The 576,716-nt window shown below is 37.8% G+C and overlaps 1 protein-coding gene and 1 long non-coding RNA gene across 11 annotated transcripts; one reads left to right on the forward strand and one right to left on the reverse strand.

Moving 5' to 3' along the window:
- The first annotated feature begins 35,634 nt into the window (after positions 1 to 35,634).
- Positions 35,635 to 482,391, forward strand: TAFA5 (TAFA chemokine like family member 5). Of its 8 annotated transcripts, XR_012586950.1 has the most exons (7): positions 35,654 to 36,102; positions 152,309 to 152,395; positions 284,013 to 284,162; positions 404,835 to 404,962; positions 409,284 to 409,403; positions 479,676 to 479,768; positions 481,108 to 481,241. XR_012586950.1 is itself a non-coding variant. In XM_074586792.1 (5 exons), the coding sequence occupies exons 1-5, from the start codon at positions 35,991 to 35,993 to the stop codon at positions 481,114 to 481,116; spliced, it is 486 nt and encodes a 161-aa protein (XP_074442893.1). In that variant the 5' UTR covers positions 35,654 to 35,990; the 3' UTR covers positions 481,117 to 482,383. The 8 variants fall into 8 exon arrangements, 3 of the variants coding, with proteins under 3 accessions (XP_074442984.1, XP_074442893.1, XP_074443123.1); XR_012586952.1 differs by lacking the exon at positions 409,284 to 409,403 and having other exon boundaries at positions 481,108 to 482,385; XR_012586957.1 differs by lacking the exon at positions 152,309 to 152,395 and having other exon boundaries at positions 35,857 to 36,102.
- On the reverse strand, positions 352,875 to 396,707 carry LOC141743297 (uncharacterized). Of its 3 annotated transcripts, none has more exons than XR_012587010.1 (5): positions 396,590 to 396,707; positions 367,886 to 368,131; positions 366,191 to 367,022; positions 365,511 to 365,729; positions 352,883 to 354,912 (listed from the first exon to the last, which is right to left on the reverse strand). It is a non-coding gene; the product is annotated as an uncharacterized LOC141743297 (long non-coding RNA). The 3 variants fall into 3 exon arrangements; XR_012587017.1 differs by lacking the exon at positions 396,590 to 396,707 and adding an exon at positions 396,106 to 396,315; XR_012587006.1 differs by lacking the exon at positions 367,886 to 368,131 and having other exon boundaries at positions 352,875 to 354,912; positions 396,590 to 396,687.
- Positions 482,392 to 576,716: the final 94,325 nt, after the last annotated feature.

Here is a 576,716-nt window from a genome sequence, read left to right on the forward strand (position 1 = left end):
ATTTATGTTTTAATACATGTATTTTCTTCATCTTGTTTTTTATCTGTATCTAGTTTTATTAATTTTAAAGCATAATAACAGAAAAATGGCATATTTTTATCACCTCTGTCTTCTTACAAATATTTGTATAGATTTTTATTTGGTTTGTACAAATTCTTAGTTATCTGAACAATAGCCAAGTTACCCAGATATTTCGGGAAATACGGAATGCCAGCATACAGGCAAACTGTGCATATAAGAATATTTCAGGTATAAAACCTGGTAATTTATATTACATATTTTCCTTCTGAATATGGAAACCTTAAAAAATAAATTACAGTAAAGAACTTCATTTATTTCTTAATTACATGTCCAAATCAATAATTCACCACTCAAACTGATTCTTCCACTAATGATCCTATATACATATTAATTTGACATCGTCTTTGGGAGCACTGATTTTTTTTTTTAATCTGTTAATGTGATAAAATCAAGAGATTATGGATTTTAATATCAAATTATTAACCTATGAATACATATTATCAGAAAATAGCCTGTATACATCAGCTTGAAAATGATAGTACAAGCAAGAAACCTTCCCTTCCCTTCCCTTCCCTTCCCTTCCCTTCCCTTCCCTTCCCTTCCCTTCCCTTCCCTTCCCTTCCCTTCCCTTCCCTTCCCTTCCCTTCCCTTCCCTTCCCTTCCCTTCCCTTCCCTTCCCTTCCCTTCCCTTCCCTTCCCTTCCCTTCCCTTCCCTTCCCTTCCCTTCCCTTCCCTTCCCTTCCCTTCCCTTCCCTTCCCTTCCCTCCCCTCCCCTCCCCTCCCCTCCCCTCCCCTCCCCTCCCCTCCCCTCCCTTCTTGAAAAACCAAGCACTGAAAGAAATTTGACTAGAATAAAGGTATCCACTGTAATCTTAATTAAGTTCTGTTGTATGTATGCCTTGTGATGTATTATCTAATTACCTCTATTATCCTTAGGATCCCTGTCTTCACAAGATCACTCTGTATTTCACGCATCTTTTCAATATTTTGCATTCTCCTCATTGTCCACTGCCTGGCCTCCTCCCTCTGGCCCTCTCCCTTACTTTCTCTGTAAATGGAAGGCCTAGTCTGGGGAAGGAATCCTTAATTTCCTCATAAGCGTTTCTAAAACACTTATCACTACAGTGTGTTACTGCTTCATAAACATTAATAAATTCAATTTCACATATAGGTACTGTCATCATTGTAGAGATGAGAGAACTGAGACATCAAGGGACTGAGATTAAAAAATCTCTGGTTGGAATACCTATGACCTCATTTTTCATAGTATTAGCACTAATGGCTCTTCATATATTCACAGCACAGCAAATCAACTTTAATTACATCTGTGAACAGTCAATATTGCTGTAACTGAGGTGCAACATATTCAGACTATTATGAACATGCGCCTTTAGAAAGTATAGTTGAAGTGATTCATCAAATACAGTGAAACACAATGGCAGAGGTAAAGACAGCCTGTAGTTTCCAAACAAACATTCAGCTCCTGTAAATGTATCATTAACCTTCATGTATTTCATTTTTTGGAACAAATGAAGCATGAGCCTGTATAGGCAACAGTCTCCCCTCTCCTGTTGCTGCTCTAGTCTGCTGTTGTGTGTCTCCTTTCCGGTCTTGCCTCCCTTCACCCTTTATCTCCACATTCACCCATTCATTGTGGACTATTTGTTATGTAATATCAGTGTCCCAAAATTCCTTGCTTTTAATCATATCTCTTGTCATCTTCTGCTTTTTCATTCTCTACTTCCTTTCTTGCCCTGAACAATCCTTTTAGGAATATTTATTAATATTCTAATTTGCTGTCCAAATCTCAGGACAAATTTATTATGGGTTTGAGTCAGTAAAGGAGATATGTACAAAAAATAGGATTTAGATGGCATTGAGGTGCCCAATTCAAATTCTGAAAGCTGCAGTCTGCAGCCGGAGAAAGCTAAAATGCAAAGGGCTTTTACAGTTTTACTTTCCTGTTTTTTCTGGGCCATATCTTGTGCTGTAGACATGGGCCCAGCTGATCATAAAAATGATATATGACAACAAGCAGGGAAGTTGCTGGGACTTTTTCTGTGTTGAGGAGCACTGAATAATGTTGGGCCACGCTAAGACTGACAGGTTAGTGAACACAAAAGACCTGCAGCTTGAAGGAATGATCTGTACTTGATGAAAACCATATATACATACTTACATACACAAATGCATACACACAATTGCAGTTCAAAATATTCTTTCAAGTCAGGATGTTACCAAACATTGCAGATATGCCCATGACAAAAGCATAGCAAGACTATTGATTAATGTGTATATGAATGTCAGACAAATTATGTAGTCAATTAGCAAATTGAGCAATGTGTAACAATGTAATTATATAAGAAGGAAGTTAGTCAAATTCAGATTTTAGAACCTGGACAGTTATTACAGCTCTTGGCTGCAGTTTGGCTGGTAATATGCAATTTTACTCCATTTTGCTAATTGCCATACTGTCTAAAGTCAGGAAACGTGAGTGACAATTCTTATAGAATATCTGGTTGAGGCTGAAGAAATGAAGGATTTATATTGATGGGAGGCGTAGACCTTGGTAGAAAAATAACCCAAAAACCAGTCACTCAAAAACCAATAAAAATATAACTGTCAATGTCTTGACATTATAGCATAGCTTGAACTTAAGACTGATTGGAAGACAGAAGATAAAATGTCCTCTACCAATGTCCCCAAGGACTTTATGTAGCATCTATGGCCAAGTGTGGACTCTAGCTCTTGAGATACTATAAGAATCAGCTTCAGGCTGTCTCAGAGACCTGTTTCCTTTACAGTCCTTCTGCTATCAAGTTATATTGTCAGGATATTAAGTAATATAAAACCAACGTACAAACCAACGTACAAACCAACGTACAGGCAATTCCATTACCTATATTGTCCATCAGTGATGAAAAAAGGCCTTTTTCCTTTTCGCTTTAGTCTGGTTTATTTTTCCAGAATCAGTTTTGGAAATTGAATGAAGAGGGCTTTTTTACCTAGTCTAATCTTCAGTCTATTTGACCCTTCCCTCAAGGGTTTAAGCTCATGATTACTTAAGGATTAGTGTTGAAATATACTCCATGATCTGGATGTTTATCATTTAGAAAATGTGTCTGGTTTTAAAATAGGAATCGATAACACACGAAACTGCCCTTAGCATTCGTGTCTTCTCCACTTCTTAGTTAATAGTTAATTACCCAAGAACAGGAGGACTTCAGTGCTCATGGAGCCAGGTGCCAGCCCTGGATGTTCATCTTTCAGGTTGAGGCTTCTACTGAAGAAGTTAACACATATTTCTTGTTCACTTGGTTCTTCTAGAGACTTCGAGATCTTATTCTTAGGCCTTCATAAAATTATGAGTCAGAAATGATTTGCCAGGAAACATTTTATAAGAACAACCCCTTTCAAAGAAGCTCTAACAAGGACACAAAGCTTTCTGTAATAAGAGGTAAATAATACAAATAATAAAAAGCTAAAAGAGAAAAAAACATAAAAGAAATACAATCAATCAAGCTTTGCAAAGACTTTGGGGTGGGCTTGAAGCCTGATGTTTACACATGACCACAGCAGAATTCATCGTAACAAATTACCTAGACAATTCTTGCTAGGAGAACAGTGGATCGTTATTGAATTGTCAGTACAGAATGATAGTACTCACTGAGATGGAAATAAAAAAATGCACCTCATCCTTCTGTTTGTGTCAGGTTTCAGGGAGTTTCTTTCTTGAAATCTGGAGTTAACAATGCAGTTAAGATTAGTCAAACCTGTAACAAAGAAAAAGTATATCTACAAATGCAATGGCAGGACACCCATGTTGATAATGGCATGTGTAAGCTCCTTTTTGCAAGCAGTGTCAAATATTCAGCTGAAATTAGACTCATAACAGGCATTTAAAGGAAAAGAGATAGGGGGGGAAACCCTGAAGTACTGTGGTTAGTTTCCATTTAGAAATCATAGTGCTATAGGGAAAGTAAAGTAGGTAAGCCAATACATTTTGATTAGAAATAAAATGGATAGGGTCATATAACGAAAGCTAAGGATTGTGTTTATTTAGACTAGTGCCAGTTGGTTAAATGCAGGGTGTCTTTTTAATAGATTACATACTGCCTTTAGCTAATTTGAATTATATTAAGGCAATCAGCTCTTTACTGGGACATACAAGCAATAAAGTCAATAAGAGCTCCACAGTGGCAGTTATTTCCACTGACTTGAGAAGTTTGCTGCAGAAATGTGCAGCTCAGGCTTTGGTGATTTTCTATATCCACAGTCTAGTTTCTAGGGAAATTATTGTTTTTCTGACATACTACATCTGAAATATTGCTCGTATCAACTCTAAATTTACATATTCAAATGCACGTTGTCAGTGTAAATTTTAGCATTGTATACAACTGCTTACACTAAACTTTAAAAAATTCCTTTCAGATAAAACATTTGGTTCATGGAGGCTATATATTTTGAAGTATCTCTCAGTGCTCTTGGGTAATCTGGAGCCTGGCTTTATCTTTTTTCTTTTAAGAAAAGAACTCCACTACAAAAACTGGTTTATCACCGCGTTGCTGCATTGCTTCAGTAATGAGTTAAAAACAGAAGTGCCTTTCCTGGAAACAGTAATGCCATACAGTACAGCAGCCCAGGCTTTGATGGGAAGTGTTGTGGTTCAACCTGACAGGCAGCAAAATACCATACAGCCGTTTGATCGCTCCCCCACAGTGGCATGGTGGAGAAAAAGGTAAAACTCGTGGCTTGAGATAAAGACAATTTATTAGGACAGAAAAGGAAGAGATACTAGTAGTAGTAGTAGTAGTAGTAATAGTAGTAATAATAATAATAATAATAATATGCAATTGCTCACCACCTGCTGACCAGTGCTCAGCCAGTGCCCGAGCAGTGGCTGCTCTGTGGCCAATTTCCCCCAGTTTACGCGCTGAGCATGACATCGTATGGTATGGAATATCTCTTTGGACAGTTTGGATCAGCTGTCCTGGCTGTGTCCCCTCCCAGCTTCTCTTGCACCCACAGCCTCCTCCCTGGCAGGGCACGAGAAGCTGAAAAGTCCTTGACTTCGTATAAGCACTGCTTAGCAACAACTAAAACATTGGTGTGTTATCAACATTATTCTCATACTAAATCCAAAAAACAGCACTATACCAGCTACTAGGAAATTAACTCTATCCCAGCTGAAACCAGAACATAAGACTACTGTACCTAATCCTGTTTTACTTGCAAATTCAGACAAGAATAAAGATCAAGATGAGACAAAAGAAACTAGCAAAAAGAGATTTTCATTTCAGCATGAGCAATCTCTAAACAGCGTGCAAAGACAGATCGTATCACTATCACTGTACTCTAGACTGGCATGACTTTCAGTACAAAAATCGTCATCATTTAGAGGCAAAATTCTTGAAACAGATGTTTCTCTATCCTCATAATGTGATAGCAGATTTTTCACCTTGCTTTGGTCTTTGAAAACTTCCGTGAATACTGTTTGGTAGTTCAGAAGATTATTTTGGCAAAAACAGTAATGGCAACAAAAGGAGGTTAGTCAAGGTCTTTTCAGCACTATTGAATTGCATCTATAAACCAAAATAACTACGGATTATATTTTGAATTAGAAAGCTGAGGAATTTATTGTAATTTTTTTTAACAATGTGGTCAGGAGCTAAATGAAAACAATAGAAAAAAAGAAACAATTCATAACAGTAGTAAGAAATAGAAAGCTTGTTTAGTTATGCATGAAGAATGTGGACTTGGCCTTGGGCACTGTGGACTGTGGCCAAGGGCACTGCTTCAGTAGACATGAAAGGAAGAAGGATGGGAAGCTGGAAAATGGTGGAATGGACAAATGTCATTAACAGAGACAGTAGCTTGCGATCCATAGATGTCTAAGCAGGAGTAAAAGTAAATTGTTATTCATTTAATGAAGACTTCCGTGAAATGCAAAATTACTTGCATTGCAACTTAAGTAATACAATACTAAAAATAATCTAAACTAAACCTGTAATTAAAAAATTAAGCACTGGAATCTTTAAATAAAATTTTATTTTACCCACCCACACAGGTTTCATCTCAGTTTAGAGCGGCTCCTTCAACCATAGCAGTGGTCACTGTTACTGTGTAACTTACAGAAGAAATAAAAGCAATTTTTCATGAGCAGAGCAGAGTCAAGTTTTGAGTGTCCCAAGTCTCTTTGAGAGAGACAGCTAAAATCATAGGCTTCATTCAGAAATTATGAAGTCATTTCTTTTTGTCTTAAAAAAGTAGCAGCTCAGATACCCTCAAAACTGGCACATTATGGCATCACATTAGTTGGCACAATACAATGCTCCAAAGACAGGCCTCTCTAGTGTCTCTGCATGACACTGTGGTACACTGTGTGTACATGTGTATTTGCCCCAGTAGAACTTCTAAACTTCACTCAGAATCATAGTAGCATGGGATAATTCAGGCTAGAAGGGACTTCAGGAGGTTTGTAGTTCAATCTCCTGCTCAAAGCCCAGTCAGATGTGAGATCAGACCAGGTTGCTCAGGGCTTTATCCGGTTAGGTCTTGAAAAAACAACTATGGAGACAGACTGCATGATCTCTCTGTGCAACTTGTTCCACTGCTTGGAGCTACAGAAGCAGGACAGATGTGAAAGCCAGACCATATGCTGATCTCCAATATGAGCTGTACTGAACCACTGTACGTACACAACTGTGAAAGACTGTTTGGTATATTATTAGCCTACTTCCCAGTGTATTTCCATAAAAGAAAAAAAGAAAAAGAAGGAGCTGAGTGGAGAAAAAAAAGGTTGAAGGTACAGTCTATCTAACATAGATCTTATTTTATAGACCGAAAAAACATAATTCATCAAAACTATTCTCCATATTTTGTGTTCGGATGGTTTAATGGTTTTGACTTGGGGCAAGACTGGGAAAAGTATGATATTTGGGCAGCTTGAATTCGGAGGACATTTTGTTTCAATTATATCACAAGGAAAGTAATGAAATACTGAAAATTTGCTATTTATGGGGTATATGCTTCTTTCAGGGTATTTTAAAACAATGTTGTTTAAATACATGCTTTTAATTTTGTATAAGATTATAAATTACAGTTCATACAATATAGATGCTCAAACTGAGGATTCAATTTTTGAATTACTTTTATCTGACCCTCAAAAACTAAGTGATATTAAAATAATGATTATCGTATGGTTTGCATTTTGTTTAATAGAATCTCAAAATAATATAACTGATATTAGTCATAGCATGTCAGATGATTTAGAGTGAAAGACACAGTTTTTAATATATTGAATGAGAGGAGCTATATACCTTCTCATAAAAGGACTGCAAAACAAGAACTTCGTTTTTACTATATTGCTTTTCTGTCTAGAGGGAGTTCTATATCTGCGATATATATTTTCAGAAACTCTGCTGTTTACTAAATTTATGAGCTAAAGAGAGTAGTACTACCTGTATATCCAGATTTATTGTCATCAGAGCTAAACACCACCCCAGGCAAATAAAATATATGGTTTCTATGCATTAGCAAAGCAATGTATGTAGTAAAAATATTTCAATATAAATTAGTAAATGAAGCTTTCTGATTTATGGACAATACGCTGATGCACTTTTTTTTTTCTTTTTCTTTCAAGACATTGTGATTAACACTATCTTCGTAACAGGTTTTGGTCACCTATCATGCACTAGTATTAGTTGTTATTGTTAATTGTGTAGAAAGAATAGGGATACTGAGTTTTTGTTGTTGGATTTTTTCGCCCTCAAAATAATAACATGTAAAATGAGCGTGGAAGGCCATTTTCAGAAAGGCAACAATATGCACAAAAAAATATAGTGTTCAAATATCATCTAAACTTGAACATACCTCAGCCTTATTGAAGACAGAGCTATGTTAGACCTCACAGGAATACCACCTGTTTTACACAGGTGACCTGTGACCATGCAGGTTACAACTGTGGTGTCCTCAGTAGTAGCTTCTAGGTGCTGTCTAGACTTTGACGTCTGAGTTCACAGGCTAGCTGATTCCTCTCCGTAGGCATCAGGGCTTCTCTGATGCACACCAGTTGCATCTACTCTATGCATGGGTACGTACACGCTTGGCCGTACTGTCTCAAAAAACCATTCACGTTTACTAAAACTTATCTCCACTATATCCACAGAAACATATAATGCAGCTACATCAGCCAAAAGAGTTGGAGGGTGTCTTGTGCCAAAGATCTCTGCTAGGCTTTTGAACTGACAACTATTTGTCTTGCAGGGAACAAAGTTGAGAGGGATATTGTGACGAGCATCCAAATTTCTTTATTGTACTTTAGGTCCAGAGATATTTATTTTGTCATTTAATGGTAAATAACAGTTTGAACTGAATATTAATCACAGAAGAGCACTATATCTTTCAAAAAAAATGGATATACAGTATTCTATTTAATAACGAACATTGTAATTTGCCCATTTACAGGCCAATTCTCTCCTCAAACACTGTTCCTGCAGAGGACTTTGTGGTTTATGTGTTTCAAGTGATCTCTGTGAGAACATAAACTATTCTCATGGCCTTTAATTAGTTTATTATTTACGGTTCATTTTACAATAGAAAAGATTCAGTTTCAAGATAATGTGCAAGAGGCAGAGAAGGATGCATATTTCTAAATAAAACAGTAAAATAATACATTTGCACTAAATTAGGTATACTACAAGAGCTGACTAGAAGCTATGGTCTAGGAGAGAAAAACAGTCATTGGTTCACATTTTCCTTGAGTGGATTTAATTTGTGCGAGCTCTGTACCAAGAGCATCTTCTGGCTCTTTGCATTGCCTTAGCTGCTCCTATCCACTGGAAGTAGGTGGTTTCACTACTCTCTTTGCTACTGATGCTGTTTACCTACCCTCTATGTAATAGTGTGGGAAAGAGTATGCCAGCCCCATGGTGATGCTGGTCTCTTCAGCTCCCTCGGCATGATGGGAGTAACTCATGTAGACCTCATGATCTGCAAGAACATACAGGGACATAGTAGGGTCGCTTTTAGTTTTTATTCATTAGACCTCTGATTCCATTTTTTACTATTGGTGATGTAATGCTACCAAAACCCTAAAGCAAATAAAAAGCTGGGAATCTGATCCTGAAATAATTGCTGTCTTCAGCCACTGAAGATTCCCTACCTAACACAGAGGGCGGCTGTGAATGAGCAATTCGGCTCAGCATATTAAAAATCCAAAGGGATGTGGCATCACTAAAATTAAAATGTACACATATTCTTACATAGTTTGTGAAGTAAAAAATTATATGAATGACTTATCTTACCCCAGAAAATAAATATGCCATATTCTGAGTCTCCTAGAAAAAAATCTCAAGCTATCAGCAATGTAAATCTTAACTGTTCCCTGGAAAAATGTTCAAATGGATGTTATAGAACAATTCCAATAACGTTTGAAAACTGTGTGTGTCGAGATTCAGCTCATATGAAAGAAACTTAAGAAATACAAGGGATTCTACAGAATAATAGTTCAGGTAAACTTTATATGGCCAAAACCAAATCCAACCCAGACACCAAATAAACTAAATATAAAAGAATCTAAATGTTAATAAAATATTTTTCATGTGTATTTGAGGAAAATAAGAAAAAAAAGTAACAAATATGCCTACAGGAGTCAAAAATTAAAAAAAAAAAAAAAGAGGAAAAGATAGAACATCATACTATTACCAACAATAATTCTATGCAAGTAACAAAACTTAAGGGAGAATATCAGCCCTCTGAAGAGCAGCGGGTACAAATTAGATTTTTGGAAACACCAGACAACATTCCACATTGCAGATTAATGTCTAAAGCAAACAGTCAGAGGAGACAGAAAATGTCAGGCAATTGATTGAAAAAAAAAAACCCTAAACAATTGTCTGGAGGGCTGGTAAGACAAGGTATCAATAAACAGAAGCAACAAAGTGCACATGTCCCTATAAACAAGGAACACAGAAACTGCTGCCACATCTTTGGCTTTCTATTATTGAACCCAGGGTTCCATAGGTCCTATATGCATTCTTTCTGGGAAGTAGAGTATTTGATTTGAAAGACTTTAATGAAGAAACTCTTTCCTAAGCTTCTGTTATGTCTACACTTAAAACTGCTTATAGCTGGCAAACCCAGCTCTCCCTTTGTCTCTCCCCACAATGGGACCATATCATTCCGGACAGCCCCCTGCGGAAAGTATTTTCCTTATTTAATATATCCTGAGCTAACCAAAGACTAACTTCTTGGACATCTCTTCCAAGTTCATTTTCTCAGTTTAATTTAAACTCTTAAGAACGTACAGGGATTTGTAACACATCACATCATATAGCAGAAAATATAGCAACTGCGTGTGCATGCTGAGAACATCACAGTTCTTGTCACAGTACCAGCTTTCTACAGAAGGTATCTGACATATTTGAGAGTACATTTGACACTGTCAGAGAGATTGTTATTACTGATATTTTTGTTAGCAATGGTAACTATTATTTAATCCTGATTATAATTGTTAATAAGAAGGTTTTTGAAATTGCCTTTCAGAACCTGTTGTACCTCATCACAATCACGAGAAGATACAAATTGGAAATATTTTCAGCAAACCCAAACTACAGCAATTTACAGAGAAATCCCATTTATCTTGCCACATAATAGATCAGTTTCAAAAGCAACAATCCCAAATTCAACTATGCACCAATTCATATTACAAAATTTCTATCTGGATTCTTATATTGCTGGATCCTGGTGGAAATGCTTATGGATATATAAATAACATTGATTTTTTATATAATTATTAGTCTGTTAGCTGGATCTTTGACCCAAGTTCTCTGTGCTATCCTGGCAGTGTTCATTGAGTGTATAACATCTTCAGAGCTAAGTATCCTCTGGGATTTGGCATTTGGCTTGTTATCACCCAAGGTTTAGGTGTTCTTTCTTTTTCTTATGTAAAAGGAAACATATTATATTTTACATAATGCCTGTTGAGAGATACAGTTTACTCTTGAAGATTACATTAACAAATAAGAAGTGTCTGTTTGTGTTTTCCTGGTATGCAGTTGCATGTAAAAAGGTTTATGCATTATTTTCAACAAGAGTGTGAAACGTCTATTCCCAAGTAACGAGAATTTGAAAGATGATTCTGTTTAAAATGCCTGTATAAGTGATTCACATTCAGAAGAGCTCAGAATAAGCACCAGCTCTTAGACAAACTAATTTATTAACAAAGTGGGCTGAAAAACTAGCCCTATTGTTCTCTTGCAGATTACACCAAATTATATTAATTTAATTAAAACCTAAAATCATGTTTATTAATTAATTTATTCTGTCAGCAATCAGGAAGATTGAGTAGCTTCTTTAGTTTGTAGGCTGAAAGCAATGTCAGATTATGTACTGAATTAAGAGAGGTAACACGGTAAATTGCTAATGCGTTACCTATGCTTGCTTCTGGATAGAGCTAGAGCCAAGTATAAACCAAATTCTGCTCTCTCCCTAGAGATTTTCTCTTGGAGAGAGAAATCAATAAAGACATAAAACATATTTCTACATATTTATCACAATCTTTACACTATTATTCTTTGAGTTATCCTCATGAGCTGAAGAACCTAATTCCCTTTGAAAATATCTAACCTTTGATGTGATTTCTAAAAGAAGAAATGTGGCGTATTTTGCCACATATTTTACAAGGTTTTGAATATATATTTACATTAATATAGATAACAGAGACCTTCAAAGTATCAAATGAGGTCAGGGCAATAATGACCAAAAGCTGACATAAAGTCCACACAAAGCAAACAGAAATATGTAATTTTTAGATATCGCAATAATAAGGAAAGAAAAACAAAACAAACCAAAACAAACACAACAACCCCGAAAGACCAGGATTAGTAAGAAGAGTGGAAGAGGATGAATTCTGATGATATCAAATGTAGAAAACTGAAACTTAAGTTATATTAAAAGGAAATGTGGTTACAAATAAGAGTCCCTTAAACCCTTTTATTAGGGCCTTGTTAAATTGTATTTTAACATTTCATAAAGAATTTGGAAACAAATCTAAAGTAAACCAGTCTACATCTAATGGAAGGTCTTCCACTAGTGGGGCTAGTGGATGAAGCATTTCACTTCCATTTCCCCTATATGTGTACTTTTATGGTTAAAGAGTTTATGGTACAGCATGTGAAAACTATAATTCCTAAATCAAATAAAGGCTAGGATAAATTTGAGAATCTCCTCACTCAAATGCAAAGACTCCAGAAAAGAGGTTGCAAATGAAGATTAAAGGTCCTTCTCAGGTTCTGAGATAAGAGGAGAGGTGACAACAGGGCTTTGAGATTTTCTTTCTTTAAGTGTCTGTTCCCTGAGGGAAAATGTTATGGCCTTTGTATAGCGAGGTATATGGACAAACTACAGTGACTCCCAAGGCCACACTACCCTGTGCATTAGAAAATAACATCACAGTCAGCAATTCAGAGTTTATCCCTAACATACAGTCAAATGTCCGCCCTGCACACAAGTGCTGCTATACGATTTCTAACAGAGAAAGTAATATATGTGTTCTAGAGAAGTTTTTCTCATTTCCAGAAAGGAGAGAGAGAGATGCAAATGTACAAATTATTTCTGATTCACTGTTCTGCAAATGGTACTAGATCCTGTGTTGCATGGTTAAAAAAAAAAAAAAAAAAAAAAAAAATTTATAAAATTTGTAAATATAAGCCCTGTGATGCATTTTAAGGTCCTGACATCTTATAAAATGTTCTCTCATTTTAGTACAGTTTGGTTTTCCATTTTTTTCCCCACTTTCGCCTCATTTGCTTGACCTTATCTCTCTAAGAATAATGGTACTATCTAAATTCAATTGCAATCGTTTGAAGTGAAAAACTGCTCATCATTAATCATACAGTGACAGGCCTTATTGTAATTAAACTCCAAAGATATGTAATTCCTTATTAAGAGAGATTCTTTTACTGCTCAGCTCACAATTCAAATTTATCTGTTCTCATACACTTTGCCATTTTGTGGTAGTAAGTTGTCCCTTATTTTACCTGAGTGTTTTAAATATGTTGATTTTTGATCTTATGTTTATGCAGCTGCGAAATTAAATCATAAATGAAAAAGCCTTGTAGATAAGTAAATGAAAAATGCTGATTTATTATATTTGTGAGCAACTAATGCCATGAATAAGTTGAGATGGGTTTTATTACTGAGATTTTGAAGATAGGCTTTAATAACGGTCATGCCAAGTATGTATAGATCACCTTTGACACTTTGATATACTATTGCTGATAAGTAAAAGATGGTTTTGCATAGCCGTGAACTTCTGAAAGAAAAGGTAAGAAACAGATAATGCAGCGGGCAACATATCTCATTGTTTTAAGCAATCTGCAATACAATCCATGAGAGCAACAGATCTCCATGTTAAATAAAACAGGGTGTTATTTGATTCCTGAACACCAAGAGATAAGAAGTGCAACATTCTGACTTCTGAAGTTACCAGAATCTGTAGTGCTTTATTTTGAAATGAACTTGTTTATTTTTAAAAATTGATGACAGAGTATATTTTCATCCCCTTTTTTTCCCTAGTGTAGGCAGGAAACATCAAAAAATGGCTCCTCGGATTAATGTTTCTTTATTTTTTCCTTGCCAGTTTCTTTTATCTTTGTGGAAACAATGTGGAAAGAAAGGTCATCAGCCTAGAAGACCAAGAAGCTTGTAACCATTCTTTCTGATAAAGACAAACTGACCTTTTATGTTTTACATACCAGTCATTATATGTCAGGGCGCTGAGGGCAATAATGGCCCTCAATGGCCCTACCCAGCCTCCCCTGGGGCCTTCCCCCACCCCTGCCCCATGGCCCAGGACCCCATTTCAGCTCAGCCCAGAGCTGCCAGTCCCTGTCCCAGTGATGCTGTAGGAGTATCGCTCTCCAGCTCCACCACAGCTGGAACCTGGCTCTGCTGAGCCGGGCCCAGCCACCAGGCTGACACCCCTGTTCCCACAGAGGTGTCTGATGGTGTCTTGGGGCTGCCCCTGGTTGCCCTCCTGGCCTGCCCTGCTCCCTGGCTGGTGAGGCCCATGGGAATTCCCTGTGTCTTCCCGGCACCTGGCTTCAGGGAGCTGCCAGTCCTCGCGGCTCCCTGACATAATGCACACATGCAATCACTAATCTCATGAGGGTTTGTGCTCCTCCTTTCTCCACCGAGGCAAAGTTTTCAAAGCAAAGATTTTAAGCAACTCATCTATAACTGTGTTCTCAACCCCAATTATTTTCATTTCATGCAATAACAGAACAAAAACGGTGAAGGAGGACGAACTGTGCATATTGGTTTGCCACCTCACAACAGACCCCAATAAAGCTATGTGGTTGTCTAATCTTCAGGAGAAGTGAATAGCACACAAAAGCTAACATCATTTACATTTCAAGGTGCTTTACAAGACAGGTCAGATCCAACACCCCATTTTTTTTCAAACTGGAGCGTGAGTGTGCTATCTAGACTCCACTGTACTTAACTCAAGCCTCATGTCTTGTTGGCCTGTATGTTACATCCACTCAGACTCTTAAATGTACCAGCAGAGTAGGCAGAAGCATGATAAATGTGTGTGTAAACGTAAACCTTCTTAAGTGGCACTTAAATCAACATTGACTTTGTAGGGAAACTGGAACAGCCTTGTGAAACTCACACTAGACAGGAAGATGCCTATAATGACTTGATTGGACTTCTAGCAAATCAGTTATTCCTTTTTCAGACTTAGTCTAGTTCATATGTGCCTTTCTCAATTAGATAGTTTCTCTTATATTCCAAACTGCTGTACCTCAATTCTGAACATCACTTCCAACATTTTAATTTCTCCTAATAATGAAGTTCAGGACTTAAAGTACACTACAGTCAACAATGGCTTTTCATTGGCAAATGATTCGTGTGGCCTGTCATCATGCTCTAAACATACCACAAGCCTATAAATAGGATTAGCATTAATGGAAGTAAAAACTTTTACAGTATTTCACACTGCTGTGATCTCAATTGGCAAAGCCTCCTAATTGAAAAGACAGTTAAAATGGCTCTATATATAAACACAGCTTATTTAAGGCTGGGATGAGATGGTATTACCCCCTGCAAGTATGAGGAGGAGGTAAACAATGAGGTAAAACAACTTCTTTTAAACTGCTTAGGTATAAGCACTTAAATATAGACTTCCCATTAATATACTGAGTTTGCAAATTCAATTCAGATGAGATTCTGGAACAGTTTTCCGATGGGAACAATGCCGTCAAAATGCTCATGGAACTTTTTTTTAAATCACCTCAGGAAAACAGGACAACAAGATAAATGCTTTTAAATTTTCTTTCCATGGTTAGTAGTTCCAAGTAGGACCAGCAGCTAATGTTGGTGCTTCACCAGAAACTACATACCGGTTTCGGACTTTATATGTCCCCTAGAAGAGACAACAGATGAACTAACCTTTTGAGGGCAATCATTTCTTATGAATTCTACTGACACATGAATATTAACTCCAATTTTAACTCCCAAGAAAGCTTTTGAATTCATTAAAAGATTTTAATTAAGTCCAAAGTCCAAGTGATTGTTCCATTATTCATACGGACCAAACCTGAATTCTGAAAACCGCACCAGGAAAAGTGTAAGTCTCTGAGAATTTAGAGATGTGACAGACTGAAATTCTCAAACAGATCTGCAGAACAGAGTTATCGTATCCCCACAAATACCACTTCCCCAGTGCAATTATTATTTCTGCTCTTCCTGGACCTGGGTTTTCTAACTCTCAATGTGGTTCTATGCTAAATGACTACCAGAATGGATGCGTGTTGAGGGACCTGATAGCAATCAAAGTTTTCGCTAAAGGAGAAATTAAAACTCCTTAGCAGAGGAACAGCTGCAGACAGATCAAAGCTGTCACCTACACTGATCCATGTAGTCAGGCCTGGGTATATTAAGGTGGTCTCCCCTGGCTGCAAATTCAGAAGCTAATGTATTGACTATGGCTTTTCTGAGCTGAGGAAGGAGATAGGTTTAGAAGTCCATCTCATCTAACTTTAAATGTCTGTAATGTCTGATCTAGTCACAGGTAGGCTACCTTTGCAATAAATAGAAAGAATAGTTAGTTCCCAGCTGAACTCACCAGTGTTAAAGAAGGCATGATAAAACCTGTGCCCTAGTCTCCATTGATTATAGTGACTAGTTGAATACCAATTTAATTAATTTTAAACATTCTGAACTGGCCCTGAGCAGTGTCTAGTGCTCTCCGTTTACTATATAATGAACTTCTTCTTCTAATGTAGCTGCTTTTATTTGTGCCAAAGTAACTGAAGCAGCCACACAGTGACCAGGAAAAAAAAAAGTGTAACAATATGATAGTTTCTTGGGCATGAATCTCAATGGAATAGCAGACTTCAGAGTGTCAAGAATGGAAATTGCCTTCTGTTAGAGGGGTTGCACAAAACTAACTTTACCTTTGCTAGTCTTCAGAATCAATAAAATGCATTACATTCTTCTGAAGAACATTTGGGAGAAGAAAGCAAGCGTGTTCTCAGTCACCTCTCTTGATTGGTTAGTTTCATGCTCAAGAAGTTACCTGCAGTTAGGTTTGAGAATATAAACCAATATTCAGTAAATAAAAACAAAGAAAAAATACTCCTTCTACTGAACTGTTCAGTCTACACGGTCTGAGAGTATACGAGCATCCTGGTGAATTTTTTTGCTGTCGAGCTACAACTGCTCAATTATTATAAGTGATAACATAGATATGTTATATTAATATGATTTAAATTGTAATCTGATCTTTTTTCTTCAAAGAGTTCTTGCCGTTGATGGAAGCAACATTCTACCCAGGGTTCCCCTTTCAGGGAAACAAAACATAATGGAGCTTAAACGAAATATATTAATTATCTTAAGAGCTATACTTTTGCATTACGTTTCTTCCTTCTCTTTATCATATCTTTCAACCTTCCCAGGTTAACCCAGTCTATTCAATTACATGATATTTTTCTTTCCATTTTCCTTCTTTCTTGCCTATTACCTTGCAATATGACTGTTAACTAGAAGATAAAGGTTCTTGAACCTTTTCATAGCAACTACAGTACTGCGTTTAAGCAAACAAAATATAATCAGAAAAGTCATATGTAAAATTGTACCATGGCTGGTTGCTGTTTCGTGTCTCATTTCTCATATGTGCCAGCAGTTATAGTCAGCCAGGCTCCCTTTCTGCAAGAAAGAGTCTGGACACCTGTAAAACTTGTTTGGCATGACAAGGGAGGAGCCAGAAGCCAGTGGCAGATCATCACTTTGCATATCCCCCTTGGTGTGCTGTTTGACAGCTAGTGCATTAGATATTCTTTCACCTGGGCTCTGGCAGAAAGCCAGCCAGCTGTTATGCCTGCATGCTCATTAACAAGCGCAGATACATGTGAATAACATGCAGAATATACTTGCTGGACTTTTGGCCTAAAAAGAGTTGGCACCTCAAATGGAACAGTTCAGAACAAGAATATCAGGGCAGGTTTTCACGGTGCCTCAGATTATGTTGTACAAGAAAACAAGTGTCTTACAGTACAGCCTGTGCTGTAAGATCCTATTTACAAATTAAATTTTATATGCCCTTCTGGGTCATTTCTTTCTCTCTCATTTGTACATTTTCCAAGACAGCCACTGTATGTGTTGTTTCTTTGTCAGCACTGCCTCAAGCTGTGGTATGCCAACACCCTGCAGCTACCCATTCAATTGATCGTATAATAGCAGTGGGCCATTTCCTGCCACCCTTGGTATCACAGAAAAAGTCAAAGTCAGACACTCACTTTCTAACATTTGAGTCAGAAGCGTGAAGTGAGCATCATATTAGAACAGCAAAAACTACTGAAAAGTGAAATCCCTGCAGAGATGGATTTATGTGACTCTGCAGAAAATCAAAGGAAACTTTTTAAAAGCAAACATCACTCTTTCAGAAGGTGTTCTAGTTACACTTACTGAATAAACACCTGTTTTGACTGAAGCCAACCATGTATTTCCACTTGTTTTAACGCCCTCTTGATCTGAATAATAACTTCCCGTTGTTCTCAGTTTTGAGTCTATTAAACGGCCACAGGTGTGTGGACCTTGTTTATGTCCATATGCTGCCCACTCATACCAGTCCTTCCCAGTTCCTTAGACAGGTTCCTAGTTTCTGCCCACCGCACAACACTGGGCTATAGGAAGCTCTACCTCCTTGCTTACAAATACAGGTTTACTGACCATTTTTCTTATCAATGAACTCTTTACACTTACACATTACAAGCAAGTTACAAAATAAACTAAAGGAATCCTAAATGCAAACATCCCAGTCTGCTCTCACCCTGTGAGTCTTCAATTAGGTCTCAGTCTTTAGGCCAGGCAACCCCTCTGAATTTGGCTTGACCAACACGTTTCTAGAAGAATGTTCTCCTTTTCTTAGAGAAACATCCCTTCCAAGTTTGTTTTTTTTAATCACATGCTACAAGAAATGGAGAGGACCCGACAGCTTTGGCATGGAAACATTCAAAGTGAAGAAATGACTGACTAGAAAACACACTGAAGATTTGTTCAGTACTGACAACTGTTGTGGTTTCTCAGGCAGAGTAGATACAGGTATCCAAAAGCCATCTTCATTACCTGCCCTGCCTGCAATGTGAACTGTGAATCTAAAAGTAGAATCACAAGTGCAAATAAATACTCTCTCTAGAACATGCAGATTTTCCTGAGCCCAAGTGCGTACAAAACTAGTTAGCACCAAGCTGAAATAAGCCAATTGTTCAGTCACTAACTAGTCAATTTTACAAACTCACCTGCAGGTGGAAGGCAAGAAAGAAATATAATATAGCCACTACGGCATTATGTTCTTCCACAGAACCACAGGCACAACCAACATGACCAAGGGCCATTGAACCCTTAAATTCAAATGGATGCTGCAATCTGTTGGAAAAGTTGTAATCCCACTAAGTGTTGAAAAAAATAAAGTTGAATTAACAGCTTCATATAAATTCCCCTCAGAGTTTCATCAGAATCTAACACACTGCTGACAGTGTCTTAGAAGAAAATGCTTTTCACTTGATTCATTTTTCTTTCCTCATTATCTCCTTCCTTCTTGCCTTCCTCCTTCCCATGTCATCATGAATGAAGTGAGTAGACTGACAGGGAGGGTCTAGTCCAGTGTCATGGTTTAACCCCAGCTGGCAACTAAGCGCCATATAGCCACTTGTTCACTCCCTCGCAGTGGGATGGGGGAGAATTGGAAGGGTAAAAGTGAGAAAATATGTGGCTTCAGATAATGACAGTTTAGTAATTTCAAGGAAAAAAAAAGTAAGGGAGGGGAGGGCGCAAAGAGAGAGAGAGAGAGGGAAATAAAACCTAAGAAAAACAAGTGACGGAAAAGAAAAGAATCTCACCACCAACTGACAGATACTCAGCCAGTCCTGGAGAAACAGCAGCCCCTGCCCACCTCCACCTCTCCAGTTTTGTTGCTGAGCACTATGTCATATGGTCTGGAATATCTCTTTGGTCAGTTGGGCTCAGCTGTCCCGTCTGTGCCCCTTCCCAGCTCCTTGTGCACCCACAGCCTGCTCGCCGGCGGGGCAGTCTGAGGAGCAGAAAAGGCCTTGACTCTGTGTAAGCACTGCCCTGCAAAACTAAAACATCGATATGTTATCAACATTATTTTCAGTACAAATCCAAAACATAGCCCCATACAAGCTACTATGAAGAAATTTAACTCCATCCAGGCCAAAATCAGTACATCCAGCAAGAATCAAACACTCAACTGCGTCACCTTTTGCCTACCTATTAGAGAGAAGTGAAAAAATTAATTCTCTGTATGGCAATATGGTCAACACTGCCAGTAAAAATGTTCGTAATCAATTTATTTTGGAATCAAGAACAGTGATGCCTGTGTTTTAGATGTATGCATTTTTAAACTGTGCCTTTCATCAACATTTATCAAAGTGTTTGGTTAGGGGTGTAATTATTTTATCGATTTGATAATTGAGAAATTAAGAGATGGAGTCACTAAAGGACTTAAGTGTCACAGTACTTGCATTTCGGGCTGCACATAAAATTTCCCTTAAACAACCATTAATGAAAAAAAAGGAGAAAAAAAAAAGAAGAAATAAACAAACAAAGAAAAAAAATGTGACAGTGAAGGGAAGTGACCTAGACCTACTCTTTGTTGCAGAATACCTTGTTTGGTCACAGAGTTGCTCTTCAGTTTGAAATGTTTTCTGTGCAGTAAAACTCACTCATTTTCTAGGGAAGCAAGAAAGGTGAATTTGAAGATGCCCTCCTGGGGAAAGGTTTAGAATGTAAGTTAGCTCAAGCTTCATGAATGAATGGCTGTAATCCTTTGTTTATTATCCAAAGGTGAGAACTAGCAACTTACCCTTCTACATCATGATAACGCATTTTAGAAAGAATGTGGACGTGATTACACTTTGTAGTAGCTCTTCTGATAACGTGTATTTGATACGCTGTGAGAGTACTTAGCAGATCTGAACCCTGGCATGACTGACAGAGCGTAGATTCGAGCAGGGCACAGGCAGAAGATAGGTGCTTGTCCAAAGTAAGGCAATTCTGGTCATGTGCGGGTGCAGAACTTTAAAGTCTTAGTGAAAATTAGGAGCAGGCTAAACAAGGATTTGGCTATTGCTATTCAGTGATCCTGGCATGAGTGGCTGCTAAGTAGTAATTAATAAGGTTACAGTTTTAGACTAAAACACCTTTTTCCTTATTTCAGTAATCAGGCTTCAGAATGTACAGTACTCAATTACTGCTAGTCAGTTCCCATTCATCCATAATGCATTAAAAAAGCTGATTGTCAAGTAGCTCTATTACTTTGGTATACGAAAAAGAACATTTTGCTCATGGTCTAACTAATGTCTAGCCTGAGTCTAAAGGCAACTCATACTTTACATTTCTTTTTAATTTTCTAAATAAGTACTCCCTATATTTCAATATACCAGAAAAAGTATGTTCAGTAGCACTATCTATTGTTCTCAAATCAATCACTTTAGCTTATTTTAATTGTAAAAAATATCAATAATTTGGCTTTCACAGAATGCATTCTAAAGATAATTTCATTCTAAACAGATAATTTTTAGTACATTATTCTCAACAGCCAAGGTGCTTGTCGTGGTTCACCCTCAGATGGCAACAAAGAACCATGAGCCGCTCACTCGGGCCTTCCCAATACGGGAAGAATCAGAAGAAAAAGGCAAAACTCTTGGATTGAGACAAAAGCAGTTTAACAGAACTGCAAAGGGATCAGGCAAACAACAACAATAACACGGATAGAGGAATATACAAACACGATCACGGAACCGCCGCTCCCCGCCGCTCACCGACTGGACCCTGGATGCCCCCGCCAGCTCCAAGTGGCGACTTCCTGCCCCCTCCCCCGGCAGCTCAGGGTGGGCATGGCTCACATGGCATGGAATACCTGTGTCCCTGCCGGAGCCTGGGGGGAATTAAGCCTATCCCTGCCGGAACCAGGAGAGTGCTTCACAAACTTTATCTTCAAGTCATGTATCTTGTGATATTTTTATATGTACAATTGCCCAGTTGACAGCTCTAGTCATCTCACACAATTTTGAGTGCCTCAGATTAATTTAGAATCATAGAATGATTTTGGTTGGAATGGCTCTTTAAAATCATCGAGGCCAACTGTTAACCTAACACTGCCAAGTCCACCACTAAACCACGTCTCCAGGCACCACATCTACATGTTTTTTAAATAAGTCCAGGGATGGTGATTCAACCGCTTCCCTGGGCAGCCTTTTCCAACGCTTTACAATCCTTTTGATGAAGAAATTTTTCCTTATATCCAATCTAAACCTACCCTGTCACAACTTGAGACCTTTTCATCTTGTCCTATTGCTTGTTACTTGGGGGAAGAAACTGACTCCCACCTGGCTACAGCCTCCTTTCACGTAGTTGTAGAGGGTGATAAGGTCTGCCCTGAGCCTCCTTTTCTCCAGGCTAAACACCCCCAGCTCCCTCAGCTGCTCCTCATAGGACTTGTGCTCTAGGCCCTTCACCAGCTTCGTTGCCCTTCTTTGGACCTGCTCCAGAACCTCAATGTCTTTCTTGTAATGAAGGGCCCAAAACTGAACACTGTATTTGAGGTGCGGCCTCACCAGTGCTGAGTACAAGGGAGAAAGTGATATTATTTAACTTGTGTTCTAGTCCACTGTAGTAACAGAAGCTATAAGCAATGTTAACATTCTTCCTTATGTCCTTTAAGGAAGGACTTTAAGTCCTCACTATGTGGTTAATTCCTTGATTAAGATAAATTCTTTTATATTATTGTGACACGGAATGTTAGAAACTAAAATCTACCCAAGAAGGAACTAGCATAGTATTGTAAGCAGAGAATTTGTACTGTTATATAAAATGTGAATTAAATTTTCTACTCAAATGACATGCACAAATAATTTTTTAGCATTAAGACTAAAGGTTTTTTTCTTTGTGAAAGCTTAAGAACATAAATGCTCAAACTTTCTACAAATGCTCAAACATAGAGATAATTCCACTTAAATCAAGAGAGTTGTGTTATGAATGAACACAGAGCTGTGACCTGAAACTGTAAGTAGAGCTTCAAAGATAAGATATGAGTCTTCCTATATGAAAACATCCAAACAGCACTTTCTTTTGCACTCTGACAAGTAGACTGATCTGAAAACAAAATAATTTTATTTTAGTAAACATAGTTGTCATTTTTTTACTTGTTTTACCTCCGTGTAGGGGAAATCCTAAGATATTTAGAAAGTTCTCAAGAGATATTAAGGGAGACTGAGAGAGATTTACCCCAAAAACCAGCATTCAAGCACTGAAGGCAATCACTTTTAAAGTGCTAGGCCCAGGTTCAGCTACCTGCTGCAGCTCAAAGTAAGAGATCTAAACCTAGGTCTCCTAACTTAACCTGACCACAGAGGTACGTGTATCTTGATTTGTCAGGATTCGATTAGAAATTCTATCCTGGACCTGAAAAAAAAATAAGCCTCATTATGAAACTTTTATTGAAAAGATATACATTTCTGTGAAAAGCTTTAGTTTCACCAAGTCAGTATTTTCTGATGAAAAATGTTTTGTCAAAATTATTCTCACCAGATCTTCCTGAAAGATATAAGATGACAACTTATTATGACGTTATTTAAAAGATGCCTACTCTTTTGCTTCCCATTTGGCATCAGAATCACCTTAGAAAAACGTGTATGATACTGCAACATTTGGAAAGTATCACAGTTTCCGAGAATGACATTTTAGTTTATGGGAAATCTCATAAAGAATGTTATCTAAGTTTAAAAGTAGCTTAGAAAGAACCTAAGGTGGACGGACTGCAATTAAACTAAAAGAAATGTATGCACTGACAGGCTCAGCTCTTGCCATATTAAGCCTGTAATGGCTTTGCAATTAGGTGGAAAGTCTAATGATTCAAAAGCTATCTCTTAAAATTATATTGGAACTAAAACTGACAAGACAGAAAGGAAAGAATGCTGCATAGAAAAGCTTCTTCCAGCACCACAGTTAATCATAAGGCAGGAGAAATCACCTATGAAGACATCATTGAAATTTTCTGTCCAAAAAAAATCCTTTATCTCCAATTTTTATCACTTCTGAAGTTTGAAGAACATCCAGATCAGTCAAAACCTGTACAGTTCTCATACCTCAAAACTTCTCAGAATAGCATTTTAAAACGTGTAGGGTTTTACACAGTCTGTTCTCAAAGCCAATGCTCCTTATGACTTGCTTAAAATATTGTGCAGATCTGACATAAAGCACAAATATTTTTGTGTGTGAGAGGGCATTCTGGTTATAGCAGGTATTTTGGGTGGGGGATGAGGAAACCATTCTGTACAATTTTAAGCAACGCAGACAAATGATAGTGTGTGTCATACCAGATGCCAACACTTAGCTTGTTTGAAAGAGAGTCTATGGTCAAACATTCACAACAGACTTGAAGTGTCACGTTAGTGTCATGCGATGTCCAGATAATAAATAAAGACATTGTTAAGTTCCTTCCTGTCTGACAAAGATGGCTCACACAGCTGATGAGATTTAAAAATCCATTGTGGAATAAGCATCAGAGAAGCCTGTAATTATGAGGGCTGGCAATTTGTCAAGGAATTCTACTGATTGCCTTAATTCATGATGACACAGAAATGTGTTTGGGTTCCATTTTTATTGTCCTGCTAACCTCAACACAAGAATAAAAATGAATAAAAATATTCATTAGTGTTCTTGTAAACAAGTATATTGTTACTTCATTTTAAATCAAGGCCAGTTCAATTATTTTTAAAATTTTGCACTCCATTTTTTCAGTCCAGTACCTAAAATTGGATGAACAGACTGTGTGGCTCACCCAATTCCAAACACAAAGCAGTTCTATTCAACTGGAGATAATATTGCAGGATATTGGCTTGGCATGATGGAGACAACGAAGCTCCATAGGGGAGTAACAAAGCGATGTCTCAAAGAGACCTGAAAAATCAATATTCCCAGCCTTTTGTTACTGTGCCCAACAGGAGACAGAACCAAGCTGCCCCAGGCATAGAGGCCTTTCTAGGGTACTGATGAACCAGTTCTAATAGGCTGAACATTTGGGGAATTATCACTTATTAAAGCCTTGTGAATCAAATGTACCCATGACAAGCTAACACGCACAGCTGAGACATTCTGTCTTCCTACTTACACTGCTGTATATTTAACAGGTTTCAATATGATACAGCATACATTTCTATAATGAAGAAAGATAACACTGTCTATTCACAGAATCACAGAATCACAGGATCACAGGTTTAGGCTGGAAGGGACCTCTCCAGCGTATCTAGCCCAAGCCCTCTGCTCAAGCAGGGTAAGCTACAGCAGCTTGCCCAGGACCATGTCCAATTGAGTTTTGAGTATCTCCACAGGTGGAGAACTCCACAACCCCTCTGGGCAAGATTCGCAAAGGATTGTCTTCCACGGTTTACTACATCCAGCCACCCACAACACCCACAGGATTCACAGGCAGTTGACTCTGCCATCCCTTTCTGTCACCACGATGGGTCCTCACCCCTCATCCCCACCAAGTCTTGCTCTGAAAACACAGGACCCCACCAAGGTGAGGCAGAGGTGGAGGGGTCTCTATTAGGGCTGGCGCCAGTGATGTGGGGCCACAGGTGTGGCAGAGCACAGTGTGCCCCTGCCCCTGCTCCCCACGGAGGCTCCTGAGCCGGGTATGGGTGCTGTGTAAAAAGAAAGTGTAATGTATACAAAAGTATAGTTTACATGCAGAAGTGCCAGGCGTAAACACTGCATAATACTGCTTAATTTGGATTGTAATAAACCCAAATGCAGTGAAGAAGCACCTGACTTCTCATTTTGAAACTTGTAGATTTTGAAGGGTAAAAAATGAAGGTTGTAGGGGAGAAGACAAACAAGTTTTGGACAGCTGAAAACTATCCTTTGTAAGAAAATTCTTATTTCCAGTCTGGTCTGGGTAGGATGAAGAAGTCTAAAGAAAGAGAGAGTTCAGAGGAGTGAGTAACAGTGTATTAATTGTAACATTTCTTTGATCTTGTCAGAAGACATTGTTGTAAATACTAATGTAACAATTTTATTTTTGGTTCATTTAATGAAACCTGTCCTAGATGTATATATTCAGAAAAAATAACTATGAGTTGGTTGAAAACTGATTCAATGTCAGAAAGTCAATGCCATGAGTAATCTCATTATATGCAATGGGATACCAAATTTGCCATGAAAGTTACATACTTACACGAGGTATTATCCAATCCACAGACAAAGCATGGAAGCTAAAGCCAAGTAAATCAAAGTTTTCTGATATCAATCTTCTTCAATGGCCTGTCTTTTTCATAATTAAGCACATTATACAGTCATTGTTAAAATTACAGAAACTGTCCTGGGATCAGGCAAGAAAAGATTGGTCTCCTCTCAAGGTGAGTACCCACATAAATAGTTAGCTACAAAATCAGTTTCACTTTTATACTTTCTCCTTCTGCTCTGTAAGTCTTGATTTATTACCTGTACAGTGACACTGTTTCAACAAGGGGATTGTAAGTGCCCCATTATAGAACTACTGATTGATGCAGATTTGCCCATGGCAGAGAAGAGAACTGAACTGAGCTCCCATACATCCTGAACAAATGTTGTAATGACTAGGATGCCTTGAGGACATGCTGTGGCATCTGTCCCATCACCACCACTTCATTCTCCTCTAAACACAATACTTGATTAGAAGGAAGGATTACAGGTGACAACCTTCAGGAGTAGGGTCTGGGATAAAGACCCAGGTGGTTAGAAAACCGCTTAAGAGTCCTAATGAGAGAACAGGAGTTACCCTTGTCCTCACCGTTTTCAGGTGGCTATCTGTTAGCTATTTCTTAAGCTGTACCCATTTGTTGACTTTATGTTCAGATCCTGTGCTGAGGTGCCCAGCCCTCATCATGCTGTCTGAAAGCACAAATGTTACTCAAAGTCTTAGATAATAGTCAATTACCTTAAAGGGAAGCAAAACAGCATCTAACTTTTATTGCTTAATTATTATTTTTTTTTTTAGCATTATTCAATTACTTTTTAGAGAATAGTTGAAGTTGGTAAAGACCTCTGGAAATTGTCTAGTCCAACTTCCCTGCTTAAAGCAGGCTCAATTACAGGCTGCTCAGGACCGTGTCCAGATGGGTTTTGAGTATCCCTAAGGATGGAGACTGCACAATGTCACTGCACAACCTGTTTCAGTGTATGATAGCCTTCACAGTAAAATATTTTTTCTTGCATTCAAATGGAATTTCCTGTATTTCAAATTGTGCCTATTGTGTCTTGTCCTTTCAATGTATATTACTGAGGAGAGTCTGTCTCTGCCCATCAGGACCCATTGATGGGCACACAATGACCCCCACACATCCCCCTGCCCAGTCCTTCTCTTTTTGAGGACAAACAATCCCAGCTCTCTCAGCCTGCCCTTGTACAACAGATGCTCCAATTCCTTAATCACCCTCATGGCCCTTTGCTGCACTATGTCCAGTATGTCTATCTCTTTCTTGTACTGGACAGAGATGGACAAGTCTCTCTTGTACTACCTCTTGTGGCAGTCCAGCATGGGGGATAGCACTCCAGATGTGTCTCATCAGCGCTGAGTAGAGGGGAAGGATCACCTGCCTCAACCTGCTGGCAACACTCTCCCTAATGCAGCCCAGGAGGCTCCTGGCTTTCTGTGCTGCAAGAGCACATTGCTGGCTCATGGTCACCTTGACATCCTTGACTCCCAGGTCCTTTTCTACAAGGCTGCCTTCCAGATGGCTGGCCCCCAGTCCACATTGATGCATGGAGTCCTACAGATGCAGGACTTTGCACTTCCCATTTTTTAACTTCATGAGTTTAGTGTTCTGTGAGAGACAAACATTGTACCCAAAGCCGTTCTTCAGCATGGACATAATTTTGCAGGATGCACATGGAGGTGACACCTTCAGAATCAAATAGGTCCACTGGCTAGTGAAAAAATAGCCCATCCCTAATTCAGAATTCCCTGCCACCCCACCACCTCTTGTCCTCCCTCCCACTGCCCCCCAAAAAACTGCACCCACAGCCGAAAATCGCAAAGGGAAAACTATTTTGCCAACAGGATCTCTAGTAAATGACTGATCCTCCTTTGGAGCCATCTAAAGAAAATGTAATTGCTCCTTTTTGTCCGTTCTACCTTCTAGTACCCTTTCTTCTTGTACCCTTACATATAAAATCCTATTTCCGAAGATAGAAACAGAATTTGTTTGATATTAAACCATGCATTTCATCTGACCAGAAAAGCCACTGAAAATTTGAATCCTTGTCTGGTATTCAGCATATCACTTAAAAGACAGCTTGTCTGCTTCTCAACAAAAGTCCACCACGTTCATAGGCTGCAGTTCATACACTGTGATTTACAGTAAACCAATAGTTTCTCATTTCCATTCAGGAAGGCAATGATCTGTTTGAGGGATTTCCTGGTTACACAAAGTTAGCTCCTTTCTGAAATACAGTACAATGACACCAGAAACACCATTTAATTCTATTGTAAAAAGGCAAAAGTTGAACTGTCAAATAGGAGAATGACAACAAACCACATTGTTGGTAAGTCTAGATGAAAATTTTAGCTTTTAAATCTGCAGCTTTGCTTAGTTTATCAAGATTCTTTTTCCTGGGGAAATTTCTTACTATTCACTGACCAACCATATTGCTGCATGGTGAATTTAACAATTTCAGCACCAGCTTAGGCAGAGCACGACTGCACTCACTGCCCTCTCGTTGAGATAAGTTCTTAACAATACATTTGTAAAACGTTTGTGCTTTGCCTCACCTTCAAACAGAACATTTCATCAAAAAGCTCTAGATCCTTACAGAAAAAACATTAACCATTCCTGGTTCCAGCAAAAACTAAGGCATTGAAGCAATTGTCAAAGAGCTGCTCAGAAAATCTATTGGCTTCATCGACATGAAGAAGTCAGCTCTCAGGACGTAAGCCTGTACTCTGCCTCCAAACAATACCGCCTCTTTCTTGTCCTACGGCAAGGTTTGTGAAGACACGGTGAGATTTCCAGAAAATGCCATAAGGATGCATAGTTAACCACACATGCCCTTACCTCTCTGACGTGTGTTAAAATGTCAAAGGAAATAATGATTTACATAGTAACTCCATAGGTGGCTTCAGAGCACACTCCCCAAAAGACAGGATCATGCGTTTGTCAGACCTGCGATGATGTTTTTTCTCTCAAATGGGTAGTTGCTGAATGTATATCCAGACATGTACAGGATACCTTGATTTCTCTCTCCTAGAGAACTCAGTGCAGGGAAACTACCTGATACAGGACTGAAAAAGACCAGAGAGTGACAAAGAAAACCCATGAGGTCTCTGTGATTGTACACTTCTTAACACCTGTATGATGTGCAAGTTATCAAATCGTGGAATGTAATTGAAGGAAAACTAATAAAAGGGAATTAGAGAAAAAAAAACACAAAATGGAATAAATTCCTAAGCAAGTTGTTTATTCTTTCCTTGCTTTAAATCTATTGTAAAAGAATGGCGTGTTTTATTGGCTATGTATCAAAAGCAGATTTTTCTCAACACTTTGGAAAAGGTACCGAATTCAGTGCCATTTTCACTTGAATGCACAAAATAAAACTAGACCTAACTCACAACAGATCTGATTAATATTTTCTGCCATCTCCAAGACAGAAATCTGCTCATCGTTATGATTTCATATCCCTTATTTTTTATCTATTTACTGTAATGAAAATAATTTGCCATATTTGGATTTATTTCATGTTTGTTTGCTGTTTCATGTTCTGGTTTCTTTCCTGATTTTTTAAAATAACTCACCTTCCTAAATTATCCATGTATGCAAGTTAGTTATTTCTGTTCTTGCTGTCAAATCCAGTATATTGCATCACTGTAGTTCAGGTAATGACTCACTTCTGAATGATTTGGTAATTTGCTAAACTCCAGACACTTTCAATAATAGCATTACAGATACCCCAAAAATTTTTTTTCTGAAGCAGTGAAGGTTGCTAAGTGACAGAAACGTACTTATCTACCACATCAGTTGTAGGCATTTCAGTGCAAAGAAACAATCTTACACACCCACATCATAAAAATAAACATTTTATTAGTACGTGCTATAAAGAGCTGTAGTTTATTATAAACCAACATTAGTTCTGATATTTGAGCTTCCTGAATATCAGCAGTGAAGTGCTCTTTTAAATCTCAGTATTTTAAGGATCTAAGTAAGAATGCAGTAATTTTACAAAAGTTCATTTAATCTCTTTGTCATCTATAGCTAGGATTTCTTGAAAAAAGGGCAGAAACGTTTTGATGGCACTTATATTGGTGCCAATTTTTTATATGAAATGCAGACTTGCCTTTGACACAAAGTGGAATTAAAATGCATCTTTAAGTGTCTCTCCTTTATGCTTTTTCTGCATTTTAGCGTAAGATCTGTAAATAATATTTGGTCAGAATGATAATGTGGATGTTGTGACAACGCATCAGTTATACAGACAGGTTTTGTACAAAAATGTTTTGTATTGGCAGCGTATTTCCACTGTCACTCTCATGCTTTTTTTATGTTTGGCTTTGCAATTAATTGGATAGGTTAACATAGCTGTCAGTGAAAAACTTCACGTATTTTGTTTTACAGGGTGAGGATTTCCCACAACTTATGAAATCTTTCATGTTAAATCAAAAACACATACAGCTTTTCAAACTATATCTGTATCAAACTACATCTATAATGTCCTTAGCAGGAAATTAAAGTTAGAAAAAAAAAAACAGCTAAATTTATAATGGCTAGAAAAAACCAACTACTATCTGGTAGCTTGAATCTGTTACAGAAAGATCAGTGGAAAGGCACAGTCTATGAGTGACACATCACAGCTATAGGTTTGTAATAACCAACAAAAGCACTCATCGCTGAGAACACCTGGCATAGACAATATAATGCAATACAGCAACGTGCCTTAGCTTTGGTCACTGAATGGTCAACAGCTTCCCTCTAAATATATCTTGACTATGCATTAAGAGAATTGTGGATGGTTCTTAAGGACCTCACCTTTACTGACCTTGAAAAAAAAACCTGTTGCATAAACATGTATCGAAATATATGCATTTTTTCAGTAATCTGTAAATAAATATTTTTACTGAAATCCCAGGTGAGGACTAAGTTCCTGACCAGATATATGCACATCTTTGCCATTTAGACTCAAATATGATTTCTGTTATTGAAGGACTGAACTCACTCTCTAAATTATAATTTGACGATGAAATCAGCATGCATGTCTCCCTTCCTTCCTTCCTTTTTCTTTGACATAAATACAGTAATTTTCTGCTTAATGCAAACCAATAGCAAAACCTTTCCTATTAAATAGATGGGCAATATTATGGGCATTAAACAAGGTATTAAAAAGATCATTGAAATATGTGTCTACTTTGAACCTTTTTTTCAAACGTCCTAAGAGTATTAAACGCAAAGAAAGACAGCAAATTTTCTCACAAAATCTAACTAAAAACATTATTTTTCTTTAGCTATGAATCTGTATCACCTGACCAGTCTCCACTGATCCCTTCTTCTTGAGGAAGACAGAAGATGCAATTCCCTTGCATTTTTGCTGATAATTGCTGTGGTTGTTAAAGAGATGCTATGGATTGTTATAAAGAGGCACACAGAGTCTTTTAACTACTTTGTTGAAAATGTAAATGGTTAAATAAAGTTGAAGGGTTTACTTTCTTAGTATGAAGCTCCGTTGCTCTTCCTCTGAAAATTCTGTTGAGATAAAATGAGCTGATGTTACAAAGCTCCTGTTTGTAATGCATGTTTTTAACATTGGGGAAAAAAAATAGTTTCTATTGATGCCATTCTTTTACATCTATTTCACTCATATTTATCTCAAAATCAACAGATCTAAACAGTTTTTTTGACAAGAAAGGTTGGACAAGATGATCTTTGAGGTCCCTTCCACCATGCTATTCTGTGTTTCTATGATTCTATGATTTATGTCCATTCAGAGATTATTCTGTTCTTTCTTTCAAACCAACATTTAGAATCAACTGAAGCATTTTACTTTATCTAAAGCCAAAACTCAGCTGTTGGCTTGCATATTACTAGTTGGTAATTCTTTATTAAGTTCACTGAATCAGTGTATTGCCATAGAATTGACCCACCATTTACTTAAAACTCCTCTTTTCAAAGTAAATAAGCAAACTCAAAAAGAATGGAAGGTCTCTCTGCAAAGATGTAAAGAATGTTACCTTCCTTCTGCCATGTACGTGGTTGATGCTAAATGAATGTCAGGATTTATCCTCTGTAGGCTGCACTTGTAATAGAGGTCAAAATCACTGCGCAGGCTTTACAGGTCTGACATGCTGGCAGAAAGCAGCGGTGCGTATACACATCATGGACAAACTCTCCGACACATAGCTACAGCATACAACAGGCTTTAAACTAAACCTGCTTCTAGTCAATAGAAACATTTTGCTTGCAATTTCAGTTGGAGCAACAGCACAACCTATCTTAATAAATAGCTTAAATATTATTTTAATTTCCTTGTAGATATTAACTCTGCCAGCAGCAATGGCAGAACAAGAGATCTGTGTCTTTGATTGTATGGGAATAAATCTGATTTCTGGCAAGCTTATTTCACTTTGATATACAGCCTTTAACTTGGGTTTCTATTTCCTCATCTGCTTTCAGACATCTGCCCATGAGTTTAATCATTGTTTCTACATCTCTGCACACACAAAGGTCTGAATACCGGGAATTTCTTGGGAGATGAGGGAGGCATTAAAGACAGAGACTTCACACATTTTCCTTGAAAATCAAGGTGAAGGGGACATGTCAAGAAAGAAGCAAGCAAATTAATTTCAGATCACATTCTGCCACTTTTTCATTGAGTAGGATTTTACTTTGTGAGTAGTGTCACTCTGGGGTGAGGTACTTTTCAATACAAGACAGTGCAGAACAGCCAGACCATTACTGGGGATCAACCTACAGAACAAATCAGTAGTGACCTAAAATTACATTTTTAAAGAGTGTTTTTAAGACTTATCTTGTCTTTGACAATGGAATCAGAATGTAACATTTGAAAATCTTTCTTCGTATAAAATGCCTTATGTAAAACTATTACAGGTAGATGTAGATGGAAACACGAAGGCCCCAGCTCGGTGGTCCTTGTTCTCAGTGAGTGGTACCTTACTTTCCAAGTAACTGAGTAGTTCTACAACAAGAGAATTAACCTGGTCTCATATGAACAAGGTCAGTTTTCAGAACTAGCAGAGCAATATTTTTGTTTCTGCGCCAAGCTTCAGGCTTTATTTAGGTGAACAGTAATCATGACTCCCACTCCCCGAACTGAAAGCTGGATGCATTTCCAAGGGAAATCCTCTTGTATAACCACAGCTTAATGGCTAAACTATAACATTTACTATATAAAATTCTATGGACTATACTAAAGGTACAGCAGCCTCTATCCTGTTGCAGCTATCCTTTGTGGATTTAAAGTCTCTTAATCTATAGATCATACTGTATATCTCTTGTCAAGATATTTGTGCTTTTTCTTTTTAGTAGTAGTTAAAATACATTACTCAACTATATATTCAATACTCGCAGCTGTAATGGAAATCAAATTTCTTTTCATACACACAGAAAACTGCTTAATTTACATGTTAGTCCTGGAATTGCAACGAAGAGCAGCACATCATGCTGAGGCATTTTTGTTGCTTAATACTTACTTACATTTGTTCTGAGAATAGGAAATTTGAAAGTCCTATTTTTTTAAAGAAACCTCATTATGCAGTAGCACTTTATAACATCAAACAGAACTAATACTTCAGGATACCAAAGGAGCTATGGATTTTATATTGACTTACAGAAAAAATCTAGAGTATAAGTCAGGGATAGAAGGTGTTACAAAGATTTGGTCTCTAAATACAAAATAATAAAAAAATGCTCTTCTAAATGATGTGGGGGAGAAGAATAAAGCTTAGCATGTTGCCTTAATGCTCGAGTTGTGCTCTAGTCTAGTTTTTAAATGAAATAGAAAAGAAATTCCCACTGAAAATAAGGGAGAGTCACATCTTGGAAGGGGATGTTGTGCACGTACCCAAATGATAGTTGAAGCTTCATCTCTGTGAGGCATACTTGAACACACCAGCCTACTGCCCTACCAGTGCAGGATGCAAACGAACCTGGTAGAAAATTAGATCTGAAATCAAAGAGATTACAATGATGATGTCCTCATGAAGCAAAACTGAACCTAATTCCAAGTATCTAGTCAAGTGCAGCTGTACTAAAAAAGTCCCTACAGTCCTGTCTTGTAAATAATGCATCATTCATACACAATTTTAAGTCCAGATATTTAAGTGGCAAACAATCAGACAAACCTGGGGCTGATGAAGGGATATGGATCTACTTTTTCACAGTACTTTTATTACACAGGCAAAACACAGGAGGAGACAACTGGGACATTTTGTGATCAAGCTCCTCTTCTAGTCTGCCAGTCCTGCCAGTACTTGGAAAGTGACTACCTTCTGCAAAACTTAAAATATTAATTTGAGGACATTGCTATGGAGACTCTGGATGGAAAAGCTCAAGTACCTGGTCCCTCTTACAAAATTTCAGTTTTTTATTATTACCATAAAGGCTACTGGCAGATATGTGGACTGGAGCCCTCTAAATTGGGTTCAACATCCATGTGTGTCCGCCACTTCAGCATCAGAAATGGCGCGCCAACGGTCCCTGTAAGGACTGCATGAATACAGGAGGAGGAATGTTTCCATTAACACTTCAGGCCGTGTCGAGGCAGAAGACACCGCGGAGACTTCGAGCCGCACCGTGCAGGTGAGGGGATGGGACCAGGTTCCCTGGGGCCCTTCTCCTTCTGCCGAGACTCCGACCAAGCCAAGAGCAAAGGCTCCCCGAGGGGGCTCCGGGCGGGGAGCTCCCTTCCCCTTCCCCTTCCCCTTCCCCATCCCCATCCCCATCCCCATCCCCATCCCCATCCCCATCCCCTTCTCCGCCCGGCGGCTCCTCCGCGCTGCCTCTCCGCTGAGGGCCGTGGGGAGTCGCTGGGCGCTGGAGCTGCCTCTCCCCCTGCAGAGCCAGAGGGCTCGTCCCTCCCCACCCCGCGCCCCTCAGCCCCTGCCCGCGGCACGACCGCCGCCCCCGGCAAGGCTGGCAGCCGCCGCAGTGAGAGACCCCCGCGGCTCCTCCCTCCCCACCGCCGAGGGTTAAACCCGCCGGTCGCTGTGTCGCACCGCGACGGGGGGGGGCGCGGGAGCGGAGCGGGACGAGGCGAGGCGAGGCAGAGGCGCGGCCGGCAGCGGGCGGGCGCGGGGGCGATGTGCGGCCGGCGGGCGGGAGCGCTCCAACGGCGGGGACGCGCAGGTGGCGCGGCGCCGGGGGAAGGACCGCTCCGTGGGCTCTTCACCTGTGGGCGTGACCGCCGTCCCCCTCCTCCTCCTCCTCCTCCTCCTCCTCCTTTTTACTTGAAGGGCCGGCGCTGCTCTAGCGGTAGAGCCTGAGAGCGGAGCCGGCGGCGAACGGAGAAGAGACCTGCTGCGGCCGCCGCCGACCCTCCTCATAAAGTGTCCCGCCCGCCGCGGACCCGGCCGCCCTTCGCGCCTCCGCCCCGTCGACCCCTCAGGAGCGAGCCGGGAGGGGAGATCAGGCTGGACTCGCCGCGGGGGACGGGTCGCCTCTCCACCCGCGGGGCCGGGCTGTCCGTCTCCGCCGCCGTCCTCAGCCCTCCGCGGGCACCGCCGTCCCCCGCGCCTCCGCGGCTGCCGGTCGCCTTTGCCCCGTCGAGCTGTCAGGCGGAGCCCACCCCCGCGGGCGGGCGGCGGTGGCCGCCGAGGTGCCCTCGCCCCGCCGTGCCCGCGGCCATGCTGCCCTGGGCTGGGAGACGGCGGCGGCCTGAGCGGGGGTCGCCCTAGAGCGGCGGGCGGGCGGGGGAGGCCGCCCCGCGGTACCACCGCCTGGGCCCGGGCCCCTGCCGGGGGGCGTCTGCCCGCCGGGGAAGGGGGAGGAGGCAGGGGGACGGCCAACAAGCGAAACAACTTCTGCCAATTAAAAAAGGAAAGGAAAAGGAAAAAAAAAATAATAAAAAGAGGCTCGTTCGTGGGACATCTCCAGAGCTCAGCGCCACGCCAGGCAGCGGAGTCCCAGTAAAGCCCACCACGCTGGTGAACCTCGCCACAGTAACGGGAGGAAAGCTGGCTGCGGCCACCGCGCCAAAGTCCTGCACGCTTTAGAGTCATCTTGGCTTTCTGGCTGGAAGATGGTTCCTGCGACAGGGCCGTGTTGCTGCTGATGGACCGCGGGGTGGTTGGAAGATGCCTTCCTTGGGGATTACACGTGGAGAAAGGCCATCGGTCAAGGGGAGAGCTGGCTGGTGAAACTATCTGACTTTCCCCCCTCACTGGGGAAGTGGCTTCAATGGCTCCATCTCCCAGAAGAAGCAGTAGGAAAGATGCCAACGCCTTGCCAAGCATGTCCTCAACTTTCTGGGCTATCATGATCCTGGCTAGTCTCCTAATCGCTTACTGCAGTAAGTACATATTTGTCCTGGTGCTTTTGCTGGATGTAAATCCACACCCTTCACATCTGAGGTAACGCTTCTGGCAAAGGTAGAGCTCTGAAGCTGGCAGGCATGGGTACTCCATGCTTCTCCCCCGTTCCCCTGTGGTAGAGCAGGTGGACTGACACTTTGTGGGATGTCCATAGGCTGTAGATGTGGCATTTCCAGTCCAAACAGAAACATCTCCTGGATCTTAGGAACAAACTTTTTAGTGGTAGTAACCGTGATTCACTATTCACTGTTGATTATCAGATGTTACCAGCTCTCTCCCAGCGTGCTCCCCCCACATACACACTCTCTTACTCCCATCCACCTTCCATGAACAGGAGTTGTTTTGCTTATGTTCATTCCTTTAGAAAGCATGTACTTAGTCAAGTGACAGATGTCTTAACATCACTGGGATCATATGTGATCCTCTGACTGTGAAATTGCATTGGAACACCCCGGCACTTCCTTAGCGTATCCTCAGCAGTTTAGTAAGCCCATGCCATCAGTTTTAGAGCCGCATCACAGGTTATCGGTAGAGTCTGGTATATTCTTTTTCAGGCTTGAGAGATTGGCCACTAATCACACTGAGATGCAGATAAGGTATCTGTAGAGTCAAGTACCCAGACTATTAATACTTTTAAAGGTCTTTATTTTTTCGTCTTAGTTTTTCTTTTTGCTCTTGGCAAGAGTAATTTTCAATCAGTTATGTAATCTAAATACAGTTAAAGCCCATACTTCTGGGGAGTGCAAGTTAGTCCATGGTTCCAGAGTGGCAGTCTTTCAAAGAGAATAGAAAAAGGAGTTTCTATGCAATAATAAAAAAATATGTAATTTATCAGAAGGGACCTGTACAACTTTGCCAAAATGAATCTACACAGTATTTTCCCAACCTGAGCTGAATGTGGTCTGTAATTTACACATAGTGCGTATTCCTTTCATTAAGCTGTGGCATAAAAGACTTTGCACTAGGCTTGTCTTGTTGAGCTGTAATAGGTGTAGGTTATGATGAATAGGAAATGGATTCTGGTTTTCAGGAGTATGCCTGCTGCATTTCTTAACCCTCTATTCCATTCCCTCCAACCGTATTATATGCTCTATTTTTCTGTGGTGTTTTTTTTTTCTGAAACAAGATTGTAATTGGCTAAGAGAACCTTTAATTCACTTTTTTTGCATGTTACAGGGACTCTCTGTACTGACAGCTATGAAAGAGGCTTATTCCAAAAAGAATAACATATTTTGTAATTAAGCTCATTTTGCATTACACTTCTCATAAAAATTCATATCAAAGAGGCCATGCTTTTAAATAATTTTGTTTTGTACATAATGCCATGTTCGATGTGCTAATATAGAGGGTATAATAAACAACAAACTTAGATGTAAAAGAATTTATGTGCATACTGGGAGATAGGTGACTCAGTAAATGCGTATTTCAGGATGAATAGTTCAAGTGTAAAGGGAATTCAGCTGGATATTAGTAATAGAAAATATTTTATTAAGTTTGTGCTAGAAATGTCTGGAGGGTCCCAGGCTTTTTATGAGAAGATATGAGTTCTGTGCAGGTATTTTCTGTCAGCAGAGCCTCAGAAAGAGTTAACTGTAAACTCTGACACCTTAAAAATTATTTATATTCAACAGTGAGAGGTTTGACAACGTTCTGTTCTAAGGAATGAAGTTGTCCATTTGAATTGTTATGTATTGTTCAATATCTATTTTTTGCATTGTTTACTGATGCTGAACAATGCAAATGTTAGCTGATAACATGAAAGCAATTTCTGGTGTGCTTAAATGATGAGTTTCTAATTAGTTCTCTCAGGCAGTGTAGATGGTGTTCCTCAAACACATAGTATGCTCTTCATTCCATATAGTGCTGAAAAGCACCATGCAGCTTAAAATATGCAGTGTCAAAACACTTCACCATTTATGTAATCTTTCACTGATTTGATAACTGCAATTCCAAATGTTAATGAAGCGCCACGAACATTTTCTCTAGCGGTAGTATTTGAAAAATTGCAAAAAATGTTTTTGCTCTGTGGAAAGGGTGAAGATGTTTAAAAATCAAGGAAAAAAATATGAAGCTATTTCTAGGTAAAGTAGTACAGCAAATCTTATGAATTCTTTTAAAAATCATCTAGGTTTTATTCAGTCTTTTTTTTCATGTGATGCCTTATTTTTTGAAGAAAAGCATAACTGGGGGGGGGAGGAGGCAAGGGGAGGTTGTCAGTTATGTTTTAAGAATAACAGCTTTGCCATATTTCTTAGGAAGTAAAAGAAAAGAACTTGACAATGTAAGATGTTCTGTATTTTTCCACACACCTTATATTCAGGTATATGGAAGTATACCAACTTAAATCTCTGATATCAAGCAGACTTCTGTAAAAAAAACAATACAGGTGAATACATTATTAAAGTAATTACAGGAACCTTGTATCTGATCATCTCTCACTGTATCATTTTATTACCTTTACATCAAACCCTGCCACTCAAAAAAAAATAATATCAGAACTTTTACATATTTCCATTTTTTTAGGACTATCCATAAAACTTTTGATCTGCCTTGCATATTTTCATTTTCAGTCTATTGGTCTGACGAAGCTTATTCCTGAATCAGTTAGGTGAATTTTGCTTTCCCTTCCCCTAATTGCTTTGTGAATCTTTGTTTCTGGGAATGTATTTGTTGTACAATAGTCATCCCTGTTACTGAGAGCAACCAGTAAACAACATACTCTGAGTTTCACTTGACAGATACGCATATTTATAAAGCGTGTTCTGGATGTATATGTGCATTCCATTAGACTTTCATTTATACTTTAATTTCTAAAGCCCAGTTATGTTCTCTTTGACATGGTAAAATTATAAACTGATGATTTTTTCTCTCGTAAATGTTTAGATTATACTTAGGGATAGTGGCTCCATCCTATGGTGGAAGAGAAACCTGCATCAAGTCAATTAGGTTAGTTGCTATAGTGATAAATATAATGTAATATTCTCCAACCAAAGAAAAACGGTCTGATTTGGTAGGTTCTCAACAGGAGAAGGCAAAAATTAAGTAGTAGAAATAGGCTGTTTATGGTCCTTGGTGTGACCACCAAGCAGTTAGTTTACTTAACAGAACCATAAGTAAATGTAAAAACAGTCTCAGAAAGCTGTCCTGGTAGATAGAGGGTCACCACCTTCAATGTCAGTTTGAAATTAGAGGACTTGTGACATTTTTGGATCCCAGACATGCATTCAGCATACTTGTTTAATGAACAGTGGTAGACCAGAGAGAAGTACCTACAGTGAATTCTTGAAGTAACTGTTTTTATGTCGTGAAGGTACATTGAATTGTTTGGGTTTTTTTTCTCCTTCTGTAACTGGGTTTACATTTTTCCATGTTAAAAAGTTTGGTCAAATTGAAGAAATTTTCTGTGGTATCAAAGCTACATGCTACATCAGAAATCTAAAAATAACATAGTTCTGATTCAGAATTATTTCTTAGTGTATTTATTCAGTTGGCTTTGCTGTAAATATTGAGGTACTTATATGTAAATGATGACTTTTTAAACAACATATGATTCAGCTTTAGCAAAGTTATGGCTGTTCTGAGCTTTTGGCTTTCCTTATTTTATACTGTTTTGTAAGCATAAGGAATAGAACATTAGACCCCCATGGTGTTATAGGTTTTGCTGTTCTGTTAAGGTAATACTTATAAGGGCAAGCAAATGGGTTTTTTGAAGGGAACTACCAAAACTGAATGGTACTTGGAAAGTTCACCGTCTTGTTTTAAATAGTGGGTATGGAAGAGAGCAATATGAAGCCCAGCATTTATGCTGACTAAATGGTGATAGTACTAGGAAAAAAGAATCCAAAAGTCCAAAATACAAAATATTTCCCATAACTCTACAGTTCTGCATTGTAAGTGCAAGTTCTTTCACAGTAATAAAGAAATGGGAAGTGTTCTCCTAAATCAGTATTTCTTTGCTTGCAGAATACAAAATGAGAGCACTGTAATGATGAAATACTGATAGGTTCTATTAAATGACTGATTCTGCAGTGTAGCATTTAAATCTGTGGAATTTCTCGAGCAGAAAAATCAAGTCCTTAGCACAAATAACAAAAGTGTCTCAAAGATTTTGCATGGTACCATACCAAATGCAGATAATTCCCATGAAAAACATTACATTGACCTCACCTTAAATTGAGATGCTGTTGTTTCACATTGGGTGGACACTGCTCATTTGAGAAACACCTTTTCATCATCCTGTTCTGGAATTGCTTTCTGTCTAGAAGACACAGGCTACTATGGTCTCTAGGTCTTATTGTTCCCTTACGCTATTTGAGACGGTGAGCAGGGATGACAATTAGCTGTGACTGTCACCTGGACACCTCTCCACTGGGAGCTACCATATCATCGTGTGTTGGCAACTAAGCAGCAGTTAGATGATAAATGGTCATTGCTGATTTAAGTTGGATGCAAACAAGTCACCTCTGAATGAAGGCCTACAGCCCCTGTTACTGACCCTGTATCATTCAGATCACTTTCTCTGCTTTTTACAAATGAAAAAAGACAGTTTGGTTTTTTTTTTAATCTGTCCAAACTGATCTGTAATGTTACTATGTTTTCTGCAAGAATTATTGTGTTTGTATTTTTCCAAAACCCTGCAGACAGAATGAATGTGACATATAGAACAACTGTTATTATTCAAACTTTTCTCAGTCTGGTTTGTGTATAGAAATAAAAAGTAATGCTTTTATGACATTAATTAGGAAAAGCTAGGTATTAAAATTCTATCTCTTTATATAACATCCCAGCGGCTCCTTTTTAACAAGGTTCTCTTTTTTGAATTAAAACCAGTGCTTTGAACTTAATGGCCTCTACAACATACTGCCTGTCAATGTGAGTACCAAACTGACATTGAGATTGTCTCAGCAGTTATGTTGTAGTCTGTCCAGATCATGTATTACATAGAAGTCGTTGGCATCAATGTAAGAAATGTCTTCTTATTGCTTTTAATGTTGAATTCAACACTTTAAGGCTAAGTAAGCACCATTTATAATTTCTCAAATGTATTTGAATTCTGGTAACTCTTACTTCCATTGCAAGTATAACCGCTGACATAGGTGGATGTAATGGGACAAGAGTAAGGAGGAGGAACTAGAAAGAAAGGGATATTTTCAATGAAACGTGGCAGTGGAGTATTCCATATCTTTCAGTAGGGTTGATAGGGGAGAGTTGACTTGCCTTTTTTTTTCTGTTTATGCAATGCACTGTATTGTTCTTACTATATACTATGAAAACAGCATTGGGAGTGTGTAAATATGGGCTAGATTTTATCTTCTTTTGTTGGGGTCCCATTAATCTTTCATTCTTTGCTTAGTGACTCCGTTGAAGAAGTGGTAGTAAATCCTTCACTGGGTTTAGCCTTGTACGTGGGTATTTCCCCACTCATTCTTCTCTGCTAGAAGCTGTGGGTATGAAATATCTCAGTTTTTAGATGTAATTTAGTGCTTTCTTAGTGAATGCTTTAACCATAAGGCTATTATGTGAAAAAAACGCATTGACAGCTAGTCCAGCATCTGGCATGCTAAATAATTTTTATTAGAAGTATACCTTGAATGTTGTCAATAACTCAAAAATGCACTTCAATGCTGAACTATGTACAGAAGTGTCACATACATAGGCAAATTTAGATAGCACTGGTTAACCACAATCTTCCCGGCCTGCATATTCTTTGTTGCTAAATTCAAACCAGAATGTTTTCACGCTCACGCTCATGTTTGACCAGGTGTGTTGTTCTGCTGTTTGGCTGGGGATTTGTTTAGGTGTTTTTTTTTTTTTTTTCCTCTGTTTAAAGGGAAATTACACTGCTTTTTGCACAGATGGCTGGCAAAATTGCTATTGTAGATGTTTTGGGAAGTCATCTCTCTCTTCATGGGTATGCTTTTATGTTAGCCCTGCAAATAGGAAAATGTTATGTGGTGACTATTTGAAAACATATGAACCGTATTTAGAGTATGTTTTCCAGTATTCTTGGTGTAGAGCTTTATTTCAAAGATTTTGTGCATGTTTTTCAATAAATGGACTTTGGTTATAGTATAGGAATCACAAATATAATGGTAGAGGGTTTTGCATTCATGTGATGATCTATTGATCTGAAGATTTTGTGACCTGTGTCTTATTTCGATCTCTGGATGGGCTGCTTCTTTTGACACCTTTCTTCAAACACTTTATTGCTCTCAGATAACAGGAAAGTATCTCATCTAACTCTCATGCGAGGAGCATAACTGACTATTTTTCAAAGCAGTCTCTGTGCAACAGCTAGTTACTTGGTATCATCCCCAGTTTTGTGTCTCCTAGCACTTTTAAGTGCCTGTGGCCCAGTACAGCGATAGGGAAGTTACTTCTCTAGAACAAAACGTTATTTATTTTGCCAAATGATATGCTGCAGTTAGAGAAAACATTAACTATATCTAGAGAGACCTCTAGCTACTATTTTTCCTTTGGTTACAGTTCCCCTCAAGGCTGTAGGTTGGTATGACTTTATTTTTAGTTTTTACGTTCTCTGCCGCATTCTCTTGTAGACCGAGTTAAGATATGCTTTCAGCTGATCCTTGTCTTTAAGAGCTCTCCACCACAGGCATCTCCTGTTCTTCCAACAGGAGGGTGTTTTAACAGGGCAGGATCTTACAATATTTTTAGGATCGCATACCTGGCAAAATACAGCCTCCTTCTGTCTTTACCTGTGAGTGAAAGTAGCAATCTGAGCTGTGACCCCATTCTTTGGTTTGGTCTTTTGAAGGTCCAGAACTGGGACTGTTTCTGGTTTTGTCTTGTGTAGAGGTTAATTCCAAAACATTGTTAACAGATGTGCTCTGTTTGTATTTTGTGTACCAAAAACTGAATAAAAGCCCAGAGCAGAATGCCTAGGAGACTGGTGACGTTTCAAATTACAAGTTATGTTGGTTGGACTGATTCCTGATTTTTCATCCGTTGTAGAGAAGAACTGTAGTGACCGACTGTACTCAAGCACAGCGGTAGAACCTGCTGGTTCCACTAGCTGACGAAACTCCATCATCTGAGAGAAAAGTCCTTAATTCTTACAGAAACGTGAAATTACTATATATCAAAAAGAAATTTTTGTTTCTGAATTCTATCAAAAATTAGAAGGGAATTCTTATTGTGTTCTTGTTAATCATAGTTTAATTTATAGTGGCATTTACTTTTGCTCTTAGAACTCCTTTTTTTTCCTGATTATTTTAGAACTCTGATGTTGACAAATGTATTCTAAGAGATTATGTGCTGACAATATGCGATACTGTTAACCCCAAATGCCTGTATCACTTTTGATACTCTCAGATGACCGTATCCCTTTTAGCAGAATATTTAATTTTTCCATTGAACTACACCAGTGCAAAGTTTGGCAGAACAGCTTAGCCAGATGACAGAATTGGGTTTAAGCTATGCTCTTCCACTTCATTAAATGATTCAATTGCAAGCAGAAATGTTGAAATGCTGTGTGAACAGTGACTTCTAGCACTTCTGGCAGATCCAGAGGAGGCCCACAAAACTGATCAGGGGGCTGGAACACCTCTCCTATGAAGAAAGGCTGAGAGAGTTGGGGTTGTTCAGCCTGGAGAAGAGAAGGCTACAGGAGGACCTTGTTGTGGTGTTTCAACATAGGAAAGGGGCTTATAGGAAAGATGGAAAGAGATGTTTTACCAAGACCTGTAGTAATAGGACAAGGGACAATGGTTTTAAACTGAAAGAGGGTAGAATCAGATTGGATGTAAGGAATAAATTTTTTTATGATAATAGCAGCAAGACACTGGAACAGGTTGCCCAGAGAAGTTGTGGATGCCCCATCATGGGAAGTTTTCAAGGGCAGGTTGGATGGGGCTTTGAGCAACCTGGTCTAGTGGAAGATGTCCCTGCCCACGGCAGGGGATTTGGACTAGATGGTCTTTAAAGGTCCCTTCCAACCCAAACCATTTCATGACTTTTGATCTCTTGCTTTAAATTAAAGTAAATATGAGTTATTGTGAGATATTGTGAGAGGTTACCTGCTACTGATCGCATTCTCTGGGGTTACTGAAAGGGTTCACCAGTTGCTCATTTTTTTTGAACCAAAATGGACTTTATATTTAGTTATACCTTGGATAGACACTTCTTTTCTGTGCAAACTAAAAGAAATGTGACTTTTTCAGTTATTTTTTATATAGTGAATGAATTCCAGAGTACTTCTGTATATAGGCTTGAATCACAAAAATATAAAATTCTTTTCTGAATTGAACTAATCTGATTTAATCTTAAAGATCATTTTATTGAAAAGTATCAGAAGGGTGTTCTAGAGCTTTTTCCGTATACGCTGTCAGCAGTGCTTTATTGAAAATTCCTTTTAAGATGAGAGTATGTATGTGTTTGTATTTATATGTGCTCAGTAAAAAACACATAAATATTTAAAATAAAACCAGGAGACTTTAAAGATTGTTCTCATTTAATGTTGCTTAAAGGTGGGAGTTTCCCTGAAATTACCTTCTGTAATGCATTTAACCTAACATGTCTTTGTAAATCCTAATACCGGGAATTATGATTCTTCTAAGATATTGTTTTAAAGAATTTTCACAGATGTTTTCCTTTTAAGTTATCAGCTCCAGATAGAAAAAAAAAAAAAAAACAAACCAAAAACAAACATACATGGTCTGTAACTCAGATCCCGAGTTGGATTTGGCTGACAAATAGTTTCAATTCCATCTGAATAGGACTGGCTTTCCTTACTTAGATTTATGCAGTATAGTCATCTCTATTTGCCTTAATGTCATTTTAAAATCAGTGGAAACATAGACATTTGTGCAGTTCATGTGATCGGTTTTAGATACATGATGTCGTTTGAGGTAAACTGTGCTGCAGAAGTGCCTGTCTTTGTTGACTAAAAAGCAGGTTAGACAACTTGCTAAGATTTTAACATATATGTTATCACACTAATCCAGTCCTTCATTACAGCATCTTTAGAATATTGCTTATTTTATTTTCAAGGCCCATGCTTAATATTTAAATGTTTAATGCCACGTAACTGGTTCAGTATTTATGTAGGGAAGAAAAAATGTAGAAAAATAGGCATGTGATAGAGGTTCATTAAGACTGTAGGTCAAGATACTGAACTACTACAGTAAAGGATTTGTACAAATTGAGGGAAGTAGTTGGCATAAATTACTGGGATCTTCTGAAGACATCTTTGCAAACAGCTTGTATTCTGAACATTTTTTGCAATGTGTTTTGCCTCACTGTAAATTCTCCAGTTTCGTTGCCAGTATTTTCACTCTCTGGGCACTCTAAAAATACTGTCTTTTCTCCAAAAGTTGGAAACTAGGTGAATTTTACATGAGTGTACCAAAGGTTATCAGCTTTGTCATTCTTCGTCTCTTTTTTCAAGCCTCTTCCATACGAAAACAATACTAAACACATTTGCACCATGCAACCTTTTATAGTGTGATTAGTACATTTGAATCATCTTAATCTACTAGTGATTTAGGTAAGAAAAGGTTTATAGGTGAACAATGTGTACATATATATAAAAAGCTGCAGGGGCGAAGAGGAGTAGAAATGCTTGCCTTGAATATAAGAGCGGATATGAATTGCATTGAGCATTGAAGTGCCACCCCTCTCAACTCCTTCTGCCCTTCCTTCTCCCCTCACCTGGAAAATAAAAGCTATGTATGAAAAAAGTTTGTGTTATGTGGTTATTCTTGGTAGAGTATTGGGCTTTATGACCCGAGTGGTTCCTCCAATTCTACTTTCTTCAGTGTAAGTGCCATTTTTACAGTCCTTTTCATCTGGAGAGATTTGTTGCCTTCTATACCTCATTCTTTCATCAGTATGTTTTTGTTCAAGAAATATATTGCCACTTTTCACCTTTTTCCTTGGTATATATCTTCATTGGCATTTTTTGTCTAACAGCTGCCAAATCTGGTTGTGCTGCCTGTATAACTAGAGATCTCTACCTTAATCCTGTCTATAAATGTGATTATTTTCTAATATAATCTTCTTTACAATGCCTTAGCCAAGAGACTCTTTAACAGTTTATGGTTTTGTATGGCCTCCCTTTCCTATGCTTTTCCAGAGTTCTGTGAAGTGCTGCTGTGAACTCTTAGGGTGATAACGAGTTCCATGAACTGCCACTTGTAATTATGATAAATGGATTTGAGGTATTTCAGATACAATTCCAAGGAATTAGTTTAAAAACAACTTATAACACTTGAGTTGGTGGCATTTCAGAGTAATTCCTACGAAATAGCTTAATGCTTATCTTTTTCCATTTTGACATTTGACAGGAGTAGGGGTAAACCAGTATATTCTTTGGCAGAAATATTACATTGACTACACAAGACTGACATTGTATTGAGCATATGTAATACCAAGAACTGTTGCTCAGATAATTTATCTCTATATAGAGGAAAGGGATGTCCTTCAGAATCCTCAATTTCACAGAGTAAAAGTAATCTTTTCCTCTTGATACTTTAATAGAAGCACAGATGCAAAATAAAACGAAGCAACTACCTATCTTATTTTTTTAGTTAATTCCTTGAAATTCTTAGGGGATTTTTTGTATCCATCAAAGACCAAATTTGTAGAACTCAAGAAAATATTTCCGACATTACCTTACTAGAGCACATTCCAAATATATTTCACTGCCTTTCCTTTCACTGCTTACAGTAACTGATGTCCATTTCCTTCCTGAGAGCTTCTTTTAGAATTTAGTGCTCCATGTTGGCATAGAGTCCTAATATTACTTTTCTATATTTCTCAGGTTTGCTTTCTTATTTTTCTTATATAAGGTCAGGTGAATTGGCCCTACTGTTTGTCTTGCCACTTTGTGAAGTGCTTTTCTGTTACTCAGTCTGACAAGTACAGCTATGTGAATCACGGGTTGCCAGTGACTTCTCAGACAAATTAACTTGATACATGTGTTGAGACTTTTTCTCCCAACTGCTAGATCTGCAGAGATTTGAGAATTGGGCTTGGTTGTTTTTCTTCCACATGCATCAGGTTCTCTGAGACCAATTATAAAGTCTGTGATATGGCATACTGTAGGCTTACGCGTATGCACCTTATTAGAACTTAGTAAACTGTCAGTGCAGAGAGAATATAATACATCCAAAATTAGAATTTAATTTTTCTTCTGTCATTCTAAATTATTTGAAAAGTGTATTAAAGCAACAGGTATGACTATGCACAGAGGGTTCAAACGGAACTGTTGAGAAAAAATATGCTTTTAGTTTCAGCGCATGTAATTTGAACAAACATTTTAAGTTGCCAAAATGTTGGAGAGCCCTGGTAGATAACATTTGTATATATCATTTGCCATGACAGGGGTATCTAAATTTCAGGTGCATGTTAACATTACTCAGATCATGTATGTTTTGTGTGACAAAAAATACCTATGATTTGGCTGGATAATATACATTTTTCCAGTTGTGGAACAGCTCTCTTAAAAGTGGGTGGCAGGAAGCCAGAACTTAAACCAGAACTGGTTGGTTTCATTCTTTCTTTGAAAGGGGTGGTCACATGAAGCATAATGGATTGAAAATTTCAGAGCTCTTCTGTAAAGTCAAGGAGCAGCATTTCTAAAGTATGCTTTTGACCAATCCTGTTTTCTTATTTTGGTTTCCGGTTTACTCTTCTCAGTATGTATTTCTATAATGCAAATATTTATTCTCAGGATGTAGCACTGTAGCTGAACTTACCTGATGAAAATGTAACATTTTTTTCTCGTTTCTCTAAATTTGCTGATGTGTGGTTTTTTTTTTTCCCCCTAAAGAGCAGAGATGGTGCCATGAGTTTGGTTTGGGGTTTTTTTTGTGGTTTTTTTTTTTTGTTTATTTGTTTGGGCTTTTTTGTTTTGTTTTGTTTTTTTTTTAATTGGAAGGTAAAAGGGAACCTTAGTTAGAAGGAAAAAAAAGTATAAATTTAAAGAAATAATAGAGGAAGTATAATTTTGAATTTTGCTTGCTGACATGTTGAAAAGAATTGGAAGTTGGATATTAACTTTGATTTGCAGACTTTGACAGCATTTCTTTAAAAGTCAACAGAGCACCTTTCAAATCAGGTAAAACCCAATCTGACAACTGTCAGAGAAAATTCTGTCCTTAAAAAAGGAATGCTTGTAAATACACACTGAAGCTTGTTTGTATGCTGATTGTTTTTCCTCTTACCTACATCCCAGAACTGATTGATGTATAAACACAGGGATACACATATGAGAAAACCACATGATGCTCTGGATCATCTGTTTTAGTTTTGCTTCATTGGAAACAAATGTATCATATTGATTAATTCATATCTTGTCTGGACGTTTTGAGAGGAGTAATTTTGTTTGTTAGTTTGATCAGTAAATAAATGTAGTATTTTTTCTTCTGTGGGTCTTTCCTCCAAGACTATATAAAAACACTTAAATATAAATATTTAAATACTGATAACAGCAGTTCTTTCTAGGACTGTAAGATAAACAGCCTTATTGGTTTATAGGGTATGATAAAAGTCTGTGGCTGCAAGTTATTTAAAGAAAGCGAAGAGCTGGGTTGAGTGCTTGCTTTCAGGCAGTGGATTTTGTGTTGAGACTTGTCTGTCTTTGTCTTTTCCGCAGGCACCTGAGTCTGAAATGTCACTGCTAGTCAGGAAGCCGTACTTGGTGAAAGGGAGAGCATCCGCTTCTGTCTCTTTGCTTAATGTGAGAACTGCCATAGTGGAGGAATTAAAGCTGTTAACAAACTGTCAAAATATTAGCTCCCAACATCGGTAGTATTCTAGCTGAGAGGCAGGAAAATCAAGATCTTATAGAATGTTTATTGGCTATACTCATTCAGTTGCTGTGCCTACTAACACAAACCTTGGCCAGGAGGTTCATCCACTGTTGCAGCGCTTGCGCTTAGCTCTATAAAATACAATAGTGAGAACCGTAAAAATGCATTTGCTTTCACATTGAAAGTAGCTGTTACTGGAGCTGTACTCAGGCAGAAAGAATGTTGCTTGATACATTTGAAACCTACATATATTAACAATTGATATTATTCCTGGAAAATGACCATAATGTTTATTTCCTGAGAACAAGGATTTAAACACACAAAATAAGGAATGATTTATTGTCTAAATGAGGAATGATTTATTGTCTGTAAACAGTTGAAAACAGTCCTTTTAAATCAATTGCAGATAATGAAAGAGAATTAATGGTGAGAAGACAAGACATTATTTGGGTTTTTTTCCTGCACTTGATTTAAGATGAATGTGGTGAGCTTCCACATGTGAAATTCATGCAAATGCCATCAAAATATCTGCCAAACTCTACCTTTACCTTTTTTCAAGCCTGCCTGATTATTTTATTTGATGTTTCTTACTTCTGTTTAAATTAAATATACAGCTCTTTTGGAAACCAGACAGATTTCTAAAGGTACTTTTGAGCTATCACTGTTAAAACGTGCTTTGGTTTTCTGTTCAATTCAGTCTATTATAACATTTGAAAACTTTTTCATGTATACGTAGAACTTCTACAAATACTGAAAATTAATATCCTTTGTTCCTAGAATGTCTTTTTTAGAGAGTGATTCTGTCTGCACTGATTAGGGTACACATATACACAGCATAAACCTCATTTTATAGTGGTTTTTTTCTCCCTTGCCTGACTAGTTTCTATAGTAATAACAAGCAAATTTATGTAAGATGAAGAATGTCCATGAAGAGTATTGATCTTACACTAACAACATGTTTCTAAACATAAATGCATTTTCTGTGTACATTTTCAATACCATTGAAAAATAGTGGTTGTAGCATGTTTTTTTTCAGGACATGCATCTGTTATTTTTGCCTTTGATAAAAGATTTATTACCTCAAGGAACTTAAACTCTAATATTTTTTTGAAAGGAGTAAAAATCTATGAAACAAATTATTGTGAGCAGGAAAGTTGGTTGGTAGATGAATCAGGCAAAAGAAACAGTCTTTTTAACTCTTCAAGTATGAGGTACAGACTCTAATTTTGTGAAGCTCAGAAACAAGTGCCAAGGAGTTTTATGGGCCCCGTTACCTTTCAGGTTCATAAAACACTGCCAACAAGCATGTCCCTCTCTCTCTTTTGTAGGATAAATAGCTCAATCAGTTTATAGAAGTCTATTTTATGTGTAAAAGAAGAAAATTAGGGTAAATTTACCTGAATAATTTGGTTTGTGTTTTATTCCATTAATCCTGTGGGAATTAGTATCACAATGATGCTAACACCATCATAAAATTTGTTTCTTACACTTCATTGTCAAGAATGACAAACTTAATTGTTTTCTTGGAGTAGCGATGCCGTCAGAAGTTACTTTCACAGAACAGTGTAGGCCTTTGAAAGTTTGAACTGGACTTTGTACACATTTTTATTGGTTAGTGGATGTTTGCTGCTGCTGAGCATGGCCTTTTGAATTTTTTTCTTGTTTGGAGCTTAATTTCCACATAAAATCACAGTTCTGTCTTCCTTCCATACATGCAGTGCAAATCTGCAGATACGAGTGACCGCTTCAGCAGGACCAACCCACTCCTGAAAAGCAGGTAGGTTGCAGTAAGTCTTAGATGAAAGCCAGAGGGATATTTTTCCTGCCATGTCTGTCTGAGCCAAAGATGAGGAAGAAAATACATCTTTGAAGCTGTGACCTGATTTAGTAGCACAAAGACAAACATCTTTGTAAACAGTAGCGGTTCTGGAGAAAGTTTGTTTTTCAAAGCACTTTTGTCAAGCTTCTGGCATTATTTTGGCCTACCTGGATTCGATTCTTACCGCCTCCTCTTTAAACGGGAGCTTTTACAGAATTTGTTATGTTCACACTGGGCACAGGGTAGAGTTGAACGCTGTGTGTGCATTCTGCTGCTCACATTCTAGATTTAGATCCTGATGAGGAGTAAGGAGGAGGAGTATGATCCTTTTGAGAGTCTGAAGATGGTAAAGAAATGTCCATACTGTCCTGAGTTTGTGGTTGCAGAAAAATGACCCAAGTAATTTCCATCTATTACTGTTTGCCCTCTGCAGCTGTCTTTGGGATGAGAGTAGGAATTTTTGGAGATCAGCTATACCAAAGCTGCCAAGTCTGTTAGAATTGATATGGCTGTCTTCCTTTTGCCTGTAATGCGGAGGTCATCCAGCAGAGCCACAGGTGCTGTCTCAGACCAGTGGCCTGGTCTGAAGCCCAGCTGACAGGTGGTATTAGACAGGAGGGGTTTTTACTACTTTATTGAACACCTTGCTTAGAAGAAGGTGATCAGATTCTGGCCAGCAGCTGGGAACACATTCAGCACTGGTGTGTCAGACTGTTGCATGGTTTAGTACTTTTAACACCTGGTCAGCAGTCAGAATCAAAAGAACAGTCTTTCTGGGCTAAATCAGTGTGATGTACATTTCTGTACTTGCACATTAATACTCAAGATCAGGGTCTTGTAACTGCATTTACAGAAAAAAACAATTACTTCACTAGTTAGAAAATATTGTGTTAGATTCTCTACAGGAAAATCATTGGTTTGACCCCTTTTCAAAAAAAAAAAAAACAGAAAAGCTATCAATATTTTCTTGCACTTAATTGACAAGGGAGCAGAAAGAATAGGGTAAGGCTTAGTCTTCACTGAATCCCAGTGCATCTTTTGTTCCTCACGTATGTAAGTCTCCACTGAGAAAAATTATGGCAATAAGCATAATAATTTGGGATCTCTTGTTTCATTGATCAAGTTGTTAGAACTTGCAATAAAAGAGGGAGAATGACAGAAAGGGAGTAAGTGGTTACTTTCTGCTTAGGCTCCCCTTTTCAACAGCTTCCTGATCCATTTAGGTAGCTACTGTAGTGTGTGAGTGACTGGAGAATTTATTTTAAGCTGGAATTGCAGATTCTTGATTGCTGATATGTGTGAACAGGCCAACAATTGATATTTGTAATTAATTTTTGTATTGATAATTATTTAAAAATCTTCTGAATCTTAATACATTTTATTTCAGTGCATTGCTGGTAATTTTCTAGGAACCTACTGGCAACAGCAATTATTCCCAAAGTTGAAGCCATTTTTCACTAAAAATGATATGATTTTTTTGAACAGCTACTTCTCCTCCTGCTTTCCAGATAGTAAAGTTAGGAGTGCAGCTGTTCCCTACTAAATGGAAAGCATTAATCATTTTCTTTTACATATAAAATCAAATAGCTGTTGCAGTAATCTCTGTATGTAGAATTTGTTGTTTGGCTGGTTTCACTGTTTCAGAACAAATGATTCAACCATGAGATCATTTGATACAACATGAGTCTGGGATATTTTGTACTGAAGTCAAGGGTCTAAATAATATCAAAGAATGCCTTGTATCTAATGATTCAAGAAGCAAATGTATTTAGGGTGCACGTATCATATTTACCTTCCATTTTAAAATTCTACTGATATGTCACAGTATAAGAAAAAGTGTAACATCAGTGGACGATACTGGAGACTTAAGTAATAGAAAGGGGGCAAACTACAGTTGGATGACATAATAAACATTATGTGTTTACTAATTATCAACATGAATTTCTGCAGTAAAATCATAAAAGCATAGAATCTTCATGGTTGGAAAGGACTTTTGAGATCATCGAGTCCAACCATACACACACACACACACACACACACACAAAAAAACAAACAACCCAAAAAAACCCCAAAAAACCCAACCCCTACAATCTCTGCCTCTAGAGCATGCCCTGAAGTGCCAAATCTACCAAATCTAGATGTTTCTTAAATACCTCTAGGGGTGGTGACTCAACCACCTCCCTGGGCAGGCTGTTCCAATGCCTGACCATTCCTTCAGTAAGGTAATTCCTCCTAATATCTAATCTAAACCTCCCCTGCTGCAGCTTCAGACCATTTCCTCTGGTCCTGTCATTATTCACCTGGGAGAAGAGGCCAACACCCACCTCTCTCCAGCCTCCTTTCAGGTAGGTGTAGAGGGCAATGAGGTCTCCCCTCAGCCTCCTCTTCTCCAAGCTAAACATGCCCAGCTCCCTCAGCCTCTCCTCATGTGACCTGGTCTCCAGACCCCTCACCAGCCTGGTAGCTCTCCTCTGGACACGCTCCAGCACCTCAATGTCCCTCTTGTACAGAGGGGCCCAGAACTGAACACAGCACTCGAGGTGAGGCCTCACCAGTGCCGAGTACAGAGACTCATCTGTCATCATCCAGGAATAGAGATCCTTGGCATATTAGTTAGTTGCAGGATAGCTGATGAATCATTACTGGGGTTGTGAAAAAGATGTGTGACCCCAAGGTGAATTAGAAAAACAAGAAGTATTAATGTCACTGTAGACAGCGTTGTTGAGACTTCTTCAGCAAGGCTATGTATAATTCCCTTTATTCAGAAACTCATGCTGAACGAGGTAGAAAAGTGGTTGGATAAGAGGAATGAAATGTCCACTCCAGAAATAAAGTTTAAAAGTGCTTGGCTTGTTTAGTCAAACAGCAGCTGAGAGGGACAATAAGGTACATCAGGAGAATAAACAACAGAAAAGAAAAAAAAAAAAGGACAAAATCAGCTCAGGTTTAAGTGGGTGTTCACTGACATCAATAAAGATCTCTGATTATCAGAGTAAGCAGGTTTTTGAATGTTCTTCCAGGGATGTGGCAAAAAAAAAAAAAAAAAGGTTTGGAAGTGGGATTTAATTGATTTAGAAAAAGGGTTTTAATACACAGGGGTCCCTGATAGCAAGGCAGCAGATTTGATGACTTGAAGAGATCTGTTCCAGTCTTGCATCTGTCTAATGATATTGCTATTAATGTTAGGCATTGGTGAGATGGTTATATCTATCTGTTAACTTATTTCTGTGTTGCCTTTTTTTTTTTTTTTCCCCAACAACCATTCCATTGTATCACTCGACTGCTCACTTTTAATTCAAATTTTTATGTGCCGAAGTTGGGCAGCATCTCGTCAGAACTATAGCCTTGAAAATTCCCCTAACAATGTGTTTCCCAGACTGTGGGTTGTGTCCCAGTGAGGGAGATGGGTTATGAATAAGTTACTTTTACGGCACGTGTTATTTGTATTTGAGAAGGGTGTAACGTGAACTGGCTGCCATTCCTTTGAAGCAGAAGACAGATACTGTAACAGATTCAAAACCACTGCTGGTACTCATTGCCAGTGATTCATGGTGTAGGTGGTCATGTACAGTAGAACAGCCAGCCAGCCAGCAGCATTTATTAAATGTTCCTATACCTGGGTATTTTTGTTTACTTGGTACATATTAGAACAAACTGCTGTATCCAAAGAGAATAAGAATATTTTACAGCCCTTGAGCCAGTGGTTCTCAGTCACTTCAAGTCACCATGACTTTGAGCTGCTACCACATTGAAAGCCAGATCATGAAAGTGATCCCCATCTGACAATTCTATTTTTTTTCCTTCCTCTTCCTCTTTTGGTCAAATTGGTTTTCAGAGTGCTGTAGCTGGCATAAGGGTGTGTGTAGGAACATGTGTCTGGGGTAGGGAGAGGTTATGCTTTCTGATAACAGTGCAGTTAAATCGTGGAATTGCCTGTGAATTACTGTCTTCATCTACTGAAATGTGTTACATATTGCTTAGCTCCTTTGAACTGGTTGATAAGGCTTTTTAAATTCAAATATCAACTTACAGCTGGAGTCTCTTCTACTCATCAATATTGTATGCCCAGTGGTAATATGTGGTAATATGCCCATCCTTATGACTTCCAAAAAATGAGTTCTGGGAAAGATCCCCGTCTTTTGGGTAACTTCTTTTCTGTTGATAAAACACATTCAAGTACCCCAAGTCGTCTGAAATCATTTGTTTACCACTTACAGGTTACAGGTGTATTTAGTTCAAAGAACAAATTTACTTGGTTATATCAACAAGTCATTCAGCCCATGGTCACAGCAGTAGCTATAAATGGATACCTAGGGAAGTTTAAGGACAGTACAAGGTTTTAGGGCACTTGTCCCTAAAGCCCTCCTGTTCCCCAGCTGTCTTCTGCTCAGGGAGTCCTGGGTTGGATGAGATTTGTAGGCAGTTAGTAAACCACAAATGATTTCCATTAACTCAATTTAGTATGGGTGTTGAGAGCTGAAGTTATTTTTTTGCCTCTTGTATTTCATGGGGACACCAGACACTGCTGTAACTGGTGTAATTTAGAATAGCAGTATTATGCCAGAAATTGTATCCAGCTTCAATGGGCAATGAAGCCTAAGAATCAGGAAAACACCTGTTTGCTTCAAGTGATTTAATTATTTTTTTTTCAGTATGACAGGTAAGCCTTTAGTCCACTTTCTGCTCTCTTAATTCATGGTCATTGTGTAACATTCTTTATCACGTACACAGCTGAAATCTGGAATAGGGAATGAGAACACATGATACTACACTTGAGAATAAAAGTATGTATGTTATGATGATGAGAATATCAAGCACTCCCCTACCAATTGCGTGTTCTGAATCTTCTCCCTCTCTTTTGCTAAATTCAGAGCAGTATGTTGTGTGTTTCATAAAATATTTCTTATGCATCCGTTAAAATGAAATTCTGTTTTAGAGATTTGTTGGTTTTTTTTTTTCCCCCTCCCTCAGTTCCGGAACACCTTCAGGGGAAACAAAATTTTTTGGGGCCATAATAAAATGTTCAGTTCTGTAAGAATTTGTTACAGCGTTCATTTTTTTTTTTTAATAATAGTTTCAAAGATGAACAACACAAAGTAGTTTCTAGCTAGGATTTTAAACAATAATTAGGTCCTGTTGAAAGTCAACAGGAGTGGAGTGGTGAACTTCACTAGGACTCTCTAAATTGGGATTGTGCAAAACTCCTTGAAATCACTTTTCAACTCAAAGATGTTGAAGTGAATCCCTAAATCCCTACTTTCCCTACCTTCCCTCTGGTATCATAATGAATTAATAATAATGAACATTCCATATTTCACTTGCCTAGTTGATCAAAGCAGTGGATTTCAGACGTCTCACTGGGCATATCTTTCCTTGCTGAAATAAGGACTGAGATTGACTTTAGTATTTTGACTCTTTAATCAAAATGACTTTTATAAACTGCAATTTATTTCCTTTTAACAAGCAATCCTATAAGATCTTGTAGTTTTAAATGCCATCATATATTCTTAACTATTTTAAAACTATTTAAATAATTTTAAAATTCAAATTCTGCCCAGAAGTCTGAATTAAATGAGCACTTTAGATTATGACAAAATTCTTTCACTGAGTAAGCAGATTTGAGTCAATCTAGAGGTGACAATTCTGAGTAAACATCTGCCAAGCACTGGCAGTAACGTAATACTTATGTGAAAGCTTATTACATTGACCTCATAGTCAATGGGTTTAAGAGAAACATCCTTGGTGAAAAATCACATCGGAAACGTTTTTTCTGATTGGCTTAACAATACTGTTACTATTAACTTTATAGTGTGCTACCTAAGGAATAATTAAACCAGATGGCGTGTTAAACCCAACCGAAAGAATAAAGACATTTTTACTTTTAAGTTGATCAAAATTAGGTAAAACAACATATGTTCATGTGCATTACGATTCCTTTAACTACATATTAACTGCTTTCCTTAATATTCTTCCTGGTGATCTGAGAGCTATGCCTCTTGAAAAAAACAAAAAAAAACAATCCCGCTTTGAATTCTTCCTTTCTGACTCTCCGGTCACTCATACCCCTGTGTTGCTTTGTTTTTGATGTAATTTAAATAAACAGGTTGCTCACTGCAGCATTCTCAAATTATGTGAAATTGAAACGCAGGCTATTTTGGGCCACATTCAAATTGTACAAATTGGGCAGGTACATCCGAAAAAGGATTTGGAGATTGCCTCTAAAGAAGCACAGCTTGCACAAATGAGCAAATTACGTTTTATGCAACAGATGTTGAGGAGGGAATTACAAATACTCTAGTTCCTGTTATATTAGTCCTGACTTGCCACCATTTCTCTTTAGCAATGCCATGCAGGGCTAATAATACAGAATAACACACCACACCACATACATTATAACTTAAGTCTCTCTGCTGCCCGTGAACCAGAGCTGTGTTACTTTACTCCCCAGTGCATAAAGCACTGTTATAATTACCATTGTCGTACCAATAACTCTTTTCAAACACTGACAGTATTTGCCTCCTGAAGATTGTCTGGTGAATGGAAGGCAGCCCATGGAAATATGTAGTCCCGTTGCCTGAACTGATATAAAATTAAATGAGAGTGGAAACACCCAAATGAGATTTATGATCATAAAGCATTATGGAATAATGTTTTATCTTCACATCTGCTCCTTATCTAGGTGCTGTTAAAAGCACTGCAAAAGATTCATAAAATGAAGCTAACTGTATCTTGATTTTGTGGGGGATTCTGAATAATGGGCTATCATTACCTTGATCATTTTATATGCTTCTGTCTTCCTAGTGTAAATGACTCCTTAGTCACAACTACCTGTTCAATCAACCAGCAGAACATAGAGATAACAGTAAGTATCTCTTGTTGTGACTGGATGAGCCTTACTTAGGATTTTTTGCTGGGAGAGCTTCAGATGGTTGAAGTGAGAGAGAAAAAATATCTTTATTACCTATAATTGTCTAGTATTTTCCTCAGACCTACATTTCTTCTAGTTATAATGAAGTCCATAGCAATAGTATGAGTTGTCAACCAGTCTAATAATGTTAATGTTATGAAGTACAGACACTAATTTAAACAGAAAAGACCCTTGATCCCTTGTTTGTGTCTAAAAGGAGAAACAATGTGATAAGAGATAAATCAATATATTTCACAGGTTTAGCAATTTTCTATGAATATGCCAAGCAGGACATTTATATAAGTGTTTATATCAAGACATTTGTATGAGCAAAGTTGGCACATAAATAATGTATTACTCAACAAGTAAGTGCGTTGGTATTGGTACATGGCAAAGAACTTTACTTTATTGGATTTAATGTCCATTTAAGTGGAGGATTAATATTATCAGCTAAAGCTAAGCCTGATGCAATTAGTGTTTCAATTTCATTCTATATAGGATGCTGCCACCTTACATTTTATTTTGCTTTGAACACTTTTGTTGAGTTCTGTACCTTCATTGGGCTTCAATCATATATGACGGAAGTCTCTGTTACAGAATCATAGAATCACAGAATGGTTGATGTTGGAAAGGACTTCTGGGTTTATCTGGTCCAACACCCCTGCTCAGCGTCACACAGAGCTGGCTGCCCATGATTATGTCCAGATGTTTTTTGAGTATCTCCAAGGAGAGAGACTCTACAACCTTTCTGGGCAACCTGTGCCAGTACTCAGTCACCCTCACAGTAAAAAATGTTCAGAGGGAACTTCCTGTCTTTGTTTGTGCCCACTGCCTCTGGTCTTGTCACTGGCACCACTGAAAGGAGCATAGCTCTGTCTTCTTTAGAACCTCCCTTCAGGTATTTCTATACGTTGATGAAATCCCCCTTGAGCCGTCTTTTGTCTGGGCTGAACCATCCCAGCTCTCTCAGCTTTTCCTCATAGGAGAGGTGCTCCAATCCCTTCATCATCTTTGTGGCCCTTTTTTGGACTCTCTCCAGTATGTCCATGCCTTATACTGAGAAGCCCAGAACTGGACACAGTACTCCAGGTGTGGTCTTACCAGCGCTGAGTAGAGGAAGGATCACCTCCCTCAAGCTGCTGGCAATGCAATGGCAATTAGCCCTCTTTGCTGCAAGGGCACATTGCTGGTTTATGGTCAGGTTGTTGCCTACCAGGACCATTTCTGTTAAGCTGTTTTCTAGCCGATCAGTGTGCAGCATGTACTGGTGCACTTCTTGTTGAACTTCATGAGGTTCCTGTCAGGCCGTTTCTCCAGGCTACTGAGGTCCCTCTGAATGGCAGCAGGACCCTCTGGCATATCAGCTACTCCTCTCAGTTTTATGTCATCTGCAAACTTGCTGAGGGAGCACTCAGCCCCATCATCCAGATCATTAATGAAGATGTTAAACAGGTCTGCATGCACTATTGACCCCTGGGATACACTGCTAGATACTGGCTTCTGACTAGGCTTTGTGCCACTGATCATGACCCTCTGTGCCTGGCCATTCAGCTATTTTTCAGTCATACTTCAACAGCTTGTCTGTGACGATCTTAAGGGAGACAGTCTTAAAAGCCTTACTGAAGTTAAAGTAGACAATATCCATTGCTCTCCCCTTGTCTACCAAGCCAGTAATTTTTGGTTGAAGAGATCTGCTCTTTTCCTCAAGGATGGATTAATGTAACTGAGAACAGAGCTGAATAAGACTTGGAGGTGAAACTTTACTAGAGAAGGATGCAGAGTAAGCTATAAAAGGAAAGCAGACAATGCCAAGTTCTGCCTGCCTAGAAATCACTACAAAATAAGGTCAGGAAGAAATGGTCTGTTAATGTAAATTGAAGAAATTTATGGTTTTAGCTGACACAGAGTTTCATAGGACTTGTAAAGGACTATATGGAAAATCTATGCTCAAGCCCCAGTAAATTTGGCATTGATGACTGCTTTGAAAAAGCTGAAGATAACATGTGTTGTAGAGACCTATGAAAGGAAGCAGTTCTTAGGGAGTCTTCTACTCCAATGCTTTCCTTTGCAGCTGGTGTCCTAAAGCACAAGTCTTTTCTTTTTCTACTACAGATATCTCTAACTGTGTCACAGAATCATTTGTCTTTAGTGAGTTTTCAAACCAATGTGGTAAAGAAATGCAAAATTTGTAAAAGAGCTACACATTAAAAAAAAAAAATGCACAAAAAATGAGATTACACCGAAGTACAAAGTTTGTATTTCTATTTGCCTGAAATCAATCACGACATTTTGTAGAAGTGCCCTATAGAATAGAGATAAAACCAATTAAAGCCTTCAGAAATTATGCTAAAACAGTATCCAAATTCTTTCCTAATTCCATATAACCCTCCCAGAATTCTACATGAATATGATTGTATATTAAATTCAGCAAGACGTTTTTTTGAAAAGTTGGACCTTGTTGTACTAGTCGTCAAGAAATCCCCTTTCTATCTTTAGTTACTAGCAAAAAACAGTGGGTCATATTGCTAAAATGTGTTGCTGCCGTGATTAAGGAAAGCGTTCCCTGAAAGGAACAGGGTATGTTCCAATTTTTTTTCACATTTGCACACTGAAATAGATACCTTTTTTCCAAAGATAGTTTCTTTTATCAGTTCTGCTCACTTGGTCTTGCTTAGTCTTTCTACTTTATTTTCCCTGTAAAGGATTTGGGATAAAATGCTCATATGAAAGATACAACACAATGTTTTGTATAGCATTAAACACTGCATAATTCTGCCCTTTACACTGCCTCCAGGTAATTCAAATGTAAACCAATAAAGGCAGTGCAAGCTAGTTCTTTACAAACAAATCAATGCTGATTTCAAGTAGACCCAGGCTGATTTATGAAAAACAAGGTTGTTTTTGAAAGACAATATGACAGACGGGTAAGCAAGAGGGAAAAGAGTAGTGCACAGTATCCGACTGAATCTCATAGCATATCAGTGAATTGCATAGACAGACGAATTAAGAAGTAATATTTATGCCAAGCCTGCTCTCTCACTGAAGGGGTCTTTACATTGCTAGTTGTGTTTTATGAAATAGTGTGGTAAAACACTGCTGAAATTACAAAAGCCAAACAAGAAAATCAGCCAGTCTTAAGAGAACAACTGCAACTGTTAGTATAAATATGTCTTCACTTTGGAATTTTGGGTCTGGAACAAAGTAACATTTTTCTGTTTGGTTGTCTATTTTTCTTCTCAAACTCCAGTTTTGAAAACTGAAATAGTGAGTGGATAATTGTTTGCTGCAGTGTGTTTCCCAGCAACCAGAACTGTTGACAGTAGACAGAAGTTTCCCACCTCGCAGAATAATAAGAATAAATGCAGTGAAACTCCAGGACTAGCATCAGAAGAAGAAGAGGAATTAGTACAAGTTACTATAGAGATGTTTCGTTCTTCAGTTCTAGGTATTCTGTCTTACGTATAAGATAAAATAGAGTTGTCAAACTGAATGCTAAATGTGGTTGTTGATGGTCTGAATTAGAAGGGTTGGGGACAGCAAATCCTTGAATGACAAGCATGCTTCCTGACTTCCTGACATAGCAGTAGTTCAATGAAAACTCCACACAGAAGTCTTCCAGAAAACAACTCAAAACAAAAATTTAAAAAATGAAAGAAAAATCCTACTATAGTTATCTCTAAATTCCCCAGATTTGTCTGAAACACCATCAATTAATTCATTCTATTCCTTCAAAGGTGCTGGAAATACTTAAGTGGTATAGAATGCCATAGCGTATTCAAACCTAGAAGATAATGTTCTTGGAAATTGAACTCAGAGGTAACAATATAAATAAGTCTCCTGATGGGGACCAAGGGTCCAACTAGTCTAGTATTCTGTCTCTGGCAGTGGCAGGAGAACTGCAAGCCTGGTCATTTTCTGCAGCCTGGAGTCTGTTAGCATGATTTATTTATCCTGAGCATCTGTGTCCACAGTAGATAACCCAAGGCCATAACTTTTCATATGTATTTGGGTTTTCTGGCTTCCATGCTATCTGAAGAGCACACTGTGATATTTCCCCATTTTTACGAGGACAAGCACACAGCTTAAATATAACAAAGAGCTAATTTTGAGTTAATATGTAGTTTGAACATGTATCTCTGAGTCATTTGGATAATTGTGCAACTGTGAGAAGACGACCTGTTCTTCTGTCCCATGAATATTCACCAGTTTGTTTTTTTCAATTTCTTAAGGTCTGATCTTTTACCATTGGCACAAAGGTAGCTCTTTCTTTAGCTCTTTCTTGACTAGAGATGGGGATAGATGTATTCCTGACACATATAGCTACCAGCAAATTGTTTTCTCTTAAAATAGCTTAAACAGGATGTCTGAGCTTCTTGTGTTCCAGTCTTGTGTTGTAAGCTGAATATTTTATGGTTTCTCAACATTTAACTTAATTTTTAATATTGGTCAACTTTAGAAAGTGGTAGAAACTTAGGTCAATGGTGTTTAAGAAAATTTACTGTTTGTTTTTTATTTGGCACAATATTCTAAAGCTAAGCAGGGCAGCTATAAAGTCCCTTTGATTTAAAGAGACTATAAATAACTAGATTTTAATAACTTTTTGAAAGCAACCCACATTTCCACCCCCAACCTTGTTTCTGCTGTTTCTGGTAGTATCTGCAAAATCTGTTCCTATGAAAAATTGAACTACTTCAAAGACAATTTAGAAGTGCTTAGTCTTCAGGCTTTGTACTTCAGTATGGAAATACTGATACATACTTCCAGAAACACAGCCATAGCCAGCTTTATATTATAATAAAGAAGCCTTCTGCTCAGGAAGGATCACAGACTTTGACTTTCAATGCAAGATTTTGCTTTATAATAGCAATTGGTGTAATAACAGTAAGAGAGTTCTGTGTCAAGGTCCAGCATAGGACCTATACTCCTATTAGTTAAACTCTGATAGAGAGGGGTAGTGGATGATCCTTTTTCCTGTGAATTTTAACTTTGCAGGTAAAAGAAAATGTTACATATAGCCTATTTGCATTATTGTCAAATTACCATAAGCCATTGAGAACAACAGAAAAAAAGATGAAATGCAGTCAGATTTCCAGGAGCAAGTTAAAATCTTGGATGTTCCTGTCTCTGCTTTGGTGTTACAAACAGTACTTTAACAAGGTGCCCTAAATAAATTACTACAAGTTACTTTAAATTTGAAAATTCACACTGGATCAAAAGGGGCAGGGTAATTTTTCATTCATCCTGGAGTGTTATTTGCTTTCTGAACTGGTACTTAAAATACTGATGTATGATGCCGAAAGGTAAATTATTTTGAGCTAGATTTAATTTAAATTTCATTGCTTTTTTGTTTGAAATAGAGGATTTGGCATTCATTTATTTCCCTTCACTTTGAGGATCTTTCACTTTTAATAATTCTGTTGCCTAATGCCCTAATCTGTTTATTACACTATAACTTAACTTGAACAATGCTGCTTCTATTCAAAATAAACAGATTTAGAATGTCTGTGAAATAGACTTATGTTTAGTAGGATGCTTTACCATCTAGAAAAGCTTGGAGGTTTCTGAATGCTTAAGAAATGATAATGCCAGTGGATTTAGCATTTGTATATCTGCAGGCTCATGCTTATTCGGTTGTACCAAGGCAGCTTAAGCTAATATCTAATCTTCTTATGGAATAGTTCTCCCTATAACAACAGGATTGTGCATAACAAGCTTGAACAACCATTTGGCTCCAACTGTTGTGTGAAAGGGAGGGAAGGAGGAGTTGCCTAACTTTTTATTCTTTACAGAATGTCTAATTACCATTATCCTTGCATATATAGGACAACCCAAGAGTCATGCTGTGATGCCATACACTCAATTCATTGGAATCAAGAAGTCATGAATAAATTACTCGAACTTGTCCACCTTGATGAACTCCTTTATGCCACTATTCCATCAAAAGGAGAAACAAAGACATAGAAATATTATTTTGGTACTGTATCGAGCTTAGGTATATATGACAATGGGAAAAAAATGGATGAAATTCAGCTCTGCGTATTAGAAGGGAAAACAAGTTGAAAATTTTTAGGAATGTTTTCCTGAAAAATAGCATTCATTATGTACTTACTTTCTGTTTCTGACAAAAAATATGCTATTTTCAGCTGCTTACAAAGCATGGAGTAGAAATATAAATGGCATTATCTTAATTCAAACTCACACATTTTAGAAAAAAAATGAGGTGACTTAGACATATGCAAAGATTGCTCTAGGTTCATTGCTCATTTTGCTCATCACTTTAAGTTGTACTCCATTGGCAAAATTCCCCTAGGCTGCAAGGAAAAGTGTAGATCCTCTGTAGTGGAAGTGATAAGCCAAAGGACCGAATAACTAAAGGAGTAGCATGCATTGCAAAAAACTAGGAAGAGATTCAAGGGGTGGTGTAGGGAGGAAATAATGTGGGGAGTTGGGTAGCTTTTGCTTTTTTGTAGTATAAAAGACTAAATAAATCTCTCTTGTACATTTCATTGATCTCATCAATGAGCTGAAATAACACAACAGCCAAGATGAATCTACCTCCTGATCTACCTCCAGATATTGTCTTCTCTTTAACAAGCAGTGCAGCTAAAAGTGTCCAAGGAGAAAACCATTAAGATAAGCTTTACCACACAGCTCCTGAACAGTTTCATATCATCTATCAAAGTAAAATGACTTAATCTTGTCCCCGTTGTTGCTTCATATCCAAAACCCATGGTTTTTTCTGTCACTATTTTATAAACACATACTCATTTTTGAGTGTGCTGAAAGAATACCAAGTAACTTTACTGTAGGATGTTAAGTTATAAAACCATTAATTATCATATTTAAATCGAGAAACAAAGAGGGCCTAGAATGAAGTTTCAGGATTTTTTTAAGCTGCACTACTGTGATAGGAAAAACATCATAAAAATATGATGTGTTTTCTACTGTTAGATAAGAAAGGGGAAGACAGACCATGGTATTTATTAAATAGCTTATATGCTTTTTCCTTATCCAAGAACGTGAAAAATAAAATTGAAGATTTTGTTTTTCTATTTGTGTTAGAGATCCAAGAAATTTGATTTTCCATTTGCATTAAAATCCAAGTGGAGTTTAAAACTAAATGTTTAAATGTTTTTTCTTTTTTTTTTTTAGGACAAGAGGAAAAGTATTTTGATATAATGCCTTGAAATGTACAATGTAGAAACTGCTGAGTTTAGGATAGCTTCTAAGAAAAATACTGACTCTACAAATAATTTATTTTGTTGCTTATAAAGCACACGTTACATATGTGTCCTTATCTTATTCATCACTTTTCTTCAAATCAAGAATTTGTCCTCTACCCAATAGAATCATAGAATGTGTTGTGTTGGAAGGGACTTTAAAGGCCATCTGGTCCAACCCCCCACAGTAAGCAGGGACATCTTTAACTAGGTCAGATTGCTCAGAGCCTCATCAAGCCTGGCCTTGAATGTCTCCAGGGATGGGGCCTCCACCACCTCTCTGGGCAACCTGTTCCAGTGTCTCACCACCCTCATTGCGAAGAACTTCTTCCTAATGTCTAATCTAAACCTACCCTGCTGTAGTTGAAAGCCATTACCCCTCGTCCTATCACTACATGCCCTTGCAAACAGCCCCTCCCCAGCTTTCTTGTAGGCCCCCTTTAGGTACTGGAAGGTCGCTATAAGGACTTCCCGGAGCCTTCTCTTCTACAGGCTGAACAACCCCAGCTCTCTCAGCCTGTCTTTGTGGGAGAGGTGCTCCTACCTCTCAGTGGTCCTCATGGCCCTCCTCTGGATCCACTCCAACAGGTCCATGTCGTTCTTGTGCTGAGGGCTCCAGAGCTGCACACAGTACTCAGGTCGGGTCTCATGAGACCAGAGTAGAGGGGGAGAATCACCTCTCTTGATCTGCTGGCCACGCTTCTTTTGATACAGCCCAGGATGCAATTGGCCTTCTGGGCTGTGAGTGCACATTGTTGGCTCATGTCTGGCTTTTTATCCACCAGTACCCCCAAGTCTTTTTTCCACAGGGCTGCTCTCTATCACATCATAGAATCTCCATGGTTGGAAAGGACCTTTGAGATCATCAAGTCCAACCATACACACACAGAAAAAAAACCAAAACCACAAACAAACAACCTACAATCTCTGCCCTTCAGAGCATGCCCTGAAGTGCCAAATCTAGATGTTTCTTAAATACCTCCAGGGATGGTGACTCAACCACCTCCCTGGGCAGGCTGTTCCAATGCCTGACCACTCTTTCAGTAAAGTAATTCTTCCTAATATCTAATCTAAACCTCCCCTGCCCCAGCTTCAGACCATTTCCTCTGGTCCTGTCATTGTTCACCTGGGAGAAGAGGCCAACCCCCACCTCTCTCCAGCCCCCTTTCAGGTAGGTGTAGAGGGCAATGAGGTCTCCCCTCAGCCTCCTCTTCTCCAAGCTAAACATGCCCAGCTCCCTCAGCCTCTCCTTATGTGACCTGGTCTCCAGACCCCTCACCAGCCTGGTCGCTCTCCTCTGGACACGCTCCAGCACCTCAATGTCCCTCTTGTACAGAGGGGCCCAGAACTGAACACAGCACTCGAGGTGAGGCCTCACGAGTGCCGAGTACAGAGGCACCATCACTTCCCTGCTCCTGCTGGCCACGCTATTCCTGATACAAGCCAGAATGCTGTTGGCCTTCTTGGCCACCTGGGCACACTGCTGGCTCATGTTAAGGTGGCCGTCCACCAGCACCCCCAGGGCCTTTTCTGCTGGGCAGCTTTCCAGCCACTCTTCCCCAAGCCTGTAGCGTTGCTTGGGGTTGTTGTGACCGAAGTGCAGGACCCGGCACTTGGCCTTATTAAACCTCATACAGTAGATATTTGATAGTAGATATTAAACCTCATAGTAGTTATTAAACCCCATACAGTACATATCTTGAAAGTAGATATTTAACATAAATTTAGTGTTCTCTTCATCTTACTGGAAACTAATCAGACTTTATTTTGCCTGTAGAATCACCTTAATTTTGGTAAAACACAATCACAATATGCAAAATGTGCACATCATATCCTTTTCAATTATTGCTTCATACAGACAACTTGCTTTTAGTAAAATAGTGGCTTGATGTTCTTTTTAAAATGAATTTTGATGCCCGAAGTTCACTCAGACTTGTTTTGTTTTGTTCATAACACGATGGGGCATAAGGCGTTTCTAGAATAAGTTTTGAAGGCTGCAGGTTTATGAATAAGCTTTGGAATCATATAATGAGTATTTTTTTAGAGTGGTTTCCTATAGAAAAGCTTTTTGCAGCTTATTTGACCTCTGATTGATGTAGTATTGCTGTATCTATCTCTTTTTCTCCCTTGTCTTCAGCTTTTGTTCCTTTATTTCAAACACCCTTAATTATATTTTTATTCTCATCACCACATTAAAGGGAAAGGATAATAACAGATCCATTAGACTTCATTAAACTGATGATTAAAGCCAGAAATTCTAAAAGTCTATTTACAAGATGAAGAAGTTTTATTTAAAAGTATGGCTTCTTGGGTCTGTTGCATCCTAATACATCTTTAGAGCTGTAACTAAAAACCAGCAGCAAATGGTTCTAATCTATTAAATATGAAAGATATGACAGAGGGATTAAAATTATAGTTAGACTCACACTATTTGTCATTAAAAAAATCATTGATTGCTTCAGGCTGTTCATTGTTATTAGCAGTTGTTTTTATTTCTTTGAATTTACAGTTTGTAACTCAGATACCTGCTTCAAATTGCCTTCAATAGGATGAATTACAAATATAATAATTATTATTTTTTCTTGAGCTTCTAAAATACAAAGAATCAAATCCTTAAATGTTTTGGTTCCATTTCCTATTAGATAAATGAGAATTTAGCATCCAAGTAGGATAATAGTTGCATGTATATTTTTGTGGATCTGGACTTGTCATGTATTGCAGATAAATAGAGAGAAAAGGTGGGCAGTATGTTGACCAGAGATGGACAGACTTATACTGTGGAGAGTTTAGATGGTGGAAAGCACAACAGGGGTATAAAGATAACAATTTTTGGATTGAAGGTGTATTTTAGCTTCCTCTTTCCTTGCTAATAATTAAAAAATGAACAAATGTTTAACAAAAATGAAAAATACAAACTCAAAATGGATAAAATGATCATTTTCTTAGATAGCATGTGGTGAATCCATTCAGCTTACTACAAAAAGGAATCAAAGAAGTTGAAAGCTGGATAAAATTGAAAGTATGATTATTTCTTTATAGGGAAAATGTAAACAGTTAATTCTAGGCAAAATAAATACAAAATTAGTCTTACAAAACCTCATGATTTTCAAGGTAAGCCTATCCATAGCTTCTGATGGCTATGGAGAGGCTTCCACATAGACATTATATTCTGTACGTGTTAGAAGCAGAATTTCTTCTTAGAGGAAGGTGAACCTACCATTGTCAGTAGCATGCTGCTAGATTAGATGAATCGCCAGCCTTATCTTGTGTAGTAACTTGCTTCTTGTATTGCAAATAAGTGAGTGATGTTCCCAGTTTTCATGAGACACTTTATAGGATTATTGGGAGATAATAGGATGACTTACTGAGAAATCTTTAGAGGTGACAGAGGTCAGTTGGCTTAAATTTTCTCTCATCTCTTGGTGTTAACTGAATATATGGGATGTACATCTGACGGTGTAACAGTAAGTGTCAGAAGAAAGAAGCAGATGTCAGATTGTTGAATTTCTACGCTGAAGTTCTATAAAGTTTAGTTCTTGGGACCTTTTGAAGCTTTTCAGTGTTTGATTCAAATTAGCGCAGTTGCAAATTCTAACTGTACTTTTATGTTGCTCTCTTATTTTGCCAAAGATCTGGTTTCCTTTTTTTTGTTTCTTTCTTTCTTTCTTTCTTTTTTTTTTTTTTAATGTAAGGCACGAGTCCAAAAATCATTTAAGGGATGATATATATATATATTTTAGTGTTTTGTGGACTTCCACATTTCCTAGCTTTTTTTTCCCCACAAGTTCCATCATGCTGACCTATTGTTCCTATTCACTTTAACTATATGTATGCTGTGCTTCTTAACAGTGCACCAGAGATACAATAGTTAGGTTTTTCTTCTCATCTTTGCAAGGCACAGCTGAAAAATTGGACCCAACAGTATGCCACCTCAAAAGCTTATATAAGCTCACCTCATTGTTAGTGTAATATAAAGAGTCTTCTAGTATAATTTTGCATTTCAGCGAGGTTAATTCTAGTCTTTCATTAAACTGCTTTTGTGATCTAAGCTTCTAATGGAGATTCAGAAATATTTCATCACCTGCATATTTTCAGGGCCAGAAGTGTTAGTTTGGTACATAGGCATGAAGAACACTTTGAGCAATTATGATAACTGAAATAGGGTTTTGAATTTTTACACTCGAACTACATAATGTTTGCATTATATGTTTAGAAATGAGAGGTTTTTCCCCTGTCTTTTGCTCTCTAGAAAAGGAGACAGGTTGCTTAAAGAAACTCTTAATATGAAAGTATGCCTGACTAGTCTTAATGCTACCAAGAGTTAGGAAATACCCTCAGGACCTCCAAAAGGAAAAGGAACAAAAAGTTTGGAGGTATTTAGAATAGCAAAGAGAAGGCATGAGAGGATATAGCACATGTGACTAGAATAGAGAAGTGATGATACCATTTGGAATCAGAACGTTGAGGCCAATATGTAAAGTGAACTTGTGTAGCTGCTTTACTTTGCTGAAGAGGCATCATAATACAGAGGGGGAACATGTGCTCAAAAAGGAATCTGTAGTCATGACGGCCTTCTGCTGTACTTTTATGAGGCTTAGCTTTTTTCTTCCCCCTTTCTTGGGCAGATGGACCCTGTTGTTCCTGTTTGGTATCAGGTTCTCTTGGGAACGTGGAGCGCCAAGTTGCAGATCTGTGCAGGTGGGAAGATAAGCTTAAGAGAGCAGTACACATTCACACCTTTCCTATACTGCAGTTAGTAATATAAGCTGGTGCTGCTACTCATTAATGTCTCAGGTCCTGGGTTCTGTACTGTGAAAGCTCTGTAACAAATCCTCAGCAAAGAGGATTCCTCCTGAGGAAAGGATGTGACAAACCCAAACACTGGTCTGTTTATGCTGTGGCCCAGATTGGCTCTAGCCTCATAGTCTTGTTAAAAATGATGTCTTTTCTGGGCAGACATGCCAATAGATGTAATTTCTTTCCAAATGAGCACTAAAAACCTACAGAAAATGGATGCAGAAAATAGAAAAAAAGACAAAGAATTTGTGCAGAGATGGATTTGTTCTTTTCTGCATTACATCAAATTCACACTTTATCTGTGTTGTACTTAATGGCTCAAAGGGATGCTCTAGTCTTGGTGACTGACAGAAATCCAGTGACTGTGACTATTAAAAATGAGCTCTTAAGTTCAGTCCGATTTCACTTAAGAAAAACAATCTCTTATTCTCTGATGAAGTGCTGAGGCTTTTAATGAGCTGAGACATTGGGATGAGTTAACGGACATGCCTTTCAAATATCATCCGATGATTGTAATATAAATATTTTCAGTAGAGTAGAGTAGAGTAGAATAGAATAGAATAGAATAGAATAGAATAGAATAGAATATTATGGATCTATGGCCTCTGGAAGGAAGGGCAGGCCACTCAAGACGACTACAAAGAGGTAGTTAAGCTATGTAGGGAAAAAATCAGGAGGGCTAAAGCCCAGCTGGAGCTAAACCTGGCTTCTGTTGTCAAGGACAACAAAAAAAGCTTCTATAAATATATTAGCAATAGGAAGAGGACTAAGGATTATCTCTGTCCTCTAGTAGATGGGGCTGGCAACATAGTGACCAAGGATGAGGAAAAGGCTGAGGTACTTAATGAAGTCTTTGCCTCAGTCTTCAGCAGTAGGACCAGTTGTTCCCTGAGCACCCAGACCCCTGAACTAGAAGACAGGGATGGGGAGCAGAATGAAGCCCCTCTAATCCAAAGGGAAATGGTGAGGGACCTGCTTCAGCACCTGGAGGTGCACAAATCTATGGGGCCGGATGGGATCCACCCAAGGGTATTGAAAGAGCTGGCGGAGGTGCTCGCCAGGCCACTTGGTATCATTTATGAGCAGTCCTGGACAACCGGGGAGGTCCCAGCTGACTGGAGGTTAGCAAATGTGACACCCATCCACAAGAAGGGCCGGAAGGAGGATCCGGGGAACTACAGGCCAGTCAGTCTGACCTCGGTGCCTGGGAAGGTCATGGAACAGATCCTCCTCAGTGCCATTACACGGCACATGCAGGAGAACACGGTGATCAGGCCCAGTCAGCATGGGTTTGTGAAGGGCAGGTCATGCCTATCTAACCTAATATCCTTCTATGATAAGGTGACCCACTTAGTGGATGAGGGAAAAGCTGTGGATGTTATCTACTTGGATTTTTGCAAAGCTTTTGACCCTGTTTCCCACAGCATTCTCCTGGAGAAACTGGCTGCCCATGGCCTGGACAGGTGTACTCTTCGCTGGGTAAAAAACTGGCTGGATGGCCGTGCCCAGAGAGTGGTGGTAAATGGAGTTAAATCCAGTTGGTGTCCAGTCACAAGTGGTGTCCCCCAGGGTTCGGTGCTGGGGCCGGTTCTCTTTAATATCTTTATCAATGATCTGGATGAAGGGATTGAATGCACCCTCAGTAAGTTCGCAGATGACACTAAACTGGGCGGGCGTGTTGATCTGCTTGAGGGTAGGTTGGCTCTGCAGAGGGATCTGGACAGGCTGGACCGATGGGCTGAGACCAATGGTATGAGGTTCAACAAGGCCAAATGCCGGGTCCTGCACTTGGGTCACAACAACCCCATGCAGCGCTACAGGATTGGGGCAGAGTGGCTTGAAAGCAGCCCGGCAGAAAAGGACCTGGGGGTGTTGGTTGACAGCCGGCTGAATATGAGCCAGCAGTGTGCCCAGGTGGCCAAGAAGGCCAACAGCATCCTAGCCTGTATCAGGAATAGTGTGGTGAGCCGGACTAGGGAAGTGATCATCCCCCTGTACTCGGCACTGGTGAGGCCCCACCTCGAGTACTGCGTTCAGTTTTGGGCCCCTCGCTACAAGAGGGACATTGAGGTGTTGGAGCGTGTCCAGAGAAGGGCTACAAAGCTGGTGAGGGGCCTGGAGGACAAACCTTATGAGGAACGACTGAGGGAGCTGGGGTTGTTTAGCCTGGAGAAGAGGAGGCTGAGGGGAGACCTTATCACCCTCTACAACTACCTGAAAGGAGGTTGTAGAGAGATGGGGGCTGACCTCTTCTCCCTGGTGACAAGTGATAGGACGAGGGGAAACGGGTTCAAGTTACGTCAGGGGAGGTTTAGATTAGATATTAGGAGACATTTTTTCACTGAAAGGGTTATTAAACATTGGAATAGGTTGCCCAGGGAGGTGGTGGATTCACCATCTCTGGAGGTGTTTAAAAAAAGAGTAGATGGGGCACTGAGGGACATGGTTTAGAAGTGGCTCTTGTCAGGGTAGGCTAAAGGTTGGACTCGATGATCTTAAAGGTCCCTTCCAACCTCAACAATTCTATGATTCTATGATTCTATGATTATATTTCAGTTTGAAGGGACCTGAAATGATCATCTAGTCCAACTGCCTGACCAATTCAGGGCTGACCAAAAGTTAATGCATGTTATTAAGGGCATTGTCCAAATGCCTCTCAAACACTGACAGGCTTGGGGCATCGACCACTGCTCTAGGGAGCCTGTTCCAGTGTTTGACCACTCTCTCGGTAAAGAAATGCTTCCTATGCATTTTGTTGCTCAACGCATGAGTTTAAATACAAGTCTATTTAATGAATGGTCTCTGCTCCCTGCATGGTCAATGGACAGATTCCAGATAACTTCAAAGACATTTAACTTACTCTAGACACTGTCGTATGTTTCCAAGAGGAGTGATCAGGATATTTTGTGCTAAAATATTCAAAATGAAGAATAGTTTAATAATTCTAGAAAACCTTAAATTGAAGGATTTCTTTCCAAATGTTTTAAAATGGTGGAAGAGTAACAGTTCATACTCCTGTTACTAGACTGCCCTCATCAGATAGTGCTCCATTTCATTATTTATGGAAAGAGTTACAGATCTGCATCCCTTGGAGCCTTGAAGTATCTGGTTGTGTTCTGTCAATTAGAGCATCTCACGTTGTCATTGTTATAAGAAGAGATAAAATCATATTTCTTGATGCTTTCTTCTAACATTAGCTTTAGCTTTGTAAAGATGATGTGAGTCTATTATATGTACAATTTCAGTAGGGTTTTGCTGAATTACACACGCTGCTTATACAGCAAAATAGCACATTAATAGTCAGCATACATTATGTTCACAAGCTAATCTATTCATAGGATTTGAGCTAAAGATCGCTTAGCTCCTCAGTCAGGCTTTAATTACTTCAGAGGCTTACAAGGGATCTATGAATCTAATAATTCAGGGGTTTTGAAACTGGATTATTCAAGGATTATTGGTTTTCTGTGGTTACTTGTAATTAGGCACCTGATTTTGGCTTTCTCTGTCTCTAGGGGAGGGAATGTAGCCATATTAATATAGTACAGGACTGAGACTCAAGAGTCCTGTTAGCTTAGCTCTGTGATTTGTGTGCTGAATATACTTTAAAAGGCACTTGACCTCTCTGCCTAAGTTTCTCTGTTGATAGCAATGGAGATCAAAATACTAAACCTTCTTTGTAAAACATTTTGTGACTATTGATAAAAGCACTGCATAGGACTAAGTACTTACCATATCCAGTTAGCAGAAACAGGTCAAGTGGGAGAAACAGTGACACAGAGAAAACAAATGTCATGATAAACTTGTTACATATAAATTACTCTTGCCATATGACTTGATAAGAAAGCCATATAGATGTTAATGAGTTAATCTCGACTAAGTGGAGAGTTAGTGTTAAAAATCTTTGTAGCTGCTGATCTGAGTTTATTTATGCATCCACCACTGTACTATATGAGAATCGCAAATATTGTGTATTAAATCAGTATTAGTCACAATTTCAGAAGGACCCAGGATGTAGAAACCAGCACCGATGCTCTTGCATAGCATATATTTATAACTTCACCAAACTATCTGCTTATAGTACATGGACTTCATAGAAGAAGCTACCATAGTTCAGTATTTCTTTCAAAGAACATTTTAGGTATAAGTAGCTCAGCTCATGGGAGACAGTAATTGGACAAGGAAATGGGGAGGCGGTTCCCACCTGAACGGTTTGAGGTACAGCAGAATTTTCCTTAACCATGAGCCTGTCTATTCACTGATGGAGAGTACTTACTATTTGATGCAGAGCTGTCTTTTACCAAACACATTGCCACTTTTTGTCTGCTTAAGCTATAAAAACACACAAACCTACCTGGGATCTTATAAGGAATATATAAGCTTGGCTGTCTGCTAGAAAGTAATTCTGTGTTTAGAATTTTTGCAAGGACAAAGGACAAAGGATGGTCAATTAAACAGATGTAGCACTCAGCCAGGGAGCCCATTACTTCTTTTTCTCTGATTCAGACTACCAGCTTGCCAAACTATGGAGTCATAGCCTTTTCTTAAACAATTTCATTTTTATCCAAGCCTTTTTAGATTAATCCTTTTTTTCTTTCTTATGGTGTTAATCCTCTTTGGCGAGTTTAGCCTCTTCTTTCTCAATGTCTAAGCAGAATTTAATAAAACCAATAGATTACACAATGATAATATACAGCTTGTTATTTATGAGGTTTTCAGTATGATTTTTATGCATATACTACATGTATTTATTCTCCAAGTAGCTCTCCTGGTTAATAATATAATTCATTACAGATATTGGCTTTTTGTTTTCTGGAGAAGTTGGTAATAGTTTTCTGGCATGAAGTTGGTATTAGCAGTGTGACGGAAAAAAATAAAAAAGTTGTAGAAATTGAATCATAGAATCATAGAATATCTCAAGTTGGAAGGGAACCATAAGGATCGAGTCCAACTCCCTGCTCCTCACAGGACTACCTAACACTAAACCATATGACTAAGAGATGCTCCTTGAACTCTGACAGGCTTGGTGAGCACTTGCCTGGGCAGCCTGTTCCAGTGACCAACCACCCTCTCAGTGAAGAACCTTTTCCTATTGTCCAATCTGAACTTCCCCTGGCACAGCTTCATTCCATTTCTTTGTGTCCTATCTCTGGTCACCAGAGAGAGGAGATCAGCACCTCCCCCTCCGCTGCCCCCCCATGAGGAGGTTGTAGACTGTCATGAGGTCACCCCTCAGCCTTCTCTTCTCCAAGCTGAACAAGCCAAGTGACCTCAGCTGCTCCTCATAAGTCTTGCCCTCAAGGCCTTTCATCATCTTGGTTGCCCTCCTCTGGACCCACTCTAATAGTTTGATGTCCTTCTTACACTGAGGTGCCCAAAACCACACACAGTACTTGAGGGGGGGCCACACCAGTGCAGTATTGAGTGGGAGACTCACCTTCCTTGACCGGCTAGCTATGCTGTGCTTGATGCACCCCAGGACACTTTTGGTCCTTTTGGCTGCCAGGGCACATTGTTGACTCTTATTCAACTTGCCATCAACCCAAACCCTCAGATCTCTTTCTGCAGGGCTGCTCTTCAGCCTCTTGTCCCCCCAGTTTGTACATACAACCAGGATTACCCCATCCCAGCTGGAGACCTCAAAAAGATTAGACTTCCAGAGGTTAACTGAGTATTGCTATTGCCTACAACAAGGCTTCATTCTGGATAGTCTACAAATATTCTGTATGTGATGTGGTAACCATCTCTCTTGCAACCCTAATCACCATGTGTTTTCAACAGGCAAAACTAGTACTACATGAGAGAAACACTTTCTGTTCTAAACACTCTGGAATAAGCTAGTCCATTGCCTTTGTGTTATGCCACCACATACAGCGTAAGATTTGGTTCTCTTTATAATGAAAGAAAAATAATGTTTGTCTATTTTGTGTTGCTAAAGTGACAAATATATCACTTTAAGGTAAAGATTTAAAAGTGTGCCTTGTCCAAATCTGTTGTGGGCTTGGAACAGTCATGGGATAGGAATTTGATTTCATTTTAGGTACTGAACAAGTTGTTAGTAAAGACATTTCCTTCCAGAGAATTCAGAATTCAGCTGTAAGACTACAGATAAGAAAATAAATTCTGAGAGGACCAGAGGGAAATAATGGTAGTTAGCATGAAGAATGACAGTCACAGCATACTGTGCATGTTGCTAAAGCGGAATATTTTCTTTATACAGACTTCTAATGTAGGGAAGAGGAACGACAGTATAAAGGCTTTTCCCATTTATGTCAGAGTATAATATAAGGAGTTCATACTGATTTATGAGTCCTACAAAGCTTCAAACTTGACTTCCTAGAAACTGCTCCTCCGAGGCAATGCAGTTAGCAGCTCTCTAAATGGAACTAGTAGCTCTGTGTATTTCACTGAGGGATGATAAAGATCCTGAATGCTAGATTAGCATCCTTTTCTCTGGTGCAAGCAGATAGACTGTCTGGGTTTTCACGGCTTTGATGCAAAGTGTTATCCTTCTCTTACAGGATTTTTGTTTGTGTGGTTAGAGGAGAGTTTAGTTACATGGATCTTGATGGATGAATTATATCAGCAGTTTGGATATATCCATTTTTTATATTAAAATATGAGGCTACAAAATCGGTAACTTTATTGTTCTGAAAAAATGCATTTTCAAAAAAAATAAATGCAGTTCATATTCAAAATGAAAAGTAGGTGTGTTCTAGGTTCTCTTATGTGATGAGATAGAAATAAACATAGCAGGATTTGGATGAAACATTAATTTGAATAATCATCTTCCATATCAATCCTGCTAAGAGTCTTCACCTTACAGTGAATGATATGAAAGATGAGGAGACTCGGCATCAGTCTGGATGAGGCTGTAAATGCTGTTTATCTCCATTAGCTCTCTATTCATTAACTTCATTTCAAACTTTGAGATCGTCACTTTTAGAAAGCTCGTCCATACAGGATAGTGAAGAGGGTTTCTATGCTGCTTATTGTTACATCTTTCCTGGTCTTTACAAGATTAGACAATGTCTTGTGAATTCATTTAAATGTTGATTACACTGTCATTATGTGTGCTCTGGGTTTTTTGCAGTAGAAGAATGAGATGATCAAGTTGGTATACTGTGAATAGACTTAACAAGATTGCAACATGGCACTTTTATTGGAGGAGGAGATTTCATTTAAAAATATACTATCAAATGTGTTTTTCTTAAATGCTGAACTGATGATTCCTTTTAATTTGCTTTTGTTTCTTGAATGTGCCATTTAGGAAAGTTAACAGAGATCTACTCTTTGCTGGAACTGTGGTTTGTCTGACAGTGAGCGCTCAAGGCACTTTAGTGATTTGTATATTCTGTGAGTTTGTCTTCCTTTATTTGATACTTTTGTATTTTAACTGTCCAACTTTTATAAAACATCATTTTTATGAAAACAAACTAGAAATTCAGTGAGTATCACAATCTGGAAAAGCATTTTGCACTGGGCGGAAAAGTACTCACAAAAAGACCTTAGCATTAAATTTCCAGCCAAGTACGGATAGCTAAATAAAGGTCTTTTCTCTTACAGTTGTTCCCTAATCATGATTGTGACACGTTGCCTTGTAGCCATGTTGTTGTAGGGCGAGGGTAGCACCTTCAGTAGTGCTTAGTTACCCTGTAGATGAGGGAAGAGCATTTTCATAGACCATATGTTTCGCTTGAGATAGGGGCATATATCTTTAGGAAGCTAAGATAATTGTTGTACCTATTTATAGAGCAGGTAAAAATAATAAAAAAAAAAGAATAAGAAAATGGATCAGTAGGAGTCACAGCTCCAGAAAAAAAAAAAAAAGCCCAAGTCGTCTCCCAGTCCCTAAGTCATTGCATATTTTAGAGAAATCACTGGAACTATTAGGAGAGAGTTTTATGTGTTAGTGCGTGATCTGTGTTTATTAGACATCTGGAGTAGTTCCCTGGAGTCTGTGGCTTAGTCGGAATTTACACAGATGTTAATAACCAAGTTTGACTTCAGAATTTTTACATTCAAACCTTCTTAACTCTCTTACACTTTGTTGCTCTTCCCAAATACGTATGTATGCGAACTCCTTGAGAAAAGGAGGTTAGTGTGTAAGAATGTAATACATATATATTTTTTATTATCCAGTGAAGTGACTATGTTTGAAATGGCTGAAAGGAGCATAGATTGCACTGTGGTCTCTGGGATTTTCACCCTGACCTGGACGTCATTTTAAATGAGCTCTTGTAACAAACTTGGAATGGTTTAGATGAAGGTCTGTAATCCTTGTAGGCAGGTACTTCTGTTAACTATATGTAAAATCAGTTGAAGATTGTAATTTCTGTTCATGTGAGTGAGTAAGAAATAGTGACATTGTTAAAGAGTTTGGTATGTTAGGTGTGAAGTTCTTAAAAATAGTGCCAGAAACAAAGAAATATTAAGGATTGTGTACTTGCAAAAAGTAACTGGAACTGCTGGTTCATTATGATCGTAGTAAGAAGGGTGCTCACACTGTAAAACACCACTTAAAATGCTATTTATTGGAGCTTAGTCTGTAAAGAAGAAGGTCTTTTGAGCTCTTACAGGATTTTCTTAAAAGAAAACAGTTCTATTAATAATTTCTACTGTCAAAAAAAAAAAAAGGTGCGTTCACAAGATAACTTCTTGCCACGTTTTTAGATAAATGTAAGGACACACAGGTGGTGTAATCACTGGTACTGAGTGGAAGCTGCCTACGGTCTCCTCTGTTACCGTGGGTGGGCTAAACTTATCCTGCATCCAAGGGACACGCAGAGCACAGCGCAGGCCTGGTGGCACAGCTATAGGTGTAGGACAACACAGACATGCGCCTACTCAGGTTAACTGTTGCGTGGATCGCTAACTCCTCAATGTGCAATGGTCTTCCAGTTAGGATCGCTACAGTTACAGTTCTGGAATTTTGGAAGGCTCACTTGGTGCTGTCATAACATAAAGAAATATTATGTTGTATTGTATAAGTAGTTAATACTATTTTTTATGCTCAGTTTGAGATTCAGTTTCAGTCTTTCTCATAAGATCTGGACTCTGATACCTGCTTAACTCCTGTTCTGTCTGAGGCTGACTTTTTCATCGGTTCATTCTTAGTGATGGAAATAAGTGTCAGCATGATATATAACAATCTCTCATAGACTTCTTTTAGTTTGCTGGATTTTTTTTTTCACTGTTTCTTTGGTGACTCAAGGACCAAAAGCTGTACCTTAGAATTTATCTGATGGTTTTCAAAGGACCAGGGCCCATGCTTTCTGTGCAGTTCTAATCTGGGAGCAGTGAGATTGCACATCTCAAACTAAGTGTAATTTAAACAGGGGAGTTGTATTTGCTTTTGTTTCTCTTTTGAAAAGGTGATAAAAGTTGCTTGTATCAGTGAGCCACAATATTATGCAGTACCTAAAACTACAGGCTGTTAGGGGGAAGCTGTAGTGGTGTCCCACCTCTTAAGGTTACTTGGAGACGCAAGCATTCAGTTTCTTCCTATGCCTTGAAGCAGGAGCTGGACCTGAAGTTCCTCCCCTTTAAGTGGCTTACCTGACTATTTATGCAGCCATTTAGACTTTCTGCCTTTCCAGAATCTTACCCGATGAATTCCTGCCTGCTGTAGGGCAGAGGAAGGGTGTAGCCCTAGCCAATGCAGCCTTCTGGTTGGAGTGTTCACCTATGAGAAGCTGGCTTATTTCCTGCTGCCAGGTGCTAAGCCGTGGCGTGAACAATGATCACTGCTGTGGATACCCCCTTCGGCTTTTCTTGAAAGATAGCCCCATCCTTTTTTCTTTGGGGGAAAGATCATGTCCTCAGGAGATTCCAGCTGTGAATGAGGCATCTGTTTTTCATCATTTTCATCATTGTCCTGGTGTTTAGCTTCATCTAGGTATCTCAGGTGCCTTTACTTTATTTGCTCTTTTGGTTTCTGTTCTGGAAGGCCACACAGTTTTTTGATTCTGAAAACAACTGAAATATTAAACCGTCACTAATTTTATTGGTTTTGGACAATTTTTAGCCATCTAAAAATAAAAGTGTCCAATTAAGCCATTTCCCTAGACTTTCTGCAGAGTTAATGGAAAAGAAAAGGCACAACCAGCTATGATTCATCCTGTTATTTTGGGCATATATCTTAGGACAGAATGAATAGATTTTTTGAGATGTCGCTGTGGTGGCCCCTGATGGAATGAAGAAGACTAATGTCAGCTAAATGTCTTTTAGACTGATAAAGTAGCTGCAGTTAAGTCTAAGCTAAATGTTTTGCTAAAGGAAATTAAAATCCCCTATGGCAAAGAAGGGATTGACATTTTGCACTCTTGACCATTTTACTGCTAGTTTGGAAAACAATTTTTAATTGGGTGTTTACCCAACCATCCTACTCCTTTTTGGATAATTGGATTTCAGTATATGATATGGATTATGTCATCTGTATGTTCATTTCACATTCTGTCAGTTTCTTTTATATAATGAGAACTTCTCAGCCATGACCTTTCATCAGAAGACGACTAATCGCTTAAAGAATATTTTTTGAATGCTGGAAAAAACCTACCGTGAATGTGCATGCCAAAGAATAATTAAATACATTTTGCAAAAGGAAGCAGAGAGCAGGACATATGCAAGGCATTTGTGACTAATCATTGGATTTATTCTGTAAATGTATAGAAAATAAAATGTTTGTACTGTGCTGAAGTACTTAAGCACTAGAATATTCCTCTGACCAATAGATCTTTCATGGAGACAGCAAAATATCTTTGTGTCTAAACAAAACAGTTGAATCATTCTTTAAAAAGGAGTAAAAATAAGTAACTATTGATGTTAGTACTGCCTCACTTTTCTTTGCAGAGGATTCACTTTATTGCTTTAAGTTGGTCAGTCCTCTGATGATGCCTAGAACGTACAGTTTAATTTGCATATAACTGTTCTGTAGACTTTTCAATTAAGCTTATTAGTTTTTTTCACTCTGCACTGTGCAGTTTCCACAGATCTTTCTATGCATGCCCAGCTTCTAAATCTTGGAAGGGAAAACATTCATATTAGAAACAAACTTAAGAAAAACCTAAACCAGTGGTGAGACTGAGAAACTTTAGTTTGTGTCACTGCTTTTATGTCATCAGTGTATATAATGGCACTCATAATACAAAAATATTCCAATTCCAAATATTTTTTTAGAATGTATCTTATTTCATGGGCATATGGGTATGGTCTGTATGACATGCAGTTAGAGGAATGAATAAATTTATATTATTGGAAACTTCCTAAGAATGGAAGTGTTCTCCAAGATAAAATATAAAGCTCTCCATGAATCTTCAGTACCTACTCTAAAGATCTGGAAGGTGAAGGTTCATCCGAGAGGCTCCCAACTCGGTTAAGTGAGACAGAAGTGCAGCCATGCAAATCTCACTTATAACCTCCACCAAAAAGAACCTGTCTCTCTCCACTGATGTTTTTGAAAAATCTAAGTATCTAATTTAAATTTCAATTAAATATCCAAAATCAGGGGAGATGTACTCAGGCATACTTTTATAAATACTATTTTTTCTCCTGAATGAAGTTTTGGACTAACTTTTTGATTTCTTAACTTTTCCATTTCTTAACTTTTCCATCTCTCACAGGATTATTTATCATTGAATAGTTATATATTCCTCCTACCATATCCATATCCTGTTGCTGATCAGAACCTGTTCGCTAGTTTCAGCCATTAAGTTATCTGTGGTAGATCTCAGTGGTCGCTACTTTCAGAACTTTATCATAGCAGAGACTCTTTCAGGCCTGCTACAATACACTGCTAGTGTTTTACGAGAGGAGTACATTACTACTAATGCAATGCTTCTCATCTTGAATATTTAGGACTAGGTGGTATATTTGGAACAGCAAGTAAATCAGAGTCCGGCTTAATCATTTCAGACTAGTACTGCTGCAACTCGAGAAGAAGTGGCAAGAGAAGAAAAGGAAAAGGTTGACCCAAATGTAGTCTGTAGACAACATTTATCAAGTATGAAATTTTGTATTTTTCCTCTTTTTTCTTTAGAAAACACACTCCTGATCCATAGATGGAAGACCAGAAGGGTTTATTACAGTATCTAATCACTTCTCATGTTAAGTAGGCCATAGAATGTCACCACATTGTCTGTGTACTGAATATAGAGTTTGTTTGCTGGGTTTTCCCTAAAGCATTTTGCTGAAATCTGATACCAGTAATCTGTCTAGCACATCTCTAAGTGAGAAATTTTATTAACCTTGATAGCTAACTTATTTGCTTGTTTAAAGAAATAGGATAAACAAGTATAACAACAGATGCTTTTTAAAACATGGTATTTTAGTTTCAGTCGGTTATTAGGCAACAATACAAATACATCAGCAGTTGAGGATGAATGGCCTTCTGGTCAAGAATTTGGGAAAATATTTCTGATTTGGTTTAAAACAGAAAATTATTTTAAATATTAGAATAATATATATTACCCTAGAGATGTACTCTAAATGATCCAAAACTTGTAAACTTCCCCATATAAAATTCTATTTGAATATAATTGTAATTTTTAAAAGACCTCTTTTTCCCTTAAACAAAAATAAGAACACTTTATATATAACAAGCTTTCTGTAATAAGCTCTCTGAATTGCGATCATGACATCAAGAATCTATGATGATAAGGAAAGAATATGTGATGATAAAAAATCCAAACAAAAAACGGAACCAAAGGATTAGTGAAGAGACAAGTAATCTGCAGAGAATAAGTTATTTAAAAACTACCTTTGAATGTTGTAATACAATTAATGTTATTAAATAAATTAATCAGTCAGATTTGTATTGTTTCCCAAAATTTTCCAGCAAATGAGGTCAGTCTTTTGATCAAGTTGGTTTTTGTGGGAGTTTTACTAATATTACCTTTTGGATGCAGATAATACTGGTAGGCAAGCAGGAGGAGAAGTTGCTGAGGTACAGTAAATCTAATTAAATATTCAGATACAATAGCTGAAGAAAAGTACTTCTCCATTTAAGATGACTTTGGGGGAACAGGGTGCAGAATAAGGTAATGAAGACATTTAAAACTACCTGCTGTCTGCTTCTGACTATAATGGAGCCTGTTTCTCCTAAATAATTTGTGGCCTTCTGCATTGCAGAAGCCTTTGCAGCTGGGAAGAGCAAAGAACAACATTCAGTCACCCTTTCTGGACAGTATTTCAAGGTCCTATTGGTGTAGTATGAAATACGTAGGTTAGAAAAAACTTAAAAGCTTTCCAACACAATCAAAACTTTTTAATCTGAAAGCTACCCACAGTTGAACATATTATTTGCGCCATGCAGAGTGGTGATAAGAAAACCACAACTCAACTTTGCTAGCATTTTGCAGCCATCTTGCACAAGCAGAAATGAGACTGAAAGCAAAGAGCAATCAGACCAAAGTGCTCCATTTATGTTTTGACATCTTCTTGAAGCCCAGTAGTTTTATCAGCTGTTTTGAGGGAAAATGTATTAGTTTGGATACATGGCAAATCTAGTGCTCCTCTGTGTTCAATTGGCAGGCACCACTGGACAAGCCATAAATAGAAATTAAGAAGACAAAACATTCAGGCCATCGTCAAAAATTATTTTTTCTTTTATTTAGAATTTTTATTTCCCATTCTGGTTCTCTTCAAATGTTCTGATGTCCAATTTTGAATGGCTCCAGGGCCCTGCCAGAAACCCGTTGTTCAATGTTTTGATACAACAGACACTTTTCTGTACATCCAGAATGCAGGTTTCCAGTTGCAATTAGCTACTTACAGAGTAGCATCACCAAAAAGCTCTTCTATTCCTCCCATCTCTCTGGGTAATTCTATGAGTAAGCATCTCTTCAACAGCTATCTGACCATGCTGTCATGTAAAAGAATAAAATGGCTACCATTTAATTTTTATAGGACAAAACAACCTATCCTATGTGTAATATATACAATATCTTTATGAAATTGAAGCATCATAATAATACTTGTAAAAATAGGATATTTTTTATGTAGGTGGAAAAGATGAATTTACTGGTTTTTAGGAAATGGTTTTCTGATTGAAAGAAAAAGAAAGACACACCAGTCAACAAGTTTTTTTCAAATCATGTTTGACAAACTTTGCATAGAAGGTAAGTGTTTATATCAATATCTAATATCAATGCCTTTTGGTTGAAAAGATATTTCTATCAAAAAAATAATGTCGTGGTTTTGGCCAAATTGGCCAATGGCCGGTGACAGATGCTCCCCCCCAGCCTCTCGTACACAGAGAGGAGGATAAGAGTTAAAGAGGCTTACAAGTTTAGAAGAAACTAAACTACTTTAATGAAATATTAATAATAAAATAAAAAGGACAATAATGAAATAGATACAGTATATACAAAACCATATTAAGCTCCCAGGATGACATCACCAGCAGGCGCTGGGCAAGTCCCAAACTGGACTCAGTGACAGGTGGGAACTGGTTTCCACAGATGGAGTCAGGAACACAGGGATCGGGATCAAAGGCAGATGAGCAGGCAGGGTCCTCCCCGGACCCTTTGATCCCTCAGCTTTTATACTGAGCGTGGGGCAGGTGGGATGGAATACCCCTGTTGGTCAATTTTGGGTCACCTGTCCTGTCTGCTCCTCGCCGCAGGTGGGACCCCTCTACGCTTTTCCGTTTCCAACCCTCCAATGGGGCAAATAACAAAATTAGCTGACCTTGGTTGTTATAGCAATAATTATAAGCAAGAGCCTCTCTGCATAGCATTCCTTGGCACAAACTGTAAACATTGGTCTTATCACTCTGAGAATGAACCATTTTTGACACAACACGCTGTTAATTTCAGAGAGTTAGAAGAGGCCTAGCTAAGAAGTAAAATTACTGAACAGAAAGTTGATTGTTTTACCTCAAACCAGGACAAATAAAAAAGCCCAAATTAAGCATATATAAATACTTCCAAAATGTAATAACAAGAGACTTCTTAAGGGAGCACTGATCTTAAGGACCTTTTCTAATCAATCGGAAGAATCAAACGTATCTTTAGAGCAGCGTGATCCTTAAATATTGGTTTTATTGCGTATGTATGTGTGCAAGACAAGTAGGTATTTATGAGAATTTTTTATTTCTTTTTTTCACAGGTATGATTTTAAAACTTTAGGAAAATGTTTACATAGTCCAGAATATTTCATATTATTGTATTCCTCATCATATATTTCAGCTTCTAAGTCACAGAAAAGCAGTAGCTACCTGGCTACTTCTTGAGCCCTTAACAGGATCTTCCAAGATAAATGTTTGATGCACAAATGTGTATGAATCATATGGAAAGGTACTTTGACACATCATATATTTTCTCCACTCTGACTAGCCATCTCAGTACATAATAATGGCTACTCTCTACCATCCTTATCAGATGGACTAGTCAGGTTCAGAAGAAAATTTAAAAAATTGTAGTTTGTTCCAGGTAGGGCTGAATTAATTGCTACACATCTCTAATAGTGCTTTCCTAAACTGCAATTTATATAAGCGCTACTTCCATGATTCTTTCATGGAAACTAGAACAAGGAGTTTCTTTGTTTCCTGTCATATTTTTTTTTCATAATTTCATAATTTTTTCATAATTTCCTCACAAATAATTGACTTACTTCCACTCCACCTGTGAGTACTTAAAAATGGAACACTACTTGTCTTTTAAGAGGCTTGGGAAAGAGGGAATCCCTAAACTGCCATCACTACTATGAAGATACAAAAATATAGATGATATAAATAGTGTAGATAAAAGGTGTTTATCTACATTAATGTAGATCAGGAGGTTTCCCAGTCCTCACTTACTGTTTACATTGTGGAGTGGTCTTGGAGTTTGGGAATTGGATTCCTTTCAAATGGAATCAAAAGATGTGGGACCAGGATTGATCCGGTCAGGAATATAAATTTTTCAGGGAGATGAACCACCCACTGCAGGAGGAGATCAGGTTCGAGACCAGCTGAGGCACCTGAATGTGCACAGATCCACGGGGTCTGAAAGAACTGGCGGATGAAGTTGCTAAGCCACTATCCATTATATTTGAGAAGTCATGGCAGTCTGGTGAAGTTCCCACTGACTGGAAAAGGGGAAACATAACCACCGTTTTTAAAAAGAGAAAAAAGGAAGACCTGGAGAACTACAGGCTGGCCAGTCTCACCTCTGTGCCCAGCAATATCATGGAGCAGATCCTCCTGGAAACTCTGCTAAGGCACATGGAAAATAGGGGGGTGATCAGTGACAGCCAATATGGCTTCATTGAAGGCAGATAGCGTCTGGCAAATTTGGTGGCCTTCAGTGACAGGGTTGCAGCATTCATGGATAAGGGAAGAGCAGCTGATGTAATCTACCTGGACTTGTGCGAAGCATTTGACACTGTCCTGCACATCATCCTTGTCTCTAAATTGGAGAGACGTGGATTTGACGGATGGACCACTTGGTGGATAAGGAAATGGCTGGATGGTCTCACTCAAAGAGTTGCGGTGAACGGCTTGATATCCAAGTGGAGACCAGTGATGAGTGGAGTTCCCCAGGGGTTGGTATTGGGACTGGTGCTGCTTAACATCTTTGCCGGCTACATGGACCCTCAGCAAGTTTGCCAATGACACGAAGCTGTGTGGAGTGATCAACATGCTGGAGGGAAGGGGTGCCATCCAGAGAGACCTGGACAGGCTTGAGAGGTGGGCCCATGCAAACCTTATGAAGTTCAACAAGGACAAGTTCAAAGTCCTGCACATGAATCAGGGCAGTCCCAAACACAAATGCAGGCTGGGCAGAGAATGGATTGAGAGCAGCCCTGCTGAGAAGGACCTGGGGATGTTGGTTGATGAGAAGCTGGAAATGAGCTGGCAATGTGCACTTGCAGCCCAGAAGGCCAACTGTATCCTGGGCTGCATCAAAAGAAGTGTGGCCAGCAGGTCTTGTGAGACCCCACCTGCAGTGCTGCATCTGGCTCTGGACCCCACAACATAAGAAGGAGCTGTTGGAGCGGTTACAGAGGACGACCACGAAGATGATCAGAGGGCTGGAGCACGTCTCTTGTGAAGACAGGCTGAGAGCTGGCGTTTTTCAGCCTGGAGAAGAGAAGGCTCTGGGGAGACCTTATAGAGGCCTTCCAGTACTTAAAAGGGGGTCTACAGGAAAGATGGGGAGGGACTCTATCAGGGAGTGTAGAGATGAGGTGAGAGGTGACGGTTTTAAACTGAAAGAGAGTAGATTTAGATTAGATGTTAGGAGGAAATTCTTTACTCTGAGGGTGGTGAGACAATTCCCAGGAAAGTTGTGGATGCCCCATCCCTGGAGGTGTTCAAGGCCAGGTTGGATGGAATTACAGCTTGTATGTGCCACAGACATGAATGCAATTTACAAACATAATTTATAAAGTTATTTAGGCTGTGGGTGCCAGTCAGGTTAGTAGTTCAGCCAAAGGATTGTGTAGTTCAGAATATGCTGACTATCTGAGAATGTGTCCAGAGTCTTGGAATAGTTTTACCACTTGCACTGAATTGCATGCAGCTGTCAGTGCTTTGAGCCAGCTAGTTTAATGCTGGTTACATCTGCATAAGATATGGTCATGCTTCTGGTCTGGAGAGGAAATAGTATTTTGATACTGTCAGGATTTGCTGGAGGCAAGGTCATATTAAAACAAGAAAAGAGTCTCAGAGACTCTTAGAGTTCAAAGGCCATATTGGCTTTTGCTAAAAATCTTTTTCCAGTTCTCCAAGACTTAGAGATATGACTATGTCTCTAAACAGTCCAGAGAACATTTTCTGAACCTGAGGCAAAAAGAAACAGACTGACCAAACCCACACTATGTAACTCTTGGCCCTGGGTCTCTACTGGCCTCATGTGATGTCTCTGTGGTCCTGTGATATTAAGCATAATATTTTAAGCTTGTTAATATTAATTCAATGTATTTGAAGTAACCCAAGGCCTGTAGTGAAGCTCATCAGAAAGGTGTGCTTGTAGCATTAAACTAAATAAAGGTGTTGCATACGTAGTCCCATCCATAGTGGTCTGTCAATCTGCTCTGGCACTTTTTAATTCCTAAATCATTGTCTGGGAATGTTAGCTGGCATGAAGTGGAACCATGCCAGGGAGCAGGCTAACAATTTACCACCAGGGATTACTACGGAGCGGTGCTGGAGCCTGTGTCATGAACCTGTTCAGTTTACTGGCAGAGATGTACCTTAGGATGCTTGGAGTTGTCTGCGATTTCAGTTGTCTTGTCTTTCAGCATAGTTTAAAGCTGTGCAGAGGTCTTTGTCATGCATCATGGCAAAGCCTGTAGTAACACATTATTGGCATTTCATTCTTATTACAGTTTTGTGAATATTGACTCTACTAATGGCAATCTTACCTGCTTCGGTACAATAAGATGTGGGGACAGATTTAAGAAATACAGCTCTTAGTGACTCACTACTGTGTACTTCGGAATACCAAAATTTATTTACATATTTTCTATTTCACCATGCATTTGACTAAAGTTATTTAATAAAGAACAGTATTTAAAATTTTGGAGTATTTAAAAGGAACCAACAATCCATTCCTCTTCCTTCCAGCCAGCCCTAATTATTGCTGATTTTGTTGTAATCACCTAACTATACAACTGAAACTTTAGGTAGTGAAAGTCACAATCTTAAATGCTTTCATTGACTTATAATTTCTACAGAGGACATAAATTTATAGCATTAAGAAAGGGAGTGCTAGTCTGAGATTTTTAATTTCTTGAACAGAATATTTTCCATATTTTTGTATGTTCGTATGTATTCATAGATATCTAAAAATATAATATCTTAGCTATTATGTATGTATGTAAATAGATAAAAATATCTCTCCAGAATGCATTCTCTGTTTGATGTCTTTTCAGAAAACATTTTGTACATACCACAATCTCAGGATAAGCAGAAGGAAAATGAATAAATATAATACTTGGACAAGAACAATTGCTATTCTCATTAGGTAATGTTCTTTCCATTTTCTTCATCAGGTCTCAGTTTATCCTGCAGAAACATCAGGCCTCAGGTCACATTTTAAAATACCACTATTTCACTGATTTTCTGACTAGATACTGGCTTTAAGTAATAAAAAGTCTAGAACAATTCTAGATCTTAAAATGTTCACTTATACTCAAAAATATTTGTCAGCTTCGGAGGGTACATTATATCATATAAGAACTGTGTTATCCTGGTTGTCCAGCATCAGTACTTTTAGTTCTATTTGTTTATGTCTGTGTACCTAATTTGTAGTTTATTGTTCTACAGTGACCGTACTGCATAGTGGATTTATGTTCTATGGCACAAAAATTATCCTGACTAGACATGTTTGATAAATTCTCAGTTTGCTTAGGAGCACTGCAGCTTCAGATTTAAGTAAATTTATCAAGTTCCTCCACCTTAATTAGAAGGGCCTAGTCTTGTATCATAATTGAAATTATTGCCTCCTGACCTGGTAAGGAGGAGTTTTGACACAAAACTGCTTAAATCCACTTGTTGGTGTTCTAATTTTCATGTAAGCACTTTACGTTATTTATTTCATTTGCATTCTCAACAGAAAGCTTGACTTGGTCATCATGCACAGAACAAACTTCCCTAGAAAATCATGCTGCAGCAATTATTTCTAACTCAAATGTGTGTGAGCTAAGAAGTTTTGTAAAAACACCCTTCTTGACCTGCTGGCAAGTGCTCCTAATGCAGCCCCGGAGGCTGTTGGTCTTCTTTGTCTCAAGGGCACATTGCTGGCTCATGGTCAGATTGCTGTCCACCAGGACCCCTAGATCCTTTTCTGCTAAGCTGCTTTCCAGCTGGTTTGCTCCCAGTGTGTACTGGTGCATGGGCTTGTTCCTTCCCAGAGGCAAAGACTTTGCACTTCCCTTCATTGAGCTGCATGAGGTTCGTGTCAGCCCCTTTCTCTATCAAGGTCTCTTGGGATGGGCCACATTTTCCTAGTCTTTCATTTGTCGCCTATGTACTTACAGAAGCCTCTTTTGTTGCCTTTGACATCCTTTGCCCGATTCAACTCCAGGTTGAATTTCCTAACTGCATCTCTGCATGCTCAGACAGCATCTCCATCTTACCCGTGTCTACTTCCACCTTGTGTTTTCTACCTTTCTGTGCTCAAGTTTTGCCAGGAGCTCCTTGTTCATCCATGCAGGCCTCCTGTCATTTTTGCCCAATTCCCAGCTTGATGGGCTGCTCTTGGGGGATATTCTTGACTATCAAGCAGCTTCCTTGGGCTCACCTCTTCCCACCAGGGCCTTATTCCATGGGACTCTTTCAAGTAGATCTTTAAAGTGGCTAAAGTCTATTCTCCTCAAGTCCAAGGTTGTGATCTTGCTTTTTGACCTGCTTCCTCCTCTCAAGATCCTGGACTCCATCTCATGGTCAGGACAGAAAAGACTGCCTTTGACTTCACATCACCAACAAGCCCTTCCTTGTTTGTGAGTATGAGATGAAGCCAAATGTCTGTCCTCATTGGCTCTTCTATCATTTGTGTAAGGAAGTTATCATTAACACTCTCCAGAAACCTGGGTTGCTTATGCCCTCCGGCAGATGTCAGGGTGATTGAAGATCCCCATGAGGACCAGGGCCTGAAAACATGAAACTGCTTCAGCTGTCTGTAGAAGGCCTCATTAGTTTGTTCTTCCTACAGGCAGCCTTCAACAGGCAGCCATTAAATTATCACCAATATTGCTTTGCTCTTAGCCTTACCCATAAGCTCTCAGTTGCCCAGTCATCCGTCATGAGGAAGAGCTCTATGCTCTTTGTGGGATAGCAGCTGGAATGCAATTCCAACTTATCTTTCCAACCTGGCCTTCCTAAGGAGGTCGTGTCCCTCCATTACAGCACTTCAGTCATATGAGTCCTCATCCCACCACATCTCCAGGATGCCAGCAAGATTGCCGCCCTGCAGCTGCCCATGGACCTCTGATTCCTCATGTTTATTCCCCATGGTGCATGCATTAGTGTAAAGGCACTTCAGAGAGACACCCCAGTGTGCTGATTTCCCAGAATAGGTTTGAGGAGTTTCCCCATAATGGTGCCTTGTAGGTGCTTCCTTGCTTAAAGTGCATGAGGTAACACCACGAAAGTCTTGCTCTGCTCATATTGTGTTTCCTTGCGTTCCTAGTTGAAAAAACAAGATAATGACATTTAAATTATAACATGCATTCCACCTGTATGTACAGTTTGGAGTTAGTGTTTTTATCCATTAGCAAGTTTTTTGTATTAGATCATTGAACCAAAATGATTCAATAACTCATCTTCATGATATCTCTGTTTCTACTGCTGCCTGTGTAGCTTTAGCAACCCTCTGTCCTCATGTTTCGACATTAGACATATCCTAATGTCTTTTTCCTTCCTAATGACTTTTTCCTTCCCTTTGGATAGGGTACTTCTCATTTTCTCATCATGCTTCTAACTTCAGTGATGCCAGATAAATGTGATTTTCCCTGACATCCAAGTGATCCTTCGTGGGAGGGAAGAGAAGAAGAAGCAGGAGAGGGCAATAGTAGTGTTTTATTCAGTTGCCAGTGTGTAGTAAAATACAGAACATATTTCATCAAGGAATTGATTGTGGCTTTCCCTTTCCATGATGAGGTAGTTGAAGTATAAAATGTAAAACCGAGAAGATAAATAATATATATTTCACTTCTCTGAAGCATCTTTTGATCATGTAAAAAATATTGCCCCTATTATTCAAAGGTGAAAACTGAAGTTGTAAGAAATTAAGTGACTTTTTCTGAAATCACACATTATTCAATGTAACATAAAATTAGGTCATCTTGTTCTGATTCTGGTGCACAGTTCAACATGCCCCAGTGAGAACTCTGCCTCAAAAAGACTCGAGGAAAAACAGAGTCAGTAATTCAGGACTTCTCCAGTTTCTCTTCTATTTTAAGATATGTACTTTATATAGATTTCTTATGCATTTTGTTATACCTTCTAAACACTTTTGTGCAACCATGTGCAAATTTTCATGTCTTTCATCTTTTGCTAGTAAATTAATTATGGTTAAAAATAAAAATCTTAAGGAAATACTAATAATAGCAACTATAATCTCACCAGATGAGAAGAGCTTCCTTAATTTTTTTTTTTTTTTTGGTCTGAGAAAAATGGAGGCAGGAGGCAGATAGAGGAAGTTTTTGTCAGGAAGATGATGTATTTAGTATTAAAGGTTTTTATGTGGAGATTTTCTGAAATGTCCCAGAAGTGATCACTTACTGGTAAAAGCTTTATATGAGATCCCATGAAAATAGAGCTTTAATCTGTCAAGCTAATCTAAATAATTTAGGCTGGTTTATTTACAGGAAGATTTTCACTGAATACAATAAAGATTCTGGAAACAGATTGCTTGTTGTCTCTTTTGGATTAGGCTAGATCTTGAATACCATTTAAAAGAACAGTCCTTTTATAATTTCTTTTTTTAGCGGAATGTCTTCGCCTACTCCCTTGCTCAGTTTTTTTCTGAAAAAAAGTTAGTTGTTTCCTTTCAGACATCTAACTGGCTGAGCCAAATTCATTACTGCTACATAAAGATGGATGCAACATCACATATTGCAGGAAGGTTCTGCATTCTTCTGCCAATAGTAAACCTGGGCCTCTCTCTTGTTACTTATTTTTTAGCTTTGACAACAAACATGTTTTTGGTGAGTTGCCGTATATTATGTACCAAGACAGTCCTTTTTGGCATCACAATTTTTAGAGGACATAATTATATTTGATTTGTCTTAAATTTTATCTATTTTGATTTTTTTTTTTGCTAGGCATGCACGTGTTTAGTGGAGTGATCGCTATGGCTTAACCATTTATCCCTAGAAAACTGTGAAGTGGTGGCTAATGCAAGTATCAGCTGAACATCCCGTATGTCAACTTACATTTTATTCATGCATCGGGACTAGGTAATAGCCATCTTTTGCAGTGTTCTTTAATTATATTACAGGTCAAAACTTCAGCTTATGGTTCACCCAACTAAGCATCTAATCAAATGAGCTTTCTTCTGAGAGAAACAAAAATGCTCCAATCTGTCAGCCTTTCCAAATAGGGATGGTAAATTCCAACATTCTAGATTCTTATTGTTCAGTTTCTAAAGAGTTAAGCTGGAAGGCTATGTAGAATAAACATTTAAAAAGATATTTTGACAGTCATTTTAATCTTATTCTCATATTGTTTAGTACAATTTTATGTTGCTCTACTGGTGTTTTATTTCTTCGTAAAGACAAGATACATTTCAGGAACATTACATTTAAATGGTAAGCAGCCAAGCTAGCAAAAATGATCCTTCCTTCCTGGAGTAAAACATCTGCTGAAACTACTGAAGAGTCTATTTTCTCTTAATAACATGATGCATATATTACTTCTATTGATTGAGTTACATGTGCATTTGAAGAAGAGAATAAAATTCTAAGGAAGCCTGAAGATATTTTTTCTGATCTATCTTTCTGATGTGATTACAGATTAGGATATAAGAATTACTAACCAGTTTGTCCATAGATTTCTATTACCATTACTTGTAAGTCTGACAATGTATGGACCTTGGGTTGGAAAGAAAAGTGTTGTTCTAGTGTCATTGGCAGTTAAGTGCAGCAGTTGTTTTCCATCTCTTCCACAGACAATGATTGGTTGCAGCTCCTCTCTTAGGGTTTCGGGTAGTATCATTTATTTTTCTACTGTTCTATTACAGTATCATGGTACTGTTCATAACGCTAGCCTTGACAAAAGATAGTGATGAGAAATGTTGCCTTCTACACTTAGACCCTTCACAGAGAGATCTACTACAGAGCAAAAGGATCCCCCAGTTTTGGAGTATGCTTGAAATCTGTTTTCCCAATTTTAAATACAGCATCCAGGCTCGGTGCTAGACACAATCTTTTCTTCATATGAAAATTAATTGTCATAAAATAAAGTTCTCCCGTGTGACATACAGTTGGCTTTGCAAAAGGAAAAAAGAAAAAGAAAAAAAATAGATGTCCTTGACTCTGAAGGCATAAGGCATTTTAAGAATCCCTATTCAGCAATAGACATGAAGGGGTTTTAGTATATTTGTTTTTACCTTGTTGTGACTTAGCATAAAATGTTGAGGTCCTGGAGATATTTCTACCTCTGCAAACCCAGCGGTACCCAACCAGAAATTACTTACTAGTGAAATTTCTGATTCTTTCTTCCCATCTCTAAAAAAGAAAATAATGTATAATTCCTTAGCAGTTCTGCCAAATCTATAGTGGCGGAACCTTCTCCTCTTCTCCATCATTGCTGGTGTCATGTAAGAGGGAGAGGGGACAATTAAATGGTTATCTCCTATTTTAAAGTTAACTGATCTCCAGTTCAAGCTGCTTCATCCTACAGCTAATTATGGAGATGATTAGAATTATGCTGGAGAAAACGTGCCTGTATATTATACCTGTATATTATAGGTATGCTCATTAACAGACCTCATATGAATTATTGTACTATTTTCCATTTTGCTATGGCAGCCATTCAGAAAAGATTTGATTGGCCAATATTGTGCTTCTTGCAAGCATGCTTCTCTGGCTGATTTCATAGAGGACTCTCCATTCATTTGAGACAACGCTAGAGAGCACTGAGAGCAGATGAAATAGCTGAGCTAAGCAGAAGTCAATTTGTAACAGTGCTGGCAGGCTATTTGGAACGTCTTCCTATTTCTTTTTCCTCTTGAAATAACCAAGTACTGGTACATCCAGATGTGCAGGTGTTGGAATACTTTGTTTTTTTCCCAATTAGTCAGGGCCACAATTCATACAACAACTGCCTTTTAGGAAAAAGTGTGACTAGCAGAAATTTGCACTGCTGGGAACATTAGAGTGAAAAGCATTTAAATGGTGGTTATTCCGTATGCAAAAGAGGAGCTGAATTTAACTTATGTTTGAGCACTTGTAAGGCTAGATAAGCTTCTGCAAAACCCAAGTGATTCCTTTGTCAAAAATGACAGGATGTCCAAAATCTGAGTTTTATATGACAATGTTGATGTTTTCCCCACTTCGCTGTCCAAGGAATTTGAGAAACTTCTGTTCTTGTACAACACTGCAGTGTAGACATATGGCTTTGCTCAACCACTGAAGATGATGTGTTGTCAAAGATTCATGCCAGCACATGTTTCAGCAAATAGTTTACTATGAGGAGCAGGGAATCCAACCTAGTTATCAAAATTTGATGTTTTGAGAAAGCATGAGAAATTTTTAACTGTTATGTTTCCATGCCAACAGCTTTTCTTATTTCTAGTTGTCTTCATGATTTATCTTTGCCATTCATGAAACTACGAAGCCATAACCATTACAAGAATTATTTGCTTGATCTTCCCTGTAGAAAATTCACACTACTGTAATTACTGCTCTGTGTAAATTGTATAGTACCTAAACTATCTTATATTGCTGAGTCCAGCATAATTTTTTTTAATCAGCCTGATTAAATGGTAATCAGGCTTCGATGATACTTTATGTCAACAACTAGATAAGTAAAGATAAGTAGGTGATATAAGAACAAGATTAGGAGCACAGAGGTCAATTTTCTTTCTTCAGTGTGTGGTTATGACTGATTATAAGCAAAAGTGTTGGGTTCTTTTGAGTGCTTCTGATTTTGGATGTTTAGTTTCAGGTACTGAATAATTTTCATGGTGCTGAGCAGCTTCAGGTCTCATTTGAAAGAGCTTGAAAGTACAAATGCACACTCTCTGTCTTTCCTAATAAATAAATACACCAAATTCTTAACACTCTAATAACCAGAGAAAATTGAATGAAGTAATCAATCTTCTTCCAACTCAGAACAAAAAGAAAATGGGAGAGAGAAGGTGTCGTTTGTTCTCACTCTGTAGTCACTGTTGTTGCCTTAGGGCTGCACCAAGCTTGCTATGCGCTCCTCTCTGCAACACAAGAGAAGAAATCAGATGTGTCTGTAGGACTGAATACATTACCACCAGACTCTGAGTGCCTTGAGCAGGTGATGCAGACACATGCGCAGGCACTCTGTATTGCCCCCGCGTGAAGACAAAGCACCATTTCCCAGATGTGCAGAACTACTTTGGTGGTATTAGAGTGAGAAATATACTTCCTCCATGGATTGTGTGCACTTTGTATATAAATATAAAAGACTGAAAATACCTGTTTACTCTTTCACCAGTGCTTTAGGATTTGGTTTCTCTGGTGACACTTAATAAAAGTACATGGACAATAGTTTGTTTGATGACAAGCGGAACTAACAACAGTTGGTTTCTTAGGGATTTGTATTCTTTATCCCTAATCTTTCCTTCTTTCCTGATGCAAGAAGCATAGCTCTCTCCTTATGGGAAAACCTCTAGGCAAGAGACAGCACATACTGTGGCTCATTTAGAACTGTTCGTATATTGATCAGCTGGCCAATGCACGTATCTGAGTGGCCAGCTGGTTGCTGTCAAGCAGTGTGTTACGAGCTCTGTTCTCCCTGGATCTCACTTTCAGTAAAACTCTCTAGCTAACGACCCATTTTTATGAAACTTGTAGGAAATCAATGGACTATGTTTTTCAGATAGACAGAAATTGTCCAAAAGATTAAAAAGTTAGGGAGTGCCAGATGGAAAGACAGACATTCAAAGCAATGATCTATGTTTTGTTCCTGTAAGAAATAAGCTAAAAATGTACTACAACAATGTCATTCGTGTCTCAATGTCAAGTACTCAGAAATTAGAAGACGTAAGAATTAAGATTATCTCTGTAATGTGATTTTAACCACTTTTTGAATGTGCTGTATTTTTTAAAGCATTAACTGTTTGGTAACATACTGTATTTTCCATCATCATCAGGAATTCATGTAATTATGAGGACTGCAACTTGCTGAAGTGTGTTTTACTTATTTCTCTGAGATTTCACACAGAAAGGTCAAAGTCACGAATTCAGGTTCTTGCAGTTAAATGTGCACGCGCGCACACACACACATATGCACAAACCAAATCTTGGCAGTGTTTTGTTTTAAAGTACCAGCACTTCTTGCAGAGATATTTAAGATTAGTAGCTATTGATTGGGCTTGTTCCTGCTCTCATTTAATTGACGCAAACAGAGGTTCCTCTAACTGAAATCAATAGGGAGCACTGACTTATGTTAAGTTTGATTTACATAGAATTTAAACACAGAATGCTGATTTTTTTCGTAATTTTCATGTGAATGGCAATATGTTTCACAATAATATGTAGATACAGGGAGTTGGAAAAAAAGTTTTGCATATCTTAAGTTTAGTTCTGCTGTTGGTAAGGTCATTCTGAGACAAAAATGGTAGAAGTGGCAGCTAACTGTATATGCCATATAGGCCATTTTTACACGCCACTTCAGTTATTTTGTCATTGTTTATATTTTATGTAAATAACCATTAATTATAAATATTTACTATGCCTTCTGTATATCAAATGGAGTTTGGGAGTAAAGATTTTCACGGACACTGTTTAATTAAACTGTATAATTTCAGATTTGATACAATTTGTACCGTGACATCTAAGCCATTGCTTCCAATTTAGCTGATCTACTTGCCTGAGAGGGAAATACATTTCTTATATGCCTCACCTTCTGAGCCCTCCATCATGTAATCTGGTTGATTTTGGCACCTGATAGGTGTAATGTCAGGCATTTCAAGGAGGACTTCAAGATGGATGCAGACAATGATTGACAATCTGTGTCCTACTAACGTATGTATGCCTACTTACGTGGCAGAAGAATAACAAAGAGGTGATTGGGTACAATCAACACGGCTTCACCAAGGGCAAATCGTGCCTGACAAACCTGGTGGCCTTCTATGAAAAGGTCACAACATCAATAGACAAGGGGAGAGCATCTGACGTCATTTACCTGGACCTGAGCAAAGCCTTTGACACTGTCCCGCATGACATCCTGGTCTCCAAGCTGATAAAATACAGGTTTGATGGACCGACAGTTCAGTGGATAAAGAACTGGCTTGACAGCTGCACCCAAAGAGTGGCTGTCAATGGGTCCATGCCCAAGTGGAGGCCAGTGACAAGTGGAGTCCCTCAAGGATCAGTACTGGGACCGGTCTTGTTTAACATCTTTGTCAGCGACATGGACAGTGGCATAGAGTGCACCCTCAGCAAGTTTGCCAACGACACCAAGCTGTGTGGGGCGGCTGACATGCTGGAGGGAAGGGATGCCATCCAGAGGGACCTTGACAGGTTGGAGACGTGGGCCCATGCCAACCTCATGAAGTTCAACAAGACCAAGTGCAAGGTCCTCCCTCTGGGTTGGGGCAGTCCCAGGCACTGATATAGGCTGGGCAGTGACTGGCTTGAGAGCAGCCCTGAAGAAAAGGACTTGGGGGTGCTGGTAGACGAGAGGCTCAACATGAGCCGTCAGTGTGCACTAGCAGCCCAGAAATCCAATCGTATCCTGGGCTGCATCAGGAGAATCGTGGCCAGCAGGTCAAGGGAGGTGATTCTCCCCCTCTACTCCACTCTTGTGAGACCCCACCTGGAGTACTGCATCCAGTTCTGGAGCCCCTACTACAAGAGAGATATGGACGTGCTAGAACGTGTCCAGAGAAGGGCCACAAGGATGATCAGAGGGCTGGAGCAGCTCTCCTATGAGGACAGACTGAGAGAGTTGGGGTTGTTCAGTCTGGAGAAAAGAAGGCTCCGAGGAGACCTTATAGCGGCCTACCAGTATCTTAAGGGGGCCTACAAGAAAGCTGGTGAGGGACTTTTTAGGATGTCAGGTAGTGGTAGGACTAGAGGGAATGGATTAAAACTAGAGCTGGGACAATTCAGACTGGATGTTGGGAAGAAGTTCTTCACCATGAGGGTGGTGAGACACTGGAACAGGTTGCTCAGAGAGGTGGTGGAAGCCCCACCCCTGGAAGTTTTTAAGGCCAGGCTGGACGGGGCTCTGAGCAACCTGATCTAGTGGGAGGTGTCCCTGCCCATGGCAGGGGGGTTGGATCTAGATGATCGTTAAGGTCCCTTCCAACCCTAACAATTCTATGATTCTATGTGAAAAAATAGCTCCTCGAAGCAAATATGGTTCCTTTTACTTCCTTAAAAAATGTACATCTTTCTGAAATGCCATTCATCCATTCCTTATCCTATTTTTCCCTTAGATAAGAGGGATGATCACACTTATGTTCCAAACTGACACTGAAGAATGTAGTGCATATATATTCTGTGCAGAGATGATTTCGTATTTAGGAAAAAACTGAAGGGTATAAACGGATAAAGTCGTGTCTTGTTCTTAGACCCAGAGATGTTTTGAAAATTTCTCTACTGGATGATTATAGTTTGATGAATGGAACCTCTAAGTCTGTAGATGATACAGATTAGTAACTGAAGACCATTTTGTAGGTGTAACATATGAAGGTGATCAGAATACAATAAGCTTGAGTCTCATCTTTCACTTGGGGAAAATTGAGAGTAATTGTTCTGAAATCAGTAGAATTACATTAGACCAAAGTTTTGTCTGTATAAAGGAAATGGGCCAGAATAAGTTATTCCGCTGTAGTTATTTCCAAATAATTCCCATATGGACCTTCTGTTCTGGAAAAAAAAATATTGCATTAAGAATAAGTCTAGTCATTTTTTTCAGATAAACCAGGCCTGATGCCCTAATATCAGAATTTTTTATTATGAGGAGATCAAGTGGTTTAAATGTTATCAGTATGACACAGAGGTTTGGATATCGAGTTACTGATTTAATTCTAAAATTATATTCTGGTTATGGGGCTTAATGGCTCAGTTGATAGTCTCAAACCAGCACAGTATCCTTTATCTCAGATGCTTTTCATATTTAATATCCTACTTGACTGTTGTGGTAGAATAATAAAAGACTGGCTTGTTCTTCATCACTGAAAAAGATATATATTTGCTGGAGTATAATTCGTCACAGATATTATATAATAGTAAAATTTTGATAGACACAATGCCATATAATTTTTTCTGCTATATTATAAATATGGTGTCAAACACATAGTTACAAAAAAAAAGTTATTTTAATAGAGACATGTCCTACAAGAGACAAAATTTACTGCCCAGAAAGAAAAAAAAAGCTGTAAGGAAGCTGTTTTCATCCCTTTCTTCTTATGACCTGTTAAAACATCGGGCTGTCAGTATTGTTTGTCAAGTGATGCGATTCTCCTCACACTGCTTTAGGTACTGGCTGGTTTTGAGAATCTTGTCAGCTTGTCTTTATATGGCACTCTGTATGCCAAGCTTTAATGTGACTCCTTAGCAGGCATTATTAAAACTGTCTGTTGTAGTACCTGCACTGGCAAAACAATCCTCGATATGGCAGTGGGGCTCTTTGGCCTCTTTAGACAATTCTAGGCACATGATATACACTGTAATGACAAAATGTAGGAACAGATGAGCTTCATCTCACCTAACATATCAATTACTGTGCAGATGTTTACATCTAAGCTAATTCTTTAGGTTTCCTCTATAATTAATGAAAGGAAACAGAAACTTCTGAGGGCAATTCACACCGCCGTTCCCAGACATGCCTTGTGAGAAGCGGTAAGTCCATTACCTCCATTCCTCGCCACTGGCTATCAGTCAAATCTAGACAGGTAAGATATTTAAATATCTTATATTTATATAAGATATATATATTATATATCTTATGTATTTAAATATCTTATATTGCAAAAGTCTCAATTTAGGTGAGGAAACTTAATTTGCATGTCAAAATTTCACTGTTAAGATCAACCTCACTCACCTGGTAGGTGGGCTAATGACTTAAGGGACAGCCAGAAGCGAAGGTGTAAGACAGAACACGCAGAAGAACAGTAGGGATGCATGGTGGCCTCACAGCCAAGCTGGTGGCTGTTCATGCGCAGCAGCCCTGGTGAAGCCAGCAGGTTGTGTGTAGGCAGGAAGGATGCCTCTGTCCTGTCAGGCACTGTCCTTGTGCATTTGATACCAAATTCTGCTGCTGTGCTCATCTTTTCCAATGATTAGCCTGCTTGTGAGCATGCATCAATTTATTTAATAATAATCCACTAATCAGGGAGTAAGGAGTCTTTTCAGTTGTTCCATGTGTTTTGCCTAGACCTGGCTACAAAGAATGAAATTGTCCCTCATGACCAGCTAGCTGCCAGTGTTTTTCTTCTGCCTTTCTTTATCTACGTAATTTGAGACCTGGACCTCGCCGGGTTTTACACCTGGCCAGTTTGCTACTGACTTAATATTGTTGAAATAAATTATACTTGCAAAATTATGCCTACAACCTGCATACAAGAGTATTTCAGTATTGAGCCATGTTATCTACTGCATTTTAGATGTTTGATGGGACAAGAATGCAAGTCTTGTACACTATATTCTGTCTAGTACCCTGATCTTAAAATGTATTTTGTAATACAAAATGCATTCATTTGTAATGAAGAAGGATCAGTCTGAGCTGAGTTGAAACACTACCTTTCATGAATACAGTCAAACAACTTTTCTGGGGGAAAGCGATATTGACGGCCCATGGGATGATACATAGACAATAAAAAACAGTACTATAGTTATTAAGAAATCATTTGTTTGATGTGTTCTAGGATTTTTTCGGATATTAGCAAATTAGCTTGAAATAGAGTGGAAAAGCCTCTAGGAGAAACTAGTGAATCTAAAGCTGTGAAGTGAGGAAGTTTAAACATTAGACCCTCACTTGCTGGGGTGCTGAGATTTGTCACTGCCAATCTGTTCACTTTAGGAAGCAAATGTGACTTGCTCAGGATGTTTTATGTCTTGTGAAATATAGCTTTATATTTAGCGGTAAGAGTATTTCTCTGTATGTAAGATGGAAGTGTATTTCACTTTGAAACCTTTTTTCTAAACAATACATAATGAAATACCTCATATGAAAAACTGGTGGAAGTAGGCCAATGGGTAATGAACTCATTTAGAGCTTGACTGTATTGAGGCTTAGGAAATATACTTTTGTAGATACATGCCAACTAGACTTGGCATGGAAGAAAAATAAATATATAAACAAGTATAGATTAAGTACTAAAAATAACCAAATGAAATTTTAGTTGCTTTTTTCAGTATTTTCAACTTTTTAATTGCAAATATTCACTACCTAGTCATGTTACACTTAGAATACTACCGTAGCAGAATACAATCAAAAACTGCTTTAATTATCTATCTAAACTCAATCCAAATCTGTGTAAATCTGGGCCATACTTCCTTGGATGTTAATGTTATCTGTGGAAAAGGGCTACCTCTTGAGTCTAGAATGAAGCAATAAAAGGTAAGAGCATGAATTTATTTTTTAATTTTTTTTTTTTACATTTAGCAATAATTTATGTAATTCAGAAATTCCTTTGACTGATACCACGTAATTGGCAAGTGATTCTCAGCAAGAGGGTGGAATCAGTGCTTGCTTGTCAAGCTCTGTTCTCCACTGAAGTCTGCCCTGACAACACATGTTCATCTTGGCAGGGCTTCGGAGGCAATGTGATATTAATGCTTTCTGTCCCAAAGTTGCAAATGGTGCTGCAATTGATGCATTGTTAATTTAGGTGGCAGTCGTGGACTACTACTGTGGTTTTACTTTTCAAACTGTATTTTCCAGGATGAAGAAGCTTGATGTTACATCCATCTATATGTGTGTCTCTGTATGTATACTTCTTAGCTGTTGGCACGCAATTGTGTTTAAAGCACACAGATGGGCAGCTCAGTTCCATTTACCTCTGGTGTGCATTCTGTCATTGGCAGCTGATGTGAGGAAGCCACAGGGACACATCTCCATACAAATGTGATTTTAAAAAGGCAATTTTCATTTTTTATGGTGGCTTTACGGAGTTTTCACAAAATTTAATGTGCAGATGACTTGCTACAGCATATTGAAAGTCAAAAGGCTTTATTCAACTTTTGCATTTAACAGATTACATGATGTCTCAAAATTAAAATAACTGCAATTATAAAATGTTATTTGTGGTTAGAGACAGCGGACGTCTTTGCAGAGTTTGGTATTTAATCATGCAAGAAACTCAGCTGCTCTGAAGAAAAAAAAAGGCAGATATTAAAAACAATGTGCAATAGTTTAATCAGTATTATTACTATTTAAATGCAGGTTTAAAGTTTTAATGCTTTTGAATTATAGTCCATTATCCTTGCAGTGACTGAAACCTATACACTGCAAGAAAGATTGTGAATCTTTGTTAATATAGTCATTACTATTCTTTAGTACTGTTGCTGTGCTAAGCGCTGATCGAGCACAACGTTCAGGTAACACCAGCCCTGGAGACAGGAGACTCCTCTATGGGCCAGGGTGACGTACCTGCCCCTTTGGCTGCCCTGTGCTGGGCTGTGCATAAGTAACGATAGTCTTCATGTCTTTAATGCCATTAATGACAGGAGTAGCAAAACTCCTGTCTAGCTCTGACAGGGCTCTGGGCTAGTGGAAAAGATGTTCTCTTGTTAAGCTTTCTCCATCTCTGTAACATCCGTTCCCTGTATCTTTCGGTGGCATCTGAAACATCTATTTGTCCCACAGATCCAGACTGTACTGATGTATTATTATTAAAAACTGACTGAAAAAGTAAAAGAAAAAAAAAAAATCAGGGACATGAAAGATTTCATACATGTTAAAATATTTATGAGTTCATTTCAAACTCTTCCTTCAGTTAACTGAGCTGTATGTAGCTACAAAGTCTAAACAGTCTGTGAATTCATACAATTAGTTGACATGAAAGATAATATATTTACTCTTTAAATATTTCATGTGCTGTCACTATTCTTAACCATGCAACATATCCAGAAGAGTAAATCCCTGGTGTTCCTCATACTAGGGAATTCTTGCTTTTTCAAACACTTTCTGTTTGACCTAGTGCTTGATAATTGTTTTGTTGGCTTAAATGTTAGGCATAATAGAAGAAATAATGCATTCAGTAATAGATATTTATGGAATTACTCCTTAAAAGAAAGATGCTAAGAAGATGGACCACATGGCATCACAAACAATAATTGAGATAATATAATAAAATAATTCTCAGTTCTTCTGGACATAATGGAAAGTGTATGTCTTTGGGATTTTTGAATGATGAGTGAGTGAGGTTTGTTAAGTGAATAAATTTGTAAATAGTTTTCCAATTAAAATAGCTTTTAGTAGAACCATAAATATGCTGTTCATAAATTGTACAGTTCATGTCAATTATTTTTAAAGACCACATTGCCTTATTTTTTATATTGAACAATGTATAGGATCCATTATAAACATTGTGTTATTAACTTTTCATTTACTAATTTTCTTTCAAAATAGTCAAATGGCTACAGACCCTTACTGGGGATGCATTTTTGCTGACATCAACTTGGCTCTTCCCCCTGCCTTGTGTGGACTTTTGTGTCATTCCAATCCATTTTTGAAGATTCCAGAGAGATTAAATGTCTTTGCTGTACTGGGAATAGTTACATGTGGTACTTTTATATTTAGAAAAAATAATAAAAAATATTTATCATAAATGATTATCACCTGCACAGTAACCTCTAATTAAATGGGGAGGCATCAAAGACAGCTTTTTCTAAATTCATTTTTCTATCATATTTTGAGATGAAATGTATTACAAAATCATCCCAAGTAGTCTTAAATTTATCTTGTACTTGCAGACATGTTTGTCTTGCAGTCATTGTGTTTGATATTAAATTCTTTTCCACATGTGTTTGAAATAGCGTCTTACTTCATGGGGTGTTGCATTCATTTGCCTCATTATGAAAACCCTGCTTTCCCCACCAAATTGTTTCCTCTTCTTCCCATTTTAAATATTTTTAGGCCTGTCACTTGTTCATGTAAATATTGGCTCTGGGCAAATTTAGATCTTATTTAGCTGCATCAGCTACAGAGAAAATTGTGTAGTAAAAAGTTTCCCCAGGAAACTGGAAATCTAAAAGAGTTTTCAGACTTTTTGCATTTGTCTGGCCAAATCAGTGAATATGGAAATAAATGAAAATAAATAAGTGGAAACTGTCCCTTTATAATGACATTTCAAAATTTACCTGAAAAGAATATTACTGAATATTCTTGGGAAATTCTAGTTCCCACTCTGCTGGTGACCTGCTGAAAGATAGTCAAGGCACTTCTCTTCCTCAGGTTTTCCATCTGAAAGTGCAGATGTTGATATTTCCTTCCATATTAGAGAGTGAGATCTAGAGATATATAATCATAGAGTCATAGAATAGCCCAGGTTCGATGGGACCTCAAAAGATCATCTGCTCCAACTTTTCATGGAAAAAGGAGTTTAGATGAATTTGTCTAGCACCCAGTCCAATCACACCTTGAAAACCTCCAGCAATGGGGACTCTACCATGTCCTTGGGGAAATTGTTCCAGTGAATGATTGTTCTCACTGTGCAAAATTTATTTCTTTATATTGAGATGAAACTTCTCCTGGTGCAATGTGCACCTGTTGCACTTTGTCCTTTCCATATGTCTCCTTGTAAAGAGAGAGCCTCTGTCCTCCTTGTAGCCACCCTTTAAGTGCTGGAATACTGTGACGAGGTCCTCCCTGAGCTTTCTCTTCTCTGGGCAGAAAAGACCTAATTACTTCAGTCTTTCCTCATAGGGCAGGTTCTCCAGCCCTTTGATCATCTTCATGGCCCTTCTTGAACCCTCTCCAGCCTGTCCATATCTTTTTTGAACTGTAGGGACCAGAACTGGACACAGTACTCCAGATGAGTAGAGTGGGAAGATCACATCTCTATCTCTGCTACTAATGCCTTTGCAGATGCAGCCCAGGATCTGATTTGCCTTTTTTGGGGCAGCATTGCACTGCTGACTCACGTTCAGCTTGTTGTCCACCAGGACCCCCAGGTCCCTTTCAGCAAGGCTGTTCCCAGCCACACAGATCCACCATCCATCCAGGCTGTATCACGCCAGTTCTAATAGGAGGAGGCTGTGGGAAACTGTCAAATGCTTTGCTGAAATCCGGGTAAACAACATCCACTGCTCTCCCCATGTTGACAGAAGATGTGACTGTTGTAGAAGGTGATGAGGCTGGTCTGGCATGATTTGCCCTGGTAAATCCATGCTGGCTTTTCCCAATCATCAGCTTCATTTATTTTCCGATAGTTTTTAAGGGGACTCGTTCCATTACTGATAGATAAACAAGATATAGTAGAAAGATAAGCTATGTAAGGGCTAGATTGTGATATTACCATTTTATTTTATATGTATATTCTAGCAAAATTTACATATATATGTTATTTATATGTATATTTTACACTAAATAAAGTTTACACTAAATAAAGTTTGCCCTTTGTCTTTGTAACGTGGTCTTGATATTGGTGTTTGTGGTTACCTTTCCTGAACCGAAACCCCCAATTATCTTGATAGTCTGGAGATATATATATCTAAATGTATTTGATTATTCCATTTTTTATTTTACTGCGTGATTGAAGATTTTTTTGTTTACAGTAAACAGAGAAAGCAATGCAAATGAATTGAAATTGTTACTGTAGAGTCGCTGTAATTGTTAATAATTCACTAGTTTTGCAAATTCACTGTATTGTGAATTATCTCGTGTAGAGGAAGCTTGCTGACAAGGGTGCCTTAACCAACAAAAATCAAATGGAAATGTAACTAATCTTTCAAATTCCAGAAAAGTAAAATTTCATTATCTCCAAGTTACTGAAGTACTTGCTATAAAGTTGCAACAAAAAATTGATGGAATATTGAATAATTTTTGAGCCTGGCCTCTTATATTTTACAGTATCATTGCTGTGAAGAGAGAATATAGTTGTGGCATACATAACACATAAATTTAGTTTCAACAAGCTATTTGGATTTTTGTTTTACTAACCTCTCCATGGATTATCATTACCAAAATGTAGCCTAATTTCTCCATATTGGTAAAAAATACCAAGAAAAAGCTGTGTATATCCTATCACAACTCCTTTTATCTTCTATCTTTTTTTCTTTTAGGATTTCTGCAATTCAATTTTAATTTCTGCTATGCAAATTCATGTGGCAATCTGTAATTCCCATTTGTCAGAAAGAAAATATCTGGAGCCACACTAGGATCATGTTGTCTCATTGGCTCATAAATTATATGGTCTTTAAAATATCCTATAACTATCTATATTGTCATGTAACTGCATTTTAAATGGATATTATTATAAGGCCATGCCTTATTCATTTTAGTCATTAGTTTTAAATTGTTTCCAGGAAAAGAATTCAGTTTCTTGGCATGGTTTTACTTTTTACTTTTAGCTTATTTCTTTTTTTATCTTTTTTTTTTTTTTTGGACCTCTTGGCTAGTACCAAATTGTAATATTTTTAGTTTCACTCACGATCAATAATAGCAATGCAGTTTGTTCCAAGTGGCCAACATTACAGATTCTTTTTCAGTCTCTTTGTAAGGCTTCTGTAGGCTTGACAGCTTTTCTTCCGAATCTTCATTGCATGTAGGTTCATTCACATTTATTTCAGTACAAACTGATGTTGAGCCAAGGGAATGTTATGTCATATTTTGGAAACAAGAATGAAATGAAACATTGAAGTTACTGTAAAAATTCAGATTGTTTTATTGTAAGAATACAGAAATTAAAGGAGTAGAACCAAGCCAGTTTGCAGGTCCACTGCCCTATAATTTTAGCCAGTAATGCCATAAAAATTTAACTCAGGAGGGTCAGTGAAACCACATCCAGAGTTTAGAACATTTCCGAACACCTAGTAATGAGCTTTATACCCAGTAAATGATGAAGCAGCACAACAACAATGTGCTTTGTTGTAAAATTGTAAAATACAGTAAGAGGAATTTGGGTACTGCAAAGGCTCTTAGTGTCTTAAAAAGGAAAGTTTTATCCTGGATTGCAAAAGAGAGTTTTATTAGGTGAACTTCCCAAATAAGAAGCAAAAGTGGACTATGTCCTGGACAACAGAGGAGCCCGTGCTTTCTGCCCATCTGACAAGAGGAAAACTTTTTCCTGGTGAAGAATCCTGTGTCTGATTAGGACCTGAACATGTAAGACACAAAAAACAAGTACTTCATAGAGTCTGATACCTGCAAAAGTACCAGCATAGCCTACTTTACCTTCTCTCTCATGGTAGACAATGCCTACTGGTTCAAGGGAAAGCAGTCTCTAGCAGCCATATAATGAGACAAGAGAAATTATCATTTCCAACCCTTGCAAGTAGCAGAAACACTGAGACATGTGGTGCCTACATTATAAACAGTGCAAAAAAGCACTAGAAAATAGCAATCAGTGTTAATTCTTTCATATGCCTGAACTTTTTTTTGTTGTTTCTACCACGGAATCTAACATGAGAGAGTTCAGATTTTACTGTGATGTTCAGGTATATTAAGGGGCAAGTGAGATCTCAGAGGTGAAAAGACTGTGGTGCATCTGGAAACAGAAAATCTTATATTAAGCTATACTATGTGCATGTTACCTGTTATGAAGTGAGACGAAGTCAAAAGCAGAAAGGACCAAAGGTGAAACTGGTTCCAAAAGCACCTATGATTTTGTACAGTAAATATTAATGGCCGCAGAATTATACCAGTATTAAGTGCTGTTGAGAATACTGTCCCAGGTGTGCTGTATAACTGCTATTAATCTTTTTTATGGGCTCCTCCATCCTGAATTGAGGAACCAAATCAAACCCACATTTCTGTTAATGTAGTGACAAGCAGTATATAGATTAGGTGCCCTGTTTCTTTTTTTTTAATTGCTTTTTAACAAAGACTTGCATTGACATGCTCCTTTAGAAGACTTCAATTCTTCATTTCTTTGAACCTGTTGGAGCAGGTCCAGAGGAGAGCCACGAAGATGATCAGAGGGCCGGAGCACCTCTCGTATGAGGACAGGCTGAGTGAGTTAGGGTTGTTCAGACTGGAGAAGAGAAGGCTCCGAGGAGAGGGCCTACAGGAAAGATGGGGAGGGACTCTTTATCAGGGAGTGTAATGATAGGACGAGGGGTAACAGTTATAAACTGAAAGAAAGTAGATTTAGATTAGATGTTAGGAAGAAAATCTTTACTGTGAGGGTGGTGAGATACTCGAACAGGTTGCCCAGGAAGGTTGTGGCTGCCCCGTCCCTGGAAGTGTTCAAGGCCAGGCTGGATGGGGCTTTGAGCAACCTGGTCTAGTGGGAGGTGCCCCTGCCCATGGCAGGAGGGTGGGAACTAGATGATCCTTAAGGTCCCTTCCAACCCAAACCATTCTATGATTCTATGATTCTATGAAGTGGTACTTCTCTGAGTATAAATGTTTTATTACTTACAAAGAGAAACTATTTGAACCCGAATTCATGTTTGAGTACGAGGTAAAGAGACGGAGTTACTTTCCTTTAAAGTTCAACTTACATTGGAATGCAGAAAAAGCAAACCTCACTAATTTTCATGAACAGCAATAGGGGTCAGATTCTGTTCTGTTTTGCTGTCTGGATAATGTAATCCTCTTTTTACTTATCAGCATCCAGCAGTACTGTGAAGTACTACCTTGCCACATAATGAATTTATATCTTGGCAGTGATGCTCTGTTGCATTATACTTTAAGTCATTTTTTTCTTGTGCTGAGGGCTCCAGAGCTGGACACAGTACTCCAGGTGGGGTCTCAAGAGAGCAGAGTAGAAGGGAAGAATCACCTTTCTCAATCTGCTGGCCACCCTTGTTTTGATGCAATCCAGGATGCGATTGCCCTTCTGGGCTGTGAGTGCACGTTGTTGGCTCATGCCCAGCTTTTCATCCACAAGTACCCCCAAGGCTGCTCTCTATCACATCATCTCCCAGCCTGTATTGATAACGAGGGTTGTCCCAACCCAAGTGCAGGACCTTGCACTTGTCCTTGTTGAACTTCATGATGTTTGCTCGGGCCCACCTCTAGCTTGTCCAGGTCCCTCTGGATGACATCCTGTCCCTCTGGCACATCGACCACACCACTCAGCTTAGTGTCATCGGCAAACTTGCTTAGACATTAGTTCTTTACAATGAGGATGGTGAAACACTGGAACAGGTTGCCCAGAGAAGTGGTGGAGGCCCCATCCCTGGAGACGTTCAAGGCCAGGCTTGATGAGGCTCTCAGCAACCTGATCTAGTTGAAGATGTCCCTGCTTACTGCAGGGGGCTTGGACTAGATGACCTTTAAAGGTCCCTTCCAACCCAACACATTCTATCATTCTATGATTTTCTATGTACTATGCAAATAGAAAAACTGTTACCTAATTTTGCTGATTGGGACAGTACCATTTTTTAGGGGTAAAAATTACAAAGTGATAGAAAATAGGTTTAATGATGTTCATCATTTGGGATCTGACTTTAGACACTATGATCATCATCTTCATGTTACCTCTGTTCCTGGATGAGAAGAACAGAGAGGCAAAATCTCAGTTGATCTCTCTTTTGGTTTAGTATCACACTTCTGCTAAAGCCACGGTCTCTGAGATTACCCCAGACAAAATTATGCCATCCCACCCGCCCCACCCCCCACCCCCCCAGATCCTGCTCCTCAAAGGGAACAGTGTCACCTCTGGATATGGTTACACCTATCCCATCTTTATTCCCCAGTCATGCTATAAATGCTACCCAGAAATTTCCAACTGTTCTAGCACCTGTCTCTGATAGCCGTCAACATTTTAAGAGTTGAATTTGTGGGAGCTGTCTTCAATTGCTTAAGGAAGGATGTGAAGAACACAGGCTAAAACATATAGTTAATATGTGAATTGTGAACAATCTTAATATCTATCAGCATAATTCCACAAAGAACTGTGAAAAACTCACAGTCATGACTGCTTGCATGTCATGGCAACTGCAAGTGGACTCTGATTCCTCAGTCAGTGTGCAATCAGAACCTTTCAGCAATCAAAAATCAGTTGAGTTAGACATCAGGCAGATGGAGCATGAGCCTAAAAGACGTCATTTTTCTGCCTAAGATCACTTACTAAGGGCAAAAATTGTCTTACTAGGATATGAAATTCATAATGGTGACTTAATTAATTCAGACAAATGATTCTTTTCTTTTATTCATAACTTTCCTAATACAGTACTTCTAGAAACCTGAAAATTCACTGTTTATTTTTAAAATTTTTTGAGTTGGAATTTTTTCACTAATGGGTTTTGTAAATTTGACCTCAATTTTTCATTAGTGTTCTAGCATATTCTTAAATATGCATTTTTAGCAAGAACTAGGAGATTAAAGTGTGAAAGTCTTAATTTTGATTATCTTTAAAAAAGTAGAATTACTGTATCTTTGCTATCATTAAGAAACAGGAAGAACAGCCAAACGCAGTACACAGTTCTAAAAGACTCTTTCTTTTCTATACCAAGACGTCCTGTATGTTTGGAATACATTATTCATAAGTTTTAACACATAGACTATCAATTAATGCCTCTAAGAGTGAGGGTAAGATAGTATTTAGCTAAAAGAATATTCATACTGGTTTTCATCTAAAACTGGTGTTAAGAGGCTTACCATTTGGAGGGGCTTTTTGCCATTTTCAAACATCTGTCATAAAGACTGGAATTAGTGTTGAGTTTTTATAGCTTTTTACGTATATGTATATATTTATGTGTACATACGTGTTCTTTTAACATAGTACACGAGTTTTTTTAATAACTTCTAATGATTTTGCCTAGTTATTTAAAATTGGAACTAGTTTTAAGTCTCCCATGTTATGTTTCCAGTATCAGTGACAGTAGTGCTGCAGGTTGTGCTTTTAAATTGGCAAGTTTTAATACACTTTCATCCTCAAACAAATGTTCTCTGTAATAATGTTGAAAAATACGACCTTTTTAATTCCCCTGAAGTGACTTGTTTTGTTTAACCATTTTATTGGACAGCACTTAGTACTGGGTGTATGTAAATCTATTTCCTAAGAGGCAAAGACAACTCATTTTCTTGTACTTGGGTGGTTGTAGGCATTTACTGACATTTGCAAAACTGCCAAACTTTTCAGTGTCCCTATTGGAGAATGATTATTTTCAGATTTTTGTGTGGGTTCAGTGATGCATTCAACCTAATTCTCTCCATTTTTAGTTTTGTTAGGAACGATCAACGGGATTACAGGGAGAAAGTCTGCTAATTGCAACCTCCAACTACCTTGCAGGGCCAGTGGTGTGAGAAAATATATAATTAACATCTGCATGAGTTTACTTATTAGCTGGGCTAGTAAGCAAATGGAATTCTGAATTCAATAGATAAGTCAACTATGCCACTATCTTTTCTATTAATCTTACCTTCTGTTGTTGAGTATGCATATTTTTAAATCACTCTTTGGCTTGGTCAGTATTTTTCACACGCTCTCAAGTATTATGCCTTCTAGTTTCGGCAGGATATTAAGTTTAAAATCTATTTCAAAAGCAGCTATGGTTGCAGATCATAATAGAAAGTTTCTTTGGTGTTCAGACCAATAAATAAATTAGAAGAAGGGCTTTAAGCTCTGCATGATAAAATGAACTGAAAGTAGGGCAGAGAAAGAACAACCTTTGTAACGAGCCTAGCCTGGGGCTAAGGAAAATCAGAAGTTCATTGTCTACTTCAGAACACGGTGCAACAACAGTATGAAGAGTTGGTGACTGAGGTTTTTCACTGCCTCAGGATACCAGTGATTCAGCTGTATATAATGATAGGGAAGGCTAAGAATGCTCTAAATAAATCCTGTGTCTGTAACTTGTGATTTCATGCTGGGGCTATGGGCGGGATGGAAGGCCTGACAAGGGTTTGTAGCCAAGAGGATGCAGTATAGACCTGTTCCCTATATTTACTTGATCACTTAGGAACACAGGATTTTTATTAGTGTATTATATAAAAAGATGAAATAAAATCACAATATAAATAAGGCACGAATTGATAACATATAAAATATTTACGTGTGGACTAAGAAAAGCATCAAATTTGCAAATGGTAGCATAAGTTCTCCTGAAAATCAGAGATGTCTAAACCACCTGCCAGTTGAGAACCCTCGAACTTCAGGGTTCTGCTTATTTCTGAAGCATATTTACAAGATGTCCTGTCTGAGCCTCCTTTCTGCTGTGTACGTTTTGCTTGTGAAAGCATGGTAAGCAGCGCAGATATATGTTTTCATAAATCAATTCAAAAAATATGAATTTGTTGAGATGATTTTTATTTATATGCTTGCAATTTGCAGCAAAATCAATATGTTTGTAGTACTGGATTAGGACTAGATTTTTAGTTTGAACTATTGAATTAGGACTTTATTCGGACATGCTTTTTCATCTTTTTCTGTTAGATTTCTCAGGTCTTGGTTTTCTACTTTTTTCTTAAACCTCTCCAACTTTTAAACATTGTATTAAAAGGGTTGCTGCTAGGTGAAAATACAGGAATGCTTGACATGTAAATATTGCTTTGAACAGTTGATATCTGAACTACAAAATTTTTAATTGTGAGTATATGAAATTTTCTCTTTTGATAATTTGGTCTCTGTAGAAAAATCCCGGCCAGTTGAAGACAGAGAAGTTCCAAGTGTGTAATTCAGAGTAGTGACTGTGCTAATGCTGTTCACGGTGGTTTTTGCTTAGAGGCTGAGTGAAAGCAGCCTTCAAGAGTGCATGGGTGTAACTTAGTGACAGGTCTGAAAAACATAAACTGCTCTCCCTGCCCACTGCCCTAGCAGCAAAATTTCCCAATGATTAAGATGGTCATTTAAAATGAAAAGGATCCTTCTGGTTCCATTATTGTAAAGAACAGATTTATTTAAATGGAGTTGTTTATTTCTCTTCATATTCCAGTAATTCACACCTCAGCTTCCTTAACATGAAATCCATAGCACTGTGTCACGTAGAAATGTAAAAAAAAAACAGTCATGTGAAGTGCTCTTTCTAACCTGCTGCTACACTTTTGCACAAAAGTCAGTCAACTCTTTAAAACAGAAATAGCCGAATTCCTTGGGGCAGTCGGCGTTGGGCAGGCAGGCTATTCAGGCGAGCCCGGCAAACAAAAGAATTTAGCTGGCATGAAGCAAAGCAATTAATCTGGGAGAAGATCTTTGTTAGATCTTTAAACTTCGAAATACAGTGGCTCACGATAAGAAATGCTACAGTTTGAATATCAGGTTACTCCACAAGGAGGTGGAGGAAAAGTTCTTATGTCCTATGGTGTGACTATACTGACACAGCTACTGATATCAGGACCACAAATGCTCCTGGTAAATGGGTGAGAATGAGACTTTTAACCGCCAACAGGCAGCGCACAGAGATGAAAAATGCTGGGGCAGAGGTGAGCATTGCACAGTGGTGCCACTCTGCACTCACCTGCCCCGCTCTAAACCTTCACCCGAGCCTTCACCTGACCCTCCAGCCTGTCTTTTCAGCTGTGCTGGGCTCACAGCTGTATTCTTTATTTACTGGATAGTAATAATTCCTTTAAATGTAAGTTTGGTAATTAATACATGAATTTGTGTACTTGCATGACAGTCCTTGATCCAAATAATACATTCTTTATTTCTGAAATATTTCATGTGAAATACCTGCTCTCCAATTGCATTCATTGTCCTCCTCTGCCTTGAAAAGAGCTTGTAAGCCCACCTAAAACCACTCCAGTGGCCCTATAAAGTAGGCTGCATGGAAGAGAAGAGAGAAGAACTATTCCACCTCTTCTAGGGTAACATTGCCCCTGTGCAAAACAGTTGAATAGTCTGTGGGGCAGAGAAGAAGCAGGTGAAAGCCAGACTCCGTCCTTGCTCCAAGTAATGTCTGTCCAGGTACTGTGTCATGTAGGATATGTAAGGAGGTCACTGAATCACCTAACAGATGACGTCCTGCATATTTTCCTATGGTTACGTCTAGGTACAAACTAGCTCTAACCTGGCTAAGAGAAGAGCTTTTACTGATTCTGCTGTGGCCGTATGTGGCCTGGAGCAGGCTACAGAGTCTGAAAAGCTCGATAAATACTGGTCTGCTACGTAGTCTGTGCTGAAGTCTGGCTTCTGAGACTGTGTTAATTGTAATACGTTTGAAGTTATCTAGGTTATGTCTATGTGACCTGTGTGAGTTCAGTAATTAAAATGCCGGAAGATTCCTAGATCAATTCTGAAAATGAGATTTATCCTGTGTCACTTTGGTACTTCCAAATAGAGTTTCTCTCAAGTTCTTCATCAAACATCTTCTTATTTCTAGCTGACTTAATATTCAGCTTTTCTTCTTAAACTTTGGACTGATCCTGATTTAATACACATTTAGTTTTGAGTTAAATTTGCCATAGTTATACTGTATCCTGGATGGCAATTCTTAAAAAACTTTATCAATAGAAATTATGCTTAGAAGTGCTAATTTCCCTTATTAATGTCCATAAACAGCAAAAATATTAATCACAGAAAACAAAGTGCAAAAAGCAGCAATTCAACAATAATTTAACGTGTTGAGTTGAGAAGCCCCTTATAGATGTTTCTAAACTAATGATGAAAAGACAAGAAGCTGTAAGGGGAAATATTTTCATTAAGATCAGCATGAGACAAGGGATTGTATGTGTTTATGTTTATGAGATATAGTATTTATTAAATATTGAGTTTGATGCTAAACAGTTTACCAACCTTCTTCATTATCTTAATTTCTCAGCAAGATATTAATGTTTTGATTCATGTTTGTGGTTTTTAGCACTGAGTCAACACAGCAGGGAGCTCTTTAAAGGGAATGACTTGCCTCCTCCTAAGCTGCTCTCTCCCTGTGTTAAGTGGGAAGGTAGTGGTTGCCTTTCTGCTTGTGCTGCTTCTTGAAAGAATCCTTCCTCAAGTTTTAGAAATTCCGAGTCATTGCTGCTTGGACCAACAGTCAAAAAGGGTCCATTTTCTAAGCTAGGATGGGGCAATGACATTACTGTCATGAATTTGTCCTCTTTCAGGGAGCTCATTTTAAGCAGCTTTGCAACATTTCCATGCTAAGGCCAGAAAGGCACAGTAGTTATTTTGTGCCTCATTTACCTCAAATATCCCTTAATTGTTGCTTGAGGGTTCTAAAATAGAGGCATGGCAATAAAGTAATGCACATAACTTTTCACGGTTCTGGTAATAATAATATATTTAGTATTTATTGCATTAATGGCTGGCAATGGATAACTCAATTAGTTCAGATCCATTTGTTAGGACGCCATTCGCATGGGGTACCTCAAACAGTTAATAACTTAACAGATTAGAAGATGACAAATAACAGATAAACTAAAAGAAAGGAGAGTGGATAACAAAGATAATTAGAGGTTTTAGCACAAACAAATAGTGTGAAATACTTGGTTGTTAAGCGTTTTATTACTCATTTTCTGCCAGCGTGTATGACAGGAGGAGAAACTTAACAGTGGAGGAGATGCTGGCTTCATAGATTCTGACTGGGAATTCTTTACATGTAGAACAATCTGAATTTTCACTTTAGTGTGACGGGCAGCCAAAACATAGAGGCTGGCTTTGCAGGAAGATAATATGTTAGGGAAGGTACAATTAATTTTGTGAGAGCACTGCAATTTAGTGCAAGAAGTTTTGGGTTCTAAAGGTAGACGTGAGATCCAGTGAAGGTAAATGAAATTAAAAATATTATGTAGTAGTAAGTGATAATCGAGAAAATTGTTTTGCTATTTAAGATTATTAAAAGAAGAGTGATCAGCGAGTATGTTAAGGACTTGAGGCGTCAAGGTCAGTAAGAAATTGATGACTAACTATTAGATGATAGTTCTTACAGAAATAATAAAAAGAAAGAAGTTATGAGATTTGAACAGTTAGGATTCTTTCCTGCAGAAAGCAGTGGTTCACTTACTAGTATTGTACTCCGTAGCTAATTAATAGCCTACATGAAATTATTGTAGTTAATTATGCGGTCATTAATATCCCACAAAGAAGGACGCTTGGTTTCAGTACACAAACTGCTGCAAAGAAAGATTCCAGTTTAATTACAATGAACACTAAAGCAAGAAAGAGAAATCATTGTTAATTATATTTAACACCACGTTAATTTCTTCCTGTCTCTCTGTAAAAGGACTTGTCGTGGGATTTATTGCCATGGGTTGCAGCCATATTCTTTTTTTACTGCTACAGACAGTTTTCCTTTCTGCTTTTGGAACAACCTTCTAAAAATGGTATTTCAGGTATTATTTGGGTTCTGTTCCTTTAAAGAAGACCTTAGTATTTGTTAAGTATCCTGCTCTTTATAATTTAAAAAATAGTACACATACCTAAAATACACTAATTAAAGTAAAATTTTCATTTAAACTGCAAAGGCAAAATGGTCTTCCATAATATTCTTGTACAATTAAGTCTTGCACAAAAATTAGATTAGGATATTCACTTTGAGATTAGATGTCCAAAATTTGTATTCATGCTCATCACTAGTCGAATTTTCTGGGTTGTTTTTGTGAGAATTCTGTCAACTTGGCTTGAAAATAAGCATGTACAGAACTGGCATGGAATCAAAACTGAAGGGATGAATTTGTTTGAGGAATTTCCTGGTCTAAATAATTTCTCCTTTCCCCTATTTGTTTTAAGATTCCAGTGACTATCTTGTCCTGTGAGGTTTGTATATCATGTACACGCATTATTTTAATGTCCATTCAGTTTTGTATCTTACCTCTTGGTTTGTAATTAAATAAATAAGAAGGGCATCTTCCAAATGATAAACTAGTACATTCATGCCTAGAGTATATGAAGTTTAGAAGAAGAAATCATAACTGATATTTTTAAATGGTATTTCCTGTGTTTTGTGGTTTTGTTAAGTTTCTGTAATACGTGAAGTGTGCACAAACGTTCTATAAGCAAAGAATAAGCCTGTGCTATTTTGTGTCTTTCATTACTAAGCTGTCTTCTAAACCATTAAAAACTTGGCACCAATGTAAAAATACATAAAATCAAGAAAATATTGCAGCATGTTGAGTATTCATTAAATCCAGTTGGATGAATCTATTTACTGGCAATACAGATGTATTCTGTAAAAATAGTACTTTATAAGGTTTTAGATTTTTTTTTTCCCAACATGAGGGATAGTTTCTTCATATAGTCGTCACTTTTATTATTTAAAGGGATTTATCACTGTATTTATTACTCAGAGATTATTACTAATTTTATCCCTAGTAATCTTTGCCTCTAAAAAAATGCTGACATCAGATCAAATTTCCTGATTTCCTCAGTGCACTACTACTCCTACTTTTGTTGGCTTTGACTTCAGTAAAACTCAGTATAAAAGAGAGGTAATTGGGCCCAAGCTTAAAAACTTGGTGTGTCTCAGTCCCTGATCTGGCAAGGCCAGATGCCTCAGAGTGCAAACTACACTGAACTCTCATTAAAATGTTTGAACCATAGAGTATATTCAACTGCAAAGCTTTTAGCAATGTAAGGTTTCAAACTCATTTGACTCACCAAGATTTCCTGGATATCAGTAAATGCTCAATCTATCTCACGCTTTTAACTTTAAGATGTGAAAGGAAATGAGTTCTTGAAGATGAACCGGCAGACTAAAAATGTTCTACGATAAATATACCCCGTTCACTTTTCTAATGATGCATAGATATCCTGTGCAAGTATTGTGACCAGATTCCAGCTTCATATTTGAGTGAAATTATTTTTTTAGCTTTTACTGAAGAATAATTACCTGCAAGCCTTTATTTAGCAAGTAGTCCTTGCTTTAGCCCTCATTCAGTACTGTTGTTCAAAAAAGTACCCTTCATGTAACATTTTTGCCATTAGCAGTTTTTAATCATGTAAATATCATCCATAGCTATAAAACTTAACAAAAATACGGAGTGCAGAAATCTCAACAAAATGTAATTTAGTGCTGCACGGTTACGCATAACTTTTCTGTGTATGCATACACTTTACTGTTAAAGTATCATATTCATATCTGAGAAAGAAGTCTTATATTGAACTATTCTGCGTACTCTATGATAATGTATTACTACTGAATATCAGTATCTTGTAATTTGCATAATCAATTCTTAAATGAACACTTTCTACAAAACAAATATTAGTGTATGCAAAAATTAGGAATGATATGTTCGTTATAATGTGAAAACTCCCGTAGGTGCGTCTCTTAACAGAATAAATTTAATTATAATAGGAAAATAATTCAGAATGGAAGTGACACAAGGTATTTAGGAATACTGCAGCCTAAACTAAATGGCCTCATATCCCATACATCTTTACAACAGTTATAGAATAGTGATATAATATCAGTCTTTAAGTGTTCATTTGTTTCTGCTGTTAGTACTAATACCTATTAGCACTATTAACCTCAGGCAATGTAAATTCTTTATGACCTAAATAAGAATGCAGTTCTGCTCAGTGTGATACCTGGGTAAATACTAAGTAGATGCTCACATAGACCCAGTTTCCTACCCCGGAAAAACATGAGGGTCAGGGGGTTGAAGTGTTGTTTAACCTTCATTAAAACTGTTATGTTCTAAAGAACTGCAAGTTAGAAGACTTGTATTTCTTCTTCCTGATTTTAATGGCAGAAGGGTGATTTATTCTTAAGTTAAAGGCAAAATGGGAAAATAGTCAGACCTACAGCGTTCTTTTGTTTGGGATACTACATAATGAAGGGTTGTAAGTAGCTTTTGAATTAAGAAAAAATACCCAGAAATTTTTGACAGAAGCTACATTTTTAACCAATGCTGTAAGGTACCTGAAATATATACACACCAAGAATGTATAGCCAATCTTGTGCAAAACCACAAGGTGATTTAGCAAGAAGGAGTTAATTGAATTTCACTTAGCTTGAGTATATTCAAGCACAGCAAGTTCAGAAGACTTTTTATCCAAGGTTAGCTGAATGCAAAGCAGAAAACACAGAAATGCAGGAACACAATCTTTAAACACGTATCACAGTCTAAAATTTCATAGTCAATTAATCAATGTATGGACACATTACATGCTCTCCCAACATATAGGAAGATTTACACAGTCAGAAAGACATCTATTCCTGTGGATTTTTATCCAAACCTTCTTATTAGGGAGGCGAATCTATCCTTTAACCTTTAAGAACTTTGGTAATATTGATAGTAATCCAGGTGATCAGGCCTGTGACAGAGGGGAGTCTAATGTTCTACAGAATAATAAGGAAGAGATTTTATCATGGCTTTATCCTGTTAGACAAAAGAGCCATTTCTTGGTTAGTTGTACTAATGAACAAAAAAGATGCAACACGAACCCTAAAGGCTGGTACACCATGGGTCAAATTTATATGAAAAGTAATATCATAGGTCTGTTGAAACCAGGTAAATAGTTTTCTTCTATTCTGCTCAGAAATCATTCTTATCAGACAGGAGACTGGTTTATAGCCTGGACACGCCACAACATTTAATGAAAACACATTTACTATTTTTGAGACTTCTTTTAGAGGACAGAACTACATTAGGAAATCAGGTTTTTTGTTTGTTTGATGGTTATTTGTTGTTTTTTTGTTTTTATTTGTTTTGGGGTTTTTTTGTTGGGTTTTTTTTTTTAATAGCTTGTGTGAATCAGTGTAAAAGAAAGGCCTATGCATATTTGGTCCAATATTTGTGAAACAGATTATCCTGTAAATAGTTGATGTTTTATTAGCTAAAGCATTAGTATCCCACTGTGATGAAGGTGACCAAACATAGGCTAGATTTGTAGGAAGGTTAATGAAATCAACGAAAATTCCTTACTGGTCTGTATGTTCTTCCATTTAGTACTGTATTCTGTTTGGAATCTGCCTCCAGTTAGATTACCAGCTCACTTTTCTGAAACTCTTCTTGAAGGTGATCACTATGTATTTATACTTACAGGAAAGTTTATCAGAGTATGGGGTGAAGAACTAGACAAGACAGTTTCTGAGTGCTCTCTCAGACTAGCATGTTCTCTCTTTTTTAAGTAGATCAAAGTGAGGAAATGACCTTCATATCATCTCAAGTGTGAACCTGCACTAGCAAAATAATTGCTCAATAACTTGCTTATAGGCTGTACAAGTATTCTAGGAAGCTCCTGAACAGGCCTGGAGTGACTTTTATAAATAAAGAAGTAATATTCTTACATCTCCCATAGTTGGTATTTTCTTAAGGCCATACTTATTTCTTTAATTACGGTAGTAGGTATTTATAAAAGCTAAACCATTTAAAACTATAATGGTCTTTATCTCAAAACGTGATCAGTGTGTTCAAGATGTAAGCAAGATATTAACTGCTATAATTCATTAGGTCATGCTCACCCATCAATGGCAGTATCATGGGGAATCCTTAAAGCACCATGTCAATAAATGTCTGGAAGTAAGTCTCTGTTTTCATGTATTAAACTTTGATGACAATAAAATAATATCTGATTTACCCTAAGATGTGAGGTAAAAACGTTTCCATCTTTTTTGTTCTGTTGGTATTTAGAACTGCTGAGAATTCTTACTAGTCAATATCTTCTCTATTTACCTGTCTGTATGGGCAAAACAAATTGAGTTAAAGAAGATGGAGTGTGATAAAAACAATCTGGTGATACCACAGATATTAAGATATTTGCCATATATATGCCTGTTTCCCAATAGAATAATGAAATGTTAGAATTTTTTTTAAGAAATAAACTTCATTTAATTATTGGACACATACAAGGAGAAGACATAAAAGACCTCCAAGAGGTGACCATCCAAAACTCTCAGTGCTAAACAGTGGACCACTGCGGGAGAAAGTATGTGTAAGCTTTTACGAGAAGTTTTCATGTTATTTTTAAAAATATTTTTTCCAGAAAGGATTTTCAAAATAGGATCTACTCAACTTGTCATGTCTGCTGGGGTCTTTAATGATGTCTGAGAAATTCTTCCTCTGCTCAAAGCAAGGAAACAAGTTCAGTAAGGTAAAGAATGAAAGGTTATTCCTGAAATGTTTGAAACAGGAAATATATAGATGCATTCTGTGTTCACTGTAAAAGCATATTCTTGAGTGCCTACCGGGAAAAAGTTGGATATCATGAAAATTTTTACAGTATCTACTAATGATGTTACCATAGCACACTTCTTTCTGCTGCCCAGAATTAAGACAGATGTGAAAGGAAAGAGAACACTGGTCACTGGAAGGGCTCTGGTAGAGGGTTAGGATGCACGGTATGGACAGCTGTGTTGTAGGGAGAGAATTGAGGCCTAAAGGTAGGTAGTATAACTCGTGCACCTCCATCCAGTTGAGTCCAGTGCTCAATATCAACCTCAAACCATCAGTGTTGGACAGACAAAATGATTAAAATTTAATACGTCCTAGGCATAGAAACATAGCTAACTCCATGATAGTTTTCCCTAATTAAGTAAATTACATTATATTTACACAGACGTTGAACATGGATTTCTATTGCTTCATTAATTCTTCTGAAAGTACATATGAATTACAGTTACAATGTGAAGTCTTAATATCTAGTCATTTCGGTTTGCATTTGGGTTTTTGTGTAAGTTTGCAGGGTTGGAACATAATACTTTCCAGTGTATTCCAGTTTAGGCATCGTTGACATTCACCATTTCTGTTGTCTTACTCATCTAGCTCTTTACTTTCCTCTCTGCTCAGTCATGGATATTGAATTAGTTAGAATTTGTTGAGTACATGTGCTTAATTAGGTCAATCATTTCAAATACTCTATCAGCATTTTTGCTAAGCACATGATGCTTGAAATAGTTTCAAGATGTTCTAATATGTATTATCTGAACCTATTTAGGGGGTGTGCTGGTTTTTTTTTTAATTATTATTTTTGTCAAGGTTCAGTTTTCTTTTAGGAACTGGCATAAAAGAGTCTTAAGAAAATTTCAGTCACTTGCCTAGTTTTATAATCCTTAAAGAGAGAATATTTTTTTTAAATAAGGTGTTTATATTTGACTTCTGTAGGTCCTTCAAACTAATAGAGATACTAGAAATACTTCTATATTATTAAAAGTGAATTTAAGTTATTTTAAAGATGAACGTCAAAGTAGGCCTGGCAAACAACTGTTACATTTGTTGCTGTTTAAATACTGATTGTTCATATAAGTTGATTACTCTGCAGATTTTCTGTCTCTGAAAGTAACATAAAATCAGAATTAAGAATACTGACATTCTTTACTACACCAAAGACTTTCTGAATCTGTTTTATCCTGTAGTTCATTCAGCGTGCCACTAGAAATATGATATAGATTTTTTGAGTATATGTAAAAGGTTAAGATTCCGAAGACAAAATTACCTGTTCCTTTTTGAAAACACTTTTTTTCTGAGGATGAATTTAGCACATTGCAGGTATATGGAGCCATAATCCTGTTTAGATTCCAAAGTTATTCAGATGGATATATGACATCATGTCCTTTGTAAAGAATTATTGCATGCTCATATCAAAGACCCTTTAAAAATAATTCTTTTGATGTTTGTGTTCAAGAAGGACATGCACAGTACTTGCACCAGCCTCACCACTGCTCCGTCTTATTGAAACACAGAAAACTATTGAGTCCAGGCCTTTATCACTAAACTTGTGTCTTCTTTTACCTGTTTTTGAGAAGAGATCCATTCCTTTATGGAGAAAGGCTTAGTAAATTAATTTTGTCAAACCGCTCAGCTTAACTGTCCAACGCAAAATCATATCAAGTACTTAAAAAGATATATTTAAATGTATATAAAAAATGGGAGTACTGAATTTACAGAAGAATACCAAAATAGTTTACATTATCCCAAATAAAGACTACCCTATGGCCATTTTGGCCATTTTCAATGCTATTCCAGTATTTTCCTCTTAATTTCTCTTGATATAGAAAAAAAAAAAAATCCATAAGCTGCAATGTAAGGATATGTAACTATATATTTTAACTTGGTATCTGTATCCATTTGAACATTTTCTTTTTATTAATACATATATAAATTAAACATTTTTTATCAGACCAGTTAATTGCTCTTGAGGAAGACTTTATAAAGACTTGAGTAGGATGCTATTACAGATTTGAAAAAAATGAGACTGAAACCCAGCTTTAATGAGAATGTAAATGAGAATTACTAAGGTTCAGTGAAGGTCGTAGCAGCTTAATCATCAATTTATGTCAGCAACTTCTCACAAGTAACAAATGAGTATTAATAAAAACTGTTGTCTTAACAGATTAAACCATAAAATTATGATTGCTCTAGAATTTGACCAGCTGTCCTCCTACACATGCAGTTCAGTTTAAGTCGGCACTTCTGTCTACAGATTCAAGAATAATCTATTTAGGGAGTGTTTATTTTATTTTATTTTTTTTAATGAACATTTTAAATGACTTTTTGTATGGTCTTCTAAAAGGAGTTCTAAAAATGTGTTTTGGTTGCCTAAGGAATCATTTTTTTCCCCAAACAACAAATTTTGATCATTCTCGGCTGAAACTGTAAACTATTTGTTTCAATTAAAAATAGATAGGTTGCATGGGTATGCTCCTACTAAATTGGATAAAAATCCTGAATTCCCTAGGGCAAAATCACTTCACTGAAATTTAATTTGAATCTCTACCTTGTAACTTACATCCCTATGACTTTATAGTTTTCAAGAACAGAATGCAATGTTGAGAGGGAAAATAGAAAAAATGATCTTCCGTGTATCTAAAACATTCATGAAACCCAAACAGAAGAACCCAAAAAAGCAGACTTGGTTTTAGCTCTTGTACTTTGCTTAAGTGTCTGTTTTTACAGTTTGAATATATTTACTGCTCAACTACCGATATTCCTTTGATGGAAATAAAATATGATCTTAAAATAATATAATTCTGAAAGATTACTTTTATTCTATACAGTTGTAGATAAATGTGTAAATATTTAGCCACTATGAATATGGCTGATTATTGCTGTAAGCAGATGTTTCAATTTTAAGGAAAGCTTTCTGATCTTAAAATAAGCCAGTCATGTCACAGTTCCCATAGTTTATACTCTTTTGGGTATCTAGAGAATCAGGTAAGAGAAAAGATTCATTAACACAGGCACAGTTCTCTGCAAACACGACTTAATAGCTGCTGGATCATGGAGAAGTCCCACTCTGGCAGCGCGCAGTGTTTTCTGTGCTTATGAGCTACTTTCTACACCAAACTGTTTAGACAAGACCACAAAAACGTGCAAAAAAAACAAATTAAGAAAACTTTTTTTTTTTTTCCGAGAAAGTTTCCAGGATCACACAATCCTACTCAAGTATCTCTTACTATCTTAGAAAGAGAAAATTAGTGAAATCAAAACTGTGTATCTGTTATGAGGCAAACACCCTCCCCAGACTTTTCCTTCTTGTATCAAGATCTGGAATCTAAAGTTAGAATATTCATAATGCATGAAGCCTCCCTATGGGTGAGGTTAAATAATCCTAAAAATTGAATTTTAGCATTTAGCTATTTCAAACTATGAAATTGATGAAAAATCCAGAAAATATGGAACACATTACTGCTGGGCATTTACAAAGGAGATTGAATTAGGTCTTAAAACAATTTCATCTGTATTACTGATTTTAGTTCAGTGTTGAAAGAACAAAATAACTCTAGGGCAAATCTTCATTGTGCAAAAAGATGAACTTCTCAAGAGCATGGATACCACATATTGTAGCAGAGAACACGTAGTGAGACCTTACAGTCACTACCTTATATAGTGCAGAGGTACTTCAATTTTTGTGCATGCACAGAGGTGTAAGACAGCAAGAAAGCAGATCAGACTTGATCTCTGTCTCCTGTGGTACAAATTGTACAGCTACATGACCGTGAGCAAACCTTGCTTCAGTATTCAGTTCAGGTTGGATTGGTGGGTTGGGTAGGTGAATCCTCTCTCCACCTCATTACTACTGTATGGACCTGTATTTCTTGTAATGGGATAGAGATTTTATTGCTGGGCAGTCTTTTCTCACTGTCCAAGTACTGCAGTTGGTGCTTCATTTATAAATTTATTTTAAATTTATGATTTATAAATTTATAAATTTATGATTTATAAATTTATGATTTATTCATTCATAAATCTTCATTTATGTGTACCTTAAACACTGGCCTGGTTTTTTGTTTTGGTTGCTCTTCCAGCGGAGGTTGTATTATATATCTCTAAGTACAGAATCACAGAATCATAGAATCTTCATGGTTAGAAAGGACCTTTGAGATCATCGAGTCCAACCAAACAACCTACAAACCTATTCTTCCTAATATCTAATCTAAACCTCCCCTGCCGCAGCTTCAGACCATTTCCTCTGGTCCTGTCATTGTTCACCTGGGAGAAGAGGCCAACACCCACCTCTCTCCAACCTCTTTTCAGGTAGGTGTAGAGGGCAATGAGGTCTCCCCTCAGCCTCCTCTTCTCCAAGCTGAACATGCCCAGCTCCCTCAGCCTCTCCTCATATGACTTGGTCTCCAGACCCCTCACCAGCCTGGTAGCTCTCCTCTGGACACGCTCCAGCACTTCTATGTTCCTCTTGTACAGAGGGGCCCAGAACTGAACACAGCACTCGAGGTGAGGCCTCACGAGTGCCGAGTACAGAGGCACCATCACTTCCCTGCTCCTGCTGGCCACGCTATTCCTGATACAAGCCAGAATGCTGTTGGCCTTCTTGGCCACCTGGGCACACTGCTGGCTCATGTTAAGGTGGCCGTCCACCAGCACCCCCAGGTCCTTTTCTGCTGGGCAGCTTTCCAGCCACTCTTCCCCAAGCCTGTAGCGTTGCTTGGGATTGTTGTGACCAAAATGCAGGACCCGGCACTTGGCCTTATTAAACCTCATACGGTTGGCCTTGGCCCATCAATCCAGCCTGTCCAGGTCCCTCTGTAGAGCCTTCCTACCCTCAAGCAGATCAACACTCCCACCTAGTTTGGTGTCGTCTGCAAACTTACTGAGGGTGCACTCAATCCCCTCATCCAGATCATTGATAAAGATATTAAACAAAACCGGCCCCAAAACTGAGCCCTGAGGGACACCACTGGTGACCGGCCGCCAAGAGGATTTCACCCCATTAATCACAACTCTCTGGGCACGGCCATCCAGCCAGTTTTTAACCCAGCAAAGAGTACACTTGTCTATGCCATGATTCGCCAGCTTTTCCAGGAGAATGCTATGGGCAATGGTCTCAAAGGCCTTACCAAAGTCCAGATAGACAACGTCCACAGCCTTCCCTGCATCCAGAAGGCGGGTCACATGGTCATAGAAAGAGATCAGGTTGGTTAAGCAGGACGTCCCGTTCCTAAACCCATGCTGGCTGGCCCTGATCCCTTGGCTGCCCTGCACTTGCCGTGAGAGCTCACTCAAGATGATCCTCTCCATGATCTTTCCTGGTACCAAGGTCAAGCTGACAGGCCTGTAGTTTCCCGGATCCTCTTTCCGACCCTTCTTGTAGATGGGTGTCACATTAGCCACCCTCCAGTCATCTGGTACCTCCGCTGTTGACCAAGACTGTTGATAAATGATGGAGAGAGGCTTGGTGAGCTCTCCCATCAGCTCCCTGAGTACTCTTGGGTGAATCCCATCCAGCCTCATAGACTTATGTGTGTCTAGGTGCAGAAGCAGATCATTGACTACTTTCTCCTGGATTATGGGTGGGTTGTTCTGCTCTCCATCCTTACCTTCCAGCTCAGGAGGCTGAACACCCTGGGGATAGCTGGTCTGACTATTGAAAACGGAGGCAAAGAAGGCATCAAGTATCTCAGCCTTCTCCTCGTCCTTGGTTGCAACTTTCCCCCCCGCATCCAGTAAGGGATGGAGATTCTCGCTGGCTCTCTTTTTGTTGAGGTATTAGAAGTTAGTCTTTGTAAGTATGTGCACTGGTGCTTTGAAGTTCCATACCAGTGTGTGCGCTCAGTGTGACTAACCTCATCTTTAGCTGCTTCCAACAGGGGTTTAGCTTCAGCTGAAGAATGTATGAAGGCAGAGGCATGATAACACCAACCAACACTAACTAACATTCTAGGCAAATTACCAATGCATTAGAATATTAGTCCTCTAAAGACAAAGATATTATATCTCTACCCAAAGCTTTGTGTCATCTGTGTTCTCAGAGCACTGCAGGTGCAGCAGCACAGCTAAACATCTAGGCTGCACTTAAAGTTTGAGGAGAGAGGTAGGCATCTTCAGGTAGGAGTCAAACATAGAGTGAAACCACCTAGGGTGCCCGTCTTCCCTCTAAGGTTAGAGGGAGTCTAGATGAGCAGCGGAGAAGAGGCATCTAAGCTTTTCAAAGCTGAAAGTTTGGTGAGATTAATCCTGTTTGTACCAGTTTACTTTTGTCTGAGTTGAATAGTAAAAACATTGTGCTACGCATTGTGTCTCTTTTGTACATTAGCTCTTCTGAAGTTTATGAAATTTATTATAGGAATGCTCTAACTGTAAAAATTTAATTTCATGACAGTGTCCATAATTGCATCTAACTCTCTATTTCTAACTTTTTTCAGTTTATCATCTCATTATAATTTCATATTTTACATCATATGTGGTTGAGTTATGATTTACTTACACCATTTGATTCTCTCTTACTAACTCCACATCAGAACAATAACAGCTGAAACACTCCACTTTGCTTCTAGAACCGTTGTATTGTATGTATAAAGCTAGTTCCTTCAATTTGTCATTCTAACAGTCGTTAGCCAGGGTTATGTATGTCAACCATGCATAAATACAGGGTGGAGTGTTTAGATAACCACGAACTTCTCTTAAACTCTGTTTTATATATAATAATATATATAATATATAATAATAGAAATATTCCACATTTAAGACAATGCTAAGGGGAGTTGTAAGCTTTACACCTTATGTAGTAACAATACTTTTAATTACATTATCCTATGTAACTTAGGAGTTTGTGTTTTCATTTTTTTTCTTTAAAAGAACTTTAGCATGGTTTTACTCATCCATTTACTTAATTATCCATTTACTGTGGATAGTATGGATACTATCCATACTTTACTTCCAGTGAATTTTTATTTGGTGGGTTTAAACGTGGCTGCTGGATTGTCAGTTAGTCTACTTTGGCTGAATAGCAGTCTGCTTCTGGTGCCACTAACAATTGAATTAACACCCTTTTATCGAGCTATGTTCTCTGTTGAAAATGCTCAATTGAGTGAAATACTCTATTTTTTTCCCAAAAAAATGTCTTGAATTCTAGAATTTAACATGTAATTTGAGTATTATTTCTAAACTATCCCTTCACTGTATCGTTCATTTGATTCTAATGTAATGTAACTTAATTACTTTTTCTGTTAGTTATTAATCTATTCATTATTTCTAACAATCTTAATAAGTGATTGCATTACTTTAAAAACCAAATCACCTTGTTAGTTTTTATGGTGTCTTCTAATATGTAGGAAAATAAATTGACTTTGTAGAAAAAGAAAATGACTGAATATGGGACCATTCCCTGATTTACTTAAAAAAAACAGTGATTATCAATAACATTGTGGGTGGGGGGCAAGAATGGACTGCTCCATGAGGAATGGCAAGTTGGGAGCTGAGCGTGACAGCAAGGTGGGCAGCAATGACCTTGCCAGCAAGGGCCCGGTCCTACAATACCCAAACAAGGTGAGCAGAGCAGGTCCAGTTGCATTAACCAGAGACAGGAGAGTCTGAAGTGGTGAGGGATGTCCCAGGACAAGCTGGGAAGTCAAGTCAGCAAGTGAAGATCAGGTCCAGTGACGGTAACCAGGATCAGCAGGGTAACCAGCCCTACTGCAGTGATGCCCAGGCAAGTCTGTGGTGAGAAGGCAGGTCAAGCCTTGCAAACACAAGACAAGAAGTTAAGTCACCAGGTTTAGGGTCACCATCGCAATCAGCAGGGTACATGGCCGGGCACAGGCATGGTAGTACTGTAACTCAGGCAGCAACCGAGGGCAAGAACCTGAGCTCAAATGTAGCTTCTCAGCAAAGGAGCAGGGAGGCCACTGCTCCTCATAGCAGTCTGAACTGAGATTGCGCAGCTGTGCCATGTCAGCACTCACCTTCAGCACAGGTGGTGGAACCCCCAGGAGGAGAAAGTGTACTCAGGACCCTGAGAAGTTCACAGATAACTGGAAATACATTTGTTTTGTTTTGTTTTTTAATTTGAGCTGGTCATATGGAAAATAGATATTGATTTTATCTAATAGATAGGTGGGAGAAGTAATTAATTTTGACAGTTTAATTTCTTTCTTGTGTCATTTTTAACCTGTTAAATGTTTGAAACATAGCACTTAGAAAGACAACCTATTATCCTCACATAACACCAGTGTATTTGCAATTCTTGACTTGTAGGTTATATTTAAAATCAAATACAGGTTTATTTCTCTTTCTCTTTCATGGTGCTTTCCTTCTTTAAATTGAACTTAACAAATCCCTTTCCACTTTCCATGTCCATATCTACAGTCGTCCTTATTGAACAACCTGAATCCATTGCAATCAACAGTTCTAGAAGATGACATAATAAAAGATACATACATTAACTATACTTTTCAAGATTTGTAGTCAGAGTTTGTGTTTTTCTCCATTAGACAGCTCCCTTTGGAGTGTGTATCCAGAAGCCAATTCGGTTCATTCTTCACCAAGTCCATAGGAAAATATCAGAAATACCTTCCCATACATCGAAGATCCTATCTACCTACGCTTCTTTAGGAGTGGTAGTACTTACAACACTATTTTTTTGCATATAATCATAATAGCTAATGATTAAAATACTCTGGTAGGTGAAAGGAGATTAAATTTCATTTCTGCATTTCTGACAAGTGATACCAGGCTACAGGTCCCACAGATAAGAATACTTAAACTCATTCTTCTTGAAGTTGAACCCATATGACAACAAAGGATGCAATAGTCATGGTGCCAGGACAGAAAGCAGAAAAGATCTCCTTTTAGTCTAATGCTATGAGCAATGAGTTTGCAAGAGCTATAGATATGGTCCCAAGTAAAGTTCCCTGAATGCATATCCATTTAACATTAGACATTAACCAAATGAGGCCATTTCTGCTTTCAGCTATGACTATTTTAGAACCCGTATTGCTTGCTCTCCTGGTTACATAGTAGCCTCGTTTGAAGAAAATAGGGAGTATTTCACACAAGGTGATTACTACGGATGTCTTGTGAGACAGAGATTCGATATTTCTGAGTTGAGTAGAGATGGGAACTTATCTCACAATTCCAGTATGAATCTTGTAAACAGAAAGATGGGTTATATGACAACAAATACAATCTCTACTAAATCTAATATTTTCATCTTCAGGGACACATGGGCAGTGTGGACCTAAGCCAGGATAGCAATAGATGTCAAGGAATCTGTTGTCTTAGAAATATGGACATGGGCAAATACCCTAATGAGGTTAGATTACAGTATACCTTACTAAAACATAAATTGATTTAATTAAATTTTAGATGTTTAAATCTTATTTTAGGGAGAATTCTTCTGGATTCTTCTTCTGAGTCACTCTGTGTAAATGAATCAAAGAAAACCAAAACAAATAAGCATATTTAAATGATTTATTGCTTATTCATTATGATCCATAGAGGAAGGATATATATGATCTGTTTAAAGAATAAAATGGTTTTAATATGTACCATCTGACACATGGTACTCCTAAATAAACTTCTTGCAGAGAGCTTCCTCATAATAAAATTTCCCTCTATTGTACCATGAAAGTCTAATGTTCCTAATTTAATTAATTTTACCAAAGAAGAAAGATTCCCAAATGTCTTCAACAAACTTTCAATCATAGCAATTTTTGAAGTACTTAACATTCACGATTAGCACTGTTAGGCATATGGAACAATGTATATTCAGATTGCCACCTTTCTGCTCTATCTGGGGGTTGTGTCTCTGGGGAAAATGGAAAATATGGGTCAGTTTATTTATTTGCATTTATTTATATTCTTGTTAACTTTTAGAAAACATCTATTTGAATTTATTCAGTCCATCCAAAGTATAGAATCCATCCACAGAAACATTTTAAATAACAAATGACCTTTTCTTTTTAATAGCAAAAGCTGACATTTTGCAAAAGAAAATTCTTTATGCATTTATCTTCATAATGCGTATTTACTGTAAATGTATGACATAAAGCATAACTTTGTTCTAATTTCCATAAATGCTGTTTACATTACTTTACAGCATTTTTAAAGCATTTACATTATGTTTGAAAGAAATGTTAACAGCATAATATATTAAATAAATAATAAATGCAGAAACTATTATATTAAAACATCACTTTTGCTGAAATCAGAAATGTATTTTCTCTTTAAGAACAATCTATAGGTGTGGTTAATGCTTTGAAATTGAAGTATAAATTTTACAAATTCTCTTTGAAGTACTGTAAACAATTCAGTCATGGAAATGATCTGTTGAATTTCAGGACACAGGAGTGAACTGAAACTGCTTAACAGACCTTCAACTAATCATAAACCCATTCTGTATTTCTCAGGATTATTTAAACGTAAAATTTCTTGAAATCTAGGATGTGAATTTAATAGTAATAACAAAAGCTGCATCTTATACAGTGGTGAAGAAATAAATGTCTGTCTTGGCAACCTAAATACAGCAGTAGCTGAAAGTAGATAATCTGACAGTCTAAATGCAAAATCAGAATGTTTTAAAAGCTGCCTTCCACAGAAGGAACTTCTGCATTCAAATCAAACCAATGAAGAGTTAAATCAGAGAACAGATACCAGCAATGTTAGCTCTTTCCAATAATACAAAATTGCATGCCTCAAATTACAGAAAATGATTTATCTTTTTAGTAGAGAACTGATTTACACCCTTTGTGCACCATCCTGGAACTTTCATTGCATTCCTAACGGCAAGAGTCATCTAAACATAATTTATGATGTATACCATAAGCCAATGTCTGATCTTGGACTACAACTACTTTAAGGTCTCTATTTTTTTTAATTTATCAAAGGTGAGTGAAAGCGGCAGTAAAAAATTGGCTTGGATTTTAAATGCCAAGAATTCTTTTTAGTGTGATGCTTACTGCAAAAGGCCACAAAAGGATATGAGTGTAGTACTCCAGTATGAAATCACCATTGGCCTCCATGCTGCTGTACCTTGATGGCAATCAGCCTTTCCCTATAGGGACATCAGAGACCTATGGAAAATATATAGCGAGAAGAAATGTGTGGAAGTACATCAGTGACTTGCGACCTGAACCGTATTCACTGATCATAAAATGCACTTACAGATTTTCACTTACAAGTGAAAATGCACTTACAAAATGTTGTGGCCATCCTAAACCAACACTAATAAGCAGGATTACTTTACATGTAGTCTGTTGAATGGACACCATTGAAATGGTAACATGCAAGTGTAAAGTGTTAAGGAAAATCTTGTGGGGTTTTTATTTCATTTCCTTATTTATTGCAAAGAAAATAGATGCTTTTAAGCAAGAATGTGAGAACCTAAGAATGACCGTATGGGTTCAACGCAATGGTCCATCTCCTCCTCTATTCTGTTTCCAACAGCACTCATAGGTCAGTGCTTAGGAGCGAAAACAGGACAGGCATATATAGTATTTCCCAGGACAACTCTTCCAGCTTTTCCCAGATTAGGAGTGTTCCTGAGCCTGATATGATTTGTCACATTAGTAACTGTCAGTGAAACTTTCTTCTTCATACTTGCCCTGTCTTCTCTTGAATCCATCCACAACATCAAAAGCTGTTCCACAGGTCTGCTTGTGTTGAGAACCACGTACTTTTGTTTCCCTAGACCATGACTGCTGCTAGCTTCATTTGATAGTCAGAAGTTCTTGTACTGGAAGAGACAAGGAATATCTGGTCCCTATCTACTTCCCCCAAGTCACCATGATATTGTCAACCACCATCATACCTCCAAATTTTCCCTCTTCTAGGCTGAAAACCCTTGCCACTCAGAAATGTTGTCTTTCGTGACTTAACAATTATCCCTGTTTGGATGGTTATAGTAATATATTTTTTTGTCTACAATATGCCTACAAACATCTGCCATTTTTTGCCTTCCAGGTTCTCTAGAAATTGATTGGGTAGGAGAATTGATGGTGTAAGCAGAAATTGCTTTTAAAAACTACTGATATTTGCCTAGTTACTGTTTGCATGATAAATGGTAGTATATGTCTCATTATTGCTAGGGACTACTGACTACTGTGCCCTGCAAATAAACCAGCAGCCAGTGTTTGAGCCTGTAAGCTAATGGCAAGAAATGTATAACAGAAAGGTCTCAATTAACTGAGTACTCTATTTGTAGTGTTGTAACCTATGCTAGAGATATTCTGGTACTGACCTAGGAGCTGGGTACACTTCTCACATCACCCTGTTTGTACAACTTTCCTGAGAAGACCTTGGATACTGAACTCTGTAGTTCAGGGCTCAGTAAGCTTTCTATCTTTAGAACTCTTTCAGTTAGCCTGCCACTTCCCATTTTAAGATGTGAAACCTCAATTGTCTTCCTGTAATTCAGCTGAATGGTTAAGAGCTGTGTATCATATTGGGAGGAATTTGAGTTTCCTCTAGTTTCTTATCTGAAAATACGAATTAGGATTGTCTGTCTAAAGTTTGGGGGTTTTTTACATTAATATGCTATTCTAAATAATAAGAATACATAAAAGGCATAGAAAGGCAGGGAGGTTATGTTCCATTATTTCCCAAGTTGTCTTCTGTTGTTATTTAGTTCACTGATGTACGAAATTCCACATTTCCCTCTGTATTACACTTTAATGCTGTGCTTTTGCAGTGGGTATTTTAGATAGTGGCTATTAGACATCAACAGAGTATCACTGCTATTAAAGCAGTCTGGAAAATTGATTTTTTTTTAAACAATTGAAACGTGAATAAAGCATTGTTTATGACCCTTTCATAAATATAAGCCCAACAATCAGAAGATTTTCTTATGAGTACGTATATTTTATGAGTATGTGCTGTTTTCTACTAGCATGATTTCCCTTGCATTCTGCATTTCCAAAGAGAATTGTAACATTTTCTTGTGCAGAATTCTGTTTTGGCACATTGCTAACAGCAGTAGATGTTAGATACTGTCTATTACCCTGCCTCTGCCAACAACCACGAATGGAATGTTTGCATCTGCTTTGAGCCGTGCACCAAATTGGAAACAGTTGTCGTGCTTATATTGTGCCTGCACAATTGACTGATGACAACTACCCTTCAGAGTATACGGCGTTTTTTTATGCCTAATTATTTTTACTGCAGAGCTGGGGACTTAAGAAAATCCTGTGAGCAAATGTTGGATAACTTGAAGTTAGGAATAATAGGGTAGTGAGAAGAATTGAGAAGCTATGAATTTTTCTGAAGCCAGAAAACAACTGTTCACAAGATTCATCCTTTCATCTTGAATATTTTAAATGTTTGAGAATGTCTGTACTTGCTGATTTTTATTTTCATTTCCTTTGTAATTACTATACATGCAGCAATCAGTACTACACTGTCCCATGACATTTTCAAATGATTTTCTGGTACCTCCTCCTCCTTTCCTGGAAGTAATAAGGTTTTCTATGCATTACATGTGGCTTTGTCGTACTAAATTCAGTAATTTTCTACCAAAAAAAAAGCATTCTACTTAGTACTGGCACATTTTTCTCACATAAATTCTATTGGCAATTAATTTTTCTTGGAAATTGAAATTCAGTTGACTCATATTTACTTCTCTTAAAAATATATATTATACTTCATGTATTTGTAACACGTATCTGAAACCAGAGATAATAGGATTAAACCATATTTTAAGTCAAATGAATGCTAATGCTTTTTGGTCATAAATTATGATGTTTGCAATCAAAATATGGTCTTCAAGACAAATTATTATTTTTTTCAACATTAAACTACTAAATTCACAAGTGAAATATCTGATTATCCTATTTGGATTCAGTTGGCACTTAATTTGCCTTGGTTTTAAACATATTTGAAATTTCTGTAAAGAAAAATCTTTCTTTGTACATTCATGTATAGTGTGTGTATATATATGTGTGTGTACATATATAAAATTCTGAAATACTTAAAAAAATACAGTCACAGTTAACCTGTGTGTTAGTTTCTGTGATTGCTCTTTCAGATCTAAATAAAGCCATTCTACAGTATCAGTCATTTTTAAGTTGTCATCCATAAGCAGGAATACTTACTGCTTCTTGGAAATGAGATCAGACCCAAGTGAGTAGCTGGTCTGGAGGAGATACCGTCTTTTAAAGGGAAAAACGTCTAAGTTTCCAGGTTTTGAATGAAGCTGCTTTAGGAACAGTAGTCTAATGTGGTTTTTATTGCCTGTATTTTTTCACAGAAAGGAAAGGAACGTATAACTGTAACCACGTATATATCAGAAATATTTGATAAATAGGAAATATTTGGTCTTTGGAAAACAAACATAATATATGAAGTGCCACATATGTTCTAACAAATTTTGCATGTATATACTTACAAATATTAAATTGCAAGTGTCAGACTTAGAATCTCATCAGTGTGAACAATTATCCTGACGACCTTAGAACAGTGAATAATCATGTGCAAATAACCTATGTGTTAACACAGATAATTGTCCTAATTAATGGGCTTGCTTTGTGGTTCACTGTAGTTCACAACAGAATATACAGATTCTAACAAGGGTACGACTGAAGAACTTTAGTAGGCAATGCAAGTTGGGATCATTGAGAAAGCCATATAGTTTCTCTAAAACTGTAAAAGTAAAAGCAGTATGTATTTCACCAGAAACACTGTCTGGAATTTATTACACAAGCCTCATTAAGATACTTTCCTTACATGTCTGCTTTTTAGAATTTCTTAATTTCTCTTGTTCAAGAAACAAGATTTGTGCTTGCAGGACCTTTTATTGTTTAGTTTTGTAGGGGTTTCTTTTCAATTTTCAGTGGAATTTCTACAGTAAAGTATATTTTCTTTAACTACTTCTATATTTTTTCCCAGTACAAGGGATTTTCAGTAACATTGGCTAGTGGTGCTGCGTACAGCGTAAAGGGTGGCTTTGCGAAAGAGAGTGAGCAAGGGTAGCACCTCGCAGTTGGCGAGGGACAGTACCAGAGCAGGTACAATACTTGAGGCTGGTGCAGTAGAAGGTGCCTAGAGACGGCTCAGCTGAGCTCTGTGGTCCTTAGCAGATGAGTGGAATCCCTGAGAAACTGAAAAAAAATCTTGCTGGGTCAAAGAAAATCTATAATTACAGACAGCCCGTACCCAATTACACCAATGAAAGCAACCATTTATATGAACTCTGATTATTGTATCCTGTAGGAATCTGGCAGTGAAAACGGCATGTAGGCTAAGTTTGTTGAGAAAAGGATTTCTCACTTAGAAATTGGCCCTAAATTATTGCCGGCGAATTCCCTCTTTAGAACTCATTGTATCATAAAAATTATAATAAAAAGTAAGTACTGACACAGACACAGCACATACATAAACCATCCTTAAGAGTGGGCATTTGAAATACTGAAACAAAAATAAAACATTTACAAGCTATGTAAAAGCCATCACAGCCAAGAATGTAATAACCCAGTATAGGGCTTTACTTGCTATTCTCTGCCACCGGAGAGAATGCTGCATAAAAAGTAGAAAAGATACATGGGTATCTATCTGGTGAATTTTGAACTTGTAATTTCAGAAAATAAGATACAGAAATGTGGAATTCCCAAAGGAAACTTCTGTCTGCTTTGCTGTTGTGAGGAGAGCTCTGTGGACAGAGTGGGCAGTAAGAATCAGGGTAGCAGAGAGACGGAGGCTTCTTGCTGGGGAAAAGGCGTGACTGAAAGGAGAGGGGACCTAGGAAACCTTTTATGACCCTGGTAACTGATGTACATAAAAGTGCAAATTTGCATGTTTGGGCTTTGGAGAAGTGTTGGTATGATGTGCTTTTGTCCCTGCCCATTTTGCGTAATGTCTATTATGTTTCAATAATTTATACACTGAGCTCAATTTTAAATAAGCTGCTTCAAGGTCGGGTGCATTGGTCATTACAGGAACCAAAAGAAGATAAGAAAAGTATTTAATTCCTTCCACTAAAACCTTTATTGTCTTGCAGAATTCTGCTGCAATTGCACGCATTCGTTTGGCAGGCTTTCATTCTTGTTGCTTTGTTTGTGTAGCACAGAATAATGAGAGCAACATTTCATTAAGAGGCAGCCATGCTAAAAACTAATAAAAGCTAACTATTCTTTATAGCTGCTTTATAGATTTGACTCTCCTTTGTCGGGTATAATTTTTTTCTGTCATGCAATTGTATGCAACTCTTGTAAGTAAACTATTTATTGCTTTTGCTACTAGTTTCTTGTCGGTGTAGATATGTATCAGTGTAAATGTGGGTTAAATGTTTAGTTTGTGTACATTTATTTACAGTAATGGATTCATTTTAAAGAGTCTGTTCACATGGTGTTCCATGAGAGTATATTTCAGGGACAGGTGTGAGCTAAATTATTTGTGGAAAAGGTTTGGTCCTTGTTTTTTTAAGCTATACATAATGGTCTTCTGAAATAATATCTACTCTAGGGGTGCACAGCACTTGCATACAGACATTTATTTTTAGTGTGAGCTGTTAGGGGACAATGAATTGATGTACAGAAAACACAGGAAGACTTTTTTTAAGACTCGATTTCTAATGTCTTCTGTAAGAAGATTAGCAGAGTGTCTTTACTTTGCTACCTGTATCCTCCTTCTGCAGGAGACTCCTGATGGTGTATACATACACACAAAGGAATAGTTAATGATGTCTTCTCCTTCAGTTTGCATGTGATGATATGTAAAGCTATTCATATCTCTTGCAACACTCTGGTACTTCCAGTAATGAAGGCATGTCTGACCAGGAATGGGGGTTTGCTACTTACACTGAAAAGCTGAGGATCCCTGGCAGGCTAGATTCATTTTTTTTTTTTTACCTCAAGCATTTCTGTGACTGAAGAGATTCAAATAGTGGCCTTTTCTTCAGGAAAAGACTTTCTGTGACATGACAGTGATTTTTCCATGTAAATTAATTAAACCAATACTGTAAGCAAACAATCAAACCAAACAATATTAGGAGACAATTTTTTTAGTTTTTCTTTTTTTTTTTTAATAGCTGAACTAATTCAATTTGTGTTTTATACAGAGATGCATCAGCAGTAGAGCATATGATGCTCAATTACAACTCAGCAGTATAGTGAAAGGAAACAGGGATCCCCAAAATCCGTTGTGCTTACCCCAAAATAAACAATCAGGTAAATCATAGCATCTATAGAATTGTAGGAATGTTGCATATTAACTTGCTTGGCCAACTTGTCACCCTTAAGCTTCCTATTCTATAGTGTAATGAAAAATTAAACCACCACATTATAAATGAGAACATAAATTTTTTGCCTTTTTTTTTTTTCATAACCATGGGAAGAAAATGGCAGTGCCTGAGGCTTTTTTTATGTGCATATGCATTTTTCAGCTTCTGTGCATCAGCCTGATTCTATGATCATTTTATTTTAAGTTGGAGAAAATTTCCAGAGGCTTAGATCATCTGTTCCCTTCGTATTGTGTTAGTAATAAAAGAAGAAGGATATTTTACCAGTAGAGTATTTGCTTTGATGGAATGTGTGTTGTTGATTATCTGCTATTTATTGTATTCTGTGGTGGGAGATGGTCAGTCTGGATTTCCTTAAACAATTCAAGTCCAGCAGAATTTGTTGGTAGAAGAAAGCTAAAGGAACCCAGAGTGGTCACTGTTAATATAGGTATGTGCTAACTTTCAGTCATTTATCTTGACAGAAAAAGTAGAGCAGTGATGGAAGCCTATCTGTCTTCGCAGTGAATATTATGCATTACATTGTTCAACAAGTTTGTTCCCAAAATAAGGAAAAGATTCTATGGTTTTGCTTTGCCTCACATGTCTTAAGTGAATTTGCAAGCTTTTCCAAATGAACCTCCACAGAATTTACTCACCATAGATCAGACATGAATTTCTCCTCCTTTCCCTGACTGCATCTCAGTGTTCCTTTACTTCTCTCCAGTTGTTTTCAACAGACAGTTAAAATTATCACCACAAGGTGGAGTTCTGGACTTTCCAGCATGAACAATCTCTTCACTGTATCAATAGGGAGTAAACATAATTTCTTTCTAACTATTATACTTCAATTGCATCTGAAATGTGCAGGAGTGTTTATAGGTATAAACGTTCAACAGAGGAAGGCAATAACTTTGGAACTATTTCTATGGTCAAGATAGAGTCTTAACACGGAGTTAGTGCTGGTTTTAAACCTAGACTTTTTAATCTATTCTTGTCATGTATGTACAGAGTTGACCCAAAGGAAAAAAAAAAAAAAAGAACAAAGAAGAAAAAAAAAAGTTAGTGGTTTTACAGTCTAAGAATATTTTTTCCAGTTTCTCTTATTCACTAAGAACCACGGTCCTGCAGGACATCAAAGATGTTGCTGCAGATGATCTTATTAGTGTTTACAGAGAAGGAATTTTCTGTCACATAGACACTTAAAGTTTTTGGAAGGAAAATCTACACTTATCACCTATGTAAGCAATGAATTTTTATAATGTGGGATTTGGTATAATTAGTTGGTTTTGTAAAGGAATTCTATTATGCATGCTCAGTTGTTGAGCTGAAATGATTTCTTGCTTTGCAACTCTGACAGGATTTTCAAACACATATAGATTTAACAAATACATAGTTTTAAAGGGATTTCTTAGTTGTCTCCTATAAAAACAGTGGTTTGTGAAATTATCAGTGTTTCTAGTTCACTGTAAATGCCTACTTTTACATATGTGTAACTCAGATCTCAGTTTGATTAGTTTAACTTGTGTCTTTTAAGCCTCTAGCTTTAGGGTCTGAAAAAGATGGCAGCACTTTTCTTGCTTCATAAGGTAATTAACTGCTGGAGTTAATTGGAGGAGTTTAAGTAGCACGACAATTGCTAGTGGGGTGGTAGGTTGTGGTGCTGAAAGGACAGCTCTTGGCAGCACTTAAGCGTTGCTTCAATGGTAACGTATGGGCGAGGAGTGTAGCCGTGATTAGAATGTAATCATTATATAGAAAGGATTAGTTGAAAGGTTTTTTTAAAGTACATTTATAACAAATCTTATTGATTATAAACAATTATTTGTAGTGTTCTTCTTCCTTACGGAACACACTACATCCTCTGAGGTCATGCAAACCTGTCCTTTAGGAGAACTGTGATAAAGTCCTTGCTTTAAATGTTTCTTCTTTAATGCTTAGGAAAGGAAGCCTTCTCCTAGGCAGGCAGCCCTCCATGGTGGCACCTGCTCCCCCGAGGCTGCCCTCCTCTGCCTCAGCCTTTTCCCTTTGGCAGCAGCTGCCCCTTGCCTCAGCTTCCCCCTCTGCAAAATGGAGCTGAGGATGCCACTGGATTGAGAAATGCCAAGGAGATGGAGAGAGTTACCTTTAACTTTCACTTCTGCCTTTGCTGCTTGGATCCTCATTGACTTTCTTTCCCAGTATTTCTGTGTCTCCCCTGGCCTTTTCCTTCCCACTCAGTCTTTTTTGGATTTTCTTTCCCTTTCACTTGTTGTTCTCCTCTAAGACTTCTGGTGCTTGCATAACATTCCCAGACCCTTGGTGGCATTTAAACATGCCGGATCCCATGCTATGCTCAAGTGAGTGTCACCAGTGCCAGCAGCAGGTGGCGGTGACTGCTGGACAGCCACATGACAGAGGAATGGGCCTGCTTTCAGCAGTTGTGGTGTGTTGTTTTGTTTCTCTCTCTGGCTTTTTTTTTCCCTCTTTAATTTGCTTTATTACTTTATAGGATAATGTGATATTGTCCTCAGCTTCCCTGCAAATCCCTTGTTTTGGGATGTCATGCAATATGATTTTAATCTGTTATGTTACTCAGCAGTGATGAAAAGTTCAAACTGTTAAGCTTTAATTGAACAAAACAAAACCAATAGAATTATACATGCAGTTAACACTTTGCTCTAATTTTTCTTACCCGTTTACTCATTCATTAGGAATTTAATCTCTGATATTTTGAGCAAGCTTTGAAAAACCTATTGATCTTTTCATTTTTCATATGCTAGATGTATGTTTCTCAGTTTAGAAGACAAGCAAACAAACTCTTCAAACAAGCAAACTTCTCTCTGGAGGTAAACATGAGAAATACTCTCACAAATATATACTAAATTCAGTACTTGAACACATATAAATGTGAGGATATGCTTAATAGGGACAAAGAAGGCTTTTTTATTATAATTCTGAAATGATCTAATTAATGACCAGGAATGATGTCTTGATGTGCAGGGACAGAAAGAATTTTAATCTAGCTCTGGTACTAGCTCTCTCTGTGGCCTTAAATGGCTCAGTGTGTTCAGTGTTGGAGCTCAAATTGTCCTGAAAATGTTTAAAATAAGTATCTATCACACCTTCTGTGAGCAGGTTTTCTGCTTAGTACCTGCGTCCATGGGCTTCTCTTAAGCTTCAGCAGGAGATTTTAGAACAAAATTTGGCCTTGTATATTTGAGATTCTTGAGCGAAAGTTGCAGCTCTGTTGATATCACTATTTATTAAAGGATTAGTTGTTGAAATATTTCTAATAGTGTGTTGTTTTCCATATGCCATAATTATAACCTTCTAAATGAAAGTTTCATGTCTTTGTCTTTTCAAATTTTAGATAATACTGCAATTCCTGACCATTACATAAAGGAATATATTACCTAAATTCAGACTTAGTCAGTTCTCTGATATAATAATAAACAAAACCATTCACTCATTGCAGAGATAAACTTGAATTTATGCAAAATGCCACATGTATGTTTAAGAAATCTTAATGATGTAACATACTTACAGAACTCTAAGATCTAGATTAGATTTTACAGAATTCTATTTTATTCATCTTCTAGACTTTTAAATCCCTGGGCTAAGCAGAGAGAGACCTAAGAAATTATCTTTAAAAGCAACATAAAATGGATGTACATTTAGAAGAACGGTAACATTCTCGGCTATCTGTTGTGGTGGACTGCTCCTGCATAGCTGTCTACATTGGCTTTCAAAGCTGAAACTACTTATGTTTTGCTAGAGATTGCAGTTCAAAGTCAGAAGCACTTTATAAGAAAGAAAGTGTTTATTAAATAAGAGCAATGAGAAGAAGGAGAAAAAAATTAATCCTACAAGAACACAATATTTTTCAACTGTCTGACAAATGAACCCTGCTGATCCTTGCATAGCTTGGTTACTGTTTCCATAAGTTGAGCACCTAGCCATTTCTTCAAAAATTCTTCATAATTACTGTGGTGAAATGGAGATCTGTTGGTATGGATGTAATCTAGACTTAGCCTTAAATATATCAGTCTTTTAGGATATGAACAAGATATCAAATTGTCATGCTTGAGACAACCATGATGACACTGTTGCCTTAAACCTCCAATTTTAGTAATAATCACTGTTAGCTGCCTTAGTTCAGGCTTTTGTCAGTGTATTGAAAGTCTCTGTTTCTTAGACAGTCAGGTAGGTGTAATTTTCATACTGAGCATATCACATAAATACTATGTAAAGTTTTGGAGTGAGAGCACTGTATCCACTCAGCTTATTGCAAGGGTTCACATGAAGGTGACTGCAGTATCATTTCTGTGGACATGGAAGCCCATGGAAGAAACATCTTTGACATGGAAGCCCATGGAAGAAACATCTTTGCCATGGTAGCCTGTAGATACATGTGTTAGCTAATATTGCATGCTACTGTTAAGTTGAACAGCGTTGCTTCTGTCACCATCTTCTGTTAGAAACAGTTTCCTATGTCAGAAATAAGGACAAGACTCCACTTAAAAGTATTATTTGTTGGAACCAAGTCCTTCTGGCTGTCATTCAATGCTTGACATTATATAGTCATGATTATTTGCTGAAGTCTTTTCTCCAGAAATTTGTGAGTGCATCACTAACTCCAAGGAAACAACCCCTTCCTAATTTGTGGGTAACTATAGCCATCACTTTCTCTTTTTATTAAGATGTAGATCAAGGACAATACAGATCCCAGTCACAAATGAACTGGAATGGTGTTTTATGGTTCTTCTCTAGTTTAAAGTTGACCCAGTGTCAACTGCAAATATTTAATAATATAGATCAAAGGTCCTGTTTTGGTTAATTCCATTATCTGACTGCAAAGAATTAACTGTTGTCTGTCATGTGATTTCAGACTTCAGATGTTATGAATCTGAATCGTTCATTCTCACCATATTGAATACAATATATTTATTAAATTCCTAAACACCAATCCCTAAACACCTAAAAGCTATTAACTTTTGGCAAAGGACAAAAAAATCTTACTCTAATAGTGGCAGGATCAGAAACAGATAAACTAAGATGGTCCTGCAACTTGCGTTTTAAAAGCAGAAGCATACTATAACTATACATACTCACCATAAATAAATATACTGCATTCTGTAACAATGTAGCTCTTGCATATTCCAGCCTTAAAAATATTTCTTTTCCTAATATAAGTAGGACAGAAATGTCTCACAATCTTGACCTCATTTCTCCAGTGGTCTCACAGCAGGTTTGGGAGCAGATAGGCACCAGGCTGAGGTGTCTTTATCCTTCAGTTTAGCTATTCCCCGGAGCTCCCTACAATTGCATGTCACTTGCATTTCTAAGAAAGTTCTTACCTGCACATACTGAACCTTTTCATGCAACGACAAAAGGCAAGATCATAAAACTATAGACCTATACACCAGAGAGAACTCAAATGCCAGGAATGCAAAATGTAACTGAGAAAGCAAATGACTAGCCCAACAACATAATTTTGCAATATCCTGGTTATTTCTAAATTTTCCTGGTTCTCAGACTGAACTATGGGCTCATTTTCTTCTTTTGGATATATTTTAATTTCTTCAGTATTTGTTTTCATTTACCAAAGTCCATCAGCTTATAATTAAAAATGGGTGGGCTACAATAAAACTTCATCTAAATATATGCTATGTGCAGGTTTAAGAGCATTTCTTTGGTTTCACTTACTGTTACGGTGTAGCTTTTGTTGCAACTGGAGTAACATGAAGAAGATCATGTTATTGCATTATTTCTTTATCCTACTTCTTCGGTTCAATTTGAATTATTTTCCGGTCCACATCCACTGTGGTGCAGATGGAAAACTGGATCATAACAGTTTAGTCTGTGTGCTTAGCTCTTGAATACGAGATGCATAGTTCTATGTCTGTTGGGTTCCAGATAGATTCCCATCTTGTGACTGAATTACTCATTGATTTCCTTAGAGTGTATCTGACAAGACATAGTAGCACCACCTTCAGGGAGACAGCTGGATAGACGTTATTTTCCTGAGATTAACACCAGTTATTTTGTTATGATACTTCTTCCGGTAGACTGAACTATTGTCATTATACATATATTACTGCACATATGTATGAACATAATTATGACTCTTTAACCGTGGACAGTGCAATTAGGTTTGTTTTTTTTTTAATTCACTGAAATTAATACTATATGTGATATGAAGTATCTTGCCTTTGGTGAAAGACTCAACAATTTGACTTCACATAAAGTTTCACTATCAACTTTGATTTCTTCCATTTTGCCAAAGCTTTGGTTAAGTTTTGCCTAAATTATTATGACAGGACAAGAGACAATGGCCATAAATTGAAATACAAGAAATTCCATTTAAACATAAGAAAAAATTTATTTTTTTTCTTAATGCTAAGGGTGATTGAACAGTGGAACAGGTTGTTCACCAAGGTTGTGGTGATCCACATCCTGAGAGAGAAACCGTCTTGGGTGACCTGCATCACCAGTTGACCCTGCTCAGATCAGGGAGATTTGACTAGATGATCACCAGAGGTTCCTTCTAACCTCATCTATTGTGTGATTCTATGATTCTGTTAAATTAGAGGGAATTATCTGTGTTTCCCCATGAAATGAGGCTACATGAGGCGGTCTCATGTTTTCACTTTGAGCTTCTATGTGATAGCTGCCAGTAATTCCCCAGATGTTTCTCATTCATTGGACCCCTTGTTTTCTGAGAAAAAGTCCGAGTGTCAAGCACAGGCACAGAACAAAACAAAACAAAACCAAGAAAAAAACACCCCACAACTAGATTTCTGACTGTCTTTTAGAATTCATTTGCTAGACTGGAGATTATTGATGCAGGCAATGAAAGTAAGACCTTTCACAAGAGAGAATGAATTTGCTTTGCTTGTGCCAGTCCCTGAGATCTTACCTCTCTATTGTCAGCAGATTGTTGTTGACAATCTGTTAGCTCCTGGTAAAATTAGCACAGTCCTGCTCATAACCAAATGTCAAGTAATGTTTTATGATTTTTTTTTGTTCACTGAGTCCTCACCATTCCCGTTCCAAGTTATGTTGATTGTGGTTGTCCACTTTAAGTGAAGCCATCCATTCTAACTGACACAATTCTGAAGCTTCTTTTGTTGATATCATCTTCCTGTGGGGAACAACAAGTGCTATTGTCTAAACCATCACAACTAACTGGGACTCCTACAGCTTGCCTATCTCCATGTGTTCATATTTAACAGCTTAACTTTCAGTTTCCAGTATGGGGTTCCTGTGGCTTTATTCATTAGTGTTTGTCCAGGCACTCCACAAACTTCACAGCAGAGGCCCTTGCTAACATCTTGTAAGTGGGCTCTCTGGTACCCGCTTTTAGCTTCAGTAGTCTTTCTTTCCAGATTTTCTGCGAAGCATCCTGCAGGTTCCTCCACATTCTAGGGCAAAGATTCATTTTCTTCTTGGGTGAGGATTTTGCTCCATGTGTGCACTTCTGCACTTGTCAAATGGTGCACTTTTTTAATGAATCCTTTATACAGTAACTTCTAAAAAGCACATAAATACAGCCATTCTAATAAACTGTACTCCAGTGGGTATGAATTGCTTGTATAAGGGACCATACTCCTCCTTAGTGGCTGCTATGTAGGCTGCCATTTCACATAGTGAAAATACACTTGTTGATATTATTATGGCTTTAGTCTAATTTCAGATGACTGAATAGTTTCTCCCAATCAGCTGTCTATCTCTGGGAACAAAGTAGGATGAAGAATACAGTAACCTGTTCTAACTGGATAATATGGTTTGATCTCACTTGTACAAAGCAGTCCCAGAGGGGATTATATCTCCAAGAGGGTGCTCCAAGTTTAAGGTCTTCCTTTAGTCCTTCCTTAGAAACATTTCTTCCAGTCCTATTTGACTGTTTAAACACTGCATCCCACCTGGAACTAGGAACTATTTAATCCCATTATTGTTTTATTTGAATGCAGTTTACGCATTACCTCCATCCAGTCCCAGTTTCAACAGTCTCAAAGGAAATGAAAGGAGACAAAGTGACGGTACAGGAAACCAGTTTGTTGTCTTTCATGTGACATTTGTTTGGTTTTTATGAACGAGAACAATCTATACTCATCATATTGAATCAGAGTATGTTTTTGCATGTAAACAGGCAGCTTACAGGAATAGACAAAAAAAAACATCTTGCCGTGAACTTGGGAGAATTAGAGAAAATTAAAAGCTATTCCTGCAACCTAACTGAGCACCTAAGCTCTTTAATAACAAGAGTCGCTGTTTCTCTAATCTGATAATTTTGCTAATGTACAGTCTATCTTCATAATTTTTCTATTACTCAATGGTAATAAAAATGATAATAAAAATTACCCAGAAGTACCTAGTCATTGCAGTTTTCTGGTCCTGTAGTGAAGGTATGATAGGAATTTAAATCACATTTTATCTAAATTTGGATCTTTATGTATTCTTATCAGGAACAGATACCTGGTCCCTCAGAATAGGATGTTCCTTCACACGCTGAAGTTGCTAAAGGTAGACACTTAAGGAGTTTCCAGTTCAGCTAGGGATGTGTCAGTTTAGAAGCATTTAGAAACAACAGAGGGAGGGATGAAAGGATGATGGAAGAAAGAGAGAAAGACAGGAAGGGGGAGAGCAAGCTGATGGGGGAGGGAGAAAGAGAAAGGGAGAGTAAGAGAGAAAGAGAGGTGGGGGAAAGAGGGAGAGAAAAAGGAGGGAATAAGGGATTCTAGAATAGGGGTTCTTGAAGAATAGTGATCTGAACAGTTGTTTGTACTATTTGTACAGTAATATAATATATATATGTTAGACTAAAATGCATCTGAGGACACAATCTAGTCTATCCTTTTATGTGAATTAGTGTCACACCTCATGGATACTTACTTAACTTGCTCTTGAACACGTTGAGGTGTGGATTCCCTGTCAATGATAATCTGCTCCATCATTTAACTGTCCTTATAGCTGGGCTGTTTTCAGTTAGCACCTAATGTAAATCCCCTTTGCTATACTGGTAGCTCTAATTAAAACCAGGTCTAATTTATCTACATCTTTGCTAAAACATGAAGCCACAAACAGAAAAGTGTGGTTGTTGGAACTTCAGGAGTGAAGTTCAGGAGACACTACTTACCTTGTCTTTTGTTTCTGCCAATGAATTCCAAAATTATACTTCACTTTGTTGCAACAGTATTGTATTTTTTGGATCATTATTCACTTTGTGATCTACTACACCTACCTACCCTTTTCCATTATTTATGCGGTTGTCCTCTATTTTCTCTTTTAATTATTCAGCATTTGAGGAAAAATGTGATGCCTGTGCTCCTCCCCTGCCAAAATAAAAGACAAGTTGCTGTGCTCCTGATTCAGAATTCTGTTATCATTTGATCAGATCTCTGATTTCATTACAATGAATCTAAATGACTGCAAAATTATATATATTTATATTTATCATTTATTTTCATGATTATGATATTAAATTTATAAGCCAATTTCTGTTCTCTGATATTCAGGGGTGAATACACTTACTGCAGTTGTCCCTACAGATTTGAACTCATTAAAACTGAAAATACTGTATATGTCTTATTACAAAAATAGTTTATCCAAAAGGAACTACGTAGGGAATACAGCTAGCCTGTCTTCTTTCTTTCTTTCTTTTTTTCTCAAAACCAAACTCCTCTGTATAATGTAACACTTTACATTATCTGAAGGAAAATATTTTGGTATCAAAATCATGTTCTGGATATGATGCCTCCTGTTCTGAATGTGACGATCAGGGAATTCTCTTTCACTGCTCTCATATATCAGAACCAGTTATGGCCCATATAACTGTCATTGTTTCGGTAACCTGCAAATTTGTTGCCATAATGAAGCTTCCCGATAAACAAAGTTATTTTTATTTATTAAGTCAGTGATTGGATCTACAGCTGAACAGAAAGGCTTACTGTGTAAAGATCTGAGGTTATATGTAACATATTTTGAAATGCTGTATATGGGCAGGAGAATATAGTCATGGTTACGGCAGTGGGCAGGAAATCACAGTTTTGAGTCTTGGCTGTGCCACAGACTTTCTGTGTGACTTTGGACAAGCTACTCTTTGTGCATTAGCTAATAATACTATCTCTATCTCCCAGGGGTGTTGTGAGAATACATTCATTAATGTTTGTAAGGCGCTTGGATACTATAGCGATGGGGCCATATAAGCACTTAAGAGAAACAATCCATTTTTGCAACAATGTGCATCTCCCTGACTAAGGACTTTTTTGCTGGAAGTTTTTCATAGATGCTTGTTATGAATAAATCTACTTTATAATGATACACTGAGGTTAAACTGCCTTTTGGAGTGCAGTTTCACTTTAGTATTCAGAACAGGTGTAAACAGTCATAAGTTTGAAAGCTGTTCCCAAGGAAAGAGAATAGAATCTTTATAGTCAGACATTTGAACAGAAAAGATACCTCTCTTGATTCATCTACTTCAAAACATGGAGGATTATTTACATCTGTATCTGTCTCGCAAATAGTTTATTCTATTTTAAGCACTTCTCATTACATTGTCTAAACTACCTCCTCAGGCAAGTCATTCCATTGCCTAATTGCCTTTAAAGTTAAACAGTTTGCTTAAACGTCTATCCTATTTTTTCCTTGTGGATAAAAGCTGCTCCAGTCTGTCCTTTCTTTCTGATATAACCTTCACTCATACGTGTTCAGTTCAGACACACAACACAGTTACAGCAGGTTAACAAGGTATTGCTTTAGAGCTGATGGGAGGTAAATTGGGAAGCCACTGTAATTTGATTTGATAATTTGCCTGGCTGAGTGCTGTACAGTATTAAAATCTGAATATGGGCCTCAGAGCACTGGCACCAAGGAGAAGAAAAAAAAATATTCAATATTCCCAAGGCCTTTGTAGAGGTCTTGTTGGTGAGAGATTTCCAACCTAGGGGAATAGGTGCTGCAAAGACTTCATAAAAGGTTTTGTTTTGTTATGTCTTGTTTCGTTTTTTTGTAGAACCTAGTGGCAGCAGACAAATTATGGAAGTAAGAGATTTGAAAGAGTGTGAGCAGTCCCTGAGGACAGTGAAGAGGGCTCTGCAGTTTTTGAGGCTCAGGAAACATCTGTTGTGCTTCCATGTAAAACTTGTTCATTTGGGGCCTGAGTTCAACCAAATTTCTCAGAGAAGGAAGTATCAAATATAAGTTTCAAAATTTTTATGAAAATAGGTGATCATTAGAAGACAGAGACCCTATAAATGTCCCAATGGTGGAAATAAATACTATGTCCTCTCCTACTGTATTAAATATAGAGAATTGACATTAAAAATTATCCAGCCATAGGAAATCAAAGCTTGCAGTCAATTACAAGTTGTAAACATAGAGGAGAACAGGCCTCGTTTGATCTCAGGTTCCTGGGATTGCTTGTTTTCTGTGAAGTCCATCCCTCCACTATTGCTGCTTGAATATGTACTGATAGGATTGCTTTTAATAAAGGTCCCATGTGAGTGATAGTGGAAATGGTCCTCAAGCTGAATATTGTTTTAAGCTGTGGTTAGACTTACCTCACAACGCAGGAGAAGACAGCTGTGTCCTTTTTTTTTTTTTTTTTTCTCCTCTGTGAGTATCGGGGATTGAATAGAGTTGATATTATCCTGTACTATACATATACATAACTACTATTCTGGACAGAAGAACTAAAAATGAAAGAAAGAAGTAAAGTACACTTTACAAGCATCAGCTCCTAATCTTAAATTGGATTCACAACCATCAGGCTGCTCCCAACCTCACGTGTTGTATCCTGTTTTCTGGGTTTAGCCAAAGACCCCATACAGCCACCTTTTCTTTCAGTTTGTCAATAAATGCACAACCTGTATTAGAGGATTCTTAATCAGAATTCCAGATTTTGTAATATAACTTCATGCAGGGTTGAATAAAAAATTTTCAATAAAGTCAAGGAGAGGAAACGTCATTAACAATTGCTAATGAAACATTATTTTCTCACAATTCTTTTATACCATAACATGTCTTTCCAGCTCTTAGTTTATTCATGTTTCTGTTCATTAGGCATTCCTTAAGTAAAAAAGTTACCAAAAAATTCCTGTACAAATATATTTTCCATAGTAGGCTACTGCAGTGACAATAAAATCTCTACCAAAATATTCAGGAAAAAATGTAATTCAAAGGATTACCTTTATCTTCTTAAAAAATAGGAAATATTTTACATTTTGTGTCAAACTAATCCTCTTTGATACACTGTATGCATCCCACAAAAAATAATTGGGATTATAAAGATTAATATAGTTCAAAAAAACCAGTTTAAAAACCCAAAAGATGCCTGTTTACAAAACTCAGTTCTGATAGTTAGCCAATTAAAAAAGATGAGCACCACAAACAGTGGAAAATTCAAATTTCTGTTAAAATTTTTTTGCCCTGTGTTGTGTCTGTCAAAAAGAAGATACCCATCTTCAGCAGCGTATCTGGAAAAGGAAAAGAAAACAGTTAAATCGCCTCAAGCTATTACAGTTGCATTACTATGTTTTAATGACTGCCTTCTTGAGGATGTTTTTCTGTATGAGCAGCAGCAGGGCACAGAATCTGGAAAGGGTGAGGCCTTTTCCTTATGGCAAAGCAAATTGCAGCTGTTTGTTTTTCATAGTAGGAGGTCGTTGGTCATATGCTGACTCTATCCACTTTGATAGGACAACATTATTGATAAAAATCTTCATACCTATGGCATGTGTTTAGGAATGATGCCAGTTGCACATGTTTACACCAACAGAATTTCTCCCTTGCTGATCCCTCAGGCTACCCTTAATATAGAATTAAATGTTATCTTGCTCATACTATTTAATATTTCAGTTTACTACATAAAGTACACACCTGCTCCTTGTATCTCCTCTATATTGTTCTGAAGTGACTATGGAAAAAAAAAAAAAAAGAAATTTAAAACCTAATGTCTCCTAATGGAAGGACAAAAAACATCTGTTATGTGTAGGCAAAGAGAAGAAAACAATACAAAAAGTGGTTCGTATTTAAAATAAATCTAAAATATCCTTTCTAACCATAACAATTATTCTAGTTAGTATACTGTCTTTCTCTAGTCCCTCATTTCTTGAAGTAATTGTCATGTGTTTGGGGAGTTTGATTTGTTCTGGTTTTATAGAATTCCATTAGTTTCCTGTGGGGGAAAAAAAAAATAAAATATTTTTTTTCTGGCATTGTTTCTTCATAAAGAAAAAAAAAACAAAACACAAAACAAATACAAAGTAATCTCTTTGTGGATCCAACATTTGGTGGCATTAGATTTTAAGGGGTTTTTTAACACTTTTTTGCTATGAAGGCTATAACTAGAGAAGTGCTATGCACTATACTATATCTTCTTATAGGGAAGATATGAATACTTATCCCCTTTCAAAGAAAGGAGATGGGGTGAGAGAGACTCTTTTAACTTTCAGTTAAATCAGATACAGTTGGATGTGTTTGGTTAACTTCCATCTGAAATGATGCAAAAAGCTCTTCTAAAATCACTGAAGGTCAATTTTATGAACACTGTTCTCAACGTCTTAAAGTAGCTGTTACATAGAGTAGGATAATTGTAAGGGGAAACACCAAAGTCTTCAATTCTAAATCTTCAGGTGTGCGTGCTGTTAGACCCCCTAATGTTGTAGTTTATTCTGTGTTCATTTCCTTTTGCATTTTCAGAAGTGATTTCAATTGAATCATTTATGGTTCTTCCATTCAGATTATAAGAGCTATTTTGGAGCGGATAACCCTCAATGGCTGTATATGAGACATTGCCCGGGGTGCTTCCAAGATGCTTTTGAGCTGGGTAAGGAAATCACTGAGTGTTGACACATTCTCAAAGCACTATGGCATGGATTGAGAGCATATAGTTTATAAACTGTGTTACTGACCTATGATTCTGTGTATTACTGATGAAATAGACTATACCAGTTTCCTCTGAAATGTTAAACAAAAGCAAATATTTTTTTTGTTAAAAAAAAAAAAAGGTAACAAGCATTGAAAAAAATTAAATATAATATCTAATCTGAATGTGGTAATTCATACATAAAAACCTTAATTCATCATTACCCACTTCTGATGTGTCTGCTTTTACTATAGTAGCCATTCAATGTATAATATTATACTAATGTAATGTTGTAATATTACCATTATATTAGTATACCGGTGAGGTAAACCGTACTCAGATTTTTACTGTGACTTTAAGGTCAAAGCTGTTTCTGCAGGCACAGCTTAACCAATATGCTAGTTTAAGACTAAAACTTGCATTCAAGCCGTAATTCCTGGATCGTCTCTACTATCTACATATTTATTACCCTCATATACTCTTGTTCAGTCAGGAGCAATTAGTTATCATGACTCATCTCCCCTTTCATATATGGACACAGGCAGCTAAAAACGGCTAGTGAACTTGAACCTGTGCATGAAGGACAGTACGGACATGGGGTGTTGGTGCCGGGCTTTCACTGAGTGTGCATTAAGTGACGAAATCAGAGAAAGCTTTCTGTCTCTTGTTCAAAAGCCTGCTGACGAGTATGATGATCGGGACAGTCCAGCACAGGGGTGATGCTAAAACCCCCCAGGAGCTGGCACAAAGAGGGGTCCGTGATCCACTTCACTCCTTCTCTATTTAAGGTTAAGCAGTGTCTGGGGAGAGTGTTCATTCTGCTGTAGAGAAGGGTGTTCCATCTCTTACAATGTTTGTATAATGCTCTTTGTAACGTTTTGTCCAGCTGAAATGTGGCTGAATCAGCTCCAGTGTCTCCAGGATTTTTACAGAAGTTAGTTCGGGCTGTGCACTGTCACTGCCCCACGTGCCAAGGGTACTATTTTAATATCTGGCTTTTTTATTAAATGCCAAAATCTTAGATGCTCCGTTTCACCTTATAATCAAAAGTTTTCTATTTTAAAACAATGTAAGCATGCAGAAAAATGGTTCCTGTTAGAACAGCATAATTCAAAACAAAACCAAAGAGGTTCTTTCCCTTTTAAAATATGCTTTTCACAAAAAGTTTGGTAAAAAGCTTCTGTACAGTGGCTACTTCGTTAACTGTTGTAAGCTATAGGCTGCCTGATGTACCTGGTAAATAGAAGAAATAAAATTCCCAGAAAAACAAACAGGCAAGCAAATAACGAATAGGTTGCGCTGGCAAGGGAAGGTTACATTAATCTGCAGCTCCTGCCATTATCCCACCCCAGGTGTGCATAGATGGGCCTCCAGTGTGTTAATGTCACAGAGTCCAGTAATAAATCTCAGATTAGCTTGTAGTAATCCATTTTCATCCTACCGAACAAAATATGTTTTATACCATTTAGTATTAACTGGCCATATCTAATAATAGCTAGAGACTGGATAATACTTTTTTTTCTCTTTACTATCAGGAACCTAGTGGACTATATTATACATGAATGGCTTGTAAAATTATTGGCTTCTATTTCAGAATAACAAACAAGTTTGGGTTCTAAGATTTAAGATTACAAATCTAAAAACCACTTTCTTCTTATTCAAGATTTTGTAATGAAGTCCTGAACACAGACCCAGAAGAAACTTAATACATAAAATTCTGGGCCTCCTTTAATGTCACAGTCTGATGCAGGTGTAGATCTTTTGAAAAAATTAGAGTTTTCGGGTTAAAAAAAAGAGTGCCATAGTGGTAAACCCATTTTAATTTATACTTCAAATGTAATAATTGTTCATTTTGTGCATGTAACCATTTTCAACTGTTTATTTGAGGTTTTGAATAATTTTTAAAGAATCTGCACTTAACAGTTGTCTGAAAAGTATTTGTTTCACCTTCACTAGCTTATTAGCAACCAAAGATTACCACTTCCCCCAGTAATATCACACAATGTGCTCAGACATTACAGAGGCAGTCGTTGTCTTTTCCTCATATGGTAGGAACCTGCTCTATCTAACTGCGGAGGTGCCTGGTTTGTTCGGGATATGCTCCATTTTTGCTGCAGCTCCCTTTCCTACTTACTACAGTAAGAATCACTAATGGAAAGAACTAAAAGTGTCCATTGTGTCCTGGCTTCAGCTCCTGATCAGTTTTTGTGATATCCAGGTTTTGAGGTGGAAAGTCAACAGTTAAATAAATGTAAAGTAAGTTCTCTGGTTAAAGTTCAAACTATAGGTAAAAGAGCTTATTGCCTAAGTTCCCAGTGAGTATGAGTGATGAGTATGATGATCGGGACAGTCCAGCTGTAGAATTCACTCCTGTGGAATTTGAACTTTTTTTTCTTTTTTTATTTTCCCACTCCACTAAGGTGGGAGGAAGCAACAAAACCCCCAAATATATTACTGTATTGACTTTTCCATGCAACGCTGTTATTGGCCATTCTATAAAGGTTTGCTGTGACTTGACACAGAGTCACTGCTTATTCAGCTTGGCTTTCTACATGGGTCTCATTTTCAATTAAGAACTTATTCACTGAATGTTACAGCATTTTAGTTGTGTGCATTTAGGCTAAACCCTCAGGGATTGATGCTGGAAACTGTGGATCATAACTAAATTCCGTTAATTTCCTGTGTTTAAGCATCCTGGTTATAACACAAATCCTTTTTCTAAAAAAGCAGTAAACAATTGTTTTTTGAGAAGTGTTAAAAAATCCAGATGATCTTAAAATATATAAAAACCCTCTCAATTTCATTGTGATTTTTGTGAATAGCCCTGTAATCGTTGGAACATTCAAGCCTATGCCTTGCTCACCAGTCTTAACTGTGAGTTTCTGTAGTTATATGCTCTCTCTGAATTATCATAGACTCATACAATCACAGAATGGTTTGGGTTGGAAGGGACCTTCAAAGATCATCTAGTCCAAGCCCTCTGCTGTGCGCAGGGACATCTTTTGCTAGATCAGATTGCTCAAAGCCCCATCCAACCTGACTTTGAACACTTCATTATCATTTCAAGGTAATAATCTTGCAACTGGAGGCAGGTAGAAAGGCCCTTGAGACCTTGTAGACTCTCTCTTTGAGATTAGTAGTTCTCCTGGATGTAAATTCCTACTTATTCGGGTCTTTTTAGATGAATGAAGGCATATTTTGAAAACAAGAATAGATGAAGGCTATAAACAGACCAGGAAAAAATGGGAGTAGGAAAGGATGCACAGACAGACACTGTAGTATTTCAAGTCCTCAGTTAAGACATGTGTGGTTCTGTCAATTTAATACCAAATTACTTTTTCCCCTCAAATATATAAAACTACTCATAGGCAGCCATAGCATATGTAATCATGTACCACAGAAATTTAATCACATCATTTAGATGTCTCTTTCTTCAGTCATTAGGGTATTTCTTCCTGAACAGGCTGGGTGAAAACTTGGTACATCTCGTATAAAAAAAATAAAATAATCCATATACTCTGGAAGGCAAGAATGAGTTTCAGCACTGCAGGTTCCTCACACAGGATATGCTGCCCTGGCTCCCTCCTCATTGGCAGCTCATTCATTTACAGCTCATGTATTTTCTCATATGCATACTGGCACTAGTTCCTTTGGATCCGTACTGGTTGCAAGTACCATCAGCGTAGGAGCTGGTTTTTTTGAGGCTTTAAATTTTGTAATCCCAGATGCGTTGGGTTTCTTCTATTTAGAAAATTCCCCAGGTCATAATGCTCTCATTGTTCTCAGTCGGAAACCTTAATTGCAGAGCTAGTTGGATAAGAGTTGGATTAGCTGGCAGAGTGTTGTCTGGGAAATCTTTCAGCTGTGCAATGTTATCGCTTCCCCTACGTCCCCCCGCCCCCACCCCTGAGGATTCCTAGCTGACTGCATTTGGTGAGATACATATGTTTTCCCCAGCTACAGGAGCTGTGAAGGGTTCCTCTGGGATATCTAAGTATAAATACCTAAGTGTGTCTTCAGTTGCTAGGTTATTTTTAGTCAATGGGTGGTTACCAAGTCATCTATAATTGTGCTGTTAAATGTGTCAGTGCAGCTACTGCAAAGCTAGGTGCTCCCTGTAACAGGTTGAGTGGATAAAGTAAAATGTAAAAGGACAAAAGCAACATTTCAGAATTCAGCTGTTCAAAGATTTAAATTATATAAGAGGAAATTGCTTGATGAGCAGCTATGTTGAAGATGATCCATGAGTACAACATGGAAGGAGGAGCATGGTAACATACTTTGACTATACATTCCATTGTATCTGTGACTGGCATATTGTGTCTCTTCAGATTTGTGTTTTGGGGGAATTTACCGGTGGTTCAAGACATCAGAGTGGTCTTACAGAACCTTTCACTTCTTCTTAGGCAGCTCCTATACAGCTTTTGTCAGTAGTGGCCAAAAGCTATTACCAACTGGTGACTGCTGTGTGGGAGAAAGTGCAATGAGTTCCCAATGGGCGACTGTCCACATGACATGAACTGCTGGCATAGTTCTTTACAAATAAAAAAGAGGAAGAAAATCATACCTGAACAGAAAGTCCCTAAGACAGCAGGAAGAAGACAAGAACAGCAAAATAGTACAACTGAAAAGCCAAAGGAAAAAAACATGGCTTAAAAAGAAAAAGTTCTAAGCAGACATGATGCACTGAAGCAAGGAAACTGCACATTGGTTATTCTAAAGTATCTAGGCTGCATTGTCCCTCTTATGAATCTGCTACTAGGAGAAAGAACTGGAAACAGGGTTTGGTCTTTCAAAAATTATTAAAGATATATTAACATATCACCTAATCGGGTAAGCCAAGGAAAAACAAAGGGAAACTTTTAGATGGTCAAATGGATGTGTATTTGTGGTTCTTCTGGTAGCTGCATCATGTCACTAACTAGAGATTAACAGAATTAATCTCTTTACAGATTAATTTCTACTCCAGTGGCACTTACCCAGCTTTGTCTGAAAATCAGCGATAAAATTTTGAGGGCTACAGTAGTTGTGACTAGCCCAGTAGCAAAGAAATGTGAACCAGCCATTGGCATGCAGAAAAAAGTGGGAAAAAATACTTAAAGGCTGCAAAAACTAATTGGTGGAAATATATCCCTCTGTATTCATTGCTATACATTCAATATATCACCTATTTTGGTTAGATTTAAAATGGAAAAAGATTTATAATGTCACTTCAGGCATATATGAAAGATGAACTGGGTGAATTTCAACAAAATAAAATGTTAAACTTAGCATCAGGAGAAACGTTTCAGCTGAGAGAACTACTGGGCTGGAATAATCGCCTCCAGTGACTGGTGACAGACTATTGCCCAAGTAACTCAGAAGTAACAAAAATGAAATCCAGTGGGCATTGGCAAAGGTTTAGTCTAGATAACCTAATAATAGATACCGTCTGCTCTATTTTTTGCGATTCAAAGCCAGTAGTAGTTTCCAAATTCATTAGTGAAAATGGGCTAACGTCATCTCTTGTACTACTGCATTTAGATCTGCATTGGCCATGCATAATTTTGGGTTTTATTGCATGAACGGGAATAAAATAATTATGCAAAAGGTGTTTGACACAACTGAAAATACTACGGGATTAGTTATAGGTATATGGAATACAATCTGAACATGATTGTGTTCCAGGAATTTTTGCATGTTTTTATTTATAACATATCTCAATAGTGAAGAATAAATCTTTTCACAGAATTAAATGCATAGTATAGATAATATTTTTAAACCTCTAGAACTGAGCAAAGGCTGCTGTCTTTGCTACAGAGTTCCAGTTTTAGTAATTCTGTAGAACTAGATTGAAGTTCTGGTAAAAAGAACAAATGAGCTGTATTTCCAAAAAAGAACACACATTTGGAAATGATGCGCTTCATTTTTGTGCTGTTTTCCCATAAGAACTCAGGAGAACTTACATCTCATACACGTTTGCTCTTGCTCCTTGATTGACAGGAAAATGCATTCCTCGCTTCCTCACTACTTTACCCAGCTGCAACTGCCTTCTCTATTGGAAATGTCTTCCAAGGCCATCACCATCCTTTACCAGCTTTCAGGTGCTGAGCATCCCTCCTTTAACATTAAAACACAACTGGGAGAGTTCCTGTGGAGTGGTTCCCTGGCAGGAGCTACTGCTGGGACCACAGCCTCTGTGTTGCTGGAGACGTATGAGGTCAGAGCTCTGGGAAAACCCTGAAAATTCACAGTGAGATAGTTCTGTAAATCTCTCTTGGCCTAAGCAGCTCAGAAGTTGTTTGATGGGTGTTGGGGATGCAAATATTAATAGGCTGAAAGACAGGGGACAATTTTTGGCAGTGCAATTTATTCAGAAAAGTCTTCCAGAGAAGTCTATGCTGGTAACTTGAGGTATCTTCAATATTTTATAAATCTTTATGCAGGTGACAAGTGGGAAAATTGAAGATGGATGGTTTTTGAATAGGACTCCCCCTATTTGAAAGGTCCAAAGCTATTTAGAAAATACAGAAAACACACTGAACCATATTTAGTTCAGCAAGCAGCGTTGCCAGGTACCACTGTCCTCTCAAATGGGAAGTCTTCTGGAATCCCTTGTTGCTATGAGACTAAATATCTCTGTACAGTGTGAGCGCTGAACCAGATTTTGCTCCCACTTACACCAGTGTGCATGTAGAGTGACTCCCCTGTGGCTGGGAAGCACAGTGCCGCATCCTGATGTCTTGCTTACAAAAAGGTCTGATCCAAAGCCCACAGAAGCCCAGGAGTATTCTGTCTAATTCAGAAGCTCAAAGAAGTAAGACTAAAATGGGAGCAGGGCTATCATCTTGCACCTCAAAAGGAGCAAGCAATTTGAGGATTGTGACCCATTGACAGTGGGTCTTCACATGCTTTTTAGTCAAAAAGAAAGTAATATGTGAAATTTTTCATAGGATTCCTCTCCAAACTTAGCATGTTCAAGCTGAAAGATACGCATTGCTTATCCTGGTCTGCATAATCTCTTAACTTTGAGACACTTTCAAAATCTACTTATCTGGGGACTTAAAAGCTGCTATGTCAGGGCTTTTTTTTTTTTTTTTTTTTTTTTTTGGTTAAGTGTAAAGTGTGTGAATTTTCTTTAGCTACTTGACACTTTTTTCTTTCACCCAGAAGACAAATAAACAAACAAAACCCAACCTGAACTGAGCCCAATCATGGCCAATTTCTCATCAAAGTGTGCATTTCAGAATGAAAGATTTACAGTGGAATATCTCTAGTGTAGCTATGACATTGCTTTAACATTGCACTGCTGTAATCTTCAAATACAGTAAGTGCAATAAATGGGTTTATAGGGATTCGTGTGAAGTTTAAAATTCAAAAGATAGTTGTTTTCAATGTTTCTCTGCGCTATCAGTGGAAACCCAAAAAGCACAGGGATGAACTTAACACATAACGTCAAGAACAAGGGAGATGTTTGTCCAATAAAAAATACCAGTCTTTTATTAATCTGTGCTTCCAAGCATCTGGAAACCCTCCCTGTTTTGTTTTTTTTTTAGGGGTTTGTTTTTTTTTTAATTAAGAAAATAATTAAATATTAAGGGTTTGTTTGTTGGGTTTTGTTTTGTTTTGTTTTTTTACAAAAAGCAAACATGATGTAACCAAAGAGCTATGAAAACAAGCTTGGTTTGAAAACAAACAAACCAAGTGTTGCCTTACTTGGTTTATATCCTCAAAACTACGGATGTGCTTTATGTCTATCCCGGCTAACGCTGGGTAACGCATGGGCCGCCGGTGCGTTACCGCCTATGGCTAACGGAGCGCAGTAAATCCACGCCAGCCCTGAGGACCACGGCAACTTTCATCGCGTCGCGGAGCTGCAGGGAGGGGAGGACCCGCCGCCGGGCCGTGTCGCCCCGTGCCGCCGAGGCCGCCCGGCGCTGCGGCCGCCTCCCGCCCGCAGCCTCCCGGGGTGCTGCGAACCGCACCTGCCCCGGCCCGGCTCTGCTTTCCCCGGGCACCGCGCCGGCCGCGGTCCGCCCTCCTCCCCGCGGCACTCGGGGTTGCTCCCCGCCAGCCCGAGGTGCCGGCCAGGCTCGCGTCGCGGAAGTTGCGCGGGGCAGCCCGGCGGCGCTTGAACGCCAGAGGCGCGGAGCCGTACCGCGTCCGCGGGGCACCCGGCCCAGGCAACCCTTTCCGCCGCCCAAATACGCGCACCTTGCAGCGCGTAGCTGTCCCCCCTGTCCCGCACCGCGGAGCTCGGTGCCTTCACCGGGCAGCCCCCGTCCGTCGGGGCGGCCCCCGCGGCTGCCGAGCGCTGCGGCGTCGCTGCCCACGGCCCGGGCTGCAGCGCGTCCCGCAACGGCGCGGCCGAGCGCGCAGCCCCCGCGGAGCGGCTCCGCACCGCAGCACCTCCCCGGCCTTCCCGCGCCCCCGCCCGGCTTCTCTACGGCAGCCGGCGGCGGCGGCTCGGTCCTTCCCCGGGAGTGGGAGGGCGGCAGCAAAATCACAGTCTTGGCCTCTTTTTTTTTTTTTTTTTTTTTTTTTTTTTGATTTATGGCATTCTTTCGTTTGCGTTCTTGTTTTCCGTGGGGATGGCTGCAACGGAGGCATCAACCTGTAGACTGAGAGCGCTCTCGCCGTAGCCCGGCGCAGCTGCTCGCAGGGCGCTCCGCGGTGCCAGCGCCGGGGAGCGACGCCGGGACGGGGTCGACCCCGCGGGCAGGCGGAGGAGCGGGGCCGGCCGCGGCGCCCTGGGGAGCTCCCGGAGCTCCGGCGGCGGAGGTGCGAACCCGAGGGGCGGCCAGCGATCTTTGCAAGAGCCCCCAAGCGGCTCCGCGTTTGCCGGGGATGGCGGGATGAACTGAGCCGCCCCCCCCGGCTCCCCCCTCCCCGCACCAGAGAGGATCTCCGAGCCGGGGGAGGAGGAGGAGGAGGAAGAGGAGGGGGGGGTGCAACAAATTGCCGCCAGCCGGGAGAAGTTGCAGTAAAGAGAGATCCCTCCCTCCCCCCGCTCCCTCCCCTCCCCGCTCGCTCTCTCCTCCCCGAGCCGTGGCAGCGAGCAGCGGAGCGGCGGCCCGACGAGCGAGCGAAGAAGGAGGGAGAGAGCGAGCGAGCGAGCGAAGGAGCGAGCGGCGCCCGCAGCCCGGCGATGCTGCAGCGGCTCCCGCGGAGCCTCGGCGGGGTGGGCCCGGCCCCCGCACGCCCCGCGCCGCCCGGCGGCGGCGCGCCCTGAGCGGGCGGCGGCGGCGGCGGCGGCAGCGGCGGCCCCGGCCCCGCGCCCCCCGCCGCGCAGCGGGCGCTGTTGCGCAACCCGGCCCCGGCGCTACCGGCCTCCGCGGCTCGGCGCGGCTCCCGCCGAGACGGAGCGCTGATTCATGGGGCCCCGCGCCGGCCGCCTCGGCGAGAGGAGCCCGGCGCTGCCGCTGCCGCTGCCCCCGCGCGGGGTGTGAAGCCCCCCGGCCCCTCCTCCGCAGCCCCCGGGCTCGCCCGCCCTGCTCGGGAGTGTGGGGTCCCTGCCGGGAGCCGCCGCGCCTGGCGCACAAGAGGGAAGCGTTGATGCATCGCTGTGGAAATTCATTGTGTGACTTTCTGGGTATTTACTGAGTTTCAGACCGAGATGCAGCTCTTGAAAGCTTTATGGGCACTAGCAGGAGCAGCGATCTGCTGTTTTCTTATATTTGTCATCCACTCACAGTTTCTTAAAGAAGGTAATTATATCTGCATGTCTACATACCCTGTTCTTTAATACTAAGGTCTTTACGAGGTGCCTTAATTATTTTTACTGTTTCCAGTATGTTCTATTTACAGCAGTGCTTCCACGCTATTTTTCCTTTCCGTTAAAGCCTTCTCATTTTTGTTCCTGTAGAGAATAGGTAGCTTTAGACTTACATTCTTGGTAAATGTGTGTATATATATATATATAAAATCTGTATGATGTTTGTATTCAGTGTTTTAGCCAATGTTTCATTTCTTTATGGGGCATGTACAGCGTATAGAAAATATTTGTTGCTATCAGATGACCACAGAACAGTAGTCATCATGGGAGTATTAATAAACCAAAAAACCCTTAACAAGTAAATGTCTTATTTTTATACCAAATCAATAGGCATCCTTTCCCTCTTCCTTATTCAGTACATTTTCAATAGATGGCACTAAAGTTCTATGGAAAGGGCAGGGCAGAGCAAATCCTGGGCATTCAGCATCTTCCTTCTCCTCCTCGTTGCCCCAAAACTGGAAGAGGCCTTTGCATGGTTCCAAGGCTCCTGTTTTTTCCACCTTGTTGTCAGAAAATTGTGATTACAATTTACTGGAGAAAATAGTTTGGATTGCGTGTCAGGCTTTCTTCTTCTTCCCCCCCCCGCCCCAAGTGAGTTGGGTGGAAAAAAATAGGTTTGATTAAGTGAATAGAGGAATTTTCTTGCGGAGTAACCCTTGTATTGCTCTTTTTTGTTTTCTTTCCTCAGAAAATTACTCTTTTTTTTTTTCTTTTTCTCCCTTCTGTGCTACAATAATGATTCTGCTGCTTATTTGTAAAGCAAACTGCAGTCTGAGATTCGAGTGGGAATCCTGAGATGCATATATATTTTACTTGGTGGTGTGTGGGAAAGCCCAGTGCTGTTCTTTAAGCAGTGTTAACAAATATAACACAACAATATGCGGGGTTTGCTGAAACCTTTTATTCTTTTTTAACATTGTAAGATAATCGAGATTATAGCAGCCGGAAGAAGGAGCCCAGCTCCTCTTGGAGTGCTGGCTGCGCAAAGCAGGGGAAAAAAAACTTTTATGTGACTGGGACAAAGTTTCACTCAAGACTGGGCAAAGCGACAACCTTGCAACCACTGAAGTATCGCCGCTGCTTTTAATTTAGTGCCAGTCAAAAAAAAAGCACGAGGCTGTACATTTTCACAGATCTTTTCTGAAATAAATAAACACTGATTTGCCTGGTTTGGTTAATTAAGAAGCGTTATCCAGATATCTCCAGTGCCAGAGATTTCTCCTTTAAGAAACGTACCCTTTAATTGCATCGTGTGCAATGCCTCCCACATAGTCACTTATTTAACAATCTTTTAAAAATGCTCGGACTAGTGTATTTTTATATATCTCTGTCTAATGAGATGACTCGTTTGGAGGAGATTTTGCAGAATGAAATATTGCCAGTCATTTCAGGCTATTTTGTCAGTATTTGCCATTATGCTGCCTTTTTTTTTTTTCTCATTCAGTCTTTCACTGCTTGATTTTGAGACCTGTGTTACTGTAAATAACCCACAAAGGAAGAAGCATTTTGTTTTATTTAAAATATTTCTTCTTGCATTGTAGGAGTAGAAAGCCAGAAAAATAATTTATAAAAACAGAAACCATGGCCATACACCGAGCTTTTTAACACATTTTACATTGCTTCTCCTCCAGCATTTATAGCCACTCTTAATGTGGACTGCAGAGAGGAAGCTGAAGCTCTTGAGCTTGTCGGATAACTTAATTGCATTGGTTTGTTTATATTTGTGAAAAGAAAGAAAAAAGATTTCTGTTTTGTTGAACACTGAGAACTATATAGTTACTGGAAATACAGATTGTGTGTACTGGGCTGGTTGTCAGCCTTTTCTTGACGGGTGCTAATCTCCACAATAGCATTTTGACCCCTTTCGTATAATTACTTCAGCAGTGTATGTATTCCTCCTTGTAACTTCAATAATGACACTGAATAGTTTAGTGGAACTGATTGAAAGTCTACATGGTATAACTGAGTTTTTTTCTTTATGAAGAACTTTTAAAATATCCAATAAAAAATAATTGCTTTAAGCATAATATGTTCAAGTACAGCCATCTAAGAGAAGGAGAAATAGATAACAGAAGATTTAAGCTGTATATTGTAAACAGTTTGCAAAAACAAGACTTACACTTCCTTTCTTTTTCAGTTTAAAACCTGTGGTCTTTTTTAAATTATTTTCAGAAAGAAAGCAAGGGAATGAAGTGCGAGGAAAGGACTAGCAAATCATTTAACCACATGCTTACCATATTAGTTTACTAAGTAAATATGTATAAAGAAGAATACATGTGAGGTGGCTGTTACTTTACCTTCAGAAGATTTGAAATTCTTGTCTCATATCAGAGTTAGCCCTTTACATTAAATTTTCAAAAAAAGTTAGGAGTGGTATGTCTCATTACACACGACGTTGTTAGACTGTTGATTTCCTTGCAAAAAGATTAATTTCCCATCGGAGCCTAATGAACTACATGGGCTTGTTGTTTGTAACTCAGCTGTGTGGTCGAGTTCCTCGGTTAAATGCTTGGACATTGTCATTTGGTTATTTCTTGTGCAGAAGGAGAATTTCCTCTAGTCCCAAAGAAGAAACAGGTAATAAGCCAGCAGTTTGCCTGGCTTGATCAGATTAGCTGATAGCACGCATCTCCTGAGACAATTTGACGATACAAATTCATACACGAAGCATCTCTTTTGTATGCAAGACAATTGATTTAAGAAGAATGACATGTAAAATTAATTAAAGGTCTGACTTAATTTATTAAGGCATGCTCTTTCAATTTTTGCATGTTTCGTAATATTTACTGCTTATTATTTTTCCAGAGGCAGGTCTTAATAGAAAACTGACATAATCTTCACTTTTTACAACATCTCAAAATGATGTAATTACCACACGTCTTCTTCTGTATTCCTTTTCCTTTTACTCACTTGGAATTAGTGATGTTATCTGTTACGTTAAAACTCTTATCACCTATTAACACAAGATGTTTTTATAATTTCAGTTGTACTGCATGGCTATAGTGTGTAGAACTTTCATTACATCCAGCTGAAACTTATTACCAGAACCAAATCCTCCTTCAGTCACAGTCATAAATGTGAGATTGTGTGTTGCAACAGTCAGCTGAGAGTTTTCACACCGTTAATTTTTCATTTTAGTTGCTATGCTGAACTTGTATTTTTCTCTAAGTAGCCCTGTCTTCATTCTTAAATATTTTTATATACATTTTTGAATTAAGGCAGGTTAGTGGTAGCATTACATTACTGCCGTTTAAATGGTGTTAAGAAACAATGAATGCTTGTTCTGAGATGAGTGGGAAAGAGCTGTTTAAATGTCTATTTTCATGAATATGTTTTTTTCAGGAAGTGGAGAATGGGTGACACAGGGTGCCATTTTTCCACACTTAGGCTTTTGTGTGGAAATACAGGTCGTCCTGTGGCTAATCCGTTCCCCTATGTCCAATCTGTCCTTCAGTGTTTCTAAAGATGAATAGAGCTGTGAACCCAGAAAAGGGTATTGTGGTGTATAATTGCAGTCCCATGCCTGTCTGATCTTCCTGCAGAGCAGTTTAACATACCCCAGTCAGCTGCAGTCAGTATGGAAGGGAGTTAAAAATTGAAATATCTAAAAATTTCTTTGCGTGCACCATTGAGAATTAAAAGTAAGGAATTACATTCACTGCTCATGTCTGATTTTAAATAATTTATGATCTATTATTGTTTAACACATTTATGCAAAGAGAGCTGAAAAACACTGAGTTGATGTTACACACATTAATCGTGGGAACTCCTTTGCCCCTAGACAAGTACCCTTTGCACCTAGTAGAACATTTTAACCATTCGGACACAGAAAGGATGGGGAAAGGTAAAGGATACAGTTTCTAAATGTGTCTTTAAATCCCGTGGAAAGTAATGCATTTAGGGAGTAACTTTTCAAGGGTATGTATATATCGTAGCCGGGGTCTGTTACAGCTCTGGATATACTTTAAAGCTTTGTTTATCCTGCAATCGCTGATTAAGAGACTAGAATGTCTTATCTATCAAGGGCGATTTAATATTTTGATTGGTTTATGAGATTAGAGTGGTGTGAGCCTTGTTTGGAGAGGGACTACACAGAAACATGGATTCAGTCTCAAGAATCTTGTTTAAAGTGTAGAGGACTGGAGTAATCAGATCTCAAAACCACATTCTTAATCTGCTGGGTAGATGTTTGGTAGTAAGCTGTGTAAAATAGGGTGATTTTCTGTTGATATGCTGTAGCAGTTAAGTAGAGACAAGAGAATTCCAATGCTTCTCTTATAACCAGATGATTATGGCTATAAACCAGAATTTAAGCATCACTTGTGCAGATTTAGTATATACTTATATATATGAATAGGGTTCTGTTTAGCACATTTTTCATAATTATCATTTTTTTCTGCCTTAGGCAAAAGTTAGCAATTATTGGTTACGCTCTTGTTGGCACTTCTCTGTCAAACACATTTAGAGGAATTAGTGTCACAATAGCAAAAATACTGCAGCACTTTCTTTAAAAGAATGCATATATTACACATAATAACTTGGCTAAGGTTTATACTTAATATCTTTATTCTGTCACTTTTTACAGATTTAAATATTTTAGCCTGCTCTAAAAGTGTGTAAAAAGCTTTATGCATATTTTTGAGATCTTAGGGTGTACATTTTGACACTGAAAATAATAAGGAACGTTATTCTATTTAGCTGTCTAACCTCGAACAACTCTGCTGTTCCTCTGCTAATGTTTGAAAATGTCTACTGACAATATACCCAAGATATTTTTTGCAGAGCTTTGTGTTTATATCATCTGGTAGCTCTATAAAGTTGGTAAAACTAATGTTTACTGCTGTGTAAAATGTTTTGAGGAAGGGATTTGTTATCTTCTAAAACTTTTTGAGACTTTGGTCCTGAAAATTTTCCTGGAAAGAATTTGAATGTGACTTATTACACAGACAGTATCGCCAGCTTTTCTTAAAAATTTCTTTTTCTTTTATCTTTTAAACGCTTAAAAAAGAAGAAAGACTTGAAACGATTAAACAAAGCGAGAAGGAGAATTGCTCTTTAAGAATGTGGGGGGAAAAAAAAGTTTGGGTTGATGTTAGAGTTGTTTTTTTCAGTTTGCCCTTTTATGCTTAACCTGTGTCTCAAAACAGTGAGATACCTCGCTCACCAGATGTGCTGCATATGTTACCTATATATAGTAAAACTGAGTTGAGGACAGTGTGTCCCAGCTGCAAATTTACCTGCTTTTGAGGGGTTTATTGCTTTTAACATACTGTAGTATAATTCTTTTCTCCCGTTTGTCTTCTATACATTTATTATTTTTTTTTCCGGGTTTGTGGAGAGGCAAATCTGAATGAGATTATCAGAGCAGCACATCAGGCTAGAGAGAGGCACAGAAGGTGAAGTGGAAGGTTTCTCTTCCCATCCAGAAACCAGACTTGGCAGTTAAAAACCCCTAAGCTTGAATAAGTGCTGCACAAGCAAAGACTGTGTGAAAGGTAACCAGTCTGGGAGGATTTTTTGCAATTTTTTTATAGCTTTATGGCAAATAAATAAAATTAGGAAGACCCAGTTCAGTGGCTATTTGATAGTATGTGGCACAATGGGACTGAAGAAAAATGAGAGAACGTCCTGCTTTCAGATAAAATAGCTTTGTATTTGAAAAGTTTTGGTATTCTCAGAGGGTTCTTTGGTTTTTTTTTGTTTTGTTTTGTTTGTGTTTTTTTTTGTTTTTTAAGATAGGGTTAGAGAAGTATAGCAGCGAAAGGAAGCTATGCAGACAAAAGTTCTCAATAATTTTCTTTTCAGGGAGGCGAGAAAGATACTCTCTGTCTGGCATCTGCTGTGCCGGGCTATACCAAGAGGGGGAGTCTGACAGTTTTCCTACCCATTAAAGGTAGTTTTGAAATAAACTCTTTGGTTTTGGGTGATGAAAATGAAAGATGTGTATATCTTCATAGGGAAGCGCACCATAGATGGTATAAACCCCCTACTTTTCCCGACTGAGCAACTTGAAAAAAGGAATTAGTAACAGATTTTCAGTAGCCTTTTTACGACTGCCTGTTTTCACGCCCCAAGAGCACAAGTGAGGAATTATTGACCTTTCTCAGCATTTATCAGCACTACCTGTTCCTAAAGGCAGTACTATAGATTGATGTGAGTCACATCATACAAAAGTGCAGGCTTTTTAGATCTGGTGACTAATATTTATTATTCTTGTTTCTTAGCGGGCATATACTGTATCAAATATAAAACTGGAATAAACACAAGACACACTATTGAGATTTTTTTAAGCTGAATTTGAAAGGGGAGATCAGAAAAAACAATGTTGTATTTAGAGGTCATGAGTTCAATATAGTATTGGTGAGCGATAAATGTCTTTAATTCACTAGTCAAAATACAGGTAAAATTATTCTCTCCTCATATATATTTGAAAGTAACTTTTTGTAATCTTGTGAAGAAAAGAGGCAACACAAGTTTCTTAACTAAAGATAACAACAGTATTTGTTTTCTGGAAGTATTTAGATGTCCCAGTTGGAATCGGTGGCTCAGCTGAGTATGACTGGCCAACTGTAGTGTATGTTCATACAAATCCAAGCCAGGGATCTATTCCATCCAGTATCTGGATTTCAGCAAAGATTTATTTTGCTCAGGAATTATATCCTCTTGCCACTTATTACCCACAGTGATAGAAGGTTCTGTTTAATAACAAAATCCGATTATTTGCCTAAATGTGCTTTTTATGCCTGTTCTAGAAATCCAACACAATATAATGAATCTGCCTATTCATTATATTTTACCTTTGGCACTACATCAGCTCACAAGTAAATGCTAGTCAGAACAATAGATCTTCCTACTAATTGTTGTTAGTCTTGTGAAAAGCAATGAGTAACGTGTTTCAAATCTATCCAAACAGCAAATTAACATATAAATAGCCAGAAAAAAATATTGTAATGGATCGATACCTATTGAAACATTTGCTAAAAGAAGATGCTGTACTAATGTGTATTTTCATGTGGGTGATTTATAATTTTTGACCCTAAGGAGGAATGTAGAAGATTGTGTTAATCCACCAGGTGAAAAATTGCATTTATAATAGACCAGTATATTTTGGATCTCAACTTCTTTCTAACGTGGCACAAGGCTATATGGTATTCCAAAGTCTAGATGTTTAATTGCAGTCACACACAAGGAAAGATGTAGGCCAAATTAAGTGGGTCCACAGGAGAACAAAGGGAATAAGCGCATCTTTAGAGGATATGACCTAGAAAGAAGTACTGAAAAGACCAGAGTTATTGAGTTTATAGAAGAGATTACTAGCATGATAAGAGTTTTCAGTGGGTAAAATTCTGCCTTAAGAGTAACAAACCGTTCTTTCTGTGCAGTTGGAAGATTATAAGAAGCAATGAGTGCAAACTGATTTAAAGGAGATTTAGGTTAGACATTAGGAAGGATTGCAGCAAGGCAAATTTGTGCTGTGCATCAGGGAAGACTTGCCAATGGCAAGAAGAGTTAAGCATTGGGATAGATTTTCTTGGGAAGCTGCGAAACAGGAGAGTTTACTTTCAGGTTAAAATATTATCTGTTGGGAATAGTATTGTCAAGTTGAAGCCGACAGGCGGACTAGGTGACCTCTTGAAGTCCCTTCAAGTCTTATCCTCCAAAAGGTACACTTACCTGAAACTTCCATAGAAAAATGAAAGATATTTAAAAATCTGACTTTAGGGCAGTTTTCTGTTGACTGCAAAGTGAATAGGCTCATGAGAAGACACACTAGGATCTGGAAGTATTCAGGGGAAAAATAAAACCTCAAGAAGACAACCAGTGTTTTAAGTATTTTATTAGCTAGATCATGCCACTTTTTATGCCACTTTTTGAGTTGCAGTTGTAATGAAAAAAAAAAAAAAGAGAACAGAATCTCATTATTTATGTAATTAAAGATCACTCTTTTAAGTGCTGTTTACCTTGCAAGCTCTTTAGGACTTGAAGATGTCCTGAAGTAGAGCCTTGCTCTGTTCACTTTTCTTCGTAGGCAAAGAGCAATGAAATTAGAATATTAGTATCATTCACTTTCTGGTATTTCTTATGGGATGAGGATTTGCGTTAAGGATTGTTATCTCTGCCACTCTGTTCCTGTTACCCCAGCGTTTGGAAGGATTATCTCCAGGTGGCCCTATGGCTGCTCTGACCTCTGCTATGGGAAGCACAGAAGCAGCCCCACAACAGGATGAGCTGCAAATGGCTTCAGAGAGGTTCCCTGTCAACCTGTGCCCGTTTGGTGCTATTGGTGATCGAGAGCTTTGTGTTCGTTTCTGTCTCTAATGATGTGCACCTTAATGCAATACGGTCTGATTTTGATGATGTCTGCATGGTTTCAAGTCCAATAGCAAAAGGAAAATTAGCAAATTGTGCTGGCAGAAGATAAGCAGGAGAACAGTGGTCACCCTGTTGGGGCTGTGAAGTCTCATACTCCACAACTTGTACTTGGAGCAAGTCCTGTCTGGAATTTGTTCATGTCTCTGGAACAGTTACCTACTACAAGGTTGTTCTACTTAGAGAGGTAGAAGAGCTGGGTACTAGTTGTTGTTTCCTTGAGCAGCACTAATATTTCTTTAAAGACAGAAGTAGGAAAGTTTTTAGAAGTTATTGTATTGCAAGTTAAAATTTCTTTACCCCTTTACACTAGTTTGTCAAAAAGCAGTCACATTTTATGTGGTTCTGTGGTGACTGCTGATTAATCATGACAATGATGCTATATGATATCTTTTGTACTTTGCTACAGTTTTTATTGTATTAAATTACATGGTTTTCTGCATAATTCTTGCAAATTTATGGCTTTAAGGAAAAAAATACAAAAACAAACCACTGCTCCATTATTCAGAGTTGTACATGTTTTGGAGATGTGGATCTGGGAATAAACTTAGCCTCAGGAGAATCAAACAGTTGTTTGAAACGGTCACTGCTTGAGTATCACCTTGCTTATGGCTATGAACTAATTGAGATTAAACTAAAATGACTGTGAAATGTTTCCTTTTCCTGTGCATCCGCAGTTCCCACTATCTGCTAATGCTTTAAAAGTATTATTTAGTCATTAAAAAAAATGGATGTGCTTCTGGTTTCCTCTTTTGTTCTAGCTTTTTTCTTTGTTTTTCTAAATGTGTGCTGGTAGATGAAGTAAAGAGTCTTCAGCTTCATTTATTGTGAGATCTTGTAACTGTTGTAAGCATTTTTGTATGCTTGGCTATAAAACTATATAGATTGTACCAGATGCTGCCTTAACTTATTTTATAGAATTATAATGGATGCTGATGAGTCTTAGAGTCAAGCCTTTAAACATAAAAATCCCTTTGCTGTGTGTTGTTTTTTTTTTTTTGTAGTATATAGCAATTGCCCTGTTTTATTGAATCTTCTTACCTTTCTATTATTCTGACTAACATTTTAGTAAAACTTTTTATATTTTAATATTATAAGAGGTTTTATGTCTTCCCTAAAGACTGCAGCAACATTTAAAATATACTTTACCTGTTATTTAGGTGATAAATGGCAGGATTTTCAAGTGGGCTGAAGACCCAAGAACTCCCATTGCCTGCAATTAGAGCTTGTGAGATAAAACATATGGGTTGAGCATTTTCTTGGCCACGTCCACTTACTAATTTCATGCCAAGGCCCAACAGGTTCATTGTTATTACTGGTTAATTCATAACTAGACAAATACCCATTTGTTGTGATATATACACATCATTTGTAGTGTTAATTATTTATAAAAAATGCACTGTAAGGTCAGTGTATAAATTAGCGGCAGTTTTTCCTTTTTATTGCACTTTCCTGAGCCCAAAAACATTTCACAAGCCACACATGGCTTTTCATTTTTAAGTAAATTGTCTCTGCTAACAGCCTTCAGAAAGTAATCTGTCAGGTATGAAAGTCGAAGGAAGCAATGCGATTAGAGAAAATGAGCACACTATTTGATGTTAGGAATGAAATCTTTTCTCCATTCGAATTGATGGTGAACTTCTGCTGTTTTCACTGAGGGCCCCTTTTCAGCTGTGTTGGGCACCATGAGGTTCTACTTTGGTATACTTTTGCCTTAGTTTATTGACTTGGGAAAGTATTCTTTCCAATCTTGTGTGAGCTAAATGACTTTGACAGATAACTCTTACTGAAGCTTTTTTGAGATCAACTGATTAAAGCACGTACTTCACCGGGCAGCTTTTGCTTTGTACTCCAACTCCTTGTCTCATACTCAGTCACGCCAGTTCCTGGTGACGCTATCTTGTTATTGGTAAAATTAGGTTATTTCCCTTGTTCCGCAGATGCTGAAAACTAGGTATGGCTATTGTATAACTGCATACTCCAATGCAGTGAATTATTAGTGTTAGTACTATGTGCTTCTGTTTAATTATGCACTGAGGCCTTACCTAGAGCCAGAACTGTACCCTTGCAGTCACTTAACAAATCTAGAGACGCCTGCAGTTCATTGAAGAAGTACAGGGAAAAAAATTGTTAAATTATACATGAACAAGTAGTTAAAATAACAGAAGTTATGAACTATCATTTCTCCTCAGTGTCTCTTCACAGGCTTAATGCTTCTCTCCAGCTAGAATCACCTAATTTTTTCAGTGGTCCTTGTCCACTTCCAGCACGCTCCTTCTGCCTTCTCTCTTGCACGCTCTGCCAGGCGAATGCAGCTTCATTCTGCACGCACGTGTGGGAACGTGGGCAAAAAAGGAGATGATCAAGGGATCTGTTATGATTCTGAACATTGTGCTTTTCTTCCCCTAGTTTCTAGGCTCTTTTAGAAACAAATTCCAAATTAGCTTTGCCTGTATGCTTGTATAACTATATATATAGCCTTGACTGACCCTCTACCCATTATAAAATTCTTCCAGTCTGACTTTTAGGTTAGAATATTGCTAGCCGTCTGATCTAGTTCCTTGGGTATTAGGGCGTTGTGTATTAGCTAATGAATTACCAGTATTCTGATTTAGTTTGTTAGAATACAGTCTGAAATTTTTCTTTTCTAGTACTGACTCAGAACTAAGATGAGCAAGGAACTTATGCCCTTTTTATAATTACTTCCTCTTTGTGAGGTGGGAATTTTTCACTAGGTGACTCATTTGCAAACTTCCAGGCAACTGGTCTCTTAGGACGCCAGTACAGATCATAGAAACATAGAATCATAGAATGGTTTGGGTTGGAAAGGACCTTAAAGATCATCTACTTCCAATCCCCCTGCCATGGGCAGGGACACCTCCCACTAGATCAGGTTGCTCAGATGCCCACCCTGGGGAGATCAAGTCTATATGTAGTTAAGCTTTTGTATTTTCACATGCATTTTATTGTAGTGTTACCCTTTTAAGTTTTCTTCATCAGTTTTGTGAACTCTATCATGGTGAGAGCTAAAATGCATTAGATTTATAATAATTCTTAATATTAAACCCAGTTCAGAGAAATTGTGTATGTTTAGTAATTTGTATTATGGTGTAAAATGAAAGTAAAGTCTCTATTTGTTACCGGCATTTTAATGAGTAGTTTGAAAATTATTTTCAGTTCACAAGACGAGATTTGCAAACCTCCCTTTTTCAGCAGACAAATGATGAAAGTCAAATTAAAATCTGAGCTTGTCTCTCAGATTCATTCTAATGCTGTGACTTTCTGACGTGATGTTGAAGGTTTTAGATCTGTCTCTAGGTTTATATGATTCCAGTTCAGTGTAACGGGAGCTGCAGGCACCTGTGCATCTTTAGGCAGGCAGGTTTTTGAATTCAGTAAAGCTGTCCAGTACTAGAGCGGCATGTCAAAACACAATTTTCTTCCTAAGAAAACAGAGCAATCATATTTTCTTCTGCACTTTTTTTTTTTTTAGGAAGAAGAGAAAAGAACATGGTAAAATTTCAATGGAATTAGCAGTAAAAAGAGCACAAAAAGGACTGCAATTTGCAGCATACTTTCATTTTCTAATAGTTTATAATTATAAAAAGCCAAACAGAGAAACCTTTGCCATAGAACTACTCATTTATTTGATTGCTTTCTCTTGCATTTATTTATGGTTTAAAAGTGGTCAAGGTTAAGCAGAGATGTGCTTAGTAACTGTGATTTAATCATGACTTCTTCTCAATGTAGCTTCATCTTTTAATATAAAATGTAGCTATTTAAAGTAAAAGGGGCTATTCTGAATCCATGTAAGAGAAAAGGTTATGCACAAGCACAAAGGAAATAAAGAGTCTGTAATGAGGCCTCATTGTTAATATACATTTTGAAAAAAACAAAAAGTTGCCATCCTAACATGTAGTTTGCAAAAAAAATTTCTAAATCTCATGTTAGATCGAGGAAACTCTTAACTTGCATGACATGTTTCTCAAGTTTTGTGGATAAGAAAGAGCATAATTCTGTGCATTTGTGCAAAACATAATCAAATATGAAGGCATTGGTAAGTTATGCAAACTGAGCCTTTTCGAATCAGCTTTCTAATTATGATGTTCCTAAGATAATTGTTGTTTGGGTGTTTTTCCCTAAAAAAGTAGTAAAGTATATAGGTGTTTTTCAGTATTAGAGTTTGCCGCAGCTCTGTTGTTGTTCAGCAATTGTGCATTTAGCATTAAAGATTTTTAAACATGTGGGGCAGTATATTCTTTTTTCATAAATTTCTTCTTAATTCTGTTTAATTCACTAGTTCTTTTTTTCCAGAACAAACTTGCCAGTAATATTTTCTGTATGAAACAGAGCTTTGGTAAACAGATCAAAAGATAGAGTTAATAGTGAGATCCCTTTTTGCTACTTTAAAAGGCCAGTTTTAGTACTGTGCACTATGAGTATTGTAATCTCTAGTTCTGAGTGCCCCGGACTGCTCGGTTAGCTTTCTAACTCCATGTGCAGCCAAACTGAGCAAATGACTTTCATGCAGCAATTTGCAGGGTCAGTTGATTAACTAGTTAATTCACCGCGTACCTCAAGTCTCAGCAGACAGCCAGTTTTTATCTTCGGTGCTATTTATATATTTTATAATTTTTAAGAAATATGTAAGAAATAATAACGTTTGCCCCCAATCATCGTCTAATACTTTCTAAATGTCGTTGTGTTGGGTCTAGCTCTACTGGTGATGGCCAGTGACCTTTTTGATTCACTGGACGTCTGAGCTATTTAACTTTTTAAGGTGAAGTTTTTGCTGATGCATGAGTGTTATAGCTTGAATAGTTCTTCCATACTGGTATGTTAGATTTAAAAATAGATCTCATTTTTGAATATGTTAAATGTAATAACAGAAACTACTTATCACTAGACAGCACTAAGGTATTCCACCATTTTTCAGCTCTATTACAAGTCTCCTTTTCATTATAAATTATTAGTAATGTTTTTTTTAAGGTAACATTTAAGTTCTTTTCTATAGAATCATAAAAAGCCCACAGCAGAACTGAGTACACCTAAACCATTGCTCTGCTTTAAGACCTCTGATGACGGAGATTCTACAGCTTTCCTGGATTTTCATGCTGCCCTCATCTGTTATGTCTGCGTTTACTCTGAGTGGTTGCTGCGGTATCAATCATTTTGTCATGTGGGAAGGCTGGAGCAGAAAGCACGCACACACACACACACAGAGCTCTTTGAAATCCTAACATACTTAACCCAATTAAATCATAAAGATAGTACTTTATGTATGATTGCTGGGTTGCAGTTGCAGAATGTGGTGAACGACAAACCAAAAAGCAGTGTTTGCTCCCTGCCAGAGAGGAGGGGGGACCTGCTGGGGACACCGAGGGTCAGCGGTGAGGTGCGGCATCCCTAACTGTGTTCATCTTTGTGTTTGCACCTCATAGAAGGGTGTTGTACACATGTGAGATATTTGTTCCTTGTTTTCCTTTTTATGCTGGTTCTACCAAATTCCCAAGGCTGCATTCCTTCAGTAAGTAGTAACTGTGATTTGGGTTTATACCCCCTGCCTCGCCATCATCCTGTGCTTACACCCTGGGGGGCCCCTACTCCGTGTCACTGCAGCATCAGAATGCCTTCTGGTACAGCCCTCCGTGCTCTTCCTCTGCTTTTCCCAAACATCCTTGGGCAACAGACCACTAGTGGGTTTAGAGTTTTCCAAGGATTGCTATTTAATGGTATTTCAGAGCTTTTAAATGCAAAGTCCATGCGTGTCATTGTTCAGGAGTAGCATCCATGAAGCTCTTGACCACCTATTGTGGTTGCCCGACTTGCATTCTATATTGAGACTGATGTCTTTCTCATGTTGCTTTGCTTCGTACGGAAAGGTAAATGCGTAAGGGAGAATTTGTATTGATTTTTTTCTTCCTGTTTTAAAAGTACACAAGTTCCTCTTTGTTTGAGGTAGAGAAGGCATTCAAAGCAGCACATCTTGCTCTCCAGCAGTATGATTTCTGACAGCTTGGAAGGAAGTCACTGTCAAACCTCTGTCCAATGGGAGGAAGCTGAAAAATAGTAGGATAAAAAGTCAGGTTTTAAATCAATTTTTATGTAAACATTTGGTTCTTGGAAGCGTTTAGGACACACAGTTGCTGCTGTTGTCAATCTTGAATATTTTTGAAAATCATCCATCTCTAATTGCTCCTCTGTGAAGTCTAACTTTGTGTTTCTGTTTTCAAAAGTCTTGGCAACTATATAGCCTTTTTCTCTATGGCAGAGATGGTAATTAAATCGTATGTTAGAGAGCAAAATCTATTAGGAAATATTCCTTGCATGCACTTAACTAATATCCATCTTCTTCATTTTTGTATGTCGGGGCCCTGGAAGGTCCGGCAGCTCCTGAGTTTGGGGTACGGCTGACGGGGACAGGCTGATGCTGGTCATGGCCCTGTGGCCGGGCAGGGCAGGGCTGTGGGGAGCTGGGACCGGCGCTGCTGTCACATTACTGGGGTGGGGGCCGACAGCTGCGGGAGTGGAATGGGGTCGTGGGCAAGGTGTGCCTGCAGGACCCTGACATTGCGTCTGCTTTTGTAGCTCATCTGGTAAGAAAGCCACTTAAAATAAACGCAGCACGAGAATACCAGCGTGCATTGACCCACTGATTTATTTTGCATATTATGTGGCAGACGTACACTTGTGTTTTAAAGACCATGCGCGTTACTTTATGGATGTGGTAATGGGTCCTGAACAAGCTGGAATCTGGACTGGCAGCTGCAGAGAACTGAGTTCGGTGCTTAGGATGATCGTTTGGGTGCTGCTTGATGTCACTACTTCAGGGAAATGCCACTTCTCTAAGCTGCGTACAATGAGAAACTTATTGCATTTTAGTAGTACCTGAAAGTTTTAGAAAGGCACAAATTTGTCTTCCATGGGTTTGAGTTTGTGAAGTGTCTCGGGATACTTCTCAAAAGGCAGTATTATACCACTGCAGGGTACTTTTAAACTTGTGCTTTCATCTCCTTTCCAGTTTCCTTTCTTCTACCTGATGCTCCAGCGATTGAATAACATTGAATGTGGGGTATCGTAGTTGATCTATAGCAATGGGCTGTGTTGCCATGACATAGAGTTTAGGAAGCATTCCAGTGTCACACAGAAGGAGATACTCAGAAGGAGTGAAAAGATGTAGTTATACCCAGAAATCTTAAAACAAATTGTAGAAATCAGGAGCAAACTGTCCATGGTTAAATTGCTTTTTCCTCTATCTATATTGCATGTTATGAAGTTACAATAATATGACTTGCATCCCCACAAGTGAAGTAATACTTTACTGTATTTGTGAATTTGATAGAGTAGCTCATATTTTAGATGTTGTCATGCTTGAATCGTGTATAAACATATTGATTCATTTGAACTGCAGTAATACAAGGTGTCCTTTGTATTCCTCTATGCAAAAGACAGGCTGCTATGTCAATGAAACCCACATTGTCCTTCTGTGGGATAATTTCCATAGTTTGCAATTATGATTTCTCTTCTCAAATGACATTTGATAGCGCTATGATGTGCTGCTGGTAAATCAGTAACCAGAACTATTTTCTAACCCATCCAGCTAGAACAGCGTGTATTCTTTTTAAATTCTGCAGGTATCGTAGGAGGTCTCTGTGTACAGATATGTGCAACGAATCTTTGCTGCTAAAACAGTAGTTGTCTTTCCCCTCACCCCTCCACCACAAAGGCTTTACTTTGTATTTCAGTTGGATCCCAATCCCAGCTATCCTGGAGCTCTGTGAAGCTTATGTATGGTTCTAAGGCTTGACAGGCTTAAACGCACAGTTGTGGCTGGTAGTCTGACTAAATTTTATCTTAGCTGCAAGAGTGACTGCTTGCAGCAGTGTGGATGTGCTGTACTTGTAAGAGAGCTTGCATATGTGTTCATTTGCATCTTGGTATGTGGAACGTGCCTTTTATTTTCAATTCTATATAATGACTGCAACTGGATGAAAATAGGAAATGTTGTGACCACGTAAATGGTATATGTATCGAATCTTTAGTTCAAACAAGTGGTTTTCTTATATTTTGGAACCCATGCTTTTCATATTATGTACAGGCAAAAAAATTCTTAGTTATATATCCATAATGTTCAGTGTCATGAAAATGAAGTAAACATGTTTAAAGTGCAAGTTTGTGTTCTGTGGTATCAGGTGTACGTATACCGTGAATACAAAGGTGAAGAACATTTCATAAATGCAGTATGCGAGGGACTTGAATATCCTGACTAAATGCTTATTAGTATATGTCATTAGTTTTAAGGAACTTTGTTTTTCAAAGGTTTGTAACAAGAGGTGGAAGATAGAGAATAATTACACCCCTGTCAGCTAGTCAGAGACAATTGCTGCCTATCAGCTAGTAACGCTAAGCTCTGAGCTTGCAGACCGAAGCATTTGTTGGCAAAAAGCTGCTTCAGCCCTAACTATATGTATTACATGTTTCCTTATAAATGAGAAGTTAATAATCTTAAATACTGTAGGTCCCATCTGTCTTGTGATCAGCTCTGCAACTCTTGTGTTGCTGTAGTCCTTTTGCTCTCTCTTTTTTCCTCTTCCCAACTTTTATTCATCTAATTAAATTTTTCAAGTTAAGCACCTGAACTTCAGTCATAGACCATAAGAGTCAACTATATTATATTCTGTCTATAAACTGTTTGTGGTGTGGTTTTTTGTTGTTGTTTTTTGTTTGTTTGTTTGTTTTTTCCTGCCCCCCTTACTCCTATCATGGGCTGTTTCAAAATTTCATTACTTTTCTAACTGGAAATCTGATTTTTTCAGCCTTAATTTATTTGTAGCATGTATCCATTTGTTATTTCGCACTTTGCCTCCTTCCAGTGTTTATCCCTGCTGAAATTACGAATATACTCATATGCCTTCTTACCCTTCATTTTGCCACACAAAAGAAAAAAAAGTTATTTTTCCAGCATTACTTCAGACTGTGTACTTGCAGTACCCTTCTCATTACTTCTTTCCCCCACAATCAGCGGCTTGAAAAGGTATAATATGAATTATAACTGTCTTACAGTGGTGTTGAGCACTAATGTTTATACTTGCCTCCCTCTTTTTAGCGGTACCTGTCCTGTTCCCTTTTGTTAGGATAGCAGTTGTCCTTTTACAGCCTCATAACAGTGATAACATACAGTTAATCTGCCATCAGTTCATCGTTTTAGTCCTTTTGCCTCCTCTGTCATTTCCAACTAGTAAATTCCCAAACTTTTCATATAAATTATTTTTAGTTCCTGCCTACTTGGTTTTCCACTTCATTGTTCTCATCCCACTTCTGTTAAACCCATCATCAGAAAGGCATTCAGTCTCTTCCTATGTTGTATTTTGAGCTCTTTCTCTATTAACAATGCCTCTGAAATTTGTGTCTCAGAATTCTTTTGAGCTTCTAATTTAGATGTACAATGAAAAGAATTCAGTAACCACATTTGCAGTAACATTTTATTTTGCACATAAAAAAGCACTGGGCCAAAAAGCAAGATTTAAGATCTGATATGTGTTTAAGCTGGCATTTGGAGGTTAGATTTCCAAATTAAAACTGGTGCCTACGTCTCTGAAGACTTGATCAAAAGTAATGTAAGCTTGTATAACTAGCTCATTTTTTTTAGAGCTTGTATCTTAGAAAATAATATTCCAGGCTTTCATAATTAAATTAGAAAAACCTGTTATTTCTTTCCTTTTTTTTTTTTCAACAGAACTGAACTCACAGTGGTTGGTTTAGCTGTGGCAATTAATATTTCATGAATCACCTCTAATTTTATACTCTGTATTTTGTCTTCTTGTTTGTAGCTAGAAAACCACTCAAAATGTGTAATGGTTTTCACTGAGTTGGTTTAGGAAAACTATCAGCAGAAGAATTAGTGGGGCTATTTGCTCTCTGACAGTTGCACAACAACTTTTTTTTTTTCTTTTTCTGATACCTGCTGTTTGAGAAATGTAATTGGGAATTGCTACGGCTTTTACGTCTACAAAGAAAAGCTGTGTCCTGCGAATTTGACTGCGTATTTTCCAGCGTATTAGGGATTTGGGCTTTCAAGTCGGTTTTGTATTTTTAAGTATTCTTACTGTAAACAGAAGATCAGGCAGTAGGAAAGGAATACTTTCAGAGTTTCTCATGTTTCTTTTTTTTTAAATTTAAAAACCCCTTTAAATTTAGGAGCCCCAAAAGGGCCTACTGAATGAAGTGTGAATTATTAAACATAAGTTGTGATGGAAAAGCTTTAGGGTTTGGTCATGAAATACCTGTCTTGATTTAAAAACCAAAATAAATAAAAAAAACCCAAACATTTTTAGCAATTGAATAGGTGAAATCAGATTCCCAAATACATATTGTTTCCTAGGGAGGGTTGTTTCACGTTGCTCACCTCTTTCATTTGTGAAGGAACATCTCAACTTTCTCTTTCAGACCAGCATAACTGGCTGCAAGCAGTAACACTTTACTGGCTTTGGAGTGGGAGATTAGTGCAGTTGTACGGTGTGAAACCCTAGTTTCTATTTTTTATAGGAACCACTTGCCTGACTTAATTTCACTGAACGGTTAACAGAAGTTCACGATTCTTTTAGGTGAACCATGGCTCAACTTTGAACCCAATCATATATCAATGAAGTTTCTGATTTTATTCAACGCCAGCATAAATTGGACGGTCTGAGATCCTGAGATGTCTAATCCTGAAATTCACTGCAGCATTTAGGGCTATGAACTCATGAACTACACTGAGCAAAGAAAAAACATTGTTTTCCTGTAAGCTGTTTTCCATCTCTAATTCTCTCCTGTAGTGCCTCCTTTAATCTATGGACAGATCTCAAAATTCTGTCCTGGTCCCTTGTGTCAGAGTGATGAAGGTGTTCCCTCCTGCTGGCCCTTTCCTTGTATCATTTGCCCTCGGGAGGATTTCAGAGGCATGTGCTTTATAAATGGCATCTTCTATCTCCTTTTGAAAATTGTTAATACACTTTTAAAAGGAACAGTCTTAGCACATTTACAGCACAGTGCAAACTATAAACTTGATTTATATGGAAGTACATATTTTACTGGAGAAGGCAGTGTACCCTAGCTGCCTATAATCTGACTGTAAATTTACAGGGTATTTTTAATGCTACAAACTAAACTAGAATTGTGAATTTCTGAAAATGGAGTATTTTGGCTGAGTTCTGTGACCTCCTTTCATCTGTAAATACATAATTATTTACATTGCTTCACAGTAATCGCTGATTAAGGATTTCTATTTTAGGCTGTGATTTTTTAGTGTAATGTGTGCTTCTCAAATACCACAGCAAAAGCTGGAGATATCTTTATGCTTTTCAAATAGAGTTTTTTCTGTTGAAAACTTCCGAGGGGGAAAAAAAAAAGTAAAACTGTTACAGAATTTAAACCCTGCAAGTGTGATTTGTATATGCTATGACTTTTTCATTATTTACTAACTTGAGATGCTATAAATCTTATCCTTGGAATCAAAATATTCTGCTCGGTGGCTGCAGCAGTAGCAGCGCTTAGACAGCAAGTAGCGAGTTCAGCTGACAAGATTCTGGCTTGTGTTTCTCCGACACAAACACGGCTCATAGAAAATGGATACATAGACTAATTCTGGCAGGAGTAGTAAAGAGCTCGCAGAGGAAGAAGTTCTGCGCAGGTTGGAGAGCTGTGCAACTGATCCAAACGCGCCGCATCTGAGTCACCCAGCAGGCTGGGTTAAAATTCCGCAAACGTAAATAAGATTTATCAGTTTCAGCAAGCAAACCTGCAGAATTTGATAAATGTCTACAAAAGACATTTTAAAAGATAGCTAGAAAGCTTTCTTGGCCTGAAATTCAACCAGCTTTGAACTTATCTATATACTGTTTAATTAATGCCTTTGTGGAGCAACATTAAAATAATACTGTGCTCTAATCCTCTAAGAAGTAAGGCTGTCTTGAACTACAGCTGAATTACGTGCTGCATAAATTAAAATTTGCAGTGCACAGTATCTTTCTGGAGCTTTATTAAGTGGTGTGATTATGCAAAAATAGAAAAGTATGAAAATAGATGTTTCCATATAATCATTACTGTGCTGTTATCTTCCATTTTTTTGAACATTTAAGTCCATTTCCACTTAGAATTAGCATGCTTTCGTTCAATTATTTAATCTATTACTGGTAAGAAGACCATGCTTCACAGTTTGTGTTGTACATCTGGATTTTTTTTTCTAAATTCAATGTGCTTAATAGAGGGGAAAAAAGTCATTTATTTCAACATGTCATTAATTTTCTCAATTTACTCTGCTTCTGGGTCAATAGAATAGGGTTTCCAATGTAGTGTAAACTAATTCCAGTCAGAAGAAAGTGATATTAACACAAATGATGTGTTTTTAAATAAGAAATATTACCAAATACTCCATGTATTTAGTCTGTACAGGACTGGGCTTTGACTAAGTCTGGAATGGAGCTGGCATATTAACACTGCTCATCGAGCAGAAAGAGGGAAAGGCTGCCCTTCAGAGATGGGGGTTAATTTAATCTAAACTGCCCGATGGTCATCAGTTTGGCAGCTCCATTTGGCCTGATGGAAGAGCGGAGGTGAGCCGTCACCCTGTCCCCTGCCCGTCCCTGCCCTGTCCCTGCCTGGTCACAGGGTGGGCTAGCTCACGCTGCCGCAGGGATCCCAGGGAAGGTGGTAGCCAGAGCCAAGGGTTGCCCAGGGTCTCTGCAGCACCTGTGCTGCCGTGCCAATAGTCTGCAGCGAAACATCAGCAGGTGGAAAAAATAAAACCCCACATGTAAATCTGCTTCGTTGCTATGAAATCAACAGGGTTAGAAATTCACTTCCCCTGGTGGGTTCCTTTTATTTGATGGTAAACAGTAAAAAACGACTCCAGGATATTAAACTGAGATTATCTTCCTTCTTCATTTAACTGTCATAGAAAAGCTGACTTCAGTCCCAGTGAAACCAAGTATCCAGGGTCTTCCACGCAGGTGACAAGGACCTCTAGCCCACAGAGGTCCAGTTCCCAAGACCTCTGTGTTCCTCCTGACAGGGACTCAGGCTGGCAGAGCAGCTGCTGAGATGTAAGCAAAGAAACCATCAATTGCCTGGATGATCTTTCTGTATATACATTTGCAATTGAATAATCTGAGAATGGTACCTATTTACTATTTGTTTCCAAAAAAAATATGTATTCACCGAGGCCAATATCAGGCAAAGAAAGGCACTTTGTTGTTATTTTTGCTATTTTGATGGTTATTTTTGGGAAGTATGAACTCGTAGATTCGGTTATCTGTGAATATAGTGGTGGGAAGACATGAGCCTTTGCATCTGTTTTTAAGTGTCCAGCTGTGCGCACACTGACACTGTGATTCATATGCTGACCTTAATTCATATTACAGTGCCCCTTGACAGTGTGCCAGCTGTGAACATGCACATGAAGTATAACAGGATCCATCTTTGTGTGCTGTCATGAAAATATGAAGCTTGTCAGCCTTCTTTTAGCTACCTTGGCCTTGTCAGATACTGTAAACAAGGATATTCAATGTCACAGAGTATATAGAAGGTACTGATACTGTCCGTCAGCAAGATCTAGTTGGTTCATGTTGGATCGGAATCCTAATTGCATATAATACAACCAATTGGAGAGAGTGGGACAGAGTTTGTCATCATCTTTTTAAACTAGACCTTGCGGGCAACTTCAGTGTATACACATGAAATGGTAGTTATCTTTTCATTAGATGGAAATAAGATTAGAAGTTGTTGGAATGGAGCGTTGCCAAAGTTTTCACCTTCTTATTTTAGCATTGGTATTCAATCTAAGAACTGAGGGAGCCCTGTTGTTTTTAAATTGTTTAAAAAACTAATTTCCAGTAAAAAATTCCAGATGAAAATGCTCACTAACCAAATTAAACTAGCAGATAACTTGGTTTGCACCTGTTTGATTTTAATGGAAGGTAAGGACATAGTTCTTTAGGTAAATGGCCCATTTGGAGGAAAGGGGTTTGTAATTTGCAGTGGAATATTTTCTGAACTGGAAAAAAAAGGGGGCAGTAATATCACAAACAATTGCAATATTGTCATTACCAAGGAGCAGGAACAATCTTTTGTCCAAAACTTAGTAATTGCTCATCCTTGTCTTTTGGACATCCATTGCAGGAAACAGTGGACATATGGGGACAACAGCCACAGCTCTGCACTACAGTTTGCGGTAGGGACAGTGTCCTGTCCAGCTTTCAGCTCAAAATAGCCAGAATAATGCAGCAAAATAATCGGTTTACCATTTCCCATGGTTATGTGTCTGTATGGGGAAGCTGCTTCTTTGGGCTGCGTATCCTGTCCTGCAGCACTCCAGTAACTTCACCTCGGGGGTAACCCGGCTTTGAGAGTGTGTCTTCAGCACTGCACATAATCCCACCCCAAAGCCAGAGTATGCAACTTGGTAAAAATAGCGCTTTTAATTTTGCTGAGAGATGGGTGCCAGTTTATATTGCTCAAAGTAGGGATTTTTGCGTGAGAAGGCTGCACAGGAGCGTCCAGCGTGCTGGTGGTTTTGTTTCATGAAGAAGTACCATTTCTTTATGTATGGACATAGGCTTGTACGGAAGATGGGGGAGGAAGAAGAGGTCCTCTGTTTCTCAGAGCTTTAGCAAAGGTAGTGTGGAGTTCTCACTGTTGTGTCATCTCATACAAAAATGATTTCAAAGCTCTTCCTGTGTTGCAAGGACGTGCATCAATCCCTCAGTTCCTGCTTCTGCGCTTAGTTGAGCTGCATGTGGCACCTAGAAACTCTGCTTGTGTTTAACTTTTGTGTTGCATTGAAACTGGAAATATATCTAGAAAAATCCAATCAGTAACCTTATATTTCTTTTTTCTTTTTTGGTGTAGTAAGTACTGAATTCCAACCTTGTCATAGCTATCTTTCCCTGACATTATTTCATATGATTATGCTGTTTTACACTAGTTGTGGTCTGTGGATTGATAGGAACAATGTTACTGTCACCAAAGGCTCTGCCCTAAAAACAGACTGACATATCATGCTAAAAGGAAGACAAAGGCAAGGCACGGGCAGATCAGTTAAGCTGTTATTGCCTTGGATATCTGAATAAGGAGATCAGAAAGAACAGAGAGAAGGAAGCATCTGTGTTCAAAGAAACAGGTGAGACCAGCCCATGTATTCTCTATCTGGTGATTCCTACTCCTAGTTGAAATGTTAGCTGCAGTTTGGTCCTACACTAAGTTATTTGTTTGTAGGATCAATCCTTCGCTGTTGAAAAGGGGAAAGAGACATAGGCTTTCAAATGTCGCAAAACCAAACCAAACCAGAACCAAAAATGGATGACACCCGATATGTTCTTTAAATAATCTGAGATCTCATTCACTCTAGATGTATGTTGACTGGCTGAGTAAATACCAAATATTTTTTTCCTAGGTGATAAAACTAGCTCTGTACATAGAAAAATCTCAATTTTTCAGATATCTAAATCTCTGTTGTTTCTTTTCCTGAAGACTAGAACAAAAGGGTTGAGGACTTTACACATTGTTGTAGTCCACCTGATAATTTTCATATTATATGCACTTACAGATTTTTTTCAGCAGCTTAATGAAACAGAATGATTGCACTAGTGCTTACTTTGTAGTTTCAGTGAAGCATGTACAAGAAGAATCAGGCAGATTGGTACAGTCTTGCTATTAGCAAGAAATAACTTTATCTGATAGATGGATTTATAACTATAATACTGTGTTGTGTTTTATTTTTTTTTTTAAATCCATGAGTCTTTATTACAAACGTTTCAAGAAACAATCTTGGGTTTAAGGGAATGGGACTTGAATATATTAATGTTGCTTGTTTTACAAGTTTAAGCCTTATTGGTTATGCACAGAGTATAGAGCATTTGGACCCACCGCTGAGAGGCTCATAAATGTTTCACGTATGGCACCATGAGACCTTATGTATGAGTTCAGATGACTTAGAGGTTGCTCTGTTTCGCACAGCCTTCTTGGAAGAATGTATTAGGTCAGTAAGTATCAACATTACATACTGTGCTTTGTCCTTCCTTCCTTTTGACTCATCTGTTGTTAAAGGAGAACTTAGATTGGACTGTGTCTAGGGTTTCCCTTGTGTAAGCAGAGAGAATAATTAAACAGGCACAGTTAATTAGTATTTGTGAGTTGTTCAGACCTTACAGTGATAAGGTCCATAAAAATGCCAAGATATAAAATAAAAATGATTTACTTGAAGGCCATAATCCTCTCTGTCCTTTGTCAACATTTGTCCTGTGTAGACTGCTACGGTTTCATAGCAATATAATGTCTTTCTGCAGCATTTCTCTTTTGAAGAATTCAGAATACTTTATAATGAATGAACTAATTTCCACAATATCTTTTGAGGTTGGTGTATGTTTTTTTCTGTATTATAACACTTTGAAAGCTTAAACTACAATATATGCAAGCGAGCTGTCCATGGGAGGTCTTTGCAGAGCTAATAATAGAACACAGGCCTGTTGAAACTGTCGCCGTCAGATTTTACTATTTTGCTTTGGGTTGTGAGGAGAGAAATTAACGGTATCAGATGGATGCACTTCTAGCACAGAAAGTGTAAGGAGCAGTGGAGCATGGGGAACGCATGTGCAGTTAGAAGTTCACCTAGCATTTGTGGCTGTGCTTGTTTTGCTTACGTAGAAGTATAGCCTAAAAGTCTGTGATGCTAGTGATAGTGTTGCATGCTGGGGTTTTTGTTCATTATTCAGATTCATAGGTTCTGTAGAAAGGTTCAGATATGTCTCTACTGGAAGCCAGACTGATGCTTTCAGAGATGCCACCAGTCCTACAAGACTTAGTATGAGCCTTTCTCAGGTGTGCTGTTCTTGATCCACCTCTACTCTGTACACCTAATGACATCTCATTACTTCTTCAACTTGGCATCTTCTTGACTCTTACAAACTTAATGTAAACGAAACTAGTATTAACAGTGAAAGAAAGGGGCAAGAGGTGGAGCAGGAATGAGGCCCACCAGCGAGCTATCTGCCCAATTTATCTCATGGGTCATGCTGACCTCTCCAGAGGCTGGCACAGAACTGTAAAACTGTATTACGGGCTGTCCATATTGCCAGTAGACCCTGTGGGATCAGACATGAGATAAACCACCCATTGACTGGTAATTTTCAAATGTGCGAGATAACCTTCGTGGCTCTTTGTGATGAATTGCCCTTGACAGGAGGGAGGTTGCGCATTTGTTTCTAGTTCTGAATCGGAGCCCAGAAGCAGAAAGGAATTGTGCTCTGGAAACTAGCCATAACCAGGCTTGTGCCAGTCTGTAGCACAGCAGTTGTGCAGTGGGTCTGCACGGTTATCGTTGTCATTGCAGCTCATCCCCTGCATAAGACTTTTCCCCTGGTTGGTGTCTCAGGAATCATGACAGCCTTGCTGGAGGCATTGCAGAGACAGCCTTGAAAATCCCACATCCACTCCATGACCTTATTGATCAGCGACAGTGTCTTCTACCTGCCTGAGGTTTATATGTCCCAGAATTCTGGTATTTTTTCCTCTCGGGACATAGATGAAATGAACATATATCACGTGAGGATGCCTACCTGCTTTGCTGATGTTGTTTACCTGACAAAATTCTGAGGAATTATGGTGTTCAGAAGGCCTTGAGCCACATCCTCAGCTCTTACTGGGTGCCCAAAGACAGAGCCTCTCATAGCTGAAGGTTTGCTTTGAAAATAAACTTTTCAGCCCATCCTGCCCTGAGAAGTTACCTACCGTTTTATTACAGTTAACGAAAGTGACTTTTTTCAAGGACCTTCCAAGCAAATGCTTCAACTCCTTTTCCACTGCTGCTACTTTGACTATTTTAGCTGCTACCGATATAAGGAGCTTCCTTGGTGTCCCAGTTTAGGTGCTTTCCCTGTCCCATAGGCTCTGGATAGGCCAGCTTGTGAAGGTGTGCTGTCAGCGAAAAGAGGAAAAATAAAAATTACCGCAGCCCAGGCAGGATGTGGACATGGAGACTCTGAAGCTCCCTTCAGTGCTCGGCTGCCTGTGTTGGATCACTGCAACTGCTGGAGTGTTCCCATCTGCTCATTAGATGGACCCTGCCCTTACTCTGTGACCTGCCTCGATGTTCTCTCTATAGTAATGATTTCTGTGACTTGGTGGAAGTATTCCTAGTCCTCTTCATATCAGGCAGATTCTGCATATTTTGATGGTGGCACATCCTGGGTGGTCTTCCAGTGCAGAGGCAGCGAGGGCAACGTGCTCTGTGCTAATCCTGGTCCTCCCTCTGAAAAACTTGCCTGTAGGAAACGTGGTGCAGGTTTGGCTTTCCTTGCTGTGTTTGCCCATGTGCTTTGATTGACTGGGAGGTTCTGCCATGATTACATTCCAAGTTTTTGCTGGATAAATGCAGCTTGCCTGTACAGACCAAAACCTCTGTTAGTTGCAGGTGCTGTGGTGGAGGAGAGCGTATTGGGTGAATGGATGGTGTTCTCTCCAGGGTTTTAAGGATGTGTTGGTTGGAGACAAGGCTGAATCTTGGAGGTGACAATCTCGTGCAGATGCTCTGTAGCTAGGCAGTATGCACGGCTGGAGGTCTGCTCTTGTGATTGCCTCTGAAGGTGCTCTGAGAGAGTAGTGCCTGTGCAGGCCATAGAGCTAAGTATGTATGAAGTGGAGGGCTGAAGAAAGAAAGAAGTGAAGTGGTTAGTAACGCAGAAGGACGGAGGTAAAGAAGAACAAGAGGAAGATTATGCCATTATAAAAAGCTCTGCCAAATCAGTCTTTTATTTCTGTGTCCCTCAAGAGTTGGGGGATACCATAATTCATGTATAATAGAATCTGCTTTACAACTGAATACTTAATACTTTTATGAGGCAGCCTGTGCTTTCAAACGTGTTACATTTTCAGAGAGTTACATGGGATTACATAGGAATCGCTAAAAATTCCTTTATTAAATTAATAAGTGTGTATCAGGATGCATGTGATGCCTACTTCTGTAGGCGTTCTCACTTTTGAATCTCTCCCAGGAAGTACCTTGGTCTCTAGAGTAATGATGTAAAATTAGCTGGTGCACTGCATATCTGCCAAGAAACTGCATCCATGCAGGATTCTATTTGGGGTTTTTTGTGGTTTAGAGACGTATTTTGTCTCTACTGGAATTAGAATCTATACTGGAAAAAGGTATAAAAGGTTTCAGAGCTTGAAATGATGTATTGTGCTTGGGACCTTTGTTTCCAGGAGCAAATCAGAGAAATAATTTTTCTTGACACTGAATTTGGGATTAGACTTTAGCACCAGTGAATGCTGCCTTTATCTCTTCTTGGATTAGTGCTAATATGTAATTGTCTTCTCACTGTTTCTTTCCTTTTTTGGGGGGGATGGCATGGTATCACTGAGATAATTTGGATCATAAACAGGAACACGTCTTTGTTAGATGGCATGTACTTGGTATGTTTGCACTATTGTAACGGCACATAGAAGTTTTGAATAATCAGTCAAACTTCTGAATAAAAGATTCAAAAATGCTATTTTTTTTTTTGCCCTTAAGGGCATTTTACTAGCTCCCATTTCTCTCTCAAACAGGGAGCTATTTTTAAAAATAAAATGAGAATATGTGGCGAAGAAAAGTGCATTTGTTTCCACTTAATTGGAAAATTTAGTTTTGAAGCATAATTAATATATTGACAATATTATTTTTTTTTTTTTTGCTTTTCATTAATCTGTAAAGAGTTTTTGATATATCTGGATGAGGTTTCCTAAAGAGAATCTTGGCAGACTTCCACTGCAAGCTAGTTTTTACTGCTATTCATTAGCTGACTTATCAAAATAGTGTAATCGATGCCTGTCATAACATAAATACATGACCCGTTCGACTAGCCCAAGTGGCTATGTTTGCTTCCCTCTGAAAGGAGTATGGATTCCTAGGGGAAACAGAAGGTCAAATTAACATTGGCAAACTTAGCTTCTATCAGTTTGTCTATATGGTTTAGAAATATTGAATTTTTTTTAGAGGCTCATTTTTCATAATTTTCCTTGTAAGGCACCTGGGGAGATACCTTTTTTTTTTTTTTTTTTTTTTTGCTGATAATGCATTACTGAAAATTATTAGATTCTGCCGAGACAAAAATACAGCATGGGTTATGAACACACAGCAATCAATGGTTGTTATTGAATGAGATGTACGACAGAAATTTGAAATAATCTTCTTAAGTATCATATGGGCCTGGACAAAGTGAAAGAAGCTGCAGTTCTACCAAGACTCATCTAACATTAAAACAACGAGCAGGATGCTGAGTTGTTATTAAATGAGCTCCTTAAAAACCTGAAGAGAGGACTGATTTATTGTTTTGTTTTGATCTGTAGGATGACAGGGAAATGCACTGGATTCTTCCTAAGGTTTTTATATCTGAACTGTGATTTGTGGGGTCTGTTTTAGGTTTGACAAGATTGCTTGGGTTTTCTTCTTACTTTTAAGTTTTGGGGGGTAATTTGCCTGCAATAGGAATTAAGTTGTGGGTTGTTTTTTTTTTTTGGTTTTGTTTTTTTTTTTAATTGCTCAATAAAACATCACCTTTACTAATATATCTATGTAATATATTTTCACATGAAATAGAAATACAAGAAGTTTATTCTGATATTATTTTGCTAGTTTGAGTGCATTTGTGGGTATATTTGATGGATATAATTTAACTTTTGTAAAGCTACATGTTTCTAATACAAATTTTCTGACATTAACTCTGAGGTGACTAGTAGTGTAACATCAGTAGTTTTAGTTTAGCCTAGGTATTTGAAATTTTCTTTTGGTGATGTGTGTCATATGATGTCATCATGAATGTTTCTCTCTGTGATAAATGAACTCTTTAGCTGTAAAGCTGTTGTATGAGAACTACTGTCTGTACATGTCTGAGGGGACTCTCAGAGGCATTTTAAAGCATGAGGTACTTAATGTATCTCTAGAGGGGTTTGGTGGTGAAGACTGGTATTAAACTGTTTTAAATAAAATGCCAGACTCTTGCTAATCATTTTTTGCCAGTTGAATGGAGAGAGAGTTGCTTCTCTGGTATTTTTCATTCATAGACTGGTTAGTGAATAATGTTAAACCATTACTGCAGGTATTAAATACTGTAGTTTTAGACATAATATCTATTTATAGAGACATTTCAGTGTTTTACTGATCCAGGATTGTCCTTTTTTTTTTTTTTTTTTAAACTTGCTGAAGAACAAAATCAAAATACATTACCCTGTGTGTTTTCCAGATGTTTTAAAGATTTGTAAAAATGCAGTCAGAAAAGTTGTAAATTATATTTCATATATATTTGCTTTTAGTGCATATCTACAGCCAATACAGAATTGGAAGTGTTTAGTTATATTTAAAATATTCCAAAAATATTAATCAATAGCAGAAACTACAAAACTGGAAAACACATATAGGTTACGCCATGGGATCATTCTAATTTCTTTTCTTTTTTTTGCTAGAAAGAGATAAATTGGTATCTGAGATACCAGAAACCAATATATATTAGTAAAAAGGAAGCACAGTGTGTGTCAGCAACATGGAACACATCCTCAGAATTACACCCAAGGAGCTAAAAGTGAATGAATTAAGAAAGTGAATTTTCGCTTGGTAAAAGAATAAGGTTTCTGCAGAGACTATCATTTAGATGTAACATGTATTCTTTGACTCTTTTTCTTTATGTAACTATGTATTTTTTAAACTACTGGAAAACATGCTGTCTTGTTTAATTCTTTCTTTCTTTTGCTCTCATTGGCATAATCAGAGCAAAATGACTTTCTCTTAATAGAGCCTGACAATTCTGAATCTAACTTACTGCCTCTTTTTCTCAGCCTATCATCTCTATAATGGGACAAGGCAGTTGACTTTAACAAATTCTTATTTTATTACTTGTCTTATATCTTCTGTTGTTGTTATGCACAGTGGCATAAAATAGCTGATCAAATTGTGTTGAATAACATCACAAAATTGAAAGTTAGTGGCTTTCACAGTGTGAAACCAATAAAGAGCTGCAATATTTCTGTTCACATGACTGCACTACTACTGAGTTTTTGGGAACCTTCTTATATATCTATTAGTATGCTCCATTTGGAGTAGGAACTTGTTATTGGGCCGTGTGATATCTACAATTAAAGTTTCAGTGTGATGTGATATGTTATAAGCTCATGATTATCTCATTTATCTTAATTGCATAGGCTTTACATTGCCAAAATAAAACGTGCATTTATAAAGTCAGAATACATTCCTAAGGGCTTGTCAGAATATTCAATAACTTATTATATCTGTACTTTGAAAACACACTTCATGACATGCACATAAACCAGTTATTTTTTATATTGCTGGTATGAGGGCAGTTCATATTATGAGAAGAAATCATAAGGAATCATAGAAAATAGAGACAATACTGAAATTTTTAGGAAGTTAAGGGTTTCCTTTCTAAACATCCCTCTAAGGATATGATTTGATTTTTAATTTTCACTGGTCTTTTTATACAGCATAATATCTATGTCATAGAATCATAGAATCATAGAATTGTTAGGGTTGGGAGGGACCTTAAAGATCATCTAGTTCCAACCCCCCTGCCATGGGCAGGGACACCTCCCACTAGATCAGGTTGCTCAGAGCCCCGTCCAGGCTGGCCTTACAAACTTCCAGGGATGGGGCTTCCACCACCTCTCTGGGCAACCTGTTCCAGTGTCTCACCACCCTCATGGTGAAGAACTTCTTCCCAACATCTAGTCTGAATCGTCCCATCTCTAGTTTTAATCCATTCCCTCTAGTCCTACCATTGCCCGACATCCTAAAAAGTCCCTCACCAGCTTTCTTGTAGGCCCCCTTAAGATACTGGTAGACCACTATAAGGTCTCCTCGGAGCCTTCTTTTCTCCAGACTGAACAACCCCTACTCTCTCAGTCTGTCCTCATAGGAGAGCTGCTCCAGCCCTCTGATCATCCTTGTGGCCCTTCTCTGGACACGTTCTAGCACGTCCATATCTCTCTTGTAGTAGGGGCTCCAGAACTGGATGCAGTACTCCAGGTGGGGTCTCACAAGAGTGGAGTAGAGGGGGAGAATCACCTCCCTTGACCTGCTGGCCACGATTCTCCTGATGCAGCCCAGGATACGATTGGATTTCTGGGCTGCTAGTGCACACTGACGGCTCATGTTGAGCCTCTCGTCTATCAGCACCCCCAAGTCCTTTTCTTCAGGGCTGCTCTCAAGCCAGTCACTGCCCAGCCTATATCAGTGCTTGGGAGTGCCCCAACCCAGATGGAGGACCTTGCACTTGGTCTTGTTGAACTTATTATTCATGAGGTTGGCATGGGCCCACCTCTCCAGCCTGTCAAGGTCCTTCTGGATGGCATCCCTTCCCTCCAGCATGTCAGCCGCCCCACACAGCTTGGTGTCGTCGGCAAACTTGCTGAGGGTGCACTCTATGCCACTGTCCATGTCAGAAGAAGCTAGAAGGTTCTGTTCCTGATTTGAGACTGGAAAAATTGTTACGTTTTGAAATTTTATTGAAAGAAATGGAATTCAGTAAAGCAAACAAGACTGGCTGGTAGAATGCTACAAAAAAAAAGAAAACTCTTTACATTAATTTTTTGTTTGGTTAGTAAGAAGTATAGAAACTCACCCACAACTTATTTTGGATAAAAACCTCTAACAAAGACTTCATTTGAGACTGATATTAAGTCTTATTATTTTTTTTTTTTTAATGGGAATTGCAGCTTCTAGGGGCTTGAATATTTAAGTGCAATAAAGAAATATCCTAGAGCTTTTGTTATAGTTATCAGATAGGAAATGTGTATGAACCTTTACCAGTGTATCTTCTCAAGTTTGAAGACATGCAGATACAGTGTTGATGCTACACCTCCTATCTTTGCCAATGTGTACGAGTGAAATTATTGCCTTTGTTTCAGTCTTTCTGTGCTATTTTGAAATCTCTCTCTGAAATTGAAACCTGCAAGTTTTGGACATCTGCTACTGGCACTTCTGTGTAGCAACTGGAGTTATTTACAGAGCAAGAAGATTCAAGAGGGAAAAAACAGTGGCAAAAGTTAAGTTGAAACAAAGTGTTTGGGGACCCTTTCCATCCTTCTCTTCTAGCAACGATTAATGTCTGTAGAAGTGAAATGTTCCCTTACTTCCGGGGAAATGAAAAGATTTAGGTGAGTTGTGCAGAGTTGGGTGCACTACATGTAATGGGGGAGTCTGATAGCAAGTCAGGAATTCTTCAGTGTTGACATGTAGCTGTCTGTGTGTCTATGGAACTGTTTTAAAATACAAACCTGAATTTAGTCAGTTTAATCCATAAATTTAATCCTACTCTGAACATCAGCTATGTTTTCAGTGCTGGCAAATTGAAGAAAATCTGGGAAAGGCAAGAAGGTGAATCAGAATGAACAAGACCCCCTTTAGGCACTTTAGCATCTACAGAGAAGGTGTCAACTAGTTTATGCCAGCTAGATTTACCAGGATTTCTGTACAGTCAGTGGTAAAAGTGACTAACTGGATGTGTAAATTCATCAAGCTTGAGCAGAGGTGACCAAAAGAGAATACAAGGCATAGGCTGTATGTCAGGCATCTCCCTGCTGAACCTCAGTGGAACCAGGGATTCAGGCATTTTTGAAATGGTAAAAGCCTGTATGAGGGTTACGACGTCTCAGCCTAGTGATTCAAGCACTTTTGAAGGGACTGAAGTCAATTTTGGTCCCTGATCCTTCAGCGTTCATGTGCAGCACATCAATCATTGCATAAAATACAGAGGTTGTCCAGGGATTAGTTCCGATGAGAGAATTCATATCTATGGGTAGATGGGATATGTACAGACTATGCATCATTGTCTATTTTCCTGTTGATTAGTGCTTTCAGTTAATAGTTTCAGTTAATAGAAATCTTAATATTTACATTCCAAAGTTTATACACATTGAGTAGTAAATCTTTCTATGTTAAAACAAGCACAGTACGTATCTTACATAACATGAAAATAAAACTATTGTGATAGAAACTTTTATAACTACTTCAATGAGACAAGTATTTAAATTAGTTAATCCAGAGGATTAATATCTAAAGTTATCAAAAAGCATCACAGAGGAAAAGTTAGAATATTCCACTGAATTACAAAAACACCTTTTGGCGAAATTAAGTGCAACCTACTGGAATTGACAACTCAATTGTTTTCCCGTTAGTCTCATTCTGCACATTGCTCATATACAAACATGTAATTTCCCTCTCTCATCCACAGTATTCCTTTAATTTTTAATATGCTTCAAGAACCAAGTGTCTAACAGCAAAGCTAGTTTTTCATTATTTATGTTTTCTCATATCTTTAGCATATACAGGCCAGTAAAACATACACAGGTTTTCTGTCACTTTTCATTTATGCATTCTAAGTCGGAATTAGTTACATATGGTAGTTCTGTACAGATGTGGTCAATGCATTACAGTAAATTCTGCACATTAGTATTGGGGGCATGACTATAGCTAGTACCACCTTATGGATGAAAGGTCTGGGTAATTTCACCGGAAATCTGAGGATTTTTGGCCATTCCTTCTCTCTCGCTGTCAAATACAGAACATCACTCCCTGAAGGTTCAATGAAAAGTACTTCAGTGTTTATGGTAAGTTAATGCTTTGCTGAAAGCATAGATTCATTAAAAGCTTTCCCAAACTTACTTTGTAACATTTTGTACGGCTTTCGTAGTCTTGTAAAAGTTTGTTACTATTGCTGTTGTAATTCTAATTTAAGGCTTCCTTTTTGTTTTCATCTAGGCAGTATTTTGTGATAAAACTCAAGCCAGAGGGTTTTTTTTTAATAACTATTTTCTATGCTAATTATAAATGTTAATTATTTCATCTGGGATTTTTTTCTCTTGTACTAAAAATAATAATGTTACACTCAAAACTAAAAATATTATTATGGGCAAAAGGGAACATACCATACATGGACCCAAGAATTTACTACTGGTCTATTTAAAATCTTAGCAATCTAATCAAAAGACAACAAGTAGGTTCAAAACAGTGAATCTAAATAAATACAGAAAAGTTGCTTTAATAAAAATACTCTTAAAATTGTTCCACGGGAAATGTTGCTGATTTGTGCCTTTTTCTTAGGTGCTATGCTCACCTTTCCAGCATCCCTCTGAGCCGATGGTGTCAGTTTTCCCCCAGGGTGGTAGGAGGGATCACAAGATCACAGGATGCTCGTCTTTGCTGGGGAGATTTCCATGTTGGTTGAACTCCTCCCTCCTCAGCAGTGGGGCCAGCTCCTGGTTATTTCAGTGTGCTTCCCATGCTGCTGCCTTCGGGCTGCTCCCAGCTGGGTGGGAGCGTGGCCCCACAGCCTCCCCAGCCTCAGCCTCCCCACGGGCTCTTTTTTCTTAGACAGCAACTAAGAAACCATGTTTCCAGACCCTTCCCACAGAGGCACTGGAAGAGCTCAAGCTCAGGCAGGGGAGGCAACAGGCACTTGTCCCCGAGGCAGGCGGTGAAACCAGCTCAGCCCAGCTCCAGCCAAGGTGAGCCCAGCCCAGCCCTGAGATCCTCAGCTCAGGACAGAGCCTGTGACACTACTAGAAGCAGCAAAAATCAGATTCGCTGAGCTGCAGTGGGCAAAAGCTACAAGTGAGTAATTGTATCTGATTACTTATATCCATAAAGAGACACTGAAGTTTCTTGCGGAAACTCGTAATTTTGACTTGAGTGTTTCTCTTTGAGTTGCGAGAGCATCTCTGAAAATCAAGCTACTATTCTTCAGCATCTTTCCTTAAAGCAATATGCAAATACAGGGCAAAGTTCATAGGTAATTTGTTTCATAATAATTAATCTTACTTCTCCCTGATGGTCCTGTCTTGTGATCATGTTTAATTGTTACTTGTTAACGAGTTTCCTTTTTTTCTTTTAATAGTGTATACTGTCCTCTCAGGTTAGTTAGCTCTTTTGACACAAGTCTAGCAAAAAGCACACTGATGTGAAGGTTAGGCCAGAAGGTGAAATTTGAGCAAAGGTGTCACAAGTTAAAATTGTAATTTACAGGAACGCGTGACAGCCTTTTGTGTGGAAATTTCTCAAAAATAATTTCTTATTAAAGTAAGCAGGGGGGCTAGTGAAAAGATTCTACTGTCCTCACTGTTAAGAGGTGTCCCACATGTCTTCAGCACTTCTTTGTTATCATGACATGTTATGATTCACAAGGGTGAGTGGCAAAGCAGCATGGAACATGTCTGTTCCCAGGGGACTCTGATTCTGTTTGAGTGACATGTTCCATGTCAAATTTTTTGGAGTGATGAGACCAAGGTACAGAACAAGGGACTGTGTTGTTTTGAGATGCAGAGATTATCTGTTGTCTAAAAAATTACAACAATTATATGTTCATCAACATTAAGTTTGACAAGGTAGAACTGAGGCTACACTGAAAGGGTGAGTGAGAAATTTGCTCTGAGGTCAGTAGGACTAGTACTGCACTGTAGCAGGAATAAAGGAAGATGGAGAAACCTGAATATAACTAGTTGGATACTCTGGTCAGTTGTTTGGGTGGCCTCTGGCTTCCAAATCTGTGTTAGGTTTGTTTTTGGAGTAATTTGGAGATCAGGAGCTTGAACAGTGAGAAACACAAGAGAAGGTATAGGAAGAAAAAGGAAGACTTGCAGTTATGTGAACCCAGTCCAAAAATAAGTTTGGGAAGACGTTGTACTCCTAGTCTTGCTGTTGCCCAAAAGGACACACATTATGGGACAAATTAAGACTTTTATATTAAATCTTAACAGTCTAATCAAATAATTCCTTTTAGTCCAGCTCTAATTATTACAGAAAAAGGGAAAATAAAATAAGGGAAAGAATACTAGTAAAAGAAAAATCTTGATAATAAATAATGCAGTTATTATTATATGCACACTTTCCACTATCTACTCCCTTCAGTGGTGCTACATTCATCCTTCCCATGCTTTTCTGTGTCCTTGGCTTCAGTTATGGTGAGCCACCACCATCACGAATGCTTTGCTGGGAGAGTATATCATGCTCTGTGGTGTCTGTGCTGGGGGTTCCTTTGTCCTCTGCCAGGAGACTCGGATGTTAATGTTGATGGTTTCTTCTTCATCACTCTAGTGTCCACTTGGGACTCTACTATCGCATGTTGCACCTACTATCATCCATTGCACCTTGTTTATACTCGTCAGTCTGCAAATCAATTACAACCAAATCTATTACATGCAGAATGTCTAACACATTGGGTACTGTTCTTTACGCTCTTTGTTAAACCAGCATCTTGTTTTGCCCCGTTACCAGGTCTGCATTCCTTGTGGGCAATTTACTGCAAAATGTTCCAACTAATTTTGACAGAAAGATGTTCTCCAAATGTATCACGCAAAAAGTGTGATAGAAATTTTATAGTGGATTTGATTTCTGTAAATGTTTACAGAATAAAATAATCTATTTAAACTAGTCTTTTCTGTCCTTTTAACAGGTGCTATACATACATGCCTGCATACAGGAGATGGTAAAAAAATAAATAGTAGGTTTTGGTCATTTAACTTAATCAGTTCTAAAGTATGAACTCTTAAAACATATTACAATGGGAATTTGTGTTTTTAGTGTGCCTCTCCTGTTCTTCAGCAGAATATAACAGAACCCGCTCAGGCAGATTTTAGTTACAAGGGTAAGAGAAAGTTCTTGCACTGAACAGCTTCAAGTATGACTAGGCAAAGGATTTCAAGACTGGCAGAACAGGAATGTTAATAATCTCATTTTACAGCCGAGGGGACTGGGTTATAATTGGTTGCAGGAAAGTTGTCAAGCTTTACTTTAATTCATTGTTTTTGGAATAACATCTTGGCTTTTCCATACTGAGAGCTTTCTCTCCATCTGAGCCATTTCTTTAAAGCGTGTTTGTCGTCATATATTATGGGTCTGGGACAGTTGCCTGTGATTATATGATTGCTCATGAATGCTCTGCTAATGGTATTTTTCCTGAAGAAAAAATATTGACTCATTTGTTTTGAACTCCTACTCCACCCACATGTAGTAGTGTAGAATTATGTAAATTTTGTAAATGAGAAAAGTAAAGTTCTACCAAGTGTAATAATGTTTATTTAAATGTGGCTAACTCTTATTTCAGCTTGTTTTGAATGATTGCTATGAAAGTCCTGTTGCAGCACATGTGAAGATCTAGGTTTCTATATTTGATCCTTAAAAATATTACCTTAGAAGACATTGTTACACAACAGACTTGGTTCTAATTAAACCAACCCAGTCCTACTTACATTTATAAAATTTAGATTTATTGTGTTTATTAACATTTGAAGCTTTTTAATTTTACATTTTTAATTTACATGCTTTTATAAAATACCCAGACTTACAAAATTTATATTTTTATCAAATCAAGACTGGCAAAAGTAAGAAGGATTTTGTGTTAATTTTGGCCTATTCCAGCATACTTTGTCCAGGTGAAGTTTCTATGCTTTTGCTTGATAAGAAAAGCAATTCACACTATGTACATGAAATATATCCCAGTTGCTTTAAACCACCCTTCCATTTGTTTCCAACTCCTTATTAATATGAAAGACTGTATATTACATTGAATTTAAAGCATCACCTTATCAAAAAAAGCATAGAAGAGTTAAAAATGCTTAATTGCACAAAAAACCCCATGAGAATAACATTGTAAGAATTTCAGCAAAAGAAGATGGTGTTGGCCTCTTTTAGGACATCCTGTATTTTTATTAAAAGGTCTATATTGATTATACTGTCTTTTTATTACTACTGTGTTGTTTTGTTTTGTTTTTTAAATAACAGATATGCTTGTGAAAAAATGGAAACATAGCTACAAAGGATGAACTGCAATGTATGCTATTCCAGGAGTACAGTAACATACATACAAAGCTTAAATGAATGTGCATTTAAGCTTTAATATAGGCAAAACTTGGGGGACCTGCTGCAGAAACTATTAGAGTCTTATCGTGGAAATATTTAAAAAAATCCCTATATTCTGTGCACAGGACTATGCAAGTCTGGAAATTTCTAGAAAGTAACAAACTGAATGAATGAATAGAGAAAAAGGAAGCTTCAGTTTTGAAATTTGTTTGGGTTTTTCATTGATAAACTTTTCCTTGGCTTCATTGGCAAGCTAAGAGTTGGTATTCTTGATTTTTGGTATAAGTGTCCCTGGTATTCAGGATTTTTGCTATTCCTGACTTTTCGGTTTCAATGACAACCTAGCGAATCAATGAAAAAACATTGAGTTTAGTCATCTTGTTTTAGAAATTAAAAATCTTTTCAAGTTGAATTGCAGACTTTTTCGTAGCATTGGCTTTCTACAGAATATAGGAATTGCAATGATTTGTTTAAAACTTGCAAGGATAAAATTTTGGCATATAAATCTCCTCCTTTTAACTCTTACATAGTTAAAAAGTTTACTTTTATCCAAGGAAATGTCTTTCTGATATATGGCTTTAGTGCCTGAAGGGAATCAGCAGGTATGAATCACACCAGGCGATAGAGGTATGATGGAGAAGATTGAAACAGTGATTAGGGTTCTTAATTAGCAAGAATCTACAGGCTATAAATTAGTGCCAGCAGAAGTAATTAAACTACTTTATTTGAATTTGGTGACAAGCATAGCTAGGTTTAGGAGGCAAATTTAGTGTGACAATTAAAAGAAAAAGATACTTGCTTGTGAGAAGCAATACAGATGTGTTTCAAACATTCAAAGACAAACTCTTCTTCTCTGCTGTTATTAGAAGCTTCTGTTTGTTATTGATTAAATGTTTTTTTCCTGTTCTGTTTCGTTTTTATATATGTACTATCTTTGCTTTATTTCATCATGAGGACAGGCATAGAGGATTTGGAGGCAGACATGTAGGGAATAACGCGTCTTCCTGGTTTAGCTGCTTTTACACTCACTTTATGTGCAAATGTCTCCTGGGTCCAGAAAAGCAAAGTATTCTTGGAAAATATTCTTGGTCAGAGCACCCAGTGGGTTTTCAAAGCTCTCTTGTGTTTCTGTTACTCTATTCTGCTCTCACTGAATGTGAAGCTACTGGGCATCATATAGTTTGCAAGTAGACTGTGCCCTGATCTTGAGCAAACGTTTGGTCATTAGGGCTCTCCAAGACCTTCAGAGTTTTTTAATTACTTTAAATATGATACTATCCTTCTGATTCTCTCTGTAGCACTGTTTCAGGAAACAGAGTCCTGCTGTGGTGTGGTACGGCCAACAGACATTAAACTTTTCTTGGGTATTGCTGTTGACTGACGTTTTGTCTCAGTCTAAATGTCGGGTGGGCAGAATAGAGTATTTCTTTTTTTTTCTTTTTCTTTTTTTTTCTGACTAGTAAACTTTCTGCATTCCTCCCACCAATTCTTTCTCTCCTTTCTTTAGCTGTATAAATCATCATTTCCCTTTTTGCTTTTCTTGTATTGAAACTGTACTGTAATCTCATCTAACTATAGGAGATGGAAAGCTATATTAACAGTATCTTCTCTAATCATATCTAAATGACCTTAGTACAGCAGACTGGTGCTTTTAGTGACCTTGCATCCAGCCTAGTTCAGATTTCTTGTTCATCATCCATGTGGCACAATCTATTGTTCATATTTTTGATTAGAGTCTTCTTGATGGATAATATATCTAGAGTTTGTTGAATCTGATTCTCAAGATGAGTCAGTTTTACTCCTCCTCCCCTCCTACTCCTCCTGACATTTCTGCATCAGAAGGAGTAATATTCTCTGACTCATTTTTTTTCTAGAGATCAAAGGGAATTCAGTCTGAGGAAACCATATCCACATGCATCAAATAGGAGACTTTCAAAATGTTCATGCAACCTATTGAACATTTTTGTGGCCCCTTACTTTCTGGCTTCTGACAGCTTCTGAGGAACTTTCTTCCCCTCCTTATCTTTTTGGTTCAAGAATCAGTAGATCTGAAAAGCACAGTGCTAAGGAGACCGTTCCCTTTGATTAATAAGTGAATATATTTGCTGTAGAGCCAAGAATGGAACATCTTGTAACTGTTGGCAGCGTTACTAAAAGAATAAGTATCCTCATGGAAGGGGGCAGAGCATAACGAGAGTTTTGATCAAGAGGAAAGAAGACAGCCTTAGAAAGGCTTTCAAGAGTTGTTGCGTTACTGTAAACAGCTATCTATTTTCTTCTGGACATGGTCCAGTGACTGCAGGAACTAAACAAGTCATTTTCAGGCTCATATGATTTTGAAACCGGACATTTTTTTTAGCTACTTGACTTCCTTTCTTCCTTTCTGGCAGAATCGGCCTGACTTTATATGTCTCATGCCAGGAATATGGCATTCATATTTTTTAGCTCAGGAGGTTGCCACTGCAAATCTGCATGAGACAGCTCTCATTTTCCATTCTGAAGTGCTCGTATTTGCACTGCTAAAGAAAACTGGAGCATATCGTATAAGACGTTTGGGTTAGCTGTTTCAGTGAGTTCATCCCAAGTTTAGCAGTGAGAATGAAAGTCCCCATTTAAGCGTCTCCCACGTAAGGAGAGATAAACACAGGATAGTCCCCTATTTTAACTTCTCCAGTGGCTGTAGAGATATAGTAGGTCAATGTTAGTCTTCCTTCTCCTCTACTACTCCTGTAAAGGAGATGCCAGGGAAATAGCTGGAGCACAGCATACTCTGGCTGTCTCCTTAGTTGTGTTATGACTGGATGTCGTTCTGATTGTGACAAGGAAAACCATTGCCTTGTGTAGGCCTTGTATTCTCTGAGCCTGGGACAGGAAACACTTCCTGGCTGCATCCCATCATGATCTGCTGCATCCAGAAGATTTTCGATGCTGCAGAAAGTCTGGCAGTCTGTGTAGATTCACAGATTTCACAATCTGGTCCTAAGAGCCAAAGACTACCATGCATGAAGGAAGCCACACTATGGAGGAAACCATTTGTCCAGGAGTTACTTATTTTAACAATTTCAGCCATTTTAATCCCCCTGCCCAAGAAAAGAGAAGGAAACAAACACAGAACAACTCAAATATTCTGCTCAAAATCTTCCTTGATTCGGTAGATTCCTTGGGTTCTGACTAAAAAACTCATCCCTCGGATTCAGCCATGGCTTTTTGAGTTCCAGACATCAGTGGAATATAATTAAAGCACAATTTTGGTGCTTTGTTGTAGTCTACTATTGCCTATGGTGCTCATAGGCAATAGTAGACCACATTCATTGAACCAAAGTCCCATTGGATTTATCAGGGGGATTCTAGAACGTGTACATCAAGAGGACATCAGGAAACTTCCTGAATTTTCTGCTTTTCTGGCTGGTTTGAAAAACAGTGAGTACAATCTAAGGCAAAATTCTCTGTAAGTATTTAGAGATGTAGTCCTGGCTGACTCTCAGTGTTAGAAGGGCACGCGTTGTAGCATAGTCTGTATGAATATATGTGTATGTCTGCATGTAGTTATGTGTATTTCAGGATCTGGGCATAACTAATTTCCCATGAATTTTATTATTTTAATATCTGGATGCTGTAGTAGATTGGTGGAGGTGATTGCAAAAATAGTGATGCTCATTCTGCCATTGGGTGATTCAAAGGAAGATTTTGCATAATAATTCCTGACAAGGTATCTTCCTGTATAATACTATAAAAACATAGTATTTGGTAAGGCAAGGAAACATCATTAACTCTTTAAAAAAAATAATAAATAAATCTATGCAACAGAAACTTCTATTAAGATGTCAGAAATACAGAAAGGGGATGCTTTTTTTAGAATAGATACCCTTTCATTGAAAAATCACATATATATCTAAACCTACAAAATATAATTATTATAAATTATACAACCATAAATAAACGATATAAGATATATAATTTATAAAAATTATACACATACAATAATGTATAAAAAATTCTATCTATATACATAAATTTTTATATATATAAACATTAGGTATATTCCTAAGGCTTTCTTTAGTCATCTTCTTCTTACTAAAAATTTTTTTTGCATTTTGTTTTCTCTGTTTTATGCAGTCTGAAAACCGTTCTATGTAAGGATACCTCTTAAATATTAATTTTGCTTGATGTGTAATGACCTATGGCAAAAGGGAAAATTATTTGATTCTTTCTATTATTATATGACTAAATGGATACCGTGCACATGGAGGAACATTAGTATACTAATGTGAGCTACATAATTGGTCTCATAACCTGAGTCAGAAGTGACATTTCCCAAATCAGGACTTTAAGCATGTGCCAACTTTATTAAAATTGTGAGGCTTTCATGAATTTGGCCTCATGAATGCTAAAGTTTCACTGACGAGGAATTGCCTGATTTGATTACTCCGAGCACTGCTGGAGACTGTTTCCTCTGAGCCACAAGGGCTCCGGCTCCTGCTCTTGGGCCACTGCAGACCTTTCACTTGCAGGCTGGCAGCTGCGTCTCCTCAGCTGCTGGCTCTGGGCTGCAGCTGGTCCTGTTGGAGGCAGCGAAGACTCCTGTGATGCTGCCAGAGATGCATGGTGTCCTCTTGCCTCTAGGAAGAGTGTAGGTTCTTGGAGGACATGGCCCCCCTCTGCTCACGTGGAACAAAGATTCAGTTTCTGCACTGGAACGCAGTGTCTTGAAGCTGGGCTGGGTATTTGGTTTCCTACCTGGTGCAGCATTTCTGTGTCCTTTGGCAGACGGCAAAGATGAGGGGCCTGCTTCCCAAAGTGGCAGAGCATCACTGCGTCTCCTGGCTGACAGTCAAGAGTTGATTCTCACTGGCTTTGAGAAAGGGGGAGATGAGGAAAGAAAACTTTTAGTGTTTGGGTTCCCCTTGAAGTACTTAATTTGTAGGTAGACAGGTGGTGGTTCCTGCTGTGTGTAAAAAAATGCCCATCGCTGATAAAACATGTTATTAATTTCAGTTGAAAATGGCTTAGCTTCTCCATAACACTGAAAAGAAAATTAAGGGTTGTCTAATATATATTTTCTGCAAAATACTCGTTTTGTTCCTCATCTTCTGTAAACAGATATTTTTTATCTCATTTTATCATAATTTTTTATCATAAATTTTATTAGCCTTCCAGTTTTCCTTTCATACTGCTGGCTACTCATAGGGTGTCTAAAACATTGCTGTGTAATAAAATTAAAACTTTGTGAAAAAAATCACCCCCACTAGCAATAATAATAACAAGAATAAATCCCTCATATCTGGCTGGGAAGTTGACTATGCTTGTGAAAATTTAGACTTGTCTTTGTAGCAAATGATGGCTGTGAATTGCTTTGGCATATTATCTTCTGTGGTCTTACAATATCATTAGTTCAATATTTATTACGCTTCATTAACTATATACAAGTTTCTAAATGATTTAATTTTCATAAATGGAAGCTATCTTTGCATAATTCTAATAATTAGGACATTTTACTTAGAACTTTACTCTGTCTCAAAGTCAGTGAGAAAAAATTGACTGTTAATGAGAAAACCTGCTACTATTAGAGAGCTATTTAACATAGTTGAGTATTTTTCTTGGGGACCAAGCAGATGTTGAAACAAGTGAAAATAATAAGGTTTTCTATTTATTTGTAAATACTAAAGCTTCTCATTTTGGGTAAGCAAAACAAATTAATATGTTTCAAAACCATTTTGTGTCAGTAATCTTGTTTCATTGAGTTAGGAGTTACCTTCTTCTGGTAACACTTCATGATGCAAACATGCATGTTATAATAAACAAAGCACAAGCTATGATGTTTAAAATAGACTGTTATAAAGATGCTTTGCTTTTAGATGGATTATGTATTTACCTGTTGTATGTGTCATGAAATACTGGGATTTCTCTGCAAGAAAAGACGTCACCTTTGGATAAAATAATCTCAGAGTGAAATATCAATAACTTTATTACTGAAAACAGAGCTATTCTTGGCTCTCTTACACATTGTTTTTATTAACTAAGTTCCACCAGTCAACACATGATGAGTAAGTAACCTGTCATGTATCTTGGTAATAAGTACAGCAAATACCAGTGAGAATGCAGAAACTTTTAGTCTACAGTCGTGCCTAGGTCTCTTTTCTTGTAGAGCTGACCAAGAGCTGTTTGGAATCAAGACGGTTAATGAAGGGACACGGTCACCTTGAGTCAGATGTCAGTAAGGAGTTTCTGTGTACCAAAGGATTACAAAATGTCAGTTATAATTAAGGCATATCTTTTAGTTTGTCTTAAAATTTCACCTGCAAAAATTGGCTAGCATCTGATGGACAAAATAAAAACTGATCTAAAATAAAAAGAAAATGGCTAGATAGGTCTTACTATTCAAGATGAATGTGTCATGCAAAAAACTATAGTAATCAATAATGTCACTAAAGTGACTGTTATGGTGGCTTCAATAATTCAGAAGAGTAATCACATGGAGAGAAACTTATCTTTTAAAAATGAGTGATTTTCAATTTACTATTTTTCTTTAAAGCATCGTTTATTTCTACTAGCCTCCAGCTGAGTTACAGACCAAGGAGGATAAGCACTAAGGACTGCAATTGTACCAAATGTCCTTGCTGAGATACTGTTTCGTTTCTTGTAGATGAGGCTGTATTAATAGTTTGGCTCAAATAACCTTTAAAACGCTTCTACTCTGAAATCAACAATGTTAAAGCCAATGCATTCTCATATTTAGCATATGTAATTTTCTGCTTATTATTGAACTATACTGAGATATTTTTTAAATGCGTGGTTTTGGAACTTTTCCCATCTTTTCCTCATTTTTACTTTAAAAAAAAACCAAAACAAAAAAAAACCAAACAGAACTGCTTTCCCAAAATGATGGGTATTTTGGTTGCCCAGTGTTTTACACTCAGGGCTTGTCATTGAGAGACTCATTCTCTGGATGTAATGGAAGAATCAAAACATCCAAACTGGTACTTGCAGGTATCTTAGACATACGGGAAGAAGACCAGAACAGAGGTCCAGATGCAGAATAGTGATGCTTCCAAAGCATTTTGAAAGAGGACAGACTTATAACGGGACCTGAAAAGTCATGGTGTCAGTGACATTTAAATATGAGTCTGTGCAGAAACCAAATTATTTTTCTTCCGAATTTGTAGACTTAGTTGTTTGCTTTAGTAGTCATCCTGCCTTAATATTTCAATAACTATGCTGTAAAAAAATCTCCCCTCACAAAACCCTCCTTCTGATGAATAAAATGTGTCATTAGTTCCCTTGAAGTGATTTAAGATAGACATTATTTTAAGCAAAGTAAACCAAAGAATGAGTTTATGGAAAAATGAAGCTATCATCAGCACATCTTGGCCCTCAAATCTTCTAAAATATCAGGACCACTTTGAAAAAAGCCCTGAGGCCCAGCCTCTTGATTTTAGTCTTATCCTTCCCATAAGACTACTTATTACATGGAACTGAATTATTTCTTTTTTTCTGTTTTCTTTTTTTTTTTTTTTTTTTTTGTTAACATGAATTGCTTGATGTGATTTTCCTAGAGGGACCACTTGAAGTTTGTGGTAAGCTACTGGTTTCTTGGAATTTACTCCTTTTGTACCCTGTTGGAATTGTAGCTGACCTTATTACATTTTCCATTAACTAGTTTTAATGTACTTTCCCTTGTCTAGTCAACCGTAAGTCTCTAAGTAAAATTCTTTTTCCCTACCCAGTATGTTGAACTTGCTGATGGCTCTTACTTTCTTCCTTTCCTGTGCTATGAGCTACTTCCACCAAGTCCATTTTACAAAAGCCTCTAATTCCTCACTGCATTCCCTTCTTCTGAAAAGCCAATACAGGGCAGCTGGTCCAGTAAGTCACTTAGAGATCTCACGTGTTTTTCTTTCTTTACTGTTTTTTCATTGTTTAATGTATTTTTCCTGAAAGTTTTGAAGTCGCATGCAACGTGGTGTTTTTTAAAGAAAAATATATAACTTTTTTTAATCAGAAGCTGAAAGCTAAAATTCAAGTTGCTTCTTTACTCTTTTCCCCTGCTCCACCATGGGTCCTTCCCACAGTCTGCAGCCCTTCAGGATATTCCAACGTGGGCTCTCCATGGGCCACAGATCCTTCAGGAAATATCCATCTGCTCTGGCACGGGGGTCCTCCACAGGCTGCAGTGTGGACATCTGCTTTACCGTGGTCCTCTCCCTGGGCTGCAGAGGGGCAATCTGCTTCATCATGGTCCTTTCCAGGGGCTGCAGGGGAATCTCTGCTCCGGCACCTGGAGCACCTCCTCCTCCTCCTCCTCCTCCTCCTCCTTCTTCTCTGTGTCTACAGGCCTGCTTCACACACTTTTTTTCTCCTCCCTCTTCACTGCTCTCTGGTGGTTTTGCCCTTACTTAAATACGTTTTCCCAGAGGCACTGCCGTCTTGGCCAAGGGGCTCAGCCATGCCCTGTGCTGGCTTGGGTGGAACCGGCTGGAACCGGCTGTGTCCGGCACGGGGCAGCCCCGGCCTCTCCTCACAGAGGCCGCCCTGCAGCCCCCGCTGCCAGCGCCTGGGCACCGACACCCTGTTGAGTGGACCAGAACTGATTTTGTCCAATAGCTGTGGTAATTGATTCGTTATCTTTCCTTCTCTTCTTTCCTTTGTTCCCGATGCATGTTTGTAGGCAGTTATCTAAGGGAGAGGTGGGACGGTGCATTGCGTGTGAGGGAAGTTAGTTCCGGTGCCAGTGGTGGTGACAGTGGCACTGTGATTCAGCCACCACGGTGATGGGAGCCTCATGCTACATATGAACCTGCATAGAATACAGTAGAGTCTTAACTTCATTCTAAAATTTGTCAGGTGATAGTGCTTCAAGAAAGGCCTATCCAGAAAGGCCTTGGAGATACATCCCTCTAAAGGGTAGTGCTGCCTGGGAAGCTGCTGAGTCTCTCTTGCTTGTCACACTGAAGTAATGCTCTGCTGAAGACTGAGCATGCTGATTTTTAAACAGTTTCCAGCCCTGACATCTCTGAAGAGAACTAATGAAATTAAATGTTACGTTGCTTTTCTACTGAAATGTAAACCGAGGGTTGGCAGTAGAGGGGAAAAATACCAGAATAAAACCCCAAACCAAGCTAACAAAAAAAACCCCTCCTCAGTCCTTGAAGTATCAATTGACTTTTGATACAGACAGCTATTTCTGCTTTCTGTAAGAATTGATTTTTGTCTTATGTAGAAGGGCAGAAGCTTGACCCTTTAAGCAGATTCAGGTTGATAAAATCCTAACGCATTTCATTCAGTGGTATTTTGAGTCTATATGAGTATGTTACATTTTTATGCAAATGTATTAAAAGTTTTGGGGACTAGAATGAGAGTAAGCACTGCAAACTGAATCTGGTGATAGGGAAGTGATAAAAGTTTATCTGGAATTGATTTAGTAGACTGGACCTCTATTTATTGGGCTATTTGGGATACTTGGGACTGAGACTTTTTGTACATTCTTGGTAATTTTATTCAGAATTTGCTATCTAAGTCTCATGTAGCTGAAAAGATACCAATTCTGATTTTCTTAACAGAGTGAATAATATGTACATTATTTTGTAGACAGTAGATGGAATTGAGGAGCTTTTTTTTTCTTTTTTTTGTGCCAGTTACCACTGGCAATCTCTTTTTCCACATCTCTCAAGCCCCTGAACTTCAGGGCAGAGACTAGGGGAATGAAGTCCCTCCCACTGTAGAAGAAGATCAGTTTTAAGACCACCTTGAACAACTGGTTGGTTTTGAGACCAACTTGCACATACATAAGTCCATAGGACCTAACAAGATGCATCCCAGGGTCCTGAGGGAACTGGCTTATGTAGTCACCAAGCTACTCTTAGTCACATTTCAAAAATTCTAGCAGTCAGGCAAAGTCCCAAATAACTGGAAAAAGGGAAACATCATGCCCGTTTTTAAAAAGAGTAAAAAGGAGGACCCTGGGAACTACTGACCAGTCAGCCTCACTCTCTGTGCCCAGTAAGATCGTGGAGCAGATCCTCCTGGAATACACGTTGAAACCTATGGAAGACAGGGAGGTGATCAGTGATGGTCGTCATGGCTTCACCAAGGGCAAATCATGCCTGACTAATCTGATGGTCTTCTACAATGTGGTGACTGCATCAGTGGACAAGGGAAGAGCTATGGATGTCATCTACCTGGACTTCTGTAAGACCTTTGCTATGGTCTCCCACACCATTCTTGAAGAGATTTGGGTTTGACAGCTGGGTTTGTTAGGTGGATAAGGAGCTGGCTGAATTGTCACGTCCAAGGAGTTCTAGTGAATGGCTCAATGTCCAAGTGGAAACCAGTAATGAGTGGTGGCCCTTGAGAGTCCGTACTGGGACCAATACTATTTAATAACTTTATCAGTGACATAGACAATGGGATGAAGTGCACCCACAGCAAGTTTGCAGATGACATCAAGCTGAGTGATGCAGTTGATTTTCTTGAGGGAAAGGATGCCATCCGGAGGGACCTTGACAGGCTTGAGGAGTAGGCCAGTGTAAATCATGAAGTTCAACCAGGCCAAGTGCAAGGTCCTGCACCTGGGTTGGGGCAATCCCCAATATCCGTAAAGACTGGGGGATGAATGAACTGGGGGAAGGGATGGGAGAGCAGCCCAGCGGAGAAGGACTTGGGGGTACTGATGGATGGAAAACTGGAAATGGGTCAGCAATGTGTGCTTGCAGCTCAGAAAGCCAATCGTATCTTGCATCAAAAGAAGTGTGGCCAGCACATTAAGGTAGGTGATTCTCCCCCTCTACTCCACTCTGGTGAGACCCCACCTGGAGTACTGCATCCAGCTCTGGAGTCCTCAGCACAGGAAAGACATGAAGCTGTTGGAGGGGATACAAAGGAGGGCCACAAAAATGATCAGAGGGATGGAGCACCTCTCCTATGAGGACAAGCTGAGAGAGTTGGGGTTGTTCAGCCTGGAGAAGAGAAGGCTCTGGGGATGGCTCTTCAGTTCTTAAAAGGGGGTTATATGAAACGTGGAGAGAGACTTTTTACTAGGGCCTGGAGTTACAGGACAAGGGGCAATAGTTTTAAACTGAAAGAGCGTAGGTTTAGATTGGACATAAACGAAGAAATTCTTTACTGTGAGGGTGATGAGACACTGGAACAAGTAGCCCAGGGAAATTGTGGATGCCTCATCCTTGGAAGTGCTCAAGGCCAGGTTGGATGGGGCTTTGAGCAACCTGGTCTAGTGGAAGATGTTCCTGCCCATGGCAGTGGGGTTGGACTAGGTGATCTTCAGAGGTCCCTTCCAACCTAAACCATTCTATTATTCCTTGATTCTATGACTGAACAACCACTTTTTTATAACTATAGCTGAACTGAAGTTATGTTATTTTAGTACTTAAATGTTACCCTGGTAGATATGAAAGATATGGTAATAAAGTACCTTTGGGAGACAGTATAAATTAGAAGACTCAGTAAACTATATACATATATATATAATTTTTTTAATAATGATATGCCATTTATCCTATTTTTTTCGAGTATTTCAGTTGCTGGCATAATAGTGAAAAAAACCCCTTGTCTGTCTTCATTTATTTTTCTATAGTCAGTTATCAATAATTTTCTTCTTATTTATCTGTTTTCATAACCACGGTGATGCAATAATGCCTTAATTGGAATCACTGAAGTTGTTACAAGCCTGACTCTTTAAAAGGAAGATGTAGATGGCTTACATTGAAAGACTACACTTAAAAGGTATTTTTTATGCCTGCAAAATAATGTATAAATAAATGCAGTCATATAGGTGTTACCATTGGGAAAAAAAAGGAGGAAGTAATTAACCTCGGTCTTTTAGCTACTTAAAGCAGCGATTCTGTAGTCTCTCCCTCTTCCTTTATCTTTACTAACCTTCATCATGGAAGGCATTTTTTAAATGAGTAATGCTTTGAAAATGATGGCTTGGAAAAAAAGGATTCTCTTCATGCATCTGTATCATGACAACCCAAATTTACAGGTACCTTGGTATGTGTGTGCATCCTACAATATATAGATTTCAGCTAAGAAGTTGAACAAATCTACTTTTATTGTGATTTGTTTAGCAACGGAATGAAAATAATAACTTGCCTCTAGAATGAAGTTTCCATCATGAATAGCTGCTTGGATTACTTTCTGTTAACTGCAACGCCATGCTTCTATCAAACATAAAACACTTCTCTCTCCCTCTCCTTTCCCTTTCTAATGCCAGTGCTAGAAACCAACAAAAATGACTTTAATAAATATACACACACATTAAAGAGAAATTGAGAATGTTATTACTGAAATTTATAATTAAAATTAAAGTTCAAACTCATTTTTAATTATAATATTTCTTTGACAATTTATTCCACTTGTTTGCTTTGTTTATATGTGTGCCTAATGTAGTATTTAAATAATAATTAAAAAACAAAAGAAGGGAGAATTACTTTATGCTACTCAGAAATCTAGCCCAGTTGATCTCTGCATAAAATGTATTGATAAAGAAGTATGTTTATTATTCATGTTCCAGTAAGACTCAGTGATTTCTAAAATTGAGTAACCATGGAAACACAACTGGGTAACATAAGGAAGAAAGTGCAGGGGTAAATTTACAGTTAGTCTTTTAATCAGAAGTTATTATGTGGATTCTGTTTTTGAAGTATAATTGAACTCAGTTTTTTAACCAATGTCTTACCAGTTTAAGTGCGCAAAGGTATATTTTTTATACATATATATATATATTTATACACATATAATACATATATAGGAAACATAATTTGTTGAAATAAATGTTTTACTTACTTTTGTTACAGTCTTTTTTTTCTGATTTTTTTTTAAACTCAGTAAATTCTAGCCAGAAAACTTAACAGCTCCTCCCCCTTCATTTTTGTTTCATAGAACTTATTTTTCTAAATGAGAGTTTGAGAACTTCTTCTGAGTTATAAATTAATTTTAAAAAGCGAATTTGTAAAGCATTATGTGATGGAATACTCTAGTAGTCAGAGCATTAGGAGGATCACAGATGGATTATTGGACAAAAGTGTAATAAAAATATTAGAAATGTAAGGTAAAGTCAGTTTCTTGTTACTTTATAAAGCATACGTTGTTTTTAATGTGATAAGTTGCAGAACTCGTAGGCTTTTGCATAGTACTTGGCACACATTCCAGTGTCTGTCTTTTATATTGCTTGTGATTGTGGACTGAAAATATGTATTTGCTTTTTTAGAGAAGTGGGTCCCAGGTATTTCTGGACGATGCTATTCATATAGTGACCTGCTGGGTAGTGTTTTCTCTTCTATATATCATCGTGAGCCTCAGTCTGCTATCTTTTCTTAACGTTTTTAGTTCACATGAGGATATACCTCCTTCTATGGCAGAAAATATGTTGAGTTCTGCGGGGTTAATAGCAGCAATTTTAAAAATTATTCTTCCTTTCTCTCACTATCTTAACATCCATAAGATGAAATATGTTAAGCAATAAGGACTCAGAGAAGATTTTGAGCTTCTGTACTTTAAACTTCTGAAATTTGTAGTTTGTGACTTTCCCTGGGATAAGGGTGTTTGTCTTTCTGTCTAAATTCAGCATTCGTTGGGAAGGAGGTCTTTCTTCCTGCAGCTTTCTTTTTTGCCCACATTTCCCGCACTTGTCTTCTCCTGTCACGTCGAGGAAATGAAATAGGAAGCTAAGTCCCAAAATGCATTCTCTTGGTTCTGATGCAACCTCTAAAATGCATCAAATGTCAAGCTATGCCCACTGTGAGCAATTCATGAAGAAATTGCCTCAACATTTTGATCACAGTCAGGCTTTTATTATGAAAGTAGCTGGCATAGAAAGACACCTTTAGAAGTGTGAAAACAAGCAACACAATGAAGTAAAATGATAAAATTGAGCACAGCACTGGGCACAGTACAGCTGCTGTCCCTGGCAGTAACTGCTGCCTTCAACAATAGTCGATGACTGCCAGGAAAGCCCCGCTCACTATGGGGAAGTAATTTCTGTTGGTTAACTTTCATTTTAATATCAAAGAAAGGTTCAAGCCAGAATCCCATGTCTGAAAAACTCTGAACTTTGACAGTTAGTGTGTGTCCATAAAATGGTCTTTTGAAGCCCCTTTATTTTTAAGATTTACCTGGAGGAACGCAGTATCCCATCTGGCTTTGTAAGTAGTTTTCTGTGTATTCTGAATGATTGTTGGCGACAGAGCTTTCCAAACAAAAGAATATATTCAGAACTTTAAGTAAGAAAAAAAGGAAAGAAAAAAAAAAAGAAAAAAAGAGTTAAGTAGACATGCGTATCATTTGTACTATACTCCCTTCCCTGAAGTTTGTTTGGCAGAGGAGACACCTAATTTTCAGTGGAACAGTCTGTGGTACGGCAATACAAAAGCACGGGTACTGTCTTAGTTTCCCATAATTTTTCTAGTGAGGGTTTGTACACTTACACTTGCTACCACCTTCATCTCACTGAAGAATAAATTTAAATCCAGTAGATGTCTCGTATCCTAGCAGTATTCTGAAGTTCTGCAACCCAGAGTCAACAGACTCGGCAACTCTTTGCCTCTCACTTGTAAGCTGGCTTATGTGCTTTACAGTATACAGAAGAGGCACATATGCTGATAAAGTCTAGATCTAACCTGCCTGCTGGCTTAAAACAAGTAAGTGTCCTCATTTGTACCTGGTAGTCACTATGGGCCCAATTATCCATTGCCTGCCACCTCTCACGGTCATTTATAGCTATGTGAGAAGATTTATAATACTACCATGATTTAAAGTAATTTCATCCCTGGTATGCTTATGTGACAGAGATTACAACAAACACGAGGCAATGGAGTATCAAGCAGTTGGTATTTGTCATATCAGACCTTCCGTGTTGCATGAAATCCAAAGTTAAAAAGGATGAGTGTCAAACCTTAGAAGGAACTAGAACCTTTCTCAGTTTATTTTAGTCTTCTAATGAGCTTGCAGAGGTGAAAACCAAGAAGCACTCACACTAGCTTGAAATAAAGGTTTAATCTGAAGGATCATTTTGTCTCTCATGAAGGCGTCAGGGCACTTCCTACTGGAATCATTACACCAAGGAATAAATTGCTATATTGTTACAGCTCTAGAAATAAGACATCTTTAAGACACCTTAGCTATATGGAGCTTGAACTTAGACCTGGATATATTAAAGACAACACTAATTTAGTTATCTTCACGTTTTTTCTTAGCCAGATCCAGGAATTTTTATTTCCTGTGTTTTTTTTCTTCAGACAGACTAATTTACCCAAATGTGTTCCTCCTTCCAAACAGTTATCAAGACAAAAATACCCAAGAACTAAATCTCTATTAATTTCTGCAGCTTTGTAAACATTCATATTTTCTAAATTTAAATTATTTACATTCCTTTTTTGAAACCTCTGTTACTTACATTTTAAGATTTTTTTTTTTTCCTTATATTACCATCTTAGAACTACTGTGACTCATAGTTTTGGAAAACGTGTGCTGTTGTGTTTTTTCCACTTTCCCTCCTTTTTAAATCTATCTCCTGGAAACGTAATGAAAAGATGCCATCATATAGCGTTTCTTGGATTAACCACTACTTCACATTACCTGTTTAAGTCAATGAGATGAAAACCATTCTAGCTTCCTGTCGTAATGGAGTTTGTTCAAAATACGATACTGTTACAGTCGAAAGAGAATGTACCACATATAGAGATACCAGAGCTTAGTCTGATTAATATCTTCACAAACATGTTTGTATTGAAACAGAATGCAAGTTATAAGTCCGGTTACAAAAATATGGACGCTTATTATGTCATTAATAACACCTCTAAAATGGTTATAGAAATGGTTTTAGAAGAAAACCCACCCTAGTGTCTATTCTCTGGTGCTGTGCTCACCCTTCCAGGCTCTTTTGGTTCCTCACTTTGGTGGTTTCTCCTAGCCCGCAGTGGGAATAGTTGAACAACCACCATCCTGAGCTCTTTGCTGGGCGGGGTGTGATGTTCATGGTGGCAGTCCTCTCCTCCTCAGTTCTGGGACCTGCTTGGGTTTATTTCTCTGTGTTTCCTTGCCCCGGGCTGCTGCCTTCTGGCTGCTCTCAACTCAGGGCACAGCTTGTGGCCCTTTACTAGGAATGTCAGAACTTGTCATTACTGGGCCGCAATTTATTTTTTTTAAAGTGGTTTTGGACAGAGTCAGCAACACTGATTTTGGTGAGGATGGAACTACATCTTCAAGCAAAATGTCTGCCCTACTGATTCAAAGAGACAAGTTTATATTTCCAAGACATTTCGGATTTTTGGTTCCAATTTGTGTCATGGTCTGTCTCACCATTCCCTCCAAATACAAGCTCTTTACCCTGGAATTAGCTGCGTAGTTTTAATTTATGGCAGCAGCTTATTTCCTGCAGAACCTGGATGTAAGAGCTGCCTATAAGCCCTATCTGTAGCATAAGAAACATGAAATTGAAGATGGAAACTGAAATCCTTCTGAAAGGTGCACGGCAAGTGGAAACAGTGATGTGTGGGTGGCTGACAGGACATGGATTTGGGCATGCGAAAGGGAGAAGCCAAGGTCAGTGATAAATGTATAGGATGAAAGAGGGTGGACAGCAATTCTGCGCTGCTGAAGCAATGAAGGGAATGAGTGGGGATGGGTGAGGTGCAGGCTGTTGTTACCGAATCAGGATTTGATGTGTGTGTTGTGTGCACGTGTAGGGAATCTGCAATAGAGCTGACTAGCAGAAGTTCTCATGCTGTTTCCAGATGTGGGAAAATGGAAAGAGCACCGTGTAAAAGCTGTAACTTCAGATGCAGCAGCAGAGCTTGCCTGCCTCTTGATGCCCCATGAGCTTCCTTCTCTATGTAAGATCTGCAGGTGGGGTTTTTTATTGCTTAATTATATGATAGCTCTGTTTAATAGTCCTAATACAGAATGGCAAAGAGTCAGGACAGTAACAGGAAATGAATGGCATTTCTCTGAACTTAAGGGTGGACAGTGGGTCAGTGGAGTCTCCCGTGGAGCAGCCAGAGGTATGGGCATATTAGGGTGCATTAAAATTTGATTTTTCAACCTTAAGTTATTGTACATACATCGTGATAGAGAAGATGAGCAGAGCTGAAAAGTCAGGAGATAGACTAACCCTTCTCTTACAACAATTTTGTCTTCTGCAAATAAGAAAGTGTCATGAGTTGGGGGTCAGTCTTTTGGGGAAGTACGGGGCAATATGTGACATTTTTGGGGGTTCTTGAAATAGCAGTATTATTTTCCTTAAGTATAGTATTCTGAAATGCTTTTCTAGGTTCAGGAAAAATGATTCTCATTAGCTCTTAAGCCTCTTGGTATGACTAGCATCATTATTGTATCTCAAGAGACAAGTAGAACAGTATATACTGTCTTAAAAAAAATGGATGTTAACATTGTGCAAAGAAGAAACTGGTATGTAAAAATGTATCCTTAATGCACTAACTGATGGCTTGAAGCTGATTTTCAAGCCAAAGTGCATATCTTCTATGAACAATGCTGTTCTTCACAGTTTTCCAATGGTTATGTAGCCCCTACATCTTGTTTGTAAAGAGGTAGCTTTGGTTTGAAGTTCTGTTTCAAAATGGGAATAATATTGAAATCTCAGAAATTTTCAAAACTGGGAAATCTCTCCCTAAGTTAGCTTTAGTTCTGCACCAGGCAATAGCAGTATTTCCCTCAGTCTGAGTTTCCAATGGTAAATTAATATTGAGAAACATTCATCTGGAAGTATTCTGTTGTGCTTTCTGCAGACAGACTGGAATGGTATTTTACCATTTAGACTCTGTAAACATTTTTTTATTTTTTTTTTTCTTTCTTTCTTTCTTTTTCCAGTCAAGAGAGCTAGGAAAACTTCCCAGAATCCCAGACTGGGTTTGAGCAGTGTAGCATATCTCAATCCTTCCTAACCCTCAGAAGAAACAGCTTCAATATATGAAAGCATGTTTCGGTTGCTGCACTGCACTGCAGTACCCGCTCCTTCCCCAGCAACAGCTGATCACTGCACCCTGCTCAGTGCGTGGTGGCAGTGGAAAAATCCCTGGTTTTGTGTAGGTGTAAACATGTGTCAGCCTATTATGCCAGTTTACAGTTCTAAAGGCAATAGATGGGGCTTTGCTGCTCATTTATTAGCAAGTACTGATTTATGGAGAAGTACTAAGAATCAATGATCCATCAAATATAGGACCTGAGTTTCCTAGAAAACTGTTTGTTCGTTTACTTACTGCTTCTTTATACTGATAGCTTTTTCTGTATTGATATATTTCTATGTATTAACTGCTTTATGGCTCCCCACGGTGGAACAAATTTTTTGCTTCTTAACTTGTGAAATGCTTGAACTGCTAATTCTGGAACTGTTTCATTCAGTGGTTACAGGATGCATCATTTATAGTAATTTTGAAATGTTTAACATAGAAACCTTTGATCCCTCCTCTTCTTCAATTTAGCAAGTAAACAAATTTGCTAGTGGAGGAAGGGTTTGAAGGTGAGTGCCAAAGATCAGTGTCAATGAACTGTTCTTAAGCAATTAATTCTACTGTTGATTGAGTTAACTTATGTTTTGCTGTGAATATGAGCTGGGGTGTTTGGAATCCATTTTGCTTATCCATAGTAAAACTGGCAGAACGTATATGCATCTATTTTCAACACTGCCAAGCTTCAGTTATGCACCTATAAATGAATTTTTTCAGCAGGTTTTTTATGCCAAAAGAGGTGGATTGTATTACTCTGTTTGCATATCTAGTGGCATAGTTGAGGGCACATCATGAAAAAAAGAATTTTCTGCTGTAGGTGGTGTTGTTAGTGCCAATCTTAAGAAAATACTTGGAAAAGTGGAGAGGAAGGATGATATTATAGATGATGAAGAGGGCTGAGATTTGAAATAGTTTCATCCTGCCACATTCATTGTGTGAGACTGTGAACAAATCACACTGTCTCTGTCAATCCATTTGTAAAGCTGTGCAAACTATAGTTACCTTGGAGAGATTTAGTAAAGATAAGCAAATCCTATTTGAATGGTGTTTTGGGAGATTTCAAACAAAGATACTATCATTTACTGTAAGTGTTGGATTGGATTTAGGGTGGAGGAATGTTTATTTCAGTATATGCACTTGCTGGGAAGGCAGCATTTTTTTGGGTATTTATATGCATTCTTTTGGTATTAGATCTACTTATCTGTCCTGCATCCTTGCCCTGTGCAGTTCAAAAATCTTTTACCATACCCTTTTTATTCAGCTAAATTTCTTTCTTCAATTGTTTCACATCCACTTCTTCCTGCTGACCTTCCTGAATCAACATTCCTTTTCTTAGAGATGTGGTTGACCGTTGTCCCTCATGAATTATATCTTTCCGTTCCTATCTCCTCTTCTATCCCTCCACTGCCTGGAGATGTATAGTTATGAAAGAAACTCAAGGCTGTGCAAAATTACCATGTACTTTTTTTTTTTTTAATTTATTTTTCCATAATAGGAAATGCTTGTCTAGCTCAATAGATATTATTTTTTTTCCCAGAAATTTTCTGCTGACTGATTCACATCTATGTTAATTATTTGACAATCTGAAGGTAATGCAAATTCTTTAAAAGTTTACTTTGGAGATTGTTTTGACATCTGATTGTAGATTTGGTGATAGATTTGTAGAATTTCCTGTAGACAGTATGTGTTCCTTCATGTTCAAGGAACTATGCAGTGAAGAAAACATTTTCTGTTTTAGTTTTTTGGGGGTTTTTTGTAGGTTTTTTTCTTTAAATTATTATAGCATTTTGTCTTTATTAGGAATTATTTGTCAATTTTTGTTTTGCAGTGTGTTTCCATGTGGTAGAATGTCATAGCTGTTTATTCTCTTTCCCATAATTTGTGCTTTCCGAATTAGTTTTCTTTCTTTTCCTTTACAAATGTTTTTTTTTTTTCATTTGTATACTGCATTATCTTTGTTTTCAAAGTATTTGTGAGTTCTCTTTCCAGTACTATATACACACTTTTGATAAGAGATTGAATATATGCATTACAACATATGTACCATATTTAAAAACTGTATATTCCATGATCTTAACCATGATCAGAAAGTTCATTAAATTAGAGGACTGTATATTCCATTTGATCCACTAGTATAATTAGATGCAACTAGATAATGGTGAAAAGATCCTTTGTTTGAAATAGAAAGCACTTTTATAGTTTCGTGGATAGAGTGGAGATGGGAAGAGTACTTATCATGTCTTAGTGTCAGATTCAAAATGAGATTGATAATTTGGAGGAATGCTTTGAAATCAGTAAGATGAAGATCAATAAGACATGCTAACTATTAGAACTTAGAAATGAGGAATAAAATGTTTATGTACAAATGGAAAATCAATTTGTAAGCAGCAGTAGCGTGCAAATATATCTTGGTGTTAGAAAGGACCACAAATTGAAATTAATTAATTATGTGATTCTTTTACATAAAAAAGGGAAAATAGCCCCGGGGCACGCAGGCAGGAGTGTCATCTGCAACACATGGGAGTTGCTACTGAGCTTCCTTCAGTGGGTGGGATGTCACAGAAGGATTTTGCCTGGTCTTGGGCATTAGGCTTAAAGAAAGAAATAGATGAATTGGACGGCATCCAGAGGAGATAAACAATAACGAGCACCACATATTATAAGGACAAAAGAAGGTTAGTACTGAACAGAAAGTTTGAGAAGTATATATGTCAATAATACTGCAAAAAAAACGCCTTCTAATGTTTGAAAGATTATTATGAGCAATGATGGTTCTGTTTCCTAAATCATAACAAATAGAACAAAAGTAATATGAATACTTTATAACAATGAGGATTTGGGATAAGAAAACTCTTTATATATGACAGGGCTAAATATTTGAAAAAAACGTAGGACATCTTGGTCTCTGGAGGTTTCAAATATGTGAGGCAAATCTGTATCAAGAATAGTCTAAGGTTGTGTTGTCCTCCTCCAGAGTAAGGGGAATGGATGAGATGAGGCCTGTATTTTTCACAGTCGTGGTTTTTTTATGGTTTTTATCTCTTCTTGCCTAATTAAACCAGTATGTGTTTGTGAGGTGCAGTAATGTAAGCTTTGAAAATATTTTAATGATTTTGAAAGGCAAGGTTTTTGAAGATGTATTAAGAGGTTTTACACATACATATGTAAAATATATAAATGTACATGTACATACATACTTTATAATGTGGAAATGTGTATTTCTAAGTCTTCTTTATAGATGGTTGGATAAATATATGTGTGTGTGCATGTATGTTTTATAAATAAGTGATGTTGGAAAAATAAACTAGTTCCTCGGTATAAAACCATTACCTCAAAACTGAAATAAAACACTACATGTTGAAAATAGTTGCTCTGTTTAATTTAATTATGTTCACTTAATATACAGTTTGAGAAACAATGGTAGGATTTTTTTTTTTTTTAACCTGTGGGACAGTAGAAGCTGCTAGCAAGGCTGGAGGTATTCAAGTTGTTAGCTCCGTGGGATGAAAAGAGACAGATAATTATTACCTGTGGAACATGGAGGAGTTATCTGGGGAGACGATGTGAGAGAAATAATAATGTGTTGCTGTTAGGTCCATGATTTTTAGTATCTGGCAAAGCTATTAGTTCCCAAGCTTATCTTTTGGAGGTATTTGGTAAATCTCTGCTGAGAAAGAGGTTGAGTGATCAGAAATGTAATAAATGTTTTGTGGAAACTGTTATTCCATTAACTGCATGTCCAGTCTTTCACTGTTTTCACACACAAGTTCATTCTGGTACTGGAAGGTCTGTTCATTTTGACCTACATAGTTTTATAACAGTATTTGGTGCCCTGTGTGTGTGCACATGTAGGATCCACACGTTTGATGGCTCTGTTATGTCAGGTGTTTATCCCAGTTGTTGAGGAGGCACATTTCACCTTTTTCATTCTGGTGAAGACTTGTTTGCTGCAGTGTATGTTGATGGCAATTTTGATGATATGTCTGTTAAGGTGGAGGGTTGTTTTAAAGTTAGGCACATGTGAGCAGGTTTGGATTCCTGATTAGCTCTTTAGTTTCAGGGAGACTTGTGCACTGAGGTGATCATTGCCATTTTTGAAATTCAACCTTAGATTCATAGGTATGAAGTCTTTAAATCAAGTTTGGTTGTTACTGAAAGTACTAATACGTAGTGATTATCGCAGGAGTTTAGTAACAGGAGTGATTTAAGCCTTCTCATCTTCTGAAAGAACGTACTGTTTTTTGACAATAGTAAACATTAGCATTTACATGCATTTCAATACAGCAAAATAAAAGCAATCTCAGGCTAAAGATATATAAAAAAAATGAAATTTCTAATTAATGATTTCAAGATGTAGCTATAATCTGTTGCAGAAGGTCCTTTGTTCATGGAACAGGAATCTTCCATGTGAGGAACACAGAAGTTGTGATTATTTGCCCTCCTAGTCACGGTAAATGGAAAGGATATTCTGAGAAGGACCTGCTTGGGTCTTGTTGTGCTGCCTGATGGAAAACCACTCTGAGACAAAAGAAGGACTTCATGTCTAAGCCCAGTGACAGTAGCCATCACCGCATATAAAAAGTGAACTCTGCTTTATCTGGGCAGGATCGGTCTTTCTGAAAAGGGGGTGTCCCTTGGAGTGAGCAAAGAGTCTCCAGTGATAGAGATTTTCTACAGAGATTCAGACTGAATCATTTATATGGCCATAACTCAAGTAAAGCCTGTATAACATAGGCGTATTGAAGTATAAGATTAATAAGCTTAGGTAAGCGCGTAGGCTTTTTGTTATTTTAAACTAATTTTCTATAATGCTTTGTTCGATTTGCTGAAAAAAAGGCTTCTAGATTCACTTGCTGACTGGTTTTAAAAAGGCTATTTGTCTATGTCATGGCCACCTGAAGGAGAGAAGGGTTTGCACTTAAGCCTTCATCGTAATACATGCTTTGATAGACATGCTAAAGTAAATGCGGCTGCAGCCTTGTAAAATGTTATAGCTCTCGGGTATTAACAGGCTTCTTTTGGAAGTTACTGTTCATTGCAGCAGAACTGGCAGCACAGAACGTACACCAATCACACCAGTGCAGTATTTCAACTATGCCAGCAATTTCCCCAGCATTTTAGCTTAAAATGTCGACCCGAAGGCAGGTTTGCATTAAGGCATGTTGTGACCTGGAAGGGTGGGCACATCCCCACACGTTCTGTCCCGCTGAGTCTGCTGTGGCTGATGTACCTGCTGGCCGAGCCGGCTGGGTGCAATCCTGTACTAGCACAGCAAAATTTGCAAGTGCTTTAATGTGAAAACTGTAAATACTGGTTTAAGGGCAAGTGAGGCAGTTACCTGTCTGTACTGCCATATGCAATTTAAACATCGAGACTAAGCACGTTTTAAAGACAAGCTGAAGTATGACATCCGCGCTGGTGCTGCACTCACATTAGGCTGTAGCATTTTGGGAATTGTAACCACTAGTTCTTAGCCACAAATAGCTTGTTGGAATTAGGCATCCTGTCTGGGCATTGACAGGGAATTACAAGGAAAAAAAAATTAGGACTAACATGTTGTTTAGCCAGCTTTCTGCAGAAGTTTGCCTATACCCCAGAACAGGCAGCTGGGACTGGGTATTTTACTATCTTTGGCCCAGGTACCGTTGGGTGAGTGCAGATGACACTGGCAATGCAGCTGAGCAGCAGACAGATTTACCTCTGCAATAGAAATAAACCCTAAGAATTACAGATTTGAAAAAAAATATACAAATGGAGAAACAGGGGAACAGGGAAACAGACAGCCTTGAAATGCTGAGGCAGTGAGTGAAAACAGGAATGCATTGCTTAAAAATTAACAGCTTCAGTGGTAAATTAATCTGCGGTTACGTGATCATCACTCTTCTGTAAGTTGCCATTTCTGAAAATGAATTTTTAGGCATCATGTTTATACATAGCATTGTGCATAAACATTAAATTTTTTTATGAATTTCATACATAGATGGTTGAGGTGAGTTTGTGCTTCTGCCCTTTGTAAGTACGCACGATGCAAATCTGTATCTAATCCGCATGCTGTGCAGATGGCAACTACATTTCTAATCGCAAAATTTATAAAATAAGTGAAGGAAGACCGGCTGGCTTAGCATGCACTGTACCATGACTCAGAGGAGTCTTCCCGTTTGCCTCTGTGAATGTCTGTAGGGAGAGGATGCTGGCTGCATCTTTTACAATACGGAGCCAAGTATTGGAAGAGAGATCTTTTCTAGAGCTGCTCATGCCTGTGAGTCTCTAGAGGCAGCTGTTTAAAAAACAAAGCAAAACAAAAAATACTGGCAGCATAGAATGTTAGAAGTCGGAAAGGAGATTGCCTAGTGTTCAGTTTGATAATAAGTGCCATCAATTTTGGATGTTCACAGGATTATGTTCTGTGTCTCTACAATTAAAAAGAAAATAAGAAAAATGCATCATAGAACATTAGCATAATTGTTGTAATGCAAAAGCTTTGCATGCAGTCTATTAGTATTTTCCTAGCCATCCGACTTGTGTTAATTAGCAAAGGAGCAATTTCTACATGATTTATTAGATAAGCGCTGCATTTCAAAACCTATATTTGCAGAAATAAGGCCAGAGGTTCTCCAGCTCATGAAACAGAAACTCCTTGAATTTTCAGTTATTTGAGGACATGAGTGAAAGTAGTCATTAATGAAAGATAACTAATAGATTTGAGAGATACAGAAAGAAACAACTGGAAAGATGATGTTCTTGATACGGACAAGATATTTAGGCCTCTCAAATCTTATGCTCAAGCTATTTAAACTGGCTGGTATGAGTACTGGTAAAAGTATAGCCACAGCAGCAGGGAGCTTGGCTTTCACCAGTCACAAAAATACTTACCTGAACCTAAAAGCTTTGAAGCCTGAACCGGACTCCCCTTTACCTTTGCTGTCACACTGTGGTTTTGAGTTAGGTAATATCAGCACTGCCTGATTTTGTCCACAGGACCTCTAAAGTCTCAGGGACTATTACAGTGTCCAAAATAAATGAAGGCACAGACGGCACTCATCTGAATATATACTCCCCAGTGGGTCATTTTCTAAATTGCAAATTGGGGCTGTGTTTTAGGCCTGTCCCAAAGATGTCTATGGATGTGATAACATTGTCACATGTTATGCTTATTTGGCTACACTCCCTCTATATGGACAGATGAAGATCACTGTATATGGGTATTTTGATAAATTTATTTTTGCTGCCATTTTGCTGATGTCTGAAATATTTTTATTTACATTACAAAACCAAACATTATGATCCAGTTGGGCCAGAGAGACTGTAAATACAGAGAGAAGATGTCAGCATGGTTTGTTAGCTTGGACACACCACCACAGCGTCATTAAATGTCATTCTGGTTGGACATGATTCCCGTTCAGCCGTCGTGCAACATAGTCAGAACGAGTTCAGTGTCTGTCCGCATCTGTGCAGATATTGAAATTGCCAAAAAAGAAAAAGAAAGGGAGGTGGAGAAGGAGGAGGAGGGAGATATGCCTAAGGTTACACATTGGGGAAGCTATTGTGTTAGTTTAGTCCTTTCTCAGTGGTGCCACATTGCCTTCTACTGCCTTTTAACTCTCCTGACCTTTACACAAAACTAAGTCCCTTCAACCCTTCCATTATTTTAGTAGCTGTTCTCTGAATTGCTTCCAATTTCTCTCCATCTTTTTGTTTGTGGTTTGTTTTTTTTGTTTGTTTGTTTTTTGGGGTTTTTTTATGGAGTTCAGGTTCCCAAACTCACTGCCATAGTTTAAATTAAATTACACTGGTTATTATACCACAGACAGGCTATCACATTGGAAGCGTACGATCGGATACCCTCAGGACTGGTTAGGTCTTTGATTGCTATATTCTGTGATACAGTTATATCGGACTCCCTGTTTACTAGCACCTCTAGCTTTTTATTGCAGTATTGCGGGCTCTTTGTAAGACAAAATCACTTGTAAATCAGCCTTCCAGCTGTATTCAATTTTACTTTTCTAGTTTTAATTTGCTTATGTTGCCCAGGTTTGTTTACTGCTCAATAAAATGTTCTTCAATTATTTTTACAGTATCATCCGAATATAATAATGTTTTTTTATTATTTTGTTTTTACTCATTCAGATAGTGTATTTCTCCTGGAACAAGTCCTTTAAAAGTTGTATTTAAAGACGAATGGTTACTATTTTTAAGTCTGCCAAGTATAGATTGTGTTGCTACGTACACGGACATGTTTATTGCATAGATAATACAATGTTAATCTAATAAATCCTAATAAATCTAATCTAATAAATGTAATAAAGCATGTTTTCTTCTGAACACTAAAATTCTTGCACCCATAGTACAAATGTATGTATATTAGTAAATATTTCTATAAAATTTTACTTCAGCTCAAACTTAGATATTAAATGTTATTCCTGAGTGTTTGTAATACCATCGTCCTCAGCCTTGGACCCAAATCTCTTTGTGAAGAGGAAGAATTCCTGCCCCATGGAGCTTATGGTCTAAGGGAAGAGGAGAGAAGAGGAGTTGAAGGAGACAGGATAGTGTTACTCTGTGCAACATGCTGCGGTTACAGCACATTGGCAGCGAATCAACTCCTGTTGGGTGCTTTGTTGAAAGAAGGGAAAGTATCTCGTACTAGAGTAACTGATACCCTTGGGAAAAAAAGCCCAACAGTATTTCAGATGTATGGCAGGTATGAAACAGAAGCTAAATACACGCTGAAATAATTTGCTCTGAAGTTGACTAGTGATTCAGATGGGTTGAGAGGCAACAGTAGGTATTTCTGTTGAGCAGTTTTATGTTAGCAAAAGGGAGAGAGAGGGCATCCTAACAAGAAAGTTTTAAGCCTAATGATGTTTTGGCAGGAGAGTTCCTGCCAGTTGGTGTGGCAGACACAAAGGTGTACGTTTGAATCTTTGGGCTTGTCCAAGATACATAAAACAGCCATGGTTTCTATTTTAATTTGAAAATTCGGTCTTCTCTTCAGCTTGAGAGTGCCTGATATTTACAAAATACTATGTGAACAGTTACAGTAACTATTCTGCAATGTTTAGGAGGGCTTTTATGGGATATTTAAGAGATATTTTGTTCTGAAGAACATGGCATGTGGCCTTCTTTGTGCTTCCTGAAGCCAGTAGAATTCTGCTTCTGCCTGTATAGATTGAGATTGGGTTACCTAGGTACAAGGGGACAAGGTGCACAAAAAAATTATATGGTTTGATTATCTTATATAATTTTCTATCCCTTCATTTCTGGTTTCTATTATCTATTTTAGCTGTGAGTTTTGGTTTTTACTGTTTTTTGGGTTTTGGAGTATTTTTTCCTTTTTTTTTTTAGTAAGTTATTCTATTCAGTGTTGCTGGAATACCAGATGTAGTTTCATGGCCATGTTAAGTTTTTAACTTCTGTGTTTTACCACCTCAGATTATGATAGAAATAGAAAAGACAAATCTTTTTGCCAATCTGAATGGCTGCCAGAGCTGCTTCCTAAGCTGCCTAGGAGTCTTGGTGCTTTGGAGAAGTAGTGTAAGTGTCCGTGTTATTGGCCAAGGGCTAGTTGCCTAAATGAAGAGGTGGCCAGATATACAGTTATGTGCTTCAGGAAAAGTGTCAGCTGTGGCTTAGTTCAACATGTATTTGCTCAGCAGACAAACAGGCATGTTGGGGGTCTGGCTGCCCTTCTTCCTTAGTAGCCCAGAAACCTTAGGAGCTCTTCTCCACATCAATACTCTTGGCGGCCTTGAATGGAGAAAGGAAACCTTGGACAGACAGACCAGCTGCCAGCAATGCTGATGGAAATAGTCCTGGTACTGACCTTAATCTTTGAGATATAAATAGAATTTTGCTTATATTGGACATCATTCTTTGCTGGAAAAAGGCTCGTGCAAAAGATTAATGGACATTTCCAGTTAGAATAAGGAGTCACAGTAATTCTCTTCTCTCTTTAGAATATGGAGGAGAACTTTTCAATGGTCCAATGATGCATTTGGAGAGGAAATTAATAAGGATTTGATATTTATTTTTTTTTTGTGCAACCATTTCTCATTATTCCATGTTCACACTAAATTATTTTTTTTCTTGTGCTTCTACTTGTGTGTTTGGTACAGCTACATTTTTATGCTAAGAATGAAGGAAGGGATCCTTATTTTACCTTATTTTCATTTTAGCAGTCAGTAGAGCACCTCTGTGAGTATGAATATAGAATAAGATAAACTGTAAATTCCTCATTGGCTTTTCTTTTTTTTTTTCTTCTTTTTTTTATGGATACAGGGTTGAAGGAACTCACAAGTTACAACACTAAGGGATTGAGTGTTGTTCTTTCAGTTTCCTATGGTCTTCTTCTTGCCTTGAGTATGAGGAAATGCCTGATTTAATGGATTCAGACTTCCAAATGTGACTGTAGGTAGGGAAACAGGTTTTACATTGTACAGTGCTTTAAGATCTGTGTGAGTTCCCAGTGTTTTGCAGAAATTCCCAAACTGTAAGAACATTGAAGTATAACAATTTTATTTATTTATTTAATAATTTTGGAAAGGTTTGGGGCTTTTATGTTGGTCTTTTGAAAGTTTAAAAAACTCAGGAATAAATATTTTCTGGAGAGCAACACCTAACTTTTATCTCACACGGTGATTCAGGTAAATAAGACTTCATGTTAGCAGGACTATTATTTTGTGATATTTTTACATAATTTATATAAAGAATAGAAGTAAAGTAGGAAAACCTGTAATATTGAAGCAGTAATGAATGATCAGCAATAAGTGATTTGGAAAGAAATGCACCTAACTTCTATCTTTGGAGTTGAAATTTATATGGGTTGTTAATGGATAGAGTTAAGCAAATAGTCTTTTGACATGAATGGTATAATATACTTAGTCAGTAAGACTCAAATATATCTTCTGATCAGCTAATTAAATGAAGTTTTATTAAACTACTCAAGAGACACGCGAAAAAAAAAAATAGTCTCTTAGGAGTGTTCCACGCATCTCAATGAAATCCATTCACATGTTTTAAATCTGGCTATGAGTGTTCACATACTATAACTCACTGCATAATTCTGTGTGTTCCATAAATAGAATGAATATTTTAAAGTGGTACATATGTGAATTTGGAAGAAAACCTGAGCTGTCACTAATGGAAAATTTATGCTGGCAACTGTGATAAAGTATCACATTTAAAAGGATTTGGGGGGAAGTTGTTTTGTTGCTTTTTGACTTCGAGATTGTGTGACGATGAGAACCACTGAAGCATATTGCACTGATTAAAAGTAGTACTTCGGAGCCTCAAATGTCACAAAACATATGGAATACCAGGAACATTCATCACTGTTTGAAGGGACTGTCTAAAGCCTTGATAGCCTGGTCTAACGATAGTGCCAGTAAAATAGTCAGTGAATGAAATGAAGATCTGGTAGCATGAAAAAAAGTGAAATAGTGGTGGAACCAAGAGTGTTAGGCTGCTACAGAATTACAGCTGCTTCTTCCTCCTCCTCCTCTTTTGAAGGAAGAGCTAAGATTGTGGTCAGGAAAAGCCATGCCTTACCCTAGCAATAAACAGATATTGAATCTGCATGTATCTTTGTGGATGGCCACAAATTTTATTTCAGTGAGCGCAGGCTTGAATATGTGAATATTACTATTGCTAAATCAGATGCGTTTTTTTTCTCAGTAAGTAGTAACAGTGATCAGTCTAATTTTGTTTGAGAAGGGAAAGACTGTTGTGACAATTTATTTTTTAAAATGTCTGTAGGATAGTGTTGAGGGAAGAGGGAGGAGGTAGCTTCCTGGAAGCAGTCCACAAATATAAACAGATTGTTCACTCACTTGCAAGACTGCATTATAAATATATTTTAGATAAAATGGAAATTGGGTGGGTATTAATTGTCAAGTGTTTGAAATCCTTACAGGAGACAAAGAGCCAGTTTCCTACAAGTATCCTGATTTCTCTTCCTTCTAGTATTCCGTGTTGAAATTTAGCATGATATAAAAACAAAGCTCATTTACCATTCTGTGGGGCAGACCTGGACTTTCTGTTTTACATAAAAAATAGCTTTTATTGAAAAGAGCAAAAAGTATTAGAAACTCTCACTGACAATATATGAAGAATTTTTAAAATTATGTAACTAGCAAATTGCAATATTATATTATGTCAGAGGCATCTAACAAAAGAGCCAGGGCTTCATCACGTGTAACAGTTACTTGGGAAGACAAGTGCCATAGCTCCAAACGTTTCCCCGTCCCTGCTTCTTCCCCTAGCTTTTATTACTGAGCACTACGTCATATGGTCTGGAATATCCTTTTGGTCAGTTGGGGTCAGCTGTCCCGGCTGTGTCCCCTCCCAGCTCCTTGTGCCCCCCCCAGCCTACTCACTGGTGGGGCAGTCGGAGAAGCAGAAAAGGCCTTGATGCTGTGTAAGAACTGCTCAGCAGTAGCTAAATTATCCCTGTGTTATCAGCACTGTTCATCACATATCTAACACGCAGCCCCACATCAGCTACTATGAAGAAATTTAACTCTATCCCAGTCAAAACCAGTAGGGCTTTTATTTGATGTGTGATACTTACAGATTCAAACTTCTGTGCAGGAGTAGTAGATGTCTTCAACAGAAATATGTGTCTTTAATAATTCTATTAGTGCTATTTTGTTTGTGATATTCAGTTGTAGATAAATTTTGTTTTAATTCCATCAGACAATGCTACCTTGTCTTTTCCTGGTGTAGTTTCCATTGAAAACAAACTCTTCAGACTAAGTAGCCTTAGCTTTAGTCTGCGCAAACAAGCAAGCATGCGTTTTGATTACTGAAATGTCAGGAATGCCAGGAAACATATAGTTATTGCATGTTGGTTCCATAACAAACATAAATAGGTAATTCAGTTGGAAATTAAGCACCTTTATAAGTTAAAATTATATTTTATAGACTCATAGAATCATTTAGGTTGGAAAAGACCCTTGGGATCATTGAGCCCAGCCATCAACTCCACTCTACAAAGTTCTCCCTTACACCATATCCCTTAACACCACATCTAAACGAGTCTTAAACACATTCAGGGATGGTGCCTCCACCACCTCCCTGGGCAGCCTATTCCAGCGTCTGACCACTCTTTCTGTGAAGAATTTTTTCCTAATGTCCAGCCTAAACCTACCCTGCTGCAGCTTGAACCCATTCCCTCTTGTTCTATCGCTAATTACCTGTGAGAAGAGACCAGCACCAACCTCTCTACAGTGTCCTTTCAAGTAGTTGTAGAGAGTGATGAGGTCTCCCCTCAGCCTCCTCTTCCTCAAACTAAATAGTCCCAGCTCCTTCAATTGCTCCTCAAGCGATTTTGATCAAGAATAAGACATATTGCCTATTTTTGTTTCCTTGTATTATATAGATGTAGCACATTTTTTTATATTCACTTATGAATTGTTTTTAATTTAAAGTACAGTTCAGAGTTGCTTCATAAAAATAGATAAGTGCAATCATAACTAAAAGAATTTCTAAATGCAGTGTATTAATTGACTGCACCCTAACATGCAATTTAGCAAATAATTTCGTGCATAGATAATGGAAGCCTCTTTAATTCTCCCGTAAGGGAAAGTAATTTTCTGCCTTCTTGTTTGAGAAATATCTTTTCAAATTTTTCTGTATCTGGAACTAGCTAATGTTTCTTTGAGTTGCTGAAGAATAGAAGTCAGAAAATAGTGTTTTGCATAATCATTAAACAATTAAGAAAAAAAAAATTGCCAGTTACATGTCTGTATTAGAGATGTATGACATTATTTGAGGATCTAGACATAGTTCTTGAATATTTGAAGATTCAAAATACTTTTCTGATTTATGTAACATAAATTATTGCCATCTATGCTTTGAATAAATCAAAGCACCAAGTGATATACTGATTATTTTGAGCCTTATCATCAAATCTTGTTTACACACTGAACTTGTTGCAAAATAAGCTGGCACATGAAATTTAGACATGGTAAGCTGTGCTGTCTTCAGTTAAATTCTGAAGCGAACTAAATTACCCGAACAAAGAAATTTTAGGACTAATGGAATAAGAGTGTCTGTAGGAGAAGCAATTATAGGTTGTTTTCCCTGGGTAGATAAGCCCTGAGTCAGTAGAGGAGCTGTGTTGAATCTGGGTCATCTGACTCCAGCTTGTGTAGCCAGTTCTCTCCACTAAAAGCCTCTTCTTGTGGAATTACGTGGTGATGTTTTCTACATTTGCACTGTGATGTTAAATATTATTATGGGATATCTGTTGTTAGGATTTTATAGTATCCTACTGAGACATCTACTGAGTGAATAGGTTGCAGTTTCTGAAAAATAAATTACTGACATGCTGTTATGTTGTCCTCATAGTAATATATGTTCTATGTTTTCATTGTTTGACATAGGCAAAGAACACTTTCTTTTTTCTAGTATCTTTATTATCATTTGGAATAAAATTGAAGTCAGTTGCACATTTCCTTTTTGAAAGCTGGGTAACAATCCTATTTTGTGGCAGTTCAGGACTGAACAGATGATGTAGATTTTAGGAGAAAAAATATACTTGTGAAATCTGTAGCTAGTGCACGTAGAAGATCTTTCTACAGATTTTGGACATGGCAGTTGCCAGGTAAATTAAAAAAAAAAAAAAAAGGTAAAATTTCATAGTTGACTATTGGTGAATACTAATTTCAAGGTCCAGGAAAAGGTTTTTGTAGCTAAATCCAGAAAGCTATGTTATGATTTCTTGACTCCTTGTATATTCCTGGGGAAAAACAGGTGCCTTGGAATGAGATCTAAAGGAAATGGGATAACCCCCTGCCTAGCCTGCCTGTGACTGCTTACGAGTAGCCTGGTGGAAACAATAAGCACAGATGGTTTGTCTGAAACCCCTCTTCTCCCTGGAGATGAAGCTCCTCATTCAGATTGTCACAGGATGTTGAGGATGGCACCTTCCTCCATTGCCCTCTGCAACCTGATAGGTACCACAGCACTTCTTTTGAAGTCCTGGTCAATTCTTACTATTGCTCTTACAGAATGGGAAGCAGAGGAGGTATGTGTGTATGTTGGTGTGAGAGTGGGGTGATACCTACATTTTCTGTGTCTTAGAGACTATGGCTTTTACTGGGTTCAGCTTATTTTTCACATTGAGGGGGCTCAGGTGCAGCTCTCAGGACAGAGACTGGCACCTAGCTGTCCTGTATGATGTGGTGGGAAGTCCTGGCACCTGTGCAGCTATGTGAAGTCAGTTGCTCTTTTGCATAGCCAAGAACTGCCAATTTGTGGAGCAAAGAGAGGTGAGAAGAAGCATGAGTCAGTGTCTGCTGATTAAGGTTTTTACCTGGGCTGTGGGAGATCTGGCTTCAATTCCTGTTCCAGCAGCGACAGCTTAGCTATAGTCTCTGGAGGAATTAATGTAAGGGTAGAAACATTCTGACTGAAGCAGTAGAAATGAGGGAGAGAAAGCTCTAGGTGTCCACAGATGATGAGGTAAAGGTAGGCATGATTAGAGGTAAAACCCTAGGTGCCCAGAGATCATTACACTGAAAAATAAGACACTTACTGAGGCACATAGAGCCTTTTGACATGTACATTTGGGCGCCAAATTCTTGACTAAAATGTCCCTAATTCAAATGTATCCTTGTATCAAACCTTTTTCTTTTTTTTTTTTTTTTTTAATAAATTATATAAATGACTAGTTAATTCAGTCAAATTCATCTAAAACCTTTCCTTGGTCACTCAGGATTATTGGCCTTAGTCATGCATCTGCAAGTTCTGGGCTTCTGTTACTAATTCTTGTCTGTCTTCCAAGTTTTTATCAGAATGGCCAGATATTGCAAATAAATGAAAACAAATCCACCTATTGTTCTTAAGCTCTCTGCTGAGTCACTGCAAGAGATTTCTGTGAAGTTTTCACTTCTATATGATATGTCATTATACCAAAGACAAAGGCTTTGTTCTTTTGAGTTTATTGCAACCAATCTGATAAACTACATGGAGACTGACATTAATTTCAACAGAAAAAAAATACTTTTAAACACACAATTAGAAATTAAAAAATCTGTTATGAAGAATGAGTTTATATAGTTGCCTAACTCAGCTATGAAACAGTAGTAGTATCTGGGACTTCATAAGGTCGTTTTAACATCTACAAATATAACATTTAGTTGGAAACTAGGGAACTTTCCTTCTTTATCTGACTTACAAGTTTGTTATGTGTTGCCTTTTTATAGTTGTTTGAGATTATAAGAAGTATTATATTTTGGAAAGCTACTTACGGTGCTGACTTCATGCATTAAAAAAAATACCTATTCTGGCTTAAAATTAAGATTCAGTTAAACCGTTTCATTAGTTTGTCGTGAGAGATACCTAAGGGTTTTTTAAAGCATTGTGTGTGTTTTTTGGACCTACCTTTTATCATCTGGGACAGGATTTATTAAGAAAAATTGCATGCAAAACTACTTGTTTAGTGAGTATGCTGCAAAGAAACTAATGCCTGACAACTGAGAGGTAATGTTGAGCACTATAAAACCAAAAATGGTCTTAGAATCATAGAGTTGTGTAGGTTGGAAGGAAACTCCATATGTCATCTAGTCCAGTTACTTGTATAAAGCAGGTGCAGTTAGAGCAGGTTACTCAGGGCCGTGTCCAGGATTTGAATGTCTCCAAGCACAGACATCCTACAGCATCTTTGGTTCTCTGTTGCACTGTTTGACCACTTGCAGGATAATTGTTTCCCCCTTCTATCTAATTGGAACTTCCCAAGTCCATTGGCTCTCATCCCATTGCTGTGCACCTTCTAGAAGAGTCCGGCTCTGTCTTTTCTGTATCCTCCAACTTGGCTGTAGACAGCCAAAAGGTGTCCCAAACCTTCTCTTTGCCAGGCTGAACAGATGCAGCTTTCTCAGCCTGCCCTGGAAGCTCCTGTACTCCAGCTCCCTGACCAGCTTGGTGACCCCCAGTGGACTCATTCCAGTACATCCATGTCTTTGTTGTACTGGGGAGCCCAAAACTGGGCTTGGCACTCCCGTTGTAGTCTCACAAGTGGTAAATAGAGTGGAAGGATCATTTGCTTATACCTGATGGCTACAGTCTTACTAATACAGCTCAGGAGCCTGGTGGCTGCCTTTGCTCCAAGGGCATGCTGCTGACTCATGTTCATTTTGTTGTCCACCAGGACCACACATCTTTTTCTACAGAGTTGCTTTCTAGGCAATCAGCCCCTCATCTGTAAAATTACATGGAGTTATTTCTCCCCAGGTAAAGGACATATGCCTAGGGCTTGTCTATATCTGTCAAGGATCATAGAATCATAGAATAGTTTGGGTTGGAAGGGACCTGAAAAGTTTGGGTTGCAAGGGACTCTTCTGGTCCAACCCCCTGCAATAAGCAGTGACAGCTTCAATTAGATCAAGTTGCTCTGAGCCCCCTCCAACCTCACCTTGAATATTTCCAGGGCTGGCACGTCTACCACCTCTCTGGGCAACCTGTTCCAGTGTTTCACCACCCTTATTGTAATTTTTTTTTCCTTATATCTAGTCTGAATCTTTCCTCTTTGAGTTTAAAACCATTACCCTTTGGCTTCCTGCAACAGGCCTTATAAAGAGTCTGTCCCCATCTTTCTTATAAGACCCTTTTAAGTATTGAAAGGCTGCTATAAGGTCTCCTCAGAGCCTTCTCTTCTCCAGGCTGAATAACCGCAGCTCTCTCAGCCTGTCTTCACGGGAGAGGTGTTCCATCCCTCTAATAATTTCTGTGGCCCTCCTCTGGACCTGCTCCAACAGGTCCATGTCCTTCCTGTGCTGAGGGCTCCAGATCTGGACGCAGTACTCCAGGTGGGGTCTCACCCAAGAGGAGTAGAGGGGCAGAATCACCTCCCTTGACCTGCTGGCGACACTTCTTTTGACGCAGCCCAGGGTATGGTTGGCTTTCTGGGCTGCAAGCACACATTGTTGGCCCACGTCCAGCTTTTCATCCACCAGTACCCCCAAGTCCTTCTCGGCAGGGCTGCTCTCAAATCCTTCACCGCCCAGCCTGTATTGATCCTAGGGGTTGCCCTGACCCAGCTGCAGGACCCTGCGCTTGGCCTTGATGAACCTCATGAGGTTCACATGGACCAGCTTCTCAGGATTGTAGAGCAGCGTGTAATATTTAAAAGTAATGTTGCTGACAGATAAACCTATTGTTTGTATTTTAAAAACCCAGCAGCACTTTCTTGTTTTTTATATGGTAAATGATAGCACAAAGACTGTTCTGGACATTGTTTGCAAAGAAAATGAGGTTAATTGCCTGTTTGTGCTTCTATGTTTATTGCACTCATTAAAGCTTGCAGGATGCCCACAATATTCTATAGTTAGCAAATCAGTAGTGCCCTATCAGAGTGTTATATTGAACACAGGTTCACAGTGATAGCTTTCTGCTTTCAGTGGCAGTAGTTTTCCAGAGAAAGTAATGCTCTTGAGCTCAGAAGAAAACCTTGAAATCTCTTGCAAACTTTACAAGCATTCGGTTGACAGAATTAGGATAGTCCTCAAATACCTGTGTTTCCTAACTGTTTGTTATGTTTGAAAAGAAAAAACATTTTATTATCTTAGACTTACAAAGAGGATAGATATTTTTCACTACAGGAATGCACTTCTGATCAACTGTGATCAAATATAATTTTATTTTGGCTGTTTATTGACTTATATGACAATGGTTTGTTTTTCTCTATTGCTTAGTAAACTGAAGCAACTGAAAACCACGTTGCATTTGATTTTGAATAAGCCCCTTTCTTAAGTAACCTCAGAAGCCTAGGGCTGCCTTTTTCAAGACGTGTTTTAACGTACTGTGTTCTAGGTGACCACTGCTAGTAACACAACCGGTTACCATGTAGTGATGCAGAAGATGCCTGACACACGTAGTTTTGTAATATGCACATTAAATAGTAAAAAAAATCAGACTTTATTAGAACTTCTCGGTTCAAATCAGGACGTAAATTCTAAAATCTTGGAATTACCACAGTAGATAATGCTGCTTCATCGGGAACTGTATGAATTGAGGTATATTTCAGTACAGGTTGATAAGGACTTGCATTGCTCATTAGAGTCTTCTTTATGTGGTAATCTAGGGACACAGGTTAAGTATGAAAGTTGCTTCACAAGAGCTTTTTATATGATTCAAGTTTCAGTTTGAAAATATGCTTTTAAATATATGTTTAAATAATTTAAATAGATGTTTTTACAAGTTGCACTTTCTATCCTACTGTAAAAAAGCTTTCTGTTGCCAACTGATTCACACAATTTCTCTGCTGGTAAATCCTGCCGCATGGCATAGACTAAGGTCCCTCACTTAATTTTTAGATAGGTCTGCCCCTCTGCAATAGGAAACAGTGCTACAATTCCAGACGTATTGGGCCAGCAAAGCTTGCTGGGTGTAAGGAGGTAATATTCGCCACCCAGTATTATGTAGAAGACCAGGAGACCATTAAGAAAGACGGGCTCTCCTCAGCTGTTGGGTGTGCATCACGTGGTTGGAAAACAATTTATTTCTTTGCATGCCTTTGGATTTTCATCAGTTTAGCTATTTGGTGACAAATATTGCATGGTTTTGGTCTTTTTCATAATTATGGACCGAAATAATTATGAAATGGACCAAAAGTGCTACATCACTGCTATTCACTGCAGGAATGAAGGACCTTGGCTTTGATTATTCAGTAGCGTCATTGAATGATTTCCTAGCCCTGGTGAGCCGTGGTTTGCAGAGGGTTGCTGAGGCTTGGTGGTTCCGCTGCAGGCTTCAGGCACACAGCCTGTGTGTGCAATTCATGAAGGCATCTTACAGAGGCCAAAAGATTTTATGTCACTAGGTGATTTTTGTTATCTATGTGGTTTTATGTAGTACCTTATAAAGCAGGTGCTCTTATTGTTTTCACAAGCTTGTAACCTTTTAAAATTTTTATCTTTATTATTGAAAGTATTCGTTGATCTTTTTTTCTTCCGTTCACAAGGTTTTCTGAGTGAACCTTTAGCTTACTTGTGAACTGTTTAAAAATATTTTTCCTTCCTCTGTTAATGAAAGGAGGTGTGTGTTTGTGTGTGTGTGTGTGTGTGTGTGTACCTGCAAGTTTGTGTGCTAGAAAGAGGAGCAAAATTGTCTGATGTCTATTACAAACTGAAATTGGATACTGCTTTTCTGGATTTAAAAAATGTTTCAAGCTGTTAAGAGTCACTCCTGGGGATTCTGGGTAAATACTTACAATACTTTAGGCTGTAGTTTCCCACTAAAATCAGTGTTTCCTTCACAAATTACCTATCTTGATTTGGAAATTATGTGGTAGGAGCAGAGCATAGGTAATTTTTACTCTCCTCTTAGTCGAGGTCAACTCAATTACTCACGTGCCTCATAACTTTCATGTTTTCTCTGTGTGTTAGTGTGCTGGTCCCTAGCAGAGCTTCACATTGAGATATTTCAGTGTGAAGACAGCTTTATTTTGGAGTGAGGGCCTAACCAGTATCAGTATTTCTTTCTTGGTGTTCTGTTTATGTCAGGAAAGCTTCGTGTGAACCATTTTTAGTTTCTGGATGAGAGGACTAGCTCATTTTTTACTAATCCTTCTTGCAGAACAATAGAAGAATGAAGCAAACAAAATGTTGAATCATTTAAACATTAGCATGTGTTTGAGACTTTTGTTTCATTCTACAGCACTGGCTACATTCTGAACTCGCAATGAGAAAACAAAAATAACTATTCCCCATGCAATGATAGGGGGAAGTAGCATCTGCTGCTTGCTCGGGTAGGCCATATTTGTAGAATACAGTACAAACCAGAGTATCAGCAGAAGGGAGAAATCTCCTTTCTTCAGTTTCATTTACCATGACAAGACTTGGAACTGGAAGGTGAATCAAACCCATTTTAATGCGGCTGTCACTAGGTGAAGGGAATTTATCCTATCTCTTCTTTTAGAAGAAAGAGGTGGGAGAAAATTAACATAGAGGTAACACAAAGGTTAAAAAAAAATCAATTTCCCATTAAGATCTTTGCAAGTGCTTATAGGCATTCAGGGGATATGTCAAAAGCAAGAATGATATTTTTTGAATACCAACCTTTTTTTTTTTTCCAATGAACACAATAAAAAAATATACGATCAGAAGATGCTATCAGAGTCATATGTTTACAACCTTTTGTGTAGCTTTTAAACATAAATTTCCCTGTTGATGTTTTCTTTGTATTTCAAATGGTAAACTTTAACTCTTTCATGACCTGAGTCACACGCAATTGGGGAATGCATTTTCAAGACGTGACCACATCTTGCTATCACTTTGTTCTTCAAAGCAGGAAAGGTTCTGAACGTACAAGACCCAGCTTTTCTAAATTCTCCAGCGACCTGAATTCTTGTGCATTTTTGTATTTTACCTACTCAGATCAATCTTAACTGACTGGAAGTCTACAGTGATAATACAATTGTCATGCATATATCCAGGCTGCAAAGAGTCTAAGCAAGCTCTTATTGTGTCTCATCCCCTAGGGTCAGGTGAGGATGGGGTGGGAAGAATTTCACTGTTGTTTTACTTAGTATTTTGAGAGAATTAATAGTTTCTTGTTTTGTTTTGATTTGTTTTTTCCCCTGAATATTAAATTGTAAAGATTAGATAGGTTATCTGTTAATTCTGACACTCTGACGATGTCTTCGTATGAAAACTGGAACTGTTTCTTTCAGGGTATTATTCCCTGCGCTTCTGTAAAAATTACAGTCTCATGTATTAGAAACATATCTATGAGGAAACTAGGAAAGATTTAATACAAGAGATGCATGGTAATAGATAAAATTAGAGAACTGCATAATGCATGTGATAAATAGCAGCTTTCTGCTGTAAAAATGCTCATGTAAAATTCACATATTCTTCTCCCGAGCAACAATGTTTTTATTCCCAGTGCCGTAACTAGACATGTCTTTCATTGGAAGGATATTTTGAAATATGATTTCCTCATACCACAGTCATTTCCGGATTGCAGCGTTTTTTCTCCTATCAGTAAAAATGCGAAGTAACAATCTGCTGAAGTCTCAGTTGTACCCTCTCAAAGCAGCGAAGCTGATGACCAGCCTCTTGTCCCATTTCTGTCCCCAAAGCATACCTATTATTCCTAATGCCTTGAAAAATATATTCTTTTCTTCTCTGACAGTGTGAAGCTAATGGAATGACCTTCATCTAAAAAGGGACATAAAAGTCAAGCTTTTTGCACAGTGCACAATCTGTATTCAAGCTGTGGTGGTCAATGATACTACCTGAGAAGTGCTCCCCCTCCCATGGCAGGGGCTGCCATCCCCTTCATCCCTGGTGACTGAGATACAGATGTGTCGATAGTAGTTAATACTCTGCCCACAACCTGCAACGTGTGTGTGCTCATGGTTTCATGAGTGGTAACTTGGGGGATATATTCTCGTTGGAAATCTGCATAAGAAACAATGGAGCATGTTTTGCTAAATATCTCATTTTCTGTCATTTCCCAGTATTCTTATTTCCCAAATAGATTCATCATCATAGATCTGTGATTGTCTTTCATGCATAGCAACCTCCGTAGCCTTTGAATCAAAGAGAAATCTGCTGCAGAAGTACTTTTGTGGTTTGGGGGTATTCTTTTCTTCATGTATCTTCTCTTCCAAAACACAACATTGCTGGAGTGTGTTGATTTGCTATGGGGAGTATTTGCATAATAACTTTAATAACAAACTGAAAGTGATCCTCAATACTGACCAAGGACAATATTAATAGTTTTATTCTGTGCATTTTTCATTATTTTATTACTTCTTGAATCTTCTTCTCTAGAATAGGATTATCTCTTTGCTAAAATAAATAACATGTTGCAAGTTGCTTTTATTGAACTCTGTTTTAATTTTAATGAGCTGGAACATAATTAGAAAGTGTTTGTTATATTATGCCAACAAAGTACTAATCATGAACTGAAGACTGACATTGGTATGGACAGTTTGTGATTATAACTGTATGTCAAGATCTTCATTAAGATGCACATTAACTGAACATAATTGACTGTAAGGCAGCTGGACAGTGGTAAAATATTTAGTAATGAACCTCTTCACTGCAGTATTTTCTGCCTCAAGGAGAACAATAAAATTGTCCATATTTTCCTTTAATGCCCTTTAGTAAATGCTGCCATATTAGCAAGCAAAATGATCTGATCACATGAGGGCTTCATAGTTTCTGCTTCTCCTGTTTGGTAGGGCTATTAATTCCAAGAGTGAAAATTTATGAAGGAAATAGAGCAAAGAGTTCATTGTAGCTGAGGTCTCTTGTGCCTGTTTCACTTATAATCAAAATTTTAAGAGCATCCAAAAATAATAGCTGATTTTATTCCATGAAAAATTGGACTCCAGCAGCAATTTTTGATGTCTAAAAGTAACAGTGCAACCTTCTAGGAAATAACTGCTATCTGTCTGAACAGAGGCTTTATTTTGTCAGCATCTTTTTTTAAAAAATTATATAGAATCAGCAAAAGTATCTCATATGGTATTGTTTTTCATTATTTGTATAAGTATTTCAAAGGTAAGTGATCTCACCCTAATCTTTGGTGATATTTGATGGTGTCTAGCCATCAAATTGGTTTCATTTCTTGTACCAATTGTATGAATCTACCTTTTAGTGGGGAGGTACTTAAAAATATATCAACAATAAGACCTCAAGTTTATGGTGCATCGTCTAGTAGTTGTTTCAGAGTTATCCTTGGAATAACGTATTTTTGAAATCTGAATTTGTATGAACTTTTCATTGCATTGTATCTGTAGAATATAATGGACTAGAGGCAACAAATTTATGATTATTGGCTTTTTGGATTATGTAAGAATTAAACATCTCAACAGCAAAGGAATGAAGATCTCAATTTTCTTTAGGAATCATAATTACATAATTGCACATAAAAAGTCTGTTGCAACAAATGAGAAGCAATGTAATAGTGTTGTGTTTATTATCACCAATTTCCACCGTAATCTCGCTTATGCACTTTCATTATAAAGTGTTACCAGCATAATATACTAAAGCATAGGAATGGCCACAGTCACCTAAAGTATTTGGTGTTATTGCCCCTGTAGTTCTCATTACATAGATCTATCAAGACCTTTGCTTCAGACAGGCCTGCAATATTCCTGTGTTAAATACAGAACAAGTGAACTTTACCAGAGTGATTTCAGAACACATAATACAATTCTGCACTGTGAGTTTTGGGTGGCTTTTGTTGGACTTTGCTGTATTTTAGAATTTGATGAGCAAACCTTATTCCTTCAGATGCAGCCAACTGTCATCGGTAATTTATTTTTTATTCTTTGAGTGGTGTTCTACGGCTTCAGAAAAGACATGTTTCTTCCTTTAATTTAGATTTTTGAGAATAGATAAATGGAATAATCTCCTGAAAAAGATTTGCCCTGGTATTTCATGCAGCTTGATGTAAATAGTTCTATTTAGTACAGATAGTATGAAAACAATCCAAAAGGTGTTGGTTTTCCTCCTGCTTTTGTGATTCCCTCAGCTCAGAAGCTTCAGCTCAGATATACCATCTGTTGGGTATTTTCCAGATTTTCCTTTAACCCTTTATGTTTTCTGATTTTATTATCACCAAAAAGCCAGATAATTTTCCCCAGTTCACTTTGTGAGTTAGCAGCCATAAGAACTTATAAGGTTCTTATAAGAACCCATAAGAACTTTTATTTTATTTTTTCTTTGTTTTTTCTTTTTTTTCCTTTTGCTGATAATCAGTACAAACAGACTTTCTTATTTTGAAGTATGCAGCAACATTTTTAGAGAACCTTCATGCTCAGCTCTCCTGTCTTTCAGAAATGTGTTGTTGTGATATGCCTGCCCATTATTACTGTTACTATGTCATCAACATAGTCAGGTCTGGAGGAATTCTAAGTAGGTGTCTTAATCTGCATACTGAATATATGTGCAACAGATTAAGAAGAGGTCACAATGTATGGTGTGCACGGCACATTTCTGTGCAAGTGAATGTAGAAACAATGATTAAAGATATCCATATCTGTATCTTAGATTCTATACTGTCACATATTATGTCCTATAAATATTGTGGGTTTTTTTTTTTAATAAGATGTCCTGACATTTAGGTGTTGAATTCTTAGAAAATTTTCTCTTCATAGCAAATTTCGATTTTTTTTTAATGTAGTGACTTTTTATCCTGGCTGCATTTTACTGTTATAATGTTCTCTGGCTTGCATGAGACAGTCAGCAGTTACCTGAGAGAACCTTGTAGAACTTCTGAGAGCTCTGTAGGAATGGAAGAAGCAATATTTCTTGGCAGTTATTATGGTGCAAATCTTGACTCTTCACACAGAAGTCAGAGGAGCTGACTTCTCCTATGCCCAAGAAAGCTTTGGAAGGATCATGTAAAGCCCTTCTTCCTCTGTTCCCATCACTTCATCTCTGTGAAGACCTGTTATGATACATTTCCCATCACTTCTTCAGCACAAAGACTTTTCACAGGAAGCACAGACAGCACTTAGCTTCTGTGGTAGGATTATTCAAGCCATGTTGTATCCCTCTAAACCATCAGTGAAAGCTGAGTCATGGAGCAGCATTTGAGAAGGAAAGAATATAGTAGGTGTTACCCTAACACTTTTTTTTTTCCATACTCCCAGACCAATAGCTCCTTAAAATGTGTTATTTCCTTGTGAGAGTGGTACCCTTCAAAATAATGTATGACATTGCCTTGAAGAGAAAACCTAAATATTAGTGTTTGTTTTAAAGAAGCAATCTGATTTCTACTCACTTACTTTGAATAACGAAAGAGAGAAAAAAGACCCTGATTATCTGTACCATGAAGAAAAAAGTGGGTTTTTCATCTGCTATCTCCTACTCATCCCATGAGTAGCTGTCCTCATTCAGTGTTTGAAAGATTGGCCTTTTCTTCAGATAGACTTATATTCTATCTGTATGAATGAATAAAAGAAACAGAATGCAAACAAAACACTCACCCCAGAAAACAACTAGAATTTCCATAAATAGCTTATATCATGACATTAATGTTCTTGCAGTCTTCTGTCTGTCAGTTGCCCAGTGTTTATACAGTTTGTTCACTATTATTCATTTTTATGATAATATTTTTACTGTACCAATATTGTGATAATCTCTTTAAACAGTTGATTCTGAATGACCTAATTTTTAAACTGATGAGCATTTATTGCTCATACTGGAGAAAATCTGGTTAAGAAAATGTCTGTTCCGCAACTGTGTGGGGTGAGGATCTTTGTATTTGTGTATGTATATCTGTCTGTCTCTTGTAAATGCTCCCTTATATGTTTTTACTGAGATTCAGGATTACTCTTAATTTTTGGATTCTTTTTCTTGGATTTTGTTTTCTTCTTTTCCTGTTTGAAACAAGGTAGTTATGTTTTTGTTCTGGAAAGAATAACGTCATTTTGAGAAGAAGAAATAAAAGGGTTGGTAAAAAAGGACAGCTTTTCAACTTGTCAATTGACAATTATACTGCTACTGACTTATTTTCCAAGTCTGTGATTTCAACCCCAAATAAATCAAAAAATAAGACAATGAAGAATTGCAATAAATGCAATGTAAATGCTGTGCCTTTTTTTGTTGTTGTTGTTATATAATTTTTGGAACACTTTTTAAAGGATTTGTGAAAGTAATCTGTCAGTATTTTTGTGTTTGCATTGCATTTACATATTTTAATAATGTGTTTCGTATGACCACATTTTTGCAAACCTGTTCTGTTAATAGGTGATTTAATATGACATTCTTATATTCTGTTGGAATGGAGTGTGGGAGGTAGTACTTATTGCTTTTAAATTTATTGGGCAATGTAGATAAAGATTGGATGAAAAGTTGATTTCTCTAAAGATACAGGGCAGTAGCTCTTAGGAGAAAAATATGCCTTTTTTTGTTAATTGTGGCACAATTTATTGAGAAACTCTTGTACTTTTCTGTCAAGGTGGTTCATAGGTTCTGAATCTTTCTGATGTGAATTACTTATAAAGCAAAGTATAGCTTTTTCCAAAATAAACAATACAGGCAAACATATAAGCAGTGGATAGTGTTAAGACATTATATGGTTATATAGAGAATTCTCTTCTCAACCTGTACATCTGGGTACATTTTAAGTAGTTGTGCCATCACTACAATTACTTTTGCATGGTTCCATACACAGCACTGAATATATCTAATGGTTATTTATTAAAAATATAAAACTTCTAACACGGGCACATTTGTCATCACCTGTCTATGCTTAATAGCCAACTACTAAATCATGTCTATTGTAAGTAAATCATCAAACCAGAATCAATAAAATAGAATTCTTAGTAGCTTACTCGTTCAGAGAAACTGTTACTCAAGGAAAACAAGCTGTTTTTATTCCTTCCATGGAAAATTAATTTCATCTATGCATGAATATTTTTTTTTAGTTCTGGCAAAGCTAGATTTGTAAGAGGAAACTATTTTTTTTATTCTTTTCATAGGGAGTGTCTATGAATGAGCTCAGTGAACAGTCAACAATTACTGCTGGACCCAGATTTCATACTGTATAGTTTCTTTTCCATCATTTTCCATACGAAGATGAACGCAGCTGCTGTGTATACAATGTAACAAATCTAGGTCAAGCAGCCAGATTAATGATGTCTGGCATATAATCACGAACATTAAAGTAACATTTTATTTGCTTTCTTTACGTAGTTTCTATACATAATATTATGTAGTTTACAGGAAGGCAATGTTGGTTTATAATATAATTTCACATCCAGGAAATACTATAATCATGAAGCACTTCTGTGGTACGATGATAAAAATTGCCGTGTAGCCTGCATAATCCCTCTTCAGATTATAAACAGAAGTGTTCACGTATGTAATGTTTGTCTGAACGGTTCCTCCTCCATTTGAGTTTAAAAGGAAATTAATTAATCTTTCACTGGAGATACTTTTAAAAGTATTTTAAGTAAAAAATAATAAACAAAAATAATCACATATATAGTTTTTGGGGTTTTTTTACCCTTTGGCTGTGCTTATTCTAATCAACATCCAATTTTAATTCAATAGAAAAGCATTCAGTTGGTAATTTTTTGCACAGACATGCACAAATTCTCATATTTTTCAGTACAAACAAGGTTTCAGTGTAGAATATTATGCATGCACCAAATATGTTTTTATATATAGGGTATTTTCATTAGTACGACTTTGAACATTGAAATAAGATGGTCTGAAGTAAATCTTTTGTATACATTTGCAGTATTTTTGAAGTGTTTGGAGTTACATGTGCTTTGTTAATCATTTGGTCTGGTGTACATCTAAAGGAAGAGAAAGATCCTTGGTTTTCGTAGTTTTCTTATGCGTTGTTTTTTGTGAATCACCTTGGTGAGTCTTTGCATGTGTTGTATAGGAGGATATATGTAATATCCTCTATACAAAGAATCTCAGAGCTGCGCATAAGCATTTCTCCAGCTCTACCTTATGTCTTTTTACCCACGTTTGAAGGAGATATTTCTAATACATATCGGGGGGGGGGGATAACCTAGTTTACTTCAGAGATCACTACAAACAGGCAGCAGAAAGAAAATTGTGCCAGTTTCAGGTATTTCTACCCACATCATCATTTAGCTCCAGACAGCAAAACTGTGCCCTCTGAAAAAGAGATTTTCAGCTCACACGTAGGAGATACGCAATTTTCTTCTGGTGTGACACTAGAAAAAAACATTTGATTTGGATGTTTTGAACAGACTATCCCTCTGCAGCCCCAGTGGAAATACATATTATGTCTTAGGGTCACGGGGGCAGTGTATGGGTCCAGAGGCAACTTGGGCCCCAATACTAGGTAATGTGACCCCATCAGTTTGCACTGGAAAGAGGTAGCCAAATCCATAAACATTGGTAGAAAACTGTTCCAATTGACTTTAAGACCATGGATCATTCCATGGCCCTTCTATTTAGCAGTATAGAAATACCTGGAGTACCTATGCGATTGTTTTTATCCTCTCTTTGTCTTGAAGATGACGAAATCTGAGGAATACATGTCTTAAAATTTATAATGATAGTTTGCAGCCATGATTCTTCAACAGCTTGGGTAAGGGTATCTCTGGCCTCATGGTTTTCCTGTTTAATAGATCTCATAGCACAGTGGGATGCCAGAAAACAGGACTCTTAACGTTTCTGAATGTTTCAAATGAGAGGTAGTTTCGTGATTGATTCATTTGGTATCAGGTATGGGCAAAATAACAGTATGTGTAATAAGAGAATCAATTATTACAGGGTTAAGGGAAAAGGTTATAGTTAAGAATGAAGAGCACACTTTTCTAGCAAGTTAACATTTCACCAATGAATTTGGTTCTCTTGATGAGATGACAAGTTTGGTTGATAAATGGCAATGTAAATATAGCATATTTTAGCCTTTTTAAGATGTTTCGGTTCATGCCAGCCCATACCCAATTGCTGATCATATATAGTTTTTCAATTGCAGAATAAATCACTGAAAAAGACACTAAACATTTTTGGGAGGAAATTTGAAACAAAGGAGAAAAAGGTATCAGTAGTAAGTCTTTAAATGAGGCTACTTTTTTTGAACTTCAAGTTAGTTCAGCATGAACATCAACAGTGACAACAGAGTAAATGAGCTATTTGAAGAGTAAAGCAAAGTAATAAATAATGATTGTGGGGTTATTTTACCTCAGTATAAAGCAGTGGCAGAACTAATACTCGATTGTGGCTGTTCTTTTTAATATTGGAAATAAAAAGGGTGAAGAAAAGAATACTGAAACTGAGCTTTTGGTAGGAGAAAATGACAGTTTCATATGGATCAGACTACGTTTAGCTTATCACAGATGTGATTGAGAGGTGGTTTGCTAACTGTGTCTAAACCACTTAGTAATAAAAGGCTTTTTAATTTAGCAAAGCAAGTTAGTAGAAGCTGAAGCCAGAAATTCAAATTAAATACGTGGCAAATACTTTCAGTAGGGAGGTGATTAACCGCTGGGACAAATTGCCAAGAGAAACAAGTGATTTTTCCATCACATGAGGTTGTCAAATTAGAACTAAATAACTCTCAGGAAATTATTTGACTCTTGCCAAGAACAAATTATTGGTCTCAGTACATTGTTAACGAGATGAAATTTTAAAGCAGGTGGTTGGGATAGCGGATCAAATAATTCTTTAGTTTTAGAATGTAAAATCAGAAGGAATATTTTATCTAACTCGCATCTGTTGAATAATCACATCAGGAACTTCATTGCAACGTGGTACAATTTCAAGTTGGTAGAATATTATTATTTCATGGCATATTCCCATTCACACTGTATCTTATTCAGGAGACACTCCCTTGTTATCTACTTAGTCACATCCGGTTTCAATGACGAAGCTTTTATTTATTGTTTTGTACTTAATTAAGTCTTGGAGAAGCAACTGTTCAGAAAGAGGCAGTAGCTTTGTCAGTAGAACTAAAGTCAGTAATTTACTCCAGTGCAAAATTATTAAATGCTGTCTTATTGGAGCAGAATCACTGATTATCAGCAAAATTTATTTAATACTAATGTGCTGGGTCAAATGGGAGGGACATGGCTTTAAACTTAGGGAGCAGGCTTGGTTACTACGCGTGGCGCACGCATATTTTACTGACATTTGCAAGCATGTGATGCAAAAATAGTTGTGAGAATTAGTGCAGAAATCCTACAATCCCTTTTCAACTCTTTTTTTGTGCTTATATGTGTATTTCAGTTGGCTACCATTGGATTAGATTAGATATTAGGAAGAATTACTTTACTGAAAGAGTGGTCAGGCACTGGAACAGCCTGCCCAGGGAGGTGGTTGAGTCACCATCCCTAGAGGTATTTAAGAAACGTCTAGATGTGGCACTTCACGGCATGCTCTAGTGGCAGAGATTGTAGGTTGGTTGGTTGGACTCTATGATCTCAAAGGTCCTTTCCAACCATGAAGATTCTATGATTCTATGATTTTCATTGGTACTTCCACCTAAAGGCTGCGGTTTAAGTTAAGAGTCTTTAATTGCTTGAAAGATTCATTGCAGGAGTGTCTATTAAGTGCATGAGAATATTTTAAAGGTAGGTAATGGTATTGTACTAGTGATCACTTCGGAAATGCCAGATTGAATTAGTCTGTTGCCAAGTGTATCAGTGTGATTTAGTAGATGCCTCATGTCTGCATTCCCTGGACATCCAGTGGGAGTGACCCGAGTACTGTGGAGTTTGATCTTCAGTGATGCTTCAATAGGCATTGTAAAACTGTTCTGAGTCTCAGTTTCACTGCAAGGGTTTTAATAACAGGGCTTAAGTTCTCAACCATTTAAGTTCAGAGCATTATTTCAAATATGGTTTTATATGTCTCAGAGATGCAACAGTACTGTGCCATGTTGAAGGGAAAGTGATGCAAAGTGAATTGGATTCATCTGCCAGCCTTAGCAGTCACATGCCCGTGCTTTCCAAGCTATTAGAAAAATTAATAAACTCACTCCTTGAATTAATGAATGGGCTTGCAGGACACCTTCGGACATAAATTTTGAAGCTGCATGATATTTACATTGCTATTTGTACTGTAAAATTAGTAAAGGTTATTAATTCTATCTGGTCTTCATATTATCAGTTTTATACCATAATTGCATGCACAGACACACACAACCTCTTGAGAGGAGTGCTGAAATGCAGGCACTTAACAGTACATGAAGGGCTGAAGCACATGTTCACAAGTTATCGTATCTGTCAGTTTTATATTTTTTTCCCTTTGCCTATTGGTCCTACTGCTCATCTTGATGGTAAGATGGAATCACTACATTTTCTGTGATTATGCAGTACCACTCAGAGCGTAAGGAGTTTCTGGCCCACCATTTTAAAGTCAGAATCCCACAGTGAGAAAATCAGACTCACTGTCTGTAATGCCTCTAGATCTCTGCTGCAGAGATTTTCAGGCTGCCAAAGATTCTTTAAATACCACATTTTCTTAGCATTTAAAAGATGGTAGTGATGGTGCAGTTCTTCTTTTACCAGTGATGGCATCATGCTGGACAAGGTGTGAAGTGTTGTCAACAGAGTCATCACATGCACATGCATGATAGATAAGAGTGAAGAGGTGTATATAGAAACAGGGGAATGGAACAGAACTGCAAATTTAAAGATTCTGTTTGTGTTTTCACAGTCTATTTTCTTTTTTCTTGTTTTGTTTTGGTGGGGTTTTTTTAGAATCTATTGTAGATACTTTTTTCCAGTTGCGAAATGCAGATTCCTCCAGACCTGTGTATGTTCCTTTACTTCTTGGCTTTTCTTGTTAGAAGAAGTTGGGTTAGAAGAAGTTTTCAGCCTCCTACTCACACTGGAAGATTTTTTAATGACTATTTTTAATAACCCACTTCATGATTTTCCAGATCACTTTTAGGAAATTATGCTCCTCAGATTGAAGAAAATGCAGGAAAATAAAATTTGAACATACCTTTCTATCACTGAATCTACATTTTAGGTATCTCTCCCTATCTGAATCATAGGCCTTTGTGCTGCTTTGGTTACAGCGTGGTAAATATATTTACTGACCTTTAAACGATCTGCTTTCTGCAGAGTGGCTAGCAGGGCAAAAGGTGTCCCAAATTAGGAACATCCAGTCTCTCATCACTTGATGTGCCCTTATTATTATAAGACGGGTACTGAAGAACTGAAGAAAGATCTGAATTTGCAATTCTGGTTTCTTTTTTTGGCATTTACACCAGGGTAACTGAAAGTAGATCATACCCTGTAGAAATTAAAGATGAAAGTTATGGGATTTTTCAGAGCACTTCCCACCACGTATTTCCTACTTTTAAATCTCCCCAGAGGAGATGCCTCCACTGCCCGTGTCATGAAATTTTACTATAAACTTTATTAGAGATATTTAATAATGAGTTTTTATAGCATCATACTATTTTTATAGCATCATACTGTTTTTAAAACATCATATTATTGTTATTAATGCTTTTCTGCATTACTGTAGATCTTCATACGTTCAACTTTTGGCTTAGATGCTCTCCATTTATCCCATTGCAATGTCTGTTGTACCCAAATCTGTACTCTCTCATAAGACAAAAGAGCCCAGATATAGTAAATGGATGAGTTATTCTTCAAATCCTGTTTTAAGATAAGATGGGCACATTTTTTATAGATTACATTTTTATAGATTCTTATGCCATGGCAAATAGTAGTATAAATGGCTCAAAGGCTATTCAGCTACCGTCAGTATACATAGTTTGTCAGTCTTTAATGTGACTAATTACTAGCCAGAAAATATCCTGCATTCTCAATGAATTGTAATTGAAAAATAAATTATGGTGACAAGAAATTTTAAACAAAAATGTCATTTCATATTGCTGTAGAAAAGGCAGTTTCAGTGACATTTTTAGGATTATCAGTGAGAAGACATCAATCTTTGGTGACAAGAATTGAACAGAAGTGTAATCATGAGAGTGTTTTGGGTTATTTGTTTAATAACAGGGGTTGTTAGGCAGATATATAGAGGAAAAACGTTGCAAAAATGTATTTACTAATAATAAATAGTTGCTTGATGACAATGATACTTGACAATAATTTTATTTGGATAATTAGTCATAAATAGATGGGTGGTATAAGCAGTTTCCGATGGTAGATGGAATCATCATGGAAAACATAGCTTAAGTTTTTTTTCTAGTGATCATTCAAGACTTTTTTGCCTCAGAAATAGCTAGAGAGCCTGAATTTTATGTCCTGTACACCAGTGTCTTGTCCCAGTTAGCGGAAATGAATGGTGCATACCACATCTTCAGTTCTTTTCATCTACCTAAACATTGAGCAGAATGTAAAGTACTAATAATACACACTTAATCTACCACTTCTTCCACTGCTCCTCAAAATGTTGTTCTCAGAGTAGTTGCTTATTCTTCCTTAGAGAATATCATATTTGAATGGATCACACCATTTAGATACCAAGAATATCTACTGAGAAAACATGCAAACAAATGTGATGAAATTTAGTAATTAGAGAAGTTCTGCTTCAGTTCCTAGATCTTACAAGAAGCCTACAGGTAAACAGTGTCTCCAAGAACGTGGTATTAGGGGAAAAAGCTCCCCAAATCACTGGTCAAATGGATAGGCGTCCTGCTCCCCAGAGGTTCCTGATACAGTTTTGTGAGAGTGTCATTAGGATCCTGCCATTAGGTTCATTACAACTCAAGTGGAAATACATTCAAATAGTTGGCACCTCAGCACTTCCACTGGGAATTGTTGTCCTGAATGCAGTAAACTGCGTTTGTCATTTTTGTACCCCAGCTTTGGCAGATTGTGATATGCTTTTCCCTATGCCATTAAATCTAAAAATCCAGAATAAGGATTGTCTCCATAGCCTACCTCAAAGTATTTCAAATGCCAGGAACCCTGGAGATGTATCATTGACCTAGTCATGAATGTTCTTCAGTCCTGCACTTTCCAATATATATGCAGATTTTGAAAGAAAGATGGATGTGCTTAACCTCTTTTTTTTTCTTTATTTCCACCCTCTTTATACTTTGTCTGTCATGGGAATCTTAAACTTTGGGCTCGTACAGGCTTCATATTTAATCCCATGGGCATTTTACTCATTTTTCAACTTTTCTTCACCTGACCATTTTTCCTTGTTTTGGAGATCTTGTCCATGAGATACAAATACTTTTTGGACTAGGGAATAATTGCACTGGTCTGAGGTTTTTGTTTTTTTTTTACAGTAAGATATTGCTGGTATTGAAGAAGCTGAAGACCTATTTTGAAACTCAGAAATTCAAGTTCAGAACAGTGATGCTGACGGTCTGCAGCTTTAAAAGGGTTCATTGCTCTGTGCATCTTGACGAGCAAGATGCTTACTTCAACGTCTCAATCACATTTTTGGACTGAAAGTATCTTTGTTTCTGCAGAGATTAATCTTTGTGAATTTCTGCAGAGATTATCTCTGTGAAGACTCTACCATGTCAGTACAAGATCTAAACACTGGAGTCTCCCTGAGGGCAAATGTCTTTAAAAAAAAAAAAAAAAAAAAGTAAAAATGGAGTGGTGCTCTTTCCTGAACAATGGGCTCTGGCAAAGATGTCAAGCGTCTTGATGTGCATTTCTACATTTTGTAGAATCATCGAATCACAGAATGGCTTGGATTGGAAGAGACCTTTAAAGGTCATCTAGCGTGATTGGAGGGGACATCTTCAACTACATCAGGTTGCTGAGAGACCCCTCCAACCTCATCTTGAATGTTGCTAGGGATGGGGCATCTACCACCTCCCTGGGAAACCTGTTCCGGTGTCTCACCACCCTAATCATAAAAAAATTAGTTTAAAACCATTACCCCTTGTCCTATCACAACAAGCCCTGCTAAAATATTTGCCCCCATCTTTCTTATAAGCCCCCTTTAAGTACTGAAAGGCCACTATAAGGTCCTCCTGTAACCTTCTCTTCTCCAGGCTTAACAACCCCAACTCTCTCAACCTTTCTTCGGTTCCCTGGGGTTCAAGGTGAATAGACTGAATGTCCATCTAGTTTTGAGTCTACATTTTGAATGAACATGGTCTTTCCTCAGCTTTCTTTTGCCAGAGCCTCTGTTCTGTTTAGTTGCATATGCTGTATGAATACTGAAACAACTGAATTTATTATCATATTAACTAGGGTTTTTTTCCTGTTTTTCTTTATAGGGCTTGTCTTCTACAACAGTGGACTGTCTTCTGTTTATATAGTATGCATGTATATAGCTTCTAATGGTTTATTTGAGTAATCATCCTTCCCTGATGGGGTAATGAAGAGCTCTGCAAGACCTCCCTGTGGGTAGCACATAGTGAATATAGGGATTAGTTCTCAGGGATCAGTTCTCAGTTCCAATTACTTTTTTAAAGTTAATAGTGATGAATTCCTCTTTCCTTGGATGGGTATTTCACTTCAGTGATCTCAGAGATCAGAGTTTGTAGTTGACCTTGAAGTTCAGTATATACATCACTGTCTTGGAGCTCACACTAATGAGATGTGTCAGGCTTTCTGTCCATGTGTAAAAAGGACCTCATCTACAAATAATGTACACCTAATGCATATCTTGCAACTTGTACTAGAGGAAGGAAAATAACATGAAATTCTTTCTGGTTGTGTGGCTCTCTACAAACCACTAGCTGATTTTAGTCACCAAGTAAATTAATCAGGGGATTACCCTTGTAATAACAGTTAAGTGATTGCAAACTGCGTGAGCCAGTGTGAACAGGGACATAAACGGAAGATGAAGAAGGAGGAGGTGCATCCTGAAGTGTCTGGAACATCAAATGAAATGACAGAGACAGACCAGCTTCAGGGGTCCTGCAAAACATACTTGTGAATCTGCAGTCAGAGAAACTAATACTATTTCCTCCAGTATGTTAACATACTCCATACCTTACCTTAATTGTTAGATTAGTGGTGGGCCAGCCCTTTGAGCCTTTATACAACTTTAGCCTCTGTCGTCTTTCCTTAAGGATATTCCTTTCCAACCAAGAGAGGGGGAGAAATCTGGATCCTTGTGGCTGATTCTTTATATATGAATATGGTGTATATACATATTTACATCCTCCTCCCCCACATTTTTCTGTGATAAGTTATCCTCAGAAAACACCCTTTATTTTCTAAGGCATTGGATTTTATTTAAGCCAAGGCTGCCTATCTTTGCCCCACTGTATGCGCTAGTTCTTCTTACACTTTTTCCCAGACAAGCTGTTTCTTTTTACATTGCCAGGATGAGGCCTTTCAGGAAGAATCCTTGTTTGTCCATATGACAACAAAGTGAGCTAGAAATCAGCTGTTTCAACAGATTGCCTTACTGGATAGCTAACTGTGTAGGAAGCAGTTTGTCTGCTGAACTGGAGCCACCTTAGATTAACATAGCTGTCTTATTTTCTTCAGAATGCCTCCATCCCTAGCATATGGAGGCTGCACATCTAGCTGCCACCTAGAGCTTCATTCTGAAATCCACCAAACCTTACAGACCTGCTGATGTGACGCTGCTTTTGTAGGAGACCTTTTTCAGTCCTTTTTCAACTTTGGATCCTGAGACTGTTCTGCAAATACATGAAGTTTTATGGGAACTCCTGCTTAGAGCCACCACTGTGTAACAGAACGTCATGAGAGAAAGAAAGAAAGATCACTTCTCTCTAGCAGTCCTTCCTCAGGTGATTTATCTGATTGTAAATTCAAAACTTTTCCTCCTTTCCCCTGGATATTTTATACCTAAGACCTGGGTGGAGTTCTGATTCATTACCAGGACTGTGGAGAGGAGGGGGGATTGGTATTCATTTGCCATATGTACTTCTGAAGCAACGTGGGCATTCGCACCCTGTGCTGTGAATACACATATAGACAAAATATTTTGAAGCAGGAATTACAGAGTGAATAACCTTTCTTTTACTTGCTACAGGATTATAAATGAGAAGGAAAGGGAACGTGCATATTCCTCCAAAGTTAGAAGAGATCCTCTGGGCTGTTTAGTTTGTCTCATCTCATGTATACTAGCAGAATGGAGTGATGTTAACTGAAAGAGGTCAGCATATGCTCCCACTAATCATGGTTGTCAGCAGAGCTCTTATAATGCTGTTATAAGATACTTTGATATCTCAAAGATGCACTCTCTGGGTTTCTCTGTAGGCCATGTAGGCTCTGACACAGTTCACAATATGAGTTTAAACAATTCCTTTTCCTTCCTACAGCTAAGCAAAATCAGGATCCAGATTAATTATGCTTTGGTTCACAGCTTAATGTTGTGTCTTAAATAATTTATTTCTTTCAAAATAGACTATTTAAAGGCAAGTGACAAGGGCAAGATTGTTCTCCTCCTCATAAATCCCTTTAATTGCTTCCATAACATAGAGAGCATGTATTGAATTTTGTATTAAAGAGCAAACAGAATACATTTGAATCTTTACTTAAAATCAAGTAACTTATGATGTTATGGGTACGCATATAAGCTTAATATCTACAAACATTATCTGTTTGTTTTGTAAACAATTATGTGTAGATACAATAATTTAATCATCAGTTTGAGGAAGAAAAGTTTGTGTTTCACCATAGCAGTTTCTTTTATACAAGTAACAAAACCCCCAGAACTGTATAAAATATACTGTACAGTAGATCTTAATTGAGTTACGAAAGTGTAATACCTTTCTTTTACTTATGTGACTGGGAGAGGAGCCTGAGATTCAAAACATTCTTGGACTGAAGGCTATTTTTCTTTTTCTGTTCTTTTTTTCCCCTTTATTTTTATCTTCAGTAAGACAGGGACAGATTCAAATGGGAGACCTCAGAGCACTTACTGGCCTGAAGGCATGTTTCCTACTGAAATAAGCTCATGTTCAGCAATAGCCCTAAATTTCAAAGCTCTTAAAGCAAAGCTCTTAAAGTTCAGGCACTTATGTGTAAATTAATGTCTATTTATTTATTGCTCTGGTTGATATTGTTCACAGCATCTTTACCTGAGCATTGCCTCAGTTATTTTCTGTACAGTTCTATATATGTAACTGCGTAGATGCACAGATATTCTTACTTCTAAATTCATAGTCAAAATGTTTCCTTTCACTGTTTTGCTTGCCTAGGCTATGCATAATAATAGTTAAAGCCCAAAGTAATATTTAAAATGTAATGAAATTATACATGTTTAGGAAAATATGATTCCATCATTTGAAAATGTTCAAGATGAATGTATGAGAGGGACAAAAAAACCTACAAATTGAATCTGAGCATAATCATCCTAGGGAATGCACTTATGTGATAGAAAAATAAGAAAAGAAAATTTGTTCAAGACAAATTGGAGAGTAGGAGCTCAAAACTAAATGCACTAGAGGCATTCAGAAGCTGTATGTTAGATTTACCAGAGAAAAGTAAATAAGAAGTAGAAAAAAAGATTGCCAAAAGTGATATTTGCATTCTATTGAAAGATTCTAATGATGTATTTTTTAAACAGAATAATTATAAAACAAAATAACCATTTGATGCTGTTGGAAAGGAATTTTTATTTTTAGTTCAACAGAATTTTTAAAAGTACTATTTTTGCTAGTCAAAAATAATTGACATGTAAATGCGACAACTATTTAAAGAAGTTGAAGAAGATATAAACCATATCTTTGCACAGGTAGGATTAATAATGGAGCACAAACATATATTTTCAGGTGATTTAAAGCTTTATTTCAAAGGATCAGATTTTTGGTTTTGTAATTTATTTTATTTTAGTGGAATGGCACTGACTTACACCAGATGGAATCTGTCACAATTTCCTGTAGTCATCTTCAAAATCTGCTGCAAATCTTTAAGTATCATGGAGAAAGATAAAGTTTTCAAAATATTCTTGTCTAATGTATTGCCCAGAAGAGAAGACTAGGATTAATGGTGTACCTACTTCTAAAAGACGTTCTTAGTGTTGAGAATCTTCTTAATTTAAGTGTTTAGGGCATATATAATGTATATTCAGTTATTGCTTTCATGAAAAATGTGGTTTTCTCCTCAGGATAATAATAATTGATTTTGTCATAACGAAAAGATCAAGATTCCTTCTGAAGCCTGTGATTTAAAGCTTCGTTCTCTAAAAGGCTTTAAAGGATAATAGTGATGGGATTAGACCCATTTAGTCTAGGTTTGAAATATAAGCGTCTATGTAAGCATGGCTAATGTATATATGTTACTAAATTGATGTTGGGGGAAAGAAAGAAAAGAAAAAAAAAATGGTGACTGATGCAAAATTTTATATACCTCACGTCTCATAAACCAGCAAGGTGTTTATGAAATTCGTACTTTGTCTGTGGTTTTTGAAGAGATTTGGAGAGGAGCACTCTGTGAGGTCCATACCAGCGCTTAGTGGTTTGAATGGGAAGCACGTTGCGTGATTTGCAGCTGCAATGCCCTTCAAGGATTTTGTAAAATTTTACTTCATTGTAATGCTTGTTGTTTCGGACTTAACTGTTTGGGATAGCCAGTAGTTTTTGTTGGTGAAAGAACTGTTCAGTGATGATGTTCACAGTTATAAAGGCTTTTTCTAAAAAGTGGTTTTGCTCCCTAGGATTCAGTGATCCTTGGCATCATTTTGCAAGTGCAAAACTAATCATTATCATATGGGATATCTCACTATGATGGGAAAGTGATTGCTTAAGGCATCATACCGTACATTTTTGCTTAAGACATCATACCGTGCATTTTGCATATTTTTTTTTTCTGTATAAGGCATGTATAAATGTTGCCGCATCATCAGCTCTTTGCCTCAGAAATTTTCTTCAACATCAGCTAATTTCTGAAACTGAACACCAGATTTAATAACTCAGCAATACGTTGTACTGGATTATTATTTCATTGGCAAAGAGATCGCCTAGCGTTATGCCAAATTCCACAAAACCTGACCTGTATTCTAAAACCTTTTACTTCAATGATCCCCAAATTTCGTCTGCAGACTGTCACTGGTTTGCAATCTGCAGCAGGTATGTGCAACCACACTACAGGAAAATTTACTATTTACCTCCCGGCAGCTGTACTGATTGTTTGCAGAGAATTTTGGAGAGTGCAATGAGAAATCAGTCCAAAGGGCCTGGAAACTACTGGTTTAAGTTCTTCAGTAGAACTGTTTCGATGTGTCACAGTTGAAATGTAGATAAGTTGCTTGCCTTCCATTTCATAATCAAGGGAACACACAATTTCAGTAGACAGTTTTCCATACTTCTGTGTCTGTACTCATACAGCATTGTGAATAATTAGGGTAATAGTACGTGGTTTGAAATACTGTGCCAAGTTGTCAAGTATCTTGTTTCATTGATACCTAGGGATAGCTAAGTTCTCTGAAAAGCAGAATATCCACAGAATGCACTGACATTAGGAGGGAATACTGATCTTCCTTAATTAAATTAGTTTAACAAAGTTACATTAGACTGCGCTTATACTTCCATGTAATATAGTCATTGCCTTATGCGTACCTGATTTCTCCAAGGAGTGTCGCAAATGCACTCACTGTTCCTTAATGTTATATTTTGCATTTGGATCTCTGATTTAGCTGACAAATGTGAAAAAGCGCATGTTGCCAGAGAACTTTCAAGAGACAAGCTGTGAAGTCTAAAGAACACAGGTTATTCCAGCTAAGGTTGGCACTGACTTCTGCCTAAAAGTTTTTCTCCTAGCATGTAGTTTTTAAACTTTTACCTGCAGAATATAGGTTAGCATTCTTCCGATACGGATTTTTATTTTCCAGTTTTATTACACAGAGGTGGAAATATTACTTTTATTTTCATTCATCCTCTTCAGGTCAGACTCTGAAGCAGTTGAGAGCACTCCAAACAGTTGGAGAACGTGATTACATTCAAATTGCACCATTTTGGTGATTTTTCAAACTCTGATTGTGTTGGCATGTAAATTAGTACAGTAGAAGGACATGTTGAAAAGAACAATTAACCATTTGTGTCAGCGGTACGAATTTCTCAACACTGAATCTGGACTAGTTTGTATGAGCAGAAAATAGTATCACACATATCATACAGAGTTTTAGACAGTTCTTATTGAAGTCAGTGGAAAAATCCTGCTGTCTTCCTGAGCAATACTGGCAGAGCATTCTAGGCTCTGAAGTCTTACTCACCAAATCTCATTATGTCATGTGATTTGATTGTCCTCTGATAAGCATGTGGGTATGTTGTGCTGTATCTATCTTACACAATTAGCTTTATGTCTACCAGTTACCTACACAAGTTTATTCAGGGAACTAAATATCTCTCTTGTCATTAATATTGACATGTCTGTGCAGTATCAGTTGAAATTCAGACTGATGGCATTTATGGCTCGTGACATCCCAAAAGAGGACATGACAAAGAAGATCACGTGTCTGAATGTGTGTTTAAAGGGGCAAAAAGTACTAGCTACTTTATGTTGATGAGCTACTTTATTTTAAAGGCAGGGTAGGTATCTAAATTTCAGTGGAGCAGTGATGTGTGTTTTAAAACAAAAACACAATCTCTCTAAAATATTTTTTAAAAAAAACAGAATTTGTTCTTTTTTTGTTAGTAGAGCTGTAAAAAAACTTTCCAGATAAAATCAAAAGCAACATTTCAGACATCAGCAACCATCAGCTGCCTCTGAAATCTGGTAACTGAAATTTGAAGTTTACCCACAGTGATACTGACTTACTGTTCTGTTGTCTTAATATATTATTTCTGGAGTCAACAGAAAAGAAGGGAATTAAATACTGCAGATGAAAGGAATAATGACTCATTTGGGCAATTTTTATTAGCTCTTTCCTGTAAGCAACTTGTGTGGGGACTGAAAGTAGCAAATGCAAAATGCCAGATATAATTTGTTTCATGCCTCTTCATAAGGTACAAGGCAAAGACACTATTACATTTTCATTCAAACTACACCTCCAAGGCCGTTTCTTCAAATCCTCATTAAGCTCATTCAGAGCAATTTTCTTTTTAACCAAGGTCAGGATGGTTGTCTTGCAAACCTTTGGACACTATGACTGGGAATTCATAAATCCTGACATTGGGAAGCAAGGTTGCTCTTGCCCTTCATTTAATAAGGAAGTAAGAAGGAAAAAAAGAGAGCAAGCTGCTTTGCCTGATAGTGTTAAAATGAAGATCTAACTTTTCTGGAATCACAAAATAAGACTTTTTCTTTTTTTAAGCAGGTCACAATGCACTGATGATGTCTCCTGTGATATTCATCATTTATATTTCCAGTAAGCTGGTATGTTACCTGCAATCGCTTGTCAGTTTTCCTTTTCTATGGTCTGTTAGTCTGTTAGCCCACCAGTTAAAATACATCCTAAATAACTTCTGCATTAAAATAAGAACAGTTGATAGAACAGTTACTTCAAGAGATAGATGTCTCATGAACAGAATGGTTGTTTCATATCTGTCATAAATAAATCAGATTGTGCACCCTATTGAACAGTTGTGATTTTTTTTTTCTTTTTGGTATTGCATTTAACTTCTTGGCAAGGAAAGCTGTTGTTTTTAATTAAGGAGAAATTATTTGAATTAAGCAGCCAGTATGAACATTTTGGAGTGGGCTCTGAAACTTGTGGTGTTTTTGTGGTGGTGACATTCTCTGTTTTTAAATAAAGAATAAAAAAAATAAAATAATAATGTGAGCTGGTATAGTCACATCATTCAATATTACTGACCAATTGCTACTAGTGAATGGTTGTTTTCAGGAAAGACAGAACTGTTACAGTAGGAAAGTGTTGAATAAATATAGTGGTATCAGTCTTTAGCTGACAATTCAATGTATTTGCACTACAGTGGAGATGGAGTCATCCCAGCTCCCTTTTTCATAAGGATATACAGGTCATAAGGTTAGTCTGTCTTTACTATGTGTGTTGTATTCCTTCGTTTTTGCTGCTTAGAAGATTTTGATCTCTCACAGCTGACGGGCTGATTTTTTCCAGAGTCAAAGTGTTTGTTTGGGTTTTTTTTCTGATTGAAATAAATAGGTAATGAAACATTCCTTAAGAGTACATATGATAAGAGTACTTAGGAGTGGAAGGTGCTGGATTGTTTGCTGCTACCTAAGTGCAGAAAAGCTCAAGAGGGTCTTTTCAAATACTTAGTTTTCTACTTCTCTGTTGCTATCTTTAGTAACATTTGAATCAGAGAACATTTCATATGCTTTAGAGATCTAGTAGAATTTATTGCAAGTTCAACCTGGATGTATGGAGAGAGCAGAAAATGTAGAATTTGCTTTTTTTTCTGGATGCAGGTTTTAGATCCCTTCCTTTAGGTGGCATTGTAGTTGACTGAGTTGGTTTTTTTTCTTTAAAAGATTTATTTTGGCTATCCCAAGGATATTTCTGCGTCTCCCTGGGAACCTGCAAAGTTCATCTTTTTTGTCTCCTTCACTCAGCGATCTGTTTGCTGTCTGCAGATTTCAATGCAGCCTATCAATTGCTCTTTGCTTGGTTGAAAGAGATGGCATTGAATGTTGCATGAACAGGGTGTGGTGTTTTTTCCTCTCTCTATTTTTGTTATGTTGGCCGCTCAGTAACTCTTTGGCAGCGGATAAAACTTAGCCTAAAAGAAATGGCATCTTCAAATCAGTAACAGGCACCGTAGAACCAGCCCTCTGCAGGGCTCTCTCCCACTCATTGCTGAACATTAAGGGATGGCCACATGCCTTCAGTCAGCTAAACTGCAAATGCTTTCCCATCTTAGTCCGAGTGGACAGTATTAAATAGGTTCTTTATAGTATTTTGCTTGGCTAAGATTACCTTTTTTATTAAATTACAACCACTCTACTGATCAAACAACATTAATTTCATTACAAAAAGCAAGTGAAAAGCTGTGATCGTTTTGTGTAGCAGGCTGGTGATTTCAGGGAGTCTGGCGCACTGGGCAGCAGAATTCGGCCTAACTTCTTGAAGCAGATCATGCAGATTTCCCCAAAAACTATTAAGTATTTTAATATGAGGAAGAAGTAAAGTGAAATACAAGTTATTTTTTTTGACAGAAGTGTCACATCAACAGGACAATTGCTACCCAGTTGCAGAGATTGCTACTGCTTACTGGCTTTACGTATGTAATTCCATTAACTTTATGATAGTATGTTTAAGCTACCAATTAGGCCCTGAGCTGTTCAGGACCCTTAGTACTTGCTGGGTGTAAAGCCAAGGAAAATTCAGGGTACTGGTGATATGGAACTGCGTAAGAGCTCTTCTTGGCCAGAAGGTGAGTGATATACAGCAAAAATTAAAAAAAGAAAACCAAACCAAACAAAAACCCCAGTACTGAATAGTGAACTATAATTTCTTTAACATCAGAATTTTGTTAACATCAGCAATAGTGTAATACCATTGTAAGCCAGTTATACTTTATTATAAACATATACATTCACTTTATATATGCAATTTTGCACAGAAGGTAGTAGAAAGTATTACTATTAATTATAAATTTACCATGTTTTGTTTTGTTTTAAGATGTCTGCAGAGGCAAAGTGAACATGACTTAGTTCCCCTTTAGTAAACTAATGGTACTTTGATAGTAACAGTAGTAAACCTGTAGTTCACCCATATCTAAATATTTATTGCATAAATAAATATGCAATATTTATGCAATAAATATGGGGGGGGGGGGGGCAGGGGAGGGAAAATCTGACTACCCTAAATACGTAACAAACATGCACAGCAATCATGGGATTCCAAAGGAGGGTGGGCAAGGAAGAATGTCAGAGTGTTTATCATACAGCTGTGCCAAAAGTAAAGGCTGAATGAATAAGATGGAGATTAAAGCCAGTAGTCTGAGCCTGTATTCAATCACTGCAGTCACTCTGTTTGCCTCCTGCATGCTGATGAAGTGTCATGAATGGTCCCATGTACTTTCATTCCAGTATATTTCAGGCAGTAGTGATTATTGCTTGTACTCAGCTAAAGCTTGAAATAACTGGCAAACTCTTGCTTAGCAACAGAAGGCCTCATCTTCTCTCCCTTGGGACCACTAACTCAAAAACATACTACTTCTTTTAAAAGTTAAAGTTAATAGGGGTAGGTACTTTATATTCATTGCTTTCCTTGATAATTTAAAGAAGAAACCACGAACTAAAGCCCACAAATGACTCTCTTCCACAAATAATTATTGACTGGTTTATGAAGTCCAAATCCAATTTCTTTTATCACACTTTAAACTGTTCAGTAGTTGGGTTACATGGCAATTTTTATAAAAGTATTGTGTTTGTATGTGCTGAGAGAATAGAAGCACTTTTCTTCCTTTAAAAAATCGTCTCATAGTTTATTTTGATAAAACCCTTTGGAAGACCTTTATGTAGTATTAAATCATTTCACGTTTGTGCTTATTTTAAGTGTTTAGACTATGGTTTGTATTTTTCAGTGAGCTCAATCTTAAAAGGAAAATGAATGCACATTTGTTACATAAATGACAAAATGCAGAGCATGGTTTGAGTTGTAGATCTTCAGCATGTGCACTGAAGAATTGATTAAAAAATTCAGCAACATTATTCTAGTGTGAATTATATGCTGCTCTGTAGGTTTCTATTTTTGGTCACCACAAGATGGCAAAAGCAATGAGCGCACAAATGCAAGGATGAGTGAGTTTCATAATAATGCGTTCTGCATTCACACTTTATGCGCATCAAGAGAGAATCCAAGCACAGCAGGGGTGACAATCACTCCAGCGGTCTTTTGAAATCAAAGTACTTCCTTGAGAATGTCTTTCCAGCGCTAATTACACTCTTCTATTGTGGTTCTTACGTTGTGCAGTTGTGCAAAGTAAAATGTTTACACTGTCACTGGATACAGCTCCACCACTGGAAAAACGGAAGGTAAAAATTAATCAGATTATTAAATAGATTTATTTTCTTTTATGTTTTGCTGGTTCTACTTCTTTGTGTTTAGGGCTGAAATATCAAAACCTATGTCCTTTGTCATCAAGGGACTTTGGCAAAGACGCTAATTTTTTCACCAACTCCAGGGAAGTCTCTTCACTCAAGAGAGCTGTTACAGTGTGGAAAGGATTGGTTGCCTAGATATCTTGAGGGTTTTCTCTTTTTTACTGATTTTTTTTCCAGTTGTGTAGTGAACACACAGTAACTATGATCACTGAATTTTTCTAATAAGAGGAAGGAAAAAGAACTTGATGTATTTCTTATGCCAGGATGTGATAGGATATGATATGCATCTGTGTGTGTGTGTATGGGCATGCATTTATGCATATACGATTGTATATACAATCTCAGTAATCACTATGAAACTTTCACTGCGTAGAAGAGGCTGCAGCATGTCAGTTATGTAATCGTATTTAAAAAAAGAGGAGAAAAAGTGTTCTGACTTTATAACATTTACCTGACTGTGCAGAGGTTTATGTAAAGGGTTAAGCAACCAGTCCAGTCTTGATCTTTTATTCTTGTCTTTACTGCTGGGGTTGGCGAAAAGGATAATTGGTAGGAAGGATTGTCAGATGTAAGTGGAACAGGGAACCATTAAATATTCATTGTTGAGAATGGAGCCAAATTTCCCCTTCCTTGCAGTTCAAAGGCCTGGTTCTTCACTGCTTTGTGTTTGGGTAGCCATTTACAACTGGGCACATTGCATGCAAAATAGTTTGCTGATCTCAATAAGAAAATGTGAGTTAGTAGCAATATATACATTTTTGTGCATAAGGTTTATATGAGCCGTGTGTACATGTTGACTTGGTGCAATATGTGTACATCAAAACATCCTCTCACATTCTTTATATTTCATCCATAATTTGCTCTTCTTTCCTAGTCGATGTCATCTATAACTGTCCATAAAGCATATATAAACACACACATACATATGCATACATATATATATACACACAAGTACACGTATATGTGTATATTTGCTATTTAGGCAATAATTTTACTTATGTGTTCCAGTTGGATACTACTGCAGATTTCAGTTATGTCGTCAAACAGCGGCAGTTGCAGCTGCCCTCGCAGGCCAGGCTGCAGTCAAAGGGACAAAACCTGAGCCCACGATGAGGAAAGGGACTCCAGGGACACAGCCTGGCTCCCTGTGGGTGCAAGCAGGGACACAGCAACAGTGACCCCTGCGAAGCAGGCAGGTGCTGCCTCAGATTGGACAAGGACTTCTGATGCCAGTGCCACCACCCCGGGTATGCAGCCAGGGTCCCCTGGCACCCAGACCACCACCCTGGGGACACAGCCAGGGTCCCCTGGCACCCAGACCACCATCCCAGGGATGCAGCCAGGGTGCCCCAGTGCCCAGACCACCATCCCAGGGTTGCAACCAGCAGCTCCAGGGACCCAAGGGGAAGGAGCAGGGGTTAAGCCAAACTCCCCCTGACATGGAGCCTAGCCTTTCTGGTTGACTGGTGCAGTTGACACAGATGAGGGATGGGATGCCATCCAGAGGGACCTGAACAAGCTCGAGAACTGTGCCCATGTGAACCTCATGAAGTTCAACAAGGTCAAGTACAAGGCCCTGCATCTGGGTTGGGGCAACCCCTGGTATCAATACAGGCTGGTAAATAAAGGGATCCCTGCTGAGAAGGACTTGGGGGTAGTGGTGCATGAAAAGCTGGACACGAGCCAACAATGTGTGCTTACAGCCCAGAAGGCCAACCGTGTCCTGGACTGCATCAAAAGAAGCGTGGCCAGCAGGTCTAGGGAGGTGATTCTGGCCTTCTGCTCCACTCTGTACTGTGTCCTGTTCTGGAGCCCTCAGCACAGGAAAGACATGGAGCAGGTTCAAAGGAGGGCCACAAAAATGATCAGAGGGATGGAACACCTCTCATATGAGGGCAGGCTGAGGGAGTTGGGGTTATTCATCCTGGAGAAGAGACGGCTCGAGGGAGACCTTATTGTAGCCTTCCTGAACTTAAAAGGGGCTTATAAGAAAGATGGGGACAAATATTCTAGCAGGGCCTGTTGCGATAGGACAGGGGGTAATGGTTTTAAGCTAAAAGAGGGTAGATTTAGACTAGATCTAAGGAAGGAATTGTTTACAATGACTGTGGTGAGACACTGGAACAGGTTTCCCAGAGAGGTGGTAGATGCCCCATCCCTGGAGGTGTTGAAGGTCAGATTGGACAGGGATCTGAGCAACCTGATATAGTTGAAGATGTCCCTGCTTATTGCAGGGGCGTTTGGACTAGATGACCTTTAAAGGTCTCTTTCAACCAAAACTATTCTATGATTCTATGATATTTGAAGTTTTTGAGTATCGAATATACCCTAACAGTTTTAAAGTATGCACAATCTATATTGTACATTATACATACAGATACTCTCTCTATATATGTACACACACACTATTTCTATAATATGTGTAGTTTTATATTCTTTTAAAGAGTTTTGCATAGTCAAAAATATTTTATGTATACACTTTACTCTTATTAAGGTCTTTGGACCTTTTACTGAATTTGCCTTTCCAGCAGTGACCATCTTTGTTTGATGGAAGATATCAGAATTAGGGTATTAAATGGAATGATTATTGGAATAAGCTTATCTCGTATCAACAGAGCAGTTCTTTTACGGCAAATTGGTATTAATATATGAAATCGGGAAGCAGTAGAAAACAGAAACTGTCTACTTGAAATTGCTAGAATAGAAGTGGTAAACCAAATTCTTATATTTTAAAGACTAAAGCATCAACAGCCATAAGCAAGCAGCTATGCATACAAGAGCATAGACACCGTGTGTACTAGTGTATACACACAGTGTACACTAGTGTATACTGGTACATTATTTGAATCATTTAATCATAGAATGATTTAGGTTGGAAGGGGTGCCTGGAGGTCACCTAGTCCAAAAGAGATAGACCATAGAGTTGTCACAGAATGCATAGCTGAGTACAACACTCGGAGTGTGCCTTTGGCTTTGCATCTAACTCTGCTTCCTGATGCCAGAGCCCCTTTGTTCCGAGCTGCTGCCATGACTTGTGGTACATACAAAGTCATACAAAGTGAATGGTTTTTGAAATAGAGCTTTCACTTGGATAAGAATTCATTTGACAAATGTCCTTGGTCAGAATCACGGTTATTTAAGATGCAACACAAATTTGCTAAAGGGCTGTTCCTGCGATTGTGGAGACTTTCTCATTATTCTGTTGAATTTGTTGTCTGGGAAGTTAGTGGTGAAAATTCCATTGATTTTATTGGGAGCAGGATTAGTCATTGTGCAAAGATTCATGTTGTACAGAAGATGTACAACTGTTCTTACTTAAGACTAGAGAAGGATTGTAGTTCTTTAATTCATTAGGTTTCAGCAGATTAGAAGAACTGAATTTTGATTAATACTGCAATTCTCACGGCTTCAGCTTTGGGCTACTGTGAGTTTGATGGTGGTGTAGTTTCACTGAAAATAGTGCTGTATCCTCCTCTTAACAAGAGCAGAATGGGTAGCCAGTAGAGAAGATATATGGCAACATCAGAAACTGAATCCTTGTCTTTTGATTGCCATTCCTGTTTTAAACCAAGCCTGCGTAATTGGTGTTTAATACATTCCTTCCTCTTCATGATAATAACACAATCAGTGCTTTCTGTGTATAACCAGGCCCATGTTTCTCTTGCAATGAGGTTAAGTGATGTTGTCTTTATTGCAAAATAACTGTCTCCCTCTGCTGTTATCCTCCTCAGCATGAGACCAAAATACACACGTGTGTGTGTCGACATACACACAAATAATGTGATGTGTAATTACAGCTGTGATTAATCATTCAGTTCACTACCTTAAGTTGCCCCTTAGGTAATACATGCTTGTGTTGGCCTATTTTCTCCAGACATACTCTACCCAATCTTTGGTCTGAATGATTGGATTTGTCTTTAGTGTCATAATAACTCTCCCTTTAACAGTTGCAGTATAAATTCAGATTACTTATACCTAATTAAAATAACTTTATTTTGTTTGAACCTAATACATTTTGGATTTGAAGCATTTAGACAAAAGGTTGTATGGCCTTTCAGAAACCCTTTTTTAATGAAATATCTATTGCCAGCTTTTCTGTTCCGATTCCTATCAGCTTATCCTCAGTTTTCATTCAAGCTGTTATATTGCCATTGGGAAAATTAAAATAAGAAGGGCAGGTCATAAGTGGTCAACATGACCATGTATATCTCATATATGTACATGAATTCCTTGATATCATTCAAGTTTTATTACATCTGGTGAGTGCAAACATTCATTCAATAAATCTCTCTTTGCTACTTTCTCACTCATCCCTGTGGGAACATCCTCCTGTCCGTGAATTTCATACTTTCTCCTGCCTACATACCATTGCCACAGAGACACAGTATCAGTAACACTGACCTAAACAACTTAAGTATATTCAACAAAAGGAAGGCAGAAAATGTTAGTGCTTTTCCATAATGTTAACGGTTCTCCTTCAGCATTTCCTCTGAATGAGGAGCAGCACTTAGTTACACTCAGTGCTCTTTAACTTGACAGCTTTCATGTTGTCCTCTGCACCAGAGAACTTCTGCTCAGCGCTGCTGACCCATGGAGCTGATCGAATCTCACATCCTCTTAGTTTTTCTTCTTAGAGACTTAGCTGATGAAAGATGGAATGTAGTTTATGATGGTTTATGATACACTTAATCCCAAATTTGAGAGGATAATTTAGTGTCATCCACCAGACATGGTCAGAACACTAAAATATTTACTATGGTCAATATTGTGGCGTTAAAGTTCTAGTAAGTAGGTGAGGACAAAGAATGTAAAGGATAGACAATGCCAGACTTGGACCTGACCTTTTTTTTTGCACATGGCATTCCCTTAGAAATCACTGGGAATTCTTCTTACACAGATAGTTTCTACTTGGAAGTTTTTCTGTAGGTTGGACTAAAAGTTATATATTATAAAGTAAAAATATTGCATCCATTGACTACGCTATCATAAAGAGCAGATTTACTGATTCACTCTGTGGCATAATAGCTATTGTGAAGGATCTTGGCAAATTCCTTATATCTTATGATCAATATGAGAAGCAATACATTCTGATTCATCTTCAAGGTCAAGTAGAACAACACGTCCTTCTGTGAAGTATCTGCATATGCATATATGTGAGTGTGTTTATCTAAGTACACTTTTTTGTGTATAGAAAACTATTAACTGCAGTCTATTCTGTGTCTTAGGAAGCATATTTCAAGATGGTACACCATGAGTAGCAGTAAACTTAGTTCATCAAAATGCTGAGTAAAACAGTGACAGGCCTCATTTTTGTTCCTTTTTATTAAGGACCTTGATCTGAGGAAGTATTATTTATTAGGCATTCATTGGGAAATTGATAGCATAATTTAACTTTTTATTAGCTAGTAAAACTGATAAGCAGTATATAAAAAGATGGACCTTGTTATGGAGGGAATAATAAAAATAAAAAAGGTTAATTTAAAGTTTTTTAAAAGGTCATCAGTATAAAGACTTTTTAACATTGCCTTCCACGGCATGAACGCATACCTTGAAGTTTTGCTTCTATCGATAGTTTTGTTTGTGTCTATTTTACAGCTGCTAAGTCTAGCACAGAATGGATTTGTACACTTAAAATCTTTTCAGCTTTTCAGTACTTGAGATTGATTCTACATCTGGTGTGAACATACATGACATATATCTTCTTTGAGCGTAAGCCCCTCTATATGGTATAGAGGTGAAATAATGGATGATGCGAGTATGCAGTGATTGAATGCTTAGTTCTGTAAATGGAAGACATTGTTCCTGATAAATGGGACACAGGAAGAGGTATTGTGTATGCCTCTAATCTTGAGCCCTTTACTGATTTGTAAAGGTGGGTGGGATGACTGTAGTCCTTATTCACTGCACTGCCTTTGGGCAGCTTTGGATATATGTGAGCAACTTAAAACCTCTTTTGCTGTCAGCCTCCTCTGAGTTGTGCAGAAAAGAATCTTATTCCATAAATGGTTATCTTCTTGGAGGACTAGAAATGAGGATATAAAAATCATGGATTTCATCCATGAAAACTTTTAGTTTCAGCATGCACCTGTTTCATAAGTCATTTTGAGCAAAATGGATAAAAATGGAAAATGCAGCAGTGAAGCTGGCCCAGATAGAAAATCCCTCCTCCAAGTCTGTAGAACAGCTGAGAATAATAGCCAGCATACTCATGCTTCTCTGTCACACTTGCGTAAAGCACTGTTCCCAGACAAACCTTTAAAATGAAAGCCATCACTCAATTCCATCAGTTAAGGAGCCTGTTAAGTTTACTTCCTCTGGCTGGTGCTGAAGTTTGGTATTAGCCTAATGGAAAGGATATATTTATTTAGCATACTACATCTGTATTTTTTAACTTGTAAGACAATGTAACTGTCTAAAACCCTGGTGATGTACCTGCAGTAGTGGGGCTTGTGTGCTAAATCTAGCCGTGTGCTCAGCATAGCACCTAAATGAGGGACTTCATTGCTCCATGCAGTAAACACAGAGAGGAGGGTACCGCTGAGGAACATTATGCTGTTCTTGTGTGCTCAGTAATGAAACTCTGAGAGCTAAGCAAGAAGAAACAGCAGACGCAGCAGATACATGCTATTCTGTTGTGGTCCTTATGATGTGCTTCATTTGAGAATTTGTGCTAGCGCCCAGATTAATTGAACCTATGTAGCGTAAACTTCCTTTGCAGTCACTCCAGAGAGAGAAGCGCTTCAAGAGGTGCAAATTCTGCCTGTTGAAGCTTTGTGCCTGAGAATCCTTTGCTCAAGATTCTCAGCATTAAACCCTGCTTTGGGTTCACCCATAATACTTCTAATTAATATCATATATTATTTAGTGGGGTTATTTCTTCTCAGGTCTACTAAGACATTCAAAATTGTTGAATTTGTTTCCTTCTTGGATATGGGTACTGTGCTACTTCACTGCCTCTGTTTTTCAGCGTTTATTTTTGCAGTGTTGCTAAGACAAGTTTATATTTCTCTGTGGTTATGTGTGAGCTGTTGTACCTATATGTTCTCAGTAAGTGCAGTACAACAGAATTCAAAGTCTTGAGAGACTATATTTTGTATAGAGAATGTTTATGGACTCTTTCCATGAAAAAAATGGTAAACGAATGACACTAGCTACTAGAACACTTTCTCTGTTATCTAGTGAATATCAGGGTAAACCTACCATGTAGATTACAAAAAAAAACCAACTGCATCACAGTGCCATCACTGGAAAGAAAATGAATTTTTGTGCCATAGGCTTTTGCAAAAAGGGAAGAGTAGTGTTACAGGCGTAGTGAAAATAAACAGGCTTATTTTAAAGAAGTTATTTAGATCTGCTAAGAATACAGTGGATGATTTAGCGTGATTACATTTGTCCTACAAAAATGACAGAAAATTTCCATAATCTGAATCCTTTATTCATTCATAGGTATGAGTTAGCATATGGCATGTTAACAAGGCTGGTTATAGTTAGGTAGCAGTTGTTTTCAGCTACGTACTTTGGCCTCCAGGTTTTCAAACCTGCCACAGGTATGGAGTAATGACACAGTTCTTTTTGCATAGGATGTAATTTACTTCCTGGTGGATGGTAATTAGAAGTTTGGCATTATTATTTCGGAGGGCGCCTAACTGGACAAAATTTTACCCTAAATCTGCTGTTTAACCCAGGATTTTGTAGTGCAGATCCTGATACGAGTAGGAGGGCCACTTGTAAGGTGACCTTTTAAAGTCTGTGTTAAATATGTAAATATTTTTCAAGTCGTTCTAGAATGACAATTATTTTGATTGTTAAAAGGAAAACCTGAGAAGTCAAAAACACTGTTTACCTCTGCTGCTACATTATATCTACTTCTGATATATGCTTTATCTGCATGTTCCTTCAAACTGATTTCATGCTCCCTGCAGTGACATATTTTGCTAACACAACAGACTTGTTCCTTCCTGACATACAGCTTCTGGCTCCAACAAATGTCAGTAGCTTTTTAGACAAACCTATGCTTTTTATTCCTGTCTTTCTCGAGAGAAATATCAGCAGCCCTCCAATAACATTTTTTCCCCCTATGGCTCTTCTGTTTGTTTCATAAACAGACTAGGTTTATTTTACATGTAGAGGCTGGTAAAGACATGGAGGGGTGTTTTTCTTCTTTTTTTTTTATTTTTTTTTTTTAACAGATTTAAATATTTTTAGGAAAGTAATCGAGTGACTTCCCAATTTATGCAAATAAGCATAGCTTTGTTTAATCCTGCATTCATGCAGTTATTTCCTTTTTGTAACCAATAGAGGCCTCTAGAACCAATTAAGTAAACCTGTATGACGAGGAAGGAAACGGAGGCCCTCGGAGCTGCAGGTCCTCCTTGGAGGAGCTCTGTGTGGCTGAGATTTGCAGTTCACTCTGACTTACACAGAGACAACTTACTTAAAGAGTTACTTACTCAAATGCCTTGTCATTTCTACTTATTTTAGGTAGCGTCGGTTATATGATTTCCTTATTTGTAGGGTCTGCTTTTAGGTCACTATCTAAAAAGAGACATGGAAACTCAATACAACCCCCCAGAAATTACTAAACTAGGGGGGATATTTGTATAACATTAATGAAATCAACATTAGTGGGATTCATTTCGTTGATTTTTTGTGTGAATGTGCATTAAAGGCATTTCTCAAAGACGGAAGCTGTGGTCTCTGTCATTGAAATGAGGTGTGCCAGAGTCACTGGCTCTCCTGGTGATGCAGGTTGATGTGTTCGTTTCCAGTCTCCATGCTGGAATCAGCGAGATACTCCACAGGAGTGGGGCTGGGGCAGCCAGGGGGGCAATGGAGCAGCCCAGCCCCAGGACCCAGTCACCTCCCTGGGAATGGGCCGAGGCCGGGCTGGGCCATGGCCCCACGGGTGGGCCTGACTCGGCGGGGCCCGTGGTCGGGCAGGGCAGGGCTGTGGGGAGCTGGAGACTGGCCCTGCTGTGGTGTCCCTGGGGCTGGGGCTGACGGCCCTGGGGGTGGAATGGGGTCCTGGGCTGTGGGCAGGGTGTGCCGGACAGGGACAGTGAGGCCTACTGTAGCTCTCGTGGCCTTCAAGTAAATTTATCTCTCAATACTGTATGTCAGTCATGGTTTTCTTTTTCTTTCTTTTTTGTAAAATGCAGCATATCAAATGTGTCGGTTTTGACCTGAGGCTGTATAGGAATTCAAGAAATGACATTGCCATGTCCTAAAACTATGGGATCAGAATGAATTATTTTCCAAAGTAGTGTACCAAATAGGAAAATTTATTTAGAAGTAGGTTCATACATACATAAATGCTTTGCTTCCGCATTTATTTGTACAACCTTAGCTTGATTTTTCAAGCTTTTTCTGGTCTGGAGTTCCCCTTTGTACCAATTTGAGAGTTGTTCTCAGAAGCTTCAGTCTTGAAGTTTGTTTTTATTGAACTTTGGTTTTACATTTATTTTTCTTTCTGTTATGTTTTTAGTATTAAGATATAGGGGAAATGATTCATAATTATACAGCAAAATATTAAGCAATTACGTACAATAGCAGTATCAGGCGCAATAAGTTAGGGCATTAGTCTTATCGGGGAAAAAAAGAAATCTCAAAATGGGTCCTGAATGTATCTTGAATCTCCACAGACTCTATTTTCTTTCCTGTGCAACTATTTAGAAGAGTAGGATCTATCTTAATTAAAATTTAGTGCTTATTTCAGAATGGAAGGGCTGAAAGCTATTTTCCTATCCTCCTAATGTCTGTGCTGTTTATGTGCTTGAGATGGCTAAATGGTAGTCTGAAAATTGCAATAAGATTAGTAATTACTAAGGGGACATAATGTACTGTTTTGTTGCAGTGGAACTCTGAAAATACTTAAACTAACTCTTAAAAGGAGAAGACATTAATCATATTTTTTTCTAATTATTCATAAGTTTTTCTTAACTGGGTTCTACAGTGAGTTTTCCTTCATAAAATGAGCACTAAACCGCATATTTTGAGACAAATGCTCTTCTTTTATATCTTTAAAATCCAGAATCACTCCTTTTAAGATTGGGAAGCTACAGAGGTCACATGGTAAAGTTGATTCCAGCCAGACACAGCTCTGAACCAGTAATGAAGTAAATCTATGGAAAGTTTTGAAAAATTTGGTCTGCTGCTTTTTAGTTTGCAATGGGTTACACCAGTAAATTAGGGTTATCCAAATTAGTTACTTTTTGTTTCAGACAGTGACATTGATCTTGTCGTCTTCTACTGACAGTATAATCATACCCTGAAGAAAAACTGGGTTTTTCTATTTTAAGACTATTTTAAACAGGTTGTTTAACTGTGCTAGCATGAAGAATTGCTTTGTGTAGTCTTCTACTTAAACAGCCACAACGTTTGTTTCAACAGAAAGATACAAGGTCCTAAATGACATATGAAGCATCTTGGAAACAAATACTTTCAATGTCAATGACTTTAGCAACAGAAAAGGGAAGGAGTGTATTTCCAAGAACATATTCTATTGAAAAATTGAAATGCTCTTGTATCGCATAAATTAATATTGAAACAATGTTCTTATTTTATAGTTATTCTGAAATTGTGCTGATTCATTTGAACAGGCTTTTTCCCATAATGAGTTACAGAAGCTGAGCCAATTCTGGTCTGTTACTTTAGATTACATACATCTTCTCAGAAGCTTTGTTTGAGTCGCTCTTTCTTTTTTTACACTAGTTGGATTTCGACATTTTTTTCCATTGTACCTTAAAAGTGAGTGTGGTTCTCTGGGGCAAACCAATTCATTGCCATAATCTTGCTCATTCTGAACTAAAATTGAAAGAGAAAATAGGTCTGTCTGAAATTGAATGACAGTTAGTGTGTAAGAGATCTTCTTTCAGGACATTTTCTTTGAGAAAGGGTATACAACATAAAAAAACTGAAATTCCACTTAAATATATGCTTTTTATTTTTTAATTGAAATAAGTTTAAATATTTGTTATTCAAGTTAATGTGAAACTGCAAATCATGAGTGACACTAAGTACTCTAAGTTCCCCCTTTTTTCAGTAGGAATTGTTGATCTTCAGCCCTGCTCAGGAGTTGGCATGGCTCTGTTGTCAGAAAGACTTCAATATTGTAATAGAAAACTACTGAATATATTCCTAGGATCTCATTTTGAAACAACTCCTGCATTGTGTTCACTGACAAAAGAGTATCTGAATCTAGCCAAGATTTTTAATAACATCTAACTTGGTGCATTTTGAACTAAAAGAGCTTGTGTTGCTAGGCATCAAATTGGTGATGCATGGAAAAATTGTTCACTGAAACTGTAATATAAGCCTGCATGTGCAATTCAGAAGTAGATTTTCTGTATGAGCATGAAATCTAAAACCCTGAAAGACCCGTATATTTAGATCAAGTTTTATTTTCATTGTACCCACTGATACCATGAGTTCATCATCTGACTTTATTTTTTCAAATTAATTTGAGGGAAAGTCTTCAGCTTTTCAGAATGTATAAATTAAAAATTCATAATAGCTATAACTTGCTTGCTGTAATCATTGTAGATTAGGCAGATTTTATTTTCTATTAGAGAACAGAAATACTTTCATCTGCAGAAAATTAAAATGTTATCCCAGGTACCCTCCATGTAATACAAAAACATTTACTGTTTGAGGGTTCTAGTTATGACAGACAATACGGATCATTCAAAAGTTTTGTTCTTTCATAGAATCGTAGAATGGTTTGGGTTAGAAGGAACTTTAAGGATCATCTCGTTCCAACTCCCCTGCTCTTGATGGAGACACCTTCCACCAGACAAGGTTACTCATATCCCTATCCAACCTGGCCTTGAACACCTCCAAGGATGGGGCATCGACAGCTTCCTTGGGCAGGCTGTTCCAGTGTCTCACCACCCTGACAGTAAAGAATTTCTTCCTAATATCTAACTAAATCTCCCCTTTTTCAGTTTGAAACCGTTACCCCTTGTTCTATCACTACACTCCCTGATAAAGAGTCCCTCCCCATCTTTCCTGTAGGCCCTGTTCAGGTACTGGAAGGCTGCTATAAGGTCTCCCCAGAGCCTTCTCTTCTCCAGGCTGAACAACCCCAACTCTCTCAGCCTGTCTTCATAGGAGAGGTGCTCTAGTCCTCTGATCATCTTTTTGGTCCTCCTCTGGACTTGCTCCAACAGGTCCTTTGTCCTTCTTATGTTGGGGGCCCCACATCTGGACTCAGTACTCCAGGTGGGGTCTTACAAGAGCGGAGTAGAGGGGAAGAATCACCTTCCCTGATTCAGAAGGTGGCCACGCTTCCCTTGGTGCAGCCCAGGATGCGGTTGGCCTTCTGGGCTTCAAGCGCACATTGCCGGCTCATGTTGAGCTTCTCATCAACCAACGCCCCCCAAGTCCTTTTCCTCAGGGCTGCTTTCAATCCGTTCTCCACTCAGCTTGTATGTGTGCTTGGGATTGCCATGACCCAGGTGCAGGACCTTGCACTTGGCCTTGTTGAACTTCATGAGGTTTGCGTGGGCCTGTGTCTCAAGCCTGTCCAGGTCCCTTTCCTCCAATATGTCGACTGCTCCACACAGCTTGATGTCATCTGCAAACTTGCTGAGAGTGCACTCAATCCCACTGTCCGTGTCTCTGAGAAAGATGTTAAAGAACATTGTTCCCAACACCAACCTGAAGAGCTCCACTTGTCACTGGTCTCCACTTGGACATTGAGCCGTTGACCACAACTCTTTGAGTACGACCATTCAGCCAGTTCCTTATCTGTTGAGCAGTCCATCCATCAAATCCATGTCTTCCCAGTTTATAGAGAAGGATGTCATGTAAGACAGTGTCAAATGCTTTCCATAAGTACCAGGTAGATGACATGAGCTGCTCTTCCCTTATTCACCAATGCTGTAACCCCGACTTAGAAGGCCACCAAATTTGTGATACATGATTTGCCTTTACATGGCTGTCACTGATTACCTTGTTATTTTCCACGCGCCTTAGTATAGTTTCCAGGAGGATCCGCTCCATGATCTTGCTGGGCACAGAGGTGAGACTGCCCTGTAGTTCCCCAGGTCTTTCTTTTTTGCCTTTTTAAAAATGGGGGTTATATTTCCCCCTTTACAGTTAGCAAGAACTTCACAGGACGGCCACAACTTCTCAAATATGATGGATAGTGGCTTAACAGCTTCATCTGCCAGTTCCCTCAGGACCCACAGATAAACCTCATCAGGTCCCGTGGATTTGTGCACCTTCAGGTTCCTCAGATGGTCTTTAACCTGATCTTCTCCAACAGTGGGCAGTACCTCACTTTCCCAGTCCCTGCCTTTGCCTTCTACAACTTGGGTGATGTGGCTAGAGCACTTGCTGGTGAAGACTAAGGCAAAAAGGTCATTAGTCACCTCAGCCTTCTCCATATCCCAGGTAACTGGGTTTCCCGTTTCCTTCCAGAGAGGGGCCATGTTTTCCTTAGTCTTCCCTTTATCACTGATGTACATGAAGAAGATTTCCTTGTTGCCCTTGATATCCCTGGCCAGATTTAACTCTATCTGGGCTTTAGCTTCCTTAACCTGATCCCTGGCTGCTCAGACAGTTTCTCTATATTTCTCCCAGGCTACCCGTCCTTGCTTCCACCCTCTGTAGGCCTCCTTTTTCTGTTTGAGATTGTCGGAGCTCCTTGTTCATCCATGCAGGCCTCTTGGCATTTTTGCCTGACATCCTCTTTGTCGGGATACAGTGCTTCTGAGCTTGGAGGAGGTGATCCTTGAATATTAACCAACTTTCTCGGGCCCCTTTGCCCTACAGGGCTTTATCGCATGGTAGTCTGCCAAGCAGATCCCTGAAGAGGCCAAAGCCTGCTCTCCTGAAGTCCGAGGTAGTGAGCTTGCTGTGTTCCCTCCTTGCTGCCCTAAGGATCTTGAATGCTACCATTTCATGGTCACTATAGCCAAGGCTGCCTTTGAGCTTCACATTCCCCGTCATCCCCTCCTTTTTGTTGAGAACAAGGTCTAGCGCAGCACCTCTCCTTCTTGTCTCCTCTCTCACTTGGAGAAGGAAGTTATCATCAATGCTTTCCAGGAACCTCCTGGATTGCTTATGCCCTGCTGTGTTGTCCCTCCAACAGATATCGGGCTGGTTGAAGTCCCCCATGAGGACCAGGGCTTGTGAACATGAGGCTGCTCCCATCTGTCTATAGAGGGCCTCACCTGCTTGGTCTTCCTAGTCAAGTGGCCTGTAGCAGACCCCCACTGTAATGTCACCTGTTCCTGCCCTCCCTTTAATCCTGACCCATAAGTTCTTGGTCGGCTCCTCATCCATACCCAGCTGGAGCTCCAAGCACTGCATCTGGTCATTGACATAGAGGGTGACACCCCCTCCTGGTCTCCACTACCTGTCCTTCCTGAAGAGCCTGTATCCTTCCATTCCAACAGTGCAGGCTCTTAGGAGCCATTCTGCCATTTCTTTGTGATGCTGATAAGATCATAGCTCTGTAGGCATGTCTCTGACTCCTCTTGTTTATTCCCCATGCTACCTGCTTTTGTATAGAGGCATTTAAGGGCCACCAGTGGAGCTGACTTACTGTCTGGAGTGGCTGGAATTCCTTTGTGCAGCACTCCAGGTGCTCTCCTGATGACCTGTGACCCTTCTCCAGGTTCTGGGCATTTATTGGCATTATACTGGTAGGAGTGGGATGGATTAAGGTCCCCCTCCCCTGGCAACTCTAGTTTAAAGCCCTCTTCATGAGCTTGGCAAAGCCTATGACTGAAGATGTTCTTCCCCTTCTCTGACAGATAGATCCCATGAGCCTCCTGCAGACCTTCTTCCTCAAAGCAAGTCCCAAGGTCTAAGAGGTTGAACCCCTGGCCGTGGCACCAGTCCTGTAGCCATTTCTTGACTGGATAAATTCTACTGGCCTTTTCAAACCCCTTCCCTTTGACCGGGAGGATTGATGAAAAAACCACCTGTGCACCAGTCCTTTACTGCTGCTCCCAGGGCTCTGTAATCCGTCTTGATACTCCCTTCAGCAATGGCATATAGTTGACAGAAGGCTCTTAGTAATGCACATAAAAAATGCCATTTACTTTTACACTTTTCAATAGCAAATTCTTTTCTTTGAAGAATGTAAGTACTAAAGAACTTTTAAAAATATATTAGTTTTACCTTGAGCTATTTCCTGTACTATTTTCTAAATATGTGTTCCTATACTCACCGATTCCTACAGATTTCCATGGAAGTCTCACAGAGAGCAATTTCAGAACTGATCGTGATGGGACTCATTCAGAAAATAGCAAAATAGGTGCTGAGTACAGCAATTACTGTAAACAAGTCCATGGGTGCAAGCTAGAAGCCAAAAGCCTAATCCTGTTGTATTTGGAATTTTAACAGTTGTGGGTTTTTTTTGGTTTTGGTTTAGTTTGACTTACTTTTTTAATGCAGAATCCTGTAGTTTTCCTTTTTCCTGAAAGAATTCCATATAGAAGCATGTGTCCTTGTGGTGGGAGAGAGAGGGGACATATCAGCTGGCATTTTAAGAATGAGGTACAGCATTATACAGGAGCATTAAAGAACCTGAACCTTTTCTCTGTTTAGTAACCGGATGACGGCAACACAAAAAATCAAATAGCTTCTGGTTCTTAATTACTGAAATAAACATATAAAATAAATATTTATAAAATATAAAATGTTTTTATATATAAAATAAATATTAAAACAATAACAACAACAAAGAAATACCCACTAATTTACTTGGAAAACTGGATGATGGTAACACTGAAATAATCTTTATGCTTCATCCATAAAGTAATAAAAAATGACTTTTTTTCTTGGAAGAAGGGCTTTCAGACAAGGCTAGAATGAATCAGAGTTCTGTGATGATGCTTGTTTTTTGGTTTTGTTTTTTTTTTTCCCCGAGATTATTTCATTCTGGTTGGAAGGTGCTGAATTGCTTTGTATACTGCAAGTACATAAATACGATCTACTGAAAATATGGAGTTATTATGACTGTGGCTCTTAATCTCTCAACTGGAAAAGCTCCAGTGAAACTCCATTCATTGCTGCCTTGAGATTTTTTTCTCTGTGCTTAGGAGTGGAGAGTGTTCAGATGCTCCCAGATGAATGGCCTTTTTTCATTAATATCTTTGAAAGAGGTCACTATGTCATCTTCCCCGAAAATGAAAGGTATCCTAATTCTTGGTACTCCGTACTTACAAGAAGCATACTCCTTTTGTTCCATCATTTTGTACCTTACATTTCTAGATTAAATTGTTAAAAAACAAATGTAGCATACATGTCATCTAGGTAAAGGTACTCCTATAGACTTACCCCTCACTTAATGAGAAACAGAGAGGACATGCTTTAAACAGGATGACTGTCTCTGGAGATGAGCCTCCATAACCTTAACTAATACTTTTCATGCTTTACAGCCATCTAAAGCCAAGTAACAGTGGATGTACGCTATGTTGCAGCACTCAATATACTCGCAATTTGTGACACAAGGAAGTATTTATGTCATATATGTGGGAAGAGCTGCTGCAGTTCTACAATAAATTTTAATTTTCTTCTGCTATAAAAACAAGAATGGCAACAGAGAAATTGTCTTTTTAAAAAAAATCTCTGATTTGTTTTAAAAATCTTTCCTGTTTTCCCTTATTTTTAATAGCTGCACAAAATTCCTTGAAAGGCAGTGTGACTTTATCTTTGTATAGCAATTGCACTCATTTAGGTATCCCAGTTTTTTAAGTTCATCAAAAAAATGAGGTCACTGTGCTTGGAAGAAATTATCGTCTCTAAACTAAATAAACAGCTGAAAACAATCATAAAAAAACCACCAATAACCAGCTGGCTCAAAATGAACCCATGAAGAAATAAAACTGGACAGGTCCAAAAGCAGAAAAGGTTATCTATAGCTGTTCTTATTGATAGTCAGTGCTTGCATATCCTGGAAAGCTTTTTGTTTCACAAATTATGTTGATATAAAGCTTCATTGTTCTTTTTCTCTGAATATAGTCCTTATTCACCTTCACTGTGCTGTAAAACTGGTTCCTTTCCTCTGAAATGGGGTTTTATATCATGATCCACCTAGATTATATGATTTACTATGTCTTTTAATGAAAGTAACAATAGTATAAAGACATACAGATAGTGGAGAATGTAGCAACCCATACTCGCAGGAACACTTACACATTGTATTTATCCTTCCACTTTTTCTTTGGATTCCATTCTGTTTCTATTCTCAATGCAGGACTCTAATCATGATGTTCAAATGCCTAAGGGATCGAGATCTAAATACACCTCTGATTATGTCTTTTTTACAAGACCTACTAAGACAGCTGTATTCCTTGGGAACAATACATCTCCTGCAACCCAGAATGAAATATAGTAGTGATGGGGGAAAAAAGGATGTTGATTTTTTTTTTTTTTTCCCCCCAGTTCAAGATGTTTTAATGTAGCTGGATTTCCCTTGTCCTTATCTGGAAAATCACGTGCTACTCTCTTTCGTGCTAAACCTTTGCTTTCTAATCCAAGATTTCGGAGGAAACAAAGAAAAAAACAGTGTATAGTAGAGTAAAAATCCTCTCATCAGTATGTTTATCCTAAGATGTTTTTGTTAACAGAGTGGTTGGAAAAGAGCAGAAACCCAGACCTGACTGTAGCTCATAAGTCTAGTTGCCAGCAGCCATTAAACACTATGGTGATAGTGTTCACTGCCATGGATATCATATCTGAGTTTATATTAATGCCTGATGTATATTACTTACATATATGTCATATATTTGCATGAAGTTGTAAAGTGCCTTGTTCCATATTCATCTTTGAGATCCTCAGTTTTACCATGTTGTAATTCACCGTCGTGTAGGAGTCACACCAAGATAAAATTTAGGTGGTTTAGCAGTGAACAGTCACAGTGCTGTTGACAGCTCACAATATTTTGCTATTCTGACAGTTTCAAAACAGTATGTGCACAATAGGAAGCATTGTAAGCTGGTTCTGAGAAGAATATATTGGGTAAACTTGTATTCTGAATGCATACAGAAATATCATTACACTTTTAGACTTAAATGCTGTTCTTATATGTTTCAGATTTTTTTGTGTTTTTTTTTAATTTTGTTATTAATATAGATTTAAATTTTGGGTTTTTTTCTCATTGTTCTCTTTCAATATTTCAACAGCATAAAAATAATTTACTGTGAATATTACTTAAACTGCGTAACGTTTTTATAAATACAATATTGCATTTGTTCCAATCTTATTTTTTCATGAAAAAAAAATATCTTGTGATTTGCAGATATAGTTTTGCACATATTCATTTGAAGGTTTCTAATTGATTGTCTACAAAGACAAAATCCAATAGAAATTATATCTACTAATTTACCATAAAATCCAGAAATTATATGTAATACAAAGTGATCGCTGGGATTTTTTTCAGTCTTACTACGCATTGAAATTCAATAATATATCTTTCTTGCTTGTAAAAGGTAGTGTTTTGGTATACCAGTAGCCTACTATTGGTTATACCAGAGGAATTGCATCCTTTTAAATATGTAACATTTACTTCAGACTAATGTTCTTCTTAAAAGAATTATTTGCAGCTTTGTGTTTTGCCTGTCATAGCACGGTCACAATTCAGAGTTAGGTGCTGTGGGTTTCCTTAGTATTCAGGAATAGCTACATACGTTGGAGAAGTCAATAAAAAGCAAACAATGTTACTGAGCTAACAGGGCAGTGTCATTTTACTGTCATTTGAAGGAAGGTTACGTAGTAAATTTAGTAAAAGAAAAAAGAGCAGGTACTTCCAACATGAGTCAGGCAGAGAATGCATTGCCATTCAGTTTAGATGAAGCAAGAGCCAAAAGACTGACAATCTGGTCAAACATGGGCATAGGTTGAAAGAGTTTTTCTTTCAAAAGCAACACGCAAAGCAGTTAAGGCTTCATTATATTCATGGACATTTGGGGAAGTTTTTTGTTTTCCATATACTTTATCATTTCTTTTCTGAAAGTACGTAAAGAGCACGCCATTTAAATTGCGTTACTGTAAAAGCGGATTGTTCCCTTACTTAGCCGACATAAGTAAAAGTAACCTGTGTGACCTCAGCTCTCTGGCTTTTATGGAACAATAATCATTTTCTGACAGAACCAGTTTGCAGGGTTTTCATATGTCCACCACAAAGAAAAATTGTATGTCATCTCGGTTTTATTATATCCATCAGCTGGCTGCCCATTTGTTGTGGAGTGTCTGCTGTGACATAGGGCCGTGACTCTATTCGGCTGTAATAGATTGCCTGTAGTGCATTCAGTGACTCTGGTACCTGTTGCTGGTTCTTTTTCCAGGTCAACTGGCTGCAGGTACATGTGAGATTGTTACTTTGGACAGAGATAGCAGTCAGCCCCGAAGGACTATAGCCCGACAAACAGCTCGCTGTGCATGTAAAAAAGGACAGATTGCCGGTACAACAAGAGCAAGGCCAGCCTGTGTTGATGGTAAGAAGCAAAGATCTATTAAATCAGTTTCTGCCAATACAAGAGTGGTGTAAACTGGTAGTGTCTCATGAAAAAATAAAAACTCTATAGAAGAAATTTTCATGTGTCCCAACTAACAATGGCAATACCGTTGAAATTCCTCAAAAGGATATTACTGACTAATAGTATAGATACTTCGGTTACAATTTTTTAATTGGAATTTTCACTTTTGTTTTAGCTTGATATGCAGTTGAATGTTAAGGGCATGGTGCTGTTATATTTTTGCATGTGATATATTTTTGAATCAGCAGTGCAACGGCATTCTTTTTCCCGCTACTTTTTATTCCTTATGACATAAAAAAAACCACTGCAAAAACACTGCAAAAGGTTTTATGCCACTGGAAAGCTAATGTGACTGCTCCAGTGTGATAGGTAATGTTGTTGAAGAAAACACTGATACTATAGTTGGAATATAATGTCTGAATATACCTCGCATGTGCAGCATTCCTCCTCTCCTTAAAATGATGATTCTGTATGATTCACTGCAGATGCAGTGATAGCGTGCAGCTGGAAAACCGCTGACATACAGGGAGGTATGAAAATACTTCACTTTGAAATCATTTTTTGAGACAAATTAATTTCTGTGTTACAGCTAAATAACGTGTTAACAATGGTACAATCTTCAAGACGGGTCTGTCGGTGCAAGGCTATTAGCAAGCATGCATATTAAAAATAAAATTGGAGACCTATTGAAAACAGTTGATGCAAAATGTTATGTTTTGATCTAGGCTCAGCTAACAAAAGTAAAAAGATGCTTATGTATAGAACTGTAATAAATTCACAGATTGACTTTGAATACTGACTGGTTTGAGTCCTCAAATAAAAATATTGCTGAGAATACCCTACTGTTGCCTCAGAGTTTAGTCTTACAAGTCATTATCAAAGAGGACAGCTCAAAGGAGATTTCAGAGCCTACCCACAAAGCTAAATATAGAACATCATGCACATTCTATTTTTGCATTTTCCTTTCCCTGTTTTTGGTTCTCTGTAAAACAGTTTCTTAGCTGTCTCTTTCGTGATGTGATACTCTATCCAGTATTTCTCTTCTTTCCTCTTTTATTGTAAGATCATAAGACTTAATTGCTTAAGAAAGGAATGTTTTCATTGTGTCATTTATAGTTGTATATATAGTTGTAACCTTAGCAAAAATATTTGTTAACAGTCAAAAAAATCAACATATGTTTCTCATTTTAAAACAGCAAAGTTCTAAGGGAAAATACGAGTTTTACATCATCTGATGGGAACGAAACACAATTTTTCCTCAGTCAGTTATGGCCTGTGGTGAGATTCATTTGCTGTAACTTCGGGACCCAAAGTTAGTTGTCTAACCTAGTAACTCCAGTTTTTCTTAAACCAAATGGAGAGCAAAAGGCACTTTCTCAGAGTAACTTATCCTGAGTGCCTAAGATAAATCAGATGTAGAACTCTTTGGTACTCACTGTTTCTCTGCCTTAAGACACCTATGGTGATGAGACTTTAGATAGCTAGAATGTACACGTCAGTAAGAAGACATGACTACACCTCATCCTCCAATTGCTATATTAGCTTTGTTTCCAAGTATGGAAGGTTTGAGGTCATTTAACATTTGAAAATATTTTTATTTATGTATGTGTGTATTTATTTATGTTATTGGGCAATCACGAAGAAGGTCTATTTCAAATTCTGCTTTTGCTTTCAATGTGCTTGATCATCATTTTATGAAAATAGAACTGGATGACAGGGTCTATGGTTAGGTATTGTGTTATCAGAGACAGTTCTTTATGTAATACTCCACATTTGAAAAATAAGTAAGTGGAAAGTTAATCAGTTGAAAAATACAGGTTCCCATTAACTGATGTGTCCAAGTTTTATCATTCATTTTTTAAAGCTTTTCGACATGTTCTAATAAGATCTAATAACACAGTTCTTTATTATTTTTTGAAATGCTTATAGTTAGGATGTTGAGCCCTTTGCTAAGAATGATAACTGCAAGAAGCGTAGGACGTGCTATTTTGCTTTCCTGGACACTGTTAGGGATATTTTGTAATCAAAGCTCAAAAGGGTTAATGATAACTAAAACTGTATATCAGGTTCACAAATTATAAAGGCGGCACAGGCCAAATCTTTGATCTGTAGGTTTTATTCCTGAATGAATTTAAAAAAAACCCCAGTTTTACATACCATAAACACAATTGTATTGAAAAGAATAAATGAGCACTTCATCTCGTCTCTAATCTTCTGCTTGCAAATAAAGCTGGCAGATAAATTGGCCATTGACTAACAAGTATCCATCTGTGAATTTTCCAGGTTCATAGTTTAAAGAACGCACACTGAATTTTTCCGTGGTGTTTATATTCTTTTCTAGAATAAAGTGTTTCATACACAGCTACTAAATGCTTTCTCCTGGACATGAAATCTACATAAAATTATGTCTGAGAAAATCTATTTTTATCTCTGATATTAAGTCAAATACTGCTGGTTTAGGAATGGAACAGACAAACTTTAGAAGGGTATTTTCACCTATGGAAATCTTCCATCTATCAGACATTCCATTCACTTTTTTCCTGTAAATCCTATTTTCTAAATAACAAATAAATCCTTTTCTGAGCTCTCTTAAATAAGATATAGAGTGTGTTTCTGCAAATTTTCTTTATTTATATTATAATTGATGTTAAGGACGTAATTTCTATTTGAGATTTCATTTCTGCTGTCAAAAAAAAATCTCATTGGGCAGTTGTTTTTTTTTTGTTGTTTTTTTTTTGTTTGTTTGTTTTTGTTTTTTTTTATGCCAGTTTGCTTTCCAAAGATTTGGTTCGTTTAGTTTTATTCTTTATATATTCTTGATTTTAATGAGATTATTTTTGAAGTGAAGGTAGCAGAATTAGACCTTAGACCTTTAATAATTAATGCAAAGTCATTTGTGAAGGAAGCAGGCATAGTAAGCATGACCTGCTAACCTACTACCAAGAAAACATTAGCTGACAATTGTGTTGCAGCTTCTGTCAAGAGAGTGTTTTGAAGATTCAGTACCAAAGCTGGTAATGTTTACAACCTTAAAATGCATCATGTTGTACCTGCCTACCATTTCTTCATTCTTTAATGGAGAGAAGTGCCTTAGAATATATTCAGTTATGCTGTATTTTTCCTGGAGCTCTGAAATGCAAGTGTCAATTATTGCAGCAAAAAGAGTAAGTAATTTAAGGGCTCTTAAACCTCACAAGCATTGTCTGAGATTGCACTTGTCAATGTAGCTCTTAGAGTAAGTCCTATGATTACCAGAATCCACTCCAATTTCCACTGCTACATCAGTTAAGGTCTTTTCCTAAGAAATGAAAGGCAGTGTGCGTCAGATAGATAAAACTGGAATTCTTAAAAATGAAAACGCAGTGTTTAGGGCTTGGTCTGAGCAGAGCATGAAGAGCAGAGATTTTTTTGAAATGTTGCCCTATGATGGAGAGTGCTGATTTATTTTTAATTTTTTTTTTTAGCAGTCTTTAAGTATGGGAGATTGCTAACATAATCTGAAAAAATAGCATCAATATTCATCCTGATTTCAAGCTTGATTTAGTGTTGATTGCTTCATTCCTCGACCCACAGAGTCAAAATGTACATTTGGTATGTTTGGTTGTGATGTAATTTTTATTCATGATCGTAGGCTTTGTGATATCATGACAGTAGTTTGCCTGCACTTTTAGTTATATTATTATTATTATTTACAAATAGCATTCCCTAGTCCCTTTTTTGAGATCAAATTCCATAGCAATGACCTCAGTTGCATTACTTTGATAAGATATTATATTTCAACATAGCATCTGTTTTATCACCAGAGTAATTTCCCTGTGTGTCAGTCAAGCTTCATCAGTTTTTTAAGCTGGAGCCCGTGAGAGATTGGAAGATAGCAATTATTCTCTATTTTTGTCCAGTACTTTCACTAATTTAAACTTGTTTTAAAGCAAGTGACAAAAAGTCTTTGATAACAGTCTGTGTACATGTGCATCCATGCTTTGTGTTCTTTCGCAAGATGTGTATCTATTTGAAAATAAAATTTGTTATGCTGAAGCGTTTCATAGAATAGAAGCATATTAGCCTGAGAAGAGCGGGATGAACATTAAACGTTCAATAGATACCAGTAATTCTGTCCAATATATATTTATAGCTCAAAAATAAACAGCAATTTTCTCCAGAAAATAGAAACAGTTGATGAGAGGAAAAGTGGTATGAGAGAAATGGTTTAATTGCTTGAGAAAATTAGGATAGCAATCTTTAATTTGCTTACCTGAATTCTGTGATTAGAAGATTCTCATGCTCTGGATTTGAGTTCTGACTACTTTTATGTCCACAAAGTGCTATGAGAAATCCCAGGACGTTGATTCCGATATCCAAAATTCCTAAATTTGAAATAGCTAGAGCTGAGGTAATTATGTTGTGAATCAAAAGTTTTAATTCTTTTGCAAGCATTGTAACAATATTATTTTCTGCAGAATCTTAGTTGGTATATTTTGTTCATAGATAGTGATTAACATGCTTTTCGGTTGGCATTGATTGATTTTCTTTAACACAGGAACTCAGGACCCACAATGAAGCCACATTAGTTTAGATCAATAATTCCCTGCTCTTCTCATTATCTCTAGGAGTCTACGGGGAGGTGTAGAGGTCAGAACTGATCATTAATAGAATCCTAGGTCATGCACTTGAAACAAAACAGCCTAATACCTGGAGAGCTTCATCATTCTAAAATATCTTATCCACACTGGAGCAGGGGGAGAAAGAGGACTATAATGATTTTCAGAAATGGGAATTGTAGCTTTTACATTTAGAATATTTCATATGTTTGTTAATGTGCTATTTATATTATTTTTATCCTGGGTTTATAGCAGATATTTCCTCGCTGTAAATATTTTTTTGCATTTAAGGCTTGTAAAGTAAAACCAAAAGGCAAAGCTGGATGGATGTGAAATTAAAAGGAGACTGAATAATACTACATAGACATTTTGCTGGACCAGAAATGATGTTATGTATAGTGTGGAAAATTTAAGTCTAGGAGGAGAGTGGGACTATTTGGGCATGAAAATGATAAGAAGGCTGGAGCACCTCTCCTGTGAAGACAGGCTGAGAGAATTGGAGTTGTTCAGCCTGGAGAAGAGAAGGTTCTGGGGACCCCTTATTGCAGCCTTTCAATATAGGAAGGTGGCTTATAAGAAAGACAGAGAAAAACTTTTTAACAAGGCCTGTTGTGACAGGACAAGGGACAATGGTTTTAAACAAAAAGAGGGTAGATTTAGATTAGATGTAAGGAATAAATTTTTTGCAATAAGGGTGGTGAGGCGGGTGTGGGGGAACAGGTTGTTCCATCAACAACAGAGAAGCTGAGGATGCCCCCTTCCTGGAAGTGCTCAAGGCCAGGTTGGGTGCGACTTTGAGCAACCTGATCTAGTGAAAAATGTCCCTGCCCATGGCACAAGGGTTGGACTAGATGACCTCTAAAGGTCCCTTCCAATCCAAACCATCCTATGATTTTATGATTCTTTTTCACCCTGGGCAAATGGTATTAATTGCATTATGGTGGTAGCAAAACAATTGGCTATTCTGCTAGGTAGTTATGAAGTGAAACAGGTTAGAACATGTATTTAGCTTGCCTTGCTATTCTTCTTCAGAGATTGGAAAGAGTGACCTTTGGAAAGTATGACTTTAAACTGGAGAATATTTTGCCTGTAACGAACATTTTGGAAAAATTATCCTAATAAAATTCTGCCGTTTCCCTGGCATCTGAAAGACAATATCATCCATTTTCTGTTTTTCCATTCTCTATTTGCATAGAAAGCCCAGATATCAAAAAGCACTGTCAATACTAACGTTTCAGTTGTGGAAACACAGAAAAGGTTAGAACCTTCTTACATTTTTGAAGATTTAGGTACACTAAGCAGTTAAACTTATTGAGTGACAAGGTATACGGAAGACCTTCTGTCTAAGAGATGTTTAGCACCCCTGAAAATACAATCCCTAGTTTTTAAGTACTTAATACTACTACTGAGTGAGAGGCTACATGGAATAGTAAAGAAATGTGTATGTGATAGTTAAATGTTTCCTTGGGAATATTCTGATTGTAGACATGATTGCCAAAGAATTGCCAAATTGTAGACAAGATTGGCAAAGAATATAGCAGGTTTGTTTATAATCAGGGCTTTTAAACAATCCTAGAATTTGTTAACAAGTGGTCATCTTTAATGCTCCGCATGTTACTGATAGGATGTAATAATGCACTACAATATTAGAATATCTTTCAAGGAAAGGAACAATTAATACTTTGGTCATTGCTTATATACTCTTATTTTAAGTTTTAGTAAACCTTCTTGAGCCTTGACAATCTTTTAGTGTTTTTTTGTTATGATGTATCTGAAGTGTTCGAAACACTCCATATGCTCATTTATGAAATAACCATTGGGTACTTGTCTTGTGTTCTACCTTAGAATATTAATAATTTATATTACCTCCTACCTAGAAATAATTTTAAAAGAAAAAAAAAAAGTACTCTTAACTATATTCCTTTGCTTAGGCAGTGGGGAAGGATAGCAGTTATGCATTTGCCAGCATCATATGCATAAAGCTTAGTTTTCAACATGACTTAAAGAAATAATAATTCCTTTCTCCCTTTCCTCACCCCATCTCCCATATATGCAGTCACAATTGCATCTGTACTTGCAAATGCACCAAAGCATGTACAATGCTTTATTTTCGTTCAGCTGCCTCTAGACAACTCCATCGTAACTGTAGGTTTTCACAGTTACTCACAAGGGAAGTAATGTTGTTTCAGTGACTCATGAACTTCCCCTTCCTACGCATGGTACTGGCACATTATGACAATTTCCACCTTGTGGGTCACTTTTCATTTAAAAATGCGCAGGAAGTTGAGTTTCGCTACAGTTGCTTTGCTTCCTGCTCCAAACTGCTAACGACAACATGTGATATTCCAAATCAAGTTGAGTAATACTTCTTATCTAAATAGTATCACAAACTTGGTAAACATGCTCATATAAAATACATTTAATCTCTTTGATCGTGAATGTCAAGTGTCAGAGACTGAAGTGTTTCTGAGGAAGAAATGCCACTGTTCAACCCCAAGACAGAAAATGAGCGTTATAAAACAAATATATCGGTAGCTGCAGCATCAATGGCAACACAGATGTGTCTTTAAAAAATACAGGGAGATAAGTTTCCCCTCCTGACTGAGAATCCGCAACAGGAATAACCAAAGACATGACAAAAAAGCAATGAACCAATGAAAAAAAAAACTGCTTAGGAAGGTAAAAAGCAGATTGGTGACTACCCTAAAGGAATATTTTCATCAAGAACGATAGTTAAGGGCTTCACTATGTTATGAAGTGTTTGATACCTAAAGTAAAATGACTGTGGCCCCACCTCAAATCTGTGCGGTTTTGGTACCTCCATATAAGAAGGACATCAGGACATGTGCCCAGAGGAGGGTGACCAACATGATGAAAGGCCTCAAGGGCGCAAGACTTATGAGGAGCAGCTGAGGTCACTTGGTTTGTTCATCTTGGAGAAGTCTGAGGGGAGACCTCATGGCAGTCTACAACTTCCCCATGTGGGGCAGCAGAGGGGGAGGTGCTGATCTCCTCTCTCTGGTTACCTGCGATAGGACACGAGGAAATGGAATGAAGCTGTGTCAGAGGGAGTTCAGATTGGACATTAGGAAAAGATTCTTCACTGAGAGGGTGATTGGTCACTGGAACAGGCTCCCCTGGGTAGTGGTAACGGCACCAAGCCTGTCAGCGTTCAAGGAGCATCTGGACGACGCTCTTAGTCATATGGTTTAGTGTCAGGTAGTCCTGTGAGGAGCAGGGAGTTGGACTCAATGATCCTTATGGGTCCCTTCCAACTTGAGATATTCTATGATTCTGTGATTCTGTGACTGGATGTGGCATAAAGATGCAAATCAAGATTTTGCATAATGCTAGTGTTTTCCACAGAGTACTTCATTCTTTAGCAGGCAGGTAGCAGAGAGTGAGTACTGATCACAGCTTGAAAGTCAGGCCCAGTATGGGTTCATGGGTTCTCAGGCTGAGAGGCTGAGTACCCTTTTTTGGTTTTTTTTCTTTTTTTGTAGAGATCAACAGCTTCCCAATGGCAGGTAGATCTATAGATCTCCTTCCATGAACTAAGAATGTTTATGGAGTAACAAATTAGGGGTGTAGAGGAATTACATTTAAATAATTATGTAGCGAATTGGCAGATTATTTTCTACAAGATTCTGAAGAATTTTATACCATAGATTGAGAGGAAACACTTGGCATATGTAAGGAAAATAGATCTGGGATAAGTGTAAATAAAATATAATTGAAGATAAAATACTTCTTTAAGCCTTGTACCTATAACAAAGTGACCAAACTGGAATTGCTTTTCACTCATAAGCATCCTTCTTTGAGGTCAAACCTGGCATCAATACGCCTTTTCAGGTTAAGTGATGGCTGCCTTTCTAAATGATAGTGCAGGGAAATATTTAGGAAAGCAGAATTTAATTATGTGATATGGAAGGTGGCCAGAAACCAGGGGTTAACACTGGTACTGTTGCAAAGAGTGCTGAGAGAACTTTAATTGCCTCTAATGCTTAATGCCTTGCTTTCACATTTCATCTGAAAGACAACACCTTCAGCCTCCCGGTGTTTCATTGGAAGCATTAGTTCGTCAGTGATAACAGCTTCGTTTCCTTTAGTTCCTTGACGCTCCTAAGCAGCCACCCATGTAGTCTAATCCTCTTTCATCTACGTGCTCTGATGGCAGTTTCAGCACAGAAAAATGGTTGGAGGTTATGTGACATTAGTTTGCTGAACACTTTTCTCAGGGAGTGGCTAGAAGCCTAATTACTACAGTCATTTTAAATTGAACTGGACAAAATACTAGAGAACATATTATGCATTAGCATAAGTATGTACTGCATCACTGGATAGACTATTCTGTGCTTGATTTCTTGCAGCAGAGCACTACCAACAACCACAGCAGTCTGATTGCAGTCTGATTCATTAGCTAACTTCAGGCAATAGCTCAACGTGAGGTTCCTAAATTCAGGAGGTTGGGCACTGTAAGCTCCCTCTGTGGACAGTGATATGAGATGGGCATGTCAGAGGTCACGTAGTGTCAATATTGGAATCGCCTTCTGAAAGCTTCTCTCTTTTTCTCTCTTATGGGGTTGAAGAGAACATAGGATGACTAGCAGAGTAGGTTTTCTGCTGGAATGTAATGTGTGTAAACACTTCAGGCCATCAGCTGCTCACATTGCCTTCTGGAAAAGCCACTGTCTTCACTGATTAGAGGCAGTTTAAGGAAAAAATGTAACATGTTTATATTACCCCCTCTGCTTGTCATTGTACGTTGCAGTTATCCCCAGAAGAGAGGGAAAAGAGAAACTTTCGAAACTATTCATGCGTGAAGGTGGGCTTCTGTCAGGGCAACACGTTTGTCTCCAGTAAGTGCAAGAGAATATAGAGAGAGGAGCCTTTGAAATATCTCTACCATCAATGGGTGAAAGAAAACTATAGTAAATGACACTTCTAGCACTATGTAAAAGCAGCATGGTCACGGAGTACTTCCCCTCCTGCCCCCAAATAATCTCATTAAGCACAGAGAACTGTAACCAAAGAAACAATATGTTTCATAAAAGTGAATCAAGAAAGGTTATAATATGGTTAGACATGGCATTTTAAAGCTATATACCACTTTACTTTTAACTTACCTTAGATTTAATATCTGTGATGATAGATGATGTGTCAGAAGGCTCCTAGAAAATGTTAAAATTGCTAAATTAGTGACAACATTAATAGCACTACTACATCCAAAACCTGGAACGGAATAGTTAATGCTAAGGGTCTTTGTATGCCTCTTTCAGAATACTCTGCATAGGGCTGATTCAGAGAAAATACCCTCTTTGAAGACAGAACCTTAGGAAGTTACCTATTTAAGGTGGTGGAAAGGAGTTGGGTTTCCCCTGCTGTTAAGGGTTGAGGCCATACTGCAGGAGGGAAAAAAAATTACGGCATTAAAGCAGGCATTTTCATATCATAAATAAACTTTAGGTATGACTGTATTTTTTATTTTCATAACTTGTTTTGCTTATGTCTTACTGTTGTATTATTTCTGCATTCTGTATTTTTTCCTAGGCATGCAATGTGCTTCGTGAACAAGTTTCATACAGTCCTAGACCGAAAGCACTTGCAATCTAATGAGAGGACAAGGACTGAGTCCTTGATTGTACAGCTATACAAGGAAGTAAGGATATGTAGGTGCTTCCTTTTCTTAATTATCCAAATTGTGGGGAGTAAGATAAGGAGGAAAACCCTCCAAACTTCTTTGTGCTCTCAGATGAGGTGGAAATGGGAAAGTGAGATTTCCATCCACTTGTTTAAGAGGATTTCTTTGAGAGTTTCAGTCTTTCCTCTAGCATCCTTCCTAGGAGGGCATACACAGAAGACCCCTACCCTTGCTCATCCCTTTTGAGAGGGCAAGGTTAAGCCCCAACTGAATGTGAAGGAAGAGGATATACAACTAGTCAAGGTGGGACCCCAAGGATTAAGTAGGAGAGAAATGAAAAGGGATGAAGGAAAGAATTGCCTCTCCTTAAAGGAGAGGAGAGAGAGGATATCAGAGCTAGGCTGCAGTCAGCAAGAGAAAAGGTAGTATTGTGAAAGCAGACATGACTTTAACTTAGTGCGAAACAGGGTGATTTACTGTGAAAAGGACTCTCATTTGAAGGGAAAGTGGCACATACAGCAAGAAGGGAGCAAAATACATGAAATAAAGAGATGCAGTACAAAACTCAGGTAAGCCTGAAAGTGATAAGAATTTTCTTGTCATTTCCATGTTTTCTAAAGCATACAAAAAGTACCTTCTGTTTATTGTTCATTCTGTGAGCTCCCATAGTAAATTCATCTTACATAAGGAAATAAACTAAGCTGGAAGTTACCAACCTCCCTGAGTCAGACTCATGTTCCAGCCAAATAATTCCCACTTGCTTCCCTGAACCTCTTCCCCACACAGCAATCAGTAAAGATTTTTTTTTTTTTTTTTTTAATCACTGAGGGTTAAACAGAATTGAACAATACCTTTGATGGCCTATGTGTTAACTAGGAGGCATCCAGTCTTCTTCCCTACACTTCATGGAGGGGGAAGACGTGGACCACAGGACCAAAAGAAGGGAAGCAGTCAAAGAGCTGTGGGGCAGTGCTGCTGAAGTGGTGCATTCTCCAAGTGAAAAGGTGGGGTTTCAGGGAAGACACTGCTAGTATGGAGCAAAGGAAAGACAGGAAGAGACATAATGACACAGAGCTACTTGATATAGAGTGGCTGGAAAGAGCTGGAAGAGGGAAGAGCAAAAAAGAGAGATTGGAGAGAGTGGGCCAGGGCAGTATAGAATGAAGTCAGCCCAAAGGCTAGAAGTTTCTCACTGCAACAAAGATGTAGCAGTCTAGACCGGGCATCACAGTGGAGAAATAAATTCTTATTTGGAGTAGAAAAAAACCCCAGTATTTTGGAGTGTTTCAGATAAAGAATAGAACTGATTTGGAATTTGAGTTTTCAAAAAGAAAAAAGTGTCAATTGCTTTTTCCTCAGTTGTAATAGGATGTTTTGATGCACTGAGTAGCACTGGTATTAAAATAACAAAAGCTAATAGAAAAAAATCACCTGTTTTCTATCCAATTATCATTTTTAATGTTTTCCTTTATTACTGTTTTGCTGTTTAGATTTTAAATATCTCCTTTAACAGTCCTACCTAATTGGAAGACTCGGTCCTCCTGACCTTAGAATAACCAACTTCTTTCTTTTTAAATATTTTTAAAGTTTACTGTCTGGGGTGTATGTAATGCAAAGTAAAACTTTTTAATAACAGGTTCTCTTTGGTAACGTAACATTTGCTACACAGAGCGGCAAGCTTATTTTAAACTTCAGCCTTCAGCTTTGCATGCATTACTGAATTTTTAATTTTGCTAGGCATAAAACATTGAGTGTTTGCTAAGAATGCTGACCAATTCTGACCAGGTTTTTTTAAAGTAAGCAGTTACCCTGGATTCAGTATTTGCATTCTTGCTTTAACGGCCTTAGATCAGAATACTTCAATTTCAGCATAAGTTTTGGAAGCATAATCATTATATACTAGTGTAAAGCCAAGGGAAATGCCAACTCTGGAGTGTGGAAAAGAGGGCTGGAGCACTCAGCGTAGGTCCCAGCATAGCCGTGCCCTGTACTGGGTATGAGCCAGGCTCAGTGCCAACTGCTTACGTGCACTGACATGTCCTCCCTCTGCTTTACTGTGTGGTCATGTGGGGGTGATACCTGGTGGTGTCCCTCTAGAAGGGCCCGTTGCCTGCCTGAAGAGCATCAGCAATTTGTGCCCAGCTGGAGTTTAAGCTTCTTTGGGAAGACTAATAAAGTTTCCCACAAAGCAGCTGGAACCCAATTTTAATGTGATATGACTTTGTGAAACTGGATCAGGGGTGCGCTGTGTTTTAGCTAATAATATCAAGGTTTTCTCTGTGCTTTTCATATCAGAGGACCTCAAAAACTCCCACAGGTGTCTGTTTGCCTCTTTTAATCTGTATTTTTGTATAGTCTGTATCTGAAGTGCAGATTTTCAAATGCAGACAGCTTGGTTAGTCATTTCAATTTGAATATTGGCAGCTCTCTATTGCAGTGGTCGTCAGCAGGCAGATAAACTGCTGAAGCATACCAGCCTCAAAGTTTTTGGGCAGGAGGAGATCTGGGTTTAGAATAGTGGGGTAGGTTTTCACTGTTAGGAAAATGCTACTAGACTTTTAGTACCAGATTTCCTGAAGAGCAATTCTTAGACTCTTTATGCAAAAGAACTAGGTTTTGATATTTTGCATCTCAGAGGTGGAAGTCTCAGTCTGTATGAATATTTTAAGTACCTGGCCTTTGTTCATTTTGATTCAAATCAGAATTTAATTATTTTGTGATTTCACCATCATATGCTATAAAGTGCTGTGTTGTTGCTGGCTTCATTTACCAGTGATACGAACTGCATTATCTGCATTTGTTGCCAGCATCGGGAACTGATTTAGCACATTTTGGTTTATTCTTAGAGTAACATAGAGTCCAGCTACCTCTGTGCATTGGAGAACCCTTTGGTTTATGTATTTAGAAGCAAAATGTGTATGCTGGATATCATGCTGCCTTCAGTTCTGTAGGTACTTTACACAGCATGTTTTATTTTGTGGTAATTATATGGTGTTTTTCAGCTTTACCTTTATGCTAATTTTATATACAATTTGATATATAAAAATAGTTTTATGTATAAATGTATGGTAAATATAAAATACTTTTATTGTTATTATCATGTGGCATTAGAGTGAATAAATTCAGAGCTGAAGGCCAAAACGCAAAACTCTTCCTCAACAATTAGTGCTTCTGCTACAAAATTACTTGCCTGGTCAAGGATGACTTTGCAAGTAAAAAAGTCCTAAGAGAGAAACCAGACAGTACTGTACAAAGTAACCTATCAGTTGTAATTGTCCTAAGCTGTTAATTATACCCCTGAGCGTAGTTTCCGGGACAAGCCAGAGGACTCAAGTCAGGTTTAAACCAGTGTAAGAGGCCATCCATCCATTACAATGGCTAAACTGATTTATTATGAATTAAGTGGTGCCAGTTCTTTGTGTAGAAAATTCTAAAATGACATTGTGCCCAGTGTGCAAACAAAGATTATGGAAAGGTTTCTGTACTTGAAGTAGTTTTTGCTTCGCTTTCAGATGTTGATGACTATATCTGGAACACGAACATAAGTTTAGATCCTATTATAGAATTAATAAAAAAGCCTACTCAGACAGAGAGACATGATTCCTATCTTGAGATTCTTATAATTTAAGGTTCACATACTTTAACCTCTTAGTCAAATTAAGAATGCTACTGAAGCTAATGAACCTGTTTCCTTGAATTTGAATTTACTGGATCAGTTCTCTTTTGGATGGATAGATAAAATAAAAAAAAAAATGATGGAATCAATGCAGTAACAAGCTTCCCGTAAGGAAGAAATCTGGAGAAGAGGTTCACATTCAAGTATAAAATAACTTGAATTCTGAAGTTCTTTGTATTAATAGTTTCCATTTATTAACTTTTTATGACAATTACTTTAAATAGTGTACTTTTCACTGTAAAGAAATAATATACTGCAGGGTTTTATTTGGAATAGGGAGTTTCATATAAAAAACATTAATATGTATACACTCCTATGAAACCTTGGATCACTTCTGGGTTTAATGTTCTGGATTAATTTGGATGAAAACCAAAATGAGAAAAAAATGATCTTTCAACTGTGGGATTGATGAAACTTTTTTTACTCTAGGGATGTGACCTTCACCTCCGTATCCCGGTCACAGTAATGCTAGGTCCCTACCCACACTTCTTACTCTTCAAGGACACGATAGTTTGTTCTGAAGTCACGTTTCATTCAGACACAGTTATTTCTTTCTCCTTTGCTGTGTGTGTTTATGTCTGTTCTGGAAAGTTAATTCATTAAATTCTCACTTTTCCTAGCTTTTCATATAGAAATGCTTTTCATGGAGCAATTTATGCTACGTAATACTATGGAATGAGCCACATGGAGTAGTTTTTGGCATACTGCACGTGGGAGCATACTGCACGTGGACTGCACGTGGGAGATGGTGCAAGTGGTAGTTTGCAATCTGTTGGTTCATGTAAAAAGAGGTTGCATAAAGTAAGCACATAAAAAGACTCCAAATAACATTTTGGGGTTTTTGTTTTTTTTTGGTTTTTTTTAAGATGCAGTATACAAAGGTGAATACTGGAGGAGGAATGATAATTTAATTATACAAACTGCTGTTTACAACCTTACAAAGCTGCATTTCCAATTTTACTTTTAGCTTGAAAAAATTTCACCTTGAACCTCCTGATTTGAGAAAAGTTGATAGTCTTGCTTACACTGTAATTCTCAGTCATCCTATTGAAGTCTGGATGCACAGTTTTCTCAGAGCATGTCATAGGTCAGATGAAAGATTTGGAGTGTAGCTTCTGTGATGTCCTTACCTTTGCGTGGGGCGTCAAGCAAGAAAGCTTTTCATTCTGTCTTAGATGAAGTTGTAGCTGAAAATATTCTCTTTCAGTTCTAATGCTAAGGAAAACTTGAAATAATATTTCCGATTCAGTTCATAATTTGGAAAAAAAAATGAAGAAAATATATAACAAAAATATTTTTTTAAATTTAATTTATTTGCTTTCAGGTTTGACAAAGATTGCACAATATTCTAAAATCTTCTTATTCAGTTTTGGTTGAAGAGGAAATAATAGTTTAGACTGCTTTTCAGTTTGGATTGTATTCTTTTCCCTACTGTGGAATTTTTTACTTTTACTGTGCAATGTTAATATAACATTATTTATTTTTTGAGTTTGCCTATTGAAATAATGAAAAATAGCATTCATGGGCCCTTGACCTTTGAGTTCGTATCATATTATGATGAGATTTAGAGGCATGACATCCTGCTGGTGTGCTCCTGCTAGTTTCCATTTTCAAACTAATTTTTGAGTCTTTTTCAAAATTACAGAACTTTACAGAAATGTTAATTTGTGCAATATTTGAGCTTTCAATTTTCAGTTATTAAGAACACTGCAACTATGTATTATATTTGCCACAGAGAAGTTGTTGCTTCTTATTTTTGTTTTCCCATAGCATAAAATGTCCTGATTTTCTGAACTGACAAACAGTTGAATAAGATATTTGAGCCTAAACGATAAATTACAAAAAAGTTGTGTATAATACTATTGTAAGCACAGGATATCTATTACGGAAATATATCAGGGTGGATATATACACATGATAAGCATAAAGAAAAAATTAAGGTGAACAGATTGAAATTACAGCAGTATAAAATGCTTGTGATATCTAAAATTATGAGCATATTAGTAAGTGTGTACAATAATATCGAATTCATATTAGCACACTTTTTATCATTGGAATTAAGACAAGGCATTTTTTTGTCCTCCTAGACTATGCCCTTGTGATGTAAAGCCGAAACCACTTCAATGGTCTTCAAAAGATTTTACCAATTTCAAAAAAACAAAATTTAGTTATTAATGAGAATGCGGTAGACACTCCTTTCCCTATCTCTTGCCTGCCTGGATTTGAACAGTAAAGGCTTCTGCAGAATACTGGAGTATGCTTTCTACAAAGCTATTTGTGTCCCAGATTTGTTGAGTCTAAATACTCTATGATATCAGCTAGAAAATGGGCCCTGGCGTTCAGCAATCTGTAGCCTTGATAACCATCTGTGTCCGTAATACCTCCATTAATAGGATGTACTATCCTCATACCAGAATTTCATTATGCTGCAGAGGCAGAGTGGCTGAGTAAGTAGTGATAACTAGTAGCCTAAGAGTTCCATTAAGAACAGACATAGATGTTTTGAGAAAAATAAGGCATAACTATCTTTGAAGGCCTTTCCTGTTTTCTGCAAGATATTCAGTATCTACTGAAACCAAATTTTTATGGGTTTTGTATGTTTTATAAGGATTCTTTATCTACCAAAGTTTTTTATCATTGCTTTCAGTAGAGCAGTACAGATTTTCGTTTCAAGTGTAGATTGCATAGCTTCCAGTTTCTGGTAGCCATTCAATAGTACAATTGCAGATATAGTCAGGCACACAGGTCATTTCTGAAAATGGAGTGTTGCTGCTGGATACATCTCTATCAGAACTCCATCAACGTAACAAGAAAATAACACTTTCCATACCCTTACTCAAAAAAAATCTTTGGACTGGGAGAGTGTTCAGTAGTCTATTTACATTAGTTTTCAGTTTTAGGAAGAACAATGATGTGTTCATATTTTAGTCTACCATTGCTTTGTTCTCCCATCACCAAAAGCGTGTCATATCCTGTAGAGCAAACTGAGACTGGGTTCAGGGCAAAGGCTTTGACTTCGTAGGTGAGTTAAAATGAGTAAGGTTAGAAAGAAAATGGGTACATTTATAAATAATGACTGGCAAGATTCTTGTTATTGTTGCTCATGGATGCTCTGATAATGCACAAGGATAAACAATCACAGTCCTTTATTATGCTGAGCACTGTAGAAACTCAAAATAGTAGTTAGTCCCAGTTCTGAAAAGTTAAATAGAAAGAAGATGGAGAAAGGGCCAGAACATATTAGACAAATCATGAGACCAAATAACCTTGTTCCAATTTTGTTCATTTCTGTTCGGTTGGAGAGGAATTAAGTTCCGCTGAGAGATGGTAGAGCTAGATGACAAGAATTTGTGATGGAAAGAGATTCTGAAGGGAAAAGGTGTGAAGGGGGATACAACCACAGAACAGACCCTGAGAAATGTGGGTATGCAGTGAAGCACACACAAGAGAAGGAAGAGTGAAGGCCTTCGGAGACAGTTCACACAGATCAAAGGAAGTCCTAGCAACATTTTAACAACTCTTTTGGTGTCCAAAGATCTTTTCTTTTGCTATTTATATATTTACTTCTGTTGGTTTTAGGATATTATCCTAGACTGTTGCGTTTTCATGTTGTTTACTTTCTTTTGGTTTGTTTTTTTTTTTAGTAGTAGTGTTATTGGATGCTGGGCTATTGTACTTTTGTAAAAAGAAGCAGGAGCGTAGAAGAAAGAAAACATAGAGGGACAAAGCAGATGAGGAGAGGGTGGAGACAAGGACAAGAAACTAAACATTGTGGCCTGGTTAAGTAAAATTAGAGGTTGGCTAATGAGGTGAATCAAAAGGCAATACAGAGGAACTGAATAATTGCAGTGGTAATAGCACACATTTCCAAGAGAGTAAAAGCTGTAATTAGCTTTGAATGTAGCTGAAATAAAAAGAATAGGTATGCATTCACCTGTAGATAGAAACAGAAGCCCATTTTGTTCTCATATTTGTGATGGATGTTAGAACCTCAACCAGGAAGGTGAAACAGGGGAAGTCAATATTGCTATATGTCTCTGAAAATATCCTAACTTTTGCCCTCTACTGAGCTGCTTTTTAATTTTTTTTGGTATAAGAATAGTGTTTCCTTTTGCTCACAATGCATGCTTCAATCAGCTGGACTCCTAAAGGAAGACATTCTCCTAAAGGAAGACATTAGTGAACTAGTTAAGTTAGTCATGTTCGTGCAGCTCCAGAGTTTCCTCATTTTTGGCCATCTTCTGTAAATTCACTTCTTCAACCTTAAGCACTTTTCTCACACACTCATTAACAGATATTCATCAATTATTCATCACCTTATGAAGAGAACCTGCAAATACCACCAGCCGTCTAAAACATAAGATAAATATGCCTGCTAACCAGAGTGTTACTTGAAATCCAAATTGTGCAGGACTTTAATTTTCATTTCTTTTCACCTTGTGTTCGGTGACAAAGAGTTTTCACAATTTGGGTGAGGAAAACTTTTCTCTTGCAAGTAACTGTTGTGCAGAAGTTTCTTCAGCTACTTCTTTCTCCCATTTATCTTGGGTAGACTGTTCAGACCAGGGTGTCCTTTTGTTGCAAAGTACTTAATAGATAATCATATTTCTAAAAATAATTTGAATTAAAATATGAATAAATCTGTTCCTCATTGCTTGGGCAGTAGGACAAGGACATTGTAGATAATGTTTCCATAGATACACATCTTCTTGCCCCCTCTTTAATCCCTTGTGTGTGCTTTATATACATATATATATAGTTCATATATTTTTTGGTTTAAAAAATGTGGATGAGTCCTAAGCTTCATGAGACAAGGAGGGTGAATGGTGTTTAGGGTCGAGGAAACTGAAGTATGTTCAGTGTAAGGATGGGGAAAAACGAAGATGTGATACTAGTTTTCTCATCTAGTGGAGAGACAGGTAATTTAATAGAAAGTAATTGCAGTTTTGCCATAATGAGAGAGGAGTAACATCTCACATCTGCTTCCAAGTATTTGCTTGCTGATAACTCTAGAAATTAATCAAATGCTAAAATCCATTATTACTCATCCTTCTGCCCCTGTCGTCATAGTGACTAGTGATCCTGTCAGGACTTTTCAATTGAATTCACAAAAATTTTACCAGTGAGGAGTGAAGGGTGATGTGTCCAGTAAGGGTCATATTATATCGATTTACAAGACAAAGTAAGAAGATGGCAGCTCTGTGTGGTCCGTTATCCTGTTGTGCTGGAGGGAAGGAAGCCTAAGAGGGCAACAAGCATTTAGCAGTACCCTCTTGGCTCTGGTAGTCTCAAACACCTACTGGTGAAGAGACTGCATCTTCCTTCCTTCCTTCCTTCCTTCCTTCCTTCCTTCCTTCCTTCCTTCCTTCCTTCCTTCCTTCCTTCCTTCCTTCCTTCCTTCCTTCCTTCCTTCCTTCCTTCCTTTGTCTCTTTCTTTCTTTGCTCTTTCTTTCCCTTTCTCTCTTTTGCTCTTCTTTTCTTTCTTTCTTTCTTTCTTTCTTTCTTTCTTTCTTTCTTTCTTTCTTTCTTTCTTTCTTTCTTTCTTTCTTTCTTTCTTTCTTTCTTTCTTTCTTTCTTTCTTTCTTTCTTTCTTTCTTTCTTTCTTTCTTTATTTCTTTCTTTCTTTCTTTCTTTCTCTCTTTCTTTCTCTCTTTCTTTCTTTCTTTCTCTCTTTCTTTCTCTCTTTCTCTCTTTCTCTCTTTCTCTCTTTCTTTCTTGCTCTCTTTCTTTCTTTCTCTCTTTCTTTGTCTCTCTTTCTTTCTCTCTCTCTTTCTCTCTTTGTTTCTCTCTTCCTTTCTTTCCTTTCCCTCCCTCCCTTCCTTCCTTCCTTCCTTCCTTCCTTCCTTCCTTCCTTCCTTCCTTCCTTCCTTCCTTCCTTCCTTCCTTCCTTCCTTCCTTCCTTCCTTCCTTCCTTTCTTCCTTCCTCCCTCCCTCTCTCCCTCCCTTCTTCCTAGGTAGTCCCTGAGGGCTCTTTGTAATAGTTACTGTTTAAACCCATGTACAGTTGGTCCATCATAATATCGTCAGCCAGTTGGTTGTGTCAGGAAATTCTATATTATGTCCTTAGTTCTTTTATTGTGTGTCATTGTAAGCAATGGTTTGCTCTTCCTATGGCACTCCTAATTGTGCATGGGCACATATATATGTAGTCTTCCGGTAGATTAGCCTGTTTAATTTGTCCTCATCAGGTGTTACAGTGATTTGACTCGCTTCGTTTCTTTTCTTTGAACCTTTCTAGTTCAACTGTATCTTTTCAGTTTTAAAACTGCCTGGGTACTATGGGTTATGTAGCTTCGTAATGGTGGGCTTTTATTTCTGTTTTGTTCTCTGTTCTTTTCTTAGTAACTTGTATCATTCTGCTTCCAATTCTGACAGCTACTGAGCGCTGGGTTGATGTTTCTTTTGAAACATTTCTAGCTTGATTCCCAGATCTCTCTCTGAGATGAAAATAGCTAATTTAGAGTACATTCCTGTACATCTATAGTTAGAGCTGGGTTTTTTCTATATGCATTACTTTGCTTTTATTGACATTGGATTTCAGCTGCCATTTTATCATCTGGTTTCACAGCAGTATGAGATCTCTTTGTAACTTTCACAATTTTCTCTCTACCACTCAGAATAATGTATTTCCATCAGCATATGCACCTCACAGTTCCAGCTCAGTGAAAGCTGCAGCATCACAGCTTCCTGGTTCTTGGACATTCTGATTCCTGTTTGTCTCTATTTTGTGCTGTTTATTAGCAAACTTCATACTAAATAAGCTTTACAGTTGTGCTGATGTCTCAGTGTGAGAAAGATTATTATACTTCAGGTTATCTTTGGCTTTTTCTAATTTACTTTTTCTGATCTCCGTGTTCCTTTGTAGGGCAAGGATGCTAAAAGCAGAGAGAACATACCTGTGATAAGTTATTTAATTTAACATAAAGAAATAATATCGCGCCCTGTTGTTTGAAAAGGGGGATTTCTGAGATGGGTTGGGAATTGTTGTCAGTATATCAGCCTTGTGGCTCCAGAATCAGGTCTTTTTTTCCAGTCTGGTGTCAGTAATCAGTTGCTGTTGGAAAATTTCTCTTTATCGTAGAATAATCAGTTGACTACACTGGCCAGCATTTAATGCAGTTGCTGTCCACTTTATGATTTTATTCTCTTTTGTCTTTTCCTCCTTTCCCTTTCCCTTTTTCTGGTCATTTTTCTGTAATGAAAGCTTTAATTTATTGCAAGCTGAAAGGTTATGATGATTATCAAATGGTTGGACATGTAGTTGAGGCTGCTTATAACCTATAATATTAGTTGATGCAAATTCAAACAGAAAAAGTGCACTGCTTGTTTACAAGAATCCTTAACCTTTAATACAAATTCTGTACCTGGCAATTCATTAGTTACAGCATGAATCCTAGTTCAAAACCTTGCAAATCAACATTGTTTCTTTGCTGTTAAATCAAAATACATTGAAACAGTGGGATTTTTTACCATCAGCAAAGTTATAAGTGATCTCACAATCTATTTAGTGCCCGTGTAAAATAATTGACTCCATAAATCTGAGCCAAAATGACTTCTGACCTCATATCTCTATTACGGCATTTTGTCACGTTTGAAACAAGCTGATGAGAATAAAGTGTTATTTTGTCAGTTTGTTTACTTTGTTTTTTGTGTGTGACAGTTTAAAACAACTCTCTGGATATCACCTGAACAGAAACTAAATAAAGCTTTTGGATTAGTAAAACATTAAACCATATTCTGGGATAAGAGAAAAAAAAAAAAAAATTAAATTTGGGAATTCATATTCTTAAAAAAATCTTCCTTCCTTGGCATCCTAAAACATTTTGGGTTTATTGCTAATTATTTTTTGTATTTTTTTTTTAATCTAGATTACCTTTTTTTACATCTGTATTGTAGAATATTGTTATTTTAATTTTATTACCTTAAAAAGGCAAGTTTGTAGATGTATTACAGGTGTTTAATTCTTCATTATTCACGGATTTTTTGCACTCCTTTTTCAGATTTTTAGATGCGAAATGTTTTTATGTTCACTATTGAATTAGTGCTACAACAAGTTGTTTCAGCTTTGTTTGAAGCTTTGAAAGAGCATATAAAACCTATTACTTTTGAGGAGTCTTCATTCACTGCTGCTGATTAACAAAGATTAATAGTATTTTAAATTATAATTTAATTAGATCTATCAAATAATTCAAACAGGAAATTAGTTCATATATATGTATACTGTTAATGTGATTGAATGTCAAACTCATTATATGGTATTATAATTTTGCCATATTTAGGGTAACTTTCAGAAGAAATACTTGAAATAGTTGGCATTTACAGCACATATAATGTCTCTACCTTTAGGCATAGCCTAAGGCTTAGAGCATTTTTAGCAAGTGGAATTCTAATAGGATCCATTTTCATAAATAAAAACAGAATTTAAGTTATTCTTCCCAGGGATTAGCTATCTGGGACTATTCAGGAATGTATTTATATTAGTGTTAATTTCCTTAGCATGCTAATTTGATTTTATTTCACATTTGTATGCTCAAATACAAACTCCTTATGTCAATCAGCACATGCAAATACATTCCTTTGGTTCTGTTTAAGCTACTCTTGAAAGAAATTTAGAGAAGTAGATCTATAAAGTATTTCCAAGGGATTTAATTTCTCAACAGTTAGCTTTATGTTTGCTGTCCATATTAACAAAGTAACACAGTCACATATCCCTATAAGCTTATCTTAATTTTACATATGATGTTCTAAAATATGAGTCTCTTAAAGCATTACTAAAATAGCTTACTTTTTATAGCTGATAAGAAATATTAGTCCCCTGAATTTCCTTCCAAGTATTGTGTCCTAGTAGAAATCCCTTCACAATCCCATTTTCCAGCAGTGGGGATGATCTGGACTGGACTCAGTTAGGTTTCTGCCTGAACATTATTACTCTGGATTTCAAGCAACTCTTTGATTAGCAGATATATTTCTTTTGTCTTTTAGGTGACTAGTGGTATTTCTAGGTCTCCTTTATAGGATTACAAATAAATAATGAATGTCTGTTGAGGGAGGAACGAGAAAAGCAGTAAAGGTGGAAGAAGTAAATTTTATAAAAACTAGTGGGGAGGAATAGAGATTTGGAGTCAATTTTGGAGCAAGAAGAAAGGAGACTAGCAGAGGAAGAGGCAGACAGCATAATGTAAGAGAACGTTATCTTTAGAGCATGTAAGTTAGAAACAGAAAGAAAAGGAAATACAGCATGAGAAAAAAACAGGAAAAAGATGCAGTGATCTGTTTTAAATATAGTTAAGTCAATAAATATAAATGATGGTGTTCAAAAAAATAAGATGTAGTAAGTCACATACATAAATTCTGCATAATACACTGGGCCTGTTCTTTCTAGAGTATTCCTGTTAGCATCCCTTAGATGCATATGAGCTCAATGAGTGTGCAAATAAGACATGGATTGATGATGTTTTAGAGCTAATAGTATAATGAGGTGAACACCAGTATTCTGTTGCTGTGAACTGCAAAACGTATGGATTTAAAAGCCTGACCCGGAGTGGTAGTGCAGTTATTTTCATCTTTCCTTCAGTATTTCATTATATAATATCTCTTAGTACTTCTTGTTCTGTACGAAGATTTTCTAAATATCATCTTTGCGACATACAAGTCCCCTGTGCAGTTTGTGTCCTTGGAAGAGTTGGTGCCATGCCTGTTTCTCTGGCTTCTGTCCCAAGCCTGCATTCCAGACCTGAGACCCATGTTCTGCGCGGTCTCCGCTGAGTGTCAACCGCAACTTGAACTCCTGAATATGTGCCACTGAAGGTCAATCGCAACTGTCTTGTAGTTTTCTGGATTATTCACCAAGACACTGCAGTTTCTTCTGTGTTGTAGTGTGTGCTGTTTTCATGATAGATGCGTGACTGCTCTTTGGTAAAATCTCACCCCAAGATCTACAGTCAGTATCCCCAGCTTCATGCAGTGGTGCAGCAGAGTTTCCTCCCAGTTAATTCCTTACTTTGCACATGATTTGTGACCTAGAAGATGTTCTCAACCTAAATTATTACTTTTGAGTTTTCCAGTGAAGCGAGGAGGAGACTGTTTTTAATATATTTTTAGTTCACAGGGGAAAAAAAGAATTCCTTTCTTCACATTATTTTTTAAAATTTGTAAATAGATTTAAAAGATTTCTCTAGTTTCATTTCCTTAAAAAATACTGTAACTTCTTCAGAACCAGAAAATTGGATGGCAAATCTCTCTATCGGTAGGAGCCCAGTTCTGCCAGAGTCTTTGTTACAGGGAATAATTGTCTGAGGAAGCTCATGGCTTTTGTTCATTAAATAAAAACTTTTCAGTTATGCTTCGATCAGTTCTGTCACTTGAAGAAGACTTACAGCTGTCATGCTGACTTGGAAATATTAGTGTGTTTCTATAAGATAACAACTTTGATCTTTGAAAATAATGAATGATGAAATTACTGTGCATTGTCTTCCTAATTGTATGATAAGCTCTTCTTATGGACAGTAACTTTATTACTGAAGATTTCAAAGACAGGGCAGGCTCTAAGCTCCAGAAAAGCTTCTCCTGTAGATATGTGTGTAATTAAGAGGTCTTCTATGTACAAATCCATTTCCTGTGCAGTAGAACACCTCAGTCTTTTCTTATACCCATGGGATCTAAAATTCCAATATGGGAATAATGGGAACTTGCTTTCTGATCCTTACTTATTTTCTTCTATTTAGACCAATTCCCAAAATTATTTGGGCTGCAGCTCTAATATCAGACTGGTGAGTGCTGATTGTATTCTACAAGATTGGTCCTTTCCATTTTATGAAAAATAGGCTAAAAAAAGTGATCAGAAATTCTAAATATTACAAAAATATAACACTTAAAGATTTGAGGTTTCTCCAAATTTTGTTCAGCTTGTAGGACTTTCCTGATTGAAAAGGGAGCTATAATGTTTTTATATGAAAGATGAATGGTGTATCCTTTGAAAAATGGAAAGATCTGTATGGCTGTCAGCTGCATGAATGTTATCATATTCCCTTAAATCTTAACACAGAGTGACTATCTGAGATTGTGATTTGCCGGTAATATTGATTAGTGCATTCCCATTGCCACGTTTCACTGTTTGTGAGATCATAACAATCTGTCAATGAGTCATGAGGATTCATCAGTCAAAATGAACCAGAACTTTTTGTGGATAAGGCAATACTAACTTAATTTTAAATGCTACAGTTACTTTAATGTTTTTCATATTTTTCTCCTTCTTCTAGGGATTTACCATTTTGTGATTTTTTGTGTAACAGATTAATTATGGTTCACTCCACAGTGCATACTGAAGTGTAACACTCTGTAACAGAGAACCAAGCTTAACCCCCCTAACAGAGGACATTCACATCTAACATTTGTTTCTGTGGATACAGTAGATATATTTGCCAACTCTGTGCTCAGATCCTTCACGTACAAATTAAATCTGTATATGTGCAGCTCTTACAGCCTTTATTCATGATGCTACATTTTGATTGAGAAGTCAACAATTTAGAATTTGACAATTTATAGAACATGAGAGTACAGAATATGATAATTTCTTCTGCTGTTAGTTGCTTACAACAGTTGCAATGAATCTGGGTATCTTGTAGCAGACATTGTTCTTCTGGGGTTACTGGTATTACAATGCTGGAACAAATTATTTGACAACAGCAGATACCTCACTTCCAGAGAAGGAGGTGGAATGAACAGCAAATCAAAACACTTGGCAGAAGTCATATATTCCATTTCCATTTATCTAAAGAGTTATTACGAACAAGAATGAGGGAATAAAAACTATATCTAGCAAATCTTGGTGTCAGTGTAGAAGACAGACATGAAGACAGAAGACAGACCTATCTGCTGTAGCAGTATATGCAGCAGTGGTGCTCAACAGTGCCATAACGCATGCTCTGCCTGTATGATTTGGTTTTATTACCCAAAAAATAGTAGTTCTGTTTCATGTCCTGCCATACTCTTTCAGCTCTTTAATGTCTAAATGGAGTATCAACACTTAGTGTATGTTTAAAAACAGGTGGCACCAAGGGGAATGATTTTTTTTTAATTGTCACAGCTAGTCATGAGTGATTAAAAATGTCTCCTTAAGTCAAATATATTTATCAATAGAACTGCATTTTGTTAGGTGGCATAGGGAGAATTCTGCTAGTCAACTGAATCATCAGTTAGATTGAAATGTCACTCTGAAATGTCATTGATTTTCAGAAATGTGGCTCAGGTTGTTTAAGAAGGAGTCAAGGGAGTTTGGGAGAAGGGGCAAGTGAAGTTGCAGTAAACACAGCGTGAGGAAATCCCTTGGTGCAGCGCGCTGTTGCCTCTCCTGGCATTGTCCAGGCTAGTGCACACACCACCTCCTATGCTGCTTGAATGCAGTAGCGTGCACCCTGCTGCTTCTTCTGCCGTGGACCGGAACACAAACAAAGTCAGCGAGGCAGCTGGAGCCATTTAATCAAATTTGCATCTCATCTAACCTGTGCCAGAGGTGCCCCATAAACAGAACAGAATTGGGAAGAATAAGAGGAATGGCAAAATCCTATTTAAACAATTTATTTCTGAAGTCTACAGAAATGTTATTATTTTTACACAGCACTGATGGCATTAGCTACAAGGCGTGAATGTAAAAATTACTGTGCTTCTAAATGAGAGTAGGATTACTATAGATTACATGAGAAAACAGCAATTTCATTGGACTTGATGCAGCCCTATCTTTACTCATTTTAATATTGAGTCTATGTAGTTTAATGCTTATGCATAAAATCTGCACCTTCTGATTGAAAACTAAAATATCTGAACAATTTTCTAACATAATATGATATTGATAATATTACGGCTATTCAGAGTCATCGTCAGATACAGCGTTCATTTAAATTAGGAATTCCTGTTATAAGAATCAGAAAATATTTCCTTCCATGTCCGATGCAATGAAAGTGAAACAGGTAATTTTCATTCATGGTGTTTATGGGAAAACAGATGAGCTTTTTTTTTTTTTTTCCTACTGTTTAGGTCTCAACCTACAATGAAATATGTATTACTCAGTTTCTTTTCACATATTGTCCAGAGAAACAACTACATATACCATAATACCACTGGTTTCTTAACCAGATTATTACAGAGAAGTTGCAGAGAGCCAGGTTTTATTATAGTAATTTATTTTTAATTTCATACCTCCAAAAAGGAATGAAATAGCCTCTTAGCATAATTGTATTAATACGTTCTCCATGGAATCACACTCCATGATGTGAACAGAAATTCACTATTGGATTGAGTCATTGCAATATACTCATAGCCGGGTGGTAACTCAGACAGATTCTCGGTGAAAGTATGCATTTAAGTAATGTTAGCTTCAGCAAACCAGGCCGACCTTAATCAGCTTTTTGTTTTATGGCTTTGTGTATGTGGGAGCAGTATTTCCTGAACAGCCTCGTAATTTATGATCAGCTTGAGTAATTCCAACAAAGTAAGGCTAGAAAGAAAATGGAGAGGACAAGGGAAAAAACCCACATAGTAAATCCACTTGCTAATGAATGTCTCGGATATCACTGTCCATTAAAAGCCTTTCTGCAATATCTGAGGTGAAAATGGCTAGTCTGGAAACCATCTAAATTTAACTGTCTAAAATTCCCTGCCAGGGAAAAGCTGGAGCATACCAAGAATGACTACTGGGCTCTAGGGCTAAAGGACACAGGGTCCCAGATGTTAACTCATCAATCCTGCTGTTAAAAGGGAAAAGCTTAGGTGGGAGCAGATGAATCTCGCTGGATAACACCTAGTTTAACAGCTGGTGTCAACAAGAGGGATTTGGCTTTTATGAGCATAGGATTCAGTTTGAGGATTGAGGACTCCTGGGGAGAGACAGGATCCACCTGACAAAGTGGGGCAAGGACATCATCGCGAACAGTCTGGCCAACCTGGTGAGGAGAGTGTTAAACTAGAAATTTGGGGCACAAGTGGCAGAAAGGAAAGACTTCTGAGTTATGGGAAGAAGAGAGACTTCAGAAATGACAAAAAATAGCGGAGGGATACCTGCCTCAGGTGAATGTACAGAAACATATGCAACCTATAAAACAGGCAGCAGGACTCAGCACCAAGTGTGGTCACAAAATGCAGATATCTGCGGATAGTCTTGTTAACACATTTATTAATGATCTGAAGGAGCTGATGGCACACAGTCAACTTTGCAAATGCCACCAAATTGAGCAGATCAGTTGATATGCTTGAAGGCAGGACTGCCGTCCAGAGGGACCTAGATGGGCTGGAGGAATGGGCCAACAGGAACCTTATGAAGTTCAACAAGGACAAATGCAAAGGCATGCACCTGAGAAGGAAGAGTTCCTTGCCGTGATACAAGCTGGTGACTGGTGGGTCTGAAGAAAGGGCCCTGGTGGTCTTGGCAGACGGCAAGCTGGACAGGAGTCAGCAGCTGTTGGCAGCAAAGGTGGCCATCAGCTTCATCAGCTATATTAGCAGAAGCAGAGCCACTGGACTGAGGGAAGTGATTACTCCCAATCTAATTTGTACTCATTAGACCATATGTAAAGTACTGCATCCGTTTTTGGCTTCACAATATAAACAAACAACAACAAACTGAGAGGACCACCATTGTGGTTGGGGACTGGAGCACTTGCCCTGTGAGGAGAGTCTGAGGGATTTGGTCTTATTCAACCTGGAGATGGCTCTGGGGGACACTAAGGGGACTAAGAGCAGCCTACAAAGAGGTTACCAAGAGCATGGAGCTTGGCTTTTCGCAAGAGAGCGATGTGGGAAGACAAGGTACAACGGACATAAGTTAAAATGGCAGTGGTTAGGACAAGAGATAAGGAGAAACTTTTTTCCTCATGAGGCCATTCAGGCAGTGGAACAGGTTTTCCAAAGAGGTTGTGTGGTCTCTCCATCTCTCTTCATCCTTGGAGGTTTTCAGGACCTGACTGGATAAAGCTCAGAGCTGCCTGGTGTGACTACAGAGCTGCCCGGTCTGACTACAGAGCTGCCCCTGCTTTGAGCAGGAGGTTGGACTAGAGACCCCCTGTGGTCCCCTCCAACCTGAATTAGCTTATGATCCTATGAAATCCTACCCATTTATCTATGTGCCTTGTTTGATTGTTAAGAAAGCCCAGAGTGATAAGCTCAGATTTAAGCATGTTAATTTTTATAAATCTATTATTAGATGAGACAAATCCCTTTCTCACTTTCTGAAGGCAACACTCACTGGTCTGCAATTATGGCTATCTAAAGTAGAGGTAGTCTAGTTTAACTTTAAGTTTTAGAAAGTTTACCACTTTGTCTAAGCTGATCATCTAGGCTTTGTTAATATTTACTGGGAAGAATCAGGTACCTCCAGAGGGCTCTTGGTCTCACCTGCCTTAGAAAGGTGTTTTATAGTGTAATACATTGCCCTTGGAGAAGCTCAGCTCTTCTTATAAAAAATAAACGATAAAAGTATTTTAGACTAGGTGTCAAGTTTTGGATACCTTCGAAGTATAGATGAGATGATCCTTTTTTCAGCCTGCTTTTCTTTAGCCTCACTTCTTCTTACCGCTATGCCACCTCACTCAATAAAGTCTCTGCAGAAATATCATTTGAGAAGAGAACACAGTCATACAAAAAATAAGTGATTTTTTTTTTTTCATAGACTTCATAGGTAAATTAGTGATGGTAATGCTAGTATCAGAATGGCTGTAGAAAATATGTTATTTACAGTAGTTTGAATAGGGATAAAAACTAAAGTTGCATTAAAATTTTTAAGGTAAATTCTGAATAAGAATTTTCCGATCTGATACCATTTTGTCTTATGAGGAAAGGAAACGTAAAAGGCTAGGGTAATCCATTTAGAGCATTTTAAGATATTTTCCTTTTACCTATTACTACAGCATAAAGTATTTGTAATGTACAAGTATGAGTACAGATTTTTAATCTTTTATTATTTTATAGCTGAGTGACACATGATCTTTTGCTTTTTAACCTGAACCCTGGAGTTCAGAAAATGAAAGGAATAATATAAAGATTTCTATTTTGAGGGCATTTAAACAATGTATTTTTCAGTTTTTACGATTATTACTTTATTTCCCTTTTAAATAGCCTATATATTTGAGGAAAATTTGGCTCAAATGTGGGCAAAATAACTATCTTAATATGGTGAAGTCAATAGAAAAAGTGCACTTTGACTTCATAACTCTAGATCCTTCGTGCACATACCAATAAGGCATTAAAGTTCACAAACACTGAATTACATTCGTATGTATCTTCTGTAGTAGTTAGTTATTAAAAAAAAGAAAAATAGTTATCTATAAAATATAAGATGTTTAGAAATACTTCTCATATTCCTTTTCATCTACATACAATTCCACGTTAGAGTTTTTGATGGTTTAGCCCAGTGAAATTCACTGTGAATTCAGAGGATTCGTGCTACAGACATCTTTGAAATTATTTTCCAGTAATGAGATTATACCAGTCACCCCACATCTCTGATGGGAGCACTTCAAAGATGAAAACATTGATGGTGCTGACATTATACTAACATTCTCTTATCAAAATATTCCACACCGAGTGCAGTCATGTGTAAAAGGTTACAGATACCTGACACAAAAAATATGTCATTTGATAAAACAAATTCCCATTGAATTTAAAAGTAATAATTGCTGAGAATCAGATTGTCACACGAGAAATGTCATTGCTACATTCTTTTGGCCTAAAATCAATCTTTGCACTTGGTTCAATCCTGCAGAAAGGTTTGAGGTACACAAGTAATGCTTAATATAAAACCATTATAACCATTAAGTTGTGAAGCAGTATTCCAAATATAGTGAGTTACAAAAGTTGGTCTGCGTTCCATCACTTTTACTTTGACATTTTACCTCCTGGGTTTTAACTAAATCATAGAATCATAGAATCATTTAGGTTGGAAAAGACCCTTGGGATCATCGAGTCCAACCATCAACTCCACTCTACAAAGTTCTCCCTTACACCACATCCCTTAACACCACATCTAAACGAGTCTTAAACACATCCAGGGATGGTGACTCCACCACCTCCCTGGGCAGCCTATTCCAGTGTCTGACCACTCTTTCTGTGAAGAATTTTTTCCTAATGTCCAGCTTAAACCTACCCTGCTGCAGCTTGAACCCATTCCCTCTTGTTCTATCCCTAATTACCTGTGAGAAGAGACCAGCACCAACCTCTCTACAATGGCCTTTCAAGTAGTTGTAGAGAGTGATGAGGTCTCCCCTCAGCCTCCTCTTCCTCAAACTAAACAGTCCCAGCTCCTTCAATCGCTCCTCATAAGATTTATTCTCCAGGCCCTTCACCAGCTTTGTTGTCCTCCCCTGCACTCGCTCCAGCACCTCAATACCTCTCTTATATTGAGGTGCCCAGAACTGGACACAATACTCAAGGTGTGGCCTCAGCAGTGCTGAGTACAGGGGGACAATCACCTCCCTCCTTCTGCTGGTCACACTATTTCTAATACGAGCCAGGATGCCATTGGCCCTCTTGGCCACCTGGGCACACTGCTGGCTCATGTTCAGCCGCGTGTCAATTAGAACCCCCAGGTCCTTTTCCACCAGGCAGCTCTCCAGCCACACTTCCCCAAATCTTCCTCAGAGAACTCACGTTCTTACAAGCTCCTCACCATTTTCATCGGAGCAATTTTACCATATTAAATTACTCACTGGTAGCAATATAGTGGATTTCTCACAAGGTGAGAAGCTTATTTAAGTGGGGAATGAAAGCATATTTTCCATTCTCCTTTGACTCACATTTTGAGTCCAGTTTCAAGATATAAGAAAAATGAGTCTGCTTGTCTCTCTTGTGGACGGTAGTCCAGATCATAAAGCATCATGAATTATTCAGTTAAACTGGCAGACTTTTGGCAAGACAGCCTAAATCCCGGCCAGCAGACAAGCTGATTTACTTCATAGGTGCATTTGGGACACCTACGGAGTTATGATATTAAGTGTACTGAAAAAGCTTATCCTTTCTTATATGCAGAATAGAATATAGATGAATAAGAGATTCTGTTTCCATCATTCATAGTTTTTTAACCTTCATTAATAGTGAGTTCATAAGCTCCTGGCAGGTTGCTGATCACTTTCTACTTACGATTTACAAATCATAAAGCAACAAGGTTTATTTGAAACCTGTGTGAGATTTCCTTTTTTAATTGTTGTCTGTAATGAAGTAGTTCTACAGATTATCAACTTAAAGAACATAAAAGTCATAAGCATGCCTAAAAAGAGAATTCAGGGGTTTCTTATTAGTAAAGCAGTTAACTGTCTTGTTTGTTTTTCCTGTCTTCAATTTGTCTTCACTCTGTCTCTCTCAAAGACATTGCCTTCATCTGTCTTTATAAGGGATCAAGTTGTGAGAGGGTTTGATCAAATCACCACTCCACGAGCCACAGAGATGAGACGAAAGAAAACACTGAAGTCCATAAAAGCGTTAGAGCAATCATTTGGACACAAGAGCGTGTGTCTGTGTAAATCCCAAACAACTTTGCTATTTTATGATGTCACATTTAAATCTTAGAATAGTATTTATATTTTATGAAATATTTATAATATCTATATTTTTATGGTCTATTCCAAAATTTAGAAGTAAAGTAGAATGAAGAAATGAAAAGTAAATCAGAGCGAGGTCTTACTGATGAGGTAGATTTTACCTGAGACAGAGCTATCTCTGTAAAGTAGAGATACAAGCTCAAAGCAGAGAACAAGCTTGAGTTCTTTGGGTGATGTTTTTTAAGTGTCCAGAATCATTTCTTTTACTATTAGTGTTGAATACTGCATTTAATAATATAATATTAAATATTTTTCTAGCAAACTTGCAGAAAACTTGCTAGTGAGATGATTCGAGACATAGAGTGTGACTTATGAAGAGAGTTTGAGGAGGCCAAGGAGCGATGTGATAGATCTCACGGAAAGGAGAGTAAGAGTACTTAACGGAGAGTTCCAGAGATGAAGTAATGAAACCTACCTCAGTAGCAGCAGATTGAAGCTGGAACAGGTTACCTATCCTTACATGTTTTCAAGACTTTAAGATAAAGCCACTGCTGATCTGATCTAGGATTGAAGATAGTCCTCCTTGAAACGGGAGATTGAATCATATGACCTTAAGAGATGCCTCTCAACTGAAATTTCTATGATTCTAAAAGGAAAATAGCAAAAAAAAAAAAAAAATCTCCATAGATGTGCGGCGTTTGGAATCAGATCAAGTAAATACTGGCTTAGCACATCTCTTTCTGGTAACCTAGCCTAGAATATTTACATCCTTGTTTTTATGTGCTAGCACAATAGTCCTGAGAAGTATTGTCAGACTCTTTTAAGTCCTTTAGCTAAGTAGTGAAAGAAGTGGAATTATAATTACCTCTAATGCAGAATACTACACAGAGATTAACTGTCTTTAAGAAGCACACTGATTAACTCTGTAGGTGTGCTTAGTACTGTGTTACGTGCACTAAATTCCTCCCAATTTTTCCCCTTTTCAGTAAGATTTATTTATTTACTTATTTGTTTGCTTATTTATTTTTTTATTTCCCCCCCATAAGAGCTTCCATATGATGTACTGGTCTGTTTGCCATTGTTATTCTCAGTAGTTGAGAACTGCTTTGTGGGCAAGAACTGTGTTGTCAGAAAACATTGGTGTTTATTTAATACATAGAGAAGCAGTCATTCCCAGAAAATTATATATATTACAGCACTTCAAATTATTTTCTGCTCCTAACTGATATTGGAAATTTGATAATACAGGAGATCAGGTCTAATGAGAATAATGTTGTAATGGGAACCACATCTGTATTCTTTTTTCTCTGTCCATTAATAAGTATCCTTTCTTTTATTTCCTCTCTCTCTTTGTCATGTACCTGTGTATTAAAAATTAAATAAGGATCAATGAAAGTGCAAGAGTCCACTCACAACAACCTGGCAAGGTTTTTGATTTTCCAAAATTTTTATGTAAAACCAGGTTAAAAGAGATTTCCACGCATGTGTCTGTATGGAAACGTGTTGACTAAATGTGCAAATGCAAAGTTCCATTTTGTCTAGTTTGTATCTTGAGACTGTATTTGGAGATTGTGTGGGGCATAGTAATCAGGACTTTCTGCCTTTCTCCCTTTCTCCCCATCAGACTTCATAGAAGATCTTTCTTAGAAAAGACCTTTTGGCCAAACTCAGGACGCTTATACTCAGGGAAGAGTGATCTGAGAGGTGTAATGGCTCAGCCCCATTCTGGGCTGGCCAACATTGGAGAAACTATTGCATAAATGAAAATCCCTATATTTTTAATTTTAAAAAAGTCTAAATCCAGGCAGAAAGTAGCTCTTGATTCTCCTCTACTGTGAGTGTATAGTTGGCATGCTGCAGCTGTTTTCTAAGGCTACAATCTAAACGCAAAAATTCACTACTCATTTACTGAATTAAGTTAATTAAAGGAATTATTGACTAGTCTATATACATTGAGAAACAATGTCATCCCATTACTCTTAGAAACATAATTCTTGAGAAATGTGTGCATATCATAACATTGATCAACTTGTAGTAAAGAAGTGTTTTCCTAGGTTTTAGCTGTAGTAGCTGTTGATGTCGATAACTATGTCTGCACTCCCATTAGATCCCACCATAAGACCAGCCTGTCTAATCCACAGTCTATATCCATATTGCAGACCTTTGCACCCCACAAGAGCAACCACACCATGTTCAAGGTACCCCATTCAGAGTGGGTCCAGCTCAGGCATGACACCCCTTCCAGACCTGGTTGCGACATTCGCACAGCCCTCCTCACGTCAGGATTAGAGGCAGCATAGCTTGTTTTGACCTTCATGTCAGCTTGCCCTTCAGCACTGTGTTGCTCTTGAGATAAAGGGCTGTGATGCGAAGAGGGAGGTTGAGCCAGTGCAGATGGGTGCCAAGACTACGTGGTATATGTTGACCGGAGAAGTCTGGCTACTATGGGGACTACCTATGTGCCTGTGCACCCCAGAAAAGTGCCCCACAGAAAAGGGCAGCACAACATCCTTTTAACAAACTATCGTGGCAGTTGGTAGGAGTGGATGGGATGGATATGTTTGAGCAGGCACCATTTGCAGCCGTTCATATGGAATTGTCATCAAAGCACAAAATGGAGTTGAGCATGTGCAATGTTTGGGTCTAGCACGCAAGGCAGGTTGGGATTGCCTGGAGTCACCATGGACTGTGACACAGCCGCTTGCTGTATATATATGGATTGCATAAGACTTGTGGTCTTGGTTTAAGAGACAGTGTCAAAACAGAGAGTGTTAAAGCCAAGACTAAATTTCACTTTTGCGTATCTTCAGTTCCAGTGTAATCCAATTTTTTTTGACCACGTAACTTTCATAAACTCTTTACCATAAGCAAAGAGATAAGTAAGTAAGGACTTTCATTGGGGAAAAAAATAAAAACAATGAAATGGTTAGTTTGAGATTAGTTCCAGCACTGCATGTAGGATAGTGGTCACATTATCCTCATCCTCATACAATAACAAGAATTTTGTACGGTCTGTACTACTCTGGTAGTGAAAGAATAAGTGTAGCACACAGAATCAAGTTATATTTTCTTTGTCTTTCTGAAACAAGTTAAAATTCCCATCCAAGAATATGACATTTGCATTTTTCTGTAACTTTCACCTTTAGAGAACTGAAACATATGAAAGCCAATTTCCGAAATTTGGATTTATATTTTATTAAAATATTATTTTTGATTATTTTCCTTGGATTTTTTTTTAACTTTGTATTTTCCCATTTTGCCATGAAAGATTCCAAGTTTAAAATAAAAATAAAAAAAAAAAAAAGATGGGAGTAGGCTATTTGATGTTTGCTAGGGAAGGAAGAAACTTTGTTCCCACGGTGTTTCTGTTCCAACATAACTGTGAGACTGAAAAAGAGTGTTCAAAAGAAGAGAAATCATCGCATTGCTTACAGGTCCTTATTCATTACCTTGTTCAATGCAAAATAGTGACAATTGTTTGTTTAACACAAGCAGTGTTGTTCTTGATTTCTACTTCCTTATTTTAAGTGTGGATCATATTTAGAGGCCAGAGTGTGAAGGAACCTCCATAGAAAGCATAATTCATTTAGCTGCATAGCAGTATTACCTTTCGCAGACAGAAGATGCTACATACATTTGAGTAGATTGTGGTAGGGAGGGATGAAAAAGAGAAGAAATCACAGTGCATTTAAATGTCAGGATGGAAAAAGAAATAATCTCTTAACATTTTTACTCACGTCAGGTTAGCAAAGTTGAAAAATAGAGGGCAACGCTTGCTTGTGCAGAGCTCACGGTTGTCATGTTTCCAATACCTGGAGCTTACTCTGAGCTAGCGCGAGTATATCCATACTACACTGCAGTGGGCTGTCTGCATACAGGGTTGAATGCTGAGCCTTGTTGTTCTCAGTGAAATTCTTAATGTACAATTATGACCCAGCTGTTTTCACAGATCAGGGCTTACCTGCTAAGCATGCAACATATGACAGAATCACAGCATAGAATGGAGTGTCTCAGGCCATCCTATCGCTTGCAAAGGGCTTTTTGGGGTTTTGTTTCTTTGTTGTTTGTTGGGGGTTTTTTATGTTGGTTTTTTTTCCCTTGTCAGATTTTTTCTGTAATTGGAAAACTGATACATACTTATATAATCCAAATTTATTAGATCTCTTTAGAGAACTTCTAGGCTAAACAGGTTTAACTCAACAAACAGAATGCAATTAACAAGTTGACTTATAATTCAAATAATCCATTCCACGTTCTCCGGGCAGCATAAAAAGGTAAAGGAGCTGGTGTGATGTTTGTTCACTAGATGACAAGCCATTGCTGTCACCATTCTCCATAGGGCTGGCCTTAAAAGAATGGTGAGATCAGAGAGTCCAGAAAACAGATGGCTTGCTGTTGCACACACAGGCTCTAGAGAGGTGGGCCATACTGTGGATGACTTGCAACATCTGCCCACCAACTTTGGACCTATCAGATAGGTACAACATACTATGTGCCCAGAGAGAGGACTTTTGGTGAAATGCAGTTATTAATAACATCTTGAACTGTAGATATATGCAGCATATAAACTCTGAGTTTCAATTATCCTAAAGCAACACATATGGCATATTGTGTCCAAACAAGTGGAGTAGTGGGAGAAGAGTTTCCTATTTTCCTCTACTCTTTATGTTTCTTCACAAAGTTTTACACTTCAACTTTACCCACTTTTATTACACCCGCAAAACAAAGAGATTGGTGTAGAAGTTCCCTGTCTTTCACATATAACTACCAAGAAGTGTGATGCTCATCTATTGTGTGACCCTTACTGTTTCTGAGACATCCACAGTAGCTCTTGGCACTGAGTTGAGGTACTGGAAGCCATATAGCCATGTCAACATGGGTCTAATTTATCTAAGTTATCATCCTGAGGACCTCTGTTCTTAGGGTTGTGTGTAAATGTCCCGAGTATGATCACCGTGCACAGCGGGGCTGGAATACTGTATCCCACAGCACAGCCCTTGAAATAATTTGCCTAGTTTAATAGTTGCTTGTGATTTTGTATGTCCAATTTGAGGAACTCTGAAGGAAGCTTAACTTCCAAAATCTCTTGAATATTAACTGTCTGAACTGTATGACCAGTAGCAGAAGTTAAGGATCTGGCCATTCACTACAAGAAGACTGGTGTTCTGAAGTCATATATTTTATGATGATATTTTGATGATTTTATGATGATATTACGATACTTTATGATCATCACGAAGATGATCAAAGGGCTGGAGCACCTCTCCTATGAGGACAGGCTGAGAGAGTTGAGGTTGTTCAGCCTGGAGAAGAGAAGGCTCTGGGAAGACCTTATAGTGGCCTTCCAGTACCTGAAGGGGGCCTGTAAGAAAGCTGGGGAGGGGCTGGTTGCACGTAGAGCTGGGTAGGTTTAGATTAGATATTAGGAAGAAGTTCTTTACAATGAGGGCACTGGCACAGGTTGCCCAGAGAGGTGGTGGAGGCCCCATCTCTGGAGGCATTCAAGGCTAGGCTTGATGAGGCTCTGAGCAACCTGATCTAGTTGAAGATGCCCCTGCTCATTGCAGAGGTGTTGGACTAGATGACCTTTAAATGTCCTTTCCAACCCAACACATTCTATGATTTTATGATTCTATGATTTTTGTATCTATGTGATAATAATGCCTTAATAATGCCCTGGTAACATTGATGCAGGCACTGCAAAATGCACAAGAATTACAAGTATGTATCTTTAAAAATTCATTACCTAAAAGCACATGAATTCTAAACGCAGACATTTATTTCATTTTAACCTTTTCCCCCTGCCTGATGAGGAATACAGCTGGCAGAAGTCCTTAGATGAATCGCAGTATGTACATCTTTCTGTTGAAGTGCAGCAATGCTCAGCTACGCTGTTGTAACCTGGGAGTAATATGAAGTAAAAACATACTTCATGGAGTCTAGGACTTCACTTTTAAAGTGTCTTAGTCTCAAAAGACATCGGAGTCTCTTTCCTTAGTTTTAAGGAAATGCCAAGTTAGTAGTTAACTGTTCGTGTAGTGCATTGGAGCACACAGCAAGTTCCACAACAAGTAATAGCAAAGGGCACATTTTTAGTTAAACACAGCCTGATACTTTGAGGTGTCCTCCCCTCTAAGGAAGCTCATCTGTTTTAGATCTGTGCCAATTTACTGCTTTTTCCTTTTATTATTCAATTTTTTTTTTTTGACCAAAATTCCTGTGAAACAGATGAATATTGCGTACAACCAGAGGTTGATCCCCTAAGCCATTTTGGGATCATCTGTGCTAAATATTATTAAGCCTTATTTTGGCTCCGTCTCACACACGTGACTGTCTTGACCTTGACAGTTCTGGTGAACACTTTGGCTTTTATTCGCTTCATTTTTATTTTTGGTCTTCATTAATTAGGAGGATCAACACTCTTTCTTAGTTCTCAGGTGAGTTATGAGGTCTGATCATGGTCTGTTCTCAGAAATGCAACGAATTCACATGAGCAAAGAGTTCTTTTCATAGTTCTGCTAACAGAGAGTGGTCTGTCTTTCTAATTTTAAAAATCTTTAAATAAATTAAACCGCTCTTGTCAACAAGATTGGGTCCTGAGCGGTGAACAGCAAGAAAAGATAATCCAAAAATGCCAGTGAGGGGGAAAGTTGACAGTTATCATTATATAGGTCTACAAAACCATTAAACAAATGTGTAGCACTGGCTGATAATAGCCGTATGTGTTGGCACATGTTGGCATGTAAATCTGCACAGCAGATAAAAATGTTTTAACAGGAAATGTTTGTAAAATGGCTTGAGAGTCTCGGGCACAAATTGAATATTTACTAACAAAACATGATTACTGATAATATGTCTTTGCTAGTTAGTTTTCCTGTTTGAATCTTTTTTTTTTTTTTTTTATTCCCAATCTTTGCAACAAATAAACTTTCTAAACGCAGAGAGAGGAAAAAATTTGTGTTAAATGCGAGAGTTCTGTTGAAAAGGTGTTGAGATGCAACAAGCTTGCCCTGTCTTACTTAGTTCTCTTTATTTCAACTCCATTTTTATTACAAAAGTCTGTCATAGCCAAAGGAAAATTGTCTAGTGCTACAAAAAAATGTGACTGTGACAAAAGTTTATATATTTTATGAGGGATTTGGTAAGAAATGGTCTCAGAGCTGTTTTGGGGGTCTTGTTTTGATTCGGTTTTATCAAGAATATATTCCCTGCATAAAAAAAAATATATTCAAAGTAATTCAAAGTATTCTGCCCTTTTAGAATTTATCTTTCAAAACTACTGACTCCCCCCCCCCCCCCCGAATTTATAAAGTGGAAGTGTGAAAGATAAAGATGGTCTAGATACAGAGAAGGCAGTTGTGAGTTCACAAATACTGTTTCATTTCCAGCCATCTCTGCCACATGAGCAAATACGTATGAAGGTTTTAGTTATTATTTTCAGTCAGCCAGTACATAAGGCACTGTCTTTTTTAAATTACCTTAAGGTTATGATGGGGAAAAATGCATAGATTCTTAGAAATCCTCTTTAGGAACATTTGGATTTTTTTTATGATTGAAAAACTCTGTTCTGCAACAGGCGAAATAGAACATTTTCCAATTAGGTTGTCTTTTAATAAAACAGTTTCTCTTGACATTTAATTTCTTTAATATAATAGCTTGTTTCTCCATGTTTTCGAAAAAGCAGGAAGACATAAACTCATTTATCTTTATGAAATCTTGAGTATATTTCTGAGACTTTTCTGGAGCCCCATTCAAGTATTTTTCAGGGTCCTTATTTGACCTTTCTAGTGCTTGAGCTTAAAACAGATTATAGCAATAATTAATAAATAGCAACAATCAATGTAATAGTAAAGAAGAAATAAAGCAAAATTCACAACAATATACCATGTGAAATGGAACTTGCTGTTTGCATTTGTCAGTTGTATCTGTGAAGCAATTTGGGATGAGCACAATGCATTATACGGTGTATTTAAAACAACAAATTATCTAAACATTATTTGACATTCAACTATTTTGAACATGGTAGGCAATAATTTATTAATAGCAGCTCCACTTATAATAATTACATATATAATACTCACCTGAGGCTACGTACAGAGAAAAGACCATAATTTTCTCAGATCTTCTTCCTTTATGGAGGAGGCGTTTTTTCCCCTTGACTTTTTTTTTTTTTTACTTTTGCTTTCCTGTCTGTTAGTGGTTTGTGTGTAGTTCCAAGAATTACTCATATAGCATCACAGTTTTTATTCACACTAGGTAATGTTAGATGCTTGTAGTCTATGTTTGCTTTTTTCCCATGCTTTGACAAGCTGGATAAATTTTCAAAATCAAGCTATTAAAAGATAATAATGGTTTACTGGAAACTATGCCATAAGGAGATGAATAGAGAAGTTTGTACCTCCTGTAACAACCGGCATCACTTTATTTTCAAACCTAGGTTGCAGGAAACATATTTGGTTTATATTTTGAAGGTTTTTATTGCATTATAGTTTTTAAAGGGGATTTTGTTGGTGTTGATTTTAGTTTTTAAATTAGTTCTGATATTCAGAAGTATAAGAAAACAACTTAGGGATGGTAGTATTTTTTTCTTTGCATAAATGTCTCTACTCATCCTTGAGCTTCTCATATGTATTTTCATGTCCTGCCACAATTACAAAGTTCGCAATATTTCGAGCTAAAATATTTGCAATTGCCCGACTGTTACCATTTATGCACTATTACAGAATTTCTCTAATATTACAGATATTCTTTCCTATCTTTTAGTTGACTTAAAACAATTTCATTGTGTAATGCCATCTGGTTTATGAGGTAGTCTTTCTGCATTCATGAAAATGCAGATTGCCAGACAATGAAAGCAAAGCATGTAGACCATTTCCATCCTGTGTCTCATTGGCATGCTGTGAAACGTAAGAGATACTTTTTTAAAGATGTAACAGAGTTAAAGAATAATTTAGCAATATAAGTATAACCACTGTCTCATAACATCCAATGAATAACACATCCCTTCATTCTTCTCACTTCTGTTACCCATTTGTGCACGCTGATGCAGCTGTGAAGTTCTTTTGGTTGAATCTGAAGAGACCAAATTTAGCATTCACACTAACTTACATAGATTTATCACATTCACTGGAGGGCTTTAGCTTTCAGATGCTCCATCAGTTTAATAACTTTATATATGAACGATTTAATTTTAATACTTTTGTTCTTGACTTTTTATTTATTTTTTTTCAGGTACAGCAACGTAGTGTTTATAATATGTAACCAGGCGGCTGCTCACCACTTTAGTTTTTACTTTAGCTAATGACACAAAAATGGTAACTTAGAGGATTAAAACCAAAACTTGGTGCCTTAAAACTCAGATCATTACTTTGTGCAAGTCTGTCAATGATGACTGTAATGACTGATTTACAGTCTGATGACTGTAAATTCCTTACTTCTGTACAGTCTTTATGTGAGCTTAAATTGTTGTCTTATGTGGCATAGATATAAAAACGATATATAATATACATTATATATAAAGCTGTATGTATTATATATATTATAAAATTTTATATACATATATGTAAAACTGTAAATAATATATATATTATACATAACTATATAAACTATATATAATATTCTTTTCCAAGATTTTCCAGTCCTTATAAAAATCTTCCCCCAGATCCTTGTTTTGCTGCTGTTTGATACTGAATTTAGCATGTGGTTGTACCAGCTGATTTCACACTATTTTAGGAAGAGTGGTCTTATGTCTTCGGAAAAAAAGTACTTCCATTTTCCCTGCTTTGTATAACTTGAGTGTGCCAAAAAGGAAAGAATCATTGATTTTTGCTTCTGAAAAGATCCTTTTCTTTTTTTATTGTTTTTTGTTTGTTTGTTTGTTTGTTTGTTTGTGGTTTTTTTGTTTTGGGGTTTTGGGGTTTTTTTTAATATTGTTTTCCCTCTTTTTTTTTTTAAAGTTATCTTAATTCTTATGTCAATGCTGCCACGTCTCTCCTATTTAGTGGCACATCCAGCAACGAGCAGGAGAGGAAATGGGTATTATTTATTCTCCAGTGTCCAAGGGTCCCTTGGCATCAGAAGAATTGCAGGACAGGCATGTTAGGTGACCTGTGAAGCAGGAAATGTTTTTTTCCTTTTGATTAGGTTATCTCATTCTGCCTTTTTTTTTTTTTCTTTTTTGGTGAGTGATCAGAATATATTCCTCATTGCTGTGTTTGCGACTGTTTTTCTAAGCTAATTTTAGTCTCAAAAGTATAAATCTTTCCATCCAGACCATACAGCCAAAAATATGTCAGGCATAGTTGGATTTTGGTTTTATATTTATTTATTTTATTTTATTTTATTTTATTTTATTTTATTTTATTTTATTTTATTTTATTTTTTATTTATTTATTTATTATATATAATGCTATGTGCATTATAAATACATCTTTCAGCATATTATTTAAGTTGTCTAACACAAAAGTGGATCTTTGTTTTTGATTGTTTATAACTTTAGTAAACTTTATCCTTTTGGACTAAAATTCTTCATTCCAGCTGCTTGCCTGAGGCTAAATGTGGTTCATCTGTTTCCAAGAAAGAGACTAGGGAAATAATATGTTCTGCTTTGTTAAGCATGATACTAGGAATGGATAGGAAAGGGAGGAAATTGGGAGAAGCCAGTGGAGAGAAGATGGGAACTAAGTGAGCAGAAAGGGGCAACAGTGAAGAGCTAGCAATTAATAAAACAGTTTGGTATGATGTCAAATTGACGAGAACTAGGCATATGGGCTTAACTTGGAGAAAATGGGTAGAAGGATATTCCCATAGAAATATATTTATGATTTCCAGACTTCACTATTCTTTCTCTGTTAGTGGACATCAGTGAAACCCATTGAATAATTTCTCATCTCCATCCAGCTCCTCTGTCCATCTTCCAGCTCTGCCTCCTGCTGGCTCTATGGCAGGGATCTTTATAGTAAGTAAAAAAGGGTCAGAGCACCAGCTTGAGCCCTGGCCTGCGCTCATCCATCCCGCTTATTAGCATGGTCCCTGACACGTCAGTGGTCTAAGCCAGCTAGTGCTCTTTGAGACAGTACCTGAGGGAGTAAATGCCAGGGGCTGTTCCCAAAGGAGCAGTGTGAACAACATAAAATCAAGTTTGACTCCCTCCACAGTCCACCATCACTATTTCAGCACGCTTTTCACTGTCAAATACTCCCACGTGCTGTTATGTCTTATCCCAGGGCATGGCACACAGGTAGTTGCATGCTAAAAAAATAATACCACTGCAAGTGGCTGCAGTCCACCCTCCTATTATTTCAGGCACTTCAAAGAAGAAAATGAAACAGAGAAACAAACAAGAATAACTTTGTCTTAAAGCCCTGTGTTTACTGTATGAGGCTCAGAGAAAATCTAAGTTTGTGCTATTTAACTTCAAGACTAAGAAATGTTCCCTGGGCCTGTTTTATTTCGATGCTGATGTAGACATTGCACATTACTGATGCTGTTAGTTAATTCAAAAGTTAATTCCTCTTTATCTTTGTGAAAAGGTGCAAAATCTGCTTATGATTCTTCTCTGTGCAGGTTGGTTTGATGTCATATAGTAGGATGCCTCATTTTGCTAATTGCTAGCTTTCCTGCTTCCCTGAAAAAAAGTAAATTTATTAAGCAAGCCATGGACCTGTGAAATGTGGTTTCCAATCAAGTCATTTTTCGTGATGGGCTCAGGCTGCCACCTTTCCTTTTATAGGGGCACACCGCATTTCTTTCAGCCACCCAGGTATCTCTTTTCCCAGCATTTATGGAAATATTTTTTGGTGTTTGCCAGCCTTGTTTGAAATCAGCGAAATAACTTTTGGGTTCAAATGTTAACAGCAGGGATGCTCAGTCAGCACTATTCACGTCTTTAGGAAGTCGGACTGAAAAAAAGGTGTTAGAAGAATATTATTAAGGGGGCAAAGTTGAGGTGGAAAATTGAGACAGGGCTGTCTGTACATTTGGCTAGGCGAGCCTATGCTCATGTGAGCAGACGCTGTCATGTGGCCAGAGCAGGCAGTGTGGTCGGAGCTCATTCGCTGTCATGTTAAACCTTCAGTGGTGAATTAAAGAAGCAGAAGATCTGCAGAAAGGTTTTTTTCTTATATGATATCCTGGAAAACTGAATTTTATTCCTACCAGTGCCACAAGTTTCTAAGTCATTGTAGACAAGTTACACTACACTTATCACAAATCATTCATTTAGCATTCCTCATTTTCTGGAGGAACCTAAGATCTGAGGTTGTGCTACTTCTCAGTAAGTACATCAGCCTAACTTCATTGAGGGTTAACCCTGTGCCAGGGATTGTCTGACAATTTCCTTAATTGAAAAGGTGGTGAACTCCAAAAGACGCATTACAAAATGGTAAATCCCAACAAAAATTTGCACTGAGAAGTTACTGCAGGTCTCTGAGAGTTCCTCCCTCCTGCTGATTTCTGTTCAGAGGAAGGATTTTCTTAACAGTTTGTCTTTTCTCTTTACCAGCTCTCTCAGTGCTTCTCATAATTGTTTATTACAATTGTGACTCAGGTGGTGATCATAGCGTGCCTCTTTCCACCGAAAAAACCTCAGCAACCTCTGTGCCATTGTCCTTTAAAATGTTGTAAACATAATGCTTTAGAGGACAGCCACTATTCAGATGACTAAAAAACCAACCTGGTTCCAGTGAAGTAAATAAGAATTTCTGTAATTTGTTGTGTTGTTTTTTTTAAGGAACAAGAATGGCTCTGTACTTTTCTAAATTGAGGTATGAAATCCTGTTGCAACTGAAATGACTTAACATTTTGGATTTTTTAATGGCTAGGATTTAACACTCCATTTTTTTGTGGCATTCGATAGTTTTCATTACTTCATACACCAAAACTTCTCAAAGTAGTGGAATTTATCCATTCATCTGTTACTGATGTGGCAGTCTACTGTTCCTGTGTGCATATGGAGAGAGTTCTGTTATCAATAGAAAAACAAAGCAATGTGACGAATACTGGGCATATTTATAAATGAGACTTCTGAAATTCCTTTGAGCATGATATATCTTTCATCTGTTCCAGCTACTGGGAAGGAATAAAGTTTCTTAAAACAACTGCTGAGTTAGAATTTGAAAGATCTTTTCTGTATTCTTTGTTGTTATAAACACATACATGTGTTTATATATGCTTATGCTTTATCCAAAACTAATTTCACATAAAGAGAGTATCAGAAGAAAAAAAATACTTCACATAAGGCAATGTCTACTTGAGTATATCATTAGTTTCATAAAGATGTGCAGCGGCTTCCCTAAGCCTGAATAGCTCCTTATAAAAAGATAGTGTCTTTTTTCAACAGTATTTTCTGGAGACTAAAATGTCCTTTGAAGTGTCCTAAATTTTAAAACACTACTTGACGCAGAAAGTGGATCCTCTGGGCTTCTTTGATATCTGCGGTTTATGTATTGCAAGGAAGTACTGTGTTATAAATACATTATTTTAATTATTAATCACATTTTATTATTGCTTTATCAGTCATTTTGTCGTATATTCAATAATTGCTACTACTGTACAATACTGGAAACTTTTTAGTTGAACGTGTTCAGAACGACAAGAAAAATTAGGTTCTTATTTGGCAAGGCAGAGAAAAAAATTGGGATAGCCCTGTAGTTATTTTGATGTGCTTATTGTGTATCAGTAAATGTCTTCAACATTGATACTATTCTCAATTTTTATACTCGTATGTCACTGATGTATATTTATATTACAAACATTACTGGAATAAAAATGTTCTTCATTGTTTGCACGCTGCACTGAAGTCTACTACTCATTTAGTTGAATTCCTTTTATATTCTCCCACAGATGACAAAAGTGATCTACTTCTTGCAGTCAGTAATGCAAAGTTTAAATTGGAAACTCCGATCCTTGGGTCTTAAAAATAATTCCCTAACATTTTAGGTCTACTAATCAGGTTATCAGAATGGGGATATTAAGGACTGTGATGTGGCATCACCTTGTTTCCATGATTAACTTACCTTCCCAGGTTTTCAAGGAGATTCTGCTGCAGACGGGGTCTAAAGCATTAACTTTAATGGATTAATCAAGATGAAAGAGAGAGAGTGATCTGTCCAAATGTGCATTGATTCATCTCAAAAACACTAAAAAATGAGAATGCTACCAACTGCCCAGCAGTTGTAGATTTATCAGTATATAAAACCTGAGAGACCAATTCATTGTGAATTGTCAGATTAGCGGATCAGATGCCGTTTTCAAACCCAATTAGGTGTGTTCCTCGAACAAGGAGAAAGTCATTTCTCTAAGGGCAGATTTTATCAAGTGCTTCTCAATAGTTTCTGGGATTAATGCTAAGTAATAAGTAGATTTATCACATTATTAACTTACTAATACCATATCAAACAAGCATCGTTCTCCTTTGCCCGGCTGTAATAGCTACAAGTGTGATGTCATGCTTATTTTTGTTAAAATTTTTAATTAAAATTCCAGACATAGAGAAAGTGCTCTGGGCTTGTTAGGTTGCATTTTTATTTTAATTTTAATATCAATATTCTTATCATTATTTATATATCTTTTCTCTAATCCCAAATGATAGTATCTGTGATTGTACTTACTTTTGAATGTCCAGTTTTGCATTTCTACAGGCAGGTGGCTACCTTTCACTGCCTGTCAGTCCCCTTCTTCAAACACAAGCTGTTCATCGGCCGGTATTAAGAAGATACATCTTTTTGTGATAAAATCTTGCACAGTTGTCCAAGGGATAGGACTGGCACAAGGAGAAGAGACTGTTTCTTTCATAACTTTTGGAGTGAGGCATGGTCAGAAATAGCTTTGTGGTTGCTACATCTTTAGATCAGCAACTTCCCTTGGGAAACACATAGATTATAAATCTTTTTTTTATAGACTGGACAGACAGCTTTCTGTAAGTACTACTCTTTTACATTTGTAAGAATTGATTTTATAAGAAGGTAAAGTGCCCAACTCTTTAAGAAAGGGGACAAATATGACATTTAAGTACATCATTAAAATGTTAATAAATTATTGACAGCACGCTGGCGCTCTGGAAAAGAACACCTGGTATATCATAGTTACATCCTTCTTCCAGATTTAGGCCTGTCCTGTCTCTGTTTAGGAGGGTTTTTTTTATATTGTTATTACATTTTCAACAGCCATGAGTCAGAACACTGAGTCCTGATCCACACAGCATTTGATGGTTCAAAGAGAAGTCTTTTGCTTTATTACAAACTATTGTTTGTTAGCAGTGTTGAGAGAACTAAAAGACAGGCTGAAAAATCTAAGAATTGAGGAGTGATCAAATCAACTATTTGATTTTTCCGGAACAGCCAAAGCTCCTTTTATTGTTAAAAGAAGGAGAAAAAGAGAGTTAGGTGCCAGGTTGTAGCTTTTTTGCAACAGCAAGAAAACTTTCTAATCTTAGTTTTGCAGCTCCGCATTTTTGCTGTCTCATTTAGATGTGGAGTGGTGATTCTGAGTTACCGTATAGTCTCTCACAGTCCAAGTAATACCACCTGAACTGTATGAGAGTAGGTTTTGTGTACAAGTGAAAAAAATAACTTCCATTGCAGCATATTTAATTTATCTGTTGGGTCTGTACACTGTATGTTGCAGTAAGACTAGTGGAAACAATACCTACTTAGTAGCTTTCACGTTTATGATGCAGTGTCTTTCATGGTTATATTTATTAATTATGCATATAAAGATACATTTTTCCATCTCCTTGCCTCCCTCTTGTCTCTCCATGTCACAAATTGTCCTTTCAGGACAAGATACTTTTCAGTGTCAGAATCACAGTCATGGTCACAGTCATTATCACAGATGTCAGAATTAGGCCAGGAATATTTTAAATAAAATAATTTTGTTGCTTTACCTAGTGTCACAGTAGGGCTTTAGTTTCCATTTTTGCACTTCCAACAATCCAGTACATTTTAGAACAGCAATAGCACTGGAAAGTTTAGGATATTGGGTTGCTTTTTCAGGTGTTAGATGTAGGTTGCATTATTTTCACTGTGATGGCAGATAATCGACAACAGGAATGGAAAACATACTGAGGCTGCTTTATAAGGTGCTCCTGAAGAGTGAGTGAGGTCTGTGTGAAGCATCACGGGCAAGACAAGTGTCGAATCTATACCTGGCTGGTTGCAAGACCATATGAAAAGTGCTGTCTCCCACTATCCCCCTTTTAAAGGAAAACAGCTATCAACATTGCATTTTTCCCAAAATTGTAAGATAATACGTACGTACGGGTTTTTCGCATGTGTATATGTGTGTAATACTTATATTTGCTTTGGAAATATCTGCTGTATCACGTGAGTACTGAGGTGTACTGTCTGGTCTTTGATCCTAATCTGCTGTAGGTGTCTACAAAGAGATGCTTCTGGGCATCAGGAGCTCTGGTGTGTTAATGCAGTTATGCTACAACTGCACAGGGCTGCACCACTTGGGTAGAAGTTTCTCCTAAGGCTTACAATATCACTTGTTCGGATCTAACCCAGTGAGGTTTTAGGTTACTCTTAAGGCACTTTGTCTAGTTCTTTTTCTTTTTTTTTTTTTTCCTGAAGTGTAAACTTTCCTCTGAGACTTCCAGTTGTAAAGATTATACATTATTAGCCTCATTAAGAAACCAACAGGGAACTTGCTGGAAAATAAGCTCAGATGAATGAATTATTGCGATTATTAATTTATTTTATGCTTGAAGGCTGTGTTACCCTCCTATCTTTTCAGAAAACAGTTGTCCGCTTGCTTTCATTTTGTCTGTTTGTTTTTCCTAAACAGCTGTATAGGATTGTAAGCCATTTTGTTCTCTGTAGAACAATGCCGTAAATCTCCATGTCTTTGTACTTAGGTTTGAGTCATTTTTCATTGCATCGGTCTTATTTTTAATGTGCAACATCTTAATGCGTGGTGCTGGAAATGCATGATTTATTTGTGATAGTCTACTGCAGTGTAGGATTTTATCTGCTTTATTAATAGAAACTCATCACCTTTACCTTTGCTGTGGGAGGTGAAAGAGCTTAATTCTCTCTGACTCAAACAGTACTAATCTGCAAACACAACTGAGCCAGGAGATGTTATTTGTCATTCCTCTGTATAAACTCAGGTTGAAAAAGATATAGATATTAATATTTCAAGATAAAAATACTTAGCTAGGAGCCCATGTATTTTCTTTTTTTTTTTCCCTAACTCTCTGAGGGATCTAAAAGCATGTTATATTATACAGCTTTTATGGTTTTGCTTTTTTATTTATTGTCGTGACATTAAGTGTAATAATAAACTAAAGGTCAGTAAATCAAAATCTCTTACCTTTTCTTAATTAGTTTATGACGATTCTGCCCTCTCAGAGGCTTTGACAGTACGGTTAGAATGGAAACATCATTTTGTATGCAATTTTTATTTTCTGAATAATATTCTATAAAGCTAACTATGGACAAGTGACAAATAGAGCTGCACATACTTGTAAGTGTAATTAATTTTCAAAGGAAAATGAAAGTAGGATAGAGGAATGAATGAATGAAAGAAAGAAAGAAAGAAAGAGAAAGGAAGAAAGGAAGAAAGGAAGAAAGAAAGAAAGAAAAAGAAAAAGAAAGAAAGAAAGAAAGAAAGAAAGAAAGAAAGAAAGAAAGAAAGAAAGAAAGAAAGAAAGAAAGAAAGAAAGAAAGAAAGAAAGAAAGAAAGAAAGAAAGAAAGAAAGAAAGAAAGAAAGAAAGAAAGAAAGAAAGAAAGAAAGAAAGAAAGAAAGAAAGAAAGAAAGAAAGAAAAAGGAAGGAAGGAAGGAAGGAGAAAAGAAAGGAGGAAGGGAGAGAATAAACCTAGAGTCCCTCATTTCTTTTTCAACATGGGGCAGTGCCTGCCCCCTATAAAGGACTGTGGTTAGATGCTTTGGTTCTTAGTTAGTATTTAGTTCCCATTTGTAAGATTTTAATTTTAGGAAGAACAGTAAGTTTCTAAAGATCACAATATTTGTGTATCAGAAAGGTACACATCCAAGTACTGTATGAAAACCACACTAATACCATATGAAAATCATATTAATGTTGGACACATCATTTCTCACCAGGTAGACACTCACGATTTCTTTTATGTTTCCTTCAAATCTCATTTTCCTCTGGACTATAAATGTGACAGATTCTTTGCTGACTCTGTGGTCTGTTGTGATGGGCTGCTGGCTCATTTATGAGTTACCTTACCTCAGTTAATTCATCCTGCATAGAGCTCCTTTTCACCTTTGCTTTTATATCATCTTATCCCAGAGAACTGGTTCAAGTAAACAGAAGAGTCCGCCTTCAGAGGACTGAAAAAAGCATTTCCCACAGCATATTAGAATAGTGAGGAACTGTCAAAAGGAGGTTGCCATAAATACACAGTTCAGATAACCTCAGTTACCCATGTGAATGACAATTGAGTAGAAGTATTGAATAGACATCTTATGGAAGTTAGACTCCCACCGTATTACTAGAACGCTATCTTTATTTTATCGACATACACATTTTGCAAGTCTGCATTTATTTGTGCATTGATATTTTGACTAATCCATATTAATGAAATTATATACAGAAAACTGTAACTTAATTACAGGGTAAGCAGGAGTGATGCATTGCAGTCATCTTAATGTACTTGCACGTCCCCAGAGACTATTGGCAGCATCTGTTAATCTACTCACCATTGTATTAGCAGTGATTGGCAAAACCAGCAAAAACAAACCCTCCCTCCTATCGTTCGCATAGTTGTAAGTATGTATTGCATTTTACTTTACACTGTGAAGAAGTTTGAAATAGAAGTCAATGATATATTGTTAATGGAAGAATGAAACCCTTTCTGTGTGTTTGAAAACATAAACCTCCTATTTTTTCTTTGCCTTTGAAATTTTTGTTATTAGGAAGTCAGAAATTCAGAGTAAGAGTAATTAGATCTACTGAGCACATCCTTGGGTCCTGCCAAACACATCTTCGAAGAATGGCAGAGGTAACAAACTGCTTGTTCTTCCTTTAGCTCTGAAAAAAACGTGTTCAAATCACAGTTGTGGTCACAGAGATCAAATTCTGCTACTTGTCTTCAACATAATATGTCATTAGATGAAGTCAAGAATTAATAGTTGTAATGCCTAATATCCTATTTGCATTTGAGGATGTATTTCATCATAGTACAAATTCAGATGTTTCCTAGTTTCGTAGCACGTTCCCAAACAGTGATCATTGCATTGCAATGACATACATGAGAAAAACCATACTTAGAGACAAGACGGCCAATACAATCAAAGACATACTTAGAATAATCTATGTGTTTCTTAACATATATGTTACGATTCTTAGGGTGACTTCAGTTGCAATGGGAACTGATAAACACTGGGAAATTTGGTATGCTCCTTCCTGAATTACAAGAGTCCAAGATGCTTATTCTCTCTCTTCTCTCTCTCTTTCTCTCTTGTTTTACTTTTTCTTTTAGGTGAAAAAGAGGCTTGGGAATTGTAACCTAAAAGGGAGAGAGAGAAAAAAATCCATTTTACAAAAAGGAAATTGTAGCCTATGATTTATGGACCTTGTTGATTAGCAATCCTCTTGTAATACTAAAAGTGACACTTGTGAACATTTTTAATATTTGGAATTCTTAGGTTTTTGGGGAGTTTGGCAGCTGCTGGTGGTGTATTCTCTTGTCAGAAATACAAGGAAAATTAAAGCCTGAAATTATAGACCATCTAGAAAATTATAGACCATCCATCACATCTTGTAATATGGCATGTGATATCATGATATGTCCATTCTAGAAAAAAAGTGTTTTTTCAAAAAACTTCCTGATGGTACTATTTACTGTTTCTACACATATTTCTTGACCTGGTCTCTTTTAGCTTTTAATCCCCTTTAATCACTTCTGTATATTGCAGTCTTCAAAGTGATTCTGAGGGTAAATCAAGGTAAATGAAGTGAAGAGGATGCTTATGATGGAGTTCAGCTTGTATAGAAATGAGTGTGCATGTGAGTCTAAATTAAATACTCATTATACAAGCAGAACACGCTGTTTTGAGTTGCTAGATAATCATGAGGACTGAAAATGTTATTCATTCCAGAACAGTTCCAGTGTTTTAGTATACAGAAATACTGCATATTTTTTCTTTTTGAGGAAATTGGAGGTTTTCTGAAAATGAATATACCTACAGCTTTTACTTCTATTACCTTTTGTAGGCAAGTATTCTTTTGATAAATGTGGTTTAGAGAAGACATGTATTTAATTGGCACAGAAATCTATTCTCAGATTGTAGTACAGGTGGGCTTCATGAGAAAATAAGGTATATGGTAGGAGCAACCTCTTTAAGTTGCTTTTCTATGAGCGAAATTGTTCCTATGTAAGATTTTAAAAAGCTTTCATCCTTTTTAGCCCTATTTGAGGGCATAGTTGCAGCCTTCCTGTTCATTTTAGTAATATTTAAAGTAAAAACCATTTCAGAAGTGACAGGAAAAAAGTGATGTCGTATCTTTGCTTTCCCAGCATGTATCGAGTTCTATTGAGAGGAAGAGTTAGTTATGCAATGGTCATTAAGAAATTCTGGAGAACCTGACGCTAGAACAGCTGCAAGGGCTCTACCAGTCTAATTCCATATCTCTCAGCCCCTATTAGGATTGTTTATTGTTAAAGGGAAAACACTAGTCAAATAACTAAATGACTGACACAAGCCACTTGATCTTTGTAGGGGTCCCGGCCAATTTATGCGTTGTGCAAGTCAAGATTAGGTTTGCCACACTTATCTATGCTCAGATTTCATTGCACATGTGTAAATTCTCATTTGCAAAATGCAGAAATCCTAGCTGTTAAAGTTGCATCCCTGCAACGAAAGCTTCACAGAAAGCAGCTGTGCAGGAAAGAGGTGCTTAGAATTTGTTTGTGGCTAAATGGTCCTAATATTTACAAGTAAAATGCTGCCCTTTGTCTTCTATACCAAGCGCAGGTCAAAGGACATTAGAACTCCATAAGAAGAAACAAAACAAACAATACACCATTCAAAAATAACTGTAAATTATTTCAGTCCTTAAGAGTGGATGTGAACAACATAGGAGATTTGCATTTTCAGTCAGTCACTCTGTTACACTACCCTGTCAGGCCAGAACATGACCAGTATGGACTGAGAAAGCGACTAATTCGAAAAAAATTAAGTCTTTAAAAAGCAATTAGTGTTTGATGTTGTCGTTGTCTTTGCCTAGTAAGACCTGGAATTTAAAATCATTCTGTGTTAGCTAATGATTCAACCTTATGCTAATAGGAGTCACATTTTCAGCTGAGAATGACAGTATGTGCTATAAAAAATAGTGTGAGAGCAGGACATCAAAGTGAATGAAAGGAGAAACAGTCTTCTTTCATTCACTTCTAACCGTATCTTTTCTTCATCTGTTGTTTGGTGCTTTCATATGCACTGTTCAACTCATTTTCAAAGGACTAGATCATGGAATGTCAGAAAGACATAAAAAATATCAGTAAAACTGGTATCAGGTTTTAATATGCATCCACTAATACACTTTTTTGCATAAAATATCATTACCTGAGTCAACAGAATGTGTTGTTCAGTGTAACAGAGACATTCTTTATTACTGTACAAGTCAGATCTCAGCCTTCAATAGCTCAATTGTTTCAACAGCATTTAGAACTCTTCTTCTTGTATAACATTTAATACAAATATTCACATACTCATCATCTGACTGCTCGTTTTGCTTACGTTTAAAATAATAAATGGGCCTAGATGCAGGGAGATCTCAAATCCATGTATTTGATTTTAAAATCTGTAAACTTATTTTTAATTGCACTTCCTTCTTATGGAGGTTATTATTTTAAAGAATTTGAATTAAAAACATAAACCACATACAGTTTCTAAAATTTTGAAGAGGACAAAAGTAATTTATATCAAATGGGATTCTGAAGACAGTGGGGTTTTGTCTCCTGGATTGTGACATCCATAAACTAAAAGCTTTCTTTGAGTTCTTAAGAACACTACTATGCCATTAACCTTTTCTCCTTATTCTGACAAATTTATTCCATCACTGTTCTTCTCAGGTGTTCCAGCATACAAAATATAAACCTGAGATTTGAGTTGAAATGTCTTTTCAGACTTCTTGGATGACCTTGGACAGGTGGACTTGGATTCATCTCCCTTAACATCAGACGACTGCATCTGAGCTAATCGTCCTCAACTCCCTCTATTGGTTCATCTGAATTGTTTTAGACAGCCACTTTTAGATGAGATGAATGTCTGAAGTTGCAGAGGATATATTCCATCCCCTTTGTTGCACTGCCCTTCTGGGAAATGAAGAAAACAGTGCTGTTCCATAACTGCCATATCAACATATAAGAAGGGATAAATAATAGTAAGAGGTGACTGAACCTTGATAGTCCATCAGCCCCTAAAGATTCTGATTTATCTGTCCCCATAAATGTGCCGCAGTATGGACAATGAGTCAAACAAGAGGGTAGGTACAGAATGGGATGAGTAAAACATGACTGTGGACTAGGAGATTGATCTACAGTGCTGATGCACTCCATGAAGTGTAGCAAGCTGGGACTTATACCCAGCAAGCAAGACAAAAGGACTGAAAACTAATATGTGGTGGGATCATCCCACCAAATAAGGATTATTTTGGATTAAGAATAGTGATAGAAGAAGTTGAAATGACAGTAGAAAAGAAGGTGGTATTGTATGCCATAAATAAGCATATACAAAGATGACATATTTTTCTTAATTATTGCAGTTTATTTAGTGAGAAATAATTTTATGATTACTTTTAAAAACTTGTACCGCTAAGAAAAACTGGTTCTGTGTGTTATGCGGATCACATATAGGGATGGTAACAGTTGAAGGACAATGTAAAATCCTGTGTTACATACTAAAGCTTGCTCCTCACTCTCTGGAAGAGTTTACAATCTCAATTTGGAGATGTTCTATTAAGAAACTTTTCTCTTGGCTACACTGCTTCACATTACAGAAATCCTCTGTGTAGCACTCAACCAAATCTAACATTTCAAACACTAGCTTCTGGAGATTATTAATATATAATAAGTTAGAAGACACCGTTCTTATGACTATATGGACAGGTGTTTTGTGTTAGTTTCTCAAAATGAGAAAACAGAACAACCTAGGGAACTAATAAAAATGAGGCCTTCATGGCATCTAACCTGGAATCTACATTGTAATATATATAATGTCAAATTATCTCTGCTCTCCTGTATTTAAAAGTACAACATACAAATTGAAATATAATAAAAATGTTAACCTCGGGCATAGTGTGAAAAGTACTTGTATGTCACTTCATTGGCATGTAAAGCTACAATCGGTACTAATTAACTACATTAACAAGATCTTTCTCATATTTCCATGTTCATGTGAGACTCCACTACTAAATTACTCTCCTTTTCATTCTGTGATTTCAATGATTCATCCATAGCCCAAATGGATGTTATCCTATGCTACAAGTGTGAGGCCTCCTGAGAGTTCCTGTGGAAAGTTCCTGTGTAGCTGATAGGCTTCCTCAGAGCCTGGTTGAGAAGACCACGTTCATACTCTGGAGGGGGTCTTCTCTCCTTTGGGTGGGAAGGGAGATTAGCCCCCTTGTAGGAGAATCTAAAATTAACAATCAAAAGCTGATAGCTGATTCCCTTTCTTCGCCTGCTTCTTCCCTCTGTCGTTACCCAGTTTTAACTGAGGATTACTCAGGTAGTGAATTGCACTCCTCAGGAAATAGACAGAAATCTGTCAGGGGATCCTATTATTACTGCCTAAAGAGAAGAAAACTTCTTTGTAACTCCGCATAAGCCTTTACTTTTTAAGGTCAAGCGGTCACTATCACAGGGGTTTTTTTTGTTTGTCAGGTTTTTTAATTTGTTTTTTTTTTCCTTTTTTTTTTTATTTTTTTTCCCATATGCACATACTCCATGCAATACGTATAAGCTTATTATTGTTATCAATACTTAAACAAACCAGACAGCAAACTTTTGCTATAGTAAAACATTAGGGCAGCAAAACTTTTCATCACTCAAGTAAGGCCTAACAAAGTGAGAAGAATGGAAAGAATATGGAAAGGTGGAATTTATTTTTTTTTTTATTCTTCTTCTCTACCATTAAGAGTAAATGGAGTGCTTAGTTAGGGTTGCTGAAGTTGCCTTCATGACATTGATTGACTGACTTCGTCGTAGTTGATTGGTTACATTTCAAGGCTAAAACTGAAGCTTCTCTGGAGAGTATGGGAATTAGGTCTGTAGATGTAGTGAGCCAAGGATTACAATTTAACAGATATTATATTCTTTCCCATGGATGATTCTCCAGATGCACTTGTATATTGAAGATAAATGAATAGTAAGAGGGCTTTTTTTGTTGTTAACAAATTTAGAAGTGGTTTATCAGATCTGTTCTTCTCCAAGAGTGTGAGAGGGGGGAAATTCAGTACCGTACAATCAAAGTGTCAGATTAGCAGAACTGCAAATGTGAATACCCTTTTTAACAAAGAAAGACAAAAGCCTAAAATCAAATAGTTGCTCAGCCTGTGCCAATGGGAAATTTTCGCACTGACTCATATGAAACCAAGCTTTTATATCTTGTTTTCTCACAGAATAGGCAATGCCAGTTTATTTAATTTGTTGGCATATTCTACTAGAATTTGTTTTCAACTAGGTATCATTTGACCTTAGATTTATTTTTTTTCTGTCCGGCATTATTATAATAATTAAAATATCTTACCAAGATACAAAGTTCCTAGCAGGATTTAGAAAAGAGTATGCCCATAAAATTTATGACTGCTGTCCCACAACAAGACGTGATTACTGCATTCCAACAAAACGCTATTTTTACTCATAAGTAGGAAACACAATACAATGTTCTGATGTTTTTTCCCTTTAGTATTGTATCTAGCAGCCTTTTGGTGTAATTTCATGTAACACAGTACCTGCAGTAAGTGTGGTTAATGACTACTCATACTGTTCACCATTCAGTTAAGCAAATAGCCTCTAGTCATCATTTTGAAAGTAGATGTGAAGAAGATTGCATTTCCATAATTAAAAATAAAAATCAAATCCCTCTTCCGTCTTCATTTTTAAATTGCTGCTGTCAAACTGTACAAATGTACCAAAGAAAAAAGATTGAAGTACTTAAAAAAAATCATTCATAATACTTAGTCTTGGACGAATAATAAAAAGGTTGATCATTACTAATTGTTATTTCCTCATTCTAATTAGATTATACAAATCCTTAATGCTTTACATGGGTACACTATGGTATAGCAATCATAAATCCCGTGCATTTTTACACTGCGAAGCAAATGTAGATAGCTAATAAGTTGCTCAACAATCAGTGTAATCATGCAATTAAATCTGGAAAAGTAATATATTTTCATGGTAGCTACTTTACAAAAAAATAATGATCAGGATTGTGCTGATTAAAATTAAAGTATCTTCCAGTATCTGTCTTGTCTTGGTTAAGATGGACCTGACTATTTGGCAATGTTTTTCTTTCTTGGATCCAGCTGTTACTGTGTTGTAGATTAAAAGTGCTTTTTCTTTGTATATTTTATTTTACTCATGATATTTTCTTTGACTTCCAATTAACATTTATTCAACATTTCAGGGCTCACTGATGTGTCCTTTTAAAACAATTGCAACTTTAATAGGGCACAGAGCTGACATTTGTCTACAGATCAAACCAATTTCACAGTCAGAGTTTTGGTTTCAAATTATATAGTCTGAATACTGTCATCTTGTCTGTCTCTACACTTCCTTTAGCTTTAGTATTTGTATTCTGAAGATGGGATACTTCTGATACGTGTTTGTGTGTGTATTTTTATAGTTCATGCAGCTTTAGGAAATACATGTATACCTGATCATATATTCCTGAGTAGAAAGACATTGTGAATGACATCTCTAAAGAAATGGGTAATATAACTCAGCATAGCTATGCTGAGGTTAGTCAAGATGTACTGATTTATGCCAGCTGAGATTCAGGCCAATAGGGATAACAAGCAAACTTTTTTTTTTTTTTTCTTGACTTCTTCTGTACTTTATTGCTTAGTGCACCATGAAGCATCCAGCACTAGGATTTAATGTTGACTAGAGCAGCAGTACAGCAGTGACTGACAGATATGGTTACTACCACCCCCACAAATACTGTTCCATGCTCAGATAGACTTTCATCTGTAAGCATCTGCAAAATGGAAAATCTAGGTTTGAAGTATATACATTTAATATTAGAGTGCACAGCCTCTATTTTATTCCATTATAATTATCATAAAGACATTTTAGTTTTAATTTTAAGGTGGAATTATAAGGTGGAAATTATTTTTTTCTGTTTTAAATGAGGCATATCTGAAATTAATACTATGAAAATGAAACAAAAATGAAGATTGCTATAGTGCATCTAGAAGTGTACCATTTACACTTTATCTCCTTTAATTGTTTGTACAATGTAATATAAATTTCCACAAAAAAGCTGTAATAGATAGAGAGCAAAGGAAGCAAAGCAAACATCCCACAGGCATTTGAAAAAGAGTTAAAAATAAGTTTTAGGAGGCCAGCCTCAGAGCTCTCTAATTGGGCATCCAGCTGTGACAGCTTTGCCCGCTGAGTAGCCACTGCGTGCCGAGATATATATGCTCTGAAGGAAGTTGTTTCAATGGATTGGGTCCTCTCTTTTCTTTTGTCGTAGGCAGGGTGACACTCAGGGTGTCCGTCTAAGGGCATTTACTTGATTCTCCTTTAAAACTAGATACTATGAATTGTACAAATATAGTTCCTAAATGAATGGTATTATTGGGCAGTACAGTGCTATTTCTGTGTAATCACACAGGCAAAACCAAAAAAACCAAAAATAAGAGCACAGATGCAGGAAGTAAGTAATAATGGCCTAATTATTTTGGTATGCTGGTATCCGTAAATTTCCCTGGATATTCTCCTGACAAGGTTGTACTATTGATAAACCATCTTTGAGTTGAAAGCTGGTGTTCATCACAAAGTATTTGGATTCATTAGAAATACATTATCACCATTAAATTACTTTTGTTTTGAGTGACATATTTGAAAACAGTGTCAAAAACAAGGAAGAGGCATGGCTATGGATCTGTTCAGATTGTTCGTGTCCTTCCTGCCTACATTAGTAAGCAATGATTCATTAAAAAAAACCACCCACAAAGCAAAACCAACAAACTGAACACCACCCCACTCCCTCCCCCTCCCAAATCAGCACCAAATGAACCCTTCAAGAAATAAAAATTAATCTTTTATCTGTCTGGTGAAAAAAACCTTTACACATAAGTGTGGTACGTTCAGTGACACCTGTAGCATAAAGCTTTTGCTCTCTCCCAAAGAAATATATCCTGCCCCTCTGTAAAGTTTAAGCAGGAAGTTCAAGCTGAACAAAAATGTTTGAACAAAAATATATTGATTCTTTTAGATATACCTGTCTATATATTGACTTATCTACCTCTTTACACACACACATATATGAACATACGTGAGCATATATGGTAGATGGGGCAGGTGAGAGAGAGAAAGAAAGGATTTTATTTTCTTCGCCAGACAGAGTACATATATTTCACTTCTGCAACTCCTTTAAACTTGCAGCTTGATTTTTAGTTTTGTTGTATCAACACAGATTCACTATCTCCCAGGGTAAAACCCACAGTGGGAGCAGAGGACTTCCAGAGATAAGCTCTGTTATGGCAACCGTAATCCGGTGGACTTTCCAGCCAAGGTGCTTTCTCCTCTCAGTCTGTTCCCATTTGCAGATCCAGCCTGTGGCAAGGACAGTATGTATTCCAGAGGTGTACGTACATACACACACACACACACACAGAGGTGCACATGTACGCATATACAATGCACTACGCACAAACAAACACACGCACACACACAAAATCAGCCACAGAAAGAAATCTATGCCCGAAGTGGCACCTCCATGAACACCTGCAGCATTCTTTTTGTCCAGCTGGTGAGGATAAGAGCTTGCTGGTGGTCACCTAGTGACACACACAAATATGCACGCAAATGGATCAGGAGCTGGTCCCACATGCTCTCTGCAACTACCTGAAAAGAAGTTGCAGAGAAGTGGGGGTTGGCCTCTTCTCCCAAGTAACAAGCGATAGGACAAGAGTAAATGGCCTCAAGTTGTGCCAGGGGAGGTTTAGGATTGATATTAGGAAAAGTTTCTTCACCAAAAGGGTTATCCAGCATTGGAACAGGCTGCCCAGGGAAGTGGTGGAAACGCCGTCTCTGGAGGTATTTAAAAGATGTGTAGACATGGTGCTGAGCGACATGGTTTAGTGATGGTTTTTGTCAGTGTTAGGTTGATGCTTGGACTGGATGATCTTAAAGGTCCATTCCAACCTAGACAATTCTATGCTTCTGTGATTCTATGTGGTCTATTGAGGGGCAAGACCCAGATCCCTGGCTCCTCATTTGCTGGCCTTGATGCTTCTGTCCTACATCCATACCCAAACTTGGTATTTCTGGTACCATTACCTGGGTAATCTTGGCCTTTTATGGCATTACTTGACATGGCCTTGCAAGGCTCTTCCATCCACAAATGGTGCCCAATTCTCCCCTTTGAGTACTCATACAATTTGGTCTTTCTCACAGGACTCGCCTTCATCACCTCTCTGTGTCCCGTTCGTCACCTTCTCACACCGGTCTTTACTAGCTCCAACAATTTCCCATGTTGTGTTCAGTAGTTTCTCACGACCTACTGAGTTACCTAAATCTCAGGCCAGGACATCTGCCTGCATGTCATAACAAACTCATCATTTATGTTTGCGTATAGGTCACATATGCACTGTGTACGTTGCTTGATTGACTTGGATCCTTCCCTGGGGACTGCCCCTTTTCTTCCACATCCAGACTTTGCAGACTGATGTATTACATGTTGTTCCACTGTTATTTCCATCACCGGTATTTGGATCCTACTTTTTTAACTAACTGATTCATTTCATGTTTGATGCCAGAGCACTCCTTTCTTTTCCTTTGCCCTTTTTAAGCAGTTTCTCTACTTCTCTTACTCTCAACCGCAATCATCTTGTAGCTTGGTCCCAGTCAACTGACAACTGTCAGCAATTATAACATCAGTGAGAATATGCTTGCCAAAGCCGAAATTTATTGAGGACGCTCTGCACTCCTCCTGCAATATATGCTACCCTACCACCATCCCAAATTCTTCCTATGCAGAAAATATTTAGAGGATAGGACCACTCATACATTTTCTACACTTCTGTTTCTTGTTCTCTGATGAAGGGGCATGGTTAGGAAGAGGAGCCATTGCTAGTGGTGGTGTTAGTCAGTCTTGACGGTTTGACAAGGAGACGTAAATGTTAACACCTTAAGTCCTTTCTAACCTATTTAGGAGTCCAACTCAGTAAACAAATACTCTTAGAAAGGAGATGGATATGCAAAAAGACCTAAATTCACCTTTTTGTGAGCACACGTATTTCAGCTCCTGGGCCCAATGCATTAATTCCAGGCAGGTTTTGCTAAATTATATCTCTTTGTGCTGATGAAAAGCTTTATAAAATTAAACACACATTTTAGGACTCCTAGGTCCCCTGAGATAGCGACGCTTTAATTTGGAGCTAGAGGATCTTTCAGATAAACGCTGTGCTTTGGCTATTCTGTCAGTAAAAGTATTTTATAAAGCTCCTTACTTTGCTTTCCTTTTCCAGGAGTATCACTGAGGTTATTTTCCGCCAAAAGAAGGTGGTAGATTTAAGCAACTATTATGTACATTGGTTAAGAACAGTATTACAGCTGTATACAGTATGCAGGATAAATACTTGTCACATTAGGGTTTACATAAAGACACCACGGTACTTAGATTCAGAAGAGTTTTCATTCTTTCAAAGCTGCCCTGAGGGACAACAGTAATACCATAAACAAGTTTTATACAGACAAATATATATGCTTTTCTGTCCTAATTTTACACGTTTGTAATTATCCAGATTGACATTTAAATTGTTTTAAAGAATTTCTTATAGGCTTTAAGTCCAAGTAAGTTTTGAGAGATTTAGAGAAAAGTTTAGAGACTTTTTGGATCTTTTGAGATATTCCATGGATAGGAGAGAGGGTGTGCTTTATCATAGAAATACTTTTATTGAAAGTGAGAAACTAAAGGATAACTTGAGACTGTCAAAATATGTTGCATTTATTTATTCAAGAGCTCTGAAGAATGAAAAGTATTGCCTAAGATGATGTTTGACCAAAGATACTATTCCTAATACCTATCGTGTTAACCCAAACACCGTGTCATACCTTTCGTAAAGCTTACTATGGAGAAACAAATAACTTTGCTCCATCCACCTTGAGCACACTGAAAGTCAGTAAGAGGAAATTTGTGTTTACCTCCAGTCTTGCCACCCGAATTACTTGGCTGGAAAAGTAAAACATCACCATAATGTGGAAGTTATTTCTGCCATCCATACTTTTAGATAGTTTCAAAATACTGAGAAAAGATAGACTAGCTGCTGAAAGCTACATAAACTTTCAGCTTGTTATGGACACTTGGCGAGGTGAAGTAGAAGAGCTGAAATAAAAACTACTTGTTAGGTTTTTGATAAACATGCACATGGTCTCTTAGAGGCCTTACTGATTCAGAATGGGTCATGGGAGGTGATCACAGTTTGAGATCCCACATTACTCTCTCTTTGAAAAATGTCTACATTCCAACTGTCTTTTCAGCTAAGCAATCTTTTGTGCTGAAAAAAAATCTTTGGATATGTCTCTCTGTATTTAGACATCAATTTTTATGTGTATTTATATTTTATGTATGTACATATGTATAATAAATGACCAGAAAAAGTGCAACGGAATTGGGAAGGCGAGAGTTCAAGAGAAATGATTTTAATCAGCTTTCTTTTCTGCCCATCATTAACATTTGTTTTTTCAAGTCACTATTGCATTCATAGTCAGATCTCCATCTTTATTATACCTTCATTAACCTTTTAAATCTGCTGTCTGTGTACAGGGGCCTTTATTTTGTTTAATTATCTTTTTAAAATTCACAAATGGTAGCTGCTGCCATTTTGGCTTTTTGACATTTTTCACTTGCAGACTGCAAGAAACAGATTTAAGAGTCTTGTTCTGTTGTTCTATGTTGCATCTTGATTTTAGCTGAAATACTGGTGCTGGAATTCAGTCATTCATTGTCATTCAGGAGTTGTTTGAGTTGTGCTTTTGTGCTTTGTGGGATCAGCAGACCTCAGCTGAATTACAGTCTTGAATTTTGTTTTGCAACCATGTATTACTTTCCTTGTGCTCTCACTGTTTCTTCCTTTTTAGTACGATCATAAAATTTCCCAGCTTGAACACTTTATACAGGAATTCCATTTCTTTTGCTTGTAGATAGGATCACTCGGTTTGCAAGTCATTCAGTTCTCTTATCTATCTGTCGATCTGTACTTTTAAGGCACACTCGTCACTCTGCTATCTAGCACACTGCTACCTCGGAGCAAATATGAGATAGCAGTATTTATTCCACTACGCATTATTTGATGTACTTCATTCCTTTTTGGATTCGTGTCATCAACAGCGTTTTCAGTTGCATTTCCTACAACGTTGGGTGTAAAGATACGCACCCTTATCAGGGTTGGTGTAAACTGTTTCTATTACTTTTTAATCATTTAATCAGTTCTTTCTTTTCTCCTAATCATATTATTAGCACTTAATAGCAGTTGCTATGGGAGCTGCAGAACCAAACAGTGGCTGAGGCTCAGTGGCGATACATCTATGTTAAAGGTAACATCTGGTCTTTACTCCCTTGAAGGTAAGAGATGTGGTGAGAAGAATTTTAACTACTCATTCACACACTAGCTTGTCCCTCACTGCACAGTACAATTCACTGCTAGGGGAGAAGTAGTGTTGCCAAACTTCTGTGATCACAGTTAAGGATTAGAAAGGTAGGAGGCAGACTGAGTTTCTGCCATGGCTCCTGTCTAAAGTGAAACGGTTAAAAGAACGCATGGTACTTTTCCTGCCTGTCTGGATTACTCATTAATGTTACCACTCTTTGGCTCATAACCTGCCTTCTTCAAACATACTTTCTGTTATAAGGAACTCAGCCTGACTGAAAAAGTCCTTGTCAAAATCTGCCCTTCATCATCTTTGTCGACTTCCTGCTTATTCCCAGCATGCTGCTTTTCTCATAGTCGTTCCTTATTATAACACATAGGCACGCTGCTTGCCAGAATTCCCGTGAGATAAAACCTTAGCCTTCTTTTACAGGTATCAAATATCTCTTTAATAATCTTCTGTAATTCTGATAGTTCATCTCTCTGGGTGCAGTTCCTTGAAACGTGTGCTTTAATAGTTTTGAATGTCTGTTAAAGAACTCTGAAGTTTGACTCCTGTAATATCCATCAAAAACTCTAGGAGCGGAGGTGTATATTTTTAGCTGTCAAGCTGGTAAAGACTCCTCAGAGGTGCATTTGTTTCTATGTTCCTTGTGCTGTCTTTTATTTTTGTGTGATAATAATACTGGAATACGTATACACGTGAACTAAGCTAGCCAAAATAATTCTTTATTGTCATGCTACAGTCTTTGAACCACAATTTCTGCAGTACATGGTGTCAATTGACAACCTCATCATTATAAGCAAGCTTTAATGTTATACTTAAAAGTTTTCAATCTTCCTTGTCAGACCAATTATTTTCACTTAGACAAAAGGGTCTAATTTTATAGGAAAATAACTGACAGTTTTAATAATATTTCACATTTCAACAGTACCACTCTAAGGATTGCTCAGTACTTTACACAAATTAATGAATTAAACTTTCCAGTAACCTTATGATGAAGTGTTATTATCTTTATTATACAGGCATGGAAACAGTGGCAGAAAAGGTAAGAGAGAAGTAAGTTCAGTTTATTTGGAGCAAGAAAGGGAGCAAACCCCATTTTGACCGCTAGGTCATGACTTTTGCTCAAAGAGAGGAAGCTTAATCCCTTTCTTTTCTCTGCTGTTTTGGCTTAGGTGAGCAATGTCCTTCTTTCTTTCTCTCTCTCTTTCTTTCTCTTTCTTTCTTTCTTTCTTTCTTTCTTTCTTTCTTTCTTTCTTTCTTTCTTTCTTTCTTTCTTTCTTTCTTTCTTTCTTTCTTTCTTTCTTTCTTTCTTTCTTTCTTTCTTTCTTTCTTTCTTTCTCCCTTCCTCCCTTCCTCCCTTCCTTCTTTCTTTCCTTCTTTCTTTCTTTCTTTCCTTCCTTCTTTCTTTTCTTCTTTCTTTCTTTCTTTCTTTCTTTCTTTCTTTCTTTCTTTCTTTCTTTCTTTCTTTCTTTCTTTCTTTCTTTCTTTCTTTCTTTCTTTTCTTTCCTTCTTTCTTTTCTTCTTTCCTTCTTTTCTTCTTTCTTTCCTTCTTTCTTTCTTTCTTTTCTTCTTTCTTTTCTTCTTTCTTTCTTTCTTTCTTTCTTTCTTTCTTTCTTTCTTTCTCTCTTTCTCTCTTTCTCTCTTTCTTTTCTTTCCTTCCTTCCTTCCTTCCTTCCTTCCTTCCTTCCTTCCTTCCTTCCTTCCTTCCTTCCTTCCTTCCTTCCTTCTTTCTTTCCTTCTTTCCTTCTTTCTTTCCTTCTTTCTTTCCTTCCTTCTTTCTTTTTCCTTCTTTCTTTCTTTCTTTCTTTCTTTCTTTCTTTCTTTCTTTCTTTCTTTCTTTCTTTCTTTCTTTCTCTCTTTCTTTTCTTTCCTTCCTTCCTTCCTTCCTTCCTTCCTTCCTTCCTTCCTTCCTTCCTTCCTTCTTTCTTTCCTTCTTTCCTTCTTTCTTTCCTTCTTTCTTTCCTTCCTTCTTTCTTTCTTTCTTTCTTTCTTTCTTTCTTTCTTTCTTTCTTTCTTTCTTTCTTTCTTTCTTTCTTTCTTTCTTTCTTTCTTTCTTTCTTTCTTTCTTTCTTTCTTTCTTTCTTTTCTTTCCTTCTTTCTTTTCTTTCCTTCTTTCCTTCTTTCTTTTCTTCCTTCCTTCCTTCCTTCCTTCCTTCCTTCCTTCCTTCCTTCCTTCCTTCCTTCCTTCTTCCTTCCTTCCTTCCTTCCTTCCTTCCTTCTCTCTCTCTCTCTCTTTTTCTTGCTTTCTCCCTGTCTTTCTTGCTTGCTTGCTTCTTTTCTTCAAAGCTTGCTTTCTTCTAAAACATACTTAACAGAATAGGTTAAACAGGCAGCCTTTCAGAACTGCAAGACTCAAGATACTCGTAGTATGGTATGAACTCTTTGAGATTGATTGGACAACATGTATGACAATTCATGAGATGACCATCCATGCCATGGCTGCATGCACTCCTTTCAGTGTGTCAGCGGTGCTTAGGGCCAAGGTTGATCCCACCTAACTTCAGGTGTTTCTCAGAGGCCCCAGTGTTATGACCTTGGTGTCTTTAAATATCCTTTATCATCAGAGGAAAGACATAAGAACATCCAAAGAGATGTTCTGAGTTGTGCTGAGTTACTTTCTATGGAGAAAAAGGCCTTTCTTTGTGCACAACAAAGGAAACTTGGTTGACCAAGACTAAGTGTGAGCTGATCTTACCACAATGGAAACAAATCTGCCAGTGTGTCACTGCAGGTATGTAGCATCTCCCTGCTATAAAACCCTGTATTTCATGAACGCGTGTATAAAGTGATAGAATATTTTCCTACTTATGCAGGTTAACTTTGTGGGAGGAAATGATTAGCTGAATTACATCAGGCTTTTAAGTTTTCTTTTTTAACTGAGGCATAGGATGAAGCAAAAACAACATTGCAGAAGATTGGGAATATGTGCAGAAATCAACAGATGAGTAAATCACAAAGTGAGAAAAATCACGGGGTAGCACTGCTTCTGTAAAACTGCTAAGATACCGGTAAATTAGATTTCTGGGTTACATTAGTGACTCAAAGAAAATGCAGAAACACTGATGTTTACCTACATTCTGAGCACTAGGTCTGCAATCTCGCATTAGTATTTTTAGTTGCACTGCTTTCCTGTGTAATATTTCGCTCTAAACTTGAAATACAATTACAATTGCATATTATCTGTGAGCGCTGTGCTATCAAAAGAAGTGCTTAGATTGCTATTTGAACCATTTGCTCCTAGCTCCCATCCCTGGAAACTTAGTCTGGACTCTCAAAGGACAAATTCTGTATTTTGCATCTCGGTAAAAAATGAAGAAAAGGAAAGAAATGCAGAGCATATCTTCCCTTCAGTGCTGTACCCAGGCCTTTAATTTATATTAGTAGCTCTTTGCTCTTCCTACTGCCTTCAGTAGATTTGCACGTGTGTCATTGATTGAAACACCACAGGTATTTCAGTACCGAACAAGCTGGAATGGAATGTGCTTGTTCATTTAGTGAACACTATTTGCTTCACTTTGCTACAGGCAGCTAACAACTGATGAAACTCAGCTTAGTCAGAAGAAGAAATATGAGACTAAACAGATATAGGGCATGAGAGCTGTGCTAATTTTATGACTTTAAAGTAGATAAAACAGGATCCAATTCCTAGAGATCCTAGTTAGAGGCAATTAGAAATTATATGAAACTGAAGTCTTACTTTTTGAATACTATCAATTTGTAGTGATAAGAAATGTAATTATTTTTTTCATTTGCATTGGAACACAGTTGCTTAGTGCATGTCATAATTGCAATTCTTACTCTTGTCAATCGTATTCTTTAACATAATATCAGTATTTGCACTTGGGCTGCTTTTTAATGATGTAATTTATGATTCTGAGAAGCAAGTGGAATTTGAATTAGAAGAATATTTCAAACATTCTCATCTTTTATAAAAACCTCTGTTTTTCTGAAAGTTAACATTAATATAAATTATATGATGAGCAGTCATCACAGTCAGAAACCACTGATGTCTTGGAAACATTACTGAAAACAGTGCAAAAATCTATCTTAAAAAAAGAACAAGATCAACATTTCATGCAAGTCAGGGAAAATTTCCTTGACTCTAAAATCCAAATAAATCTTGATGATCTTCTAGTAATTGCATGTATGTGTTTACCCAAAAAAAAGACTTTGACGGAGTGTGTGGCAAAACATGGTATTGATTTACATGTGTCCTAACAAGGGTATCAAGGAATTAGGTCATTATATTTGACATAGAGAAGAAACTGTAAATAGAAACAGTATGACAATATGGGCTGTTATTTCTGGAGCTGGAATAGATTCCGGACTGCAGAATTTTAACAAGTGAACGCATGATGTTAAAACGGGTTTTCAGAATTGTGTGTATATATTTATATGTATATATAAAATCTTTTTTTTTTTTTTTTTACATTTTTGGGTTTGGTAAGCCCTCCTACAATACTGTTAAGCACTTATTTTTTTATTTTTATGAAACAATAATCTGCACAAACTTTGGCTGTATTGAGAAGCAAGGCAAATCAGGAATTTTATGTCCAATGTGTAGGTTCTTTTCCTTGCAGAAACCTTATAATGCAGACCTGAACTGTGGAGGCAAATCATGCAGTTGTGTAGGGCATGAGGAGTATTTAGACACGTCTTGGGATGAAACCGAATACAGCAGAATTTTTATAATAAGAAATTTTTTTTTCATTTGCAGGAAAGAAAAATTACATTAATGATCCTTTAAAATGAATTCAAGTTGGGATGCTTAATATTTTCACAGGTTTCTGTGTTAAAGAAACACTTGCAGGGGAGGAACAGCCGTTTCTGTAAAGGACCATGCGTTGGTAGCTACAGATTTTCCTGATGTGCAGTAAGCTGCAGGAATGCTGCACACACTGTTCCTATGCATTCCTGTACTTTAATTTCCCCCTAATTTCAGTCTCTTAGCTGCTTTTATTTTGTTTTTGTTTCTGTTTTTGTTTTTCTTTTCCCTCCAAGGAAGTTAGATTGAAGTAGGCAGCGTGAATTAGTCTTGGCTTTGATATCAGTCGTAAGTTTAGTGATACTTCAACATAAAGGAGAAATAATAAAGAACATCTTTTAAGTGTACTCTCTCATGGCTATGTATGTTTCTACAAATACACTTAAGATAGGTTGATAAATAGTTACAATTCTTTATTCAAAATATACAGGTAATTTAATTGAACTCCCAGTTTTGCTGCTTTGAAAAGCCTTTTTACTCCATTCTAGACCCTGCTTGCCATGACAAGTTTCAGGCTGGGATCAAAGCCATTTCACGGTCAATTCTCTGGTTTTGTCGTGTGGCCGCTGATTTCACTGTTAGTACGTGGTGATGTGGGCTGGAGCCTTGGCCAGTCAAAAATGATAGAAACTAGTTTATGCTCAGTAGGCAAAAAGTTGGAGCAGGGATTTCTGAGGCTTTTTCAGTTGTCGCATCACTTCCAGGCCAATAATTTAGTGTGATTGTAAAAACAAAATAGCAAATAACATTAACTTTGTTTGCAACTCTTTTGTGCCTTTCAAAAAATGACACCAAGCCTGAACAGAGAAAACTATTATTTGAGTGACCATGTAAGGAGATGAGAAGGAAATAGCCATATGTGATAAATAAATAGGTACCAGGTAGTTGAGGCTTGAAGAAATTGTGTCTAGATTGAGGGTTGTCAGAAGATGAAGTCCAAGGAACAGTGTAAGTTGTTGGAAGTAAGAGGAGAGAGATCTTCAATAGAGATTTTGAGGTTAATGAGGAAAGGAAAGGGGTTGAGGACAAAGCAGGAAAAAAAATGATGAATGGCCTCAATTATCTCTTTTAAACATTCCCTGAGATTCTTGACAGAGATGGAAAGAAAAGCTAAAAGTGCAGAACAGCTCTTACAGGCCTGCGTCTGAAAAAAAGAAAAGCTTTAATAGCTGTAAGTAACATTTATTATCTCAATTTTTAGTGGTGTGCTTGACGTACAATCAGTGATACCACAGTTATATCAGGTTGGCCTAACAGTCAATGCTGTACATGAAAGGTGAGTGCTCATTACTTTGCTTTTAAAAAATCTTTCCAAGTGAGCTGCTTTTGATCAAAGACACATAATTAAAGAATTAAGCAAGTTTACATCTAATAGACTGCCTGCAGTTCTCTACTGCATTTTTACCAAGCAATAGTCTACTTTACATGATTGTCTATTATACTCATTAGGAAACTAAGCAAGCTGATTGTGTTTCTCTGAGAGGAAAGTAAATGAAAGCTAGAAAAGGTGTGTAATGCTTTAATGAGATGAGTGTGGTGCGTGCTCACAGCCTGCTTGTTTTCATTTAGCACATGCATCAACTTGTAAATTATCTTCAGCTTTCATGTGGTGTAATGATCTTTTGCCATTTTGGTTGTGCTTCACTCAGTGGTTGGCAACTCATGGAGATGGCTGGTGTTCTGGAAGAGGCTTCATTCTCCCTGACAACAAAAGTAACAGTGATTAGTTCAGCTTCTTAGCTGGGGCTCTATGCTATAACCGAGCTTGACATCATAAAGGCAACAGTATTTTGTTTGGTTTTTTTTTTCCCTTCGTCTTTCTTTCTCCCCTCTGTCTCTTCTGGAATGCTTTCTGAGCAAATTCTTTGCTTGTGGAGGAATGTCACATTCTCTTGCACTGGTTGATAAATATTTATGCCTGAGAACAGCATAAAGCTCTCTTTTGGATGCTTTCCCGTTTTATAGCGTGCTGGCTTTTGGCCTGATCTCTGTATTTAGAAAACACTGTGTATACCTGCATGCTTTCTTGACTCAATTTCCTATTCCTAATGGGTCTACAGCCAGTACTGCATGAGAACCGTAGTGCATATTGCAATATTTGAATGAAAATGAAAAATAGGTGGCTTCTTTTCTAGGTGTATAGCCACATTTTGTGAAGAACTTTATAGGTATGCCTAGAAAAGATATAGTACACAAAACATAAAAACGTTTTTGAAGCACTTCAGTACTCTGATAAAACTGAACAACTATGAATGGGATTAGAAACAGCAAAGCGTAAAACTCCTATGGCAGTGTTAATTCAGCCCCATTTCACAATTATGGGTATTTTTCCTACTCCTCCTTTTAAATGTAATGCTGAGTTTTTCTTTTCTGCTTAGATTTTCTTGTTAAACAAACTCTGCGTACATCCAGTGAAAAATATTTTCATTATTAAAGAAATTGTTTTAGCACTAATAGAAAGCTGATGCTTTCTAAAAGCATTGGTTATGCTTTTTCCTGTTTAAAAGGAGTAACGGTCTGTTCCGGATGTAGTGGGTGTTCTCTGTACTCAGTAAGGGACCTCTAGGAGGTGGTTCCATGGGAGAAATGCTGCATACATACATGCCGTGCCATTGGGTGGATGCACACTTGTGAGAAAGACAAAGACGACTGGTTTCTATGCTGCATCTACCTCAAGGCCGAGTATGCCTCTCCTTGAAACTTGTATGAGTCCAATAGGTCATGTCTGGTGTCTCCACTTTTGTGTATTATTATTTGCTTTTGAGGTATTGGTATGTGGCCATGGTATGTCTTTTGTTGCTAGGGCAAAGAGCATTTGTAGGTCATCTGGGCTTGGGCCATCTCTACAAGTCAGCATGGATAGGCAGAGCTTGGCCAGGGAGCTCCCCAGACTTCAGACCACTGTTTGATGTCAACCAGCCCAGCTGCAAGGTAGATTAGGCTGGCCAGCCTTCGTGGCCGCATGAGCCACATTTCAACATCTCCATCTGGACAAGCTCCAAAACTACGTTCTTCGTGCTTAGTGGGATGGCTTTGAGGGGTTACTCTGAAAGCAGCTCTTAAGTGGGCTGTTTAAATGCTCCTAATATCTACGGTGTTATGGGCTAGGGCTGGGCTAGGTGTCTGGCTCGGTACCGGGGCAGACTGCAGCGTTGCTCTCACAACCTGGCTGCTTCACTTTCTCTGACAGAGAATTTGGATTACCCCAAAATCTTCATGTAAACAGACTGGCCACATACTGCAGTCCCAGCACGGGAACCAGATGCGAATTGCTCATGAACTGTATGTGGCCACCTGTTTGTCATCCTGAGATAGTGCTGATCGCTGACAGGGCTGTGAAAACTCTGTGATTATGTACCCAATGGGCAGTGCGATCTCTGTGTGTGTATATACACACAAACATACATATATACTCCTTAAAATAGCTGACAGGATTAGGACTCTAGTCAAGGGTCAAAAACTCACTTTGATATAGCTTATACAGTGTGGCCACTTGCGCGGGAACCTTCATGTCAGCATTTAGATTTAAATAAAAAGTTAGCCGAACATTTATTTTAATGTAATTGTTTTATATAGTGTTATTGTCTTTGTTATTGCCAAGTAAGAGAGAAATGGAAATAGCGTTGCTTATTTTAGGATTTAACCGTCCTTAATTGGGGGTGAAATTATCAGTTTACTGAGACAACTGGTTGGAGTTGGGGTGAAATTACGACTTTTTTACTAATGCTGTTGTTTTGCTGGGTAACTTGGTTGCTAAGATTCATTCACTTTGGAAGAGCAGGTTAATAGGGCAAAAAGCATATCAGTGTATACTGTAATAAAAATATTGTTGCAGGAGGAAAGAAAAGGATTAATTTAGAAAAGGAAAGAGGAAGAGATTAAGTTTTGAAGTATGTAAAACAGCAAAGATTAGAAATACTTCAATATTGCTGGACCAATTATTATTTTATCTCACTTGTGTTTTTCCCTTGTCTGATGCAAAGGCAGACTTGGTCTGTTTGGTTTTTGCAGACTATGGCTATGTGTTTCAGTGACTCAATTAAAATTTGCCTCATGCAAATTGTTCCAGGAGCAGATGTGCCTGCCAAGCTGGGCAGAGAAAATGTGCAGCGAGGTCACAAAGAAGATGGTTCTTCATTATGCTCTGCCAAAATCTTAGCAGATCATCACTGAGCATGTCCAGATGTAAAATTTCAGTCACTGTCTGTTTTATTTTTGTATTGCATTTTTCATTTCCTGCATTCCCATCTCTACTGATGGGTGAAATCAGTTCTTCCCCTGTCAGCCAAGCAAAGTATCAAGTTGCAGTCTCTTGTTGATTTTGGTATTTTATTTTTTTTTTCCTTTGGAAAAAAAAATAGGGTAGATGCATTCTTTATGTGTTTTTAAATCAGGACGGTGTCTCCTGTCAGCCAGGCTGGTACTGAGGGTTTGAGGGAGATGTAGCTATGGCATAGAGCAATCTGCACGTATTGTGCTGTGGTGGCTTCACTATAAAGCTCTGCTAATCATGAGTTTCCAACGCCTCCCAATCACTGTGTCTCGTCATGTCAAATTAGTGAGTGTCAGGAAGACATTTCTGATTGATTTTTTTTTTTTTTTTTTAATTACTTTTGGGCTGAGAATGAACTTTGACAGTTTAAACTGAAGCTGAATTTTTTGAAGTCATTAAAATCTGGAAACAAATGGAAACCTTTTAGCAATTTTAAAGGGTCAGTGGTGGCTTAAAAAAATCACTTCCGCCTGAAAAATAGATAACTAGAGATCACCTAAGATTGTAGTAACTGCAAAAGATCTAAGGGGAAAAAAAAAGCCCTTTTCAGTTTTTTGTCTTTCAGAACCTTGTGGTATATCATAAAAAACGCTTTCCCTGCTTCTTTAGGGGTCCAATCTTCAGGGGAAAAGAAAAACCAAAACAACAGACAAAAATGAAATATAACCCAAATGATAACATCATGCGCTTGCAGACTTGGTAGAAGCAATGAAAGTATCCACTGTATTTTTAAGCCATTGTTTATGTTCTCACTTCAAGTAAGAATTCTTGTAAGTAAATAATTGCACAATGGAGATTTTATTATTAGTTCATGTCATTAAATCTTACTTGTAGGAACCCTCAGTTCTAATATATGTAGTCTTTCAGACAGCCCCCAGATTTTTTATATGCTCTAACATATCTGAAAGAAAAATAAATGGGATTTGAGACATTGAAAACCCTGCCTGCTTGTATTAAGGAAGACATTTTTCATCTTCAGATTTTATGCACATATGAGCTAATTAAGGGTGTAATATGAAATAAATCCGTGGCAGTGCAGATGTTTTAGTTGCAAGAGCAATAGCTTGAGTGATTTCCTGTAGGTTTTTAGAAGAATAAATGTGAATCTCAGGCACTGGTCATGCACTCATTTATACTGGCATAATGTATTACCAGAGCAAAAAAAATGCAAATAAGCAGGGGAAAAAAGCCTATATACTTCCTGACTTTTGTTCTATTGTTTGCTTTTTTTTTCAGATCACTTAAGATTGATAAATTTTAGCTCCCTTTTTGGCTGAGATGCATTTAATATTGATTGAATGACTATCCATTGAATAAAAGAAGCAGCATTGGCAGAATTTCCAGCCAGGTATCTTGCTGTTGATTAGGAGACAGGCTGCTTGTATCTGTCAGATAAAGAAAAAGACTCTGTGTTTCCAATATAGCTTCATCCTGGACTATTATTTCTTCATTAACTTGTTAAAAGAGAAAAAGCATCGTTGAGGCTTTTTTTTTTTTTTTTTTCTCCTCAGGCATCCATGCACAAAATGAGTATGAGCCAAAAGGGAAAAGAGGGGGAGTGAAGGGAAGAAAAGGAACAAGTGAACAGGGAAATGAGTAAATCATAAAAGCCAGACAAAGACTATCAGTAGTTTTTGAATTTCATCCATGCTTTCAAAATCAGGAGTGACCTTTCTGAAAGCTGAAATGAGTAGGCATCTTCAGCAAGGTTCATTTGAGGAAAAAATGGGCAGTTAACAAAACACAGTAGCTGTGACTATGCAATAGCTCCTCAGGGACTTTTGACGAAGTCAACCAAGATAATTTTATATTATATAAAGAATATTAGATCAAATCTTTTGGGTCAAATATCTTAAGACTCTTATTAAGTATTTTTTCCCTTGTATGATTGTGGGATGCGTGACTGATCACCTTTCTTATAGCAGGCTAGAACTCAGATGGTTTTAAGAAAGGCCCTTAGGGCTATGGAGCTGTTTCTGTTTGACAGTCATGTGCTGGATTCCCTCATTTATATTTAACGGTAATCATCAGCTTTGAGAAGAGTTTCTAATTTTAAACACATGGTGCTCCCCCCACCCCCTCCTTTTGTCCTCAGGAAAGCTATAGTTTGCTTGGGTGCATCTCTGCTTTTGCTACCAACACGCTTGAGCCCCAGAGTGGGCTTCACACATGAAAACTGTGCTGCCAAAAACTGTTACCTGCTTATGCTCATGTTTGTTTGCTACTGCTACTTTTTTTTTAAATGATTTATACCTGGATCTTGAGTATCATCCAAGCCAGATTGTACTGTTGTCATTAATGGCCTTGATAAAATATCATCACTTGAGTATGGGTATTATGATACCTAAATATCTTTCTTACAAATTTGCCTTAAAGTTGAAATAATCGATGTCTAAACATCAGATTAGAAGTACAATGAATTGTTATTTCTTGAACTGGTAAAAACCTAATTAGGTGTCTCTTCTTGAGCTGTATATGAAACAGAGGGAGATATTTTAAAAAAAATCCTCGACATCCATTTTTGTTCTAGCAACATTTTATCTAAACTTAAGTCAGACACCCACTTAATTAATCAACCACATGTCAGTAAAAGGTTATGATTAAATAAAACTTTACTGCAAAATTATAACATTTGCTCAGATGTCTACGTATTTAAACGTCAAAAAGCTTTGTAAACTGTCTGCCTTTACAATGCTAACCCCAGAGGGAGGGAAGAGTGAAGGGCAACAGGGTTTGTTTGTGTTTGTACAGATTGTTGTCCTTTTTTACAAAGACCAACACAAAACATACAAATCCATATGTTTGGATTTGTTGCTGCCACATTAATTATACATGCTCTCGCAGTGTAAGACAGTGCAAAATAATCTAAGATGCTATAAAAAAGGAATTTCAGGACTGACATCTTTTTCTTTAGTTAGAAATCCCAAATCCTAAGCTGGCTTTTCTGAGAGTATCTTTTGCTTAACAGTCTGTGAGAAATACCATTAAGAAAGCATTTCCCTAGTATTAGTTTCACCACTGGCTCTAAGAGTGTATGTCAACCTCAGAATTGCAAAACAGAAGTGAGATTTTTTTCAGCTGTGTGAAGCAAGTTCATTTATTTAATTTTTTGGCAACCATTTTGCGCTGAGACAGGTAATTTCATGGACAAAGCTGCCAAGGAGCCTAAATCTTGCAACGTTCAGTATTGCAATAAACCTACCTAAATTTTGGTATCTTAATGCCTAGTCTGTAGTCAGCAAAGTCTAGAGAGTTATCCAGCATAAAATAAATGCCTACCTTTGGTCAGGTGAATAGACTCTTTGGAATGTAGGGACAAAGGGCTCTGCTGGGTTACCTCGTGATGGGTGCCTAACACACCTGAGATGCTCTACAGTGTCAAAAACATCACCCTGAGGCCGGCAGTTTTGGCAGCAGACTTGCAGGAGTTCTGTGCCTTTTTGAATCACCAGCCGGAGGCCAGGCAACCTTGGGAGAGTTCAAAAAGCACTCTATACCTGTGTGTGAGCAACTGAATAGAAGCCTGGAGTCAGATATCTAAATTTGGCCGGGAATTTAATTCAACTCTGTCTGCCTAAATCCAAATGGTGGTGAGGAGTCTAGTTCCGCTCATGCTTATTGTCGGAACCCTTGATGTTTTTTTAAGACAGTCTAGTAGTTAGTCCTGACAATTTGAAAATAAGCAACCATTTCCTCACCTGCATAACATATTGAAGCCTTGTGATTACTTTAGTATCCCATTGATGGTCAAACATATGTTTGTAATATTGTTCTGCCTGAGGTGAAGCAACATTTCGAACCTACATCACTGAGGCTGCATGGAATTACTCAGTCTTTGGACAGAGACTGTTTTGGAGTAAGCCTGTCCCAGTCCTTTCTGTTGCAGATGTTCCACTTGGTAATTTGTTTTTTAAGTAGTCATTCAAATAAAGAAGGCTACAGAGAGAGGCGGCTTGAAGGCTAAGGCACTTACAGACCAGGTCCAGGCTCCACTTCATGTTAGCACAGGAACTTGAAAACAGGGATCCTGCTTCTTTTTCGACTCTCCCTCCCGTTATTGTGTATGTGCTAACAAACAAGGTCACAGGTGGTCTGTTCCTGCTGCCAAACCTGTTCCAGCATCTACACACTTACTTGAGTGTGATCTGCACATCTGAGGTGCGAAAGAAATGAACTGGCTGATCTGCTGGCGTTTGGTCATCAGACGTCTTTGGCGTATCAGGACTTAATTGTATGCGTGTTATTCAGCAAAAATGTTGGCTTCTCTAGGGCTTGAGAAGATTACAGGATTAGGGAATAATTTAACAGGACTTTTGTGCATCTCATTGACATCTGAGCAGATCTTGTTATGGATTTAGGCTTAACTCTGCAAAAATAAGTACATGCGCAAATTATACCAAAGCTTCTATTTCTGCTTCAGGTTATAAGTCCCACTATACTTAAGCGAATAAATAAGAGGTACGTGTTTGACTGTCTTTGAAGACCTGGTCTGTAGACGCTGATAAATGGCACACAGATACAAGACTTCTGAAAAATAATCAATTAACTTGAGAAGTATAGGTGCCTAACAGAATTGGGCCACCTAAATTAAGTATAGTGCCTAATTATGTAATTAGCTGATTACATTTAGATTGCCCCACTTCTAAAACATTATCCTGAAAGAGTCCTTTCCTTGGTTTCCCCATTTGTAAAAATAACATGCTGTTCTGCTGTCCTTCAGAAATATTTAACTCAATTGGTCCTTTACGGAGATCTGTAATTGTACATCTGAATACAGTAACAAAATGCCTGTCTACAGAGATGTATAGGAAACTTTAAATGGCTGTACCAAATGTCCTTGAGGTTTTTCCACTGATCAAAGTGTTACTTGTATTTGTTAGTGGAGAGAATTCACAATATACATCATTAAACCTCATCGTCTGTCTAACCAAAGAAGTCATTTAAGCAGACAGAAAGTGTTCGGCTTCCTCATTGTTACTAGGGGCAATTTTTATTGGAACCATCATAGGGTATCCACATGCCCGAGAAATTCATTTTGCTGTCAAACAGCATGTGTAAGTGAAGTAGCATTTTCTTGTAAAGATTACTGAAAATTGATATAAATTAAGGTCCGCTTTCTGAGAAGAACAAAGTTAATCGAAGTGGGATTAAAGCTATAGGTTCCTTTCATTTAGTAGAGGTGCTTCACTGATTTGTTAAATAATGGGTTATTTGATGTACTGTATGGAGAGTGATGTAGGTCACTTTCAGCATGCAGTGATGCAGATTTAAAGAAAAATAGAGGAAAATACCAGTGCTTTCTAGTTTCCCAAATACCATGTAGGAATCTTTGTAACAAACACATCCCTTCTACCACCCTCCCCCCATTTTTTTGAGTTATTTCAAGGCATGAGTTTCTTTTATATATTTTCCTTCTTCCACAGCCCTAATATTCAGTTAGAAAAGCCTCTCAGGAAGATGCCTTTTACTTTCTTTCTTATCAGAAAGTGTATTATCACCATCTCATTTGACCAGCAGATTTGTTTTGGGTAAATATGAGCCTCAAATTGTTCATATGACATTGAATTATATTCCTGTTGATGGGTTCAGAATATTTAAAGTGATATTGTCCTTCCATGTGTTTTGTTTGGTTGGTTTTGTTTTGTGTTTTTATGCTTGCAGACTCCGTGCATTTCTGTATAATTCTTTTACTCTTGAAACAGATCCTTTGATGCTTGTAAAAAGAAACATAATGCCTAAAGTCTCTGACTTTAAAAGATTATTACCACTCATGGAGCTTTTTGTAAGTCAACAGTTTCTGTTCAATTCCAAGTTATCGTGTGTAAGCCTCAAAATGCACCACGTGAATTGATGTGAAAGAATGAGAGGTCAGTTCAATGGCTAAGAGAAAACAAGGGTGAGTTTCAGCTTCCGTTGAAAACATCCGTACTGAGGTATTTAAATTCACGTATCTACATGTCAGCAGGTGTCTAACCTCCCATTATATTTGATGGGGCTCTAGCATTTGATTTAGTTGCCCACTCATGGGCATTTCTTGCCAGGATACCCGAGTGTTCGAAACATTGAGGTTGGTCTGGCAGACATAAGATAAAAAGTGCAAGACTTGTGCCCTTGTGGAGGGCCGGAGGGAGGGCAGGCAGAAGTTCCTGTGCCATTTCAGAAGGCAGAGGATGTCTGTGTGAATGAAGCAAACCCTACCCTACTCAATGGAGCGCAAGGAGAAATTTTGCTTACCTAATATTATGTGTCTACTTTAAGGTGAGCTGAACTGCCTTGAACTACCTGGCTGTATTGATCACATTGTCACTGATTATACTGGGGACTTCAATACCATTTTGTATGTAAAAACCACAAGTAGACACTAGATTCCACACTGCAAGACATCACAGGGCACCATTTCTGTTAATGCAAATTTGTACTTCTGGTGACTCTTTCAGCAGAGAGTCAAAGGCTGGCTATAGGGTTTCAGCATAGAGACAAAATTGCTACTGGAAACAAAACTGCTCTCTGAGCAAGATGTCTGCTTGCACCTAGATAAATGTCCATTAGTAACATTAACTACATTAGTAAGGCTTATAAAAGACTGTCAGCAGTTTCATCTCTCTTGTTTGGTAAAGAATCTAATTCACGCAGGAGTAGTTTATGTCTTCACTGAGAATCTGAATCATCAATGATCTTTACTTGATTCTTTTTAGGAGTGTGCTTTAGTGATTTAGTATTTGGCTCAGTTTTGAAATATGCGATGTGAAAACTTTGTATTTTTACTGGACTGATTTTCCTGACTAAGTAGTGTATTTACCATGAGAAAGTAGGAATTTGCTTGTACAGTCAGTCAGTTCATGTTCAAAATTAATCATTTGCATATGCAATTCTTATTGTAAAGGTTACCTATGGAAACATTCTCAAAGGATTTTTCTTTTCCATAATATGCTATAAATTAGCAATAAAAAAGCAGAGTAACAATATTTTTATAGATGTGATTTTAAAAATAATAAATAAACAGTTTGGTAAAAACAAAAAATTGAATTACAGATGCCTGTTTAAATGAGTTCTTTCAGTTAATTATAGACTGATTTATTCTAAATTATTTATAATGCGGACAAGTATTCACTGTCAAATTTTCTCACATACCAGTGCAATGAGAAGTTGATAAAGTGTGTCTTGGAATTATAATGTGAAACGTAAAGGAACTTTGCTACATATAAAACCTTAGTCAAAAACAATTGCCTGGAAAGCTGCTCTAGCTTAAGTATGTATTTATGCATACTCATATCAGATGGCACAAGAATTACAGAGCATTCTTATCTCTTACAAGGAGATTGCGGAGATTAATTCATTATGCTAACAATTTGTATCAGGGTATATAAAAATAATCCAGTTTGCAGAAGTTAAAACCTAGTCTATGTAAAACTGTGCTGTCCTTTTCCTTACTGTTTAAAAATGTTCTTATTCAAAATCACACGTAATTATTTCAGTTTTGGATGCAGCATGACTCTAGCACATGGTATTTTATGGCAGAAGACTCAACATATCTAAATGAATCTACTGTTTCATTTAACTGCTTCTAGAAAGCACAGCCTATTTCGTACACCACCCTTGTAGGTGGTTTCAGGCAAAGCGATACTGACTGTAAATGGCCATTTTAATCCAGAAATGAGGAAAGCTGGCATGGTTTTGAAACAGAATTTACTTCATCAGCTAAGAAGGGGTTTGCAGAATCTACATGGAGAAATTAGTCATCAGAAAAAAACTTCTTTGTGGCAGTGCCGCTCGTTTTGTGGGAGCCAAACGGTTGTCCCGAGCCTTGTGTCAGAATGGACATTTCTTATTTCCCCTCGGCTGACCAAAGGGTGAATTGTATCTTCTTGACTGACGAGCATTCAACACCTGAAAGGATCCCCATTACTAATACCAGATTTCTGGCTGGCTTTGGTCAAGGCCTGAAGTGATAACAAGATATAATGAGAAGTGAGTGTTGTGTTCATTATGAAACAAAGTGCATTTTGGAAAAAGACTCCATACTCACCTCCGTGTGAGGACAGTCTTCCCTTCTTTATTCACAGCAGCAGAGTCTTACTGTGCTGTTTCATTACCACATTGTGACACGGTGTTAGGATTCACAGTACATGCCCTAGATTTCTCTCCCTCTGAAATTGTATAGTGATAGTCATGGTACACAATAGCTACATCATCTCATTTCATCCACTGAAAAATCTCATTGCTTCCCTGAGATCGTGGACAAAACCTTCAAATTCAGATAAATATAAGGAAGAATTAATCACCTGATTAGAGTCGACAAAAAGTTAAGCATATTTTTCCATTAGTTGCAATGGATTCTGGATCAAATTTCTTCTTACGTGTTAAGATTAAGAAACTAGGGCAGAAGTTAGTATTCCTCCATATTTAAATGTAGATATCTAGATACTCTGTCTTACTGGACATTTCTACCATGTTTAATGGGTGCATTTGTATATTCATAACCTGTTCAGAGACTGGGTTGTGAATTCACCCAATAGCCAGTAATTTTAATCACGCACTTTCTCGTGTGTGAAAGCAAAACACGTTTTTTCTGCAGAGAATTTGGTAGGGTTATAAAAAGTTGCCTTCCTGTTACTAAAATTATTTACTTAACATTAGTCAAATCTTTGAATTGTTCTTTAGGTTTTTTTTATGCAAATGAAGCAATTTAATTTGACTGCAACTCACCTAGGAAGAATCTGGAGAATTGAAAAAGGGCAGATCGTTACTCCATCTTTGGTGCTCCCAGGATGCTTCCTCATCTGTAATATCAAGGTGCTAGATATTTTTATGGCCATGTGATACAAAAAAAGGTATAAGATGCTTTCTGTTTTCTTCCCTGTATTCCCTTATCATGAACCTCTGGTGCAGTGAGAAGTGCTGTTCTTCCTCCCTTTAGTCACCCATACATGAATCTGAAGGTAAGAATGTCCACTGAGTCACTTCCCAAAAGCCACAGCTCTTCTTCCTCTCTTATTTCCGTAGCACTTCTTGCTTCTCTCCACCTGCTTCTTCAGTGACTCTCCCCAAGTATTCTGCACCCGATTCCAAAATTTGCCCCTATTTTCAGTTCACACTTGTCTGGTTTGTGAAGGGCATGGGGACAGAAAAAGCCTTTCCTACCAAAGTTGCACTTATTTAGTAATGGTCTAAGAGAAAGCTCTTTGGGGAAAGCAGCTGTGCTTATTTTTCACTTGAGGTCCTGCTCATGTTGCTCTCTAGTAACCACTGATGTGCTGGCTTCCGCTGCCAAGTCCATGTTGGTCGTCAGTTGTGGAGGAAGCCTTGAAGTTGTGTGTACCTGCAGGTAAGCTGCTGCCTTGTTGTAGCAGTGTGAAGGGATGTTCACATTAGAGACATGACGTTGATAAGTCTTTCCAAGCTAGGGGAAAGGGCCTGCCTGAGTCCACTGACATGCACTCATTCAGGCAGGTCCTTCCATCATTTCTAAGCATCATTGTCCACAATTTCTGGTTTGCTGTTGAGATGTAAAATGTGTCTTATTCTTAGAGGAATGACTCTATTTGAAAATCAGAACAAAAATAGGTTATAGTTCATACTTTGAGTGAAAGCCACAGGTAAATCAGTTAATTAAGATAACAATAACATTTGGAGATACCTGCAAAAACTGGAGAAAAACAATGGATGATTTATTATTTCTAATTACTAACATATATATTAATATTTTTTTTAACAAAGAAGTATTTTAAGTAGCTAGTAATTCTGTTTACTTGACTAAGATTCTTTAGGAGATCAAAAGTAAAGTTTTAAAATAAATGACATAAGCACTATGATTTGACAACTATGCGGAGGCATGTAAAAACCACCATATATATTAGTTATTTTAGGATGCATGAACTACACAAATCAACTGAGGCTCTTCCATGCTGAATCAAGGTAAACCACTAAAAATGCCCAGAGCTTGTTTTCATTACTGATTTAGACAGGGCCTCAAACAGCATCAAATGCCAGGATTACAAATCAAACATTCCAATGGCAGGTAATCGGTCAAGTGATGGCTGCCATTGTACATTACATTTTCCACAATATCTCTTCCCCGCTGTAAAAAACACAACATGGTCTCTGCATGAGTTAAAAATGGTGGAAGAACCCATAAGGTCTATGCCACAGTTTTTCTGTGTTAGGAGGCATTTGATAAAAAGCATTGGATTGGTGGGGGAGGGTGTGCAGGGAGGGAAGAGTAACCTCAAGGCAAAGGCAGTGAAAAAGGATACTGGATGATCTTCCTGCTAGTGCTACAAGGTTCCTAGATATTGCAAATCATTTAATCAAGCTTTCCCACAAAGTGACTGGTGACAGGCTTAGGTTATTTGTACCAGCCCCAAGAAGTACATGACACATTTTTCTGGTATTTCAGGTTACCTGACACTGGAAGGACTCCTGAGTTTTATAAGGCAATATCCTGCTGTGGTTACAGATCCACCTGCTCGTTGTTGCCCATCCGAATCCTCCCTGTGCTGAGTTGTTCTGCTACCTTGTGCTAGTTTTCTCTCTTTGGGATTTCAATAATTAGAACACCAAATTGTGAGGAAAATCCTTCTTTGGAATGGGGCTGCTCTCCTGGGCCACGAACGAGCTTTGCTCAGACTTCTTTAGTATGTAGGCAAACTATGAAGAAAGGGAACATATTCAGTGAAGAGTGTATCTTTAGAGAATTTAGCAGCCAAACTCCTCAATTTGCTAAATAAAAACAAAGATTTTTTTTTTTTTCCAAGTTCAAGGGTGGGTTGTTTTTTGCTTGTTTGTTTGTTTGTTATTTCCCCACAGAACATCTCAGACATAGTTATAACATCTGAACCCACTATCAATTGCCTGTTGAGGAGCACAGAACTATTAGAAATCCCGGATGAAACAAATGGAGGACATTTTTATTTCTTAGTACAAATGACACTGTTTTTTTCTTTTCCTAATTGCACTCTTAGATACACTTGAAACAATGTTTTAAAATTTTCTAGACCCCATCATCCCCATGGCAGTTACTCATTAAGGAATTCTTCAGGTTCAATATATTTTTTTTAGGTGTTATAATAAAGCATTTTATCAAAATAGTAGATTATGGAATACTTCATAAATATCCAAAGCTCTTACTTTGGGTCATCTTAATTTGAGACATTTAAGTTTGCTTTGAATTGCGGAGTATTTTTTTTCTGGATCACTTTGATTATCCATCTATTAATACCACCACAACCAACAGAACATAAGCAGGGCTTTTTTGAAGGGAGAGGAAATTAGTTGTTCAGGCAGAATGATTTCTCATTCTCAGATAGCTCAGATATTCTCAGATACCATCTCAGACGGAATTCCACACTGGGGAAGCAAGCTTGAGAAGGAGGCTAGCACAGGCTGAGGTTTATTTACCTTTTTAAAGTAAAGATATGGAGGTAAATTTGAAATACATCCTATGTATATGTGTCAGTTCAGCACTGGGTGGAATTACCAATGGCTTACAGAGGAATTTTACCTTGCTGTTTGAAGAAATCCTCATTTTTCTTATCTTTCTGAATTCTATAATCAGATAAAGGGCTCAGGATATATTGTGGGGATGGGAAGTCTAGATTATCTCTGAAACTAATGCTGCCTCTACTGCAGACACCTCCTGCTGCTAGCTCCTTACTTCCTCAGTTGTCTGTTCTTGAACTATTAGTGGTTTCTTCAGTATTACCGTTAGACACAGCGAGATGCCAGAATTATTCAGCTGCGTCGCTGGTTTTCAATTTACATTCAAAATTAAAATGAATTTTTTCTCTTTTTCTTTTCTCTGGGAGCATATATTCTCATTTGTAAAGATTTGTGTAATGCTTAGCAAGTAGAAATAAGTCCAAGTGTACTTGTGATTTTCTAGCATAATTGAGTTAGTTAGGGATATATTTTCTATTTTTCAACTGACACTGCAGACAAAGTTGTATGTACATGTCTGGTTTTTACTGATAGAATGTATGCCAGCCACAGGAGCCACTAGCTTGTACAGACTTCCAGCGTATACGCTAGGCGGGTAAAAGCATACTATAATAGCACCACTGTTTAAAAGATTGATTGATTTAAATATACCAATATATTTATAAGCAAAATTGTCATCTGGCATAGGCAAGGTTTAAGTCTCTGGTTTTGCTGTCTGTGATTTCATCAACATGAGTGAAACTACCAGTGAATATAAAGAGAAGTGTTTGTAGGATGGAAGCCCAAGTGGAAATGGTTGTTACTGATATGTAAACACAGTTTAAAATTTCCCCGTTATTGTTATCTGCCCAATGTTAGAGACATTAATTTTTTTCACTTCCTTGGCATTCTTGTCATGTTTCAATAGAAGTCATGAAACACAAAGAAATGGGATGAATTCACCTCTGTAGAAACTGCCCTGGAGCGGTGTTTCCAGGGAATGTGGCCCATTAAGTTTTCACATTATTACGGTTTCTTTGAAATTCTTTCCTTTAATATTTGTGGTATCGGAGGCTTGAAAATTTTTTGCCTTCTTTTTTAAGGATACATTGTCCAAATGATGTAATAGGCAATAGCTTGAACTTGGAGTTTGTTGTATCCAGTAACAACAACATACATGTGTATCGAAGAGTGGGATCAGACAGCAGTTATTCTCATTTTAAATGTGAAATTTTAAAAGAATGAGGAGTTCTTTGATGATTACTTGCTGGGTAAAATCCTTTACCCATTTAAGTAAATAGACATTTTGTCATTGTCTTCAAATGGGATTAAACTCTATGAAAAACTGACAAAAAATTTAAGAGATATACTTTTGCTTACTGCTTTCGAAAATGCTCATAAATTCTAGGAAGCAACAGTTAAAGTATGTTTGTGATCCTTATAGCATTAATAGTAAGATTGGCATCCCATTATGAATTTACTATCATTTAATTAAAAATTTGGTAATTATGAATTCGATTTTTTTTTGTCATAAATAACCATCACAAAAGACTTAAGGTGATTAGTAAATGTCTTTGTAGATTTGTGTATTATCCACACTAGAATAACTTCCTTTGCAGATAAAAGTGTGCCTGGTTTTCACAAAAGATCATAAATTATCCAGTGACCTTAGCTGTGTGCAGCAGCATTCTTCCAACTTTCAAGTAAATTATGTTTGAAAAACTATTGAGGCTGTATTATCTGTTTACCTTTGACGCGACATAGTTATTCTTTAAGCTGTTGCAAATAGAATCAAGATGCAAATAAACACATTGCAAAATTGCAAAAAAGCGATTGATGGTAAGGAAATTTTAAGTAGTGTAATCAAGCATAATCAAATCCTAATCAAACAATGTAAGTCAATGCAATAACCAGCATATACATAAACTCATTTCCAATAGGAAAGCACTATCTCCTTCACAATGACCTTGCTGTCACATAAACTTGTTGGGAAAATTTCTCACTGCTTTAACTTAACTTAAATGCTAACATAAACATTGAAACATTGTGACTTTGATGAATGAAAATGGTTCAGAATATTTTGCTTTGCAAAAAAAAAATAATCTGCTTCCTTTTTCTTTTATTTAAGTGTTGATAGAAAAACAGATGAATGTGTTTGGGGAATTTCTTAGAAGTGCCGTGGGACATCACTAAATGTCACTTCTTTGGAGCAGTCCTATCTATTCTGTCTTCTGCTGTTTCAAAAGAAAAGAAGCTGATAGGTTTGGGGGTTTTTTACCCTAAGTTATTCCTTTGATTAGAAGGCTTATAAGAATTTATAAGACCAATTGGGCTTCTAGTTCTGTTAAACAATGTAAAGAGTAAGTTGTTATTTATTCTAGTGCATGTAGGATTGTATCAAATAATGAATGAAGATTAAAAGAACAAAATCTTTTTTAGTTAGTCTAATGAAAGAAAAAAACCCAAAACAACTCACTAGCTTGTAGTCTGGTAAATCACCACTTTGATTAGAATGATTTGTCTCTTTAGGCAGTGCAAACTACGATTGATTTATTTTTGCCCATTTGCTAAGACAAGCTGATGTAGCAGTCGATTGCAGGTAGGAAGAGCTTTCCTCTCTCCCTCACAGCTAGTGGTGAAACCATACCAACAAATTAGAAACCATTTTAGGGGACTTTCAGTGGGAAAAGATATGGATGCAACTAATGAACCAACAGTAGAAAAGAAATAAATCATGACTGGTGATTTAGACGTATAACATTTGCCAGCTACACAATAAGAACTGGTGATTCTTCTTCAACCTGTCTTTTTCAGGAATCTTTTCTCTGAGTAAAAAGAGGGTGCACCTTGTGGAACAAGATCTGATGTCCTCAAAATATGCATAGATCTAAAACTCTGTTATCATACAAATGAAGGATAAAGTTGCGTTATTATCCAGCAAAACAAAGAAAATTCTATCTTGAAGAACTCAAGAAGAACTAGATGAAAACTGAACTTATAAGATACTGAAGTCAACGCCTACTGACACCATGCCTTTTCTCAGTCACATACCTGTCTTGGTTTTATTGAACCTTTCCCAAAAAACTTCTTTGATTTTTACCAAAGAAATAAAAAAAATGTTATCTATTTAATAAAAAGAATAGTACCAGACAAATCTTTCTAGTATAAATCTAGGAAGACACACTATATTTTAATTACTAACCATCACAGCTGGGAAGCAGGGTAGGTAAGTCAAGCCTCTGTATTCAGTTCTTGTAAAATAAATGTTGTATATCCTTTTTAAGGCCAGTAGTGGAAGAGACATTGAAGGTGTTCAGACAGTGATCCTGTCTAGCTCAGTTAGACACTGAACAGTATGAGAAACCAGTGACAGAAATTTCAGTCTTCTTGCAATCTCATCTCTGTACTGAATGAAGGCCCAAAATATCAGGATCGGATCTTTTACAAAATAAGGCAGTGGCACCACTCGCCCACCTTTCGCTTAATAGTAGTTGGAGCACTAATCCAAGAAATGGGGCAGAGGCAGAATCTTCTTTAGCCCGATAAGTTTTGAATCGACATCAGAAGAGAAAGCACTATTCACTGGTTTCGAGGGCATTGTGATACGGTAAAAACATTTACTATTGGTACCCTACGGAACTCAGCTGCTGTGCTGTCACAAATGCTAGAAGGGGAGCAGGCAGAGACAGGTGAGCTCTATACCCACGGGAATAGAAAGGCATTTTTAAGACTTTAAGTGGGTCTAGAAACCTTACATCTCCCACGGATCATTCCTCCTATCACTGAAAACAAGCAAGGGTCATAGGATCAAGATATTTTTCGGCTATTTGCATCCAGAGCAAGCACAGATGAGATGCATAGTGGCCTAAAGCATTTTCAGAGCAAATCTCCCAGTCATCCCCATTTACCGTGATTTACTTTACATTGCAGGCCAGTCCGAGAGCTTACAAGCTTAATTCTTTTTGGGTGAAACTCAGCTGGAAGATGTGTTCCATGGTTGCATCTAGTGTGGTCCAGTTATGAGTGGATGTTCAGTGTGTTGAGCCAGGATAGATCCAGTCTGGAGTAAACCCCTGAAATCCGTATATGGTTAATACTGCTTTCTCAGCACCGACTGTCTTACTCTGCAGCCTTGATCCCATGAGTCTTACTGACTTTTCTATACAGATGCAGCCTCTGTGTGCTCCCAAGGACCTTGCCTTAGCTGAATTGAACTACCCCTCTCCTTTATCGGGGGAGTTTGAACTTTCAGTCTTGGCGAAATTCCCCTACGTACAAACCTTCTTGCCACAAAACACAAAATAAGGCATTTGTAATGCTCTGCATTCGTTATTTTCTAACAAATATATATTTCCTCCTCATTTCAAAATATTTTATGTAGCAGTGACAAATATGAAAATGGCAAAATGTCTGTGGCCCGGATTGTGAACACTGTTGTACTATATCCTGCTTTTCTATCCTGTAAGTTGAGAATGCTGTTAAGAATGCTCCAAACTGAATAAAAAATTAGTAAAATAATTTCTTATGAATAGTGCTATTGGGACTTCACTGGTCACAGTTTTTAATCCAGAGAAGCCTTATCTGAGATTTACTGATAGCCAGTAAGCGATAAGAGAAATAAACTCCTAACTGCAATTGCAGTATCTTGGTTTTGTTAAGCCAAGAAAGCAAAGTCAGCAGTGCACCAATAAAATTATAAACATGCATCTTGAGCTCTGCCTTCCATTCGTTAAAATAAAAATCATTTCCAAGGAGCCAAACCAAAACACTTGCAATCTTTTTAAAATATTAATTTAAAAGATTAGAGTCTAGCTTTGATGTGCCATATTATATTGATGGATTACAGGGGATAAAAAAGCCAGTGAAATGACATCTAAGATGCAGGTTTGAAGCGCTGTGCTTTAGCAAGTTGCTTGTAAGCCAAGATTTTTTTTCCCCTTTATTCCTTATGTTTTTGCTTAAATTGACAGCTACCAGATGAAATCCATGGCCTGACCCATGTTATATCCACCCCTCACTGGAGGAAATGTCTGTTATTGCTGAGCAATGAGTGTGCTGTATTTTATTATGCAGCTCTTCTGTATCGCTGCGGAATATATTTTCTCAAAATTCTTTGAGGCTTTATGCTGTATTATTCTATAAAGCCTATAAAAGCAGGTAAAAGGAAGAGTGTCAGCTTCAGAAGGCCTTGGAATTCACTGTACTTTGCTGCTTTGCTTTCAAGTTCTTGATTTCACAGGTAGCCTTGATTTGAAATCGATCCTTGCAATGGTGAGAAAAAGAAACTCCTGATTTTTATTTGCACTGCAGTTCTTTTGCAGCTGCCACGATATGAAGCTACTGCAAGGCTGCATGAACCGCATTCCAAGGCTGCTACCTCTTAGCAGATTGATACAGTGAAGCTCTACTGTAAATGCACGTTGAATTCAAATTAGTAATTTTTTGTGGTCCCTTATTGTCCCACAGAAGAGGTTTTGAGTCTGCTAGCTTATCTAGATAAGTTTGATCAGTAGGGTTAATAGAATATATTGCTTCTCGCTATCAAGCTTGCTTTATTTAAGTGTTATATGGCATTCCAGGCAGCCTGCTTTGTCCTTAAGCAGTGGAGTGGTTCCTGAGCGGTGGAAACACAGTTCGGGGAAATTGAAGAGCTCAGCAATGTAGAGAAAAAGTAAGAAGGAATTAAATTCAGCATATTTCATTGGAATGCAGTGAATAGTTAAACAGGAATGTTTCATAGAAATGGTCCAATTTGGCCAAAATATCAAGAACAAATTATACTGGAAAATTGCCAACACAGCCTCTTAGCTGCAGGAAATCCGGGCTTTCTGAGGCTGCCGCCTTTCAGGAGCTGACCTTGTAACCGGGAACTCTTATGCAAACTGCTCCAGGGCTTTATCGTCCAATAAATGCGTCCCCTTTAACTGAGCATTTCAGTATTTGAATTTTGTTGTTGTTGTTCTTAATCAGATTGAAATTAGATTTTGGAATATTAAATTCCCCCCATGAAATGGAGTGACCTTCTTCTGCATAGATAAGATGGGGAATAATCTTGTGATACAGGGAAACACTGTAATTTGCAGCAGCTGTTAGACTTTTCAAAGATGTCTCCTTTTATTGCCAGCTTATTTATGCAGGGGCTGATGGGGTTCCCCATCAAACATGCACAGTTAAGTAGTTAGGCTGCTGACAACCAAGTCTGTATTGTACAAAATGTTAGATCTGTGGCGTGTAGGCAGCCAAATCATGGCTTTCAGGTGCCTTTGCCACACTTTTCTTAGGTGACTGTATTGTCTATAATGTTCACAGTATCTGCAAGTAAACATGATAAAATTCAAGTCAGGTTTTATTCTTCTGCAGCTTAGTGAAGCTAGGAATAGTGGCAGAGGCACTAGAGCTGGCTGTTGTGAGGATTACACAGTCCCAGCTACATCCATTTACACTCAGTTCACGTTTGGGTGGCTGATGCTACAAAAGAGGCCCAGAATGCTTGGTTTTTGCTCAAATGAAAAGGAGATCCTGCAGAATTTGCACGCGACTAAGAAAGAGGCAGCACTAAAGGTGCGTGCAGGTGAGCAGATAATTCATGCCAAATCCTGATGCCATTTTGTGTCATCATTTTGTTCACGTGTTCCGGTACAGTATCATAGCAAAACCAGTATGAATTGTAAGAATTTCAGCAGTTCCCTAGGCTTGCAGGGACATTTGAATATCAGCATCTGTATGTAACACATCTACTAGTGAACCAAAAGGGGAAAGAAGATGCAGGGGAAACTATAGGTAATCTATTAATTACCACTGATTATAACTGTAAATGGATTGTGTAACAAAGGCAATGAGAAAGCCTGGCAAATGTCTTTTATACCCAAACCCAGAGACCATTGAAACTGCTGTCTTGTTTATGCTGTCTGTTTTCTCTCTTCTTCGCCAGAGAGAAATCAGGGGTGATTCTGTATGTTTATGCACTACCCGTGTCCTGGAAAATGGAAAGCGAGCTTTCTGCATTGACTTCCTAGCCTTTTCTGAGGAGAAGAAAAACAAATAGCAAGGCTGACTTCATAGGCTGTACTGGTTGGCAAACTTAGAAGAAATATGTGTACTTTTGAACATTTTAACAATGTGTGCAAATTTTCCATGCTTTTCAGAAAAATACTGGCAGTTTTGCCATTTATGGCATATATGAATTTAAGACTGTGCAACGGTATGTGCAGAACTCCAGTGCAGTCCCACAGGTCTTGTTCTAGATGATTCATCTTTTCCAGCTGTTGGTTAAAGTAAGCAGATTCATGTGTTAACAGAAACCAAGAAACAATAAACTCCAAGGAAATAGGTTTAATTTGCATAGCACGATGAAATATGGTGTTGCTTTGAAAGGCATAAATTTTCCAGTTCAGGAGTATTTATGTCGATACTGTATTTCCAACATGTTTATTTAATGTGCTTGTTTTCTTGTTACATTGCGTTATGGTAATTTTAAAGAGCAGAGGAAGGTACGGCTCTTATGTAAATAGAGAACTGAGGAGGAACACGGTAGCAGCCGTGGCCTGTGATGCAGGAATGTGTACCATAGTGGACAGTAGAAGTAGCAGGGCAAGGAAGCATAAACCTTAGAATTCCTTCCATCCCTGGCATGTCTGTGCCTAAGGAATATATTTGTGAGAAGCGTATTTTGCCATGTGTTCAAATCTATATACAGAACTCTATGGACATGTACTAATTCATCCTTCTATAAATGTAATGTAGATTAAGAGATTTAGTGGCACTTGGAAGGATAGTATTGATAGACGTATGGTATAACGTGGTATTATGTGGGAACTGCAGTGGGAAATGCGTCTGGGACAGAAAGATTAATCTGGGACAGGAAAGGATAAACTGTGGACAAACTAATAATCTAAGGGAGAGGAGCAGACTAGGAGTGGGATAATTATACAAATAGTACATCAGCCTGAACCTCTCATCCTGTTGTGGTTTTTTTCCCTGAATTGCAATAAATGGGCAGACAAAGGGCACATAATTAGAAACTACCTGACCTTAGTTCTCACCTGCACACATATGTTTGCATATTTTGTACCTGAATAGGATGGAAACATCCATGCCTGAGTAGATGGGATCAAGAAGGGTCTTCTGCATCCCCTTCTCTGTATCCAGTTAAGCATCCTGGCTTATTTCTAGGTTGTTTCATTTGTTGATATATGATCCCAATACAACATATGAGTTTTAAGGTAGGAATAACAAGCAACTCATGGCATGACATAGGTTTAGTTTGAGACTGTATTAACTACTCTAAGGTGATCAGCTTTGTGCCTGCTCAGCCTGCTTTTACTGAAGATGTCCTCTAATTATCATGGGGAAACAAGGGAGTAGATTTGCATGGTGTTAGCCTACCCTGTAATAAATGCACATGTAGTTTAATATGCTGCATGTCCTCATCCTTGTGTCCTGTGATAACTTTTTCAGGAAACAGTAACCAAAGAGAACTGCGGACTTTTTTGAAGGAGGCGTAATTTCAAAAAAGCAGCCTGAAAGTTGTTCTACTTAAATTACTGACAATTAATCCCTCCAAGATGATCTAAAATCTAGTAGCTCCACTTATATATATTTGGGATTTTGCCCCTTATGAGAAATTAAAACCCTAGCAAAATATGTCATCTGCAAAATTTTCTTACCCCTCCCAATCGGACTGTTAGCTTTCTGAAAATCTGCTGAAGTAACAGGGGGATCTAGAGAGTAATGAGCCGTTCCCACAAAAAGAGAGAAGCTTTAAATCTAAGCACAGATACATACCAGACTAAATTCTGGACATCTAATTTTTCAGTATTCTAAGCTTAATTAACATTTCTGCCTCAATTTCCCTATTAAAAAATGAGAAGCAATAAAATGCTTACCTTTATAGTCATAGGGATGCTCTGTTGGTAATTAGGTGCTGTCAGAGAGAATTGCTGTAAATTACAGTAATTACTGTTCATTAATTAATTCTGACAGTTTTATGTTTTATTGTAATGCACTGTCATAGTGCTATAGTGTTTAAATTGGATGCCTTTAAAATGAACATTCACATTAAAAAGGAGTGAAAGAGAACCTTTTATTGAAATTAAAAAAAGTTCCAAAGAAATATTTTATTATGATCTAATTTTGGCTATGGGATTCTGAAGCTGAAAAGTACTGCATACTGGTAATTGCATGTATTATAATAATTAAAAATGATAGAAAAAATATGCAAGAGACATTCAGTATTTAAATTGAACTACTTATTTTAGAGCAGAATTCAGTATTTAATTGTAGCATTCTCTGCTGAACCAGGTGTATTTCCAGAGAATGTTTCGTGCCAGAGAGAATTAAGGCAGGAAAGTTGACATTTCCCTTGGGAGCAGAAGACTAAATACTAAATCTGTATCTTCCACTCACTGGAACTGAGGCTTCCTTTGGCTCATACAGCACTGACGTGCTGTGAATGTTGGTTTATTGTAGGAGTAGTAGTGTAATTTACACTATTGCTGTGTAGTCATAGTAATTACACTATCACTATGTAGTAACATAATAATTTTGGAGAAATTATGTTATGATTTTATCAATGTTACAGATGTGTAAACATGGAGAGAAAAGAACCTGCTGTTTCCAATCCCAGGTTAAGGCATAGTTGGCAGAATATAAATGTTTCAAACATGTTAGGTAGAAAAGGACTGTGGAAATGAAAAAGAAATAAGTCTCTAAATTAACAGGATGGTAGATGTGTGCTTTACGTAATGAACTAAGCAAACAATGTAGCAAGTTCTACAGTAGGTAAAAAAGAGTTGTACACAACCCCTGTCCATGGAATCTGTGGTGTGATTTAAATGAGATCAGAAAGCAGAAAATAAAATTATGACTACCCTACACAAATACAGCCTCTGCCTGCCCAGGAGTTCTGTGACCCATCAAGTGAGAAGGAACGTTTGCCACGCGGGTTGGTGCCAACGTACGAATTGCGTGCAGACTGTTAGGTTTCTCTAGAAAATCTGTCTAGGTATCTGCAATACTAATAAAAAGAAGCACCTGTTCCAGACTCCAAACACAATCTGCATTAAAAACTAGCAAGCTGAAATAGCCACTTAAGCAAATAGCCAGCCAAAGTCAATATTCATAAGCACCGCACTTCACTCCACAACATAGATCACCTAAACAGTGATGTTTTCTAGAACAACATGCAAAAATAAATGTTTCTTCCTGTATGAACTAAAGGTTGGAAGGTACAAGGGAGCACGTTTATAACAATTAATAGAACTGTTTGATGTTTATTTTGTAATAGGTGTTCACCTGCATTGTGCATTTTGTTAAAGAGTACTGCTGGTTAGAAGGGAGCAGCACTGATCTCTGCCTTGCTCTTGGGCAATAGGCAGGTTTTGTGGAAACTGAAGAATCACAGAATGACAGAATAGTTGAGGTTGGAAGTAACCGCTGGGGGTCATTTGGTCCCACCCCACTGCTCAAGCAGGGCCACCTAAAGCAGGTTGTCCAGGACCATGTCCATACAGCTCCAAGGATATCTCCACAATCTCCCTGCTCAACCTGTGTCAGTTCTCAGCCACCCTCACAGTAAAAAAATGTTTCCTGATGTTCAGACAGAACCTCCTGTGTTTCACTTTATGCCCATTGACTCTTGTCCTGTCATTGGCACTGGTGAGGCCTCACCTCGAGTGCTGTGTTCAGTTCTGTGCCCCTCTGTACCAGAGGGACATTGAGGTGCTGGAACGTGTCCAGAGGAGAGCTACCAAGCTGGTGAGGGGTCTGGAGACCAGGTCATATGAGGAGAGGCTGAGGGAGCCGGGCATGTTCAGCTTGGAGAAGAGGAGGCCGAGGGGAGACCTCATTGCCCTCTACAACTACCTGAAAGGAGGCTGTAGAGAGGTGGGTGTTGGCCTCTTCTCCCAGGTGAATAATGACAGGACCAGAGGAAATGGTCTGAAGCTGCAGCAGGGGAGGTTTAAATTAGATATTAGGAAGAATTACTTTACTGAAAGAGTGGTCAGGCACTGGAACAGCCTGCCCAGGGAGGTGGTTGAGTCACCATCCCTAGAGGTATTTAAGAAATGTCTAGGTTTGGTAGATTTGGCACTTCAGGGCATGTTCTAGGGACAGAGATTGTAGGAGGGTTTTTTTTGTGTGTATGGTTGGACTTGATGATCTCAAAGGTCCCTTCCAACCATGAAGATTCTATGATTGGGCACCACTGAGAAGAGCCTGGCTCCATCTTTTTGCACCCTTCCTTCAGGTCTTCATATACATTGATGAGATCACCCTAAGCCTTCTCTTCTCCAAGTTGGACAGTCCCAACTCTCTCAGCCTTTCCTCATATGAGATATGCTCCAGTCCTTAAATCATCTTAGTTCTCTATGCTGGACTCTCTCCAGTATGTCCATGTCTTGTACTAGGGAGCACAGAACTGAACACAGTACTCCAGCTGCGGCCTTTCCAGAGGCCAGAATAGTCTTACCAGAATCATGTCCTGTGCTGGTAACACTCCTCCTAATGCAGCCCAGGAACCATTAGCCCTCTTGGCTGCAAGGGCACATTGCTGGCTTATGATCAGATTGTTGTCTACCTAGACACCTCAGTCCTTTTCTGTCCAGCTGCTCTCCAGCTTGTTGACCCCCAGCATGTACTAATGGATGGGGTTGTTCTTCCTCAGGTGCAGGACTTTGCACTTCCCTTTTTGAGCTTCATGAGATTCCTGTCAGCCCATTTCTCCAATCTGTCAGGGTCAAAACTCGCTAAAGTTATTGCCCTGAAAAGGAGAGCTGGAAGGTCAGCTCACTCTAAAAACAGTGAGCAGGGATAGATTTATTTACAAGCATCTCAAGTTTCACCTAGCAGTTCAGACTTTTCTGTGTTTTAAGAGTTATTTTGTTCTGGGTTTTTTATTATTCTAGTAAAACATACCTTAAGGGAATGAAAGCCAAGTATCATTTGATGTGCTGACTTCAAGAAGACAAGGCAGACGAAGGTAATTCTGCTTCAAGGGTCTGGTTGATTTGGGTCCCATAGAGCAGAAAGTTCCCATAAAAAACAATGTATTGCCACTCAGATTTCTTTAAACTGGAGGGAATTTGGGTTAAGCCTCTCTGTTGATGCTAGCTGTGGTATCATTTCAAGTAGGTGGAACACAGCACGTTTGGAGCCTCTTTGGATCAAAGTTCCCTTTAAGTTAAAACCAAAGTGGAAGCTGTGCAGGTCATGAAATCCTGGAGCCACGCTGTGACTGTACAACGCTAATACCCAAGCCAAATGGCACTTTTTGCTCTGATTTACTTTCTACATTGATCAAAGGTTAAAGCATTGATTTGAGTGGAGGTAACTGAGGCTATGCGGATATGAAGTCCTAGCACAGTAAAGACAAATGGTAAAATGCATTCTAGAATATTACTTTACTGTTCAGTCCTTTAAAAGGAGCTGTGAATGGAGTAAAACTGCTGGATTGTCAGTATAATTCATAACTGGTAAACAGACTTCAGCAGTCAGTGGGGAAAGAAGCCTGATAACAACTTAGCTGCCTCAAAGCTAGGAGCACATTCTCTGTTTTATCTAAATGGGTATCAATATTTCATCCATATTCCAGTCGGTGGTGCAGTAGGTCAACGATATTTTTATGTATTCCAAATTATTAGCACTACTTTAAAGTTTTTACTCATTTTTTAAACAAAATAAATAAATAAATAATGGAAAGTCTATTTTTCTCCATGGAAACTTGAGTTTTGGCCTTTTTTCTTTGTTTTCTTGTTAGTGTTTTGTTTTCTAAACAAATTTTTGTTTTGCTTTGTTAAAGGTTATGGATCTCTTCTTAAACAACTTCCCCAGAGCTTTGTTTTGATGTCAGATGATGAGATAAATTATTACTGTACTAGTTTTAAAACAAGAATGTGCTGCCTAATTTGAAAGTAAAATTATATGGAACAATAATCAAATCAAATCCTTTTGGTAATCTGAGATTTTCTCAAAGGTTTATTTTCAGAGGCTGCTTGAGAAAAATTGCACTGACTGATCTGTTTGAGTCTATGTAAAACAAAATTATTTTTGTTTATAGAATCTTCTATTTAAAGGCACCTGTTAAGTGAGGTAGAAGGCATTTTTATGTGGTTGTGTTTGTCTTTGTTGCTTTGAATTATATTGCTTGCATGTGTCACAGCAGTGAATGACAGATAAAATAATTTCCTTCATGTGTATGTAAACAATGGTATTTGGCTACTTAATATTATCAAGCAGCCTTTAATTTAGTTTTATCTTATTTTTTTCCGAAACAAATTAGCCTTTCACCATAAATGCCATCTCAACTACTGAATAAACTCAATGTTTTTCTTGTAGTTTACTTGTAGTTTTCTTGTAGTTTAATGGTTCTAATTATAACAGCCCTTTACATTCAAAAACTTTTCTGTGTTCACAGTTATGGAAAAAGATAAACACATATTAGATGAAGATGACAACAGTGAAATACTTTGTTACAATGGGAGTTGTTTGGTTTTGAAGTAGTAGTAGCAAATAACTTCTTTCTTATAATTTTAGAATACTCAGGTAGAAGACTCACTTCTCTGGCTGTCATTATGGTGTTTAGCAAGTCTAAGAATTATGGAAGAAGACCAGGGACAGGTAGAAAGAATTCATGGGGGTGGAGGATAAGCTTGGTTATTTTTGCCTGATACTCTAATGTCAGCTTGGGACAAACAATGGAATGTCTGGTACACAGATAGATAAGTAATTCCAATAGGCAAAAAGGTCATTACAAGTGATGCAATGCCTATATCTTCAATCAGTCGAAAGACCACTGTGTCAGTGATTATTCTGAGGGAGCTTTCTTAATCAATCCTGCTGAAATTATTCCAGCTTCTTTAAATTACTAAATATACATTGCACTGGAAAGAAACATGTGAAAATTATTCTGAAAAGGTGTAGGGTAGCATATTTGCTTTAATCCATATTTCAAAAATAAATTAAAATAATGAGTTGAGTTCACTTTGCAGATCTTTTGGGCTGTTTTTCAGCTACTATACTGCTACCCACATATTTTTTTTCCAAAATACGTTACATTTTAATGTAATAAAGGAGCTAGTGTTGATATTGTTAAGTTATTGTTAAGTGTTCGAGACCAGGCTGGATGGGGCTTTGAGCAACCTGGTCTAGTGGGAGGTGTCCCTGCCCAGGGCAGGTGGGTTGGACTCTTTAAGGTCCCTTCCAACCCAAACCATTCTATGATTCTATAATTCTATGATTCTATGATATAATGTACTTCCTCTATAGACACGATAATTGGAGACAAACGAGAACAATGTGAAATTAAAAATAAACATGCCATGTAATAAGTGAAAAAAGTGATTAATTAGTAGGTCCTCGTAAGTAAATGTAAATAGAGGATCCATGTGACCCCTGTGATGGCACTACATGCTAAAGTACCCATTTATATTCCTACTGCCAGCCCTTAAGATGACCCCAGTCACTGCATACTGCAAAAGAGAGCTTTCAAGAGTGACAGATACCCCACAATGTCATTGCTGGAATTTCAACACAGCCTTGCCAGTACTTGCTCCTCCACCAGCTCCCCTGCATGCTTCAAGCTCTCCCTGTCATGCCTCTGTAAACACCTGATTTGTGCTATTTTTTACCGGTGCCTGCTGGCAGACCTAGATGGGTAGGACCAGGCAGTGCTGGGAAGTGGGTCCACAGGGCATCTAACGTATGGACCAAATAAGGAGCATTTCTGTTAGCTTTTCTCTACTGTGTGTTGTACTGGCATTGGTCAGTGCTGCTGGCTGTCAAAAGTTGGATTGCAGGTCCAGCTGGCTTCTGGTTGCTGGCACCAGGAGCCAAGGTTGAGCAGGCATCATGTGCATCTGTTTTCTGTAGCTGCCAAGGAATAAGATGATGCCATGGGAAATAGCAAACATACTGTGATGACCTTGTTATGCATGCTGACATGGGTGGTTGCTAGACAGATTTGAGTTGCCTGGGAAACCCCCATTTCAGCTCTCAACCTACAATGTCAGGGCAAGAGCCCAAGTGATGACTAGCATTTATAGAAGCTGAGCTAAGCATTTGTAGAAGCTAAGTGCTGGAAGGTGTGAGGTCGCTCTATTCTTAGTGCTCATTATGGGCACTTCTTATAGCTGAGTCTCTAATTGTGGTCTCACATGAAGTGCTTTTCCTGTGCAGTCTCATGTGGTGTGTCATGCAGTATTGGGTTCTCACAAGTAAGATTTTTACTACGTCCTGCCTGTGAAAAGATAAACCATATGTGAAGTCACGAGGACATGGAAGAATGATATGGCAACGTGGTTGTGTCGATCTGCTGCATTGCACTGGAGGATTAAGCTTCCACGAACTGAAGCAGCTCTAGGCAGTCACTTCTGAGCATGGGTGATCCAGAAAGCATGCGGCAGAGATTGCTGTAAAGACTACACAGATCAATTTCCTCCAAAATATTTCAAAGGCCAAGACTGGGAATGATAAGGAAATTCATCCATGAATGCTGTGGGGCATTGTCAGAAGGTAGAATGTATGTAGCCATGTGAACTGTATCTTTTAATATGTTGTAGTGGGTTGACACTGGCCAGTAACCTTAGCACCCACCAGCTGCTTGCTCACTGACCCCCAGCCCCCACAACAGGATAGGGGAGAGAAGAGCAAAAGCAAGAATACCTTGTGGGTTAAGATAAAGACAGTTTATTAAGTGAAGGAAAGAGGTGGGGGGAACTATGCTAAGGCAGGCACTCACTGCCTCCCACGAGCAGACCAATGCCCAGCCAGCATGTCTACCTTTGAAAAATTACCCCCCCATTTTTTATTGATGAACATGATACTATATGACATGCAATGTCCCTTTGGTCGGTTTGGATCAGCTGTCCTGGCTGTGTCCCCTCCCAGCCTCTCGCCCATCCCCAGCCTACTCACTGTGAGAGGTAGAATCAAAAAGAGAGGAAGCCTTGATGCTGTGCAAGCACTCGTCAGCAACAGCAAAAGCACTGGTCTGTTACCAACACTGGTGTCATAACAAATCTGAAGCACAGCACCATGCCAGCTGCTGTGAAGAAAATTAGCTCCAGCCCAGCCAGATCTGAAATGAAAGATCTGGAAGATGGACAATGTTCATGAAGGTGAACATCTTACAGACAACAGCTTGGAAAAAGCTAACGCAGCCTTGAGTGAATATGGGAAAACCTGTTCTTACACACTTGGGACATGGGGCAGATTTTAATAGACTAGTACGTCCTGCTCTGATGTTCACAATTCAAGAAAGTTATTGAAAAATAGAGTTCAGAGAACAGTCTTGGTGGTGATGAAAGAAAGACACTTTGGTGTATGAGGCTCCAGGACTCAGTTTGTACTAATCAAGACATTGATTGAGAGTTAAGAGAACTAGAAATCTCCTGAGGCCTCTTCCAGCCCTAAGTCTGCAATACAGAGTTAAAGGAACTAATGTTGTGACATTGACTTTAAAAAAAGCAGAACAAGCACAAGAGTTTTCTAACAGCAATTGCCATTATCCTTTGGGACAAGTCACCAAAGTTGTGGTTTGAAAATTTTAAACTCAGGATTTTCTATTTCTTTTCCAAAACAGTCCTCTAGTTCTACTACAGCTACTGCCGGCTGTAGTGGGTAGAGTGATGAATGCAGGGAGTTCCTATGGGTGACATTGTACAGGAGGTCAGAATATAGAATTACAATGGATCTTGCTGGTCTTACAGTCTGTCACCCAGAAAATAAATTAACAGCTCTTGTGTTTTCCAGTTTCCTACTTTTTCACTCAACTTGTATTGGTTTTATATTTCCATATATTTTATTTTTTGCTTTCTTAACCTGGTTAAGTTCACACTTTTTAATAATTGTGATTATTTACAGAGTTTTGCACACAACTGATTTCTGCTTTTATTTGCTGTATTAGATCAACTGTTGCAGTTAAGACATGAATTACAAGCTTGCATTTTCTCTCAAGTAACACAGATTTTGAATTTTCTAGTTTCTGAGAATAACTACAATTTTGTTAATTGTAAGATATGTTCATATGTATGTATAAACGTAAAATCTTAGTGAATAGAAAATCTCAATACTTAATAAACACAAGCAGTTCTGGATTTAGCACTGATGTAAATGGGTTTCTGATGTTCATTATTCTGGTTATTATTGTGGTTCATACCAGCTGCAAAAAAAGGCACAAATACTCTTTATATTGGTAATAATAGCCATTAAGTCACATCTCGCTCTAGTAGCTTGCTACAAGAAATCACAAGGGATATAAAAGCAGAGATCTTAAAAACTGTTGTGAGAAGTTTGGAATTATACTTCAGTGATTCTTACTGTGGGATAGTCATTCAGAATTGTTTTTCTGCTAAGCCTTTGATGTTAAATTAGACTCAGTAAAAATGTGAAGAGATTTTTTCCTAACCAGGGCTTATTTTTATGCACTGTTATATTCAGCAATTTCCCTTTACATTAACTTAAAAATCATCTTTCAAAATCCTTCTTCAAGGTTATTTCTGGCCAACTGTTTTAATTAGTCAGTTTTATAAGGAAAAACTACTTATTCAGTTGACTGAGTTAAGGCCATAGCTACTTTTTACTATCTTTGACTGAAGCACGAATCCCGGAGTGCTTGAAAAAGTCTTCCACTGATACGTATCGTTCGCGACATACTTTACTGCAAGACAAACAGGCAGACTGGTTTCGCAGTGCCTACATCACCTTACCAGAAAATGTTAAATCATATTTACATTTTACACCGTATCTTAAAGAAACTGAGTGATATAACCAGTACACTCGGAGTATCTAGAGGAAGTTCTCAGTTCCAAGCCCCAGCTTCACAAACAGCTGTGAAAGCACAAACTCCTCATGTTCACAGAAGAGGAAGGAAGGGGTGCAGCCTTAGGAGATGCCAGAACTGCTATCTTGTCATTCATCTAATGTGTGTGGTCCCTATGAAGCTATTGAGAAATGGTAGAGGCTGCACGTTTTTCTAGGATAAATGTACTACACATGTACTTGCATGCATGAATATTTGTCATGATCTATGCATGAACTGCATCAAAAATCTATGAAATTACAGGATTAAAAGTAAAAGAACATACTAAAGGATATGAGTGTGTTCCAAGAGAGTCTGCCAAGGAGATACAATTCCTCATTTTACAAGGTTTTGCTTTTTTTTTTTTTTTTAAAGAATCAGAAAAAATAGAATTCCTTAAGGCAGCTCCTCTCTGTTAAATAAAGTTCTGGACCACTAGCACCCCAAGTGGGGCAAGATACGCAGTACGGAGCTGGATGTAAAGATCCATAATTCTTTTTAAATTTTTATTTTCATATTCCCAATGTTAACAATTCGCTTTATTATTATGGTTTTGTCTTTAAAATTGTATTGAGTGGGTGGCAGAGAGCCTGATGAGAGCAGTCATGCTTTTTCTCCTGAAGCAATGAATCCAAATAGAATAGTCTGTGCAGACAGAGCTTTCAGATGCCTGAAATCTGGGGTATATTTAGGAATTTCAGGAGATGAATGTGAATTTTTTCAAAATTTGAGAGTTATTTTGAGAGCTGCTATGGTTGAGAGGATAGATGTTTGGAGAAGTGTCTTGAAGTTAATATAATTAAACACGTATTTACTTACAAGAGTGGGCAGGAATGTGAGTGCATTCAGCAGCCTCATTTAGCATGTGGCTGTGCTAAGGAAAGCAGTCAATGCCCTAACTTAGACTAAAATAAGTTTTCCAACGAAATAAGGACAAGACACAGCATCTTCCACTATAAGTACAGGATTTGTTTTGTTGGCTTGCTTTCCATAAGTTATATATCTATGTGCATTAAGAAAAACAACAATAAAGTGTTGACCAAAACATTCACCGCATATACTTTTTGCCCTGGGGAGGGAGAAGGCATGACGTAAATGAGAGCCACGTTGCTCATACCCTACCAAGAGGCACCTGGGTGCAGCACTGCAGTATGCTGCGTAAGAAGCTGAATGGAACAGGATAGTGTATTAGCAGGTCAGGCTTATACGTGAAAGATTTCATGTTGCAGGAGGGGAAATAATGAGATGTAGGTATGACACACCTTTTCTCAGGCAGGCAGGACTGTCTGTGGATAGAAAACCTTGCAGATTCTATCATACAGCATTTTTTTCAATTTTAGGCAATGAAAGGTGTACAGTATGGACGGTTTTCATATAATGTATAGAGGCAGGTAAAGCAGGAAAAATTAAAGACAATTTTGTTTTTTAACCGCTTCATCATACAGCTATGTGTTCACACATTTTTGTGAAGTATTAATGGCAAACACAGTAGTTAATGACGTATACAGGCCTGATGCTGAGTTATATCTCAGGCAATAGGATACGTGATTTATCACATTTGTTTTTCTGTGTCCTTAATTTTTCTGTGATTAATGTGTGATGCAAATGCAATGCTTTCTGTATTACTATGGAAAAAAAAAATTATACTGTTTTTTTCCCTCAAATTGGCAATGCAAAATCCTTTAAAAAAAAAAAAGTCTCTCTCAAATACAGATGCATGAGCATTTTTTAAAGCTATCAATTTAGATCTATTATGAGAAATTCTCCTTGGGATAATTTACGGTATTATGGCTTACAGTACACCTCAGGGGATCAACAAAGAAGTTAATTGTTCCTCAGAGATGTACAATTTCCACCCTTTGCCCCTCAATCAACAGCTTGCAAAGCAGTAACTGAGAAAATGTGGAGAAACAAATCTGAGCATCTTAAATTATTTCTTCTTGTAACTGTTCTTGCTAGAACTTACCGAAATAGATGTGGCTGGCTGGTGCGGGGTTCTTACACATCCCTCTGGCTACTCGCAGAGACAGGATCTTAGACTAGACTGATTCAGGTCTGATCCAGTATAGTAATTTCTGTGTTGCTTACCCTTAGCCTTCGTTATTCTGGGTCAGTTGATCAACACATTAGGAGCTGTAACCAAGAGTCTGTCCATGTTTTGACCAACTGGTAAGGAAAAGCTTAGCAGCAGGCTGTACTGTGCCTGCTTATTCAGTGTGAAATAAAGGCACACAAGAGCCTTTGAGGGGTCGTTTCTTTTTTGTTTCTTGTTTTACCAGTGTGTGTTGTGCGAGTGGGAACTCGGGGTAAACATTCTAGACGATGTTACAGCTGTTACGGAATGATCAAGTTTATTAACATGTCACAGGGTTGTGTAATTTGGGTGTTTGGAAATATTGTGACTATCTGATATTGAAGATGGTTTTGGGGCAGTTAGATTCTCATATCTACCCTATATCTTTATATTACTGTAAAAAGCCTTCATACTGCTTATATACCATTATAGCATACGGGTTTGTGTTCTGTGTTTTTCTGACCAACTCTGTGCTACTCACTTTTTTGCCTTGTGAAATTGCCTATAAATTATTATTAGGAGGATGTATAAATAATTTCCATTTTCTTTTGTTTGTTTCTAATTAATATGATCGTGGCATCTACAGCATGTTATAAAGGAACAGTCTTACCTCATGGGGAACCTCAGTGTTTGTCTAAATGTGGCAACTTGATGTAGTACTGATAACAAAATCCACCAATTTCTAGTGTGGTGTAGCTGCAGGTTTTGTCTCCTTCCCACTTACTGCTCCATGTTAGCAATATTTTTAGGAATGACGGCTGTAAATGGCTCAAGGGGAATCACTGTCCTTTCTGTGTTTTGTCAATTATACTTGTGACAAACTTAAAAGTGTTTTTCCTATCCTTTACAGCAGGGAAAAAAGTAGAAAAACATCCTGTGGAAGCACTCTGCCGTTTCCACACAAAATCCTGCATCTGGTTGTTAATATGCAATTCCCGATACCGTGAACTTCCATAGAGGTTAGAGATGAGAAAGATCTTTTAGGTCACCTAGTCCTCCCCTCAGTTGTACATACAGTAGATTCACATAAGGCACAGTCGTGTCCCCTCTGCACTGAAAGGGAGCATTCTTTTCACATGGTATGAGTGCTTCACTGATACTGGAAAGAAGAGAAAAGACCTTTTTCCTGTAAAGGGTGTGCGAGATGAAGTTGTAGCACGTTGGCATAAAAGGCTCTTTGTTAATTGCTATTGTGCTAATGGTGCTTTGAATATGAATGTTTTGTAAGCAAGAAACAGGCAATGATTCAGATGAGCAGTGCCACAAAGAAAACTTAAGCAGGACTGGAAGTGAAAGAAAGTCTTTGGCATTTTGCAGTCTGTTTTTAAATGGGTTGCACAGATTCAAGTAGTCAAGACCATACATATAACAAACGCAGTACTGAAGCTGTAGCGCCCACTACAATTTAAAAAATAAAACAACAACAAAAAGCGTTCGTATCACAGTAAAACTGCTGAGGAATTTGCTGGGAAATTTGTGTGTGTGTGTGCGTGCGTGCGCTATACATGCCTCTGTCACAAGTGAAACAAGGGTGAGGCATACATCTTCAGCATGCTGAAGTGCCTGCTAGTCCACCTGGTAGAAATCACCAATCTCCATGTTATCAGACTATCATGTCTGTTTTCATGAAACAATTCTCCCTTATCTTGAATATTTTACAGTTGGTGAACTTAGAAATCTTTGTAAGACACAGTTAAAAATAGCTATGTTTTCACTTGGCTAGCCAAAATTTAGGAATTTATAGTTTATTCTAGGATACCGAACATACTGATAGTGACCTAAGGTATCTGAATAATATTCTCTTTACTAACAAAAATATATATAATCCCGTTGAACAAAGAGGAATTAAAAAACCTCTGTGACCATTTTTCTTCCTACTACCAGAAAGGCAGTGCACTTACTAGCCTACTCCTTGGATTTAATCTACACGCTGCAAATTTTACAGGTGGGGATAGCTGATCTATCTTTAAACAAGCTTCCTCAGACATAGAAAGCTGTCTATAAAAGCAGCAGGTAATGTATATTGATGAGAAATATGCAAACAAAAGTGCACCTCAAGCTGTAAAAAGCGAAGTTAGTGATGAGTGGCTAGTGTGTTGTAAATTCACTGTTTAATTTTCCAGCAACTAGGGCATGTAAAAAGGCTCTAAACTTTTGAACACAGGTGAAATTATGAAAGTGCCTTTTCAGTCCAGCAGTAGAAATTGTGCATGTTATTCTACAATTTAATAAAAATTATTTGTTAATCTTATATGACTACAGTGGTTAAACTGGTTCTGCTGACCATAGATAAAACATTCCAGAAAAGTGGCAACAGCCACTTTTATTCCTTATACAGTAGATGCACAGATCCGTGCATACATACATGCTTATATAATTATGCATATAGGAATAATTTAAAGGGCCATTTTTAGATCTGCTCTGTAAACATCTAGAAAATTTGTGAAGTTTCCCTGGGAAGACCTCTTGAAGATTATTTTATTTTGGTATGTTTAAAATGTTGAGACTATATGAACACTTAAGTAGTTCAGTATTGTACTTAAGAGAGGCATAGAGAACTAGCAGTTATGGTTTCTTAATCTGCAAGGGCCTATTTCCAATCTGCGGATTCAGTCAAGCAGTGCTTTGTTGAGAGGAACCCTCAAGAAACCCATTGCGAGTTTTGCCTGAGTCAGCACAGCAAACTTGTATTGTTTCTATTGTTACACAATATAAATATTTCCAATAAAGCTTCCTCGTTGCTTCTGTAAAGCAAGAGTTGGTTGAGAAAGCTCTTTTGCAGACAGTTACTGTTAAAAGAAGATAATGAAATTCATGTAGGTGGAGTATTCTAACTTGCTTCCATCGGCATCTTTAAAAGCCAAGATTACAGATACCGAACCAAGTTAAGTTTTGGGGGGTTTAAACTCTTTTTTGTGTTGATGTGCTTTTTTTTTATTATTTTATTTTGCTTAAGATGCTTTTCAGTGTGAAAAAAAAAGCAACAGCAAGAGATTTAAAATTTAGATGACTAACCTTTAGGAACACTGAGTGTTTTGTCGGAGACATGGCCTTGTTATAGCTGACAGCAGACCACTCAATCGTTTAGTAAGGAAAGACAAGTATATTCCTATGAGAGTTAAATAGGAGTCCCATAGAAATAATACTGAAGTCTATAGAACTGACGAGTTTTGCCTTTGCTATTGAATTGTATAAGCTGCCATAAGAGTTTGTAGAAATGTGAGTATTCTCTGATAATCAGTACTGTATGTCTTTCTAAAAGGTATGTTGTATCTCAACCATAAATTGTTGAGATTATTACATAAATTGCTGTATTAAATTTTACAGCCTTCATAGTGTGCTTTTCCACAAAAAATAGCCCACCTGAAGTGCATCTACACCAATGCACACAGCATGGGCAACAAACAGAAGGAGCTGGAAAGCTATTGTGCAGCAGGAAAACTATGATATAGTTGCCATCACAGAAACATGGTGGGATGACCCACACAACTGGAATGCTGCAATAGATGACTATAAACTCTTCAGAAGGGGTAGGCCAGTAAGGAGAGGCGGTGGGGTAGCCCTGTGTGTTAGGGAGTGTTTTGATTGTCTAGAGCTTAATGATGGTGATGATAGGGTTGAGTGTTTATGGGTAAGAATCAGGGGGAAGGACAACAAGGCAGATATCATGGTGGGAGTCCATTATAGACCACTCAATCAGGATGAGGAAACAGTCTAGGATGTTCCTGGAGCGTGTAGAAGATAACTTCCTGACACAGCTGGTGAAGGAGCCAAGAAGGGAAGATGCCGCGCTGTACCTGTTGTTTATGAACGGAGGAGGACTTGTGGATGATGTGGTGCTTGGAAGCTGTCTTGGGCATTGTGATCATGAAATGATAGAGTTTTCAATTCTTGGAGAAGTAAGGAGGTGGGTCAGCAGGACTGTCACCTTGGACTTCTGGAGGGCAGACTTTGGCCTGGTTAGGAGCCTGGTTGAGAGAGTCCCTTGGGAGGCAGTCCTGAAGCGCAAAGGAGTCCAGGAAGGCTAAACATTTTTCAAGAAGGAAATCCTAAAGGCTCAGGAGCAGGCTGTCCCCATGTGCTGAAAGATGAGCCTGTGGGGTAGAAGATCATCCTGGCTGAACAGAGAGCTTTGTCTGGAACTCAGGGGGAAAAAGAGAGTTTATGACCTTTGGAAGAATGGGCAGGCAGCTCAGGAGTACTACAAGGAGGTCATGAAGTTATGCAGGGAGAAAATCAGAATGGCCAAAAGCCCAACTAGAACTTAATTTGGCTACTGCCGTAAAAGACAAAAAATTTTTTCTATAAATACATTAACAACAAAAAGAGGGTTAAAGAGACTCTCCATTCTTTATTAGATGTGGGGGGAAAAACAGTGACCAAGGATGAAGAAAAGTCTGAGATATTTAAAAACTTCTTTGCCTCAGTCTTTAATAGTAAGAGCAGTTGCTCTCTGGGTACCCAGCCCCCTGAGCTGGAGGACAGGGACAGGGAGCAGAATGAAGCCCCATAATCCAAGGGGAAATGGTTAGTGACCTGCTACAGCACTTTGACACACACAGGTCTATGGGGCTTGATGGGACCCACCCAAGGGTAGTGAGGGAGCTGGTGGAAGTGCTCACCAAGCCACTTTCCACCATTTGTCAGCAGTCCTGGCTAAGTGGGGAGGTCCCAGTTGACTGGGGGTTAGCAAATATGATGCCCATCTACAAGATGGGCAGGAAGGAGAATCCTGGGAACTACAGGCCTGTCAGTCTGACCTCTGTGCTGGGGAAGGTTATGGAGCAGATCATCTTGAATTCTGTCATGCACTGTACAGCACAACCACGTGATCAGGCACAGTCAGCATGAGTATATCAAAGGCAGTAAGTTTGCAGACACCACCAATCTGGGCAGGACTGTTGATCTGCTGGACAGTAGGGTGGCTCTATAGAGGGATCTGGACAGCCTATCTCAATGAGCCGAGGCCAATCGTGCGAGATTCGACAAGTCCAAGTGCTGGGTCCTGCACTTGGGTCACAACAACCCCATGCAGTGTTACAAGCTTGGGGAAGAGTGGCTGGAGAGCTGCCCAGTGGAAAAGGCCCTGGGGGTATTGATCAACTGCCTTCTCAATATGAGCCAGCAGTGTGCCCAGGTGGCCATGAAGGCTAATAATGTCCTGGCTTGTAATAGAAATAGTGTGGCCAGCAGGACTAGGGAAGTGATTGTCCCCCTGTACTCGGCACTGGTGAGGCTGCATCTCGAATTCTGTGTTCAGTTTTGAGCCCCTCACTACAAGGAGGACATCGAGGTACTGGAGAGTGTTCAGAGAAGTGCAATGAAGCTGGTGAGGGGTCTGGAGAATAAGTCTTATGAGGAGCGTCTGAAGGAACAGGGGTTGTGAAAGGGAGACTCAGGGAAGATCTTATCGCTCTCTACAACTGCCTGAAAGGAGATTGTAGCAAGGTGGGGGTCAGTCTCTTCTCCCAAGTAACAGGCAATAGGACAAGAGGAAACGGCCCCAAGTTGTGCCAGGGGAGGTTTAGGATGGATATGAGGGAAAGTTTCTTCACTGAAAGTGTTATCCAGCATTGTAACAGGCTCCCCGGGGAAGTGGTTGAGTCACCATCCCTGGAGGTATTTAAAAGACATGTAGGTGTGGTGCTGAGGGACATGGTTTAGTGGTGGACTTGGCAGTACTAGGTTAACAGTTGGACTGGATGTTCTTAAGGGTCTTTTCCAACCTAAATTATTCTATGATTTTATAAAGCTGAAGATCAGATTAGATTAGTGTAGCTGGTTGTTTCTGTCCCTAAAATCTATGACTCATCATGTTTCTAGTAAAGGAGAGCAATACAAAAAAGTAGTTTTAACTCTCAATGACCTGTGCTGGTCAACTGCTTCGTGCATGGTGTCTGATTTTTAACAATGTGAGCACTTGCTGCAGAACCACAAGTGCTTATGGCACCTTATTTTCAGACTTCAAAGTTTAAAAAAGGAAGCCAGAGGGTATTGTCTGTGCTATTCCTGTGTCCTGTGACCAGCCAGCTGTACTGCTTTTGACATGGGACAGGACTCCTGCTGGCAAGTACAGTGGCCGCAGCGTATGAGCACATGCATTGCCTGCCCTGGAAAAGAAGCAGCATTAACCCCCTTCTGCACCCTATGACCAATCCCTGTAGTCTGCTTTCACAAAAATCATTTTGAAAATTTCAAATTATATTTTCTGATGATGAAGGAGACAGGGAGACTACGGGCCTTTAAAATACCTTCTGTGGCTGTTCATTGATTTGCTGGATGTGTTCCAATAAATGAAATGTTGCCTGTTAGGTGAAGAAAGACTGTTCCTTCTAAGGAGTGACTATTTCTGTTATAGAGCTCCTTCTGAACTGTACTGTATTTACTACATAAAACATGTGAAGAATTTTTATGAAGTAGAATCTGATGAATCTTTGAAAATCTATTCCTCTGTGCATTACATACACAAGATAAAAACATCCATGCATTAGCTGAGTTTTGGAGATGAATTGCATTATTTTCCTTTTTAAGATATCAATTTCCTGCTATTATGTGCAAATTATAAAAGTAAATTAAAAATAGAAATCTTATATAAGGCAGTAATTTGTAATTTTTTTTTTAATTTATTTTTAACAAATATTAAGGTATATACAGAAAAGCTTTGGTAAGTTTTGAGACCAATAAGTGCCCAAATTAAGTACAAAAAGGAGGAAAAATGTTTCAGTTCATATACCTTTTGGGTAAGGAACAGTAATATTTTATGTATATGAGAAAAGTTACATGAAAAAAATTCACATGGCTTCATCGTCAGTCAGAAATCATGTTCTGCGTAGTCATGATGTCAAACTGCTGTCTGACAAGATGTGAGACTGACTTTGCAGTCGAATTATAACACATACACTGGTAACAGGGTGTCCCATGGACAGCATACCAGTTCAGTGCATGTTATATAAACTAACATCTTTGCTGTATTTAAACACATTTGTTCCTCTGTTGGTCAAACACTGGGTAATGAAAGCAGAAGTCATGAGAAAAGGCCAGTTTCCAAGCTATCTAAAGGTCAACATTGCAGTTCACTATGGCAAGTTTCCTGGGTCGCTGACAAAGTGATATTTATGAGCACAAGTTTCAAAAGAATCACAAGTGGTTACATTAATTGTATTCCACTGTGAAAGGTGATACCATATAATTGCTTCCTTCTCTTTGTTTTCGCGTTTCTCACTTATTATTTTTTTTTCTTGATTTTCATTCACATAGCGTTGATTTGTGTTAAAATCCCCAGCATAACCATAGCCATTTTTACTATTTAATCAAAACAAAAAGTCACAGACTTACCCCAAAGAGCATAGAGCTTACTGTACACCAGCATCTAGTCATGTGGAACAGGGGGATATCACAGAGGGTACGGGATAAGTACAGCCTCGTTGCTGAGTTTCCTTTTCTAATACTTTTAATTGTTCTCATAGCAGCAGCTGTTCCTCTCCTGTGCTAGTTATCGAGCTCATTTCAACTCAATTTGCTTGCATGTTCTGTTCTCACATACGTGACAAAAGGAGGGCAAAGTTTCCTGTTGCTGTGGTTGTTGACAAAGGAAGCCCATTGTACTTGAGAACAGCTGAATTATTATCTCTTTCAGTGCACAATGAAGTGTTACCACCATGTCACAGCAGCAGTGTACGTGCTGACATTGGACTTGGAAAGTACCAAAAGCAGTGAGGGCCAGAGCAGAACCACTCAGCTAAATGCTTGTCCTTTGAATGCACATGCAGAACATTAACTAAAATTCCCGGAAATAGCTTTATAAAGAATAAAGACTTACAGATTTCGATTCTCATGCGCATGGAGTCTCACATTCTGATTCTCACTGCTATGTCCATGCAAAAGCAGTTGTCAGATGAAGAACCCAACCCTCCCCTCCCCTTCCCGTCCCGTCCCTCCCCTCCCCTTCCCCTTCCCCTTCCCTTCCTTTCCCTTCCCCTTCCCCTTCCAATGTGTTTTCAGACACTTGTAAGGTTGATTTATAACCTTTCTGCCACCCTTCCTGCGCTCCCTTTTACTACCAGCCTCATAATCTTTTATTCCCAGCTTCTTTCTGTGGCACTAATCACTCTCTACCATGTAACCTAGAGCATATTTTATTCCTACTGTAGCTTCCTCCTTTAAATTCCTGCTTTGCTGTCTGCTCAGTGGTTACCTTGGTATATTCACATGCTTCATAGCTGGGAGACCTTGGGGTCCTTCTCCCTCTTCCACAGCTGCCCAGCCTTCCCTGCGTAACATAGGGATGGTCATGATTACCTGCCCAGTTCTTTTCATGTTCTTTTAACCACAGTAAATCTGGTCTTCCACTGCAGTACTCTGCTCATATCAGGAGAACTGAAATCGGTGTACTTAAGAGAAAAAAAAAACAAACCACTAAATAGTTTTGGTCTTTAGCCTTCGCTTACCCACATTGTCCTACTGACTCCACTGAACAAGTTGTGCAATTTTTTGACCTTACCCATCTGCTTCAGTAGTTACTACTACGTAGCTGAGCTTTGTCCTCTTTTTCCTTCCTTCCTTGACTTATTCTTGATTTTCTTTTTTCCATTATCTGTTTTGTTACTTTCCATTATATCCCTCCCTTGTCTCTATCCTTTACAGTTGACTTCAGATTCTCTTCTTTGGGTCTGAAATTGCTGTCCCTCTCCAGTTAAATTTGCTGTTCTCAGTGTGCTGGCAGCGAAGTGAAATGTGATGAAAACCTGATCTCTGAAGGCTTCTTTGCTGGCATATCACACATCAGATTTTTAGTAATTTTTACTTTGCTTCCAGCACACTAATTGAATACAGCAGAGCAGAACAGCGGGGGACAGAAACGGAAGACACTGAGTCCTAACAAAGGTTTTCTCTAGGGGTAGGTGTTCAATTAGCATCTCTTATTAGATGGCAAACGCTAACTACCCACAGACAATGAAGCACTAGATCATTCACAGATTGAAAACCAGTGAATGTGTACATCTGTGAATATTCAGGCAAGAGCTGAAATCCCGGGCAAAGTTGTGGGCCAGGTTGCCTATTTAAAGCATTGGCATTTACTATGTAGTTAGAAACCACCAATGTAGAAGAGGCTGGGAGCACATGTATTGTTCCTAAATAAAATTCCACATGTAAATTTTATCTGTATTTATTATTTATTGTGATTGTCAGGATGCTGCTTGTGACCCGGTGAGATTTGGTAAATAACAGATGTGGGTTTTTTTCTGTTTCTGTTAGATTGCTCTACAAGAAGTAGAAAAATATGTGTTATATTTCCTGTATTACTTTTCCATGTAAGCAATTGCAGTAATTGCCAGTGAAAGGCGAAGGGATTGAGAACAAATGGGGAGACATATTACAATCTCAAATAAGAGCAATTATAAATAGAAGAAAACTGGCCCTTGAAAATTAACATGGAAACACTGTGAAGCTGATTTGTAGGACACTTTCCATTTTAGGATAGTGCTTCGTCATATAAATATTGAACATCTGGATGTAGACGAAGCTAAGATACCTTACTAGATCACTAAATCACATAGATTAAGGTTTTCAAAGAACTGAAAAGAGAGAGGTCAGGTAAACACATGCTTCTTTCTAAACTACAAAAGGATCAAATATCTTGTGATCCTTTACTCTCATATGCTTATTTTCATTGTTTATTTATTTATTTGTTGTTTGGGGCATCATAACGAGGAAAATCTGCTATTTTGAGAGACAAACAGGAAAGAAGATAGGAGCTGTTGAATTTCATGAGTGCTCCTACAATCTGGATTCCACTTCAGCTTTTGCTTGCATAATTGTGGTGGTGTTTTTTTTCATTTGTTTGGGTTTTTTTTATCCTTTATCTTGTGTTCTGGGGATTTATTATGTATTAATAATCATTTCTGATTGTGTAATACCTTTGGACTTTCTCCCTCCTAAGCTGTCAGTATATATTTATTTTACAGACTCTTGTAAAGATTCAGCAACACATTAGGTACCTTCTTAAAATTAAAGATGCCTGGATGCCTCGCTAAATGCGGTAGTTTGAAAGTTAAACTTATGCCATTGTGGTTTACTAAGTAAATTCCTATATTCACACAGCGTAATGCAGCAACATCTTATGCCACAGCTGAATTCCTAGGGACCATTCATGTAACTGGCAGGAGCACCCCTTAGGCAGTCCTAGTTTGGGATGATAGGCATGACTGCATAAATTGGAGATCACCTCCTGTATATCATGGTGCTCCTCCCAAATATACGTTGTGCGTGGTGCCATCTGCACTGTTTATGGTAAACCAAGGCTTTCGTTCTTTTTCAGGGAACAGGTCAATATTGAAGGTCTCTTCTCAACTCTGGGGTTGCAATAAGATTTCTCCCTTACTGGAACTATGATTGGGGTGAGCTGCAGGAAAAGCCTCTGCCCCGTCATTCAGTCTTTTACTCTTCATCTAGTTACCTGGTCTCAATTTGTAGCCTCTCTGTAGCTCGCAGGAGATCACTTTTTTCTGTGCATTTCTCAACTTCAGCTCAAGTATCCCTCCCAATCTTGACAGCAAGAGCTAAATGATAAAATGGGCGTCTAGACATTGCGATATTGCTGTTCGTACTTTGGTCTAGATGCCCTATAAATAATTGAGACGAGCTAACTCTTTGTGAATTAGCACTGCTTCCAATTTTTTAAGTGGAGCAGAATGACTGCTGTAAAAGGTATCCAAGGTTTGCAATGTTTCCTTGTTGTATAGTAAAATAGATTAACGTTTGGGGCTTATACACTATTACAGTCAAATTGCTGCTCTAAAGACGGTTCATGATTGCAGTGTCTTATTACAGTACTGTGATTCCGTTTGTGTTTCTGCTGGCCTCTTTCCTGCTGCTGCAATTTAACTGATGTATGTTTTTAAAAGCCTATTACTTTGCATATTTTTTATTGTTGTTGTTTAATTTCTTATATATATGTATTAAAGGACACTCTCTTTCTGAAGGAAAATGGGACAAAGGTCTCCAGGCTAGCAACCACTAAGTATTCAGAGGGTTTGTTTCCAGCTCTGCAACAAGTTTCTTGCGTGTCCTTGGTCAAGTTGATTAACCTCTGTACAAAATGGGGACAATGACCAGCATTTACCAGTCATAGGTAAAACTAGCTAAACATAAGTTCTGCAAAGTGTTTTGGGATCTCTGATGGGTAGATAGTATATATGTACTGAATCAGGGAAAGGAGAGAAATGGTTGGAGCAAAAGGCTACAGCTGAAAAAAATGGAAGAAGGGAAAAGGAAAAATATGAGATAAAGAGAACAGAGAGGTTGGGAGAGGAGTGGGATGATGGAACCAGCTGGGATCAGTTGGAGGTGATTAATAATAAAAGATGTAGGTCCTGTTTAGAGTTAACAGGGCAAGAGAGGAACACTAGGGTAAATGTATCTAGCTGCACCTAAACTGATGAACCCACAGGCATTTCTGAACTTTGGGAATCGGCTACGCTGATCAGCTTTCTTCAAAGTTCACAACAGTGAAATAATGTAAGAAAATGAAAAAGGAAATAATTTCTCCACTGCATACTTTACATTTTGCATTAAGTGCTACAAGTTTTCATTGAAAAAAAATAACATGAAGCAGAACATCATTCTATGAGAAGTACAGGTGAGCTAAGCTCTCATTTAAGAAGCATGTTTCAAAATGGTATACTCTGCTTGGGCTTAGGAAAAATTTTCCCCACTCCCAGCTACAAAGAATCTTCCACTCACTACTTCAGGCATCTGGAACTGACTGAGAAACATCAACTAAGACATCTCTTTTTTACTTTATTTAGGTACTTGTACCATGGTTTTCATTATGATTTGTAAATATTCATTTCACACACCACCTTTTCTGCATGGGATTATGATGTAACCTGAAAACCTGAGTCTCTGCATCCAAATCAGTATTCTTATTGGATGAAAAAAAACCACATATTTTTTACTTTTATTTCAAAGTTTAGTTTCTAACATTAAAAAAAAAAAAAAGAGAAAATGACCTGTAACAATCTGAGTGTTTTAATATAACATATTTTAGATGGCTGCATTTACTCTGCTGAACAAGATTTATCTCACTTTTTTGCTATTATAAAAAGTTCAGGATTTTCAGTTATGAGATTGACTAGAGATGCAGCAATTGATAACTGCCTGAACGGAGAGTGAATGTCTGAAAAGGAAGTATAGAAAATAAAGCTGATTTTCTATAGGAAAGTATATATATGATGTTAAACCAGGTGAGAAGCTTAGTGACAAAAAGTGTCTAGTTGCAGTACTTAGCAGAAAATAACCTGGGGTGTTCTGTCTCAAATTGGAAAATACTGATCATGAATAGAGACTTGTATTTATTTATTTTTACTAATAACTGGAAATCCATTGCAAATTGCTCTATCTTACCAAACCGTGGAGAACACTGTGGTGTGTAGCTTGGCGTCGTGTTGATATAACCTCTGCCAGCCTGCAACACCTCAGAACTGTTTGTATGAAAAACCCTTGGATAAAGCCCATTTGTTCTCCAGTTCAGATGGTATTACCCGGCAAAGCAATTCTACCATGGGCTGAGCACCGTCACTTCCTATTAGCTTCAGTTTAAGTGAAGGGGCACAGCCCTTCTGAGGAGATGCAAAGTCGTGTCAGCTCAGATTCTTAAGATGAAATTCAGTTCTTTGCAGAAGGTCTGCACAAAGCCTATGTATCATTTAAGTGCCACTTAATTCTTTATAATGGAGCTTGGAGTGGATTTGAAGAATCTGATAGGCTTTTTGCTGTCTTGTCTGCAGAGGGCTGAGTTTCACCCCTGGTGAATATAGCAGTAAAAAGGCAACTACACTGCCTCAGGAAATACATTGTATTCCTTTGCTTTGACTAGTCTAACTCAGTTTCAATTACTGATAGAAATTCTTGATATTATGCTGATAAAATCGTTGTGTACTTTGCTCTTATACTATGTATTTAGCTTCACTGTGATACTCTGCTGTAATGGGAAACTGAAAAGTGAAAATGCAAAAATAGATGTGACCCCACAGGCACGAATACGGCCTCCCGTTTGCGACTGTGGCTGCATGTGTTTAACAGGACAGCGTGTCTGTATACGCTTCAACTGATATCTGTGCAAGGGCAAGGGCGCCCACCTGGCCAGCTTTTGGCACACAGGGATGCCCTGGAGATGGATCCGCCTCTTCTGCCCAGGGGGTGCGGGGGCATCCCCACGGCCCGGAGGGGACGGGAGAGCGGGGTGCGCCTCTGGCTGTGTGTGATAGAAGTGTTTGGGGTTAGTTCCGAGTGGGTGTTGAGGAATTCCCAAGTGTTTACAAACATTTCTTGTGTAGTACAATGGTTTACTTTTCTATATTACTGGTATTGATCCTGCACTGCTGCTGGTTGTGTGTCATCAATTAATAAACCATTGTGATACTGATTTGCTTTAAACCATGTGAGCTGAGTAGCTTTTCCCCCAAAAGAAGTTGGTTGTGAATCTCAAGGCCTAAATGCATGAGCCAGTCTATACACTTAACACAGAAATGTTTTAGACTTTATGTTCTGTAAAATACCCTTGGTGTGTTCTAAATTTGTGTGGATATAGCCAATACCCAGAGCAAGGACTCCATATACTTGTGATATTACCGATAGCTGCATTCTGAGATAGCAACCAAGCAAACACTAACAGCAATTCACAGAGGAGAGAAATATTTTTTTTTAAAGAATATTTCAAATTATGTTTCCAGGAAAACCTCCCACCTGAGAGAGTAAAGGCAATCTAGTACGTATTTCTGAGTTTAACTGACTATTCAGGCTTTCAGCGATCCTTCATATTGTTGAAACATTGATAGAAATAGCCATTTCCATATGTGAATTGCAAAATATATCCATGCAAATGGGTGAGGTTTGGTGTTAACATTTTACTGAGCTTTTTCTGTAAAGTCTGCAACTGGAGGCATGCCTTCACTCAGAAAGGATGGGGCTATTATCTGTTACATAGGAGATGTTAGCCTCGAAAACTGATATTATCCAGTTCTCAGTAGAGCAGTACCTATGGACCCCAAGCACAATCCAGATTTCTGTGTATTATGTGCTATAAAAACTTAGTGGATTTGCTTCAAAAAATTGTAGTTATGAAAATTGTTTAGGAATCATTCCTCGAGCAATATATATATTGCCTAATGAACAGTGCAAATTCCTATGTAGACCTTTGGGAGCTAGAATGTTTTTTATAATGAAAATCTTAATATGAATTTCAGATTGAGCTTCCACTGAAAGAAATCAGTGTTCATTATATTGCTAGAGCTTACCAACAATTGTACCGGGACTGAGGACACAAGTTGTTTTGTGTCAAAATATTGGAAAGGATTTTATTAAAAGACTTTAAATTACACTTCTATTTCTTGCCATGATGCAGTGGCACTGGGAATCGTACTCTTAAGTGGTCTCAGACAGAGGAAGTCAGGGGCGTAGGGAAGCTGAATCACATGTTCAGGTGAGCATAAACCACTGCAACTGCCACTGGGTATAGATTTCTGCTTTTAAGCTCCTTGGACCCAAAATTAATTTGGAGCATCATAAGCTTCTCGCACGCTTATCTTGCTAAGTATTTCTCCTGTAGTTCTCGTTTTGTTGGGCCCATGACTGTGTGGAGGTATATTGCACGTATTGGTGTCAAACATCAACAGAGAGGAAGACATGATCTGTGTCCCTGTATGTGGAACTTGTTCTGCCTTTGAATCCTAGGACACTTACATACAAATGGAGGTGATGAAGCTTTCTTATAGTCTATCCCAGGATTGCTGAGATGACCTCTGAAGGAACTGAGGACCATTTTCTGTGGACTGCGAGACTTACAGTTTGAGCAAAAGATAGAATGTTTAGGGGCCTTACCTTGTTTAGGATGAGTATATGGCACCACGCAAGTGAGTGCATCTCTGTATATGTATTTTATAAAAAGTATAGCAAACTAACACTCCAGCCTACAATTTTGCCTACAGGGGGAGAGTGAAAGAATAAAGAAATATTAGATATTAGTCATATTGCTTAATACTCTATGAGAAGGAACCCAGATACTACAGAGGTGAACTCCAAAGAAGTGCTATTATAATCCAGAAACAAGTCTACAGGAATTAAAGCCCCTTTTCTCCCTGCCTTGGAGAAAAATTTCTCCTTACAGCTCCTCTGCGTCTACTTTAATGCAGTCAGAGCTCTGTTGTTCCAAGACTCCTTGCTGTGCGTGGCCTTGAGGAAATTTTGCAGAACCAGCTTACCAGAGATGCAAGCATTAAGAGGAGGCACGTGCACGCATGCACACACACACATGCATGCATGCACGCACACGCACTACGCGCATGCGCGCACGCACACACACCACCTTTCAGACAGTTAGGGACCTTCCTCACTAGGCTTCCTTTCCCTTGTAGCAATAAGGTAATAGGGTGTTTGTTCTAATCTTCCCTCTTATTCTTAACACCTGCCCTTCTTATGTTCCTGGTTCCTGCCCTAACTATGCCCCTACCATTGCAAGTATCACAGAGTTTCACAATTGCTGTGATTATGTTGACCCCTCTACTGTTTATTATAGCTTTTCCTCTCTCCACTGTGTGTCTCGTCTATTTACACTGTAAGCACTTCAGGATAAGAAGGTATAAACCTGCTCAGGTTTATAGAGTCTAACACAATGGATCCCAGTCATAGGTCACTTTTAGGCTACCATAATGATTAGTTAGGATAGTAGGTCTTTGGTTGTTAGCCCCCCAACAATATTTACTTGACTGTAAGGAGCACGGGATTAGAAAATTAACTAACGTTTATGTTCTTTCGATTTATAACAGAGCTGTCTTTTGTTTTATTGTTGGTTTTTGAGTTCTATTTTTATTATGGAATTTGTTGGCACAGCAGGTGTTGTAAATAATTTTGTAAATTGCCTAGGGCTGTCTACATCATAACCTATGGCTGCATTATCGGATGATGAAAATAGACAACTCAAATGAGAAAGTGTTTAGAGATAAGTGAAATGTGAATTCTCCTGCCAATTGTTTTGGTTGTTTGTTTTTTTCTTTTCTGTTCCATAGCACGAATTATCAAAACAAAACAGTGGTGTGAAATGCTTCCATGTTTAGAAGGAGAAGGCTGTGATTTGCTAATCAATAAATCAGGCTGGACCTGTACACAACCGGGAGGACGGATAAAGACAACCACGGTAGGTCACTTCTCTGTTTTATATTTCTTCAGTTTCTCTTTCACTTTAGTTTATTGAAAAGCAAAGGGTGAGGTTTCTAATTGTTTTCCATCACAGATATGTAAAATCTGTTGCCTTATAATTAAGCTATGTGCCCAAGTGTTCTTACTGAAATACAGAGCAATGTTATTACAAAGACAAGAAAAATGTGTAATTCCCACAGTTACCAAGAGTGGAAATTATATCAAGGTCTTCTGAAAAGGCACCAGTGGTTTAACTAACACTTGTATTCAGCCTGAAGACAGTATCTGATTGCTTCGCTGTACAAGAATTTTCTTATGCTGAGGAAGTGTAGGGTATAAAACTGAACACATGGTCTAACAGGGTGAAAATAAAGCTTTCATTGGGAATTGGGAGAAAATATTTTTGCTATTCCCATTGTACTGGAAAAGCAAGATGCACAGATAGATCTTTAGTTTTCAGTGAGATACTCAGTGAGACCTATATAAAACATACTAAAAGATCCCTTCCTTCAGCTTCCTTTTCATCCTGGTTTGTTGATAAAACCCTCAACTCTGATTTGGTCTCTTAAGGCATGTGCTTGTAGTGAAGCTGAGAGTTTATTCCACAGTAATAGTTTCTAGGGTCTGTAATGTATCAAACAGATTTCTAAAAAATGTTCTCAAATCCCAATAATTCTCTGACTTCAAAAATGGAAAAAATCTGAAGAGATATAATAAAGCAATATTCTGATAGCTTGCTAGACCTCTTGAAATGATTTCCCCCCCCATCGTCTTTTTTTTAGATTTACATGGAGCTTGAGTGTAATTTAAGTAAGTGCAATTTCAAGAATATTTAGTCTTAAAAGTACTTATCAGTGAGGACTAAATTAGGGCCCATCATCCCTTGCACAATTTCTCTGTCTGAGCAGGAGACAGACACCAGTACAAAACCTTTTATTGCTTTAGAATGACTACATTTTGGAAAATGTTGGGGGTTTTTTTGCTTTTAAAAAAAGAAGGGAGATTTGATAGGGCTTTATGAGATACTTACAAAACAAACTTTATGAATTGTGATCACTGTTTTGATGCTCCTGTATTTACCAGACATAATATTCATTATGGACAGGGCTATAAAAGTTAACTCACTGTCTGAGGTCTTACTTAAATATTGTTTGCCTTCAGGTCTTTTGCATTAAAGTTATGTGTGAGTGACATAAAAAAACAAAGGAAGGAAATAAGTTTTTGAAACATTAATGCCAACTTCCAAGGGCAGGGAGACCTAATACAGTAGCTTTGTCATACTTGAAATATTATCTTAAATCTCATTGATTCAGGCGTGTTTTCTGTACCAGAGGTAAACAGAAAACCCCTGGACTGTGACACATTGCCAGCTGTCATTATAGTTCTTTATTTGATGTTTTATGCTAATGGCATGACTGAGTAATGCAAAGTAAGCAGAGGATCTATCCTTCGGTATCTATCTTTAATGAAGTTTTTCAGATATCCTTTCAGATTAAACACCAGAAGCCTGATTCTGAACTCGTACTTGTCTATAGAGCTCTTTAATGCTACTGACATGAATGGAATGACTCATGATTTTGATTAACGTAAATGAAATCATAATCATTCCCCATCAGGAAAATTAAGGCTGTGGCAAGTGTAATATTATAAAACAGTCTCTCCCCCGCACGAAGACGTCATTGTCATTGGTGAGGAGAGATTCTGCCAGAGCGCCAACTGTAGAACAGCTCTAAGCGTAAGTCCTCATCTAACATCAAGCAGTCCAACAGTTGGTATCACACATGCAGACACACAACAAACACACAGTACTTTTCAGTCAAGCCAGACTAGCAATTCAGAATACTTAAAGAAGCACTGAATCCAGAAGGGGAAGGGGGAAAAAAGAAACAAAAACAACAACAACAAAGAAAAAAATGCCCAAGAACTCCCAATCTATAATACCCTATTACTAAAATAAGAAGGAGAAAAAAATGTATTCATTTGTTCTTTAGCCACTTGGTTGAAGGGTAGGCTTTGGGCAATGGTAATAGGTTTGGGAACTATGTCATAGGATGACCCTATGAAGTGCATGACTGTGATTAAATGAAAAGAAATCTTCTAACAGAAACATCAAGAGACATTATTTACTGTAGCTGTACTCTTAGGTCAACAGCTGCTGATGAAGTCAATTTCTGTTTCTGTTCCTAATCAACACATCTGAGCTGCCAGGCCCACCATGGCATCTAAGTGTAACAGGAAGGATTTCTGGGAAGGGCCAGAAAAATGTCCACCAATTAGTATGGGAAAATAAATGTCCATACGTATTGAATTAATTATTATACACTAAACGTCTGTTGTTAAGTAGAAAGAATTCTTGACCACGTCTTCAGCAACAGCCAGATTAGGTCCTTAATTTGTTAACTATCAATTTTGTTAACACACATTTGTTAACCTAATATTTGCAGGCCTTTCCTGCTCATGTTAGTTTGTATCTTGAAGATACTTGGCAGTAGGTCTTCCATTATCATAGCAGTGGTAGATCATATAGCAGAGATACCACTGTTTGGTAGATGCTGAGACAATAATTTCCCCCCATACTAAAGCCAGCACAGTATTGAACTCTGATGGACTGAGACCAGCTGTTGTGATAATGCCAGCTTTGGCGTGGATTCCAGGAGGATGTGTAGAAGTGTCACTTTCTAAGTACTGGGTTTAAGTAGCACGTGGAAAGGTAGAACTAGTGGAAATCTTATGTGGGACCTTTTTATGCGAGGATATACTCTAGGACTCACAGTTAAATATGTTTATAACAAATAAAGGAAGAAATGGGATTTGTTTTCTGTAGATGAGTTTAACATTTACTGTTTTTTCTATGAAAATACCAAGCAAACAGCAAATGGAAATACCCACTACTCCAAAGCAAAAGTGCAATTTCTGTAAATTGTTTGGAAAGCGCTGCTGCTACTTTATGCTTTGTGTCAAAATTGTTTAGACTTTCTATGGAGAGCCAGATTTTTTCACTGCCTGGCACTTTTTGTGATCACCTCTGGAAATAATGCAACCAAATCGGAATTCTCTCCTCACATGGGCAGCAGTGTTTTATATCCATTTTGTGCTCCCTTTGCACAGCTATAAATGACAACACAAGGTGCAAGGCAAAGGAAAATCAGACTCAAAGTATACTCTAAATGGATCTGGATGTCACTTCTGCCCTGTCATCCTTTCTACAAGGTGTGAATGAACCAAAGATTTTTTCATCTGCTAAGAGGCTTTTAGAATCGAGGACTGACCGGGCTAACTGCCAATCTATGTATTAAGCAGCTGACTGTCAATACAAGGAAACAATATGGCAACTTGTAAAAGTAGATAGCAAGAGAATACTACACCATTGTTAGCACTTTCGACATACTAAGTACTTCCATATAACAAATGTCCTTACAGTCACTTTAAAATCACCTGCCTTAAAAATTTCTTCTCCTTTTGCTATTCTCATTACTCTTTAAATTATTTAAAAAAAAATATGTCGCTATATGACTTTTTAAAATAATCTGTAGTTTTGATAGTGCCAGAAGATATACCTTCTTTTCTTAACATATTGCTGAAGGGCCTGTCCATTTTATATTTCGTGTATAAAACTTGCCAGCGTGTAGATGAGAAGATACACAATGTATTGGATTTACAAGGGAGATTAATTTTAGCACCAAAGTGTATATATGTTGTCAATGATCCATCACTACCTAATTGTTACTTAATTAATTCCTTCTTCTACATGATGTGATTTCAATGCATGGAGCTTAACAGAACATTCATGCGCCAGTTCCTCGGTAGCTAACCTTTTAAAACCTTCGCGATTTTACTGCTAAATTAGCTGAAGTGGGAAATTAAGGAGTATGAAGAAGCTAAGAGAGAGCTCACAGTGGATAAAAGGTGTAATTACTCTGACATGGAGCTCAGTGCTTAGCTAGTAAAATTTACTAAGGATCTAGCTTCACCAGGGGACGTGACTTTCTTAATAGAGTTTACTTACACACAGAGCAACTTGGCATTCCTCACCATTAATATAAATGACATGCTGGCTGGGTTGGAAAGGCAATTTGTTCCTTACCCTGAAAAATACAATAGCTGTTTGTATTGGCTGCAATTTAAATCAAGATTTTTCTGCAGACCTTCATCATACACATATGTATGATAAAGGTAACTCAGATAAAAAGTACGGGTTTGCTTTTCATCACTGACTTACGAGCAATGTGTTCTCATTCATACCATTACATTCAAAGTAAAAAGAAATATATATATATGTTACATATTTGTAACATACTTGAGAATTTACTTTTTTTTAGACTGAAGACCAGCTGGAAATGTCCTGAGGCCATGGTCTAGTGGTCTGAGCTTGGGACTGGGAGCCAGAAAATCCTGAGCTCTAATCCCGGCTCTGACAGTGACTCCCTCTGTGGCCTTGGGTAAGTCACTGAACCTCTCTGCCTCAGTTTCCCCAGCAGTAAAAATAAGATTAAGAATCCTTAGCTACCTACCAGAGTGAATTTGGGAGTCCTGAGTTAATATTTTAAGAGGTTTAGAAATTCAGAGTAACTTAAAAATAAAAATACTGGTTTTTATAAATGTCCTTATTGGTGATATATATGTTGTTGTTAGATATTCACATAACCCTGGCATTCCTGTACTTAGCCTCACCTACATTCCAGCTCTGAGTGTTTCTAAATGTGCATTTCATACTTCCACAGGTCAGCTGATTTTGTTTGGTTAAGCTATTTTTGGAAGTCTTTTGACATTCCACCAGTTCTAGCTCTGTGTCATTCCAGGGCACAATACCCACCAAAATAAGCTTTCAGGCAGCACCAGATTAGAGCAGTGGAATGATACTGGCATGCATGCCATGCCAAATTAAGTTTCCTCTTCCACTTTGTCAGAAGTGGTCAATTCATGAAACAGATACATAAATCCACTTGTCAGCAGTTCATCTACCAAGTTCCCTCACTGTCCTAACTGTAACGGGAACACTACATACGGACCAAATTTACAGAGGATATTTTTCAGGAGGCTGATGTATCCCCTTATCCCAGTCCAAAGGATAGCTTTTAGAAACAAGCAGGAATTTATGATCCTGAATTTTCTGTCATTCATAGCCAAGACTGTTGGGGAATCAGAATCTTTGGCTATATTTAAGCTATGGGACCAGGAGTACATCCTTGCTTCAAGGTCCGTATACATGCACAACTGTGGGTCTCAATGTCTTCTCTGTCTTTTCTTTTTCTGTGTGGCCTTCACCTGCCACTGCCTTGTGAGAGATCTTAGCAGCAGCAGAAAGGGCTCTCACAAATACACTGATGTGGTGAAATAGAACATTAACTCAGCCCAATTCTCTTCTCATCCTCAGCCATGGTCACTCCGAATTTCTTGTTCTAGAAATCTGGTTTAAGAAAATCACTACCCTTATTGTCACTAAGACCCATATTATGTATTCTTAACTCCTGCTGTTAGAGCTTCATGAGCTCTGAGACCATTGCTTCATCAAGCATTACGCATCACGAAGTCCTCTAAAACTAGCTCCTGTCTCAGAGGGGTGGTCCTGAAATTGCTATTTGAATAAAGTTTTCTGAGACCGCTACCACATAATTTGAAGCTAGCCTGAAATACTTTTCATATGTTAAAATGTTTATATGTTCTACCTTTTATATTTATATACCAAGTTGAGGAATGGTAGAACATGAACACATTCTGCAGAATATCATGATAGCATGACAGTCATGACATTTGTATATGTGACTGTACCTATGAACTGCTAGAACTAGGTTATTCATAGTTAACATCTCATTCTAATGTAACTGCATATCAACAGGACCAGTCCTAGTCATGGTCCAGTGCTTTAACTGAGCCTTCTAATATTTTTTTATTAATTTTATATTCTTCCCCGTAGTACTATTGGTAATTACGAGAGAAAACACCAATTCTTGACGTGTCAGAGCCATGTGCTTCAGTGTACGCTCTGTAGATTTGTACCCCAAGACTTAGGTTCAACCTGTTGTTTATTTCTGTGGCTTTCAAGAGGTTTTCGTACTCTGAAGAGAGTTCCCATTGCTCTGCTTGGTTAAAGAAGTTATCATAATTTACAAATGGGTCATCACTGCAGTACTGGAACTAGATTCCTTTTTGTTAATTTTCGATCAAGTTAACATGTGAGCTGGATGTCTTAAGTTTCAGAGAGATTAAAAGTCATGTTTCTAATTCTTGTGCTGGAAAAGAATAGTAGCTCAAGACAAGCTTACAAGTAGAGTGGTGGGGTGGTCTGCATGGCCCCGTGTCTTACATCCTTCTTGCACTGAGGAAGCTAAATAGAAATAAAATCTTCATGAAGCTGAAGAACATAAATAGAGTGGGGCCATGCTATTGCTTTGTAACATGCGAGTTCTCATCCATATTACTGCTGCTTCAACTAGTACAGTCTTTTCAAAGCTGTGCGCTCCTTTGTGGTACCAAGGTACAGAAACTCACCCATTCTATTCTCCATCACGCTTATCAAGATGCACTTCTTTGTGGCACATAACTGATCTTCAAATCCTAAATCCAAAATGCTAGAAAAGGTTTTGTGATTTTTGTAGACTTCACATTGAAAGGAGCTGGCAGAACCTTAAAGAACCGCCTTAAAGAGATTAGGTGCCTTCCTCTGTCCTGAATGCTGAATACTGGTTCTACTGATGTTCAGTGATTCACGCTGCCTGAAAAGAGACCACAGATTACTCCAAGAGTAACTTGGAGTAAAATTTCTACGTTGAAATCATGATTTGTTAACATCTCATGTAATTCCATGGGAGTAAATAAGAAAACATAGGTTTTGTTCTTCTCTTTCAGAACATATGTTTTTAGATTTTAATGGGGAATTATAATAGCCTCATATTTCTTTGTACTTTATAAAGTTACAGAAAATATGAATACCCATTTCTGCACAGGCTCTTTTAAAGATATTGCAATTCCCGTGAAAATAAATAAAGTCAATTTTCAGATAGATAAGATTTCTAGAGGTAACTTTCCTTTCAGGTTTCCTTTTTCTTAACTCATATTCATATTGGGAAGTTGCTTCTAGCATTCAGTCCTGTCTTACTATGCTAAGTTAGGGACACGACAGATTTAGATTCAGTGAGGTAAAAATGTTTTACTCATTAATGCTTAGGAATTTATTTTTTTTTTATGATATGGGTTAATCTATATTTAAAACCAGTTAGCTCACTGTAAAATGAGCTACATTCTGATCCATTTGAGGTGTGAACCGTAACTGTTTGATTTGCTTTGAGTGAGTAAACCAAAGCAGATTCCACCCCAGGCAATAATAATAAGTTTCGAATCATCTCTTTGCTGGTTTTGTGGGATAAAGTTTGTTTTCAGTAAAAAAAAGATCAACCAAAAGCTGCATGGATTGTTTTTATTTTTTTCTATGCTTTGAAACCAGGATTTGGAAACGTAAATAAAACCACATCTGTAACTTAGGGAGTTCATCGACTACTATGTCATAGTGTGAACCTACCCAGTAAATCGTGACATCTAAAAATGTTCCAGGGTATACAAAACTTTAAAAGCTGCATTTTAAGGAATGCCTAAATTATTAAGTTGGTCCCAATAAAAAAAAAAACAACCCACAAAAAAACCAATAATTTGAAATTCTTTCTAAATCCCATAATTTAGCAATACGTCAGCAAAAATTATAATTTTATATGGGGATAGGATTCTCATCAATCTCCTCAAAAAGAAAAAAAAAAAACCCACAAACTTGACTTTCAAATGTGGAATGCCCAGGGCATAGACAATTGAGATGTATAATGGATGATTCAGGTCTCTGTGTGGGAAAATTGCAGGCCCATCAAAGAGTGGATGTGAAGAGGCTGATACTATATTTAATTACTATTGTTTAGCACCTTAGTCACCATTTACATTTATGTAGGCCTTTCCGAATACTGAAATAGCATTGCAACTGGTCTAAGAAACTAACATGTTAAGAATTAGTACATTATTAAACTGAGATTGACAAAAAGGAAACAAGAAGAGTTAAACCACATTCGTATTAGTAACGGTAACGTTGGGTCTTTTTGTGTTTTGACGATTCTTAGCATAACAGATAAACTTTCTAATTGGGATTTCGTTTCCTCAATTTATCCTTTTAGTGCATTCAGATACTTAAGGGTATTGAAAACATCTTGCATAGGGTCACCTTGCATAGGGCCATGCATAAATAACATGGAATCTATAGAGCCGGGCCACTGTGGGGTGGCAGCTGGAAGCCGTGCAGGAGATGCTAGTTCACTAACTGCCTCTGTTAAGCAACTAAACCTCATTCCTCATCTGCTAAACCAGACAATGTGGTACAGTCCTGCCCACTCCTATCACGTATGCTTCATGATAGATGGACATTGTCTGAAGGTTCTGATTTCTTGCATGAATATGAGAAAATCAATTTTCATTTAATAAGTGATTGCAAAGGGAGACTATTGGAGGAAACATCCCTGAGGATTACTTGTGCAATTTCTTAATTCACTGTACAAAGCACAACACACTGTTTGGAAGAAGTGGTTCAACAGATGCTATATGCCATGTAGTTGAACTGAAGGGGACTACAGGATACATTGTACGTGTGAAAGAAAAAATAGATTTGGTAGTGCAAACGAGGAAGAAAGTTGGAAAAGACAACACAGAACTTGAGTATATAGTTTAAATCCTGTTTTTTGTGGGCGTGTAATGGAAAACTATGAAGGATGGAAACTGATACGTCACATCAACATCAAGAATTTAAATGATGCTAAAATTATTACACACCTATTTTGCACAGTGAGAACGTTCATGGTACAAGTGTTAGAAGATGTAGCTGTTGCACATGTATATCCATTTTGGAATATTTCTTTTTGAAGAATACCCCCAAAGATTTCTGTTGAATCTTGCAAACCAAGCTAGAATTCTTGTACTGAACAAAACAAGCAGTGAATAAAGAAAATGAAATAGGTGTTACAGTACAGGGATTTTTATAATACTTTTGACACATTATTTCTTAAAATCATACTCGAAAATTAATTCAGAAAAGCCTGTCACATTGAAAACTGCCCTTTCCACAAGGTACTGATGGAGGACCTGTGAACAGCACATAATAACAGTTAACAGGAGTGTATTGATCTAGGTCAAGGTGGCCCAGGAAGTGACAGATTTGTGAAAGGTCTAATGTTATTTTATTAAGAATGGTTTCAAAAGCATAAAAGATGTTAAGCTCTTAAGTGTTATTGAAAATCTGTGGAAGGCAGGCACATAACAGACATCTCTGTTTTCCGATATTCCCCTGCTATATTTTCCTTAAGCATCTGCAATAGAGCTCAGGTACTTGGTAGCATTATGTCTGCACACAAATATCTTTACCTTGGTTGCAGACCTAAAGGATAAGGTTGCCTGTTTTTTCATCTAATTAACTCCTGCCTGTGAGACTTTCTTCTCAGCTGCTCCTCCTGCTCACTTGCATATGAGCATGCTAGGGTATGCAGAAAGACAATCCAGTTCACAAAGTCATGGTAAAGCTTGGGCTATTCCTGTGTTTCATTAGAGATTAACACTCTCATTACGTGGCTGAGACAGGATGTTGGAAGTGAACAAAACTGGCTGATCCTTGACAGGAATAAAACCAGGCAAGGGTGGGACAGTAGAATCAAACAGCAAAATATAGAAGAATAGGACCTTTTCTTACAACTGACAGTGCAGCTTCATGGTAGCCTAAACCAACCTAAATCCAGACTGCCCCAGTCTCATTCTCTCTGTATATGCCTGACCTCTGTGTTGGGCAGGCACTAAGTGCTTGTGGAAATGTCCGAGATGCCAAACAGGCATCACTTTTTGCCAGGTTAGTTTTCAGCCACAGCAGCTTCTAATTACAGTGCTGCAGATTAACCCAGAATAACACAGATACAGAGCATTTTAAATTATTCTAGGCCAAAACCTATGGGGTATGCCTTTATTATGTAGTTCCAATGCCTGTTGGGCCATCAAAAACTTCTGCTGGATACCTAGTTAATTTTTTTTCAGCTAACATCACTATTCTTCCCTATTTGCACTTACCAAAGAATTCTAAAAGTTGCCTCTGAGGTGCAGAAAAAGCATATGAAATACATCCTTATATGAAATACACTAGTGTACCCTGCGTGAACGGGATAGGATATTTGAAAGCCCATGTCCTGAACTGTGGAGGATGCTGGACTTGTCATCACAATTCTAAATTTGTATGCAGTCCGTCTGTGAATAATGTGACAGATTGATTTCTGGATAAATATTTATTCCTACTGATGGGTATTAGACATCTCTAGGTACAGTAAAGAAATCTGGATTTCACCTAAGACTGAAATAATTTCCCTTAAGGAAATAATTTTGGTGGTTGGAAAGGAAGCAGGATGTTGCTGTGGAGAAACTCATTTGGAGGAACATTGCTGAGACCAAGCTGGACATAGAATCATCATGGGATCATAGAAGAGATTGAGTTGGAAGGGCCCTTAAAGATCATCTAGTTCCAGCCCCCCTGCCATGGGCAGGGACACCTGTCACTAGACCAGGTTACTCAATGGATATGTGATAATACAGCCAAAAACAGCTTGCAAGGAGCCAGTTCTGACCAGGGAGTCATAAAAATAAAAGGGAGAGGGAGGAGGGGGACAGCATGCTATCAGTAAAAATTAAGTATTTAATCTCTGTGAGTAGCTAAAAAGAAATTGGCTGAGATCTGCAGGGCTTAAATGTGTTGTAAATTTTGGAGGACAAATGCAAATAATAATTAAGACCCTAAATCTTGTGATAAGGGCCAAATTCAGGAAGGTAATGCACTTAGGGAGGGAAGCATGTAGGCCCAGTATGACATTTCCTTTAGTACCTGAGATCCATATCAACCCATCCGAGATTGATCCACAGAGCACCTAGAGTAGGTTGCCACACTACTCCACAAGTCACACTACCTGCCAGACTGGGGCATATCCCAGTTGAGGCGCCTTTGTAGTCCTTTTGGAAACTCTTGTGCAGAAAGCAATTCAAGACTGATGGGTCCAGATGGAGAAAATAAGTAAAAAGAAACGTAAGTTTGTGGCCTGGTAAAAAGGGGACTCCTCTGAGCGAGAAGAAGCACTGAGCATTGATCCTTCTGCTGCTTTTTTTTTTTTTTTTTTTTTCATTGAGTATGTGTAAGACCTGAGAGATGTACTCCTCTCCCTTGGTTATGTTTCTGTGCTGGATTCAGAGCTGTACAGGTGACTGAGGTGATGTTTGAGCATTGGTAGCAGATTAGAAGTCCTCTAGGGACTCAGGCATATTTTAAGTGCAGAAACACTCATTTCAGATAGTTTTAGAGCTTATTCATTTTGCTTCTCAAGCCAAGGTATTTCTGAATGCCTGAATTTCTGAATTCTGGAACTTCTCCTCTTTGTGTCTTGTTCTGTCTGCCCCCAAAATTATTTTACTTCAATTTGCTTTGGGTGGAAGCTTGGCGACTAAAGTCTCACTAAGATTTAAATGGAATTTAAAAGAAGGATACCCATGAAGATTGAAAGATAATGTAAAAGTCCTGAAAGAGCTAAAATGGAACTGATGATAGCTCCTGTGAAAATGTAGGTAAAACTCACTCTAATCCTACAGGAAAATCAAAGAACAACCAAACACATGTAGAATTGTCTGTGCAGAGTTACATAAAGCACAAAAATTTGTTGAACTGACTGAAATGGTGGCTAATAGGGGAGACAGAGATGAAGCCAGTAACAATCCATGACTAATTCAACATTGTAAAATCATAGAGGAAGAGGAAGCATATAAGGTGACCTGCAGAGACAAAAGTATGGATAGAGAAATATTTAGGAGAGAAAAAAATTAGCAGTTCAGTCTATTAGGCTGTGAAATAGTTTCTCAGAGCTGGAAACTCCAACAATTGTTGAGTTCAAAGCTTGCTTGGACAAAGACCTAGAAAGAGTACTGTGGGGATCAGTCTTGTATTGGTAGGATATGACATAGATTAACTGATCAGTCTTTTACAAGTTCTAACATTCTGATTATTTTTTAACCATCCTTATAAAAGCCGTAGTGGAATAACTCATAAACCATATGAAGGGAAGATTCTAATACTCTGAGGTTGCTTTGAGTCATCAGACAGACTTAATTTTTCTCACAGAGATTAGTGGTCCATTCAGCCAGACAGACACTGGTCCCAAAAACTTGTCATTGAATTGTGCTGTGGAGTAATATTTCATCTTCCTTTATGTGACTGAAAGGGTATGTATGTGTGATAGGATTCATTTCAGTATTACATCTGCTTTATACATCCAGTAGCCTGAATTAAAATGAACTCACTTCCTTGAAATCATTAAATATAATAAAATGGCCAACTAATTAGTCTGGAATAAAATGAGAATCAGTAAATTGTTCTTTTCGTTGTTCTTCTTGTTGTTCTTTTCCTTTTTCTTCCTATCTCTTTTCCCTTTTCTCCATGAAGTCCTGAGAATGTCTTTTGAGAGTGGTTTTTTTCCCTTACAGAACAATTCTTATAATTGTTTCAGCCACAAAAGAATTATACATTCTGTGGTGTGGCAATGACAAATATGTAAAAAGAAAAAAAAAAGGTTGTCAGAGTTATACGAAGACTGATAGGTAACCTTCTGAATCTTTTTCCCTCTAGATAGTCCTTAAAGGAGTTCCATCATCCATTTGAAAGACACTTTAGGCTAGATGGCGTGAGGTTGAATGACGGTGTTTATATGCCTAATCACTGATATGTTTTAATGAAGGGTGATATTTTGCAGACTTCTGAGATAAATGCTTGCCTTCCATGTGAAGTGAGTCATACAACTGAAGGTGCATTTAGTGGTCTAGGTGATGTCTTAAGAAATGGTACTACCCCAGGTATAGGGATTACTGTAGCTGAGAGATGCACAGGGCTACTTTGGGTGAAGAGGGAACATCCTCCTTCTGTAACATCCTCTAGATGTTTGGCACGCAGCTCTAGCGTGGGAAAGATCAGGTACAAGCCAATTATATGAGTTTTTCACTTTGACTGTGAGATGACACACCTAGGGCTTAGACTAGAACATCAATTATATGATGAGATTTCTTTCTGACAAATGCGAATTTTGAATTTAATTCATAACTAGGCACAACCTAAGTGTCTGAGCCAAGGACATGAGCAAAAGTGCCCAGCTTTACTATCCAGCCAAAGGAGTAGGTGCCTATCTAGATCTCCACCAGGACATTGAATTTGCTGTCCCTGGTGGCTATGTAGTCAGGTTATGTATCTCCAGAATAAAATTAAAATCTCTTCAGGCTGTTTTTTATACAAAGTCAATATAAAAATGCATATATGTTTCATGGAGAGAGGTCTGTATCCTCTCTTCCGTTCCATGATGAGTGTCAACTGCTGGGCTTGGACAGATTATCCTGTCTGTTCTCCATGGGACTTCAAGATTTGCTGCATAGTGGTTTAGCTTTTGGAAGAGAGTGAAAAATTCAAGGTATTTGGCTGGTGATTATGGCATTTTCCTGGAATGCAGGAACTGGGAATTCTATCCCCTTTGTGATAAATAGGCCTAGATGCATCCTAGATGAATGGTCTAACTACTAGACTGATGTGCAAAAGATGAATGCCCTGTTGTCATCATGCTTGGTTCAGGTACAGGCTTGTCTTTCCTGACTCCCGAGTACTTTAGCCAGACTTTATTTTCTTGCCTGCCTAAACGTGGGGGATATCAGAAGGACCTTAGTTTAGAAAGACGGATATCCATCTCCTTGGAGTATACACTTCTAGGTATGTGTTACCAATGAAAATTTTGAATTTCATTAAAATATAAATTTCATACTAACTTCAGAGATATCTAATAAATATAAATTCTAAAAGACATGCAAATTAAAAGATTGGATTTAGCAACTTTAGGTGTTTATGATTTAACCTAAGGTTTTAGGTGGCTTGCCTTATCCTTTCATGTTACTTGTTGAGTGATCATTGCAGAGTTTTTTACTCAGACTTTTGAAATTTTTCCATAGTAAGTTGCTCTTTGTGGAAGAAGAAGAACTTGGAACCATTAGGGAATTTGAACCCAGACTGTGGCATATCTTGGCTACTGCAGGCAATCTACCGGATCGGATTTACCCATCTAGCACCAGAGTAAGCATGTGCAGTGGAGGCTGGGGGAGTGATGCAAAATGCGTTTGAGGGAGGCATTTAAGTTTGATGCTTAGCTTTATTTTTATAGTCACATTTTATGTCTTTAGTTTTAAGTCAAATCATCCCCTGGTGCTCTCATTCCAGGAAACAATTTGACCTGGAGGAGGACAGCTTTGCTTTCACCTCCATTTCCTTTGTTGTTTGAGAAGGGAGATTAAGTGCATACTGGCACTTTTTAGGTATGGCAGTCATCCCATTTTTCAGTAGGCTGTGTTACACTAAACATAATGCCTTTCATCTCCGTTTTTCCTTTGTGAACTGCTTTCTTCTCTTCTCATTCTTGATGTAACTACTTCTACTGAAATCAATGGTATCACATCAAGAATAAATGTGTGTTTATTTAATAATGCTAGATAGTCCTCTAATTACAATATGAAAGCTTCGTCAAATGGCTGTGTTTTGTCAGTATCTCTTTGTCCTTCTTAATAACTGATAAAAAATATAAGACCACTGGCAGATGTTTAAATTGTATTAGTAAGTCAAGCCAAGAGTACTTTAGTAGCATCCTATGCAGCTGTTCTGCTCAAGCAAGTGTGAAAATGTCTCTACCTGCATTATTGAAATAGTCACACTGTTCTGACGGGTTGTCATCTGAGTGTTATGAGATCAATATATGTACTTAGTAATGCAGAAATCCATTCCCATTCCATCCCCTAGAAGTAATATTTTATTTTTCATTTAGGAAAATCAAAAGAAAACTGGGCCAAATCATCCTCTTACCGTATGTTTTGTGCCAAGATTTTATTTGTTTTTGATTCAACATATGAAATAAAACTTTCACTCTAATAAAAGAATAGATATGCTGTCTCTTTAATGGTGAACTTGAAGGAAATAAAGGGAAGCGACAAAATCACATTCTCTGCAATATAGGCTTTTTAATGGAAGTGAGAAATGCGGGATTTTGTAATGCATATATATTTTAAATGTGTCAAATTAATGAACTTTAAAATGCAACAAAAAATTTTGGAGCATCTCCCAAAGTGTTGCAGAAGTTGCTGACAAGGCTATATTTGAGTGTTATCCCTATTGGAAGATACAGTACTGAGCATATTTGCCAGCTCTTAACAAAATTATTGAAGTACAGGGAATTTGCATAGACATAACACAATTTTTGAAAGGAAAACAAAAAATAGACACGCACAAAACATCTGCCATATGAATGTCTGTATTCATGCAAAGAATTCTGCCATGAAACCAAGCATTGCATAAAAATTTCACACCGTAGCTTAATAGAGTATTGTAGCTAGGCTGTAAAAAGTGAAATATCTTCACAGCAGGGTTTATATGACTTTTCAAGGAAATCTTCATTACAGTGTTATAAAGCTTAACCAAAATCACACAGTCTGAAAGAAAAAACAAAACAAAAACAAACAAACTCCAAAACCACACTTATTTGCAGTTACCAGATGTAAAAAAATATTTTTTTAATATATATGTTATGTTACAAAGCCAGGTCTGTGATGTTTTAATTAGAAGGTTGTCCTGTGAACTGTGGGGCTAACGAAGCAGTAGTTTTTATTCCTTGCAATCCTGACTACTTTTCCTTCATGTCACCTAATACTCCAACACTCCCAGCCCTTCTCAGAACCTGCAAATGCTTCTCGTTCTCTTCTATGTCCCCTGCGTCCCCTCCATACTATATCCTGGGCTCCTTCCCTCCTACAAAATCCCAGATACCCTATCTGTCATTTTTGTGCTGCTGGCAGTAAGAAGAGTCTCTTTGTGCTGACTGACCATCTAGCTGCAGTCCTTCCCACACCAGGAGCATCAATAAGCATTAATTTGTCATTAGTAATTTCTTTTACTCTGGCCCATTGCCAGCCTTTTAAACATTCAGGGACTTAGTGTTTTTTGAGATCTCTATCAAATGTAGCTGAAAGTGGTCTGCAGGCTCAAAAGTTAATACTTTGTGAAGGGACTACAAAACCTCATGATCAGCAACCAGGTTAGGAGTGCGAAGTAATAAAGTTAGTGTGTTATTATCGATGTTTTCAAACCAATTTTTATTGATTGATTTTGTACGTATCACATGTTTTTAAAGTCCAAAGTTGTCACAGCTTTGCTGACAAAATAATGCACTTGAAAAATATAATGGAGCTCCCAAGAGGACTATGAATAATTCCTACCTTTTGGGGTTTTTTCCCTCTTTTTTTCCTTTTTCTTTTTTTTTTTTTTTTTTCATTTTTAATACGGCCTTGGTCCAGTCACAGCCCTACTCACAAATCCTGTACAGGTTGTGAAATTTTTGCTAGCATCAACAAGACTGAAGACATACTGTACTGTATTGACTATGGCATCAACTATGAATTGTTGGTACAAGTTTTAAGTTGTCAGCATGCTGCATTAATAAGATTGCATTGAATTCTCTATACACTAGTTCAAGAATAGCCCCCTAATTTCATATTCAGAGAGGAGAATGTTCCTAAATAAACCTTCTCACAGGATGAGATTTCTTTTTCAATGACAATTTCATGCCTTCTTACAGATACAGAGGTAGACAATTATTATGTCAGGAATATAGACCTTTGTAACCACATAGTTCTGTGCATGAGGGCAGCTTCTGTAGACTTGAGAGGCTGAGGACTTAGCCAGTCTCTGCTCCTCCACAGCTGGGTCCAGCCTATGCTGTCGTCCAGCTTTAGAAGACTTGACCCTTACGCATGGCCAGTTGTTCCAGGGCAGCCAGCAAGTCAAGCAGAAGTGATCGTGGACTTCACGTGACTTTTTCTCAGCACTGTGGGAGCAGTTTCGAAGCATGTCATATGTGAATGAGACATGTAGCAATTAGTGAGAAATTTTTTCCCTTTGTTTTTTCATTTTCCATGGGATTAGGACTGAAACCCCATTGTCTTACCTTATTTGCTGATGGTGGTGGTATTTCCTGAGTCTTACTAGACATAGAAGAGCAGAATTTATTGAGCTTGGTTCAGTAATATTCTGTTGACCAGCACTAAGTATGTATATTTCATTGTATTGCACTGTTTTGTACTAACTGTAGTGTATAATGTAAGTAAAATCTAGGGGTTTCACTGCTAGTGTATTATGTCAGCAGTAATTGAATTGCAGCAAAGAATTCGGTAATCTTGGATATCCTCTTCATTCTATTACCTCTTTATGTTCTGGTTATGATTTCCAGGTGCTGGGTTTGGGTTTTTGTTCCTTCATAGTATGTGTAAAAAAGGTGTGTTGTTGATGAATAATCAAACGCTTTAGAAGATCTTTAACCTTTTCAGTAAATGAACAACATCCATTAAAATAAAACTGAGTTCTGCAATAGCCCATAAGATAGAGATAATATTGCTCATAGGTTATTTCCAAGTGGGTTATTCTTAAGTGGCCTAATATCAGTGTAGAAGGAAACTAATAGGTTATATTTCTTAATTCCCTGATACTATCTTTGTGCACTATGAATTCTGGAACAATCTCCTTTAAAAATGGTATTCCCTTAGGAGACAATAAAGAGAAAAAGATGAAAGAATAAGATAACTGTAGCAATGATTATTAATCCCCTAAAAAAGAGCTTATGTCTGTGTTTGTAGTGTTTATAGTCTATGTTTCAGCAGAACGTTTTGGTCCAACTGTGCCTCTTAGCTCTGGGAATCTTCCGATAGCTCTTATGATATAATTGCCACCATGAAATGATATACTTTCCTGCACCTGTTCCCTAGAGGGGACTCCATGGTGCAGGTGACAGGGGTAGGAACTGAACTGAGGGTTGGAAAGGGGCAAAAAGTATTAATGCATTAATACAAAAAGTATTAATACAACTACATACCTGCCAATGCCCTCCTAAAAATTTTCTGGAAAAAAGTCTTTGTGAAAGTTTCCTGGGAGATCTTAGATTGTATTACTGCTGCCTTACAGCAATCTAAACCCTGCAGTATCATCTGCCAGCTTTCAGGCAGGTTTCAGGTGGGATGGTTATTGGCCCACAGATGGACATCCAATGTTGTTTCAGCTCAGGTCTTGCTGTAGATCCCCCTTGATGTTTTATCATGAATGGCATCTTAAACATTAGTAATCTCATTAATGCTCCAGTCCTCTGAAGATAGCACAGCCCTGATAAGGGTTAATCAGAGAGTTTTCATCTACACTGTGTGTGGCTAGTCACTTGGGTTCTTTGAGTTAGATGCTCATAGAGGGCAGTGACCCCAGTCTAAGGAGCTGCCGCTCTTCCAGGGCTCTGCCTGCCCCGCAGCCTGAGCGAGCTGACTTACCTGACTTGGCCACAGGAGCAGTTTGATTTTCTAGGGGGAATGACTTGTCTTTTACAATCCTGTGGAAAAAATCCCTCTCAAATTAGGATGAACATAAAGAATGCAGAAAGCACAATAAATACATAACAAGCAGCTATAGTTCCTTTCATAAAAAAGATATTTTTGCTACTTTCTGCTCTGGTAAAGCTGTCTTTCTCTTGCCTAGTGGTGGAGAGCAGCCTGCTGTTAGCAACGGAGCTTGTACTGCTGTTAGCATTTTTGGGTGTAAACATTTCAAAGTAACGCGTAATAAAGATAAAGGACCCATTATTACCGCCATCTTAGTAAAAGTGCTTGTTAAAATAGGAGGGAAGGATGTACCTTATATGTTGTTGGTAATGCACTGTAATAAAGACAAATAAGCAAGTATTTGAGGAGCCTAGGACTAGGTCTCACATTAATTTATGTGAGGAATGGTACATTGACATTAAAATTAGTTTTTGCATACATTTCATTTTTGTCCTTGGAAAAGTAGGTGACGTATCTGAAACATGATTTTAAAACTTGTCTTCTGAAGAGAAAGCCCTGAGTTACAAAGGATATGTGGTCAAAAAGAACTTATTTTTGGCCAGTAATAAGCTGGGTTTCAGACTTTGTAGGTAACCATTAAGTGTAGTAATAGTCCTTCACCTGAGAAGTGTGTGGGATAGGGTGCAGATATTCCACATCTGATAGGATGTGGAATATACACATGGAAACAGGAGGAGATGGCTGGGACAGAGATGATGGCAGGGAAGGGAGCATGCTGAGGTGGTTTCAGCTGAGTGGAAGAGGAAGGTGGGTAGACAGGGCAACAAACAGAGAAACCAGTATCTGCTCCACACCCAGTCCAGTGGCTGCCACCACAATGCTGACAGCTGCAGCGGCCCAGGGGACAGTGGTTTGGTACAAAGTGTCTCTGGTCTTTTTGGTTTCAAAACTAGTTTGCAAAGGTTAGGAGATGAAGGTCTTAGCGATTTGTCTCCAGATTCCTCAATCTGAGAGCTCATTTTTGGTACAGTGGCTTTGTTGGTTTTGGAAGCTTGCAAATGCATAACTTCTTGCATTCGGGTTTTCTGAAATACAAACAGGAATTTCCCTAGCTCTTTGTGAAGCAGAGGGATGCCCGGGGCAAAGGATGTGGACAAGGGAAAAAAGCAAAGAGGCAAAAAACTTGTGGGTGATAGGTTGCTGCCACCGTAGGTCTATGTAAATAAAGAACTGCAACTGAAAGAGCTTGTCATCAGTCATTTGTGTCTAGGACTTTGCAGAGCAGAATAGTTTTTAAAGACTTAGCATTTTGTTGGATGAACGTTTACAGACCTGAAGTGAACCTGAATTGTCTGTTCTTCAGATGGACATACTATAATTTCAAAACATAAATCTGTTCCTATTAGATAAGTTGGACATTCCACTCTCAGTAGGGGAAGACTATAGGTGGTTTCTCAGCCTGAATTAGGACTTCAGTATTTGATTTATTCATACAAATGAACACTGAGTAAAACAGTTTGACTGAAGCAAAAATTGGGCAGTTGCATATTAGGCTGGGCTTTCATTTCTAGGCTCTGAATGAGCTGAAATGGATGATACTTATTGCACCTTTGTGCAAGCACACTGTGAATATAATTGTAATATAATGCCATTTTACACCAACAGTTGTCAACCTTCAGAATAAATGTAAATTTTTGGCAGATTTTTATTATTTTCCTCTTAGGATTCAAAAAAACCTCATTTCCTTAGTTAAAAAATAACTAAAAGACGATGTCCATCCAAGTAAACTGGGATTTAATATGGGTCAAAAATAATCAACAGTGATGGTTTCAGAACCTTCTGCATTATCAGCGTGCATAAGTGTATGTTTTTCCTCATATTTAATATATTGTTTCTTGTTTAAATTTCTACTGGTCAGTTTCAGTGATGGAAAACAAGAAATGTGAAAAATGCCAAGGGAGGTGATGCTGTAGTCTAGGTTATTTATCTTGGAGCCTCCCAGAACAATGAATTACTGTCTGATGGAGGTAATTTCTTGTTCTATGTCCTGGGCTAACAGATTACTTGAACTGCTCAGCGTCATATTTCCATCTTCTGCCTTTTAATGTTCTATGCTAACACACTGTAATGGCTTCTTGTTAAATGCGAAATAGAAGAAAGGCACTGTTTTATTTATTGTACCAAATGAAGGAAAAAAACCCACTGCTTTCATCTTCATGATGTGAAAGATGTTGGGGGATTTTATATCACTGCAGATGTTAGCAGATTTACGCCATGTAAATTGGGTATGTTAATGATGTTCCAAAATGTTCTAATCAGTGTTTATTCTGTCATATTTTATTTATATTTGTTTTTCAAAATGTATGTGTGTGTGATACAGGAAACTTGAAAATCATAATAAAGCAGCCAGATTGAAATATAGGTTTCAAGTTAACTACAGAGATATGTGTTTTAATTAAAATAGTTCGTAAACATGTATTATGAATACTCAGAGGAGTCCTTCTCATTTGTTTAGCAAAATAGTGTTTTAAATATTTCTTCTGCACTTATGACAGAAGTCCTTTTCAGCGTAAACTGGACAGTGTTCTTGCTGGTGATCCAGGTAAAATGCTTTAAAAATATCTGAGAATTAATAGTTACAATTTTTTATTGAGACTTCTAAGCTGAGCTCTTGGAAACCTTTCAATATGTTTCAGGCTGTGAACATGAAGTTTTATAGACGTATTGCAAGGAATATGGATCATAGCCATTAGGATGCTACCTAGGAGTTAAACACTGCCTTTTCCGTTGCTTTCCAGATTGTGGCTGACCAGAAAAATTTTTGCAGGTTTTCTGGGGAGTGAGGTGGAATTTAGGTTAGGCACAATAGATGATAGAGAAGCTTAGGCAGAAGAAAGGCAGGATTCTCCCCAGAGCATACGCTTCCCTGGGTATCAGTATCAATGCACACACATTGATGTTTGATATAACAGCACAGGAAAAGTTGAGATCAAACAGAAATGGGTAGAGAGTATAAGTGCTTTCAGGACAAGGCAAAGATGGGTATTAGATAATGTAGAAAGGCTGTCTTGATGCAAGGTATCTAAATATTACTTTAGGCATAATTTAATTTAGCCTGCTATTACTGTGATTGTAGTGATTCCTAGAAAGAGAAATAATTCTGTCTGTATTCTGAGTGTTTTGCACAGCTATACCTTTGAATCTCTTCCGAAGGCATTGTATCACAGTAAGCCCAAGTGACACAGAATTCATATACTGAACTTGTGAGTAAGTTGTTTATGTCATCCTGAAATGGGTCTTTGAAAAAGAAGCAATCACTAAAGACGGCAGCATTCTTCAACATTTGTGTACTTAGCTCTCACGCAGAAGTACAAGGTATATTTTGGGTGATATTTGAAAGCCAAAATGACAGAATCTCTTGCTTTTTATTTAATAGGCAAGTATGCTACAAAGTATGCTACACATTACAGAACAGCTTGAGTTGTATTCTGTTTTGTGTGAAAGAAATTATTTTCAGTTTCCCTCTCCACATGTGCTGTTCTGTTGGGGTTTTTGGTGGGGTTTTTGTTTTGTTATGGAGGTTTTTTTATTTCCTTTTTATCTTTATCCAGTGCTTGTTTTAATTATTTGCTTGAAGATTGTCTACATAACTCTCATAGATTAATTTTTATTTTTTTTTAGTGTAAAATTAATTTACTGCATGTTAATGTAGTGAACTTGTTCAGGTCACTGACTGATAACAAGATTTATGGTGCAGTCCCTAGAGATGTGTTTTATAGTTAAACCATGATCCCACTGAAGTCAACGGAAGTCTTCCTCTTCACTTCAGTGAAGTCAGAACTTCACATCAGTTTGAAGAGCAGCACAATCCACATGGTGTCGTGTGGTATTTGTCTCTGTGAGGCAACTGAGGGTGTAATATTAAAATTAAACATATCAACAAGGGTATCAGAGGAGCAAAACTTATGGGGAGGTAGATTTGCTGAAACCTAAATGCAGTCCCAGAGAACAGAGACTGGCAGAACTGAACGAGCTATTTAAAAACCTGACTGTATATGATAAAACTCATGTTTCTTCTTCTGCAGGTTTGATGAAAAAGTTATAGCCATCTTTGGATCTCTCTTGAGCTAAAACTACGGTCACTTGTTTGGCAGATAACCTCTGCAGACAGTGACTTTGATAATATTTCAAAGGTAATATTTGTGCAAGGATGAATTGTTCTGGAACAATTTCTCAAGTGAAAGAGAAACAAACAATTTTCTCTGAAGATCAGACCGTTTGTTTCCACTCTTTTGTTGCAAACAAAAGTATTTTTCTAATCAAGTGATGAAGAATACTGTATTATTTTGAATTTTTTAGCTGTCCTCTATTTTTAATTTTTACCAGTCTGGACTTCTTTTGTTACATCAAAAGACAGCTTTGGACTTCTTTAATTGAGGGTTTTCATTAATAATCATCATTCTTCTTAACAGTAGTGAAGGGTAAATGCAAATAAATAACTCTAATAAGGCTCTTTCATTTTTTTCTGTATACCAAACAGATTCCCATCCTGTATTATTTACTACTGCACCACCGCTCCACAGCTGTCTTCTGTATAACAGGAAATGAAAAATCACACTTCATATTGTGGGAAAGTGGCTTTAAGAACACTTGAGACAGAACACGAAAATATTAAAAGATCCAGGCTAATCTCATAAGAAGTGCAGGATCTCAGTGCTTTCCCTGGAATTCCAGACAATTTTGTTTGATCATGTCACCTTTTAAGATGCATTTGACTACTTGATTACCTAGGAAAGAAGAGTAATGTCTAGAGATTTCATTCGTGGCTTCTGATCTTTGACAATTGAGACTGGTCTTCCTTACCATAATGCGTAACTGTATCCATGGGCCCAGGCAGTGACCCAAGCCAGTAACAGCGTGCAGTTTTGGTAGGACCTAGAATTATGTGCAATATTCTTTGATTCTTCTTCTGATTGATAATAAGTGAACTTTATAGGGGTGTTGATAACTACACTTTCTAGCAAACAGACAAATACCGAGTTCCAATTCTCCTGTTTTCATTTCTAGTTACCACTGTTGTGTTTGGTACATATTTAGTACGTTTTACTATTCTATTGGCTGTCTCAGTCCTCCACGGCAAGCAGAAATCAAATAAGCGATGAACTGAAGTCTTCAAAATTTAAGCTGCAGTCTTGTACATGAGATCAAAAACTTGGGCATATGTTCTTCACAACTGTAAGTTAAAAAACCCCAAAACTTATTTTCCTTGTAATGCGACTGAATTTACACAGTAACAATAGAGAGAATTTCTTTTCTAATACACTTTGGATACCTTTCTTTCTGTGTATCAGACTGTAGTTTCACTGCAGATTTTGAACTTGACTAAGATATCTCAATTGCAAAGACAGTGTAAGTGTTAAAAGCACAGCATTTTGTTACTGCAGAGTACAGAATTTGGGGAATTGATCATTTTTCTTCTCTGCCCCTTGTGGATCAGCTTCTGGCAGGTCGGCTTGCTGCACACAGAGACTGATTGATCTCTCACCGCATGGAAATGGCAGGTGCTTGTTAGGCCCCCAGTGGGACTTACTTCACTCTGCAGTGATTTCTCTTTCTTCATACGCTATTGTTAATAGGCTCCATCTTTTGGTCTCTCAGTCTTTAACCAGCAAACAAAATTGAACCTGTTAAATATATCTGGCATTCCATGTTTTAATTATGGTGCTTTAGTGCTCAATCACAGACACCTGGAGTTTAAAAGTGAATGAGTGCTTGCCAAAGGGTAGAAGATTTTACTGTTCAGATTATCTGTAGTCCATATCCTACTACATTTAAACAAAAATAAAGCCTGAATAGACAAGATTTTCACACAAAATGTTGCCTTCCCAATTGATGAATTACAACGGATGCTATTTTTTAAAGAACTGTGGACTCATGAATAAATAAATAGACTTTCTGACAAACAAGAAATTAATCTTCATTTAGGAGGTTTTGCACAAATGCGTTTAAATCACAAATCTGTTCAAGAAACAGAGGTTTATAATGCTGATCTTTTTCACTTAAGGTATTGGTGAATTACCCTTGTGTTTTCTCTGAAGTATTCACTGAATTAATTTACCCTCCAATATTGGAAGGAATAGTTATCAGTTAAATTGTCTGTAGATTATTAGTTTGGAAAAGAACTACATGTTATAAAACAATGCTTTCAAAAGCAAATTTCATGAAAAAATACAAAATCTATTTTAAAAAATCAAGTGGTGAGACTCAAAGGTAATACTAGATAAATGCTCCTAATAGTCTTCAGTTAGAAGATTTCACTACAGTCCTAAGGCAAACTTGTCTATCATCAACTGCCAGTCATGGGATCTTATTTTACCTTTGTTTGCTGGATGGGAAAATGCATGATAAAAACTGCCTAGGTCTTTACAGGCTGTGACTGAATCACTTCTACATTAATCTTTTCCTTTGATAAGATATGTTGGACTCTGAATTGTTCAGAAGGTCTGTTTTCATTCCTTTAATTATTTTCTCAAATGTCCTCTGAAACCCCTCCGTTTTATCAGAGATCTCCTAGATGACAGTTTTAGCAGAATTTAACAGACTGTTCCAAAATTGGTTGTATCTCGAACCGCAGTGCTCTACTGACTCAGTAGAGAAGGTCCTCACTTTATATGCATATTAGATAAGTCTCTTACAGGAAGGTTATGTTCCCACAGCATTTTGCAGAGTTATTTTAGTCCAGAATCTAGTATAAGATCCTGCAAGAATGCCGTTCATTCTTTATTCACATAGATATAATCTTCTTTTTCTTTTTATTTTTTTTTCTTTTTTTCCTGTTCACACTTTACCAAACAATCCTGGTTGTTCTGTAGCAGGGATCAGCCCTGCTCATTTACCTGCTCACATTGTTCCTGTTACTGTATATTTTACCTGAGATGATGTGGGGTGTTCATTGTGTTGCAAGTTACTTAAATATAGGTTAAAAATCATAGAACAGTTAGGGTTAGAAGAGACCTTAAAGATCATCTAGTTCTAAACTCCCTGCTATGGGTAAGGACAACTCCCACTAGACCAGGTTGCTCAAGGCCTCATCCAGCCTGGCCTTGAACACTTCCAGGGATGGGGCATCCACAACTTCCCTGGCCAACCTGTTCCAGTGCCTCAGCGCTCTCACAGTAACTAATTTCTTCCTAATATCTAATATAAATCTACCCTCCTTCAGTTTAAAGCCATTACCCCTTGTCCTATCACTATACTCCCTGATAAAGAGTCCCTCCCCATCTTTCCTGTAGGCCCCCTTCAGGTACTGGAAGGCCGCTATAAGGTCTCCCCAGAGCCTTCTCTTCTCCAGGCTGAACAGCCCCAGCTCTCTCTGCCTGTCCTCACAGCACAGGTGCTCCAGCCCTCGGATCATCTTCATGGCCCTCCGCTGGACCCGTTCCAACAGGTCCATGTCCTTCTTGTGCTGAGGACTCCAGATCTGGACTCAGTACTCCAGGTGGGGTCTCACGAGAGTAGAGTAGAGGGGGAGAATCACCTCCCTTGACCTGCTGGCCATACTTCTTTTGATGCAGCCCAGAATGCGGTTGGCTTTCTAGGGCTGAGAAGTGACCTATTTGCAAGAGAAAAACGTTAAGGTTTCTAGACGTACAGTCGATGAAGGTGCTCCGTTTATATTTGCAATTTGATAGGCAGCCAGCTAGCTAGTTTTAATAAGTTTCTTTTTTCTTTTTTTTTAACCTTTATTACTTTTTAAAATCTGGTCTTCCAAGTAAGCACAATTTCCAGACTGAAGGTTATCAGCGTTTTGATTGAATTGGGAATTCCATTGCATGCACAGAGAAAATGTAAATGCTATGAAATAAAAGTTCGTGTATAATGTATCTTTTTTTATTATCTTCTGATTTAACAGTAGGCTGGGTAGAAACACTGTTAAGTGGGGCTTTCTATTTATACTACATTAAAATTCTCATGTCTTCTACTTTTTAGAAGCTGGTGGGAGAAACTTCCTCCTTTGAAAAATTAAAAATCATAGTATGACTTTTAGTTACTAAGAGAGTGAGAGAATAATTATGATTGGATGCTGGCTGCTAGCAATTTCTCCATGAGATTCTTAGATATCATTGATTTGTATAAAAGCTTGGCGATGCTTGGTATAACAAGATTCTAGTTCTACAAGTGGATTCTTTAATAAAAGTCTAGGTTTGGATTTTCTCATTTTTAATTTAAAGAACAGAAGTGTAGACCTCTACGTTAAAACTGATAAGGGAGTTAAGGTTTAGTTTTGCTATTGGGGTATCTCATTCCTTCAGTGTAATTTTACAACTTTAAATGCATTGCTTTTCTTTTGTGGAAAGGAATAGAAAAACTCACTGAGTGTTAGTCCATATGAGACATTTTCTACATGCTTAAAATGTTGCAGTAAAAGTCTAAAAATATCTGTGCAGAATCCTTGAGGATTGCTTAGGCAATCTTGACAGTCCTACGCCTGTCCATCCTGATTTTATTATAGGAAAGTCTATTCCTTTAGATAGCTACTATGACTATGAGAAAGGCAATAAAAGACATAAGTTAATCTACCAAATCAAAAGTTAAATCATGTGAAGTATTCAGCTTGCAGTTAAGAGATAAGGAATTGAAAGACCTCATCAATGGGGCTCAACATTTCCTGGGTATCAGTCTCACTTTCTCGAAGAGGTATGAACAGGAGGAAGTATTTCTCTCACCCTACTAAGAGGGTTTACCACCAAAGTATGACATTTGCAAGGTCTGCCTGTCTATGTAGACTCACAGATTTATGCAAATGAAGGACGGAGTCACAAACATTGTTGCCATTATTTCTGTCCACTTATGTGCATAGGACTGCTGTATTGGATTTCTACAGTTAAGGTCACTCATGGAACTGAAATTCATCATTCTGTTCCTTGACCCAAAATATCCAGAATAACAACCATTCCTGCCATCGTTTAAGTACAAAGTACATTTGATTTCTCCTCTTTCTTACAGAGTGAGTAACATTTAAAATGTCACTACGAGTTTGTAAATATGTGGTACTCAACAGAAACATGGACATTCCAAAGCATGTAGAAAGATTGATATTCTTCAAAGAGACAGACATCTCAGACCGTGGTACATGGCATTACAAATCCTACTAAGCCAAATGTGAGGTCTGGTCTTGTTTTAATTCATGCTGCTGCCCATGGGAACTGGCCTGAATGAGGGCTAAGTGAAAATGAAGTCAATTCCTAGGAATCTGATCCTTGTTTCATCTGTTAAGATCAAATAAATGAGCCTGGGTTCTCTTTCTAACAATTTGTGTCATTTTTAAGGTACCTGAGTTGTACTCTCCAGAGTTGTGCTGCTAGTGGGATTCCTGTGTGGCAGCTTGGTGACTCCACGGTATCTTAAATTCCTAGAACAGAAATTACATTAAAAAGAATGAGCTCTGTTCAGGCTAATATGGAGATGCTTTTCCTGAATCTTCAAAATTTTCCTGTCTTAGCTTAGTTATTTCTCTTTAACTGGCCTCAACTGCATTTCAAATACAAACTTAGTACTGACAAAGAAAAAGAAATATCTTTATTACGATTTAACAGATCATTTAAGAAGTAATACATTAGTGTTGTCATACCAGTGAGACTACTGTAGCCATAAAAGAAAAAACATTAAAAAAAACCCTGGATTATACAAATGAGTCCATCTCCAGTGACCTTACACGCTGTTCTGGCATCAAGTTAGTTTTCTCACTTTTAGCGAAGAGAATAAAGGATAATGTTTTTACCTTCATTTCCAAGTGGTTGTTGTGGCTTTTTTTATTATTTTTTTTTAATTCCTTGAATTAATAAAGGTTATATGTATTTGTTAAATGCATTCATTATTTGGATAGAAATATAAGTTTTGAGAATTGTGAGTATTAAAAAAAACAGGGATTTTAACTTTCAGTATGAAAAAAACCAACTGAATGTGGCTGATCAAGCTGACATTCATCCGTGCTCCAATTTGAGATAACACAGGGATAGAAAACATTGCCACTACATTCCTACAGGCTATTTACAGTAAATGTACCATATTAGTATCCATTTTCCCTAAAACAGTATTTCTTACAATCATTTTGAATGCATAAATGGTAAATAACTGAAATAAATGAAAGCATACATAACTCTTCATTCACCAGGAGACTTTTTGAATACGAGCCCTTTTATTTTTATGCTAGACAAGGCAATGCACATGAAGTGCTTAGCTCAGTAAATAAAGAGGGATGATCTTCTACAGGAAAGTAAATCTTGCTTGAAGGTATAATCAGTACTGTACTGCTAGTGCAAATCCAGCTTATGTACAACAATATAGGAATCAAGTCAGCTCACTGGTGCCTTCACGTTCAAGAGCATTTTCAGTGACAAAAGGCACTGCACTTAATAATTTTAACCTCCTAATCTTTTGAGTCTACCTCAGAAATGACAGATATGTTCCTGTTTTAACAAAAGGTGCAAGCTGTCAGACAGTAAGTGTACTTAACGTGCTGCACTGTATGGAGCGCCATTAGGACACATCTGTATAGGAGAACACACATATTCTTCGCGCACTACTGAGAATTTATTTTGATTTTACCTGAGGCAGCAGGATTTTATTCTGGCAAAATTAGAATGCAAAGTCACTTGATTTTCATCCCCTTTCAGCAACGAGTAGTCAGGAATTGTTAATGGTGTTCGTTTTAAAACTGAAAAGTGGTATTAAGTGCTTCATGTCTAACACCGGGGGTCCTTTCACAAATGAGAAACAAAAGATGTGATTCTAGTCTCATTTCTAGAAAGTGAATTCAGTCATCACCACTGAAATTAACAGAACGGACAAAATTTTAAAAATTTTGAAAGGACCTGTGAAAGGTAATGGAGTTTGTTGTTTAAAGTTACGTCTTGATAAAATAGTCCTTTCTATCTTCCCTACTTCCACTGTTTCTGTTATAATAAATGTACATAGACTACAGAAAGAGCCTCAAGGTGTATGCTGCTTATTGTGAACAGGAGTCACCATTAAAAGATCAAGATTTGCCAACACTTTCCAATACAGCAGCATACCATAATTACTTTTCTATTCTAGGCATAGAATTGGGTTGTAACTGTTGGCAAATTCAGATTTTTTAATGGTGCCTGCTTTAAGTAGCAGCCTTTCAATTACATGCACTAGCGAAAAGCTGCTGATATCCTGTTCTAGCAACCCAGGTATAAAAGAGCATTTTGAAGTGCCACATGAAATAAGGTAGTGGTGAATAACAAGCTAGAAAATATGCTTAAGGAATCACTTTACTATCGTTACCATGTACAAATTATACAGGAAGAGCTGAGGGCTGGCATCTGTTCTTAGCTCACTTCTGTGCACTGCAAGCTTAATATTGTTATTTGCCTACAGCTATTTTTGCAGTTATTAAGAATCAGTCAGTCATACAGCTCCTAAACAAAAGAAAATTATTTGGTGGTTGCATTTACTTAGGTGGCTCTCCAAATGTCCAGATTATGGTTTTCATGTGCAAGGTGGAAAAAAAAAATGAACTTCTTACATTTCTCCTAATGGCATGTATTAATTTTTTTATTCCAACTGCATACCATTAATAACTCTTTGTAACTTCACAGTTTGACTCATCAGAAAGAGAAGGTTTGGTGTTAGATAATCAACTGCATTTCTTATTTTAAAATGTCTAGAATTACATCTAGGTTTGCTTTATCAGTATTCATCCGGCAATGTCTTCTCTCAGATACAGACTGATGTAAATTGTTTCCCAGAAATCTATCCCGGCTCCACTGAATTTTTGCTTTCGCATTTGTTCTTCCTGAATAGAGAAGACTCAAGAGGTTAGAAGGTGCCATACATTTTCAGTATTTTTCATTTGGAAAATAATTTTTGAGAACATTATTACATGAGTGTTCAGTCATAGAACTTCAGACTTTTTTGTTTTCTGGTATGATCCGTGAGCCATGCGGTTATCCATACACAATACAAGGCTACATACTGACTTTGATCTTCATTCAATTCTGTAAACTGCAAGCTGAACAAACCCCATATGTAAGATGTTTCTTTTTTCTGATTTCTTGAAATGATACTGTCTCAGTACTGATTCTTAAAAAAAAAATCTGTTTACATTGAACCTAAACCAAGCCCAAAGACCTTTATTGTGGCCAGCAGATCGAGAGAGACGCGATTCTCCCCCTCTACTCTGCTCTTGTGAGACCCCACCTGGAGAACTGCGTCCAGCTCTGGAGTCAGCACAAGAAGGACATGGACCTGTTGGAGCGGGTCCAGAGGAGAGCCACAAGGATGATCAAAGGGCTGGAGCACCTCTCCTATGAAGATAGGCTGAGAGAGTTGGGGTTGTTCAGCCTGGAGAAGAGAAGGCTCTGGGGAGACCTTATAGCAGCCTTCCAGTACCTGAAGGGGGCCTACAGGAAAGTTGGGGAGGGGCTGTTTGCAAGGGCATGTAGCAAGAGGACAAGAGGCAATAGTTTTAAGAGAGAGCAGGGTAGGTTTAGATTAGACATTAGGAAGAAGTTCTTCGCAATGAGGGTGGTGAGACACTGGAACAGGTTGCCCAGAGGGGTGGTGGAGGCCTCATCCATGGAGACGTTCAAGGTCAGGCTTGATGAGGCTCTGAGCAACCTGATCTAGTTGAAGATGTCCCTGCTTACTTCAGGGGGGTTGGACTAGATGACCTTTAAAGGTTCCTTCCAACCCAACACATTCTATGATTCTATAATTGTGTGAAAGGCAAGAGAAATCAATTAGCATTTTACATTCTATGTGCTGTTGGTTTACAGTATGATTCCAGTTCCTGGACTTCAATATCAGAATTTCTCTGCTTGATCCCCAACTTACTAGAGTCATGGAGAAGGCTCCTCGAGAGCTGATATATTAGGAAAGAATGATACTATGATTTGGAAAGCTTCTTGAGCTGCCGTTCAGCGTGACAGTTTCTCTCTAAACATTCTGGGTTTTGTTTTCAAATGTGAATCAGGAAGAAGTGCAATTCTGAAATCAGCATGGTTAAATTGCCTAATTAAATATGATAAGAGGGTTTAGTTTGCAGTTGCTGACTAGACTCCTGTAGAGTGATAAAGGCACAGTTTAATTGCACATTAGGCAAGTTGTGGATGAAAAAGACAGACGTGGAATGGGACTCATTGATGTGTAGATATCAAGACTCACATTTAGATTCTACGGAGTGAAGCAGACCCTAGCAGGCGGTGATTTCTCTCATCCTTAAAGTATCTAGTATATATGGGTAAATAAATAGTTTTCTGCAAGTTTTTGGGTGTAAAGACAGCCCGAGTGTGACTATCTGATGATAGAAATATTGTATATGTAAGGTGAAGTCTAACTTCAGTTAAAATATAACAGGATATATCATGTAGAAGGCACCCATATTCCTTCAAAAAAATCTTAGATGAAAAAGGTAGTATATATGCAGCGCAGCACAGGTATATTTAGTCTACAATACACAGAGTCTGCATAGGCAAACAGCACACGGGATAAATATGACATCCCTGAATGACATGGCTTGATGGAGAACGTGTCCCCAGAAATGGCAGCCTTAGTAAAGAATGGCATGACTGTTGTGTAGTTCCTGCACTTCTTTTATTTCTTAAGGTGAAATCTAATACAAATAAATCTGAAAAGAGGTTTTTTTTCAAGTGAGATCAATACCCAGGTCTTAGAAAGTTTAACTGCATTTCACTGTCTTTAATGATTCTAATGCTGATGAGCACAAGGATGAAATAACTGATCCCACTTTGTGAAGAATCAAGAGATAAAACGTCAATAACTTTAAAGAAAAAGAAAACCTCCTGCAGTTTCTCACTTAAGACATATTTTCAAATAAATTGAAACGTTTTCTTGACTTTGTGACTAAAACAGGATATGATTCTTTGTCCCTCACTAAGAATAAACTGTGCAAACTGAAAACTGATGGCAAAGAGGCTTTCTGCTTTTCTGGCAGTTTAACAAAGGAATATGGTGAAGCCTTAATAGTAGTAGTGCCAAGAGAAAAATACTATTAATTGACTTAAAATTTCCTACGTATTATTATATTGTCATTTCTTATGGACTTAAATAAACCAAATCACGGACTGATTTAAAATGAAGGCACTGTGGGAACAGAGCAATGATTCAGAATGTGGGTGTTGGATGCAGACAATAAAGACCAAAAACACAGAACAATTTTTTTTTCTCTCTCTGAGAATGATAACCTCAAATGTTGCTTTAGAGAATAATAGCTAAAACCTGTTCATACAGAACAGTTCACAGCAGAGAAATGGTTCTGAGATAGAGTGCTGAAGAAAAGCTGTGTTAATCGGGGGACAGAGAGCCCTTATAGAAGGCTGCAGGTTTCCAGAGACGGGTCAAAGGTGTTTTGCTATTAATCCTTCAATATCTAGTCCAAACAATGAGAAAGGGGTGTTGGAAAAAGAGGTGCTATTTCAAACTAACAGCAACCTCTACTGCCCATGGCATTGCGACTGCCGTGGGTATGGGTGCTAGATGGGCAACCTCAGGATGCAGCTGGCAATAAAAGTCCAAACCCTAATCTGACTCTGGATTGGTCCTACCAAACCATTTTGGTCCAAGTAAAATGATATAGTGTCCTATACTCTCTCACCAAAGGAGCGTAGTGATAGTAGATGCTGACAGTCTTTGTCTGTGGCACCAAATTATCTTCCTATGATTTAAAAAAAGAAAAAAAAAAGAAACAAATAATGCAAAAATGCACTTAACTCACCAGTGCTATTCAGGTAGAAACAATAACAGGCAAGTGCTTACATGGATTGCTTGATAACAGGCTTGTAAGGAAAATAGCATACAGTTCACACCTATGAAGGAAGCAAGAATGTATCATAGGAGAAAGTCATTTAGTGAAAATGTTAATGGTAATTTTTGAAAAGAATTGTAGTGTCTTGAAGTTAAGGGGCTTTTGGAAACACCTGTACAACCCAGGTCTTCTGTGCCTAAACTCTTTTTCAGTTGGAATGTAAACCAGGGATTTTTGTGTTTGGTTTTGGGTTTTGGGGCTTTGGGGCTTTGGGGTTTTGGTTTTTTTTTGTTTGTTCAGTTGGTTGGTTTGGTTTTATTTGGTTTTGTTGGTTTGGGTTTTGGTTTTGGCTTTGTTTTGTTTTGTTGGGTTTTTTTTAATATGAGAATGCAGGATAGGGTTTAGCAGGAATATTGCTGAATATCCAGTAAGATCCTCACTGTCTTTTTCTTCTAGTTAGGGTTTGGTGGGGGTTTTTTTGTTTTTTTTGGGTTTGTTTTGTTTTGTTTTGTTTTTTTTTCTTTGGTTGGTTTTTTTGTTTGTTTGTTTGTTTTCCTTAGAGATTTACATTTTTAAGTGTAAAGTCCTTTTTCAAGTTGCTTCCAAAAAAGATTTAAGGCCTCATACGAATTCGGTAATATACTGTGACATTTATTACGTTGCCTACTTTGTCCTTCAATAATAGTCTACCAAGGGCAGTAAAAATACAAAAAAAAATGCACAGCCCTTCTGCATCACTGCAATAATTAAGCCCAGCAAAGTGACTCCTAAGAATGCCTTACTAATGTCAGGGGCCAGTTTGGTTCCCAGCAGCCTTAAAAAATTAAGGAAAGGTGACAAAAAGGTGGAGGAAAGCATGCGTGACTTACAATGATTGGTCTATCTCAACAGTCTGCTTTTGGCATTATATAGTGTATATTGCACAAGCTGACCTCTTTTCAAAGGGAGTCACAGCTCCGGAGAGGGCATGCCAGAGGGGGAACTCCGTCATTTTTTGAAAGGGTTATTGAAGGCCACTGGCTGCGTAGATGGAAAAATGACTGAGAATTTCAGAACCTGGCCTAATGGAACGATTTGTGTGACAATTACTTTTATGACAAAGTTTTGGGGAACAAGAGCTCCTGAAGGAGTCTAATGTAATAGGATTCCATGATAAAAAAAATCCTGTCTTGAAACAGTACTTCTTTTCATGAGCAGTGCAGGATTTCTCACTTTAGAGGTAAGTATTTACGGGATCTATTTGGTGCAAGAATAGATCTTTTTTTTCTTTTGCATATAAATTTCCACTTAGCCCAGTTGTTCCTTTAACCAACATAGCTATATCTTTATTCATCAGTTTTTTGGAAAAGACCCCAGAATTCAGTTTTGTAACAACACCTATACTTTAATTACAAGTGAGTTTCATGTTATAACTTTACATTAAAATCTGTCATTGGACTTTGTAAAAATGTCAAAACTGCCAATGGCAACACAAACATTATTCAATGACTTGTGCATATGATAAAAACAACCCTTTTTACTAAATTTACTGACTTCTGTCTTTGCTGAAAGCTGCCATTACACGAGCTCTTAGAACTGCTGAAAGGATATTGGAAAATGTAGTTTGTACGAAGCAACTTTTAAAATCAAGCACAACATATGTGGTGTGCATGAAAAAAATCAAGGCAGATTAAAGGTAGTGAGTTTGACTGGATGTGTGAATATCCATCTATATGAGAGAGATATCGAGGTGCTGGAGCGAGTGCAGGGGAGGGCAACGAAGCTGGTGAAAGGCCTGGAGAATAAATCTTATGAGGAGCGATTGAAGGAGCTGGGACTGTTTAGTTTGAGGAAGAGGAGGCTGAGGGGAGACCTCATCACTCTCTACAACTACTTGAAAGGCCATTGTAGAGAGGTTGGTGCTGGTCTCTTCTCACAGGTAATTAGCGATAGAACAAGAGGGAATGGGTTCAAGCTGCAGCAGGGTAGGTTTAGGCTGGACATAAGGAAAAAATTCTTCACAGAAAGAGTGGTCAGACACTGGAATAGGCTGCCCAGGGAGGTGGTGGAGTCACCATCCCTGAATGTGTTTAAGACTCGTTTAGATGTGGTGTTAAGGGATATGGTGTAAGGGAGAACTTTGTAGAGTGGAGTTGATGGTGGGACTCGATGATCCCAAGGGTCTTTTCCAACCTAAATGATTCTATGATTCTATGATTCTAATAGTGAATATTTACCACATAGGATTTATAAAATATTCCAGAAACACCCTTAAAATATTGTGACTAACAGTAAAACTTCTTGAGACAGTGGATAAGCTAACTAAAAACTAAAATAAGACAGCAAATAAAGGACATGCCTTTCAGAGGAGTAAGGTTGATACTTGGAGAAGTATTTGCATTTTGGACACCAAGGATCAAAGAAGAGCTGAGCACCATCACAACCATATTTAGTAGGGATTTAGTGTCCATATTCTCTTGAGATGAGAAAGCATAAGGCATTAAGAGTGAATTTTTTGTGAAGCAAGTGAACATGTTCAGCATAAAGAAAACATCAAATACTCTCCAGTCTGTGACTGGCCACACATGTGGAGAGACTTATGTCCCCTTCCCTCACACATTATTCAGTGGAACAGAGGGATGAATTGCCCTTTGAAGCAGGTTTACTCTTCCAATTGATTGTAGGGATAACTTAACGGACTGGATTAATTGACTTCTTGATGGCTATAATGAGTTGAAGTATTAATCTTGTGAAGTTCAACAATTGAAAATGGAGAGTTTTGCAGCCAAGGAAGAATAGCCCAATACACCAGTACATCAGTACAGGCTGGGGGCTGACTGGTTGGAAAACAGCTTTGCAGAATAAAGCCTGGGAGTCTTGCTGGACAGCAAGTTGTGCATGAGCCAGCAGAGCTCTCTTGGGGCAAAGACCAACAGCCTCCTGGGCTGCACTAGACAGAGCATCACCAGCAGGTGAAGAGGGAGGTGCCTTCCTCTTTGCTACGCACTGGTAGGACTCATCAGGAGTGCTGTGTCCAGTGCTGGTCTCCCTAGTATGGGAGAGACACGGACTTACTAGGGCAAGTCCAGCAAAGACCACAAAGATTGTTAAGGTCTTGGAGCCTCTGTCATATGAGGAGAAGCGGAGAGAGCTTGGGATTATTTAGCCTGGAGATGAGAAAGCTCAGGTGGATCTTGTCCATGCCTATATGTACTTGATGGGAGGGTTATAAAGAAGAGGGAGTCAAACTCTCATCAGTGGTGCCTCGTGAAAGGAGAAGAGACAATAGGCACAAATGGAAATACAGGACATTTCACTTATACATAAGAATTTTTTTTTTTTTACTTGGAGGATGGTCAAACGCAGTGGGGTTGTGGAGTCTCCATCCTTCAAAATATTCACAGCCTAACTGAACACAGCCCTGGGAAACCTGCTCTAGCTGACCCAGTTCTGAGCAGAGGTGTTGGATTAAAGGATTTCCAGATGTCCACACCAACCTCACTCAACCACTCCGTAATACCGTGGTTCTGTGATGAATTCTATGTAAAAAGGGAGGAGGACGAGCACAAGGGTACATTTTTTAACTGGCATTGGATATTTGGGTTTGTGCTGATTTCTCTAACCACAGACATCAAAAAGGTAGACATACAAGTCTGAGATATCCACCCTAGCCCCTACCTGTAATTTACACAGAGAAATGAGCACTTAGCAATGTGCTGGCCTATCTCAGACGCTTATCTGAAAATAAGATGGATTGCTCTCCAGAGGTGTTTTGTTTTTTTTTCCTCTGGTGACTGCAATGCGAGCACAGTGTCCAGTTTGTTCCAAGGTTTTTAAAAGTCAGACATCTAGAAAATTGTATTCAGTCAAGAAAAATGTTCAGATCTTCACTGTATTTTATTAATTATCATATACCTACTGTAATAGGTTTTTTTTCATGCTAGCAAACATGTAAGATATGCCCTATTCCAGTATGTAGAGTGTTAACAAAAACCCAAACAACAAAAAGTCTCAACTTGGAACAACTGAAAGACACTGGTATTTTAATCGTTAAAATACACAGACTGTTGATCTGAGAGTTGTTCCATGAAGTTTATATAAAGTTATAATGCACATCCTCCTAATTTAATCAGACATTAAAGGCTAGAGTCCTTGTGAGTATACCCTAAAAAAATGGAGGTGTATCCATTATGCAGATGCAAACATCTGTATTTGTGCGCAAACCCAGACTTTGAATATATGAACGTGGTAACTGCATGCACTGTGTTGCACTAGAGGGAACAAGAGACAAAGAGGAGCCGTGCAACAGTGGAATTCCCTCAAGGAATACTCTCTGATTCATCTGTCACATACTGAAGCCTTTTCAGAGGGTGCCAGGCCTCTGGAGAGGGGATGCTGGAGGAGGAGCTCAGCCACAGTTTGGAACGGTTCAGAGCTCGTTTATTGCTGCTCAGCTCAATTCTGCTAACCTTGACTGCCCTCCCCAGTATTCCCATGGCTCTCACCTGCAAGAGTAGCTTTTACTGTCATCTGCACACCCATGTGTGGCCAGCCACAGCCTGGAGAGTGTTTAATACTTTCTTTATGCTGAACATATATGATTAAATGAATCGTCAGTATAATCCCACTGAATTCAATACCACTTGTGTTTTGAGCCCATTCTGCCATGTAGTCATCAATGGAGATCTAAAAACAACTAAACAATAGCCACTGTTTTTGGAGGATTCAGATATTATCTCTGTTTTATGCTCTGTTGCTACACAGCAAACAGAAGGAACTAATTTTAACTAACCACATCTAGCGCTAGTGTTGTGCTGACATCAAGGTCGATATGCAGAGTAAGTAGAAAAGTGACGTTAACGTTGAGCATCATTAGAAATGAAAGCATATAGAAAAAAAAAACAACAAAAAACAAACCACAGTATGTTTTCTAAATGGAAAATAACATCCGTTATAAAGCATTCAGCAGGTTGTTGTGAGCAAAAGGGAGAGAAATCCTTTGAAAATGTAACTAAGGGAGTCATTCAAAAGTTGCATTGCATTCTACCAAGAGTAAATCAATGTAAAAAGATATGCAAGCATTGCATAATTTCTCTTGTTGTTTGTTCCTACTTTCAGTTACAACGAGTCAGTGCCGTTATTTTAGTATAACCAGTCTAAGACAGCAAACTTAGGCCAACAGCAGTGTCTCTGTTTCTGAGCTACATTTTTAGTTGCATTTTAGTTTTGTGTAGAACAGTTTCTTTAAATCATCGCCATAGCTCTTCAGGTTAACCACAAGGTTAATGCAAGTCTATGCATATATACAAACATACAGGCAAGCCTGTGTGTATAAAGCTGATGTATATTTAATATGTATCATGCAACTGGTTTTTTTTATGTGCCAGGAGCAGACATTGGTGGGGAAAAAAGGAGGGAGGTGTGGAATGGTGGAAGGTATTCCTTTCAAAGCTTCACACATCATCAATTGCTGTGACTTACCTGACCTCTCTGTACAAAAGTCACTCTAGCTACAGTATGTATGATTGCAAAAGTAAAAGAATAAGTTAAGAGTAAAGGGAAGAGCATCATTTTATGACATATTTTTAATGTAGCCTCTCAGCCACAATCCTGAACTTCATTTAAGAAAGACAGTAAAAGATGTGTTAATAGAAATTTCATTCCATTAAAAATGAGTGCATTATAAGCAATAGTAGGAAACATTGTCATTCCCCTCCCCGCACCGCTCCTTCGTGGGTAAGACCTATTTTTGAGCTGTTCTCATTCAGAGAACGAGTTGCTACTTTTGGCTTTGTTCCCAGAGTACTGCATACTTGGTGGTGTGTGAGGCATTGCCTCTTGGGGAAAAGGGAGGAGGGGGACTGAATCACGGCATTTAATTCTTAATGATTGTTCTGCATGGTCAAGAGGACACAGAGCAGGCAATGCTCTTTATTCATTACTTACTGTTATAGCTATTGGCAGCCAGCCCTTTTAATTTAGTTATCAATACTCAATGCCTTTAATCTTCTACTTTAAAGCCAGTCCAAAATAAGTACTAGCCAATGAGCATCTGCTAAACAGAAATATTGGCAGATAGATATGATTTAAGGCAGTGCTGCTAAGGGCCTACCAGTGTGAGTCCTGAGTAAGAGTTATTTGGTATTCTCTTGACAAATCTTGTTTCTTTATCAGGATAGTTGCTTTTCTGAGAAAATATTGGAAAACTAATAGCGTGTGGAAAAATGCGTAAGTGTTGGCAATAGATGATCTTTTCAGATTATCCCATCTGTCTCCCTGTTGATATCGGACACTCTTCTAAAGTACATTTTCAGTACCTCAGTGGACAAGGAAAGAGATACAAATTGTCTGTCTGGACTTCTCTAAGGCCTTCAACATGGTCGCCCACAACATCCTTCTCTCTAAACTGGAGAGATATGGATTTGATGGGTGAACTGTTCAGCAGATAGGGAATTGGTTGGATGGTCGCATCCAGAGGGTAGTGGTCAATGGCTCAGTGTCCAGGTGGAGACTGGTGACAAGTGGTGTCCTTCGGGGGTCTGAATGGGGACCAGTACTGTTCAATATCTTGATCAGTGACATAGACAGGGGGATCGAGTGCACCCTCAGCAAGTTTGCAGATGACATCAAGCTGAGTGATGCAGTTGACACGCCTGAGGGATAGGATGCCATCCAGAGGGACCTGGACAGGCTTGAGAAGTGGGCCCGTGGAAGCTCATAAGGCTCAACAAGGCCAAGTGCACGGTCCTGCACCTGGGTTGGGGCAACCCCTGGTGTCAATACAGGCTTGAAGATGAAGGGATTGAGACCAGCCCTGCTGAGAAAGACTTCGGGATACTGGTGGATTAAAAGGTGTCAGTGTGCACTTGCAGCCCAGAAAGCCAACCATATTCTGGGCTGCATCAAAAGAAGCGTGGCCAACAGGTTGAGGGAGGGGATTCTGCCCCTCTGCTCTGCTCTGGTGAGACCCCACCTGGAGTAGTGTGTCCATCTCTGGAACCCTCAGCACGGCAAAAACATGGACCTCTTGGACAAAAATGATTAGGGGGATGGAACACCTCTCCTATAAGGACAGGCTGAGAGCGTTGCAGTTGTTCGGCCTGAAGAGAAGGCTCTGCAGAGACCTTATTGCTGCCTTCCAGTACTTAAACCGGGCATATAAGAAAGATGGGGACAAATATTTACCAGGGCCTGTTGCGATAGGACAAGGAGTAATGGTTTTAAAGTAAAACCAGGTAGATTTAGACTAGATATAAAGAAGAAATTTTTTACAATGAGGATGGTGAAACACTGGAACAGGTTTCCCTGTAGAAAAATGATTTTCTATTACTAAATCAAGCTTGGATTTCAGTATCCCATGGAGTGGGATTTCTACATTTCAAAGGTTACTGAATAACTAGAAAAGTGTCACTGACTGGGATGTTTCTCTTTATATTTCTTGTCTTTGTTTTCACACTCTGGCTTCTAATTACATCCCAGAGTAATGTACACTAGAATTCCGTTCTTTTCTTGGGACTTCTACTATTGCAAGCTGATACTATTCCTCTTTTTCATCACTTGTCCATGGTAGTTAGAGCCCTGCGTTCTTTGGAATATTTAAGTGATTTAAGAAGTAAAGATATACGCATTTATTCTGAATCTCTGAAAAACTCCTTCCATTTTGCCAATCTGTTTCTAAGAATGCAGTACCTTTATTTGAACACAGTATTCCAAATAAAGGGACTTCATAAAACAAGATGATAATTTTCTTTCTTCCCAATGATTTACCTGCTAGACTGTAAAATTTACTGCTGTGGAAGTTCATTTGGTTAACAATGAATCCAAGGCCTGGCTTGTTTGTAGAACATACGCACTGAAGAAAAACCTTTAACCGAGCACTTAATATGTACGCAAAGAAGAAAGAAAATGCAGGCCATTGAATTGATAATGCTGATCTCATCCTGGTCTTCTGCAGGGGCATGTAGGGAACAGCTCAGTTGATCTGCTGTAGATGTCCACTTTGGAGTGGGTTGAATAGTCCTCTGGTTCCATTGATCAAATGGACTAAGGCTTCACTTCAGTTGTCCATGCATAGACGTCTAATGTTATTAGAGATGCCTCAGGAATGTCTGCCTAGCTTCCAGACTCTTCTTCAGTAGGGTGTCCCGGAAGTCCTCTGTCATATCTGCTAGTCCCATGAGGTTGCCTCAGATATCCTAAGAAGGCATTTTAAATGGAAAAGCAATAGATACCTATCTTTAAACAGCTGACTGAAACTCCAGTATTTTACTGACTAGACTGGGGTCTTGGATATATAGTTCACATGTAGATACCTAAATTTGGTGTCTCAATCTGTGAGTCAAATCTCATTCACCTCAACGTCCACAGCTGAATGAGAGGAATCTCATCACCAAATGAGGTGTTATTTTGCTATCTGAGCTAAAATAACCAGTAGGCACTGAGTAAAACAAGGGACATTTAGAGGAGAAGGGTTTACCACCTGGCTTACTTTTTGTTGTCTTTCTTTTCCTTGATCACAATTTGCAATTAAATAGTCTTTTGCTATGTTGTTGTTATTGTTGCTTTTATTACTGGTACTATGTTTTGTTCTCTTTCTTGCTTATTTTGTAAAAAAGCTACTTTACAGGTAAGGTCAAACATGACAGCTGTCCCTGTTTAATAGTATCATCTCTCATAAACTGGTATGTAATTGTTCTCACTTTGTCCCCTCTTTTTTCAAAATCTTTTCTTCACATTGGGTGAAGATACATGGGTTTCTCTAATAGATTTAAGCCATGCTTTTCGCAGCAATTACAGTAACAGTATTGCAAAATAATTTTCTCTGACTTCCACCAGTATATTTATTTATTTGTCCATTTCTTTTCTGACAACTGATTTCTTTTTCCCATAGTGAGTTCAGTATTGTCAGTTTGGAGCCCTAAAGAACTTAATAGCAGCTTCGCTCAACATTTGCTATAATCAGAAAAGCAGTATCAACCACACCAAAGGGAAATTTAGGGATTCTCATTAAAATTCATGTGTTCTTTAAAAGCTCTAAAACATATCTTCACATTCCTCCTGGACCTCTCCGACTGCAAACTGAAGAAGAAAACACAATACCAGTTTACTACTAGATCATATTTGTAAAGTTATCTCCAAATCACAAAGATTAAAAAAAAATGCAGTGAATGCGTGGTGCTACAGAACCTGATTGATCTCACTTGAGAACATTTTCTTATTTCCATGGTTCAGTTGAATTTTCAAGGTATCTTGTCTGCCTTTTTTTTTTGCCTTTGATCTACCTGGAGAATCCAGGCCATTAACAGTGACTCCAGCATCTTTGGGAGTACTTTAGCCATGAATTGAATCTTATGCCCTGTTTCACACACTTCTGCACTCCCACAGTGTAGCTGTTCTGTCCCAGATGATTAACTGATTATGAAGGACTGAGTTCAAGGAAACACTTGTTTAAAATCTTGTGTAAAATGTCATTTAGACACATGCTCACAGATGTATTCTTCAATTCACTTAAAATAAGTCTTTATATTTAACATGTTTAAACAGACTTCCTGCATAAGGATGCAACCAACAGCTAGCTGCTTCATGGGCGGAAGAAAATACTGGTGACTGTAGGTAGAGATGAAGATTAACAAATTAATTCCATGGAAGTTTGTGTGGTTTTCCACTTCACTCATTCTTTTCCCAGTATTAACAGCTTTTTTCCTACATCCCTGTTATAAATGTCAGAAGTATCAAATATGACCTCCAGCAAAACTTCTGTGACAGACTGTCATTAGCTGTTAGTCCCTCTTAGGAGGGAGGCAGCTAAGTAGGCCTGTGAGCATCACCAGACAATTCTTTGTCAAGAAAGAGTCTTTGTATGATGTGCTTCTCATATAGCTGTTTGCTGGAGTTTTTTCCATTCACTGTTTATCTAAATTGGAATAATCATGATGGCTTCTTTAAGAGCCATACAGACAGCACGACAGCATCAGTTTTAAACTGAGTGTCTGCACGGATTTTTCCCTTTAAAGAATTTTCAGATATTGCCTGTTACCCTTTTTAGAGACTGAAAATGTACAATATCAGGCTAAAATTTTCTCATATGTTTAGCTCTTTTGTCATTCCTGTGTATATACATCTGTGAATCTCCTGCATCAGAAAAGAAAAAGACTGATAGCACACCTAAGAGAAGTCAAGAGAAGCTATTTTTAATAGATACACAAACATTTTCTTAGGAAAATTAAAAAGGTTTATATTTTTTTAAAAAGTAGCCATTAAACAAAAAGAATGCCAGTCGCTATAAAGTGTTACGGGATTGTGACCTGTCAGCTTCAGTCTCTGTTGCCTTGGTTGCTCTGATTGAAAGAACTTGTTGTGCATAATGCTGCAACCAACCATGCCTTGGGAACCTCAGGGCTACCACAGAGAGAGCTTGTAAATAACAGCTTCAGAGGCTGACATTTATTACGAGCAGAAATCAGTGGGCATTCTGCAGCTAGGCCCGCAGTTCAGCGTGGCTTGACCGCCCTCTAGTTAGGGGTTGACTTTTTCCCATTTGCAGGAAGGAGGATCCATTGACCCACAGTCCCAGGAACTCCGGTAAATACATCATGATCAAACCATCATAATTTCTCCTCCCCAAATGACTGCTTTCCTGTTTGTGACAGATTCCCTCATCACAGTGTTATGTTCAAAACTGTCGGCTACCAATAAACAGCTCCTTTTTTAATGCACTTCAAACAATAGTGTTTGTAAAGGTAAGTATTTGTAAGAGAAGTACTCTTTAAAGCCGGAGAAATATTTTAAATTGGATAGCTCTTTCTTGAGCAGCAGCAAGAATCAGTATGGTTTAAAGCAGTGTGTGTTTAATATGCTTGTTCACTGTGTTAATTTTCCCCAAGCCAATTTTTAAAGCTAAAATAATCTCCCTTTGGCTTTATACAGCCAGCATTGTAACTATAGCCATTTTTAAATTAACCTCCCTTATTGTCTATGCATATATGAAGTAGGTGATATTACACAAAAAGCATGGGCTTAAATGAGCTTGATACAAACACATACTTAAGAGCTTAAAAAGGCTGCAAGAAAAATAATGGTATTGATAAACGCTAGAATGGCTCACTTGCAAACCTTTTTGTTTAGTTGTATTTTTCTACTTGCACTTTCAAAGGAATGATGAAATGCACAGTGTAAAGAAATAAAGCCTATTACAATATCCCAGTAGAACGAAAAAGTTGTACTAACAAGTTTAGAGACTCTTGAATTATTAGATTTGCTGTGAATTAAAACATTCGATGCCTAATAAAAAAAGCAGGAGATTCTGTTAAGCATGTTAAGATCTGTTATGCTACATAAATACATCTGTACCTATATAAGAAACATTTCTCCAAACTTCCTAACTATATAGCTGATTATGAAATGTAGACTCCTATTGTGTATATGTAATTTTGTCTGGACTTCTGTTACAGTCAGTAATTAAATAGCATAGTGATGGGTTTATTGCGAGTACAAGAAAGTGCTAAGCAAAACAGAAATTATAATGAAATTTGAGATGTCAGTGACAATTAGCTGCGTTATGAATATTCATTTCATATTCATTCCGGATAGTGCCATTTTTCACTATCTTTAATGACTGAATAGTGTTTCAAGAAATAGAGATATAAATAATAGTCATGTGATAATTAACATGGTCTTTCCTAGAGTGTTGTAGCACTTGTCAAGTGCCACGTGGGCTGGAGCAATGACTAGAAAGTTAATTTTCAGACATGGCCAGCTCAATGTATTTAGCAGGACCATTTGACATTCTTGCAGAATTGCTAATTTACAGGAAGATAAAAATCTGCTTGTCAGTGTTTTTACGCATGCTGCAGTCTCATTACAGAGGCTGAGTGCTACACTGGAATTACACAAGGGTAAATCACGACCCCATGTGAGGGGTGAAAAGAAATGGACTAATATTGAAGCAATGCCTCCAAAGAACAGTCACCTCAAATTAATTTTGGGAAATGTGATTCACTGTCCTGCTCTCGGACTGCCACATGCATATTGACAGAAAACTAAGTATGTGCTTAAATGCCTTTTTTTCAGTCAGGATGGAGGCATCTGTGACAGTGAAAGGGGTAGAACTCTCTGTGCAAAAGGTAGTCTTTGGCCATGTGATCTTAACCTATTTTGAATGCTTCTTAACATTAATAGCGTTCTGCTAGTATTCCCTTCTAAGGTTGCGGTATAACCTCCCAATGTTGTGCTAAAAAGTCCTGGTGTGCACTCATACTGATGAAATGCATCGAGTCTTTAATTCAGGACCGATATGTGAAGCCACACAGTCCATGGAACAATAACGGGATCTTCCCTGAGTCTGACTGAATGCTTTGAAAAGAAAGTCACGGTTTCAAAAGAAAAATTACATAGCGGAAAACCCAAGGCCCTCAGAGAAAGAGCATCACACAGAAATTTTCCTTTTAGATTACAGAGCGATGCAAAAGAGCATAACATTTGTTAAATTAATTCTAGAGGACCTCCTTTGTGTAAGCCTACTATGAAAATAAGTAAGACAAATGTATTACTGCCACTCCTTATACATCTCACAGATACCTGTCTTTTATTCAGTACCCTGCTTCATCTTGCATGTGAGGGAATTTGAACAGCTTTGAAATTACTGTGTTACCGCATGGCTACTAAAAAGCTGATAAAACATATATGGTAGTTGATTATGTCCATAGTCTCATTATTTAAAACTCAGGCTTATACTTTATAGTTTATTGCAGAAATTGGGTTTTCATTGTCTGAGGGAGAAAACAAAAAAAGGGGGGTGGGGGGGAAAGAAAGATAAAAGCAATGGGGAGGACGCTGTTGCTTTGCAGAGGGGAAAACTAAAGCAGCAAAGCGTAACAGAAATGAAACTGCGCCTAGTTGGGAGGGAAGACTGTAGGTAGAGCCGCACTGATACTGCTCTGAGCATCGCAGGAAGCTCCAGGGTAATTGTCCTGGAGTATTCAAGAACCTTGGCTCTCAGTCAGTGAAGTGAATGCCTCAAAGAAGGTTACCTGCCATGAAAGAATTTTATGCCACCACACTCTTAAGCCATAAGACTGAATATGCAAAATCTTGTCAGTGTGTACCCTGGGAAAATTGTGTGCAGCAGAGCTGTCTAATTTCCCGGCTAGAGCTTCTGACCGAAAGCTACTCATAAAGAATGAGTCCCTCAGAATGTGTCCCTCCTTCACCAATGAACTAAAAAAGCTGATTTGCTTTTATACTTGGCTTTTTTAAGTAGTGAGGACATTATACAAAATTTCGGTTATAGAAAATAGACTTGGATTGCGTGACCATAAGGTAATTGAATTTTAATTAAATGGAAGAGTAAATAGAGGCCTGTAATGAAGGGGAATCAGTTTTGAATAGGCAAGCTAAGGTAGATAAAAGTAATTAGTTACTCATATCATCAACAGAGCTCAGATTAACATTTCACTTGAATGTGAAAGCGGCCTGAGAGTCCTTTGTCTTGCGTGTCCAAAAATGTTCTTGAACATGTATCCCAAGAAGAGAGCTAGAAGATGTTGGAGAAAAGCTCAAAACTGGATAAATAACCAATACAAATGAGACATTACGATTCAACAGGGAAACTGCAAAGGTTGTAAAACCTCACATCTTGCAGAATAAATTGAGAATGTCCTCGATTCTGAAGTCAAACTGAAACAAAGCTTTTATGGGGCGTTAGACTTGACAATGTGCTTATTGACCATGCAAATACAAAATTAAAGAAGAAAAAGGAAAAAAAAATAGATTGCTAAGTCTATGTACTACATTAACAGTAGTACAGCTGTAGCCCTCAAATTAGAATCATAGAATCATAGAATCGTTGAGGTTGGAAGGGACCTTTAAGATCATCAAGTCCAACCTTTAGCCTACCCTGACAAGAGCCACTTCTAAACCATGTCCCTCAGTGCCCCATCTACCCTTTTTTTAAACACCTCCAGAGATGGTGAATCCACCACCTCCCTGGGCAGCCTATTCCAATGTTTAATAACCCTTTCAGTGAAAAAATGTCTCCTAATATCTAATCTAAACCTCCCCTGACGTAACTTGAACCCGTTTCCCCTCGTCCTATCACTTGTCACCAGGGAGAAGAGGTCAGCCTCCATCTCTCTACAACCTCCTTTCAGGTAGTTGTAGAGGGTGATAAGGTCTCCCCTCAGCCTCCTCTTCTCCAGGCTAAACAACCCCAGCTCCCTCAGTCGTTCTTCATAAGGTTTGTTATTAATTTGGTTTTGTTTTCAGTACAAGTAATGTTGAACAGTAATGATACTGTGGCCGTAAGTTTCAATGTCCCAAATAGAAAGCTTTATGTTTTCAAATTCTATGTGGGAAGTGAATTTAAGTTGGATAGTGGACACTACATCCTTATTAGAAACACTGTTGGCTAATCAGTCCAACAGTATATTGGGAGACACTAAGCAAAGAACTTAAAAATGCCTTCAACCCCTGCCTTCAATTATAACCTCATAGTCACAACAGAGGTCTGTTTCCATCCCTGGTTATTTGGTTTAAACTACTTAGCTAATCTTATTTATATTTATCTATTTCTAACTGTAATAATAACAACTCTTATTTCCCAACTTGCTGCTTTTCTTTTCCCAAGGCTAAAACAAATATTATTTTAATCTAGCTTATCTGACCCAATGCCTTAGCAACAACACTTGCCTTTTATTTGTTTTCTCCTTTAACCCAAAGTTAATAGTCTTATTATAACAGTTTCCTCCAACTCCTCAGGAGTACGCTCTGTTCATATGCTTGTTTTGTTATTAACTCCATCACTTCTGCATCAGGCCTTCCAACAAATATGAGTTGCTGTGATAAGGTAAATGTTACTTACCCTTGGAAGCACCAGGAGAACCACATCCTGGAGTGAAAAAGCAGCACTAATGCCATTGCACAAGACAAAAATGAAATTTCATCTAGAATGCTATGGTTAGTTGTACTCGCCATTCAAGGTTACTTCAAACTGGAACATGTAAAGAAAAGGGTTACCATAATAATCAGAAGAAAGCCTTTTTGTAAAATAAGCTCATTTTGTTTCTTTTTTGAAAAAAAATAAGCTTTGTGGCTTAGTCTAGAGAACTGGAGCCTGTGAGGGTATGTGATTGCACATTAGACAGAGGCAAGAAAGTAAACACCAAAGAGAATGAATTGGTTTAAGTACAGTACTGGTACAAGAGCAATTAGATGATAATAGTAGCCATGGACAACTGTGATCTTAAAATTAAAAGGTTTAAGATTGTCAATGGAAGTAGGCTTTGGAATAGCCTCTTAGTAGAAGTAGGCTAGGACAGCGTAACCAGTTTTAATGTATAGTGTGATTGGGCGATTGGTATATGAAAGGGATGAAATCGATATATTCAGGGGTCCCATGGACCTTTAGAGTCCTGTATTCCTTTGCTCTTTTTAAAGGGTACAATTTGTGTTCCTTGAGCACTGGCATTTCTCAATACCTCTACTGTGTAAAAAACAGGTTTGGGGTTTTTTTTTTTTATTTGCTGATCCCATGTAAAAACTGAAGGTAGAGATTCAACTGAGACAGAATATTTAATTTTATTGTCATTGAATCCTTTTTTTGAGGGGGCGGAGAAATGTTTCGGTTTTGAAGTGCAGGCCAAATCTAGACAAGAAATCCAAACTACATTTGCTAGTATTTTTGGTCTCTTCTGGATTGTATTTTTGAGTGAAGTTCATAAAAAAAGGTCACCTAACTCCACTGCTGACCCAATCAGAAGACCATGGCCTTAGTTCGTTTTTTGGCACTCAGTGCTTCTATAAATATTAAATACACTGATTGTGCACATTCAGAGCTCTACTAAATCAGGGCTGAGACTGTCTCTTGTGTCTGCCCCTTGCCTGGATACTCAAGGAAACAGGAAGAGCTCCTTGTACCCTTTTGTCCGATTCACTGCAAGCCCATGCAAAGCCAGATACAATCTAGCCCAGATTTATCATCTGTCCTTCAAGTGCCAGGGGGAAATACGAGGAAAGAATAACAGATGTAGCCATGTGTATAGCATCAAGTGGGAAATAACTCTGAAAAATGTTTTGCATTTAACTTCAAAACATTAACAGAATCACTTGAATGACTGTCAGGCGGAAGGTCATTCAATCCTTGGAGAAAGAAGGAAAAATGTCCTATGCTGTGTCTGGAGATAGCTGAGATAGGTACAGATGGTAGTTAAAGCAAGCTCTCTGACCCAGAGCTCAAAGCCGGTATTGAAACTCACTCTCAGACCTAAATACTTTCTGTTCAGTCTAATAGGGCTGTGTAACTTGCAAGATGGTGTGCATTTATGCATTAGAATCCAGTAGATCTCTATATGAAAAACGACTCCAGACAATGCATGGCAAATATCTATCTTCCTATGCATATCTAAAAAATCCATTTCTATAGAAGTTGAAAATTATTCTTACATGCCAGAATGTATCTTGATATTATGTGGATACATATGGGAAATGAAGGGTTTACAGAGTTTCCTGAGCCTGTGAGGACCTTTTAAGAACGGAGCGAAATTACAGTTCTTGCATTCAGAGAATTATAAAGCTTTTTTTCCAGTTTCACCTGATATCCAGTGAGTTGGGAATAAGGTCTGGTGGTGGTTCAGCTCACAGTGACTGGTATCCCTGCATCCTACCAGCCGTCAGAAGGGCATAGTGAGAAGCAATTGGTAAAACAGCAAGGGCTGATACAGGGAAGTAGCACCATGAGAGACTCTGCCCGTGGAGGAAGCTCAGGTGAACTGTCTGCGGGAGCAGTGAATCAGGTGCCTTGCAAGAAATGTCAGCCTGAAATGTTACAGTACAAAATGCTGCAGAGCCAAAGCTCAGGAGGTTGCTATTGACCAGTGTAAGAACGACAGGAACAAAGCTCTGTGGTCAAAATCTCAGTGCTGTATGTAGGGGCCTGTACACTTAGCAGCTGACACTGTCAAGCCAGCAAGGCAGAAATCATAAATGGTCATTGCAGTAATCAAATTTCCACATGACTAGGCACAACCACAGCGTTGTCTACTGTTCTGTACCAATATTCCTAGACAAATCATGACCTGTACTTCCAAAAAAAAAAAAAAAAGGCTGTCCTTTTCTTAGTACTCTGTTTACATCATCCCCTACTTTTTCGTCTGTGTTTATGAGATTACTGTTCTTTTATCTTTGCTCGTTTTGCTATTAGCACCTCACAGTTTGTATTACAGAAAACTGGTGCTATTAAAATTTGCATTATTTTACATATTTGCTTCCAGTTTATTTCTTCCATGATGTTGTTTTCACATTGTGTCTTTACACCTTCTGTGTGCAACTGTGAGGATTTTGCCGTTACTTTAAGTGTATGCAACCTTTTCGGAGAAATTATAGTCCAATCAAAATGGTTGATGTATTCTTAAGGATCAAAGCTCCAAAACATCACAGATTGATCCAAAGAAAATTCACTGGAACACTTCTTTTACAATTACAATTTTTATCAATTTAACAATTAACAGTCTACCGAGACTTTTTGCAAGTTGTGGACTAAAACTAGTAATAAATGGAGTATGTGCTAGACAGCTTCCATTTTCCAATTAGAAAAATAGTCTGACCAAGTCAGAAAGAGCAACGCGGAATAAAGGGTATAAGGAAGCCAAGAAATGAATTAGAAGGTATAGGCTCATTATGGACAATAAAGGTTTTAAGATATTTGTATTGGTAATGATGAAGCTTCAATAAAAACCGTGTTGCACAAAGATTTTTCTCTTACATTATGTCATGAGATCAGGCAAAAGTAAAGAAGATCCTGTAGAAAACACTTTGTGTGTTTAATTGTTGGAGGAAATGAGAAGTTTAATACTGAATGATTTCAAAGTCATAATTTGGTAGAGAGACATCAATTATGCAAATATTTATTTTTTTTTATCTCATTTTGAACAGGGTATCTCACATGTAAGGGAGAGAAGAACTATCTGTCAGTGTATGGGTGCCAGGCACTTATACAACAGACATTTTGACAGCTCTTCCTGTAGGCTTACCTCATGTGCACTGAAGTAGTGGTGAGAGATAATAAAATTTCAAAAATTAAGCCTGCAGTGAAAGAGTAAGAAGGAGATCTCTGGCCAGGGACCAGCACAGCTGGAGGAAATCTGTAAAAGACTCCATGGCAGCTGTCCTTTCTCAGTATAACGGCACTTTACTTAAAGGGCCAATGCAAATGGCAGGGCCTTCATTTTCTGACCCAAGATGTGGAGCATAAAAATGAAAGTTCTTTCCTTCTCCTTTGCATCCGTGATCCACAGTGGGGAGAGAAAAAGATGGAAATGTTGATCCATCTTTCCTACCCACTTACTCTAATGAGAGTTACAACAACAATACAGATGTCTAAATCTATAGCTTGATTAGAGAGACATCTTAAGATACCACCAAGGCACTGCAGCCCCTCTTTCTTATTGTGGCTGTAAGACACCCTGTGGTCTTTGCAGAGGTCTTGTGGTGAATGTACAGGTGTTACAGACCCAAACATAATCAGCCACACATGTCCATATCATACATTACCTGCAGGACTGGGTATTCAAGTGGTGAAGCTCATTTCCAGCTTCAGATGCACTGTGGCATCAGTGGAGGAGATGTGTTTGCAGCAGTCCGTGATGGATGTTACCTGTCTGCCTGCTTAAAGGCTGGCGGAAGACATGCCATTACAATGCTCGGCCAGAAGCAGGTCATTTGCAGTGGCCTGGTGAACTTCTGCCATAAGCTCATCCTCTGCCATGGCTGTAGTGAAGCAACTCAGAGAAAAAGAGGACAAGGTACATTTATAAGGTGTGCATCCAAGTCTGGGTCCTTCTTCCATGATAAGGCATCTGCCTGGACATTCTACTTCCTGGATGCCAAAGGAAAGTGAAGGAGAGCACAAAAAGAAGGAGGCAAAGTGGGGAGAAAGGCACTTCATCCCTTGATGCTATTCCACGTTGCAGTAGTTGGTCATCACCATTTTCAGTCCTTCTGTCCCCTCACAGGTGTCCTGCCACTCCTCAAAGGCAAGCTTTGATTGCCAGGAGCTCATTATCTCAGGCATAATTCCTCTCAGTGGAGTGAGCTACCCAGAGAAAAGGGTACAGGTTAGAGCATCTGTTCCTACAGTAAAAGACTGGGGTTAGGATAAAAACTACAATGAATACCCATTTTACTTTCTCAAAAGCTGCTGGTGCTTAAGACCTCCATGAAATCAAGACCTCTTCTGGGTGAGTGCCATTGTGGCAGCCACAATACCAGAAATCCCCTTCATGAACTATCCTTAGAGGCTGATAAATCCTGAAAACCATTGCACCTGTGATAGAAAGAGGCTGCCAACTTGGACTGTCATCTGTCTCCTTGGAGTCTATGCCCAAGTCAATGTTGCCCACAGTTATCCCAGGAACTCCAACCTCTGCTGGTGAAAGGAGCATTTCTTCAGTTTGGCACAGAGTCAGCGCTGCTGCAAGTGATTGAAAACGTCCTGAATGCCATCAGTGCATACTTCTCAAGAGGTGCAGAATACCGGGATGTCATCCAGGTATACCATGGCATAGCTATGAAGCAAGTCCCTCAGGACAACATTTACAGAATACTGGAATGTGGCTCGAGCATTGTAGAGACTAACTAGCATCACAGGATGCTCATAGTAGCTTCTTGTAGATCCACCATGATGAACTAGGGAGCCCACTGTAGATGTTCAGAGGGCTCCAGGGTAAGAGGCAAGGAGTGCCGGTTCTTCACTCTGATGTCTTTCCGCTTTCTGTAATCCATGCAGGGGCAGAGACTCCCATGCTTCTTTATGAGGAAAAAACATGGAAAACCTTGCAGGGGAACCAGAGGGGTAGATGAATCCATATACCAATTGTTCCTGAGGTACTCCTCAAGGGCTGCTGATTCATTATATGACCAGGCATAGGTGCTCCCAGAGAGAACCTCCTCCAGACAGTGCTTGAGTGGGGGGTCACGGTTGACGGTCTCTCATACCGTCAGAACGGTGAAAGGTCTTTTTTGTATCAGATATGGAAAATTTGGAAGGCAGCATTTCTGTAATTCCTAGCATGATTATAGCACACACTATGCGTGTGTGCATAGCTTAACAAAATTATCTGCCTCAAACTAGAAGGATGCTGCGCTATTGAAAATGCTTGTTACTGGGTTAAAAACACTACTTTGATAACATTTAAAATGCTAAATGTAGATATACACCTTAAATCCTATATACATCCTTCAAAAATTGCCATAAGGAAACCTGAATGCCCCTGTTGGGATGTAGCATGCTGTGTGTGGTAGATATATGTAACCCATAGAAATCAGTATATCACCTCAACCTGAAAATGCCATCAGAATGTAATGCAGGATAAAACAGTAGTGGAATGATGCAGAAATGAATGATACCAGTTGCCTGCTAATAAAACAATATTGTACCTTCTTGGTCAGTATGCCTAGTATACCTTACAGAAAATCCTTATTTAAGATGTACAATATAGACTGCAAGTAACCATGTGTACAAATATAATCTTGAAAAGTACCATTGAGTTGGAACACCGAATGCACCCATTGTAATTGCTAACACCCACAGCACTCATTACAACCTATCATGACCGTGTTGTATGTGCCTTTCAGTCTTCTTGGCAGCTTGTTCTGTTTGAGGGGCGATTGGGAAAGGGAGCGTTTTATGAAAAGGACAAGGACAAATTGTTCCACTAATGGGCCAGGGGAGAAAATGGAAATGCAGGAATGTGATGACAAATATCATGTTTGGCTTTGCTTCAGTCACTTCAGTACTACAGTATGTAGTGTGCTCAGAACTGCCAGCTTCTGAAAGAATGGAGATTTCAGCATTGTCACAGTATTTAAAAACAAGACATCTGACAGTGAACAAAAAAAAATCTCAAGATTTTTCAGTCTTGGTGGATCAACAAGATTTGATTACTTAAACTGGCACTGTCAACACAAACGCCCTTCAGGTATTTTCTTTGGTGTCTCTATGTATTGCATTAGTGTAAGGTATGTGCCATTCCAGAAGTTTATCCTATCTTGCACCATAGAATGGTTTCTAAATTTATACAGCCTGAAGCATCTGCTGAATTGAAAACAATGTCTTTGTCAAAGAACAATGCTTTGTGTCATAGAAGGAAGAAATAGTTGATCTCGAATGCAGGAAAACTAGCTACATAGTAATTCAACGCAGCAAGTCAACTTTTACAGCAAAACTTCTAGTTTGAAGTTTGTTTAGAAAACAGTTCGCATTTTTGGAAGAAGGTGCAAGTAAAATATTTCAATAAACAGGCAAAAATTGCTACCTTTAGGTGATACGACAGTACATCCTTCTGGACATATACTACCACCCAAATGGTAACACGTATGAACGGTAACCTGATTACATGGATTTAAAAGCATCCCTTCCAGTAGCTTATGTTTGATATTGCCAAGTTCTTCTTGCTAAACAAATCAAAAGAAGCATTAAAATGGTCATTCGTATTGCTAGTTAACAGTGTTAATTCCTTGAGTAGTAATGAACTTCATTGAAGGCTACATGATATATGCTTAACTGTATTGCTTTGTCATGACAAGAGTTCTTTCCAATCGAAATGCCTCTTTGGACTGACAGGTTACGCAATGACTTTTTGAATTAAGGGCAAAAGTGTTCATTTGCATGCTTGATCAGCCATGTTCCCTTGCTTTCTGCTGCCTGTATTCATCTGGGGTGTTTACCCAGGTATCTTGGTCAGATAAAGTGAACACATTCTCTGGAGTAGAGTATGCTGTTCGTAAAGAGCAAAACTGTAGCAGCCATCAAAAAACTTCAAAATCAGGCTTCTTGAGAGCAAAGAAACTATGGGTTTTTCTTAGCTCAAACTGTAGTGAGGGAACTGAAAAGCCAACAGGAAAACATCATGAACTCATTAATCATAATCTGAGGGAACTTCAGAGGCATCTGTGAGAGTGTTTTATCTATTGATCCAGATAGTGGAAAGAGGTGATTCACTAATCCTTTCATCCCAGGTGCTGTGGACAGTGCAGTACAGGTTGAGCCATCGCAACAATAGCTGACAAGCTTGACCTCTGATAAGACAATAAATTCAAAGTTCTTTAGCCAGGAGCTGGATATGCTTAGTCTGTCTCTGAAGAAAGATTGTCCAGCTTGAGTTATAAACATTTTATCCTCTTTTATCCACTGTAAATCAAAATGTTCTCACTGCTGGCAAAGAAAATGAAGCATTGTTAGCTTGTTAAATGAAAAGGACTGAAGGCCAATACTTCTCTTCATCATTAAACTTTATTTGGAACATGTTTCATGGATGCTGGATGACTCTTGTGAGTCCCCTTTAAAATTACAAATTGCCGTCTTGAACCTTGATATCAGTTGTTACTTTTCCTATTAATGTAGAAAATCAATGCAGATTAATATAGAAATCATCTAAATCTAATCATCTAATCATGATCAGCAGCCACTGTCATAGAATTATAGAATAGTTTGGGTTGGAAGGGACCTTTAATGGTCATCTAGACCAACATAATGTCACCTCTTGTACATGTATGACATGGGATATTACTTGTCCCCGAAACTTGCAATTACAAATGTGTAGGAAGGGATATGTCAGTTACAAGAGGAAAGGAGACAAGTAAAAGTTAAGATGGCCATTTAACATCTGGTTTGTAGCATTTACAAAGTCAAGTTAATTTTACTTAATGAGTGGTTGTATTATGAAATATATGGTAGTGTGCAAATAGCTGGCTGGTTCCTGGGAAGATGGGAAACCCAGTCCTCATGAATGTGGCCACGTTTGAAATTGTGTGATAATTGTTTCAAATATAGTAACCTTCTTCTGAAGCTTATTGTTTTTGGAAAGGCCAATTCCAATATGGGAATCCTATAGATCTGATGAAATGGTCTCCTTTGAGTCCTGTATGTACAAATTCTCTGTAGAAAGCAATTGTTATTTTGCTTATGTAAAAGCTGCAAGATCAATGACTTTTGATCACTAAGTTTTTCTAGCACATTACATCTCCCAGTCATTACCCTTGTATTAATCTTTCTCAGGATGGACTGTAAGATTTCACCTAATTCAGTACAGCTGTATATTGCCTCTGAAAAGGAGGCTCTTCTAGGCCTGGCTGGAAATTCATGTCCGTCTCTTGCTACTGGCAACTGTGTGCATAAATAGGTTGAGCTCACTGATCTGACAGACGGTCTTTTTTCCCTGTTTTTTAATGAGTTCATTTTCTATAAGATCAGTGAGCTGTTTCATTTCAATAACAGTGAACCAAATTATATTATGGAAACATAAAGAAAATTTATACATTTAAAAAAAAAATTGTTACAGGATCCCATACAAATCCTACTATTTGTGTACTACTGTCGGTGTTTATTTACCCTGTGTAGCAAAGTTCAATGTTATTTTCCATGCTGTTACTACTTTATTTCATAAACATGTTTTAGGTTTCACCCTATCCATATCACTGTACACGAGTAACCCGGAGTTTGTAGTCTAAGTCAGATACAAAGTTCGCTGGCCTTGTTCCATGCCAAAAAAATACATTATTTCCATTCACAAAAACCACTTTATGGTGAATCAGCTTCATGATAACTTTGATTATCTGACAATGGAGTGCTTCAGCCTGGATTCACCAGCCAGCTGTTCACCAGAAAGTAAAGTAATAATAATAAAAGTACACCAGATATTTTTTTAAGGGTTGATGGCAAGGAATCACACAGATGTGACAGTTTCCACTCTAGAAGTAATAGTCTTAGAGTAAACTAAAACCATCACATATTATTGGATTAGTAAAGGAATGGATATTACCTTGTCTGTCACTGGTTTCAGATGTTTTAATCCTGTATTTCCATAATAAACTACTCAGGTTCGATAACTTAAGACTGGGGATAGGGAAGGTGCTTTCATCTTCATGGTCATAGTTTAACCTAGATCTCTACTTTTGGTAATGTTCATTTCCACTGTGGGGACCAGTACGAAAATGCTTGTGCTTTGCTTCCATTTTCTTGGAGAGTGATAACTATCTTAGAACAGAATTGTCATGATTTGCACAAGTCCGTAGATACTGGGCAGATTTAGTAGGGGAGCTCAAGAGCAAGCAGCGACTGCATTTTCGCAGTTCAGGTGTCTGCAAAAGAGAGACATGACAGCAAAGAGGAACTTGTACTAACAATATTCACTCAGTAGCTATTCGTGACTTAGTAGCAATCCTGTTTTAAATTACATCTGTACACATAAAATCATTAATATATACTTTCCCAATGGGAATTTAGACTATACTCTCCAGTATTATAAATCAAGCAGCTTCGAAATTAATGAAATACATTTTTAATGGTTTAAAATACTATATTATGGACAGTATCAATTAGATGCAAAGGACAAGTTGAGTAGCTCAATTTTCATTCCTTTAAAACTTATCTCAGGATAGCATTACACGCTATGTATAATATGGCTTTCTATTTTTATGGGCCCTCCTGCGGTGTCATCTATATTGATTTAAACACAGGTTAGGAATGCATTAATTGTTACTGAAGATATATTCATACCTTTATTTTAAATTTCTCAGTGATTTTTCTTGTATATTTTTCTAAATAATTAAGAGATTTTCTTGATTTGTTTTGAAACACACGACACTAGGGAAAAATAATGATTTAATCATCTTAGAAAAAATAAGAATAGTAGCAACATTTGTAAATATATTAAAGGAGGAAAATGTTTGGAAAAGATCTATTAAAATATATTTCCCTTCAGGAAATATAATATAAGCTTGCGTGATTAATTTACAGCATCTCAAGAATTCACTGAAACCCATCTTAAACTTCTTTATGTGATCAATTCCATTTTATTGCTGTGAGATTTATGCAATAAAGCAAATAAATGGTTGATTTATCTCACTGTTCCACTTGTGTGACAAAGCATAAGACAGAAAGGATGAAGAGAGATGAAATCAACTGACATACAGAAAAGAATTGATTGTGTACTTACGTTGTTTAGATTTGTGAAGATAGTTATTTTAGACTTTTAGACTCTTTTTATCATTTTGAATGTTTACTTAACATACCAGGCACACCAGATAAATGATTCAATTAAAAGAATTATTTTTGCATTCAAACTTGAATATCGTGTGTATATGTAGTCCCATTGTTTTAGAAAGTTCAAGAATTCTGCTTTTTGAATGGAAACTGAAGTTCTCTGTTTAGGTGAAGAGTACATAGTGCAATGGAAATTTTCTATAAGCTTCCTACGTGTTTTCCAAAGAGCCTGAACAATGTCCTGGTAATATCATCACTATGAATGAGAGAGTTATCTACTTTCTCTAGATATATTACTCACAATAGTTTTTTTAATCTGCGAGAAAAAATAAGAATGAGCGGGGATCATTCTCTCTAAGACAGAAACCAAAATTAAGTCCACATAATGTAAAAGTTTGGAAAAGATGCTGTATAAGGAGAACATTTGGAAAGCTTATTTTCTAAATTTAATGTCTTTTGTCAAAGAAACTGGGATTAAAAAGGAATCTTTGTGATAGACTTTTTCTGCATTTTCAATCAACTTTAGTAATAAAAGGCACTGTAGTAATTGTGGCCGCTAAAAAACTTTTTATATAGACATTTCCTTAGGTCACTGTCATGATTTTCAGAGATATCAAAATTCTATATACTCCACTGTCAGTAGAAGGTATGGTAGGCCTGGAGCCCGCAATGTAAGATTTTTGTACGGAACCTTCCCCACCCATACATAGAGCCAGAGTCAGGATCAACAAAGTTTCAGCTACTAGTGGTAAGCACAGAATGCAGCTGCCCGGTGATACAAGAATCAGCGGATGACCATATCTTCCCTGGATGCTGTGTTGGCATCTCATTTACTTCTGCCTGCAACTGAAGGTGTGGCTGATTTTTTTTTTTAATTAGGTGTAAGTTGGGCTCCTTCCCCTCCAGCGCCATCGCGTGAACAGCCAGACGCTGCAGTGAGGCAAAGGGCTGAAGAAACGGCAGGTCAGGAGCTGAGCGGAGGACTTGTCACTCTGCAGAGTACCAGATTTGGGAGGAACTAACCCTTCATTTCCTGAGCTTATAAGTAGAATTGAATATTAAAACTTCTCAATATTCTTTTTGTGCAGTTATTTTTTTTTTAGTACACATTTAAACATCCTGTATGCTAAGGGAGTCATGCTTTAACTTGAGGTGTGTAGCCAGATTACACTTCCAAACAAAATCTTTTTTAAGCCTTTACAAAACACAGGACAGCCTGCCATTCAGCCTCCCATTTTGTCCCTCATTTATTCCACTTAAATTTCAGTCAGCGGTGGGTAATTGTGATGTGTGTTTGAGGAATACGGAAAGGGATTCCCTCGAAAGGCAGTCCACATGTGTTTACAGCTATATGGTTTTTACTGGGTATGTCCCTGTCCTCAGAAGATGTGGTAAAACACCTGCTTTTCTTGCAAGTGAAAATCAGAGAGGAGAAAATAAACGATCTTCTGCAAAGTAGCTTGCAACCTTTACCATTAAGCAGCTAGGTCAGTATGGCAGAGTTTTATTTAATACATGTATCATAATTCATATAACTGTCCTTTGTTTCTGATATTAGCATGACCACAGCTCCCACTAGCAACAAAGACCTGCATATGGAATGCTTTTACTTTCATTTTTTATGAAGTAGGATATATGTGCAAAATGAAAGTTCACCAGACGCAGTTTGGGTTTTTTTCGTTTTTTTTTATACGACTTGAATGTTAAAAAGAATCTTGCCATGGAGGAAGTGCTGTTCAAAACCACAGAGAAATTTTTGGTACATCTACTGCCCTTGATAGCTACTCAGCCACAGCAGAAAAGCCTTAAATTTCACCTTCCTTCTGTTCAAGAGGAAAATAAATGAATGGATGTGACTCTGAAACTAGGAGGAAGAGGTTTGAAAGCAGGAGAATAGGTTTTAGGTTTGGGCTTTTTTCCTTTTTGAGATTTTTTTTTCCAGCTTCTTTTAGTGGTCAGTCAGTCGTGCACCTTTTATACCTTTAATTTTTCATAAGGAGTCACATGATTTCCATTTACTTCCCTGGGATCCAAACCAGGCTATGAAGTCACTGTGTCCTGATGCAGTGGCTGAAGTGAGGGTGCTTTTCAGGGTCGTAGTTTGTCTCTGTTTTTCCTGTTGAGTGGGGATTTGTCATTCACATCATGGGCATTAAACTGGTGGGCAGTAGTGGGCCCCAAATTAGCTTTAGAAATAAATTGGGGATTGACTATGTTGTAATATGAGAGATACCTTGGTGAGAGGGAAAGCTGTGTGAAGGTGCTGTAAGAGGCACTGGGCTACATATGAGCTCCCTCTCATGTTCCCTGGGGTGCACCACAGACAGGCAGTACTTCTGTATGGCACAGAACAGTACTCACCTCCTTTTGTGCAGTGTAGCCCATTGTTGGTTGATGGTGAAGGAAAAATGAGCTGAGACTCCACTCTTCCCATGCATTTTTGTGTGCTTGTTACAGGTAAGATATGATAAAAAGCATCCGTTTATGTCTCCTTGTGTTTGGAGATGAGATTTGAGACAGCCTGCAGGTGTCATACAGGAGTAGCACATATCGTGTGCTATCTTGAGCAGTTAAAAAATTACATTGCAAAAAAAAGGTGGTTTAGATGCTACACCCAGTCCAAGGGAAAGAAGTTAATGCTGGAGGAATTTTAAAATGTAATTGTTTCAAAAGACAGAACAAGATTGCCATAAGAAGTTACCAGCACCTCTTTTTACAGTCTCTTTCCCTTGTATTTTCAATTAATTATTTTTTATTACTACAGGTAATACAGAACAAATGCTACAAAAATATATTATTCTTAGATCTAACAAATATCAGAATCATACTAGCAATAAGACAGAGTATGCATTAAGGGGTCATAAATGTAGTCATCAGAGGATATGATACATTTATGAATGCTTCTGTCATTTTTTTGTCCCATCTTAGTCTTTCCAGAACATCTTGTAGAGCTTGTTGAGAGCACCTGGTTGGGCTCTTTGAGAGCAGGTCTGACCTTAGGCATTCCAGTCGTCCTGCATGCCTACAGTGTAGCTATGCTATGAAAAACATCTGCAAAATGGCTTTGCCGATTTCCACTCCGTGTGCTTCGTCAATTCCAAATCAAGTTAACTTCATTAAGAAAAGAAAACTACGTCTCCTTCGGAATTCATTCTTGATGAGAAACATCTTTTGTGGAGACATCCTTCAAGGACAATGTGAAAGGTGAGCCTGGTGCAGGCTGAGGATAGAGAGATGTGCAGTAGGATATCTGCTCCCCCGTCACATGCAAAACCTGTCAGCATTCCTTACTCCTAGGGTAGACATTCCTCTTGAATCTTGTGGTGCTGTATTTATCATACTTACACTGAAAAGCACCTGACTGATATTTACTGAGTAAATATTCTATTACGTTACAGCATTCAAAACATTCAGGATCATTTTCAAAAGCAATTTAGGCCCACGGGGGCTAGAACCCGTTCAGCTTTATTCACTCTGACTTCCTTTTCATAATTCCTGAGGAATATAGCCCATGGTCAGTGTAGAGGTGAGTGCTTTCTAACAGTGAGGTCAAGTATGTGTATTTAAAATGGTTTTCAATAAATTTGGTGTGATGATTGAGGGACAAATGTTGATGGAAACAGATTATCAGAGGGAGCATACTGGGAAATAGGCTTTCTTGAACGCAACCATGCTTTACTTCAATCCTCCTATACTTGTATATATACTACTCCTGTTTTACTGATGAGGCTTAAATCCAAGAGTATGTTCAACAAATATCCTGCCTAGTGTCTGTGGTCCTTGTGATTTTATAAACAACCTCTTTTTTCTGGTAAAGTTTCTTGCAGGCATGTCATTTTATTTCTGTGCGCACCCAGGTGTGGCTACTGTGGCAAAGATGAACAATTTAGTGCCCGTCTTATAGCCAAGTGTGTTTGATATCCAGTAAGCGTGTATTCCCTCACTGAAGTCTGAAATGAGCCCGATACAGTGCACATTGGTACTCTGGGCTTCTGCACAAAGCACTGAATCCAAAGGTAATTTCCTCAAAAAACAGAGCAGAAGAATGCACCAGCCACCTCTTTGTAACAATTCTGCAGAGGACTCAAAGTCAAAGCCAGAATCCGACTCCTCAGGGGGTTTCGTGGAGTCTGAATGTCGTTCTGCAGGTTGACTGCCTGGGGACTAATAGTTCTGGGAAACTCTGGGGGCTTTGGGCTGTCCAAACTTCTACCAAGTCAATGTAGCCAAAGTCGGGTATTCTGTTCTACCTCTCTGCGTGCAGACTTTTGTCACGTAGTACTTGTAAGGCAGAAGGTTGTCGAAGACTGATTTTCTTCGAGGAAGTGGCTGGTCTGCTGCAATTTATTCCTGTGTGAGGTAGTTCCCCCAGCTGCCACTCTGTCTCACTGCTAGGAGCTGCAGTTCCTGGTGAAGAAAGGTAGGCAGGCATCCATGATCACTGGAGCCTGTTCAGGTCCATCAGCATTCTGTACACTAAGGCATCTGCACGCACTGTGCTGGGGGTAATGAATTGAACCCTTAGACTTAGTGGTTAGACCTAAATAAAAATAATTACTGATGAGGCAAGAAACTTGTGTTCTGTTCTTTTTTCAATGTAGGAACTGAAATCTACTTTGTCTCTAGTCTAGAGTTAAGGTAAGGGAGAACAAACACTAAACCTTTCTCGGTTTAGATGTACCACTGTGCAGCCAGGAACATTGCAAGGAAGAGGGAGAACTTGATACAGCAGCCTAGCACAGAGGATGTTCTTTTGAAGGGATTACTAAAAAAAAAAAAAAAAAAGAAAAAAAAAAAGAAAAAAAAAGAAAAAAAAGAAAAAAAAAGAAAAAAAAAGAAAAAAAAGAAACTACTTGAGTAGTTCTTGAGTAGTTCTTTACATATCATCTGATTACAAATAGAATTGAATCTGTGAAAAGGTTGACATTGCACCGCGAGACATCCACCAAAGAAATACTAACCAGAACCTGCAGACTCACACAATTCAGCTAAGTGCTTCTCTGATGTAGTAAAATTTAATAACTCTGCTATGCTAACAGCCATACTGCTTCCAGATACGGCACCTAAATATCTCCTTAGTCCCCTTATCTCTTTCTAGGATATAAAGTGTTACAGAAGTGTACGCCTTATTCCCTCTTCAGAATGCCAGTGAATAACTTTCTTTTCAGTTCATAGGTGATAGCTGTGAACTATGTTTAAGGTAAAGTATGGACGTTAGCTGATGTTTAAGATACTAAAACAGACCATATGGCTTATTTTTGCTAGGAATTGAACTGAGAGAACTATAGTTTTTGTTCATATAGTTGATCAGTCATAAATCAAAAGCTTTTTATTATAGATATCAAGCAGCAAAAATTTAATCAACAAGTAAATAATTACATTTATATAGCAAAAGGACCAAGGAGCATTTGTTTTAATTATTTGTCACTTTGTAAGCCTTAAGGAGTTAGCCAAGAGCTCAGTTTATCTTTCATATCTTGAGATTAAAACACTTCTTTCCCCTATCTCACAAACTTGCCAGTGTTCTGCCACACTTTTCACTTTAGGACACTATATGTTATAATTTCTATGAGCAGAATATCCTTTACAGAGATGTCTGGGAAATATGCCAGTTATAATGGTCTCAGGAGAATCTGCAGGACGCAGAAAAACAAAAAAGTATACTTGTATTTAAGTACATGAATGTCTCAAATTAGCACAGCAAATGGCAATTGACAGCTTTTGATGAATCTTGGCACTAATTTCAGATCAAACTACGTATGAGGCTTTAAATCAAAATGTATTTATCTCTGTTGACATTAATACAGATCTGAATCTGTAGCTTCTGAATTATGTGTACTTATAATCCATATCCTTTTTTTTCCAAATTTTAATGTTGTTTGTGTGGTTTTTGGCCTATTGGACAACTGTGTATCTCATAAGTGAGCAAAGCAATGTCATTGCTAGGAATGATAGGATCATTTTCAAATCACCCTGTTTGTTAATTTTGATGGCAAAGCTCTCAGTTGCAGTTTATATGTGGTTGGCCATGGATGCCTGGCCTGTCTTTGAGAAAGGTGACCTCTGGCAAATATTGATAATCTATTTTTTTTCCTACATCTGGAGTCAGTCCAAAGCATTCCAGATGTCAGAGCTCTGACTTACCACAGTGCCAGATTTTGAATTAAAATTCCCAATAACAGAGTTTTTTTGTGGAATATGCAGATACTCTGCTATTTATAGAAGAACGCTAGTGTAATCAAGTATCAACATAAGTACACCTTTAAATGGAAAATCATGGTGAAAAGGTCTTCTATTCCCCATTGATATAGCTGTTCAGCATTTTGAAAGTCTGTACAAAGAACAAGTACCACAGGTTAATTAAGCATACTTTATCAGAGTAAGTTTAAAGACTTGACAGTGCATATACTGTAAAAAGGAGAACCCTCCTCACTCCTACCTTTTAGTCAGATAGTGTGCTGGTGTGAAGTTTTTAAAAGGGAAGGGAGAATATTCAGGAATGATTTGAAATTCTCCTTACCCAATCAACAAAGAATGAGAGCAGGCATTTGTTAAAACTTGAATTTTCACTTCTGTTTGACATTGAAGTATTTCAATATTTTTAATTCTGGAATCCAAAAGAAACTTTTTAATTGTATCACATTATTTCTCGTTTTCATTACTCTTATGACATTCTTTTATGGCATATCGGTAGCAGTTATAATGTGTTTCATTCCTACTGATGTGTTATATATAATAGGACGTATTGATCAAATCAATTTTTAGGTATGGATTTGATTTTGTGATTGTCTTATTTTTAAATTATTAGGGCTTAATGCTACTTAACGCTGATTAAAACATCTAGATCAAAGTGTCCCCTGTCTGGGCTGTAATGAAAAGAAGCTAAGCATCAAATGTACCAATTAGAAAAGCAGCTGTTTTCCTATTAATAACTTAGCTTGAATTTTTTTTTTCTAGTAAGATGAAAACATCATCTTGTCTTTAGAAGTTGCACAGCGTACAGTTGTTTATTAAAAAACAAACGAACAAACAAAAACCCAACAAGGAACATATTTTTTTAAAATATCAAAACACATAATTAGTGACATCCAGATCCATTCCTCTCTAGAAGGCGCTTTCCAGTTACATGCCTTCAGAAACTAGGTGCTGTTAGCCTTCTCCATCATCCATGGAGGCACATATGTCCTTCCAAAAGGTAAGGTTTCATTTCATTTACATGAAAAAAGCAATTGTATTTTTTCCTCAAATATGACTAGGCTGTACATGTTTTAGAGCATTTGATATAATTTATGTATTCTAACTGGATGCACCTAAACAAGATGACCAAGATATGTGTACATAGTTGCAGTATGCACTGAAAAAATTGTATTACCACCTCAGAATGTTTGGTTTTCCACAAAAAGTGTCCTTGACTACTTGTTGCAGCTAGCCTTACAAACAGATGTGACTGCTGAAGCAAATTTTATGCTTGTACCTTGGAAGGCTGTCTTTCAATAGCACTTTCCCACCTGTGTTGTCATTCCCACAGTGGTCCCTGTGAATCTTACAGAATCTGTGGAACACACCCACATTGTCTCCTACACATGGCAGATTTCCTCTCCTACTTTAAAAAAAAAATAAATAAATAAAAAATTGCTTCTTTTTTCCGTTTCTGTTTAATTAGCGAAAAAGAGCCAAGAGAAACACAAACTATTCCTTGTTAATTAACCCTGATACATTGACATCTCCAAGAAACTCATAGCCTAAGCCAAGGCCTATTCTGAGGAGAATATACAGGTCTCCTATCTGACAGCAGAAACTCAAACCAAATGATATCATTTGTGCGTTAGTCCTGTTCTATATGACATGTAATTCCTGACCTAAAAGGAAAGATTGATCATGATTTCTTCCATCTGATATTTATGAAATGTTGCCTAGCATGTCTGGCAGAGTCAGCAATACATTTTCCTCTTTTTCTGTTTTGTCTCTTGTTTCTATAGCATCTGAGTTTTGTGTGATTTCTCATAAAACATTCTCAAGTTTCACCCACGCAGGCCATCTGGACTATAGTTAATATTTTAGGACCTATCCCCTTAACTTTGATGTACTTTCTTGTAACTGCTAAAACATGGTGATATCTCTTCCTTCTGTCTTGAGAACCTCCCCCTCACAAACCCAGACGTATCAGAGGAACCAAGGGCTTGATACTGCCAGCAGCTGAAGTCTCTCAAATCTCTTGTATATTTTTTCAAATCTGAGAAAATCTATGATGAGAAAAAGAAATCTGTGAATTCTCAGCAGCAAAAGTCTTACCATAATGAAAAGAGTAAAGTCCTAAATTATAAAATATTATATTAAAAAAATAAGTTTCATGTTAGTGGTTCCTGGAGTTGGTTTCTTGCCTTAGATTCTGAACTCAGAAATGGTCCTGTGATGAACAGCACAAGTACTGTGTGATTCGCCACCCTGGATTCACTAATGACATTGAGAATACTATATCTTGATCCCTGTCTTCACCTGAAGCTTATTTGCTTCTCAGGTTCATTGAATTTCATCTGAGTAACTGTTTTATGAACCAGCAAGGTCTGTTCTACACCTACGATCGGAACAAGTGAGGAATGGAAAACTGCATTTTACTCTGATTCAATCCAGAAGTATCTCTTAAATAGCTCAGGCATTTTGAAGTATTCTCAGGATCTGATGTTAATATTTGTCATTCTTATAACGTGAAAACAAGCTTGAAAGGTAACAAAGGTCTGATAAATGTTTCTAAGAAACAAATTGACAGCTCTCATAACACTTGTAATGACAGGTGCTTAGTGTAATAAGACACTTATCTGTGATCCCATCCTCCTGAACTTCTAGGGTTGTGTGATCACTGCACTGACATTTCTCTCTTAAGGATGGATCCACACAAATGTTTCATGGTCTGTCTTGTAGCCTTAGCTAACTGAACCGTGATTGCTTGCTTCTTAAGCACAGGGACTGATCACAAGATTGGTATCTTATTCCTCTTCCCTGTCATCTGTGTCACTCAACCCAGAGGAAAAGCTCAGTCACAAGAATATGGTTTGGGCAGTGATGCATGTGGAGTTACGGTAGGGTCTAGTGGGTCACTCATGACCAAACGAGGCCCACTGAGTCACAAGCAGGAGCTGCTTGGGACTCTCAGCTTGAGAAAAGTTGATAAGGGCAGAATTCAGTTCCCTGAACTCACGTGTCCAGGGCAGCCTAGATGCTCCAAGAGCCTAAGATGTGTTCAGGAGCACAAATGTATGACAGAAGGCCTTTTAAAGCAGCATCTGGAGATCAGAAGAGGTGCCCAAGGATGTCCCACAGGCACTAAGCATGTTTAGGCAGAATTGAAATCTAGAAGATTGTAATAAACCAAGGAGATTGTAATAACCCAAGGAGATTGTAATAATTGGGAGTTGAAGGGTTGTCATGGAAGAGACACTGGGCTAGGACTCCCTAAAATCTGATTGAGAAAGGTTACTATAAGGTAGGAGATTCACTCCTCTCTATGAGGCACATGAAACTAGATAAAGTGATAAGATTTGGCAAGACTGATATCTTTATATCGAGAGAAGATCAAATTCACTTCCTCTCCTGCTCTCCAAAAGTTGTATTGCAGCTGCTTTTACATAGTTCTGTCTTTTGTGTGTGTAAAATTTATTGTAAATTACAGAAAATTCCTTGACATTTGCCACAGTTTATTTTTCCTCTTTTGTTGTTTGTTTTCAGTCTATTGCAGAAATCTGATCACCACAGCACTGCTTGCCAAAATATCACAGAAATGGGGTAGGGAAAGTAGTGGTGATCATGCCAAAGAATTTAGATCCAACATGCTGCAAAGTGTAGAGAGCGCTCTGCCTCCTGTAGACGGTGACACACTGGTTGGTTTTTAAACTACTGCATTGTACGCATCCCTAGTTTGTGTTAGGTTTAAATATATTTGCACTGTTAATCAGAATGCTACACAGTATAATGCATTTAGGTGTCTGCTTTGCCGCTAAGGGATTAAAAATGTTTTAATTGGCTAGTTTGGGATAATGATCCTTAAATTCCCTGTCTCATCGTTCTTCACAGCTTTGCCATAGTCATGCAGAACTAAAAACTGGAGGATAAGCATAGATGTGCAAAAGGTTATTTTAGTTGGGATTATAAGAATATATCACAAAATAAACATAAAGTATTTCCTGAAAGGAAATACAAGAGGACTTGAAAGTCTGCAAAGGTGTATGGATATGTTGTCATTAAACAGAGGATCAACATATATTGCTGTATGCAAAACCCTCTATTCCTGTCAATTTTCCCCTTACGCTGTTGAGGAATATCCTTCCCCTCCCCAAATCTTGAATAAAATACTTTGTTAAGTCACTACATTTTCCCCTATCCTTTTAGAATATTTATGGTTGAATGAAGGATTGAACGTTCTCTAAAAAAAATTGGTTTTAATCTGATACAAGACAGGAATGTTGACTTCTTAAGTATACACGCTTCACTTTCCTGAAGAACCTCGCTGTTTTTGTGGTGAGGTGCTTCAGGGAGAGATTTTTCACATTTTATACTGTGTCTTTGAGGCCAGGAACTCATAAACCTTTCAACAAGGATGTAACAATCTGTTAGGCTGGGAATTTTTGGTTTTGCACTGAAAGTGAGTAGAATGAAGGTTAAAAAAGCTGAAATAATTTGTGCTGATACATGCTTGTGTTGTTTTGCATGTACCAATTAAAGGACTGTCTAAGAACAATTCTGATTTAGAAAATTTTACCTTAAGAAAATGTGCCCTCCTTTGCAGTGGGCATAAGGACTAAGAGCAGCGGTGGGCTTTCTTCTGTTTACATGTCCACATATATTTGAGCTTTGTTGAAGACCACACTTGCTTTTCTGTGTTTGCAGTGGATGCCTGTATGTTATTTCTACAGAAGAGTGCTATATATGCTATTTCTTTTGTTTTCAAACGGGCTCTGAGAGAATAAAAACCCTCCTGCATTCTTCTTACCTGACCTGCATATATATGTTCCTCCACTACTCCCACTCCCCCTGGTTGTTCATTTACTACTCTCTCCTCGTCACAGGCAAAGGCTAAGCAGAGTAATTTTAAATACTGACATTATTTCCCATACGCAACATACTTATACAGATTGCTTGTTAAAAGTCATCTACTGTGCTACATTGCTTTTTGGAATGATGTGAAACAGGACTGCTTTCTTAAGCAGTAAGTTCTCAGATGGAATACATAAAGCAGACATAGTATCTCACTGGTGAACACAGACTGTTCAGTTCCTTCACTAGCAGCTGAACTTCCTATTTAAAGCTCATGCTTCATAAGTCAGAATTATCTCTTTTAATGGATGAAATATCCTAAATATTCCATCTAAAAGCACGTTGCCTTTTCAATGTATTCTTCATTTAAATTTAACTATTTTCACAATCAGTTCCAGGAAATAACTGTTCGAATTTTTATTGTGAGTGTGAGACTAACCTTGCTCTAGACCAGCTGCCTGTCAATCAGATGTCACTCACTGATACCCCTGAACATTCTTCTCCTCTAATTAGAGAAGAAAAAGTAACAGTTTAGATTTGTCTGTGGACTTCAGCGCTGGCTGATGTGGGTTGTTGTTCTTTTTTCCTGTTTTTTTTTCCATTAAGTAGACTTGTAAACTTTACCTGTAGGCAAGACTGTTTTTGAAACTTTATAATTAAAAATGTTGTCTTCATGAGATATTCTTCTGTTGTGGCAGTACAAGCATTATTTTATGGAAGATCATTTTATTTAATAGATTTTTATTAGCACACAGAAATATTTAAGGCATTTTTTTCCCAAGAAGGTTTAATGTCGTTAAGGTTGCATCTTTGTTAAGATTTGTTCATCTATGAAGAGTTTGCTTTCAATATAGGTATAAAGGTATGAATATTCAGAATTTAGTATACATTAAGGTACTGCATTTAAATAAAAATAGATTCTTAGATGCAGTGGTGATTTAATCTGAACCTGTCTCCTACCCTAGAGAAAGGTCTTAGGAATGGTAAATCCAGGTTATTTTTTCAGTACCCTGAGGAAAGCCCCTGGCTATTCTTCTACACTTCCAATCATGCTAATATTGCAGTTGCTTTTATTTGAAGAGTAAAAGGGAGGTAGAGAAGTAGTCACTTTTCAAGTTTACAGTTCCATGCCAGTTACAAGTATTTCTTAGTTTTACCTGCTACTAAGCTTCATATAGGTGCATGCCTCTAACCATTTTGAAAGAGCAAAAAGAAATCAGATACATTTGGGTTACTTGCTCAAGGCCTTTAGCTAGAGTTATTTTAAGTGTGTTTGGTTTTCACCCAGCACATAAGAGATGAAAACGCACTGTTTTGCATTGTTATGCCTTAAAAGATGTGTGATTCCCTCTTTCTGTGTATGTTGCTTCAAGGGGCTGGCTTTTGACTTTCATGGGGGGCAGAATGAGACCTGCCTGGCTCTTTTGTTATGCTCGAGAGCTCCAAACGCTACTCCAGCCAAAAATCCCCCATGATCTCTGGGGCTTTAAATGTTCTGAGTACAGATAGTCTTGCTGCCATCTTTTTTGCCACCTCCGTTGCTTTTCCTGTGCATATGTTCAGATTCCGCAAAGCAATCTTGCATTATTATATATGCCTAAACCTGAGCTCTTTAACACGGGTCACCTACATGACCCAGGGTACGATGGGTTGCAACACTTAGTTCTAACATTTTCATTCATTGTCAGGATTATCTAATTATAAGAGCAGTCCCACTGCCGTCACTAGTATTGTTTATGAAGCAATGGGCAATTCAGTAGAAGGAAGAAGTGTACGATCTGAGCCAGCACGTTCCAAGATCTTGTAAGTTCAAAAAGGGTAATATGAAACAAACAGGATTTTAACAGAAAAGGAAATTAACAATCAAGATGATAGTCCTGGCAGGTGGTCAGGGGAAGTTAGAAAATAGGGCTAAGAGTGTTCTTTAAGGGGAAATTACACTTTCGGGGTTTAGTTCTGGACACATTGTTGATATTAAAATAGTTGTTATTGGGAAAAAATACCTTATTTGCAAAGAGTCTCAGAGTTGGAATAAATACTTCTTTCTGTGTCTAACTTGAATAGTGGAAGTGAAAAAACCCAAACAGCGGGTGTTAAAGAAAAGGCACGTTCTCCTAGAAGGTGTCTAATAATTGGGTTCTGCTACCTGTAACTCATGGATGCTACTTTGTTGGAGTGCAACAGGAAAGCATACCTGTTTATACACTACCTAATACACCAGGCTGCTTCTTATAAACATTCACCCACAAGCACAGACACTAGATTTGACCAATCTTATTGTTCCTAGTTCTGCAGGTATTGCAGTTTGAACTCTGAAGGTGTCCTTCCTGTGGCTAGCTCTGTGAGACAGAACACAGAATTACTAAGTACAGCAGCTTCCACGCTTCTTTTTCTTACTATTAATAGCCACAGACACTTTAAAGTTAGATTAACTTGCCTTTTTCTAAAGACTAAACAGTTCAATTTGCATATATGAACGTCACGGAGAAAGGAAGAGGAAGGGGGGACACAGGAGAAATTTTCAGGAGGGACTGTGGGAATTCTCATAAACGCAACAGGTCATTGCTGCTGCTTGGATCATCACCAAGAATTTACATTTTTATTCCTGTAATGCATGAGGTATCTTGCAAGGCAGTGTAAGGTTTTCCTTGGGCATTTTAATGCTTTCATATCTTTCTTTCTGCATTATACATGCTTAGTTATTCAGGGACCTGGAACAGACAGCTGCAGAAGCAGAGGGGAAAGACATGCTGTTTATCTGACTTGCAGTCAGTTGGTAAAAGGTTTGGAACTGTTTCCATTATGAGTAGATTTGTGAGACGGAGAGTGTCCCAACCTACATCCATCTCTGTGAATTATCTTTGTGCAAAATGTTGTGGGGTTTGTTTGGGTTTGGTTTTTTTGTTGTTTTTTTTTTTTTTTCATATAAGAGTACAAGAAGAAAAAAAAAACAAAACCAAAAGGCATTTACACTGATGGGTGCTATACAGAATCCTAAGGCTCCCAGAGGCATTTTTTAAGACTGTAGTTGAAAGTGTAAAATACACAGTTTAGACAAGTAGTTCAGCTGTTAGGCAACACAGAAACCTCTTTAATATGACCAATTACTTTGTAGGCATCCAGAAAATTTTCAGAAATCAGTGCTGGAAACATGACAGATAGTTCAGAGTTGTCATCACAGAGTGCCAGTATAACTTCAACAGGCAGTCATGTAAAAGCACTCGGCTACTGCAGCAAAAATAACAACTTTGGTTCCCTCCGACTTTCATTTTTATTCTCAAAATACAGAGTGGAAACCAGATGAAACTGCTAAAGCTTTACCAGGCTTGACATGGAATTGTTGGTGTTGATGTGGATTCCATTTAAAATAAAAGGTCAGGCCAGACATGCTTGAAACCAAGTCCTGGTTCTGAAAATATTTGCCAGTTACAGTAAGCCTGGCTCAATTTTCTGGTTTGTGCTAAGAAATTAAAACATTTTGTCACTAAACTAAATCCTAGATAGTACACTGAACGACAGACACAGGTTTTTGGGTGGGTTTCTCTTGGTGAAAAGCCTGTGTAAGTCAGCAAAGCACCACATATTCCCATCTTCTTGTTTCCTTTGTCTTTGACCATAGGAATAAACCAATGAATTATTTTATTTTATGTGCCATCAGGGCACAGTTGGAGATAGACTGTCCCTTATTTTGCTCCCTCCAGAGTAAGATAAATTAAGTGGACTGTGTTATAATTGCTCAAATAAGCCACGCATTCTCAGGACATATTCAAGCCATCCAATAACTATATTAAGATATATATAGTCATATGAAATGTATTGTTTCTTATGCTTTGGATTATCTACTAATATGCAGTCAGGAAAATAATTTTTCCTCTTGAGTAGAATTCTGTGGAGCACACAGGAGCTTGGGCTTCCATCGTGAAAACAGTCAGATACCGTACAGCGGTATTTTAATGTCTGGTACTATATGCCTGCTCAACATCCCAAAGTTGAACAAGCTCAAGTCTGCTCCAAACTTACAGCCAGAACATTTGGCTCCTTCAGAAGGAAGCAGAGCTTGCTCTCTGAAGCACTGGGGAGAAATGCTGACTTCATTGAAGTCAGTGACAAACAAAATTGTGCGAAGGTACCTAGAACTGACATGAGTCCTGTGTAGAGATGGACAGCAAAGAAAATCTTGCATTACATGACAGGTACCCAGGCTCTCTTTAATTTGATGCTGCTGCAGATTTCCTAATTCAAGGGAAAAAAGGAAAAAAACAGTGCCAACACACCTTTCCCAAGCTTTAAAGCAGTTTTGTGTACGTAGTTATTGAATTTACAGTTTTCATTGTAATTTATTTACCTAATTAATATTCTAGAAATTGCTACCAAACAGTCATCAAAAGCATCATTTTCCTTTAAACTTGCTGTATCGGGGGTGTGGAACTTTTCATAGTTTGAAATATTAGTGTAAATAGTGAACAATTCCTTTTTATGGTCATTTTGGGAATCCTTCTTTTCTCGTTTGATCTGCCTGGTTTTCTGGGAAGTGATTAATTTACCTGTAGTAAGGAATGAAAGGGGAAAAAACAGGCGATGGGAGGGAAGGTGTGCGTTCTCCTCTTCTCTGGACTCTTCATGCGCTCTCCTATCCTCTCCTTTTTATCTGTTGTTCCTATTACCCATCTTACTTCTTTTTCATGCCTTCATTAATAAATTATGTTTCAACTTCCCTGACTAACCTATGCTTTTTCCCCCCTCTCATTCCATTTTCTCCTGTCATTGTCCAAAGCTGTAAATCCACCTCCTGTTCTCTAATCTCTTCCTCTTCCTGTCATCACTTTATTTCGAGCCTGCTCTCTGCTCTGCCTCAGCATTTTTGGAGTGCATAATCGTCTCCCCTCTTCCCTCCTTCTTTTAAAGTGTTGATACCATATTCACGCAGCAGGGATGTGCAAAGTGGAGCCAGGGATAGCAAGTCAGGAAGGAATCTTTTATATCCATAAAGTGACAAAGCAGTAGCGTCTGCAAACGAATGTGGTTGTACCTGAATTCTCTCTCCATCCTGGGAAAATTATGATAGAGAAACACACTATGAAAACACGGAACACACAGTCCATCAGCAGTTTATGCTGTTGCTTTTAGCTTTGGGCCATTCCAGCGTAATTCAGGAAAGATGGAGCTAAGTCAGCCTAATTCTTAAAAGAATAGTAGTTTGCTTTCAGACCTGATAAACCACAAATCTTTTGCTTTGTGTCTCACTGCCTAAAAAGTATTACTATCTTAAAAGTTGTGTTCTTTTCTAATGGGAAGAAAAATAGGGGGCATAGCAGAAACACCAAGAAAGAGTATAAAGGAGAAACAGAACAATTAATAGAAGCAAAACTTTAAAATAATTTCTCTTGCTGAATGTATATTTAAAAAGGGGAATATACCACAATAATCAACCAGGTTTTTTGCCTTCAGCCTGTCTGAGGCCATGTGGTTTGGAGATCTGATCACTAGTCCGAAAAGGAAAGGCTGTTTGCAAGATTTCTGGGGTGTTTTTTCCTGGAAAAGGTGAGAGGACAAAAGCAGAAATCTATGACATACATACACTTTATGCCTTATAAGGAAAATATTCATCTCTCTGTCTGTCTGTCTGTCTATCTATTATCCATCTATCTATCTACCTACCTATCTATCTATCTATCTACATATATAGGGAGATCCATATGTTTCAAGCTGTCACTAAATTGATTTGGAGGCAGGTATTTCTTTAATTTACTGCTCTGAGGGTTAGGTTAAAAACTCTAAATTTAATACACGGCTTGAACCAAGTGAATTGGATTTTCTTATTTGTTTTGCTCTTTCACATTCACTGTTCAGTATTTTCTGGAGTTGTGCATGGTATTTCCATCAGCAATAACAGTTCTGACTATTTGGAGACAGAACAATGCCAAAGCAGAAGATAGTGTTTGAACATTCAAACGGCATTTTGTAACAATCATGCTTGCTTACTACACCTCAAAACATTTTGTCTTGTACAGTATCTGTGTAATTTTGAAAACATTTCTAAACTGATATTTTGGGTGAGCATGAATAGCTGGGTCCTTGTTGTATAAATCAGTCGTTACTTTCTCATTTGTGTTTGTGCTGTTTTCCAGTACTCTGTTTTCTTTAATAGTGTGAACTTTGGTTACATTTCTCTTTCAAATCACTGCTTCCATTCCATTTTCTTTTAAACAGGTTCATCATGCAGTCCTTTGCCCAGTTTCATTCTTTTGGTTTGTTTTCTGCTGTGTAACTAAAACAATTTTCTGATTCAATTGATTATTAATAAACATTATTTACATTAATTTGCACTTGTAATAGCATCGCTAGAGGGCAGTATTGATTAAATTAGGCACACTCTAGTGCTCATTGGAAACTTTAAGGCAGAAAAGCCTCCAGTATAAACATCTTTGCATTTTTAATAAATGGTCATGGCTTTCATGTCCGTTTTTCATCATACCGTATACGTAAAAATTAATAGTCACCTTAATGTGTATTAGATATTGTTATATGTAACTTTAATGCAGCTAAAAGAACATTCTGTGATATTATTTTTATGAAAAAGAATGTGCATGGAGCTTCATAGAAAGTAGATGGCATTGAAATTATTGTAAATTGTCATTTATAGTCATTACTTTATTAGAAATAATTATTAAAGTGTTATTTTTTTATAATAAATAAAAATATAGGTTTGTTCCTATGTTGTTTCTCAGCGAAAATGTTTGCTGTGAAAAATAAATACCTTCTAATTCATTAACTGCCTCCTTGAAAAATATGAGTACAGTATATTTTAAAATAATGGACAGTAAAGATAACCAGGATTGTAAATTAAGACACTGACTCATTTGTTCTTATTGATTTACAGGTCTCCTGACAAATGCAGCAACACAGAATCTTCGTAGGAGTGGTTTAGGCTCTGTGTGAGCTACTTTACTTAGTCAAGTTTCACTGCTGTGGATCATCATCCGTTATATGTCATCAACTCAACTGTCTGTTTCTCTGTATCTCATGAATGACAGCATAATTCCGCTACATTATGAGCTAAAGTTTGTTCTACCATACTAAGGATCACTGGACTAAGGAATATAGAAAAAGATATATGCTTGGGCATTAGCAATACAAAAAAGTTCATGGTTAACGTTTCATCTGCGTTATACACCACTGCTGGACTTGCTGTTACCTACATGTTTTAATCCGAAGAGTCTGCTACAATGAAGAGTATTATCCCAATCAGCCTTAGAGAAGACTGTTTTGCCTATGGGAGGACACTGAGGTGCAAAAGAGAAACTCTTCTTGTGCCCTAAACTGTCTGAATTGCTTTTATTTTCTTATACTTTCAGTATATACAATAGACCAAAGAGCAAAATCTATTTTAAAGTGGACACAATCTTACTGTTAACAGAGTTATGTCATTAAATTGTAGGAGGTCTCCACAAAGACATGATTCCGGCTTTCACAAAGCTGAGATGTTGTTGTCCAGCAGAAGTCTTTATGGAAAGCTGCAGTAAAAACGAACTCAGAGACCTGCTCTTGAAATGCCACGTTCAAGAGAACATAATGGACCACTGAGAAAAAACGACCTATGGTTGAAAAACTGGGACAAAAAGAACACAAACTGTCTACATGGCACCTTTATTCCTCTGTACTTAGATTGACTTTCTCGTACTAAAATCATTTTCAGTTTTAACCAGTTAAACATGCCTCTTCTACAGTTCCATTTTTGATAGTTAAAGTTGGATAATACAGTATTTGCAAAGAGCATGTTTGGTCATCTGTGGCCTATGTCTCATCTGATACACCATTTAGCACCAGAAAGCAAATTAAAGAGAAAACAAAAGTAACACTTGTTTGAAAGAGATCATTAAATGTATTTTGAAAAGCCTAAAGTTATATATTTAACAGTTTTTATATGTTGTATATTTGTAGAAAATCCTATTTAACAATTAACGTGATAACTCTGACAGTCATGACAAGTGGTTCAGAGTTAAGTTGTGTTTTATTACTTCAGTTGTCTCTGAAGTGACTGGTGTCGTTTGCTTTCTTCCATTGGGACATTCTGGATGTAAAGCATGACCAGAGAGGACTGTGTAGAAAAAGCAAAGAATAATGTTGTTTATATTACATAAATGCATTCAACCATTGCACTGTTGGAAGGCATTTTTTATCTTTATTTTATTTTTATTTTTGTCTTTATGTACTGATAAAAACAGAGTGTAAGATATTTTACCCATTGCTCTTCATAGCAAAGTTTGGGTTTTTTCCTTCCTTCCTTCCTTCCTTCCTTCCTTCCTTCCTTCCTTCCTTCCTTCCTTCCTTCCTTCCTTCCTTCCTTCTTTTCTTTGTCTCTTTCTTTCTTCGCTCTTTCTTTCGCTCTTTCTTTCTCTTTCTCTTTTGCTCCTTTCTTTCTCTCTTTCTTTCTTTCTTTCTTTCTTTCTTTCTTTTTCTTTCTTTCTTTCTTTCTTTTTCTTTCTTTCTTTCTTTCTTTCTTTCTTTCTTTCTTTCTTTCTTTCTTTCTTTCTTTCTTTCTTTCTTTCTTTCTTTCTTTCTTTCTTTCTTTCTCTCTACCTTTCTTTCTCTCTACCTTTCTCTCTTTCTCTCTACCTTTCTCTCTACCTTTCTTTCCTTTCTTTCCTTTCCCTCCCTCCCTCCCTCCCTTCCTTCCTTCCTTCCTTCCTTCCTTCGTTCCTTCCTTCCTTCCTTCCTTTCTCTGTCTCTCTCTCTCCCACACACACTTTTACATAAGAGTCAGTTTGAAACCTGTTCCTAGATCCCATTTTCAGTTTTACCTCATTGTTAGAAAGCCCACTTTTTTCAGCATTATTGGTTAGTGAAAATTTAGCAAAGATGGCATAGATGAGGGGGAAATTATGATAAAACAGAGAAACAGACAAAACCTTGTTCCCTTTTACTGTACCTTTCGGTATATAAGTTTGGTACATATTGGTATGATGCAATCAGCAAGGGAGCTTAATTTCTTCCTGGCAAATGTATTATGGTTCCAAGTATACTACCTAATACTCCAATTAACTTTTAGTGTTATGCTAGTTCTATTCTACTAAAGAAAAATATATAGAAATTGTTCAAGTGACCATAGATGAAAGGTACAAAAATGAAAAGTTGATTAAAGATTTTTCTTTTAAAGCCTGCTCTAATACTGAGGCTTATTTAATGCAGAGGTTGCAGGAAACATGAACTATAGATCATTTTGTCTTCAAGTAAAATAAATATATACAAAATTCTTATTTAATCTTAGGATTTTGACCACTGTCAAAGTAGCAATTAAAGCCCAGCCACTTGAAAAGTGTTATGGACTGACTGCACTATAAATGACCAATGTCAGGTTTAACATGTCATGCAATAAATGATGGTAAATACATTTACTGTACATGTAGACCTCAAGAGCCAGATCCCTCATTCTACCAACTCTCTGTTTTGATTTATTTTAAAGGGAGTGTAGTAGCCTTATTTAGTAAACACAGAACAATTCACGATGTTTCATCATTTTTGTTGCTTTACAGTATTCAGTTTTGTGTTGGTTCAGCTAAATTATGAAAAATAAAGAAAATCCTTTTATAAGTGAGACTTTTGTTCCCTGAGCATGACGTCACCAAAGGAATTTCACCAGATGATAAGTGAGGTGGGGGCACAGAGAGGAAGACAGTGATGGAATGGGAAATCGAGGACATGAGTTGTGTTTTGAAATTTGTTTTACCCTTCCCTATTCAGGCATTGGGTACCTTCATTCTGGTATGCTCAGTTATACATCAGAGTAAGGTAATTTATTTTCTGGAAAGCAGATCCCACTAGAGGATCTAAGAGTGGACATCTGAAGTCTTTACATCTGAAATCATACCTTCCAATCAATTCTGAATATGCAAGCTTATGTCTTTGTTTTCTGAGTACTTTAAATATTCAACGAAAGGTAGATGTGCATCGTTTATAATGTCTACTCTGGACAAGAAATATCAAAGACAAAAGATTCTGATTATTCATCAGAGACGAATTCTAGTTGTTGAGTCTCCTGTGTACAACAGACACCTCAAGGCACTTAAAATGTGTTTTGTACTTTTCTTTCCTCCCCCAAAATGTACAGTTTCTAACAAACAAAATATACTGGCTGCCTTTGTCACTGTGAATTACTACTCTAAGAGCAGTGGTGAAATGTTTCTCTCTCAGGAACAATATGTTTTCAGAATATTGTGAACTTCTAATTTTACAAAACTAAGTTACATAAAAAAAAAATTGTTTGTTTCTGAAAGTATTTTATGTGCCTCTTCCAAAGCAAAATTTGAAACACAGAGGGGAATGTCTTATTTGAATGCTATTAAATATCCTTCATTTCTCAGCTTGCAAACAAGTAACTTTTTCAAAACATGCTTAAAAGGGGACAGGAGAATACAGAAAAACACATAATAGACCAATAAAAACAACCTCTAGAAATGCAGTAAACCTTTAAACATTTTTTGAAAAAAGCTTCTCTGTAGCTTTCTGTTAACCCAAGCAAGAACAGATGCAACTACTGCTTTAAACATCTGGGCTATTTAATGGAGCAAATATTAACATACTATAGCAATCAATATGACAAATCATTCACTAATTTAATAAGTATACTTTTAACTTTTTTTTTTTCCCAATTCATTTCTTCTCTGCAGTAGCTCGGGTTTTATGCATGTGGTATTCTCAATCATTCGCCTGTTTACTGAAACTGTACCCACATGCTGTTGCATAAATCTTTAACCCAGGCACTTACTATCTAATATAGCCTATTCATCACCATTGTGAGTACTAATTAGAGTTTCCAGAAGAAAACAAAGAATTCAACACAGTGTCTGAAGAGCGTATATGGCTATGTGGAACAGCTAAACTAGAAGGTGGTAAATTGATTGGTTGGCAGGAAAATCACAGCACTGAGTGCCTGAGCCACTGAACTAGGAGAAAGGAAAAAGCACAAGCGAACAGTGAATGTAGACACAAGAAGCCAAAAAAAAAAAAGAAAAAAAAAAGAAAAAAAAAGAAAAAAAATTGGAATATTTGCTCAAGGAGAAAAACAAACAGAACCAGCTTTCATCACACAAACCTACACATATGCAGTACCTTTCTCCATTAAAAAAAATACAGAAGGCGGCATTTGCTTTTAAACCTCTTTCTATGATTTATATTAAGCATAACATATACATAATTAGCAACCAAAGATCAGGAATGGGTTGACTAGGGGTGTTGTGCACTTCTACACAAGCAGTCGCTCCTCCCATTACAGGGGCATAGTGAGAGATGACAAGAAAATGGAAGCCTTTAGCACATAACCTTCCACATAACTGTTTCAGATGAAAGACTGGATCAGTAAGATGTAGAATAGCATTTTCTATGAGGTTTGGAATGGACCTTGTGAAGACTGGGTTAGAACTACCATAAAATAGTGGAAAGTAGCCCCAATCAGGAACGATTCCCAAAGCAACCTTTAGTAGAACAGGCTTAGTCAGAGAATTTCTCTAGTGTCAAGAATCCTCGGAAGGTAAAATAACTACCATACTGCTTCCCAGGGAGCACAGGGTACCATCACTAAGGCTTCTAAGAGACACTCTTTATTAGTATAAATTATATTAACCTGTAGACCAGCTTGTTTTTCTAGCAACTTCAAGATGGGCTAAGGGTAAAGTTGATTTCCAGGTACTTTTATTCCTCCTGTTCCAAACATGCAGAAAACAATTCACAGACATCCCAACAAGGGCAGTAATATTGTGTCTGGAATTGAGTAATGACTCTCTGAGGAGAATGATTAAAGCACAGGAAAGTGATTTGCCACCTTTGTGGTGAAAATCATAAAGCCTGAAGAAGGTGGTTCATATACTTAATGCAAAGAAAAGAAGTAACTTGTGCTTTCTTTTTTTTCTTCTTTCAGGTATATTCTGTAAATGATGCTTTTTTATTTATCCCACCATCTTCAAAGAGAATTAATATCAATAGAATGCGGGAACTGTCAAAGCAGTTCAGCCAAGTGCTTCCTGTCTGTTGATGTCATGTCTTAACTGGAATCTTTTAAAAATTACTGGGGTCTTCAGGTGGCAAAATATATGATACCCTTCCCTAAAGTAAAGTTTCTTCTGATCTTCAGTTACTATTCGGTGTAGGCTTCACACCCTAGAAGAATGAAGTCTTTATATATATATTTTTTGCCTTATGTAATTACAAAAGATACAGCTAAGTAATTATTTTTTTGATTCTTTTTTTGGAGTTTTTTTTCTAACATCACAGAATTGATGCTACATTGATGCAATGAATCTCAGACTCAGACTTAGGCAAATAAAGATGGACAGAAAACATCTGATTCCAGGCTGGGGCTTGAATAAAGAAAGGAAGCCAAGAAGGAAACTGAAAAGAGAACAAGACCAGAGAAAATTAAATATTTTTCATTTCAGAGTACTTAGTATTTAATAAGTGCTTTTTATTATTTTATAAGTGCTATCAGAGCCAAAAGGAGTAAAATTTGAAACAGATAAATAAGGAAGAAAATAACTATTTTAACTGTAGAGATGAGAAATTTTATTGATAATATGGTTTTCTTCTTTTGAGATATAAATCCCATTGAAATTTGAGACCCGTGGGTACTATGTTAAAGGTAATTCTGTCACCGATTAAAAATAAAATAAAAAATAGGAGAAAAGCGGAAGTAAATGACAATAAGCCAGATCAAACAGTGACTAATAATGAGCCTTTCCATGGGAGGATGGATGCAAATTCCTGTACTGCTTTTGACTGTGAATGAAATGTGAACACTGAGATTGAATGGTTTGTTAGTATCAGTAATTACAGAGATTAGCGAAGATATAGGAAGCATATGAAGATCTGTAGAGACGAAATGGGACACAAAACATTAAATATGGAAAACTGAAAATCAGGAGTTTCAGTTTATCATTTCTCATTCCAGCAAAGCCGCTATGGCCTCAGTTGTGTAAAACTTTAGGACATATGTGAAAAAGGGAAAGACTTCTTTCATTCTGCTCTTGAAACTGATATTAATGCTGGTTTCAAGCTGCTCAGTGCCTACGTGAAGTCACTGGTTTCATGTGATAAACCTATGTTATCTATGCCTTTTCAGAGCCCAAGCAAGCCATTGGAGGACCCCTAGGATACATATTTATAGTCACAAGGCACGAGGTGCTAGTGACACTGATGTCCTCCACAGCTGACTTGCGCAGACCATGACCACGGTTTTCTGGGTTTGATGTTGCCAATATCAGGCTAGTGAAATCGATGTTAAACCACTCTACTGTGCGGCACTGATCCAAAATGACCTATGCAAATAAGCAAAGTTGATTAGCATGTAATCAAAAAACAACTTTTCTAAAATTATTATTAAATAACATGCAAAGAACAGCTGAAGCAAAAAAACATAAAGGCTGTTAATGTGAAAAAAACCACCCAACAAAATGGCAAAAAAAATGTAATACAGGGAAAAAAGAAAAATTTTGTAAGGAACTTTCAGAACAACGGTGAAAAAGTTTAGTAGTAGAAACTTCAGTGTCTATGTTAGGAGTACAGGCTCTGATATAATCAAAGGAACAATGTAAGCATGTGCAAAGTGCAATTTACATTAGCTAAGGAGCCTGAGCACTACCTCAAACAGTGGTTTAAATCACCATGAGCAAGAGTCTGTCTTCCTTCACAGCAGGAGAAGAAGCCCATGTATATTGCCATACACTCAAGGAGAGAGATGGGTGCTTTGGTACAGGTTCTTACACAGGCGTAACAATACATGTCAGCCACCTAAGGCGGAGACAATAATGACAGGAAATGTTGACATCAGCTGTCATCTGAAATTACTTCCCGAGTTGTGAAGGTGCTAACAGAAGGTTGGCAGGAGCGACCTGAGCCAGTCGTTAATGCACAAAAGCATTGAACAAAACGTGAGCCCACAGAGGTCCAGCGGCAGTAAAGAGGGCCTTCCCATCACGGTGACTAATGCAAATGTAAGGTTAATGTATTTACTCCTGTAGGCAGGGTGGTAGATTTACTCTTGTATATGCAGAACATACCCACATGGATAGATGAAAACAAATGTGTGCTACTTCTGTCCACACTCCTCGGTCACTTCTACACAAAGGTATGTAAGAAGCCTCAAGAGCAGAAATGACAACAACTTTACTACATAATAGCCTGATTGATATGCTATTAGCAAACAATAAAAAAGTACAGTGAGGCTTGAAGAAAATTATGTTTAATTTGGCTCAAGTTATGATTCTTCCTCAATGAAGCCATGTAGCACTTGGTTTTTAATACAGACAGATTTTTTTCTTCCCAGAATGTTGAAGATAACAACATGACAATGATAATGTAACTTCCAGCCCATGCAAAGCAAATCAAATGAGGGTGATCTCTGGAAAGGCAGGAATTTTAGCTGAGTAGCTAACAATGACTTTGCTTTGCACAGGAAACCAGCACCCACAAAAATGAGAAAAATCACAAATAATTATAATGCACCCAAGCTTTGTTATCTCATTCTTACTCAAACTATTACAATCACAGGAGAATCTGCAATATAATATACTCAATGGCACTTTGAATTCTATGCAATCATGTGCTTGTTTTCATTTTAATTTTTAAAAGCTGATAGGAGATGTCAGGCTCCCCTTCTCCAAAAAATATTTTTTTGTCCATCTACTCTACTAGAAAAGAGGAAAGCAGAGAATACAGGCTGCGTGTTAGTGTGTTCCAGGAACTTCTCGCTACATGGACTCTGGAGACAGCAGAAAAAATGCAGAAAGAGCAGAAAACTTTGCCTCAGAACAATTGAACCTTGTGGCAGGAAAAAAAATCTATTTAAGGGCCTGAATTCAGAAGCTTTGCAGATGGTTTAATCAACTAACTGTCCAACCAGTCAAGAGAAACCTGAAAGGACAGGGGATATGCACAACATTTAAGGGCATTATTCTCACTTTAGAAATTGCAGTTTTTCTTATTCAGATGATTTGTAGACAGAAAATGTTAACCCAAGGTGAATGTAGTAGTGTCCAGTATCTTGTCAGGTAGTGGAAAAGCGGAAAAAGGAGCATATATGAAAGATTGCTGAAAAGAAGGACTTTTTGATAATTATTTTTACAAATAGTATTAAAAAAAAAGTAGCAAGCAAGTAGTGTTGCCTCAGTTTAATTTAACAGGTGTAATACTGGGATTGTTCATGATGGTAAATGCCTCCATAACTGTGTCAGGCAAAGCTTCTATGCAGACACCAAACCGCAGGAGCAGAACCAAGTCATCTCCATCAATTCTGATGGAGCATCTCCTGTTATGGACATACTGACAGTGATGCTGGAGTGTGACTGAGTGTTGCCTTTTAACTGTTATGATATGAAATTTCCTTTGGATTATATTGTCCCATAAACCTCTGGCTTTGGCACAAGTTACTTTACAATGGAAAGTCATTCCTGATACACAGTTTTAGTTCCCTTATGTACGCCCAGAATTACAGTGAGCCATGCGGAAATCCAGATGAATTAAATTGCTTCTCAGCGTGACCAGTTATACGTGTTTTGGTGAAAATGCAAGTTTTTCATTGAGCTAAGCCACTACTAGAGAAAGTCTTAGTAACAGGTTCTAGCAGAGGTGGAATCGGAGTAGCCAAGGATAGTCTGAGTCCCTCTCTTGTTTAGATCATTGCGAATACCAAGGTATTCTCTTCCGGAAGGTGATTGCTAGTAAATTGACTACTTCTTGGTAGTTCTTTTTGAAAATATTCACTTTACTGCTGAATAGACCTCATCAGTGTTTATGAGATGACTGAGTAATTTAATTTCTGGTTATGTTTAGTATGCTGGTTGTGTAATAAAAGGAAGAGAGGAAAACTGCTTGCTTGCTTTGTCCTGGTTGCTTCGCTCTGTTTCAAACATTATTGTGGAGGAAAAGAGCAAGTTTGGGAATACAAAATGCAATGAAGAGCCACACATGAATACGAAGAGTGCAGATCTTTAGGGACACAGGAAGGTCCTGAGAAGGGCAAACAGCCACATCTTCCACATGCTGCAAAGGGTTGCTGTAGAGCTTCTTCCAATACAGGAACACATGGAAACTTTCTAACATAAAAGATAAGGAAGAGGGAGGGAAAAAGCTGTTCTGAAATCTTTGTTATTTTAATTGAGTTTAAAATTTGAGATTAGAGTTTCCGCTACTCCAGAAATGTCTTGTTCTTCCCGGCTTAACAAAACCTAATACTATGAGCTGAAAGTCCTGCTAGATTTTACCTTTCTTACTTGAAGAAATGTGTGTAAGTGGCTCCGTGACAAGGCCATTTTGTATTATTTTGACGGTGACTGTAGCCCCTAAGGCAGTTGGAGGCACCCAGCAAGCTTCCTCTCCTCTCCTTTTTCTTGCACTTGGGAGCCACAGCAGCAGGTCAGGCGGTGGGGCAGGGATGGTTGCAGCCTGTAGTGCTGTGCAAACACACCCACTGCAATGACCGTGAGCGGTTCTAAAGGAATTATTTTAAGGATGTTCAGCCTGATTTTGGCTACTGGTGTGGTTTTGGCAGTGGGGAGTGCAGTGCCAACTAAAAGCCCAGCTTGTGACATTGCCTCTAGCTGTGCACTGCTATGCCAGATGGCTAGCGGGCCCCAGGTTTGCTGCTCTGAGGGGATTTTGGATAGGCTGCATAATCTAAAATCACTGTGTTTTGGCTATGTTTCTGAGGAGAACAGGGATTGAGGATTTCTTCAGTGTTTCTCTCTTGTTTGAAAAAGAAAATTATGCTTTTCCAGATGTCATTCTTTCCTTGCCTGTCTTATGGAGAAGAATTGGGAATATGAAGTCTAGATATATGCATATTAAAGCTTGTTGGCTTTTTACTTACTTGTAAAGATGCCCTGGTTTGGAAACAAGACAATCAGCTTGTAAGACTATTATTTGTGTCCAACAGCATTTTTTGATGCCCTGAGAACAGCTCTTCCTTATGAACCAACTTGAACGGGAGGTAAAAAGGAAAGAAAATGGTTGTTGCTTCTCATTCCATTTCTTAAAATTATGTCTAAGATTATGTTCAGAGGCAAGAGCTTTCCCAAATTTAAACATTTGCTCACTCAGTAAAATAATTCAGAGTCTGTGTATGAAGATGCCACCTGGTAACACCTGTCCTAATGGTATTTAGTTTTGTCTGTTATTTTTCCAAACACAATACAAAAGCCATACCTCGGGCTCATCAGCTGATCAGTGCTCCTAAAAAATATTGCTTTCTACAAGAAATAATATAGTGCAGAGACTTCTAGTATTAATAATGAGAGAGGCATGTGTCTGAGGACCACCCTGCGTTCATTTTACCTTCAAAAACTTCCTTACAACAGGGTGCACCAGTTCTAAGGGCATTAGGAATGTATTTGTTCCTTAGACAGTGAGTTGGCTGCAGGGAATATATGCTGCACAGTAATCTATTGCTCAGCTATAGCATGTATCAGGTTCCAAGGCAATACTGAATGGCTATATTCATTTCACTGAAAGGTTTCCCTTACTAGAGTTCATTGACGATATTTCAGTCCTACCATGAGCTAAAACAGCATGCTTACTACTGTACTGAAGTAATTAATTCAAAATGTAGAAAAATAAAATTAAAATAAACCTACACTTAGTTATTAAGAAGTTCAGCAGAGAACTCTTACAGTGACAGATGACATTAGCCTATAAGCCTTTATAACTTACATGATAATAAAATGGGGTTACATTTTTGAATTAAATTGATAACATGACCAAATCGATTTCATTAGTGTATCTGTCATATTTGCTGTTAATGATGTCTAACAGTGGAATAGAAACTGACAACAATCCCTGAAAAACTGTGCAGATCAAAATTATATTATACTGGCATTCATGAATTTTAATACCCTTTTTTATCATGTTTTTTTTGAATTCTCTTTTTAAATTTGAAGCTCACAAGAAGAAAATCAAACTTTCTACACCTGTCTCAGCTCCTATTATTTCTATTGTTACAAGTTAATAGGCTCAAGAATGGAAGACATTTCCACTAACTAAAACAAAAAAAAAGGCCCTGCTTGAGAGTCTGTTGTAAGTGCTTAATGGGGGAATGGATGAATCCCTGCTGCTAAAGTGTTAACATCAGAGTCATTTCTCTTCAATGACTAGAGAACTTTAGGACACCCAAATTACTGTTTAGAAGACTGTTTGTGAAGACGCTATTCGTATTAATAGACTTTGGTCCTCTAGTGTTTAACTCCCTTTAATGTTAATGGGAATTCTGCAAAAATCTACAGGACAATACACCTACAGTCATGAATCTTCATAGCTCCTTAATCCCATTAGTAGGGATTAAATGTATGTGAGCTAAAAGTGTGCAAGTAATGAAATGCTCACCTCAGAGCAGCAGTTGAGAACATCAAAATACCCTTACGTAATGAGATAACTTGACCTCTCTGATACTTGAAAATGTGACAATATATTAGATATGTGTCATATGATCTGAAAGACCATTACTCTTTCCTATTTCAAGTCCCTGATTAGGACCTCTTTCTTGGGTTAAAATTATGTGAAAATTGATAATTAATAAGGAGGAGCTGCGGGGTTATTAGGACATGGGTAAGGTATAATTTTATCTTAAATATTTTATTAATTAAATAACAATCTCAAATATATTTTTTATATATATATACATGTATATACATAGTGAATGGCATTATATCTGGTTTAAGTTTATTGTCTTTCTTGCTTTCATAGATGATGCGTCTGTGAAAATCAGGAGGTATGATAGCAACATGGATAAAAAAATTCAGAGAATTAGTCCATACTGCTTAGGTGGTAGAGGGAGAAATATTTAGCCTGCCATATGTGGGGGCTGTTCTGGCCTTGCAAGGATGCTGGTCTTTGCAAGAGAAACTTCATCTTCACATCTTCTGTGCTACTATTAACAAAATTAGTGAGATTTTAGTGAGATTGATCCTGTGCAGTACATACACTCATAGGCTGCAGACTCTTCACAGAGGGAATATCTTTCTGTCTACGTGCTGACAATGTCTAGCAAAATATCACTGCTCTTGGTATTCAAAGTAATATTATTTGCATTTTATGTACGTGGTGGGTTGACCTTGGCCTGCAACCAGATGCCTACACAGACTTTCTCTCACTCCTGCTCCTCAACAGGACAGGGGGAGAAAATAAGATAGACATAGGGAGATAACTTACCAATTAACATCACGGGCAAAACAGACCGAACTTGGAGAGAATTGGTTCAGTTTATTGTCAACTAAAATAGGTTTGGATAGTAAGAAATAAAGACAAAATTTAAAGAACACCTTCCCTTTCCTCTTTTTCCCAAGGTGCAACTTCACTGCTTCATTCCCAACTCCGCTACCTCCCCCCTCATCCTCAAGTGGCGCAGGGGCATGGGGAATGGGGGAGTTGTGGTCAGGCCATAACAGATCCTCTCTGCCACTCCTTCCTCCTCACACTTTTCCTTGCTCCAGCATGGGCCCTTCCAATGGTCTGCAGTCCTTGAGGAGAAACCTGCTCCTGTGCGAGTCTTCTACAGGCCACAGCTCCTTCAGACAATATCAACCTGCTCCAGCATGTCATCTTCCACAGACTGCAGTGTGGATATCTGCTCTAGCATGGCGTCTCCATGGGCTGCAGGGAAATACCTGCTCCACCATGTTCTCCTCCACAAGCTGCAGGGGAATCTCAGCTCTGGTGCCTGCAGCACCTCCTCTCCCTCCTTCTTCATTGACCTTGGTGCCTGCAGGGCTGTTTCTCACAATTGTTTTTCCCCACTGCTGTGCAGCGTTTTGCCCTTTCTTAAATCTGTTTTTCCAGAGGCACCACCGTCTTGTCCGAGGGGCTCAGCTGTGCCCTGCAGTGGGTTGGTTGGATCTGCCTGGAAATGGCTGGAACCAGCATGGGGCAGCCCCATCCTCTCCTCACAGAGGCCACCCCGCAGCCCCCGCTGCCAGTGCCTGGGCATGGACACCCAATGCAGTATGCCTTACTGTAAGTGCTGTTTCATTGGTATGTGCCCCTACTCTGAGAGTGTGAAGTAAGAAAAAGCAGAGGAATGCACCAGGAGGAGGCAAAACGACAACTGTGGGGATAAATTAGCGTTTCTTTACTCTACTGCATAATTGGAACAATCTAATGCCCCTGGTGGTGTGCTCTGCAGAGATAGCGGCAACAACGTGCACATCCAGCAGTGCGTATCCAGCAGGGAAGTTATCTCATTTGGGTATTTCCAGACAATCTGGTTGTTCCCTCCCAGTGGTTCCACTGGACAATTTCATCCAAAAAGCTGCACAAAACCACATGCTCTCCTACCTGCTGTGAGTGTGTTTGGGTGTTTTCTTTTTTCCTTTTAATTGTTTTTTTTTTTCTCTCACAGCTTTCTTCATTAACTTCAATACAGGGGATTTAGCCTATAATCCAGTACATTTTAATAGCAACCGCCTTCAAAAGAAAAACTCTACTGATCCTGAATGCCACTTAGTAACAACTTTTTTAAAAAAAATAATTTCGAAACTGCACATATCAATGTGAAAAATTATGGTACAGATTCTTAACAAAGTGCTGAGGCCTGAAAGAAATCAAGAAATAAGTAAATTATTGAAGCCAATAGAGTCTAGTTTTACTTCTTTGTCAATATCATTTTGGACTGAGTGCACTTTCCTTCTCCCAAGTCTGTTTCATCTCCTATCTCTTGGGTTTCTGTTTTTCACAGAGCAGACCCTTGATCCAACTCACTTTTGCTTATGCAGCATTTCAGAGCCTGCTCACAGGACCATCTTTCATTCTCTTGTGTGATGGAATTTTGTCTTGTATTTTGATTGCAATGGTCTCAACAGCCAACTTGAGGAAAAAGACTTACCTGGTAATATAGTCATCTCTTCACTAGTGAACGGGTTTCTCTTCTCTGAAAGACAGTAATCTGCAATATAAACAGGAAGAAGTTCAATGATCCATCAAAAGGAAAACCAAAGATAATATTACTACTTTCAAACATAAGTTGTCTCTGTGTGGAATTCTTGTGTCTCTCTCTACCAAACTCCTGAATCTGTGCTGTCTTAATAACCGATAGCTGGGATCACCTGTATACCAGGAATAAGCGTTGCACCCGATGTAGTGTAATTCCACTCTTACAACACAGATCCCTTGGCAATAAGCCCCTCCAGAATTCAAAGAGCGCAGGGGAATTATGCACACTTCTCACCTGTCTGCTTGGGGCTGCTGCTGCTCTGGCAAAGCGTAGCAGCCTGCGGTCAGTAATACGTCAACATGCTTTACTGTAGCAGGAGCTGGTTCCGAAATCAGAGAGCTCTCCCTGTATGACAACGGATCTAAGCTGATAAACTCTGCTGGACGCACATCGGCTGCGTGAAGGATAATTTTGTGAGGTACCCTTGTACGTGTAACATGGAGAGACATATTTGCTCATTTGCTTGGTACCAGCTTGGTAGCTGCTGCTGTAGCTACAGTGACAGCCACAGCATAACGAAAGGACTGAAATCACGACCTATTGCTGCCCCTGTTGGTTTGCATTGTCTGCATACTTATAACCTTTCTGCACCCTTATATGAGTTTGTTTGCTTCCCTTTCTGAAAAGAGAGATTAGTATATTTCCCCATAATACATTTAAAAGTGCATTCTACTTTAAAAAAAAAAAATAATTTTAAAGAAATTTGCAACATGACTAGGAGCATATATTTCTAACGCATATAAATCTCAAGTGCTCAATTTAACTAATATTTCAAAATATACATAGACATTGTTCGGGCCACCATTTAATGCATACAGCCACAAGATACAATGGCATTGTTTACAATCTAAATCTAATTAAAGGGTATGCAGGAATGAGAAAGGGATCAATATCTAATATGTTTTTTCCATCTGCTTTCCTCATCACTGCTAACATGTCAGAGAAAATGCCAATACTTTGATCTCATACATGTGCTCTGTTGCTTATGCCGCTGAAACAAACAAGGTCAGTTGTGATATAGGATGCTCTAAATTCTCTGAAAGTTCCTCAATTAATAGGTGGCTATTAGACTGCATATTCAAAAAATGACAGAAAATATAAATGGATCTCAAATGCTAACTCTGAGATATCTTCAAATAGAATACATTTTTGATTTTAAGCATAGAAATATCACCTGATTGCCTGCAAAAATGTTTGACAGTTCAGAGGTTAAATACTTGTTGGATGTTTTTCTGTTGAAGGTGTCTCAAAGCTGTCAGTTTTATAATAAATTTCCATGAATGTAGTTTCACAATAAATGTGGGGAAACTCTAGTGGAATTCTTCCTGTGATACAGCAGGCAATTTATTGAGAGCTCAGGAATGTAATCTTTACTGTTCCAAAAACTTGCAGTTGACAGTCTTGATAGTGGTAATCAACCTTTCCCTCATGCTAATGGTTGCTTTTGTTAGATTGGGCCCTTTCTCCAATTGTGCAGAGGCTTGTATGATTATTTCATGCTAGACTGTTATTAAGGATGATTTTTGGTTATACATATATAAGAAATATTATCTGCATTAAAGTTACAGTTCCCCATTTGCATTTCCTCATGTTGTTCCTCCAGTTTGCATGGCATCCTACCCCTAGACTTTGTCAACGGTTCTTTTCCCTCAGTGTTTGGCTCTTCATTTTTTTTAACATAATGCAGCACTTATAGAATTAGGTACCATATTTACTAAGAATTAAGAGTGTCCCTATATCCCTGGAAGGCAGCATGTTTGCAACGAAATTTAAACACATATGGAAAACAACCCAATATTTTGTAGAAGATGGCTGACAGCGCCTAAGCCTTCTAAGACATCAGATGGATATAGTTCTGACACAAATACAAATGAGATTTCTGTCAGTGATTTCAAAAGGACTGGGATTTCATTCTTTTGTTTTGACTTCCCTCAACTTGTTAAATACAGAGTTAAATGCTTGTAGTGGTAAGAGAGTCAGGTCCACTGTGAGCACAGGAGTAGCACTAGCAATAGTACTTCAGACTTTCTGTGGGAAACAATCCATGAAAGGCAAAAGAACACATATAACTTGAAGATCAATGAAAGAATATAAGAATAAGGGAGTACATGGAAAATTAATCAATCTGTTTTCACAGTGAGGGTACCATTTACCCATGAGGCTGTAATGGGTGCGAAATAATAAAATGCACCATTTGACTTTATTTTCTTGTAACCTTGGGCTTCAACAAAAATCTTATAGCAACCTATTTGGAAACTTATGTTATCATCTGTAAAGTGTTTTTACAGTGATTTCAGGTGACTGCATGTTTTCTCTTTAATATTTTTTACTCTTATGCTGAACTCAAACCCATCATTTTAGAGAAGACAAGTATATACTCACATTATAGCTTTTTCCCAAACATGTATAAATCATACAGGCTAAATGAGTATTTTACTTCCTTGGCAGAATTTTTATAATAAATAAATAAATATTGATATTTTTAGAATTAGACCTCAACTGTTGCAAATAAATAAATGTCACTCAAATAATACTAGTGTGAAACAGATTGTGTCTCATCAAACATCTTATGGATGTCGCCTAAAGCATTGTACCTGAATTACCCTTTAGAATTTAAACACATGGCAGGAAAATAATACATTCGCACTGATAATATAAAGTGAGTGTTGATGTACATGAGGTCAGTGATAAAAAACTGAAAGAAGTAAGTGGAAATAGGAAAATAGGAGCCATGTGATATGGCATAGTCATAGAAAAGAAATTTCAAGATAATGGGCAGAGAAAAGTCTAGTGTGAAATAAATAATGGGTAAAGTTCATCTCATCTAAAATTAGATACCTAAAAGTTAGGCATTTGACCAGGATTTTTCTTGCCTCAGCTTTAACTGCCTCAAGCACAGGTGAGCTTTTTTCAGGGCTTGCCTTATAGTCAGTGTAGATCATGTAAATACAGTTAATAGCGCCCTGAGAACAAATTATGTTATCTTAAGGGAGAGACCAACATTTGGCACAGTGAACTGCCGACAAATTATGAACTTGGTCTCTGTTGACTGTATTGAGAACTTAAACAAATAGATATGTAGCTGCTTACATTCTACACTACTAAAATTAGGCCACAATTTTCCCCTACTGTAAGCTGCTTATAACCCTTTTACAGCCAATAGATCAACTCCAGAAGATAAGTTATATTTCCTAGTGTAGGATATGTGCCATATTCTAGTGTAGGATATGTGCCAGTGGCCAGAGAACTGAATTTCTTTGTGGAGACAGTAGAGGAAGCTTGACTGTGTAAATTAAGCCAGATATCTAACTTGCATTATTTGTACTTCTGCATTTCAAGATTGGTAGGTGAATAAAAGTAGGACAGTTCTCTTCTGCCTCAGCTTGGGGTGTCTCAATTCTCAATGTATGCTCTTTGCTTTGTAGGGTAAATCACTATTATTTTATGTTTGATTTTCCTGACTAGTCTCCTTTACATTGTTAAATGTATGATATAGATTCCATAAAATATCAAAAGTAATCTAGAACTGTTAATTTCTATAGTGTGTTTTTTTTTTTAAATCCTTGTAAGATGAATTGTACTTTTATGCTCATGAAATTCACGAGCCGCTAGAGGAGACAGATCACCTACAATACGAATTTTATCCATCAAGCAGTTCAATTAGAGGAGAAAAAAGGATAGTATTCTATATGGAGTTTCTCTAGTTCCTTCCACTGATCCCAGGGGGGCTGAAGATGGCTGCGTTGTTTAGTTACAAAACTGGGATATAGGATTGTTCTTTCCTTTTGGTAGTGTAAATGTTCTAGTAAAATGTGTTTTCCATAAAATTTGTAAAGATGAAGGATGGATTTCTAATCAGCAGTAAGCACGCATGCACACGTGTGCGCACACACATACACACACAAGCCCCAAACCCAGCTCTGTGAAAATCTCTTGCTCTTCTCTTGTAAATTACTTACATAAAAATGGTGGACAGACCATAGTTCAGTCCACTGAGTATATGGATATCACAGGACCACCAAACCCAGAAGTATGAAGTATGTTTTTTGCCTTCATCATGTTAACTTTCCAGTGTCATAAAAGCAACGTAGGTAGAGGCCCAGATCCTGCAAAGGATGTGTTTGAGAACTACAGAAGCTTTGCTGACTTCAACAGGAATTCTAATGCTTTCAAAGCTGAGCAATTGCTAAAGCTTCAGTTGGGTAATAATTCCACTGCTGGTCATGATAAATATGAACATACAGCCTGACAAAAAGTACCTCTTCCTCTTTTCACTGCCTCTTTCCAATCAGCTGTTTAACCATAACATAGATAGCTGGTGGCCAATACGAATAACATTTTTCTATTGTGTCATTGAATCAGATGAGGTAAACTTGAAATATGTTGGACACATCACTGGATTTCACCATAAAAGTCTTCCGTAAATCCCTATTCCTCCTAAAGGCAGTGGAAAAAATCCCATGGACAGCCAAGGATTTTAGCCTTTCACTCTCATGGTCAGTGGCTTAAATTGGAGTTCTTTGTGCAGATGTGTTGTAGAATCAAATCCATAATCCGTGGTTCAAACAGAAATGTATAACACAATCATCCCTTTCCATGAGTATTGAATAGCAATGTAAATCAGAGGCTTCTGAATCAAATAATTCATGTGCTTCTCTCTTCGTAGCCTGAAATAAATGAACATGAGGTCTAAAGGTTCACTAAGGTGTTGCGATTTGAGAATAATTTATTGTGTAAATGAGTAACCAGCCAAACAATGTTAATTATAGCATTGTTAAAAGCTGAAATGCTTAAATATAAATCATTTAAAAGTTATGTGGTAGATATTAAACACCCTGAGATGGAAAAATGCTGTAGGCAAGTGTTCTTAATAAGTCTAGTTTGGTTAATTATTGCCTGAAGCATTTCTGAACTAATTATTTACCTCCAAAGCGGCCTCCATGTTTTCAGCATTGAAGTGCCAGATATTGATTTTCTCTAATTGACAGGGCATAGTATTAGACAGACCACACAAAGCTGAAGGTTAAGCCATTTATAGAAAGTGATAGTCAGGTCCTCCAGTGTCACACACTGCACCAGTGTGAAAGGGAGACCCAGGCCCTGAAACTCTGCACTTTCAGGGAAAAGGATTATTTGTCTCTGTCATCTGCCCTTTATGGTTCATTTAACATCTTAAATAACCTGTGTAAATGAAGTGTGTTTAGTAGCTGCACAACACCCAAGTAAAGCTAGTGCTCTGTTCAACAGGACAACGGGAGTATTTTAGCCTTTTAGTTAGCAAGATGCACATTGCTCAACAAATAATAAACGTTGAATTACGTTGTTAACCAGGTTTACTGGCTTAAAAAATGGTTTAAGATGCTTTTTTGTTTTCTACACAATTTCATCCCCGCCTTTTTTAAAGTGAGCGAATATACATATTGCACAAAAGTTTTTCACGGGAATTTTGACATTGGTTCTCAGTAGGGTCTGGGAATTTACCAAAGGTGCTTAGAAAATTTTTGCCTGCCTGGATGGATGTAATTTTTGGACGTAATTTGGGATGTTTGAAATATTGCAAGTGCCAGCATACTTCAAACCATCATCAGCTGTATACCTCATCAAACCACATGTGATGCATGGACAGACATTTGTCAATTAGCTAGAACTAGTCCAGCCTACCACAGTATAAAACCAATACAAACAATAATATATGCAGTATAGCCTCTTAATTCGCTCTATTAGTGCCAGCCCTGTTCATTTGAACTTATAAATGAAAAGCCTTTTTCTTGCTCTGAATTCCTTGTGATTTCTTGCTTTTTTCTTCAGTTCTTCAGTTTCCTTTATGTGATTTTTCTCTTGCATGGTGATTAATTTGTGTTTAATCTCTTCTTTTTCATGCTCTTTAACTTCTGCTCATTTCCCAACTACCAATTTCCATGTCTTACTACTTTCTTGCCACTTTGCCCCTCTCTTGTTTAAGCTCAAGTATGTCTACAGGAATAAATAAACTGAAATATCCTAGCTGGGAGCAAAGGCACTACAGGTTTTCCCTGTAGCTGACAATGTGAGACAGAGAGGTGATTTGGTTCTTAGGTGGGATAAATTACCCTCTGAAGATTCCTGTCTCTAATTTGTTTTTCTGAAGAGTGAACCTAGAGTGGCTGCTCCTCCTAACCTAGCAGGCTATCTCAAGTTAAGGGGAATGAATCCAGACCTCGTTTATTTCACTTTTTTTTTTTTTAAAGTCCAACAGCATTATAACTTTGGCTTGTTATATACCTTCTTTTTTTCCTTTTTCTTTTTTTTTTTTCCCCTTTTTTTTTCTGTCTGCATTGCCTGCCTTCACCTGTGTTTGTTCAGAATGAGCTCTGACTACAGAAACACTTAACTGCCCACCTGCCCAAACTGGTCATCAACATCATTGAACTGAGGTATCTTCAGTTCCTATGTAGGAAATAGACACTTACAGAGAGCAATTCAGATCACAGGTGAACTGAATTCTCCCTTATAATATCTGCATCTCTTCACTGCTTGCATATATAACTACTAGAGTGCTTGTGATTATGATTTAAGCAGTTTATTTTAATGTGATTAAATCTCACACAAGCTATAATGGCATTCATTCTCCTGGTCTGTATTAAAATGGAAAATTTGATGAAGAAAATGTACCTAATCCCCATCATCTATGTTTTTACCAGTTCTACTTTTAAAGGAGAAACAAATACCTTGTGTTAAATATAAAGTTGAGATACTATGTTGAGGAATAATACATTACTTTCTACAAACAAACAAATCAAAACCAATATTCTACAATGCATTTCCTTGCTAAAGACATGGCATTTGAAATCACATACGAATATGACAAGCTTTGTAAAACATTTTGCTTAAATAATGACTAACACATTATTATTATTATTTTATTTCTGTCTTTTAAAGTTGTTTAATTATTTGGGTTTTTTTTCCCATCATATCAAAATGAAATCTAGTAAGGAGATTCCTATCTCAAACTATTAGTTTTATTAACCTTATACACATCCTCTCCCGCAATCCCCAACATTTCCCTTTCTTGTTAGAGTTGATAATAATTGAACCTCCACTTTCCTGTTCATCCAGACGGGGCTTTTTTATGGAGAAGATACACAGTAAACAGAAAAACAGGCCTGCATAAATGCAGTCATTTATTCTGTCCCATTCCTTTAAATTGGGAAGTACAGCCAAGTTTTATGTTCATAGCAATATAACAAAATAACTGTGAAAACGTATTGGCTCTGTCACAATTGTCAGTTATCCATTCTTTAGCATAGAAAACAATGGTAGGAAGAAAAATATACATTTGTCTGTTCTTTTTGGTATATAAAATGGGTTTATGTGAAAAACGTGCTATGTATAAAGCAGGCTGAACTCCAAACCAAATGCCAGGGCCTATATTGAAGACCTTTGGATTTGATTCTTATTTCACATTTGCATCTGTGGGTCCATCTTGACCTAAAGTGCATATGTTTGTGTAAACAGAAGTGTAAATACCACCATATGCTGAAATTACAGCGTCTTAGAAAATGTTGAGTGTCTTTAGTGGCAAACAATAGTGTCTTTGAAATTTGCTTCACTACTTCTTGAAGACTAAATTAGAAACAATAAAATGGCTGCTAAGCATCTCTTACATGTTTATTGGCTTATGGAGAATGTGCACTGTTCTTGGGTAACCATTGATACCATGACAAAATAGACCTCTGAGGCTTTGATTTGCTCTATAAATAGTATGAATTTCCTTTCAAGCTGTTGAATTCATTGAAAGTTCAGCAGTTTTTTTAAGGTATTCAAGCCTGTTGATTGTCATTCTCTTTCAGTGAGGTACCCGCTATATTCACTTACAATACCAGGATTAAGAATTCGACACGCTCTATTACAAAGTGGTGATATAATTGCAGAAATTGTTCTCATACAAAGGATTATTCAGATACCACTGAAATAAAGGTGTTGTCTATCACTCTTAACTAATGAAAACATTTCAAATAACCTTATGAACTTCAGTAAGGAGCTGACCCATCAAGATCTCATGATGATTGACTTTTCTTCTAAATACTTCCTTCTGAACTCCACTCATTGTACTATTTGGTGATATACCAGTTGGCAAAAGCATTAAAAAAGGATTCACATTATCAGTATATATAAACTACAGTAGCTGGATACTGAAAGATGGTTCCCAAATTTTGTATGTACATCTTGTTGGGACAATTAGCTTATATTTTTCATATAGTATAGAATAATGGGTATAATTCTCTTTCTAGAGCTTTGATTGTTCACTTTGGGAAATGATGGTAAGAAACACAAACAGTAGCCACAGATACTTTCTTAGAGAAAGATTTTGTCCTAGATTGTGAATTGAAGTGTACAATGATGTTTCAGATTGCAGGACAAATATTTATATGAATATATGTAAAATACCACAAGCCAACCAGGACAACCTCACTATTTCCTTGTAACTAAGTGTGCAAAGTGTATGGGTTTGGCTGTCTGTTGTCATGCTGACTTGTTGCATAGGCAATCAAAGCAGTTTTTAATTTAGAATCAACAGTAATAAAGTGTATGTGAACAACCAAGAGATCAAGTAATAGCAGCAGTCATTCTGCAAAAAATTAAGCAAAAAATAAATTGAAGTGAAACAATCATGAGTTGCTCGCCAACAGTTTGGGAGCAGGAAAAGAAGTAAAATCCAAATGAGTTATCAGTCACAAATATTCAAAATATGAGTGTCTGAGTGCAAAATCCCTCCCTCCATCCCCAGAGATTCTGTTGTTTTTCTCTGATGTTTTATGAGGTACATCCACAAATGATTTCAAAATTTTTGACATTTATATCTCTGCATTGGTTAGTCCTCTCCGAGACTTCCTGAATTTTATGGAGATATTTAATTCAATATTATAATATTATTCAATAATGTAATTTAGCAGAGCGCCTTTTTTACTTTTTTTCTTTTAAAATCTAAAATCATATAAATGGTCTTTGAAGAATATGTGTCTGGTTTTGTAGGATATGCCATCTTTCAAAATTCCCTCTCTACTAATATCCATTAATTTTAAAGAACTACAATTGTTCAACAGACAGAAAATATTTCGGATCATTATGTGGGCTTAATTTTTTGGAAATTTTTGGAAAATGAGTAAATTAAAAAGTCACTATTAAACTGCAGGTCAACACTACACGACAAAGGTGTTCAAACTGACAAATCAAAACTGAATGCTAATTTTTTTCCCACTATTTCTTGTCTACTATTTATTAGCTTATTTAATTTCCATTTAATAGCACAGTGGTGGTGTTTTGTGGCAGTAAACAGACTTCATCTTAAAATATTACTTTAAAAATCAATTAAAAATAAAATTCTAGCTTCTTCATCTGTCTTTCACTTGTCTCATTTCCCAATGCCCGTCTTATTTTAAAACAGAACTAAGAAAGTAGTGATTTTTATTTTCAACACTAGGTGGAGTTAGATTAACTTCTGAAGTCAGTTCCCAGGAGTCAAACATTTTCTGGTCTTCAAGGTTTTTTTACATAGACAGTATAGCTAAAGTATGACTAAGTGAAGAATCAGAGATATTTTTTTTTCTTTCATTGTAAGCTTACACGATGTAAAGGAAAAGAGGTAAAATCTTTCTAACCTTCATTCGTGTTTAGGAGATCTGTCCTGGGTCCCATGGAAATAAATTGGGAAGAGGAGAATATAACTAATCCAGTGATGAAGCTTTCTCTTTAAAACATTTACTTGAAAATCTCTGTGTATGATGGTGCCTTTCAAGCATGTCTAATTCTACTGTGATATGGTTCCAAAATATTAACTTTTATAAACAGTCATCTCTAATTCATAACTGCAATCAGGGAAATATAATAACATTTAACAATTTGTTTAATAAGAATTTGTAATATTAAAATCTACTAACCTAAAATATCTGAAGAAGTCTGAAGGCTCCTGTTCATTGATGTGGGACTTGGGATGCAAATAATTTTTGTCATTTTTTTCTGAACTGATTTCAGTTCTCCTTTGAGACATGTGTCTCCTGGGAATTACACAAAGGATTTATTTGGGAAAGTGTGAATGGGATTCTCATGTTTGTGATTTTTTTCAGTTATTGACTGTGGTGGGTTGACCCTGGCCAGCTGCCAGGTCACTCACTCCCCTCCCCAACAGGACAGGGGGACAAAATATGAAAAAGATCGTGAGTCAAGATGAAGACAGCTGGGCGACTTACCAATTTCTGTCATGTGCAGAAAAGACTTGCCTTGGGGAAAATTAATTTAATTTGTTGCCTATTAAAATAGTTTTGGATGGTGAGAAGCAGAGATGAAATTAAATCAACACCTTCCTTTTTCCCAGGTTCAACTTCACTCCTTCATTCCTGACTCTACCTCCTCTGCTCCCCCATCGAGCAGTACAGTGTGGGTGGAGGGGCTGTGGTCAGTTCCTCTCTGCTGCTCCCAATACATTGAGGTATACTTGTAGACCAACAGCCCGATTGTGTGCAAAATCAAGTTTGGTCCAAAGAGGAATGTACTCACACATCTTTATTTAGGGAGTCAAATCCACAGGCTAGATTGGAACATGGTATTTCATTAAGGAAATTCATACTCTGTTCAAATAGTTCTACACTGCCCTCTGCAGTTAATTAATTAAATATCACATGGTAACGCAACAAATGATTTAATATATACATGAAGTTTACTCCATTATAATCTCCTTAAGGCATTTCTATGAAAGATATGTTTGCTTTTGTAGGATAGAGTTGTTCCCATGAATTTCATTCCACCCTTTAAGAGCAGCCCCAGGAAAAAGGAGGCCATACCAGAATGGTGCAACATCAATGCCTCTCAGACTGAGCTCTAAGCTATCTCATGGGTTAGTATAGCTCCACCAAAAGGTGCCTGCTCAGGTCGTGAAAGCTGTATATCCACATTAATTTGCTACTGAGGATAATTAAAAGATGAATGCATTCTCTGCTATTCTCACAGATAGGGAGATACGAAAAGAAAGATTTGCTGTAACAAAGGGTGTGATTCTACATGCTTCAAACTATTATTCGACAAGGGAAAAATGTAGAGACCAAAAATGTTAGACCCTAGATATAAAGTTAACTCAAATTGTTATTGAAAATATTTTTAGGAGTAAAAATGTTTCACTACTTGTTTTAAAACAGATATTAAAAAAATAACAAAAGGAAAAGAAGATCTGTCTTTGCATTTATGTGCCACCTCATCCGTGGCACAGAACATTTGTTAACAAACAGGCCCTTGCACTGTGTACTCAACAGCATAGTGTTTATATGTGTAATCAGCTGTATGAAGCAATGAGAACTGAATTCTTAAACACTGAACTACTGAGATATGTCTGGAACATGACGTGAAACTACATAATGGGGTGTGCAAACATGCTTTCTTGCACACACACGGCTCGTTTCACCCGGATAAGGGAGTTAACACCATAGTTGGCCCTATTAACATATTTTCTGAGAGCTGATGGGCTCAAGTTAATGCTTGGCATAAGCTGGATGAGCTTCAGAGGTATTCTAATTTGCACTGCCAAGCGGTACCTTTCAAGTTGCTGATCTTAAAGCCAGGATTCTTAAAGTAAATCATGAAATGTCGTTTCCCAAGTGCCTTAAAAACCAATGTCAGAGTTGTTAAAGGGAGACAATGCCTTGAAGAAATGCCAAAGATGCATGAAACATTATAAATACTCCCTAGACACAATGCAACAATTATGCAAACCCATTAGAAGTATCTCAGTCTTTTCAGTAGTCTGGGAAATAATATTATTTCACTACTAAGGCAATTCTGGATTTACAGTTATGCAGTCATTATGGTCTACATGTATCATTGAATTCATAGATCTGAAGAATATTCAAAATGCTTTGTACTTTATGTATAGTTAGAAAGGTCGTGCAGAAAACATAGCTTTTATCTGTTCAAAATAGTACGTATGTGCAAACTAAATGGATATATGCACATTCTCCTCATTCTTTCTTCATTAAATGTACATAAAGAGATGTATGTGAGATACTTTGCAACCTTGCTACATGTTATAGAGTACGCTCTTTACATTGATTTGTTGTCAGATTTTATGTTTGAATCTTAATGAGTATAAACAACAGGAAGATTTATAAACAACAGTTATGTGAATATAATATATAAAAAAGATCCATTTGAAATTTATAAGACTCACACATGGTCATAAATAAAAAAATATTTTTCTTTGTTACATTATACATGTTTCTCTCATTTAAATAGGTTTATACAAACTGGAGGACAGTAGTATATTGTACGATCTTTATATTTTAACCTCTCATTACAATGGAGTTTTCATGTTCCACCAATTTTGTTCGATGGGGCTTTGTCTCATTCCCTTTTCTCCTTGCACTTAATCTTGTTCTTCTTTCACAACTTAAAGACTTTCATTTAATTCAGTGTCTCACACTTTCACATCACCATTCTTGGTACAAACCATTGCTCTGTTATTGCTGATGCTTTGTCCTGCTTTGTCCTTGGTACAACCTCACTTGTTTGAGGTTTTAAACAAAGTTTACAGAGCTGCTGTAAGTTACTAGAAACTATATATTCCAACAGTCCCATAAATAATTTTAGTTTTAATTTGGGACGTGTTAAGAATAAAAACTGTCATTGCAAATGTTCTGTACATACTGTCCATGAACAGTCTTGTAGGTGAACATGTCCCAGACCCAACGGACATGGCCTCTGTATTCAAACCCCTAATTTCTTTCTGATTATGCTGATTACCAGCCTACTGGGAATTCCGTAGTGGCTCTTCTTCAGTCTTTCATGCAAGTCCTATTTTTATGAACAGTTGACAACAGCCTGTGCCACTGGACTATGTGCTTAGTTGTTCATTCTTTGCAGTCTAATAAATATGCACTTACAGGAAGCAAAATATCTACAGAGACAGGGGTTTTTCAAGGTGAGGTGTTGAAATCATAAGCTGCTGTTTATGAGTTGGGATGATGATACTTCTGTTTGCTTTTAAGTAATCCAGATCTCCTCTGTCATATGCTGAGTGTCCTAACAGTCAGACTGCCTTCACCTTATTTATAGGTGTTTTTTTGAAAAAAATGTTTATCTAAGTGGATGACCTAATTCACATTGGTGTCCATCTTGTTGGCTATGCTATTGAAAGCAAGTAAGGGGCAAACAAGCATTTTGGCCTTGGGCTTACAAGAAGCTGTGCTTGTATCATTAAAGACCTAGCAGACTAAGGAATTAATTAAAATAATTAGAACTGTATATGCATCTCTTGCTCTCTGTCTTTCCCTCTATAAATAGAAACTTTTTTTTCTATCATTTGCTAATACCAAATGCTTTTTTGATTAGCTTTGAATAGAAATTAATTGGCTGAAATTGATGAACAGCAGGGAACAACATAGCAGTATGGGTTTTTTTTAGCAGAAACAAGACATGAGAAATAAAAAAAAATGAGCTCGACACTGAAGAGTAATAAAACTAAGGACTCACAAGGAAACTGATGAAAACAGGACCTTTGTGAATGTAGTCAAATACAGTGAAGAATTAACTTAAGAAACCTGAAGTAAGATGGAGACAACTGAAAATAACAAGGGAAATAATTATACTGTGATTCTGAAGAGATGGGAAGATAGGAGAAGAAATATTTTTTCCGAGATAGAATAACAAGGGAGTCCACCTGTTTGTCTGTTGGTCAGCCTGTGCACAGATATCTCGGCCACCTTAGTAAAGTTATAAGTATATTCAGAGTTCATCAAATCTGCACATATGATGCTTGATGCTCTGCTGTGGTATTTGTTTAAGAGTCTGTGTTCTACTAAACTGAAGATATTTTCAAGGGTTAAAGCATTTATTCTGCCTAGAGTTACCTTACTCCTTCCTCTAGTACTTCAAAGTTTGACAGTTCCTCTGGCTAATCAAGAAGGAAGCTGAGCTATACTTTACCTGAATACATATTGATGATTGATTACAAATCATTAACTGAGCAACAAGGGCAACAGGATGTTTCTTCTAATTTCAGAGAACATCAAACTGGAGGAAATATCTTTCTAAGGCTGCATCTTCTCTCCCAAAGGCACACAGACTTGTAGATTGCATCCAGACTCAATGACAGGGAAAAAAAGTTAGAAAATATTTCATTCCATCTTTAAAAACTGAAGATAGATATAAGAAATGTATAATGAATCAGGAGATGGCTAACGCTCCCTTCTCTGTGGCCAGAACTGTGAAGATTAGTTTAGATTACATGACTGATTTGTATATGGCTAAAATTAGGCTTAAATTAGCTAATGTTATCATCAAAGTTAAAGTAATTTCAGAGGCTTTTACGTTAAGCTGTTTCTCTTCTCTTTCTTTCATCTCCCTCCACTGTTATATCTGCACTTTGTAGTATGGTTATGCCAAAACGTCCTGATTATCTGGATATAAATAGGCCCTTGTGCCTATTTATTCGGAGGTATACCACAGTGAAAAGAAATAATAAATAAATAAATAAATAAACAACTAAAAAACCCACTTAAACCTAAGCTCCCAAGTTTTTAATTTAGATCACTTGGATGAAGTCTTCATATTCGTGCTCTTTGGTCCCTTAACTTGGCAAGAGAATCAGTGGCATAAAGACTTGCTGCTCTCTGCAACTGGATACATACAATGGAGCACCTGATCTCTTCTGGGTCCTGACCATGAACCAGCTCAAACTTGCTCTCTCTCCTTCTGTTCTGTGCTTCCAAATTTCTTTCCCATTAAAATGAACATCTGGGATGGGAAATACTGTGGGAAAGGTACAGACTTGCCTTGATATGGAGTTGAGATACAACTAAAACAGGGACCTATAGCCAAGAACCTCTGAGGTTTCTTTGCTCAACGAGTTCAAATATTGTGATTGATTTCAGTAAACCCCATGGATGGCCTCTAAATCACCAAGTTTTAGGACTGAGGCTTTATTTAGCCTCTGTTGGGTCTCAAGTGTGCTATTTTTAGAAAAGTGATGCTTAAATGGCACTATAAATTTCATGCAAATCACAAAGTTATTAAACCAAAGTAGATTGTTATGATTGTACAAAGTTCTGGAGAAGCTGCTCACTATTTTTTTTTTCTTGTTTACGCCACTTGCTCTTTATACTTGAAGGACAGGGTGAGTTTTCAGGGCCCTACAATGACAGGCCAACTCTAGAATGCTGTGTAGAGCGGCCTCACCAAAATTAGTGAGTTCTGATGGCCATTCACCCTTAGCCACTTAATGCCAACTATTCCGTTAGATCCAAGGAAGCAGATACCTCATCAGTCTCCATGACATAGTTCTCCAGTAATTGCTGCCAGTAACCATGTATGCTGCTATTCATTCCCAGTAACCATGTTATGTTTGCATTGCAGCTGATCTGCTGGCAACAGTTTTGCTCTGACATTGCTTTAGGCTGTAATTTACTGCGTAACTTTTGAAAAGTTACGTTGATACGCAAGATACAACCATCAGCCTTGTACAAACATACACGTTTCTTGAGCAATCTTTCTATCTTGTCAAAAGCACTCTGACTCTTTGACCAAAATTTATTTATTCAAAGCCTATCAAATGTAGCAATTGTGAGAAAACTGCTCATTTTATTAATACTGTTCCACTCTTGCATTTCACGGCATAAATATTGTTCTTTGATTTCCCTCAATGTTAGTTGTTTTCAACAGAAATGTACGCAAAATATTATGAACACACATGTAAAGTTTGATCTGTTCCTATGCACATTCTAGTCAACTCTTAGGTGCAACATGTTGTAATATATGTTTTATGTTAGCCTGTTTTACATTATATTTATTTGTGTGAAGTACCATGATGAATGTTGCAAAGGAACAAAACATATTATTCACCCCAAAATGGCTGGAACTGTTGCCAAGAAAACAGCAGATGTTCACTTAATTGATAGCAGGAAAACTGATATTCAACATTTAAAGAACTTATTTCAGAGAATTTATGAACTTGTACTGGGGATTTTGGAGACAATGTGAACAGAAAGATGAGAGACTTGTTCTATTTTTGGTTTTGTTGTGACTTGATGTGTGGTCTCTAAGCATCACTTCACCTTTCTCTATGTCCATTTGTTGTTTCACCCTTTGTCTCCTGTCTTTAGAATTTAAGGTCTTTTAAAGAGTCTATATTACACATTTGTAGCATGCACAATGAAACCACTGCAATATAAATAATAATTATAATGAGGCCAATTTTAACTCTGCCCTCAGCAGACAAATGAAAGAAAATTCCTCATTTTCTGTAATTTCAGAAAAATTACTTGTTATTAATGTTCTTGTGAACACAACAGGAGGAACTGGAGATCGATCAGACTCATGTCTTCATTCTATAAACTTTTTGGCTGGTTTTCGTGAAATCAACTCACAGCCGAGCTGGAGTCCAACCAACCAACAGAAAATACGGGCATTTAATCAGGCTTCCCTACAATGGAACACATCCATTTGATAAATGAACTAATTAAGCAAATGAATAAGTATAACCTACCACTGTGAATGACATTTATAACTATGAAAAAGCTTCAGCTCCACATTAATAGTTCTAGAAACCCAGAGAAAGGGATGGAAAAAATACAAGTTCAATTCATGAAGCACATTTATGTAAATGGAGTTTTACCCTGGCTAGTGGTCCAGTATAGTGTATGCTGTGTGTGTATAAGGATGATGAGGGGGAAAGAAATCTGAAATAAGGTTATTCCACTTCTGGGTTTTTTTTTTAATATCAGCCATTTCACAGACTGCAGAACGTGGCAGCGACTCATGTACTCATGCTCTTTCTGAACTTCCTTTTGTAAAAGCAAGTGGAATGCCACAACACCTGTATCCTCATCTTTTCTAGAATATCCCAAATCCATGTTTAATCTCTCCAGAAAAAAAGCTTGCATGATACAGCAAAGATGAGGAGAATGAGAAAAACAACTCAGACTCAGTTAAATGTAGCTTTGTAACCTCAGCTGTACTTTTCCTGCTTTGTCTGATTAGACATTTCTAGGATTGTTTGGAAACAATGGAAGTCGTCTCACTGATTTTAAGCATATAGTGGTGGTCCCTCAAGCTGTGGAATTTTTTTGTCCATGTGCAGTCTTTCTAATACAGAACCCTTGAAACTGTGGGTTTCTCTAAAATATTTATATATATCAAACAGGAACTACCATCAGTCAGGTAACTGAAATCATATGAGGAGGTAAGAGTTTGTTATTGTAACTGAAAAATGGAAACTACATGCTGCTCATGGGTGTCTAACCTCCACCTGCTTATGCAGTTCAGGGTAGTTTTAATTTCAGTGATGTTTAGTCAGGTGTTTCTTCTACTCTTTTAATTATTACCTTTTAGTGAATTATTGTGGTTTTTTTTCTTTAAGACACAGTCCCCATATTAATAACTTGTGTGACAGTATCTGTTCCCAGGACCTGCTTTTTTTCAGTAGGAGATTAAGAATCATCAGTGAGATGAGTAGGAGATTAAGAATCATCACCAGGAACAGAAATCCAGTTAGCGAGAGCCTCTGAACTGAACCTGTTGAAAAATTACCGTCAAAATAGAAAATTGACCTAAAAAGAGAGCAAGAAAAAGGAAAAAAAAAACCACAAAATATCCACGCTTTGTAGCTAGCTATGACATTTTTTGCGAAGAATAGTTTTGTCCATTTTATACCCACTCTAAGAATGTGTTTATTCCAGTAAATGTGCAATGAGCTACCAAGACCCTCATACAGTGTACAGGCAGATACTGTGAAAAGTGCTATAACCACGCTTGTTTCTACAGCTTGTGATCAAAATGAGTGCTCCTGAGGGTAGGAATTGATTTGTCTGAGTTTGTGAGGGAACATTGACAAATCTGGTTTGAAAGGAAAAGGCTGCTAGTTTTTGTGCCACATTCAAGCAGAAGGCTGGCCATGACTGGATCTCATTATAATGCAAATACAATACAGTACTACAGTACTATAGTTTAAAAAAAGTAAATCCCCCAAATTATAACAGTTTTTTACACAATAAATTACTCTTCCGTAGACTGTTTTGGATTTTTGGCGCATCGTTACTTACTGGGGTTATTTCTATTATCCTTACTTAACCTTTGCATTTTCCATATATCAGCCCTCCTTGTCATCTGCCTCAGACCTGTATTTTGCTCTTCCTATCCGTGCAGCACCATTTTGGAGAAAACACCAGGCACCATGAAGAAAGAACCCAGGAAAAGTAGGAAACCAGGGTTTAGAAACGGCAGAAATTAATTACGTCAAGCAATTACAAAAAGAAGGAAGAACTTAGACAGTTCTTCAGGAAAGAGACTACGGTTGCACAGATAATACATTGTTGAGTTTCACTTTCTTCTATGACATGTCAAATCTTTTACGATTGACTTTACTGTAACTTATTAGTACAGGGGTAACCTGTTGAAACAAGTACAGCAAGTGGGGTTTGTTGTGTGGTTGACAAATATAATTTTAAAGCAAGTTAAATTGACTGTAAAGGTGCTTTATGGGTTATTAGCTACACCAAATGCATGAATATGGGAAATGAAAAACAGCCCTGTTAAAGTCACTTGCTATGTATAGAATAATAATGACTTTCTGTGGTTATCCTGCAGAACCTCCTGTAAAGTAGTAACATATTTATAAAGTACAATTGTGTAATAAACAATTCTTAATTATGGTGGTTTGGAAAAGTGGTACGGATCTCTGACACAGTTACAAGTTCTTCAGACAAACTGTAGGCTATTGCATTTACATATCTTGTAGTATATTTCAGACTATTTAGCAGCTGTATAATGTGAATGTCCTCTTAAAGCCTATGATGTGAACCTACACATATGATATGGCATACACTTTGTCAGCATTCATTCTGTGATATATATATATACACACAAATTAAAACTAGCTGAAAGTTAACTTTTCATTCCTTATAAGTGCTTGGTTGGAAAGTGCCTGTCGAGTTTAAATTAATAAATGCAAGTGGCATTTGTATGAATCTGTATGATTATTCCTTCTTCTTTTCTATTTTTTATTTTTATTTTATTTTTATTTTTATTTTTATTTTTATTTTTATTTTTATTTTTATTTTATTTTTATTTTTATTTTTATTTTTATTTTTTTTATTTTATTTTAATTTTTATTTTTATTTTTTAAGAAATCCTTGTGCTCCACTGGCCATAGAAGTAAAAAGGAATTATGAAGCTATTTTGGTGCCTCCTTCGTTCAAGTTCTGTTTATTTCCTGGACGTCCGGATTTGTAGAAAGAAAATAGCCATCCGACCTTGAACAATAGGTTTTCTTTTTTAGTGTTACCTTGTTTCTTTTCTTTTGCACCACATGTCCAGTAGCCAGTGTATCAGGTTATGCTGATCTCTGTTGCGGTACATTTAACTTTTTGCAAACTGCCCTGTGCCATGAGACTGAGATAGGAAGCAAACACCATTCTCTCTGCTCAGCGGCCCCCTAACACCCCTGTCAGAGGTTCCTGGTGTAAAATTGCATTAAGTTAAAGTGGGTAGTAGTGTAGAGAAATCAGAGTTGGAAACAATCAAAATGTTGTGTTGCAAACTGAGAGCAATGCTCTTTTGGGAGAAAGAAAGGGAATGTAAAATGCTAGGCAAAGTCACTTAGAAATTTCAAGGCTGCTGTGATGCATTCAATAGTATCACAGGGGAAAGGCATTTTCTTTACAAGAAACAAGCTGCCAGTTGAGACTATTAGCCATTCTGTTAGCCCTACATAATAAAGCTAAATCATGTAAGCTGTACAGATAACAGATGGACCAACAGAGATAAATTATTTGTGATGTAACTGATAACTAGGTCGAAGCTGAATTATTGTGAGAAATGGACTGTACTTTAAGAGAGCAGGGAATAGTTTGCAAGATTAGTGAAAAGTTGACTTCCCAAATGAAAGCAGTGAGAGAAATGAAGTGCATCTTGTTATGAACACACACTGATTCATAAAGACAAAATACAGGGGTAAACGAATGACACAGAACAGATTTGTTGGTAATAAATGTGGAGGCAATCACAGCACAACACAATTGTCCAGTGCCAAGGACATAGAGTCATGGCAACAATTAAAGCCATCTCCTGCAGATATATATCATTTCCTGGACAATTTATAATGCACAAAACTAATTTATTTATTTTTTTTGCCTTGTATACATACAGTTGGATGAAAAAGCTGTGATGACACCAGTAGTCTTCATAGATCTTGAGACAGACATAGCTGATTGCTTCATTAAGAACAAGTGGCAGAATAATGAATACTGGAGGTGAGCATAGCATGACTGCAGGGAAGATATGGAAAAGGTGATATTTGTCCAATGTTAATATTTAAAACTAGCTCACTTTGCATAGCAGAATCAATTAGTTGTTCTATTGTTTTGCAGTATATTCTACTTTTCTATGATTTAAATCTCATATATGCTCTTCATATTTGGTTTGGGGATTCACAGCAGTCATTCCTGGATACTGGCTTTTGTTATTTGGCAGAAATATTAATCTTTTCTAACTTTTTTTATGCTAATAAATAAAATGTAATCACTTTCTACCTTTCCTGCGTATCACATTTTAGTTGCATTGCTGATCTGTATAGGATGAACTTTTACCAGACTCCAGAGATAGATAAAAGTTTTCTTCAGGGTAAGAACTGACTGTTCTGAAGCCTGCCAGTTTTATTCTTTTCTTTCCTTTTTTTATTGAGCCAACTCTGCATTGTAGAGTGATTTTTACTCAGAGTATCCCAAAAACCTCACTCAAACCAATAATCATGTGTTGATAGGTGAAATTAGTTTCAGAATTCTAATGAAGCTCAGCAGCTGGGAGACAGACAGCTCATCTGAAGATTAAATGAGAAAAATTGCCACTTTTGCTGGTTCCTTTAGAAACTCATTTACATTCTGTCAGCTCCCATTAGGAATGGGAACTGCGAATATTGAGGGAAATATGCATGAATTCAGTGCTGAAATGGCCAATCATGATCAGTTCCTTCTTGCTTACAAAGCTGCCAGAAGATTTTATGCAGTTATGCCTTCTGGAAATAGTGCGTGATAATCTGCTTGCTTTCAACTGTCTCCTAACATTTTGAATTTAACATAACCAAAAGAACCAACACCCAGTATAACAAGGAGAACAGAGGATAACAATGTAATCCTAAAGTTTGGGATTAAAGTTCCTGGAGCCATCTACACACTATTCTGTCCCGTTTCTTTTTCTTGTCCCTTTTTGCATTCTGGCATCTGCAGAGCTTCAGTATTTTGTTTTATGTGACGGTATCAACAGCAATGACAAGTATTTTACTTCATTTTGTACCCCTCCTGCACCACACCATTCTTCTTTCCCTGTCCTTTTAACAGCCATGAATTTTTATGTAATTGGGTCCTCATCATATTGACAGCTTTCCATGAGTTCTGCTGACAGAGAGTCAGTAATATAGACTAAGAGTCTACATTATGCTGGCGTTACCCATTTCTCACTGATTTTGGAACTACTTATATAGACCGCAAGTAGAGGTGACCATGCCGATGACTGAAATGTATTTAGGAATTTAACCAGGGACAGAGAACGCAGTGCATAAGTGAATACAGAAAAAGTAATGCTACACGTGGGAAAGCGTGTTGCAGATTTTTGTTGCTTTCGTTTTCTTTAAATAAAGGTTGTAGAAGATTAATAATGACATAGAAAGGTGGCATAATATGTTCAATAAATGTTTTCCTACTGCACGTGCAGGAGAGTTTGATGACTAATTCATAGTTCAATGAAAGAGCCATATTTTCTATTTCAGCAATAACTAGGAAAACTGCGAAATAGAAAATTATATATATATATATATCTTTAGATCTATAAGATTAAATAGTTTATAGCTAACAATTCAAAAAGGAAATAAGATCTTTAATGCTCTTGTTTTTTAATAAAGCTGCATAGATCATCATAAATGGTCTGGCACTCTGAAGACCATACTAGCATCATTGGAATTGTACATGACATGAACAAATCAGTTCTACAGAGTATGCTAAATGGCTTGAATCACACAGGTAGAAACTCAACATTTGCATTACACTTGAAAGGAGATGATTACCTTAAAGCAAATGATGCTGCAAAAGCAGTCATGACAAACAGCTAAATAAAATGTACATTTTGAGATTGATGTGGTGCAACTCTACGGTGATACTAAGTGTGAATACAGAGATGGCAACGACTGGGAACATTTAGAGATATTAAAGGATACTTCATACAGCTGCAGATGTAGATTTTCAGCTGGTGCATTGCTTTCAATGTATCACCTGATTATCCTTACTTCCTAACTCCCACTCTTCTAAGTGATTTAGAAAAGAGCTATCAGAATGACACAAGCCTTGGAAACCCTATTTCAGAGCTTTGGAGAGAAGGGCTCAGCCAGCTCACCTTCATAAAGTAGTTCAAGAAATGACATGATCACAGACTTACAAGTATTTAAAGCACTAGAGAAATCTGGAAAACAAAAATAAAAATACCAGCATACTATAGATGTCTTATGGAATCAGATAATTTATTTCAAATGCATTAAACTAACAATAACTAAAAGCAGAAGGCAGATTAATTTAGGCTCAAGAAACAGCACAGAGAATCAAGCACTGGATGCTAGTGGACTCTTTATCACTTGAAAAGTATGCTTTTAAAAAAGTATACATTATTTTCCATGCCTTTATTGTGTTTAATGAAACACTACTTTTATTTATGTGTATGTTTAACGTTTCAAAAACTTGAAAATCATGCTAATTTATATTTCAGAAATTTTAGAGGATTTATAATATATATGGAAAGTGTAAATAGGGGGATCCTGGGAGGTACCATCCAGTCAGCCTCACCTCTGTGCCCAATAAGATCATGGAACAGATCCTTGTGGAAGCTATGTTAAGGCATATGGATGCCAGAGACGTGATTAGAGACAGCCATCATGGCTTCACAAGGGAAACATTGTGCCTGACTGATCTGGTGGCCTTCTAAGATGGACTGATCACATGAATCTCATCTACCTTGACTTCCGTAAGGCCTTTGACACAGTCCTGGGCAACATTCTTGTCTTTAAATGGGAGAGATATGGGTTTGATGGATAGACCATTCGATGGATAAGGGATTGGCTGGATGGCCACATCCAAAAAATTGCAGTCAACAGCTCTATGTCCAAATGGAGATTAGTAACAAGTGGTGTCCCTCAGGGGTCTGTACTGCGACTGGTACTATTCAATATCTTTACTAATGACATAGACAGTGGGACTGAATGCACCATCAGCAAGTTTGCAAATGATACCAACCTGAGTGGTGCAGTTGATTCACTTGAGGGAAAGGATGCCATCCAGAGGGACCTGGGGAGGCTTGAGGAGTGGGCCCATGTGAACTTCATAAACTTCAACAAGGCCATGGTCCTGCACCTGGGTTGGGGCAATCCCAAATATCCATACAGACTGCGGGATTAAGAGATAGAGAGGAGCCCTTCTGAGAATGACTTGGGGATACTGGTGGACAAAAAATTGGACATGAGCTGTCAATGTGTGTTGCAGCCCAGAAAGCCAACTGTATCCTGGACTGCATCAAAAGAAGCATGGCCAGCAGGCCAAGGGAGGTGATTCTGCCCTTCTACTCCACTCTTATGAGACCTGACTTGGAGTACTGCATCCAGCTCTGGAGCCCTCAGCACAGGAGACATATGGACCAAAAATGACCAGAGGACTGGAGCACTTCTCCTATAAGGACAAGCTAAGAGAGTTGGGGTTATTCAGCCTGCAGAAGAGAAGGCTCTAGGAATACCTTATAGCAACCTTTGAATCCTAAAAGGGCACTTATAAGAAAGATGGAGAGAGACTTCTTACCATGGCCTATAGTGACAGGAGAAGGGGCAACAGTTTTAAACTCGAAGAGGGTAGGCTTAGATTAGATGTAAGGAAGAAATTCTTTACTGTGAGGGTGGTGAAACGCTGGATCAGATTGCCTAGAGGTGTTGTGGATGCCCCATCACTGGAAGTGTTCAATGGGCTTTGAGCAACATGATCTGGTGGAAGATGTCCCTGCCCACAGCAGGAAGGTTGGAACTAGGTGATCTTTAAAGGTCCCTTCCAACCTGAACCATTCTATGATTCTATGTTTCTGTGATTCCATGATACCTAGTTTATATATCACTCCTTTCATGTTTTTCCCATTTGTACCTAAATAGAGAAAGAAATGTCTTAGTATGTCTTAGTATTAAGACATAATTAAGTTGGTCTCAGAACTGAGAGCTGATACTGGTTTTAATTACAGTTGAATTTACGTGCAAGTGTTGTTTTAGAAAGTTAGTGATCGGTAGATCTTAATTTTTAAATGTTACCCTATGTAACAGTGAATAATACCTAAAGATCATTTTCTTGTTTGCCTGGTTTTGTATTTGATACCTGCAATAGAGTGCTTGCTAGAAAAAAAGAAAAAAAAAAGAAAGGTTGAATTAATTGATTTTTGTCTGAGATTTGATTTATATAAAGGAGATTAACATAGATAAACATATCTATTTGCATTGTTGGCATGTCTCAGTTTTTCACTGGCACTGATAAGTTAAGCAGCTTTCTTCATTAATTTCCATATAGGTCAATGACCTCTATAACAGCTCTGTACTGTAAGCACTTTTAAACTCTATAAATTGCATTACATACTAAAAATATTATCTCCACATAGCAAACTATCTGTTAATGAATAGTTGAGTGAGTAAAATGCATGTTGAAAAATGAATAAAGATTTCATAAGGCAATTAAGCTCAGCATTATGTTTGCATTACTCCCATATTTGCATTACAAAAGAGTATTGTACAGTCAGAAAAGTGATATGAAGACAGATGTGTTGTTATTGTGAAACTCAACAGTCTTCATAACTAAGTTCTCTGTTCTGTTTATACCATGCTGAAAAATAATTTGTTTTGAAGCTATAACATTCAGTATGTCAAGAATAAACATTTATAAATGTACTACTGATTTACAAAAGAGGCTAATAGGAACGTGAAAACATATTGACCATTTGTACTAGATAACTATTTTACAAGATTAAAAAAATGAGGCTGTCATACAACAGGCAAATATATTATCCCCTTTCAAGTAAGAACCCAAGACTCTTCTGATATGATTGTATTTTGCATGAAATTATTGTTACTGCTATTTAACATTTGTAGTCAAGTATTGCCTGAAGAACAACGCATTGCACTATAGGGTGTATAAAATAAAAATCCACAGTCTATGATATAGTATTTCTTTGAAAAGGAATGTGAAGGAGGAGCATGGAGGTGGAAGCTCAATGAGGGCTCTACAGTAGAGATATGGATTGAACCAAAGCCTCAGGTAACTGGCATGTACATACTAATTGGGCGTTATTTTAGCCCAAGCAGAGTATTTTGTTGAAATTTAGTATTCTATAATGAATAATCTGACAGAACCCTTGTAAACTTTGTAAATCAGTCCTAAATACATGGCATGCATCTTTTGGGAATCTTGCTTAGTCTCATGGTAATTTACCTGTACAATCCATCAGCAGTTTTGGCTTCCCAGGTGTGCAGTTCTGCAAGCATGGCTCTGCATGGTGCCGAGAGCCATGCTCTGGTGCTGAGCAAGCAAGACCTTGAACTGAGTTCAATATAGCTTTAAATATATTGCTTTGGGATTTGTGCTAATGTATCTGCATGGTATTACAGTGTGCCCTGTTGACATTTTGCTTACTCAGCGACAGGTTGGCTGAGGGAGATAACTTGGCTGATGCAGCTGCCAGCCACTTTGATTGCCACTGGGCTGAGGAGCCCACAGCTCCCCAGTACTGTAACCCCAAGCAATTTTTCAAACTAATGGCCAGAATCTGCAGATTTAAGACAGTTATCCATGTTAGCTGATCTTGAGCCATGTGGATTGAACACAGAAACATGGATTCTGGGGTTTCTGGGATACCAAATTTTAAGGGACCCAGATCTTCCACCATTTGAGATAAGGGTCTGTTTTCTTCCACCAAGAATAAATAGTATTTTTGCTTTTGTTCCAATTCTGGATTAAAGCTAAATTTCAAAATATAAAATCTTTCATGAAATGGAATCACCCCTTTCTGCACAGTTCTAATTAAGTATGAAGGATGGGAAGAATGAGGAAGTGATGGGAAGATTAATGATGATTTCTTGCTACCTCAGGGCCCCTAGCAGCTACCGTTTTTAAAGCTGTGATGCAGAGAATGAGAATTATAGCAATGAAAAAAGAGGCCATAACAAAAAATGATAGTAGTTCCCCTAAATCAATGTTACTCAGCCTTTTCAAGTAGGTGTCTGCTTATTCAAAGTTAAATTTTCATGACCACCTCACAGTTGCTGCAAAAGCAAAATATATCAGTGGGAAGTCAATAGAATGCACTTGTGTGACTCTGGAAAGGTCATCAGAGAATACTTTCTCCTGAGATTAGGGTGTTCAGGAGCAGAGTGAGTGAGATTATCTTTATTTCAGATGGTAATTACATTTTCAGCACTTCAGAAGCACCCAGTTGCCTCTCATGACACCATGACTCTGAGAAGGTAAAATGAAGTACCTTTTCTGCACTTGCACCTATTAGATTGTATACTGTGATCCCCATGTGTTTGGTAATGTGCTGAACCTATAAAACATTATTAGTCTGGTCAGTAAAGGAGTGCCAATTTTTTCCCACTGTCATTTAAAACTCCTAAGAGGTTTGAAAGGTTTGCCCTTAAAGAAGCCATACTCTATTGGGCTATAATTGCATGAATGCTGTATCACTCTGTCTTTAATTAAATTCGGAACCAGTTTCCCTGGAGCAGATATAAGACTCACTGGTCTGTAATGCCCAGGATCATCTATGGCTTTTTTATTTTATTTTTAACCTAAGATAACAACTTCCCAATCTTTAAGAACAGTGTGTGGTTTATTAAGGATATATTGCATATCTTCATTGCTACCTCTGCTATTTCACACTTCAGTTCCTTCAGAATTCTTGCATCAGCACCATCTGGTCCCCATGATTTACTGTCCTTGAGTTTTTTTTGAGTTGCTCAATAACATCTTTCTTAGAAGCATCAGCCTTTGTTAGGTCCACACATTAATTTCTTACAAAGATTATCTTTGAGTCAGGAAATTTCCTCATTGCCCTTCCTAGTAAACATGTATGTAGAAAGCTACTTTTAATTTTTGCCTTGCTTTGATTGCTTAGTTCAATACTTGATAGTTCAAAGGACTGGCAGTTGTTACACAATTTGTTTGCTGGTTTCTGAAAAAGCTTTAGGTTTCTTTCCACCTCTTAAAGATGTTCTGATGATCTTACTCAAACTTCTTCCTCCTTTATTGTCTTCCCTAGTTATCATTTTATTTTTCCTTTTCTGCACATTTCTTCTGAGTTTAATGGGATGTGGGTAGGACTACTTTTATGTTGATGTGTAGCTATATACTTAGATCTCAAAAAAAAAAAAGAAAAAAAGAAGACTGGGTACATTTTGGAACTTGGGCCCGTATAGTATGAAGAATTAGTAGTATTATTATCTATTTCTCTTGCAGAATCAACCACGCTGTGGTAAGTGAGGTGTGTTTTTGCACCTGTCTTTCTTACCAAGTGTCTGGGTAAATTATCGTAAAAATTTGCACCTTAATTAAGTTTGTGCATACAAGTAGCTTGGGGCGGGGAGGGGAGTTCAGGGCAATGCCTCTGTACGGGCAATGCCAGATTTCTAAAGGACATCCTTGGTCTTTGTCTCTGATCTCTATATTTCACCTAGAGTGCAGAGGAGCTTCAAAGTTTTAGAAGAACAGGTCATAATTTTTTTTCCATCCAATTTACCAGAAGGAAAACTATTCAATTTAAGAGAATGCTATCAACTTGAAAACCAACCAGAACCTGGTTGCTTCAGAGGTCACCTTGCTTCAAACTTTCCACTCCAAGCCCCTTCCTTTAATAAATATATTTCCTGATGTGTTGCTGTCATTTATAGAAGAAAAAAAAAAAAGAAATATTTTCTTCAGGCTGCAAAGAAATGCTTCAGTGACTTTGCACATCTACAGAGGTCTTCTGAATGCAGCTGAACTTCTTGTGTATAAAGTCATTTACATAGGAATGCTAAATATGCATATGATAGCAAGACAAGAAGCACAAGGTAGACTACGAAGTTAAGGCTGAAATATAAGCAGAATAATGGAATATAATATTTGGTTCTTTTCCAGTGTTTATAAAAACTTCAAGATTTTAAAAACCTGAAATTCAGGCAATAACATAAAATCATCAGAAAAGAATGGTTGCATATTCATGCTTTTCATAACTGCAATATTTTAGTACTTAGAGATAAACATCTAATATAAAGCTGTTGGTTTTATTCCATTCAATTAAAGGTGAAGTCATATGAACCCCATACAGAACCCCCTGTATTGGGTTGGGCTGGAGCCAAGTTTCACCATAGCAGCTGCTATTGCTCTGTGCTTCTAGCTATAGGTAGAACGGTGTTGCTAGCATCCTAATGTTTCGGCTGTTGCTGATTAGTGCTCACACAGCATCAAGAGTGTCTGTCCAACACCACACCCCCCCTCCTAAAGGCCTGTAGGCTGGGGGTGGGCAAGAGGTTGGGAGGGATCATAGCTGGGATAGCTGACCCAAACTGACCAAAGGGATATTCTATACCGTATGATACCATGCTCAGCACAAAAAACTAAGAGAAAGCAGGTTGGGGGCATTAATTATTAAGGTGATTGGGGTTTTGTTGGTTTTTGTTTATTTAATTATATTTTATTTTTATTTAACTGCCTTTATCTTAACTCACGAGTTTTTAATTTTATTTTCTCTCCCTGTCCTGCTGAGGAAAGGAGAGTGAGAGAGCAGCTTGGCCAGCCAAGGTCACTGGGTGTGAGCACTGACACAGCCCCGATTCCCAGCTACGCTGTAATTACAGCTGTAGGATGAACTGTAATTTGATCCTTATAATTTAAGTTCAACAGCTCCTGCTGCAATGCCAGAAAGTAGACGTTGTTATGGAAATTAATTTTTTCTGTCTTAAAATACATCTGTAAACCAGTCTATACCTTTGATACGTATAGTTCTTCTTGAAATTACACTGAGTTTGAATGCTGAGGAAAATATTCTTCTTTCTTTTTGAGACTGCAAGATATTTTCTTCCTGCGTATTTTTCTCCAGGTGACTATACAACCATCCAGATCATTAAGCACACCACAATTAAGAACTTTGATCTTTTATTTTGAGATCAGGGCAACAGATTACCAGACAATCACGTGTGCGTGCTCTGTTTTCACCACTTTCTGTAGCTCATGATCCTGGAAGGTCCTATGCTCCTCTCCTTGCTGTTTATGTGTGTATGTATATGGGAAGGCAGAGGGTTTCTTCACTGAAACTTTATGTGTTACTAGGACCATACCTGTGGTAGGCTTTTGTTTCTGTACATTTCTGTAACTTAATTTCATTTTTTTCCCTTATTACAACTCACTGTTTACACAATAAAACATACATGCATGAGTGTTTGATTGTAGAGGGAGACTGTGGAAACCCCTTTACGCTTCTAGAGAATAAAACTGAAGGTTGGATGCACTTTGTATAGCCTGACCAACAGGGTTTGACAATGCTAGTAAGAAATCACAAGCTCTGCCCTGCGCTGAGAGCACAGATCTCAGGGCTGCCCAGGGCTCACCTTGGCCAGAGCTGGGCTGAGCTGGTTTCAGTGCCTGCCTAGGGGCCAGGTGCCTGTTGCCTCCCCCAGCTGAGCTTGAGCTCTGCCGGTGCCCCCGTGGGAAGGGTCTGGCAAACCCAGGGGGTCGCTGCCCAACGAACAAGAGCCTTTGGTGGGGCTGAGCCTGGGGAGGCTGCGGGTCATGCTCCCACTCAGCTGGGAGCAGCCTGAAGGCAGCTGCCTGGGGCAAGGAAGAATATAAAAGCTGCCTGAGCAGGACGACCAAGGCTCTGTGGAAGGGACCCCCACCATGAACATCATATCCCTCCCACTGAAGGTCTTAAGATATTAATGGCATATCACGTATCGTCTGCCTACATACACTCGGTGCCATATGAGAAACACTGAAACTTTCAAACTTAAGAGGCAGAGGGAGAATGGAAAGGTGAATATAAACCAGGAACAGTAGTAGATATTAGGTTGCTAACATACAATTCTAATTGTATTATTAACAAAGTTTTTCTGTTCCAATACGATAATTGATGACTTTGACTTTTAGACTGTTACACCGTTAATTCTACTTTTGCCCATAATAAGATTTTGAATGTAACATTTCTAAGCCTTGTGTCTTGCTTTGATCCAGTGATTTCCAGCTGTGTCTGCTTTGAAACAAACTCTACATAATCACCTCTCAACCCCTGACTGCTGAGCCTGCCCTCTGGTTCATTTCAGAAAGCTCCCTCTATCTCTGTGTGCCTCAGGTTCCATCATTGCTGTCTTTTTTTCTGCTTGCCCTACCCTGTCGTTTGCCATATGTGAACAACTCCCCTCTCACCTCCACTTTCTGGAAGATTTGGGTGACTCAGAGTGCAGTAGCTGCAACACAGCAAATGGTTGACTTTCCCCGATGATCTAGACACAGCCTGCTAGAGGAACAAAGCCCTTTGGAATGAGTGACCATACAATAGCAAAATGATGAGGTCCAAGGACCCTTTTGTAGTTCATTTCTTATTCAGACTCACGTCATTTTAACTTCAGGTAGAAATTTTCATAGTGCCTGAGAAATGTATTGACTATCCTGATGCAGGTAGACATGCTGCAATGATGATGCAAATTGCTTTCCTTTGATTGTACTACTTCATGAAAACGTACTGTCAAGAGGATGTTTGGTGTTCCTATAGTGGCTTTTTTGACTAGGAAAACGTGAGTTTTCTAAAAGCTGTTCAAATATTGTCCCGATATTTTACATTACTGTAGCCCAAGATCAAGCCAAGCATATAAGAAACAATGGAAAGTGCTAGTACACGCTGTGAAAGTCGACCTTTTTTTTATATGGACACAAGTTATTTGGTCCATTAACATGTTTATTTATTTAATATGATGCAAAGCAAACAGTGCAATTCAAAACAGTAATTATTATTACCTATTTGGAATTGCTATCTATGTGTAATTCACATTCTATGTAATATCAACACTGCATCACAAGCTTGCTCCCATGCCGTCTTCTCTACTAAAATAGTTCCTTTATTCTACACAGTGCTGGCAGTTAATTTAAAAATAGGCATCACCTTTGAATTTACCTACTTGATTTAAAAAAAAAAAAATTACAGCATGATTTCATCCATTGTTACAAGCGCAATGTTCAAAATCAGGCTTTTCTGAATAGCTTTTAAGGATTTAAATGTTTAAAAAGGTACTGTAATTCTAAGCAGCTATATCACAGGCAGTACCTGGTTGTATTTTGTACACAGATATGAATACATAAATCTATGCAATTAGTTGGTACTTACACAGCTATTTGCACCAGTAGCCAACTATACATAATTTGTGTACTACATATTTCTGTATAATCATATATTGACAGCATTAAAAATGCAGATATGGCATAAAACAATATACATACACATGTATAACTCAGATAAATATTAACCTTTGTATTCTTCATGAACATATGTATCTTAATGGGACCGTCCGAAGTCTAATATAAATGTTCGAACATATACCGAAAATAGTATTCAGGGAAGAGCTGTGCATTGCTAAATAGGTTCACAATGTGAACCAAGTAAATTCTGGAAAGACATATATATATACACACACACACACATATATATATATTCCTGTGACCTCAGATGAAGGGGTATTGTATTTAATAACACTATACAATGGACAATTAGAAGGAAGAATTCTAACCTCTAGTTTTGTACTTTAAGCTGAATTCATGTTCACCAATTTGTGAAGTGATGTTCAAAGAGACTTTGCTTGTTTTTTAAACCTATCAGCTTTAATCTTGACCTAGTGAAAAACATGTGCGTGCGTACACACTGAGCATACGCATTGTGACTTATGTTCACTGGTTAGTTCAAAGAATGGTCTGTTCACTAATGTAATAAACTATTATATTCGAATTCTTAAATTGTTAAAACCGATTCTTCGTCCTCGTGCAATTCATAGCATTATCTTTAACTAATCATAGAGAAGTCAGAAAGCAAGTAGCTAATTCCATCTATTTTGCACACAGCCAAACCTTATTTTTCTCTAGAACTTCGATTTAAGCATTTTAATTTTAATTTTTGTCCTGGATTGGGGTGGAACAGAGTCAACTTTCAGTTCAGTGAGAAAGGCTTTTGCTGACACTTGTTGCTGTCGCAAGCAGGGTCAGCTCACTTGGTTGTTTACCCTGTGGAGGGGTTGTGCCCATGGGGAGGGGTGGACAAGTCAGGTGACCCAATAGGGTGTTCCATCCCATCTGCCATGCTCAGTATAAAAGCCGAGGGATCAAAGGGTCAGCTCTTCTCTTCAATGGGTCGGTTCTTCAGTGGTTCTCTTTCTTCAATGACCAATGTCTGAGGAGGACCCTGTCTGCTCATCTGTCTTTGATCCCGATCTGTGCATTCTTGAAGCCAGACCTGGAATCCAGTTCCCATCTGTTACTGAGGCCACTCTGGAACGTCCCCAGTGCCTGCCAGTGGCATCTTCCTGGGAACTTGATACAGTTTTATATATATATTGTATCTATTTCATTATTTCCTTTTTATTTTATTACCAACATTTCATTACAATAGTTTGTTTTTTTCTAAACTCATAAATCTCTTTATCTCTCTTCTTCTCCTTGGAGTGAGAAGTGAGGGAGAGCATCTATTGTCTTGCCGTTGGCCAACCTGGCCCAAAGTGCGACAGATTTATTGGCAGCTAATTCCATCTGTTTTGCACCCAGACAAACCTTGATTTTTCTGTAGAACTTTAATTTATCCATTTTAATTTTGAATAATGGTGTGTTAGCATTTCACTCTTTCTGGTGACAGAGGACTTCAAACACCGAGTAGCCTAGGCATTAAAGAATCTTCTTCCTATTTGTCCTCAGTTATCTTTGTATGACTTTAGAGATTGTTCCAGACACGCACAAAGAATTTTCAACTTTTCGGTATGGCTGTTGTGTTTTTGCTTGATTATTTAGCCAAGTTAAATATATTTGGCTAACTCTATATCAAATTGATTTGCTGTTTAATACTGAAATTCTCAGAGCTACCTACAGTGTACGCTACCACTGTATTTGTTTTGCTGTAAAGATTGGCCCCTTCCTATACGGTGATATAGGGCATCTAAAATAATTAGTGTAGTTATTTAGGTAAAAAAAGAATTGTAGTCACATTAATCGTGACTGCTGAAAAAGGTTCCAATGATCTAACTCTTGCTTTTCATAGAAAACAAAATGCTTCACATTCCTAGAAGAATTAAGATTTTCTTAACACCGTATACTCTTGATTTATACCGATAGTAGCTACTGCAGCACTTTTTCAGCTCTACCAAACTTTAATACAAAAGGTGATCTGAATTTGAATCAGATTCAGGCTTTCTACCCAAATATAGCAAATCCACCAGAATCAGCATCACTAATTTTTTAATAAAATAGATATTTTATGAAACCTGACAACATTAGTAGAGATTTTTTACAATTGTAGATTAAGCCTTTCACGGGGAATCACTAATGACAGTCAGGTTCAATAGAACAAAGATTTCATCTAATATTAGTTTCTGGCAAGTCAATTTGCAAGGTTATTTTTGCAGATTAAATTAGCTATATTGGGAGGTCACCCTTTTGCTTCTAAATCAAGAAAGACAGACAGATGCATAATAGCATAATGCTGTAGATGTATTATTAACCAATCTTTCACAATAAGGAAATTAGCTATTCACCAAGAAGGGGTGAATAAAATAAAAAGGTGTTTTATAACATAATAAATATCTCTGGGAAGATGTTGGTGAAGGGCCAGCTGAATATCACTAAGTGTGCAACCTGTCTGTATCTCAGCGTTCAATCTCTGGAAAATGTTAAGTTCTTAGTTAAGAGTCAGAGAAGCAAGATACCATAATTTAAATCAGCTTAGGACCTATCTATTCTGGGCTATATGATGTAATTGTATTCTTAAAAATGTGACTTCAGACTTTTGGTTACTGCCTTCAGTCCATCATTGGTTGATGACTTATAATGTCCCATCAAAGTAAACAATTTGGATTTGAAAATCATTCACCAAATTTTAACTGATTCCTAATGTTTTTGTTATATTTATGCTTTAGAAGTCAATTATTTTTTACGTCTAAGAAAGGTCACAGATACAAGTATGCAGTATATTATAAGATGTGCACAGAGAATGGGAAAAATTGTAGGGAAAAAAAAGAAGAAAAAACCAAGCAATCCAGCTTAAAGAGGAAAGTATCTTGAAATAAACAATATCTTGTTTGTTTCCCAGAAACTTTTGCCATAGATTAGAAAAAAACATGTTTAAATCTCTGCTTCCATTTGACTTTTGTCCAAAGACTGAGTATCTTGCAGGGACATCACTCGCTCACAGTGAAACAACGTAGTCTGTTATGAAGAAAAATGAAAAATCAAAAAGCGTAGAGCTTTTTGGGGCTAACTAAAGAACCTTTCATCCCCACTGCAAAGGGCAGCGGGGCTGAAAATAGCACGCAAAAAACCCAGCAGGGCTGCACCAAGATTCCTCCCCTCACAGCTGTCTCCTCTGGATGAATGATGGCACTCATCCTGTGAGCTCAAGATCAGCCTACCTCTATGGTTAGGGTTCAGAGTGGCAAAGCCTAAAGCTGCTGAAAGGTTCTTTTGTTGGTGTAAATCTGTATAGCTCCGGCGGTTTCAGCAGAGAAGCTCTTTAAGTCCAAGAGCTGAACCTCTGACTCTCAGGTCTTTTCTGTATAAAGTGCTATTCTGTCTTGCTGCGTGAAGTTGGTATTTTAAGTGATAACTTCCAGTATCAGTGAACATTCAGTACAGGAAAATTAATTTAAAAGCAAATTCAAGTGTTTTCATAGACTTGGTAGAAAAATGGTAAGGTTATTTTTACAGATAGCTTTTGGGGAAAGGCTCATGCTAATTAACTATTCTTTTCTCAGTAAGTGACAAAAAAAAAAGTTCAGGAGTAATCAATTTGCCCTCAAATTGTCATCATTATGATAGCATATTGGGCCTGTAGCAAGCTCTTGTACCATCTAGAAGCAAATACTGTGGGTCAGAGGGACCTAGAATATAGTAAGCACTCTGCAAGATGGCGGGGTGCTAAGTCTCTTTGAAATCAATGAAAGTTTGGTTGTCTGAACGAGACTTGGGTGTTCTTATAGAAGAGCTGATATAGCATGCCCTCTGATACAGATGCTGTACAGTCTATTAAGGAGGCACATTTACTTTATCTGATCTCTGCGGAATCTCATAGGTTTTATTCAGCTTTTGGCAAAAATAAATGGAACAGAGAACCATTATTTTTATTTGTATTACAAAGGCATCTTCAAACTCTGACCAAGAGGAGGATATCAGTGTATTAAATAGTGAGACAAACTGTGTTCCTAAGTACTTACAAATTACATAAAGTTGATGAAAAAGGGTATGCATGCTTTGCAGATATGCCACTAAAACATAAAGAGAGTGTCATTTGCTCAAGGTCAACTATCTGAATTTTTTTATATACTTATTATTTAGATTTACCAGCAATACAAAACACCCATAGAGAAGCATTGAACATTGTTATCCATGTAATGCATTTGTCACAGTGAGGTCCTTGGCCATGAGTGGAGCTCAAATGCACTGTGTTAGTCAAAGTAAAGATGATAATAAATACCATGGGTTTTCCTCTCAAAAGCATGTGCACTCTGAAAGTGCAAATGAATACACACTAGGGAAAGGTATTCTATTTTATAACAGTGTCTAGTCAGTGAATCTATCATCTCCCCTCCTACTTGCCTACCTCTCAATAGAGACCACTTTGGGTCTCCTTTCCTACATCTTTTGACTGACTTATTCAGAAGACTTTCTCCAACAGCGTGATGGAAGACACCTCTCTGATAGTGTGTTGTCTTCTCTAACGGCTATGTGTGCAATGTGACTACAGGCCCTGACTGGTAGATAGCGAGTAATGGATTGCTTTATTTTTAGAGTAAATATGCGTAATGGCTGTGTTCTAATTTCTGATGACAAAATCAGGAGGGAACTGTGACCATTATAATAGCAAACATGGTATCTGTGAATTTTGCTAGCTGTTAAGTTGTAACAAATAGACAGACAGAGCTTTGACTTGCCTTTGAAACAAACAGTAAATGGTTCGTTTAAGACAATCTTATCCATTGACTGCTGATCACTGCAGGAAAGACTTAAGCACCAGATTGGTGAAAGAAACAGAAAAATGGGGGTGAAAAAAAATGAGAATGGTAATGAAGATACGGAATATTTTAAGAAGCGTTTAGTCAATTATGTCCTTCATCCTTCTACTTTTGTTGCACTTTTCAAGTTTCTGTTTAAAAGGCAATTTTCCCTTTACTGCTTCTAGCTAATTTTTGTGTCGTACCTTCTATTGGTTATGTGTCTCACATACTTCAGTTCTTATTCCTTTCATTATCTTTTTGTTCATTGAGCTATTCTCCTTATTAATTTAATTATCTGCTTTCACTTTCCTTTCATTCAGTTTTATCTTGAATTTGTCTTTATAGTCTTCTGTCATGTCACTTCCCTGCTGTTTAATTCTTACCCCTTTCCAGCACAGGCAAAGGGAAAATTTGCCTTGAGTTCAGTGAGCTTTGAAAGGATCTTTTGTTATTATTAAGGCTTTATAGGATAGCTGAAAGCTATTTGATGACAGTAACTTCCCCTTGGAGTATGACATGAATGGTAGGTCCTGATCTCAGGAAAAAATCTTCTTTCGTCTCTGATATATAGAAGTACTGTATCAACTCTAGAAGGTTTTGGTGAGTTTGGTTTGTTCTCCCTTTTTTTTTTTTTTTTTTTTTTTGTGGCAGGGTATAGAACAGTAATAAGAAGAAACACTAATATACTAATACAATAGTCATCAGTATTGGTTTTTTGCTAATAATGAATCTGTTTAGACCTCTGTGCATTACTTAAATTTGCAGTGTCTAATCTCCAGTCTTTTCTGTGAAAGTGAAAAGCAGCCCTTCCCAAAGAAGAATCAAGAGAACATACATTCACTCATTCCCCTTAATGAATCATGAAGGTGTACGGCAGAAAGGAACCCATGTTCTCAGGGAAGGCTTACATACTTGTCCTGTTTTTGTTTAAAGTTTTAGCATATTTTAGTGACCTGGGAGAAGCAGCAGAGCAGCCTAGTAGTACAGGTGGGATTAGGATGCGGGTCTTTTAGTTTTAAATCCAGTGCCCTCCACCTTGAAGAAAATGGGGAAATTAAGTCTCATGCACTAAATTCAAATTTCTTTACTTGATCTATCTGGAAACAGCAATCTAAGGCAGTGTCTGTGTATTCAACTTTCTTCCAAAGAGATAAATTATGACTTTACATGCATACACACATATATATGCATAGGTATTGAACAGTTTAACTTATCTCAAACAGTAGGGCTCAGAAGTAAGGCTTAACTTTATAACTGGTTTGTCTTGAATATCTGGATTTTGAGTAGAACCAAGTGAGAGGCAGAGTGCCATCAAAAAGTACTCGCAACAAAAATATATCTGCAAGTAAGCAGATTGCATGCCAATTAAATCTTTTCTCCCCTGCCCTAGTCATGAATCTTAACTTATGCTTGGATGAATATCAAAGGCTAATCATCATTTTACTACTTCAACACCTTCTTCAAAGCAGTATCGAAAATGGACCAAGGATGAATAGAATTTAAATTTTGATTTAGTAATGACATATCTATATTCACAGAGACCTTTCCCACTGGCAGATAAAAATGTGATATACTGCTACTTTATTACTTTCAACTTTAGTGTACTCTCTACTTATTTGGCCCCATAGGTGCAAAAAGTTCTATATATTCCCGAATTTAGAACATGTCTGCAGACGCACTAAGTTAGTGGGATAATCCACTCACTTAAGGGTATACAGCAGTGTTTTCATGAGAAGAATTAGAAGTTGGAATTTATAAGAAGTAATCACTTGGACTGTTAGCTACATTAGTAACTCATTTGACGACATTGATTTATAGAATTAATCTAAATTCCTCAACAGCTTTGTTCTCATAATCTGTTTCATTGGACAAAACAAATAAAAGGATAAGTGGAAAATATTTTTTTTCTCCCCCCCTACCCCCAAACTTAAGTCAGCTTCATGGCTGAGGAAAATGAATTATGAAACTTTTCAGTTCAATATCTGGAATGAGTGAATAATCTTTTTCAGTGTTACCTCCCTCCTGATTTCCTTCACAGCTTCCTTCTCCATGGAAAACTATAGAAACTTGTGCTGTGAAGTGCAGCTGGGAATGGGACAGCCTAAGTAGGAGGTTTGCTATATCTCCATCTGATAGTACAGCAGAGAAGAAAAACAAATTGGAGTTAATAATGTGCATTGTGTGAGTACTTGCTCCACTCTTACTACTGTGGTACCCTTTACTTCTTTATATCCTTTTAATGATGATATCCTTTTAATGATGATAGAGCTTATTTATGAGTTAAAACCACATCCAGAACAGTCATATTTGTATTCAGTAGTAAACCCAACAAAATCCCAAATTTCTCCTAAGACAGACCTATATAATTGGCTCCATAAAACCCTAAAACTCAAATGGAGCGCAAAATTGTAGAGAATAACTTCTTCATCAGATGATATATGCAATATGCAGGATTTTGAGATATATTGCTATAGACCAATATTTTGGTCCCAAAATTCTAATGTTAGTGCAGACCAAATAGAATGTCAATACATGCACTTCTAACAATAGGTTTACTTCAAGTTTCAGTCACATCACTCTCATTGACCATGCTAAGGTATTTTAGGATTTGATACAATAATGGGAGTCGCACCTCATACTTAAAGTTACTTATTGCCCAGTCCCAGTGTAATGACTTCCAGATCCAACTTGTACACTCCCCAAGGCACCAGCATCATTTTTGAGTTTTTCTGTGCCAAAAAGCTGGCACAAATAGTTATCTGAACACCCATGAATTCAATTAGTCATTTAAGCAGCCCACAGACAGAGAAGTGCTTATATTTTGAATTTACAAAAAGAGGAACTGATGAAGAATCATGAAGTGTCTTGTCCAGAACCATGGAGTTGTCAACATTAGTGCCAAGGTTGGATTCACTCGTGATTCATATCCCTGTTCTCTAAAAACAAGAAGGTATCACTCAAGGTCCGCAAAAACCCCTGACTGCAAAAAATGAAACCAGCATGCTTCTGCGATGTCTAATATTCTAAAGTCTTAGGGTGCTGAGAAACACAGGTGAGCGTGGACCAGGAGATAGGTATGAAAGCCATGGTTAAGTCATAAAAAGGGACAGGTCAAAATCTTAGGTTTTGAAATGGCAGAAGCATAAGGCATAAGCATGTAACACTCCACAGAAAACTTCAGATCCAAAAAAGAATTCCATACAAAAGATAATGAAATCCAAGAAAATTCTTATAAAAGAATTTTTGTCATTTAGCATTTAGATTTGGAAGTTGGCATGGGTTTAATGCAGGATTTATCCTGGACATTGACAAGGACATAGTGAGTGATCTAATATTGTGTCTTCTTGAAATTTATCAGTCATAATCCAGAAGTTTATTTTTATTTCTCTCTTCAAACTATATCAGCTTTTTTTGTTTTTTGTTAATTCTACTCCAGGTCCTTGCTTCCAGTCTTCTCTTTAAATCACGGGGTTTTCAGTTACACCTGCTCTACCTCTCTGCTTCACATTTTAAATCTCTTGAAGTTTTACATTGATCTTATTTGAGCCCACCATTTCCATTGTTCATTTAGAACTGCATCAGTTTTTTGAATTGCTTTATTTTCCCTGTCTACTTCAATTTCTGCGCTTAAATCACATCAGTTTTACATCAACTTTTCAATCACTCTTATCTCAGACATCTATTTTTACTTCTTACTTTAAATCACATCAACTTTCATATTGATGTAATTTATATAACCATCTCCTGTTACTTATTCTTGGCATATTGACATAAAAAGGATTTCCAATTTGTATAAATCTCTGTGTATTTGTTACATTTGCAGTACCTTTATGTGATATGCTGAATTCAAAAATAAATTGAAAATTATTTTCTATATGGAAATATTTTAACTGGCAACACAGAATTCTTAAAATAGAATGTTTTTCCTTAACAAAGGACCTAAACTAAATCTTCTGAAACTAATGGGAGTCTTTCCAAGTAGCATTTAGGAAAAATGCAAAGACAGCATTTTAAAAGAAATATACTCCCATGCTATTAAATTCAGATACGTTTTCATAGGAAAGATCAAATATGAGATAAATTTAGGATAGAGGTTAAACTTTAAAATAGGCATAAATTATAGACTGATGCTGTTTTAGTAACACCTGTTTCTAAATGACAAGATAAGTAATGTAAGCAAGTGTAGCTTACCAAGCTGATCTGAAAGAAGGCAAGACTGAATTTGGCTTTGACTTAATCAGAAAGGCAGAAAAGAATTGACTAACTCCACTACAGTTACTTCCCCAGGAAAGAAACGTATCTGCTTTTTTTTTTTTTTTTCTTTTCCTGGTTCTGAAGACAAGGAATGCAGGGCCAGAATTGGTGCCATGCCAAATGTCCTACCAGTTTTAACAGGTCTGGATTTTCAGCCATTTACTAGCTGCTATATTGTTACATTTTGCAAGTCAAACCTGGAGATGTTAGAATCTTATTACTCAGCTATACATGCAAATGGATAGAGATGCAGACTGCATCCTTTCAGTTGGGACACTTCCTGCTATTTTCCTGAATTAGGCATCAGGTTGAGTGCCCTGCTAAATACAGATATCTGAGCTAGTAACCCTTAGTTCCCTTCATAGCCAATGGAGACAAAATGACACGTCATGGTTATGCCTCATCTTATCAGCTGAATGAACAAAAATTACTGACTAAACAAATCCTAAGGCAATTAGCTCAGTCATAGAAGTCTACATTGTAGATATCTTCAACAAGGTAAGATAAAACCCAGCCATTCAGCATAAAGCTCAATGCCACGCACAACAGCTCCCATGGGGGATGAGAATTTCCATTGTGTTCCGCTGTAGACTGATGTGGCAACTTCATTGCCAGTTTGTGCTGACCACAGATCTTCACTACATTAATATGTAAGAATGATGAACTCCCATACACAAGAAAATTCAGATAAATTCTAATGTGTATTAAATGGAAAATGGTTGAAAGAAAAAAGGAAGAAGAAAAAAAAAAGTCTTGGTTTTCAAATTAATCTCTTGATCGTAAATCAGAACAAACTTCCAAGGATGGGATTGCTCGAAAGTTGCACAAGCCCTGACATTTGTTGTCTATTGCGGATGTATAGTGGGTACTTCTGTTGTTATTATTTCTTTCTTTCCCTTTACTTAAATTGCATAGTTTTCCTCTCCCAAATTTTCTCAGAATTCAATTGCTTGTTATTTTCCTTTCCTTAGCTTTTCCAATATTTGTACTTATAGTTATTTTAGTTTTTGCATTGCAGTTTTATGAAGTTTTATAATTTTTTTCTTCTTTCACTTCTCCAAGGTGTCATATAAATCATGGAAATTCATAGGTCTGAAAGTTGAGAACTGTGACTACCACACAAACATACTGTAATGACAGTTACACAGCTCAAGCAGACACCTGTGACACCTATAGGATAAAAGTGCATTGATCAGGATATAATTAATATTATTTTGCCTCAAACCCAATTGTAAGTGTACTACAATAATGTGACCAACAACAGTATATAAATACTTCATAATACTGTGTGGCATAGCCAAATAAAATGTACAGACATTTTGCACAAACATGAATGCAATATGATAACTGAAGTGGCAAAGAACGATGTGTTGTTGCTTGATGTGGAGGCATCCAAATCATAGCTCTTTCAAGTTAGAGAACAAAGAACAAGGTAAGCACAAGAGACTGCAAATAGACAGGACTTCTTGTCAAATACACAAGGATTACTGAAAAATACATATACAACATAAGCAGCATCAGGAGCAAATGAGAACCCGCTATGGGTGGAGGTTTAAAAGTATAAATGCATCTGGCATAAGTGAGGAAGAAGGAGAAAGATGACAATTACACTTCATAGTCCTGACTTCTTTGTCAGAGAGACTTCAAGCCTGCTCGCTGTGGCTTCAGGGACGAAGCACCACCACGCACTGTAGCCATTGTTGCTAACAATGCGGCACTGGCTCCATGGAGCTGATTTTTTGGTCTTCTTAACATCACTCCCATCACAATTTCTAATTCCGTAACTGATACAAATCTTAATCTATACACAAATATATTCAGTTGCAATACTCAAAAACTTAGCATATAAATTAATATTACTTTGACATAGACGTATCCAGAGACCTGTTCAGAAAAGAAAAAACAAACCCCAAAGCCAAAATGTGTGAATTACAACTGCTGCAGTTATTTGTATGTCAGTAAGTCCTTAATGTCTTGAAAGGTCACATGGTATGTTTTAAAATCATGTGGTTGAGATAGGAGGCTTAGAGTAATTATAACAGGAACAGCTGAATCCACAAGTTATTGTTGCCTAGTGCATAAAGCGAAATGTGTAAGAATTCTGCTTATAATACAATATATGCTTAATCAGGACAAAGCTTCCAACCTACAGTATGAAAATTTTAATAGTAAGATTTTGCCAAGGACTGAGAAGAATTTTTCAGTGACATAGGAAGTTCCTCTACTCCAGTAAGTTTTCTTAAGGAGAAAAAGACTTTCTCCACAGGCCTGTCTCCATTGTGGTATAAAAAATGAAGTTTTTGTTTCCTGACTTAGAAAGGAGATACAGGAAGAATAAGATTATCAGGACAGAATCTTTGTTCGTCCTTTTAATGCAAGCATATCTCCTTCTCCTCCTTCTGTTTGTTCCTTCTCCATCCTTGCATCCCTAGAGGAAGATAAAAGGTGATCAAAAGGCTCTGAAATTGCTTCCTCCTCCTCCTGGATTAGAGATGAAGGTCCTGCTGTAAACAATCACTCCTTCTGCCCCTGATTGTAGGAGATAAGGTGGAAAACTTGGTGGGGAAGAGAAGTGAATCTGTCACTTTCCAGCTGATGTAAAAGTGATTGATGTAGGACCTACATATGAAAGTAGAATCTGTGAAGCAGGTAGTAAAGCTGGGAAAATGTGAGAGCTGGACAGCTTAACTGATGAAAGAAAAAAAAAAAGGAATGGTGGTCTGAGGAAACAGGACTGATTTGGAGGATCAGGTCTAATGTCAGAGTATTGGCATGAATAGATGTAGGAACAAAACATCCTTCAAGGCTGTCAGGGGGATAAGGCAGGGGCCAAAGTCATCTTTCTGACATGTGGAAGGCAAATTCTATTATTACATAAATCATTTTAGGAGTAACCAGGAATTCCAGGAGCACAAGACAGAAAAAAGAAATCCCTATGCAACATCATCTTAAAATAAATGATGACAAGTGTTTAATTAGTAGCAGAACTAATGAAGCCTGGTTTCTTATAACCTTTTGTTGCATGTGTCTGTATCGTTCCACTGTAGCACCCATAAGGCATTTCCTGCGGTACCTCCCCACAGTCCCAAGCCCTTTTCCCTACGACGCATTCACTTTGCATCTGCCTGCTCTGCCCTTCCTTCTCAGCATCCTTAACTTCTCTGCTGTATCTTCACCCCCTTTCTGTGACCTAATATTAACAGCTGAGTAAAATTCAACATCTGTTATAGCTGATCCTGACCCACATGGGTGGTGATTGACAAGACAGTGACAACTAGACCAAACTGAACAGATAAGCATTGAGTTCATCCTATAGCTTTGTGTCAGCTGGGGACTTACTATATTTTTATTTTCAGTTTGATTCAGTTACAGATTTTCACAAAAGTTGTAGGAATTTCAGAAGAGAATCAGTTGTCTAAACCTCAACTGCAGTTCCATTTTAGACACTCTAACTCTGGCAAATATGATGCAAGTTGTAAGTGAGTGTGTACCCTTCTGCAGTGGCTGCTGGAGACCAGATGAGACTACTTGGTGACACGATACCCATGTTTAGGTACTTTGAAAATACAGGCACAGGATGATATGGGAATCCCCAGGACTATAAACAACTTATCAGTGATTAACCACTTCTTATCATAGGAATGCTGTGGTGAGAGATGGGTAAAGAAATTTTAGGGAGTAACAGAACAAAGAGCAAATATCCAACATAAGTGAAACACACAACAGATAACAAATTCAGGTCTATGTAGACTTGCAAACCAATGAAGAATGAGCAAGATGTAAAGTGTATCAGCAAATATAAAAATGTTCCCAAGCAAATCTCGGAGGGAAGAGGAGGAAACCACCAAGATCAGCATCATAGTCTCAACACACTGAGGATTCCCCCCGCAAGCCTTGTGGACCCAAATTGAATTTCTACTTAGGACTCAGAGGGTCAGTGAATAGACGAGCACTACACCAGAAAAAGGTAGTTTGCGTATTTATTGTTTTAACTGTATATAATTTGAACTGCAATTGTTGGTATCATTGTAACCAGAGTAGCAATAATTATCTGGTTAGTCTGTTAGGTCTTTAATTAGACTAAAGATATATTCTTGATTTTGAATTTACAGTGTGTTCCTTTTATCCGTAACAATTATTTGAATGGAAAAGACTGGTGGGAATTCAAGCAACCTACTCTGTGTAATTTAGATGTGAGAAATTGATAACGGAAAGCTATTATACTCTCCAAGTTAAAAAAAAAAAAAAAAGCCACTTTGGCTTGAATGAGAAGCAAGGGTTTGGAAGGGCATCTTAATCTTAACTAATCAGATGATTTTTGGACATGGAGTGAGATATGAAAACCATTTTGGGAGTTGGTGTGGCAAAGCTGTTTGACCCAAGAAAAGCAAGGACTCTCCAGGTCTAATCCTGGGTAGGAGACTTGCTGAAGGATGTTAAGGTTCTCATGTGCAAAGATCGGAAATAGAGAGCTCTCAATAAAAAGCAAACAGGTTTTATTCTATATTCACAGTAAGATTCCTCATTTTTTAATATCTGTCGGTGATTTCGCCTGGAAAAAGTGATTTTTTTATAAATTTGCATGTAACTTGTTCAGTTACCACATTCTCACAACGTGTGGCAGAACTGCCAATGTATATACCATTACTCAGATGGACTTGTCTTTGTACAGAATAGATTCCAGTTTTGTAACTTAAATATTCTTTTGCACTGAATTAGTTCCTAATTCCACAAATGTTTCTGTAAATTTCAGCTGAGACTATTCACTGCCTTACATGATTTTAATGCCATAATCTGTCTAAAAGCAGCTTTGCTAATTAGACTGTGCTACCTATAGAAGCAGTTGTTATTTTTATTGTTGTGTTTACACACTCTTTTTTAGGAATGATGAAATGATCAAACTTTCTTCATAATTTAAGAAATGAAAATCCTTAACAGTCAGGAGGTGCACGGGCATTTGACACCAGAACCTTATACAGAGCAAGGCAGTTTCAAAACGTCTGAATCCCGATTGCAAAAAAAAAGACAGCAAAATGTACTGTAGAGAGTTTTATTGTATTATTAGGGACATGGAACAAATGACATAATAGATTGATCCTGCTTTAACTTTCGTGAGTAACTTAGAAATGATTCAGTCATCAGTTATGATGTTGAGGAAAGCTAAATTTTCACATTTTCCTTGACAATTCAGAGACAGTTCTTAGCTCTTGTTATTTTTAATCACACCTCTACTTTGGTTACAGTTTAAAATCTGTCATCCAGAAGTCCCTGAAGCTTACAATGTTTCTTAGTCTGCTGAAAATACTTTTGCCTTTGGCTGCCCTTAGGGTTGACGCTGGAAGAGCACAGGGAAGTATGCCAAGGTCTTGGATGGATGCAGAAAGAACTCTACTGGGTCTGCGGTACTTTGGAACTTTTCCCTTGAAGGAGGGCAAAAGATCATTAGATCGTTTGAATACTGGGAAGAAACCCCCCAAATTAAGTGAGGAAAAATAATAAAAAAATAAATTACTTTTATTGCTTTAAAGCTCCTGCATCTAAACCTGAGTGAAAATGTTCAAATCTTTTAATAAATATGTAAGGCCTCTGAGAATGTAACCTATGAATGAACTGTTAATAGTTACTTTGCTTCAAAGGAAAAAAAATCCTCCAAACTAGCTTGTTGGTTGTACTAGCTTCTAGATCTGGTAGTAAATTTGTATTCAGTAGGACCATCAATAACTTTTACATTTACTCATAAAGCAATTTTGATGCCTTATTTTCCTCTCCTCATCTTTTCTCTTGGTTGCAAAAAAAGTCAGAGTCCAAAAGGTAAATGAAACATTATTTTCTTCAGATCTATAACATGTGGGTTGATCTATATACATTGTTCATTTGGATCATTTTTGAGCGTTTGTGCATTATTAGTGATCATTACTCTATATATTCAGCAATCTGAAGTGCGTTAGCTGCTTTGCAGAGCAGCAGCTGAGGTTGTGTCCATTTTGTGTGTTACCTACAATTCAGCTTTCTGTCTGACATAGTTCAGATGAGGATGTGAAACTCTAATAAGAAATAAAAAAATCAAGGCCAGGATCAAACATAGTTCTCAAAAAGCTGGTACTAAATGGTAGTTGTCTACAAAGGTAAAAAAACCCATCAAACGATATTAGAGAACTTTCTGAAGTATTTATTTTGGAAAAAATTCTATTGAAGTAAACAGTGTCATTTTTATGGTGATGTGTATAGGGAATAGTTATATCATCATTAAAAGAAGCCTTAGAGTGCTGGGCAGCTAAAATAAACATCTGTGGTTGGGATCTCCCAAAGAAAGTCTGGTTTCTCAGCTGCTTTGAGTTCCCATTGGGCACTCTATCGCTGTGCAGCATGAGGACTTATAAGCTTGGATGTTCAGAGTTACTGAGGCTCCCTGTGTCCCCCTGAGTGAATCTGGTCACTGTTCTTAAAATCAATTATTTTAAATATATTGTTCACATCCCTAAACATTAGTGTTTATTGCTTTTCCCAGCGACAACAAAGTTCTGATTCCTTGAGGTGTTGGATTTTGCTAGGATTGTTATAGCCACCTTAAAGGTGAGGGGCTCCACGTGAATATGCTTGACACATGCTTGGCACATGCACCAGTCAACAAAATATAGGAGCAGGCCAGAGAAGGAGAAGAATTAAAATAGGCAAAGCAAGATTATAATAGAAACAGGACCTAGTATCTCATTCTAGAAATGACAGACACTCAGGACTTAACTGTTCACCAGCCCTGCAGTGCTAAATTGGATATATATCTCTTTGAATAGGAATGGTATAAAGCTCCGGAACTTAGAGGGCTGTGAACAGTGTAGTGGTGTTCTGCCACTACTCTATAGAGAAGTGAATTTTTTCTATTTGGGGAAAAAAAGAGATGTGATGAGCATGTCAGACTAGCAGTGAATTTCCTGTTTATATTCACTTCAGAGTAAACAGCAAAGGGTAGTTGAGCTTGTGGGCATGCATGTTAGAGGAGATAAGTAGATTTCTATGTCTTTGATACGCCACAGCTGGCTTTGTGGACAAGTAAAAGTGAAGAAATCATAGAGATGAACATTGAGATTTACTGCTGGAATATCTAGGCAGAAAGTTAAATAAGTACACCATTCTGATATTGGATAGGAAACTAAACTTTTCTAAAGTTAAAGACTGAACAGAAAAGATATCTTTTGTTCTAGGAAAGGAAATGTTAGGAAAAAAATCTATATTTTGTTTACTGTGTAATGACAACGTTTGTTTTTAAGTAGGTAGAGTGTGATCTATATATTTAAATCTCATGGTTTGTTGAGCCACATGTAATAAAGTCAGTGAATCACTTTATTTGCAGCCTTGAGAAGAATTAATTATAGTCCTATATCCCCAACAAGCTTTAAGTATTTATGTTTGTATAGAAAATGCAAAAGCATTTTCCAAATCTTGACTGTGGGCACCCTCAGAAAGGAAACGGGAGAGCTGGTGACAAGAGATATGGAGAAGGCCAAGGTTTTCAATGACTTCTTTTCCTCAGTCTTCACTGGCAAGGGCTCCACCCACACTCCCCGAGTCACAGAAGACAATGGCAGGGGTTGGACAGAACTGCTCATCGTAAGTGAAGATCAGGTTCGTGACCATCTGATGAACGTGAAAGTGAACAAGTCCATGGGACCTGATGGGATACACCCAGGGGTACTGAAGGAACTGGTGGATGAGGTTGCTAAACCGCTCTCTATTATATTCCAAAAGTCATGGCAGTCTGGTGGAGTCCCCACTGACTGGAAAAGGGGAAACATAATCCCCATTTTCAAAAAGGGAAAGAAGGAGGAACCAGGGAACTATAGGCCAGTCAGTCTCACCTCTGTGCCTGGTAAGATTATGGAGCAGATCCTCCTGGAGGCACTGCTGAGGCAGAAGAATAACGAAGAGGTGATTGGGTACAATCAGCACGGCTTCACCAAGGGCAAATCGTGCCTGACAAACCTTGTGGCCTTCTATGAGAAGGTCACAACATCAATAGACAAGGGGAGAGAATCTGACGTCATTTACCTGGACCTGAGCAAAGCCTTTGACACTGTCTCGCATGACATCCTGGTCTCCAGACTGATAAAATATGGGATTGATGGATTGACAATTCAGTGGATAAAGAACTGGCTTGACAGCCGCACCCAAAGAGTGTCAATGGGTCCATGCCCAAGTGGAGGCCAGTGACAAGTGGAGTCCCTCAAGGATCAGTACTGGGACCGGTCTTGTTTAACATCTTTGTCAGCGACATGGACAGTGGCATAGAGTGCACCCTCAGCAAGTTTGCCGACGACACCAAGCTGTGTGGGGCAGCTGACATGCTGGAGGGAAGGGATGCCATCCAGAGGGACCTTGACAGGCTGGAGAGGCGGGCCCATGCCAGCCTTATGAAGTTCAACAAGACCAAGTGTAACGTCCTCCACCTGGGTCGGGGCAATCCCAAGCACCGATATAGGCTGGGCAGTGACTGGCTTGAGAGCAGCCCTGAAGAAAAGGACTTGGGGGTGCTGGTAGACGAGAGGCTCAACATGAGCTGTCAGTGTGCACTAGCAGCCCAGAAATCCAATCGTATCCTGGGCTGCATCACAGAAACGTGGCCAGCAGGTCAAGGGAGGTGATTCTCCCCCTCTACTCCACTCTTGTGAGACCCCACCTGGAGTACTGCATCCAGTTCTGGAGCCCCTACTACAAGAGAGATATGGACGTGCTGGAACGTGTCCAGAGAGGGGCCACAAGGATGATCAGAGGGCTGGAGCAGCTCTCCTATGAGGACAGACTGACAGAGTAGGGGTTGTTCAGTCTGGAGAAAAGAAGGCTCTGAGGAGACCTTATAGTGGCCTACGACTTTTTAGGATGTCGGGCAATGGTAGGACTAGAGGGAATGGATTAAAAATAGAGCTGGGATGATTCAGACTGGACGTTAGGAAGAAGTTCTTCACCATGAGGGTGGTGAGACACTGGAACAGGTTGCCCAGAGAGGTGGTGGAAGCCCCATCCCTGGAAGTTTTTAAGGCCAGGCTGGATGGGGCTCTGAGCAACCTGATCTAGTGGGAGGTGTCCCTGCCCATGGCAGGGGGGTTGGATCTAGATGATCTTTAAGGTCCCTTCCAACCCTAACAATTCTATGATTCTGTGATGTAAATAATTATATTTACAGTGGGGAGAAGATATGTATTTTGCTTATCTATTATAGAAGCAGTATTTCCAGCCACTAGGTACTTAATCTGACTGCCATGACTTTTCAAATACGAGGGAGAGTGGTTTGTCAACTGCATGTTCAGGTTCCTCAGGTTAGAATGATGACTTCCTCTGTCCCTAGTGATCACACAGCTGAACATTATGATCTCAGTCTTTCTTTTCAGTTTGTCCTGTCAGGATATCAAAAATACCAAAACCAGGACCAACCTGTTAACGGCTTGGTAACTTAAAAAATATAACATACTGCTTAGAGTCATGTGAATCAGCTCTGATAATGTAGAGAATGCTGGTATCTTCCATATTCATGCCTGTGTTTTGTAGCATATTTTCTAGATAAACATATCTAGGAATATCTGCGTAAGTCAAAATGTCCATAACTCAGTAGCATACTAATCAAATTCTTTGTTTTGGAATTTAAGAACAGAAGGATTTACATGGATGTGTATTTAAAATTCTTCTGGACACAAGTATGTTATGTTTACTCCTTGTTTTCCTTGATCAAATCCAGAAAAATAATCAGGACTCTAGGTATTTTTCTTGTTGTTTTCAGCATGTGAAGCCATTGAAGACATTTTCAGTCAAGTAGAGTATAAAAATAAGGGTTTAGAAGTGTACAAAGACAGTCATGAATATATCATATCAGAAAGAGCTAGTTATTTTAGGATATCAGAGATGTTTTTCAGTTTAAAAATGCATTACCGTGATACCACATTGCTTCATATAATATGTTCATACAATCTTCTCTAATTGTAAATACACCATGACAAAAGATTGCTGATTGGATTTTTCATATATTTCTATGGTGCTATGCAGTATCCTTAATGATAATTCTATGATGAACAGAAATTTGCAAATTCATTTTTTTCTTTGTTTACTCTTCTGATTGTTCTCCTTACACAAACATAAAAGAACACTGAGTCAGCGGTGGTTAAATTTCCTTCAGTACACTGGATAGTTAAGCATATTATGCAGTTGGACTAGAAATGCTGGTAATTAGAGTTATTGAATCTGGCAGGAAACAGTTACATTAATTTCCGTTGATTTTATCACAGTGCTCAAAAATGTTATCAAACATAAAGATAAATGTATGAAATCCCACTAATAGAAGTTTTTATTAAGGCTGTAAAACAAAACTAGACAATGAGGGAGAATGTAAAATAACCCATATTTTTAATGGAGTCTCTTTGGTTTTTTCGACAAACAAGAGGACATAGGCCTGGATTCAACCTTGGTGTACACCAAGGAGATACACCAAACATTGTTTTGCCCCAGAGGGTTTTAGATTCATTTATTTTGAATGAAGTCTATACATATTTTAAAAAGACCATTGCCCTTCAGAATGCCAAAGTAGTGACTGTAAAAAGAAAGACATCCTGAAAGATAAAAGAAAATGTGTGTGACAGAAAGTATTTTAGGCCAGAAAGTCAAACAATTTAACCACCTTTCCAGACTCATTCATTTGACTCTCACTTTGCTTTTGCAATGGCTGTGAATTAAACTCTGGTGAAGATCTGAGAGGGCAAATAATAGGCTATTTGTGCTGCTGACTGATTCGGATCCTTCCTAAAAGAGACTGCATGAGTCACTTGTGGGGTACGCTGCCATACTTAGAAAAATAGAAAGAAAGAGATTATGTCTTAAGATATGGTGCGATCCCCCAGGACAAAAGCGTGATTAGAGTCTTCACTCACTTCTTTATGCAGTTATAGTCAACGTAACTCCTGTCTGAAGAGAGTTATGGAGACCTGCATGTTCAATCCTTCTTCCAAATCTTCCTTCCCAGTGCATAGAAATGGGAGAAAATGTAAAGGTCATGTAGTGCTACCTGACTCTGCTGTTGGGAATGGAAGTTAATTTGTAAAAGGATAGGTTTAGTTGCTTTGTTCATATTGCTAGATGAATTACAGATCTAGCAATGAACTTTTAAGCGTTCAGAGTCACCCCTTCCATCCATACTGTTGTTTGTTAGCCAGGTGTACGCTCTAGAGTCTCCTTCCTGGCTTCCAGCTGCTGCTCCAAAAGGCTGCTGGTCTCCTGTAAGTCCTGAACTGTGTCTGTCAGCTTCATGTTAATGTCCAAGATATCATAGGACATAAGAATGGCTGTAGCTGGCTATGTATGGGCTACTGTATCTCCTCTTACGGATCGCAAGGAGCGTACCATTACCATTTGTAATAGTCTGAGTGGGATAGAGAGGAAAACACAGTATCTGTTTCCTTTCTGCTATCAGATTGAAAGGACTGAATCTACTTACATATTGAGCGTAGGAAGTTCCACCTAAGCACGAGGAGGAACTTCTTTACCTTGAAGGTGGCAGAGCACTGGAACAGGCTGTCCAGAGACGTGGTGGAGTCTCCATCTCTGGAGACATTCAAAACCTGCCTGGACGCATTCTTGTGCAACCTGCTCTAGGTGACCCTGCTCTGGCAGGGGGGTTGGACTAGATGATCTCCAGAGGTCCCTTCCAACCCTATGATTCTATGATTCTATGAGGGCACAGTAGAAACCATATCTCCTTGAACATGAACCGCAGTTAAAGGACTCTTTCTCTGAGGCAAATGGTGAATATGAATTCCTGCAACTTGTGAGAGAGTTATAAGGGGATACAAGTCCTCTGAAAAGTAAGGAGCTTTTTGTAGATTTTTTTCTGTGTTTTTATGCCTATGCAAGTCCTTTTGCTTGTGACACATTCTGAAGGTTTAAGTTTTCCTACAGCAAAGGGGAGTGCTTTAAGAGTCTTGCTAGGCAAATTTACAAATACATAAGTTATATCTGAACAGGGAAGAAGGACAACAGCTTGTTGGGCTGTAGCCAGCCTCCCATACCAGTGAGCATATATACTATTATCAGCATGAAAGTATAGCCAGCTAGGATGTGTGAGCATGCTGCTTCTGTTTTAGAGAAGAAACTCTGCTATGTCCTTGAATATGCCTTGCCTGGAAGAACGACTATGAAGAGGGCAAATTATTCACCTACACTACTAAGGTAATCAGGGTTGAATTTAGCTGTATATTTAAAGGTCTATAATTTATAAATTTTACGTATTTGGTTAAGCATGTCTCTGCTTGCATTAATCAATTCACAAATTTTTATGTTAGGAATTCACTAACCTGGATTAATTTCTCGTGTTGCCTCTACTACATGCTGGAAAGTGGGAGCCACAAGAGCCAATGTCCCAAATGTGAGGAATTTGAGAGTCTGACAGTAGAAAACACTAAAGAGAAATAAGGCTGTAACTAAAATATGTATGATAAATATATCTCTTTCCTTTCCTTAGGTGCCAGGCTGAAATATTGAGTTAGACATTCAGGTAGGACTTGGTTTCAGACCAGAAAAATTCTCTTAGCATACAGGTATTCCTGTTAGTCTGTTGCAAAGGCTGAACTAGATGGCTTTCCAGTAGAATATGCAGGTGGAGATGCCACTAAATTTTGTGCCATAATCTTGTGCCTAGAAGGTACATTTTTTTTATGAACTCTTCAAATGAGACTCAGATGAGGTTGACCTCTCTGGAGAGTGCCCTAAACTCTGACACTGTAAAATTCATGGGTTAAATAAAAGAACAAAAGGAAAGCAGGATTTTGCAACGCAGTGGTGAGGGATTCCTATGAGAGGAAGGAGTGTTGGGATCCATTCCCTGCTCCATGGGATTCCTGTGCATATTCCTTTACACAGACACAAGATCCAGCACAGAGGAAGTCATGAAACCAATAACTGAAGTTAAAGTGTCTCTCAAAAAGTAGCGTTCTCATCACAGAGTCATGCCAGAGACCAAAGCACGTGAGACTTAGGTGTGAGGTAGGCATTAAGATGCTTTGATCAGCCAAGGTGACAGCAATTCTAAGAAAGTTCTGTAGATATCTGGGTAAGTTTAGTGACCAGAGCTAAAAACCATACAGACAGTGGTATTTGGCAGAAATTTTGTGAAGTATAATTTTGAATTTACGTATTTGGATTTCATTAGAGTTGAGCTTCAAATTGTCTTATGGGTGGTTTTGGATTTATCCCTAAGTAAGCATTAGTTCACTCTTGAAATTAAGTTGTGATTCTTATCTTGCTTTGTTGCATTTTCTAGAAAAAGCAAAAAAAAGGTTATATTCTGATGCAAATATTAGCCATCATCCAGTAATATCTGGAAAGGAAATAGCCAGTATAAGGAAAAGCTCTTTTTGCGATAAGAGAGAGAGCACTGGAAAAGGTTGCTCAGGGAGGCTGTACAGACTCCATCCTTGGAGGTTTTCAAGAGCACGTTGGGTAAATCCCTGAGGGACCTGGTGTTACTTTATTGTTGACCTTGTTTTAACCAGAAAGTTTGACTACAGATCTCCTGAGAACCCTTCCAAGCTGAATTATCCTATGATCCTATTATCCTGATACTAATGAGACAGACCAAAACAGCTGCTTTAGACACAAATGAGAAATAATTTAAAATAATAGGTGGACATTTCCACTGCAGATGTTTGATACATAGGTGCCATTCTTGATACATTATACCTTAAAACTTTGTTAACAATTTAAAACAGATGTTTTATAGTAGTATGTTTCTACTTCAAGCAGAAATCGTATGATCGTTAACATCTGTCAGCACCTGGAACTAACGGGATTGACTAGACATCCTAATTGTAGATCCTGAATTGTTGTTACCTTAGCCATTGGAATATAGTAGGAAACAATTGAGTTATTTGTAAAGGCACAATGCTATACAATATCTGAACAATATGGCTTAGTGCCTTGGAGTTTGATCTATAGGTATTACGTAGAATTACATAGAGAAAGTTTTTTTTTTTCCTTAAATACCAGTCAGTTTCTTCTGAGTTCTATAGCTAGTTTAAAAAAAAGAAAAAGGTCACAGTTACACAGGTGGTAATACATTTTGGGATGAGATTTTACAGGTCATATTTATGCTGTTGTGCTTCTACAGCAGCAGGTATGGATACAGGTAACTGGGACTCTACCAGCTATGCTGAATGCATGCAGACACATATCTCTTCCTTTTTGTATTCTCAATTTGCTACTAGGAAGAAGGATACTGACTTCTCATGTTAAGTACATACAGATGCATTAGGAGCCAGGAACTCTTACTGAATGACTTCCTTTCCACGCAAATAAGTTTGTCAACTCAATCCATCTAATCTGTATCCAGAAAATGTTTATATCGCCAATCTTTTTCTCTTTCCTATGACTTTTCTCTTGAACTGCAGTTTTAATTTCAGTTTCAGAAGTGGTAAAGGCAAAGGAACATATGAACTGCTACATAAATCCAAACTGTATAATGCTTAGATTGAGGAGCACTATAGTGTTTATAATTTATTAGAAACAATGGTGCTATTACAGAATTAAGCAGATGTTAACACCGATCTAACTTCTTCTATTTTGATACTTAGAATTAGACCTTAACAGAAATAATACCTGGGTGATGAAGATCTCATATCTGAACCCGTATCTACGTGATCAGATATCAGATTTTGCTGTGAGTTAGAATTTTATCTGGGGGGGGGGGTTGTTGCTTCATTTTTGTTTGTTAGTTTGTTTCTGTTAAGTATTGCTGTAAGTTTTCATTTCCTATAAAAAAAAGTGAATAGTCCTTTTAATTTTCTCTATAGTTAGTCTCTCTCACTGTTTCACTAAGGGCAATACACAATCTTGTATCTGTTCTTTATAAGTAGTACACTCAATTATAGCTATGCACTGTATCCTGACCTTTTTATTGGTGCCCTGTATGTCCTTTTCACTACATCTGGGATATGGTAATCAGACTCCTGACACAGACTGAAATTTATTGATCACATTATCCCTGAAATGCTTTTTTTGCATTGGCTCAGCTCCTTGTTCATTGTGCTGATTTTAAAATGTGTTACCACACCAAATAGTGCATGTCATTAGTTGGCATTAGCTTATGAATTCATGCCTGAGTCAAAGAGTTCTTGGGAGTCCTGCTTTTTTCCTGTGACTCCCTTTCTGCAATATCAGCTGTATATATTTCATTGAAGAGTCTCTAAAGATCTTGGAGATTTCAGGAGTAAGAAATTTGTTTTCCGGTAGCCTAGATCCACCCAGTGAACATCATTTATACTGATTTCCATCCAGCTTCTAGTTTAGATATCTATTAGAGGGGAGTCTCTGAAAAGAAAGAAGGAGGATCACACTTCACACTCTGGCAAAATTTTTCAGGGGAGCTCTAATGAGCAGCAAGACCTGGTCTGGGATTCAGAAAGGTGAAATGTGACTTAGAAACATCTTTGCTCCTTTCTCCATTCCTGAGGCCTTTCAACTTGTCAGAGAAGTTTTTGCTCCTAATGTGTGAGAATGTTATATTGTCTTGGTGGTATGCATTTGCATTATGTCCCTGCTTATGGCTCCTTTGACCAGACACCCTTAAGGGAGCAGACACTTTCCTTTGTTATAGTCTCACAAATTCTTTTCAACCAGACTAAAGCCATTTCAGAGGAAAATACGCATGTATATCATACAATACAAGAAGACAGAGCAGAAGAAACAGAGAGAGTGTTATTGAAGCTGTCCCTTTATGAAACCAATTTGAATTAGTATTGCTTTATATAAAGCAGAATAATCCTACAGTTAATGATGTCAGAGGAGGAGTATCATAAACAGTGGAGGAAGAGATTCTAGAAAGGTTTTCAAGTAACTCCTCTGATAAATCTCTCAAATGATCTTGTTCTTTCTGATATGTGTAAATGCTTGAACAGCACTAGAAGAGTTACCTGCATTTGCAGATGAAAGCTGAAAAACACTTAAATGAGCACACTTTATAGAATTGGTTAAGCTAACACATTTTTAAATATGAACACATATCCAACAATTCTCTGTTTCAGTGATCTTTGATGACAACATAATTATGTTAGAAAAAGATTCTGACGTGTTTCCTGTAGGCATTTTTTTCTGAAACACAAGTTTAGGAAAAAACCTCGCCTTTTAAAATTATTAACTTAACAGAAAACCTTGAAATTACCCTGTGCACCTCTGCTTATCCAAGGATCTACAGTCAATATCTTAACATAGCAAATTTCTTTTTCTTTTCTGATCTCTGACATATTCTTTCATTTGTTTCTTAATGAGTACATTTACTGAGTCTCTTTACCTCATTTCCTTTTCCTTTCTTCTCTGACTCTTGGACTTTGTCGTTATATTGGTTGTTATCTTCTTTCCCCACAGCTATAACTTCCAAAGCAGGATCTTCTGGGAGAATGATTTTCTCTTGCTGTACTCCCAAGGGTCTAGTTACATCCCATATAGTGATGTCCCTGGTGACTATTTTGTTTAGACTTGGAGAATATATGTTTTACTTCTATATTTTAGCAGTGAAAAAATAGTATCAGTCACAGCAACAATAGCAACATCGAAACCCCGTAGGGAAAAAGAAAGAAATCCACCACAGACAGGTCAATAAGCAAAATCCAAGTGGAAATTTTAGCCCCAACATATCAAATGTTTCAGTATCCGGTTGCCAATTTGCAGGTTAAAAGAAGATAAGATGGAACAACCTCCTCATTAGCTTGCACTGTCATCCTGCAGTAGTGTTAGAGATGGAATTTTTCCTTCAGTTAATCTTGGGCTGCCACTTGTTTGGAAAATGTGTATTAGATCCTCATTTTTTTTGAGTAAAAATCAAATGTGTGAGCAGTAAAAGCCTGTGCAGTACACAGAGAAGTTAGAAACTTCAAAATACTCATGTGTTGATTAGGGATTTAGAAAATAAGGAGAACCACAGAGTTGGTACCTGAACACTCTTCAGGCTGAGGTCTCTGACTTAGCTGCATGTAGATATCTTCATGAAATTCAAAAGAGACTGGACTTCTCTGTGTTTAAGCACCTATAGCTATTATTGCCCATGGGCCACTATTTTCTTTCAAATGATAATCAGAAAAAGAGAAAGTCCTGCTAAGTTTTTATATAATGTTTTATGAATCATGATAGTGGTGATGATAAAGGTAAAATATCCATTTCAGCTCAATGGGTTCAGATCCATATCTCACCATGATCACTTGCTATAGGCTAATTATACGACAAAGCTGTGTCTCTGTACAAATCAAAGTAAATGAATCATGAGACTGGGGAGAAAAGAACAAAGTGGAAGCATAGCTGAAGTGCAGGTGTTATGAATGATAATTTAGGAAGAAGGCAGAGCAGCTTCTAATTGTACTGTTTTCCAAGCCATCTTCCTGCTGGAGTTAGAAAACTAGTCATTGCACCATTGCATCCCCTGCCATGCCAGAGCTGTGGAAATCTGGGCTCCCTTTCACTGCCAGCTCCAGAGAGAGGAGCTGGGACAACAGCTACTGCTAGAGGGTGAGAAGACACTCCTATCTGAAGCTGCCACAGTTCTCTCTTTTTTCCTTCCGCTCCCCCAGCTGTGATGAGACTACAAGCCTTGTCTCTCCACTGCATCCTTTCTATGGCATAACTGGCCCAGCTCCTGTTCTTCATTCTTGCAGTAACAAAATTACATTTCGTTCAAAAACTCATGAAACAGCTTAAGAGGAAGTCCAGAATTTCAGTCCCCGCTCAGTGGGATGCTAGTGCTTTTTATACTGGATAACAGTTGAGAATTTCTAAGTTCTTGCAACCTGGAACCCTCAAAAATGAATTTTGAATCATTCAGTGTTGCAAACTGTGAAGTGTAAAGCCAGCTACCAAAGTTTTAAAAATGAAAAAGAAAAAAAGGAAGCTTTTGGGGTTTGAATTTTCACTTTTATTGAGAGCAGAAGAAACATAATGTCAACTTGCTGTTGAGTATTTATGCACGGAACTCTGTTTTTATCAGTTTAAGGAGATTTTTTTTTTAAAAGGCTGTACAATCAAAAAAGTATTTTCATGTATATAATATTTAGAACAGTTCACTTTTTGTAGCTCCTGATTATTTTAAAAAATAGCCAGCAGAAATTAACAAGTATTGTCTCTGTTATTAAGAAAAAGACATTTTTCATTGTTTTAAAGAAATAAAATTGTGCAAAACCAAAGCAGTGGTACTCTTTATTGTTAATTCCCAGCATGCAAGTTTCTTTTGGTCCTGTAAGATTGCATTAGTCACAGTAACAGCATGTCATATCCGAAATGCTGAGGAAACAAAGTAGGAAAGTCACCAGAAGTGACACATTGCAGTACAGCCTAGCATGAAGCAATACATCAGAATGTGTAATGGCTAGAACCAATTTATCCATTTATTCTATAATCCTTTAAAAGAGCAATTTATTTAAGCGATGTTTTGGGAATGTTTTAAATCATTTTTAAAGGATCTGCACAACAGCTTCCTGTATTGTATAGCAAGCTGCTACTACTCAAAAGTTTTGGGGCCAATTCCTGGTTCACATGAGAGAAGTGTTACCAGTATCATAAAATAGATGCAAACATATGTTACGAAGTTAATGCTAAGATAGAAACAGATTGGGCTCACAACATCCTGGAGACTGCGTTAATGACTCATTTGCATAAAGTCACTTCAGTGGAAAACTTTATATGCTGTTTACTAATTTTCTCAGCCTGAAGAGAGTTTAAAACACTAGTGAAAAGAAGATACCTCAGAGAACTGGTGATAAAAGAGCTGTACTGTGTAAGGTAACAAAACCATTTCCTCTGCTATGATTCTCTTGGTTTCTCTACATCTTCTCCATACTCTGTCCCAGTACTTTTCTAACATCTCCTTTCCTTTCTTTTTGATACAGGAAGACAAGAATCCTGCCCTTTCAAAAGATCTTATCTCTCAGCTTTCCTCCCGGTTTTAGGGACCTTCTAACAGATACAGTTTTTGCAAGGAAGTTTGTGTGTGTGTGTATACAAACAGTTCCTTCCAGCGTTTCCTGAATTGACAGCTGTGAACTCGAATAGGTAAAAATTTCATTTTTTAATGATGTTTTCATTGCTGTTTGAATTTCCTTTTACTAGATGCTCCCATATTTAAAGGCAAAGACAAAATGATTTTGTAGCACATATGGACCACTTCAAACAAGTGTTTTTCTGATACCATCTTTTACATTTTCTGTGGAAAAAAAAAGGCTATTCTGACAAAACATTCTATAGTTCTTATTCAGATAAATGCATTTTTACTATAAGAAAATAACTTTTAAAGTAATAAGCATATAAAATTGGAATGATTTGGAATCTCCTTATTTCAGAGTTTTTCATGAAGGTATGTAGTTTCTTTCTCTTTTGTATTCCTAAGCTGCAGCCAGGGGTGCAGCTTTCTTCTTTACTGAAGAAAAGAATCTCCAGTGAAACACATTAGGGAAGTTTAATATTTTGTTATGGAGAATTTATGTTGAGTCACAAAAGAACATTTCTCTTCAGAGATCCAAAGCAAAATCCAGCTGAGATCAACACCTTATACAAAATGGGAGGGTTTGCCAGGAAGTTGTGGCCTGACATGAAAAGATATTGCAAAATATGCACAACACAGAACAAAAATGTTACAGTGTTATTCATGAGAGAGGACTCACAAAAGGATGAGGCTCATAAGTCAAAGACATATGATTTCCAGGGAATTAAAGAGGAAATTAAAAGCTAATTCATCAGGTTTTTAATACTGGAAATTTTAAGAGAAGACAAACATTTCCTGTACAAATTCACTGTGAAGTTTTATTATATAGACTTTTGATTAATTAACACACATTTAAATGTCTGCGATGAAACAGTTCCCATGAGTTTGCTTAAGTACCTTTCCCCAGGCCAAATACAAAAAGAGAGAATTGGAACACAGTTATGAAAAAAAGTATGCCAAGCCTTTTCAAAGTGATACTTTAGAGCATCTTGTAGCTGCTTATAAGTTTCGACTTTGAAATCCAGTTTTCACTTCAGGCTGCCATGCCAAGGTCACATCACATGACTAGCAGCGGGACTCTGCCATTAGGCAGGATGCTGCATAGTTCAAATTTCCAAAGTGGAAGAAGAAAACTAGCAATCACTCCAGTTCGTTTCTATCTGTAGTCCTTGTGGCTGTCATTTTAAGAAGTCTGGTCGCTGTCTTTAAAGGATCAGTTCCTTTATTTATTCAGTGCCTTGCCCATTCTGTATTTTTACTTCTTGAAGTGTTTTGATCCACCACTTAAATTGAAACCTTTTGGACCTGTTATAAGTCTTAATTAAAATTAAATAACTGTTCAAAACTAAACAGCAGTTTAGCACGAAATATGAACAAGTTTTTTTTCCTGAACAATTAGTAGTTATCTGTATTCCTACGACTAGCAAATATCCAGAATTTAAAGGCAGTTAGGTTCCATATTTTTGATGAATGAAAAATGAAATTACACACTCAGATACCTTCTTGGGATCTATGTCTCTGCAACCCCGTCTTTGTTTCTTTGAAAACCTGGAAGTATCTTTTAATCTATTATTAAAAGAAAAAAATAATCAGAAACTCAGCATTTAATCCCAATTCTTATCTCAATTTATCCACTATCTAAAATTAATTAATTTGGAATACTTCAGTTTGTTCTTCTCACCGTATTGTGTCAAGACAGAGAATTATGAATGTGTGTCCCTAAGTTCTTTCATTCATAGAAATGTATATAGGAAGCTTTGGGAAAATTGATAATATAGATACAATCACATGGGAAAAAATTGCACAGTTTACACTCTGAAAGCCAGCAATTTGTTGAACAAGTTTCTAAGGCACACAGTAAATTCTCTATTGTTTCAAAATTTTAAATTAAATTTGGCAGCCCCACAATAAGGCACAGGGTGGAATCCCATTCCCATTGAAATCAATTGGAATGTTGCCTTTGGGTTCTTTTTGGCAGAGAAGGTATTTCACTTAAGGAAGAAAATAACAACTGTTCACTGGTGTTCTTTTGGTATGGAGGTTGTTAAAAGCTGCTGTTGGGCTTTCAGGACTCAAACTTGCATTTCATCAACTACAGTGTGTGCCTGAGACACCCCATCAGCAGCTATATGTGTATTTTTTGTGGCGTGCCCTGCAGAATAGTACATATCTGTCTATTGTATGACGGTCATATTTGCTACAAGTGTAGAAAAAAAGAAATTAGATGGTTCAGTATTTAACATATTTTATGAAATCTATCTGGGAAATACAAGCAGTCAAGTTTTCATTCCAGACCCTTTCTCTTCCAAGTAAACTAATATTTAAAATATCAAATGATTGGAATACGGTCATTACCCTTTGGTAATTGTTGTAAGATGGCAAGTACAAAATATGGCAGAAAGTAAAAGCTCATTCTCACAAAGACAGCTAAATCCATGACTGAAATTGTACCATCAGGTTTTGTAGTCATTTTGCATTCTTTCCCACTGAAAAGCCCTATCAGAGCTTTGGGATGTGACCAACTAATCCACTTAATACTTATTTAATTATCTTGGCACTCTGTTTTATAATTCTCCATGAACTACTTAGATGTGAACTGATATCTTTTCATCACGGAGCTTAGTATACAACCTGCACAAAATTTAATCAAGGGGAAAATTAAAGTAGAACAATATAAGAAAAAATATATTACCTATATGCTAGCATTTTTGTTCATTTACAGTTATTCATGGAATTTATATGAATAAAATTTTACATCTAAACCTCATAATTTCTTTATAAATTCCAATGGAATAAAGTCTCTTAAATAATAATTGAAATCTCATACATAATTGCAAGTGAAGGGTATAGGAAATCATAATGGTAATAATTTAAGATATTAATACCTGCTATATTAGATAGAAAAGATACATTTTTTTGCAAGTATATATTATATTCAGGATCTTGACCTATTACAGCTAAATTTGTAAGGTTAACAGCAAGCACTGCAAGAGCACTCTATGAGTGATACTGGTGTGGTTAACCCTGTTAATTATAATAGGAAGTTGACCTAATAGAGATATTTCAGTGGGGTAAATTGGATAGGTGTCAAGTGTTCTATCACAGCTTCAACAGTAAATGTTGAATTGACATTAGAATACATACACCATCTGCTGAAGACCCACAGGAACATATGATTGAGAACAATCATATCAAGTAAGAAAGATTTCATGACCTTTTGTAACAGTTACTCTTTCATCAAGACAGAGTATGTATTGTCATACTGTTTCTAACACATCCATGTCTGTAAGACTAACTTATTTTTTGTTCCTTAACTGACATAAAACATAAAATCATTTCTTATACAGTCTTTCCCCCCACCAGGTTCATTCAGACCTATTATGAGCATGTAGTTTCAGAGATGTGACCACAATTTTAAGTTTCTGGTTTTATGTTCTTATTCTGGCTATGGAATTGAAGTCGAAATTTTTAACGTCACTTTGGAAACCAAACTGACTACTTTCACTTATGAACTATTGTGAAGTCTTTCTTTCAGTCTTTCAGATTTGTGTACAACTCTGAGAAACACATCATAAGTGTTTGATACATATTCTCAACAGATTAAAGCTTGTAGAATTTGTATTTATTGATTTTTTTTGTCCCATGCTGAGTTTTTTCATACTTGATTGTGATTATTTTTTACCCGATGGAAGTATTCAGTGCATGTGCAGATGATCTCAATCTATTTGAACTGGAACTGTACCTTGTTCAGACCCAAAAAGGATTTGTTTTGGTTTCACTATGTACTGGCTTTGAAATCCTTGCTGGGTAGCCTTTGGAGTTTGTATACAATTCTGGTATTATTAAATCCAAGCAATCAGATCCCACACTGATTTGGAATATAAACGTGAACAGGTGTGAAAGGTTTATCGGTCATTGTTCTCACTAACTGGAAGTTCCTTAGAGAAGAAATAGAACCAGCTATTTTCTGCAGATTTTCCTTTAAAATGATTCCTAGGTGGCTCTTAGCCCTCCGGAAGTCATCATCAAATGAGTGTGCACAGGCATACTGCAACAGATGGAGATTAATGTATGTAGCCAAAATTCCAATCATGACCATAAGAGGTATTTGTTTATGAAAGTGGTTTTATCTGCAACTGCCAAAACAAGAGTCCATTGTATTTCTCTACTGCAATAGGTGAAATCAGTGGTAGCCTTGCTTCATATGGGACATTCGAAATTTTTAGAGTAGAACATTTAGACACTGATCGTAGAAAGAAAGCAATTCACTACATAATCTCACTTTACAAATCCGAGGTTTTTTGTTTGTTTTGGTTGATTTGTGTGGGGTTTTTTTGTTTTTTTTTTAATTTTCCTTTATGACTGGCATTGTCCTGCTGGCAATATCCATTGTCTTCAAGTCATTCTTTCTTTAAGATACGGAATGTATTGTCCTTTCTGCCTACACCCAAATTCGACACCATTTAATCCACAGACTGTGTGTTACCACAACCTTGCAGAACTGTAAATGACCCTGAACTTAAAGACTAAGCTTATGATACTGTTTCATTTGTCCTGTAGTTAAGACACCAGCTTTCACTGGTAACTACCTCAACTCTGCATATAAGGTGGCATAGACTTCTATAAACAATTTCCTTACGTTGTGTAACTCTTCTGTTCATTGTGCTGATCAAAACCTTGATCATAACCATGAACATTACCAAGCATCTTACCAAGACTTCCCTCATTCCAAACAGTTTATTAAAGGAATATATCCTGAGTTCTGAAACTTTGACCCTGGTATAATTTTTTATGTACTTGAGCTCAACTCCTTGTTCTTAGAATATCCATCTTTTACAGAAGAACTGGATAAAAACCGGCACATAAGATAATTTTAAATCATTCTGTGTTTTCTCAATCTGATGAGGTGGAGTTTTTATGTTTATGATAGTCTTTAATAAGTATTAATATTCAACAAAATATCAATTTTTCTCATACTTTACTAAAGTGAAAGAATGCCCAACATAGTAGGTATTGCAGTGAGAGACCTAGTTTTAAATATAGTTGAAAGTGTTACGATGAATATCATATTCCTTATTTTTCAAAATTGAAGTGATTTTATCTTTCAGTTATCTTATGGTGAAGAAAAAGTTCATTAAAGTAAGGTATTCAAGGATGAAAACTTGTTCTCTGAGCACAAAGTTATTATGTTAAGAGAAACATTTGTATGAACCTATTTATTGCAAGGACTTGACGAAATCTCCATTAAAAAAAAAAAAAGAATGCGCAACATGTGCCACTATGTTGAAAGAAAACCTGGAATCAGTTTGGTAGGAGAAATAGTAACAGACTGTCTACAGTAGACCCCCTGAGATTTCTGCATTATTTCAAGCTTCCTATGCTCATGTTTGAATGATTATGTGTTTCAGGCTCATGACTGTAACTATACTTCTGTATCTTCTTCTGCCAAGAAAAGTTTCTTGGTAACTGTAACTGATATGGAATTGCATGTTTACATGATTCAATTTTCATCTATGAGAAGTAATTTTTGCTTGCTAAGTGATTTTTTTTTTTAAATCATATCATATTTGAATTATATCTCTTTTTACCTGTTAAATCAATACCAACCAAATGATATCGGGTGATATAAAATACATTTCCATTCAGAGATGTTATTTTATTAAAATTAAATAGATTTCATCTCTATTTTAAAAGTGGGATACAAATCAAATAAAACAAATGTATTATTCTCTTGCTCAGAGAAGAGGCAATGGCCAAACTATGATGGCAGATGCAATCTTTTTAACAGACTATCAAGCAACAATAGCTGTTATTAGTCTCATCTGTCTTATCTCTATGAATGCGTGGCGGTAGTTTGTAATTAAGTTTCAGTTTCTAGACTATGCATCAATTCTAGAAATCAAGAACTACAATCCTGAGTTCAACATTCTGATGTGATTAAACCTATTATGATCACAGCTGCACTAAAGAGACTTTATCTTGATTTTATTTTCACTCTGGCCAACACTGGTGTATGTGGATTAGGTTTTGAAATGGAAATTATTTAGATCTGTGTCTAGTTGTATCTAAACCACTAAAATCTGAGAATGCTGGAGAAAGAACTGGTTGGAATTTTAATGAAACAAATTCATCAAAATACATTTATTAATCAAAACTGAAAAAGTTAGTGGGAACATATCAAATCTAAGGGGTTTTTTGGTTTTGGGTTTTTTGTTTGTTTGTTTTGGTACTGTTTTTTTTAGAAAGTATTTTCTGGTCAAAACAAATGAGAATTAAAGTTATAGCCGAGATCCTCAACTTTCTGATAGCTTCAGTTAGAGCAGCTAGAGCAAAACCTTGACTGTGTCTTTTATTAATCTACATGCATTTCTTCATGAAAAATTGAAATATCTCAATTTTGTACAGTTACTGAGTAAATTGCAAGCTTCAATAATTTTTCCATAGCAGCATTTCATTTTCTGATCAGCTCTAATAAATCTAAAATATTAATTTCTGATCCACTTCTAATTAAGAAAGTTTTGGAATATTACAAAGCACGACAGGGAAATTTTGCTTGGGTATTTCTCATATTCTGTACAACAGATGGACAGCCAATGTGTTTGTGTTGGCCTTGAAATTACTTTTCAAAGAGAAATAATAAATCCATAGATCATTTGACCCAAATATCAACATTATATCTAAGACATTTTTTAAAAAGGAAGAAGCTATGTATTTACTTTATGTTGCAAGAAATTGACATAAAGGGGGAACATTTTTCTTGATATCTACCTAGATTTTTTTAATATCTCAGTGGCTTGCAACATGGAACTATTTTTTTTTCTTTTATATCATTACATACTTTTTTCATGTGTTTGAAAGAAACAGAAATAGTAGTTTATCCTACAGTAGCATTTCCGGCTCAGACACGTGGATCCCTCAGAATAATTAAAAGCCCTGATGCTATAAGCCTTTGTGCAGTGCACAAGATTTGCACTCTAGCTCAAGTGTGAGTGGAAGCTACACTTGGGCACAGAGTAAAGCACCAAGTTTTATCCTTAGCGCTCATCAAGAGGAATTCCAAGGGTGTTTTTCTGGACACTGACTTTATTCAGACATGCTGAGAATATAAATCTGCCCTGACTCTTGTGGGGTTGGGCGGGGGGGAAGTAAAAGTCTCCCTTCACTTGATCAGGCACCTCAACACATACTTCCTTTGCTGACAGCAGTGAGTAGTAATTATGGCTTCTCACCAACCTCCAGCATATAATAGTAGACTTCTCTGCCCCACACTCCATCTATACACATCAAGCTGTGCCCCCCGATTTAGGAAGAACTAGGTTAACAATTAGTGCAGTGTGTCAGCATTCCTGCAAGAAAAAAGTACTTATGCATTGTTTAGGGTGGAGTAGCCTGGTTTTAACACTTCTTTGCCACCAAAAAGAGGGATCATTTGAGACTTTAATTAACTTGGTTGGTTCTAGGTTCCTTTTACAAATTCTTCTATTTGAAGGCTTTCAGTCTATAAGCTGCTTTTGTTGGTTTTGTTGATGTCTTTCTTCTAATACAGCAGAGACCAATATTGCAAGGCAACATGCGGCTTTTTGAAAGTCTAAGCAAGTTAGAGAAAAAGATCCATGAAGATAAGTTCAAGGTACCTAGGACACTTCAGCAGAACCCAGGACACCCTCCATCCACCCAGATGTTTAAGTAGTAGCAGGTTTAATTAGAAGAAGGTTCAAACTAGAATTCTTGATTGTATCAGTTCTTAGCACTGAGATTATTTGAACAGTAATCTCCAGGGTATCCTTACCTCTGATCAGCTTTAGAGACTTTCAGTAAAATTTTCTAGATGTACTAAAGTGTTACACAATTTTGAAAATCCTGCCCATCCCTCGCAGCTATTGTTATGCGGAGGTACTTCTATATTCCTCTCTATTTCTTGTCACTTAATCCTACATGTATAATTTATTCTTCTTGTCCATTCAATGCAATGTCAATGTGCAGCAAGTTCAGACACTTACAGAATGTCGAACCTGTAAGTATACTATTGGCCTAAATTAAGGTTAGGCTTTAAGAATGTCTGTAATTCCGATGTAAAGAAATGACAACAGCATGGCAAAACGAACCTCTCTTAAAGGTAACACATTTCTTACCAGCTCAGTAGTTGTGTTGTTTCTTAAGATGCATATAAGAATGTATCCTCTGATTTTAATTTTTTCCATGTTGCCATTCCAAAATAATGAGCAAAGGGAAATTACTAATAAGAAACTGATGGCTTGACTTAGTACCGGGAAATTATTAGCATTTTGGGAAAAGGAAAAAATGTCTTCTATGTTTCTGAGTGAAATATACGAATGGCATATTAAGGCAAATAGGCAGTTCAGAAGAGAGATGCTGTGTGCCACCAGAAAACAGCAGCTTGATGGTTATGCTTTGGTATTAAATAGGAAGCCTCACATTACCCTGAATCTGATTTGGATCAGGCAGCAGAAGGCAGATTCCTCAAGGCATTTGACATACACAAATATAAACAAAGTCCCACTCTATGAATTGTTAATTTTTTTAGATTATTGGACAATAGATGTGTCCATCTGTATGCTCAAGTAAGGGAGGGAGTACCTCAGAGACAAAGTACTTAGAAAAGCAGCCACTGCTGCGGACTCACAGGTTCTGGCTCCAGTTTCTGACTGAAAAAATTCGCAATGGAGTCCGCTTCACCTCACATAAGCCCTAAACTCAAATGAGAAAGATAGGTACTTATCAAAGAAGTCCTCTCGCCCAAAGCCATGTGTCTGAGACAGGAGAAAAGAATTGCATTCAAAATTGCCTTGTTAATTTTGGAGAGCTTATCCAACTAAAAGAAGGAAGGAATCCGACACTAATTATGTGACACTGTGAGCTCAGCCTGCAATGAAAATTTTTCTATCAAAATGAATTCATTTATGAATATAAAATAGCCTGAGTGGAAAAATTTCTGCTCCCAACCTCAGAAAACTCCATAATCAAATTCAGCAGTATAAAAATTCTAAAATCTATTTTAAATTGGTATTTCAAGCATTACATAAAGAGTATTATTGTTAAATTATTAAAGTGAATACGGCTATGAAACATTTTTATGAACAGAATTATGGTGTGAATCTTAGGAAAAATTAAGAAATAAGTTGCCAAATGAGAATAAAACATTATCAGTATTGATAAATAGCAGCAAAAAGGCATGTCTGAAGCAGCATTTTTAAGATTTCAGTAAATAACCTCTGTAATACAGTCATAATATATTTGGTTTTAATCACTTGGTAAATAACTAGATTTGTGTGAAATTTATAGTGTCACTTGAGCATCGCTTTTCCAAAACTAACACAATACACACCCAACTGGGATGATTTAGTGTAGAGATGGTATTTCCACAATGTTGCTTTAGCAATTTTTTTAAAAAATATTTTCTTTAGAAGCATTTTTTTTTTTTTTTTTTGAAAAAAATTGCTTTTTTTTTTCTGGTCATAGCCTCATATGGCATGTTATTCTGGCACATGGTGCAATAAGTAATTAACAAGAACTCAGTTTTCTTATGAATGACATGGGAGGAGGGGGGAAGGAGCAGCAAAAGGGAAGGTGGGCTGGATGCTGAGCACTAAATTGTTTTTTGTCCACACTTTGCTATTAAGGTTTTAATTTTATGTTCAACTCCAGATTGTTTCTAAGGATGTATCTACAGGGATTTGCCAGCGTCCCTGCTTTTCCTTGAAGCTAGAATTTACAGAAGGAGAAAAGGTGAGATTCTTGGTAGCTGCAAGAATAAACAAGGCCATTCAAAACCTGAAAGACTCCCTAAAGTGGTAACATAGTTGAGTTTGACTATGGGCAAATTGACAGGCTGTTGTGGTTTTGGCCGGATTGGCCAATCAGAACGATAGTTGCGCATCCCCCCCCCCGACCCCCCTCGTCCCCTCTCTCCAAAGAGAGGAGAGGAAGAGAAAAGGAGATTTACAAGTTTAGAAAAAGAACTAAACTAGTTTAATGAAAATAATAACAAATAAGGAAATAATAAATAATAATAAAATAAAAAAGAAAGTATACAATATATACAAAACCGTATCCAGCTCCCAGGATGATGATCGCATCACCAGCAGACACAGGGAATGTCCCAGACTCAAGTAAGCAAAGGACAGGAACTGAATTCCGGATCTGGAGTCAGGAATGCTCGTATTGGGATCAAAGGCAGATGAACAGACAGGGTCCTTCTCTGATGTTGGCCATTGAAGAAAGAGAGTTCACTTTTTGATCCTTAGCTTTTATACTGAGCGTGATGCATATGGGATGGAACACCTTGTTGGTCATTTTTGGGTCACCTGTCCTGTCTGCTGCTCCCTATAGGAGGTGTGACCCCTCTACGCTTCTCCGCTTCCAACCCTCTAACGGGGCAAATAGCGACGTTAGCTGACCGTGGTTGTTATAGCAATAAGTATAAACAAGAGCCTCTCTGTGTACCATTCCTTGGTATAATCAGGTCTTATCACTCTGAGAGTAAACAGTTGCTGAACAATATGCTGTTAATTTCAGAGTTCAGTCAGTTAGAAGAGGCCCAGCTAAAAAGTAGAATTACAAAACAGAAAATTGGTTCTGTTTTACCTCAAACCAGGACACAGGCCAATACAAGGACAATACAATGAGAGCAGCTGGACAGTAACAAAACCAGACTGGTTTGCTGATCACAGGGGAAGAAAATGCCTACTTATTCCTATGCCTCAACCTCTTCCTAAGAGAAGCTGTACAGAAAAAGCTGTGAAAATATGATTGTCAGAAAGCTTCAACGATTCACAGCAGTTTGGGGATGTTGTGGTTAGAGAGTCTGTTAAACAGCATTACTTTGTAAATGTGAGGCAGAGACACCGATCTGCTCAATGATATATAATGAATCTGTTACTGAATCAGGAAATGAATACTGGTCTCCTGGGGACAAGTCCAGCACCTGACCTGCAGGTCTTTTTTTTCAGAGAACATTTTCTTTCACTGCTTCTGCCTTGGTTAAAGCCTTGTGACAAATTATTACACCTCCTATGTCAGGTCAGTGAGGAAATCTGGGAATCTGAATTTTGCCTTTGTAGATTTACTGTGGATTTTTGCACACATCTTCATAATTCTTGTAAAAGCAAGCTGAAGGAACAAAAATTTTCAAATATATGATACAATTTGCATTCCTACCCAAGTCTTCAACTGGATAAGAAGGACCTTCACTTCCATCATCTGGACCTCTTCCAGTGTGGGTGGTGGAGTAAAGCAAAATCCCTGGTTTGAGCTATTACATGGGTGAAGAGAGAAGGTTTCAGTGACATATCATGAAGACAATGAATCTTTGTCCATTTTGCAAACTGAATGATAACAACTGGTTGCTCAGATTAATACTGCTTCCCTTTACTTGCCTTTCCTCTATAACGTTTTATAAATGAAAAATATTGCATGCTTCCCAGTGTACAGGTATCGTACAGGTATTTCCAACTGGCAGACAAATGGGAATTTGCGACCATTCCCCCTTTTCTTTTGTTGTGCTTTTTTTTATTTGGTTGTTTCGTCGGTTGGTTGGTTGTTTTTTGTGGGTGTGTGTTTATTCCTTTTGCTACATTGTTCCTGTTCTAAAAAGGGCTTCTGATACCAGGCCAAATATTCTTTCAAGAGTCTCCCATCTAATTTTGCTCCACTCTTTATTCATATGCTTTTAAATTTTCCTTCTTGGTGACCATTCTCTGTCTCTCCTGACCAGGCTTCAGTCACCACTTTAAGGTTTTTTGTCTCCACTAGATTCCTCTCTTATTCTTCATACTTAAGTTTATCACCTCATCTCATTTCTCTTTCTTTTCATCCCAGTTTTTTTTCAGACAGTCCTAGTTCCTTCTCACACTATTCCTTGTCACAGTGGTCCCTGGTCCCCATTTTATGTCCTCCTTCACCACTGCTCCTTGTAGTCATCTTGCAAGGCTAAGCCCAGCCTTTTGCACAGCTCTTTCCTTAGTTCCATCATGCTTCCAAGCAAGTCCCCTAACACCTCAGTCCACATCTTTAGTATCTGTTTCTCAAGATCTAGTAGCTTTGCTCAGCCAGACTCCCCTCCCTTGCCTCTTGATTGTCTCGGGCTACATATTTTGTTGTTGGGCTACTCCCGTATACTCTTCCATGAGAATCACATCTCTCTGATTTGAGTGGCTCCCTCTGTTTGGATGCAGAGATATGCAGCAGAGATATATGTCGCTGCAAACCCAGAAAACACAGGTTTTCTCATTTCAGCTTCAGGAAAGAAGTAGAACGCAGCTCAGACTAGACAGCAGCAGTATTAGAGGGAAAATGGTTTTCCCATGACAACCCTGGTTGAACAGGGAGAAAATGAGATGTGCAGAAAGGCAAGGACAAGTCTGCTATGCAAAATGCTGTGATAGAAGGTGAATATACTTGTTTTATGTAGTAGCACTATAAATAACCACTCTGGCCAGCCTGAGGTGCTAGGAGAGCTTGGGCAAACTCAGTGAGGGTCTGTGAGAACTGGTAACTTTTTCAAAGCTCAGATTAATTTAAGAAAAAAATTAATGAAGAGGGCAGATTCTTCACACAATCATCATACCTTTTAAAATTGAATTTGCTGCTGCAGACTTAATAGACATAAGGACATTCAAAGGGAAATTTTACAAGCATGTCTTGCATGGAGGGATGGGAAAAAGTCATCTCTGTCTCCTTCTTAGAAATGACTTAGACGTTGTGAGACAAATTCAGACAGGGCAGAAAAGGACCATACAAAGAAACAAAAATTGCTTGACTAAGTTGCATAAGTGATGCTGGTATTGTTCCTGCAATAAATTTTACAGAAAATGTCAGCATCCATGAATGTCGTCTCCATCACACTGGAAGCTGAAAAGGACTGATTATCTACCAAATGGTACATAACACTGGCAACAACTGTATTAGCTAATGGTCACCTTAGAAAGAAATAATTTGCCACCCTCTCAGATGTTAATTCTGTGTGTCATGATAAAACAAGTTGTTGGAATGAGACCATTACTGATTCCACCCACACTTAATATTAAGATTTTGAGGAAAGATGAAAGCCATTGTGTCAATAGGAATACTTGAGCCATCTGGTCCCTCAAATATATATTTCTTTAAAATGTACCTATTCTGTACACTCCTGAATCTTAGCTTCAACAAGAAAGCATTGTGTTCAGTTTCATTTTGAAATACATAAGAAAATAAACTAGTATGGTTTTTCATGCATGCATGTTTAGCATTAAGAAATAGTTTTCTAGCTAATCATGCATAATCTTGGTGATTATACTGCCACAGGAGGAAGATAAGATCCAAATAAAAGTTTCAGATTATATTAAAATTAATTTACTTCAGGCTAGTTGTCAGTGTTTCTAGATTTATAATTCAGTAGGTAATACGTTCAAAAATGAAATGAAGAATTCTTGCTTGAGGACATCAATATAAAGCAGTAGAAAGTTAAAGATGCCTAGGACAACTACCTCCACCTATTTGTGATGGCAGTTGCCTGAAGAACAAGGTATTTCCTGGCCCACGTTCAAAGAAATGTTGTTTTTTTTCTTCTTTCAAACATCAGTGCGTGAGAAGCTTTGTGCAAATTGGCTTCAGAGACAGAATAAGAGATGATTGCAACTCATCTGGCTGTATAAAAACAACTTTAAATACTGGGCTTGTGCCATGTCATAATTTATAGTTTGCAAGAGAATCGAATGCTTTTAAAGCTCAGACTTTGTCTGCCGGAAATCTAGGAATGGTTGATGTTGTGTTCAGCTACACAGGGAACTGTCAGTTCATGCTGAATACACACTCTTGTATAAGCGGATTAGAGATATATTAGAGCTTTTAGTAAAAGTCCAAATGCTTTTGCACAATTCAAGATATATCTTCGCATCTGGACTTGTTTTTTAATCTGTCTCAGTTCTTCCTCTTCTCTTGTTCATATGAGTTTTATGCCAGACGTTACATGCACTTCTTTGTGTATAACATTAGTGAAATAGAAAAAGAGAATTCACCTCTTTTCCAAACATCAATTTAAAAAAAAATAAAAATCAAGAACTTTTACATGTGATAGATCTGGAATCTTATTATCTTCTCATTTAAGCTCCTGATGTATCAGCCAATAAAATGGACAGCATTATGGATGCTCTTGCCATAGGTAGAGAGCTTTTCAACTGGTGGTCAATGGTTCTCCTTCAGTTCACAAAGAACAACGAGGACACCCAATTTAAATTACCCAGAGTTTACTCATCACTTACCTGGTATCTCAGCCTTCTCACAGACCCTTTTCTTCCTGGTTCTGGGCACACATTAGCAGGGACATAGCAAGAAGGAGGCTGTCCTGGCAACCCTGGCGTGCGCTAGGGATGGAGGTGACTACTATTGTTTCCTGAACATGGGAGAATGAAATTTAAGCTCAAAGCTTGGCCCATGATGCAAGCCTTCTAGGACAGGTATAGACAAATTGATTTTCCTAGCCTGATGAGAAGATAACTTCACTGGGTCGTCTGTGAAAATCAAGTTATTCTTGCTGTGCTCTTGCTGACAGGGTGGAGAACCTGCATTTTCTAGAATGATCCCCTTGAAAAAGAAAAAGAAACTTAACCAAAGTTCTTCCTGGTTTTGGTTTACTACTAATCACGATTGACATTTACTTGAATTGAAATATGAGCACAATCTATCTACAATCATGAGCAGCTGACCCTGACTGACTAAGTATCCAAACAGATACTTTGTGATCAGTACCCAGCCTTAGCCTTAGATGTTTTTTCCTGTGTCATGATTTTTCCTGTGTAATTTTAGAGCATGCATAATATTGACCCACCTTATAATTTTGCAGTCAACATATCAGCATTATAACAGGCTTTAGGCCTGTGAAATATATGACCAAAATATTGCAGTTAGACTAGTTAATCTTTGTAGGTCCCTTCCAATTGAATGAAACTGTTCTCTTCTCTTCTCTTCTCTTCTCTTCTCTTCTCTTCTCTTCTCTTCTCTTCTCTTCTCTTCTCTTCTCTTCTCTTCTCTTCTCTTCTCTTCTCTTCTATTCTATTCTATTCTTTAAACTTATTCCATGGCTTAGTGTAGAACACTGTGTGCCAGACTGAAATTCCTTTAGCCATACATTCACCATACAGAACTGAAATAAGGCTTGTATCAAAAAAAAAAAAAAAAAAAAATTCCCATCCCAACCTCAGCCCTCTCAACAGAAAACAAACTGTTTCCACACTCATGGATGCCTACATTGGCTATATCATAGAATCATAGAATCGCTGAGGTTGGAAGGGACCTTTAAGATCATCGAGTCCAACCATTAACCTACCCTGACAAAAACCACTTCTAAACCATGTCCCTAAGTACCACATCTACCATTTTTTTAAACACCTCCAGAGATGGTGAATCCACCACCTCCCTGGGCAGCCTGATGTTTAATAACCCTTTCAGTGAAAAAATGTTTCCTAATATCCAATCTAAACCTCCCCCGACATAACTTGAACCCGTTTCCTCTTGTCTTATCACTTGTCACCAGGGAGAAGAGGTCAGCCCCCATCTCTCTACAACCTCCTTTCAGGTAGTTGTAGAGGGTGATAAGGTCTCCCCTCAGCCTCCTCTTCTCCAGGCTAAACAACCCCAGCTCCCTCAGTCGTTCTTCATAAGGTTTGTCCTCCAGACCCCTCACCAGCTTTGTAGCCCTTCTCTGGACACGCTCCAACATCTCAATGTCGTTCTTGTAGTGAGGCGCCCAAAACTGAACGCAGTACTCGAGGTGGGGCCTCACCAGTGCCGAGTACAGGGGGATGATCACTTCCCTAGTCCGGCTCCATACAGATGCTGTTAGCCTCTTGGGAATAAAATAGAGACCTTTGGCATTAAAATTGTTACATTTACCACTTGATATAAATAAGTAATTGTTCTAGTGTAAGCTTCAAGTTATCATTACTAGGATCATCTCTTAGGTATAATCATATTCACGATGCTGGTATATTGCATAAGTACTTCACTAATTTCACACTTCAGTACCTTGGCAGTGTGTGTCTGTGAAACACCTAGGAACTAGGTAATTTGTTACATTCACAGTGATTTTGCAGCTTTTTGTCAATCAGTTAATAGCAGGATAAAGCATTTTTAGCTTGTTATAAATTCATTTTCCAATGGAAATTTAACTCCAGCATTGCATCTTTGGAAAGCTGTATTCTTTTATGTGTTTCTGCTCTTTGTGAAAAACCTCTCTACCAGGTTTCAATTGTGGTATTTAAGGATTTTTATGCAGCATTTCATTAAATAAGACTTTTATTAATTATTCTCTTTCAAAAATAGTATTCCTTACTTGGAAAGCCTCTAGATATTTGCATGGGCTTTACTTTGCTGTAAATTGTTGGTACCATATAGTAGCATTGGAGCTGCAAAGCCAACTCAAAGTTTATACTAAGCTTGGTTTTCAAAATACCTTTATTTTTCAAGAGATCTTTAGTTTTGATGTGAGATTGCTATTGTTTTCACAATCAAATGAGAGCAGCTGAACACTCAGCACTGGAAAACAACTATTTCTGCAACTACTTTGTCTGCTATGTCCTGAATTTGTCAGCATTATGGAATCATGTCTCTCCTTGACACTGCTGCTTGAGTGCTTTAGTGAGTATCATGTTGAATTCAGCGGAAACATGCAGTAAAGTAAAATTCTATGGTTATAATATATCAATTTTGATTCACAGAAGTTCCTTAGAATGGGCTGGGAATGCTGTCAAACAATTGTGTATTTTAGTGTAAACTAGAAGACCTGAAGTCTTAGAGAAGCAGTAGGAGTTCAAAATGGGTTGCTGTATAAACAGCCAGGTGAAACCGATGCATTTCAAAGCATGACTTTTTAGTCTTTAAAAATAGAACACATATTCTTTATCTCTCAAAATACAGAAATATATGCTATTATCTAGAAATCAAACCAAACATTTGGAATATAAATCGTTCTCGTGTTCTGTTCCAAAGAAAGGCAAATTTGTTGCAGGCTGAATGAAAACCTGATAAACTGAGAAGTAAACTATGACTTTACACATTGCAGTCTTACTTTTTGCTGCCCAAAGAAGTCGTCTGTGCTGCTTATTTTGCTGTAGATTTTTGGTGGTGTTTTTTTCTTTTTTTTTTTCCATTTTTAGTGAGTGAGACGGCAACAAGGGCAAGGAAATAATTTATGGAATTCCATCTATTCTGTCTACTGCTATACACCTTTATGGGATGGGGGTATGGCAGAGAACCTGAATGTACACCTCTAACCATGAAGAAAGGTGAGAGAACTGTATGCATTCTCTTACTTGCCTGAGTGCTCAGGCCAACAGACACACAATGCTGTCTTGTGCATTTTGGGGCAAATTACCTAACTTGAGGACATTAATAAAATTAGACTGATGGTATCTTGCAAATCTATGAACTTTCTACTTGCTTTCTTACCTTCTTCAAAGCCATTTCTTTGTCTTCTGTCAGAACTGGCACGCTCTAACAAAAGACTCTGTCTAATCAGAAGTCAATGTTTCAGGAGGCTGCTAAATCATAAGTGATGTGAGGTCATAATTTCATGTGACATCTCATGTAACACAAGGCACAACATTTTCCTGAATTAACTCTTCTTTGAACTAATTTTTCAAAAATAATTTCATCACAATTAGAAGTCTTTTGTGGATGGAGAATCAACCATAAATCTCATAAATGCTGTTGAATTCAATAGGACCCATGAAGGACAGTACCTAACAAGAACAAAGTCTGTGGGACTAATATATCAGTGCTGACTCATGGAAGTCAATTAGTAGGAGAAATAATTGCAGTCAAACAGGCTCACAGCTAATGATTTAACTACACTTTCTGTTAGAATTACTGTCTGATTTTGGGGAGAAAAAAATTAAGTTTCACTCTCTGGTGAACGGATTCTGGTTATCACATTTTTCCTCAGACATATTTCTGTTCTGAATGTAAGTACAAACTGGTTATGGTCAAATGAATCCTTCACCATCTTTTGTAATTCTTAAGCAGATTGAATGCTTTAGAGATAGATGGTCATGAACGCTGACTTCTTCATATCAACATTGTTGCTATGCTAAAAGATGTGAAAGAAACGGCTGCATGAGAAAATTTGAAGTACCTTAAGTTTAGTTGTAAGATTTATTTTCTTATGTTTACATAATTTTTTAATGTTTCTTTATACTTGGTTTTCAATATATCAGTGTCCTTCTTTAATTGAGAAATACAGAAATAGACTTCATATTCCAAGAGAGAGAGTCTGAATGCCGTACAGGTCAGGATTACATTAGGCTTTTCCACCTGTGGTATGATACTGCTTGTCATCCCCAAGGTTTTAGAGTTTTAATTCTCAGATTAGAGGTCCCATTCCCTAAGTGTTCTTTACACTGTTGTCCCTAGATACATCATTTCCTTTGTCTATAATAAAATAAATTGTTGTATCCCTGATGTCTGGTAGATGTCAATTGCTTGTCAGCAACCTTTCTTATTCCTCATTGATGGCTCCTCCAGTTGCTGTGTTATCCACATTTTTTTCAGTAATAAAGCTGTATTTTACTGAGACTGCAGATAAAGCAAAAAATACTCCCGCTGGCATTTTATTAGAATAACACATGTTCATTGATGATTCTTTAAATACAGTTGTATATTAAAACCTACATGTTAGAAGCTTTTATTCAGTTTAATACGTATAATATTGGTGTTTGCAATTTCTTTGTTAATCAGCATATTCAGTATGAAACTAAATGATTTATAGAAGTAAAACATCAACATCATCCTTATCAGTCCAGTGATAGCTTTTCCTGTTCAGCTTACAAGCAAGTTCAAAAGTATGCCTTTCCTATAAACCCATGCTGATTGCCATTAATCATATTATCCTCTTTTAATAGGTTATTCATCAAATCCCATATCTCTTGTTCCATAATTTGTCTGGGATCAATGTCAGGATGACAGGCCTATAATTAGATGTCCCATTTATACTTTTAAAACATTGGCATAACATTAGCTTCATTCCAGCCCTTTGGAAATGCTCCAGTGCTCCAAGACTTATTGAAAATCATCACTGATGATCAAGAGATCTCCTCAGATGACTCTTTACAGCACTTGGAGGCAAAATTATCTGGACCTGCTGATTTAACAACATCTATCATACTGTTATTCAGCAACCTTGTTATTTCCCATTACACTGAAAAACCTTTTACAATTTAAATTTCATGCAACTACAATGACTATCTTTTTCACAAAACCATAGAGATATTCCATGATTCCTAATGCTATAATTCAAAACTACTTGTTCTCTTTTTTCTAGAGTTTTTATCTTTTATGTTTTTGCTTCTACTCATCTTTTTTTTTCTTCCCGTTTCCAATTTCTGATTTATCTGAATATCTATACGTTTCATTTTTATCTCATATCTTTTACGGTCACAGAGACGTTCTTACTTTGTATACATATGCTGAATATAGTCTTCTAGGCTCTGGGGAATTTAGCTAAGGTTCTGAAAATAATCTTATGGCTCTGACTTCCTTAGGTAAAACATGATTAAATGCCTAATCTACTCTGTGTTTCAAAAGGCAGATTAACTCAGTGTGAGGAATACACAGGATTCCTGAAATTTGGTTCTGTTTAATACCTCAGAATTAATAGGTAAGATGGATCAGGTCCTGTTTTCTGCAAGGTATAATCTGATATCTTTATTACCAAAGTTAGATACAAAATTCAAAAGACAATTTTTTGAAACATTTAGACTCCATTTGAGCACAGACTCTGAATCCAAAATACTAAAGACAGTGTAATCACAACCTCCTGCACTTTATCTTTTTGACTCTTAACTGTTTCCACTGTATCTCTGTTTTTGTTAGTTTTTTTTTTTTTTTTCTATTTGGCATTCTAGTGAAGGAAGTTGGAGATTGTTCTGTAAGAAGACATGGTTTTGGAATATTATTTTTTTTCTGTATTCACTAATCAAACTAAAAAAATGACCTATTTTACATAGTTTCATAAACTTCTGAAACATCACTGAAGTAGTTGGAAAATACAAAGTCATTGCTAGTGAAGTCAATGGATTACACAAATATTGGCTGTCATACAGACGACTCTGTTCTACTCAGCAACCAAACTCAATAGCCCTTTAAGACAATTAAATGTAAAACCAACTAACCAACCAACAAAAAATCATAGGAAAACACAAATATTTTTCAGAAGTGAGTAATTAGAATGCACTTTGAACTTCCCATGGCAGGCAATATTTGAGACTATTGAGTCTCAATAAGCAAGAGACTATTGAGTAGAAAGAGGGAGATTATATTACCACAGTACATTACATTAGCGAGGTCATTACCTGAATACTGACTCTGTGAAGCTCTTTAGAGCAAAAAATGACAGATTGGAACAGCTTCAGAAAATAGATACGAAAGTATTCAAAGCTTGAAAGTGTGCCTTAGCAGACATGCTTTTTGGTTTATTCGTGAGAGGTTTAAGAGGTGACTTCATCATAAACGAAACATACTGAAAATTGAATGTAAGTGTTTAGTGATTTAATGAGCCATTGGTACAACTTATCAAAGGTCACGAGAAGTTCTGCCTTATATGATGTCATTCATTCAAGAGAACATGGCTTTTGGAAAGAGGTGGTATAGTTGAAAGTAATGAATGCATCATAAGAATGAGGTGAAATTATATGCTCTACACTATGCAAGATACTAGATTAGCTATGTGTGCAGATTTCTTCATGCTTTAAAATCTGTAAATTTAGTGAAGAATTAATATATGAAGTATATAGCTACAGAAGAGTATTCAACTCAACAGTTTAGAGCTGCGGCAATAAAAATTTTACTTTGCTAGAGATGAGGTTGATGCTGGACCATTGTCGTCAATGAGAATATTAGTGCAGAAATCAGTGAAGCAGTATCAAGCCCTCTATGAAGCCATTCACTTGGGTGAAAAAAAATAAAAAGGATTACAAAAGCAGAAGTTACAGTAGTGATAAAAAGAGAGACGCTGGATGGAATAAAGCATAAACTGAGTTGGAGGTAAAATTAGAAGAGATTGTCAGAGGGATTGTTTTCAGTTTGTTAAAACTAGGTGCTGCATTTTGCTTGTCCTCTGACACTGCACATTTGTTTATGTTGTCCATAGCCTATGCAACTTAATGAGAAATATTGCCTAAGTTGGATATTGGATGTTCATCCTGACAAGATAATGTCACAATCAATACCAAGGAGCTCAGCTTGAAGGGTTCACCTCCAAAGAGCATGTTAACTTCTGGAGCTTTTCCACATTTACAGTGAGCCAAGATCTTAAATTTCCACAGTGAGAGATTTAACTCTCTAAACATTCAGGCTGTTTTTCATAAAGAGGAGTGGAAATGTCTTTTTTTAAATGTTTTTGACTCACCTCTGGTGGAAAAAAAAAATCGCTGTTACTCATGTTCACGTACTGCAGAAGTTGGAAAAAAATAGTTGTAACAGGCAGTGGCAGCTTTACTGTTTTACTGATAATTAACTATGTGAATTCCCATGTAATGGAAGCAGAAGTTTTGTGAGAGAAAAATAAATTTAAATCCATGCATTTTCTGATGCAAAAGGAAAATGAGGCTAGAACTCTTATACAGTAAAGTTCTCAGTTACGTGATTAGCTTTGAGCAATCTACTCTCTGTCCCAGAAAACAGTCATACCAGAGACAAACTGATAAATTGGTCTCAGTGTAGGAAGAATGTGAAAGTAATAATGTGTCCTAAAATTTTAGGACAGGAGGTGAAACAACATAGAAATAGCAATGTGTAAAGTTCAGAAAGGATCAGCCTTAATATTCACTTCAGTTACTCCCTTTGGAAATCTCTGTCAGAGGCTCTGATTTGTCCATGGTAACACATATGTGGCTGTTTAGCCTCATGATCCTCTACAGAACTGATAAAAGCTGTCTTTCTTATGTTCTTAACTGTTGGAAATGTAGTTCGACAGAATTATTATTGCATTTTCTGAAGACATTAAGGGAA

This window comes from Larus michahellis, chromosome 1 (assembly GCF_964199755.1).
Source record: "Larus michahellis chromosome 1, bLarMic1.1, whole genome shotgun sequence".
NCBI classification, from domain to species: Eukaryota; Metazoa; Chordata; class Aves; order Charadriiformes; family Laridae; genus Larus; species Larus michahellis.

Excerpts from the sequence above, each read along its gene's own strand:
- TAFA5 (XM_074586792.1), top strand. The coding sequence starts at position 35,991 with ATGGCTCCATCTCCCAGAAGAAGCAGTAGGAAAGATGCCAACGCCTTG. Across the intron at positions 152,396-284,012 it reads CCAAGATGCTTTTGAGCTGG|GTCAACTGGCTGCAGGTACA; the intron begins GTAAGGAAATCA and ends TTCTTTTTCCAG. Across the intron at positions 284,163-404,834 it reads AAGGCCAGCCTGTGTTGATG|CACGAATTATCAAAACAAAA; the intron begins GTAAGAAGCAAA and ends TCTGTTCCATAG.